This window comes from Venturia canescens, chromosome 1 (genome assembly GCF_019457755.1).
Source record: "Venturia canescens isolate UGA chromosome 1, ASM1945775v1, whole genome shotgun sequence".
NCBI lineage: Eukaryota > Metazoa > Arthropoda > Insecta > Hymenoptera > Ichneumonidae > Venturia > Venturia canescens.
This window is the reverse complement of record NC_057421.1, coordinates 25,989,346-26,476,932: the sequence shown is the minus strand read 5'-3', so window position 1 is coordinate 26,476,932 and position 487,587 is coordinate 25,989,346. Positions and strand designations below refer to the sequence as shown.

At 39.2% G+C, this 487,587-nt stretch overlaps 26 protein-coding genes and 3 long non-coding RNA genes across 61 annotated transcripts; 12 read left to right on the top strand and 17 right to left on the bottom strand.

Moving 5' to 3' along the window:
- Positions 1-407: 407 nt before the first annotated feature.
- Positions 408-10,501, bottom strand: LOC122411221 (ataxin-2 homolog). 2 transcript variants are annotated; one of them, XM_043419866.1, is made up of 4 exons: positions 8,692-10,501; positions 2,326-2,590; positions 1,225-1,592; positions 408-651 (listed from the first exon to the last, which is right to left on the bottom strand). In XM_043419866.1, exons 1-4 carry the CDS (start codon positions 8,740-8,742, stop codon positions 511-513), a joined length of 825 nt encoding a protein of 274 aa, XP_043275801.1. In that variant the 5' UTR covers positions 8,743-10,501; the 3' UTR covers positions 408-510. The 2 variants fall into 2 exon arrangements, with proteins under 2 accessions (XP_043275801.1, XP_043275811.1); XM_043419876.1 differs by lacking the exon at positions 8,692-10,501 and adding an exon at positions 3,835-5,189.
- LOC122411202 (neuropeptide Y receptor type 2) lies at positions 8,499-23,651 on the bottom strand. Of its 2 annotated transcripts, XM_043419843.1 has the most exons (9): positions 23,413-23,650; positions 22,736-23,038; positions 19,296-19,475; positions 18,768-18,862; positions 16,823-16,975; positions 16,252-16,446; positions 15,108-15,242; positions 10,517-11,582; positions 8,499-8,766 (listed from the first exon to the last, which is right to left on the bottom strand). In XM_043419843.1, exons 2-8 carry the CDS (start codon positions 22,958-22,960, stop codon positions 11,399-11,401), a joined length of 1,167 nt encoding a protein of 388 aa, XP_043275778.1. In that variant the 5' UTR covers positions 22,961-23,038; positions 23,413-23,650; the 3' UTR covers positions 8,499-8,766; positions 10,517-11,398. The 2 variants fall into 2 exon arrangements, with proteins under 2 accessions (XP_043275778.1, XP_043275768.1); XM_043419833.1 differs by having other exon boundaries at positions 22,736-23,651.
- A 1,280-nt stretch (positions 23,652-24,931) lies between these two features.
- Positions 24,932-29,997, top strand: Mlh1 (DNA mismatch repair ATPase Mlh1). Of its 3 annotated transcripts, none has more exons than XM_043416239.1 (9): positions 24,932-25,207; positions 25,570-25,633; positions 25,990-26,189; positions 26,378-26,606; positions 27,017-27,218; positions 27,493-28,891; positions 29,115-29,178; positions 29,340-29,538; positions 29,610-29,997. In XM_043416239.1, the coding sequence occupies exons 1-9, from the start codon at positions 25,095-25,097 to the stop codon at positions 29,900-29,902; spliced, it is 2,763 nt and encodes a 920-aa protein (XP_043272174.1). In that variant the 5' UTR covers positions 24,932-25,094; the 3' UTR covers positions 29,903-29,997. The 3 variants fall into 3 exon arrangements, with proteins under 3 accessions (XP_043272174.1, XP_043272191.1, XP_043272183.1); XM_043416256.1 differs by lacking the exon at positions 24,932-25,207 and adding an exon at positions 25,298-25,469 and having other exon boundaries at positions 25,570-25,613; XM_043416248.1 differs by lacking the exon at positions 24,932-25,207 and adding an exon at positions 25,298-25,469.
- Roe1 (grpE protein homolog, mitochondrial Roe1) lies at positions 29,982-31,852 on the bottom strand. The gene is made up of 4 exons (XM_043416281.1): positions 31,641-31,852; positions 30,944-31,355; positions 30,482-30,565; positions 29,982-30,401 (listed from the first exon to the last, which is right to left on the bottom strand). The coding sequence occupies exons 1-4, from the start codon at positions 31,727-31,729 to the stop codon at positions 30,294-30,296; spliced, it is 693 nt and encodes a 230-aa protein (XP_043272216.1). The 5' UTR covers positions 31,730-31,852; the 3' UTR covers positions 29,982-30,293.
- A 150-nt stretch (positions 31,853-32,002) lies between these two features.
- Positions 32,003-38,522, bottom strand: Dhx15 (DEAH-box helicase 15). Its single transcript, XM_043416268.1, has 8 exons — positions 38,247-38,522; positions 35,722-36,766; positions 35,151-35,381; positions 34,694-34,913; positions 34,199-34,321; positions 33,918-34,108; positions 33,655-33,817; positions 32,003-33,456 (listed from the first exon to the last, which is right to left on the bottom strand). The coding sequence occupies exons 1-8, from the start codon at positions 38,294-38,296 to the stop codon at positions 33,329-33,331; spliced, it is 2,151 nt and encodes a 716-aa protein (XP_043272203.1). The 5' UTR covers positions 38,297-38,522; the 3' UTR covers positions 32,003-33,328.
- Positions 38,523-41,441: 2,919 nt separating this feature from the next.
- LOC122407002 (phospholipase B1, membrane-associated-like) lies at positions 41,442-58,310 on the top strand. 3 transcript variants are annotated; one of them, XM_043412928.1, is made up of 6 exons: positions 41,442-41,622; positions 54,070-54,281; positions 54,481-54,657; positions 55,857-56,152; positions 56,420-56,598; positions 57,761-58,310. In XM_043412928.1, the coding sequence occupies exons 1-6, from the start codon at positions 41,493-41,495 to the stop codon at positions 57,916-57,918; spliced, it is 1,152 nt and encodes a 383-aa protein (XP_043268863.1). In that variant the 5' UTR covers positions 41,442-41,492; the 3' UTR covers positions 57,919-58,310. The 3 variants fall into 3 exon arrangements, with proteins under 3 accessions (XP_043268863.1, XP_043268871.1, XP_043268881.1); XM_043412936.1 differs by lacking the exon at positions 41,442-41,622 and adding an exon at positions 52,502-52,985; XM_043412946.1 differs by lacking the exon at positions 41,442-41,622 and adding an exon at positions 53,535-53,878.
- Positions 42,962-98,505, bottom strand: LOC122407017 (nucleoporin Nup43). Of its 3 annotated transcripts, none has more exons than XM_043412968.1 (8): positions 98,418-98,505; positions 52,854-52,971; positions 45,213-45,317; positions 44,994-45,118; positions 44,463-44,584; positions 43,738-43,889; positions 43,279-43,525; positions 42,962-43,189 (listed from the first exon to the last, which is right to left on the bottom strand). In XM_043412968.1, coding segments are annotated over exons 1-8 (1,044 nt in total). In that variant the 5' UTR covers positions 98,420-98,505; the 3' UTR covers positions 42,962-43,016. The 3 variants fall into 3 exon arrangements, with proteins under 3 accessions (XP_043268903.1, XP_043268895.1, XP_043268912.1); XM_043412960.1 differs by lacking the exon at positions 98,418-98,505 and adding an exon at positions 53,050-53,123; XM_043412977.1 differs by lacking the exons at positions 52,854-52,971; positions 98,418-98,505 and adding an exon at positions 45,431-45,704.
- On the top strand, positions 47,819-50,014 carry LOC122406963 (cytochrome P450 9e2-like). Its single transcript, XM_043412841.1, has one exon. It carries the CDS (start codon positions 47,980-47,982, stop codon positions 49,546-49,548), a length of 1,569 nt encoding a protein of 522 aa, XP_043268776.1. The 5' UTR covers positions 47,819-47,979; the 3' UTR covers positions 49,549-50,014.
- Positions 60,536-71,364, top strand: LOC122406994 (phospholipase B1, membrane-associated-like). Its single transcript, XM_043412918.1, has 9 exons — positions 60,536-60,671; positions 63,632-63,961; positions 66,253-66,362; positions 66,496-66,700; positions 67,198-67,374; positions 67,571-67,730; positions 67,830-67,989; positions 68,187-68,338; positions 69,671-71,364. Exons 2-9 carry the CDS (start codon positions 63,857-63,859, stop codon positions 69,847-69,849), a joined length of 1,248 nt encoding a protein of 415 aa, XP_043268853.1. The 5' UTR covers positions 60,536-60,671; positions 63,632-63,856; the 3' UTR covers positions 69,850-71,364.
- Positions 78,833-81,616, bottom strand: LOC122407051 (uncharacterized). Its single transcript, XR_006260138.1, has 3 exons — positions 81,557-81,616; positions 81,435-81,473; positions 78,833-81,341 (listed from the first exon to the last, which is right to left on the bottom strand). It is a non-coding gene; the product is annotated as an uncharacterized lncRNA (long non-coding RNA).
- LOC122407044 (uncharacterized) lies at positions 85,678-86,845 on the bottom strand. Its single transcript, XR_006260137.1, has 4 exons — positions 86,599-86,845; positions 86,310-86,507; positions 86,073-86,185; positions 85,678-85,958 (listed from the first exon to the last, which is right to left on the bottom strand). It is a non-coding gene; the product is annotated as an uncharacterized lncRNA (long non-coding RNA).
- On the top strand, positions 96,731-100,993 carry ProRS-m (prolyl-tRNA synthetase 2-like protein, mitochondrial). 2 transcript variants are annotated; one of them, XM_043412904.1, is made up of 8 exons: positions 96,731-96,974; positions 98,432-98,620; positions 98,925-99,040; positions 99,119-99,370; positions 99,669-99,930; positions 100,009-100,190; positions 100,264-100,476; positions 100,626-100,993. In XM_043412904.1, the coding sequence occupies exons 3-8, from the start codon at positions 98,930-98,932 to the stop codon at positions 100,935-100,937; spliced, it is 1,332 nt and encodes a 443-aa protein (XP_043268839.1). In that variant the 5' UTR covers positions 96,731-96,974; positions 98,432-98,620; positions 98,925-98,929; the 3' UTR covers positions 100,938-100,993. The 2 variants fall into 2 exon arrangements, with proteins under 2 accessions (XP_043268839.1, XP_043268830.1); XM_043412895.1 differs by having other exon boundaries at positions 98,845-99,040.
- An 11-nt stretch (positions 100,994-101,004) lies between these two features.
- Positions 101,005-104,181, bottom strand: shop (shopper). Of its 2 annotated transcripts, none has more exons than XM_043412828.1 (5): positions 103,864-104,181; positions 102,931-103,563; positions 101,977-102,289; positions 101,492-101,885; positions 101,005-101,415 (listed from the first exon to the last, which is right to left on the bottom strand). In XM_043412828.1, exons 1-5 carry the CDS (start codon positions 103,917-103,919, stop codon positions 101,111-101,113), a joined length of 1,701 nt encoding a protein of 566 aa, XP_043268763.1. In that variant the 5' UTR covers positions 103,920-104,181; the 3' UTR covers positions 101,005-101,110. The 2 variants fall into 2 exon arrangements, with proteins under 2 accessions (XP_043268763.1, XP_043268754.1); XM_043412819.1 differs by having other exon boundaries at positions 103,988-104,181.
- LOC122406889 (armadillo-like helical domain-containing protein 3) lies at positions 104,147-110,243 on the top strand. 4 transcript variants are annotated; one of them, XM_043412701.1, is made up of 10 exons: positions 104,147-104,283; positions 105,137-105,325; positions 106,571-106,856; positions 107,099-107,232; positions 107,333-107,543; positions 107,756-108,047; positions 108,209-108,426; positions 108,650-109,009; positions 109,142-109,416; positions 109,617-110,243. In XM_043412701.1, exons 2-10 carry the CDS (start codon positions 105,179-105,181, stop codon positions 109,707-109,709), a joined length of 2,016 nt encoding a protein of 671 aa, XP_043268636.1. In that variant the 5' UTR covers positions 104,147-104,283; positions 105,137-105,178; the 3' UTR covers positions 109,710-110,243. The 4 variants fall into 4 exon arrangements, with proteins under 4 accessions (XP_043268636.1, XP_043268628.1, XP_043268651.1 ...); XM_043412693.1 differs by lacking the exon at positions 104,147-104,283 and adding an exon at positions 104,313-104,468; XM_043412716.1 differs by lacking the exon at positions 104,147-104,283 and adding an exon at positions 105,746-105,995 and having other exon boundaries at positions 105,188-105,325.
- Hmgcl (hydroxymethylglutaryl-CoA lyase) lies at positions 110,232-113,003 on the bottom strand. Its single transcript, XM_043412988.1, has 2 exons — positions 112,871-113,003; positions 110,232-112,012 (listed from the first exon to the last, which is right to left on the bottom strand). Exon 2 carries the CDS (start codon positions 111,976-111,978, stop codon positions 111,022-111,024), a length of 957 nt encoding a protein of 318 aa, XP_043268923.1. The 5' UTR covers positions 111,979-112,012; positions 112,871-113,003; the 3' UTR covers positions 110,232-111,021.
- On the top strand, positions 112,870-114,546 carry LOC122407037 (protein FRA10AC1). The gene is made up of 4 exons (XM_043413001.1): positions 112,870-113,005; positions 113,565-113,733; positions 113,957-114,116; positions 114,204-114,546. Exons 1-4 carry the CDS (start codon positions 112,899-112,901, stop codon positions 114,503-114,505), a joined length of 738 nt encoding a protein of 245 aa, XP_043268936.1. The 5' UTR covers positions 112,870-112,898; the 3' UTR covers positions 114,506-114,546.
- Nt5b (5' nucleotidase B) lies at positions 114,537-139,503 on the bottom strand. 10 transcript variants are annotated; one of them, XM_043412759.1, is made up of 10 exons: positions 139,283-139,503; positions 137,006-137,118; positions 119,979-120,052; positions 119,538-119,751; positions 118,920-119,343; positions 118,644-118,800; positions 118,031-118,271; positions 117,620-117,857; positions 117,303-117,422; positions 114,537-116,987 (listed from the first exon to the last, which is right to left on the bottom strand). In XM_043412759.1, the coding sequence occupies exons 1-10, from the start codon at positions 139,475-139,477 to the stop codon at positions 116,814-116,816; spliced, it is 1,950 nt and encodes a 649-aa protein (XP_043268694.1). In that variant the 5' UTR covers positions 139,478-139,503; the 3' UTR covers positions 114,537-116,813. The 10 variants fall into 10 exon arrangements, with proteins under 10 accessions (XP_043268694.1, XP_043268685.1, XP_043268722.1 ...); XM_043412750.1 differs by having other exon boundaries at positions 114,537-116,990; positions 139,283-139,500; XM_043412787.1 differs by lacking the exon at positions 139,283-139,503 and adding an exon at positions 137,825-138,046 and having other exon boundaries at positions 114,537-116,990.
- On the top strand, positions 138,752-144,827 carry SecS (Sec synthetase). 4 transcript variants are annotated; one of them, XM_043412864.1, is made up of 6 exons: positions 138,752-139,176; positions 141,069-141,348; positions 141,464-141,737; positions 142,063-142,438; positions 142,878-143,374; positions 143,881-144,827. In XM_043412864.1, exons 2-6 carry the CDS (start codon positions 141,235-141,237, stop codon positions 144,144-144,146), a joined length of 1,527 nt encoding a protein of 508 aa, XP_043268799.1. In that variant the 5' UTR covers positions 138,752-139,176; positions 141,069-141,234; the 3' UTR covers positions 144,147-144,827. The 4 variants fall into 4 exon arrangements, with proteins under 4 accessions (XP_043268799.1, XP_043268816.1, XP_043268809.1 ...); XM_043412881.1 differs by having other exon boundaries at positions 141,038-141,348; XM_043412874.1 differs by having other exon boundaries at positions 138,752-139,180.
- Positions 144,828-150,125: 5,298 nt separating this feature from the next.
- LOC122406881 (uncharacterized) lies at positions 150,126-151,322 on the bottom strand. 2 transcript variants are annotated; one of them, XR_006260102.1, is made up of 3 exons: positions 151,132-151,322; positions 150,694-150,797; positions 150,126-150,302 (listed from the first exon to the last, which is right to left on the bottom strand). It is a non-coding gene; the product is annotated as an uncharacterized lncRNA (long non-coding RNA). The 2 variants fall into 2 exon arrangements; XR_006260101.1 differs by having other exon boundaries at positions 150,126-150,285.
- Positions 151,323-151,955: 633 nt separating this feature from the next.
- Positions 151,956-153,414, top strand: mRpL43 (mitochondrial ribosomal protein L43). The gene is made up of 4 exons (XM_043412666.1): positions 151,956-152,194; positions 152,531-152,637; positions 152,889-153,094; positions 153,216-153,414. The coding sequence occupies exons 1-4, from the start codon at positions 152,058-152,060 to the stop codon at positions 153,336-153,338; spliced, it is 573 nt and encodes a 190-aa protein (XP_043268601.1). The 5' UTR covers positions 151,956-152,057; the 3' UTR covers positions 153,339-153,414.
- Positions 153,415-153,508: 94 nt separating this feature from the next.
- Gpat4 (Glycerol-3-phosphate acyltransferase 4) lies at positions 153,509-166,652 on the bottom strand. Of its 2 annotated transcripts, none has more exons than XM_043412647.1 (9): positions 165,806-166,652; positions 160,391-160,690; positions 159,785-159,925; positions 159,497-159,631; positions 158,917-159,153; positions 157,471-157,586; positions 157,236-157,377; positions 156,787-156,995; positions 153,509-156,660 (listed from the first exon to the last, which is right to left on the bottom strand). In XM_043412647.1, the coding sequence occupies exons 1-9, from the start codon at positions 165,956-165,958 to the stop codon at positions 156,573-156,575; spliced, it is 1,521 nt and encodes a 506-aa protein (XP_043268582.1). In that variant the 5' UTR covers positions 165,959-166,652; the 3' UTR covers positions 153,509-156,572. The 2 variants fall into 2 exon arrangements, with proteins under 2 accessions (XP_043268582.1, XP_043268590.1); XM_043412655.1 differs by lacking the exon at positions 158,917-159,153 and adding an exon at positions 157,956-158,189.
- A 1,800-nt stretch (positions 166,653-168,452) lies between these two features.
- Positions 168,453-293,980, bottom strand: shg (shotgun). Its single transcript, XM_043411293.1, has 13 exons — positions 292,971-293,980; positions 185,044-185,117; positions 182,051-182,192; positions 181,202-181,440; positions 178,945-179,133; positions 178,578-178,864; positions 177,933-178,203; positions 175,530-177,633; positions 175,132-175,355; positions 174,810-175,025; positions 174,207-174,546; positions 173,742-173,894; positions 168,453-173,391 (listed from the first exon to the last, which is right to left on the bottom strand). Exons 1-13 carry the CDS (start codon positions 293,068-293,070, stop codon positions 173,249-173,251), a joined length of 4,482 nt encoding a protein of 1,493 aa, XP_043267228.1. The 5' UTR covers positions 293,071-293,980; the 3' UTR covers positions 168,453-173,248.
- A 20,424-nt stretch (positions 293,981-314,404) lies between these two features.
- Cad96Ca (tyrosine kinase receptor Cad96Ca) lies at positions 314,405-334,109 on the bottom strand. The gene is made up of 8 exons (XM_043426515.1): positions 333,012-334,109; positions 321,881-322,131; positions 320,875-320,987; positions 320,165-320,573; positions 319,542-319,721; positions 316,850-317,200; positions 316,367-316,672; positions 314,405-315,080 (listed from the first exon to the last, which is right to left on the bottom strand). The coding sequence occupies exons 1-8, from the start codon at positions 333,064-333,066 to the stop codon at positions 314,844-314,846; spliced, it is 1,902 nt and encodes a 633-aa protein (XP_043282450.1). The 5' UTR covers positions 333,067-334,109; the 3' UTR covers positions 314,405-314,843.
- A 2,560-nt stretch (positions 334,110-336,669) lies between these two features.
- On the top strand, positions 336,670-338,119 carry LOC122419077 (putative methyltransferase C9orf114 homolog). Its single transcript, XM_043433342.1, has one exon. It carries the CDS (start codon positions 336,780-336,782, stop codon positions 338,016-338,018), a length of 1,239 nt encoding a protein of 412 aa, XP_043289277.1. The 5' UTR covers positions 336,670-336,779; the 3' UTR covers positions 338,019-338,119.
- A 180-nt stretch (positions 338,120-338,299) lies between these two features.
- Rpe (Ribulose-5-phosphate-3-epimerase) lies at positions 338,300-340,033 on the bottom strand. The gene is made up of 5 exons (XM_043433343.1): positions 339,795-340,033; positions 339,475-339,717; positions 339,135-339,242; positions 338,575-338,796; positions 338,300-338,500 (listed from the first exon to the last, which is right to left on the bottom strand). Exons 2-5 carry the CDS (start codon positions 339,709-339,711, stop codon positions 338,393-338,395), a joined length of 675 nt encoding a protein of 224 aa, XP_043289278.1. The 5' UTR covers positions 339,712-339,717; positions 339,795-340,033; the 3' UTR covers positions 338,300-338,392.
- A 314-nt stretch (positions 340,034-340,347) lies between these two features.
- On the top strand, positions 340,348-347,843 carry CTPsyn (CTP synthase). Its single transcript, XM_043433341.1, has 11 exons — positions 340,348-340,625; positions 341,940-342,110; positions 342,200-342,285; positions 342,620-342,751; positions 342,977-343,141; positions 343,236-343,523; positions 343,777-343,865; positions 344,018-344,316; positions 344,502-344,609; positions 344,793-345,005; positions 345,170-347,843. Exons 1-11 carry the CDS (start codon positions 340,460-340,462, stop codon positions 345,247-345,249), a joined length of 1,797 nt encoding a protein of 598 aa, XP_043289276.1. The 5' UTR covers positions 340,348-340,459; the 3' UTR covers positions 345,250-347,843.
- On the bottom strand, positions 347,833-360,729 carry Nrx-IV (neurexin-4). 3 transcript variants are annotated; one of them, XM_043433339.1, is made up of 11 exons: positions 360,513-360,729; positions 359,423-359,518; positions 355,080-355,276; positions 354,334-354,475; positions 353,791-354,161; positions 353,296-353,634; positions 352,688-353,165; positions 352,172-352,501; positions 351,723-352,028; positions 350,779-351,405; positions 347,833-350,622 (listed from the first exon to the last, which is right to left on the bottom strand). In XM_043433339.1, exons 1-11 carry the CDS (start codon positions 360,574-360,576, stop codon positions 349,769-349,771), a joined length of 3,804 nt encoding a protein of 1,267 aa, XP_043289274.1. In that variant the 5' UTR covers positions 360,577-360,729; the 3' UTR covers positions 347,833-349,768. The 3 variants fall into 3 exon arrangements, with proteins under 3 accessions (XP_043289274.1, XP_043289273.1, XP_043289275.1); XM_043433338.1 differs by lacking the exon at positions 355,080-355,276 and adding an exon at positions 355,977-356,173 and having other exon boundaries at positions 360,513-360,728; XM_043433340.1 differs by lacking the exons at positions 359,423-359,518; positions 360,513-360,729 and adding an exon at positions 355,977-356,110.
- A 16,357-nt stretch (positions 360,730-377,086) lies between these two features.
- On the top strand, positions 377,087-444,138 carry LOC122419079 (uncharacterized). Of its 2 annotated transcripts, XM_043433344.1 has the most exons (6): positions 377,087-377,199; positions 387,746-387,905; positions 389,837-390,040; positions 393,291-393,457; positions 411,059-411,186; positions 411,503-411,693. In XM_043433344.1, the coding sequence occupies exons 3-6, from the start codon at positions 390,022-390,024 to the stop codon at positions 411,522-411,524; spliced, it is 336 nt and encodes a 111-aa protein (XP_043289279.1). In that variant the 5' UTR covers positions 377,087-377,199; positions 387,746-387,905; positions 389,837-390,021; the 3' UTR covers positions 411,525-411,693. The 2 variants fall into 2 exon arrangements, 1 of the variants encoding a protein (XP_043289279.1); XR_006262809.1 differs by lacking the exons at positions 377,087-377,199; positions 387,746-387,905; positions 389,837-390,040; ... (1 more) ...; positions 411,059-411,186; positions 411,503-411,693 and adding exons at positions 428,398-428,796; positions 432,588-432,975; positions 433,894-434,223; positions 442,972-444,138.
- Positions 400,099-459,693, bottom strand: LOC122419073 (protein artichoke-like). 3 transcript variants are annotated; one of them, XM_043433337.1, is made up of 6 exons: positions 458,918-459,693; positions 458,763-458,818; positions 406,904-407,225; positions 403,282-406,374; positions 402,519-402,865; positions 400,099-402,124 (listed from the first exon to the last, which is right to left on the bottom strand). In XM_043433337.1, the coding sequence occupies exons 3-6, from the start codon at positions 407,169-407,171 to the stop codon at positions 401,582-401,584; spliced, it is 4,251 nt and encodes a 1,416-aa protein (XP_043289272.1). In that variant the 5' UTR covers positions 407,172-407,225; positions 458,763-458,818; positions 458,918-459,693; the 3' UTR covers positions 400,099-401,581. The 3 variants fall into 3 exon arrangements, with proteins under 3 accessions (XP_043289272.1, XP_043289270.1, XP_043289271.1); XM_043433335.1 differs by lacking the exon at positions 458,763-458,818; XM_043433336.1 differs by lacking the exons at positions 458,763-458,818; positions 458,918-459,693 and adding an exon at positions 455,294-455,363.
- Positions 459,694-487,587: the final 27,894 nt, after the last annotated feature.

The following is a 487,587-nucleotide window of genomic DNA, read 5'->3' as shown; positions in this document are numbered from 1 at the left end:
TGATATCACATGCAGCTTCAATCACTATTTTCACATGCATTAACTCATTATCATAATTATTGCCGTGGCAAAAATTTATGGAAAAAATAAATCAACGGTGCACCTCATTCTATGAATCTGTAGTGCAGTCTCTCTTTCTTTTCCTCTTCTTTTTTCTCATTTGAATATTTCCATTTTTCAGGGTTGGAAATGAAACTTCTGACAAAACTTTTGTTGAACTTTTTGTTTGGGCTTTGATGATAAGGAATGCGAGAGATTGATTCGTGACAGTTTTTGAAATTTTGTGATCAACGTGCATCTGTGCATCTGGAGCGGTGAATACAAATCCGCTGGATTCGAATGAAAATGGTTTTTTTTTTACTCTCAATAACGTGGACTGCCTACTACGAAATAAAAACAAGATGAAGGATGTAGAGTGGCCCCGAAAAGCCTCATTTTTACATGATTTATTTACAATTTTGGGTTTAAAAATGTTACATCGGTAAAATGAATAACTTTATTCAGCGTAGCTTAGAAATCAAATTTGTAACCGTTTCCTGATACTTTGACGTGAGCGACGGACGGCGCGGACGAGAATGCAACCCCCAACAAGCTCTGACTAGGTTGATGCTCTTGTTGCACCTGCTGCTGCAACTGCACTTGCTCCGGTATCTGCGAACGAGTAGTTGCAAATAATAAACACGCGTATGATGAATTGACCTCTAAAACCTCGGCGTATTGTCGATTTTTCATAAATCAATTAAAATTCCACTCACGGAGTGCTCGAAAATCTTATGAACTGACTTTCACTAGGGTTCGTAAGTGAAATGTTTAGAATCTAGATTAAACTAAAAGTTGCAATGAAATTGAATTAATTCCCAGTGTCAATAGAGTTGTAATATTCGTGAGAGCACACGAAAAGAAAAAGAAAAAAGCAAATGAAATTCGGCGAACTTTCGAGGCAAAAGCCTGAGGCGTAAAAAGTCACGATGGACAGTGATTTGCGAGGTCACAATTGCGAAAGAATTTTAGTTCTGAAGCAAATTTGATCGAACGCGAATCAACGCAACCCATACATGCGACAGTACGTTCAGCCTCGAGGGCAGAGTTTGTGAAAAAAGAGAGCAGTGGGAACAGGCGAGCAATTTTTTTCCTGTATAGCATTCAAATGTGCGAATAAAATGAAGAGAAAAAGGTTCTTCAATTTTTGTAAGCTGGCTCGTTGCGCAATCGCGATCGTTATACCTGCTGCGAAGTTTCGTGAACCGGTACGTGATGCGATGTATGACCTTGATTTTGGTTCTGGGCGTTGGCCTGTAATTGCAACTGAGCTTGTTGCTGTCTCAAGGCCAGAAGTTGACCCAATTGTAATTGGTAAGAAGAAACATCGGGATACTGCTGATTCTGTTGTTGCTGCAAATATGCTTGAGTTTGGGCTTGCTGCTGATAGTGTTGATATTGGTTCAAATATGCTTGCGCAGTCGCTTGATCAATTGGCCCTTGTTGCTGATACGAATAAGCTGCTGCAGCTCCCGGATTCAGTGGCACATTCGAAGCATACGAATTCGGAATATTTGCATACCCATTCGAAACTGGTGCTGTTGAGAAGTAGCCTGTTGTGAAACATAAAAAAAAATCATATTTTGGAAACTTCCTTCCCAATTTCAATACCTTCATTCGTAATTAATTTAATTACAAAAAAAGATTGCACAATTCATTGATTCAATAGAACGAGCTCCTTAAAATTCAAATCTGTTTTATCAAGAGTGTCATTCACGAAAAGTAAAAATTCCGCAGAATGCTTCCAATGGTTCGGAATGTCACGGTTCAAAAAAGAGGTTCCACAATCGAATCTACATTTAATGAACTCGATCGAATTTCGATGAATATTTCTTTCTTTAAACGCGGATGAAGTTTCATTTAAAAATTACGAATTTCTGGTAATAAGTTATGGCTGCTGTAGATTCGTATAATTTCTTTCTTGCTTGCTATTCATGTCTTTTTAACAGAGGAGATTTTCAAATTTTGAAAGATTTCGAAGTCACGTATTCTCCAATGAATTGAGTAAAACTTGGAGAGTAACGAAAATTTTAGTTTTTCGTGCATAATGAACGTCGTTTTTTACGAAAATATTTTCTATATTAATGAATATCCGATTTATGTAAATTTTTATAAGACGCCCAACAAAGAAAATGGAATATCGAGCATCGATTTTGACCGACGTTATATAGCACCGAGCTCTGCGTCATCGATGAATAATGTTTCTCAAACTAAATTTAATGTAGTCAGCGGGTAGAAGAGATAAAAATAAAAGAAACAAGGGTGATTATTGATTCGGAGCCTCACCGAGTCCTGGATTCCTATAAGCAAGGGCGTTCGCAACATTCGGTAACACTTTCTGAGCTAGATGTGGATTACCGATGCTCGAAGTGAATGATTGATGAGAGCTTGGACCGTTGAAGGAAAACGATGTTTGTGTGAGTCCTGGCCGTACGAAACTGAATGAAGCGTGTTGATCAGAACCTCCTAACAGGTTCGAAGGTCGGATCCCATTCGAGGGAGGACCACCCATTACCATTGTGCACGAGAGTGCGAAAAAAATGAAGTATTTCTATCAAAGTAAACATTTGAATTTAGTGTACACGTGCAACTTATCAAAACATTTATTCATTGAAGGTAAAATTTCAGTGTTTCAATTCCGCGTGATATTCTATGCGATATCACTGTTAAATTGGCGATTCAGTGGAAATGTGTGATAATATTTATCAACAAAGTAGTTCGGCCGTTCTATGACTAGTCAAGTTCACAACTACTTTATGTTGATTAAATTCAAGCCTAAATTATTAATAAAATTAATAAACACATTGAAAATGCTTTTATCACGAGAATGTAATAAAATGCTTTAAGAATATCATAAAAGATTAAATTTATATTTCAACTTGACTAGTCTATAATTGATCCGATACTGGTGACACTAAATACACAGAAGGTAGGGAACATTTTTATTGTACAAAAGATAGTTTATATCGGTGTAATGACACCGAGAAAAAGGAATGGTCAATTCCTTTAAAAAAGTGCAACTACTAAACGAATGAAAGTACGTGAGTCAGTCTCCAAAACAAATTTGACGAAATTCCCGTGATTCCTGAATTTGTCCAAAGTTCAATCAGCTGTTACCAGCAGTCCAACGTAACGCCTGATATCCGCCTTCGACGCGTCAAGAACTGAAGTTTTTTCATGTTTTCTTTCGTAAAAGCCCCGTAAGGTAATGTTTTTTTAAAGCAACGGAATCTGTGATAAATTTTCTTCACGATATAAACTTTTCCGAAGCCCGAACACCGTACCATTTTTTTACAATTAATATTATTGAGTTCCCCCATAGGGTACCGTATTAAAAACTCAAAATTGCAAATGAATTAATTCAAAATTTTGCCCCGTAAGAGGCCCCCGAACTGTGCTAATCGTTATCAAGGGACCTTAAACTATTATTTACCGCAAAAAAAAGTGGACCTTCTCCATACTTTATCGAATGCCCGAACTACTTTCGATGTGTCGAATTCGCTATAATCGTTAGTACTCCATTTGCTCATCTCAATTTGACTTCCGATCTAGCAGCCGGTTGTTTTTGTTAAAAAAAAATGTCCAAGTTCGAAAACCATGAAAAATGTTTCAAAGTACTCGCGTAAGATGCGCGTTTCATTGCATAAAATGTTGGGATGGTAAAACTTCGATGGAAACGAAGGTCACATTGAAACAAAAAACTGGGAAAAATAACTTCATGATTTCACATCACATAAAATAAGTTCGCCAGGTATTGTATGTCACACGAAACGAAAAAAATGCATTCCGACTTACCGTCATTATATAGTAAAAATGAAAAACACGAAAATCCTTGGCACAGGCCGAAAATCTTGTGGAACTTATACGAAAACGATTTTTCTTGTTGAGACTAAATGAGAAAATTTAGAACCGGTGGCGTTGACAGCTCGAACGAAAATCAGACAAGTAATCCGAGTTGAAAGGTGTGCGTGGGGAGTTATATACCACGGAAGTATTCGGTACAAGTACGTGAGGTGCATCTTACTTATTAAAATTAGACCTTGATTCACCACTTTCTCCGTGAATCCACGCTTCTTCGATACAGAGACACGTGCAGACATAGATGTTCCTCGACTCGATGTTTCAACGCACCAACACATCGGCGGATTCAAAAACGTGCGATGATTGAGTTTACAAAGCGAAAGCATTTTTCTTTCTAACGCACTTTCCTATCTCGTCATATGCCTGTCTAAATTTTCGATTAAGGACTTCCATTCATTGGCATTGCTGAAGCAAGCTATAAGAAATTTCCTGTATACACTTGAAGAAAGTTCCAGTCGAAATTTCTTCTGCCGAATGCAGTTCCAAATAGTTTCGAATGCATTTTTTCTAGTTATGGTCGCATAGTTTTGTACCGTTCGTTTCATTTGCTCAAAACTAATAATATTGAAATTTCTAAATGTTTCGTACTGCATTTCTGTTTCTTTCTCATTGAAAAAAAGTGCAGTACAAAGCAAAGGCGCTGTTCGATTTTTCTTATGCTATTTCGAATTCCACTATGAAGTAGTGGCGGTGTATCATATCACCGAAGTCAACTTGTAAGAGAAAATGTTGGAAAGCATCCACCGAGTCGAATACATTTCAAAAAATCCACATCGAGCACGCTCGTTTCCTCCAAATCTCTTGATCAGAACCTCTCATAAAACTTATACTGACGATCACAGTCAATGTTATTCCGGAGAAGCCTCTTTTGTTTTGGAGGGAGCTGATACATTTTTGTTTCATCTCTATGGAAACGCCCTAAAGTGCTGAATCGTCATTTGTTTGCCTCGATCCACCTGAATTGTTCCATCGACACATTAATCGGGGCAAGTTTTTTCTTTCATTGAATCCTCAACATCTTCCTTGATTCTGTAACGCATCCGCAAGTGTTGGATTTATAAAGCTGTGGAGATCGAACTCGAACGTGTCAACTCAAAAAACGCAGAAACGAAGTGCTGTGAACGTCAGACAATTAGATTTTTGCTCCACTAGAAGAAACAATTCGACCGCCGTGTCGTCATGGTTGATTCCCTTGAAGTTCAACGAAATCAAGCTTCTCTTCCATTCATTAAGAGTATGGATCAGTCGACTAACCTCACTTGGAATTTTTGAAATTGAAATTCTCTGACACCGTTTGACTGATTAAAAAAAGGCTCTGTCAGCCTACGCAGAACGATGGCAAAAATCGACTGACAGAGCCTTTTTTTAATCAGTCAAACTGTGTCAAAGAATTTTGATTTCGAAATTTGCAGCTATCTCTCTCGCACTCACGGTTGCGATATACCGACTGATCCATCCTCTTAAAGCGAGAATACATGAGCGCGCTTCCACTATAGAGAGGTTCTCTCAACCGCTTAACAGAAATTCATACTTCGTGAAGTGTTAATTGCAATCGATTGCAATAGTGTTCATAGTGTGGAAAACGATTATTCAAAATGTCGAATATTATTGAATTTAAAGAAGCTCATGTGTTACTTGTGATTCAAAAAAGCAACTGAACTTTTTGCTCTTTTCATGATCGAAGAAACGGTTAAAATTTATTCTCGCAATTATTAAAATAACGTGTAACTTATTTGTTGAGATTGATAATTTTTTAGTACAATGATAGCGATTAAAATACTTTCGTAGTAAAATCGTCAGGGAAAATGTAACAACAGCCATATTCTATTTATATGCGTATTAGGGTGCTTCAAAAAAAATCGATTTTTTTTTTCGTGGGCCGAAGAGGGATGTTAGTACATGTAAAAAAAGTGATTTTCCCAAAATTTGAGATTAAAAAAAAAATATTTAGCGGTCCCTCAAACGACTTTTCTATGTTTTTTCCTATTTTGAGGAAAATCATCATGGAAAAAGTCTTAAAAAGTCATGAAACGTTATGTAAACATAAAATGCACTTTCTTTGTTGAATAAGTGAAATATTGTGAACATAAAATACATTGGAATAATGCGCTGAACATCAGTATACTACACAATTTCATTGCTAAATTATGTTATGTTTTTTAGGGTGCTTCAAAAAAAATCGATTTTTTTTTTTCGTGGGCCGAAGAGGGATGTTAGTACATATAAAAAAAGTGACTTTCCCAAACTTTAAGATTAAAAAAAAAATATTTAGCGGTCCCACAAACGATTTTTCTATGTTTTTTCCTATTTTGAGGAAAATCGTCATGGAAAAAGTCTTAAAAAGTCATGAAACGTTATGCAAACATAAAATGCACTTTCTTTGTTGAATAAGTGAAATATTGTGAGCATAAAATACATTGGAATAATGCGCTGAACATGTGCATTCCAGTATACTACGCAAATTCATTGCAAAATTATGTTATATGTTTTTTGAATATTTAGCTCGGAAATAATTTTTCTCTGCGCTGAATATGAAGCATATTTTTCCCATGTTTTTTGCGAAGCCCCTAGCTCATGTAGCTGTTGAGCTTCGTCCTTGTCGTGGTCATAGTAGCTCTGTTTATATTGCTTCGCGGTCTACAATGTAACAAGTACAAGTGCACTAGTACGAACAAAAATGTCATACGAACAGAAAAGTCATTTGAGGGACTGTTTAATTAATGATTTTTTTTTTCAACACAAAGGTAAAGTTTCATGTATTCAAGGGAGAAGTGCATTTTATGTTTGCATAACGATTTATGATTTTTTTCATGACGTTTGTCCCCAAAACAGGAAAAAAATACAAAAGTCGTTTGAGGGACCGTTATATATTTTTCAAAAGATCTGAAAATTTGAGTAAGTCATTTTTTTTACATATACTAACACCCCTCTTCGGCCCACGAAAAAAAAAAAATATCGATTTTTTTTGAAGCACCCTAATGCGTATGCATATCCATATTTTAAACCAGCTGGCTCATGGTGTTGTCAAACCTTCCACTGTTTATGTCGTTATTACTCGTTAACCTAAAATAAGTATTTTACGTTTTCCATTCCCAAGTGATTTTCACCGGTAACGAGGTTTTCTTAAGACATCATTGATATTTAAGGAGGGTGGCTAGGGACGATACAATGTTGCCATGCTAAACCATGTAAAATACATTAAAAATTTTAAAATGATAAGAATTTAATAAAATTTGGTCAACATATTCTTCAGAGTTAAATTTGACAATACAAATTTTTTAAGATTTTTCTTCTGTACAGTTATCGAGTAATTGATCACTAAAGTTCACGTGTATAAGCATAGCGTTTCCATATATATAGGTATACATTCCGGGCATGAGAAATCTGCTTTAATGCGTAATTACTCGATAACTAAGCAGAAGAAAATTTTGAAAAAAATTGTGTCTTCGCACTTGATGTTGAAGAACAGTATCACCAAATTTGATCAATTTCTTATCAATTTGACGAACGTAGCCACCCTCCTTAAAAACATTGTTATTTCCTTATCCTCGTTTTTGGCTCTTTTAAAGTTGGGAGGATCCTATTTCATTAAATCCGAATCGTCGCCCACCAAGTGTACCTGCCATAAGAGCCTATGGATAACCCTTCAAAAAAATGTAATTTTCGTTAATTGTTTTCTCGACAACGAGACCGTAGATTCTATAATAATTCTGGGAATAGATGCACGCTGTATATTTCTAGCACTACTCACTTACGACCCGTGAAGGGACCCCACAGTTCACATCGAGTTAGGTCACTCTAAATACATGTACAAGCGTTTGCGTGACAGGGAGGGTCAATCACATCGACAATTTTGATATTCCACCAAAAGTTATGCAACTTGTACTGCATGTATCCAGCTTCCAGATAAATTAGACACAGAAGCTGTCGTTCTGACAGGACTCGTAGTAAATTGTACTTTACGTTCATTCCCAGATGCTGCCCTTTCACCGGTCATATGTTCTCCATTCTCGTAGTGCGAAGTTGACATGCACGAAGCGTACATTCCCATTTCACCAAAGTCCCTATACAGATTCTTCTTTTATTCATTTCTTTTTGTAACACTACTACTCATCTTCATTACCAACATTGGTCTAATGTTTATAGGAGTGATCGAAGTTTCCTCTCAATTTGAATTTTCTCTTGTAAAGATCGATTCGATAAACATTTCTGGAGACTGTTCCTACAATTCGAAAATGAAGATTGATCTGTGCACTGGGTAACCCACTGTATCACAACTGAGGACTTCGTTAACCAGTCGAAACAATTAGTTCGTGAGCAGATGTATCGTCAAAGTTTTTTTCAGTTTGCAGTCCCTTATCGTCCTCGGTCAGTGCTCTTTAAAGTAAAAATAAGTCGACTGCAACTACAGACAAAGGAAGGGAGCGAAGGGAAGGGCAGAGGAATAGTTTGGAAGCTAAAATAGTTTGGGGGGGGGGGGGGGGAAGACGATCTTGGAGCATAGAAGTAACAAAGTCATTGCTACCAAACTTAATTTTTTTCGAATACTTCGATGGAAATTGGCATGCAAGAAATTTGTGGTAATAAACGTCGAACTGTTTTGGGCTTAATGCACTCGATATTACAGTTTACGTAGCTGACATTTACACATTATAGACTTGTTCTATGATATACACTTAATGTATCGACTTGAATTAACAATCGTAACCAGGGTATATCTGAATTTTTTCATGGGCCTACTTGAAACATACTTTTGTTTTTGTTCACTTATTTATCATTCTTACCACGTACCTTTAGAGCACTCACACCAATACCATTTCCCATATCACTTTTTAGCGTCATACCGGACCCATGAAATTTCAAATCCTGCAACAATGTGATAGAATATGTTTTTACATTTTCTGGAATTATATGCTGCAAAGCCCGTCTCAAAATTTGGAGCTTTTTTGCAACATTCTTACACCACGCTTTTACAATTCAAAATAGTCGTAATTAGACCTATTCTGAGTGAGGAACTCAGCGTTCACTGATGCCGACTAACAATAAATTGAATATTGATTTTTTGGATATAAAAAATTTCGACTCCGGGCTGTCGTAAGTTATTTCATCTGAATCCACGTGAAACTCAGTGTGAAGTTCCAAATAATTTTAACCTCGAAACTGTTAGCTTACGATAACTGTTGATCATTAATTGCGACGGAATAAGTGCTGAAAACTTTCTCACTTGACGCTCAAAGTTACTTTACGGTGTACATAATCATCGAATATTCAAAAAATATGATTTTTTTTAAATGTTTGCAAAATATTTGCTTTTTTAAATGTAATTCACGTACGAATGAAAATCCATTACTTCCATGTGAACGACGATACGGTTTTATCTTGATCATCAAAGTTAACGATAAAAGTTCTTAAAATAACGAGACCTTTAAAGAAGAACGGTGAAGCAATTATAAATACATTTATCGAGTCACCTTTCCCCAAGTGAAATTCACGGCTTAATAACTTTGATTCATCCTCAACTAGCATTCCATTGATAAAATTCCATTTACTCAAATAAATTCTAATAGAATTAGGAAATCGTGTCGTCTTATGCTGATGAATATAGAGACTAAAAACCATTTTAAATGGTGTCCGTCAACCAATGAACGGAGGAAATAGTTAGGAATGCAATTACCAAAACTCAGGAGCATGTTTGGAAAACTTTTAACAATCAACATGAAAAAATACTATAAAAATGATTAGAACTTCATGTGGATTAGTAAAAAAGAACTTTGATGAAAAACAGCTCGTTTTTCGAATAGTATAAAAAACCATGTTCGTTGTATTTTCATTAGAAGTTAAATTGAATAAAATTTTTTAAAACAAATGCTTCGCTTGCATTTTGCGAATTGGATGTCAACACAAATCCGCTACTAATTCCCTTTGCAGCATGCTATCGATTGTAGCTTCGAGCGCTGTGCACGTTCATTCCGCTCGAGTCACATTTCAAGAGCAGCGACGCAACCCATTCACAATGTTCTTTCCATTTCGCTACGCTTCGTCATGTGCTTGAAGTTTTATTTTTCTATTCCGCACATCCCACATCGTTTTTTTTCTATCCTACGTATTTCGTTCCTCCCTGCATTTCTGCACGTTGTTTTTATCCATGAATTTTTCAATTATATTTTTGAGTCCCACTTTTCTCAGGGGACTCCCTGCATCACCTTCATCCCGAATCCTACACTTTTTACCAGTTTAATTGCGTTTCTGCCTCGCTGTTACTCCTCCGAACCTTCTTGAAATCCTTTCTGTTTTATCGTCTCCAATTTTTCGCCATGTTTCACCTTTTGCAGCTTGCTCCATTGTTTCCTTCAAATTCATTTCTCATTGAGATGAACTTCTATTCAAGACTCTATTAACCTCTTCCTCGCAAGATTTTCCCGGAAATTTCGAAAAAACCGATCTTTCCAGTTTTCATCATTTCAACCAAATTCTTCGCTGCTTTTTAATCGTTTCTACTTCTATCCCTTCGGCCGTACAGTCGGAGTTATTTATGATTATTCTACGTACTAAATATCTCTAAATCGCAATAGGAAGTTTGATGCAATCTCGTTGATTCCTCTAACTCTATACTTACGGATCCAAATTAACCCGCCAAACTATCCTGGTTCCAAGCTGCCCAACGTAGATGACGATTACATGACCTAACGACTAACGACATGAAATATATTTTTAAAAATAGTATACAGTTTGCAACATGACTATTCATATAACGTTCAATGACCCATAAAACGTTCAATTTTCTACGTCGTGACTGGTCTGTTAATCGATTTCTAAAATATTAAGTATAATTGTTTATTCAAAACTTGATGGTCTTCAACACAGAAGAATTTATCGTCTCTTCGTTTTCTTTATTATCTCAGTAGAATTCTACCTTCGCATAGTCGAGTTTTCGTCGAAATAAGAGAACATATCGCATAATTGACTCTTCCTCGTGTCGTCTTTCCTCACGACCATTTCATTCATAGACACACAAGCTTCGCGACCCCTCATTTCTGTACTTGAATTATTCATGCACTCACTCGTTCTCAGTATAAACTGATTATTTGAGTTGTAGAAACTAAATATTGAGTTTTGTTAGTAAATAAAAATCGAAATGTTACCTTATTATGGTCCTTGATCACTAATGACTTGAGCGAATTTCAATATCGAAATAACGAGTCAAGGAAGAGATAATTCCACTGCTGCCTTTTTTTCGTGAACTGTTAAAATTCCAATATTTTCATGCTGGAAATATTTAGCTCGATCTATTTTGTCAGTGGCTTCGAACACAGTAATGTAATTGAAACTGAGCGAGTGTTTTTTCACTCAAAAATCCATAAAATTTCAAAATGATGCTTCAACGTATAAAAAACAGGCTATTGGGGGGGTTGAAAAAGTATTACATTCGTGTCACAATCCGTGTGGAAAAAAAATGGTGTACGAAAGTGTTTATAATAAAATAAAACGGAACCGTTGCTCAGACGCAAACCATTCCTCTTGAACCTTCGGAGTTCTCGTTAGCCAATTTTCCGTTCCGTGAATTTGTACCGTAAGCGACATTCATGACTCCCATGGCATTTCGGGAGACCGATCCGGCCGTCATCTCAGTTGAATTTTCTGATGTTAGTGACAAGCAACGGTCACAGCACGCCAATTGAGCCCTGAAAGGACGCTTTGTTAAGCTGAGTGAAACGAGTGTGACGATTTTTTTGTTCAAATCTTTTCGATGCTGACAAGATTAGCTTTCCTCGAACGACTCTATTTTTATTCGAACAATGTATAACACATGCCATAACGATAGTAAAGGAAATATTTTTGAGGCAAGTTGCAACGGTCCACGATGAGTCGAATGACGATCATTTTTGAAGCCTTCGACTCCGCGGCAGACCCTGTTATGGCCGAGCCATTTATTTATAATTAATTTATTAGATAGTTTGAAGTACATTAAACTGATTATCATAGATTTATTTTATCGCTAAATCGTATAGGGGAGACCGGGGCAAAACGGGATACCCGAAAAATGAGAGAAATTTTTTTGTCTTTTTTTTTCAATTTTTATACTTGTCCAAAAAGAACATGAAACATATTTTTTCCAAAATATCTTGTTTTTTTTTTAGATATTGATTTTTTCAAAAAATTCGTTTTTTTCAAATTCTCTTTCTTTTACATCACTTCCAAAGCGAAAACGTTTTTGCACAGATATACAAAAAGTATTTGCATATCTGCGATTACTGCCTCGCAGATTATTGTTTACGACATTAATCGCAGATGTTTGCGGACCATCATGTGTGGTTACACCTGCACACGAATCACGTGCCCACTCCGCACAATTTTGGCACTGAATCCATGATTCAGTAGATAAAGAATACAAATTTTTACAAAATAAACATTGGCAATCTTCGTTATTATTCATATCATTAATTTTGAATTGAATTACAGAGGGTGCGTTCGACGTACGTTAGAGTAAAAGCGCTGAGATCGCTTTCAACGCTTACAGTGGTAAGTCGGAAGCTCTCGGTTACGGGTGCAAAATGCATCAAGGTGCATTGAATTGAAATCATAGTAAAAAAAAATTTCATGAGTTTTTGAGGGGTACCCCGTTTTGACTCAGAATTTTTTTGAAAATTGAAAAGAATCCCAGTACATTTAATAGTTTTTGGGAGTAAAAAATAGACAGAGCTTCCGAAACTTCTGAAAAGTTTAATATTTCCTTAGATATCCCGTTTTGCCCCGGTCTCCCCTATAGTTTCGAAATACTCAGTACGAATCGCTTCCTCTTGCGAAACCGAATTTTTTCTATACTATACGAAATTAACCTCTTTTAGTCAATTGCGAAACTTATTTCACAGATTCTACGAATTTCGAGTTTCTTCACATTATGAGAATCGTAAACGAAATGCATAATTCATTGCGAGAGCCCGGAACGACACTTGCTCACTTAGACCTACTTTTGTATTCTGCATACGCATTTGCTCAACAGTCTAAATTCTTACCCTGCAATTTCCTAATATCGGAAGCATCTATGGAGAATTGACAACCAAAATTTGTCAGTCTTTCGCTTATCTCCGGTCTAAGCGGAGCTCCTCAGGTATTATTACCTTGAGCCTGAGTCTTGTTCCACGCGTCTTCGAAAACAATCACTTAATATCCTTCAAACTATCTAATAAATAAATTATAAATAAATGGCTCAGCCATAACAACCCTATGCAAAAACCACCTGTAACAAGATGAAACAGCGCATGTCCTGATAGGAGCAGGAAAACGGAAAGACAAAGCTCCATGAAATCTCGTGACATGACCGTCCTCTTTAAAGATCTATTGAGATCATTATTTGGCAGATTATTTTTCCTTTTTTCCCAATGCTCGAAATGCCTTAGGCCAAACGTGAAATTGTATTATTTGAAAGAAAAAACTTAGTGGCTATTTATCCTCGGGTCGAGCGTTTCGAAGCATTTTTTTTCCCCGTTACATAAAATCCTATCGAATTATCTTAACTCTGTAGTAACCCATAAGTCATCGAGCCGAGTAGAATTTCTCGTACGATTGCAACATGAGAAAAAAAGTGAAAGCTTTTTCTGCTTGGTCAATGCTCTTATAATGGGAATCTACTAAACAGAGGAATGATGCAAATGTAATCTAGAGACGTGACAGCTTCTGGCTGGCGTGCGTATCTAACAGAAATGTAGAAACGATTATCCACGAAAAACCGCTCTGTTTCACGATCGTTAATTTCTCTTCGTTGGCATTTTTATTTTTGAATGCCAAAACTATTATTTCAGAAACTACAAAGTATCATTTCAATCAGAATAATTGACTAAAACTCAATTATCTTTCGATACTCGTTTCACTGATTGACTAGCCAAGAAAGGTCGTTCAGCATATTCCTCGATCAACAATTCAAAATAAAGCTACGAAGATCGTCGTAACGATGAAGTCTAAATTAATTTTCTACAAGGATATCATATTAACGAAATTTAAGATAATAATGTGCAGGATAGAGAGTTAATCACTCACTTGCTAGAAATAACGCAAGAAAAACAAGCCCAACTAGAACAAACTCAAACAAGCCATGTGACATAAACCGTACAGCAAGCCCAAATGTAAACGCAGTCGCATGCACCGTTCTGTCCCCATACTTGATGCAACTTTGCATCAATAAAACTAATTGTCCATAATATAGGATAATAAATATTAAAAGTAATAAATTTTTTAAAAATACGAAAAAGCAAATGCAAAAATATTTGAAGAATTAAAAGAAACGGTTTAATTGATAATTCTTTAAGAAAATACTTTTCATTCCTATTCGTTGAATAATTTTTACGAAACTACAGCAAGAAACAATTCCTTCAACATTGCATTATTGTGAAGTAAACAATTTGAAAATTCCTCTGCCCGTCAGCCTAACAATTAATTAAAAGAATTACGTCACTTGTTCAGATGGAAAACTGTACCCACTGCTCATCGTCGACAGAAATAAGGCAAGCAATCTCTGTTATTTCTGAATCTGAGTAGGTGAGTGTAGAAGTGCGAGTAATTACGCTCACTGTTTAGTCAGACGCTGAGAGTGCATGCAGGGAATGTGTATCATGAGTGCAAAATTTTAACATCTATAAATGACTGATTATTACTTCGATGGCACCATCAACAATTCTCTGTAATGATCCTAATCCTACGATTTAATTACTGTTTATATCAATGTTTGTTCGTGACTTAATTGTGTACTCGCAATTTCACTGATCGTTATTTCGACATGAAAATAGTTGCCGGGGACTTTTCATTCTCATAAAAGCATCGAAAAGTCTGACAGGGCTTGCGTACTCGCGGTGTGGAGTTTCTTGCCAGTAGATTCGTTTCAAGGTCACACGTGTGCTACAAAACTACCATCAAATCGACGAGGGCCCTCTAGGGAAGACCGTAGGCTTGGTCAGTTCATGAAGAATTTCACTAACAAAAATGAAAGAAACTTCACAGTAGCTAAGCACCTTAGTTAGCTTGTACCATAGGAATATCGATGAGTTTCAGAGTTTAAGGTAAAAACTGAAAAATTTTGAACATGTGCTGGTTCAGATGAAAATCTGTCCATTTTCTCTAAAACACCTTTCAATTGGCACTGAAAGTTAGCCAGCAATTTTCAATAGAATCGAAAATGTTCGGGGCCATGGACTGGGTAGTTTATCGTTAAATACCTGTTCCTCTGCCATGCTACGTACAAACTCGGTGTGGTAATGGTCGATAAGAACGCGATCCAAATGAACAGGGTGAACGTTACATCAAATACTCCGACGTTCTCGTAGGTTTCGACAGTAGAGAGTCTAGCGAGTCTGCAACATAATAAAAAAAATCACGTACAGTAACGTCCATCTTCTTAGGCTTCTTGAACGATGCAGAAAAATTTATCATCCAAAAATCGAGGACGTTTCCAACCCATTTTATTGAATACTATCCCCTCTTCGTTTTTTCCCTCGACACAAATGAATTTGTCGTTGCATTTTCTGACAGTTCGAGCCCCAACGTTCGAGAACAAGCGAAATAATTCGTTTCGTCGATAAATCTGGCAAAACTCATTAAAGTTTGCCGTACAGCAATGAAGTTATTCCTCGATAGGGGACCATGTTTTTAGAAAGCATGGCCAGAGTTCTTTCCAGTAAACAACAATAAAATTGTGTATTCGAATGAATCCCATAGATCCAACACTAGTAGTGTTGCATTTGAAAAAAAAAAACATCCTGAGCCCCCAGTCAATGCACGTAGAAAGTGCAGAATCGCGAGAAAAATATCTGCTTATCGTCAAATTCTATTTTCAATGTTTATTCACCATTCCAATTTCCGAAAAGAAAGTTTTGTTTTTATTCCTACTTCCTCCTTTAGCACTACTAACCAAGAATTGACTGCCCGAGGCTGCTTCCACTTGAACGACCACAACCCATTGGCTATTGATAAAGCTATGTGGCGTATGAATCATTCAACCGACATGTTGGCAGCAGCTCAACACCATAAAGAACCAGAAGAATTGGAGGATTCCCAAAATTATTATTCTTTGCTGCTAGATCCTTGGTGCTTTGGGTGGAGGCTCATTCCAGTAAATTCTTTTATAAACGAGATACTACTAGATCAGAGTTCTACCTTTAAATAAAACTAAATTGCGGTAAAAAAAAAAACTAAATTGTAAAGTATGCTCTGAGAAAGTAGACTCATTGTACAGGAACGTAAAAGGAAACATCGAAACATACGAGCTCACGATCTGCCGTGGTGCGAAGTGGGCTCATTTTATCGTTGGAAGATCTTTGTACTGCAATCGACCCTGCACAATTCTGAAATAAAAATACTCACCTGAGCACCATTAGAGGGCAAAAAAGTATGGCAAAGAGAGCGATCATGCAAGCGAGAAATCTCTGGGTACGTTTCTCCCTGCACGCATCTAATTCCACTTCGTAAAGATCACGATTCCGTGGAGCATGGAACAAGCCGACGGCTGCGTTAGTTCGTTTGGGACTCTCATTATTCTGCTCCTCCCTACGAATCGAGCTGAGAACACAAAATTGCGAACATTTATCAAAAGCTCCAGCAACAGTAGCCTGAGACCAAATGGTTATTAAAACATGTCTGCAGAGTTTAGACAACCTTTGTAGTGTACTTTGACGTTGTCATTTCGAATGTGCTTAAAAAAAGTTGCGAAACGTAACAATTCCTTACGTTCGCTGCTGTTTATTTCGAAACAGCTTATGAAAAACGTAGTTTTCTCAACGCCAATAGACACAAAGTGAGAATAAATAGACATTGCAATGCCAAGAATGAAACATTGTCAACTGATAAACGCTGCTTTCCGTTCATACACATTTTCAAACATTTTCAAACTATCTCCGGAACGGGGATGAAAAGGTATTCGTAGATAAAACCTCACCATCGTCCATTCAACGTGTTACGTTCGACTCTTGGGTGACGATCCGCTGCACGTGTCCGATATAATGCAATAGCCAACGATCCTTCCAGCGTTCTTAGCTCTCGGCCAGATTTCACGTATATATAAACGCTTATTACCAGTGGGGCAACATACCTGGGGGAAGAAATGGACTTCATAACGATGATGGAGTAGAACACGTGCAATTCTACTCCATTGGAATTTCTTCTTCAAAATTTCAATTTCGTTTTGTATCAAAATATGTACAAAGTGATAATTCTGAGTAAATAAATCGATTGCACTAGCCCACAAAAAAGTGTTTTACATATTTGACGTGATCCATCTATCGCTATATATTTCGAGCCGCTGAATTCAAATCCGAAGTTAATTTATCTGATAAATCTTCAAAATTTTGAGTAAGTTGCAAAAAACTGCAAAAATGGGCGAAAGTTGCGAAAAATTGTGGTTACGAATGTGAAAAAAATGTATCCGTTTCATTACTCAATATTATTATTGAAAATTTGTAATTTTTTACACAATGAATCAACACAAAGTACTTTTCATACAATTCATTTTATAATCACTTGAAATTATTTCATTAGAGAGAATCAATTATAACTGAAGCATCCATCGCGATGAATATAATTTATAAAACACTCTGGTACCCAACTAAAAAGAAAAAGAAAAACGAAACACTCGATCGCTCGAATAGTGCCAATCAGTCAATGTAAAATCTGTGATCTATCATAGATGTAAAAAAAATATGTACAATAGCGAAGACTTATCCAACGTCCTGTGCTGGAAATCTCAACGTTCTTTAAATGAGAATCGAAGCATGACGACTACACTCGAGCGAGATGACACTTGATCCTCCAACGTACTCGAATACTCGGGATCAATTTTCTCGATGAAGAATTTATGAAATCGTCAATTTTTTGTGATATTTAATGATTAATGATATTTCGTTCAAGAAAAAGAATGAAGATGATACTCGCGTAAACTGCTTTTTTTAAACGAAAAATTGATCTAAATTTCACAACGACTCATCGCTGGCTAAATCCGGAGACCAGGAATTTAAACACAGGGGAAATTCTCGATCTTATTATCATAACAAGTTATGTGGATCTCGGATAAAGCATGTCACACATTCTCGGGGAGATGCTCGCGCTCAAGCCGGGCCTTTGATTGAGTGTGAGAAATAATAAAATGTTCCACGTTCATGATTCCCTTGTCCAGAGAAATTTTATAATCATAAAAATATTTCGAGCGTGCATTGAAAGTTGGTGAACCACAACTCAAATCCCATAACGTATCTCCCGCAAGCATATTTGATCGAGCGTCACATGAATTGAGAACGATTGCAGTAATTCCGAAGTAACTGAATTTCGACGACTGTCAGTCAAAAGAAATTTCGTAAAAAAGTATCGAAAGTGAATTAATAGCACTTACGACTACCCAAATTTGTATTGATCGTCTATTCATTTTCATTTTTTGGATAATTGTCAAAGCATAGCCTGATGAATATCCCACTGAGATGAGCAGGAATAATTACGAACGATCTTAAGTCAAATTTTAAATGAAGTCGAACGATAATGTTTAGAAAGTTCTCAACGAATTCATGTAATTGAGGTAGTTTATGCACGAAATTTTGAAACTTTTCGTATGCTTGAACAATATTATTTCCATTAGAACAATAAGATGATTTTTGTTTCACTGCGATAAGCATATCCAGTTGGTGGGCGGCTTCTTGGGTTGTCCCAGCGGACAGCTAATCATGCGGATATGATACTTTAAGGGCATACTGATGAGCCCACTGTATTTATTATATACCACCCAGGAAGTTTCCTCGAGTGGTTGAAATAACAACTTCTTCAAGTACTCCAACCCTATAATTCAACCAAGACATGTATCTAATAAACAAACAAATATTACCCACAGAAACACTCACGTTAACAAGAAAAGTCCTCTTATGTACTGCTCTATATTATCCGTGAGATTGGTCAAGCACAAACCGAGGCCACGAAAATATTTCTTTTCGTACATCTGGAACAGAACAAATTATTCTTTCAACACAAGAGCAACAATCTCTCTCGAATGGAGTATTCATGATTTTTATTTGAATTACTAATAATTTTTTAAGATGGCTCAACAGTAGAGGAATATGGGGCAAAATGAACATATGGGGAGCAAAATGGATAGACGTAAAATGTGAAATTTTATAAAATTTATAAAACTTTCCTTTCAGATCCAAACTGTGTTCTGACGCGATCGTATGATTTCGAGGATTCTTCAAAACGATTAATCAACTAATCGAAAAAACGTAATTTATCTGAATTTTCAGCACAACGTGGAGAGTGTTTATTTGAAAAACGACGGAGAAAAGAAACTTCGATCTTTTTAAGAAATATACGTGTTCAGCTTCGAATTATTTCGTGTCTTCCAAACCGAGGAAATCAAGCAATGTAATTTCTCTCACCTCGAGATCATAATAAGTTGTGTATATTGGATGAGGTAGGATGATGCACACGGCGAAGAACCATGCACCGAGGGCGCACACGAATGCTGGTATTCGAGGCCTTCTTGAATCACTGAGAAATCTGTATCTGTCGCACGCAATGAGCAAATATGTCATCATCGAAACATGAATCGGAATGTCCTGGAACATGAAAAATCGCAGAAAAATGTACAACTACAGTTCAACCCTTTTCCGGATGACTCGGCAATTTTTTTTTTCTTTTATCGTCGAGGGCGCATTAATCACATCCTCTTATGGGACTTTCTTTTTTTCATCCGACCAATTCTAATTCTAAGATCAAATCTACAAATGGCGACCATTTCCATTTCACAAATCAAGAGAAATCTCGACCAATCTCGAGTAAAGATATACGGCCCGTCTTGACTTCCTTTGCCTAAATTTTTCTTTTTAATCCTTGGCGTCAAGACGCTGCCGCGTCTCTAGATTTGGATAATTTTTATGAGTGCGGCCCTGTCTCTTGACAAAGGGTAACTGTGGACATAAATTTTTATTGAGATGGTTCATTGACATAAACTGGCACATAAGAGCCATCGCAATGGCGATTCATTTAAATAATTTTTTCTCGAAATCGTAGATTTTATTTTGCAAACTCTGATACGAAGCAGTTACTGGAATTGGACATTTACGTGCCTGTATAATGTTTGCACAGAAAGCTTTTATTTTGACCATGCAACGATTGACGTTCATACATTCTAGTCCCAGTGAAAGTCCGATGATCCAACCGGGCTTTGATATAACGTTCTGAATTCTGGGAAATCATCCTCGCACTATTTTACAGCATGAACATCAAACATTGATATTGATTCTACGGTTTAAGGGCGGTTGTCACTGAGAACACAAAAAGGTTTAAGGGCTCTGAACAGAGGATTGAGTCGATACGTGCTCGAGCAAAATTTTCAACAAGATTAGACTGTGAAGTGGATTAAAATGAATTTATCATCTAGCATTTTCTGGTACGTTCATAATCAGACTGTGAAGTTTTGTTCTTACGTTTTTTAAGACTCCGAAATCCATATTTGTAGAAAAATATTTTCCCTCGATCTTAAAACTGTTTACTTTTCTTCGGAGATCGCTAAAGTCAACCCCGTTAATAGACTAATCGAGCGTTGATAAATTTTATCAAAACCTTATTTTTCAGTACTGAATATTCGCATTTTGAGCAATGCGACCAATTTGTATCACAATTTTGGATAATAACCACTTGCATACGAAGAATGTCTCACGCCCCATACGATAAGCAAAGCTCATCAACGAGAGCATTAACATTCATAATGTTGATAAGCAAAAATTTTGAGGTGAAGTTATTACGAAGTTGTACTATTTTTAAACCCAAATATTCGTTCAATTTTCAAATGAATTCGCTGTACCGTTTCAGTTCCCCATGTTATTGCGACTAATATAGAATTTTTCTTATTTATGTTTCAAATCTCTTTAAGGAAGTTGAGGCATTAAAATGAAAATGATGTCACCGCTTTTAAACCGATTGCATCTTATAAAGTGAAGTGTAAAAAAAAATCAGTTAAATTTTCAGACAGTTTAGGAGCGTCGTTGCTGAGAAAAATCAATAACAATTTGGGCCAAATAACACGTAATCTTATGGAAGTCAAGACACATTCAGTGATATCTCCGTTAAAAATGATGCTAAAAATATAAAATTTTTTGGGCAACATGAGCAAGGCTTGCCGAATAATGTCAATTTTTTTCAGATTTATTAGGAGATTTGCTGAGATTATATTAATAATAATCTGTATTCCGTGCAGTTTTTTGAGGCTAGAATCGTCATTGTTCGTGTTTTCGACTGAGCTTTCACCAGTTTTTCGTCTTTTTTTCCCCAACATTTCTTTAAAGTGTATGCAACATTGCCAAACTATAAACTGGCCTAACTTTTGAAAGGTACAGGTCATCACTTTTGGGTAAAAAAAATGACTGTACAGCCTCAACTTCCTTAATGATGCAGACTTGTATATGATTTTTATTCAAATAAGATAAGCGCATATCTTAATTTTTTTCACAATCTAAGAGCAAGTTACATTTTAAACAAACTTGGCAAATAAAAGTAAAAACCGATGCAATCTCAGGCTGCTTCAGCGTCATCTTTTCGCAGCAACATTTTCATCTTTCGCTAAAAAAACCCTCAAAGAGCTTGTGTTTTCAAATAATCTAGAAGAATTAAAAAATCGATCGTAAAATTAAAATTCATTGTTAGGAAAAATCAAATATTTTTACAAACAAAAAAATCACGCGAATACGGCTCGCATTATTTCTTTTTGATGGCGAATTTGTATGAATGGAAGGAGCGAAGATCCTCAAGGGTGAAAGAAGTGTAAATGCCCCGTGCATATGTCAAAGGTCTTCAATTTTATTAAGAAACGCGGTAGGGGCTCTTTGAATCATTTTCACGGACGAATGCTTTGAGTAAAACATCAGAAAATTCGTGACAATTTCCTATCGATTTTTCTTCTCCCATTGATCTTTGTAACACTTTATATTTACTACCGAACTATAGCCATAGAGATTCGTTACTATTCAATGATGTGCTTTTTTCCTTGTAATGTGCAGATCCAATAAATTGTTTTCGAAAAACATGTTAAGGTAGTTCATGCACGAAACGATTTTCTTAAGAAAGTCTTGATATTTACACAGAGTTTCAATGGGTAGTCGACTGACACGTATATCAAATTTTAAAGGGTTCGTCTTATTGGTTATCTAGATGAACGTGTTTAAATTTGAAGAAAAATACACAGGAGTAGCGTAAAAATCGTTTATCTTTCCATATAAACGAATGAACGCTTCTTACGAAGTTTATGAAAAGTACACGCAATAACAATGAAATCTGGGGAAAAATTCGAGACGATTGTCTTACCAGTAATTAAGATATATTACGTTAATTGAAGATTGAAAAAAATTGATAAAATGAGCACTCGTATCCTCACATTTGCTTGTTTCAGCATTTCGTTTCTTCTTGGCTTGGTTTATTCCTGTCATTTTATTAATACTTTTTTCTTGATCCATTTCCCTTTGTGTTTTCCCCTATGCGCTCTCTAAAGCGATTTTTTACATAAAAAACTATAGTATTTTCGTCAGGGACGAATGAAATTTCGGGTTCAGTCAACGATGGATCTCTGTTCAATCAACGGCTTGTAATTTCATCCACCAAAAAATAAGTTGAAAAAATGAATTTACAATTTCGAATTAATAACTCTGACATTAATTTAGAGCGATAATATCCTTAATTAGCAAGTAAATATGGACCCAATTTAGACACTCATAAAATACGATCTTACGGGCATGATCGGTCTTAAAATCGATGACAAAAAGATTGTCGGGGGAGGGTTTCAAGAGAAGTAATTCGAGAAAGAAGAAAGCCTGAAGGCTCGTACCTGGAGTATCGGCAAAAAGTAACATAAGAACTGGCCAAAAATCCAGTTATCGATGAGCAGCACAGCCAGAGTTAGTGGAAGAACGAAGACGCATTTTATGAGATCGGAGATAGCAATATTAATAAGAAAGGCGTAGGTCGGATCTCTGTGGAGTTTGTGACTCATTATGTGATACATCATCCCACAATTCATCACGATTCCGACAAGCACGAGTAGTCCATACATGAATATGAAAAGGGGATAAACTTTTTCGACGCTTGATCGAATGCGTGGTATCGAAAGATCTTCCTCTGTATCGTTGTTCTGTTGATGCATAAATTTCATGAGTGTTATCAAAAAGTTATCCGGTAATTCGTCAAGATCCTTTTGCCCAAGCCCCATTTTTCCTCGTTCGATTTTTTCCGGTTTCGTATTAATTAAAGATTCGTTATGCTTGAGATGATTTATTCAACAATTAATCAACAGACTTCGGTGAACGAAATAATATTTTTCTTCATATTGATATGCCACTGCGGAGATACCACGAATTCCAAGCATTCGCTTATACCCATCGCGTTTAAAAAGTTTAATGTTTTTTTAAATAACTTTAATTATAAGTATTGAAAAAAAAAAAAAAAAGTTTAAAAAAACCCGTGCAAATGCACATAATTCCCCCGATGAATTCGTAGTGATTTTACGTTTGCGTGAGTGTTGACTTCGCACGAATCACATTTCGATTACTGTTTTCCGTAACTTTTAGACAATCCCGTGAATTAATCGCTTTGAGAGATTTTCACCGAGTTTCAAATTTAACGTAACACTATTTTCATACCGAAGGGTGCGAAAATTTTGAAAATTATGATCGAGCGCAGACCGTGATCTCACCGAGACAAACACCGACTGGTCAGTCTCCGGGTTGGAGTACTCGTTGTTTATGTCAGCCAGATTCCAATACTCGCGCGAAACTTTCAAGCCTGCGTAGCAGAGTCATCCCTCTGAGCACGAGTTTCACCCTCGACAGGCCAATAATACGGCGTCGAGAAAGGGGCAGGGAGGAAAGGCAGAGGAAAAGTAAATTACTGCCCAAAATAACGATTCCTATACGAAACTCGTCCATCATAGAATCACCCTTTATTCGATTCGTTTCGTAGTTTATGAAGAGTTTTATCGACGTGAACTTATTAAGTACGTGGAGAAAAAGTTCCAGTAAAAAGCTACTATGGTGCGATAGGAGTAGGGTTCTATATCGTAATATTTATTAATTCTTACGAATATACACAGTAATTTTTAGCGAAGCGATAACTCGATGAAAATCTATGTTTACCAAAGCAAATATATCGGTACGAATGTATTATATACCGATATATTTAAAAATAGCGATAAATGGCATAATAATTAAAATTTACAGTTCATTATCGAGTCAACATAAATTTTACAACGTTTCCTCGGTGGACTACGTAGGAAATAAAAATAGCACAGTTTAAACCTTTGCCAGCGCAAAGTACGGAATGTAAAAGTTTTTATTCGGAGTTTACTTGGAAATTACAATGTTTTGGTAAAACCTCCAAAATCGAGTCCAAAATGGGAGGATATAGAATCCAAATACTATGGCGAGTTTTTTTATATTTTATGAAAAATAATAATTGTGATGAAAACAACTTTGAATGGTGTTTTGTGAAAAAATCTGATAAAATTTTTCAATCTGCTACTGTCATGGTTAATTCATGTGCACTGCTGGGAATCACCCTCGAATCCCCTACGAACTAACACAATGAGGGAGTATGCCTTGGAAAATTCAGGTTAAATTTGATTAAAACAGAAGCTACAAAAAAATGAGGGGAATGACGATTGACTAGGTTGAGAGAATGCGAGAAAAATCGAGCTGTTTATCTCATATTATGTATTTATAACAGCCGGAGCTTATATAGCATGTCAAGATTAATGGATTCATTTTAAAAAAAAAGAGCGGAGCTATATTCCGATCGAGATTCATGACGATTCATCAGTGACTTTCTTTCTACACTTCTTCTTTCTACACTTCTTTTTCTTTCTATGGAAAGAAAAAACCAAGATTCATGGTAGTCGATAAAACACTGTATTTGGATGGATACTGCTACTCGAGTAAACTTAAACAATTCAAAACAATAGAAACGAACTTGACAGCTAACAAAACATTTCAACTGATGAATTTCTGACTGTACAAATACTGTGGCGCCCTCCATCGAGCTCGCCCGACATCAATTGCAATAACAATACGACGAATTTTCTACAGTTTTAAAACGTTTGAAACAGTTCGAACACGTGTCATCACTTGAAAATTGAAAACGTTTGATTTGATATCATTCGCTTCTGTTACTATTGAAATGTTTTTTATGTAAAAATGGAGAAACCGGCAAAAATTAAAAAACTCGATGAAGTAGTAGTCAACAGAATAGCAGCCGGTGAAATTATTCAAAGACCGGCAAACGCATTGAAAGAACTTATCGAAAACAGGTTCGATGAATTTTTTTGAATTTGTATTTTTGTTGTTCTTCAAAATTAGCGTTTCCAACAGACATTCCATTCATTATTGATGTCAAGCTTTATCAGTCTAAGTTATTGGAGGTTATATCACGTACAATTAGTCCTTTAGAAAAACGCTTTCTTACAGTAATCTATTTGTAAACCTCTTGTTCGCGTATATTGATCAGCTGACTGCATTGATGGAATAAACAAACAATTAAAATATTATCGTCAAATTTTATATTCTTTACAGGTAATGAGAGATGTAGAGTTACCAGGAATTCCTTTGTCAATATCTGTAAAACCATGCTCAATTATCAATAGGTCTGTGATCACCATTTTTTTTCTTCTAGTCTTGATGCCAAATCCACAAATATTCAGATCACAGTAAAAGAAGGTGGGCTTAAATTACTACAGGTTAGTCATTGTTTTTACACACGATGTTTGAAAAAACTATCTTTGCATGTAAAATGATAGTTGAGAATTTCTGCAACGTAACGCTTTTCTACGTTAATTCTCAAATGGTGAATTTTTTGGAAATGTAATCAGCAATCATGCAGGAGTACTCTGAAAATATACCCTGAAGTTTTTACAATTTAATTGCTAAATGCTTGAAACAAATTGAATTTTTGAATGTACTCAATAATTGATACTTTCTTTAATAATCCCTCCAGAACAAGTGGCATTAACATCTAGTTATGCAATAACTGATACTGATTTGAATGGTGCAAGCAATCTGTTATTAATTTCTAACTAAATTTTTATCATCTAAGATTCAAGACAATGGAACTGGTATTAGAAAAGAAGATATGGAAATTGTGTGTGAGCGATTCACAACGAGCAAACTCCAAAATTTTGATGACCTCAAGTCAATTGAAACTTTTGGATTTCGTGGAGAAGCTTTAGCCAGTATAAGCCATGTCGCACTTTTAACCATCACGACAAAGACTGCGGAAGAAAAGTGTGCCTACAAGTAAGTATAGCTTGAAATTTAAATGTAAACTTCCCGCTTGAAACAACTTTTCCACAAAAAAAAAAAAACCATCGAGCACACTCAAGTCTTCTTGAATTTAATAAGCCGGTCATTATTATACTCGATACTTGTTTCCATAAAATCGTAACTCTGTGGACGTAAATATTTATTATATTATTTTCTTTCAGAGCTTCTTATATCGATAGCAAACTAAAAGGAGCTCCTAAGCCTTGTGCTGGGAATCAAGGCACAACTATTCTCATTGAAAATCTATTTTACAATGTTGCCACCCGACGAAAAGCTCTTTCCAGTGCAGCTGAAGAATTTACAAAAATAGCTGATGTTGTGACTCGTTATTCAGTTCACAACCCCAAAGTTGGTTTTACTCTGAAAAAACAAGGCGAAGTTCTTCCACAGGTAATAAACACCGTTCAGTATCTGATTTCCGTATATATTTTCAATTTGTACAATGTTTAAAATAATTTGTACAAAATGAAAACTGCAGTGAAATGGTCAGAAATACAAGGGAGAAAAAAAACCAATTCTAATTCAGTTATGAAAAGTTTGACTTAAGTTTTGAAAAAAAGGTGATTCTCGTCGAAATTGGATTATATTTTCTTAATATTCACTCAGATCAATCTGACTTATCAGTTTTTGATTTGAAATAACTTAAATAAACATTTATGAGCAATAAAAGAATGTAGAAAAAACCATCCAAAATCGTAGCCAAAATCCTCATAAGCCAATGTAAAAATTGGCGTATTTGAATACCTTTTGAAAATCAAGTATTGTTGTATTCAAATAAAACTACTTTATGATTCAAACAGGTTAGAACACCCCACAACTCCACGAAAATGAATAACGTCAAACTACTATATGGAAATCCGGTCGCCCGTGAACTTTTGGAAGTAGAGGCTGAAAACGACTCGTATAAATTCAAGATTCATGCACTTATTACAAATCCAAACTATACAAGCAAGCGCATGACATTTCTACTATTCATTAATAATCGACTGGTCGATTCAACGCGTGAGTTCGATAATTTGATGGTACTGAAAATTATATGACATTTATAAAAATGATTGTTAACTGAAAAATGGTTTTTCGGTATTCTGCAATCATCAATGTTCCTCCTCTACCGAACGCTACTTTTATGCTTGGTTACTTGATCGATCTCAATACATAATTGCTTGCAAAACAATTATTTTAGATAATCACAAACAATTTAGAATTTCTTCAGCTCTACAATTATTTCATAAAGTTCTATTCACCTATTTTTCATTGAAGGTTTTTTCTTTTTCAGCTATACGAAAAATGGTAGAGGAACTTTATTCGATCTACCTGCCAAAAAAAATGCATCCTTGGTGTTACATATCTTTGGATATAAACCCAAACAACGTGGACGTTAATGTGCATCCGACGAAGCACGAGGTACGATTTCTTCACGAAGACGTAATAATCGAGAAAATTAAAATCATTCTCGATGAAAAATTATCAAGCAACAATGCGTCCAGAACATTTTACCTCCAAGCTAGAATGCCACAGGTTAACATCACAAAGGGCACACTGGAAGAAGTGTTGCCTGAGTTCGACAAGGATAATGGCGAAAGTACGAAGAAAATTCACGCTCGCGAGATGATACGCACGAGTTCGTCCGATCAAAAATTAGACAAATTTAACTTCACGGTTCATAGTGATAGAGCAAAAGGTTCGCAAAATACATCGCGCGATTTAGACTCTGATAAAGAATGCAATATATCTGTTGATCCAAAAGATTTTGAAACAGAACTTCAGAACGAACACTGCACAATTACAACAGCATGCGGTATAAGTACAAATTCTGCGAGAGACAATATTGTAGATGTTGAGAAAATTAGGAGCACAGAGAATATAGAAAAAAGTAGGGATGAATGTGTGTTAAAACAGACGGATACGGAAAAAAACAGTAATGCATTTTCGATGATTGAAATAAATCTGGAGAACATGGATGATGTTTTACTCACGATGATAGAGGACGGTTTGGAAAAAACAAATCAAAAGAAAAATAAGGCTACACGCATTTTACTGCCGAAAGAAACTCCAAAAGATATTGAAAGTTTAACAAATCAAGATAAATCGAATTGGAGTAATCTCATAAGCGATACAACTTCTATTGATTCGCTCGAAATGGGTATGAAAGCTTCAGATAACGTCGTCACGTCGACGCAAACAGAAAAAATAGATACATCGAGCATTTTGGATCCACCAAACGCGGAAGATGATTCGTCCTCTGACGTACCAAGCGAACCAGTACCGATCTCTGAAGCTGCTGATCGGGCATTAAAAATTGTTTACAAATACTACGGAACCCAAGAAAATATTGAATCGAGCAGCAAGCGTTGCGAAAATTTCCAGGAGTCTGACGTTGAAAATGAAACTGTTCAGAGAAAAAATATCGCTGCATCGGAGGCAGATACAATTTCTTCCAGCGAAGGAACGATAACACCCGTATCGTCGGGATTCAAGTCATACTCCGTCAATAAATTTCGTATTCAAGTCAAATTGCACAGTATTTTAACACTCAGAAAAGAAATTGAGGATAATTATCATGAAGGACTCCGCGATATACTTTCAAATATAATTTTCGTTGGTAGCGTCGATGAAAAATCGGCCCTTGTACAGAGTGGCCTTAATCTCTATATCTGTGACACCATGAAACTCGCGTAAGTTCTCGAAATGTTTACATATTCGCCTGTCTATTTTCCGCCAAACGTCCCATGAATATGTAACCATTATAAGATATTGAATTGAATCTAAATGAACATCGAAGTTCTAGTGAAAAATAAATTTCTTATTCGCATGGATACGACCAAATTAATGAGAAATATGCTGCTTTTTTCATGAAGTCAAATATATTTACGAAAATAAAAAATCGATCTATTTCAGGGAAGAACTATTTTATGAGATAATGCTGTACGATTTCGAGAATTATGGAGTATTCAAATTTTCTGTAAGTATGCAAAGAACCATGGAAGATTTTTTTTCACTCCCATTGTGATAGCAAAATTTGTGGGATAAACTATCGCGATTTTTGTAGTAAATCAATTTGCATGGTAAATCAACAATATCTTGAGAAAATTCATTCAAAATATTAAAAAATGTTCTTATCAGCAACCATTACCTCTCGACGAATTGGCGCTTTTGGGTTTGGAAACTGAAGGAACAGGATGGACTGAAGAGGATGGACCGAAAGATGAAATAGCAGCCAGGGTGAAAGAACTGCTTCTTGAAAAGGCAGATTTACTAAACGATTACTTCTCAATTAATATCGATAAAAGAGGAAATATAAAATCATTACCAGTATTATTAGGTATGTACTGATTGATTCGATTACAAAAATACATTCCAAATGAGTTTCCTCAAGCAAAATACTTATTTTAGATAAATACATTCCATATGAGGCAGAGCTCCCACTTTACATACTTCGTCTCGCAACTGAAGTTGATTGGACGGCGGAAAAGGTGTGTTTCGACGGTATTTGTCGAGAGACAGCTAAGTTTTACAGTCACGTTAACACAAGTAACGAGGCTCAAGATTGGAAACACGTAGTTGAGCACGTTTTGTATCCAGCGATAAAAGAAAGTCTTTTACCACCCAAATGCTTTGCTCACGATTCGACGATACTTCAAATCGCCAGTTTGCCCGACTTGTACAAAGTGTTCGAGAGGTGCTGAAAAACTAACATTCTCATGCATTTACTTTACAGGATTTTAATTTGTCATAGAATACTTTTTTCTTTGAAACAAATACATATTTATATTCAACACAAGTTGTGCTTGCTATTTATTGTTGTCATTATTTTTTCATGACTCCTGTTCGTTTCGACAATATGTACATACATCACTGTGTTACAAAGGAAAGTTAAAATCATGAATTTAGCACTCTCCACGAGCAGTCACTTATAACTACAAAAGTGTACGATAATCCAATAACTTTGCATGTAAAACAACTGATGAGACGTCACATGTACATCTTTTTCACCGCTTTTCCTTTATTTAATATTAATCTTGAGAAAGATTTTTTCACAATCTCGTTTTCAATATTTTTCCCCTTGTCCAACTCCTATTATCCTTTGGTCACACCAACCAGAGCAGGTCGAACTACTCTTTCGTGCAATTTGTAGCCCACTTTTGAAACCACGACAACAGTACCCGGCTGTTTTCCTTCAACTTCCTAAAAGCAATAGATTCAAAGACGTTCGTTTGAATGTGAAGAGTCTTGTGACTTCATATTTATAATGAGAAGAAAATTACCTGTTGAAATAGCGCCTCGTGTTGGTTCGGATCAAATTTCTCCTCGAGAGGGTTGAACGATACCAAACCATGTTTTTTGAAGACCTAAAATCCATAAATATTTTCATATAGTTCAATAGTGTAAATAAAACTAAGACAAAGTAGAACAGCGTATCTTCGAATTAAAAAAAACGTATTTAAAATCAAATTTAAAAAACGTAAAAATGAGTTTCTCTTGCATGGGATAAAATGATTCCATTACAATTTTTAGAGGATTCCTTAATTCAAAGCATTTCCCACTAGTAAAATAATCTGTACTTTTCTCGGACAACCATAAAACAAGTAAATGTGGAATTGTTAGAAATCATTCAATGTGTTTATGTAATATTTTTGAACATTTGTATATTCAATTAGAATAATGAACATTATCATTGCTGTAATGGGAAAAATTGGAAGATGTTGATAGAAGTATTTCAAGAATACCTTGTGGAGTTGTGCTTCTGTCATTTGCAGACCTTCATAGAGACTTTTTAAATGTGGATTTCTCTCTGTTAGTTGATCCTTAGGAACGCTTTCAGTAGCTTTACCTAAAATATCAGCAACATCCAGAAGATCTTTGCAGAAGCCTTGAATACCAAAGAGCTTTGCGTCGTCAATTTGTTTGCAGAGTCTGACCCTAAGATTTTCACTGTCAGCGAGAGCTCTCTTGTACTTGTCGTTAAGTTCGTTATTTCGCTCCTTCAGATCAGTAAGATCCTTGTTCAACAGTTCTATCTCAGATTTAAGTTTCTTTTCATTTTCCGTTAACTCTAGTGTTTCTGGATGATCGGTTTTCTTTTCCTCTGAAACTGTGCCATACCTCTGCTTGCGCTGCATACAAAAAGGCTGCAGAGTTCTGAAAATCCCACGATATTTTGAACAAACATTTAAAGGAAGCATTTAAAGTGGAATAGACAAAACAAATGTACGTGTAAGAAAGTGATTCCTCCGTAGGATGTGGAAAAAATGGGATCAATAAAATATTCAATATTTTACGTTACATTTGACAATGTTTTGTTAATTACCTAATCGTGAACTTACTGAATTTTTATCGGTTTAAGAATATGATGTCACATGGAAAAATCATGTTCTTATGTGCCATTAGTATTTCGAGAATGATTTAGAAAGATTATATACTCACCTAGCGGAATTTTTTCGTGTAATTTGACAGATCGTATCTATTGCAAATTTATTGAATCTTGCTACGACCGGTAAGCCGATTGGTGCCATTTCTACACGTTACTAATTTCAACAGTAATTCACAAACCGAAAAAAACAAAAATTATTGAGACCAATGACGAAATGCGGCAAGGCGCACAAAACCTCGTGTTGCTCCAGGGGTTCTCAATTATTTCCGAATCCTCAACGCGCAGTTACAGTTTCACTCACCAATTCACACTGGCGCTAGTATACCGTTTTTTATTGACTGTAATCGACGAATCGACGAATGTCTTTTGAGCGCATTTCCGACCAATCCGACCTGCCAAAAGCTTACAAACCCCGTACACGTCCATCGTTTTATTATACGTAATTACAGTGTACAGTTGATAAAAACATCATTGTTCTCTCGCATTTTCGTTATGGTGCTTTGCGTTTTTTTCCTGTTTTTACTTTTTCAGTTTACGTCTATATACAAAATTGAAATCATATATATTTTTCGTGATTCTTTGGGTATTTATTTTACAATTCAAAGCCATTGTAATATTATGTACGTATGTTGATTTCGAGGTGCGTCAGACATGAAACAGCAATTTTTTTTGTTTTGATTGTTTCCCTATCCAGCTTAAGTCCTTGTGTAAGAGTTAGGCGTCATATAAAGCAAAAACAACTATTAAATATGACTTTTTGATACATAATGAAATTGTAAAGAAATTCGAGTACTTCCAAGTCTGTCATTTCTTTTCCCACATTTATCCACAAAAATCTTGTTGCCAGATAATCGTTTCGTACTATGCTCATTGACGTCGGTTAATACTCTTTAGTTCATGCTCGTAACTACCGGGGAAAGATCACAAGTTCATTAAGTTTATTATGGTGAAAGAAAAAGCTTGTTTATCACTGTATAATTGAGAATGTGACAATGTGAATTCTCAATAATTGTTTGTCAAACCCAAGGCAAATTTTTTTTTTTCTTAGAATTCCAAATTTCATATCAATACCGTCGTACATAAAAAATAGTATCTTTTTTTTTTGCCAAAATTCTTACATCAAAGCACGAAAATCACCAAGATTCTAGAAAACTACATATTTTCATTCCTTAAACCTGTTAATAAAATGGTGACCATGAATTCGAATGTTTGTTGTACGTGTTAGTTCATAAATTACGCAAAATTCAAGAAGCGCCAATTACGAAAATACGTCGTTCTTGACGACAAAAAAAACGAAATATTTAATGCGGGTTCCATTTTCCGTTTTTACATCTATCCTTTTTGACACGTTACTTCAACAGTGGATACAAAAATTAATCTATTTCGCCTAGCGGGATGTCATCTCCAAATTTGTCGAATATTTCAACGAATTTTTGTTCTTCCATTGTTTTTCTTCTTTTTATGTTTACTGATAAATTGTACATTTTGTCTTCAACCGTCCGTTATATTTTGAATTTCATACTTCGACGAACATGCCGTCGTTTACACTGATTCATTCAAATGGTGGATTTCTCACTTCTGGTAGAAAACAAACACAGGAGATGTTACGACAAATTAGTCCATCGCTGTATGTGTGTTACTTTGTTGTGTTAATTTGCGAAAAATCATTTCAACACGTTCCATAACATCTTTTCGAAACGCTTTAAACACGATTATCAATCGTATCTATCAAACTTGGTGGTTAAAATCCCTCTTGATACTGTTTCGAGTCTAATCGAGTTTGTATTAATTCCAGCTGTGCTTTCGCCTCGCACTGCGGGAAATTTCGCAAATCGTAGTACTGTGGTGCAATCGTCAGTAACCAATCGGCTGAAATGAAAATGAACAAATCAAAAATTTTGTTTCGACGAATATTCGTTGCCAATCAATCTGCCAAAATATTTCAATCATAAAAGAAAATGAAACCAAAGAATCGTGAAAAAACAATTTTACCCTACAAGTGACAAGTTCCATTTTGTGTACTAATTCTATTAGACCTGGCATACTTATTAACTTGAATAAACTTACGTTTTATGTCAGTCACTGTCCTAATATAATTTTTCGTCGTTAAAACGAACTCATTGTATATAACCCATTCGGGCTTATGATCCAAACAGCTGCTTGGATGTAACTGTACAGCTTGATTGTCTTTGATCGTTTGATAATGACCGGTTCTCTCCAAGTGTGCAACCTGAACACGAAAACGTTGAAAAATATGTAAATAACGAATTTCATGGATCAGCCATTTTTCTGTGATTTTTCGAGCAAAGGAAACTATTGTACCAACTTACCTGCATGAAAAAACCATTGACGAGGGCTTTTCTAATATTGATGTAATAATCCTTCGAAGTGAAATCGGTAGAGGTACGCTTGAGCGAGAATCTGTCCATGATTCGGCACAATTGTTCTCTGACATTATCACCGCTCTTCAAGGATCGATAATTCACGAAATGGTCGTAACACCATGTTGGATCTTCCAGATCTAAATTATTTCACGAAATAATTGAAAATCAATGATAATTTGTATGGAAAAAAGACAGTTGAAACAAGGACTCCAAAATGTTGAACTTACTTTGTTTGAAAGCGTGATAAACATTCAATAACGTCAAATGGTCACCATCGATATGAGCAAATTTCATTTTTGCGTCATCGGCTGCTTTCTTGGCCTCGTTCGGTCTCACAAAGCACTGTGGGACTAATAGCATGTCAATCGTCAATATACTACAACGTTACCTCATCCCGCTCTTCCTGATATACTCAAATGTTAATATTTTTTTGCCATTTAACTGCAGTTGAATACCTCCAGAACAATATATTCTTTAACTTTAGCGCCCGTAAAAATTTAATGAATTTTTCAAGAATTTGAGAATGTAATAAGGAATTTACTGACTGAGAGATAAAAACATCCCTGAGAAAAGCCACTGAACGAAGATTAAAATTCCATGATTTACACAAGATTTCAGAAAATATTTGCGCAATCTGATCGAGACTTTTTCCCCATCTGACAGTTCTTATGCACATGCATCAGTAAGTATAACGCCTTAACGAGACCCCTAATTCTCTTTACCTGACAGCATCGCTGTTATACTGAGTATCTCGTTGCTACAATTGTGATTACAAGATGCTATAAGCATTTTCGCAAGTTGAGGATCGAGTGGAAATTCCGCCATTATAGCTCCCAAATCCGTCAAATTTCCATCGTCGTCAAGAGCAGCAAGATAATTTAACAGTTCCAGAGCTCGCATTAGAGTTTCAGGAGCCGGTGGATCCATGAAGTCAAAGTGAACCTGAGAGAAATAAAACGAAGCGAATTATTTTTCCATCAATCGTCTAAATTTATTCGATCAGGTGCGATAAAATATTATGGAAATTTATTGAATGTTCATGGATGGATTTTTTTCCGCTGTGATACTAAGAGAAAACAAGATCACCAGACTTAGAATTTTAAATTATGAAAAATAAATGAAATCTTCAAAAATATTCACGATTATGAGAAACACTGGGTATTTTGTGGCTCCACTCACCAGATCATCAATGCCAAGTTTTTTAAGTTGTAAAACAACACTTCCCAAATTAGATCGTAGAATTTCGGGATAAGTATTGTCCTGCATCTCGTTTTTGAATGCTTTTTCGGTATACAACCTGAAGCATTTTCCGGGTCGCGTACGACCCGCTCGTCCAGCTCTCTGTTGAGCCGAAGCTTTGCTAATCGGTGATACTAGGAGTGATTCAACTCGAATCCTTGGATTGTAAACCTGTCGATATAAATTTCTCATAAAAATAGTAGAGAATAGATAAACACATTAATGTGAAGTGAATATTATTCATTGAAACAGATAAGCTCGAAGTAATGAATCGATATATATTGACCAAGTGCATTTCAACTATTAAGATAAAGCATGCAATGTATTAGTTCTCACGTAAGCATTTAAGATTACATAATATTTTATGTAAAACTGACTTGCGTCTTGGGATATAAAGTGCTACACCAATAATGATTCATTGAATTTTTAACAACGATAAAGAGTCATCAAGCTTACACAGTTTTGGCATTGAACATTTTTTTAAAAGTTCTTTCAATTCTGATAGAATTACCTTTTGTTTGGCAAACCCAGGATCGATGACAAAAACTACACCATCGATGGTCAACGAAGTTTCGGCGATATTGGTTGAAACAACGACTTTTCTTCCAACGGCACCATTGGGTTTATTGGGAGGGGCTGCCTCAAATATTCGTTGTTGCAAATTCGGTGGCAGGGTGGAATAGAGTGGAATGCATTTGAGCTCTCCGACATCGGGTCCTAAGTTGTCCATTTCACGTTTGATTCTCTTGCAAGCTTCCTCGATTTCTTCTTGACCCGTAAGAAACAGCAAAAGATCACCGCTACCCTCTTCGCACATGTGTATCTGTACAACTGTTCTTATAGCAGCTTCGAGATAATCGCGCTCTGGCTCGGGTGTGTAAAATATTTCAACAGGATGTGTTCGGCCAGGAACATTCATCAAAGGCGCATTATCAAAGTATTGTTGAAATTTGCCAGCATCAAGGGTCGCGCTCATAATTACGAGTTTCAAATCGGATCTTTGTTTTATTACTTCTTTCAGTACTCCCATGAGTAAATCGGTTGCAAGTGTCCTCTCGTGAGCTTCGTCCAATAATATTACTTGATAAGCTTCGAGCATGGGATCAGACATACCTTCCCGCAATAACATACCATCGGTCATGTATTTTAGGACTGTATGAACCGAGCTACAATCCTCAAAACGAATACTGTAACCAACTTGCATTCCCAAAATTACATCCATTTCTTCAGAAACTCGTTGTGCCACCGACATCGCTGCTACTCTTCTGGGTTGCGTACAAGCTACTCCTTTTTTTCCCACAGAGATTGAATATTCCACGCACCATTGCGGTATCTGAGTTGTTTTCCCAGAACCTGTCTCACCCACCAGTACGATACACTGATGTTGTGCCAATAGTCTCATAAAGTCACTTCTGTACTCAAAGACTGGTAAGGTTATTCTCTTCTTCAGAAAATCATGATATCTACGAGTGTAAGGCAGTCCTGTGTAGGGATTCAGCTGTGCCGATGTACTGTTTCCCACCTGTACCGGTGATGGTACATTTTCTTGACCATCTCTGTACAATAAGAAATTCATGAAATGTCTATGATGAAACCTTTTTTTAACATCGTTTGTCACTTAAATGAATGATCTCAAATGAAAAACATTTGATTGATTTTTCCCCATGGTTTTACTCTATATTAATATTTGTATTTAGTAAACTAAAAATGGTTGTCTCTCAACTTTCTCAGGTTACTCCAACTAAATTTGACATTCGTATACCGTAAAGAATTTTATGGACTTAAACTGGGTTGTCTCTATTGTTGATTTGAAGTTTTCATTAATCAAATAGAAAAAGATCTTTTTTTCTACCATTATTTTTAATTTTCATATCAAATAGATAGATAAATTTTGAATTTTTCTGAAGACTTATTGCAAGAAAATATGGTTTTCGAGTTAATTATGTTTACAAACATGATGAAGTATGGAAAATTTTTTGTCTTCTGCAACTACAACCTTTTTAAGCCATTTTTTTATTCAATATATTTTTTTTATTCTTACGATATTGCCTCTGAATTCAACCCTACTATTTTCAGGTGGATTTTTTCTGACTATTTTGTCGCGAATTTTTGTATAGTAATATGGTATTTTCATGAATTAACACATATAACAGGCAGGTTCCTGGAGGCTCTGGAGGCACTTCTGCCATATTGAGGTTAGCCAAACAAGTGGCTAATATCAGTTTGACTCTACATTGCTGTTTCTAAATTTTTTTGAATCATGACCATGCATGATCATAGTAATTAATTTTGAAATTTGACTCATTCTCATACAAAAGAGAAAATTTCTATTTATATACTTTATGACATGGTGCAGATTATGAATGTAAATGTTTTATAAATATATATGGGTATGTGTCTTAAATCTCACAGGTTTACCAGCGCATTATGTTTTACTTTAGTAAATTCATTATAAACTCAATAATTTTTCAGTCTCAAAGTTTCGCCTGTAAATTTACTGAGAATAATCTTGGAATATACAAATAACTTTCAATGATTACGTTTTATAAAAACAACAGCCATGAAGGAATACGCAACTTCGTCATAATTTCATAATGTCACGTTATTAAATAGTTAAGCAAATTTTCTAGGTCGTGTCGAAATTAATGGAAAAATAATGACAGGTAGAAAATTGTACATCCTCAATATAAATGCTAATAAAGTGAAGAGAACGTCAATTCTTAGTGGTGAAATAGTATTGTTACAATACGAACAGCAAGACCCTCATGTGCGAAGTTGATTTTTTCTCCGGTCCACGAAAACCCCATTGAGTACACAAAATGAGGAAAATATTATGCCAATATTAAAATCATTTGTTAAAAAGAACTGTCAACTTCATGGAAATTGTCGATCGTTGATATGAGAATGATTGAAAAAAAATACGGCAATAGGATAAATAGCTCATAGCGTGTGCTCTAAGCGCGAAATGTCGAGTTCCGGAAGAAAATCAATTTTTCTCGTGATTGTTGATTCCTTATTTTTTTTAGTTATACTCACGCTCGTCTCTTGACGTAAGGGTCTACAACTTCAATCCTCCGTTTGGACATTGTCCCGGCCTTAAAACTTTATTATTGAGACGTATTACTGATATAACTTTGTTTACGAAGATTTATATACGAGAAGCGTCACAAAATGGCAAGCCAGCGCGAGACGAGCGAGCGAGGCCAAAGCTACCACGACGACCACGACCACGGACCACGGCCTTCGCGATCCGAGAATAAGAACTTTACCACCACGAGAAACGTGCTCTCTCTTTTCTGTCCAATGCAAACTATTGCTTGCAAACCCCGTACCTCCGTGAACGCAGCCAACTAGGGTACATTCTACTTGGACGCTGACAGCGTTAATAGCGTTATATGTTAATAACGCTAATAACGCTAAAACGTGTTCGCGATTTGAAATGCGCGGTGACGCTGGTTGCGTTCACGTCATGTTCGACTTGGTGCGATTACAAAATGGCGTAACCAACAAGTGATTTGTTCTTTTTCAATTACTCGACGAAATAACACTGGATTCATCGAAAGTGAAGACAGCGAAACGAGCGGTAGTACGATAACAGAGATAACAGACGATCTCTCTGTGGATGCGTTCAACCAGTTGAACGTCGGGAGCGTTGAGAACACAATTCTAAACGCATCCATCTAAACGCTTGTAGCGTTTACGTTTACAATGCCAAGTTGAAAACGCTGTCAGCGTCCAAGTAGAATGTACCCCTATTCCCTCTTACCGCAGACTGACTAGTTACGCCGCGATTGTCGACGGAGGTAGCGCAAAAATTGTTGATATATGAGATCGATTTGGTTATGCAGAACTCAACAACTTAGCCTAAAGTCGGAGTCTAGTTCCAAATGTAAATACAGATGTCGCTAGAGTTGTTTTGTTTCGAAAGATTCGACGACAGAGATTCTTTCGATTTTATTGGCAATTGAATTCAAGAGTTGGTTTCATGTTAAAGGACACATTACAGTTCGACCAGAAACATTTCTATCAAAATTTAATTCTACCAGAAGCATCTATACCAAAATTCATCTACACCCAACAAATCAAGCTTCATATCTCTACCATGACCAAATACTACCCCTTAACAACTGCATCATGAATTTAATTTTGATTGCACAGCTACATATCAACTCCACCAGAACATTTCTATTCGTAAATGTATAAACTGTAACGACTGTACCATGAAAATAAATAATTTAAAAAATGTCCACCAGAAAATATTTCTACTCCAAAAATGTTCTATCATATTACGTCACTACCTCACTTTTTTTGGTGAAGTAGTTTTCCAGGTTAAAAATTAAAAAATATTAATTAAAATTTGATAAAAATCCCTTAATATATAAATATTAGAGCGTCACATATAATGTGTAATTTTAATGGATGATCATAATTTATTCAACGGTTCGGTGCATACAATTTTGTGTATTGATAATTATGGCAATTAATCGGTGAATATTTACGAATGGATTTTGGATAATTCGTTCGGTTTGTTTTCGTTCTTCACGTGTTTACGTTTCACGCGTTTACGCTTGGTCGTGTTTAGACTATTCGCTATAGCGTAGCAGAGCGGAGTGGGGATAGAGGCGTTCGGTCGTCAGCCAGCAGGAGAGAGGGGAGACGGGCGGAGCTCCGAGGCCGGGGGGGGAGAGGTGCAGGCGCAACATGATTCGCTTCACTCACGTCGCTCGGCGCGCACAGGGAGGGGGAGCTCCGGCCCGAGGGTTGGACAACAGGAGACAGGAGAGAGGCACAACACGTTTCGCTTTTCGCTTCACTCACCGCCCGGCGGGCGTAGGGTGAGGACTGGCGTGGAACGTGAGCGTGCTGTTATCGCTACGCATTGTACATTCCAGTACATTGAGAAAACGGGGCACGAAATACGACACGTGGAATCATACTTTATCCTGAATGACTAAAATAATCTTTTTTTACGATTTAATTTTTTTCACTCAATCGATGAACAAATAAAATAGAAATCAATAAAAATTGGTAGCGGTCATAATTTTATCAATTATTTTAACTTTAACAGTTATTTCATCATTTTAATAGTAAATTCAATCTCGCTGAAGCAACTGATCGGTCATCTAAATTACAAAATAAAAGAACTTAAGATCGTGCGAATCGATAAAAAACACGAAAACACAACGTAACGAATATTAAAGTTGAAATTTAATAAAAAATAATGATTCGCTCCTTGTCAATATACATTATTTTTCTTTAATTTCTGAGATTCCTTTTTTTGACGCACCTATAGATAACCCGATAGGGAAGTCCTCGCACTCGATGTTATTATTATTAAAAAATTTGCACATGAATGAGTATTTCTAAAATTTTGCTAATTCGTGAAAAATAGTATCGAGGCAAGGGCCAGTAACAGAAAGAGTTTAGTGACGCCTGTAACATAGCTTCGAGAGTCTTGTGTATGCTCGCACGCGCGCGTGTCCGCAAGCGAGCTAAGATGCAAGCATACCCCGAGCAACGCAACGCAAAGCAAAGCACCTAACGCACGGTCCTAAAGCCATGGGGTTGTCGGCAAGCGAAGACGGACAGTCAGTAAATCTACTCCATAGCGGATAGTTTGACACAGTTCCGAGGCCGATACAGTTTCTGTATCACTTTGAAGTCGCGCAGGCAAGATTCCATGCAGATAAGTCGGAGTTGCAAACGCTGCACGCTAAGCAATGCACGCAACGCGTATAACCGCAGCTATGTACAGCATTACGAATAGTTTTTACTAGTCAAATGCTAACAATAGGACGCGAGCAACCGACCACGCGTGCACGCACGCGGGCACACTCGATTCTCTATGAAACGGTGGTACAGGTTTTGTCACTACAATTGTTTCTGTTACTCGACATATTTGGCTTATCCATTTGCGCAAAAACGGTTTTCTGGGAAAAAAACCTAGGGAAGAGTAGGCAAAGAAGAGCCCTCCCTGAAAATGGGGATATTTTTTTTCGTTTATGTTAATTTTCGTATTCAATCGGTCGTACAATTAAATAACGAATTTTTAATATAACGCGTCGGTATAAAGTTAAATTTTTGGTGAATAAAAACCCAACTTCGTTCTCGAAAAAAATACTAGCGGAAATATATAACTTTGTGATAATGAATCGCGATTACGATTTTCTGTGATACGGTGAAGTGATAACAAAAGTTAAAGGTGAAATGATAAATTCCAAACATGGGAGAACGAAAAAACATTGAAAGAAGAGTGTGTTGAAAATATGTGGAAAGTTCTTTATGATCAGAACCATGGAGCAGGATAAGAGAATCGTAGAGACAGAGGGAGAGCGAAAGGATCGTAGAGGAAGACGGAGAGGGAGAGGATCGTCGAGGAAAACGGAGATCGCTAGGATCGTGGGAGAAAAAGGTAGGAAGAAGATCGGGGCCCGTTCCTGTAACCGTGAGTTACTACACCAACGATTTTTTATTTTTTTTTAAATATGAGTGCGCGAAATATGAAAAATGATTTTCATGTTACAAATGTAGACATTCTGCCGATTGAATGATCAAAACACGTGAACGTCAGGATGACGTTTGGATATTTCATGGAAGTATTTTTTTCAAATAATGAACCGTTAGATATAATATTTTCATATTATTTATTTTCATGATCCAGTCTTGCGATTTATAGATTTACGAATAGAATGTTCTGCAGAGTTGATATGTGGTAGTTGTGCAATCAAATTTTGGTTGAAATGTTTCTAGTAAATTCTAGTAAAGATGTAAATGTGTCTTTACTCGACTGTCAACAAAGTTGAGAACTCTGTCGTCGTATCTTTTTTCTTTATCGAAGAAAGCGACCGTAGCCACATCTGTGTTAAACCCCTGGTGTTAACATATTTGGAACTAGACTCGGATGTTAGGTTAAATTTTTGGGTACATTCTACTTGGACGCTGACAGCGTTAATAGCGTTAATCGTGGCGTTAATAACGCTAATGGCCGTTTTCCTCCGACGCTGTTCAAAGTCAGTTCAATTTTTTTCATATAGTTTCGAGATAGGATATACCGAGTTTAAACTCGGATAACGTTGGAGAAAACGGGCATAAATTAGGAAAATCAAAAACAAAAATCTGTGTAGAATTTAGTCGATTTTTCTTCAATTATGAGATATCATGAATTTTTAAACGCTCAGTCAAAGCGCAATCGTTTTTGTTGGGTATAAATCTATGCATGAAGTTTGTTGCTTATTTATTAAAAAAATAAGTAAATCACGAGAATAATAGCGTAGTATGCTGCGAAACAAGATCACGCTTGCCATGGTAAGGAAGGTGTTTCGCCGTTGGAATAGTAGAGTTCAACCGCGAAACAACTCACTTGAGGCTTCGCATATGGTTAGTCAACTTTGACAAAATTTATAAAACAGAGTAGTGTGAAAAGGAAGCAACAAAATTCTACTTGATCGTCGGTAAATACAAAAAATCTAAAATAAATTTTTTAAAATAATTTTAAATTGTTTTGTTGAACGAAATAAAAATACGACGATAAATGATCAAAAAAAAAAAAACGAAAAAATCGCGATGGCAACTATTACCTTTTCCAACTACGCGAATCTACATTACAAAAAATAAGCAAAGCCGCGCAAAATACTTTGACTTAATTCTTTTTCCAAATAAAATTCTTCCATGTGATGGGTTATAATGTACTGCTGTCAAAAACCGCCAATTTCTGAAGGTAAAGTTTTATTACCACTTTCAAACATCTGTTCTTTCCATATGAAAATTACTTTATTGAATTTATCGAGAATTACAAATATTTCAAAATCAAACGCAAATATTTCGAATGACGTACATCGCCTCGTTATCGCAGCCAAACAATAATGTTGATCGATCAATATCAATGCTGTTTATTGGTTTGTGCAAGGAACCACATAATGCTGATACGTTGACTTTACCGTTATTCCCAACCGTGTTTAGCCAGTGCGTATCCGCGTCATCTGCAAGAGTAAATTTAAACGTACAAGGAAACATTTTTCATGGATCTTTTATAGAAAAAAAAAAAAAAAAAGTTCCTCACGGAACTTACCTAATTTGAGTTTCGAGTTTTGGGTACTATTCCAATGCCATAATTCACCACTTATAGAGCATGTGAATAAATTTTCTGGTCTATCGGGATGAAATAGTATTTCACTCACGGATTGAGTATGAGCATTTAATTGTGATATCGGATAAGTATTATGACGCAAATCCCACACTGTTAAACTTCCATCACCACCTCCAGCAACCACAATGTGACGTTGCGTGGGATGATGAGCGAGACTCGTAGCTTCTGTCTGCATGAAAATAATCATTTATTATTTTAACAATGGCAATCTATTTTGATCAGTTGACAATATTTATTTTTCAAAATGAAAATAAAATATGCAGTCTCGAACGATTTTCCTCATAGAAAAAGATAGAGAAATTTATGCTGTATTTTCATTATCGAAAAAATTTAATATTTTGAGAATTCGATGGTTCATGAGCATATATTGATAAAATGTACCTTTAGCTGATCGGAGAGCATGAAAGTTGTGGCTGGTTCATCATTCTCGTTTCTCAAATCCCAGAGTTTCATGTGACCTCTCAAATTACCCGTGAGTATTTCATTGTGCCTCAGAAAATCTACACAGTGCAACGAGCAGCTGTCCGCTTCTTCTACTCAATGCAAGAACACATTTTTCACAATAAATACATTTGATATTGAAATTGACACCATTTCAATACACAATGAAAATACTGTAGGTGATTTCTCCATTTGTTTAAAAAAGAAGATTCCACCTTTTAAGGATATATTGCACAGGCGATACAATGTTGCCATGCTAGAGCATGCTAAAAACATAAAAAAATTCAAAATGATCAGAATTTTATAAAATTTGGTGAACATATTCTTTAGTGCCAAATTTGACAATACAAATTTTTTAAGATTTTTCTTCTGTACAGTTATCGAGTTATTGATCACTAAAGTTCACGTGTATAAGCATAGCGTTTCCATACATATAGGTATACATTCCAGGCATAAGAAATCTGCTTTAATGCGTAATTACTCGATAACAGAAGAAAATTTTGAAAAAATTTGTGTTTTCGCACTTGATGTTGAAGAACATTATCACCAAATTTCATCAATTTCTGATTATTTCGACTTTTGTATCATTCACCCTTAACTTAGCAACATTTTTTCTCGTAAAAACTTAAAATCAAAAGAAAAGTTGTTTGGTATTTTAACCATACCTATAGTTCGAACTGGTTTTTTTTGGTTCACAGTCAATAAATTAATTCTACCATCTTCGCCGATACTGGCAATGTCCTGTTTGAAAGTGGCCAAAGCTGTACAAGACGCAGTCTCCAAAGCCCTGAAATCATCAGACAAATCTTTGCATAAATTAACTTTTAATTTACTTACAATATATTGTTTTTAAATATACGTTTTGTACATGTAATGTACAAGTAAACTGTGTGCACTCGCAACAATGATTCTCAAAAAATTAAGCAGCCTCTCAGACTCTCCACAAATGAATATGCAATTCAATAATAAAAACAACTATTGACACATGATCCACCAACCGATCAAATCATGGTTTATTCATTTCACGGAATGAAGATATTGTAAGATACATTAAAATTTTTCTAGATACTGCTTTTTTGGGAATGCTATTTCATCTAGCAACAATATGCAAAACATTTTTCATTCAACGGTTTGAAACTTCCATAAATGTCATAAAGAATTTTTTCAGTTATGAGTTAAATTACAAGAATACGTACCCAAATTTGTGAAGCGAATCCCAAGAAGCATTTTCTTTGAATTCCAAATAAGGATTCTCAGAAATTTGTAAGAGTTTCACTGATCCAATGGATGATGAGGCCACAAAACAGTCTTTGCTTACAAACTGTACATTTTTCAAATATCATACATTTATTTGTGAAAGTACAATCTTTTTTTTTGTTTTTTTTTTTTATTTTTCTGGAAAAATTTATGTATACCTGAAGTTCAGTGACGTCACCCACAAAGGGATGCGATGTTATAACAACGGGATAAACTTCCTCCTCTTCGTTTTTTTCAAATGTCCAATGGTTTATCTTGTTTACCTTGCAGAAACAAAAAATACAAACAGAACTTGAATGTGTGAATCAAAGATCATTTTTATATTCTATTATTCTTCGAGTGATATTGAAAATAATAAAATTTTGAGGTTATGTACTGGATTGTCCCAGCTCCCGGAAAGGAACGTCTTCGCTTCGGTGAAATCTTCTCGTTTCCATCTGATTTTCGAAATCTTTTCCGACGTAAATGTCCCTTGAAAGTTTTCCCCCATTTGACAATCTCTTATTTTTATAGATGAGGAATAAAAAAACGAATAAGTATATCAGATATAAGATCGTGTTTACGATTCGAATACCGCAAAGATTTTATGACAAATTTTCACCGGTTTGGCGCGCGGCGTGTGTTGTGGTGGTAAAGAAGCCAACTGTTTTATAATTTACAGAGACGAAGAGGCATCAAGAAAAGATATATATATATATATAGAAGAAAAAAATATTGAATTATACTCGCGGAACAAAACGTGGTAATCGATTCAAATATACAGCCATAATTGTTATTTGCCTTTGTAACAACTAACAACCGATATAAATATTGGGGAAACGGTCTTCTACCTGTGTTTTCACTCATATTGAAATATGTTACCCGCCTGGGCATCGTTCTAATTCGAATTTAATGAACAATTTATACGATTCAAACCCTGCATATAGAAAGGATAAGAAGAAGAAATCCTGCATGTAAGCAAACCTGATCTTTCATATAACCTAAATCCTGCATGTAAGCAAACCTGATCTTTCATATAACCTAAAATGCCAAACAAATCATCTCCTATTCAAACGAACACTGTTTTCTGCTGAATATTTACCTGACATAACAACCTTATAACTGTAAGTCGTGCTGTAAGTCGTTCACCATCGTGTTCAAAAGACTCATATAAATAAGATATACGATTTGACAGATGTAAAGTTCTAATTGTTCCCATTTTTTCCTCACAAATATATCCTCACCTAGGAATAGAAAACCATGGTCAAAGAAATTTGTAAAAAAAACGAATAGAAAATAATTTCAGTATATATTACAGCTCGTATTCACGAAACATTTTTTCATTCAAGAGGTTCAGTTAAAACTTAGGTTACTTGAATTTTAACCTACAGTAAAAACCATTTCAATGTGAAACTTGCATGTTATCTCAATAAAAGCAGCATTTTTTTCCCAATACGAGAAAAATATTTAAGGGTGAATGATACAAAAGTCGAAATAATTAGAAATTGATCAAATTTGGTGATAATGTTCTTCAACATCAAGTGCGAAAACACAAATTTTTTCAAAATTTTCTTCTGTTTAGTTATCAAGTAATTACGCATTAAAGCAGATTTCTTATGCCCGGAATGTATACCTATATATATGGAAACGCTATGCTTATACACGTGAACTTTAGTGATCAATTACTCGATAACTGTACAGAAGAAAAATCTTAAAAAATTTGTATTGTCAAATTTGGCACTAAAGAATATGTTCACCAAATTTTATAAAATTCTGATCATTTTGAATTTTTTTATGTTTTTAGCATGGTTTAGCATGGCAACATTGTATCGCCTGTGCAATATATCCTTAAGATGGCCCAATGAATTCTCGTAAGACGAGAGCGGTTACGCAACAATCTTACTGGCTAAAGGACACGTAAAATCTTATCGTTCGGGCGTTCCGGTCACGTGTGACTCGAGACTCGAGAGTAAATACTGTTAGAGTTGAGACACTACTTTTGAGTGTTCGCTCTTTTTTTTTACTTCGTTACAATCTACATTACACCGAAAAAGTAAACAGCAAAAACTTGGTGATTACTGTATAAAAACTACTTCAAAAACTCTTCCACAGTGTGCGTTACATAATATCGCATTCGTTCCCAAGAGACCACGCATAAAACGATTCTATTGGCATGCGAACGAGTTGATTGAAGCAAATAGCCCGATAATTGCGTTTCAATAAAATGACGCTGAAGTTTGCGACGTTGGAGTCCAATGAAATGATGTAAAAAAACCCTCTAATAATTTCAGTAATTCTCCAATTTCGTTCCCCGTCGAATTTTCAATTCGTTTAATTCGTGAAATAATAAATTAGCGAATTACAAATGTTTTTTTCCTTCATTTCGTTGGACTCCAACGTTGCAAACTTCAACGTCGTTCAATGAAACCGTAAATAAAGCAGCTTTGAACAATTTTATGAGCGTTTCTATTTCCATACTTTTGTTTAGCTCCTTAGACATTTTACTTTTGTGCCAATGAAAAGATTTGATGATAAGAATCCTTTTTTCTGTTTGGATGTCATTGAATGACGGAAATGGTTTCCTGGGATGAAATACAAATGCATTTTCTTCGCACGGATTCTGAATCTTGTCGAATATCAAGATCTTGCGAATGGAAAGAGACAATTTTATCTTCTATTTTATCTAGTGTTGTAATGTTTCTTCAATGCACTCGACGTCGAGCCGTTACTCCGTCTTGATCTTTCACATTTTTAAATGGCTACTGATACCATTTAATTCGACGCATGATTCAACGACTTTGTCGCTTAAAACTCGCGCAGTGCTCGATCAACGTTCCGGTCATCGAGATCAAATTTTTGCGTCGAGTTTCTAGTTGTGGCAAAGCTTGGAAAGAGCGAAAAAAATATAAAAATAGTTGAGTGCTTTATTCAACAATAATCGAAGTAATGTCATGGTTAACAATCGTCCTGTCATCCCTTATGGGATTACTCGCAATTTTTTATTTCTTCTTTCGAAAGTTGAAGAAATTTGAGAAATTAGGAATCTTGCATTTAAGGCCTTGGCCTGTTTTTGGAAACATGGGATCATCGCTATTCAAACAACGTTTACTCGCCGATGTTATCGACGAGGTTTACAAGCTCAACGAAGACGCGAAATACGTGGGTTTCTATGACTTTGGAGAGCCGGTTGTGGTCATAAAATCTCCTGATTTGATAAAAAATGTTGCCATCAAGCATTTCGATTATTTCGTCGATCACCGAGGGTTTGTCCACGATGCCGAGATGGATCCCTTCTTCGGAAACAATCTTTTTAGCCTTCGCGGTGACAAGTGGAAAGAGACTAGGAATCTTCTTAGTCCAGCATTTACGGGGAGCAAAATGAGAATGATGTTCAAGCTGATGTCGGATTGTGGAAAAAATTTTGCTCAATTTCTCACCGAGCAATCTTCATCACTCGGATCTTCCGAAATCGATGCGAAAGACGCGTTCATGAGGTATACCAACGACGTTATAGCGACTTGCGCGTTCGGCATAAGCATTGATTCGATGAGAAATCGAAAAAACGAATTCTTCGTGCTGGGTAAGGAGGTCGTGAACTTTGAGGGCTCGCTCTCCACCAAGCTTTTTTTGCTCCGCAGTTTTCCGCGGATCTCAAAGATTTTCGGGATCAAATTGATCGATCCAGCGGTAGAAGATTTTTTTATCAACGTTGTAAGAGAGACCGTAGAGACGAGGGAACGCGAAGGGATCACACGACCCGATATGATCCAATTGATGATGGAAACTCGGAAAAACAACACCGGTCAGGGCCTCGAGCTCTCAATGATGGACATGGCTTCCGAGGCATTCATATTTTTCCTCGGTGGATTTGACACTACCGCAACTCTGATGTGCTTCGCTGCTCATCAAATAGCCGCAAATCCATTGGTTCAACAGAAACTCTGTAATGAGATCGACCATGTTTTGGAGACGGTGGAGAACGCTCAAGTCACTTACGATGCTATCAACGAAATGGAATATTTGGACGCAATATTAAACGAAACGCTGAGGCTCTATCCGCCGGGTTTCTTTCTCGACAGACTGTGTGTAAAACCGTATCAACTGCCACCAGCATTGCCGGGTGAAAAACCAATTACCATCCAACCAGGTGAATCAGTTTGGTTTCCAGTCTACTCCATAAACAGAGACTCGAAGTATTTTGACGACCCCGACAGATGGGACCCTGAGAGATTCCTCGGGGCTAGAAAAAATCGTATTGACTTATCCATCTATTTACCTTTTGGTCTTGGACCGAGAATGTGCATCGGAAACAGATTTGCACTGCTTGAAACTAAAGTCATGCTCTTTCACCTTCTATCAAAATGTCATATCAAACCCGGCAGGAAAGCTCAAGTCCCTCTTAAATTGAAAAAATCCTTCATCATAACCGCTGAAGGGGGATTTTGGCTTGAAATTGAACCAAGGAATATCTCTGCTAATAATACGAAAGATTTTTCAAAAGCGAGCACCTCTTGAATCGTACAATTAGTAAAAAAAAAAAAAAAATAAAAATAAAAATGTGTTGATCAAATGTATTTCTGTTTGTATGTCGAAGTAGTGAAGAACTGAATCTACTTTAATTTATGTATAAATCGTGTGTTTTGGTGGTTTTAACTATGAATGATACTCACTGTACGAATAAGCTTTATGTCGCTGACGTTTGCAACGTTGGAGTCCAACGAAATGATGTAAAAAAACCCTCCAATAGTTCCAGCGATTCTCTAATTTCGTTACTCGTTGAATTTTCAATTCGTAGTTCTTCAACCTGCACCGATACATCGTGAAATAAAAAATTGGTGAATTGCGAATGTTTTTTTCCTTCATTTCGTTGGACTCGAACGCTGCAAACTTCAGCGTCGTTAGGCTTTCCGAAGTTCGTTTCCTATCGGGAAATTGTAAAGAGTGTTGAATAAAATTTTTCTTGAAAACAGCACAACAAAAACTTGATTTATTGTTATGATTTAATCAGCGTTTATCAATAATGCTGAAAGCCATTGAGTTGAGTGAACGATCAAGTACTTTTTGGACGCGATACTCGGGCTATCTACGTCTTCATCATTACTTCTTTATGTGGTCTTAAAAATTCGTGTAAAATATACTTTTTTTTAATTTCAAATTAGGTGTTTTTTTCTTCTGTAATTTTCCTATCAATAATAAATTCAAAAAATTTCGATTTATGCATGATTTCAAGCCATTTTGCAACCTTTTTGACTACGTTCAAATAATTATCACGGAAGCGTAAATTTGCTCATCGGAAGGTTGTCGAGAAATGATGTAACCATGCGAGAATTGTATCGAACTTTTGTGCATTATTTCATCTCGAATACTATCAGGCTCACTTTTTTTGTATACAATGATAACGCAGCGTTGATACCGCTGTTGATATACCGTTTATAACCACGCTATTCCCAATATCCAGCCGTGCTGGTAACTTGAAACTTTTTATCTCACCTCTGACTAGACCTTTGACCGAAACTTAGATTCGCTCCAATCATCGTTTACCAAATCTGTAGTGGAAAAAGATGTTGACATTTAAACCGAAAACCATTTAGAGAATATTCTTTTCAAAAAATAAATTTCTAACTGGATATCTGTAGCAATAGATTGTGTAGTTAATGTCTCACAATTTTAATCCTCGTGTGAGAAGATTTTTTCGTAAAAGCAGGTTTCGGCGGTCCGTTTTGCGCCAAAGTGAATTGCAGGTAACGAAAATTTGTCTTTAGTACTTCTAACTATTATTTTTTTTATTATCAGTGAGCAAAAAGTTGAGCGAAAATGAATAATTTTATTGTGGCTCAAAGATGATGAAAGAACTGACGATTCGGGATGCTGAACAGTAAATTGAAATTTCAATATTCAATTACCTGACCGTAGATCATTTTGTTTGGAATAAAAATGCTTTGTCGTAAACGTCGTGAATTTCACATCGATCCGGATCGTTCGTTTATTACAAAACGTGTCAGTCATTCCAATAACATCATAATGCATCATATGAAAGTGTTTGCACAGTTTTCTCGTTTCATAAAATTATCCAAACACGTTCAAACTCTGAGATATTAGACTAAGATTATGAGAAATCATGGAAATGCATCTCACGTATCGACGTATTATTTCTTGAAACGAACGAATCGTGGTATCGTGACACCCATGGCATAAAAATTGCATTGAATTAAAGAGCGCGCGGGAAATTGCATTTCGTACGTGACTTATACGCGGGACAAAGAATTCCGTTCTTCCTCATCTCAAAATTGTATGTGCGGAAAATATATTCAAGGTCTCGAAGATTCTGAGAAGAAGAGAAGGAATCAACGCGAAATGGATGCTCTCGATTCTTCGTGGAGAATTTCATTGCAGTTATCGATTTCTCTGATAATCAGCTGAGAATTGATTCTGTTTTTCGAATATATGTTTCGCAACGTTGTGAACAAAAGTTTGTGAAAAATGAATCTTTTTTATCGTCTTATCGAAACTGGAAATGGTTTTCCCAGATTGCAATGAAAAGTCAAATCACACCGTCGTGATTTGGCGAAAAAATCGTAGGAAATACATGTTTTCCCAAAAAGTATTTTTCAGGGGGTTCTCGGAGCGCGTGGCACTGTTTTCAACGGAGTCTCGAGCCGGAATGATTTTTTCTTTTAAGATTCTATGATTACGACGAGCGGAATAGTTTTTGTAGCAAATTTGGCCTGGATTAATAGATACAATGTACATAACAAAATTTCAAGCACTGAATGCAATTCGGATGAAGGATATGAATGAAAAAACGACTCGAACGACAGGATTACAATTTGCTTTTACCGCAGGGTCCGTTGTCCTTGAACGTCTGTGCAAAATAATAAATAACTCAATGCACAAGTTCATAGAAACATTATTTAATAACAGATAATGATTTTTGATATATTCAGACCTTCTCATTGGACTCTGGTCAATTATTTCAGCCCCACTACCATACAATCTATAGGAGGGCCCATGTGGCTGACGATCAATGTTACCAAGATTTTTTTTTTTCAAGGCTATTATACAAGTTTCACGTATTTCCTCGATGCTCGTAGCAACAATGCATTTTGAGTGATGATCACGCTTCAGTTTTACGCGAATCCTCGAACAATCTGACACTTGAAAATTTTTCTCAACCCATTTTCTCGTTTGAACGATATTTGCTCGTTTCAAATTTTCCTTTTACCGTTTTCAAATTTTATTTTGACAAGTATCTCCCTCCCCCCTTTTACTTAATGTCAAAATATCAATAATTTATTTTTCACGATGAATCGTATCACGGTTATTTGCACTATTTTGTTCCTCTCTTCAAACTTTGTCCACGGACAAAAAACATTTTTAGACAGTGCCAACAACATTAGAATATATCGAGCAATGAAGGAAATTGCATTCCAAGTATTCGGTGCGTCGAGTGACCATTATTCACGAAGAAATTCAACCACGATCAATTTAATCACGAAAACAATTCGTTACTCTAATGAATTGGAATGCTAAAACCGATAGAGATAACGTCTCGAATTATCTTTATAAAATTTCATTTTTTTATTCAGTAGCTCATACCTTTTTTAGAATTTTCATAATTGCTTCTTTATTATCGCATATGAGGTGCATTTTATTCTAAAGAGAAGCTCGAGAGAGACTCTTCGGAGGTTTATATCGATAAATGAAGTTCAAGCAACACTCATAAGTCCAAAACAATTAGTTGAAGTGTTTTGAAAAAAAATTGACAAGAAAAATTGATCGTAAGCGAATTAATTTATAGTGGACTAGAAAAGTGAACATACCAAATGTTGAAAAAGGTCGTGAATTGTCAGGTAGGACGGGAGACGATCGTGAATATCATCGAGAAGGTAGATATCAACGAAGAGTTCAGCGGAGGATTTCCAGCGATGTGCCCTTTCCCTGCAACGTCTCGGGTTCGTTATCACAAATTTTTTTATGGCGAATGCTCGATAAAAACTCTTTAAGGTAGTTCTGTACTTTTGTTGAAACCTTAAAAACCGGCTGAAATTGAAATATGGTGTAATAATAGCCTTCATAGTCACAGAGTGTCAAAATTTCAAATCGATTCAGCATTTTTAGTTTTCGAGATATTCGCGATTAACACTAACACCTCACTGGACAGCGCCTTGTTTACATTTTTTATTACCAACGCTAAACGGATCTTACGACTTTGAAATAAAACCAGTCGTGTATTCAGTACCATTGTAGGATTAATATTTTTTTAAATGGAAATTTTTCACCATCTAGTTTCGGAGGTATCGACTGATGAACTGAGTTAATTTTACGTGACGCGGAACAAGCGCATGAACAGCTGTGACGACGTGGCAAAAGTGCGAGGTGCGGCGAACTGATTATTAAATTCTTATTAAATTCTTTCGTTACGAAGAAATAAGATTTCGGAAAATACTTGACATTTTGACGCTCGACGCTACAATAATACTGGAGAATGACGTTGTTGTCACGATTACAGCGGCACTTTCTACATGTGTAAGAGACCTATTCGTGAATGAGGCGTGATTGCGTAGGACAGGCAGGAACAGTCTCGTGTGTGTACATACAGAACTACCTTAATCAAGGACACGAATATAAACTGGTCACAGCTTCGAACTGACTCGTTTATGATTCTGATTGTTAGATTGGTGCAAGTCCCTAAAAATACCGATATCTTGACTCAACATTATTTTTCGACTACAATCAATTCGCTAAATACAGTTCTACAAAAAAACGAATGTTTGAGGAAACCGTGCGACATTCACGAAATATTTCTAACAGGAAAAATTTTCTCAATCGACCCGCCAACCTCGAGGTTCGCTAAAAATCTTCATTCTCCAATCATATTCATCATAATTGAATTTTGATTAAACTGCAAGGACAGACTTGAAAATAATGAATCTGCGTCCTTTGTTTTTTTTTTTTTACCTTTTTCTTATTAAACTATAAGAATACTCTATGAGTTAGTAGAGTCGTAAATGTCTAACGGTTTTTCTCGGACTGCAGTCGGTCGATCGAAGGAAGTGCCAGAATCGGTGCATAAATTACGACCAGGTGACATTGATGTAATCGGGGCAATGGGCGACTCGTTGACAGCAGGGACGGGTATTTTCGCTTCAAATATATTTCACTTGTTCATCGAGAATCGAGGTGTCACAGCACTCGGTGGTGGCCAAGGAACATGGCGGGAATATTTCACAATTCCGAATATAATCAAAGTAAGTGAAAGGAAAATGATGACAAAGATTTGAGTTCCTCAATGCCAGATTCCTCCGGGCAATGGAATCTTGGAATCCAATTGATTCGATGGGCAATGAAGAAATTACATTTTATCTAGAACTCGTCGTTTGTATGCGGTTGCCAATAAAAAATTAATGACTTTCATTCATTTTTTTCCCAACGTTTCTGAGCATCCAGGAATTCAATCCAAATTTGATCGGATATGCTCCATATGATTCATTAACGCATCAGAAAGCCTCGGGATTCAATGTTGCCGAGATTGCTGCAATGTCGCGAGATCTTCCGTACATGGCTGAAAATTTGATTCGTCGGATCCAATATCATCCTGATGTTGACATGAAAAAAAGTTGGAAGGTTTGACGAAACATTCTCATAATTAATCATCGTTCAATTCATATCGAAACACCCATTTTAAAAATGGTATATTCATGCTTGAAAATCCTCTTTAACGCGTAACAGTCACCCGGGGTCCACTGGACCCCAGGCCGACTTCATGGCCCTTTTATGCTAAGATAGACTTTTTCGAATCGAACTTGTCGTGCCATCTGTTGTCGTTTGAACCCAATACATTAAGTTTGAACAATTTTCAAAGGTCCGCGTGCCGTCAGTTGACCAAGAAACCTCGCTTTGTGCGCACATGTTTTCTTTTGGGGTCCAATAAACCCCGTGTACCGTACAGTGGTAAAAGTTTCAAAATATCGGGTCTCGAATTCGTTTTTTTGTGTCAAAATGCATTCAGGAACGTAAGTATTAATGCAAGAACTAAATTATTTTTTTTGACCGTAAATAATATTCATAATCTACTAGTAAATGCCTCACGATCTCTTGACACGCGCAAGACCGTGAATTATCTCATTGAAGAGGATAAAGACGATGTGTAAACTTCGCCGGCGAATGACAGACAGAAAAACCAAAATGATGAGCATCGCATTGTGCGTCGATTGCGGAGGCCATGATAAAACTTTTTTGTTGGTCTTTTCATAATTTTCCACCGAAAATATACGACTTGTGCTGCAAAAATACTATTTTTACCATTATTTGTCGACTTAAATGCTCCACTTCCATTTTTCAACATCGACCGAAAATCTACAGTTCAAAATTCAAAATAAATATACTTTCTTCACAGCTCATGGCAATTATATTATTTTTCTTAAAAGTATAATATGTAAAGAGTAAAACGGCGTTTGATTTTTTACCATACGAGAAAAATTGAATTTTTAGCGAATTTTTTTGTTAAAAAAATCAGATTTCGTGAATTTTTTTTCACGTCGCGTTTTGACGACTTTGAAATCGTAAATAGGAGACGATAACGATTAGATCATTTAGAAAACATGTTACATTGAGGTTTGAGGGCTGATTTAACTCGATAGCTTAAAACAAACGATAACGACAACAGTTTTTGTGAGTGGGGTTCGCTGGAGCCCGTGTTACCGCGATAAGTTATTATTTGAAAGTGTGACTGTTACGGGTTAACAGCTTGAGAAAGAAAATTTGAAGAGGATTTTAGTCAATTGATGTTTCACATCATCATTCATTATTTTTACTCATTTTAGCTCATTGGTATTCTGATAGGAGCCAACGACTTTTGTTCCGACATGTGTTGGACGACCTCAGGCCCATGGAGCATACTGAATAATCATAAAAATGATTTGATCGAAACACTACGAACTCTGAAAGAAAAATTACCGAGGACGTTGGTTTCGATAATCCCACCGCCAAATTTAATCGTTCTGGCTGAGTTGCACGAAAAGTCGTTACAGTGTAAAATCACCACGGATATTGAGTGTTCCTGTCTGTTAGGCTTGCACTGGAGGCCTCTCAAGAAAGAATTTTCTGACATAATGAACGCGTAAGAATCACTATCAAAAAGATATTAGTATCGTTGCAACGAGATAAGAAATTGAGGAGATGTGTTGGTTCGATAATTGAAACCGAGACGTGTTCAGAAATTGGCTACGTCAAAACTAAATTCGCTCTTCGAAATGTCAATATGGATTTTACAAAGTTTTAATGGAGGGAATAGAATTGCTTGCAGGGGACATTAAGAAGTCATTCGAGAATAATAAAAATTCGACGAAGCATACTGATGACGAAAATTATTGGTGGGATTAAACAGTTGGCAGCGAATCGACGAGGAAGTTGCAAATTATCCGGAATTTCAAACGGAGGAATTCGCCGTGGTCGCTCAGCCATTTGCTACGAATCTCAGCTTCCCGATGAAACCTGACGGTACCGCTGAGTGGCGTTATCTGTCAAGCGATTGCTTTCATCTTAGTCAAATTGCCAATGCACGAGGTTAGTCCGTACATTTAAAATGAATGGGAATTTCAAATTCTTCAATTGGTTAAATACCCGTTTATATAGGAAATATATAAAAAACTTTCAAAGTTATCACGTTGAAATTCACTTTTGTTGTTGCTCCGTTGAGTCGAGTTTCGTATCAGGCTTCAAGGTCGTTTCTTGATCAGTTTTATGAAACAATTTTATCTCAGATTTTCACCGGACGAGAATGTGTCTACGAATAATAGTGCAAAAAATCGATCAAAGATAAAAGTTCATTTCTCGAGGAATTCGCATAAATTACAGACATTTTGAAACTTCAATACTTATTTTATAGCTTGAAAACGGTTCGAACTTCCCTCCCATGAAGGAATGAAATAAGAGAGTTAAAAATTCGAAAATATATTAATAAATTATGAGTGTGGAATGAAGAAAAAAATCTAAATGTTTTCATTGCTTCGAATCGCTATGGAGTTAAGGACACTTAATTGAGTTTATTTTTTCTCACGTTACAGTTTACCGTTGAATAACGTTCTTCAGATGGAGCTAGCGTTCGCGTCAACCGGTTTTCCATGATTATATGATTTTTTTTCTCGCACGAAGTGCAAGTGCATGGAAGTATTTCCTGAACCTCATGTCGTCGGGTTTCGTAAGACATTCTTCCGGTGACTCGATAATCAATGTTTTATTTACAAATTCAAAAAAAAAACTGAAACCGTCCGTAGACACGTTACGGTCTTCGTACTTACTTCAGTTTTCTTCGATACTTGTGAAGGAGAAATTCAAATTATGTGGTCTCGTTGCGAGGCAAGCTTTACCTTGAGCCATTTAATATGAATCGGAGAAAATAAAATGAATTTTTTAAATAGCAGTTTGCATGAATTTGGAGAACTCTATACTTATTTTCAATCCGATGGGGACTATGAGAGGAACTTGAAATTTTTCCATTCACGGCCTCGAGCGAAAAATCTGGGTGCCAAAATTACCTGTCGCGTTTCGCCAACGTGAAGTCTGACTCTGCCCCCTTTTTATTCACGCGTTCCATTTATTCTCGATGCACCAACAACGCACTGTTCCTTTCTCTCGTGAATCTTTAGGATTTCTCATGTTCTAATAGCCGTTCGTCGCACGATGTTTCATGACGTTATTTTTTTCTTTCTTGTTTTTTTTATCGCAGCTTCGATCGCCATATGGAAAAATATGCTGGAACCGGTCGGCCGAAAAACACGCGATTGGAGCGACAACGACACTCTCGCGTGTCCAACGGAATCGCAGCCCTATTTAACGACGCTGATCAATAGTTCGGAGGATTCAAATTCTTTGAAATATTATTAACAAAATTATCAGCGTGTCGAGTAAACGAAATGAAAATTATTGACAATAGACCAATGAAGTTTTTGGCTAGACGATCAAAAAAATTTTGTAATGATCGTTTAAGAAAAACAAAACGCTCACGAGTGAGCATCCTATACCAAAAAGCATGTTTTTGCCTCCGGAAATTAACTGAAAAATTTACTCGAACGGTTCGACGGTTAATTCCAAAAAACTCTAGCCGATTCTTTTTATTTATCGATAATTATGCTAACGCAGATTATAAGAAACATAGTTATGAATTATGTCACAATTCCCATTTGTTCATCGACTTTTATTACACTGAAATAATACCATATTCATCGTGGGGTGAACGATATTTACGACAATAAATACGCCATCGATAAAACTATCAATTTTTCTACGGAATTTTCCATTTATTATATTCCCTCAATGGCAATATTTCGGGATCGAATTATTTCAAATTCAGAACTTTCGTAACTGTGTATATGAACGATTTCAAGATCTTTAATTCCGTTGCTCATCGCACTGTTCGATTGTAGATTTTAATGCAAATGGTTAGTTTTTTCATCCGCGTTTGCGTACAACATTCCTTTCATTCACGTTATATTTCTCTTAATTTAAATATGCAAACTATGAAATTGGCATTAAATCAATATTGTTTTAACCTAGCTAACCATTGGAGACAAAGCTTCGACACGATCGGACAATGGTCATTCCGTTCGCAAATCAATGGAAAAAAATACATTTTTTGAAGGTTTCCAAGGCAGTATGACAGGAAAATTTTTAAAAATTCAAAAAAAACGATATTCTGATACTCTGACAATCCTTCAACATTTTTGCCACTTGGAATCTCACAGGTCATGGGATTTTATAATCATCTGAATTTGTAAAATATTTTCATCAATTTGTGTTATTTTAATGGCTCGGATTAAAATGATTAGAAAAGGCAGATTGCTCAGCTGCTAAAACGTCACCAAGTCCACGCTCATTCTAGGAATTTTTTGGAGAATCAGCTCACTCGTATACTTTCCTTTTTATTTCTACAATCAATACTTTCGCTCCTTTAGGACTTGTGGTCTGAGTGGATACAGACGCGTTCGAGTGTCGATCGGTGACGTTGTGAATAATGTTGGTGATGTCGAACCGGAAGTATGCCCAGTTAAAGTCGGCTGGTGATAGAGCAGTTTTAAAATTTATCCGGTGGAATATTCGAGCGTTATTTTTCGTGGCTAAAAAAGCAAAAGATTTTTCGAGACATTCTATAACTGTTTGAGATATCAGCTGTTGTGTTGTAACACCGAAATCGGAGATATGAAAATAAAAAAAGCGCGACTGGAAAAAAACAGAAAAAATTGCAAACTTATTGTGTAATTTACGTTTTTTTTTTTTTTGTTAATTTTCAAGTATTCCGTGCATTGAAATGTGGAACACTAACGACCGCAGATTAGGGTCTTTTATGCTTTTTTTTTTTTACAATTAAAATATGTCATTCGTGAGTAAAAGGAATTGCTTAAATTTCGCCAGTTCATACGAAGCTCGTTATTTCCATTTTGCAACGACGCTTCTGAATTCATCGAATCTTGATTCTTTTTCGCACGAATCGACGCTTATGAACGATCCTCGCCGAAAACGATTGACGTGCTCATTTTTTTGGTTTCATTTTAAAAAAATCTTAATTAAAGTACTGTTTCTCTGCTCACCGGTTTATCAGAAGAATGAATGAATCGAAAAATCATTGCAACGAGTCTTCGAAAGCCGTGACAAACTTTTAAATACTTTTGCCCTTCCATATAAATGTATTTATTGGTTCTTCCGAGAAGCAAGAAAAGGGCTCGTTATCTTGAACGGATATAATGGCATACCACGGAAAACGCACGTCTCACGAAAAAAAAAAAACACATGCACACTTTCATTTTTTCTTCCATTCGAATATTTTTTGTAACACTTTATCCGATTGTCACAAACGTATTTCCGGGAAAACGAAATAAAGAAATGCCCATAAAATTTCAGACCGCACGATTCCTGGGAAATCATTTTCTTCGCTTCTTACAGTTGTACGAAAAATAAAAAATTAAAAAAAAAAAAAAAAAAAAGTCAGTCGAGGCCAAATACATCGAGACAGACTTTTACATTTCAATATTATTTTCATCACTTTTTAAATTAATGCGTGAAATTCAGTCCGAATTTTATCAGAATGATGGAAACAACATCGTCAATTCCAATAACTTTCGACAAAAATAACAATTTCTTACGTAAAATCACTTATTTTTTTTTCATCGACTAGCAAGTCGACATTTCGACACGATAATTATTATTATTCATTAACGTGCACCTGGAACAGTGACACGGATTTCCGGCGCTCGTACTCACGTATCGATGTGGAAAGGTGGAAATCGAGCATGGATACGAGGGAACGAGAGCCCCACGTGCTCAGTTGGCTGGTGAACATGTTCCCGATGAAGTTGACCCCGTATACCGGTCAGGTTGGTATGTACTAAAGACTAAATAGTGGGGATCTTCGACAGGGCCTCGATGCACGAGGCCTCGTCTACAAGGCTCCTTCATTCATGTACGGTGAACCCCACGGATAACAGTGAATATCATATATCGCGAAAGGTTCTCGCACACGTGTAACTCGTACAAATCATAAGCGTCGATTCGCACGAGCGTTAATTCGTTCGTTACAAAAAAAACGTTTCATTTTCTGCTTAAATGAAAAGTCGATCTAATTCAAATCGACGATTTGCAAACAGGTTTGTGTGATCATTCGTATTCCAACGTCTGTGCTTTTTTTTCCACGAGTAAGTCAGACAATTATACATTACACAAAACCACATTCAGCAACAAAATTAGTGTGCACTTTGAATGAAAAATTTTCATCCCAACTTTCGTGCTTTCCTTTCGACTGGTGGCTTCCTGACGGAACGTCGGAAAAACTTAACATTTTTCACGAAATCGCCAACGAAGAAAATCTCCCGGGGACCAGTTCAAAGTGATTCTGTATCAATTATGGAGACGAAATGTTGAAATATAAATTTACGATTACGCGAGTGCAACGCTACGCTGGTTAGTTTTGCAAGTAAAGGATCGTTTACTACCATTTTTCTCGGTAGCCCGCCTTTTCCCGCAGTTCCTCAGCCGACATTTCCAAGTTTCTTTTCAAGCATTTTCAAATAATATTATCGCAATGATATACGATCGAGGAAAATGACATCAGTGGCCAAGCCTACGTTGCATCGGCTCCGATGTAAATATCTTTTTATACCGATCGTAATTTACGTTTTATTTAAAAATCAATTATTCGCAAAGCTCCGCAAAGACACAGCTTATCTTTCCATAAATACAGTGCCGGTGTGTGCATAGGTCGCTGTGAAATTAAACTCTGTTTTCTCGTCTTCAAACTGTACTTCAAATTTCTTTCCTACAACCTGTACGCGAAAGATAATTCGAATAAAACTGTACGGTTAATCGTCGTTTTAACATCGTAACCGGTTCATTGTACAGTGGGACTCCCCCGTCTATTATGTTTTACGCCTATTTTACGCGCCATTCACAAGCCGTATTTATCATTTTTCCATGACAGCTTCATTCACAAAATCAATCCATTGGGTAGCCATAAAAAATTCGATAGCGAGTTGAAATAATCGCGAGCGTGTCTCACAACGAGTTCCATCGTCGATATTATTTGTGGTTAGATCAACGATAACCGTTTGTTTATCATTGTCAAATCGACTCTTTATTTGCAATTATGATGAAGATTTTTCAATATCTTTCGCAAAAATCGTTAAATTGTTCGGGTGGTTCATCTTCTGGGTTCGTGAGGTTTCGAATACTTGACGTATACACCACGTTTATACGTGGCGTATTGTCACGTTTTCGAGATTTAAAAATTATTCTCTCTTCACTACTTCGTGAATCTCTCTCTCTCTGTCTTTCCTAATGATCACAATCATTGAGGGAAAAGATTGAGTGAATCTAACGCCCGTTCGGATAGTTTCTTACATCCGTACATGGATATCGTATGTCTGTAAATATGTTAACAAACTGTGTATGCGAAAGAGTCGTACGTCGAGTCTCCGAGTACGTGCGCGGACCTCGCAGGGAAAGTAATTGATGCGTACGGTCTTTAAACCCGGAAGGCGAATTCGTCTGAGCATGAAAAAGGTTTATAAGCCGGAGGGTTTTTTATTTTCGTCCCTCTGGGAGGTCAGCGGGAGGCATGAATTTTCGGACGAGTACGATATATTTCTTCGAATATCTTAGCGACTCGGTTCACGCGTGCTGGAAATATGGAACGCTGGAGATTCGCGTTAAATGTGGAAAAACGTGAGCAAGCTTTGCGTCCTGTTTGATAATCGGTTTCAATGACTACGATCGACTCAATTTGGCTCATCCGCAAGGAGAATCTGATTCATCCGATTCGAGCTATTTTTCTCTGTAGAATTTATTCCAGTTAGGGGAGCACTCAATTTCAAATATTTGAATGGTAATTGAAATTTCCACGATTTTATCTCGTTTGCTATACTCAATCGATTCATTCAGCTCCCATTCTGAATATTCTCTCATAATATTTTTTATACGCGCGTCGATCTGAGCGAACTTCGTGAATGAATTGGCACAAAACTATGATTGACGTACGACTCTGATGTAATTTTAATTGTGCGAATAAATTCATCCTCCTTTCATTAAGCGAGATACTAAAGCACTCAATTAGTTTGTTGCACAAAGGAACGAGCGTTTTTTTATGCAACCGGCGGTGTGTTTTATGTTCGACAAATTAGCGCGTTGTTGCACACTCCATAAGCCGAGGCTCGATTAAAAGCCCGGTGTTCGGACGAGCTCCAATGACATTCGATCCCAGTCAAAGTCCACTAGAAGATTAGAAAGTTTTCGAAAATTTTAAGCTTGCATGATATTTAGTGACTACATTTTTGCAAAAAGGCTTCGACATTTCCAGTGAGCCGGTAGAATAATCGTTCAACATTTCGTCGAGCGTATTCAAGTTCGATTGTAATTCCTTCACAAATCACACTACTGTGTGAGCATATCAGAAGGCTCTAATCGATAAAACGGAAGTTGAATCTTCTGGTCGTGAAACAGCTCATCCATACGCGCGTAAATATTCACTCGGTACATTTACGACTTGTCACACCGTCTCGTGCTCACTTTGACCACTTTCCGTTGAGCAAACACTCACGCGTGTTTGCTCTCACACGTATACAGAATACCAATGCTCGGAGTTCGGAAAGACGTTAAATTCATGACGAGGAATGGCCAATGCCGTCGTCTGAAATGTAGCCAGTCAAATATATCCGTGTACTCAGCATATGGCCCAACTCTCGCCTTAAATTGCACGCGAGCCAATCAGACACACCGAATATTTATAACTCTGTTGTTTGTACGGATGTACGTTTCAAGCTCATTGTAACGAAAAAGTAGCTTGAATGAGAAAGTTTCTTGCGAAACTGCGTGTGTCTTCCTTAGCTTCCAAGGCTGCTCGCGGGACGCCAAAAAATTGATCTTACCGAATTTTTTTTCTAACGCGAAGAATGGAAGCCTTCGCTGATATGTTCCGTTGCGAAATTCTCCGGTACCGAAGAAACTTGCCGAGACCGCATCTTTCAAAAGTTCCTTCACCGCTTTTGAAAGTATATTCTCATTCTTCATAACTCATTCGTTTGTTTGTTTGTTTTTTTTTATTTTGCGTAAATAGACAACAAAAACCAGGAGCTTCAAAGGTTCGTGTGACTCGACAGCGCGGCTTGGAAACTGCAGCGAAGACGAAATGAACGAGAGGCGAGGGTGAACAAAGAGACACTGGTCGGATGAAGCCTCTTAAGATGGAAGAACCATCGATTTTTTCGGGGGATCGTAGACCACCCAAATGAATCAAGTTTTTGCTTCACTTCCGATGCCGAACGATTAGAACAAACTCAACATGGGGTTTCAACGGGCCGGATTAATCATAATCATGGGTACTTTATTACCGTCCGTGCAAATGGCTTTCATGGATTCTTTCCGCAGTATTTTCCACTCGAGCAGGGTGAGTTTTCATGATTATCAGAATGGTTTATATAGCAATGAAGAAACTCAGGTTTTTCAGTGATAAATTTAACTTGACCACTTTACCGCTATCGAATGTATGCTCATCATTATTTCGTGTGTCAATTATTGTAATTAAATTAACATTACTGAAATTCCTTTTGGGATGGTGACGATTGGAAAATCGAATTTTATTTTTGTGAAACTCAAGCGATTTATAGGTTCTGAAATCCTATCCTCGCTCGTTGAGCCATCGAATAAAAGTTGTGGAAAAGCGGCGTTTAAAATTTTTTTATATCATATGAAGATGTCATCAAAAATCGGCGCACTTGTCGATTGACATCGTTACATGAGCAGAGCCTGCTAAACTGTGAACTTTCTCTTGGATTCTGGACTACGCAACCTTCAATATTTGTTTATCCTGAATTTTTTCTTTCATCGAAATAATCTCGATGAAAACGCTCCACATTTCTGTGAATTAAAAATAATGCGAAACTCGATGGTTATCCAACTTTTCGATCTTTTCGATGGAGATTAGTGGGCATCGGTTTTTTTTTTTCGATTTCACCCTCACTGACAGTCGAATATTCGCATTGCACAATTTATTTTAACGATGATCTATTAATCAACATTTATTTATAGATAAAACTCATAAAATATTCCCAGCAAAATTGATCGTTAAATGAAGTGCGTGTATAAAATGCATAAATATATCGAATATGTCGCGTAAATAATTTCCATCGAGGATAAAGTGAAAAGAAAAGTAATGGCAATTTCAAGGTACCCATGCGTTTGTATTGCCCACACCGCATATGCATCTTGCGCAATGGAACACAAAGTCGTGATCCTGATGATCTTTTGAATGTTTGCATTGCATTCGAAGCTCGCGGTTCAAGAGAAAGCTCACATACATTCATACATTACAATCTTTCGGCTCACGAATCACTAACGATCCTTTTCTCAAGATATATACGTTTCCTCGCTATTTCTTTATTTTCGATTGTAGTTAAGCTTCTTTCCTCGTATTTCACCGCATTACCATTGAGAAATGTATAATCGAGGAGGAAGAAGCACTATCATCGCTATAGAAAAAATATTCGCGAATTTCAGATATTTTTCTCAATCCCAATGATCGATTGATTGATTGAATATATATTTATATCTTGGAATATGTCTCTGAGACAATATAGCAATAGTGAATAAAAGTAGATCATAAAAAACATAAAAATAAATAATAAACGAAAATGTTAATAAGTAATGAGAACAAAAAGAATGCTAGTGTTGCATAGAAAAATAAGAAAGAACCAATAATATTCATAACAAAAATAGCGTGTAATTGTAGTCGCAAAAAGATGAAATGATAACAGAGTTAAAATAATAAAAAAAAATAATAATCGGTTCACGTTAAAAAAAAGATGGGGGACAATCGTCACGAATCAGGATCGAATCACTCCAATCGTCAGATACGATCGATTCGTGGTCAATTGACTCGTTCAGCTGATCGGGCAAAAGCGTGCAAAATTCTCTTCTGATTGAGCGAGTACCAAAATGTATATAAAACGAAAGAATTTATGGCCCGAATACGGTGCGTTGAAAAAAAATAATATAAAAAGCAACGAGAGTAACCGAATCTTACTAACGAGCAAGCAAGTTCTGTCGAATACTCGCTTTTCCACATTTTTTTCAACAAATAGCAACTGTTTTCTTATTTTTTTTCTGAACGTTACGTGGCAAAATCCGAAAATTTCACTCGAGAAACTTGAATATCTCATAGCTGATACAAAACACGTGTTAAAATCTTGCGGCTTGGTTGCATCAATGTAGCGCAGGTTTATATATTCGTAGTTAAATGTGCCGGAACGAGACGTCGTATTGATGGCACGTACGCGATGCAAATTTGAGAAAGCAAAAGTATCGACGTGTCGTGCATTCAAAATTTACAGTGAGACCACAGGTTAGGAATCTGTCAATGAATTTTCATCCGAAGCTCGGAACAGCACTTTCCATTTGTTTCATTAGAAACGTTATTTACAAAAAATCATCGTGTTTGCTGCTGTAAATGATTGCTGTATAGGAATTAATACTTTGAATGAGTTTTTAACGAGATTAAAATTAAACTTGTCACGACACTTGTAGCGTGCGGAATTTTTTTACATTTTTTTTTTTTTTTTTTTTAAATATTTAAAGGATTAACACTAATGACTTTGAAAAACAAAAAAAATGATGAATATTCGGCAGTACGATTTGACTGATTATACCAGCAGTGACGGTTCTTTTTGTCTATTTTTCAAGAATGAACTGGACGACAACGGCATATTTTATCCGAGCATAGTAGACGGAGTTCGTAGACAGCAAACGATTTCTTCCCAAGTCCCGTTTCCCTGCGATAGGAAATTAGGCAGGTAGAGTATTAAAAGTATTGCTCATGTTTTTTTTTTTGTGAATGGAAACTGATCGATGGTTTAAACTCAAAGATTTCCAAAACGTTGGAGTTTTATCGTCCCGGCGATCATAATTATTTTTCTCAATGGGCAGATCATCGTCACCACCGGATGATGTTAATCGTCTGAGACCCGGAGACATTGACATCGTCGGAGGTCTTGGCGATTCTTTAGTAGCCGGAAGCGGAGCCCTCGAGGAATTTGCTATTGGGACTTTCATCGAAGCTCGCGGCGTTAGCTGGTGCGCAGGTGGCCAAGGCAATTGGAGAAGGTTTCTAACACTCCCAAATCTGATCAAGGTAGACATTTTTGAGTCTCCCAATCTGTCGAACCATCGAGAGCCATCAATCATTTGAAATACTTTTTTGTTCTTCAATCAATTTCGACTTTTTGACAACGATTTAATTATTCCTGACGCGCAATCTACTTCGGGTTTTATTTCAGCATCAGTTCCATGCCGTTCTAATGGAAAAATTTATCGTATAATGGAGGTGAAAGCAGGGAGTTAGTCTTTTTGACATTTCGCATAACGAGCCACGGCTACTCTTTCATTTATCCAATACAAAGATTGTCCGAAAGATGAATTGAGTTTTAACCGAGTGGCCTAAAATACCGTTACATTCGCATTTGTAATCTCGCACATCGATCGTTTCTTTTTCTCTTTCCACGCACACACACACACGCGCGCGCGCGCGCGCGCGCAGACAACTACGTCCTAAAAATGTGTTGTTCGATGATTAGAAGTTCGAAATTTTCGCGTATGTCCAGAACTACATTTATCGCTCATTGCTTGCAGGAATACAATAAAAACCTCATGGGCTACGCCACAGGAACGGGCGAATTTATATCCGCGCACGCAGGATTGAACGTCGCGTTTCCAGTTGCTGCGACCGAAGACGCGTTACATCAGGCCCAGATTCTTGTCAGAAGGATAAAAAACAACCCACGAATGAACTCGAAGAAACATTGGAAGGTGAGCAATTGTTTATCAGACCACACAAGTGAAAAAAGATCGACGGTCAGCCGAAAAAAATATAGAAACGTGTGCCAGAAAGATTTTTAAGTGAACGCCGGTTATTGTCTTCCCCATCAGAAACACGAATTATTGAATTTTTTATAAATCTTTCTCAAGCGATTAACAAATTTCATGACTCCCTCGAAATTTTCAGCTGGTGACCATATTTTTCGGTGCCAACGACATCTGTTCGGCCCAGTGCTACAATCCCAAGGCATTCTCACCAGTCCGTTACGCTCTTCATCTCCGACGAGCCCTGGATTACCTTCGTGCAACGTTGCCACGAACTTTGGTGAACCTGGTCCCGGCAATAGGTTGATTGGTTATAAAGCAAATCCAAGCTTCTCAGAGAGACTTCATGTGCGCTGAGCCGTTTGTTCCATAGCCGATATTTCTTTATTTACTGTTTACAGATGTAACCGTTTCGGTGCGAGTCACTAGAAGTATGATGTGTGATATTTTGCATCCCCTTTACTGCGCCTGTATGCATCAGGGAAACCGGCCTGATATTCAAGTATCAAAAATGGCGCGACTGTATCAAGACGCTGCTGAATCACTGGTGGCTTCGGGGAGGTAAAAAATTGAATATCTTATCGTTCGAAGCCTTCTCTGAGCATGAAAAATGAAATGATTTATTTCGTTAACTCCGGATAACTACGAAATGTGGGAAAATTGTAACGAAGCCGCTTTTTCAATGCATCAGAATCGTTTTTTTTTTTTTTCTCAGTGTAACATATTTCACTCGATAATTGTCTTTGGACGATTTACAGATACGATACGACGAAGGATTTCACAGTTGTATTTCAGCCATTTACGAAACTCTTCAATGCCCCAAATTCGGATCCCCGACAGGCCTCACCGATGGATTCCAGTCTAGTAACTTACGACTGCTTTCACTTCAGCCAAAGAGGGCATGCGCTTGGTAACATTATGAATTCATAAATACTAATTGATAAGTGATTTGAGAACAAATTTTTCCATGGTGGCTCAAAACTTCGTGAAATTCCTTGCGCCCCGCTTCTCTTGGATGCGCGAGCACACGCCGGGTTGCATAGTCGATGGGGTTTGGCAGTTACGAGCTCGATCGATAAAACAGGAATGCGAGCGTGCGCGAAATTCCGATCGGTATAAAAATGACTGATGTCCAAACGCCGGATCCTCGAGCCACTAACATTTTCTCTTCAAGTTTGATATTTTTTACGCCTTCGAATTGTAAATCGACGACGTGGGAGACAGTCGATAAAAAATAGTCGCAGATCAATAAATTTAGTATTAGCAATTCAAATCCACGAGGGTGAATGGGTTTTGTGCACTAGGATCCGTTGCGAGTTTTTTTCCCCGCTGGATTACGTTTGAACATCGTCGGAGAACACATGCGACGAGGACTAGGCGCAAAACTGAAGAGCACAATCGAGTTGTATTATCGACGACGATTGGATCGATAATGGAATTCAACTTGTTTTCCTTCCTATCGCAGCACTGACACGTGCAACAGTTTTTGAAAAATTTTACGAGAAGTTCATTGCCAATGATTAAATGGGAGTCCCACACGAATGAATAAATTATAATTAAAAACGTAATCGGAAAGAAGCGCCGATAAGGGAGATCGAGAGGTCAATATCGCTGAAAATTATAAGGATGAATAATTGTTTTGCCATCTGACTTGGATAAATCCGGACTCGTTGAGATATTTATAAACGAAAATGAGATTTTTTTCATCTTCGCACAGCCTTGAGTTCGAAAAAGTCTCATCTCGGTCGCACACGGAGAGAATTAAATTTTATAAATCACCGCGAGTTACGATAGTGCGGTGACGAGCTAGAATTCAGGATTATTATTATGAAAAAAAATTGAATTTTCGTACAAGTTAAATAACATTTGTTGCTTCAAGTAGGAATTTTTACCGACGTATTTAGTAAATTTTAACGTCCTACCCGCAATATTTACCGTTACAAAACTGAAAATTCTGCAAAATCTTTAAAATTTTACAGTGCCTTACAGGAATGAGTACTTTTCATTAATTTGTCCCTGCAGTCAATCTATCACGGTTAATTTTACATTGAATTTCACGCTAAATATTACCGTTCAATTCTCACCGTGCACCATAGTAATTCCGCTTTTATGATTGTAACCCCTCCGGAATAGTCATCGAGGAAAGTGTCCTCCGAAAAACCTTTATGGATCATTGGAATAAACTATAAAATCACAAAATTATTGAGGCTGGTAATGATCATTTCGTTTCTCATTCCACCAGGTGCCAATCTCCTGTGGAACAATATGTTGGAGCCCGTTGGGAACAAAACGGACACGGGTCTGCCGGAAATAATGGAGAGAATGCTGTGCCCAACCGATAGCTCTCCGTACATATTTACGAATGTAAATTCACGGATTTACCGTGAGACCGGAAGTCAAGAAGGGATTGTTCCGAGATAGCGATAAGTAGAATGCAAACAGATCGAAAGTAATGGTCTTTTCGCATTTTTTTTTCGTTTCTCTCGAAAAATTTGTGATTAATCGAATGCGGACTCAACTGCATGGCAAACTGATTTGTCGATAAAACTTCGCTGTTACCAACACGCGATTAAATTGTGTTCAGTGAAACATTCTCAGGGCTAAGACATTTTAGTACAGTGTAATATATATTCGTACACACACTCACACTCACACACACACGCACGCACACACACACACATATTGAAAAAAATTAAATCAATGAAAGTGTACTTTTGATTTTAGAGTCCGTCGTACACATCGAGTCATAAAATACATTTCATAGCATATGAATTTTTAACAGTCTCTGTAGTTAATGCCTTTTTGATGGATAATAGACGATGACAATACATCGCATCGAATAAATTGGCTTGAGCTTTCGAATCGTACTGTGACGCAGTTGAGAATCTTCTCGTAGCTTTTAACGACGACGAACAACTCGATTTTTCAGTCGATCAAAGTACCAACAATAATAATACAGCTCTTGTTATCGACACGTTCCTTACACTTGAGCGTTTAATAATACCTGCGTGTAATTACTCATTATTTATGTGTTATCAATTGTTCTCGAATCACTAGAGAATAAGGAGAAAAAGACTTGGTCGTGGAAGAACGTTACGAACTTCTGGATAACGTTTTACGCCTACTTAAAAATGCTATTCGCAGGAGATATATTTTTCTAATACTTGCAAATTTTTTATTAGTTTTTAAGCTAAAGTTGAAACTTTCGTTCATTTTGGGGGCTCTGAATTTAAAACGTTCCGTGCTAGAATATCGCTGCAAGTATTTCGATTTATCGGATTTCTCGAAACTCGAAACTGTACATTCCGCTGATGACAGAAGCATCAGTAGAATATTGTGGAGCAAATTGTACATCGAGCGAATTAAAGCAAACCATAAAATGCTTTCGACGACCCGGTGTCAATGGAAATTCGTAGAACGCGATACATAAAAGGACAGAAATCGGTAGACCGCATCGGAAAAAAAATCGTTTCAGTTTTCTCTTGAAGCTGAAACTTGAAGAGGAATAAAAAATTCGAGTCACTCGAACAAAAGTTGACGAAAGCTTTTTCCCGATAATATTTCAAGTTAATTCAATATTTTTAACTAATTCAATGCCAAAACACACTCGTAGCACTCGTATGAATGGGACAGATTCCATAATAATGTTCACAAATGTTTCACATGAAAAACGAACGTTTGAATTGTTTCTCAGTTATAAAAAAAGGAATTCTCATTATATTATTGCGCAAAGAATTTCTAGATTGTTCGCAATATTGATGTTTTTTTATGGCAAAGTTGTAGATTGGTAATCAACTGTAATGTATCGTTGCCAGTCAATAATGCTCTTCATCGAGGTCTAAGGTTGTACAGCGATGATTACATAACTGGCATGGACACATTTGTACGTATCTCAGAAGCCACGTAATAAACAGCTCTTTCCGCGATTGGACCAAACCGGTCAGAAATTTGTGCTCGCAAAGCATGTACGCCACGGATGCCGACGTTATTTCTACTTCAATCCATATATCTACTTATTTTCGTTTTGTGCTCGAGTTCCCACGGTCAATTAGTAGATACGGAGAATTATTCAACGAGGCTTGATGACGTTTAAAACGGTTGATACAGTTTCGTCGAGACGTCGATTAATATTATTTTTTTTTTTTTTTTTTTTTTTTTTTTTATTCTCAAGTTGTCAATTGGTCCAACGTATGATTCGAGAATGAATTTTGTTCAAGCACACACTTGGCCGAGATTAATTGCTTCGTTTTTTTCATCACTTTTTGCAATTCAAGGTTACCAACGTTAACGAGCAATGAAGTTATTATTCGGAGAAATCGTGCAACACGAGTAATTATCTGGGACGAATGATGACACTTTTTGACGTTGTTTTATGAATCCTTGAGCACGAGGTACACGTGCGTTTGGCAAATATGAAACTAAGAGGTGCTCGCGACGACGTTTGTATGATCAGCACTCTCAATTGACTCTGATAATTCGTTTTCTCTCATATCACGATGATTGAGAGAATTGGTTACGAAACTCGTTGGTCTACATTTTCTTGAACGATTTTTCCTTTCGCATGAGCTTACTTCCAATCGTGTCGAGACAAATGGAAGCCTATTGTGAGTGTAAATAATTTTAACGAATCTAAACATTTCAATTATGCACGTCCAATGAACATTCGTGAGCCTTGTTATTCTAAATTAAGTATTCAATAACCTACTCGTCAATGCGCGATGGGTTTTGAAAAAAAAAATTGATAAATATTTACAATACTTACTTTTGGTAAAAATGGTCCTAATTGTTTTCAGCATTATTATGAAATAAAAAATGATGTGGGATTCATTTTGGGGAGGGGAAATGTACAAAAAGTTGAAAAAAATTGAAAAAATCCGAATGAAGTTTCAGTTTCTTCGCTGTTGTCATCAATGAAAAATGGTCCCAACATTTTTGGCCACGTGTAATATTGATAAAAAATTATATTACGATTAATTTTAATAACGGGGAAGGTAAAAATAACACAATTTTGTTTATATACTCGAAATTTCAATGTCACACTGTAATCGTTCGTTCTTTCAGTACTCATTGTTCCAAACCCATGCAACCCCTTATCTTTAACACGTAGAAGTGGTTGGCTGGATCTGGAACATTTTCCTCATTTCGTATTTTGATTTTCCTACCCCCGCTAAAATTAATCACGCTATCATTTTTTATCAATGATAATGCTTAAAAAGAAATTCGGTCTGCTTTTTGGCAAAAGTAAGTATTGTAAATATTCACCGAAAAATTGTTTAACCAACCATTTTAAGTTTATTTTTACTGTTGAATCCTGACACGGGCTATGAATGCTTTCATTACTTAAATGTGCGTGGAAGTAGAGTGAAAAATCAGTGAAAGGAGTAATTTTTTCCAAACCAACATTGTTCTGTGAGAAAAACGACAAAACGAGAAAAAAAATGTACGAATATTCCATTCATACGCATCGCTTGAATAATCACAAAAGTATGCAGAAATTGTCTGTCGACAGCGACCTCGGCCACGCTCCATGAATTTTCGTACTGCCGACGTAAAAATCACACCATGTTCCTTGTGATCTCTTTCGAGCAAATCACAGCAGAACAGCAAGTGTTGCACTTTTTCAAGTACATACCGGGATCGAACTAAAGATCATGACCCCGGCGATAAGGGAATAAATTTAACGTAATTATATAGTCTCGCGGTCGAACTTCAGCAACGATATAAATTATCGCCTGCTATAGCAGCATCGGGATTTATCACCAGTCAGCATTATCGATTTTCAGTACTAACGTTGGTGATATTCATTGATCGCGGCTGGTATATCTGTGATCAGAAACAGCGACTACTCGATTTATGAATAACAAGCGTTTGTCATAATTAAATATAGGATGGCGAGAAAGGATCGAACTCTCGTCAAGTATCACGATTTATGGCACTACTCTCAATAGTGAAATATTAATATGGATTTTCAGCGATTCGTGGACGCGAATAATTATCGGAATATATTCAGTTCTCATGTACGTGCCGCATGATACTCTCGCGGCGATCTTGGATGCTCACGTGGTTCATTGAATACTCGTCAATCGACGGAGAATCCGAACGTCGATGCGACCAGGGTTCTCAGCAAAAAAGAAAAGAGCAGAGACATATTTTCTCAACAAACTGTTATTCTTTGGAGCGATGCATAGCCAAAAAATACAATGATTCCCATTTTTCTTCTGCCATATTCCAGTCTTTTTCATCATGAAACAGAGAATCTACGTGCTAAAATGAATGGTGTAACTTTTGAAAGAACATCGATAAGATCCTATAAAAATCTTATACGATTCGTTGAAATTATGCGAATTGACTAATAATGAAGAATCGATACACCTCGTAGAATGTATTTGCATCCAATTTCCCTTCCATCAGTGTTGAATCGTATTGAATATTGTAGTTTCTCATATAAATGCAAATATTTCGAATGGTTCAGCGTGGATTGGAAATGAGAAAAATGGGTCGTAGAGAGAGCTTCTCGTTATTATGCCTCGCAGACTTCACGTTCTGTGCAAGTCTCGATTCCATTTGTCACCGCGTGAGTCAGCTGAAAACACAACAGGCATTTATTCAACTTGCCAATTTCTTCATCGGCGGGCCCGCTACGATTCGACTGTAGAAGATGGCAACACGGAAAGCTTTTTCGGCGACACGCTCTTATCATTGGAATTTTTATTGTACATTGAAAATCAGAAGTTAGCGTCAACCGCGAGGACGATGGAATTGCCGGTTATTTGAACGCCGAGCGTCTCTCTAAATTCGATTGTTAATCATTGTACGGTTACGACAAAATTAATTGCTCAATGGATTTTTTTCCATGCACGATAGAGCACGCTCTCGAGGGTTTCAATTTTTTCGAATCGAACTTTCGGACACGAGTGTACATAAGTGTGGCATTAACGATTGAATGATTGAGCACACGAGACGAATTTCAATCGCGATAATTTAATTTACAATGACTTTGTGAATTGAATGTAATTCGGCAAGTGTCTCTATTAATAAACCGTGAGACGCGTCGTAATTCGTAAGCCCATTCGATTCTATGCTTCGCACGGTTCGTTCATTTTTTCGAGACGATCACCGACGCCGGAATAAGCGTGTCGACACGTACAGGAAAAAATGAAACTATTGGTTTTTAATAGCAATTACTATTTACTCGATCCGTCGACCGAAGCAGACAACACTCCATCGCACTATCGTTTGATAAGCTCGGAAAAACTGGGGCAACGAAAAATATACGCAACGAGGTGAGACATGAAGGGAAACGGGCGTGCGTATGTCCACTGTTCGAAAATGAGTTCATGCCGTTTGGTGGCAACGGCGTTCGTCATTGTTCGATGGATCCTACAAAATAAAGAAACTTGTTTTTTGATAAATGGTTCATTCGTCGAAGTGAGTATTAACATTGTCGATTGGTGTTGACAGTGGAGATAGTCAGACTACTTTTGACTAGTTCGGATATACAAAGAGAAATATAAATATAAAAGAGAAAAAAGGGAACAAACTAAGTGAAGAAGGGTAAAGCTTACATCATCGGGATATATTCAATCAGCTTATCTAACATCGATATTTTGCGTTATAATTGCGTCTTCAACCTAAAAATTGTACGGAACCTGCCAATGAACGACAAAAGGATTCTTGACGATGAAATTTACATATGTGTGATCGAACGAACCAGTGATGAAGATGATGTTAAAGGATCACATTTGTACGATGCTGAAGTTTCCAACGTTGGAGTTCAACGAAATGATCTAAAAAACTATCCAATAATTCCAGTAATTCTTCAATTTATTTCCAGTCGAATTTGTACTTTGTATTTTTTCAATCTACACAATTATGATTCGTGAAATAAAAAACTGATGGATAAATCATTTTATTTTCATTCATTTCGTTGGACTCCAACGTTGGAAACTTCAGCGTCGTCACATTTGTTCATTTACTTGAATCAGATTTAATAAAGATTTTGTCGGGTAGTATAATAAAACTTGTTCTTTCTTTATAATCCACATTTATATATCGGAGCAATCTTACTGTATTTTTGTGTGACAAACTCTATTCTCTATTTGATTGCTCGTTCGTGTTTTTCTCTCTAATTCAATTAACCTTGTGATGAAATTCCTCCTCAAAACCATCACATGGCAATTTTATAGTTATGTCTCGTCAATTAATTCTCGAAATTCTCAAACGGGAGCAAGACACAGTACATCATCGTCTCACACGAATCTAATCTCTGAATTCTGATCAAATTCTTATTGCATTTCAGAAATCATAAATTTCCGTGAACAAAGAGGGGTTCATTTGAACAATAATTTTTGCTAATTATTCGAATTTATTCATTTTCATTTCATTACAGAAGTTTGGATTGTTGCTGTTTTTATGTCGCGCTCGAGGCTCGAGAACCTCGAATAAAATGAATAAAAAAGATCGTTGAAGGACGTCATCTCCGAAGAGGTTCATTTTAGAAAAAGTTTAGTGAGCCTTCTCGCAAATTTTGTCCAACGAGAGAGTCATTCCGAAATACAATAACTGGTTGAACATTTAAATGCTTCGAAAGCGTTCTCGCACATTGTAAAAATAAGTATATGGTCTGCCTGCTAACAGCACAATAAAAACTGCAATAAGAACAAAGTATCGATAATGTTTGATTAGCTCTTTTTTTTTTCATTTCCGACTGACTTCGAGTTGAAGCCTCTGGGAATCCCATCCATGTTAGAGACCACCCGATGTAGTTTGCACACACAATTGACACATAAAAATCCTATGCAACGGGGGAGAGGTTTCTTGGTATCGATCAGTCACTAGGTAAACTTTTCTGCTCGGGAAGACGAGCGTAGGGATTACAACACGAGAAAAAAATGCGTTATTTGTTAATCGGCATAAAGAAAGTGGCGAAAAAAACTTCAGAATGTCACAGGAATTTGGGTCACCGTGTAGGTATAGCAGCAGTTTAGAAAAAAAAAGTTGAATTCCAGTGAAAAAACAACATTTTCTTTGAAGCATTTGCACACTATTCATCGCACGATCGTATTTTCGATACCGTCAGAATATACGTCGATAAAAAAAGAGAAAAATCTGTGATACATTTATCAGAAGTGTCACGTCCCGTTTCTTTTCTTTTCGCTTCGTATGTTCACTGTTTACAAACGTGTCTAAAAATACAGATAGTGAATATGAAAGGAATTTGATGTCAAGGCCTTCGATCGCAGTTCCGCAGGAAGTTATTCGCGGATACGAATGGAAAAAAAGTGTCGCAGCTAGGACATTGAAAAACGGTGAATATAGGGAGAGGTGAAGGAGAGATCGTGCATTCGGCTGTGGGTTATCGAACCACGATGTTACATGTCAATGCAATTTGTATACAATGTGGAATTGCGTATAATCAAAATAATTGGAATTCTCGTTGGGTCACACCCACGCATGGTTACGAGACCGCAACAACGTCGTTGCTATGCATGAGCACTACTGTAGAAGTTCTCTCAAAACTCGAAAATAAAACGTAATAGAATATTCAATAGATTTTTATTTATACGTGACAGTGAACTAAAAATGTTCACGCACGAAAAAGGGAGAGGAACGAAAAACTTGGAGCGGAAACTATTGAACTTTATTGAGATAAAAATGGAATTTATCCCTTCGATTTTGTCTTCACGAAACACGCCGTTGTGGCAAGTAATCGAATGCATTATTAGCGGTACGTGGAAAGAAAGAAAAAAGTGGCTTGGTGCATGAGTCTTTTGAGACACGCTGTACACGAATCGAAACACCTGTTCAAACGAAGCTACATAATTTCCATCCGTTGTTACCGGCGCCACGATTCTTCCGTTATGTATTTACAGAAGCGTCGTATCGCCCTCTTATCTCCGAAACATGTGTACTTTGTACAGGATTGAAAATATGTGACGTCAAAAAAGTGGAGGAAAAGTTGTAGCGCGTTACGAAAAGCAAATATTCATTGAATGGAAGAAATACAGAAAACAACTTGCCCTTGATCGATGGAAATAGCCTTTGATGATACGCTGTGAAAATGTGAGGAGCTAGCGAGAGACCAGCTGTAATCTTCCTCCCTTACTTTATAGATCGACAATCCTTCAGCTTTTCCATGACGCATGAACGAAAAAGGCTTACATTTCTATTTATGGAACGAGGTGAATGTTAATTCGAGTATTTATACGAATTGTATGCTGTCACGAACCGCACATGTACAGGCCCATGGATAAGTCGTTGGCGTACAAATTCAGACAGATTTTACAAAATCAGATTTGTCATTCCGGCATGTCGATGTACAATTTCGTGCAGACCGATGTTTAGCGATTAGGAAAGTTTCCTGGGAAAAGAGCTTGCTCACAATTCGAAATCCTCAGACCTTACGTACCTTCCATGTTATTTTTCTGAGAATTGATTTTTCTTGATTCAAAAGAAATTCAAAAGATTAGTTTAATTTTATTTACGATTGAACTCACAACGATCGCGTGGGAAGCAAATTCTTTTCAGAACTCTAGACAAAACAAACATTTCTGCGAGTCGTTTTTTTAATAACGGACGTTTTGATGCCCTCTGGAGCAACAAAAGTAAACACCCTCGATCGCATGACCATTGCTTTCATGATGAATTTTCCTGCTTCAGTTTCATCAGCAGAGCAAAGTGATCGGATTATGCGAATACGATTCGTTTCAATCAATAAAAGCATGATGATGAAATTATAATTCAAGGTCATATATGAAAATAGTTAATAACATAAAAAAATATTAAAGTTGAAATGGGATCGATCTTTTTTATATAAATATTCTCTTGTTTATTGAACGAATAGCGATAAGCTCAGAATAGACCTTGATACTTTCATTCCCATCCCACGTAAACCCGAATACTCATCGACATCATTAATCGCATAATCAACGAGATGATTGAACTCATCCACGTGATCGTACTCAATTATTGCAGCTCTCTCAGAGATAATAAGCTCAAATAGTCAATGTCGTAGTTAACGGATGTGTTAGTGTTTCTATTTCCGGGACAAGAAAGCGAACATTAGCAAAATATGAGGTGAATCGCTTTCACAAACTGAAAAACCTTTGAATTTTCATGATTATTATTATTCTCTCATGATTAATCGATGGCGAAGCTATATTTTTGAGGTCAACGAGAAGCGAAAGCGTTACACGTGTGGAACGAATCAATTTCTGTGATAGAGAGTCGCCAAATGTCGAGGCCCTTGAACCTCGTCGTGAACCGTTTTACCTGTGAATTTATGAATTCGCAGATATGTAAATCGCTGAATTTAAATCCGAGTGTTTTAAAAGGATAATTGAGAGAAAGGAGGCAGGGGAGGAACGGTGTTTCGTAAACAGAAAACTCCAATTGCCATAACAAATATGTTTTTTGTTTCTTTTATTGTTTTAATAAATTTGACATATTCGATGATTGAATGTGCGATTCGATGAAGTAATAAATAAACGAGATGATAAAAATGCTGTTGATCTCAACAATGTCAGAGCAATTATTCAATTTGGTAATTTATTAGACTTCTAATACTGACGTTTTTTGACTAGTATCTTACATCTAAATGGCTCCTGGTTGATTGAGCTCAATTACAATTAAATTAGCTCTTGAACAGTGTGGGTGGGGTTTTGAGAAACGTTGATAATGAAGAATGATTAATGTTGTGGCACAAGCCAGAGTGTTGCATCCACGTGGGTCGATTTTTATCGGAGTCTCTCGCACGTGGTTTTCGCGATGTGTGTTGCAACCAGCGATCGTCAAGGCTCGATGTTGGTGGTCCGAGTCTCGAAGAGTGTGATAATTCTCGCTGCATTGGTGCAAGTTGTTCAGCAAGTTGTTGAGGTGCATCGTTTTGATTTTTGGATTGATCGAAGCCTCCAGGAATCGCAAGTTTCCCGAGCTTTCCAAATCGTTGCTTTTCCTCGTTCCGAGAAGAATCCTCTTACGGATTCACAGCCTCGTGGGGATGTTGACCGATTTTTTCGTCGTGAAAGTTCGGTGGCTCTCCGCAGAGCGAGGATCTTTTCTCTGGTTTATCGTCGTTATCTTCGACTCGTCTGCCGGCACATACCCGCTTAATTACGGTGGCCCGGCTACATTTTGTTTTCCATTGTACAACTCGCATTCCATTAGAGTGTACGAGGAAAAAACACAACAATAAGAGTGCATTACCGAGAGAAACATATAACGAAAGAAAAACAATAAGTCAGTCGTCTTTTGTCCATCAAAAGACTATAATATATCGATTTTGTTTCTTCCATCAGTGGCTTCCATCACTTTCTACCCCATTGAAGTATTCCACGGTGTCCATGACTCGAAGTAGAGGATGAGCCGAACGAACCATTGCTGCTCTTGGAACTGTTGCTACCCGAGCTTGAAACGCTTTCCGACCGTCTTATGGGCTTTCTCGTTGGATCAAGAAGGCGATCCAGAACCTGACGGATCGTGCTGTGCTTGCGGTTGAACGGGTTGGTGTACATCTTCGACGGGGTTAGTATTTCGTATTCTCGGAATAGGTAAACTGCTAGTTTGTCTTCTCAAATTGCTTGAGAATCGAAGAACTTTGGATCGATGTTTTCACAGGAGAAGCGAAGCAAACGATTTCGTTCCCGGCACTCGGCACAATTTCACAATGTTCCGTAATATTATAGAACACGATTATTGATATTTATTTAAACGCGGAACCGAATGTACGATTGACGTTCAAATTTTCTTCGTTTTTCCCGAGATTTTCGATTTCTTTGACTCCTGCAAAAGTCTCAGCGTACTCCTGTTGCTTTTGCGGTTTCTTTCCTCTCGCGATTAGCACTTTACGAGCTTTCAGTCTCGAATGACCAGCTTGGCACGAGGCGCCGCCGTTTTAAAGGCCTCCCGAAGCACTTCGCGGCCTTCGTACGTCGTCGGTCAGTCTCGTGCGACATCGTGATCCAGCAGATCCCGCCGTCGTGACGTATGCACGTGTGCGTTTTACGATAAGGAGAATTCACCTGCGAAATTGCCCTCACCTACGCACACCATCAAACTCCGTTGGGCTTTGCTGACGTACAAGTTTTAGTCTCGCTCTGTATTTACTGTTTATTTACGGCCTGAGAGGCGGAGAGACGAAGATAGGAAGAAAAATATAGAAAGAGCGAGTAATTGGTTGATAGCCGAAAGAGAGAGATTCAACACACATCCGATCAGCTAGGCACATCGGATGTTCTCATTGGACGCTGAGAACGTAATCCGAGAATTTCTTGATCCAACTGGTATCAATGTGTGTGCATTATTGTATAATTTCGTGATGATAAAATGCGTGTGCACGATTCGTGTAACAAGCGAACGAATAATGTCAAGTTTCGATCGCTCATTTCTCCTTTTTCTTTGCTTCAAATAAACACGCGATTTTTATTTCTCAATGAAAAGGCCATTTCGAAGAAAGCAACGAGCTCGTTTGCCTTGATCTTCCATTAAGTTTTGTTACGTTATTCATTTTATTTTTATACTTTCCGCAGCTTCAATGCCAGAAACTGCAACACTTTTTACAAGTTTCAACTAAACGAAAGAAAACATTATATAACGATAGAGCCGGTGAAAAATCTCTTTATGCAGACCAGAATACAACCGGAACTAAGTCTTTTGTTTTTCTCGTAGCATACGAATTCTGAGGGTTATTTTTTGTATCGCTCATCGCGTTGCATTTTTACATTACAATGTCTGTCGATCCGCGAATATTTTTTTCGTCGCGTAAAATTCCCCTTCTGCTATCCAAAAAATATAGTTAATACTAATTGTGTTTTTGGCACACGATCCAGATGAAAATATGTGATTGAGGAATTACTGTGGTTGATGCAACAAAAATTCTACAGGTCAATTGACCGACGAGTTTGGTCAACAAGTGCCTGAGGGACGAAAAAATTTGTGTAATTTTTCAACTTGCACTTTTTTTCTAATGGATTGCCTGCATGATAAATAATTTTCAGTTATGAGTTCACCTGTCTCGTCATTCCCTGCGCGCCCAAAAGCTACAGAAACTATAATGAGTATAAAGAAAAAATGATTTTTTTATAGTATCTGAAATCAGATAAACGCTGATTCAATCTCACAACGAACGTACTATGATTGCTCCGTAAACAAACAATGATTGAGGTGATTTGTGGCAAACAACGCTCGGTCGTACTCCGAAGAGTTGCATTCCTCGAAAAACAGCTTCATTAACTCATATGACGCGTGCCACAACAGCTCATGGAGCGATTCGAACTAATTTGTTATTCTGTTTTGTTTCTTCATCCGTGACGTACAACAAGAGAGCAATTTTCCCATTAAAAACACTGGTCTCCGACGAGACCAGGTCACTGCGAATATTCTTACGACTCTCAATATCACAATACCGAATTGCGTCCGACCTGTTCGCTAAATTTCGATGAAAATATTGATCACTCGAGTCCTGCTCGCCTTGCTGTGCACGATGCACGTAAATTGCTTGATGAGAGCCATTTTTAAGATCACGAAGTGCTCGTTTTGTGCTCGAGTCGATTCGAAGCTAAGACTGTGACGTACGAAACTGTATTATAACTATTCCAACACCCAGGAGGACATGTGACGAGACGATCGTGCATACGTATGTCATAAAAAAAGGACATTCGTCTCTCGCGTCAAATTACTCGCTCGTAGTCGAGACTCGATAAACATATTGGCTCAGACAGTGAAGTTCACGGCCGAGAAACAGCGCGGAGGCTGCGTAATAGGTGGGCAACTCTGGCAGATACAAGCACTAAGACACTCGCATATATGGAGAAGGCTTGAAGGCGTGTCTTGGGTAAATGTGTTACTCGCTCAGCTCAAAATTTACCGGACTTCCATAGCGACTACTCAACATATTTTTCAATGAGGTAAAAAAACAGGGAATTCCCGGAACTGGATGAAACAGCAAAACTTGGTCTGTAGAAACTTCCAGTCTTTTGCAGGGAATTCTTCGAGGGAATACATTTTTGAGGTGATAAAATAAATGTGAATGAGCAACAGTTCAACGAGTACTTTATATTGGTTGAGGGGTATCGTTTTAAGGACGTTTCAGGATCTTTTTATTTTCAGTGATTTTGAGAAATTACTCAAAACTAGTTTATCAAATTTATTATTTTTGTATTTGAAATTTACAAATTTTAGCATAATGCTTACAAGTGTGGCAGTCGCACAAATAAAAAACTGTTACAAATTTTTGCTGTTTTATCTTCCGTGGGAATTGAGGCTTCTCGAATAGCGATTTTTATCCGAAGGAAGGAAGTTCAAATTTATCGATAAAATATTGTAAATTTCTTGAGAGAGGTGAGAGCTAATCGGGGAAAAAATATGTTTCGGACGTCACAAACCGCTTCTAAATCGTTCACGAATTGAGGTTTAAGATGAGGAGAAATTCGGCGCTAGTCGGAAACACGCAGAATGCATCCATTTGAATCAGACAACGTGCGTATATTCAGATTAATGGTACGATCAAATGAAAGAATCCACACCTATGACGCACGCAAATTGTTTTCATTTTTTCCTTTCTATTCTAAACACGTAAAAAGCAACAAGACAGAGCCTTCCTTTTTTTAAGGATCCCCCTTTTTTCTCGCTGGTTTGACCCAGCACCACGGCCTTGCTGTCGGAGAGTCATTTCGAGAAGACTCGAGAGTCTTTCTTCGTCTGGAGCTTTATAACACATAGCACGACCAATTTTCGATGTGAATACCCACTTGCAATATCCAATGCGTTCATCGAATGGAAAAATTGGATCGATGGCTAGCAAAAAATCGAAGGATCTGAACAAAAAGCAGATTTTTTATTTAATCGGTGATGCAATTCGTTTGTATTAAATTTCTAGCTCTTTTATGTAGAAAAAAACTTGCAATAACAGTGAAAAAAATGTTTCGCATTCATTTCACTATTTTAGAGCGAGAAAATATCGCAAACTAGGACTGTCAAGGACGACGCAGTCTCTCTAGAACTCTCTAGAACTTTTATAACATCGCGAATGTTTTTCTGAGTGCAAAAATTTTTCAATCCCACCGTCGAGATGAGGTTTTTACGAGTATTATAGCAGGACACTCGTGTTTTACTACCGGAGAAGATTTTTCAGCGTGTCATTTTTATATGACCGGTTGCATCGAACACCGTTCATTTTTAATGACTCTTCTTCACCAAAGTGTCAAAATAAACGTTACGCTACACCGCATAAAAATCACAATAAATTCGAATCGAAAAACGAATACTCTAATAAAAAAAAAAAACACGAAACTGGCAAGAATTAATTTCGCGAATAATAAACTCGAGTATTGCCGCGAATTTGACCAAATTCGCGCGTGTTTCGTCGCGCTGCAATTACATTTGGACATCCGCGAAGTTGACGAAAGAAAGTTTACTCTCGGTTAAGTTCAGTGCCAACGGCACAAGGTACGCAAGGTAACGATAAAAAAGACGTCAATGATCCCGAGAAATGATAGGTTGATCGTAAGACACGACGTCGAGTTGATGCAAAAAAAAAGGTAAATTACGAGTTTCTTACGTAGGTTTACACGTCAGTCATGACCCCGCAGTTTTTTTGTTTTTTGATGTATGACACGAGAGACTGGAAGATGAGAATCCGTCGTCAAATATCAAGCGCGTTTGGACCATCGATAAGAATTCATCATTATTCCTGGTTCGTTGTCATTGGATGAATATTCAACGAACAGATTTCAAAATTTTTCCGAATCTCGAACTCCAAGCTACGAATTCGAACCGCATAAGGAAATGGACAGTGATAACTGACAGAATTTTTAGTTGAAACCTTCTGTAGAAATGTGTATCGGTGTTCGAGTGCCCTTAAAATTTTTTTTTCCGAAAATTCATGGGTGTGCTCGCACCACGAAAATATGGAAATGAAAAAACGAGTGAGCGCACGACGCTGAAGTTTGCAATGTTGGAGTCCAACGAAATGAAGGAAAAGAAGATTTGTAATTCACCAATTGTTTATTTCACGAAGTATTGATGCAGGTTGAACAACTAAAAATGTGAATTCGCCAGGGAACGAAATCGGGGAAGTACTGAAATTGTTAGAGGGTTTTTTTAGACCATTTCGTTGGACTGCAACCTTGCAAACTTCAGCGTCGTGTGAGCGCGTAAAATCGTGATAAAATACGTTACCTCAAGTGGATCGAGGGCCACACGAGTTAGTATTCCTCACGTGACACAAGCACGTAATTCGTTTTTTTCACCAAATCTCAATTCTACGCGTTCGTTTTCTATGCATATCGGGATGAATGCAAATTACGTACATCACGCGACACGAAGTTTTCTCAGCTCAAAAGATTCTTCGACTCGTTGTCCTTCGGCTGGGACAAGGAGCGAGGGAAAATTGGCACTTTTGATTACCGGTAAATGTAGCTTACGCACGAACTGATAATGCATAGAAAAGGGTCGTCCATAACGAGAGTGTGTCATCAAGAATTTTTTTCAATTCTTATCAATATTCATTTTCAAGTTTGATTCTAGAAGCAATTTCTATCTAATGACGATGGAAAAGCTACAAACATTCTGTTACATTTTCATAAGTTTTTAAGAAGAATTATGAAACGGCATGAAATAATTTCGCTTCAAAAAGTTTACGAGGAAAGCTCCAATTAGTAAATACCGGAAAAATTTATATAAAAAATCCGATTTTTAAACTTCGCGATCGAACGTTGTCGTAATTTAGCAACAAAAATCGCCGCCCTTCATATAATTTCGATAAATAAAATAAATAACTAATCATTGTAATAAAAATTATAATGGCCGTGTTACGAGTCTCATTTGAAATGAGTATGAAGCAAAAACCGTTTAATGTGCGGTACAAAAGATAAAATGGACACGAATGCTTGTAGTGAATTTATATGGGATAACTACATCGTAAGAGCGCCATAAAACTCGAAGACCTTGGGAGAGGATATAACGCTGTCAGTGATTCCCCAGTAATCGATGCCTTGGTCTTTTTTCAATTCCGAAGGTTCAAGGACCAAGAACAGGGACTCGGTGCGAAGGAGAAACGTGGGTTTTCCCTGGGGACTGCAAACCAACTTCGCAGCCTAGCCTGCGAGCATCAATATCTTTAAAGAATATATTCTAATGTTTTCGTACGTCATCGTTCCTCTATTATTTCGTTTGATTGATTATCGTGCGAAAAAGTGTCATTTTTCAATTCTCTTTTACGATCAATTTGCAAATCAGACGAAAATTCTTGCCATATTATAAGAAGATGGCAAAGTCACCATCCCAGGGTCTTCGAATGCCTGAATTTCACGTATTTTTCCATGCTCCAATTACCGATAATCGTCGTGAAAAGAGCACTTTGATTCGGGCCATTCGGTTGAAAAAAAACATTGTCGATTCGTGGCCTGCAAATGAGCTGTTCGGCAGCGAGACATTCACCCGCGTATACGCGGACCAATGACGCGGATTCGAGAACGTTCTCGAAGGGACGAGAGGAGCGTGGCAACGACGAAAAATCGCGTGGCTGTTGACTCCTGACATTTGGAGGTCCACATCCGAAAAAAATAAAAAGATTCAGGATGCTGACAAGTGCAAAGTCCTCATCCATGATCTACTTGTATATCATGTAAATATATATAGATGCTTACGAGACCGGAAATTCCTAGTTCAAAGTCTTGTCAAAGAACTGGCTATAAATCGATGGTACATTAATTTCAGGGTCAGACTAACCACGTGTTCATATCCCGATGGCACCCAAAACCTGTTTGCAAGAATCCCAGAGTGGGACAGTGTATTTTTTCGTATACAAAATATTTCCACAGTCGTATAAACATGACGAATAAGATGTCAAAGTAAAAAGGATTTTCTAGATGTGAAAAGCGCACCGACATTGCTGCGAATGAGAGTTCGTTGGAATCTCTCGGTGTCTTGTGCATCACCCATGAAAATCAAGCTCGCGGTGCACGTGTGATCGAATCATTGGATCGAACGTTACAGAGCTTGGCGATACGAAATTTCCATTGATAAAACGTGACTATTCTCCGACAACCGAAGAGGCGGAACGAGCTTGATAAATGCCTGCACTGAATAATCATTTGCAAATTAAATTTTCGGAAAGAATAAAAAACGCACGGAAAACGTGCTGTAGAAATATTGTAACTGTCACACACTCACGAGCTTTGCCACGTGCGAAGAACGATCCTGCGGGGTTATCTGACGACGGATAGGAAAAACCTCCGTCGCGGCAATACATGAAAAATAAACGGAAAGAATTTTGATAAATGTTGAGATTGCTAATGAAATGTTATGAAGAAAAGCGTGAAATACGAAGTTCTCTGATAGTCGCACGCGAATTCGAGAGCAATGTGGATCCTCGTTATTATATGACATCGCGTTAAACTTCAAAAGCTAACGACTACGAACGAGCCTCGTGTGTCTCGTGCATGGAAAAAAAATAATCGAGAACTTCTGTCACGGCCCCAGCATTCCAAAATCTTCAAATGAATCGTTTACTTTTTAATTACTTCACGACTGACACGATCCGTGTCCGCAGTTCCAAAATGAAAAGGGTATTTATTCATGTTGCGATAAGCGAAAAATTGATGGACGATTACACAAATTGAATGTTTTTCTGGGGATAGAGAATTCTGAAAAATTGAAATTCGTTCGAGACAGTTTGAGTACTCACGGATAAGAGTTCGATTAATTATTTCAGAGCAAGGGGGTCGAACGATGATGCACGAGAATCAATAAAGAGGAAACGCTTCCGCGAACCGTTTTATAGCTTTGTACAAGTAAATACTGAGGGAGTGAAAAATAGGCATGGGAGAGTCGAACCGAGCGGAGCCTCCTCTCCGAAACAGTGAACTTTTTCTTCTTGATTCGTTGGGAAATAGTTAAATTTGATAATTCAAGGTCAGAATGTTTGACAAAAATTTATTTGATAGTTCTACAAATTTGTGTAGTTTGAAAAAAAGCAATTTTTTTCGTTACCGAGATGTTGTGCGAACTTGCAAAATCTACAATTGACAGAATCAATTCAACGTCAGGCAAAACCGGCCAATCAAAATCAATAAGCGTTCTTTTACTGGGGTCAATGGGAATGTAATGCGACGCAGGGTGGCATCACTTTACTGGAATGATTAGCACGTGGTTCTCAGACGCGTCGCACATCGTTCGGAATGTGTGCAATTAAAAAGTCGAAAAAATCGATTATATCTTTGAAACAATTTCGTTTCATTTTGTTATTTACGAATTATCATATTTCGCAGACCGAGAACTCTTTATTGTTTAGATTTTAAACTAGACCGATAACGTGAAATATTTTTGCATCTGATTCGTCAAAATAGATACTTGTGGGTAAATTCGTGTCAATACGAATCTAAATTTATTGTCGAAAGAACGTAATGATGGAATTGATTATTATAATTACAGACACAGCAAATGCATTAAAAAATTCGTGGCTGTTTTTTAATCCAACTATTTACGACTCAACGACGTTTGTTCTTCGAGACAGCGAAGAATAAACCAAGAATATCTCGTCCTTTGGTGGTGAGGTCAAGGTTCGTGTAAGATTAGATTCGTTGTTGATGACTCTGTTTATCATACGCGCATGTGGACGGACGTTCTTTTCAGACGTTCGTATTAATACGTGACGAACTAACATTCCTCTCATTCAAAACTGCGATATCTTCTCATCCTTGGCCAAGATAGGCGAAGCTAGTAGAAAAGGAAATTTCGACAAGGCCCGAAGAAAAAGACTTGCTCTCGAAACCCAAGCAGGAAGAGAGACATTATTTTTTTTTTTAATTCCATTTCATCAATGAGGATAAAATCAAAAATCCGGGGGAACCATAACGTACTTGACTTTAAGGTGGTTCATGCCCGAAGGATCGTACTTTATGGATGTCTAAATTGGATCGATTTTAACTCTACAATTAAATATATATCCACTTCAAATTAATGGCAGAGTTATTAATTCGAAATTGTAAATAAATTTTTTCAACTTATTTTTTTGGTGGATGAAATTATAAATTACTGACTGAACCCAAAATTTCATTCGTCCCTGACTAAAACACTGTAGTTTTTTATGTAAAAAATCGCTTTAGAAAACGCAAAGGGAGATGGATCGAAAAAAAAAAGTATTCATAAAAAGACAGAAGGCTATGACAGGAATGGCCCGAGCCAAGAAGAAACAAAATGCCGAAATGAGCGAATGTGAGGTTATACGAGAATGTATCTTTATTACTAGTAAGACAATCGTCTCGAATTTTTCCCCAAACCTTCGCTATAGTGATTGTGTACTTTTTGATAAACTTCGTAACAAGCTTTCATTCGTTATGTGGAAAGATAAACGATTTTTCACGCACAGTCCCTATAACCCTGTGTATTTTTCTTCATATTCAAACACGTTTATCTCAATAACCAATAAGACGAAACCTTTAAAATTTCAAATGTGTGTTAGTCGACTATCCATTTAAACTCTGTGTAAATTTCAAGACTTACTTAAGAAAATTGTTTCGGGTGTGGACCTCCTTAATGAAATTTCGACCTCGTTAACTGAATAGAGGAAAATAATTGCAAAAACCTTCAAAACCTTTGTTCGAAGGGTTTTTTTAGGAGTTTCGGTACAGAAGTGTTAATATTAAGAAATTGATGAAATTTGGTGATAATGTTCTCAAGTATGAAAACACAAATTTTTTCAAAACTTTCTTCTACTTAGTTATCGAGTAATTACGCATTAAGGATAAAAAAAATTCAAAATGATCAGAATTTTATAAAATTTGGTGAACATATTCTTTAGTGCCAAATTTGACAATACAAATTTTTTAAGATTTTTCTTCTGTACAGTTATCGAGTAATTGATCACTAAAGTTCACGTGTATAAGCATAGCGTTTCCATATATATAGGTATACATTCCGGGCATAAGAAATCTGCTTTAATGCGTAATTACTCGATAACTAAACAGAAGAAAATTTTGAAAAAATTTGTGTTTTCGCACTTGATGTTGAAGAACATTATCACCAAATTTCATCAATTTCTAATTATTTCGACTTTTGTATCATTCACCCTTAAGAGGATGGATCAGTCGGTATATCGCAACCGTGAGTGCGAGAGAGATAGCTGCAAATTTCGAAATCAAAATTCTTTGACACAGTTTGACTGATTAAAAAAAGGCTCTGTCAGTCGATTTTTGCCATCGTTCTGCGTAGGCTGACAGAGCCTTTTTTTAATCAGTCAAACGGTGTCAGAGAATTTCAATTTCAAAAATTCCAAGTGAGGTTAGTCGACTGATCCATACTCTTAAAGCAGATTTCTCATGCCCGAAATGTATAGCTATATATATGAAAACGCTATGCTTATACACGTGAACTTTAGTGATGAATTACTCGATAACTGTGTAGAAGAAAAATCTTATAAAATTTGTATTGTCAAATTTGGCACTAAAGAATATGTTCACCAAATTTTATAAAATTCTGAACTTTTTGAAATGTTTAAGTCACTTTTCTCAAAACTGTGCGGATGGATAGTGAATTAAATGGAAATGACTACAAACTAATTATACAAAAATGTGTACAAACGAAAATTTCTTACTCGGTCTAACGAAATATTTGGACACGAAGAAAATGGTTTTGCGTAAACTGCTTTCAACGAAAAGCCTGGAGGTGTCGTGAATATTCATGGATTCGTGAAAATGCAGCGCAAACTCAGAACATTAGTCGCCAGGATATACGGACTGATTTTCAATAAGCTAGCGAGGGAAACTCTGCTAATTTCATGTTTTTTTTTTCAAACAATAAATTTCTACAGCATCATACATACCATTGAGCAATCCTCGACACACGTGTTTCATGAAATTGTAAATTGCAGTTTGATAGCTCTCATTTCAAATTTTCATGAATGCACTTTTTTCGCGTTCTCCGATGGCACGGTACTCGTGCGTTATTTTTTGCGGATATTTTAGGACGAATACTCACCATCAGGATAACACTGTCGACCGGTACGCGCGAGTAAGAACGAAATTTTTTCCCCGTCACATGCAAATTGAATGTCAAATTAAATCGTGAAAGGACTGTTTACGGTTGGGGTCGGTGTGTATCGTCGTAAGAAATATTCGCGATAACTCGAAAATGGATCTTTACACGTTTGTGTCGTTGGCTATATGCACGTGGGTACCTGAGCATGTCATTCCTCTCGACAAAGTCGCCTTGAGCTGAAGCGAGTTTGAACTCCCGAATTTTATTACTCGCTGAACTCTGCTCGGTTTATAGCTTTGGTCAACACGATTTCTGGAGTGTTCTTAGGAAAATTACTAAGTTTTTTCTTCGTGGAAATCTGTAGTTTTGTACAGATTAAGAATTTCGTGGATCAAATATTTTCCGTGTGAGAACGTGCGAGGTCGTAAAAAAGTTATAATAAAAATTTCGGAAAAAGCTTGTTGTGATCTAAATTCATGAGCGAACGTTTTCCCCGATTTTTCACGGGACGAGAACAGCCACGGGGATTTTTCCTCGATACCTCAAAGTGTGAAACATTATTGTATCGAGAATGGCAAGCAGAATCATTGTGTAAACAATTGTGTCATCGCTTTCGGATTCGCCTTGAGGTTTTTTCACTTTACGGGAAAAACGTCGCGTTCGCTAGACTCATTTGACTTCGGACCTTGTAAACATAATTTATGTCGTTTGTACATAGCCCCACGACACATTGTGGATTCAGATCTATGTAAATAAGATAATAGATCAATATGCACAGACATTAATTGTTATCATTCATCCCGATGGGCTTCGAATGCGACGTCTAGCGAAGGAGCAGGCTTCGGTGGACTTTGGAACGCGGCCGCTTTCATAATTGAAGACGAAATTTCCTGGACGAGAAAATTGTGCTAAAACTCGCACTCACAATTCTACCGATCTTTGTTACCGGTCTGAATAAAAAAGCCTCCAAAAATGGCTGACTATTTCACTAGGAATTTTGTAATACTAATGAACGAGAAACTGTCGTTTTTTTCGCTTCCTCCGTGGCCGGTTTTTAGATTCCGAAAAATTTGTGTTTCATTGAAAAGAGAGTCTTCGACAGATAAGTGAAAAATGATCGAATTGTGCACTTTCTATCAGCGCAACTGGGCTTTTTTGGAGGCACCGTTAATCGACTGCAAGAAAAAAACTTGTGCGCGAAAAGTTGAACTCGGTTTTGGGGTTTTGGGACAAAATATCGAGCATCATCGAGTGTAGAACGACGCAACGATTACGAAGATTATTTCAGTATTCATATTATGGATGAAGGTGATAGACGGCAATTATAAATGACAGCGTCGTTGAATTGTGCTTTCGCAGTAGTAATTTCGTTCGCGTGACAAATGAACAAACGAACAGGCGATTGATAAGATTTAGCACATGCTGGGAATACCGCGCAATTAGCGAATGTGCGGCAATATTAAAAATTGAATATCAATCACATCGAGATTATGCATCAATAACACGAAGAGTGTCTTTTTTTCTTTAGTACTACGCGTTTCCTTGACGCGAGTTTCCTAGTAAAAGAGGCCGTATATAATTTGAAAAAAGCGCACGTTTGCATATTCGGCGGGAAGAGACTGAACGGGACGGGAAAATGATGAACGATCTTTATGCACTAGCATAAAAATTCCATCGAGTTCGATTGGAATTAAAAAGTCTTCGTAAAAGGATGCTGCCGCGCAGCGTACCAAGATTAAAATAAATAATGAGATTCTTCGATAAGTTTGTTAATTAAGCATGAAACTTGATAATCTTTCGATCGATTATAAATTCCATATAGTTACGTGGGAACCAGAAAAATCATCCTTTTTGTCCGTCTGGTATGAATAATATGTGATTTTTATAAATGACGTCATAAAAATTATTCAACACTCACTTTTACTGATTTTTGAGACTGATTTCACTGAAAATGTTCCATAAATGTAGAATTGTCAGACCTCAATTTCTTCAGCTTCGATCTCGTTGCGTCGTCATCGTCGAGTGCGCTGCGAAAGTGATTACTCCTGACAAGGAACCATTTTTTACAGTTTCGTAACAACAGAAAGGAGAAATAAGGGAAAAAAGGATTGTACAAGGGACGATAAAAAAGAAACGTTTTTCAAGTACACGCGTCGAGTTTTTTGTCGCATAAAGTATGCAGCAGCCGCCGTTGAAGGAGGGTCAGTTTCATAAAGATCCTTGTTTCGAGGGTTCTTCCTCGAATGACGGACATCCGCAAAGCTCGAAGGAGCCGATAAATTATCCGTAACGTAACTCAAAGTGAGAAAAACCAAGACTCGACTATGAATTGGAAAAAAGGTAAAAAGCAGGTGTATCTTTATGAATATCGGACCGAGGAGAATTCAATGAATCTATCGCTCCGTATCGACGGTTTTTCTTTCTTTTCGCGGCCGCGCTTAGTGCAACGGACCAAGGCGCTTATTATCTTGACATTATGCTATCGATTCGCCATTAAAAACTTTCAATCAAGTGCCGCGAGAAGAGAGATGCGTGGTAACCTTTCGGGAGCTCGGAAGGTATAAAACCTTGCGAATCCATCGATGCAATCGAACGACAATAGGAAAATAAATTATTACAATTCGACGTGCATACACTGCAAAAAGTTTCAATAGTTTTCAACCAGATTATCGTGTCTAACGTGCTACAGAAACGTATTATTCGCGTTAATTGTGTCGGAAGCATCTTATGATGATCGATGAAACGATACATTATTCATTTACATTCAAAAAAAAATTCTCGTAACCCATGATAACGTTGTGATGGTATTAAGGAGGGTGGCTACCGACGATACAATGTTGCCATGCTAAACCATGTTAAATACATTAAAAATTTCAAAATGATAAGAATTTAATAAAATTTGGTGAACATATTCTTTAGGGCCAAATTTGACAATACAAATTTTTTACGATTTTTCTTCTGTATAGTTATCGAGTAATTGATCACTAAAATTCAAGTGTATAAGCATAGCGTTTCCATATATATAGGTATACATTCCGGGCATAAGAAATCTGCTTTAATCCGTAATTACTCGATAACTAAGCAGAAGAAAATTTTGAAAAAAATTGTGTCTTCGCACTTGATGTTGAAGAACATTATCACCAAATTTGATCAATTTCTTATCAATTTGACGAACGTAGCCACCCTCCTTAATAATGTTCAGCGACCACGTATAACGATTCATAGTGAACAATGGAAATCGATATCTTTGGAAATTCACAATTTAAGGTTAAGAGAAAAATAAAGGTTACACCTTGTTCTCTGATAAAATGAGAATAGCGTGTAACTCATATTTCCTTTCAAATATATCAAGCTATTCGGAATAAACCGTGCTACAGGATTTTTATCGACTGCAACAAGTGATAGATCACCTTAAGGATATATTGCACAGGCGATACAATGTTGCCATGCTAAACCATGCTAAAAACATAAAAAAATTCAAAATGATCAGAATTTTATAAAATTTGGTGAACATATTCTTTAGTGCCAAATTTGGCAATACAAATTTTTTAAGATTTTTCTTCTGTACAGTTATCGAGTAATTGATCTCTAAAGTTCACGTGTATAAGCATAGCGTTTCCATATATATAGGTATACATTCCGGGCATAAGAAATCTGCTTTAATGCGTAATTACTCGATAACTAAGTAGAAAAAAATTTTGAAAAAATTTGTGTTTTCGCACTTGATGTTGAAGAACATTATCACCAAATTTGATCAATTTCTAATTATTTCGACTTTTGTATCATTCACCCTTAAGGATATTTAGTACAGGCTTACAATGTTGCCGTGCTAAACCATGTTAAATACATTAAAAATTTCAAAATGATAAGAATTTAATAAAATTTCGTTAACATATTCTTTAGTGCCAATTTTGACAATACTAATTTTTTAAGATTTTTCTTCTGCACAGTTATCGAGTAATCGATCACTCAAGTTCACGTCTATAAGCGTAGCGTTTCCAAATACATTCCGGGCATAAGAAATCTGCTTTAATGCGTAATTACTCGATAACTAAGCAGAAGAAAACTTTGAAAAAGATTGTGTTTTCGTACTTGATGTTGAAGAACATCGTCATCAAATTTGATCAATTTCTAATTATTTAGACTTTTGTACCATACATCGTTAATCATGCCCGCAGGATCGTATTTTATGGGCGTCCAAATTGGATCGATTTTTATTCCCTAATTGAAGATATTACCACTCTAAATTAATGTCAGAGTTATTTATTCAAAATTGTAAATACATTTTTCAAATTATTTTTTGGCTAATGAAATTACAAGCCATTAATTAATCGGGGATCCGTCACTAAGTGAACCCGAAAGTGGGTCGAGAAAAAAGTATTAATAAGAAGATAGAAAGCTATGACAAGAATGGGCCAAACGAAGAAGAAACACAACGCCGAAATAAGCAGATGTGAAGTTATACGAGTGCTCACTTTACCAATCTTGCTCAATGTTTGTCTCAAATTTTCTCCCAACTCACACTCGAGCCTACGAAAATCGTGCGTATCGAGGGCCTTTTCAATTACGCGTTTGCCATGTCACCAAAATATTCTTCGATATTTGTACAATTTAGCTCAATATGAGTCGAGTGATCGATGCATCACATCAAAGTCACTATTTTCTTTCGAATTTTTGTGTCATAGTATGAAAATACCCAAATGTCGCCGCGCGTGGATGTTAGTAAATGATTTAAATATTTAGAGAAACGTCGGACACACGTTACCGGGGAATACTTTACGTCAGAATTGACGCACGTGATGCGTGTGTCTCGCGACAGTCGAACGGCCAGACGTCTAAGAAAAGTGGTAGTAAAAAAAAGTGCAATAATAAAAAAGTACACACGTGCGTCTATAATTTAGAAAAAACGTGGGGAATGATCGTTCAACTACAGCGAGATGAAAGCATCAAGCCTCGTGACTGTCGTTGATTTTTCTTCGATATTATACCGATTATGACACTGTACAATCATAAATGGATAACGCATGAGTAAATGATTCGACAATATTTGCATCGAATTGCATCGATAATTTATCTCATGTCGAAAATCAACATTTTTTATTTACAAGCTTAAGCTAGATTGATGAACCGTAATTGATCCCTCGTAAGTTTTCATCGCATTGCAATCAAACGTCAATTCAATGGAAATGAGCTTTCGAATGTGAACCTCTTATTTACTATTCAAGTAACCACTACAATTATCACGACGAATTTACGACGTTTGATTTCGATCGATATTTCGCATCAATCATCGGGTCAAGTAGCGCAATTTTAAACTTGCTAGAAGCGGCGTCCATTTGTTTTCTTTCGTCGTAGATAATCGGTGCTCCATATTTATATACATACGACTCCGCACGACCATTCGGTCAAGTGACAAGTTGCGTGGAACATCGAACAATTTTACGTCCATTTTCGTAATTGACCTATCACAGCGTTATGGCTATTTTGAAACTCTGTTTTCTGCTGTTTCTTCACTACGGATTTTTTCCGAAGCATGTTTACTTGACTTCGCGCCAACCGAGGGCGAGTAACGCGAGACGGAATTTAATCTCTCAACGAAATGCGGAAAAGTTGCGCTATCGAATCGATGCACTGTCGAAATAAACTGACGAGTCAACGGTCGTTAAACGCTTGCTGATTTTCAAAGTCACTCTTCAAATAAAACAGTCGAAACAGCATCGTAGTTTCAACCGTCTCGATGTGCAGTCCTCCACATCAGTTTATGTTTACATTCAACTTATTCCAACGAATGTGATGAAATCTTTTGACATCTGTTGCAGCATCACTCGATACTTCATTCTTGCGATCATTTTGTTCATCAAATTTGTATCGTGGTGAGAAAAAAAACGGCGAAGAATGATGGAAAAATACGAAGTTTTACAGAACACAAATAAACTTTGTTTATGAACGTTAATTTCATCAAATTTGTGAAGAAGATTGGAGAGATTTAATGAAGAATTTATTCCCGCGTCGTCGATTCTACGATTGTGATTTTCTCGTGTTTATACGCACTCGCGATAACCGTCAGTGGCGGTGACAACGGTATAAAGCTGAGGGGAAAAGGATGCATGCAAAACACTCACGCCTTTCCTCACTTTTCAATCGTAGAGGTCATGACTTTTGTAATAAAAAAAAAAAGACTGTGCGGTCTCAACAGCTTCCTTAAGATAGTATTAACAATAATGCGAAAGCTACATGTGAAAATACTGAATGAGAACAACGAAACTGGAATTCTGAATCTGACGAGCACCGTACGCTGACCCCGAATTATTTTTTTGTTCAATTTCAGGCTCTTTTTGCCTGCTCCTAATTCGAGATGTAGAAAGCACCACGGGCGCAGAGTGAATCGATTTGATGAGCTACCACACGCCAGTCGTGAGTGTACGTACACGCGTCTATACGTACAGTATACCGAGATGGAAAAAACCCAGTGGCGAGAATGAAAATGAAAAAACTGAACACTTCGAACGAGCCTGGTGAGGCGAATGAACTTTAACATCGAACTACAAACATTCAACAATATATAAACCAAGGTTTGAGCTCAATCAGCTTTTCTATTCCGAAGATAAGGGAGTTTTTATTGTTATTCCGAATAATTTGCAGCCAAGATATTCGATCGAATAATGTATGAGCCATTCAGAGTCAATTTGATTAAGTTCGAAATTATGAGAAATCTCAATTTACGATGAAATTTATGAGAAATCGCGACGTTTTAGTGGCGATTAAAAGTTTGACGGGAGTGTGAAGCGGGCTTGAATGAAAAAATTGATTGTATAATTGTTTCGTATAACCTCAATCTGGCAACCGTGCGACTAACTTTTTCGAGGTTAAACGCACTTCACTGAGGTTAATATAACTAAGCCGATTTATATTCTGTAACACAAAATGTTTCTCGTTACTCGTATGTTCGTTTTTCTTATCACGAACAGTCTGTTTCACGATAAAATTACATCCTGCAAAAGTTTATTCACTGAAACTCGTGTAAACGAAAAAATGAGAAAACAGCTGAATCGATCGTTCGATGTTTTCGTGGGCCAGTTTCTCACTCGGCACCCGTACAGCACCGAAATCGTAAAGACATATTTAAGACGTCTATACGATGTCTTCACGTCTAAAAGACGTCTTAAATACGTCTTTACGATTTCGATGCTGTACGGGCAGTAGCAACTCAGAATTGATTAATTCACGAATTGTGCACTTCCATTGCCGAAAAAATCATCGATTATTTCAAGTAAAACGTATTTGTTTTGAGTGCCTATTTCTGAACCAATATTTTTCGATGCAATCCGTTTAAATATTGATGTGAAAGTTCAATACAAAAAGCAATTAATTCTGGGTCGAAAAGTCGAGTACGGGTTGAGAACAATTCAGAACAAAGGGTCAAAAGCACGAAAGAGCTCAAATTTTTTTTTCTTTGCCCACTGCGGCGAACTCACGTCATGGCGAAAAATAAATTTCTCTCAGTTCTGCTGAGCCTCGGGCGAATTTCTTTGTTAATCAGTCACGGCCAAAGACCTCGAATCCGCGGGTGGGTCATGAACAAATGTTTAATTTCAGAAAAAAATTCTCTCCGAGAGTCCTCGGATATTTACGCGGGGTATAAACATTTCATGGGTTCATTTGAAAATCTTCTTTAATCGATTGTTTTGTAATCGGCGAGCACACTCGACTTGGGAAGATAAACCAGTATAGAACATTTTCCAATGGACATATATAACAGCGAAGAGATCAAAAATTTTGACTAAAAGCCTTTCGAATCATACCATTTGCATAGTATTTTCTGCCAATAACAGATTGATTTTTTCCACAAACCGTAAATTGAAAGTTATCAACTCGCATTGGCCTTCGTATGTTTGTATACCATTCGATTAATGCACGATTCAAAATGAATTCATATGGTTAGTCGTTCAAATTATTGAGTTCGAGAAACCAGAAATGTTCTCAAATTTCAATTTAATATATTGGTTTTTACTTACATGCGATAACTCAGAAAATGACGATTCTCGATGGAGAGTAATGCAGACCGTGGCGGACCGTGCGGACTGGTGCGGATCGTGACGCCATCCAGTGCATCCAGTAAAGAAAATGGCGGATCGTATGAGTAGCGCGTGGAGTGGAAGGCGCCGGCGGAGTTTTCTCGTATCGTCGATAAGATGATTCCTCAGGTTTTCAAGCCCATGTAATGATAAAAGTTCTAAATTAAGAAGAGTTACCGAATAACTGAGAAACTTCGATGTCGAAGAAGATTTAATTACAATTACCCCATTTACTATACTAATGTCTACAATGAGTTTACTATCGATATAATAGAAATCTGTAATGGATAATATAATTCCGGTGATGGGTATGGTCGGCGTATGGTTCATTTATATACATATTTCGATGTTTCCGTGCTGTAAGCAGAGAGCCGAGCAGAAGATTATTTTGTATTATTCGCCTGTCGTGGTTCCACCGGAATTGAAAATCTTTGTATTTTTCGACAGAAAAGATGTCAAAAAATTTAATAAATGTGAACACAGTGTCTCGGTTATTTCAACCGATAAAGGCAATACCAAAAGACGCAGTTTTAAAACCTAACAATGTTTCCAAAGGTTACAAGGTGAGTTAAACCTATTATATCGTCATTTTTTTATCAACGATTCAATTATTGTCTTTAAAAAATTATTTATAATTACAGTTGATGGTTGATATGGGTATAATTAAACAAGCTAATCCCGGAATGCACACCTTGATGCCTCTTGGCTTGAGAGTTCTACAAAAACTCATCAACATCGTAGACAAAGAAATGAACAAACTTGGAGCACAAAAATTGCTTCTCCCTAATTTGACCAATGCTTCTCTTTGGGAAAAAACTAATAGGCTACAGAATGTTGACAATGAATTGTTTACCCTACAGGATAGACACAAAAATGTCTTTATTCTCAGCCCTGTGAGTAAATGAATCTGAAAGTTTTTCAAAAAGATTAAAGATTTTTAGAAGAGATCATCTAAACATGTTCATCAATTCAATTGTCAATCGGAGCTAGTTTTTAGCTTGATTATTTAATAAAATAAAAGGACTACTTTCGATAAGGAAAAAGCTCAAAATGAATAAACTTGCAATCATGAGCTAGAAAATATCTATTTTTATGAGTAACAAAATTTGATCATGTTTAAATGTCGCAAAGAGCAATAATAAGGAAAACAACCAGTTTTTAAGTAAGCAATGCACTAATGGTTTCCTCTAGACACACGAAGAAGCAATAACAGATTTAGTGGCCAGTATGGGACCCATGTCCTCCAAACAATTGCCTCTTATGCTCTATCAAATATCCAGCAAGTGGAGGGATGAGAAGAAACCACGGCTTGGTTTATTTAGGGGTCGAGAATTTATAATGAAAGATCTTTATACTTTTGACTCGAGCTTGGAAAATGCGCAAAATACTTACTCAGCTGTTCGTGAAGCTTATGAAAACATATTCAAGCATATCGGTATAGAATACACAATAGGTAAATATGAAAACAGGAATATCCTCATAAGTTTTAAGCCTTGTGAGCAACAGTCAAAGGTACACTTGTATTTCACAGCCGTTGGTGATACAGGAATAATGGGAGGAACTTTGTCACATGAGTACCATTATTTATCAGATATTGGTGAGGACAGAGTCTTGTCTTGTCATTCGTGTGGTTTTTATATCAATTCGACCATGTACAGTGATCATCTTTGTGGCACATGTCATAGCCCGCTTCTGGTTCACAAAGCTGTAGAGGTAAAGAATCTTTTGAAATGTTGTTCTGACCCCAAAAAAATATACAAATATATCAGCATTAATGTGTGCGAAGGTTGGTCACACATTTCTTCTTGGCACGAGATATTCGGAACCTCTTCATGCCACATACCGTGATGAGAATAAAACAAAACCCATGATGATGGGTTGTTACGGTCTTGGTTTGACAAGGCTCATAGCAACTGCGGTTGAAACTCTTTCTAAGGAACACGAGCTCAGGTGGCCAAAACACATTGCGCCGTACACTGTTTGCATTGTACCTCCAAAGGTTTGAAATGATTGATTTTAATACAAATTTCTAATGATTCTAGCTTTCGAGTATGAGAGATTACATTTAACATTCCGTTCGTAACATTTTAAAATATTTGAAAACATTCGATTCGATGATAATTGAAATCGTGTATGCTTCAATTGCAGAAAGGCAGTACCCAGGAGCCTGCATCTCATTATTCGATGAAGATCTACGAATTTTTGGAAAACAATAATATAGACGTAATAATCGACGACAGAGACGATTTAACTATTGGCCGACGTATGCTCGACGCAAATCGAACGGGTTATACGTATTTAATTGTCATTGGGAAGCAGGCCGTTGAAAAGACACCTCACTTCGAAATTCATGATATCAATAATTCGAATAGTTTTCTTTTCACCCTCGAACAATTGAAAGACTTTTTCGAAACGAATTGCAGCGATCAGCAAACAAAGCTCGAAGCCGTTATCGCTTAAAGCGATATTGTAAATCATTGAAAATGTATAGGAAATAAATGTACATTGAGAAAATATTTATAACGGATTTCCAAATAGAAAACTCCTTTTATTCGACTTTCTTTTTTGAAAATTTATATACACAGCCGTTACGACAGATGTGAATATTCATTTTTCTACGTGTTTTTTCAGCTTTATTTATCCAATCGAACTTTCACTCTGTGATAAGCGTTGCACAAAAATCCTCGAAGATTCCAAATGTTTTTAAAACTTTCGGGCTGCACATTGTACGAAGAGTCGACCGCTTTTGCCCATATTTCTACTTCTTTAGCCGACGAATCTACCGGGATTTCGGCTTTCCATATCGTCCAACCCCAATGACGACCTTCTCGAGCTTTTTTATCCTGCGACACGAGATCAGCCTCATGCCACGTTTCCCCACCGTCCAACGTTATGTCGACTCGAATTATTCTGTTTCCACCGCCCGACCACGCGTAACCTGAAATCATTTTTGACAAACGTCGGTTATCGTGTTTTCCAGAGAGTACAATTTTTTATTAATTTCGAGTCTGTACCTTTTATGGGTATTTTCCCATTTTCTAGTTTGATCTGCTCTCCGCGTTGCGGTGTGCAAATTGCCGATACAACTGGCATTTCTTGTATAGCAGGTGCTTTCGAAAAATCGACGTTGTGCCAATCAATACTCGGTGAAAAGCCTTTGTAATCGCCTCGTTGAAACTGCGATGAGCTTTCTTCTTTCGAAATAACTATTTTTCCAAGCCACTTAACGTTTCTCGCACCAACAACTCCGGGCACGATCGCCCGGATCGGAAATCCGTGGTCCCTCGATATCGGCTCGCCATTCATTTCATATGCTAATATTACTTCGGCTCTTGGATCAAGAGCTTTGCCTATTGGGATACTGGCGCCATAGGGTATTCCAGCTGGGTCCGTGTCCAAACCTTCGAACTAAAACATCAAATCATAAGTTCGATTTAATTTTCCATCTTCATCGTTCCGCTAGTTCGATATTCGTTCACGATCGACTGTTTCTCGTTACCTGAACATGATTCCAATCGTCCTCGTTTATATTTAAACCTTCTAAAACATCGCAGAGTCGAGCACCGGACCATGATGCGTTTCCAACTGCACCTACACCCCAACTTAAACCCTTCAAGGGTTTAGCTTCTGCCATTTCCGAACGACGGTTACCTCCGCACATAATCGCTGTTGTTATCGTGTACTTTGGATATTTTTTAATTGCTGATATATCAAGAACTCTTTTCGTGTCATCTTCGATCGCTATTTCGAGCTCGTAATCCTTGATGTCAACTACCGGGACTGGTAAATGATTTCTTACGTAGAAAAGATCCCTGGAAATGATAAAATGCAAATCACATTCTTGTAATTTAGCGTATTCAAAATTGTTAATTCTTTTTCAATCGAATCGGTTATCACGGACAAATAATTTCGCGTGTCAAAGAATTCATTATTTTTCTTCCATTCAATGATAGTCATTTAAATGTCTTCAATTCTGGTAAATCCTTGATAAATTTACTGGTAAAAAGTTGATTATATGATTTTTAACCCTACACCTCGTGTGCCTTTTTTCATACCCTCAACCTCATGACCGGGGTTCGAACGCACCCCACTTTTTTTCTGCTTATAAATCCGGTCCTACGATGCTAAACTGACTTTATCCTACACCATTTTCTTCGTTTTTTTATAACGAAAAGAATAATGTACGATAAAACTAATTTCAATTGAATTTATATATAAAAAAATCCGTCGATAATCATTCGATAATGTCGCTTGTTGGGACAGGAGCGTAGTTTGAAGTTCGCGTGGGGTGTGCTCACACCCCAGTCATGCGTTCTAGGGTTAATATTAATTTTGAGACTTAAATTATCAAGAATTTGCAGCAGCGATTACAGGTGAAATAAATACCATTCTCAGTGTATTCAATTATCACCCACTGAAGTTTCATGCTCACGTTATGAAATTTGTGACTCACGTTGGCGTGTAAAAATTTTCAACCAACATGGAAGAAGGTGGTTCAGCACAGAAGGGTTTGGGTCCATTGATTTTGAGGGCTTTGTGTCTTTTGGGTTCGTGTCGGTACGGATCATCAGATTCAGAGCTTGCGGAGTCTTCGTGAGATTCCTCCAAATTACCAATTCTCATAGACTCTAGAAGAGCATAAATTTCTTTGGAATTATGGTTGGCAAATATTTGCCAAAAAGGCTCAATGGAACTGCCTGCTGCCATCATTATTTTGCTTGAACCGCCTGGATGTTGCGACACAAATTTTGATATGTCATAGACTCCTCTTTTGTACGTTATCCAAATGCCACTCTCTTCATTGTCGTGTTTTCCCACTTCTTCAACAGTGTAGGTTTTTAAATTTTCTTTGAATTCTCCAGGGTTTTCTGTTTTTGTTTTAAGAAGAGCGTAGACTTTTCCATCCCCGGATTGGGTATGAAAAAAGTAGTACAGAGCTCCGAGGCTCGACAAGGCAGTCGCAGCTGCCAACTTTCCATAGGAATTCCAATTGCTTTTCTCATCTCTACCTTTTCCACTGGATGAGTAATGATCGTTCCCTGTGTAACAAGCACTGTTCACAACTTCGCTTAATAGTCTCTGGGCTCTGAAAAAAATTATTCATCTTTAACAAAAACAAAAAGGTGCAAGCTTGTCAATATTTTTTGTTGCAATTTTTCTACTGCTGTATTATATTATATACTCAATGCAACAAATTTTTGTCCCAAATGTTTGATTTTGCTTTGAAAGGAATTACATTTATTTGTATTTGAATGATAGATTTTAGTCACACAAAAATGTAACTGAACTCAAAACAGCCAGCTCCATCAGTTTACACTTCAAAAATATCTTTTAGGGAATGAAATATTAGTGAACATTTAGATTATTCATATTGTTTATTTCTCACGTTTTTTCGCGCGGAATTTTTTTCGTTAAATGCAAAGTGGTCGATCTCCACGACATTGTTCTCCTATGTTTTTATAAAAAATTGATTTATACTTCTAATTCTAAATTGCAATGATAAACCACACTTTTTTCTTGGCACCGTACGAGCACAATGTTCTGAGAGTGTTTCAAAACAGCAATTATATAGGTTCAACGAAGTACCACGTCTCTTATTTTTCATACAACACATCTTATCACAACTTTCACATATTGAATGTTATGCTCCGTTCGTCGGTCTGCATTTTCGAAACATCAGTATGATATCCCTTCAAGGTCGCGGAGTAGTTCAAAAATTTATTGATACATAAATGAACTTCAAAAATTGGTCATGTATATTTTTTCATACGTACCTGTATGTTTGTCGTCGATGTGAAATTCAATGGTATGGTGCGTCGTAATTGGCGCTCCCCTGTCATTCTCATTCGTGTTTAGAACATCGTTGCAACAACTCGCACCTTCTTCCATTTTTTAAGTTTTACTGATTTTTTCACTGTCAACTGACAATTCGTGCAAGTCAAATTAATAAAATTAATATTCGTTCGAAATCCGTCTCCCTCCATAGGCTTGGTGCGTATGAAATATATTTTTTCAATCGGTCAATACGATCGGAAAAATAAACACTGAACCTCACTTTTTCTATCTATTATATACGCCAAGTTGTACAATTGAAACTTGTGTACATGACATGTCAGTTCAGGTTCTTCTCGCTTATTCATGCCCTTATTCAGCTTCTTTTTGTAATATTCCGAATATTTCAACGCACAGCTATTTTAGCTTTTTTTGGCTTGGTGATTATTTGTTCAGTCATTTATTTATGCGTTCACTCAAGTTATCTTTCAATGTAATTTTTCATGAATGTGTGGTTATACAGTAATTTTTGGTCAGTTATTTGGATAATTGCAAAAAAAACATACAACCGTTTTTTACAATATTAGAAGCATAAATTATGGATTCATACGTGTTTTTTTCCTACCAAGACATTTTTTTTTCAAGTCTTGTCATGGATTTCCTGAGAATAATTTTTTTGTTTGAGCAATCGGTAGGTCGGTAGGTCATCAAAGAATTGATCAACATTTATTATCCCCTGAACAATTAGACAGGAATATGCAGCATTTTTCAAACAACCATTTCCAGCGCTAGTCCCACTTCAAATTATAAGTCCAGTGTCAACATGTGAAATTGCCGAATAGTACAATTGTAGTGCTGTAATTATATGCTTGATTAATTTATTGCAGATGCAAGACATGAAAGAAAATATATAATAAAATATTTTGACCATGGCGATGCGTAAAAGAAGTGGTTCTGGCTCTAAGCGCCAACACAAAGGAAAGCTCGTCCCTATATATGAGAGTTTCTTCAGAGGCGAAGACCTTACTCTGGCGCATCCTAATTTTTGGAATGAACTGTTCCTCATCAAGCCTATGGTAAGTTATGGAGAATAACAACATTTTTGTAAGAGACTGAATCGGAAAGCATTACAAGTGCAGATGAAACAAAGTATTGCGTCCAATAACAGTATTTGAATTGAGGGAAGCTCGTTTCACAATTGCTTGCTTATATGATTATGAAACTGAAATGGGACCTTGCATCCAGTTGATTATTTCTTATTTTGTGTTAATTTCTTCCATCATTTTTCTTCAATTCTTACATTTATTTTGCCTTCTTTTTAACCTTTATACAGATTGTTCTCCCGGCATATTCATCTCCCTTTTGCGGAGATTCTCCCTGCACTTTCTTTTTTCTCTCTAATTGGAATTTCTCTAGTTTTTTTGTCAGCAAATTAGTCTTCAAAGATTGTGCTGAACTGTGTTCCCTCATTTTGGAAACACTTTTTTTTCGCTCAGATCTTCTGTCTGTTGCTGCAGATACTTTTTCTTCGTATTCTGCCTCACTTTTCAATCTACCCGGCATAAATTTCGTCATTAAGTTGAACCATGTCTCACTGGTTTGGATGCGATACTTGAGACATTGCAATTGAAACCAAGCAACGCGACCATAGTATTTCGTCATTTCCCAGGATGGTAAAGACTGCAAGTTGGAAAAAACATCTTGAGACAAGAGAATCACTTATAAATAAAAAAGCAACGTGTTTTGGTTTGTTCTTTCATTATTAACTTTCTAAAACATTAATTAATAAAATTCTAGACGTTAAAAGTAATAGCTCAACATAAAATAAAACTATTAGAAAAATATCTATTGATTTTAAAAGGAGATTACACCACCCGTTGTATTTTTTTGCAATTACCGAGTGTCAACATTCTGCACATGATTTGTTCTCGGAAGGGGAAATTAATGCCCTAGCACGTCGTGAAATGTATTTAAAAAAAAAAAACGTTTCACTAATTATTTTTGTAACCTTTTCTTCAAAAATGTAACCTGCGAAAATTTTACCCGAACAATGTTTGACACGAATTTTTTGACCACCATGGTAAGAACTTTTCTCACAATCGTCTTTTCTAATTGCTCACTTTTAAACTCTCTAAAACCACAAAAATAATTTTCAAAGAATTTTATACACTTTGAATTTTTTTAATGACCCGCCATTTCGAAAAATGACACGTGTCAAGTATGTGACAGGTTCGTTTAAAAATTAGAAATAAAAAAAAACTGACGCGATAATTTTCGAATAATTTAGATGAATAAGAATATTTTTTTCTTACAATTCAAAGGTACCACACATAGAAAATGAAATATTGCGAATGAACATCGAGCAATTGAATGCCAGCAGAGAAAATTTGAATTCGCTCGTATCTCACTGTGTCGATACACTCATTGATGAACATCCATTCCGCGTTGTCTATGCCCTACAAACTTTGGCCGCTGTCGTACAATCAATGTACAAAAAAGCCAGTCAGGGCGATTGCGGTTTTAATTTAATTGATATCCTAGTCGGCTTCGATTCCGTCGAAAAACGAATGACGACTCTCATGCAACATTGCAATACGTTTCTTACAGGCAAGCAACATATTTTTTTGATAGAAAAATTTATCAGAGTCAAGGTAACACACCTTTTTTTACATGACTTTAAGGTACTTACTCGAGTTTTCTAAATTCGTTTCAAACAAGAATTATTTGCATGCACATCAAATTTCTTTACAGAGCAAAATATATTATATGACAATACTTGAGGAGTAACTTTTTCTGTAACTGAAACAGAATTCCTAATAATTATTTAATGAACCAATTTTGTTTTGCAGGGGAATATCCAGACAGTTTGAAAGCGATGTGCTTGAAACTGTTATTAATTATAGTAACCGGTACAGACAATGTTAGTCAGAATACATTACTGGAATATGTGATGATCAATGGAGTATTCGAATCTCTTGTACAAGTCAGTAAACAACATCAATTCAATCAGCTTAAAAAAATGTTAATTCATTTGATTCAATGAATTTGTAACAGTATGATAATATTGCGATCATTTGATGCAGTTATTGAGGGACACAACAGCCCGGAATCGACATGGACACGATGCAGTTTTGCTCTTGACCCTTCTAGTCAATTATCGGAAGCACGAAAGTGCTAATCCATATATCGTTAAATTGTCAATTTTAGACGATGAACTCGCTCTCAACGGCTACGGTCAAGTTATATCGAGCTCCCTGACTGAATTCTGCAGGCTTTTCGTTCAACAAAAAGCAGGTGCAGGAATAACAAAAATTTAATATCTGATAACGAATAAAAGTTTCGTCTATTAAAAAATCGATATTTTATGGTTGTCCATATAAAATCGAGATGAAAAGTTGTAGGAAAAAATTTCGAGAAAGTTATAGTCTCCTCGTTCCTTTTTATTACTTCGATTTTTACTTGAGTCCTCATTGAATTCAGAAATAAAAAACTATTATCGTTTACAGAGGTTCAAGCTTCTTGGTTGTCCTCATTTACGAGCATCGTGGGAATGTTTGTCGGTGAAGAGGAAGCAAACACGCAACAAATCCGTGCCAATAATGCGTTGCTTCTAGCTCTTTACGAAGCTACGCATCTCAATAGAAATTTTGTCACTACACTTGCCTACACTCAAAGTGACACGAGTGCTCCACCCTCGCCAAATAATACACTCGGCCCAAATGCGGTTGCACCCGGATCACAGCCACCTGACGTTATGGCACAACCGTTTAATTTGCTAGCAACATTTTTACAATACTGGTAGGTTGGATTGCATTTTCTTTTAACGAACAGTAAAGTTCAATAATTACCCACGAATAATTAGTTTTTAGGAAGTAATAAGAAAAGGTTTACATCTCCCTTTTTTCTTAAAACGAATTGAAACGTTTGATTTTCTTCTAAAGGAATAAATTGTTTTTCAGTTCCATCGTAATGCAAGTCATAAGAACGGAAGCTATATTGAACAACGTTAAACTTTGTTTCCTCATACTAAGCTGTATCGCCGAAGATCAATACGCGAATAGTTTGATGCACGACGCGAATCTAGCATTCAGAGTCCAATTACATCGAGTGCCCATGCATCACAGAAAACTGCAGGATAAAATTGCACCGACTCAACCTCTCGCAGCAACTTTGCTGGGTAAAAACAATATTTTATCTTTTTTGAAACATGGGTTTTTCATATTTTCTGAATCTGAATGAAAAAGTTCTACATCAAGATATTAAAGTAGATGGGCGTTTTTCACAATCAAATGACCCTCAATATAAATATGAGTTTCGAAATTATTTCTCAATTGACAATACAAGGGAAGATTATGTAAAATAAATGAGTAATTGTGCTGGACTGATTGTTTGATTTTCAGATCTCCTCGTCGAGTTTATGACGTCACATATGATGAAAAAGTTTCCTCTTGAACTTTATCATCAGTGCGTGGGTGTACTTCAAAGGCTCTTGTGTTACCAAAAGCGCTGTCGAGTAAGGCTTGCGTATCAGTGGAAGGATCTCTGGACAGCGTTGATCAATTTACTCAAGTTCCTCACAACACACGAGAGTCATCTCGTGAAAAAAATGAATATCTTTCCATTGGCTATACAGGTCGTCAATATTCTGAATTTGTTTATCACTTATGGCGACACTTTTCTCTCAGCGCCTAGCAGCTACGACGAATTGTTCTACGAGATTATTAGGATGCGGCTTATATTCACTAATTTAAATGCCATGGGTAAGAAATTTTTGCACTGTCTTTGAAAAAATCCTCGAAATGACAACGTGTTTGTTTTCAATTATAACATGAACATTTTTCTTTTGATTTATAATGAAAATGAAACGTAATAATAAACATCCGGATTTACAGCACTTAGATATTCGACGAGCGAGTCCTACGAGTACAAGGAGCATGCTCTTAAATTGACGAATTGTTTGGTGAATATGCGCGACATCGTCAACCACTTTCCACCAAAGATCGCCGCTTGGCTAGCGAGCGAAAGCCTCTCGACACCTACCGAACAGCAAATACTGGCCGTAATAATACAAAATTACGACACTCTTACTCTCAAACTTCAAGACAATTTGGATCAGTATGAAAGATACTCAGAAAAACCGAATCACACCTCGTTTTTCGAAGAAATGGTAAGATCCGTTCCATCAGGAATTCATTACGAAAAATAATAAGAAAAAGCCTCGAATTATATAGCACGATCATCGGGCAGAGAAAAAAATTCAAGTGTTATTTATGCTGAGTGAAAATTGCTTACTTTGTACTTTCATTTCGGTTTTGGTTTTCTCCATCATTTCTCGGAATGTTTACTCACAAATAGCGTGGCTTTCAGGTAACTGGAGTGATAATCGATACTCGAGCTTCCATCGATCTGAACGCACTCGATACTCAAGCGGTTCTTCAAGAATTATCCAATATCTCGTAACAAATAATACTGTAATACAATCAACTCTCTGTCTCAAGTGCACGCGTTGCTTTCCTGTTTTTCGTACAACCTGACATAGAACATATATAAAATATTTATATATGTAAGTTCTGTATATTTTTCTGATAGATTCACTGTCACTTGCAGTTGAAAAAAAATTTCTTTGGAAAAGAAATTATCCGTTCAGAAGAAAAAAAGGTAACAGCCCTTGCGAACAAATTCATAGCATCGATAAAATGTTGATCTTGAGGGGGAAGAGAGAACGAAAATGGTGGAAAAACTTGTTTTTTGGCTCATGCAAAAATAGCAATAAGCGCTGCAATTAATAACCTTGAAAAAGAGCACGAATGACCAATGATAAGGAAACGAAAAATATTTCCGACTCACGTATTCGCTTCAGATGGAAAGAAAAGGCTAACGAAAAATGAAAATCGTGTATGAATCTTTGCAGTATCAACTGCGGATATAATTTTATATTGAACACGGGTGAATGCTTCAAGTTTGAAATAAATAAATGTGTCATTGATAATATAATATTTATTATCGCGTATTTTGTACGATTCTTAAAACGCTACGTGATCCGTCTCGTGGGTCATGGAAATGATTTTCAGTAGACTATTATTTAAATTAAAATTCTCAAAAATTTCATCAACAAAATTATTGTGTTTTTCTTTATCGATATTCGCAACGAGTTTTACAATGACGTTCACGATTCTTGATAATCATTGCTCAACGTCCTTTCATAGAACAACAAAACAGTCTAGTTATCTATATCATTTCAATCATATTATTATCCTAGAAAATACATCAATTTTTTATGGCTCACTCGAGCTTCTCATTACAAAAATATATTTTATTTTTTTCATTTACAAATAATGCAATGTGCCACTTGTATTTGTACACCATTCACACCGTTTTTTCATGTGCAAAACAAAAAATACCAAATATTCTTCGATCCCGAATAATATATTAATATATGAAGATAATTTTTAAACATTATACCATCATTATGTAGTATTTTATTATATTCAAGTTTTAATTGATCCATTCGTTTAATTTGTTTTTACTGTATGCGAGAGAATATATTCGCTCAAAGTGTTTATGGCCCTGGGAATGTTTCAAACATTTTCATAGCCAAATATTTTATTCTGTTCGATGTCCCCACCAAAAATGAATCGTTTCAGTTTTCTCGTATTGCTGTAAAAACGTTAAAAGTCAGTTTAACGAGAACAAATGAAATATTTGGCTTTGAATACGCGGGGTAAAATATTGATAAATGATTGAAAAAATATTTTTGAGAGTGCGTGTTTCTTCAATGTTTCCGTTTCGAGAGCATCGCGACCCCGACTCTCGACTGATTGTCTCTCTGAAGTTGTTGACTAATCCAGTCGCCAGAGGCTATAATTTTATCCAAATCGACACCAGTTTTCATGCCTTGACCGTGCAAAAGATACAACAAATCTTCGGTTGCGATGTTGCCTGAAGCGCCGGCTGCGTAAGGACAACCGCCTAAGCCAGCGACCGAAGAATCGAATATTCTAATGTCATTTTCTAAACTAGCATATACATTGGCTATTCCTTGGCCATAAGTGTTGTGACAATGAATCGCAAATTCTTTCATATCACTCGATACGTTTCGTATTTCTCGAAGCAAAAGATGAAATTTTTTTGGTGTTCCTACGCCCACAGTGTCGCCTAGGGAAATTTCATAACAGCCGAGTTCGAGCAAAGCTGAACTGAGTCTGGCCACAGTGGTGGATTTGATTTCTCCTTCATAGGGACAACCAACCACGCAGGAAACGTAAGCTCTCACTTTAATGTTGTTTTCTTTCGATTTTTTCATCGTCTCGGAAAACCTTTTGAGACTCTCCTCAATGGAACAATTAATGTTTTTACGCGAAAACGTTTCGGAGGCCGCAGCAAAGATGGCCACCTCCTTAACGCCAGCTTCAAGGGCACTTTCCAAACCCTTCAGATTCGGTACGAGCACCGGATACGTTATACCCGGCTTTTTATTTATTCCTCGATAAACCTCAGCGTTGTCCTGCATCTGTGGAATCCATTTTGCTGACACGAAACTCGTCACTTCTATCACTCCGAGACCACTCTCTGAAAGCCTGTTTATTAGATCTATCTTCAATGACGTTGACAATATTTTCTTCTCGTTCTGCAAACCGTCCCGTGGACCAACTTCCACAACTTTAACGAAGTCACTGACCAATCTCGTATTCACTAGCTTTAACCTCAGTAACCTTCTAATCGATAGCATTGTTTGTTGTTGTTTTTAAATGAAGAACTCTTACCTGAAACGAGAATGTAATTTTGAACATTGATTCACGAGATTTCTTATATCACGAAACAACGAACACCAGGAATTATTGAATTTTATCTACGAAAAATTTCGAGTCCTTCCGTAGTCAACAAGTTGTTTGATCAAGGTCGATAGAACGTTTTTCAAAAATTTATTTATACAACATTATTTCCCAATATATAAACAAAATTTCCCAATATTTTTTGAATGGTTTTATTACTGCGTATTGATGTGTTGAACTCAATATCAATCCTTAGTTTTTTTCAGATTTTTTGCCCATTAATAAATTTTGAAATTGTTATGGAATAAAGTTACTGACGTAAGGAATTGATTTTCCATATTCCATGAAATAAATATTTTTCATGATTTCATAATAAATTACGTGGTAGCATTTCAAACCTCTTCAACATGATTGAAGAATTTAATTGAAACCATGTTTTCATTCTATACACTGCAGTAACGAATCAGCATAAAATAATTGAAAAGTATCGGCAATTTGTTTGACCCAAAATAACAGGGGTGGCAGACTCCAGATTTTGCAACGTCCACTTTTCTATTTTTCAACGGTTTTTTCTTTATATTCTATCAACGAAAAAATGTTCGATCAAGTTCCTTAGTTCACCGACATCATGAGATTAATTATTTCGAAAATTAAATTATTGTCCAAAATATCGACATCATTTTTGTTACCCGGACTGCAGCGCTGTTGCGGCAATTTCACAAACTAGAACAGCTGATTGAGAAGTGAGCCGAGTGAGCCGTCGCGTACTATGTCAGTTTTTCCTTATTCTTTGTAAATATACAGCAAATACGTTTAGTTGTGTTATGCTAAAGTATGGTTATCACTTACCCCGTTTTAAGAAATAACGATTGACAAAATGTTTCCGGCTTACGATTATCTATCGGCTTACGACAGACACAAGAAATTGATCAACGATTATTTTGAGCTCAGGGGAGGCTCGGCGCTTTCTTTACAGCGAGACACGTATGTTGAGATTTATAAAGTATTCAACCGCCGGCACTGTTCCAGTAGTTCAGTTCTTTGATTTGGTATGCACGAAAATAAGGTGGAAGGGGGTTCCAGAGTTACGAAAATGAATTTACTGGGATCTCGGATTTTCGATTGGTTTAAGCACGAACTTTGAATACGATAATCATCGTTCAATTCACGACAGATAAAAAGTATACGCAAGAAAGTACGTTTTTTCTTGGTTTGCCCGAACGAGACGTTATTTGTATATTTTTTGTAAATTGTTGCTGATAAACCATCGTTCTTATCAGTAAAAATACACTATTTTATCGCCAACTTCTGAATCCGCAGTGTATGCGGCATATCGAAAAGTCAATAGACGACCCTTGTTAATTATCGACACTTGTATGCATACGCAATCAACTAATATTTTCTTAACATATGTAACATAAAAAAACTATTGTAACATACCGGCGATTTTATATCGTACACGGGTGAAAAAAGTCGTGTAAGTTTGATTAAACATCGAAATTCAGTACCACAATTCGTCACAAGCAGCTCTTGATGTTTTGAGGTCTCGGGACAAAACGGACTACGATGTTATCAGAGAAAATCACAAATTTCTTTGGGACGAAGAGACCGATACAACCGATACGTGGGCCACCCGTCTCGCTAAGAAATACTATGACAAATTGTTCAAGGAATATTGCATCTGTGACTTGACTTACTACAAACACAATAAGGTCGATCATAATTTCTATAATGAGAATTTCGGTACTATCAATTGATATGGATGATGTGAAAGTTCGAGCATAGAAATTAGCCATTTAAAAAATGAAGAACCAAATTGGTATAAAAATTCGTTTCATTAATGGAAAAAAATACAGATATTGATCACATTCAGAAGTTACAAACTCCGATGTCCTCACAATGCAGATTATGGCGTTAACACTATTTTATTCATAGGTTGCTCTTAGATGGAGAACCGAAAAAGAAGTTGTGGTTGGAAAAGGTCAATTTGAATGCGGAAGTAAAAAATGTGGGGTAAAAGAGAGCCTTAGAACATGGGAAGTTAATTTTGGATATGAAGAACACGGGGAGAAAAAGAATGCTCTTGTGAAATTGAGTAAGTAAACCATGAGAATATACTACAGAACAATCACATTTGTTTATGCATTTATTTGTTATTGAAAACAATTTTTTATTTTATCAGGACTTTGCCCAGAATGCTCGCTGAAGCTCAATTACAAATCCCAAAAAAGAGAGATTAAACGTAAAAAACACTTAAAGCGGTTACAGACAGATTTAGCCGATGACATTGGAAAAGCGTCAAGCTCGACAGAAGTTTCCAGAGCAGATGTAAAAATCGAATTGGAAAGCGAAGCAGAAAGTACAACAGAACCTGAAAAATTGAAAGTGGCAGAATCAGATTTTTGGAAATCTAAACCCAGAGAGGGTGAAGAAAAATCAAGAGACGATGAATTTGAAGAATATCTTGCTGACTTACTTCTGTAAGGAACCTCATGGTGACAATAAAACTATGAACTAAATGACAATATATTAATTTATTGAAAATAAAACCAATATCTATACAATTCTCCAAAGCTTAAATAATTATAAAGGTGTTTTCATTATATAAGTAACGATGAAGTAGATAATCGTTGTCCAAATTTATCTCAACGAAACTTCTTTAAAGTTCTTATCGCAAATTTGTCGAGTTCTATAACTTGAATAATGGACGAAAGATCAACAACGGAAATGGGATGAAAAATATGAAATAATCTCAACAGTCCTTATTGTTAAAATTCTCCTATACCTTTTCGTATATGGGGTATATTTTCCTAAGGGAATTTCATGTAAAAAGTCCTAGCCTACTATGCAAAAATTCCTTTACTCGAAATGCTCACCTTTTTGAATTTATTACCTACATTGTAGAGTTACCCGCGATTTTGTAACGTTGCGAAAATCAATTTCAAATTGTTTGGAATATCTAGCTACGGCCGAATACAAAATATTTTACATACGATCCTTTTCTATACGAAAGAAAATCAATCACGCGTCGGTGAATGGAGGTCTTTTTGAGGTTTTTTCTATTATATGTATGTATATTCGCTCGTGTGACAGCAGGGAATCGTCTTATCGCAACACTACACTTTTTATTCCACTTCAATTACTTTTCCAGAATGTGCAGTGAGCATTTTCAACGCAAGTTTAAGAGCGTTCGATTTATCTGTTCGTTATATTTACACCACAGATAACTTATCGTTTAATTAGGCGCTTTTAAGGCGGTTCAAAAAAATTTTGATTAAAGAAGAAAAAACTGTGCCCTCACGATTTCTTGAAATTTACGTTATTTTAAAACGGCAGAAAAAATTAATAATTTTTCGACATAAAATGCAGCATATTGAAGAGGAATTTTTTTCCTGTTTATACAAGCAAAACCGTTGCTTAATATTATCAAAGTAGCCAACTGATAAAAATTTCGAATGCAAACTTTGAAATAACAGCCTCAATTGGTTAAATTGATTTCATGAATATTTCTTAATTAGTTTCTTGAGAAAAGATTACTGTGATTCGACTCTTAAGTCAATGTATTCTGATCGAATACGGAAACAAGTGTACTCTCATGTTATTTTAGGGAAAATATTGCCAATTGCGCTGAAAAAGTATTAGTAAAATCGAAGCTCTTTGATGAGAATTCGACATTCTTTAAATAACTAATTAACAAATCTCGTGGTTGACTTTCCAATAGTATTTGATTATAGAATTCCTGTTTCTCAGTTTTAACTTTATATTAAACTAACTTTGAACCTAAATAAAACCGTTCATTTTTTGGAGAAACATTTTTTAAAATATTAATATACGTAGTTTGTAGGTTTTATACATATACAAGAGCTGATCAGGAGCAGTTGAAGCAGAAATCAAAGAAATTTTTGTTGCTCTTTGAAATTGTTGTTCTTTGAAATATTTTTAGTCTTCTAATTTTGGAACAACTTGAAGATTTTCACTACATTTGGAAATGTGTAATCGATGGAAGTTTTATTGATTAACAAACTTTTAATTCGTTGTTTGTTTTTTTCGAAAGATGAAAGAGATTAGAAATTTTAGCGACAGGAAAATTGTTGAAGATGAATTCACATTTGTACTTTCAAACTTCGAAAATATTAATAATATAGAGGACATAATCTCGAATCATACGACAGAATTGATCAATCAGCGTTTTTAACTCTTAAGGAAATTCAATGACGTGTCGTCAAGTCATACTTAATCTTAACGCGAGACTTAATCATACGTAAGAGTCAACATTTGCCTTTTTTTCATTTTTCGTTCCTTATAGTCTATTTTTCGATTCATCTATCTATAAACCATGTTGATGAACGAACAAAAAGTTCAGAGAGAGAAATACCATTCCAAGGTATTTCGAGGCGTCTCAACAATCGAGTCAATGATTTTTTTTTTTTTTTCGGGTAAAGAATAATTCTGAACAGGAAAGAATTCTATTCTAACTCAACGTTGCTGGACAAAAATAGAGATAAACATAGATTTTTCTTATTTTTGAGCCACGAGTCCGCCGTTGATTGAACTAAATATTTTTGAATCTATTACTTTGGAATAATGAAAAACAAAGATTCCATCTTTAATATACGAAGGGCGAGAATGTGGATAAATTTCTCGAGTATAGTGACGAATCACGCAATTAAAAATTATCCTCTCGAAGTTTTTTGCCTGCGGGTGTTTTCGTTTATTTTCTGTTTCCCGAAGGATAATATTATGAGAATCTTGAGGAAACGCAATCGTAGAGACGATTCCTAAAGTCGTGAGATCATTTTCCCGGACAACTTCTCGAACACGCCCTCAGCTGGTTTCCTTGTTTTTGGGAATCGCTGTCCTCGTCGCTGCAATCTTCGTCGTGCGTGTGCGTCACATTGCGCGGAGTTTCTGGACGAGCGTGTGGAATTTGATTGTTCGCAGTGGCACTCTCTATTTCCAATGGTCTCTGCTGAAAAAATTCAACAGTTGTAATAAAAGACTTGAAATGATGGAAAATTTGAGCTAGAAATTAGTTATTTTGAAAGAATTTGCATGAAAAATATCTCATGCACCGTTTCGAAGTGACGGTATAAAAATACTAAATGTCAAATAGTCCGCGAAGTGTACGAATATTTTAATCATTTGGAACATTGAAACAGTCTCATCGTTCGAATCGGTGATTTAAACGTCCTTTCAGAAACTTTTTCAAAATAATATATAAAAACTGATTATTTTCAATTGAAAATAACGATTGGTAAAACCATGACTAAGCTCCGCTTACAGCGATAAGTCGATTCTGTTCTTCCTCCTCGTCAGTGAGCTTGAAGGTCCGTGTTCTACTGATCATCGGTGTTTCCATAACGAACCTTTGTTCATGAGCTACTGTGCTTTCATGAGGCATCTGAAAAAGTAAAATAAACGAATCAATTAGTTTTTTTTTTCAAATTGGACCCTTCAAAAATGAAGTTATTACGACAAATTGTTATTCTTTTGCGTCTACTGAAGCTTTCCTCCGCTCGAATACGACTTTTCGAAACGTCATCGTGAAAAAAAAAGCATATTCATATATTGCTAGTTATTTTCTGATGGCGTACTTACCAGCATGGCCGGAGCTCGGAACATGTAGGAGAATGGATAGTAGATGAGATTGAGGAAAGTTGCAGCGTACAAATCAGCATACCTAACAACTTGACTACTGAAAAAAGTTTGTCGGCTTCCGCTTCGAAAGAGGGATCCCATCATACCGTATGCAAGATCCATTTTGTGAGTGACGTCCCTTATAGACGCCCTTAATTTCGATATATCAGGTTTTTCTTTGGTGCTGCTGTCAAGATTTCTAAAAAAAATATTGTAAAGCGTTTATGTGCGCAGTTCCGATAACGTTGCAAGCAAGAGAAAATGTTTGCAATGCAACGATGAAATACTTCTGATGATTATAATTCTTTCTTTAATTGATACTATCGCTTCCTTCGAAGAAGTACCAATGCTTGAAATATTTAAATCACGTACTTGTACATCTCTCCGAGCATTACGTCGAGGCTTTGAAGTTCAGCAAAAAGTTGACATTTGTCTGTCCAAACGTGTAATTCTTGTACGAGTTCCGGCACTATCAGGAACGTTCTCCAGCCTCGAATTTTTTTGCTTTTCAGGATATCACCGAAAATATGATCTCCTATGTAAAGCACGTCTTTGCCTTTTGCCCCAATCATCTCGGTGAAAACGTCGCACGATCCTCCCGAGTAAACTTCACCTAGATTACGAAAATTTATTAGCCCAATAACACGAGAAAAATGCATTACAAAATTACAAGCTTTTTCCATTCAACAACATTACGAATGTACCTTCAAACCATTGTTCAACTTACGTTCACTCAATTTTTCTTCACAATCTATTGTAAAGGAAATATGTTAATTGGAAAGAAAAAATAATTTTATCGTACAAGCATTTTGATCTCAGAAAAAGCCACAATTCTTTTTCCAATTTTTTCAGTCAATCATTTGTTCATTATGCGGGGTTTCAAGTACTTTGTCGATTTTCAAATGTGTATTATTCTCTAGGCTGTACAGCAGCTGTTTTACGTATTTCCATTGACGAAATTCTTGCATTTGGATAAAAGCCTTACCCGTATGAAGGGGTCCTTTGTGCGTACCAAGTTTCAAAGCACCAGTTTTCGTATTGACTTGTCTCAATATCGTGCCTTCACCGAAAAACAGAGGTTTCGTAGCGTCAACGACAATGACGTCGAAATAAGTTTTCCAGTTTCTGTGAGGTTCATCGGGCTGGAATGAATAGATAATCGGAACACGAAAGTTTCCGGGGTATAACATCGTCATTGAGATATTAGATTAATCCGATGGGAATAATTTTGCATAATATTTTCATTATATTTTTCATTTACCCTAGCTCCGTGAGGAAAATCGAATAAGTACGTCATTATTTTATCGGTGAATACGTAATCGCTGTTCGTGAGTAAAAAAACTTTAGCTCCGCTCTCACGTATCCTGGTAAGGAACATGGGCAGCCTGTCGTCCTTCTTAACGTATTCGTCGATTTTCTCGACGGTTTTACTCTTGAGATCGCCCTGTATGTGAATCCAGTCGACGGCGTTTCTCACATCTTGGAATATACTCTTGAAGCTCATCGTCAATTCACCCTCTTTAACTCCAGTCTTTTCGCGCGTGTATTGCGGCGAATTCGTGAAGAAATCAATCAGGCACGCGAGCAAATAAGTTTCCGGCAAATTGAATAGTGTATTGAGCACGTACACACGGGATTCGTCCAGCTGGAGAAACTTGTTCGGATAGAGCTCATATACCTGCGAACTGCGAGAAAAATACAAAATTTAGTTCACAAGTCAACGACGATTTTTCATAAACAGAATTACTATTCGAATTTTCTTCTTTAAGCTCATCTTCGTTGCAAATGAAATATTTTTTTTTGTAATTAATTTATTGGGTTTCTCCCATTTTTTTCTTCTCGATGCCCGTGTCAAGTGAACGTTTTCATTCATACTTACTGCTTCAAGAAATCGAAACCGTGAACACACACGAGTATATTTCCGTAGGCATCGACTTTTAAAAGGTTCCCGTAGAGCGTGTCAAACCATAATCCTCTCACTGGAAAACTGGGATCGTATTCGAAAGCCTGAATTTCTCGTGGATAACCCAGAGAGACTAAACGGTCCTTCAAGAGATTGAAACCGAGCTGCTCGTACTGCGGTGATTTGTACTCTGGGAAAAGATACATCGTTTGAAAAACGGTGAATTTGTCGTCACTAATTTTCACTCTATTTTTATATTATCAAGATTATTTTTTCTATCAACAATATTTATCATTATTTCATTTGCATTAAAATTTGAAAAAACCTTTTCATTTTTTGTCAACAATGATCTGTAAAATTAACCTTTTCCATTATGTCTATAGTTATTTATTTTTTTGGTAAATTTATTCAGTTTACCTGCCAAAGTGTAGTCCATATCGAAGCCATAGAACTTGATATTCTCCAGATGGAGACTTCTGTTGACAAATATTCTGCAACAAAGGAAAAAAAATCATATCAATTGAATGATGAAACATTTTGCCACATTATCATCAATTATAAACTTCATTTTCAATAACGTATTCGTAAAATTGTACGTTAAAATGTCAGAATTTGAACCTATTCAAGCCAGTACGTTTTGATACGGAAGTTTGGATATCGAGAGTTGATTCGGTCCCCGACGAGAAATGGGGATATCTTGCAAAATCAGATTCACTCCATTTCCGATGCATTTTTTTCGAAATTAATAAATGCAATTTCGATTTAACGTTTCGGTGGAAAAATGTCATCGACGAAACGATCACATTTTATTCGACGCTCGTTTGTTCACGGGGAATACATTTTGACATATCTGTGTGGGGAAACCGAAGAGTGTATAATTGGAAAAACATCGAAAAAAATTATCTTTCAATTTTAGGTATTTTTTTAATAAAAAAAATGACATCGATTTTTTTTCATGTGGAATTTTATCCCGATTTTGGTCCCCTCGCAATCGATGCCCCCTGAATGAAGAAAATCATTCTGCATGTTATTAGTCTTTCCAAATTTCTTCACTCTCAGTCTCTATTATGAAGTTTTCCGTACGTAATATCTGATTGAAACGAAATTCCAAATTCGAATCTTCCTTAGGCGATAAACTTACGCATTGTGTGCACAACTATGATGATTAAAGGGACTGCCGAAATCTCCAGCTGATAATCCGTCATCACTCATGTTTTTCAGCCACATAATATTTTACTTGAACAGTAACGCGTATTTTAATCCAGAACACAATTTTCTTTACAACAAAAATGTCTTTGGTACAGAGACAAAAAAGGAATATCGTGTCCAATGTTTTTCAAGCACTCGCACTGCAGAAAACGTGTAAGAACGTTTGTAAGAAGCACGTTTACAGGACACGCACATGCACCAATGTTTTTCTTCTGATTCTTAATCACCGTTCGTGACGATAAATCGATTTTAAATACTAATATTAGACATTATTTTTTTTCAGCCACAACATTTAGAACGTTTGCTAGATCGAAAGAGAAATAATATCGATTGAAAAGTCTTTGTTCGGTAAATCAGCTCGCGGCACGCTTGCGAGATAAGAAAACAACGATGTTTTTTTAATCGATACTGCTTTTCTCGCGTTTTCACGTCATCGATTCGTCAATGATTCACCATTACGTAAAAGCTTCGACTCACGATATCCATCGACAGAATAAACTTCACGCTTTTTTCTAATTAAAATCAAAACTTTTCGTTAAAATATTTCCTCAAAAATTTCCCACTTCGATATTTTAATCCCGAAATAAACCTTCGACGATCGATGAGATTTGAAAATGGCGTGATTGCGCGATACGCAGAAAGGTTGTCTTCCAAGAAGCTTTTCTCTTTAATCGTGGATAACGCGATGTCTTATCAGCGCAACACCTGAATTGTGTGACGAACGTGTGACGCACGAAAAATGTCATTCGAACAAAGTGTCTGAGAAACAATCTCCTGTGCACACAAAGAGGCGATTGATGTTTCGCGACCTTGCGTTAAGTGCTTCCTCCGCATGCCACCGACTCTCTCTTTCCCTCTGCACGAAAGCTTCGTCTACAGTTTCGTGGCTTTTCTTTCTGCACAGAAGAGGAAGCTGCCTGCGATCGGATACTAAAAGTGCAGTTTTTTAAAAAAGTCGTCGCACAGTTTATGCACCGAATGACTTTTCAAGGGCACGTTCAACAGAAATAATTATTCGTCACGAACACGAAGCAATTTCCACTTCAATCTCCCATCATGGCATAATTATACGATATGAAAAAAATCAAATAAGAAAACAAAAGTAGAGAACTTCTCAGCTCTTCGAAACAGAGATTTTCAGCGAGATTTCCGAGCAACTCTCCTGCACAATGCACCTACACGTGACCCTCAAGGATTGTTGAAATTTCTAGAGCACCGAGTGTCTTCTATACAGTAAGACTGGGCGATAGAAAGAATGGCAGTCCCTGTGGGATGTTCGGTTATTGTCGTGGTCACGTATTAGTGTCGTATCGTAGAAAACTATATGCAAGTGCGATGTACGAGGTATTTCGATGTGACGAGGTGAATTTTTAACTGACTGAATTATTTCATGCCTCCGGACTACTAGAACATTGACCTCGTTGCGAGGGAGACTTCTCGAGACTTGCCACCCATCGAATTACCATAATCCAAGAGAAAAACAGCTCCCGAATATTTGAAACTGTTGCAAAGTACGTGCTCACCACTATTTTCGACTGAAAACATCCGAACGAGCAACGATTTCACGGTGTTCATTGAGAAACGTTACAAACAACGATAATGATTTTCAATTTGAAAAATAGCGTTGAGAATTCTCTACAATTTTTTTTTATAAATTCGTCAACGATTCAAAGCTCGCGATACACTTTTGAAGATGCAATTTTTCGGTAGTCGCTTCCCTCATTTTCTCAACATTTTTTATGATTTTAATGCCAAGAGTACGGTTACACTTGTATTTAAAAAAAAACTAAATCGATGGAATAATTAACGAGTGTCAAGAAACCAATTGGAGGTGAAATAAACATTGATAAAAAAGGATTTTCGATTCGAATGAAGTCGACGTTAATTGATCGATATACGAAGTAACGAAAATTGAAAAGTTTCAGTCCACACAGAACTGCCCGTATTTTGCATGGATTATCGCGAGCTTGTATACATGTTGTGGAGAGGAATGGAGCCCACGTTACCGGGTCGATGGGTCGTGACGTGAAAGCGAGTACGCAGTCCTAAGTAAGTGAATGAAACTGTTTCGTTCAACTGCATGTGGGATGGCGTGTTACGAACAATTCAGCCTCTTAATAAACAGAGCCCTTCAAAGTGATATCACACTCGAGCACAATATCCTTTTCAGTGCATTAGAATCACTATTTAGTGTAAAATAAAGTTGAAAATTTCGGTGAATGGGTTCTTTTAAATTGTGACTTTTTGGTATAGAAGCAACACTGCAAATTTCTCTGCACATTGAAATCGTACGACGCTGAAGTTTGTAACGTTGGAGTCCAACGAAATGAACGAAAAAAAAAACCTTTGAAATCGATCAATTTTTTATTTCACCAAGTATCGATGCAGCTTGAAAAGCTACGACGAATTGCAAATTCGAAATTGAAGATTTACTGGAGTTACAGGGTTTTTTAGATCAGTTGCAACTTCAGCGTCATCGAAATCGTCAAAACAATCCTCGTCGGTTCGGATAAGAAAACGCCGGAAAAAACTTGGTCCCTGGGAGATTTCCGGATCTCAATAAATTCGAATCTGACGCTTCGCAACGATTCGTTTATTTATATTTGCCTCAACTGCACGGAACGCCTGCTCGGGTGACACTCCGGCATAACGAAATAATTAGGAGCCCCTAATTAGGAAAATCGAGCTCGTCGTTTAGCGAAACTTCAGTACTCGTGGGCCGAATGACGATTACTGCAAAGTTGAAACTTTCTGTGATTCGAGTTTCGCGTTAAAGAGTACCTACAAACCAAATAATTGCCACAATTTCACTACGCTATTAAAAGTCATTAAAAAAAAGGATGATTAAACTCGTCGCGAGAATGTGACCGGTCCACAAAACGCTTAATAAAAGTCACTTGATTATGATTCGCTATTGACTCATCTCACTGAATATTTCACCAATTCTGTGCTAAGCCGCAGTTCCGGAAAATCCTAAACGCGGAAGAAAGTTTCGCGTCGTATTTTCAAACTTCCAATTGCCCGATAAACATTTATTTTGTTTATGAAATATTTTATCCCGAAAAAATCGTTCGCGTTCCCTCCCCTTTCGGTGCTATTATTTTGTTTATTGCTCTCGAATTCTGAGCACGCACTTCAGTCAACGTTAAGACGCAACATTAACGTTCAATGGTCGAACGTCGACTGATTCTTCCTCGCCGCGGGAACGACGTTAATAAGACTCTGTATCGGAACCGAAATTCGCGGTATCCCAGACCTTCTACACTCCACCACGAACTACGAATATCAAAAGAGCACTGTTTCGGACTCGTGTTTCATGTGTGTGTGCGCGCGCGCATATGTTTGTACAGATATGGAAATTGACATTTTCTATTTTCTATAAGTTGGGAAGGAAGATTGTGGACACGTGACATTGAAAAATACAGCGCGTGAAATGACCACGATTTAGGCCTTTGACACGACGAATTTGTTCGTGTCACTAAAGCTCAAAAGTTTTGGCAAAAAGAGAGAAAAGTTCGAGTCTCGATACACGATGTCTCTCGGGAATATTGCAAATGGTTCAATATTGACTTTTGTTAATTTTCATCTCAATTTTTGTCTACTTTTATGAGCGAGCAACGGCTCCAAGAGGCATTTAGATTGAGAGGAGAACAGCATCAACACATCGAATTTCGTAGTCGTCGATTTTCCGAATTGCTCGTCAGAGGCGCAGTTTCGTCAAGGTCATCGAGATCGTCTGCGATGAAGCGCGGAAATGTCATCGAGGAGGCCCCCAATCCGCGAGATCGTGGCTTCTCGATTTATCGACTCGTTCGAAAGTGTTACAAAACGACGAAAAAAGTGAACGACGAAAAATTGGTATTGTTATTCAAGCGTATTCAAGCCTCATTTAACGTCGAGTTCGACGTTAGCCGGTATCACTTTTTGTTGCTCCCTTCGATCCATTCGAATTGAGCAAATATATTTTGTTGAAATCTCTTGAAATTTTCGGTGTCCGTTTCGTCGTAGCCATTTTAGAAATTCTGTAAATAGACTTCGATTTTTCTTTGGTCAAACTGAAAATTGAGGCATCTGTTGAAAGTTCGAATTCTCAATCGCCAATTGGAGCATAATATCTTGACCTATTCCAGTGAAATGTTTTCTCAACCAACTTTTTGTCGTCCAGTCTCTAAGACTCCGGATTATTTTTATGAATTTCTTGTGGACGTCGCGTTTAAACGGTCACTTTATTACCTGCTCGTCTTTTGCGACTATCCACGTCACACATATCCGTTCCGACCCGCCTTTTTTCATTACCAAACAAAAAAATTGGACAGAGTCAAACAATGATTGGAAGATGATTGATGGGCAACAGATTGATCAGCTTCATAAGAATTATTACAACTTTTTTGTCGAGTCCACTGGCTGAACCTGGCAAATCGACCTCGCTCAGACGCACTGCGGTATAATACATGCTGCCACGTATAACCGAATGGAATCAATCGTAAACACGAAGCTATTATATTCCTAATAAAAATCGAATTTGGTATTGAATTCGGAGCGAAAATTGCAGTAACAACGAAGCAGGATCATTTAAGCTTTTTACGAATATAAATTGTCCGAAAATTGTCACACTGTATAAAAATAATGAAATTTTTAACGCTGAAGATTGCTTCTACATTCAACTTAAGGGGGAGTCCTGCTTTATAAAGTCAAAAAAATCGATTGTTTAATATGAGAAATACTAATTTGTGCATGGTTTATGCGCCAAGTCTTATCGTCGAAGTTTCTCAGCTGCGTACATCGCGGAGATCGTAATTATTGTTTGCAACAAAAATGCCAATTTTTTTTCATTTTCATACATTTTCCTTCCATACGAACCTATAAAAACCCGAAAAAATTGCGAAATTCTATATTTGCAGCACGTTGAAGTGAAGTTGAAGTTCTTCTTCTTCTTTAAAATCGTTTTTTTTTTCAAACTCGCTAATGTGAGTTCTCTACGATCAGTTATTTCCGTCTATCCAAAAACGTTTCTAAAAACAATCGATTTTTTAGACTTTCTAAAGTAGGACCCCCTCAATCAATAAAGAAAATTCGACTTTCCCGAAATATCCCACTTTCTTGTCACAACAATCTACTGACTTGATCCATTTTTCTAGACACAACTGCGTGTCTAGATCGTGTTTGCCTTCGATACTGAGTGTTGACTATTAGAGGCAAACAGACCAACGTACAACATTTAATATGTCCATGATAATGAGGTTATTGTTGAAAAGGTTAGGTTGACTGTTTATGCAAACACTTGTGGCATTGGCGTAGATTTTCGAGAGTCTTCGATCCAATAATTATCGGAAAAACTCATTTTCATTTTCTACGTATTTCCAAATCAGAAGTACACTCGAAAACATCACTTTTTCTCGAGGATTTTAAAACGGGGATTGAACGTAAGCTCGAGCCGAGCTCGCATGAGGTCTGTTTGCGAAGAGGGGCTGAAAAATTTGGTGCTAAATCTAGCCACCACGCAAACAATGCTATCAGCATCGATAATTTTGGGGTCACGCAACGCGGGAAAATGAGACCGACCTCTTTCTTTAGCGGGCCCAGTCACGAACCCGATCCACGATAAACGGAATATATTTTCCTAAAATTGCACGTTTTGCTTGATTCGGGCCGTGTGAAATTCTGGAAATTAACGTGAAACTATAGTTCTGCAAGTTTGCGTGTGCAAGAGCAGAAATTTCAGGTGTTGCACGATCACTTATACACGCCGACAAATTTCGAGAGGATTTATTTCCGTCGCTAATTAGCGAACGAACGAATTATGAATGCGAGCGACCTGACAGACTTTGAAATCACAATCCTGCGGATGTTTCGTGTGAAAATAAGCTCCAATAATGAGGAGGAAAGCCGGCGAGAGCTCAAATCCATAAAATCGACGCGATCCTCGAGAATCTTGAAATCCATTCATTCCGCGTTACAATTCCTGAAGAGTGACTGGATACATTTAAATAAATGAATATCAATAACAAGGAATTTCACGCGTGGGATTTAATCTCAATAAAATGAACACTTTGCCTCAAAAAACGAAATAGTAAATAATTCATGAGATCGACGATGGAGATTTTATTTTTTCCTCAATATTTTCATTTGACTCTTGCCTTAGAATCTCCGTGATTTTTAAATCGAAAATTCTGCTTTTGTACACGCTCGATCGATCACCTTTTGCCTCGCCTTTTGCGAGGTGAAAATCGACGGAATTTCCTGACGCAGACATTTTTCACTAATTGAGACATCGCGATTTATCTCCGACCGTCTGAGGGCTTCGGACAGTTCGTGGCTCTTACAACTAAACCGATAATATAGGAGATGAGATCGATTGATAAAATGCCACGAGTTGGACTGATTCGATTCTCGAGTAGTCGGCGTGAATGAAAATGACAAGCGAAGGGACACGCGCGCACCCGCACAGGCGGACGCACGCTTGACGATGAATCTAATTAATCCGTTCTGCTGCCAGGATTTCCTGCCAATTTCTGTTCCTTCTATAAATAAATCTCTCGAGCGCGTACCTCTCGCGTTGCGCAACTTGATAAGCCGATTACTTATTTTGCCGATCATCACATTCACTCAACATCCCAATTGGGCTTGAGTCTCGAGAACAGAAATGAACTCGTACATCCTTGTCGAAAATACTGAGAATTTTTTCCATCTCCAGCCTCTTTCAACTGCTCGATTATTCGAATCGAGAGTGATCGATCAATGGAGCGATCCACCACCTGCTTCAGTGAGCTTTTATAACGATTGTTCCTTCAAAAAGTTAGTGTCTGTGACACCTGAACGTTGCTGAATTCCAGGCAGTGTTCGCGACTCTCCGACGAATGACATAGAAACCTATCAAATGTTAAGAGTATGGATCAGTCGACTAACCTCACTTGGAATTTTTGAAATTGAAATTCTCTGACACGGTTTGACCGATTAAAAAAAGGCTCTGTCAGCCTACGCAGGCGATGGCAAAAATCGACTGACAGAGCCTTTTTTTAATCGGTCAAACTGTGTCAAAGAATTTTGATTTCGAAATTTGCAGCTATCTCTCTCGCACTCACGGTTCCGATATACCGACTGATCCATCCTTCTTAAGTATTTTTTAACCAAGTTTATTCTTATTTATGTATCACTGTTACAAGGGTCAAATGAACTATTTTTTTCAAACCAAACCAAACCAAGCGAAACCGAATGACCCCGGCAAGCGGGTAATCAAAATAATTCGCTGGCGTATCGCGTGCGAAATATTCCCATCGATACTTTCATCCTCGAGTGGCTCGCTGAGCTTTTTGCTCAGTTGATTCCGCAGGTTTTTATGTGTGTTTGAGATATTCGTGGTGACAGAGACTGAGAATTCGTACATCTCGAATCTAATAATAAGAGGAAGGTCGAGTTTATATTCCAGAAGCTGTTTCATCATTATTTATACGAGCTTTTCGTATTATTTTTGCAAGCCTCTCTCAAGCTCCTGGGGAATAATTCTTCGGTATTTTGGACTCTATTAAGAAGAGCTCGAAAGTTTGTGACGCTTGTGACATTGAAACTTGCGAGGAACGAACTTCCTCATTGGATTCCTCAGAAGCTTTTTCCTGCTCCTAACCGAGGAACCAACATTCTGAAACCTCATTATCTTTCCGTCATTTCATTTTGCCTCGACGCTTTTATTCCCACGAAGCTACACCGAGTTTCCCGTTTGTTTCTTTCCCGCTTCATCTACCGTCGGTTCCGCGTCGAAGAGGCTGGACAGGGGATACTTGTATAACGCTACACTATTTTATAATTCAGCTCGCAATCGGTCTCAATTCAATGAGATAATCGCAGGATGTTCAATGTATACATCCTTTCAAGAATTGCCCACGATAGACGTTTAATAGCTCATTTTTTCGTCGTACATGGGGCGACCTATCGAGAGTCAAGGTTCGTACAGTCGTCAGCTTTTGTAACATTATTTCTGGCATTTGAAAATCGAATAGACTAAAAATGGATTTTTGTGGGAATTTTGGTTCGTCGAGAAACTCCAAAGTCTCGTGACAATCGGAGTGTAAATTATGGTTGAAAGGCCGTTAAAAAAGTCGGCAACATATTTTGTCTGGCACTCGATTTCGAGAGCTTATCGCACCTGTAAAGCGTTTGATTCAAATCTATCAAAATATTCGACAGTCCGAAGTGAACTAGCATTATTATCTCTACATAAAGAGGGTTTATCGATCGTCTGGATTTTTGAGACTCGAAATATCCGGGATCGAATTCCTTGCACGGAAAACTCAATGGAAATACAACAGCAGGGCAAAAATGATCGTTAAAAAATCATCAAGATCGAAAAGACAATTTTCGACGAATTTTGAACCTCGAAATTCCTCTAGGAAGCGATTAGCGATATTGACGTAGGAGCGTGACATTACAGATGTAAAAGCTTCACAGATTACTGATCCGACGAAGCAGCTCGGAGAATCCATTCAACATTTCCGGTCTAATTCGCCTCAATGCTATGTCGAGCACTATCTTCAGAGCTTGTCGCGCTTTTATAAACCTTTTCATTCAAATCTACCTTATCGAATTTCTCATAATTTGAAACGAGCCAGCCCGTCGTGTAGGAATACGATTGATCGAGATCGTTCGCGTTTTTAACTCCGCTAAATATGAGGGATCGAATTCCTAGAACTGAAAGTTAAGAAAGCGCTTTCTACGGTTGACTCGGGAGTTCCCAAATGGGAATAAATCAGTCGAAGGTATGATTGCCTGTTGAAGTGCCCGAAGGTGTGGACAAACTTCAAGATTATTCATCGACATTTTGTTCACTCAAATGTACACTTCGAAAACGCTCAATTCATTGGATGGAAAAAATTTTTTTCGCGTTTAACGGAGAGTAAATATCTGAAATTCAAACTGGATTTTTCTGTAGATTATTTGCATTTGCACAAGTTTAATTCTGCGGCTCGATGAGAGCTGTCAAGTGCAAAGTTAAAATAACAAATTTATTATTGAGCGGTAGAGAAAAAAGCTCTTTGCCAATGGTCCTTGTCAAATGTGTTCGGTTTTAATTATCGGATCGTGGCATCCGCGAATGGCACAGTCGGCGTATTGCTCAAGAGCCTCTCCCGCTGCGTCTCTCCTTCGAGGTACGAAAATTCTCGTTCTCGGGGATTGCGAACTTTACGAGAATTCCTCGAAATTCTAATTATTTAATATCAGGAGTGATTTTCGAAGCGCGCGCAATTTATGGGCGGTGACTGATGAACTCGGAAGCTCCCTTCGCGCCTTATGAATTATCGAGATCATTTTCGTTATTACCTCGGGCCGGAATTACCGGCAAGAATTATTAATTACGTCGAATCGTTCACGGACGCTTTAACAACGCTTTAGATTTTCGAGCAGACCATCCTTCGTCGGTTTTTGCACATTTTTGTAGTTATCGCGTCAATAAAATCATACAAATTTCGTTATAAACGGAGAAGCACAACTGAATTTCACAAATTTTATAAAAATCGGATTTTATTATTGTCAAAAAATGATGGCACTGTTGCGAGCAAATAAATCAGTCGAAGGTCTCCGGCGATGAATCAGCTCGGCAGACAATTTACAAGTCTTCTTTAAACGCCCCTTCAAAATACCCGCACTTCTGGTATTTATGAAAATTCTAAGCATTTCAGACCCTATGTATAAACATTATAAACATTTTTACTACTTTGGCAATGAGCCAGGGCATCGATAGTCCGCTAAGGATCGTACGAGGCTTCGAAGATTTGGCATGCACGTACGCGCTACAATCCACGTGTACGATGGCGCTGAGCGCGTAACAAGAATTCGAGACGGATCGACGGGCAATGGGAATCACTTTCGTGAAGGAGAATCTTCGACGTTTGCAAAGCTCGTGTCACAGGGCGAGCCGATATATTTTGGTTTTTCGATCCTTTAGAATGACGCTTAAGTTTGCAACGTTGGAGTCCGTCGAAATGATGTAAAAAAAGCCTCCAATAATTCCAGTAATTCTGCAATTTCGTTTCCTGCCGAATATGCAATTTGTAGTTTCAAGCTGCACCGATTCGTGAAATAAATCATTGGCGAATTACGAATGTTTTCTCCCTCCATTTCGTTGGACTCGAACGTTGCAAACTTCAGCGTCGTCCTTTAGAGGTTAAAGAAACTTTTGAATGCGACAGTTCTCATTTGTCCTGGAAAATTCATGACTAGTTTGATCCCCAGTACGTCCAGGCTGGATGACAAGATCCTTTCTTATAGTAAATGTATTTTTTATCACTTCCATTAGTAGTTTGCTCGAAATAACTGAATTTTTATTTTTCGTAGCATAAAGTTTCTCATATTTTTTGTTCGAATGGAATATCATTTCGTTAATTCAGCTGAAGGTTTTCTTACCACGACACAGTTAAGGAGGGTGGCTACACTCGTCAAAATGATAAGAAATTGATCAAATTTGGTGATAATGTTCTTCAACATCAAGTGCGAAGACACCATTTTTTTCAAAATTTTCTTCTGCTTAGTTATCGAGTAATTACGCATTAAAGCAGATTTCTTATGCCCGGAATGTATACCTATATATATGGAAACGCTATGCTTATACATTTGAACTTTAGTGATCAATTACTCGATAACTGTACAGAAGAAAAAACTTTAAAAATTTGTATTGTCAAATTTGGCCCTAAAGAATATGTTCACCAAATTTTATTAAATTCTTATCATTTTGAAATTTTTGATGTATTTAACATGGTTTAGCATGGCAACATTGTATCGTCGGTAGCCACCCTCCTTAAGGGGATCTTCAATATACAATTATTTTCGTAGCAACAAAATACGACGTTAGATTAACCCAAATATCGTCGCACAATCCTCAGTTTCGTTAATCCAAATCGCTATCTATTTGAATAATTATCCAAATATTTTGTGAAATTTAATAAACATTTTATCGTGCGTGTAGGAATATTTTAGTTAAATTGAGCATTTTTCAAGTGTTTCAACCAAATTTTAGTCTCAGTGTACCAATTTTTCGAGTTCAATATCAAGCTCGACACTTCTCATCGTCCTTGTAAGCGATTTTCAAGCGAATTTCGTGTGTTCCATTCATTTTCATCGGCGTCTGATCGAGTTTTGGAGTTTGATGACGATGTTTTGTGGACCTGTGAAAATGGAAAAATGATGATCGATGAGATAGCTTCTCGAATCGACGTCACGTAATCGACCGATTTTCACTTCTTGGATATCACACTCGAGAAGTTGCTCTTGAGCGACTCGCACTGCCTCAACGATTCCTCCAATTCCGCAAGTCCGAACGAGCATGCAGCAATGCAGGAAGGTTTGTGACCATGACCGTGAGAAGGCACGAAAAATTGTGGGCTTTAATTCTCCATCTACACACGCCTCTTACATCGGTGTGGACGAAGGTCTGGTCCAACGCCAGCTCGGGGAGCAAAACCTTACGCGATGACTTCGGATTACACGACATTTTAGCGTCGATTTTAAATGGCGAGGCGAAAGAGCAGAGGAAAAAACGAGCGAACCGAAAACGTGACCCAATTCGTCCAAGTTATGGCAGCCTAAGATTTTGGACGTTTGCCCAAAGACTGTTTACTCAACATGGAAAAGGAGAGCCCAAAACTCCGGTTTTCATTCCATACACGCATCATTTTCGTGCATCGATAACCGCTATATTTTATCCATTTTTTCCCAATCGATTCTTCGTCCATTCGAGAGTTCAAAGAAACGCACGCGCTCCATGTCCGGGGTAGTTTATTTTCGGTTTACCGTCCGTCAGAATTCTTGGCTGATCATTAAGAGCTGTCGCTGTGCGAATGAAAAACTTACTTCTTCGAAGGGCGGCTACAAATTAGGGCAAACTGAAAAGTGAATGACGGCATCCACTATCGTGCAAATAAGAGGTCACGAGGGGAGGGTAGAAACGAGTGTGCTGGCACCGAGAGACTTGAGGATGCACGAATTATTATACGATCGATAAACTCGAGCACATCCATTAAAGTTTCTCGCCTCGTGAGCGAATTGCGACCTTCCAGTCAGACATAACATTGCCCCGTTCAAATTCGGATAGATTTCGGTTCAATGGTCATGTCGAAAAGAACATTTGCAGATTCCATTTCATAGAAAAATACGAAAAAGTCAACGAAACATGAAAAACACGAAATAAACAGAAAGTAAGAAAAAAAACGCGAGAGATCGAGGCCGGAAGAGCGTTTTGTTCGCAAGTTTCTCTTCCAGCTGCTCCATCGGTCGACTCTTTGACAGCTCTCTATTAGTCAAAACAGCAATGATAAAAAAACAAATCTTTAAAACAATTGAAAGTGAGGAAAAAGAAAATACCAAGAGAAGCGGCAGTTTTGTTCGTCAACCTCGAAGAACGAAGTCGTTTTAAAAAAAACATATTGTTATTCGTTTGAAATTGAATTTGAAAATAAACAATTTCGAATTTATTATATCCGATCCTATAAAACTTTGAATTTTTCCACAACCTGCTTTTCATCGTTTCATAAAACGAAAGAAAAACTTTGACTAATGATCGTAGCAGTTGAAATCATACAAAATTTTTTTCGTCGTCGAATAAAAAAAAAAAAAAAATAAAATAAAATAAAAAAAAACCAATTAAGGATATATTGCACAGGCGATACAATGTTGCCATGCTAAACCATGCTAAAAACATAAAAAAATTCAAAATGATCAGAATTTTATAAAATTTGGTGAACATATTCTTTAGTGCCAAATTTGACAATACAAATTTTTTAAGATTTTTCTTCTGTACAGTTATCGAGTAATTGATCACTAAAGTTCACGTGTATAAGCATAGCGTTTCCATATATATAGGTATACATTCCGGGCATAAGAAATCTGCTTTAATGCGTAATTACTTGATAACTAAACAGAAGAAAATTTTGAAAAAATTTGTGTTTTCGCACTTGATGTTGAAGAACATTATTACCAAATTTGATCAATTTTTAATTATTTCGACTTTTGTATCATTCACCCTTAATTGTCCCATAAAATCGAAGCAAATGAGGCGATGGATGAAAGTGTTTGTACCTGTGACTCAGTTCCCTTTTGTCCGTGCGTAGCGCATGGACACCTTCGTTATAACTGTCGAACTCGAGCTCACTGCGATCATTTCTTTTGAGTCCAATACCCGCTGGCAATTGGAGGGCTAAATTTTCCACAGCCCGATGGAGACTTTGTTCCGGATTCTCGTCCTTTGATAACCGCATTCTACAATCTGATTTGCCACGCAGAAGATAAATATATTTTCCACCGGACGGGAAGAGCCTGACGGCATCCGAAGCGTTTGTACTTTCGTCGCGCGATTCACGAGCTGTCGTGAAAAATATCGATCGCGTTATCCTAATTCTTTCTGTCGCTTTGGAAGCATTCGTGATGGCTCATCGGATGAGATTACATCGCGAAAAGAATTCCACACGTTTTCGGTAGTGCCTTCGAAAGTTTCTCATTTTTATTCTAAATGTAACCAAAAAAAGTTAAATATTTAAAAGTATTTTATTACTTCCGCAAATAACTTGTTTCGTTGAGTATTTTTTGTTTTTTGTTTTTATTTTTTTTTTTTTTTACATTCGGAGACTAAATCCTCCTTGAAATTGATTGAAATGCAATTCTTTATTGTTAAAAAATGAGAATTGAAAATCCAGAGGCGAAAATATAAATCATTCGCCTCCTTGGATTTAATATATCGTCCGATTTCTATACGAATCCACAAGCGAAAGAATCTCTCGAAGAGTCCGTTCCAAAGTACTATTTGATTTTGAAAAATCGATCGATATTTTCCACGACAAAAAAAAATTCGTGCATCTCGAATTATAATTCGTCTCGATATCGATCGTCGTCGAATATTACCGCGATCGTTGACCGGTGTTATGACGAGATCCACATTCCGTACACTCATATTGCTTCGACGTGAAAATAAGTCTGACCGCGAAAGAAGCGCCGACGAAAGACAAAAATACGTTGCACTTTTCACTGGAAAATCCGAAGATTCGTCAAAGCCACGCGGAGCACGATCAGCCACAACCGCCTTAAGTGAACGTCGCTTCTCGAATGTTCACGACACTCGTTTCGGTTATTATTGACGCTTATCGCACGACTGTAATATTGCAAAATGTCGGAGATGAGGAAAAAATAAGAAAAAATACGTTCGGTATAAATACTGTGAAACGACAAAGGTCACGGAGATTACGGCGAATTCGTTGATGCGTAGTCACGTGATCACGAGCGAGCGAGCACATCGGCCGCACTAATTTTCACTTATAATCCGTTGAAAGTCATCATATTTCGAAAGAGAATGATCGATTCGAGAGAAGGTTATTAATTCGAATCGACGAAACCTCTCTGTTTATAAACGCCTAGTCGCAATTCAAGACTTTATTGCTCGCGATAAAAAAGCTTTCGCGGCGAGTAAACACACAAAAAAACTTCCACTCTCCTAACATGGACAAAGGGGCTGCGCGATCGAATCGCAAGGAATATTTCGTAACGTCCTTGAGATTTAAAAACACACGCGGTGCACCGAACGCTGGTAAACACACACAAGATAAAACGAATTCTGTACGCGTCTCTGAACGATTGCGACAGCTGCGGGAGAAACGCACGATAGCGTGCGTCAAAAAAAACCACCCAACGGTTATTTGCCTTTTAAGCAAACACAGTAACAGGCGAGGGCAAATGTTGCGTCGAAAAATACACGTTTATTCCTAATTAGCGCCTGAATCATTAGGGACGCGTGTCACACACGAAATTGCGTAAGAAAAGAGTTGAAAACAGTGACGGAATCGTGTATCTTTCACTTATCGAGCCGAAAAATATTTTCCGAATTTTCAACGTGTTTCGACACACGTCGATGTACCGAAAACGAGTGCTCGCGGTGTCAATCCCAAAAGTTCAAAGGTCCAGGCGATGTATCAATATTTGGTAAAATAATAATCGTGTATCGTAACAAATGTGGCGCGATTGAAAATACTCGAGAACTGGCGCCAGTGGTATTTTTTTCGAATTTATCAGCCTCGTGTTTTTTATTAGATTTCGTCGAATTTGCGGGGGTCCATTTGCGTCACAGCATCAGCCGAAAACTGCGTCACGAGGAAAACAAGAACGGTTTGCATCCAGGAACATTACTGAGAATTTAAGGGCTTTGTTCTCGAGGGAGGGGGAAAAATAGAGCGCGTTAAAAATGTTGATTCCGTGGTCATTGATGCGCGTCGTACTCAATAAAATTGACGTTACTTTTATAACAATTATATCGAAGCTTTCGTTTTCCGTTGTGCTTCCCCACACTATTCGAAATTCGAACACGCGTGTTGATGCTTGCGGAATTTCGGCCTTCGAAATAATCACTAAGAATATCGTGACTCACGCAGGTGGTAGGAGCAATTGCGCGAGCGAGAATATCGTGTCCAAATAAATTCTTCGTGCTGATGTCTCTTCTCGTTAGCTTATATTTAGTTCGTGGCAGGTTTATTTCCGCAACGAGAGAATGAGAGAAAGAGAAGACGAGAGAGGTGAGAAACGACATGAGGAATGCAGAGGCTCGACACGCGTCCACGTGGATGCGGTCGTACGATCCGAAGGATTTTCGCAGGGTGAACGTAATGTAAATGTCAATAAGCGCGAGTTTTCGGAATAACGCTCACAAAAATACGCTGTTTCTTTTCGCGAGTGTATTTTTCGCAACGGGACTTATTTTTTCCTCCGATTCTTCGGATTCGTAAAACCGTTTACGCTTTTGCGCTAGCGCGAGTGACGCACGCTCGCCGGAAATAACCATTTTCATTTAAAATTAAATACCTACGAGCACAACAGCTTTTTTCTCCGCGGGGATGTATAATATAATGAAACGTATGAAAAATTTGTGCCTCCCCCCCCCCCCCCCCCCCCGCCCGCCCCCGCCGCCGGTCGGAGGCCTCGTCAGTTTACCGGCTTTGGGGCCGAACTTGCACGAGGCTCTCAAGCGGCTATTTCCATACTAGCCGTTAAGTCGATAAACGGGCTAGAAACATTCCGAGAGAAAGTTCTTGGAAAATCTTATCTTTACGTTGTTTTTTCGCAGTAAAAGAGCCGCACGGATCAATTCGAAGAAACGTTTTTCGTACCGTGAAAAATATCAAACTATCTCTCAAATTTACACACTGTCGAAATACGTTTATCGAAATTCTCGACGGGTCGTACAAAATTAAAGTGCACATAAATTTACGAACCTTTGGCTGGCTTGACGGTACCACTTTTTATGACCGCTGGGATCTTCGTGATGAGGCGAGGAGGCTGCCGAGCTCAGTTGCCCCGGATTACAATTTTCCAGTTCCATGATCAGCTGCACGCGCCCGTAAGAGAAAATAACGAACGAATCCCGAAAAAGAAAGAAAACAAAGAAAAGATTCTACAATCTGTCGCTTGGAGTGAGAAATAGGGAAAAAACGAAAGCCACTTTAAAAGCAGTCGGGATGACGGTAAACGAAGCTCGTCACCCGGATCGTTAATTTATGAGAATTAGTTTATTGTGTGTGAATAATGTGGCTCAACACACTTTCCTTGATGCGGATTGGCACAAGCAAACACCACACACGCACATACACAGATTGGTCTAAATATCAAAAATTTTACCACTGATTAATTTATACGTCAGTTACTTTGGGATTCAATTTGAGGGCATCCAAACACGAAAAAAATGATTTTATTTCTTTTGAACACGAGCACGAGCGAAATCTCTTGTTATTCGAATATATTGATACAAGTTTTAACATCGCGCGATACTCTACTTCCGATAAAATTACATGTGTGCGAGCGTGTATGCGTACGTAGAAATACATATGCACATGTATTGTGATGACAGTATGTACGAGCTGCAAGAATGAATTGATTGCGACACTCTCATTTTCCAATTTCCATAGATATTTTCTCAGATACCGTTGGTAATAAAATATTTCGTCGATTCAACGATTCTTATCGTTATTTTTCTACCTTTCATTACGGCACGTAAAGTTATTATTTTACAATTAAAAATGAATTATTTTCTTCACCTAATCGTATAGGAATTAGTGCTTAATCCTCGTAGGTCCAAAGTCCTATTATTTTGTATCGCGGATAATATCGATATAAAAATGAACGAAAAATGAAAGAAAAAAAAACAAGCACAACGTGTCCAATGTTTTCGGTGTAGTGCGTCGACTTCGGTAAGCAATCTACTTCTGATTGTTCCAACGATCGTCCAAGAGGAACACACACGGGCTACGGCCTGTCACACCAAGCAATTCGATGAATATTCCACTCCCTCGTACCCCACCCACTCAAGCCCAGCAAGCTGAGCTTGTGTTTTTGTCCAACAAAGGTACAAGCGACAACGAACGTACACGCAGCGGCAGCTCCCGGTCAACCGGTCGAACTATTCTCACGTTTCGTCGTTGGAAAAGCGCAAGCGCGAGTAACTCGTGCCTATGTCACGTGATGACGCCACTAGTCTCGATGTGGCGGGAAAATCTTGATTTGACGAATAGTTCGCAGGCATATTCTCAATAATATTCATGAAGTTTAATGAATTTTTTAAGAATGATGCCGATATAGAAATTGCTTGGCGAATATAAAAAACTTTGCAATCTTTATAGTATTGCACTTAAGAAAAGCAAATATTTTATCGCAGTTATTTCATCTACTTTAGTCTCTTCGGCACATGGTCGAAGATCGATATAAAGCGCGAATTGAGCAATGTCAAGATGAAAAAGATCGGGATACGCAGCTTATTTGACATCTTGCGATGACAAAGTGATTCAATCAACGAGGCCTCGCTTATCGAAGGACCGTGGTCGTCGCCGCCGACTTTGTACACGCGAGGGTATCATTAGATGGCGATCTGACGTCATTGAACTGATGCGCGAGAGTCATACGAGAAGATTTGATATCATGCATTACCACATGAGCATATATGCATATAAATGTATACGGAGATGAACGTGTGTTCGTACGCATACATGTATAGTTAGTGATATAAATGGCTGCACATTTTGAGTGCAGCTGTACCCTGTCACGAAGTTTACCGCGACGAAAAATGCGATAAAATCTAACGAGGCGCGTGGGCTTCGGGCGGACGTCAGTTATTTCGAAAATCTAGAGTGTGCGCGCGTGAGAAGAAAAACGAAAGGAAGAAAAGATCGGGAGAAAATTCTGATCAGACTCGAAGAAAGAGTTGAAATAAACTGGGAGCACGCACTGATTTATTTCTTTACGAATACGAAAAAAAAACACGATGTGTTTTCGTTTCGTTGAGGGACGACTCGAAAAGGGTTGTTGTTAGTTGTAACCAAAGGCGTGGGGAAAGAAATGAGAGGAAAGAAAAATGGCGTGCTGCGTTACGGGAACAGAGGGTTGGATCTCTCGAGTTGGTATTTTATTTCCTTTCGTCCTTCTGTCATAGAAAAAAGCGTGAAGATAAAAAGTGAAGAGAAAATTAGGAGGGAAAGAGAAAAATAAATAGTATGTTGCACCTGCCGGATAGTAGAAGCGCTAATAACATGAGGCGGCGCGCACAGAGTCGTCGAGGCTGCGGACGTGTACGTTCTTAGGGCCGTATGCGAAGCGTCCTTGCGCCGTTGTATCCCGTAATAGGTTGTAAAACGAGGTAAAAAAAGTCGAAACTGCTTCGCGAGTCTCGCGAAGCTCCGCGCGTTCGCGACGTTCATCGCGCTCGAGCTTTTGACAGACGGTTAATAGACGCCAAGTTCTTAACCCTCGAGGGTCTCCTACCCCTTCCCCGCCACCTTCGTCTAGAGTTTTCTGGGTTTGAGCGACGGACAACAATTACAAGAGAGAGGAAAAGTGTGTGTGTGTGAGAGAGAAATCTTGTCCCGCGTTATTGCGTAAAATTAATCCGATTTAGGTGACCTCGCGGCATGCAGTGGCATATAACCTCGAAAAATTCCTCGTATCGTTCGAACGATTGCGCTCTTTTATCTCTCCTGCCAGTTTATTCCTCCCGCGATTGTAGGTTAACGTGGAAATCTACGAAAAGTGTGCAAAAGAGAGTGGCCCTGTAAAGTTCGCGTGTTATGAAAATAGCATGGATTCGGAAACGATGCTCGTTTATTCGTTAAAACTCGAGACTGAACTCTCGTTGTCGGAAAGCATTTGTTCGGCCAAGTGCGAAAGGATTTCGTGAATAACCAGTAGCGGATCAGCTGATCGTGATTCAAGCACAGTTCTCCGTGGCCCTTGCGGCCCAACCCAATTTCCGCATTGTACGATACGTTTTTATTTAGTTTCTTTATTTAACGCGTGTTCTCCGGGTTTTCCAAGTGCGAACGAACATTTTCGACAGGTGAAATTCGACGGGTTGACCGCCTCGCACGATCGTTCGCGTTAACTGTATATTCGCTACGAGCTCTCCATTAAATCAATCACATTATTTGTTATTCCCGGTTCATTAAAGTGCTTGTAGAAATAAAAAAGTGATCGACGAATCCAAAGACAATCTCAACGAAGATTCTTTCGACTCTTTTTATTCCTTCGTTATATTTCTGCGTCGTGTTTCGCGAGGCTCGATTCGACTGTGAATTGCAGACGGTGACATAACCTCTCAACCAGCACTCTCGCGGCTCGATCCCTTCGAACGAAGCTTTATACTAAATTTCGTTTTCGCGTATATCTGGCGGGAGTCCGAGGGATAAATTTTGCCCGCGTTAAAAACCGCAAGAAAATATATTTCTGTCGAAAGTTAAATACGAAACAAGCGTCGAATTGGTGGTGTGTCCTTCTTCCTCGGTCTCCGATTTTGAGCTCGCACAAGAAAAAAAAATCAGAAAAATTTTTGTGCCTCAATCATGTCGACGAAGCCATAAGGAATGATTGATCGCGCTCATTGTTTGTGCTTTCTCTTCACCCACGTTACATCATGTAGAAACATACAAATTTTTTTTCTCTCACTCACACGCTGCGGTACGATTCATCGATTCTTTTATTATTTGTTACTTCGCTCGCACCTATAGTTTACACTTTATATGCATTATATTATATGTTTAATCATGTTGAATAATAATAATAATAATAATAAATATATATACGTATGATTTTATTTCACACCACCGAAACACGAAGTTTTATTTGTTTTACCATACCACCATTAATCACTCGTTAGAATATTCTACAACTTTTTATACTTATATACGTATATAAAAACGCATATATACATGTATACGTATAAATGTATCCTCAACTAACCGTATATTACCTACCGATTTCGAAAGAAAAAAAAAACAAAATTCCCAAATAATTCAGATCACATAAGCGACAATGAGGATCGTCGTTCGACTGTTATAACGGTTGAGAAAGCTCGAGACGAAATGGTCCATTGAGCCGCTCACACGTGGCGCACATATTTATATCCCGGGAGTTCAGACACGAGTCAGGCAAAGCACAGAAAGGGAGAGGCAGCACCGACGAAATGAACAATCAAGCGTTCAGTTTGGCCGAAAGGCTGATACCATCGACTTACGTGCAACAGGGTTTGAACGCAAAAAAAACACGAGAAAATCTAATTCGACACTTTATCGAGCATGTAAGTTTAGATTTGTCATAAAGGATAAGAATAAGCTTGGGGCGTCGGGAGGGGGGAGAGAGTGGGGAAGAGGTACTGGGGTTAATGACGAAGGGAGTCTGTCGATCTGTAACAGCAAAAATGGCCCGAAGAAGGCTGGGACGATGCCACCATCGAAGCTTTCCTCTCCGATCTCTCGCAAATGGACAGCAACAATTTTCCCTCAAACTGCAGCGTCGGCGAACGGGAATCTCGTATCGTTTCGAATATCGTCGCGAGACGACATTTTCGCATGGGCCACGGAATCGGCCGGTCCGGGGACCTCGAGGAAGTTCAACCCAAAGCTGCCGGAAGCAGCCTCATGTATAAACTGACAAATGCTCTTGTTCTCGAAGTTATTCGTTACATGGGTAAGACATTGCAGCGCACATTCAGACAGACGTATTTCGTGCTGTTTTACTTAAATTCTATTTTTTCTTAATCAACGATATAAATGAGATATCTAAAAAGTGTTGAATCTTGCAAATTTTCTGTCGATTTTTCGTAACCTCTTAGATTCATTGTACGAGGAAAAGATTCACGGTTTTTATATCGATTCTTCGAAATTGAAAGAAAAAGTGTCAACGTTTTTTCGACCATGCAGAATCGGGTCTTACCGATGAGATATTTTAGCGATTTTACATTAGGCTCGATCGTCAGTGGTTAAAAACTTTGTTATTCGTTCTGTGCGATCAGGTGTGAAGAGCATAGCCGGTTGTTTTTTATCACCGATGGCAACTGGGATGAGCCTGGTGCTGTGCATGTTGACAATAAAACAAGACAGGCCACGAGCAAAGTATGTTTTGTGGCCAAGGATCGATCAAAAGTCGAGCTTCAAGTCAATTATAACGGCAGGCCTCGAGCCGGTCGTTATTGAGATGCAGATTGTTGGTGACGAGCTCAAAACGGATATGCAGAGGTTGGAGTCTCAGATGGCCGCGCTTGGCGAGAGCGTCGCTTGCGTTCTCACCACTACGAGCTGTTTTGCACCTCGAGCGTGCGATTCCGTAGACTCGATCGCTGCACTCTGTACACAATATAATATACCACATTTGGTCAACAATGCCTATGGGTGAGTGTTGGTTAACTCTTATGGAACAAAATCTTTCCAAAATCGTTTTCTAAAAGTCATTTGTTGTCTAGAATTTCACGGCGCTGAAGTTTCCAACGTTGGAGTCCAACGAAATGAACGAAAATAACGTTTGTAATTCACCAATTGTTTATTTCACGAATCGTTGGTGCAGCTTGAAAAACTACGAATCGCAAATTTGGCAGGGAACAAAATAAGAGAATTACTGGAATTATTGGAGAGTTTTTTTCGATCATTTCGTTGGACTCCAACGTTGGAAACTTCAGCGTCGTAGAATTTCGTTTTTCGAAGATGATTTTCGCGATAGAATAAACTGGTAACACTTCACAGTCTATTTATTTAAGAGGCTTTACTATAAAGTTGCGTTCGATAAAAGCCCTTCGGCTGTCACATCTTCATTTTTTCGATGTGTCGAACGCAGATTGCAGAGTACCAGATGTATGCACCTCATTCAAGAGGCATCGAGGAAAGGTCGCGTCGACGCGTTCGTTCAGAGCACCGATAAGAATTTTTTGGTACCGGTTGGAGGTGCGGTTATCGGTTCCTTCGACAAGAACCTTTTGGACCGCATCTCAAAGATGTATCCGGGCCGAGCGAACGCGAGCTCGACGATGGACGTAATGATAACTCTTCTGAGCCTCGGGATGACAGGATACAAACAATTGATAGCACATCGCAAAGAAATGTACGCTTACCTGAAGGAAGAACTTGGCAAACTCGCGGCTCGTCACGGGGAGCGATTGCTCGATACAAAGGGCAATCCCATTTCTATGGGCATGACTCTTCAGTGTCTCAGCCATCAACATGATCACAAACAAGTCACGATGCTCGGCTCTATGCTTTTTCTTCGCAATGTCAGCGGGTCCAGAGTCATCACGACTACCGATGTCAAGCACATAGTTTCACACAAGTTCGAAGGTTCGTGCACTTGTGTCACTCGATCCAATAGTCTTGTCACAATCCCGTTTGAAAGTAACTTTCTCACTGGTGCTCGTTAACTCGAAGATAAATTGAGGAAAAATGAAATAACGCTAGTTCACGTATCCCGCTAAATATGACGCTGAAGTTTCCAACGTTGGAGTCCAACGAAATGATCGAAAAAACTCTCCAATAATTCCAGTAATTCTCCTATTTTGTTCCCTGCCAAATTTGCGATTCGTAGTTTTTCAAGCTGCACCAACGATTCGTGAAATAAACAATTGGTGAATTAAAGACGTTTTTTTCGTTCATTTCGTTGGAGTCCAACGTTGGAAACTTCAGCGTCGTCGCTAAATATTGTTTCCAACCAGCTGATCGTGGTGGAACGCAGAAACACTTTTCGATTTTCAATATGGATGGCCTAAATTTTTGATCTCCTATCGTCGTGATTATTTATAAATAAATATTTCGTTGGAGATGAATGAGGTTAAGTGTGTGATTTCCAGGCTGGGGTGCTCACAACAGCAATTATCCAATACCATATCTGACAGCTGCAGCGGCTCTTGGAATGAAGAGGCCGGATGTAGATGCGTTTGTTCAAAGATTGGACAAAGCATTGACGAAGGTTCGTCGGCGTTCGGCGCCGGTAACGCCAACGGCGTCGCTCGCAGGCTCGAGTATTAATGGCGACGCAGGTGGCGCTGGTGGGCCGGGAGAGTCGAGCACGGCGTCCACCAGCCGTGCTAGCAGCAAGGATAGTTTGAGAAAATGAACCGTAATCAACGCAACTGGCCAGTCGAATCAGCATATTAACATCAACTTGTAAAGTGATCTTTGATGGTCACTTTGCCAGGGGTATTATGGAGAAGCGCGTGTAAACCGGAAGCTCCAACAACTTGAGACGTTTCAATCGATCGGGAATCAGCAAATCGAGATTTTTCTAAACTTGCTCAGATTTCGTCAAGTTCAGAGAGTTTTTCGAGACCCGCTGTTGCTCCATCGAATTGTTGCAGGAGCGTTCGATAAACACGTGCTTTCAAGGTTTCGCGAATCTCCGCCATTTTTTTCCGTTACGTTGATCGAACGACGAAAAAAAAATCATTACAGCAGTCCAGCAAATTGAAAAGGAGCTTCACAATTTTTATCTGAGGATTCAAAAGAACTAGCATTTAAATGAGAAAACTACTAAACACGAATAACGACTTCCGTCCGATTCGTCATTTCCTCAATGCGGTCGATCAACGATACCGTTTTAATACAAACGAAGGAGATTCACGTTGCCAAAAATATGCTGATGCGTCTGCTCAATTGCGTTGAGATATCGTCGATCTTCTTATGTAAGTAATGATTTAAGGGGAACAACAGAGGGGGTAATGAGACACGAAACGATAAAGGAACTCACACACACACACGCGCGCACGCGCGTAAACACACAACTACGAATTTTCACAGATCCGTGGGAGGGGGGGGGGGGCTGCCGGCGAAAAATTCTTCGATCGCTTCCCTCTGACCTTCGATTCATATTTGTTTCAATATCTAGCCGAATGATCAACGAATTTGTCAATTATTCAAATTTCTTGAGTTCGGTTATTCGTCAAAAATTTCAACAGTACAATTTCCAACAGATGGCCACCGTAAAAAATGTTTAACATAAGAAAAAAAATGTGAAATCAAAGGTCAGACGACGAAGGAGTTTTGACGTAGCTCCGAGGTGTTGACAATTATCTTGAAGAGTCGCAAGGGCCTGGAGTGGGCGCTGGTCGCTCTGAGAACAAAAACTAAGAACGGGCGACGAAAATAACACGTTCCGAACCGTTCGAGATCTTTTATTGTGCATTTTTCTTTGTTTCGTTCGTTCTCGTCGGTTTTTCTGCCGAACGTTCAACACATCGATCGTCCCGTCATCGTCGTAATAAATTTCATGATAATCATTGCGTGAATGAATAATAATTACTACTATAAAAAATTACCAATAATTACGAAAATAATAAACAGACGCGATACACGAACAAGGGACTGTCACGTCTTTGACGCAGGATAAAAGGCGAATCGCCTCTGCGTTGCACTTCAACACAAACGATAACTCTTTCCGATATTTCGCACACACTTTTAGCTCAATAAATATATTTCGCTGATCCATATAATTCAGTTGCGATTTCTCGTCACCAAAATTACGATTTTTCCGGAATTATCACTTCTTTTCTCTTGGCTTTTTTTTCATTAATGCTTAACCAAAAATTTTCCAACTGCGTCCGCGACGCGACGTGTCCAGCGATTGAGTTGAGCACGCTGCTACGTTCCACGAAAAAAACGAAATTCCCACGAAGCGTTGGTTACGGGCGCAGACAAAGGCATAAAAGCAAAATAGTTTGAGCGTCAATAGAGCTTCGTTAGTGAGACAAAATCAAGGTGTACACGGGTAATCGGATAAACTTGCAAACCATCGATAATTTTATAAATTAGAAGTTCCGTGACGATGATCGTGTAGCGAAAAAAAGTCATTGTAAAGGGGAAGAAAATGGAGGAACAACAGCTTCGCGAGAAGATAAATAAAGTAGCGCAGAAACTCGTTGAAGAATCAATCGTACATATTTATTAAAAATAATAAAATTAAGTAGATTAAGATTCGAGGCACACGAACGCAGCTTTTTTGACGCACACGAAAAAACACTCACTTGAAAAAGACACGCACGTATACATGAGCGTACCCAAAGTACGTGAGCATAAAACGTAAAATTAGCAACTTAAACAAAAAAATTAGCGTTATCTAAAAATCGGTGAATAATGAAAGGCCGATGTTAAAAAAAATGAATATTTAGCGAAAAAACTGAGGAACGGAGGAGCTCCGAAGAGTTGAGCGATATTTGAATATCCCGTGAAGCTTCTACGACGATAATTAAGTTAGTGTAGATTTTTTTTACGTTTGTTCACCACGATAAACTTGGCGGTTTGTACGATTGACGGATAACAAAACGAATAAATTATATGATAACTTAAATCACTCAGTATTAAAATAAGAATAAAACAAAACAAACCAAAGAAGAGAGATTGAACGCTACTCTGCAGTGAGCTCTGATCGATCGTTATTCGTAATCGTTGCAAGGCAAACAAATAAATAAATAAATGTAGAGCGGAATAAAATGTCTTAGCGGAGCGAATTAGGTAATTGCATCATTTAGATATTACGCAAATAACGAAAGACGAAGATAACGCTATGTTAATAATAATGATGACGAGAATAATAATAATAATAATAATAATAATAATAATAATATAATCTGAGAAAAATTAAGAGGCCTGGAGCCTCGTGAAGCCGAAATTAGGATACCGATGGCTTTTAATCTTATAGATGCGAAGTATTTATAACGTAAATATAGATAATATCGGTATATATAAATATATGAGTATATAAAAATGTGAGTAAAGCCAGTATTCAGTTGAAAAGAATCTTCCACTGTAAAATACGACCCGAGGCAATGTAAAATATAAATAGAAGAAAAATAAAGGTTCACGAAGATTTCAAATTTTCTAAATACTTGATTTCATCATGGGACTGTTATGGAATCTGAAGGGCTGGAGGGAGGGAGGGGAGGGGGGAAGAAAAGCTCGATTTCATTTTTTTCGTTTATTTGATTTCGCTGGCAAGAATAATATTTGGGAAATGCGTAGTTTCGATATTTACTGGTTTTACTCACGCGTGGATGATTCCATCGAAATTTGAACAAGGATCGAAAAACTTGGACAAAAGATTTTGACGGGAGTGGAAAAAGCTCAACGTTATTTCCGAATTTTCTAAACTCCTTGATTTTCGATCGCTGTTGGAATGTTGGAACAAAAACAAACATCCATTTATTTATATATGAATGTATTTATATATATGCTCACGCATAGATTAATAGCGAATTTGTTATTCGTTCGAGAGAAAGCATAGCTTTAATCGTCGTTAGAAATAATCCGTGCTAATAATGTTTACAGAATTTGACATTGAAGTAGAGCCATCGATAGCTCTGAATGAATTTTATCGTCCGCAACGACACGTTATCACATTTTCGTTGATGTTGAATTTATTTCCAATTAACATATAAGCATAGATATATTTTTTTGCTGTTAAAGGTTACTTTCTTAGGAGGCCCGTATTAGTGGGCCGTTCGTCGAATAGGTGGCTTGAAACTCCAAGGTATACGGATAAATATCTGATTTAAAAAGTGTTTTTGTCCAGTTCGATGAAACGAACGAGTTCGACGATCAATATAGTGAATTCATTTCGTTTTAATCACGAAATTGTGATAAAAAAGGGAGTTAAATTGAGGCGAAAACGTATAACGAACGGCTGAAATAACGGAGATAAATATGGCGTGCACAATTTTCACGTTTTTCCGAACGAAGCTAAGAGTCCAACTGCAGAAAGCTGAGGTTAAATCATCGCGCACGGGGAAGCAAAAAAACACTGGTGAAGAACGATAATAATAAATGTATAAAATGTTACGATATTCGGATGATTTACTGGAAGAGATTGAAACCGAGTGGATTCATAACGGCAAGACAAAAGTTCAACAAAAGTATGCTCGTCCGCGAGTGGACGAGAAGTGTACGTTAGAAGTTGACGAAAGCAGAGGGGAGAGGCTAGCGGCGAGATTACGAAGAGGGGGAAGAGCGAGGAGCGTCCAGAGCGGGTGAAACAGACGTAACAAAAACGCGACACATTCCTATGTAAATAAAAAAATGTCTCCTTCGTCGATAATTGACATTGAGTCTAACAATAAGATGGGCTTTTGCGATTTGGATAGTTTCAAAACAAAGCAAATAATAATAAAAATGAATGCAGGCAATTCAAAAAAAACAATTAATCGCGATTAAAATGCAGGATACGTGCTTCGTCACGCATGTGTGTACAACGATCCAAAGACCTAACAATTTTCCGTTAGTTTTTATCTTACCATAATGATAATTAAGTGATAATATAATTCCGCACGATATATTTATTTTAAATTCACCGAAACGAACAAACGAGTGCGGGCGCATGCTGATTATTATGCGTTTCCCACACCAGGACGTATACAATAACCTCCGGAGTTTCGCTTGTGGCAATCATTACGAAAAACATCAACAAACGTTCTTTTTTTTCGATCTTTTTTCTCGCGATACAAAACATTCCGATATACTGTATATAAACAACATGATATACATTATATGACATAAAAATTTATGCTGTACGTTTTTCGCTCATTTATTCCATAAGAATTTAATAAATTTGACATTTGAAGCGCAAAAAGGCTCGAATTGAGGAGCCGACGTTGAACTAAATGGTAAAAGACACAAACGAATAATATTTATTGATTAATCCAAACACACGTATCTGCTCGATGCATTCGTACTTAAATTCACACGTCGACGACCCTCGCGATCGTTCAATCGATACCAACATTTACGGAAAAAAAAAAAAAAAAAACAACAACAACAACAACAACAACAACAACAACAACAACAACAGAAAGGACAAACAAAAATCAACCAAAAACAATACTAGATGTACGAATTCTATCGTAATTCGTCGCATATCTCAATATGCATTAATTAAGAATTAGAAAATATCTGTAACACTAAACAAAACTTAGAAGCCGCCCCCTCCCTCCTCTTCCCTTTCCTCCTCCTCCTCCTTCTCCCCCCCCCCCTCCCCACCCGCCCCTCTACAATCCCATGTTGTGATCGTACGATGTAACAGTCGTCTGGGTGCTTAATTTCGGGTCTGTGCGAATATCCCTTTTGCAATTCACGAACGATTGGAGAAACGAATGTAACAAATAAGAAAAAAAATATATAACTAATTATAAATTAGATGAAAATATAATGGATAACGTCAAACTTTTTGTGGAGCGAGTGAACAATTTTGCACAACACTCAAAATTGTTATATAGTTTTAATGCTAACTCGAAGAAAAAAAATAAAGAAGAAAAAATATTTATACGTATTTGTATTTGAGGCTCGCCGTAACAATTTCACGTGGTTCGCGACAGGGACTAATTTTTTTTTTAAGTGGATTTGGAACTTTTGATTTTCACATGAGACATCAGTGGGTTCCGTTACAAATGAATTCGGCTAAATTTATACATTTTTCATAATATTTTGGAGAACTTTCGACCGGTAAAATAGCCTGGTATGAGTGCGCGTGAAAACACAATTTTTTAAACTTTCTTTCGATGAAAATAGACTTGCGAAAATGGGCTTTGAGACCAAAGAAAATTCTCAGAAATTTTTAACGACAAAATTTGAAGGCGAAACTTTGAGCGATGTGAGGAATGATCGGGGTCACGAACACCGTGAAATTTAACGAAATGCCTCAAATTTATGAGTATGTATTGGAATGAAAACATAATATAAACACTAGGCATATGTATATTTTGGGCTCATACGATATTCGCACGTGATCCCACCTTATTTGTGATATACGCACTATTGAATAAACAAAATTTGAAAAATGTTGAAAAAAAAGAAATTTTTTTTTTCGATTTTATATCGACGGGCGTAAGAAGCTTTCAAAATGGAATTGCAACGATGCTCCTTTTCCGCACAGCAGCGACCGTCGATTGACCAGTTTTCTCGGCGATTATATCACTTCAATTACATGCAGATTGCTCAAAAGTTTTTCTTTTGTAAAACGTATCGAAAATCCGTTAGAGAAATTCACCGTGTTTTGTGCCCCATGCGTCATATATATTTCCAATAGATGAAAAATTTCATTGTAAAAGCAACATTTATGTGGGAAATAATTTATTTGTTTTATAAAATGATGAATATTTAAAAAATTCGATAGAAAAAGAGTCCTCGTCGAATTCCATCCGCTTGCTCGAGTTTGCGGTTCACTCGTCCGCCATTTTTGGAATCCACTTGTCGTTCCAACAGCGCATGTCAGACTGGAAAAAAATATACACTGGCTACGTAATAGATAAACTTCTTCTGGCTCAAATTTGCGTCGTTTGCATCGAGAAAAATGGATTTTTGTGCGAAAAATTTGCTGGAAATTTTTGGTCAAACTTGCGAATTTTTTCCAATTCGATCGATCAGTTTAAGATCGATAAGAAACAGAAGAAAAGTTGGGAATTCAGCTCGGAATTATCGTGCAGAGAAATCTCATGTATAAATACATTGTTCTCGGTGCAATTTGTGTTTGTGTGTTAATGTTTATGTATTTCTCCAAGAAATTCGTCAAGATTTCCGTTATTCTCAACAACGAATTCGTGCTCAATTTACAGAAAATTTACATATGGATAAATGACATGTGGCGATTTTAACGAAATAAGATTTTTACATAAATAACTTACCAGCAATGCCAGCAGTGGTTGCGATGAATATGAGAAGTGTTGATATTGCCATTATCGTTGGCCAACATCTCATCACCGGTCGACGTCTTTGCCAAGAAGTGTATCTGTGATAAACAGAAGATTTTTTAACTAACATTTTACTTTGTCACAACTCACAAAAGGAATAACAAAATTATGACATTTATTTCCCATACAATTCGTTCGTCACTTTAGTGCCGAGTTTTTCGGTAGTCACGGGATGGAAAAAAAAATTTTTACATATTTATTTTGATACTTTAAAATACTTTTCATTTGAAATTCTCATTTTTTAGGATTGAACGGTTCTTTTACCAAACGTCTACATTTTTTTGTTTTCATTAATATTTCGTTTCGGTTATCGTATTGAATTTTTACATGCGAATCAAAAGATTCATATGAAAAAATAAATCATTTTCTAACTTGTACGAAAATTGGCGGTCGACCATATACGGAAACTCCAGTAACGACTCGTATCGCTGATTGCACATACTGCTGAATGATCATTCGACAATGACAGAAATGTTTTAGTTGCGGAGTTAGAAAACGACTGGACGTAGATCGGTGAGAATTTTGACTGCACGATTTTCAGTCGACCCCATTACCGTCCATGTAAAAATCGATTACGACACATACAGACACATGTAGGCTTTGTATTTTTCACATGAAATATCATTCGACGATTTCGTAGGCCAGGAAATGATTTATGCCCATGAAAAGAGCATCAATTTATTTCAAATTCCATCTGTACAAACAGCGAACCAATGATTCGTCGGGGAAGTCAGAAGAATTTTGTTTTTCTACAGCTTTTTGCCAACAATTCATATTCTCGGGCGACTAAATATACAATTGTTTGTCAATCCGTTGTCTATGCTCATAGTTTAATTTTGAATAATCGGGCAGCAAATTAGTAGGATTTTCATTCGTTTTTTAAGTAATTGTGTTGTTTTTTAATCTTCAAATATTTAACTCCCGACTGCCCGCAGGGCAAAAAGACGGGAGTTATGCGTTTTTTATTTCAAATTTCGCTGCAACGGAAAACTTGCACTTCGCTTTACATTTAAACTTGTTTTTTCTAACGTTTTCTCTTACTGTTCATTGCGATGTTATTTGAACAGTTTTTAAATAGCGTTAGTAATTTGTTTATCGATAATACCAAGGAACTCAGACGTGAATTCTTCGATAATATGATTCTTTACGATCCTGACATGCGCGTGATGTTCATGTCTATCATCACCGTCCCGTAGTCCCGTAGTCCCGTGGTCGTGTAGCGGCAGCGGTGTAGCCTCTTTCAGACATCGCGATCACGAACGTTCTGAATCAAAACTCTGATTTCCACTGTTACAAAAATGTCGAACAGTAGTTTATTTATGAAATCAGGGTTTCCACGAGCCCCTTTGAATAACGGTATAGGTCGATACGTGTGTCAATTGCAACGGATTACTATAAAGTTTTGTAAAAGTCATGGATCGAGTAAAGGAGTCAGGTAAATGCTGGAATAAGCTTGGAAAACATTGGAACATAACCTCACCGGTGAAAGAATCATGCGTTGATGAATTATTTGTTTCCAATTTTTTTTTTTCTTTTCGATGTTTGTGATTATTTATTCGCCATATTGCTTTCTAAAAATAAAGATTTCTTTGTGAAAAGTATTTGGGTTCGCTTCCATAGGGCTCATACAAACATGTAATTTATTCTTTTGTAAACGGAAGCATAGATATTTATTCACACCTACTTTCCTGAGCTTCGTTTTCACAGATACATTAGATGACATTGAAAATTATTTCGGAATTGCTTTTCATGCTGGGATGCATATTTTCAGAGATTTTATTGAAACTGAATTAATCAATTACGCCAAAGAAAATCCTGGAGTCGTTGTCTACATAAAACCGAGAAGACACAGATCACCAATAATCAAAGCAGAATATCGTGAGTTTCTGACTATTCATTTTTATTTTAAATTATAAAGGTTTTGAAAAACATTCATCCGATACATCTTAATGGAAATTACAATAGTAAATTGAATTTGCCAATCTCTGCTTAAGCTTGTAGTTTTCTATCAATATTTTCAAATTGTGTTTTAATGAATTCACATTTTAGTACATATGTTTACAAAATAAAAACCATAAAATTTTCTTTTAATTCATTTGCCTTAATATACCTCCAACAAATTTTTCAAGTTAATGGGAAATACCACTGGCTGAGCGCTAGGAATTTTGTCAAAGAAGACATACTCAAGTGGATGGAATTAATGCGCACACAGGATGATGACGGTTCTGAGCTGAGGCTCAGAAAATTTTGGCACACAGAGTTTCCCTCTATCCAGGGTCCATGGACCCCGTTTACTTTCAAAGATCCAGCTCAAAATTTGGTGGAATATCCTAATGTAAGGAACAAAAATGAATCCTGTGAAGAACAACGATTAGATGTTGCTCTGATCTGCGATTTGTTATTTGACATGTATAAGAAAATTTTTAAGATAGCTCAAATGTTTGTCTGACTTTTAGGAGGAACTCAGCGCTGTTAAAACAAAGGAGAAGTCTGCTACAGATAGATTGCTCGAAATGTACAAGGCCCAGAAAGAGAGACAAGCATTGCCTGTAATAGAAACGAAGCAAATATCTAATTGACGTGTTTCATGTCACCAATGATTTTTGCATTGTATTAGTTTATTGTTTAACAGAAGAAATAATCATTTACAAACTATCTATGGAGTCATGCTTATTTATTGGAAGGTCCTTCGAGCCTTTGGGTATGATAAAAAAGAAACGGAAATGCTTCCAGTAGAATAACAATGTGGTACATTAACAATTACATTTGACATTTTATTTTATCATTCATTATACATAACAAAACGTTCCGGGTAGAAACGCAGATGGCATGCGTGATTGTTAAATAAACAAATAAGGTACATTAGAAAAGAAACACGTGGCCAAAATACAGAACGTCGAATATACAAGAAGTAATAATTTTGCAATAATAATTGTTTATACATAGTATTTCAGTTCATGTGAGCACGAGTAATCGCACTAGGGAAAAAACAAAAAAATGTCAAGTACAATGCCCACTTCGCCAAAGCGTGAAAAACATCGCCGGGAGAGAAAATATTCGGGGCTATAAATTGGGCGAAAACCCTTCCACGTTGTAGCACGTATGACTAGTACATTTTCTTACACGTATAAGAATTAGTCTGTGGTTTGTTACAAAGTGACTGAGTCCAGATTAAGTCGTGAAAACTTACTGACTTTTCTTGTATCAAATCACAGACGCGTTAGCTTGAAATAAGAATGCTCGTATTATGAATGAGCCATGCATTCCCCACAGAAAAAAAAAGTAATAAAGAAAATGCAGGTGGGACGAGCTTTTGTTCGCGTTTATCGGTTGTTCAAGCGATGCAGGTACATGACACTTTTCTCTTTTCTTTCTCATTCCTCGTATTTTTTTGTTTACGATACATATAGATATTATAAAAATATACTTGGCGCAGCCCAACCTCGGTAACAAAAAACAAGATAACAGGCACCGAGTATTATTTACTTCTAAATCTCGTTGGTATTTCTGTATTTTTTTTCTCATTTCGCCATTACAATTAATATGAAGATAAGATGCGCGATAAGGCTATTTCACACATGTTCTCCAGCGAACAATTTTATTTGGTTGGCATTTCAACACGCAGTGATTTAATGGAAAATAAAGAACACTTAAGCATCTTCGAAATGTTTGGAATATTGATTTTGGGTAGAGCTGAATTTTGTACAAGCATTTTTTAAAAATCCAAGCAATACTTTCTTCTCGTGTAACATTATTTTGGCTAGAGTTTTCCGAATAGAACAGTTTTGCTCGGTTTTCAATTTATTTGGTGTTACGATTGACTGTGAGTACGATGGTTTGGCACCTTTTTAGAGAAGGTAAACTGCCTCATTATTTAGTAAAATAACTTAACAATTTTTTGGCATTGTAATTATGGAGAATCGATATTCACAACGGCTCGAAGATCGGCCAAGTTTCTTTGAAATTTTCTGCTGGGAACATACGTGTAAAGCATTCTTAAACAAACCCAAAAAATTCGTGTTTGCAAACGCAAGTAATACACTCGTTCATAGTTAATTCTAAGATACACACGTCACATCACCCTCAAGTTATTTACAAATACTTGGTGCAAAAATCGAAAGACAAGGAAACGAAGATACAACGGATGAGAGAAACACTTACTCTGGTATGTGAACAAACTAAAAAATGCCTTTCGACATTTTCGATACGAGTTTGCAATTCTTTGTCACTTTTTTGTATCAATGAGCCTATACGCTATCCCCTATGCTTATTCAACTCACTACTTTCCGTGAACTTTACATTTCCTTTTTACTCGAGTAAAAAATCGATATAGATAAAGATAATGCTTTGGGTTGACGGTTTACGATTTTTTTGTTCTGTATCGTCATTCTTTAATGGTGGTAAATATAAAAGTATTAAAAATATTTTAGGTAAATTCTTGGCTTTACGATAACCAAACCTAATGCCTCAAAGCTGTGATGAATGCATTTGTTCTTTTTTGCCCCATTTTACCTCCTCCCCCCTCCAGCGTCCTTAGCTAAACTTAATCGCTTCGTTACTTTTTCTTCAATTTTCATTATTTTGCACTCGTCGATGCAACGAAATATACAACAGTCCTGTTCAATACGACTACGTGAAAAATATCCATGACACTTTTGAGTTTTACACGACACGATTCTGCGATTACATTGTAATATCAATCTCTTTACACTTTCTACTGTACATGGGTTTTCATTGAAGTATGAAAGTAACGCGGCATTTTTTTTACTACTTAAGACTAATACATTTACGGAATCTCCATGAATTTTCGATAGGAGCGTATTTATATCTACTCGAAACGAAAATAGAAAAGAAAAAGTCGGTGATGATTATGGTAACTGTCAATTTTGGTCGAAATTTGCAGATTTGAGTTTTTTTCTTCTCAACCATGTATATTCATCAAAAAGAGTATTTGAAATATTTTCATCAGAAATTCTCATTGTCAAAATCTTCGATTGCTATCCCATATATTATCGTATATGAATCGTATATAATCGTACTTCAAAAACCTTGTGAACAAAATGATTTTACGCAAAGAAATTTAATTGAAGAGTTTGAAACCAATGAAGAAGATTTTTCGACTGTATTTTCGCTAATGGTCAAAACCTTTGGGATTGATAAATAAATTAACATTAATATACTTAGAAAATTAGGCTAATCACATCTATGTGTCAAATTCAGGCTGCAGATGGAATTTGGACAAATTTTTCAAATGAAAATTTGTCAAGAAATTCGATGTCGATGTGGAATGGCCTATATTTGTATAGATTTGTTCCATTTTCATGTGCTTCTTGAAAATTTAAGAAAATTGGATACTTCGATGCGTTAAACACCGACTTTTTCGTTCCACTGTGTGAATATTTGTGCTTTCGAATGAAAAAATTCTCAAATTTTTTCTTATCGATCCTAAAATATTGACTTAATTGATGTGAATGTGACGAAAAAATTGAATTTTCACTGAGCTTTTACGAAATATAAAAATCTGCATACTCATACGGAGTTGATTCGTAGGCCATTAATTGTTCTCGGAAATTTAAACCGCGGGAAAAGTCACTCGAATCATTGCTATCCTCACAACTCAGAAGAAAAAAAGAATCGAATCTGAATGAAGGTGAAAAGTCGTGGGATTCAGGTATTCGCGCTTCGGTATTTCCCTTTTTACCGGATAACGATGAGAATTCAAATTTTCGCGTCAGACACACGCTCGGATTGACATCGATTACATACTCGCGAAAATGGCGATTGTTTATCCGTATTTATGACTAGAAAATAAATTATTCGACTTTCAATCGTTTACTAAACTCTTCCTGCTGTTTTTCCCTCCATTCCTTCTTTGGTTTCATCCTCTTCAGTTGACCGTCCCTGAAAACGATGAAAAAATTGAATTCTCGTGTAAATTTATTTCCCTTTATAAGTGCATTCACCATAAGCTGTTTCTCTACCGCATTCATTTTTATTGTGAGTGACCAAAATGATGAAAAAATTTACCACTGCAGATCCACGAGACCGCCTTGCCTTGCAATAACAGATTTCACTCTGTTTGCAAAGTCTATGGCACTCTCGCCCTCTTTCCTGTACATTGGTGGAAGATACCAAACGTCACATACGATCGCCCAGCTTGACATCATCATGTATAGATACTGTATCATCGTGAAACGACTGCTGTTCCAAAATGCATCACCGAATCTTGGATCGTACTACGAATGAAATTCATTCGGTTGTTTTATTCATTAACAATACCGCTATCAAATGTAATTTTACACATTTTAAGAAAATAAACATTCGAATATGTTATTTTGCCAGTTTATAGCCAAGTTGTTGGATGCAAAAATTTCGATGGTCGGGTCCAGGAATTTCATTTCACCTTTCAGATATTTTTTACAATTTTTTGCTGGATCTTGTCGACTTTAGATCAAGAAAAAAGTTCGATAGATTACCTTTATTGCTACAGGATAAATGACTCCTCCAACTTCGAAGCTGCCTTTCTTGAACTGCATAACAGACGTATTATTGATGCAAGTGCCTTCCGGGAATATAAGGATCGGTGGATTTGTTGGATCCGAGACGTGTTTTTTGAGTCTGAAAGGAAAAATCATCGGCGTTCGATCTTACTGAGACATTCAAAAATGTGTTGAAATTGATTCCACTCGATAATTTCGACAAACGAATTACCTTTTAGTGACGGCTTCACGGTCCTTGGCTTCGAATCGCTCGAACCATATGTGGGGCGAAGCGCGAGCGAGAGCTCTTTGCAGAATTCCCAAAAATCCGCCATGTCGTTGGCCGATCTATCGACAGCAAAATTTAGTAAGTAATGTGGTCTTAACCAAGAACTTAAATAAGCGGCTGACAGTGTGATTGAAGAATTATGAGTTGAACGAAACACATGGACTCGATTGACTTTTCATTTTCAATGGACTTAACACGATATGATTGTACATTCAGGATTAATTTAGTATTCTTCGAAGTATAAAGCGTCATGATGGATAATGATATCGTCCAAAGAAAATCCACGAAAGGCTCTCCAAAAATCACATTAAAAAAAGCAATGACTATTATTTTTGTGCTATACGTGCAACTGCTCGTGAATGACGAGGGTACGAATTCTTGATTTATTGACCATGCACGTGCTTTTAAATGTAGATGGTTGAACATACCAGAGAGTAGCAATTATCGCACATGAGAACAAGTACATCAATGGGCGAGGTGTGATTAGCGACGCAAATGCCTCTCACTGGTCGATTTTCTGGATTGTGGTAGCTTATGACCGATGAAAGTGCGCTTGATAATACCGCGAAACACATTATCGAAACATTGTAGTTGAGCCATCTTTTGAAGCTACCTTCTGGCACATAGCCCACAATAGCGGTACAGACAGTCAGCCACATCACCTGTAAATGTAACAAGCTCCAAACCCTCAGTACAATATCCCGAACTATTTTGTTTGAAAATGCACTCTACATTTTGTCATAATTCTTCGGTTGCAATGATTTGGACGAAACAGACAAAAGGTTTGTGAGTTCTTCCAGTTCTTGCCATTCAAGGTATCCATATATTCGTTACAGTTATTATTTTTCAATGATTTACAGCCTTGAGATTTATCCCTTGAAGAAAGCCCGAGATGCAAAATAATGTTTTCTTTCAATTTCACAATTTTCATTCGTTTCCTAAGACAAAGCGTGTAAGAAGAATATTCTGACGTATTTTTGAGTTGGAATTTCCTGTATTTTTCATCACAATAATTCGCCAGTTTAACATTCATGTGCAAAAATATGGAAATTTGGCGAATGAGAACTAAAGTTCGAACCGCAAATCATGAGGTTCCAATAAAAATGTGAGAATTCAAAGAATATGCGACTGTAAAGACGTTGAAGACGCTGCAAATGCAAGGAGATTTAAGCGAATGTAACACAAATGAAAAACGATCCCAGATGATTTTGGTCCGGGAAAAAACGCCCATGAGTTTTTGCATAATTCGATGCATCGACGAGATGACGATACTGACAAGATGATTCACAACCCGGGGGACAAAAAACCAAAATGAACCGCTGCAAAGCAGGCGAGACAACAGTTTTCTTTCTTAAACACGTTTTGTTTCGGTTGTTTTCGAGCTCATACCAATGAAAACGTCGTTTCCGTCGAAAGAATGCAAACGTCGATCGTTGACGTGTGATTTGCAGTACACAATCCTCCATATTTTGGCTTATGTTCTGGATTGTGAATAGTAATATTGCTAGACAGTGATCTGGACATTATCCTGAATGCAGTTTTGTATATGTAGTCGTACAGCCACCTTTTGACGGAATTATTCGGCAAGAAACCGATGAAGAACGTGCCGATAAGAAGGTACATTACCTAAACGAGCTTTTTCATGTTAAATCGTTTCTAACTTTAAATATGGTGAATTGATGATACGGTTTCGGTAGAACTGAAATACAATTTCAAAAAATTTGTGTCGATCCGAGTGATTCGCTTAGATTTTTTCGACGCCGGCAATCAAGTAACCCCGAGCCAAATTTTGTACTTCATTTTTTTCTTCACAACGATCTTCAGAAGAATGAAACCTGCTAAAGTCTTTGAAATGTCTCCAACAATCGTAATTTTGACTTATCGCGTAAAAGGTGCCCTCAGAGCAACACTGAATTGAGTATTTTTGACAATATTTTAAATATTTTTACAATAAATGTAATATACTTACTCCAACGAAACAAATGAATATTCTCAATGGTAGAAGAAAGAAATATCTCATGAAGAACCCAAACATCCATATAACAGTCAATTTCCAGGAGATGAATTCGTATCGTCTATTAGTTCTTGTCAACAGATTCCAGTTCTAAAATGTATGAATTTTATTTTAGGACATTAAAACATAATTGTAGAGGTAAGTTTTCAAGGAACAGGTTCATTATTCAGTGTAAAGAGGTTGAGGTCAAAAATAGAACGAAGATGAATAGAGTAAATGAAAATAATATTAATGACGTTGCACCTTGAGTTCTTCAGCCTCGAATCTCGATGTGACCTCGTCCTCTATTATCGCTTCGACACCCGCTTTAATATAGTCCATACAAACTGCAGGATCGAATTCTCCTTTGATAGTCACCGTGGAATCACGCTCGCCAGAGCTATTCTGAAACAAGTGACGGTGTATACCATTCAGTTACAATCGAACCTTATAAATTTTTTTTTTTTCAGATTTCGAAATTGTGAATATTAGTGAGTATTTTGAAATCGGTATCTTCGAATTGCTTCGTCTCTTTACGATTTTTTTCTCACATATTGAGGCTAGGAAACTAGGCCAAAGCTTTTCTCAACTTCCCACTGCCAGCAGGAAAAAAATCTGAAGTTACGATGATTAAGGATGTCATTTCTAGAAAAGATTTTCGGTTTTTTTGGACACTGCCGAATGAAAACACTGAAAAAATGTGAATTGTGACTCAAAATTTCGTTCCAAGTATTTTTTCACGTGGAATGATTTAAAAAATGATTCTTTTCTGATCTTTGATGAGGGAAGAGGGGGGGGGGGGGGGGGGAAGGGAGTGAATTAATTTCATATGGAAAATAAATGTCGTTTTTCAAGCTCTGAAGAATTTACCTCGTTTTCGTTATCTACGACCACCGGCAAATCAGCTCCTTCAGTCGAGTTTTCCGAGTTGTTTTTGTGATTGGGCAGAGCGTCCGGATCCGGCAGTAAAATGAGATCTTTCGACCTTGCAATTACAGAATTACCGACGCTGCCATTCTGTGTCTTCGTTTTCTTATTGTCCAAATGTTTGGTATTGTGATTATCCGTAATTCCGCTCGGTGGCCCACCTCCTTCGTCCTCGCTCTCGTTTTCCTCTTGTTCCCACGTACCATTTTTCTTCCTGACACTCTCGATGTTTTGTCGGCCATACTGTAATAAAAAAAATCATTTAATTCATTCAATCGAAGCAAATATGACTTCTGAAGTCGTCGAGATAAAAAATAAGCCATTTCGAAAGTAGCTAAAATTCGAACATCAGAAATCAAATGAAAATGATTCTCCTATGAAGATCCTAACTAGTTTTAACTAAAATTCTCCACTGGCCGAACATTCTTTGAAATTTAAAATTGTATCGTGACACTAGCAGAGGACGAAGCTTATTTCCAATTAAAATTACGTTAATTTTTGGACTACTTTCGAGTCGCTCAGGACTGAACGAAGATGGTGGTGAATATTCAAAGATACAGTGTAAGCGTTGACATTGTGACCTGACGATGACAAAACATAAATGTTGTTTCTCCGATATAATTTGTGACGTATACAGAGAAAGTTCTCGACGCTCTCAAATTTTGACTAAGAATGTAATGAGATTGAAATATCATTTTCGGTGTATATCAGAACACCTCTCACAGTGACACGAGTTTCCGTTTTCGATTGCTAATTTCTGAGATAAAAGAGTTTTACGACTGGAAAAATATACGGCCGTAAAGATTAGCTTGATTGTGTTTTATCGATTGTCTCACCTTTAACATCGTTGAAGTACATTTCAAATTTGTTTTTTCTCATGAAAAATTAAGACAATGCAATCAGAATTGTTGAGAAAGCCTGAGTTGAGTTTTTTTTGACTTTTCAACATCAGGAATTGAGTAAATTATTTTTTTCCACCAATTTTGAAGATAGCGAAGTGCAGAATGAAAATTCGCTTGTCAGAACGCCCAGAAATAGTAAAAATAGAAAATCATATCGCCCCGAACATTTATTATGCAAGGAAAATTGAAGCTCGTGTCGTTTTGAGGAATGAAATAAGTAATAAGCCGCCGTAAAGTCGATTGACAGCTCAACCACGTGGGCACCAGTCGTAAATATGAATATAACAATGCCTGTAAAACGGAATAATTATTCTGCGAGATCTCCTGTGATACGACGAGGCACAAGAAAGGGAACGTGCGCCGCAGTCGCGGCGCGATAAAGTATAGATTGTGGGTGACGAAACTTTTCAATTGAACTTCGACGATGTTGTCGAGTGGCAGCGTATCACTGCGGAGGATTTATTCGAGGGGGAAAATAAAGCGAGACTCGCGTGTAAAATCGCGTGTCATCATGGACATGATTTTCCACGATTCTTCCATGTTCCAGATTACAAAACTCATGCAGTCGTTTGAAGTTATCAAAATTATCGAAAATTCCGGAGTCGTACATCTCCCAAATCATTCGACAGTTACACGCGTTTGCAGATATATTGAGTAATTGGCGTGAGTGATAATTAAATGATAACAGTAGTTCAGAGAATACCGCAAGCTGACATATTTTTTATCTTTTTTTCCTTCCGATCGCGACCTTTTCGAACTCTGTAGCTTAACGCATTGAAAAGATGTGAATTATTCATTTTTTAGTTTCATCAAAAAATGTTGCATCTCTTCGCACACATTTTTGAGGTTTATTTTTTTTTATTCAGTGACAAACCCGATGCCATGATACATTCTGCAAACCAATAATACGAAGAAAGATACACGGAGAGAAAATTTCACCAAAAACTACTATGGTGCCATAGAAGTAGGGTTCTATATCAGTAATGTTTATTAATTATTACGAACATATATAGTAATTTTTTGTGAAGCGACTCGATGAAAATTTATGAGTGATGTCAAAATAAATACATCGGTACACATGTATACCGATATATTATCGTACAATCGCGAATGAAATTCTCTTATTTACTATAGTAAATTTCTAAACACTTTGGCGTATGATCGATGCTTGTGTTCGAGCTCCTCAAATTTTACTACATTCAACTGTAAATTTAAATTGTGAAAACAGTACTAAGTATAGCAAAACGGCATAATAATTCTACTTGACAGTTCATCATCGAGTCAACATAAATTTTGCAACGTTTACTTGGTGAACTATGTTAGGAAAAAATAGCACAGTTTAAACCTTTGTCACAGCAAAATACGCAATTTAAAAATTTTCATTCAGAATTGACTTGGAAATTACAATATTTTTGGTAAAAACGTTCAAAATGGGTGATATGGAACCCCAATACCATGGCAGCGTAGCAATTCTTACTATTTTTTTTCTCCGTGTATGTAAGATCATCGAGCGCAAATGCAATCATCGCTAGATGGAATATCAGTGTGTTATCCATCCTACACTGTAAAATAAACTCGACAAATTTAATCGCACAGCACAATCATTGATGTTCTCCATGGATATTGACATAATATTGCGAATAAAAAAAAATGGTAATAATACATTTTATATACGTGTATATTGTTATAGATTGAGAGTTATCGCAGAAGAAAGTTTAACAACGGCGACTAGATGAGGCTGAAGTTTGCAACGTTGGAGTCCAACGAAATGATCTAAAAAAATTCTCCAAAAATTCCACTAATTCTCCAATTTCGTTTCCTGTCGAATTTTCAATTCGTAGTTTTTCAACCTGCACTGATGCTTCGTGAAATAAAAATTTGTTGAATTAAAAATGTTTCTTTCCTCCGTTCCGTTAGACTCCAACGTTGCAAACTTCAGCATTGTGCGACTAGCGGTATCTGAATGTGTAAAAATGCGCTTGGGTATATTGAAATGTGAAAGACTCGAGATAATGGATCGGCATAGGTCCACAGTCAGCTTGAATCATCAGAAAAGGAATGACGAATCGAAGCGATTGCAGAATCGTGTATCCCGACGATTGAGAATGTACAGTTACATTCCGTGATTCTTGGTGCAAGCGAGCATTGTTATTGTCATTTGAACGAATGACAATTCGTATTCGAAAATTTATACGATTTTTTCAAAAACTATGGCTAACGAGCAAAGTTTATTCTTTTCTTCCTGTGCGAAAATACAAACAGAAATTATACGCGAGTCTCTGCATCTAGCTCTTGTTTTGTTTTGCCACTTTTTGTCGGTACGTGCTTCATTGACACGTTCGTGAGCGACGACCTTTGGCCGGTTCCATCTCGACCGTATTATTAATCTTGAAGGAGGTATGGAAGCTTCGAATTTTTTGCACTCTGGCTTCCCGTGGAATAATCCTGGAGTTGATTTACGTGGAAACAAATTTGTATTCTCAATCTTTGTTGTTTTGCGTAATTTTTTACACCGAGTGCACGATTACTTTTGATCAACGCGCTGAATCATCGTCCGTGTCAGGGTGGACCTTCGGCTCGGACTTTGAAAGGTGGATTGACTTCAGTTTCCAGTACCTCGTACGAGGAATTATCATTTTCTTATCGAGCTCGATTTATCTGTGGACATCTTGAACTGGTCGGAACATTTTTTGAAGATGCATGGAACGACGGTTAAAGAGAATGTGCCTTCACACGTGAACGAAATGCTTCACATTTGGAAAAATTCGATAAGCCAGAGATTTGTGAGCGAACGTGATTGTCGTGAGCAAATGGTGGGCCTCGCCTTGCCCCTGGTCCCAAAAGACTTTGACCGGAAACCGATTTCATGTCAAATTAAAATATAACAAGCTCGTGTAGGAAGGTTTAATGCTCTCGTGACTACGCTCCACGTAAAATGCAAAAAAAAATCGTACCAAAATAAATATTGTTAGGAATGTGATCCATGACCTTGCAGTTCCATTAAATCATGAAGTACCAGAGTGAAGGAAATAGTTCGGAAATATGTTGAAAAATTGATGCGAAGTGGACGAATTTTTTCTTCTTGATTTCATGCGAAAATATAGACGTTAACGCAGCTGCCTCGCGAACTTGAGGAAACAAATCAGAAAAGAATTCCCGTTTTGTTTTTTTTTTTTTACTTCGATTTCTCATGCATAAGAAATACGAAATCGATTTACGTAATACGGTAATCAACGGATGCGAATTGTGCAAAAATTGCTTCATATCTCGTGTTTCTTCGTTGGATTGATTCGTGCACGTTACATATAGAAAATGGCAAAAATTCCGGAACGGTTACCGATTGTCACTTCGAAATCGACATTTTCGATAAAAATTTTCGTACTCGTTGGCAATTTTTCTTTTTATACGGAAGTTATTCGAAAATAATTATAAAATCGTTGAATTTCTCATATTCAAGATTTTGGAAAATCGTATTTATAGATTATCACGCCACGTAGTACGAATTTGACACAATTACGAGAAAACTATGGTCCGATTAGTACGAGCGAAATGAAAAATTATTTTTGAATATCTGACAGGTGATCCGAGAGTGGGGGTACGTCATGAAAAGCGCATGGCATTGAACATATTTTCGTGTTACATTTATCTGTGTGTATCTTCTTCGTAAGTAACTTTCCCGTTTGTGTAACCTGAATTAATTCTGAAAGATGCCGGTTATTAAAATTGGGTAATGTTTCACAAAAACACGACTATATGCCAGGTTATAACCTCCATCACTTTCGAATCTTGTATGTTCTTCATTCAACGTATAATGTTACGAATTGAATGAATCGTATGATCTTATGATTATTTTTATCAATGTGTTGTTCAACTTAATAGAAAATGAATCGCCAACACCTATGATTGACTCGTGTCGTAGTGAATTCGTGATTCATGAAATTTCGTTACTCTCATCATATTATCAATGAAACACAAAATCAACTCTAAAATAAACGACTTTTTATTCTCGAGTACGGTGTTAAGACGCATGTAAACATTAAAATCAAAGTTTTGCCCAAATAGACACACTCAGGAGTCCACTCAGGGATATAACACACTGTGGAGTGTCACGCGATTCGCTTATAAGCGTGTGCTTCCGGTTGTACAGTGTCATCAAATATAATAAAAAGTCAGTGTATTCGTAAAATGTCTAATTTCACGTGTACAATGTAACGAAAATTAACATTTCGACACTTTACGTTTGTGTAGATTGTGAAATATGGAACGTCAACGTCGACAAATAAAATACAGACCCATAGAGAATATTCCGAACTTGTTTTTATGTGTTTCAGTGATTTTATCATTTAAAATTGACGTTTTCAGTACTCTTGATTCCTAGCCCTTCATATTCCGCTTCGTGTGTCTATTTTTCGATCATAAAGGAAAAATCAAAGAGAAGAACACTTGACAGACGTACCTCGAAGAGAGTCAGAAGTAGTTTAATGTAAAACTTTCGTATACCGAGAGATTTACCGATTGACGCGAGAAATATAATGGCAAGTAGAAACATTAGAAACGGCGTTAGAAGCACCGAAAACACAACGGACAGAACCGACATGATTAACGCCATTTTGCTTACTGATCGTTGTGAGTGGTGAGTGGGACTTATGAATTCATTTTTTGTTCAGCACGGATTGCCAACGTCGCAGAGTCACAGGATGGGAGAAATCGAGGCGTGTCTAGAACTTAGTGGCGCCATCTTTTTAGGCTTATAGGGTACTCGAAAAGTATTCGGTCGGTATAATATCGCTCGGTAAAATTAGTCGGTATAATGTTGCTGGTAAAATGGAAGTTGGTTTTCATCAACACAAAATTATTTTCCGTTTTTATCGTGGCAGCGCGCTGGTTCATAACAAAATAATCGTAAAATGTTTTTCGCTGTGATAAAAGTTAGCCGTTTCTAAATCAGTGTGGTTATTGTGTCTTTTACGTGGAAATCCTGAAGTTATGCAAAAAATTGGGTGTTGAAAAAAGAGCAGTCTTCTGATCGCAGTTTATTCTTTATTCATTCACGTGTCCTGCATTCCGCGAGCAACAAATAAAAAAAGATAAGTGATATATATATATATATATATACGAATATTCAATCAACAGGTCAACAGAGTGAATTTTAAAATCGATTCAATATTAATCGCGATTTCGCAAAATTTTTCATTCATTTCAACATCGGTCTGGTTTCGGGTCAATACATTTTGTAGTTTTCGCCTGATGTAAATACAGCAAGAGTTCGGTACCGGTGTAACGACTTAATTGTAGCTACGCGTTGTCTCAAGGCTGCGTCATAGGGATCCTTGGGATGATTTTTGACAGTTTCGAATCCACTGTGCTTCGAGCTGAAAAACAAGGCGTTGTTTGCGTTTGATAACATTTTTCGAAATTCCAAACAAATGTCAACATCGCTTTCATTCGTATTTTACTAATCTACGAGGAAATTGGTTCAAACGGACAAAAAATACCTGTATCAAGTTGTATATATTGAGAACACGTTCCAGAGTTGGCGTGCACGTATTCTCTCCACTTTCCGATTGCAAATTTTTGCTTCTCTTGCCCCAGCCAGTTGAGAAATTCAATTGACCCTCGACGCACAGAATCATCAACAGACACACGAAAATAACGAGGGTTCCATACATCGATGGATTTTTGCAATACCTAAAAAAATCATGAGATAAAATAGAATGGCACAAATTTATCTCATCGGTGAAGAATCCAGTCGTCGAACGTGGGGAGAAGTGCGAATTTCGAAGCAAAAACGTTTCGTAAAAAAATATTTATCGATGTTATAAATTCGTCAAGTAAAATGATGAATTTATTGTTCATTGGAACTCGTAAACTCACATTTTAATCAACTTTTGAGCTCTCGATTCAATCGATGGTATACACTGTTCGAATAGCTAGTTGCTTTTCTAACTGATCAATGATTGCGTATGACAAAAGAACTCGTGATTGCGAGGGTTTTATACCCTCGAACTTCACCCCTACTCTATCGTAAAATTGAGCCTCGATGAACGTCATACCCGTCATAGATTAAAATGTGAACCGCCTCCGACTTTCGAGACTTTTTTAGGATCAATTTTATGGCTACACCAGGAAATTAGTTTTTCTCATGAGTGTATGCGAAAACGAGAGGGGAATTTCACACAACAGTGACTTTGTTTAAAAAAAATTCTTTTTTTCATTCAAAATCCGTGACAAAACAGCACTTTTTCCAACTTAGTGAGGCCACATTTAAATACAAGCATTGTTTTTTTTTTTTTTTTATCCCAACCGTGAGTGCGAGAGAGATAGCTGCAAATTTTGAATCGAAATTCTTTGAGACAATTTAACCGATTAAAAAAAGGATCTGTCAGTCGATTTTTGCCATCGTTCTGCGTAGGCTGACGGAGCCTTTTTGTGTAAAAGAATTTTGATTTCGAAAATTCCAAGTGAGGTTAGTCGACTGATTCATACTCAATTTCGATTTCGAAATTTGCAGCTATCTTTCTCGCACTTACAGTTGCGATACGTAGCCTCCATTCGTCCCAAATTCTTTATCCTTTCTTTTTGGAGACATTTTAAATAATCAGCATCCAATAAAACTGTCTCCAGCTCGTTTCTCAATCTAAAAAAATGTCACCGGCAAACGTATTTTCTGAAATTGCGAAAATTCTTTTGTTTGACGTGTATATAACAATAAAAGTACGATGTCGTTGCAGAACTTTCGTCCGTTGTAATAATTAAGTTGAGCTTCATCTCAATGCAAAAGGTTTCTTCTTCATTGGTGTATTTTTTTCACTCAGCAGGACGCGCGGCGAAGCCTGATAAAATTCCAACGGCTATAACGAGTCGAGTGTGACGTTCACCCGTTTAAGGTTTTCGTTATTCGGTCTCGTACGAAAAAAATAATTGCGATTGAGAATTATAAATCAAAAAAGTGCAAGTTAAATAAAAAAAAAAATGGTTAGCCTCATTGAAAAATACGAGGCAAGTCGGGACGATTTTTCACAAGTGAGTAGTTGAGAATTAGATGACAAGCAAAATTTCATAGATTTCTAGTGACAGTAGGGACGAAATGATACACGGTTGCGTGACTCGGTACTCCGTACGTTTGAATTTTATTTTTATTACAAGAGAAAAAAATATAAACAAAAAATTGGGAAGTTACAGTTAAATTGGGTGATGAATTCGGAATAAACGATACAGGTGCATTCCTATAGCAATGATCATCGATTATCACATGTTCGATGATATTTACATCGCATTTATTCGTTATTTTTCCACCGCTCACGTCGACGGGTTCAATGGAATTAATTTTCCTCTATTTTTCTCTCCCTCCATACATAAATACATAAAACGTCCTCGCCCTCCGGCAGAGTGATTTGTCGGAACAAAAGTTTTCGCTGTTAATGATCAGCGAGATTTTATATAACGAAATAAAAAAAGATAATTGGAAAAAAGTGTATACATATGAAGAGAAAAAAACATTGAAACGAAAATGAAGCGATTACATTTCCAGGCGCTTAAAAATACAGTGATTCGCGAGCCACTCTCGCGCTATAAATCGCATGTTATTACATTATAACCTGTATAGGGCAGTGTCCTGTAAAACCTTATAGACGGAATGAAGATATGTCCTCTCTTCTTTTTATAATCTTTCTTCGGCTCTTCCTCCTCCTCATTCTTCTTTACGATCAATTCATAAAAGCGAGATCACAGGTGAATTCGTTAAAGTCATATCGAGGAAAATCTTGGCAAATAACACACGAAGAATTGCATGCTACATTAGCATCTGTTTATTCGCCTCTCTCGCAATCCCCATTGAATCTAACGACGAGTTATTTCAACAATAGACACAAGTGTTTTTAACGATTCGCGAAACAACCATTTCCTCGAATTTGTTTTTACGAAAACACGTCGAACGATTTCTCAATTATAAATATTCCGTGTAAGTGTTACATCGATAGCAAAGTGGTACTCGCACACCGCGTGTGCCTAAATGTACCCGCTTATCGCGTTCGTAACCGCTAAAGTTTATGTACAACGAAATTGGACGATATTTGCGAGTTTCATTGGAAAAAGTATGCTCCAACGAATTGATTACTATTACTGCGAGTCGATGAAACAAAAATATGCAAAATAACTAAAATTCATCATTGAAGAATGATTTTATTGATAAGTGGGAATATATCGTTCATTTTTCAATCGTCTTTAAAGAACGTACATTTTTTATTGCAATTTTATCGATGGCATTCTCTGTAATACGAGATGCAAGAAGTTTTGAGCAAATAAAATCGTCTGACAGTAGTAGAATATTCTCTTGTCGGAGATTTTTTAAGAAATTTTCGAGCCAACATATATTGCATTATGTTTGATGATTACTCAATGAAGCGATCTGTACTAATTGAAAGAAAAAAAAAATAAAATAAAAATTCTCAGGTTCATCCTTGTCTCAAAGTTTTTTTTACTCGTACAAAACGTTTCAAACGTCCGGTTCAATGTCTCCGCTCAATAAATGTCCAGTTCCATTGTACATTTTTTACAACATTGATTCACGCAAAACATCTTTCGTTCTGCTCGATTTACAATATTCGAGTCTAAGTGATTTTGGTGTGTACATCTAAATTGTAAATGTTGCAAACTACAAAAAAGTAAAAAGAAATTTGAATGAAAAAAAAGTCGTTGTTCAATAGCTCGCGTCAAGTCGAGTTAACAATTTTTATCAATCTTTCTTCTTCCCTTTTATTTTACTTATTTATTTCGTAATCGAACCGCGGACGTAGTAAAATTTTGAGATCACACTCGTTCTTCTATTATTGTTACTTACATTCATTTATATATATATATACCGCTTATTGTGAGTTAACTTTTAAAGCGCATCGTTGAGATGAATTCGAAAAAAATTTGCGAGTAAAACGTGCGAGTTGTCCTCGAAATAGAGGATTCCCTCGATGTCATCGAAAAACGAAAAAATGTCACAAGTCTTTCGCCTAAAAAATTAATATTTTTGCTACAATATTTATTATTGATATTACTCGTATTATCGTTATGATTATTATGATAATTGTTATCATTATAATTACTATTAAAGTCGGATTCATATCAACGAGGCCCCATTCGCTAGAAATACATATTTACGCAGTGACATCACTGCTTCATTGTACAAAAAGCTTATGAACTAAAGATTTATTTTATTTTTCATTATTTCATGAAAAATCGTAGTTGGTACAGTAATAGATAATAGTTGTGTATACATGAAAAATAAAACTTTCTCATAGTCCTACTTAAGCATAAAATGAGAACAATGATGGGATGAATAAAAAATAATACGATTATGGTAAATGCATTTCGTGGGGGTTGATGGGGAAAGGAATGAATTTCTGCATCAACGAATTTCACAAGCTGGTTCATCATTTTTACTCCCTTATGTTGTGAGCGAAAAATTTTATGCACCAGCCAGGGTTTCGAGCTCAAACATTCATGGGCAGTTTGTAAAATGTTTGCTCATCGATCGACACGATTCTTCTTTTTCTTACTTTTCAACAATAGTAATTTTTTTTCGCGAGCTCGTATACGCTCGATGACGACGATTTTTCACTTCGATTGCATGTTCAGCTTCTTATAAATTGTTTCGTAAAAAATGAGAAATTACTGATATTGCTACAAACCGTTACGATCATTGATTCGTGATTTAGGATACAAAGTTTCATGCGTCACAATTATTGCGAACGCAACAATTTGAAAAATTTGAGTTTTTGCGAAAGAAAATGTAGGATTGTTTGACAAATGGTTTTTTTTTCCAGAATATTTATCCGAGGAACGATTATTATTGAATTTTTTGGAATTTGTACTGTTGTAGTGGAATTTCGTATCGGCAATCGAGAGGTAAAATATCCCTACTCTTCTATAACTCATCAATGTACGCCCCTTGAGCTTATTGTTTTTTTTTATCGTTTTCGCGTTTGGCAAAATTGGAATTGATTTTTAACGAAATTGCCTAAACTGCAATTATTCATATACATATACATACTATTCAATATTCGTTTAATATAAACCGAGGAAATCCGTCAGAAAATGTGCTTATTATGGCACTCGGTTTTGCCTTCATCTATCATATTTCTTTTTCATTTCATTCATTTATATTTACCATTTATTCATATCGGTATTTATATATACTCTTATAGCTGTCCGTTTACGAAATAGTCTTGGAATACTTGTGAATCACGTTAAATTGAGAGGGCTCTTCAGGCGGAAAATGGATTTTAATGCCTGAAAAGTCAGCTCGTTAAATCTGCGAGTTTTCAAAACGATTGGTCGATAATGAATGAGCCATTATATGAGTAAAGAAAAAGAGAAAAAATATTCAATAAAAATGTACGCAATGAATCTCAATCGTCGACGAATCTCGAACGCGGATGTACTCGTGTTATTTCAGTTTACATGAACATTATAATTTTTATCATCTCGCTTTTCTATCCGAGTTTCATTTAATTTTCATTCGCTTTGAGATTTATATGCCACTTTTTGCATAAGCACTTTGAACACGCGCTATATATATTTGTTATTATATTGTATATCTATCTAAACTGCGACGTACCATATTCATTTGTGTCCATTCACTTTTTTTTCACTCGCACAAACACGTATACGCACACGTTCTCATACATAAATTCTTTCTTTGCACACTTTTTGCACTGAGATAAATTTACAATTGAATAAATTGACATAAAATAAATTTATGTTTTCTGCAACAATATATTGATTTTTGTTGTTTCACTACAAGAAATAATTTAGCTGCGCGAATAGAAGGAAGTAAATATGGAAGGGAAAGACGATTTGAACTCTTATTTGTTGCAGAAATCACAAACGTTGTCGTTACCTCTTTTATTCAATTACCAAATTTATGAAATATTTTTCTCAGTCCTGTCTCCATCGATATATAATATGTTTATGCTTAAATATATGTATGTGTATGTTTCATCGCTTCAATGCCCCAAGAGGAATATTGATTTTTTTTTGTCCACATATACATACATATACAGAAATATATTGACATATATTTTTGTGTAATAATAATATTCACGTATAAAAAATAGCCGAGAAATCGTGTAACTTGGATGACCGTCGGATCGACGGAATTTCCCGTTTCACGCGTAGTACATTTTTTCAATTCCCTTCCAAATGATATCATAAAGGTCGAAGCAAAGGTGGAACGAATGTTGGAATTCCCCGAGCTTTAATGACTGGGAGACAATATAATTGTGATTTTTTCAAGGGAAAGCTTCGGGAAACAAAAAACATCGAATAAACGAATGAGCGGGTAACTCGCGAGCCCAAAGTTACACGAGTTCTTACGGCTAGCGAGTTCCAAAGTCAGTCACATAGCATTTCGAAGCCATTACGCAGCGTTACAAATAAAAATGGAAAATAATAACAGTATAGGTTGTAACGTTGCATTCTATTTCATTTCCGTGTACTGTTGCGACTCGATTTAATGTAAAAGAGTGTAAAAAAAAAGGTATTATAGTTATTAATGTATTCATAGGTACATTTATATCCTGTTTTTTCTCGATTAGGGCCGGAAAATCTGTTAGTGATAATCGCATGTCGATGCGCACATTTTTAAGACGTTCTCTTCACTCATTCGTGAAAATTTCGTTAAAAATAATATTTCCTCGAAGTTTCATCACTTCCGGTTTTATTTGTATTTTTTTCCAACGAAAAAAAATCCCTGTTCACACGGGCCCATTTCAAGGGACTCTCTTCCCTGGATCCTCATGAGTTCTTAGCATTTCGCTTCCTTGTTTCACTATCTTAAAGTACTTTTTCCTTTTTATTCAGTTATTTATTTTACTTTTTTCATTTTTTTTATTGAAAAGCCAGTCTCTCAACACCAACTTTCGCTCTCTCGTTCTCCGACGCCGTCGCTGTCCTCGTCACTTGGCTCTTCCCCGTACATGTCCGCCAATTTTCTGAACCTTGGCCCAAAGTTCGAGAGATAATTGAATTTTAAATCCCCGTCGTCCGTACCTACAGATGCAATGTTTCGTTAATTCATCTTTTTTATTAAATTGTCTCCAATCCGATTCAATTTATTTCATTCCTCGATTGAAATTTTTTCCATTCGCAAACGAAGTGAATTCGGAATGAATTTTTTCGTTGGAATCTACGATCAAAATTGCAATTGCGCATTCGAACGCGAGATTTGGGTTACGACGAATCAAATAAATTTAATTTCACATTCATAAAAATTCAAATTACGTTTTATATTAATATCAATAACTTCAGGACGCCTATACAAATGCTATGATTCCTAGGAGAATATCTTAAATTTGTTTCTCCCAGTGTTTCTCTGGAGAAGTTCGTGAAATTAAACTTACAAGAGGCAAGAGACGACAAGGAACCATCGGAATTTCCTTCCCCTTCGTAGGCATAATGCCTGACGTCGTCAAATGGATTCGTGTCTGGATCTTTGTCGCATGTTTCTTTCTTGCTGTCCAAAAATCCACAAATATCTGGCACTTCGTCTGGAACTAGAATGAAAAAAGATGAAAATTAGAGTTTGATGGCTCCGTCCTTCATAGTCAGGGAACATGTCAACATTTTTCAGAATCCAAGAATCGCTCGAATTCTCGATACTAACAACGGAGCGTACTAATGGAATACAATATTGGCTTCTTGGGATCAGTTTGTTGAACTTTTGGGTTTTGCGTAATTGGGATAAAACGATAAAAAGGCTAGTCAAATTTAGATCTACTCCGATTTGGTCTTTTGACAATGTTCAAAATTTGCTGTGAAAAGTTCAAGTGAATAAATATTTTATCTGGCTTCTAGTAAATACTGACCTCTCGTTTGAATTCCTGCAGGCGCAATTTTAGAATCTAATGGCGGTGCGTCGTAAATTCTCCTGAGGACATTCAAATCGTATCCCGTGTCAACTTCGCCACCACCCTCATCTTCGTAGTTTATGATATTTTCTCTTATGTCGTCCATGTCTTTGTATAAATCATCACGTTTCCTTCTGTGTACAACTACGGCGAGTAGAAGAATGAGGAGTACAGCTATACACACGAGAATAGCAACGAGGAAATTCGTATCAATTCCGAAAGATACGGCTTGTGTTGTTGCATTATCGCATCCTGGATCAGCGTTTCTCGACAATGCTGGCATACCCAAGTTGTACGTCTGCGATATATAAAAAAAAAAAAATTAAACGTTTGTAAATGAGAAGTTTGTGTCATCTCAGAAAATGATTTCAGTAAAATTTCTAATCCAGTAGAACCTTAACAATTCCTGGAGTTTTTGAAGAATTAAAAAATCTTTCGAATCATCTGTAGCTCTGACAATATATTTCATTGAAGAAACTACTTATATAAAAATAGGAAATTGTGCTTTATAACGTTTTCGATTGTAATAGAACGAAAAAAATCTGTCGTAGAATTACGTACGTTCCCATTGATTGTCATGTTGCGTATACATCCGACGAAGCCTTTATTCGTTGGTGTGTGTTTCCATTCGAGGTTCGAAGCGAGTGTGCTCAAATCGCTCATCACACCACCGATTTGCAGAGGGCTGTTAACATTCAAAAATTCGTTCTTTCCAGCTGGGGCTTTGAGACTCATGCAAGCCGAAATTCCGCAATTGTCGACTTTCATTTCGATTGCCTAGGGATGAAAATACGCATAATAGTATTTTGCTTGTGCAGTACTGTTATCATGGTCTCTGCCCACTGTAGCATTGGTATTTCATGGCGAAATGACGGCTACTCACGGTTTTTGTCCAATAAACATCGATCCTATGACTTTTGCCATCGGTCAATTTGATCAGATTGTGATCGAGCCTCACAGTTCCAGTACCGTAGTTAACATACAAAACTGGATAACCTTTTTCGATTTCCAACGACATAAAATCGCTTATTCCCAATTTCGGTCTGTAGTTCATTGGTCCAAAATAAAAAACAAGACTATTGTCAACCTGTGGTGTCAACTCGAGACCTGCGAATTAAAACAAAAAATATACGTCGATTTAAAATTATTGATATACGTCAATAATTGTTAAATTCCATTTTATCAACATTTTGAAATTGTAATAATTCAGAACAGAATATTTAGCGCTTTACAATAATCAATTAATCAATGGAAAGAAAAAACATGTTTTCAGATTCTTACCCAAGTGTGAGTCATCGCATGCTTGTCCGGGTGGAGGCATAACAGCCCAACCGTCGCCTTGGAATCCGATACCCAAAACTTCGCATCTCGGGCCTTCGTAATGAGGCGGGCATTCGCAACGCTCAGCCAGAGGAGTTCCACCGTTGAGGCAGACTATGGGTTCGGCAATGTGGCACGTGCATAGAGGATCAACGACGGCGCGTACGCCAACAAAAGAGCTGGTGTTGGTATAAACCGCGTAGGGTTCGTTACTGGGATTGAGATAGTTTCGACAGGAATTGTTGCAATGAAGCTTTTCAAAGAGACACTCATCGATATTGATAAGCAAAATATCAGCCCCCATATCTTTTTCTATTCTCTCCGCATTTTGAGCTATAATAGTGTTCAACTTTTCGGGAGCGTAGTAAGGGGATCCGTGAGCGGAAAATCGGACATCGAGAAGAGACATGTTGTTGTGATGCGGGGAATGCAGAACAGTAAAAACATCAACATTGTCTATGGAAGTATTGAGCATTTTCGCCAAATTTTCTTGGAATAAATCCTTTTTACTGCCGCGGGGTTTGATGGGTTCGACAAATTCTTCGGCGGTTATACCGAAAAATCGTATAGAGCCAGATTTCAGGACAGCTTCTTCGGGTATTTCTTTCACGGTGACATTGACGTAAGCATAGACTTCGTGTCGTGGAACTTCCGGGCTATCCTCGGTAACGAGGAATTTCAGGTTGAAGGTATCGTTAGAGGTGCCGGAAAGGAGGGTTATCATGCCCGTGCTGGTGTCGAGGAGGAAGCCTTCGTGGGTGGACACCCAGGCAAAGTGTTTATCCGGCAAATCCCAATCATCGGGATCATCGACGTAAACACGTCCGATTTTCGTGTCAGGCGCTTCACCGCGATAATTGTATACGAATATCGAGCTTGAGCCTTCTTCCATCGCATTGTCATTTTTATCACCGATTATAACGGTCAAAGTTGATGTACCGGTTTGCGGCGGTGTACCACTATCGGTGATCGCGATTGGGATGTCGTAACTCTTACGTTTTTCACGATCGAATTCGACACGGGCGTACAGATCGTCTTCGTGAATATAGAATTTTGTGTGTATTTCGTTATCGGCGGAGTCGTCGATTCGATACTCGAAGGGCGGCCCGTTTTTGTCGGAATCGTAATCACGGGCTTTCAGTTTGGTGACGTTACCAGGAGGTTTGTTCTCGTCCCACACGACCGGTTGCTGCATGTCGAGGAAAGGTGCATTGTCGTTTATATCCTCGAGGGTTATGTTGACGGTTACGAGCTCTCGCAACGCTGTTGGTGAACCATCTTCGTCACGGGCCATCACCAATATTGCCCACATAGGATAACCGTTCGGTGGATCTCGATCGAGAGGCTTTCGCAACGTGAGACATCCAGTTTTGTCAATACTGATCAGGGGCTGTTGCTCCTCTTTCACTATGAAATAAGCGATATGCTGATCGGCGTGACGATCTTTTATATCCGGATCATAGGCGACGACGTTCGTAACGCAACCTTCGACCAATTGTTCCTCCACGATTTTTGGATTTCTCTCGAAATCCTCGAATATCGGTGGATTGTCGTTTACATTTTCAATAAATATTTTCACTTGTGCCGTATCGTTGAACAAACCGTCGAACGCTTTAACCGTCAAATTGTATTCGGTTATTTGCTCGTAATCAAGCGGGTTTTTTACACGAATTTTTCCGGTTGTGCCTTCGATGTAAAAGCTGTCGTCCGTGTTGCCAGCCACGATACTGTAAGTCACCGGACTCGCCGTGTCCGAATCGATAGCTTTTACTTCCGTAACTGGTGCGTTTATGTTTGCATTTTCCAGGATCGAATTTGCCGTGTAAACCGCTTGCGTGAAGTGGGGCGCGTTGTCGTTCTTGTCCGCAATTTCAATACGGAACACTTGTTGACCCTTGTTGTGTTCTCCCGTTTTAAAAAGTGCGCTCGGCGAATTATCCACCGCTATTACTTTCACGTTGTACGTATCCTCGGATTCTCGATCGAAAGTCGTCAGAGTCGTAATGTTACCGGTCTGGTGATCGATCGCAAAGAGATTTTTGAAATTGTCCAGCTCGTAAGTGACCTGAAAAAAACATTTTTACAATCCATTATTATTCATTATTCTTAAACATCTTCATATTCATAGCTGTATTACACCCGTTGCTTAAAGTAACTTGTCGTAATATTCAAAATTTTATTGTGCAACATTGAATTTTGTTCGATCGATTAAATTTTTCGCACACAAGGAAAAGTCTAAATATTTTCGATGGCTCACAAATTCGTCTTCCAAATATGGCGAAAATGCAACGCCTCCAACGTAGAATTGAAAAAAAAAAATTAAAGTATGTATATTTGATCGAATAAAACAGTTGACAAATTTACCTGATTGTGGGCGGATGTGCCATCGGCGTCGATGGCTCGTACTTGCATAACCGGTACTCCGGCTGCCTCATTTTCTAGCACGCTTCCTTTTTCCATTTCACGGAAAACCGGTATATTGTCGTTCACATCCAATACTTTTACATTAATAACAGTCTCGGCGGCTAGCTGATATTTGTTTTGAACACGAACGATAAGCGTGTACTCGGTGTTGCTCTCGTAATCCAGATGCTGAGCGAGTTTTATGTCGGCTATGTTCTTCGTCGATTCCAATCTAAAAATAGAAGCGGGAAATTCGATCAAATGGAATAAGAATAATAATAAGGAGGGGGGGGAAAAAACGTTCATTCGATACATCGTTCGACGCGGTGACGAGAAAATCGAAAAAATTTAAAAAAACGTAAGCGTGCGTGACACTGCCATACAAAAATTCCCAAAGGCGCGGTTGTCCTATAAGTGATTTCTAGATTCTTCCCAATGTGAAGTTTTTGCTATTTTTTTGAGTGTCGTGAAACCCTCTCCGATCGATAACAACAAAACGTGAATCCCAATCGAGATGATGTGAAAATTTACTTAAACGAAAAAGTCATAGAATTTTTCCTGAATTTGGTAATGCGTCGATGCATTTGAAAAATTGTGCTCTCTTACCTGAAGGTATTTCCTTTGTTCGTCTGCTCTGTACGTCCGGGTACGAGCTCGAATATGAGATCTTGACTGTCGTCAATATTAGATACAGCTTCGAGCCTTACGAGACTCGTGTCGAAGTCGCTAAAATTTTCTCGGAGTCTGAGTGGTTCTTGGGGACGCGGTAAAAACGTCGGTGCCTTTTTGTGTGATTCGACCACTCGAATGTCCAAATCGATAACGCTGGCTTTTGGCTCTCTACCGAGATCCTGGGCCTTGGCAGTCATGCTGAACTTGTAGTCGGGATTTTGCTGCAGGAAGAACATTCTCGTTAGTGTTTAACGTTTACCAAATTTCCGGTTGACTGAATCGTCTTCGAATAGTTACTCACTGTCAGCGGCTTAGTCAAAAAAATGACGCCGGTGCTGTTGTCGATTCGGAAGTAAGCACCGTCGTCGGGCCTCTTTGGAAAGAGGCTGTAAACGACGACCGAGTTATTGCCGTCGTCTATGTCGGTCGCCGAAACCCTCATCACTTCCCCGGTCGGCGGCAAATCTTGCGGCACCGATTCCGTATACGCCTATGAACACGAGAACAAGAGATGAGGAAATCCGTCGCATTGGAATGCGTTCGAACACTCGTGAGGCAAACTCACGCAAAACAAAAACAATTTTGTCTTTAGTCCCATGCAGTGCACAGAAGAAAAAAAATTCCTCGTGAAATAAACTGAATTTAGTAACGGTACTTCTACGGTGTTTTATCAATTTATTCGTCGTGAATTCGATCACTTGAAAAGTCATGCTTTGCAGCAGCTGACGAGCAACTGCATATTGAAATATCGTTACGCATAAGAGCACTGAGTGAGAAATCGTTTTTTTCAGGGTGCACAGATCGATGGAAGAAATTCATGCGAAAAGTACCGCATTCTTGATCAATGATACGTGCATGCAACTGGAAAATTAATGATGGAAATTCTATAACGACGATGGCGAAAAATCAAAGATCCAAACTCCATTTGCTAATAATTCAAATGTCTAATATGAAAAACTCATTTTCAAATTAATGACTTGAAAGAGTTGTGCATTGTCGTGCTGAATACCGTAAAAAAGGGCAAATGGGAAGAGTATTGGTTGATTTTTTCACAGCATGATCTCGTTTTTTTTTCAATTCAATTCGATGTTGTTTCAAATAGAAGGTTTGCGAGTAAAAAATTTGAATGCTGTTTTGTTTTTCACTGCTGTGATGATTGATCGGCGATTTTGTTTAATTGTCAGCTGATCAAATGGGTTCTCTGGATATGCTTGATAAGTTAAATTGTTGAAAAAAAAAAAAAAAATAAAAAAAACAAATTAGGTAGAGAAATATAAATTCCATAAATTCCGGCAAAATTGATGGGCACGTGACGCAGGTAGGATCACCAAGATCGTAATAGTAACGACCGGAGTTCGGATGACGAATGGGGGCGAATTAATTTTTATAATCCAAAGTGAAGCAAAAAATGGGATGAATAAAATTTTGGTGCTGACTGATACGAAGGAAAGGAAGTAGGATTTCGCGATGGCTCGAGTGACAAATTGGCCTCGGAACGATTGCAATCGAATACGACACTCGGACGATTGGGCAACGGGAATGAACTATGGATGAGGAGCAGAAGCGTATGTGTCCACAGATCGTTCATTCGTTCGGCAAGATTTCAATACGTTCGACACATCGGCTTTTGTTGAGTCTACTGCGTGGTATCCACAGTGACAAAAAAATACGAAAAACTCGTGACGCAATACAATCGCGATGAAAAAACAAAGCTTCCGTCAAATACGCATAGATGAGAGTTGGAAAAAAAGAATAAATAAAAATGGATGGAATAGCGTATGCGTTCGTGAGTGTGCAGATTTTGTTTTTCTTGCTTTCAGTGCCTCAATTTGTTTTCAAATAAAATTCCTTTTTCATTCTTTTTTTGCTTTTCATACACACGAGACATTGAAACATCGATAAAAACGCATAAGAAGGTTAACACTCGACGACTCAAGACCAACCTTCCACGAGTGTCCACGTAAGACCTGATTTGAGAGAAAAAAAAACAAAAACAAAAGAAAATATCGAGGCATAGTACTTTTGTTAGTCGCGGGATGCGATCGTTTCTTATTACGAAATTTTTCTTTTTAGCTAGCACATTAACTATCGGAATGCGATTATGACATTTTCTCTTATTTTATATTCCGTCGAACTTAATATTAATGAAAATGATGCTTTCTACCTCACCTCATCAACTAGCGGTATGCAACTGAGCGGAAAATTGCGCATTTTTTAGGGTAAATGCAATTAATAATAGAGAGAAACATTGCTTTTTTTCATTAAGAGAATCTTCAAGAGGGATCAACGAATACGAACGAGAATTCAAATAGAAAGATATAAACATTTTTCGATATCTAAGGAGACTATTTTTGTCAATATGAAACTACAGATTAACATTTCTAATGAAATAAATTATTTTGTTTCTCTTCTTCAATTATATACAATGCAACTAGATCTGTCTGTAATCGAATATTAGCTGGAGTTAAAAATATCTAAATTCAATATAAATCGACGAAAAAAATAGTATTAATGAAGTGTGAGGAGATTGGTAGATTATTAGTTTCTAAAGAACTCACCACTTTGTCGAAAACTGGAGCATTGTCGTTGACATCCTTGATCGTAACTTTGAAAGTGCAAACGTCATCGAGTTGGGGTCTACCATTGTCGGTTGCCAAAACCGTTAGATACGCTTCTTTTTCTCGGGCCGGTTCATCACGATCGAGGACTTGAGTGGTCCTGATTAAGCCGGTTCTGTTGTTTATTTCGAATTTGAGCTTTTCACCGGGGGCGGTTACGAAACTGTACGTTATCGTACCTAGAAAAAAAGATTTTGATCGTTACTTTAGTCATCGTAAATGATGGAAGGTGTAAAGAAATTCAGGATATAACCAATCAATCGATTCTGCTTTTTTTTTCTTGCTTCCGTTCATTATTCAGTAAACAGAGGGAAAATTGGACGAGCGTTTATTAGGTTGCATAATAATGGAGCTCGAGCAGAACGGAGTTACCAATTTCGCTGGAAATACGAAGCTTTCCAAGAATTTTCAATTGAAATAAATATGCTTTGTTGTTAGGGAAAATTTCAAGAATTTCATTGTGGATTTTGATCCGAGAATGTTCACTGTATTGTTCAATTATTTTAAAAGTACTTTTTGTGGACGTGCGTCAGTTATTTCGTTCACGGAAATCCAGACTTCATTGAAGTTTTTAGTTATTTGGTTGGACATTGTTGGTATTCGTCAAAACAATTTCGTTAAGGTACACGACAAAATTTCACTGAAATGCAACTGCTGCTGGCACTGTGGAGTTTTATCGGATGGACGAAAACGTTGCGTTTAATACGTCCAACTTCAACACGATTTGGTTTGCAGTGTTCGTGCGTGCTGCATTTCATTATTGAAAAATTTTATGAAAATCAAGCTCACCTCCTTCCTCTGGCAAATCGCGATCTTCGGCTCGCACCTGAATGACCTGGGTACCTGCGGGCTCTTCTTCGTTAACCTCCGGTGCGTATCTCGAACAATTAGAGAACACTGGTTTGTGGTTGTGATTGTCATCCGTCTGAGCCTGAACATTGGAAACAATGGCAATGATGAAAAAAACGAATGAAAATGTATTTCACTGGATAAAAAGTTTCAGTGTAGTTGATTCTTCAGCAGAATAATGATCCTTCGATATTTCAATATTAAAATTATGCCGTGTAACTGAGTTTTCCTCCATACGATATTTAATCAAGTTTTTGCTCCCCATACCGCTCAAATTTTTTCGAAAATTTGACCTAATTGCGACCGCAAATATGCATTTTATCTCATATCGTTTCATCCATTATGAATTAATTCAATACGCTAATGGGACAATTAAAAAAGTATTTTTATACTATAAAAACGATACATCAGGCTTCGAATAATCCTCACGGCCTATGGATAAACAGCTTAACAATATTTCCCTATTTTTATGCTTGCATGAGGATAATGTACTTATATCGTTGCTCACGAAAAATGTGTCTTTTGCATTTAACCGCTTTCGTTTCACACGAATGCCTTCTCTCGCAGAACATTAATATAATTTATTAACCCACTCGCCGGCACAGACAAAGTCGCGTGTACGTATATGAATTCATCGGAGCGTTTTTTCTTGTCCACCGTATCCACGAATAGCGTGAAACAAACTGGAATGAATAATCACTGCGTATGAAAAAACCTTCGCTATTAATATTCGTAACTCTGGCGTAATAGTGGCCGCTAATCTTTATCATGAAATAATATTTATTCGAAAAAACACTCAAGTTCTTTTGTGTTTGAACGATTATTTTTGCAACTAAATCTGTGACAGTTCGTGTTGATAGTTATTCGATTGAGAGCAAATATGAGTATTATCGATAATTGAGTCCAATTATTATTTCGTGATATATCGGCTCCGAGTAACGATTTTCTTCATCGCTGTATTTGCCTACGGATCGAATTTCGTCTTACCAATGGAAAATGACGTTGAAATATATATCCGTCCGGAATAAATTTCGTTCGAATTATTGCTTATACGAATGATAAAAAACTGGAAGAATTATATTCGAAATAATAATCCTCGGTATAGCAAAATGTACGGGAATAAAAATGCGAGAAAGCAGTGAATCGCGATCGATTAATAAAAACGTTGCGGTTCTTTAGAATACATTGAGGCTCTTAAAAGCGCTTTTGAATCGGTGTTTTATAGCCACGGGAGATTCGAGTGAGAAAACAAATCTACGCGTCGTCGACTGTTCTAAAACGCAATAGCGAAGGAAAATGTAAACACCCGCTTTTGAGGGAAAGCACACTCGATGTTTTGTTGCATCTACCCATCGAAATAATGAGAGCGAGGACGAAAGATTGAATTCTGCAAGTATATCGTTGAATTGCTAAAGTTCTCAATGATCTTTGAGTAACGGCAGAATTCGAAGTGTTCCGCGAGAGACATAACGTACGAGCTTAGGGGAATGTACGTACAGTGCAAACTATGTTTTACTTCGATATATACCCGGTGCAATGATTACTGCAAGTACTCCAAGAGAGTGGGCCACGTCTTGGGGAGTGACGGAGTGGCGCGGAAATTATTCAAGAGGCTTTTCGTAAAATATCTTGGTACAATTGGAGTCGTAAGGTAGAAACGAGTCGGATGTACAGGCTTTCCGTAGGAGGTGTGAGGAAGGGCTGGAAAGCGGAGGTTTTGGCGCGTTGGGGAGGTTCGAAGCGAGTCCTTTCATTCCGAATCTCTCTCGAGTAAGCCGCATATAGGTATATACCTGCGGTAAGAATAAAAAACGGGGGAAGCAATACAGGGGAGTTTGGTACGCTCGTACAGCTGGTTTGTGGGAGTTGGTTTGAACAGGCAGGCGCGGAGAGTCGAGGCCACGAGTTTCAAATTATTCATCGTCCTTTAAAGACCTCAACCAGGCCACTGCAAGATCGGAATTACAGATCATGAATCTGATTTGCCTCGTCGGGATCCCGAACCGTTACACTCGCTTGAGCGTGATTTTTCATTCGATAATTGCATATACGTATATGCAAACGTGAGTATAGCAAACATTGAGTCGGAACCTGGCTCGTATACGAGCCGCGTTGTTCTTTTTCATTCGTTACTTTCCTCAACTCCATTTTTTAATCTCTCATTTTTTACCGCTTCTTTTTTCATCTCAACGCGTCCGAAGTCTTGCGACTCGATCCTATTTTTCTTACCGCCTCGTACGCCATAAATCAAATCTACCATATGAAAAAAAATTACACGTTTTTTTATTTTCTCCGTCGTTCCTCAGATTTGTCATGTCGATGTCGAGCTACAGTAATGGGGTTGCGCGGCGCAATGCCCGATATTTATAACGATATAGATTATTTAACACCGCGTTGTCCTATACACGTATACGCGGGTTCTGCGTTTCCTGTTAAAACGTCACCACACCCGCAGCAGTCCCAAGCGCGGTTACACCTGGGTTGGATAAATATTTAAGCGAACGGGTAAAATCGCAGACAATTCCATTACCCGCAAGCCACAGCAGTCGGCTTGGAGGTCCCGGACTCAAGGCTCATACGAACATAGATATCTAGAGACGGGCCAGTCTCTTCCAATCTTTCTATATCCATATGTGTGTGTGTGGTATCATATATATATATGTATACTTGTGGGTGATAAAGAAAAGCATGAGACTGTGATGGATGTAGTATATAAGTCGAAGTATCTTTAATGTATGTGCTGCTGTGTGTGTACATAGATCTACGCGTGTTGTTGTTATTTTTTTTCTTCTTTTTATTTCACTCGAAACTAGAGCGTTTTTCAGAGCATAGAAAGTGGCCCTCACTGAAGTAAATCGAATAAAGAAAGCATTGTAAAAAGGTAGAAAAATAAGAATGGGGAAAAAAAGGGAGGAATTCGAAAAGCCACTCACCAGTAATTCCGTCTCGCTTAGGAACTGTGATCTCACGTCCAAGTGCCTGTAATGCCTCAATCTCGTACCACTCGCTGCAACAAGAATATAAAAACAAAGCCGATTATAGGGTTATATAGACGGATTAGCTGGAGAGTTTTATTTATATCGTGTATAATTAATCCAGTCACGATAATGGAATTGACCGAACCGCCACACGCGACAGTGATTACACTTGTCGTAAAAACTTGAGATTATGTGCGCAGCTTGTCAGGAAATGATAAAATTACTTCGTAATTATATACGGTAGCCGAAACTCATCAGTCGAATTAAAACGGTGGTGGAATACATAAATTATTTCACCTGATTATGCTGCGGAGGTTCAAGTTTAGTATTCAATATTATTTTTTACGTATGGATTTTAACACACTTCACGTTTTCTTCAACATTCGAATTGTGTGCGGGGTGAAGAAAGTAACGCGCGAGTCTTCATTCAAAAGCTTTGCAAATTCATTTGTAGAATGAAGAAAATTCATCAACATGGATCCACGCACGAAATCCGTTGTTGAGCAAATGCGAGCGCCCTGTAATCCGCTCAATTTTCTTAATCGAAGAATAAGAATGTGGCAAGAATAAAAATTGAAAGATTAACAATATTAAAAACGGGAAGTTCAATTCGAACAAATAGCGCGTTCGTCCTTTAATCAAGTTCCGATCGCAGTATGACCATGATTTGTTTGAGCTTTTACGCAGATACGTGATGACGTGGACACAATATTTACTGCGTACTGGAACGATATTTGTGTGACGGGATTGTTGAAAATGCTTGTTTTCACGCGCCCGATATTTCTCTGAACGAAAAGTCGAGTGTATATTATTTCCATGCAGTCCATTTAAATGATCCGCATGCATCTGAACAATTGTCAATATCAGAAATCAATTTCGTTTATTGACGTACTCATTTATCAATTCATACGCGAGTCTAATAACGTATGAAGCTATAAGTTACAGATTTTTTTACGGTATTATCATTTTTGTACACTCGAGTGGCTTCATTCCGTCGCTCGTGATTGCTTTTCATCGAAATGGCTGGTCGACGAAATGGTGGCCAGTCTCTGCAGAGCGCATTGACATTTCCACACAAAATAAGCGACAACGCGGGACGAAATATTTTGTACAGAAATCACGTTGAATTGTTTCTTTCGCGTGGGAGTGTATTGGCGAGCGTATCACGTCCCAATAACAGGAGCCACGAGAGGATTCAAAAGGGCTGCATTTCTCTACCATATTTTGCATTGTTTCGCCCGTATCGATGGGGGAATCGGATCGAAAGTTGATACTTTTGCCTCTAGAGCGTACAGCACATCGATGATAATTACAAGCACGCGTCTATAATGTTACCTCCACACTCTGCTCTCTTTCATTTATCATCGATATTCGATTTTACCGTTTACACAAGCGTGCCAAAAATAATGAGCATTGAAAATATTTAATTTCCGTTTACAATTGTTACTCATCACGCCGTTCCCATTTTTAATGCCAACGATGAGAGGTATGGATTACACTCGTGAGTGCGGAAGTACACGAAGGAATTGTTGGAAAAAGTGTGCTATTAAAACCAATCCGCGTATAAAAATATGGATACTGACACAATTCCGATATATTAAACAAAGCAAATATTTTCCCTTCGTTTTTCCATTTTTTACCACGTTTTTTTTCATCTGTAGAGAATAAGCGGAGCTCTATTTTTCACCCGGGGCCCCTGCACTTGGGCAACTTGGGATGTGTCAATTTGGAAGTAGCCATTTTTAGAGGTGTAACAAAAACCTCAAGCTCATTCGAAACGAACCGATATAAACGGTGACGCTGAAGTTTGCAACTTCGGAGTCCAACGAAATGATCTAAAAATACTCTCGAATAATTCCAGCAAATCTCTAATTTTGTTGCCGAATTTGCAATTCGTCATTTTTCAAGCCACGTCAATGATTCGTGAAATAAAAAATGACCAATTAAAAATCTCTTTTTCGTTTATTTCGTTGGACTCCGACATTACGAACTTCCGCGTCGTATCAATCGAATTAGCAGTTAAAAATGTAAACACTTTCATTTATACCGTTCGACGATGTTGCAGTAGAAAATGTATACGGAAAGAGGGTCGAGATCGATAATCATGAGTCGCGAGGTCGATAATGGGATTGCGAGCTAAACGTGCGCTAAGAAAAGACATTGCCGGAACACCTTTCACCCCTTGTCATCTCCACTATCGATGTATCATCCCATTGAGTGTCTCCATCCTGTTTATACTTATGACCGCGGTAGAGAAAATATAAACGCGTGAGAACATAATCGATAAAGCAAAAGCTATTTTAGCTTTGCTACTTGGTATACGAAACGTAAATGACGCTACGAATTCGAGATGATCGATTGTTGTATAAAACGTGATATTTGCACCGAGTTTCATCAGTTTGTAGAAAATCCTGAATATATATCACTGGATAAACATCACATTGGCATGTTGCTTTGTAATTAACACTGCGATCATAACAAATTAACAAATTAGAGCTGTACGAGGACAGTCATAATAACGATACTAAAGATTCAAGCATCGAGTCATTTGTCGTTAAAGGTCGCGCTCAATTAACCAAAATGAAAACATTTTCAATGACAAAATTTCTCAGCACATAATTACAAAGCAGAAAGTGTTGGAGAAATGGTCTCGCGAGAGCGTTTCGAATGAGCATATTTAATCGAATACCGTTCCATGATTGGTGAACAACGTTAATCCAATATATGAAAAATATCACGAGTATGAGAAATTATTACGATGTGCAGATCGAATGGCATGTATTTGATGAAATTTATTCGGAACTTATGGTTGTTATTCGCGATGGTGAATGGGGTTATGTGATTTATAACGCGATCATTCTCGGTGTGCGGAAGCGCCAACAGGTAATACGTGTATTTGCATTCACACTCTGCGGTACGTGTATCGACTAAAGTTAAAAACGAAAAGGCGTATTGTTTCGATGCTTTTGCGGTGATCGGCTTCAAACGAATGCCTTTTACGCTCGCAGCTCGAGCATATATCCAGTGTGCTCCCCGATTCCGTGCATTAATTATTCCGAAGTGAAATGTCGAGTTGTGGAGACATGATATATAGGCTTTAGAGTCGAACTACGACATAATCCTTCCATGGGGACAACGATACGATGAGAGACAGCAGGATGCGTGAACAATCCGCCTCTTCTACGGTGTACAATGCTAACGATCCTGACACATCTATTATACAGATATATATGTACTATAAACATAGCTTACGATCACAACATACGCGCTAGGCTACGTTACGATCGTTTCATCAATCCTGCCATTCGCAACCGCACTGAGAATCCGGTGCACAACTGAAGGACTCGCATACGTCCAGAACTTTCGAAAAATCGATTTTTTTTACAGATTATTATTCTCCATAGTTTTAGGCGTATTTCTGTGGAAATTGATTGTAAAAATTCCGGATAGATCGAAAGTTATTGTGGAAAACGTGACTGCCCAACGGGAGGCTTGACGCGCACTGGAAACTTTAAGGAGTTTCGATACCTGTTAACAAATGTTAAGAAATTGATAAAACTTGGTGATAACGTGCAAAAGCCCAATTTTTTTCGAAATTTTCTTCTATATAGTTATCGAGAAATAAAGCATTAAAGCAAAGTTCTTATGCCCGGAATGTATACTTATATATATTGAAACGCTATGCTCATACACGTGATCTTTCGAGTTCAATTATTTTTTTATTTTTGTTATGTTTTTAACATGGCTAGCTTTAACATTTTTTGATGCCTTTTTTTAAATATTCGAAATTGTTTGATTTGTAGTGCGTCGAGTCGGATTTTTGATATTATGATTAAAAAATGTTTATAAAACATAATTAAAGTGTGACATTTACGACACAAAGTGCACACTTTTTTTTTAACTGTCGTAAATTGCTAAATTTTTCGAGTTTCAAAAATCCGGCTCGACAGCCTATAATTACAACTTTATTTTACAAGAATTTATTTAGATTTTGCAGATCTATCAACATTCCAAGAGGAAATGATGCAGACCGTGGAGAAACTTTTTTTTCATAGTGCTTCGGGAAACGCGATTTTTTATGTTGTAAGTTTTGAAAAAAAATGAAATATTTTTTTTACAAAGTTTAAAAACTAGTGAACAATGCGTAAAGATTATTTTTATTAATTTTTATTGACATCTCTTCTAAAAACAGTTTTTATTCTAACGCGTTTTAGCCACTGCTGGACATATTTAAGGCGTGAACTGGACTTTTCTTCGCACATCTTGTTTCCGGAACGTAATATTATATGATACTTTTATTTATGATGCGAAAATACTAGGATTATGAAGTTTTTGCAAGCCTGATCGATGCTGTGATTGCACATTGCGGATTGTTAAAATTGATCGAGTTGAATTTTAAAGTGACGCTCGGTAATCTCGAGCATAAAAACACGGCGCACTTTGCCATTAACGTCGAAACTCTTTCTTTTTAAATCTAGACGATGAGCTCGAGCAGCCTTTTCTCAGTTATTGATTATCATATTCTATAATGAGAAACGAGCCATGAAGGAGCGCCGAATGACACACTTTAAAGAAGACGACTTCACTGACTCCCTAAATTGAATGGAGAGATAAGATATCTGGAATAACCGTTTAAAAAGAATTTTTTTCTCAAGTTAAATTCTCGCGTAAAACTGACGGTTTGCTCAGTCCAACGACCGCGTTTATGATATCTACCAAAGAGGGAGCATTATACGATGAGGATGTCGTTGACACGTGCTCGATGTTTAAAGGAGCAAGGGGACGAACTCCGCACATAGATTTTCCGTGCAACAGACTCCTGCTCGTGACACGATGAAAATTTTCCTCTTCGCGTGTGAGAGTTTTAACGAAGTTGTGCGTCGATGTGATCATCGTGACTGTATTAAGGTACCCTCTTTCCTCTCTCGCTCTCTGTGCTTTTGCTCTTTTCTCTGTTGCGCGATCGCGCGTATCACAGTTTATCAGTGATATCGCACCGCGCGATTATGAAGAGGAGGAAATCTTGTCCCGCACGTTTTTCAGTTTCTCGTTCTTATTGAATTGCAAAGGGATGCTGTGTCGTTTACAGCTAGTTTCATTGCAATCAAAATTCAACTAATCTGCGACTTTTTATTCGAGGATTCTTGAAAAAATTCATTAAATCTAGTCGGAAACGTTCAAATTCCTCGAGTATCGTTTAAACATTGTTTTCCACTCTTAACGTTAAAATAGAAAATCGATAATGCGTTGGCTCGTTTTCATTCGAAAACGAAAACGAAAGAGAGACACCCAATAATAATCGAAGTTGAATGTTGCTCGAATTGGAATATTTTTCGTACCGAAGCGAAAAAAATCTATGCCACTCCGTCAAACAGTAATGAAAAACAAATCCTGTCGAATGGTAAAAGCATATTTCTGATGTGGAAAGAAAATCAGTACGACCTCATTATAACACCGCATGTTTTATTTCATTCACCTTTGCCACAGAGTTCCTCACAATCGATAATAAGACGAGGTTCATCATGGTATATGAGGAATCTTCCAAGGATAAATATACATTTCATATTTACATAATATACGTAGAAATATGTGTACAGATATATTGGCAAAGTAGTCGTGAATTCTTTTGTTAATGCGCACGTGAAATTAGCTTCTCGTATACGTAGCTACGTTGCGCGCTACGTTTCAACATTATTATGCCTCTTTGACATTGCGCTTGGAGAGCCATTATTTATAGTACACGGGGGAAAAAGACGAGCGTACCTTTGACTAGTTCTTGAATCAGACTCGGGACTATCCTCGAAAGAGGCTTGTCCCGCACTTTTTCACGTCCCAGCCCGGCGGAGGTTTATTATTCCGGTTTCGCCGCATTTACTCGTGCATTTTATCAAACGTGAAACGAGCTCGTCGCGTTAAAGTTACACGACTTGAGCGCTTCTAATTGTACCGGGACTCGGACGTCCGTCGAGTGCACCGGGCAAAAGATTCCTCATTATCCACGACTCTTCATTGGCTTGTTATCGGCTCACTGATAAGCGAATCGGAATCACTGGCTTTGTAATGTTTCAGCGAGGTACATACGAATCTTCTCGTTACTGAATAAACACGAGAGTAATTTGAGTCAAATAAACTCGGAATATTCATCGAGGTAAATTCCAGAACAGAGTTACTGCATCTTATTAAAAAAAACTTGATAACTCGAAATTTCAAGTTGCTTTTCACTGAAATAACAATATCTTAATAAAATTCGTTACCATAGAACGACTGTTCTTGTAACAAATATACAAATGAAAGATGATGCAACAAATGAACTTAACGAGTCAAAAGTAAATTTGATCGTTCCAAGTTATTGGTAACGGCAGGGCATATTCACTTTTATTCCTTTAACATTTACGTTCCTAGAAACTACACGTTGCAACAAATGTTTCACTTCTCGTATATTTCCATAGTGGAATTTAATATCTATTAAAATAGTAAAACTGAAGTACTATTACGGTGAAAAACGGTTTTTGACTTTTTTTGTTCGCTGTTCGAAGTTTAATTGCTATCGGCGTACGAGAGTTTCAATAATAGGGTCAAGTAATTTTTTTTCGCGACTTGGAAAATTCTGTGGTACCGTCATCATCAAATGAATGACGAATCTCGAAGATGACGCTAAAGTTTGCAACGTTGAAGTCCAACGAAATGATCTAAAAAAACCTTCTAATCCCAGTAATTCTCCAATTTCGTTCCCTGTCGAATATGCAATTTGTAGTTTTTCAACCTACACCGATACTTCGTGAAATAAAAAATTGATGAATTACAAATGTTTTTTTCCTCCATTGCGTTCGACTCCAACGTCGAAAACTTCAGCGTCGCTCTCAAAGTCATTTTTGTAAAATAAATGTTGAATGATTGGGATAGCAAACAGTTTTTTGTCATCAGCCTGAAGATGAATATCCGAAACGCTAAGTTCGATGATTCCCGGTTAGAGTTAAACATTTCAAGATGGATTTATGGAAACGAAGAGAAAATTTTACACGTCGATGTTACAAGGAGAATATTGTGAGAATTTCTCGGGCGTGCGGAATATTGAAGGGGATTTGCACACACATATGCACGGGCACATCGCGGAAAAAGCGTATTAACAATCGAGATATTTCCCATCCCTATAGTAACGGAAACACTTCAAAAAGTCTTGGCGTGTGTTATTTTTCCACGAGTATTTCACCGTGGAAACACGAGGAATTTGAAAAAAATGCTATTTCATTTTTCGACAAGGGTTTTCAGTACACGAGAAGCACTCGTTTCGTAATACGTTTCTTTTTAGAGCGAATATATGTTCGAACACACAAAGTGGTGATGTTCTACATCGATAACATCTGTACCCAAAGCATGGTTATGGGGCGACACGCAATCGAGAATATCAACTTGTATACCGATATTGGAGAGTTTCGAAATGGTTGGAAAAACGTATTTCTCATTTTCGAAGATCCTTTGATCTGTGAGTACCAAGTATTTCTTCACTTTGGAAGGAATCAATGAAAAAATAAACATTCGACAGAACTAATTCATTCCAATAACACATGCACGTTTTTTTTTTTTTTTTTTTTTAAATTTCGAGCAAAGAGTAACCGAGTTGTTCTGTCGGGAATCAGATAACGTAATGCTTTATCTCTCATCCATAGAATTTGTGAAAGAAATCAAAAGGAATAAAATGTAGATCAACTTTGGTATATTGGTACCGAAATCATGTCAGGTAATGGAAAAGGTATTTCGTCATTATGAAATTCAAATCTCAATTCGCTGTACTTGTAATTTCTATTTTTGTTTACAAAGTTTTAGTTGAAGCTGGTTGTGTAATTAAAAAACAAAAAAAAGTATAAACCATAGAGATCCGTGGAAGTACAGAACTCACGTTCGAACTTCGTCTCACTGTGAAATGTTTTATGTCGTTGACACGCACCCTTTCTCGTACGTGTTTTTTAGAGAGTGTGCGTATGTGCGAGAATTATGCGAGAGAGAGAGAGAGAGAGAGAGAGAAAGCGTGTAAAGCTAGATAAAGTTATTAGTAGGTGCAGAGAGGATGATAATGGACTCATAAATACAGAAACCACATTCCAACTTCACAGACTTCGTTCTTCCAATCTTTGTTTCTCCTGCACCCAACAGTTCCAAGCACAGCCCTTGTGGTTTTCCACAAACTCGATGGACGTCGACAAAGAACAACAGCGGATACACATCTCTTTCTCCTAATTTCGTTATTTATAATAATGCAGGATGTAAAAAGTGGAAAAAGAAAGCCTAAATTAAAAATGTAGAGAAAATGTGGTTCAACTGGAGGAGGATTCTCGTGAAATTTTTCCGAAAAACAAGCTCAATGCGAGCGTGTTGATAATTTCTACGGCATGAGCAGTTTTTTTATGATTGCAGTTTTGTCATTTTCGTTATAGTCGCGCGAAACTTTTGTACTCTCATAGTCGCGGTGATTGCACAAATATCTCGATAGCACGGAACATTTGGACGAGCATTGAGCACTGTAGAAGTTTACTATACGCGAGAGTAAAGACGAATCGAAAATAATAATGGAATTCACGAACGGAACAAATATCGATAAAACATAATTCTGTAAACCGAGTCGTTCGTGTGAGAAGGAAAAGGAAATTGAGAGGGAGGAGGGAGCAGCGAAAGGTATTACAACTTTTTGTAACTTTCCGTTTTATTTTTCACGTGGTAGAGTCCCTTATACTCACAGTCATAGGTTTATGTACGGATACTACACCCATTGTGTGTATAGAGATTATCAATACATGGTCGCCTTTGAATAACGTTCCCCAAAGCCTTCGGCATGACTAAACTGCATCGAGTTTCATTTATACTTGATAGTTATATTTACATCTCGGTCTGCTGCATGCTCTTCGTTTTTGTTCTTCAAATAAACGTATGTCCCATCGATAATCGAAGATAAGCGAGGATGGTGGAACGACAGGATGAGCAGGCATGCACCGAGGCTGCACTGGCACGGTCCAACAACCCCATGAGTATGCGACCGCACAAAATTTCTTTACTTTTAGTGCTTTTCCTCCTTTTCCTCCTATTTTCTTTCTCCGTCTCTCTTCCTCTCATCCTTTGGCCTCAATGGGCTCGTTGGTCGAACAGCATCAGCAACGACTAAACTGCACGACCAGCGCCAACCTCGCGGGGTTTCATATCGAGCCGGGGGCTAACACAGAGTGTAACCTACGAACTAACTCAATTAGACCAACTACACAGTTGAACGTTCGAGCGCGGGCACACACGTATAATTATTCAGGGATCTCTCTCCGAGGTGATTCATTGGATCTGTTGAAAAACAAAAGTGGCCACTGGAGTTCATTCGCACTTAAGTGAAATAAAAAACGGGTGTTATCATTGAAGAGAGGAGAGAAAATACAATCCAATTGTCACCAGGTGTAAGCTGTCGACCCTTCATATTTTTATACGACGAAGCTTTCGTTCGCGTGAAACTTGCTTATTTTTCAAGCCCTCTTAAAAAACCGTGTAACCGCGAATGTTTCGATTTTCTGCGCAGAATAGTGAATCGACGCTGAAAAACATTCCGCGGGAACGTCCGACGATCGGTATTATCGAAAATATTTGGATAGTGAAATTTCATGGGCTGATCGATAGTGCATACGAAATCGGAATCTCACGTTAATAATGGAAGCCCGATGGGGTTGTTATTCGAAATTCATAAGCTTATTGAATTCCTCGAGGCCGGTTGAGCGAACTAATTAAACCTGAAATTTGAATTTATTGAGTTTTTGAGTATAAAATTATAACCAGGCGTGTGCACACTTCTGTACGAAATCTCGTCTGGAGCTCTGTCCTTTACGATGTTTTTCCATCTGCAGCCCAAGCGAAATCCCCAATATTTGGAGGTTGTGCTCGCGTATATACAAACACGTATCGTTGCACATGTGTATGATAATATACTGAGTTATAGACTAAAGCCGTTTTGTTTAGTGCAAAAGATCACAAAGGAAACGTAGAGCAGAGCAACTCCGTTATATTTTCTCTTTTCTCTTTGGGTTTGTGATACATGGAGAGGGTTGCTACTACAAAAGCAACAATAAACTCTTGACTCTGTACGTTCTCTTTGGTGGTTGTATATACGTCTTTTCGTTTTCGCGGATCGCTCTCTAAAACTCGCCATCCTTCCACCCTTTTGTTCGAGTCGTTAAAGTTTTACGAGAGAGAGAGAGAGAGAGAGAGACGAACGAGTGGATGAACCGCGAGTTCGCAAAACGAGAAAAATTTAGGGCTCCAACGAGAATTTGGTTCTTTCGAATGTGCTGTTATATAATGGCTCTTTGCCCCATTACTATATGTGACGTTTCGTAATTGCTATGAATTTCTTACTACTCCCCGACGATTTATGAACAGCAATCCGTTTAGGTTTGTCCCGATTATTCATTCCATTTTGACGTCTGTATCTCTTTCGCTTTCTCTTTCCCACTATCGTGCACGCTTACGTAAAAATATGTCACAGACATCAAACAGGGAGGTCTATAGTCATCACGAGTCGGACGCAAATAACGCGTCTTACGAATTACGGAGATTTTTTCCGGGATAGAAGCAGATGTTCGTGATCGCTCGTGCCCCAGCTCAGTCACATTTTAAAGATCATCAGACAGCTCGAGATCACGTATATGAACTGACAGATCCGAAGCAGCTCCCGTCACGTTTTCTTTTCTGTCCTCTCCCTCGGTATCAATTCGCTTCGCAGCGCGTTAACGGTGCACGCATATATATTAATACTTTATTTATAATACTTTGTCTATTTGAGACGGCGTCGAAACGAGGCAGAGCGTCTTTCGCGTTCAGCATGACACATAATTGATAAGCGTTTCAACGGAGAAGACACGTTGTTGCGTAATTGAATTCCTGTTTAAAAACGGAACATTCGACAAATAATTGAGCTGAATCATCACCTGGAGTTTGTACATTCCCACAAAATTATTTATGCATGGTAAAGCGTGTAATTTTCCTCCGCGAATTCCCCTGATTAGCGATGATTCGAGCGATAAATCCTATCACAGCTTCGTGTTGATCATCAAATTAATCGTTTCGGCAAAATAACGATTGTGCGCTGATTCACCGACCGGGGCTATCTCTGAATAACAAAATGAAGAATCGCTTAACTCCGACGTGCGAATTTACTTGTCGTTACCGTGCCAGGGATCGGCTGGCTTTTCAAACATTTCACTTTATTTTTGCTCATTCCGAAAAATTTGACAAACACGTTCGCGTTAATCGCGCAATATGGAGAACTTTGAATCTGGATAATGGTATACACGAAAAGCGCAAATATTGTTTATCCTTCGAGTGTCGACGCGCAAGTACATCCATCGGGATTGACTGGTCCACAGGAGCAACAGTCATCGATCGAATTTCGACACAGAAACAGAAAGTTGAACTTTCGACATACTTTTTTTTTTATATAAACAATGCGAAAAAAATTGAACCGAAAAAAGCGAGATTGAACTACTCGGCGATATAGTAATATGTGTGGGGATATACACTCATCCGAGAATAACGTTATCGCGTGATGTTCCAGGTTATCGTTACCGGTGCTTCCGCGATGCAAATATCCGGAGCAGTACCCGCATGTGCGCAAACTTTTTGCAGTATACAGGTGGCTCAAACGTAGCCATATATACAGCGCCTCATCGAGCATGTACGATATTACCAGCATGCGAGTAGTTACGTGTTGCGAAAACGAAGTTAACCTCCCGCGAGTACATAACGAGAGGCATACATAATAATATAAAAAGTACTTGTATATCGATAACTAGCAGCCCGTGTGACTAGGGTCGTTAGGGCTTTTTAATGCGTGTCTATATATATGTTTTGAGAGCGTTGCGTGTGTGTACGTACGTGTTGCAAACAGGAAAAACGCCCGCAATAAAAAGTGTTAAATCGATGTTAAATAGCACGACATAGCAGTTTGACGAGTTGGCCAAATCGCTCGGTTGACTGTGCACTCGGTCGTGATTTTTTTCCGCTATTCAGTAGCGCACTCGCTCAAAAATTCAATTTATGAAACGCTTCCTCGTTTCGTGTTGAAGCTCAATGTGTAACTTGTACGCGAGCAAATGATAAGGAAACACAAAACTCTTATATTAATTGTGTAATCCCAATATTACCGTAGACTTTCAAACTTTACGTTCATTAAGTAGGCAATTTAGAGTTTTGTGATGTTCCTCGCGTCGGGGGAGTATCCGTGAGTTTGTTTGACAGCTATCGTTGTGTGTCAGCGCTGCTATACATATATCGCACGGACACGCGTGAGAAGAAGGACTCATTCGAAGCACGAACTTGCCAATGAGTCGACTCTGACGAGACGTCTGATGTTTAATAGAATAGAATAGTAACGCGGTGCAGATCATGCAATATCTATGAGAGAGAAAAGGAGACTAGTGCATTTATAGGAGCCGATTCAATATGTGACCTATTTTTTTAGTCTGATTTCATTCCCTCTCATAAAAATATCTTTGCGATGTTCGTTATGTGACTAAATCATTCATCGGTGCCATGAATACTGTGGATCAAACTTTCCTCCTGTTCGGCTCATTCAAATGTGTCTGGGACTCAGTAACCCCGGTTCGGAACGACGCTGAAGTTAGCAACGTTGGAGTCCAACGAAATGATGGAAAAAACATTTGTAATTCACCAATTATTTTTCATTTCACGAAATATCGGTGCAGCTTGGAAAACTACGAATTTCAAATTCGGTAGGTAACAAAATTGGAGAATTACTGGAATCATTAGGGGTTTTTTTACATCATTTCGTTGGACTCCAACGTTGCAAACTTCAGCGTCATGGTTCGGAGCGGCTCCATAACGTTTGCTGATGCATTATTGGGCATAAGGAATGCAATAGGACGAAGCTCACTTTTGGAACTGGGACGTATTGGAGGATATTGATTGAAAATTTCTTTGTGGTGAAAGATTCAGTGATTATTCAAGAACTTTTGGTACGAATTAATAAAGTTATCAATTGTTGACTGATAGAAACGGTAAATATAATTGTGCAATGCAAAAAATTGGGTGATTGGCATCCCGCTTGAGCGAAAAGGGATCAGTCTTTTGGCTTTTTCGTTCTCGGCTCGGACGTATTTTCCAGCGGACTTGGTTCGACATATTGGTTTCCATAAAAGTTCGTTTGTCCTCGCATACGTGGTGAATATTATATGATTTCCCATGCGGCTACTCTCACCCCTTTTTATTAAATTAATTAACATTCAGTAAATTCGCGTAACAATTTAATTTGCCTTTCCGCGATGTTTTCCCAATTTTTTCTCCGAGCCTGATTCCGACTATTTTATCACCGAGGCTGGGCTCAAGTCGAGTAGAAATGGTTTTTCTCTCCCCTGGGTGGCGAGCGCCGCTTCAGCGATTGCCATCCGAAACATGCGAAAAAAGGTGAAGCGTCAAAGCAGGAGAAAGAAGCAATTTAGTGGCAATTTCACGATTTTAAAACTTCTGTCACGATTCATGAATGAGAAGTTTGAAAATGGAACTTTTTCTCATTAAACTCGTTTCACGATCTGTTCTGACCTCTCTGGTCAATTCGGTTATTTACAAATTTTATTCATCACCGACAGCTTTCGTATACGATCTGATTTAAATCTTGAAGTATTTCCCCACGCTACAGAATTAGAAATTGAGATTTTTTGGCACTGCTTTTTCTCGCACTTACCAAATTATTCAAAATTCCGCACCGACAGCGATATGCCCTAAAAATTGCAGTTGTATTTCAACAGCGTAAAAATATCATTCTCGCAGGACGGTTCGAACTGCAAGTATTCCAACGAATTATCCACGTTTTAAGTTTCCACAAAAATATAATACAGGAAAATGGTTGACGAAGCGAAAGCATTGTTCAAAAGAGATTTTTACTGTTACAGCAATGCAAAGTGATTTTATGAACATTTAATTCCTTTAAATCGATACGGTGCTTGGTCTGGCTGGAGACTCCATGTAATTAAATAATACAATAAAAAGTTTGCTGGATGAGGGTCGAACATGCTGCCCATGAATTTCATATGGCTCGTATCCACGAATGGATCTGCAGATGTCTCATATATACCCATATCATCAAGCATTCAATGGTACCGGACTATTCAATATGTGAGGTGAGTGGTCTCCCCATGAATGCATCTCGTTACATATATACAGCGTGAGCAGAGGCCACTTCTCATCGACAAAGGCGTTTCATTTGCAAGGGACACGCTCAGACATGGTCCTTATTTCGTCAATATCACAGTAGACCGATATTCATAAGGACACGAGTGCACGCACACACACACACACACACACACACAACAACAACACACACGCATGCGAGCACGCCTGCACGCACAATGTGGGGAGAGTGAAACGGCCTATTTCGTAGGGCAACGGCCGAGAGCCCTACTCTGCTCATCCGAGGGCGCAGAGAGTTCATAAAACATGGTCAAATTACACAAGATTGTGTCGAGCGTAGCGCCACACCCAGCATGGCTACAAATGCTTCTGATGTACGCGTTACTCTGAGGCCTTGAGTGAGTGACTTTTGCATACACCTATGCCCGGTTATTTGGAATTAACTCGATTAGAGGCGGAGCAGTGATATTTGTTATTTTTTTTTTTCTTATTTCTCACACGATTTGTTCGATCTAATTTTATTTGCATACGTCTTTCGCTTCAGAAATATTGGTTTTTCTGCTTTATGGACGAAATAAATTGAAAAGGCTTCGTATAAAGATAATTTGATATTGACGATCCGTCACAAGTGACGAAACATCGTTTCTATTCAAAATGCGAAGGTCCGTTTTCTAGTCAATTTTCTGAAGAGTCGGAAACCTTTCAGTCCATTCCGTCGTGAATAACGTCCATTGAAATGTCCGGAAGTTAGAGGTATTCCACGATAATAAATAAAATGGATACGCCCTTTTTCTTTGAGGTACTCGACACAAACCTGTATTCAATGTAGACTTGGGTAAATTCGCGTTTCATATATAAAATACTTGTAGTTACCCTTGTGTATTTTGCCATATAATTGCGTGATTGAGGGCGAGCCCGGCGTTTGTTCGGGTCTCCTTCGATTCATCCAGCCCATGTGTATATAGACAAAGGTAGGGTTAATCATGTGTACGTATGCATACAGAAGTATATCACGACTTGGGGTAAATTCCTACTCCTATCAGCAGTGGAGCGGTAGTTTTCTTTATATATATATTCATCCGCTACACCGTGCACTTGCAAGTTAAATTCCAATTAAACGCTGCTCAACAAGGTTTCGAACACTAGCTGAATTGAAATTCTACGATAAACGCGATCGTAGGTTCAATGACCCACAAAATTGAAAAAAAAAAACGTTGGTTGAATATTCATAGCGCAATATCCATCGCGAATAAACGGGAGTCCATGGGATATTGGGAAGGCCGAGAAATTTTGAAATTTCTTCAGACGTCAAACGAATTTACGAATTGTACCTACGAAATTGGAAAATATGTTGTTTTTGAACATACGTTTTGTAAAATACGCTGCGAGAAATATTTATGAGCGGTGAGAGGAGTAAAAAAATTTATAAATTGTTTCCTTCCAATTCTTTTCCACAACGTTCATTATTTTATATTCATTTTTAAGATTGTTCAATAGCAAAATCCGATTTCTTACGGACATTTTGAAAAAAATATATCGCGCAGAACAATCTAGCGAATCGATTTAAATAAAAATGTGTATCGAAATAACTCGCGAACGGTCCTTACGATTTTTATTTTAAAAACCAGTGTTAGAGTATCTTCTGAAGAAAAAAATTTTAAAAAACCTTGATTTACCGTCTAGTTTTTGAGAAAAATATTATCGTAATAAAAATCGTGTGAAAATTTGAGTGGGAGAATTTCAAGGTTCGCGACGTGGCAAAGCTGTCGCGTGAGACAAGCCATGATATTATCACTATACTTTAGATGTATTCTAGTAGGGGCGTACGCAAAATAAAAAATATAAAAATTCCAACATCACGAGAAATTATGAAATTTTAGTAAAATATCGTAACCATTTATTTTTTACTCATCATTAACGATAATTTGAATGATTTTTGGAACATATTTCACAACGAATAATGTTCACACAGAAAGGGGGCTGCACCCTATTTTTCGAACTACCTTAAAAAATATTTTCATTCAGCGTAGGGAATGTTTGAAAATTTTATTCATTGTTCCATGAAGACCAACGCAGAAATCAAGAAACCAATTTTCTCAAGTATCACACTGAGCGAAAAAATGATTGAATTTGAGAACAAGACAATTGAATCAAGACAATCACTGTTGATTTGAAAACATATTTTCATGGATCTATTACTTCATTATATTAAACTCTTATTTAATAGTATCAATTAGATGCATGATAGATTTGATTAAATTTTTATTGATTGGATTAATTACATTTATCGCATCAAAAACATTAGATTATTTGAATCTACAAAATGACTTCAATATGAAATTGCTTTTTTCGAACAAATTATTTTCTTGCAATGAATTCATCATTATTTTGTTACTAAAAATATTTTTATTAAAAAAATTAATCCAATTGTTACTATTAAATAAGAGTTTAATATAATGAAGTGATAGATCCATGAAAATATGTTTTCAAATTAACAGCGATTGTCAAGGTTCAACAAATAAATAATCGAAATAATACTTTTCGCAACTTATATAATTCCTTTTTCAGCTTATATCCAACAATGTCGTAGTATAGTGGATAGCGCGTACTTAGAAAAGTGTAGGTAGGTAGGTAGGTAGATCGGTATCGAATCCTCATACAGGTAGGAATTTTTCTTCGATTAAAATGGTTTCAGAGATGTACCATAAACTGTGATGACCATCACGGGCAGTGAAAAATAATTTTGCAGTTGATAACATAATATAGTTAAAATATATAAACAATATAATATAGTTAAAATCATGGTTCATAAAAAGAATAAGTGCTTCCTTCAAAAATATGCCATGTTTTGAATCATAAAATGTGTTATTGATTCAAACTACATATTACATATAATTGATAAAAAATTGTCAGATTAAAGCAACTACTGTTATTGAAACCAAAAATTTATGAAATTGACTGAAATAAATTAATCAAGTAAATATATGAGAGAACCAATATAATATGTTTTGGCGCATAATGAAATAAATGATTTTTTCGCTTCGAAACTACATTTTATTGGTTCTAGTAATTTATTTTCTCAGTGCGCGAAATGAGTTTGATTATTGAAGGAATTACAGAACGTTAATTTCCATGATTCACGAAATTTTTAGTTTATCATCAAATATAATGGAGTGTCTTCAAACGCGTTTAACTAACTTATTCATACGTTTATATATTATTGATTTGTTACGAATTCGTAATAGATCCGGAGGGGTGTGTGTCTGTGTAAATGAATCGTCGGAGAGAGCGAAGCTTGAACAGCTGCTGCTCAAAGCTTAGTTTACACGTGAGTCTGCGGCTAGTAATGGTGAAGTCCGATTATCCGCGGGAGCTTATCAAGGAACAAACGCTATCAACTGACTATCCCTTGGTGTATCTCCTGCAAATAGCACATAATGGCAGGCAACAAAGAAGAATGAACCAAGCGTTAAATCGCATAAATTGCGCCCTTCAGTTTGTCAGGGATGGGTTTAGTCTACGAACTACGGAGTAGAATTCAGCACGCGACTGAAACGGGACGAGAGGATCCTCTGTTCTTGCTCCTCATTCCCTTTCGTATATTCTTCTCTTCCATGTTTTATATTGTGCCCGTTCACTTTTACGTTCTCCGGTTTTTAGCCGGTCTTTGAAGATGCTTTTTGAATAACTCATCGACGTGTGAAACTATAAAATGAATCGTGACATTCCAATTGGCGATGCTCGACAGGAAATTCATTATTGAAGAAAACCCAATCGTTAAAAAATGTCGGCATATCGAGATTTCGATGCACCAATCGTAACGAGAAAAAGAAACGGAACTTCAATAAAACGAGCGCTCCGCAAACGCAACCATCGATCGAAACAATGCATATGTATAAAAAAAAACGTACGAAAAGGCAGAACCCTAGCACAATGTTGAAATATTCAATAGATGACGAGGAAATCGTATAAAACTATAGTTTCATGTGAAATAATAGTGAATAAAAAAAAAATCGAATGTGATATATCCACCGTAAATCGATAAAATAGTTCGAAGAACTGGAAGACTGTCAGTGCCTGAACTCATGCCTGAAGTGTTCACAGTGAAGTTCTGATGCACGACGGTATAACTAACCTGCAGCTAAAGAATGTTTTTTGAAATAAGCTACCGTACAAAGTGTGCATGGGTTGGATTTTCTTGTTCCATATTCTCTCTATAATTCTGATCAATAATTTTGCCAAGTTTCGTAAGCAACCAATCATTTTATTATTAAAAGTACATTGCATATTAATTTCATCCCATCAATCGATCATACAATAACGATTAATTATAATCGAATCATCACACATGCCAGAAGTAGCATATCAATCAATCTACATCTCATAAAAAAATCATTAGTATATTAAGAACAGCGGAAGGTGCTCGAACTCGGAGAAATTTAAGGCTAGCTCCGAAAACCAATACATCATAATGTAATGAAGAAAATGAGAACACAGATAATAAGGATGGCCTAGTTAACGGCTATTTTCGCTCGATCCTTCATCCGATCTTTTCGAATACACTCGATCCCATGCCGATCGTGTCGACTTATCTAATTGATTTCCGATCGACTTCACCCTTCGAGCAAGGAATCGTCACTCATTGTCACTTATATACGGGGACATGAGGCGGAAATAGCAATGTCGATTTGGAGTTTTCTCATTTAGATCGGGCATGAAGGTTTGAAAGATGTTAACCTTGGACTTGCGCAAATTGTGATGTTTCGTTATTTTTTTCAACAGATTGTTGTACGATTATCAATTTGGAGAACTAGAGAGTTTATTTTATATTGTTCGTTTTCCTTTCATAGCGTATTTTTTCAAACATCATCATCGCAAATTGCAGGACTATTCGACTTCTTTCCGGTGAAGTTAGAGTGCGAAGCGTAGAATAGAGTAAAAGCTTCACCTCTGCTACATTCGCATCAACCGAATTGGAATTTTTTCCCTCCATTGAAAACATTTATTCGGTGTGTTTGAACCACGAAAAAGTGGGGATGGAATACGCCAACAGTTGAAAAAATGGCAACGCTTTCGAAAACAGAGCACTACAATTTTCACGTTGTTTCACAAACTTGATTGAATATTCACGAAACAATTTTCTAAAGCATTCAAAGTTGAAAACGTGGTCCTTTGAGCATATGAACTCCTGAAGCAAAGTCTATTTTTCAACGTACTTGTCTCGAGTGCTGCGATTTTACATGAAAAAATACATTTTTTCGAGTGTTTTTATAATTTTGTGTTCCAGGATCGAGTCAATCACGTTTCCCTTATATTTTTAATACCACTTTTACGAGTAGTGTAGGGAATTTTAATGAAAAAAGAAATTTACAAGTTTTCAATGTGCTGAAAGTATTTTTTTTTCTTTTTTTTTTCAAATAAAGTCTCGTGTACCAAAATTCTCGTTTCCAACTTCGAGTACTTCGCTAATAGTTGTTTATTGTTATTTTCTTATCCGTATATCATGGATTTCTGTTGATTGTTTAGTAACAGAAGTGAAAAGCATCAGCTGGCAGAATGTTTCGAAACATTCGCGGCATGTTGCACTAACTGAGCTAATTACTTTTTCTCAGAACTAACGATTGACCACAATTTTCCGCGTACATTGATAAAAAACTTTTTTTTCCTCTTCTATCATAATAGTATACGTTCGTGGATATATTCGTTTGAGCTGATGAAAGTGAATACTGGCACAGCAGGTACAATTAATTTTTCGCCCAACTCCCGACTATTCGGCTCTCCTTATTTCGGCCCTTTGAAACGACGAAATGACCATTAAATTCGTGAAATAATCATAATTTTCGAACAAAAAAACCTTGCCATTAATGCTTTCCGCGGATGCTCAGAATTAATTTTTCATACGCAAAGAATACTTGAAATTTTCAGATTTGGCTGCTCATGAATAAATATGATACGCACTCTCGCTGAATAAAGGCGGTAGCCCCGGGGGAATATTAAAAAAAAATTTACACAGAGGATTTTGTCATTCATCGTAGAAATACTGATCGAATTGAGGCCACTTGGTTGAGAACGACTGTAACATTGAAGCGGAGATTCTCACTGATGGTATTCACGAAAGTCGATGTGAAAAAATCTGTTGTATTCGGGATGCGGTGCGGCTCATTAGCGCGGGAGCGATCGATTTCGGTATAGCCAAATATCACGTTTTGTGTTCACTGTATTGCATTTTATTCATTCGAAAAGGTAAGTTTTCGAGTAGAAATAATTTTTGGAATCGAAACACAGAGATTTTTAAGTAAAAATAACAATTTTTGTTTTCCTGCAAATGAAATCTATGATTGAAATGTAATTTGTACAGAACAAAGAGAAAATTTCATTTAGTGAAGATTGATATGTTTGAAAGTGGGCAACAAATCGAAAAGCAGGAATCCATTTTACAGGACGAGTTGTGAAACTTGCCGGTGGTTGATTCACCCTTTTTATCAAGCATTTTTCTCTCGCTCCTGCGCGTCCTCATTGTTTCTATTTACCTAAATATCTCGTGGCACTCCCGTGAAAATTCGACGGTCTTCATGTTGCCGCGAGAATTAATAGACGCCGAGGATTACACCAAATGAAATTGAATGGAGAAGTCTTCGGTGCGGTTTCCCGTTTTTCGAATTTATCCTCATCAAGTGATAATAGAGATGGAGAAAGAGAGACGCTGATAGGGCGTTCCACGACTTTGGAAACACGTTGTTTATCCTCGTACATGGCGAATACATTTAAACGAACGTTTCAACGGACGAACAAAATTTTATGCAGAGAATATCGAATCACGTACAACCCTGAATAAAATATTAGCACTTTTTCAAGAAAAGAAAAATAGAGAATTGGAACATAGCAGGAAATTCGGAGCCGTAGGAGCCTCGTCAAAATATTACCATGAATTTTTCATCGGGGCTTTTACCTGTGACAATTTTTCATCAATTTTCGTAGCATTCGAAAAAAACTGGTATATATTTTTGTTTGCAGATTTTAGCAGTTTTTGCATTAAAAACATTTCGTTGCGTTATTCTCACGCTGAAAGGGAAAGTGCGCGTGGATTCTTAACTATTTAAATGAAAGGCTCTTCAGCAGCGTCAATCAAACTCGGGATAGGGTCGTATAAAAAAAATCTCGAGATAAAAATACTCGGATTCAGTGCATTCTGGGTCTGTGACGTTTACGAGAGTCTTCCTCGTAATGGAGAAGTTTTCAAACTTTTCTACTAAAAGAAAAACACGATGGTTATAAACTCCTATGGAATAGTATGTTTATGAGAACTGTAAAGGTAGTGTGTAAAAGGGTATGAGCCCAATAATTAAGTTTATATAAAACGTTACAACTTAACATTTCTCATTATCATTCCAAACGACTAAACGAAACCACAAATATTATCGCAATAGTTTGAGTCAAAGATATTTTCAACATGTTTACCAGAACTGCATCAGCGGAAGATGCTTATACAAATCCAGGTCGAAACTTCAGATATGTTTGCGCAGGAAGGAGAGGAAGAGGATAAACAAAGTATGCGCGGCTGTTTCTCACAAAACTCGAGCACCGAGAACCTATCTCGATGCTTGGTATCTTTCTATGTGAACAGTGTTATCATTGTATCAGTAAACCATCCTCGCATTGAGCACTTTCATTGTAAGCGTCAAACTAGAGTAGCATAATGAGAGTGATCGATGTAAGCTTTGTGAAGAAGTGATACGATTCAATTAAATATGAGAATGAGTGTAGCAATTCTTCGTATTAGACGAACACTGTTCGACCCTGCGGTAAATGACGCTGAAGTTTGCAAAGTTGGAGCCCAACGAAATTATGTAAAAAAGTCTCCAATAATTCCAGTAATTCTTCAATTTCTGCATCGATGCTTCGTGAAATAAAAAATTGGTGAATTACAAATGAATGTTATTTTTTTGCTTCATTTCGTTGGAACCTATAACTTTACAAACTTCAGGGTCGTTCTGCAATAAACCACACTAATTTTCCGATTTAGAGTTTACCCATGCACATACGGATACAAATGTCGAGCTTCTGGTATATATTAAGGGGAATTAGCTTAGAGACGATTAGCGCTGCCGAAGAAAGTGGGTTATCGTGGCTCTAGGCTAACCCCGTACGCTCATCCTCAGTACTTTGGATTTGTTTGTGTTCACCGCGACGGGCAGGCGACGTACTGCGCATCATTGGAAAATAATGAAACGGGCAAATGGAAGTTTCTATAATTGTAAGAACGTCGATAGTGATTAGCTTCAGAACACTTTTTATTTCGAGTGTGCTGAAAAAAAAATTAAATCACAAATTCTGTGAGAATGACTGAAAATTTTTAAGGAAAAACCAATAATTTCGTTGTGCAGGATGATGGAAATACCGTTCGCGAGTACGGCTCAGTTTTTATTTTTAGTCTTGATTAACATGACGACGGCCCAATTTCATTTTGACTAGGGATGTCGTCATAGAATCTATTTGAGTTCACGCACGAAAGCATGATGATCGTACGTCTTTGGTAACTTATATGTTAAAAGGGTTTCTTCGCACTTTAGGTCGACGAAGGTTCAAATATTTGCTACGGAGCAGATTATTTTGGAGCTTGTACGAAATTAGTTGCAGTTATGCTGCTTCGCTCTTCGGTCTATTTCATTTCGGCGATGAAAAGATTACGGGAATATATCGATTGTGGGATTGGATTAATGAAAATGAGACGTGAAAACGCTTTCATGCTCATGGAACGATAATTTCGTTCCTTCGTGACTTGTCTTTGCAAATAGATTTCGATGACCAAAATATATGAGATTTTCTCGGCGAGTGCAAGTTTTCAAAAAGATGGAAAAGTGTGAACATATTGGATGACTTGAGATTTTACATATCAGTGAATCAAGCATTTATCATCGAAAAAGTGAATCTATACGATTTGATCTTTCATTGAATACACGGAGAGAAAAAAATAGTAAGAATCACTATGCTGCCATGGTATTGGGGTTCTATATCGCCCATTTTGAAGGTTTTTACCAAAAATATTGTAATTTTCAAGTCAATTCTGAATGAAAATTTTTAAATTGCGTATTTTTTCCTAACATAGTTCACCAAGGAAACGTTGTAAAATTTATGTTGACTCGATGATGAACTGGTAAGTAGAATTATTATGCCGTTTTGCTATACTTAGTACTGTTTTCACAATTGAAATTTACAGTTGAATGTAGTAAAATTTGAGGAGCTCGAACACAAGCATCGATCATACGCCAAAGTGTTTAGAAATTTACTATGGTAAATAATAGAATTTCATTCGCGATTGTACGATAATATACCGATATACATGAAATTTTCTCTCCGTGTATTCAGAGCTGTGTATTCGTGCGAACATATTGAACGTTGAACATTTTGCAATACTGTTCAGAAGTAGATAACGAATAAAAATCAAGTATTAAAAGGGAAGTATGAGGTTTTCAACGAGAACCTCCACTAAAGTTATTTACACAGATCAACACAAAATTTCGTGTAGAATTTTCCGCATCGATTGTCCACGTATCAGGCATTTTTTTTTACGACTAGCTGCAGCGTTCTTGAAGAAAACGGGCTATAAAAACTGAATCTTCAACGCATTATGTTGAGGCCGTGGAAGTCGCCGCGACATTTTACGATGGTGAGAAAACGAGTGAGGTCGATAAGTTCACCTCATATTATTTTGGAAATTCCGGTGAGCACTTCCGGAAATTCTTTGCAACACCAATCATATCGCAACAAATTCGATAGCAATAAACCAAATGATCGTTTCGTAACAATGTTGCAAAAAACAAAAAAGAGAAGAATTTTATGTAATGATATTCCGTTTAATCACATCGTTTATCATTTTTTTGAGTACGCAAAATGAATATTTCAAGCTGTCGAAAAAAGGTTGAAATGCCAACAATTTTGTTGAGCCTTCGAGAGCTTTAAATGAGGAAATCCAGTAGTCAAATATTCAGCTATCAATCAATCATCGTTAAAACATTTCTATTCACAAGTCTGAATGATTGGCGCACCCTTCTACCTTGCGGTTAATTGTACATTTATGAAAGATTTTCGGAAAGTAACGGTTCCTGCAGCACTAGCAATAAAAGAGCTCGGATATTACGTGATGATGTGGTCTTTTCAGCCGTAATGCGGATTCCCGATTAATGCACATCGTACTGACCCAATTACAGGTAACGAAAATTTTACAGCCCCTCGTGTGCCGCAGAGCTTATTCTCACTCAGCCAGGAAATTATATCTCCTAAAGTATATATATCACATGCAACGACTTTTATAGAGACTCACTTGTGTATTTTGAGCTCTGAGAACGCGAGCATCTTTTCAGGCCACATTGCAGATGACGTGAAAAAATTAAAAAATTGGGCGAGTCCGTAAACTGAATGGTTAAATTTTTCTTTAAATAATGGCTATTTCAATAAGGATTAAATATCAGATCCGAGAACTCCGTGGAATCTCCGTCGCGTCTCGAACTGCAGCGAGTGTTTGAATATTTAAAGACTTTGTTACTCCTTCAATTAACCTCCCTTCAGCCGTCTTACGCGAGCAACCATCGTGTTTAACCTCATTATCGACGAGTAAAATCGATAATACGAAAAATTATTCACTGCACAATGTCTATAAATTGAAAGTTTTATAAAACTTGTTAAAAAGAGACTGAATGCAAAGGAATTTGATTACAACTTTGTGAGAATGTTTAAATGAGTGGAAAAGAAAAGCGAGAAGGGCGGGGGGAGGAAGAGAGAGGAAGACGAGAAAGAGAGTTATAGAGAGCGAAATCCTCTGTTAAAGAGAAGTTACTAACGTCAAATAGTTACTACGGTTTCCAAGTTATAATATAATTATGAGGAGAACAAAGATGACGAAAAGCGGGCTCTTTCACTCTGTTCCCTTTAGAATTTTCTCAACTTCGATGACAGAATCGGATGCAAGGTGCACGGCGGGCAGTCCAGAGATATGGGACAAGCAACTGTGCGGGAAATCTAATTAGAAATGTCGCCTCTCCAAGTGCGCCCTTTTCCTCGGGGGAAAAATAATGCTATTCTCGATCAGTGGCTGCACGCGCCGTTTCTCCCTCAAGAAATAATATCGTAGTTCTATATAAATATGCTTGAGAGTATCGAGTTGAAGGGTAAAGTTCAGGGAGCAAAATTTTTGTAGGGCGTTCCGGTCTCTCGTAATCCATGAATATCTAAATACATACTTTGATCAGAGTTTCAATCACGGAGTACATTGAAAATTAATAAAATCATGAGATGAAACGTTTTAGAAATTGAAATCAACAATCAGTAGAAAAAATCCGACACGATCTTCGCCTTGCTATCGTTTCGCCCTACAATGAAAACGATCTTCCACATAGATTCTCCCAATTCGTGATTTCTCGTACCCAAAATGAGGCCACAGTTCACTCTAACTAAATACTGGATTCGTGCTTTGGTGCCTCTGGCACACGTTGTCTCAAATTCTCGAATTCTTTTAATCGAATGCTCTTCGAAGAGTTTTCCCATTACAACAACAGCGTTAATATATTACATTACTGTTGCGGAATGTGGTCGGTATAGAGAGAAAGAAACAATAATAGTCTGATGATTGTTCAAATTGAGGTACTGCGTGATTACAAAAAGACGACCCTAGTCTGCCCTCTCGTTTCTCTTGCCCATCACATCGAGGTTTCTTATTTCCTGTGTCTTTTGTGACTCATTCTATTGCAACATAAATACGGTGTCCCCTCCATCGTGGACTGTTTTGATGATGCTCGAGTGTACGAATCGTCGGGGGAGTACGTGCCGAAAGATTAGAAATGATGGCACGAAGGAAATTATCACAGAGGGCGAGGGTGTCTTGACGAGATCACCCGGGAGTTTTTCTCGTCGTTAAGGTCTCTCAACTTTCTCGATGTATAGAAAGCTTTGCTTGTTCGACGGCATGCAACCGCTCAGCCCTAACGCCGAACGAGTTCTGTAACCGTTACATTTTCCTACGAGAATTTGATGACCAACCCCTCGCTAAAATCGAGGCTTACGAAGCGCTGGCATTCTCTCACCCGCGTCTAAACTACTTCTGATGGGATCAGCAGAAAAACAGAATGCAAGTTAGTCGTTTGAGGTATTTTCTGCGAAAGTGCGTTGCGATCCAATCCGTCGGGGACTGATGTGGAGTGGCTCATCTTTCATGCAAGAAATTCGATACAATCGAGTTGTAGGTCATTCGTTTGAACAAATAGTTCGGAGTAAAAGAAAAAATCAATTTTTTAGTAGTTTGTACCGAATTTAACGCCCATCAGACTACTCTTCGTACAATTCTGTCAATTAATTATATGCATAAGCGTCAATTAATCACATTCAGAAAAGGAGAGGAGTTTAAGTTGGCGAGACTTTTGCATAATCCACGACATTATTTATCGCTTTATCGGAACATGTGTCACGAAGTTTTCGCTTACGATGAAGACTTATAGACGTTTCTGTATGACATATTTTTCTTGTCTGCGAAACACGTATCGATAGGCGTGTTATCATATTTTCATGAGATAAAAAAAAAAGAAAAGAAAAAACAGTGTTGCCGTGGGAACACTGACGACTGTTCCCTCTCTCTGCCCCTGCCCCTTCCCGCCGTTCGTTGCACCTCTTTTATCTTTTTCTCGCGATGTAATCCCATAAGTTTGCTGGATACGGGAGCGGGCATGAAAAAATCGATCGCCTGATTGACACCGCGCGGTGAACGTCGCGAGCTTGCATGAAAAGAAACTAGCGCCGATGACATCCATCGTCAATTTTTACCGTGGAAAAAGGAAGATCGAAGAACGCATTGGTAACAGATAACAGTAAAATTCAAAATGGGTTTTATAACAAAATCAAAACGAATTTTGTTACTTCGGTTATCATCGATCGAAATTAGTAGTTGAAAGGAATTAATGAGCCAGCGGATACCCGCAAGATTTTTTGTAGTTTGAAGTATCGTTCGACGTCCGAGACTCGGGAGACGAAGACGAGATTTAGAGGGTTGATAAAAGTACACTTTCGGCACTCCGGGGATTCGAATGGGTCGTAAACTGCGATGCCGCGACGACAAAAGTGATACCATTGAAGATTTTAATGGAATAGTTAATTTCATTGGCGAATGCATTAATAGAAGAATGGAACGAGGTATGCCACATCGTGCAATGAGCTTTCCAATTGTCTTATTTCCACGTCGTGATAAAAGTATGTACGTGATGAAAAAAGATATCGTTATTTACGAAGACAGGCTATCGCGATCGTTAATAGAAACAGATGATAAAAAAATCTCGTTAAAGGATTCGTTCGAAGGTGGAGATTTTCGAATAAATAAACGCTAACCGTTATGAAATAATCATCGGAATATTAAGCAGAAAAAAGCTGAATCACGATAATATTTTACAGCAGTAAATAATGCGAAAAGCTTTGGCCTCATTCAATTATTCCTCCTTTGCTTTCCTGACAAGCGAACTGAAATCAACAAAGCATCATTATCGTATTAATCGTGTTGTGCGACACGAAACATTATTACTCATATTTATCACCTTCATCAATTGAGTGCAGGTGATTCCGGTGGTGCTAAAATAATCTCACGCCCTTTACAATTAAATTTTCGGTTTCTTGCCTTTTCCCCATATTAATAGCAGCTCTCTGTCTCTATATAGACGAGATGTCAAATGTAACACGAAGGTTCTTGTTACACGAGCCAAGCACATGTGTATACACAGTACAAAAGCTTGCATGCCATGTACGATCGATGGATTTCTCCACACATTCAGCACGAATATCTTCATATACTGTTCTTGCTTCACCCCTGTTGCTGTAGAGTATTAAAATAGCCCGAACTACCTACTGCTCCTATAATTTCAACCCAGAAAGCCAAGTTACCGTACAACTTTGGATATATCTTTGGACAGAAACACGAGCCCATATACTCGTACAGTATTATTCGATCTATACCAATAACAATGCGAAAAATTTGCTTTGCTACATCTTTGTGTTTGCCTGGTTAACGGTTATTCGTTCATAAAATAAAAACCAATAGCCAATAGCGAATAAATGTTAATCACCTGATCGCGATGACACGGCTATTTAAGGAGGGTGGCTACACTCGTCAAAATGATAAGAAATTGATCAAATTTGGTGATAATGTTCTTTAACATCAAGTGCGAAGAAACCGTTTTTTTTTTTCAAAATTTTCGTCTGCTTAGTTATCGAGTAATTACGCATTAAAGCATATTTCTTATGCCCGGAATGTATATGGAAACGCTATGCTTATACACGTGAGCTTGAGTGATCGATTACTCGATAACTGTACGCAGAAGAAAAGTCTTAAAAAATTTGTATTGGCAAATTTGGCCCTAAAGAATATGTTCACCAAATTTTATGAAATTCTTATAATTTTGAAATTTTTAGTGTATTTAACATGGTTTAGCATGGCAACATTGTATCGTCGGTAGCCACCCTCCTTAATACGGAATTGTTCGAGTTCTCGGCAAAATCGAATTAAAACAGAATTTGCTCGAGCCCCGTTAACCTTGCGTCGTTCAAATTTACCGTTGTTTCTGCACACGTAAATGGAGAACAAAAGTTTTCTCAGACTTAGAGCAGAATTAATGCTCGAGTTTTTCTTCCGCAACGGAAGGAGTCGCTGCATCCGTGAAGGCCACGCTGTCAGCGTGCTCCGTCATGCTATATCTCGAAGATTTACCTCAACCGATTGTGATACGGATTAGACTCGAGGATGAGCGCGGAGGTTCTTGTCGCACGCATTGTTAAGGACAGCAACGATATACGGGGAAATACGAGTGCGACTCTCGTCACATGGCTTCCGGTCCGCGGGAGAATATACGCGGGACCGTTACAGAGAGCTCTCGAGCCACTGTGCGACGAAGGTTGCATTCATAATGATACGGGTACAGGCAGTTTCCCCTCGTCTGAACGGATAGTCATCTCCGCGATTGAGCGCACAAAAAAAACTCTGTACGCCCCTATTTAACTACATTCACCTTTTATATATGTGAGCCGCGTGTGCACGTTTGATCAAAATATAAAGTTACTATTTTGCAGATAATAATCTCCGAGTCAAAGCTCTTTTTGCGGGTGCTCTCGTGCTCTGCGATATCGCTGCTGGCGAACGGGCTAAAGGGACGCTAATGATGCTTTTCGTCTTTCTGATTATCCGTAAGAAACGGCAAAGAATCAATCACTTTGATGTTGCATTTTTAGCTGAGTTTCGTGCCGTAACTCTGCCGAATTTGTCTTTGGTTTCATTCGTCATACAAATGAGGGTCGTAACGAACCTGGTGTCGTAAATAAAATACACCAGATTTTTGTGTAAATGGCTAATGAGGGAGGGAAAGCGAGCGGATGGAAATATGTCGATAAGAAATTCTATAAACCGTGGTAGCCTCAATAGGACAAAGGATAATCCGAAGGCGCGCAACGAATGGACAAGCGGGGTCACTATATCCGATAACTTAGCGAGCAGAGGGTGGCTTAGGTGGGATCGAAACGCCTCTTTAAGCTGTAATACCGGATCGATTCAGACACGAGACCGATGTAGACACTGCAAACTCGCAACTATTTATCGGGACAAAGTCAGTGAACCCTGCCGAGTTGTGCCGTGACATTTTTTTTCCTTCCGCACAGTTTATTCTGGCTAAAAATATAAGAATCAGATGCATATGCAGAGGGAAGTTTTCGCGATAATGCACACCCCACAAAAACGAGTATAAAGGATACACTCGAAATTACATGTACGAAGCGTGTCCATAGACGAGTATTTGCGCCAAACGAGATGACGAGACTAACGAATAACCGAGTGTAGCGGGTATCCAGAGGAGCGCGTTACCCATTTCGCGTATACTATCAAAAGAGATATAAAAACCGGACTAAAAAGGCAAAGACTAGCCGGGGCAGACTCATTTCAAGTTGAATAAAGCAGCTGTTATATACAAAGCGAGACAGATACGAGCGGGAGTAAGCGGAAGAGAAGTAGCAGTAGCCGAAGCTCCGGCATCGAAGTTCCGGCGCTCTTTTCTGCATTGTTTATTCTCTTTCTGTATTTCGAATCGCTCCGCACTGTGAAATTTCGATTCGACTACAGAAAAAGCTCACTTGGAAGGTTGCTGATGGATAGAAATAAATGAGCACGAGAGACGCACAGATATACGCGCGCTTCTTTATAATGCGGCAACACAAAACATCGGATGAAAACAGTCCTGGGCTTGATCCGCCGTAGCGATGTCGTATTATTTTACGTGTCGTGTCCTAGGCAAAGGTATTCAAAGAACGAAAGAGTGGGGCATGATGCTCTGCGCAAAGGTGGTAGCGGCGGAGCTCCTGCAAATGTTGCACTACGGTGTCGGCAGGTGGTCAGAGGTCAAAGGGAATATGGACACACAACCTGGCCCTCGTTTGGTTAGTTCTCTCCCACGAGAAGGTGGCGCGAATGACAGGGTAGGCGAGAACGTAAAAGAGTTCGCGAATAATTAGAGACCGAGCTACGTCCAGCGAGGTGTGTCGGTGTGGTAATGCTGTTGCCGACCGCAACCTCTCTTTTATCTTTCTCTATCTACTTGCATCCGTTGCAGTACCGGGGACGCTCTTCGATTTCATGCTCTCCGTAGTATCCTTTTTCAAGTGTCGGATTCTTATTTTCTTTGACAAAGGATTCAATCTCTTCTTATATCAAATGAAGCTTTTTTAGCCGAGCTTTACAAACGTGGTGAACGATTGTGTTATTTCCCAGTTGGAATTGTACAAACACCCACATTTTTCTGCTCCAATCTCTGATCTTGATGACTGCGGACTCCAAACTACAAACTGGACCTTTTTGACGATGCGCTAGAAAGCAGCTGGCGTTCATCCGTGCGGTTCGTGCTCAAGTTTCATCACGATCTTCTCACAATGAAACGTCCGCTTGCCTGCATCTAATTGCTATTCGTTCGGTATATTTATAACGAGGCGTTCGATATACGAACGGCGCAAGTATTCTACTATTCCTACTGGCAGTTGTTCTCGGTTATGACGCAGGCGAATATCTCCGATTTTACCACACCTTGGAAAGCCGATCCACGCTTCTTACTCTATCTCTATATTCGGTTTTTACAGGAAAACGTTTTTTTATGCTCCCGGTTTTGTTATCCTTCCTACACGTATTTGTGGCTTCATTCCTTTCGCGTGTCTTCATCTTTCGACTCGCCGTTGATCGCATGTCTATCTGCATTTCTTGTATTCTTATCTGTCCTATATAAAACCATGTTTCTGTTCCGTGTTTATTTCTATTCCAGCCCTTTCGACAACTTCCTCTTTGACGTTTGTACCTCCCAGTTCGGTTTCGTTTCGCGGCCTGAACCAACGCGCTATCCATATATAGCTTCGGTCCGATTCGAGTTGTATTTGAAAATGTAAAAATATCACGTGCACGCGCGTAGTCTCATGCGAGGGAGAGACTAGCCTCGCGCTCCAACGCGATTCTTCAGGGGCTGCGTGGCTCGTGTTACCGTACTAGCCAGCGAACGAGATGTATGCGAGGAACGAAGGGTTGAAAAAGGTGAATTGTTGAGAGCGACTCAACATTTGCATCCTCGTGCGCATAATTTGGCAGGTCTCGAGATACACGCTAGTTAAGCGCTTGTCAGAAGTACAGAGCGCAGGGATAAGTATACTTTTTATTACGCGTGTATACCTAGGTGCACCTGTGTGCTATTCTACATGGTCGACCGCGAGCAACGTCTGCAGTTAAACATAATCCACCTGGCTGAAAAACAACCCTCGCTACTTCCAACACTTGTACCATTAGCCCGATTTCGCTTCGCCACCTTAATACTCCGTCTTCCACGATCTCGTTCTTTTGTTAACTTTACTTTTAAAGTGCTGCCCCCCCCACCGCGTGTTCTCGTCTTCGAGTTTTACCGGAGAAATCGATGTACAACGAATGGCAAGTGTAAATGGGCCTGGTTTACTGTAATTCCCTATATTCCCTGGTACCATTCGTAGATTAGCGATCTATGCAAAAAAAAAGTGCTAGTATTTACGGCCTGCACAATTAGCGGAAATAATGTACTCGGAGAATTGAACCAGGGCGAGAGAGAAGGATTATTTCTTACGTCAATGCCAGCAATAGGTTAAGGGGGTTATGAAACGATTGCTCAGCTGCCATTATTCGTGATATATGCGACGGGCCCCATTCTCGGTCATTAAAAGGATTGATATACCGTCGCAAATAAGAATCGTTTGCTTTCTTTTTTCTCATTATTTATGTCAATACCTTTTTACGTCATTTCATTCCCTCGGAAACTTTATTGCGGCGCACGCAGCAACTGTTTTATAGTGGAACGAATGTTCCACCTTACGAACGAGCGACAATCGGCCCTACGTTGGAATCGACCATTCCTCTCCATTATGTTAGCACTTTCTTCAGAGAAAACTTGGACTCGATATCTTCTCGACGGCCTCCGCCTTCCAATGATGCGTTCACTGGCCTCAAGCGTTTTAACGTCTCATCTCGGATTTTCTATCCTCTCCCATTCTCTGGTAGAGCCTTTACTTTTACGGATGCAGGCACGTTCCATAGGACGCGTCTATGTATTATTTCTGTCAACGAAGTTTACGAGAAACCTAAACCAAGTTTATTGGCTGTTGGTTACTCGTGTCACAGTTTGTAGTTCATAATTCGTTTTTTTTTCTTTTTTTTTTTCATATTTTGCTTTTTTATATATCTTTTTCAGTATCGAGATGAAAGGAGGTGCAGACTTATATTTTCATGGTCCGGTGAAGGTTATCGGTATTGTTACCGACTTTTATATCCAAGTTGGCAATGTACACGGTATTTAGTCGGACGAAAATACGTAAAAATAGGAAGATCATGTACCGGCAATGGCTACCCGAATGAAACAAAGTTTGGATGTAAGTGGGCATCGAGCCATCAACTTCCGTGTTGATCGCATCCACAAGCGTGCTCATTGTAGAACCACCTGTTATTGCTAGATTAAATTGTGTTCTCACTGGATTCGAACTTAATAATAATAATACTAGGACACGTACGTGGATACTCGAGCGAAATAATCGTATTATGGGTCCAACTCCAATGAATCTATAGCAGAGATGAATCTCCTTATTTCTGAGGGGACTGAACATTGTGATCGCATTAAGGAAAATCGGTCAATATTCTTCAACGAATAACTGGGAAGAAAGGAAATTCAGTTATATGGTATCGGATATAATAAATTCGAAATTCTTTATTTTATTCAGTTTCCAACGAATAACAAATTTTTTTTTTTTTTCTTTTAACAACTCTGTTCTTCGAGGTTCACGAAAAAAACTGTCACTTCTCTTGATATTTTCTTTTTTCTCCACTTTCAATTATTTTTTGCGCATTTCGAATACGTCTTCTCTTTCATTTTCCGTTCCCACAGTTTAGTCCGAGTAGCTGAATGCATAAAAAGCCAATTGTTAGGGAGACCTGATAAAAAATTCAAGCCTAGGCTCCTGATCGATGCCTATGGAAAATAAGTTGTAAGAGAAGGCTTCTTCGAGCTGAAAGACCAAGCCAGAAGCGTCAATTTGCTCCCATTTTCTTTATCCACATGTTCGAGGGGGTTTAGAAAGAGAAGGTAAATGAACGTCTTTCATCGGTTAATAAGAACGTGCGCGCACACGCTTTTTCACCGCATACACGTAGCAAATTGGGTAGCTTTAGTCCGATCCAATAATACATAAAACGCCGCTGTAAGCTTCACATGCGTGAGGCTAAAGTTTACCGGCACGCACGTGTCATAGTCGACGCTAACAGGACCCGGGGTGATGATTACGGCCTTTATCCATGATTACCACATCCACGGGACCCACTTTTAGTGGAACATGAACGTTCAAGCAAAAGAACGACTAATGTTATGACTAAAAGGACAAGCTAGCACGTCTACGTGCCGACGAGCTTTCTGTGCACCTAGTGGTATTAGCAAAATGTTTGCGAGAGCAAAACAGCTGCGACGTCGATGCATTAAACCTCAAGGGGATGAAGCTGGAGATTGGATGAGACGTTGTGGAAATATCGCGAGGAGTAGGATAGATAGGAGGAGCTAAAGGACGGGGAATTGAGCATAAATCAAACGCGTCGATTTTCACTGTTCGAGGAACATTTTCCTGAATAGCTGTATACTTACTTTGGATTAAAAAAAAATGTTTAAAGTAGCGTTCTCCGAGGAGAAACATTGAAGCCGAGCTGCAGAATTGACAGCGTTTTGTTTTTTAAACAAATAAAACGGATGCATCGAAAAATATGAAAAACAGTTCGACTCGGACGCTCTTTATACCAAGCATTCCGAGCACCGAAAGATTTGACATCGACGGCACAAAAACTTGGGCATAACATGAACAAGCTTCTCTATTTTTTATCGCATTGAATATACGACTGTTGGACCCCAAGTGTGAACTTTTCGTCTGTCCAGAGGGAGACTTCCAGTTCCAACTCATGTTAAACATGCAGTTTAAACTTGGGGCTCTCGGCGAGTTAGCTATATAGTCCTTTATTGAACTTCGAGGGCGAGAGTAAATTTAAAAACGACCGGGAAAAGATGTGCGATGATGAACAACTATAAATGGAAACTTATGACAGTCTGTTGACAGCGCGCCTGGCGTTAATAATAACGCTGACCTGCTCATTGGACCAAAGTTACCCTGGCATCAGTGTCGATTCCGAAAAGGTGAGTGGACGGTCTCAATTTCATACGAAATGCAGCAAATGTCACATGCGGAGAAATCATCGATTCTGGCTATTTTCGCAATATTTATTCATCGATTGAATATCGATATGAAATAATATTCACCGCTGTTTTGGGTTACTTGTCGAGAACTCGAGTGTGGCTGTCAGAAAAATGGGATAACAAAGGCGAGGGGCGCGCTACTGCGATACCGTACAAAAGGGAGCGAGAAAATGTAGTGTAGAATGTACACACGGAAGCTACTGCTTCTACGAATCTTTGCTTATAAGCGCCAGTACCATATATTCATCTCGTCAACGAAATCCCTTTCTACCATTGGCATCCCCATATGTGCTGTCCACGTGGTAACTGCGTATTACCGTTTTTCCATTCAATGAAAGAACGGGGGCTGCTCTCGAGTGCTGCTGCTGGCTAAAGCGCTCTTCCGCGTTTACAAGCGAGGGGATCCGTCGATATTCTTCTGTAGTACAATACGCGAACGCACGCTCTTTTTTAGACCCTCGCACCGCTCGAATCGTATAGTCACAACGCGGTCTTTCATTTTCGGGAACCCGTCAACCGGAAGAACATATAAAATATACGTATTTGCTCATGTGTGCATGTAAAACCTTTGGTTTTCGTGTGTCTGCTGAAACTTGGATTCAAACTCTAACGTGTGCAGAGATTGGAATAAAGAGTTGTAAATGGAAATAGACACGGGAACGGAGCGCGAGGCGTTGCCAATTTCCAGCTCCTTTGTACTCACCTCTGCCATTCGAATTCATTTCGACTGTACAGAACTCCGGAAAATTACTTCGCAGAAAGCCTGTTTTTGCACTCATGTTATGATATTTGTTATAACTCGTATTCAACATCTTCGTGCGCATCAAATTAAAGATTGCGAGGAACGCTGTCGCAGACTTGAGAACCTATATATAGATTTCACATTGTCAAAATGTATCGGATATCGGAGACCTCAACATCGTCAAATATTTACACGCTGTTCGCGTGACGTAAACTTTTCATACAATATTCGTATAAACAGCACCGGGAGATCTCTGTAGTTCTTTCTGTGTAGAAATATCAAATACGTACGCCCCAGCTACGTTTCCAACGAATTCTTAGATGAACTTTGCGATGTACTCGTAACTCGTACTCGTAAAGAGATTGACAATGGAAATGGAGACAAATTTATTGAGATAAAGAAAATTTGAATTCAATTGTAATGATTTGAGAGACAAAAATTGTGAGGCGGTTCGTTTGAAAAACATTCGCTGGAAGAAAGCTGAAATACTAAACATTGTCGAACGAACCGGATCGATACTTCGATTGCTGAAGTGACGACCGTAAAATAGCTTTCAACTAGCAGCCAATGTGCACTCATCCATCGCGGGGCGTAAAATCCTTTATCTAGATAAGCCTCTTATATATTTAAGTGCACATCGCGTGGAATGCTGGACACTCATACATACGCATATATCGAAATGATGCATTGCAATGGTCAGACCATTTTCAACGAGGTTTATTTATATTATGCATAGCACGGTATTCGACCCACTTCAATTTGTTGAAACACTCCTTTCGTGTACTGCTTTGAAATTTATTCATAGTTGGCCGGTTGTTCCGTGCTAGCAAGATCTCTCGAAGGGTGGTTGGGTGGCGGAGGGTGAGCGAGAGGTTCGAAGAAGGACGGAGCACGAGTGAAGCGCGGTAACTCGTTCGAACGGTCAAACAGAAAGGGGGGCCGAAGCGCCGCGACTAGGAAAAGTGGCAGGCGTCGATAAGCGGAATAAAACTAATCCCAAGAGTTATGTCGAGGAATTTGGCGAGAGTAGGAGAGACAGTATTTGCTTACCCTCGAAGTTCATTTACCTGCTAACACGGGGGGAGGAATAGCGCACAAAGCGTGTATTCCTCGTGGCGTGTACAATCCAGTCCCGATGGAGCGTGAAAACTTCGGCACGAATGTAGCGAAGCGCGACCTCTAGGCAGTAGGAAAACCTCGCTTCGGATGCCATCCAGAATTCCGTTGATCCCTTCAAAGTTGAGGATGTATCAGCGCGGCAAAGAGTGCTTTGCCAAACGGATTAACCCGAGTAACGACTACCAGAAGCGCTGATCCAAATGGACTTAGACACTCTTATAGCTTCCCACAGTACGAAGCTATACGACGTCATTGGATTGAGGCTACGGAGCATTTCCTCGATATTATCCTCGCACAGCCCAATAGCCTTCCGGTCATACCACGTCAACGCCGCATAGATACTTTTAATAGGGTCATTCGACTTTGTATCGGATTGTCAAAGTCAAAGTTATCCAGACTTCGTAGTCTGACGGCGAGAGATGCCACTGCTCAATTCATCATTACATCAAAGTAAATAGAAGTCTAAAAAAACAAGCGATTAACGGATATGCTTTGATGAAAAATTTAACTAATCAGCAATACTGACGAGTCGGTTCGATCTTATCGACATCCAAAAACGAGAGCCTCGCCTCCTCCATGACTCGAGCTATCATAGTTTGAATAATCACGTTCATAGGTCGCACCGCTCCCCTGACAATTGACTCGTCACTTTGAGTGAATTTCCCTTCGGTATGGACCAAGGTAATATAAGTTTCTCAGGTGATCGAAGGAATGGTACGCGAATGGACGACCTCGACCTGTGTATACCCCAGTGTATACTTGGCGCATACACACCGTCATATACACGCAGAGAGCGTGCATACACAGTAGTTTTGTCTACATATGTTCATGCGGATGCATACGGGAAGGCATAATTTCTAAGATGCTAGCAGTAGGTGTACTGCAATGGCCGTAAACTTATATACGTATGTATGTAGAGCGCGTAGGTCATGAACGGTATACATTGAACACCTACACAGGCATATCCCTCCGCTAGATTCGTGTCTACTAATACAAGGAATAATGCAGTACATTTGAGATTCGGACTCGGCCGGATTTTGTGTTTTCTGGCTTGTACATATCCGCTGTCATCGTTTTCGTGTGCAATGCATTCGTGCAGCGGAGGCTTGTGGGCGCAATGGAGTGTTATGTGAAAGGAGTAGCAGCTCGGGAGAGCGAGGACGTGGCTTAACCGCTCGGCATGAAGGCCGAGTACCTAGCGCGTTTGCTACTGTACACGAGTATCAAGAGGGATGGGGTGCAATGAGTGATATATGCAAATGAAATCAATTTCAACAACGGGCAAGCGGAGCAAGGCTTACTCGACGAACCCCCGCAGAATGAAATCACCGGCCCCCGGCCCTCCAGCTCGATTCGAGTAAAAAGGCATGTATGCTGGCGCCGGAACAAGAGAGAAATATTGTAAATTTGTAACGCGCGGCTACGAAACAACTGAAAGGGGCATGAAACGATAGAGGGAAGGATTCGCGTAGGGGACCAGCCGCCCGAAGCTCCGCTGGCGTTATTTAATATCGTAAAACAGGCTCTGTAACATCCCGCAAAATCTCACTTCGGTCGAAGCCGCCCGTTTGAGAATAACGCATTCGGCGAGGGGATGCATGTGCTACGATGGGTAGATACTTTGTTTCGTTACACGAGAGGGCGAACGTCTGGGTGAATCACTTCTATCTTTCCAGCTGCACGCCCCCCCCCCCCCCTCTCTTCTTCCCCTAGCCCAACAGTTCATGACATTTGGGGGAAGGGAATCGAGAATAATGATACAGTGAAATCTTGCAAATCGTACACGCTTTCTCTGTCGTAAAGATAAAAGGTTCTAGTCGTAGAGTATCAACCTGCAGCGTGGAATGACGGCTCCATTTAATCCAGATGGATGACACATTGCACTCCAACAGGAGTGACAATGTCAACCAATTTCAACACTGTATGATCCTCATAATCTGATTTGAATATGTGAACGAACTTGGTCACGTTAAAGTATAACATCGAAAGATATTATTCTGACACGTGTTTTGACGATATTTGTCAAGCCTGAACCTTCCAGGGAAAAATTGCGTGGAAAAGATTTGCTGCTGAGGTTTTATGGGTACTGTATCCTGAGACTACCTTAAATTCAATTGTTGGATGGCAAATAAGCGAAGCTGAATGAAGACGAGATTATTGTTGTTTTAGGAGTTTTTTTATTGTTTGGGTTCTTCGGGGCCTTTGATCATTTCCGAGACGAACAACGATGAATGGTGACGAGCTGATTGCTGGGCACCGCGTGGTTGTAAGTAGATGACGTAGGACAAACTGCACAAAAACGTTACTTTGGCTTCGAACGTACTTCAATAGCGGCTTTCAGAGTGCGCCCCCCATATTCCAAAAGATTATTTTGTCATAATAACGGGATATACGTCGGAATTGATGAAGAAATGTTTGATACCGGGTCCCCTTTGGATGGGCGTATGCAAAACGGAGAATCCAACTTCAAGAGCTTCAAAGCTATCAGACTTTCTGCTTTTCATATCCCTCAAAAGCCTGCGACCAGTATTCTTTGAAACTTTGACTCAGATATACGCCGGGAGCTTGACAGAGTTTGTTTTACTTATCAAGATTACCTTAATTAAGGTTTAATCTTTATTTTTGAAACGCAAAATATCAGCTTCAGAGTTGCATCGCCGGTATAATTACAAGACTTGGTTTTTGTCGTCGATAAGTTGCAAACGTGTCAATCGGAGTCGTTCCCTCATTTGTCTTGTAATCGAAAAACAGCTCATACAAAAACACCACCGTCTGACCACTTAACAACTTTTGGGATGCGTCGACACGTATTTTTCCCGTACATTATTCGTGAGAAGCAACGCAGCAGCAATTAGTCGATCTTTCGGGAGAGTGTACAACGGATTTGCGTTGGCATACACGGGCCGCGCGCGCGTGAGTTCCACAAAGGTTAGATTTAATCTTCGTTGATATAGTTCTGCTAAACACATGCACTGGGAAACGCGCAATAGTAGGATGGCGTCACACGTCTAATTGACTCGGAGCAAACAGTCAGTAAATCATGGGCGTGTAACGCCACGGGAGAAGGAATTTGAATTAAAGCACGCGGCGCGCGTGTTGCCTTTCGTTCGCTTCATATTCTACACGTTATCGATACGTGCTAGCCTCGGTCTCTCAGATATTTGTCGTTTCATAGATTAAACTCTGGCGTGCAGTCACACATGTGCGCCGTCAGATCTTTGGGATCGTGCGAATGCGGTCTTGCGCGTTTCGTATCGCAGCATCGTATCCCGCTAGTGAACTGCAAAGGGCTTTGGTGTGCTTTTCTACTTGATACACGAGAAGGCACACATCGAGGCGACGCGATTATCATCGCTGACCACGTCTCGCTCTCTCATCAGCATCATATTAAAGCCATATGTATTACGACGTATGCCACGTGCCAGCTCCATTTACATTACAGAGCTGCGCCACTGTCCCGTTATTTGTATCAAGCTAACGACCCATTGTAAACTCCCTCGCGTGCTCGTAAATATTAATCGCACAAAAATAGCCAGATGTATTAGTCTTTTGAGAATAAAAAGCCATCCGATGCCCAAGGGTTTTCGGGCCTCCGGATACGGGAACTCGGTCACTGAGCTGCTGTGTGTGCCTTTCCCCTTTTTCTCTTTAGATTTGTCGAATACTATACTTTACACCGATAAATATGTTTTACCCATTGCTTCAGTTGCTCGTCCTCGTGTACGTACGGATTTCATGGAGTTGCCAGCTGTATACACACACACACACACTTATTATTCTCCTATAATAGGCAGGTGGTAGAGGTTGCATACGTGTGCAAATGTAGGACTGGGATCGTCGCCAATATGGACGAGCATGCTTGCGCGCAAAGATAACCGGGGTTGGTGCGTGCCTCCAGCTAACTTCGCATCTAACCCAGTCACGAATGAGTTTAAGCCCGATGTATTTGATAGCCCATTTACCGGATCATTCTCGAGGATAACGGAGTGTGCTGTTGTGTGTGTAGGCGAAGATTAGGAAACGCCGATCGTTCAATATTTCGATGGGGCTAATGAATAATCGACTGGAGTTCCTGATTTTCGTTGACGAACAGGCACAGCTTCCGCTCGATGGAAACAAGAAACTGTCGATGTGTGATAGCGCGACGACGACGATTTTCAGGCAAATAAGACGAGCTTAATATTTGACGATTATTCCAAATAATATCAGTGCCGCGTGTCGCTCGGCAAAGGACACGCCTATGGCTCTCCGACAATCGAGTTTATAACCCCGATTCTTACGCCAACGTGATTTCCCAGTCACCAAGAGTGTCGCAGTGTTCAACCCCCAACTTAACTCGACTTTTCCCACTATCGCATTTACGCTCTGTGCGAACGATGGAACAGATACTGCGAGCAATATATAAAAGCGTCTCCTAACAAAACTCGGCTAACCTTACGGCGGTCAATATTGTATCATAAATTTCATAGTCGGTGACGCTCGTGGGCGAATAAGAGAACTAGCCGCTAGGGATTTCGAACAAAGCGGTATATATAGGACATTTTAGGCCAAGTTGAACGAGGGAACCTCGTCCTGCCGGTTCGATCCTCTATTTCTGCTTTAATTATTACAAACAACAAAGTCCTATGATTCATTGGGCACGCTGCTTTCTCAGCTGCTCTCAAATAAGTACCTCTCGCGACTGTGAGAACCAAATAACTCTTAACTCAACATTATGAATAAATAAAATGTATTGTTATTTATAATATGAATTGTGTGATAAGAATATTACTTAGCGTCGAGGGGATTGTGGAAAAAACGCGAAGAAATTTCATGAAATCACATGCTTCTCACATTCTTTAAGCAACCGAGTGAATTCTAGAGAACGACGCGATTACGGAGCGTTCGACCATCAGGAATTTTTCATATTCGTATATCAGTTGATGGCTGAATGTGAGCAGAATATTTCAAAGTTTTTCGCAAGAGCGAACCGAGAGTACATTCCCCGAGGAAAGCTGCGTTTTCCATCGCCTAAAGCGTATCAAACTCGAGGAACACCATCGAGAATGCGTGCTCGTGGATTTCAGGATAATCCCTCGGTTTTCAACTGGATCCCGAGGGAGACCGAGGGTGAGAACGCACCATCACGAAATTGGGAAGAGACATTGCTGACCGAGCAGAGTAACCTGTACGGGGGTGTTCGTAGTGCAAGACTAAGAGGAAGCACCAGGGGCGGGGGTGAGAGTGTCTGAAAGTAAAATGGGGATGCAGAGAGACAGAAAAAGAGAGAGAAATGAGAAAACGGAAATATATCGGTGTTTGTATTCAGGCGATTAGAAATCGCGTGACGAAAAGAGGGCTCGTCTGCTTTCTTGCCCCTTTTCCCCATTAGCAGTTTCCCTCCTTGCGTAACGCTCTGTGACGAAAACCGGTGGTTCGATTTATCCTCCAACGCAGCCAAACTCCCTAGCACAAGGGAGCTGAATGAAAGGGTGGCGAAGAAAGAACTCGAGAGCAGAGGGAAGGGGGATAAAAAAGACGGAAATGTACTCGAGAAAGTGTGGTCTTGGTTATTATTGTACGATTCTGCACGTTCATTCTCTGCACTATACCATCTACGCTTTAATTAACAGAGATAAGAGAATTAAATTTCAATTTAAGATGCAAAACTTTCTATTCCCAGAACCCTCCTTCCTATTTCCACCTGATAATATTGTAACCGGATAAATAATTCATCGAGGATTAAATACACCCGGGTAAACTTATTCGCGAATCTCGAGAATTACTGGATTTTCTAGGATTCGAGTCCGGAAAAACAATGCTTCTTCAATCTATCAAACTTCTGGTCGTGAATATTTATTTCTTGTTCTTGGTAAACTAAAATTTGATGAATTACCAAGCAACTTTTCCGAGCCTGTGTGTTTTTTTTTTTAAATCAAACTGTGCCAGGGGATGGTTCTTATTTGCTATTAAAGTTTGCATCCTTAGAATTCAACGAAAAACTTTTGCTCGATCATCAATTCCCCAATTTTTGAAATCGTCTTGATACTTTGACAGGTTCAGCTTATCGGCATGAATGCATTTTTTCAAACAATCGTGGCCCTGAGATTAAACATCGGTCTTCATTGCAACGAATATTTTTGTTGTATTTCAACGTGCATGGCAAATTGCGAAATTATGTAATTCAATTTTGTGGACAATACAACGACGCTCAAGTCTGCAACGTTGGAGTCCAACGAAACGAATGAGGCTGAAGTTTGCAACGTTGGAGTCCAACGAAATGATGTAATCCAATAATTCCAGCGATTCTCCAATTTTGTTTCATACCGAATTTGCAATTCATGGTTTTTCAACTTACACCAATGATTTCGTGAAATAAAAAATTCGTGAATTACAAATGTCTTTTTCGTTAATTTCGTTGAACTCCAACGTTGCAAACTTCAACGTCGTCGAAATGAAGGAAAAAAACATTTGTAATTGACCAATTTTTTATTTCACGAAGTTTCGGTGCAAGGTGAAGAATTACGAATTCCAAATTCGACAGAGAACGAAATTAGAGAATTACTGGAATTATTGGAGGGTTTTTTGAGATCAATTCGTTGGATTCAAACGTTGCAACTTTCATACAATGCAAGTCTATACTGTTTTTGTTCACTTCTCGAAGCTGAAATTGACTCTTCGTGAAAATAATCGTGCATTTCATGGCTGTCTCAGGTAACATGATACGAGAAAAATTGAGTGACTTTTCCTTTGTTTTTTTTTCTTTTCATGTTCTTTGATGAACACTTGAAATACGAAAACGTTATTTTGTCTCTTTGCTTTACGATTCCTGTATGTTTCACTGAGTAAAAAAAGACTCGATAGTTTCGTGCTAGTGAATAACGGACGCTTGTCGTACCGGAGATTATAGTACCGATGACATTCGCTTATGCACTTTGAGTGCAGGGCACTTTTCTGTACTTTGAACGCTTACCTTCAATTTCTAGTGAAACAATGTTTTTTCTTTCTCATTTTTTATTCCTCTTTCCCGCCTGCGTGCTTCGTTCGTATTATGCTGTTTTTTCTCTCTTTGATTCATCCATTTGAGGGCTTATAATATTATGTCGTAGAATTTTACGTATAGAAAAAAACTAGAGATACGATGGCGAGTCACGATGCGATGCCTTTTGAGCAATGCAAATTAGAAATTCTCTGGCACTGCTATATATGAAAACAGTTTAACAAAAAAGTGTATCACTAACGAGCTCGGTAATGCTATTTATACCAGATATGGAAAAATATGAGAACATAAATGGAGTTCGTATAATGAGAGAGATTGTTCATGAAGACTATAAAAATCGGTGACATCTTTCAAATCGTTGGAGATATGAAAGAAAATTCACCTGGTACAGGGTCTAATATTACGTGCTAGAGGCTAATTTATTTTTTCACGAAAACCTGGCTCCACTGAGTACAGACGGCTGCCATTCTCATCCGTTGTTGATATTAATTGTGGGAAAAAATCGTTCGACTATATGAAAATTTAATATTTCTGCAAAACGTTAAAAATGAGCACGATTATATACGTAATCCGCTGTAGTCGTATAAATAAATATTTGTTTGATCGGATCAATCCAGATGGAGCTTTGTGTCGATATTACAGAGAAAAACTTATAAAGAGCAGTATCAAAGCTTGGTCGAATAAATTGAATTATAAATAAATCAAATAGTGGGACACGTACTTTGAAATTGAGGGGTTTGCTCGATTTTTCAATATTGAAATTCATAGCTTTTCGCTTATATTAACGCAGCCCGTATAGAAAATCATGCATGACCTGAAAATCTCATCACGAAGTAGACAGAGCAATTGATGAATTTACGTTTATCGCTGCACCACTAATTATGCATAAAATTTTGATTGATCGTCCTGCAAATTAGAATATTTCGTAGCGCTTACTTTAATCAATGACCTCGATTATGCGGGACAGGGGAGGAGACTTTGACGCTGGTGTGCTCATTTATACGATTTTTTTCACCCGCTGTGTACCTGCATAAACCCGTGCATCGATAATTACTACGATGCAATGAAAATTAACTAGCGTTAAATACGAAAGGTCGTTTTTCCATAACAACTTTTTTTTTGTAACGGTAAAACTGATCGAACCTCTGATCTAGATATGCGCCAGCTTTTTGAGGCTGAATATTAAATCGATACTTTTCAAGTCCAAGGCAAGACGCCCTGGTTGTATTATACCTGTACTCAACATTGGGCTTCCCGTTGCTTTCAAACTTGCGTCGACGCCAGGCGCGGCGACTCGGTAACTTGGCGCAAAAAATTCTTTTCTACTTCAAAAATACAACCAAAAGTTATTCCGCCTTTATTTCTACAAATTCTGTGACTTTTTGCATACTCAAACTTATCGCCTGTTTATTCATAATTTCCAGTTGGAAGGCAGAAGTAAAAAATCATTGAATCAATCATTAATATCATTTTTCCGAGACTTTTTCTCGCAAATACGCAATATTTCCTAACAAGAGACTCTACAGTGTAAGAGAATTGGTGCGCGAAGCAGTAATCCGCGTTATTCTCTCATCGATCTTGTTAATGGACAGGAGAACGGTTACTTTTATGATTAATGCATCGATGATAACGTCTTTGATGGGTCGGATGAGGGGAATGTAAAATCTGTGATGCTCATCGCTCCGATATATACCCACACGTATTTACGTTTATAAACAATAAATTCGTGTGTATGTGTATATAAGCACGGTTTCGAGTGTGTCAAAACGTCGCCCTGCCGCCCCCTCTCTTATTATATTACCAGCTTTCCCTCGGTGCCGCTTGTCTCGCGAAAAACGGTTTCAATCTCGGAGAGTAGGAAGTTCGAACAGCACGAGAATACTCCATCGAGATGAGAGGGGGTATTATAATGTTTCAAGCTCAATTTTCTGCAGTGTCCTCTCACTCCGTACCCAGCTGAGGGATATATATTCGTCGTCATTCACGAAGAATCTTCGCTCCATCATTTCCTTTATTTTTCTTCTCATTTCTACCCACTACTTTCATTTATTGCGAATTGACGCGCGTCCCTGCATGCGTGCGAGTGTTTGTCACGTGCACAGCGATTTGTGGAGAAAAAAGTGTCAATTCCCCAACGCTATACGCAAAGTGAATTCAATCACATCTGTTTGTCTGCATTTATATTAAAGATGCATGTAACACGAACGTTCCTTTGTACGTATGCTCCTTCATAAAGATCTTGAGGCGTCGATGTAGTTACTCTGCTCTTATTGCTGCCTCAGCAATTTCAATATCATTTTAGAGAAGAGTAAGCGCATCTTCGATACTGACATTATTAAGGGCAGTCGGATTTTTTAGGGTTTTTTTTGCGGTGAGGAAAAAACATTTTGAAATTTGAATGACGCTTGAATTAAGTTCGCAACGAATTGATCTAAAAAAGCCTCCAATAATTCCAGCAATTCTCCAATTTCGTTGTCGAATTTGCAATTCGTAGTTTTTCAACCTGCACCGATACTTCGTGAAATAAAAAATTGATGAAATATCAACGTTGCTCCAACTTTAGCATCGTAAATGTGAAGGGTTTATTTATTGATACGTCAACTCTGTGGAAGAATTTTCTAACTCTGATATATCTCGGGTGGATTCGGTGTAAAACTACTCCATACAGGAACCCATGCGTTTCTCCATGGTCTCCGCGATTCCGGGAGATTGGTTTATCCGAGATGAAAAAGCAAAGAGGCTTTTTTGATTTGTAAAGCGGTAACTATCGCCCGAACTAAAATCGTACAGAAATATTAAAAAATTTAGCGCTTTGAAATACAACATTGAGGTTTTCGAACGTTATCATATTTTCCAAGCTTCTCCCCAACGTTCAAGCTAAGATTAAGAATCCGAATGTCTATAGATCACGCGCCGTACCCAAAGTTGTGTGCAGGCGGACAAAGTAATAGATTTGGTTATTAAATCATTGAATAACGTCGGTCCACCGGCGAATAAATCTCCGGATAATTGGCAGCGCGATAGCGCAAGAGGGACCTAAGGGCGACAAAGCTTTCGTTGACAGAGGGTTATACGTGTATATTCGCATAGACGCGAATATAGATGTATATAAACCATAATATATTCGGTAGAAGCGCAAATGTCATTTTCCACGTGACGCGTGGGTCGCAACGACGACAACGACACAAAGGAGGAGAAGAGCAAAGGGGCAGGAGGGGGTTGAGGCAGATAGACGCAACGGATGGTCCCGCGGTTGACAGACCACTGGAAAGCGTGGCGGCAATTCGAATTGACAGGGGCACCGGGATTCCGTCTAATAAATCACGAACGAGTCTATATAGACGCGAATGAAAGTCCTAAAAATCAAAAGGACCGTAGTTGAGGTAAGTTCATATTTAAAATCTCTGCGTTTACGCCCTTTCGCTGCGGATTAATGGAGAATGCACAGTGCGATGCACATAGATATTGCGCTTGTATAAGAGGCTCGGGCGGTAGACTACGCACGCACTACGCTGGACACAGTTCGCGGGTCCAACAGCCAAAGCGAATGGCAGAGCAGTGCGCGGTGATGCCTCGTTAATATAAAGCGAAGCGGGGTCAAGCAAGTTGGAAATATTTTTTGCGTTAAATTGGGTGACGTGCTTTTTGCTCGTGAATCAGGATATTTCGATGCCCCATGAAATGAACTCACCCCTCCATAATTATTCCCTCCCGTAAAGTCTCTTTGTCTGTTAATTGGGATTATGCAAATTTAACGTTTCCCCCATCGCAAGTATTATTCGCCACGGGCCAACTTTTTAGCGGCACGTGTTATTTCGGCATTGGTGATAACACTATAATTGGATATTTTACTTATTGTCAAATCATCGGAAAACAAGAGCACGCAATCGCAGTGTCGAATGAAGAAAAAAAAGAAAGATTATTGCGTTTTCGAGTAGACGTAATTCGCCGTGACAGAGCCGATACGTCTAAAGCGATCTTCAAAGGCAAAGGTTTCACTAAAACGATCGCCGATTTTGCCAATTCGAGCAAACCTAAGCACCAAATCTTCTCTCACCTCGCATAACGTGCATTCGGCTACGAATGTACACGCGTATTTTCATGTAAATACTAACTAATCTATATTGAGTGAACCTCTTCAGTCAATGTCGTACTAATAGCCATTGTCTAATACAGCATCACAGTGTAATGAAGATTGCCGGAACCAATGATATCCCGTTCGATTGACTGCGGTACTCGAGAGATAGATGCAAGGGGAAGGATCCGAGGATGGGATAATAATCGTCTATGCAGAGCATTCGCAAGGGATCTGTATCTGCTGGAGCCAATCGTATTACGTACATATCGTATAAACTGACCATTGGAGTTTGTGGAGGGCGTTTCTGATGGGCGAGTGTGCGAAGAATAGGAGCAAAGAGGAACGATATGACGACGGCGGGGACTGCATGAATATCCTTGTGTCTGAAGTACGCGCATGTTACATATTACACACGTTTATGTAAATGATACTCCCTCTGTTACTCGAATAATTATCGAGGTTTGGTATCGTACTCTTGAATCCCCACGTGGACTCGCACCACGTATATTCTACTATTCACTCATTACCGGCGTGTGAAATCTCGAGAATTCTCAAATTCACGCGCAATCCTATTCGTCCTTCCTGGCAAACGAAAATTATATTAACACATAGAGGGGGTTCGAAAATCCGGATCTTTGTCATCGTGCCGAATGGTGAGATGAAGCAATTCTTGAGTCAATGCCTCGAGCGTTTTACGACGCTGAAGTTTGCAACCTCGGAGTACAACGAAATTAACGAAAAAGCCATTAACGAAAACAGAAATGAGCGAAAACGAAACATTTGGAATTCACTAATTTTTCATGTCACGAAGTATCGGCGCAGGTTGAAAAACTACGAATTGTAAATTTGGCAGGCAACGAAATTGTAGAATTACTGGAATTATTGGAGGATCTTTTTACGTCATTTCGTCGGACTTAAACGTTGCAAACTTCAGCGTCATTAGCAGCAATGATGGCCAAATCGGCGGGTGTCAGGCTTCTGCTATTTATTTTTTTCATCGTTTTTATGACGACTCATTTCTGAATACTACGATACACTCGATATGAAAAATAGAGAAGCCTTGTCGCGATTCCCGGATTTTTAACGTCACCGCACGATCGACCGGATGTTTTGAACCACCTTGTATAATACCATGGCTAATAGTCAAATCAGAAACTCATCGTGCGGAATACCAATGATTCGAGAACGGCCAGTATATACAGAGTGCAGTCTCATGGACGGAGCTGCACACAAGATACAGCAGGAAAGAGCATGGGCAGAGCTGTACCCACTTCCCACGGGAATGGATCCTAATTCGTCGTTCAAACGCCGAAAGCCTCTCAAAGTTTCTTGTCCTCAGTGGTGACGGTCTAATATATGTCCTTTATTTACCGTAACCTCCTGTCGATGCATGTATAAACGACCCAAAATTCGTACATACCGTGCCCGTATTGTATATAAGTGTGCGATATATATTTTAAGGACCATCGTTGGGCTAATTTCGCTGCTGTCGAGCAAACCCGTTGGCTCTCACCAAAGTCCACCAAAGCTTTCGAGACTCCGTAGAAACCGGGTTATAAATTTCTGACTACTGAGACGGAGAGCTTGGTTTCTCGAAGAACTTTCATCGACTCGAAACAATGCAGGGCTGTAATGTTTCCCTTTTCAGCGGGAACATTTATTAATTCTTGTTCATTCGTATTTCAAATTATATGAGAATTTTTTGTATTATTAAATTATGATATTCGTTTAGAATTTGCCTTTCGAATATTACGAAAATCAAGAATCTCGAGTTTGAATTGTCGAAACGGACACTCTTACTGGCGAAAATGCAGTTCGAGTAATAAAAAATTCATTGCGTATACTTCAAAATATCTTGATTGTACTTGCAAGCGTCGTAATTAATTTAATAGCTTGCTGAGGAATTCGGATTTTCGTTGGACCAAATTACCAACCGAAACACGATCCGTTCTAGCATGATGAAATTTTCATTGCTAATAATTTCTTTACAGATTTATTTCTTATCGTCATCACGTCGGTACTCGAGTTGGATCGATATTTATTTAATTGCTTACGATTTGTCCCAACTTGCATCGTACTTGCGGCTGTCGGTGATATTTTATGAATTTCAATTGATCAATCTGTTTGTCAGTTTACTGTAATTCATGGAGGTCGTTTGAGAGAGTGTTTGAAGAGAATAAAATAGCGTCGATGAGCGACGAAAACGTCAACTTGAGGATCGAGCGAGCGAAGAGTCTGGGAAGGAGCGGATCAGCACTTTATTGATATTAAATAATAATAATAATACGTAATTGCGTTTAGGCATTGCACTGAGGCCCAGGCATCAATTCTCCGCACGGTTAACTTAGTTTTCATTCGACGTTCGCGCAATTCACTTCCAACTCAATATTCACGTTCATCATTTCAGTTTGTGGCTCGAGCATAATGAACGAATTCTTCGTTCATGATATTGCTTTGAGTTGAAAAACATATTGTTTCTAGTTATTGCATTCATATTGAAATACGTACAGGGGCACGGTACGAGAACACGGACACGTTTTTCAATCGATTCGAAATATTGATATTCCAGCGTGGTGTTTGACCGAATTCTTCTATCTGCGGTAACAGATAGTCCTGAAATACGTGCTCTTTCTCTTCTTGGGCATATCCTTTTTATTTCCTTATACCCGTACACTGCCGGAACACTCGTGGATATGAGCTCAAGGGGTGCGAAAACCAAGGGAATAGCGAAAGAGCAGGAGAAAGACTCCGGTCGTGCAAAAATTCGGTGAGAGTAGGCCACACAAACGTTATCAGCGCACATTCATTCGTTCGTTGGTATCGGTATGCATTATTTTTTTTTACGTAGCCAATAAAAGTTTTACGGCAAGCGGCTCTAGGGTCTATAGACCGTTTTATTTCTGATGGAAGTGTTATTCGACTGACAGCCTTTGCCGAGGTACAAAGGTTACAATTTCAGTGAATAAGAAATGAGAGATTTAGTCTCGATGGTGTTGCTCGAATTTGGATGAGATTTTTTTAGAAAATCTCTTCGTCCGGAGCTGTTTTTGAGACGTAAAATATCCGGTACGCGGAGAAAAATGGATTGAACACGTCAGCGAGAACTCTGGTTTCATAAACAATAAAGAAAATTCGGCGTTGACACAAGTCATGGGGCTTGGATTGTTGAAAAAATAAAAAATACTCAAGTTGATATGAAGACTGAACACACCCACGCATTTATACGAAACGTCAATCGACAGTACTCGAGAGCATGGCTCGGGGATAACACTCGGGATCGACGTGGAATCAAATAGTTCGATTTTGCAGGTTTGGCCTCATTACGTCCCATGTCTTGGCTGTCGGCGGAAATATTGAAGAAATGGAAGAAGAAACCATCCGGCGAGTCACTGTCGGCCGTCCTGGGGATGGGGGTTTTGAACAATCGACAGTTTTCGATCGTCACTATGAGAGAGATGAAGAATAGTATAATTGACAGTGTTGCTTTTGATCGCGATAAAAAAGCGGGATAAGTGACAGTGATGAATTGAGACGTCGCGTCGTTTTATCTTTGGACATTCGCGCGGTTGTTCCGGTTCCCACAAAAATTTAGACGCGAATATCGAGATCGCTTTTTCTCTAAAACTCGAAAAATTTGTCGTTGATTTATCAAAGTTGTTCAACCAACAAAAACCCAGTGAAAATAAAAATCTTCGGATCGGACATCGATTTATAATTTGTCGCGAGTAAAACAATTGGGTGATCGCATTTAACATGACAATATTTACAGCGAAAATGGGTTACGAAATCATTTTTCTCAGAGTCCATTATTTTTGTTTTTATTGCACCAAGTTTTCTCGCAGTGGCTACACCGGCAAAATATATGGCAATGTTGCACATCCGGTATCGTGTGTATACGTGTGTGTACACGTTGCGGATAATAGAGTAGATCCGAGGAGCTAAAAAACTGTATTAAACTTGGTGAGAGTAAGAAAGATGGAGGGTCGTATATTAGAAAGATGTGTGGAGAAGTTATGGAGCTCGAAGCACGCTGCTGATCGGAGGATGAGTACGAGTCAAGAAAAAATAAAAATCGAAAGGAAAAGACTAAAAATATCGTGGATGCTGTTGGCAAGTCTGTGGCGGTTACTCTTTTGGGACAGGAGTAAATCGTACCTCGGACTAGCGTATATGATTCCCCGAACGAAGATCGAGATCTTGGAGAGTCACGAACGCGGTGCCCTCTAGCTGTGTTGCAAAGTGCCTCAAACTCAGCAACGTTGAAACCCAAAAAATTGATTTCTTTCAGCCTTCCGCGGTTTCTCGACACAGACAATTGAACGGTTTCATTCAACATTTGCATTTTCGAATCGGTAATCGTGAAAATCTTTGTCATAAGAATGCGGCAGAATGCCTCAGCGAAGAGTGTACTTCTCCGGTTCGAAATCTTGGATAATCGATTATTCGTACAGGGGGCTACTTTTTCGAGGACGAGAGCGCCCTCGAAATGAGTCATACGATAAGTGTGCACGGCTTGAGGAAGTTTGCGTAGAGTTTGAGCACCGGCCAACGTCAATCCGTTGAGAAGTTTTCTACAAAGGACCCTTGATGGAGGAGAAAAAGTGGGATGGAAGAACGAGGGCATAATTGACAGAGGAAGAGGCAGAAAAGGAGGAGAGGAAATGAAAGGCCGACGTTTGGGTGAGCGAAATAGCATGTCGCGCGTAATTACGACAGGGGTGAAAGCGCATCGGTGGCTGCTGCCGTTTCTCTTCGCCTCGTGATCTCCGTAGACTTTTCACTCTCACATGTGCCATGTTTCGTACTCCCGCTATGGGTTTTCTATAGAACAAACGCACTTGTGCAATCGAGGCTTACTCGAAATGCCTTTTACTGACGTTACCAGCGCAGTATATGTGCTATTTTGCCACTCGTTGCCTTCAGCGTATAAGAGCCGTAATTTCCGATGACTAAAGGGTGTGTCAGATCGCTGGAGTGATGACTCAGAGAAGAATGGAAGCAGTGCTACTCAAGTGGAAATACAAGGATGGTGGATCGACACTTGTCAGCGCGGACGTAAGAACAAAGCAAAAGTTTCTCGGTACAGAGCTTGGCAGTGATTTTTATTTGACAGAAATTATTTCAGAAAAACTGGTCCGTCTATGCCGACACGACCAAGCACGTAATTCTATTTTCTAAGTAAGTAAGAAGTTGACTCGAGCCACCGTTCACGTGAAATTCGTACAACCTAATTATCGAGGCTCAATCAATCTTATGCTTCGATAAAACGATAATTTTTTCAAACATCTCGGACGAATGACCAATCGGAAGATCGATGCGAATTTCGAAAATATCTGCCCGACGAACAATCTTACAAGTACCCCTCGCACCTATGGCGCTTTCAAATATGTATCGAGTACGATATTTATCGACGAAGGATCGTATATTTTCGAATATAACACGTACATTCCCCGTTGGTCCGAAGAGAGTAGGGCGGCTCGGGGAGACAACATCGAGGGGAATGATGCACAACGAGCCCTTCCATATCGCTTTTTGTTTGCCTTTATTTTTGCTACGATATAGTCCAGCTCGTATTTCCTCTCTTCTCGTACTTTGCTCTACGTTCACCCCAAACACCCTCTGTCTGCATGCCCGCTTCCCATATATCTCGCACGGTTCTCTAGCCCGGTGCCCACGTGCTTCGTCTCTCTCCGCCGCATCGAGTTCATTCTTCTCGGCTCCCTTCTTCCTGCTGGTTCACTCTCGCTTGCAGTCCCTCTCCACACTCTGGGCCAGCGAGAATGTATATGTATATGTCGTTCGCGATCCTCCATGCAGTGTAAACATGTACGTGGACCCGAAGACTGTTTCGTGAAAGTGACTCGATTATTAGGAAACGTACGAGAAATATTGGGCAAGGGGCATGCACCGAGTCAGTCAGTTTCACGAAAAACTTCACCTTCGAATGCACGCTACGTGGACGCGGACGCCGCTATACCTGTACGCGTTTCGTCGATGACTCATAGATTGAGAATCCACTTTGTTCGATATTCTGCATCAGCAGTCTGCCCCACGTTCTCTTTCCCAGTTTTTTTTTTTTTTTTTTTTTTTTTTTTTCACCTCTACAAACTACGCATTACGTATGAATAGAGAAAGAGGGATGAATTTTGTACCGATTATGGGCCGCACGGAGAAATGAAAATCGTCGATTCGATAGGGTTTGATACGCTATTGAAATATTCGATTATTGATTGAACCGCAGCGCGGGCGCTCATGATACATGGAGATTGAGAAATAAAAGTATTAAAAAAACATCGAAAAATCAGCGTATCCGTGCAATACTTCATGAATTATGATGATTGCATAAAACCATTGGGACTCGGTAATGAAATGTGGAACCGAATCTACGATTCTCCCCTGCGCGTGTGTGCGCGCATGGTCGCGAGAGTTAACGCGACCGATTATTCGATTTTTCATGAAAATACACGCGGTAAATAGTGAATGCGCGACGATCGTTGTTGCGTTCGATTTCTCTTTTTTTTCGCCCTCTGGCTCGTTCGGTAATTGTAAAACATGGAAAAACACACCTGGGTAACCATGCACCACTGACGCAGCAAGTTCCGCGCAGGCATCCACGGGGCAATAGTTGAAAATATTATATCACAACGAGAGGATTACGAAGTGAAGGGTTCACCGCGATATCAGCGTTTGGTTTAAACAGTGAATGGTCGGTTGCCATAAAAAAGCAAAATATACAGGCGGTGTTGTAAACATTTTTATCAGAGTTATGCTTCGTTCGTGTGGGGAAAAAAGTATAAGTAAACGGGCAATTGAGAATTTGCGAAAACATCAGTGAAACCCGTCAGCGAATATAGTTTTTCTGGATAAACATATTATATGCGTGGGTGTGTTTTGATCGTAAGCCGGAAAAGCTTGAACGGTTATTTCGTCGGGATAACTTCATCGATTACCCCCCGAAAGTTTGCTTCCATTCGGAGCATCAGAAAAATCTTTTTTGTCTCGAAACTGCTCTCGCATGAAATTGCCCGAGAGTTTTGCATTTTATGATTCAGTTTGTGCGATCTTTCGTAAAATTCTTCGCTTCTGGTATATTTCCAATAACTGTACACCTTCATATTTCGGATGTAATAAAGTCACAAACTTATTACGATACTTTGTACAGGAATAAAATGATTTTTAGGAGCATTTATGAATCGTCGTCCCGCGAGAATAAAAGCGTGCAAAGCAGTGCGAATTTCGCTGAGGTATAACGTGCCTGCAGTGTGCTTCAATAATCTTACAGAGAGCATTTTCGGTCAGCGAATCGATTATTTATCATACACGAATGAATATAATGAGCATTAGAAACTCCAGAAAGCGGAGATTGAGGATAAGCAGTGGGAATCAATGTAGCATGGAATAGCCGGGCGCGAAAGTTTGAGAAAATAGCCATGAGATAAGACGAGTTGTCGAATAACACACAGGGTTGGTTTTAGTGGCTTTTGTATAATGCGGTAACGCTTATATCAGCATTTCGATGGCGTTGGTGCAGTGGTTAAGAGGCGCCAGAGAGAGAGAGGGAGAGCGCGCGGTTTCGTACAATGATTTCAAAACACATATGCGGTGGGGTGAATAAGGAAAGACGGAGGAGCAGTTAGCGAAGAGTGGGAATATGGGGTAGAAGAAAGTGGATTGTATGTGGGTATTATGGCGGGTTGGTATTACCATGAGATGCGCGAGCACAGTAAAAGCCGAACAGTGTGTATGCGTTTGGGAAAAGGAGACTTTTCCAAGGACGATTAGATTTTCCGGCTCGTTGGTTAACCAGATGTCGCGAAATCTCAGGATCTCGTTCACGATCGCGCCTCTCCTTCTTTCCCGTTCCATCGCCATCTCTGACTCAATATATATTTGGAAGGAAGTAGTAGCTCGCTGTTGCTAGGATTCACCGCGCGCGCTATCGTTTTACGCAGTCCATTTCCAACAGTTCGTAGAGTTGGTTTACCACTTTGTGCGAGTGGTTTGAGGCCATGGTTCCTCCTCTCATTCTCCCTTCCACGCATATATGCTCCTCGCAAATCTATTGTCAGTTGCTCACCCTGAAGCTCTCTTTAATTTTGTGCCGTATGCATCCCCGCTATAATAGCTTGGGGGAACGACATTGCGGTGCAGGCGACGTCTCAAAGTCCGTGGCTTCGAAGGCGGGCTGTTAATGGCCAAGGCGTGTGCTCTGGCTGCCAGCATTACGTATATATATTTCTATAGATATATGGGCAATCGCGGGGACTTAACTCCCTTATTCCCTCCTGGGAAAACGAGGTTGGAAGGGCATCATGAGATCCTCTCTCGTGTATTGCCAATAACGATCACCACGGGGATGTTCGCGCCTCTGCAGTATTCCCTTTGCGAAACAACCAATGTTCGGCCCCACCGAGACCCTCCCTGCTGCATCACACACCCCCGCGCCTCACCCTGTTACTTCCGTATTCGGCAATTTCGACAGTCTACACGTACACAGGGACGCGGGCATAACAGCACCAAGCGGAGGAGAGTATAATATATAATGAAGTGTCCATGAGGGAAGGAAACGACATCCCTCTTACCAGAGCTGAGAACAACAGCCTTGAGGAACAATGAGTTGTCGATGTTCCGTTTGGCAAGCTCAGCATCCTAGATAAATGAAGACAATCCATACACTGTGAATATTATATGAACATGGGGGATAACTATTCGTGATGGAGAAACAATATCTCGAAGATTACGTATGCATGGCTATGCGCATGTTGTATAAACGATCATTAAGGAGTGTTGACGATGCACGTTTTGATGCGCTTTTCCAACTTGGAATCTTTCCCCTCTTCTTCGGCTTGGTCTGATAAACCACGGAATATAATATCTCGTGCAATATATTATCGGAAGTATCATTGAAGGTTGAGGTCCGTGAGAAATCCTTCGCGGCTAACAGGGCGATAGATGCCTTTAGAGAAAAATGTCCTACTTGCGATGGAACATTGTGGAATAAGGGCATGAGAATATAGAACTTGGGATAGAAGTTTGAAGGAAAGAAAAATAGAGGGTTGGATGGAACCGAGTGAGATTGGAGAGTAAAAGGAAAATAAAAAAATCCTCGCCGTTCAACGGATCTCGGTCAAACTGAAATCTGACACTTGCCAAAGTTTGCCTTCCAACGCTCCGTCGACTCTTCGCTCCCCTATTTTAAATAGGTATTCATATATTTATCCATCCGAATTCACAGTCTCATATTCCGAGGTGTCCCGAGTTATTGAAAGAATTCAAGGTTTATTTTCCGGTGGTTGGAAAATCCTCTGGAAGATCGGTCGTCGGAGTGTGCACAATTCTTTCGTTTGTAGCAGTTGTTCGAGCACCCTGCAACAAGAATAGCCGTCCCACGCAGGTCTAACGGTCGTGGAAACGATTGCTCTCGCGCGCTCGCCGGGGTCGGAGGTCGTACAGAGTTGTTCATTTCTCGCTCGGGCTCGAGTCGTACTTGCAGCGAAAGAGTACTGCGTGTGTGCGGGGCTGTGCGCGCGCGAACCTCGCATCACGGCGTGTAAGTACACAAAGTTGTATTGTTGCTTTGATACAATCTGCCTGCGGCCTCGGGACAGAAGTATGTCGTAAAGAGGGAGAGTGCCGGTCGCTCGATCGCAATGGCTAAACAGCAGAGAGCATAACAGTGGAGTAACAATTCGATGTGCATTCCATTTGGACGCGTGGCTTAGTAGGGCTCTCTCGTTCGTGAATTAGGCGCAGGCTTCTCTCGTGGAATTATGTCGTTACAGTGTGTTCCGGATAAATCCTAAACGCAGCCGCATCGCTGCTCGTGTGTACTTTTGTCTACGTGTCACGTGACGCCGGATCGCTCGGGTCCTGCTATTGCTGCAGCGGGTCTTCCAGAATAATTGTTGCAAAGGAGGAGAGAATCGTAGATGGACGGAGAAAAAGAGAGGGCGATGGCGGATGCTCGAGAGAGACGAGGCTAGAAATATCAGAGTCAGACTTGTGGAAACGGATTCATAACATCTCCCCTGCGATTATAGGACAAGAATGTCTGGAATCTCCGCCACTTCGAAACGTTTAACAGGCATGTGTAACTTTCGAAGGGAGAAAGCTCGTTTATACCGAATATTCTGTGTTCAGTTTCTGGATCAAAGACACTCGGAATTTACGACGCAGTGATACATGACTATTAAAACGCACCGAGGAGCCTCTGTATTACTTGACTCGTGTGCGTGTGCGTATGTTTGCTTGACGTCTACGTGGCATGCGATTCACTGGCTCGTGTACGCATCGACGATGAATCGGTCGGAACAATTTTCATAACTCTTTCAGTTTGTGGTAATAGGACTGTTAAAATAGCTTGAATATAAACTCACTGTTGCAATACTTCGACTCGCCATTTCGTTTCATCGTTTCCGACAATATTTTCGTACTCACCTGCAACAGAAATGAAAGAGGAAACATCAGTTAATTATTCGCTTCATTCGAGTTTCGATAGCGCACAGCATTTTCATAAATATGAAATTCATACAAAACTAAGTATGACTTAAAGCCCATGAAATAAATATTCTCATTGTAAAGAATTGTTCCCCTTTGAAGTTTTGACGCAGCGTTTCATCGTTAGATTTACTCTCGTCCAGCCCGATTTGATAGGAAGTTAAAAGAGCAGCCCGCGCGGCAAAGGTCTTGTCCGAGCTCGATACCAGAGCCACGAATTCCCATGTACACTATGCAGGATCGAACCCAACAGGGGTTAACCGTGGAGGCAATATTTCTATTTCATATGTGGGCCCGTGTGCCCATGTATGTAGGTATTGGCGCATGCTGATCTATCCTATATTAACCAACAGGTGAGAGTAGCGTGGTTTAACTTATAATTACACCGACGTATTTTCGACAGACCCGTTTCGAGCCAAGACCAGCATGCTCCGTTTCCAAACATCGCTATACTCTTGAAATACACCCTTTAAATTTACCCAAAGCACTCAGGAAAATGTTTCAACGTATACGGTACTTCAAAGGTAAAGATAGTTGACTCATTGCAATGCGCTAAAAATGAGATATTTCGTCATGAATAAATCATTGAATTAGTTCGCAGTATAACGTACGAGCAGAGCATTTTTTATCGCATTTATTTTTGTGCTTTGAAGAACATACGGTGAAGAGACCACACAAGTTGTAAGAATTAAAGCAGCTTTCGCATAAAAAAGATTGCTTATCTGCACAAATTAATTGTATTTTAACGAAGGACTCAGAATCAAAAGCTAAACAGTGTGCAAGCTTGTCTCGAATAAAGTCTTTCAAATGGGACTTGATACCCTTTTAGAGAAGAGCTTTCGAGGAACTTTCTCTCCAGTTTGGCGTACATGTCGATCATGGACGTGGATATCAAGAGCTTTATTTGGGACGAGTCCAGCACTCATCGCGGTTTCATTGTTTGTGAACGTGATATAAAAATAACCAAGACGAAAAAAATTCACTTATGACGAAGTAGATTTCGAATAGATCGTCACGTTAGAACATTTTTATGTTTTTTTTTTTTTTTCCGTAGCCGTCGTGTTCGACGTCGAAGGGAGTATGCATTCAAAAAAAACTTCAAGATTCCGATTTTTTGAATACTTTCTAACGGTTTCAGGAAACTTCCAAGCCCTTCGAAACGCTTTTAAGAACGTGTGCGCTTTTTTCATCGATACTTCAAATACCCGAGTGATTTCACGAGCATTCCCATCGTCCGGTCGATCTATGTTCACGGTATCGAAGTTCGTGTCGTTGGAAGCGGATGAAAAACCTTCCGCTCAAGCTTTAATTTATCGACATGTTTGTAAAATAAAGAAGAATAGAGCTGATGGTACTTTACAATGAAATATCTGTGGCGTATGCATAAATTACAGCGATACGTAGAGTCGATAGTTTGCCTCCTATAACGCTAACGTAAAATCGATTCCATTTGAGAAGTTCTAGATTGAAAAACGATACTAAAAATAGTCAAAATGGGTCGAAGAAGCAAAATAGATATATTAGAGAAAATAGTTATCGATCAAATGTTACTGCATCTCATCTGGATTAGAGGTAGTAAGCTTTTTTTATCGAAGCGATCTGAAAATTTGCGATTCCGACTAGACCTGAACACTTATTTTTACCCTATCAGTCTACATATTTACTTCACTTTTACAAAAACCGCGACCCTTATTAAATATTCAAATTCTTTAAAAGTGTTCATATGATATTCGAAAGCTGCGGCCGTTCCGTACAATTCGATCGATCTTTAGTTCCTGTTTTTACACAGAAAACCGTTATAGATACTTCGAAAAACTGCTTGGATATGAGAGTTTAAAATAATCGAACAGCGATCAAAAACAAAAAAAAAAAAAATACTCGACGCAAAGACTGGAATTAAATTTAACGACGTGCCTGATTTAACTGTGTAAACTGAGACAGCTTGTACGAGGATCATGGCTTCTATTAAAAAAAAAGAAATGGAACGACACTTGATCCATCACAGGTTGTTACACATAACGTACGTCGCCTTTTTTTCTGCTCAAACTCGAGACAATTATTCAATCATGCGTCACTCACGATTTCGAGCCTAGTACGAGCAGGCCTAGCGAGTGTATGTTTATTGCGAAAAAGGTATGAGTTACAGGTACATGATCTGGGACACGAATGTAGTTTTAAAGACAAAGATACTAACGAACTGTGCTCGTCAGCGTGGTATGCCGTGACTGAAGCATTCGGAGTATGAAAGTAGCTAAAGTCAATGTCGATTGTTCTCAGCATGGCTTCCTCTTTCGCGTTTCAGTCTGGCTGACTTTGCGTCAATATCGCGTATTATGGTGCGACTCTTCCGGTTGAACCAAACGTCTAATCAAATGAAGGCTTGTTCGTCATCGCGCACAAAAACATTGTTTTATTCAAAAGTATGGAGCTTGGACACCGGACGGAGTCAACACTCACACAACTCACGCCATAGATCAATGAATTACTGCGTCGTTTCCAAGAAGCTGCAGTTCCTTTCAGGTGCAATATATTTGCATTTTGATTAGTCGATTGGTATTTTGATTATTTGAGATTGTTGTGGTGGGCATCGATTGTAAACAAGCAACGACGGAGCTGCTTCTATTTACGGCAAGAATCTTAATAGCGCACCGAAAGTATAACAATCGTATGAGCGCAGAAGAAAGCACGAGACTCGATCACTGTGTGCGCGTGTATACGAGGTAGCGGTGTACGGCTTCGTTGTAACGAGATAACGATCGTGAACGTTGAGCGTACGGTGTCGATAAAGCGAGCGTTAGGAACATCGGAGTCGAGAGACTTCGCTGGGGCTCATCTTCCGTCTTCCTCGGTAATCGACGACGGCGTCCCTCTCATTGCGGTCGTTACTTTCGTCATCGTCAGCGTCGTCGACTCCGTCTTGGCCGACTTTGCCGGTGGCCTCACTTGAGCCAACATATTGCTCGAGGTCACCCTCTTGAAAGTGCAATCAAGGAGAGGATACGAACACGAGTTATTCGATGCTCGAGTTAAACTCGACAGGAGTGATGGGCCTCTGCGCACTCCCGGAGAAACGGGGATTGAATCGACGTACTAATTTAGAATTTTTCATAAACAAGCTAAATTCTTCGCACGCAAATTGCTCAGACAATTTTGAGTAAGAGGATCAATCCCTTGGAGCGATCGTTTTGAGTAGTCCCTTGAATATTGCATGGTTGAGTATTCCTACGAGTTAATCAGCGATGAATCAAGTTTGTCGACGAACCGAGGGTGTCTTCCGCGTAAAACGAGATAAACGATCTTCTTCGAGTTAATTATCATACCGATAAAGCCCCGTATGAATAGAGACAGAACGACTAAGATCAGGTTGTGCTTGTATTTTTTTTTTTTTTTTTTCACACGGATATACGACGTGCTATATAAGATAATAGCTTGAGGTGGGTAAATATTTAAATGAGCATTTCCGCTTGCTTGAACCGTTCTCTTGGTTGCTGGTTCGTCCGTCACTCAACCACACTGATATGCTCTTTGTTCCGGGCTTCTCTCGATCCTTTTCTTGGATGCCACACGAGCCACTCGGGTGCAAAAGCAAAACGCTTTGTTTGAAATTCTCGACACGGCGACGATAAGGGCTCCGTACAGATATACACGTATAATCGCGCGAGAGGGGTTGAAGAGCGCAACCCCATCGACGAGACGATGAGTTCCATCGTCTTTCCTCAGACAACATTCCTGAGATCAAGTCGTTCATTTTCTTCTTTCAACTATCATTTATATTTGCGGCTCTTCATCGCGCTTCCTAATTCAAAATGGCATGACGCTGAAGTTTCCAACGTTGGAGTCCAACGAAATGATCGAAAAAAACTTTCCAATAATTCCAGTAATTCTCCCATTTTGTTCCCTGCCAAATTTGCGATTCGTAGTTTTTCAAGTTTCACCAACGATTCGTGAAATAAATAATTGGTGAATTAAAAACGTTTTTTTCGTTCATTTCGTTGGACTCCAACGTTGGAAACTTCAGCGTCGTAAAATGGCTCGATTGTTTTTTTCTGCAAATCTTGTTTAGGCGAGTGTGTATGATTTTAAAAATCGAAATTTATCGCATTGGCAACACCAATTTTCGCCAATGACAATTGACCTGTAATTTCTATCATTTGTTGAAATGCTACGGAATGCAATAATAATAGGACTGTATTTTTTTTTTTTATCGATTTGTGATGAAAAACTGGGTTGCATATTAGGGTGCTTCAAAAAAAATCGATTTTTTTTTTTTTTTCGTGGGCCGAAGAGGGATCTAAAAAGTGACTTTCCCAAACTTTGAGATTAAAAAAAAAATATTTAGCGGTCCCACAAACGATTTTTCTATGTTTTTTCCTATTTTGAGGAAAATCGTCATGGAAAAAGTCTTAAAAAGTCATGAAACGTTATGCAAACATAAAATGCACTTTCTTTGTTGAATAAGTGAAATATTGTGAGCATAAAATACATTGGAATAATGCGCTGAACATGTGCATTCCAGTATACTACGCAAATTCATCGCAAAATTATGTTATATGTTTTTTGAATATTTAGCTCGGAAATATTTTTTCTCTGCGCTGAATATGAAGCATATTTTTCCCATGTTTTTTGCGAAGCCCCTAGCTCATGTAGCTGTTGAGCTTCGTCCTTGTCGTGGTTACAGTGGCTCTGTTTATATTGCTTCACGGTCTACAATGTAACAAGTACAAGTGCACTAGTACGAACAAAAATGTCATACGAACAGAAAAGTCATTTGAGGGACCGTTTAATTAATGATTTTTTTTTCAACACAAAGGTAAAGTTTCATGTATTCAAGGGAGAAGTGCATTTTATGTTTGCATAACGGTTTATGATTTTTTTCATGACGTTTGTCCCCAAAACAGAAAAAAAATGCAAAAGTCGTTTGAGGGACCGTTATATATTTTTCAAAAGATCTGAAAATTTGAGTAAGTCATTTTTTTTACATATACTAACACCCCTCTTCGGCCCACGAAAAAAAAAAATATCGATTTTTTTTGAAGCACCCTATTGCATATACTCGGGGAAAAACGGGATACCTAAGGAAATATTGAACTTTTCAGAAGTTTGGGAAGCTCCGTCTATTTTTTACTCCCAAAAACTAAGAAATGTACTGGAATTCTTTACAATTTTCAAAAAAAAAAAAATTCCGAGGCAACACGGGGTACCCCTAAAAAACTCATGAAATTTTTTTTACTATAATTGTAATTCAATGCACCCGTAACCGAGTGCATCTCAGCGCTTACAGCGCTCAAACGGTAAGTCGGGCGCGCACGCTGTGAGCGCTCTCAGCGCTTACAACGCTCTAACGTACGTCGGAACGCACCCTTTGTAATTCGATTAAAAATTAATAATATGAATAACAACGAAGATTCCCAATGTTTATTTTGTAAAAATTTGTATTCTTTATCCACTGAATCATGGATTCAGTGCCAAAATTGAGCGGAATGAAAAAACGTTTTCACTTTGGAAGTGATTTAAAAAAAGAGAATTTGAAAAAAATTAATTAAAAAAAAAATCCAGAAAACAAGATATTTTCGAAAAAATATGTTTCATGTTCTTTTCGGACAAGTATAAAAATTGAAAAAAGAAAAGACAAAAAAATTTCTCTCATTTTTCGGGTATCCCGTTTTGCCCCGGTCTCCCATATACGGGAATAAGTAACAAGTTGATGAATTATCGGGAGACCAAAGCCGGTAGAATGATATTAAATTATTTGTAAATCATTTGATTATTAACCCGTAGATTCCCTTAGAAGGTCACAAACTCACCACAGTGATGTAAATTTGCACTTGGACTTTTCAAAGCGTTTTTATTTCATCCACGAACGTATGGAATTAATATTACAGCGAGACTTTTAAGGGGTAACAATTCCTCAGTAATCGAATAGAATCATTTAAAAAATAGAAAAATCAAGTTTCATTATAACAGAATGGCCAAATTGAAGAAAAGAATTTTAAGGTTCTGAATACCGGAAATTTTCGTGGGTGAAAATTTGCACCAGTGTGGTTTGAAGTTGAATCGATACTCGTGTGGAGCAAATAAGATTGAATGAAAGGTCGCATTCGAGTTTTGTGTTTGGATTGCTGGCACACATGGAAAAACGTCGAAATACACACTAATAAACTTTTTATAAGTAAACATTGAACGCGGTATGTCGAATGAAGGTTGAAACGTTAAATTTCGTTACGCTGAGGGTGAAACTTTCGTGTAAATTCGAACGAATGAGGGGGAAAAGAGAGAAAGGGCGAGAGGGGGAGCTGAACAGGAGAAAATGTGGGTAGAATGTCGTGTTGGTGAAGAGTGCACTCGTGCACAGTTGGCCAGACGTAACTATACAGAGAGTGAGTGAAGTTACAAATGTATATCCATGTATACGTACACGAGCTTTGGTGTACCAAGACCTAATTAGATTCGAGTCGAAATTCGCGACCCACATAGAGGGGAAGATGAGAGAGAAGGAGAGAGGAGGATCGAGGGTTGTAACGTGACCGGAAATGGGCCGGTAATCGGGCTCTGTACTGTCCTCGCGCGGGGGCTACGTCGGTCTACGGCAAATGCCGAGAGAGAATCTCTGTACGCGTACAGTGTAGTCCGTAGAATCGTGGGCAACATACGTTGATCCGTGTACTCACATGAGCTCGGAGAGAAGTTAGTGAAAATTCGGACCATTATCTTAATTTTAATGATCTGCTTGCCGTGGTCCCGGTGACTTTCAGTGCGATTGGCTCAGGAGGATGGAAGTTCGAAATGGTACACGAGAGCCGCTTCCACGCATACATCCTGAATTTCGTAAGTTCACTCGAGAACGTTCCAGGCGCCAAATCGTCCCAGCGTTAAAATATCTGGCGTCGAAACGCCGGGCCAAAATGACTCGCGAAACAACTGATCAAGGAAGCAAGCCCAGTGGACCCAGAACTGTGGCACTCCAAATCATTGAGAAGGCCAGTTTGCTTCTCAACGTTTGAAAATGTTACGAGCTGCACGGTGACGAATGGCTCAGGGACCGATGAACGTTTTACCGCGTACAATCCCCTGCGTAATTCGAATTTGCTTCCTGGTTCAAATTCACACCAGGCCCTGCGTACACTAAGTACATACGTATATGTCAAGCCGTATTGTCCCGTGCTCGTGTTACCGTTCCGCACGACTGGAAACCTATTGAGAGAGAGAGAGAGAGAGAGAGAATCGCAGCATGTAGTTGTTGTAGATTCGCTGACAATTTGTCGACCTGCGAAACTAGGTGAAAAAGTAGAAAGCTTTGAGAGTTCGGGGCATGCAATAAGTGAGCGCGGAGTTCATTATTCCGGCATTATAGAAATATCACAAAAGCAATGTTGACCAGCACAGAGCGAGAGCTTTCGAACAAAGCTTCGACGAAAGCGGTGATCGTTGGAATTAATGCGAATAACTTGAGCGTAAAAACTTCAGTCGAAAATATATGCGAGGAGAATAAATGAAAGATTGTACGAATTGTGGGAGAATAAAGGAAAAGAGCAAAATGCTGCCCCCGTCGGGTTATTTGCGAGGTCGTACAATGTCATTAGGTTCGGAAGCATTGCTTCTTTTGATATATTTCCACACACCTGAACCCCCGTACGTACTCATCGCGTGCTGAAAGCATACAGTGATGAAACGAATAAACGGCTTGAATACTCGTAAAAGCTAATGAAAGATGAAAGTGTGCGTGTCTCGGAAAGAAGTAGTCGTACGCGACGAGAGATAGAAAGGGAGCTGTGCGGTGGGAAGTGAAAAAAGGGGTTGGGTATGACCGATTCGGGACCCCGCGGTTATACGGAGCCTCTGTTCTAAGCGAACGCCTCTCCGGAAATCGGATTACAGAAATTCAATTAGAAGTCAAAGAATTTCCTCGAGGCATTTCCACGGGCCTCGACAACCGTGGCGCAGAAAACGAAGTGTAGTCGTGTGTGCACGTTTGCGAGAGGCAGAGAAAGAGAGTGGAGCGCGGGAGCACAAGATTCGGAAGTGAAAAAGAACAATGAGGTCGGAATGAGGATGAGCTCTGTCACGAGGAGACGAGGGAGGAGTACGATCGATATCGAAGAGAACATTTTTACGTTTCCAATTAAAAATTCGCCGAGCATTTGAGCAGCGAAAATTTACGCTGATTCCGGATAGGCTGAAGCTTTACTGCGACTGCTCCGAAAAAGTCTCGTTCAAACGGACGAAAACGGAATACGGAAAATGTTCTCATTTCGTTAAGCAATTATAAAAAAAAACATTTGACTATTAATGACAGTTTTGTGTGATATCGAAAGTCAGAGATTCATTAGCCCATAATGAGAAATCACGTGTTCAGTGACATTAGAGGAAAGCTGAGTGATCGAGGCTCTTGCATGGCGAAACAAGATGTTGACGAATAAGTCAATAGCATCAAGCTCGTATATGATGCCCTCCGGGCTCCTCGACTTGGGACACCTAGCAACGTTGCACAGATACGTCTTACGTGTATGCTCGAACCGTTGCGCACCACTGGCAATTCTCGCTTCAAACTTAAGTTCTAAGCTCCGGTACGACTATCTATTCTCGTATTCCTCACTTCTGCACCAACGTACACATCTTTCATCACGACACGCAACATCCTCCAATTCCAAACTTCCATCAGTATCTACGTGATCTTCATCAGCCCAAGCTTCCACGACCAAGATTGGGACGCTCCTCGGAGGTTATCTCGTACACACGCATCCCGATCGTATGATCTCTCACTCCATCAAGAAGATGCCAAGTGTGGGGGAGTGATTCTCTGGGAAAGGTAATAATCAAGATACGTTGGAATATACGGTGGACAATACAGTGTGGCCGATGTGCTTTCCCGGTTCATTTTCGACCTTGTCTTTCTCCACGAATCTCGATCATCCGAGTTTCCCCTTGGAAGAGAGCTGTCACTGTAGGCAAGGGAAAACTTCGAAGAAAATTCACTTTTTTCTTCCTCATTGCGAGGTGCTCTCATCCAACAGCTATCGAGCTAAGTGGAGCAGCAGAATCTATAGTCATTATCACTCGAAGAAAAACAGTTCAATCTTCTTCTTCGTCAAGGTCCTTCATATTTCCCCGAAATTTTCTAAATACAGCAACGCCAAGTATTTTTTTACCAACTCAAATGTGTTCCGATACCAGGCTTATTTCGCGCGATTCATCCATCATGGGCCGTCCAGGCCCTGTACACGGAAACTTTAAGCCACTATTGCGAGGAGTAGCATTCCTCGGTTATTTTTTGCTCAATACACCTAAACCTGGACTGGTTCGAGCGATACTCAAAACGCATGCAGTAGGAATTTGGCCGTTGGCGGGTCAAAAGTTTTGCACTCGGACGGAGCGGTGTCCCGAGGTAGCGTTTCGGTACGTCCATGCGAGCGTTCGCTCGCAGTTGTCTTTCGTAGAGTGCATTGTGGCTGAAAACCACCAAGAGACAAACAAGCGAGGAATCCTTCGCGGTCCTCGGTTATCACCGTTGCTTGCTTCTGGCTCATATATGCCAGTGAAACGGGGCTAGCAAGAGGAAAGAGGTTGTCGCAGAAGCCAACGGCCATACAGATCTTGGAAGTTGGTAGCAGCGAGCACCAATCTCCATTACTTTAGCTCATTACTGTTCGCACCGGTGATTCTCGTTCTCTATATATCTCTTCATCTCTTTCTCCTTCTCGCCTGTGGCAAGCGCGGGCGCGCGCGCGCGCGCGCGAGGGAAACGAGCAACTCAACCACTCCGTCTTCTCGCACACATTTATATCTTGGTACGTGGATGTGCGTGTTTAACTGCCATTTCCGCGGTGTGAAAATGACCTCCTCTCGGGGAAGACACTGTTAGGAGATTCGTTGGAGTCGCGCGACATTGCAAGTTGGCCAGCTTCGCTTGTGTAGCGTTATGGCTCTGTGTGTATAGTATTCGTTTGTGTATATACATATATAATCGTAGTTGGGTACACGAGTATAACGGAGTGTAACCTTGCCGAGCTAGCGCGTATCAACTTTCAGCAGTTCCGGCACATCCTTTAAGCTCATCGTGCTTTTCCCCGTGGCTGTACGTCATCGCGAGCTACTGCGAAGACAGCCAACCCTCGGTGACATCTTAAAAGTTGCCGTTTCCAGCACCTAAGGCTGTTTACGCCGGGAGCGCATTAAATTTAAGTGTTGATGAACATGCGGATACTTAGTTTCCTATGCTCCCTTTGCTATCGTTACTTTACTCTTATTCTCGACTTACTATATACAAATGGCTTTTACTGATGGTGCTTTTTCGACAATACTTTGTCAAGCTTCTTGGGATCTTTTTACCTAAACGAAACATAAAGTACTCGTTTCGGAAGATACTTTATCTGCAAACGGTAATACATACGTTTCACTCATAAATTTTGTAGTCGCTGCAAATTTTCCTGAGTAGAATGCTAAGACGGACGTAGAAACGAGTCCGAGGGACAACCTTACTTCCAGGTCGAACGAATCGGAAGGCTAATCTGCGAGAAAGCTCTTAAAAATTGTATTGAGACTGTGTAAAAAATCTTTTGAGAAGACGGTTCGACGTTTGTGCCAACTCCTGCAACGTCAGCACCAGAGTACAGACTTCAAATCTTTCTTTTATGTACTCTCCTTCGGTCCTAGTTCGGCCAATGTATTGCAGTATACTCAAGTATCTAAAGGTAAGTGTATTGCTCTTTGAGAGACTCCGAGCTCGTACAAGTGTAGAAAAAAAGAGACCGATAGACAGAAGGAGAGGAAGGAGAGGAGAATGAGAAGAGGAACGGTTGCATTATTACACTTGACGAATCTTCCGATACACAAGTAAAGACTCGATGCGATGCTTACACGAACGTGAAAGAGAAGTTACACAGAAAATTTCAAGTGGACGAACTGCTTTCAGTCTTCACACAGCTACTTTGACTTTTATCCTTTGAACTTTTCCTTCTGCTAAAAGACCCAGTGGCTCTCTGATCCGCTGTATAACGAACGTGAGCCCAATTGATCACACACAACGGCCGGATTTCAAGTGAAAAAAAAAAAAAAAAAAAAAAAAAACATTCCTTACCCCTGTTGGATACACGAAAGCCTGAGACTCCAATCAATTTATTAACATTGCATTGCTGAAGAGTCTGTAAATTGAACATTTTTTGCCAAGCGACGGTAAAGAATTCAAGTTCAAGTTTTTGGCAAAAAAATCGGCTTCCTCCGTGAGTATCTCAAGTCGTAATACGGGTTTTGATTCACGGCATTACTGCTATGCTATAATACGATCGAGCGGTGCTGACCCAGTTCTCAGTAAAACCGTATATTATTTTTATAGCTATTGAAAGCGGATAGAATTCTCGATGTCGATAAATGAGCCGAGAATTTTGTTCGATAGAGCTCTCACCAACCGATCGCAGTAGTTTCACACCTCCCATACTTTGGATGACGAGTTTCTTATCTACATTCAGAAATTCAAATATACAGTAGGATCCTCAAATATATATTCGGTATATATTAAAGCAAGAGTATACCTTAAACTCGTTGTTAAGGGTTTGTTGATCGAGCTACGAAGACTCGTATCAAAAGGCGAGACACGTTTTAGGTGGCAGGAGTTTCAAGCCCTGATATATTTTCTATTTTATGAAGAAAAATCTCACTCTTCCCTGCTTCATCTCTCCAACTCCCCCCTCCCTCTTCGACGTGCTACTACAGTCGAGCGAATAAGCTGAGCGAGGCCGAGGGAAACTGCGAGAAACGAGGTCGCAATGCGAGCTCACTCAATCCGGCCACCAGAGGCGCTCAGCGGGTACCTCTTCAGCTGTGATGGAATGAGTCAGGGAGCGCATGGCTAGAGGACCACGGTCCGCACGTTCAGTGCGGATCCACGAGAGACCACCAAAGCCGTAAACTGACCGCACACGCATCGCAGGAAGGTATTTTAGCCATGAATTTATGAAAGTGGAAACCACCTGGGATTACTGGAGAAATGCGTGGAAAAATTTTCGAAATTTCATTGGTGGTTCAACTGGGATTCGAATCCGGAAGCCGCGGCTCGCGAGCTCGAGCCTTCGCCCGGTGGACCAATGATTTTTTCTCGCTGCATGAAACTTTCAATTGTTAAATGGAAAATTAGTAGAAAATACTTTTTCCCTGGAATCGCAAAGCAGATTAAACACAAAAATAACTGAAAAAAAACTCGTCATTCTTAACTCGCAACTTATCGCGAATGTCGAAACGTGACGGTATTGCGCCAGCGGTTTACTTACGATTTATGAAAATTCGAAACGGTATAAAAAAATTGTGATTCAAATGTTATTTGGATGGTGAGTCGCGATCACGGTTGAGAGATTCGCGATGTACGATAGCGGAGAAACTCCGCGTGAGTGAACTTGTTCGGTTATCGCGACCATCGATCCTGTACCGCAAAATAAATATACAAACGCGGTTAAAAATCAATGTTTAAAGTCAAGACTCAACGTACGTGCTGTAGCGAAACGAGTCGTTATCGATAAATTGTAACCTTTGTCGCGACCTTACACGAAAATGTATCGTCGAATCTATTTAGGCACGACAAACCAGCTGTAAACGCGATTCGATGTTTGCAGCAGCAGGCGCCTCTTATTTTTAAACCGTTTCAATTTCGACTTATTCCATTTTAATGCAGAAATTGTGAAACAAAACCATTCGTCAGGATTTAGCAAATACCACACAATGCAACCGCACATTTTTTTATCTCTACTATAACGAAGGAAATATAAAACTATTCGCCATGGTGTTAAGGAAAAAAGTAAATTTATTAATGAATCTAATGAACTGTGAGCTATTTGAATAGAAAAAAAACACGCAAATCAATATGCCAGCAGAAAATTTTTTACTGCACATCAATCATTTTCACCAGTGTATAAGCATTCAATAAACTCAGCTGATAAAAACTTCGTACAACAAAAATATCCTCGTTAACCATTGCACACCGTATTTTTATCGGGAAAATAATGGATGAGTGGTTAGTTCGCTCCTTCATAGCCTATGAGAAAGGGAAGGATAATGGCAAGGGGCACGAAAAATTGAAAGTTTCGTCGGTGCATCGTATCAAGTTTATCCATGCAGCAACGCTAATTCCCAACGCTGCAAACTATTGGATAATTCGTTTATGAGCGTTCACCTACGTCAATATTTTCCTCGCTGAGATCTAGGGACTCGAGCGGGCATTGTAGTATCGAGATACAATATCCGTGAAAACAGAGAGATATCCGAATATCCACTGCGGAAATAGAAACCGAGAGAAAGGGGGAAAAGGGAGGGAGAGAGAGAATTGATGAACCCGAACAGTACATGGGCTCACATCTTCCTAAATGATGACAGACCTGAAAGCCCTCCTCCCATGAAAAGAGGCAAGTAACGTTACATTGAGCTTTGAAGTATGGTCTACGCGTACATTTCCGTAACAGTATACGTGCATCAAATGCTTGCATTATCGATGCTTCAACAACGAAAGTACCAATGAAAATCATTCTGCGAATCGAATTGTTACGAGTACGTTAATGGTATCGAACCAATACTGTTCTGGCTACTCGTACTTCTATCGTTCATTGAATCTGATTCTAGTAATTATTTAAACTAATTAACAGTTGCGAAATTAACAGTATTGTGAAGCGTGATTATACACAACGTGGCCAAACTTTTGAACGCGTTTTCGGTTACCCAGAAACTCGATAACAATAAACAATATTAGATTCCAATCGAGAAAGCACGGTTTCCCGTATTTCCATATGAACAAACCGACAAAGAATTTACACAAAAGCGCCGACGCTCGTGTAGATTTGCGAGCCTCAAAAATCGTAACGTACACTTGAAGAGGTGAGCCCGACGCGAATGCTCCGCTCTATACAGCCCCCACAGTCAGGGGCATTTATACTCGCGTCGATGAAACTGCTCCTAGATTCTCACGAATGTGGTGGGGCCCCTCGATGCGGCACCTCTCTATTCTCACATAGTGGTTGAAAGGTATGGGCAATTAAGTGTGGTTGTTTTCCCCTTCGTTTGTAAACGATACTTGCACGTTATTGCGCGCTCGGCAATATCCAGCGAGAAGGGGGAAAGTAGATTGTTTAGTCGTGTGTATCCATTTCGTGGATCCACGCACACTTGTACCTACCCATACGTAGTTGGGTGGATATACAACCGTATCCATATGGATGATGAGCACGTATATTCACGAGTGCGCGCTCCCTTTACGTGCCGGGGTCACCGCAGTCGCTCGGTCTTATTCCCCAGCACATTCCTTTATTTCTTACGCCACCGAATGCACACGAATGTAACGACGCTCGCGAACGAAAAGAAAGAAAAAAGGAATTCACTGCCGCATTTGTGCATATCCATCAATGAGAAAGGCGTCGGTGAAGAGGATGAAGGATCGAGAGAATGAGAATACGAAATTGGATATTGAACTGGCGAAATAGCCATCAATCCACAATGGTGAATTGACAACTAGCCTGTCCCATTGTACCTTCCTCGATAAAACAGACAAAGCATGCAAAGAGAGAAAGGGAAAAAATGAAAGACTTAATACTGCGGAGAAACCTTCGAATAGCGAGATTCTCTTGATGGAACTTTTCTAATAAAAGTATTGATAGCTTTGACCTGGAAAAGTAATTTGACATTCATGGTGGGCGCATATGACCTCGTAAAGCGATGCTTGTAATCATACGTCGATTAGAGAATCCAGATTTCCTCGTGTTATTTAATGTAAACTAAGACAGTATTTCTGCATTTTTTTTTACGATTCCTGACGAGTCGATACGAATTCGTGTTTCAGGTAACCAGCACTCACGTTCGATCAAAGTCTAGTCATGTATAGAACGTTCATTGATTTTTCAATGAATAGCTTTTTTTGTTCTGTTGCAAAGCAACACTTTTGGCTAAGTCGTTGAAGTAGCGTAGACGAAGTGAGGTCAAGCTACACCACTTAGTCTAATAAACCTACCGCGGTTATTTTGACGAGACTCGCAGGTTGGCCAGAGCAGTACCTTCTTTGATCTACGAATAAGCTTCCCTTTCGGCGTATTCCTTCCTGTATGTGGGTGCAATTGATGGCTACATGAAGCAATTTCGTCCGAAGATTGCTCACTTTCAATTTTCCCACACGGCCACAAAATATTTCATACAATTCGATAAATGGTTTTTTTTTATAATAGATTCCCGTTTCAAAGGAACAAAAAGTATCGACCGCCATGGAGTTTTACGAGGAATATTCGATAACGACGAATACTTTATCGTCTTCGTCAATTTCTTGTCGAACGAAAATAGATAAATTAAGCTTTGATTTATCTGAATCCGTTCGAAAAAACTATGCCGCGATGATTTAGTTTTTCTAAAGCCTGCGTGTAAGGGACATAATAAAACCACATGTTATATCCATCAATATGACAAGTACGATAAGTGTAACGTGAGCTATAAATCGTACCACGCGAGCCATGAATGCCGATGATAAAACTGTACGTAAGCCTCTATATCTCATAGTTCCTTACTTTGACGCTGGGTTTTCAGGCTCACGTGATGTCCAGTGACCATAGCGTCGACGATATACGAGCTACGTTTCGTTTTCCCACGTAACGCCTTGCAACCCCATAAATAATACATTCAACTTCCTTTTCACCGGCTTATTTACCATGATTTCTTCTTGCACACTATAGATTATAATAACGAACAATTGAGCGTAAAACTTCGAGCGTACAGAGAAGCGGCGTTGCAGGGCTACTATTTCAAATGAACTCGACGTTTGAGCTCTCCAAGTGTAATTATCCCTCGTCGGATCGAAATAACTGAATGTCTGTATTGCCGAAGGACAACGGTGAGGTTTTGGTGCATTTACAAAATTAGTGATCGTAAGAATCCCATTTTCGGAACCACATCCAAGTCAAGCAAAGCTTTATTAATAAAATAGACAAATTAATTTATTCAAGAAGAAATCGAATCGACGTGTATTTCACGAAAATAATCGATGTTTCATCAAACCGAATATTTTTCGATAAAAATCCATTCGAGAGATTCGACTCGTCTGAGTCAAATAACGAATCGAGTATGAGCTGGATATACGTCGAAACAGAAGAATGCGTAAGAGGCATTCGAGATGACGCTGTAGTAGGAGAGACGAGGACATTCATCGACAAAGTCCCGGAAGTTTCGCGAGAGAGTGTATACTTAGTCACGAAGCACGTGACTATAAGACCTCGAGGGGAGTCGCAATCACGCATATGACTTTTGCCTTGTCAGATTCAAATGGAAAGACGCGCATGCACACAGAAGAGTCGGAGAGTTGAATCGAGCGATCGCGCAAAGGAGCGAGAATATCAGCAGACGTTTTATTCACTGTCCAATTGGTAAATAAGGGACGACCTACATCCACTTTCGCAAGGTGTAATATCGACTGGAGGGGTACACGAGTCTTTCGTGCATTGGAGCGACCCACATTGCAGTGCAGCGAAATGACATGGATATCTTGTTTATAATAGGCATACTCACATTGCACAAACAACGACGCTGAAGCTTGCAACGTTCGAGTCCAACGAAACGAAGGAAAATGACATTTGTGATTCACCAATTATTTTTATTCACGCGAAGTATCGGTGCAGCTTGAAAAACTACGAATTCCAAATTTGGCAACGAAATTGGAGAATTATTGAAATTATTGGAGGGCTTTTTACATCATTTCGTTGGATTCGAACGTTGCAAAGTGTTCAGCGTCGTGCACGAAAATTCTTATATCGATAACTGATATTTCTAAACGCATATATATTGCATTTGACCAAATATTAATGAATCGAAGTAGCGAGAGTCCTTCGATTTGACTCGCATCTCAGTTTCCATTGCATATGCACGTGCCCCTCAACGAGAGAGTTGTCTTCGATGAACTACATATGTGAAGTTCTCAATTTACAAAGTGAGAACTCGTACAACCGACGACCGTGGCTGCAGAGCCGTTGGTTCTTTCAAAGACTCTCCGGAGTCGCGACGGCGAAGCCAAGAATTTATGACGTCATCGCCTATCGCTTTACCACATATCTCTTATTCTTGGTCATTTTTCCCTCTCTTCTTTCCGAGACTTCCACCACCAGGTTCACGCAGGCTGTGACAAAGCCGAAGCCTCTATCTCTGTCGCTGGTTCTCGTGAGTTTACCCATACCTGAGTCAGCCACCGACGAGGCTTCTGCATCGGGAGAGAATTACGTCACGATGCTTTATCAATTTCATGACTCGATTTTCAGACTCCCCTGCTCCGCAACGGTTTACCATTTATCATACTCTTTCAACCTCGTGTGTAATTAACGCCTGTAATTTTAGGAGCTACAATATAATATTGCGGTTCGTCTGTTGGACCTACCACAGAGTGGCGCTCCTGGAATTTGGGATTGAACGTCTGAAAGAAAATTGTCTACGGTTCAACGATAAAAACGATGATAAACTTCCGCGAGGCACGAGTGTCGAGCGAAGGAAATTCGTACTGATACCGCAAGCGTGTCAATCGATCGTACGTCAGAAGACACGAAATGGAGAGAAAGGCTGATGCCAAAGTGTAGTGATTATGCATAATGCAGATCGAAGAACGGGAGGCAAGCAACGGTTATATGAATATGAGCCCAACTGGAAAACGATGTTAAGAGGAAGTTTCCTGAGGCTTACTCCGGAAACTTCGATGAAAGAGTGTATTCTGGTGGTCGGCTGATGCTAAAATCTAGAGCCTGGTATTATAGAAACAGTGATGGGATAGACGGGGTCTCGCGACCCATGATACACTTTACATACGAAAACCGTTAACAGATTTATGCATAAAACTTAGTTGTAATGTTTGTGTCACGTGAACTATGTCGTCATAATGCATTCGAGCGCGCGCAAGCGCAAGCGGTGGCCATTCTCGTCAACTCTATTATCGTCGTGCTTGTAAATCGTACAACTTTAAGCTGCAGTTCGAGGGTAGTTAGGAATTCTATGCGACAAAAAAATTTAATCGGTCAAGTTTTCAACGAGTCTCGTCGATACTCGAGGTGCATGAAACATTGAATCTTACACGGTAATAAAATGCATGCCCGAACGTTCACATTGCCGGAAGTTCCATAAACCGAGACGCAAGTAAATTCCTATTTTTTTGTGTAGCTCATAGCTCGGAAGGGCGGACTGCGATTATGCAGCTGAGTAGAAGACGAATCGAAATATGATTAAATACGACGACGAGGTTATCGAATATCCCCTCCTTTCGCGATCGTGCGTTCCCCGTTCAACTTCATTCACACGAGTAATTCGATTTGGTGTGCGAGATCGATTTTAGGCAGGGAGCGTTATACCGAATTTGGATAAGGTATGTTGCACCATCGGTCCTTCGTTGAAGCACATCACTTTGTGTTCATATGTACAATTCTGAGAGAATTGATTTTGTACCATTAACAATGAAAGTCTGATGAAACGTTTTAGATTCGAGATACCAATTTGAATAGAAAACGAAAGAACAAGAGAACGAAGAGAGAAAGCTAAATGGATTGAAGCTTTTATTACAGGAATTCTGTAAATCCGATTAACCAACGAAATAGAAAATGTTCAATGGTGGTTATCAGGGAATCGATTGATTGAAGCTTCAATTAACAGAGTGTACGCAGCGCATTCATAACCGAACTGCTGTACGCGGTGTGTGTTTCGTCATCATACGAACCATTCATCTTTCAAAATCGTTTTCACCCTGCCAACTGTCCAATATTAACAGCACTTGTTATCCAATGAAAAAGCGCAAGAGTTATTTATTTTCAATACTTGTCTCATGGAAAACAGGCACGAAGGTGATATCCTACCGTTTATTTGAAGGGCACCGATATGAGCAGCCACCCATACGCTGACATGTATTTTTTCATGAAAATATTAAGGCGTTAAAATTGTATATTTGAGCACACAAATGAATAGACGTTCGAAGAAAAATCGCCGAGTATGCTGAGAAAACAAAGATTGTTGATTCAATAGCAATTGATGTTATTGGAAGAGTTTTCTTTTAACTGCAATGTTTTCGGAGAGCATGCAGTTTTATCTAAAACTATTTTATTCGTTTAATCGTGTTACGACAAAAAAATAATTTTGAGAAAAACGTCTTTAAACAAAGGCACGCTCAGACAGCCAAGTAAACGTCGCTCAAAAGTACACTCGGACTGTTCAGATCATGGTAAAATTTTAGTATGATACTTTTAAATATGTATACTTTCGAAAAATGCAATAAAAAAAATCGATTTTTCGAAAAATCTAATTACGGTAGAGCCCTTAACCTTGTGATGTTCTAGTTCACATTTCGTTGTCCCAATGACTTTTTTTTTCTCAGTTTACGGTCAGCATAGTCAGTATCCCTTGGAGTGTCAAAGTTCTTCATGTTCATGGCCGGTGTGGACTGGTAAGAACACTTTTATAAGGAAACGTACAGTCGTTTGACCTGACGTCATTAAATTCCAACACCTTTGCACACGCATAAATATACGCGCCTATCTTTTAAGGGACTCCGGGTCCGTAAATAGTAGCACGCGTCTAACCAGGACTACTTAATTGTATCAGTGTATGTAGCCAGTGGTCCGATATCGGATTTTCTACACGCCCGCGGCTTTATCAGATGTGCACACAGATTATGGATCAGATATTATGAACGTATTCAAGGGGGTGCGGCGGTGGCTTTATTTATTCGTTTTTTCCATCGTCTCTTCTCGACTATCAGCTTAATAGCAGGTCTTGCGTCAAGAAGGTGGGAACCGCATGAATTTCCGTTTATAAAGATAGAGAAAATTGGTGTCAACGCTTGTATCTGATGATCGTTGAACTATAGTACGATGACCTCGGAACACATTGATTTTTTTCTTGCTACAATAACGTGGTTACTTTAACCGTTAACTCAGATTGTTTCTTGCTACAATTTGGTCGGTTTTATTGTTTACTCGGATTGTGAATGACTCGCAGGCAGCGAGGGTCCACGCCGACGCGATAACATTGGTGCTCGTTGGATAGTAAAGTGTCAATCAGTTTCAATTTGAAATGTTTCTCGCAGCGTCTTCTTTCACAGAGAGACAGAGCATCTCTCGTCAACTGCTGGGCGAAGATAATTCGCGCTCCGGCGGCGCTCCGCGCGTCTCCTCCTCGAGGACGTTCACGCTCGGTATAACAAAACTCCCATAGGAAATATTTAATTCTTCGTGGACCTTTCCTCTCGTTGGTTCAGGCCACGTTTGCGTTCTAAACACGCGGTACGTGTCATCACGTAGTAGTGAGAGAGAGAGGGCGGAGTTATACGTCGGGAGAGAAAAGGTGAGTCGGTGTGAGAGCTCGTGCAGGTGCTGGAGCTAGAGACACATCCGAGCCTGGAGCTGGCCTCCAGCTATACAGAAATGGCACCTAGTGTTATGTACGCGGAAGCGAGCTTGAGGAAGAGCGGGAGAGAAGGAAAGAAAGATTCGCTAACGACGAGGACGCGAGGAGGCCGCGAGGAGGAAGAGACAAAGGCAAAAAGACCAGCGGCAAGTTTCGTAGGTAGTACGAAAAGGCGATTAAACGCGTCGAGCAGTGAGAAAGGTGAAGAGAGCGTAACCAACTGAATTGAGCAGTGGCAAAAGTGTAAAAAGTCAGTTGGAAGAACGAAGAGGAAACGCGTTTCAGGGATGCCAGGGGTAAAGACACGTGAAAGTTTTGCAAAGCCATGCATTTCCCGCGGCTCCGCGCACAGTTACTTTCTCTCCCTTCCGCTTTTTTCACATTGCTCGCGTTCCGTCTACTATGTCTCCGCTCCCGCTCTCTTAGATATATCGTACAATGTTGAATCCAGAAAAGTGGATGAAAACATGGGCGAATGAAAAATAGGGGAACCGAGTTGAGGAAAGAACCGCGAGATAGTGGACGACGACGAGAGGGACGCGGAACGAGTGCAGGATCGCCGGCTATTTCTCGAGATTTTCACGGCTCTCTATGAGAACGAGGATGCCCTGACATACGAAGGAAACTAAAAGAAAGAGCAGGGTGGAAAAATGTGAGCTCCTTTGGTTCGGGTGAGTCACTGTGGGCTTTGCGAATTACTATACGAGCGATGATGCGCCTTTGTGCGTCTAAATTCTTTTTGAGAAGAAAGCACATATTATACTATTGCAAAATTTCATAAGCTCTACCATGTTAATACGTAATAGACTTAAGGTGTGCTCACTATAAAAGGATCGCTGCTATGGGGTCAAATTCTTTTCGCAACTTTCCGTGCTGGTGGCAGCATAAAAATTTCGTTCCCACCACATATCATAATCAATGTTGTTTAGGAAAGCAGATCAAGTAAGTTTGACAAACGCGCAATCTCGAAACGGATGAAAATTCATATTCATTGATATTTACGTTAGCTGCGACAACTTTCCGAGCCTTGTTTCTTTTTCATGCATTTCGGAGTCCCTCGAGCTATGTGAAAATTCAGCGTACGAGGAGAGAACTCGGTGCAAGAAAGGAGAGGAAAAGTTGTCGTTGATAGGGGATAGGGGATGGGATCCGTAGGTGCGCACATACCTCACGGGTGTGTCTTTGAGGAAAGAACATCGTCACGGGTGAAATGTTGACGGTGTGTATTATTCTTTGTAGCAGGTTGGATAAAAAGCGTAAAAAGTCGATGGAAAAAGACAAAGAGTAAGAGGAAAGAAAAAGCTCAACGAGATGCCGATGTTGGAAACACGACGGGGCAGTAAAAACATGGTGCAAAAGAAGTCACGATGTGCACACCGAAGCGAGGAAGAACGAGAAGTACGATGGAGATCGAGTGCGGGAGAGAGAAAAAGGCAGAGGGGAGAGGGGCTGTATGCGAGTTTGACAAGCGAATCTCGGAATGACGACAAAGGCAACGAACTGTTGAAGCATAAGCTGAGGCGTAGCAATGATAAAGGTAAAATGAAAGGTGAAAGGGAGGGTCGCGAGAAAATAAAAACTAAAGAAAATAAGGGGAGGATGCGGTGGTGCAGCAAAAGGTGAGATAAAAAAGGACTTTCGCGTGAGCTCGAAAAGTAGTACATGGCTTATGTACCGCGAACAACAACAACAATAATGGAATAGTTGGACACGCTCGTCGAAAGAACTCGGTCGCTTCGTCGTGTGTACTACTTTGATTGAACGCAGAGGCGATACAACGAGCCAACGACTGCGATAGAACACAGGATTGTTTAAAAGATGTTATAAAATAAAGAAACTTGTTGTTTGATCAATGGGTCATTCTATGTTGACAGTGTTGACAGTGAAGATGGCTACACTATCTTTGACTAGTTGAGTCAAAGTGAAGAAGGTTGTTTACTTGGAGGCAGTTTTTCTCCGACGAACGGTGAACAAGAACGTAAAGTTTATGCCATGGAAATATTCAATTAGTTTATCTAACATCGATATTTTGTGTTGTAATTACGTCTTCACCCTTAAAATTGTACTTGAGCTGCCAAAGAACAAGAAGATTTCTTAACGTGACGAGGTCTACATCTGTGTGTGATCAAACGAACGTGTGATGGAGGTGATGAATTAATGGAGTACATTTTTTCCTTCACCTGAATTACAGTTAATCCATATTTCGTCAGGTAATCCACTAAAACTGAACGCTTTTTAATAATTTACACTTTTATTGGAATAATCATATTGGATTTGTGTGTGATAATCTTTATGCTCCGTTCGATTGCTCATGCACTCGTGTTTTTTCTCTAATTCAATGAGGTTCTTCCTCAACAACTATCGTATCCATTGCCTCAATTCTATAGTTATGTCTCAAATTAATAATAAAATAAATTCTCAAATCGGAGCAAGTACATCATCGTTTCACACGAGTCTCGTGAAAATTCTCTTCTCGTGTGCGATTAGTCTTGCTCCGAATCAATAATCATAATATTTTTCCTCCTAATCACTGAATCCTAATCAAATTCCTGTGGCCTTTCAGAAATCATAAATTTTCTTGAACCGAAAGGGGTTCATTTCAACAAGGGTCAATCGTTGTACTTGAGAATATTCTTTGGATTTTTGCAATGAAATATGTAATAATGTGCTTTTGACAATGGACTTGGTGCAAAAAGTAATGCAGTGAAAGGACCGAAAAAACAGAAAAGTAAATAGCTAACAAGTATGTTGGACTCGTGAAGGTGAAGGAAGATGAAAAAAGTATAAAACCACAGGGCAAGGGTTGAAAAACCGATTGACCGTTCAAAGATTCTCAACACGTCAACCAGTTGGAAATTGGTATCGGTATCCGTACATGGTGAAAGCGTGTAAAGGCATATAAATACATGGCATCTATTGGACTTTCCGAATCTCGTCTCTCCGGTAAAACCATCCAAGAAATAAGGCAAAGGGAAGAAGAACGCGAAATCCTATAACCCACTTTCGCAAATAACACCCCAGAGGATTGGAAAGTCGTAGGACCTTGTGCACGATGAAAATGGTGGATCCGTGTATATAGCGAGAAAACCGGTCCTGCCGGAATATAGCGAAGGCAGAAGTGCAGTCCGTCATCATATTCTCGTGCACTCTTCTGTCTTCTTCTCTTCCGCGTTCCCGCCTCGCGCTATTCGAGATTTCAGTAAATGAAAAATTTTTAAATGTCGAAAAACATCAGCATCGAATCTCACACACATTAATGGAATGACGCTGAAGTTTGCAACGTTGGAGTCCAACGAAATAATCTAAAAAAACTCTCAAATAATTCCAGTAAATCTCCAATTTTGTTTTCTGCCGAATTTGCAATTCGTTATTTTTCAATCGACATCAACGATTCGTGAAATAAAAAAATGATTAATTATAAATCATTTTTTCGTTCATTTCGTTGGACTCCAACGTTGCAAACTTCAGCGTCATTTAATGGAGCATGTTGGATTCGAAGCGATTTGTGAAAAAATCGAAATAACCAAATTAGCGTAGATTCTGAGATGAATTTTTTTCATCAAGTGAGAGCGTCGCGTTGTTTCGCGTCATGTCGAGAGAAAGAAACATTGGCCCTGTCTATATATTCGTCCCTGGACAGAGAAAAGTACATTGGTCGAGGATCCTTTCGTACGTCATACAGTGGTCGACGCAAGCGCTAATGACAAACCGCCACCGTCAGGACCTTTGTACTTCTCTTGTTCATCGGGTCTTGCCATTGTGCGACGAGGGATATTAAGCACTCGTATTCGGAGGGGCCGTGCATGTAATTCGATCCACAATGTAGGTACGAGTGAACTATTCGACCAAATAGAACTACCGTCGGCAGTATCGAAGTTGAGCCATAGAAAGAGAATCAGGAAGCAGGACATCGGACTCGAAATGAAGGCCCTGCACGGGAGACTTCGTGATCCACTAATAATAGCGTTCTTTTATGCGTTTCCTCTGGGCTGATTGAATTAAAGCCAACGAAACTCTCCACAATGCTCGCATCACAAATCACAAAGTTCGAGAAGTTCGATGTATTAAATGTAAAGGAGGTAAAAGAAAAGCGTCCAAGCTTTTCAGATGGAGTGGGTTGGAGGATTGAGTGATAACCGAGACTCAAAGAGGAAGCAGCCACGAGGGATATTGAACCGGTGTGCAGATCATTTCCGTTCAAGTCTGCGTGGTTACCTCCTTAAAGTAATGGAAAGCGCGTCCGTAGATCCTAAAGTCCAGGAAAACAGTGAGGAAGAGGTCGCATTTCACTAAAATTTCGTAATTTATTTCTAGTTTTGTTACCTAATTCGTCTCAAGCGTGTTCATCAGAAATTAACTTTATTGCCAGCACCGCAGTTACTAAATTCTAGAAAGCAGTAGCGACTACAAGTCCAAGAGATAACGGTGACGGGTGGAAGAAGAGTATCGTGGAGAACCAGCAGAAACAGCGAAAGATTGGATCGTCGGTTCAACAATGAGCGATGCATCCTTCGCACCGGTTATTATAAGCTTTTGTACAAAGCGGGTTGACTCGACAGTGTTTTCCTCATGCGCGTATGCAGGCAGCGGCTCTTGATAGTATCCACGTTTTACTGGTTTTGCTTTTATTTCAGTGACTTTTATACTCGCACAAGTAACAGCGTGGAGGTGTAGCCGACAAAAAGGATCTCACGGAGAATAGAAAAAGAGAGCCAAGAAAGAGTTGGTTCGTCTGGCGCAGATGGATGGCGGAGTAAAATGTCGCGTTTGAAGAGAACATGGCGAGAGTTCGCCACAGCAAAGAAGCGGACGTTTGTGTGCGCGTTCCAAAGTATCTTACGATTGGTGAACCGGCTGGACGTCAAGAACGGCGAGGACACGATGCGGGCTTTCTCTATACCGTGCTGGCAATGTTGGCTCCACATCACTCCTATAATATCTGCAGTAATGAAGTCGTATATAGAGGAGCGAGACCAGGACACGAGACGAAGGTAATGGCTGCCGCGATACAGCCGCGAGCAGAAGCTTATTTTCCTCGCATAACTATATACAGTTTGACGAGGTCGCCAACACGACCGTAGACGCGTGTATCAACAATGTACAAACTCGTCTCTCGCGTGGACTATCCAAGTTTTCGCCATCATGCGAGGGGGGCAAACGCAACCGTGTATTCAGACTGCCATGTTCTCAGAGACCCAACATCACCCAGTTCGGTTAGATTAACGATGCTATGATCAAGATTCAGATTCGTACTACATTGAGTTAATAATTGTTCGGAGTTGTCATCAAGCTCGCATCGTTGCAACCTCGGTTGGTCTTGACGCGAATTCTATTCTCCAATTGGTGATTGAAACTGAAAAGATAACGGCGCGCGTCTCTCGTAGCGTGTAGAAACGAGGATTTTCGGAGATGCCAAATTTGGGTCAACTCCCCCATGGTATCTACTCGCCGCGCAGGTTATTGGTGGAGAATTGTTAGGATCCTCAATCAGTGGAAGATCTTTCTTATGACATTGATTAGGGTGATGGAATCTTTTCATTTGCTATTACATACGATCAGATCCACAATGTAATGAGAATCTTGCAACTTCTAACGACATCCCGAGACGTACTAACTCCCGTGTTTGAAATAACTCTGCGCTGTCGAATGAATGAATCCATATCCGGTATACACGTTTCATGTATAGTATTTATAATACAGCGGCGGTCTTACCTGACCGAAGCAACTTCTCTCATCAAGAACCTACGACTTGGTGAGGAGTTTCTGTCGGAGCACACACTGGCGTTATATAAGAGCCCGAGGACTAGCATCAATCGGTAACGATCCGCTTTTCCCTTCGGTCTGCTCTTTCGCAGACATCGTGATCCCGAGCTAACAGTTTCTACCCTAGCTCCGTGAGAAAGAGGGTAATGGAGAGATAGAGAGGAACAGGATATGCGCCGCTCGTGTGGTTGTACACGATGCTTTGGCGCTAGGACTGAATTAAAATCGCCGAAGCTGCAATATTCCATAGCACACGCCCTTCGGCCAAACTTTACGAAGGCTTGCGCGGAGAGAATAGTGAAATTGTATCGTGACTGAGCTCCTCGAATTCGAAGCTCGAAAGGAGCGAAACTTCATTCCCAACGGTACTGAGTTTTAACACAAAACTTTGAAACATCGATTGTGCGAGCTGAGCGTACCGGGGAAGACTTTTTTTTTAAGAAAAACGATTTATTCTTTATCTACGTTTTGTATTGTGAAAAATTAATTTGAATCGGAGATCTCGACCTCACCAAATTGAGACGGTGCACGTATTTTTTTTTTTTTTATTCATTTTTTTTCGAGAGAAATATGCAACGAATAAAAGAGAGAGAAAAACGAAGCATCCCCAGGTTCTTTGCAATATTCGTGGTAATATTTCACTTTTAGCTTTTGAATATGCCGTAGAAAAGTTTCTGTAGGTTGGCCTATATATATCCCGTGGTAATCTCGGCGGTATATTCACGGGAGTGTCTCGGCAGCGAATCTTTTGAGGCTCCATGCCGGACAAAAATGAGCGACCGAGTTTTTCATTGTTAATGCGACGAATGCCTGGAAAGCTCTAGAGTCGCCTGGTGATATAACGACCAAAAGTGACCCGTGCCATGCGACTCGTTCGTTTTCATTCAAGCTTGTGCATCAAGAGTAGAGTTGTGTATACACCAAGTGCCGGAAGAGTTTTCTGGCGAGTCAACCTGAGGCTTGTACACTAAATTTCCATTCAGGCCGCATTTTTAGTTTGAATCAAAGACATTCTTCGTCGCGCGAGTTTGACAACGTTTCGGCAAATTTATCACGAGAGCAGCAGCGGAACATTATGTGAATAAAAATATGCGCGGTTGCATGGAACGTCGCGCGGTGCCGGAAAAGCGCGCGTGTTCAACGTCTCGATTGGATCGTCATTACGATCAGTCACCGCGTATTCCATTCGCGTTAAAAAGTAATATATACGAACAAATGCATACACGCGCATATAGGAGTTTAGATAAAAACTGTGCGGGATGAAAAAATCGACCAATCGGGCAGAGGGCACCTATCGAAACGCGAGCTGGCAATGTTTTTTTGTTTGATATATATATCCAAATGGCAAACGCGCACATTGAGGACGGTAGCGTGGGTGTTGTGAATCGAGGCGAGAAACGAGAATGATTGAGGCGGCTGCACACCTGTCACATTCCAAAATGACTAATCGTTCGATGTTTCCAGCTGACGAGCACGCACAAGCGCTAGCGGGCGAGAGGATGAATGTAACGGAACGGGAATGAGCGAGGAGAACGAGGAGACAACGTGAGAAAAAAAGAGACACCGAGGGATGAGGGCGGGAGGTCGCGGGAGGGGACAAAAAAGATATAAAAATCTGTAAACCGCCAGAAACCCCTGAATCCCGTTCACGATGTGTGAAATGAACAAAAATAGCAGAATCGTGTCAACGAGATTTCCCGGAGAGCTATGGAAAGCCGATGCAGAGATGAATGAATAGAACGGAGAAGATAAAAAGAGGGGAGGGGCAGGGGGGGGGCGGAAATAAATAAAACGGGCGCAAAGCGCATCAGAGATTCACGGAGTCTCTCGGGGTCCCGCGTACTTCACAATCCCCGTTTGTTTTTCTGTACCATTCCATTTTTTTTTTGTTTTTTTTTTGTATATTCGTAGTACCTGTGTCAGCGGATACAAGTGGGTCATTCTACACCAATTGCACAGGCGAGTGCATAAAAAATATTAGAATTCATCAATATAATTGAATTTTCATGTTTTTGTTACTTATGACGGGTCGTCTTACGAGAAACGAAACGATCGATTCGTTGCTTTCTATCTCGTGAATTATTTCATCGACAGCCAACGTTTCAATGTCTTAATATCATTTATGACGACGCTGAAGTTCGCAACGTTGGAGCCCAACGAAATTAACGAAAATGAAATTCATCAATTTTTTATTTCATGAATAATTGGTGTAGAGTGAGAAACTACGAATTGCAAATTAGGCAGGTGACAGAATTGGAAAATTATTGGAATTCTTGGAGAGTTTTTTCAGATCATTTATGTAGAAAGACGACGAAACACACATTTCCTCGTTTATGCAGGTTTTCCTCAATCTTATGAAGAGAGTCAATATTTGACAGTGTTTTGGTTACTCATAAATGGAAGAGCTACGCACAAGCTGATTATATGAAACTAGCGAGGTTGGCACTCAATATGTGTGTGCACGTTGTTAGCAAAGTTGCATTCGGATTTATACGAATCTGTCAAAAGGCACCGAAAGTACTGTAATACATATATTTCTGTATGATATTCACGAGAGATTCAAGCGTGAAGTTCTCATTCGAACTCGTATGATTAGAAAAAAAACTACAAATTCCAAACTTTTTTCGAATAAGCCCTTCAAAGTACTCTCCTCATCCGGGGCTCTTTGAAGCGAAAAATTGCATAATCCCTTGATATTATGAGAAACAGAAGTTCATAATACCCGGCATTTTATCACGAGTGGCTCTCGTATTTTTCGTGGTAATCTCTGAAAAAAGTATACAATGACGAAATTACAGGTCTCGTGTGTCAGTATTTTTCAACTCGAATAAAGATTTCGGAATCATCTCTAATTCGTTCAGAACACGTGGTTCAAAATTCCGAAATAGCACTTTTTTGTTTCGGAATACGAGTACAAAAAATGTGTTGAAATGCTACCACCAAAAAATTGGCGTACACCGAATAAAATCGCTTTTATTCCAGCGCTTTTAAGTTCGTACAAGCTCATTAAAATCTTCTCCTTAAACAGGTGAATTCAAGAGGATTTTATGAAGCTTCCGTGTTAAAGTTTCCGCCTCTTCCAGTCTCTCTTGCCGACTTTCCATAGATATATATGTTCTAAAATACATAATAATAGTGGGCCTCGTAGTACCCGAGATACAGCGAGTAGCAGCAGCACACCGAAGGTGCCCAGAAACCATGGCATCGCTCGTATCGCCCTTGCAGGAGTTGCATTTTTATCGCGGTGGTGACGAAAAAAGAAGAAATGCCAGAGTCTCGGTAAGAAGCTTGAATCGGAGCCTCTGAGGGTCCATCATGGGACACGAGTTGATTGGGGCCCTCCGGCACAGCGTAGTTGTCGAGCCCCTGAAGCTCCGAGATATTTACAGGCTGTACGGTCCACTGTATTATGCGTAACCTCGCTTCCTCCCTTAGTTTCTCCTCGAAAGATCTTGGCGTGCATTATATTTGCGGTTATTAACATAGGGGTTATGTTCCACGGGAGATGGACGCCGGGGTAGTCTTTCCTGCTCCTTCATTCGGTGGTGCAAGGGTGGCAGGTTTTATCCAAGTATAAGAGAGCAGCTGGTGGCTGATGAGTGTAGGCTTGAAAAATGAAGAAAATGTAAGAAAAAAAGGCTCTCGTGACTTTGGGCTAAAAGATGAAGAGCTGAGACGCTGCACGGGAGAAGATGGCTGTCATGCTGCTTGAGCCCATCGTGAAGGGCTTCTGGCCACTCCGCGTGATAAGATTATGGAAATTACACTCAGGTTCATGAACCATTCTGTATACGAGCGTGCGCACACATGCACACATTACCATCTTAATACGTTCTTGAGATAATGCACCACTTTGATTTCTGGGTCGCTTCGATCGCTCATACCAAACTCCAATAGGCGTTATATAGATATATCGCCGTAACTGATAATTGGCACCGTCACTCATTATCGTGAAACGCACTTAAATCTGGATACCCTCGAGTGTCAATGGTTCTGAGCATTTTCCAGCATTGATTTCATTCGTCGATCGATTTCTTGATGTCGATGCCTCGAAGAGAATCCATTCGACGGTGGCCCGGAGGAAATAATGCGAGGGAATTAACAGCGGGGATAAAAAAAAAAAAAAAAAAAACGAGCCGATTAATGTGCTCGTAAGTTTTGTTACATTCGTTAGATTTTATTTTCCATTATGTTTTTAAAATTTTATTTATTTATTTATTTATTTATTTTTGAGAATCGGAGAAATGTATTTCACAAAAGGGGAATAAAATAGTGAACGACGCTCGGTGCAACGGTCAAAAGCGCATGATTTTACAACCAGCACTCGAAAGAAACTTGTGCATACACTTGGGAGAGAAGAAGAGAGGGACGGACAAGGGTTCACAACGTGAGTCGAGAGTTTCGAGATCCCTTTTTCTTACTTTCTTTCTCCTTTCTCGTGCTCTCGCTTATTCTTGAGAGCTGAGAGTATCGAAGCTCACTCGTCTTTACTGGCAATCCCAAGTAGGACAAATCCAAGGAGAAAAAATCGAGAGCTAACGAAAAGAAAGAATTAAGAGAGAACATAGAAGTATTCGGTTCGCGGATGGAGCGTGCGACGCGACGAGACGTTGAAACTTCTATGGAACAAAGCTCCTTTGTGGTGAGCACTTTTTCTCTCTCCCCTCCTTTCTCCTTCTTATTCCTATCTCTGTCTTATTCCTTTTGGGCTCGGCGCCTCCGCTACCAAACGATAAAAAAACGCTTCTCTCCTTACTTCAATCGATCAATTCAAACACGTACGTGATTTTAAAGTAAAATGGGAACATTATGTGCGCGTTAAACTTCTAACAATAATAGCACACGTACGTGATTTATAAAAATAGCAATTGCCAATATAAATTCCATGAATACAATTTCAATGTTATGTTAGGAAGCTTCTGAAAATAGGACTCATCTGGAAATTTCTTCAGAAATCCATAAATGTTTCACTCATGACGCTGAAGTTTGCATGGCTGGAGTCCGACGAAATGATGTAAAAAAAGCCTTCAATAATTCCAATAATTCTCCAACTTCATTCTCCGCCAAAGTTGCAATTCGTATAGTTTTTCAATCTGCACCGATACTTCGTGTAATAAAATAAAAATTGGTGAATGACAAATGTGATTTTCGTTAATTTCGTTGGAGTCCAACGTTGCAAACTTCAGCGTCGTGTTTCATGCGATGAAATTGGAAAAGAGAGGATCCGGGTTCACATGTCTGTGGATTTTCAATTCGATTTGAAATAAGAAAAAAAAAGACAGTAACGAAGTTGCCGTGAAAAATATGGGAGCATCAGGGAATGGGAGCATCAAGAGTGGCATTTCCATCAGACGTTTTTCCTCTTTTTGTCACACACTTTAAATCCACATAAATGGCGACCCATCTGGCCCGCGCGCATGCATAATCAGTGTACGTGTTAACTGCGTTTAATTCGTATCCCGCGGCGACCGGAGGATTTATATTATACGATTGCGAGAGAGTGCGGACGCGAGGGACGAGGGAAGAATTTCGAAGGGGAGAGTGAAGAGGTCGGGAACAATTATGTACGAGATCGGAGTAATTTCATGTCCAGTACATGGCAGCGTAAACACCGTTCTCTTTTGTTTGTACATATCCAACAAATCGTGCGGTGTTATTTGCATTACGAAGCTTCCTATAATTTTAAACAAGGCAATGATTCGACGGTTAACGAGGGAGTAACGTAAATTTTGTTGAATTACGTGAAACAACTATTAGTAATAAAACACTTTTGCTTGCGTGTCGCGCGTCCGCGTTTCGAAATTTAGAAAAGAAAAAACAAACGAATAATGCGAAAAGAAAACAAACACCTACCCACGCGTGAAACATGAGGCTGAAGTTTGCAACGTTGGAGTCCAACGAAATGATCTAAAAAAATTCTCCAAAAATTCCACTAATTCTCCAATTTCGTTTCCCGTCGAATTTGCAATTCGTAGTTTTTCAACCTGCACTGATGCTTCGTGAAATAAAAATTTGTTGAATTAAAAATGTTTCTTTCCTCCGTTTCGTTAGACTCCAACGTTGCAAACTTCAGCATTGTCGTGAAACTATTCCATTGACTTTATGATCTTCTCTTTCGATGTATAGATTTTTACTTCAATTAGTTATTCCTCTAGGCAACATCGGGTTCAACAGATTGAGGCTTTCTACTATATGCCCAATCGTATCAAATAAATCGTTGACACAAGCGTTGCAATTAATATGTTACTTCAATATTAATAATCTATGTAAATAATATTGCGTTCGATTTCCACGTATAATCTGTTCATCGAATCATCGTCATATCGTATTGACTCAGAACACATTGAAAGGGCGTTGTATTCGTTCCCAATCGTCGAAACCGATCGAAAAAAAGTAGATACTAGTAGAGGCAACAATCGAATGGGATTAAGGGAGTGCGACCATGAGATTCTGACTGGAAATTTTTATTTGATTCAACGAACATTTTATCCGCCAATTGCCAAAATTCGGACATCATTTGCCGAAGATGTCTTATGACAAGATGATTTGAAATTCTGGTTTAAAAGTGAATAGATTTGCGATAGCGGTAGATTTTCCATGGTGGCGCGGTGTGTAACAGCTGATGCGATCAACGACGTTAAAGTTTGCAGCGTTGGAGTCCAACGAAATGATCTAAAAAACTCTCAAATAATTCCAGTAATTCTACAATTTCGTTCCCCGATGAATTTGCAATTCGTAGTTTTTCCAGCTACACCGATGCCCCGTGAAATAAAAAATTGGTGAATTACCAATGTTTTTTCGTTTATTTCGTTGTACTCCAACGCTGCAAACTTCAGTGTCGTGCGGCGGACCGAGTTTTACTTTTTTTTCGACAGTCATAATCCAATTGGTCGGATTTTTGTTTGCAAACTAATCATTTACGACGACAGTCGCATACTAGAATCGAAAAAAATGGAAAACGCGGATGTTTTATTTCGATCGAACAACAGTTCAATAAAAAAAATGAGCGATCGAGAGAAATTTTTGAGGAGATAAAGGAATGTGCAAAATAACATTGGCATTGCAAGTCTAAAATCAAATTGGTTGGGATCGTTTACGGTGCGTCACGTAACGAGATAAGCTCGTGAGTTATATGTATACGTGATGGAAAAATTTATTTGCACGTAAGAGTGTAGGACCACACCGACACACACAAATCCATGATCCAAAATGGGTTTCCTATCTCTGGAGGAACGTCCCGACCAAAGCGAGTGTGTTGCCACGTGAATTATACATAAACTTGGTATCTCGAAGAATTCCCTGGTTGCGCATATTACACGCGTGTCTGTAGAAAATTTAAGGGGCGAATATCTTGCAGAAACGCGACTTTATCGTGACGACGCGAAATCTCGAGCGTTGAAAAAGCTTGTTTTACGATGTTAGTAAACGGAATAATTTTCATCGAAATTCCCATTGAGAATGTATTTTCATAAAAATGAATATATTAATTCAAGAAAATAATGGCGTCAAACGCGAAGAAAAAATACAAAAATAAAACAAAACAAATTTTGCACGACCGAGTTACGCTAATTCGCTTCAAACTGACATTGAATTCATCTTAAAAGCGAACAAAAATCGACACTCGGTGACGAAGGCACTCGAAAAAAACGAGCACAAAAAAAACGAGTAGGAGAATCGCGAAGATAACCAGACTCTCGAATATATACTTGAAAGGTTAATGGATTTTTTCTGCCTTGGCTTAACGCGCGATATTCATCCCTCATCCTTGAAGCAACTTCCATTCCATTCGGAGTCAGTCGTACGGAAATGGTCCGCATGACGTGAGATCGTTCGGGAAAAGGACTCGATACTTCTTCTTCGTCAATCTGAATATAGATATATCCATTTTTTCGGGGCGATTTTAGCCGACACGGTAACCGCGGGGTATTATCGCAGTGATACATGCATTTTCAATACTCAACATTTCATATACATATGTACATGTTTATTCGTCCTGTATATAATCTATGTGGGAATATGTGCCTCTGTGTGGAATACATACGTGTATTTTTTCAGAGTTTTATCCCCGAGCCCTATATATAAACGAGTTTGCTTGAGCGTCGAGCGTGCGAGCAGGGCCTGCCACAAGGGACAAGGGTTCTCGCCTCCGGGAATCGATTTAAAACCACTTTTTGATACGGAGCCGATTCACGCGACATACATATCCACGCTGTGTGTGATTGAACCGCACGTTGATAGGGATAAGCACAAAAAAACGATCTGAAACTCCGCCGTGAAATACCACTGTTGTCATATTTTTTAATCTCCAACTCTCGTATTCCTGTGATTTTTGTTATTTTATTTTTTCTGTTATTGTTTCGGATTAATCGACGGGGAGTGAATTATCGCGTTATTTCAGACACACAAAAGATGCTCTGGTTTCTCTTAGCAATGTGATTTTATTTTTATTTTTTGATCGCCAAGTTGAGATTCGATTCAGTTATTTATCGAATTACTGCTATTTCCCAATGAATCTGTGCATGATCACATTAAAAACATTACGGAATGATAAATTTTATCGAGTGCGGTTCAATATGTCGAATAATCGAATTGTAGAACTGTCGATAATTAGGAATTTTAAAAGATTGGTAATGTCAGATTGGAGAAAAATAAGTAATTCGGAATTCTTATTCCTTTTTTGGCCGTCTCGTCGAACGGCCGTTTTGACCGTTCGACTTTTTGGTGTTCCAGTATTTTAGCCTCGCAGTAGTATTTAGTCTTTGGTTATTATATTTCCGAAATAGTGAATATTCACAGTATTGCTGTTCGTAATAATTTATTAATCGAAAGTCGATATTTTTATCAACGCTCTATGAGCGATTGTTACATTCTATTTTGGGTGTAAGCGTGCTTCGAACTTTGAAGTATTGTGCTTCATTTATTTTCGTCATTCAAAGCTCCAGTCAAATTGATCTGCCTCCATATTATCATTCAAAGTTTATAAACTCGAAATTTTAACTGTAAATATTTCTTTACTGTTCGAGAGCAGTCATATTTGTGAAGCGAAGGTTGAAGGGAATCTGCAACGAAATGAAAGTCCTTGTGAAGAGACTCTTCTTATATATTCTACTGTGAACAAAGCCGTTAGTTAATGTTGCGGATCAATAATTAAGCAAGTAAATTGTATACCGAAAAACATCAGGCGATACAATATCAGGAAAGAATATATATAAAGATGCATCTGAGTTGAAACCCATTTTCTCCGGACGCAAGTCCTTAATCTTGTTAGCATTAATTATTTTTCGTTTTTTCAAAAGTTTAATAATAATCGGATTTAGCTTAGTGAATAGTTGTTTGCCCGTTTTCTTTTTTCTGTGCTTTTGTTTCGTCCGACAAATCTGAAGGACCGAGAAGGATGTTTGCGATGGTCGGGTGGTGGTCCACTCTTCAGTGGCATTAAATGCTCTTCCGCAGTTATAAAAAAAAAGTATACGCAGACAGTAAAATGAAAGCCGAAAGAAAAAGTGGAAAAGCAAGCGATGAGAAGAACGAACGAAAATAGCCGGAAGAGTCGGAGTAGGTACTCGGTATTGATTCGAGTCGAATTTTCGAGTTATCGAGTGGCAGTTTAATACTTCGGACAAGAGTAGACTTCGGCGTCCAATATTCGCGAGATGAAAAGATGAATTCATATTCGGCGAATCTTATAGTAATAGATTTAAACTAGAATTCGGTTTATTTTTTCTCAAAAGTGTGATCGAATTACTTTGAACAATTTGGAGGCTTGAATGGCACAAATGTGTTTAATTATCCTCGACATTATCCAGCGCGCACTTCTGTTCAACTGCATTATCCTTTCTCGCGAGGACATAATACACGCGTTGGAGTAAAAAAAGCAGGGAGATAAAACGGAGGGGTCGAGGCAGAGCGAAAGTGATGGGAATATTCGGAGGCGAGGGTCCGCGGCCACCATGAAAAATGGCCAGTACTTCTTTTCCTCGGCGAATGAACGATACGAGGAGACACCGCGCGAGAGAAGAGAGTTTTCTCGTTCAATTTGCCTGTGCGACGATCCAGAGTAATTAACTAATTCAATGTTGGAAATCGCGACAGTGCCACTGTCCAGATTATCATAGCCCTCCCTCCGTCCCTCGGACGTTCCGTTCACGTTTCCGTACTTTTATCTTTGGTTGGCAGAACTTGTTCTTCTAGCCGGTCTGGTTTAATCGAATTAACACGAATTACCGAATTAGAACGGTGCGCGCTCGTCGAGAGGAGAGAAGAGAAAAAGAGAGATCGAGAGACGGAGAGCGACTCGTGATAATTGCTCGAAGGGATCGGCGGCCATTCGTAGCATCGGCCAACAGCAAGAAATATACTCCACTCGGTTCTCCGGCCGCCATCTTAAGATAAAACGTACACACAGACACAGCGAGCGTTGGTCCCTACGCGAGTCTGTGCTATTTCTTGGTTATACTCCCGCTAATCCCAATTCCCCTCTTTTATTTTTCCCTTCTTGTTTTTCCGCTTCTCCACGCTCGGGAAAAGCTTCGTTCTCCAAGCAAAAACATTTTCCAATGCGGTTTGTGGGCACTCGAAGACACAACAAATTTACGGGGAACCCGGAAAAGTCACTAACCTTACGTTTACGCACATTCAAACGCGCCTCGATAAATAAGAGCTCCGGATTATCTTTTTCCGTCGTCTCTCTTCTGTTCTCTCTCCCTCGAATGTGATGTCATTTTCGTGAGGCAACACGTAAGATTAAATTTTCATTAAAATGGCAAGTTTCATCGCGCCACATGGGTGGACTGGGTGGACTGAGACGAAGAGCAGATCTTCCGAGAGGTAAAGCGAACGTCGCGCACGCCTCAAAAGTGTTGATACCTTTTAGGACAACTCACACGGGATGGATGAGGTTGCTCGCTACGCCAATGTCAGAGAGGCGCTTTACCTGGTCGTGCCACGTACGGGAAGTCGTGGCGGCGCGACGAGCGTCTTTTTCTTGGACGCGGTTGTCGCGTTATACTGTACGGAGAGACAGAAAATGCGACAGCCGAAGACGCTCTCTTGCTCTCCCTCTCTTTTCCTCGCTTATTTACTCTCTCCCGCGAGGATGATTCATTCCACGAGGTGAGATGGGCTTCTTGGTTCTTACTAACAGATTGCCACAACCAGCCGTGCACTTTTTACTCCTCAAGGGCTCCGAGCGAGCAGCAGTACACGAGCCTTATTCAACCGTATGAGAACATGAATTATGTGTGCGTGCGTAATATATTTTATGAGCTTATAGATGTAGCGCTACGTAGACTCGCAACTGTACAAAATGCGCGATACACCACTCGACTGACTCGACGTCGAGTTCCTCGTAAGAGCATCACGTGGCCTTTTCCCTTCGAATGCTCTTATCAAGCAGCTATTCGTGCATACAGGACTGGGAAAAAACACGCGGGGCTAACGGCGATAAGGAGCACCTACAACTTCGTATTTATAAACGGTCCTGATGTCTATTAACTCCTCCGGATGTTCAAAAACGTTGGAAAATCGCTGCATGTTACAATGAAAAAAAGCGTAGCTTCCAATTGGTTAAAAACAAAATTTTTGTGTTAAGATAAAATGGGAATTCTGTTGGCGAATGTTTTTTTAAATGGGACACGAATTTATCGACGATTTTGTATATTTCGCTGAGAAAAATCAACTTGATTGATGGAAGCTTGATTAGTCGAAGATTATTCATGTCCCCTACGACGAATACTCGAATTATTGGAATTATATTCTCTCCTCACTAATTCTACCGTGTTATCCAACCTAATTATTTGATTGGAACGAGTGTCAGTTATTTTGCTAAAAACCATTATCCACTACTCGAATGAGTATGGCAAGATAAATTAATTTTATTCTTTCTGTCGAATCTGTCCGTACAGACGAGTCCGAAATGGGGCTAGATTTATGAAAAATTCGAAAAGAATCATTTGAAATTTGGTTATGCACTGACATCGAAAGCACGAGCACGAAATTATACAAATGACAAATGTTTCGATTGGAAATTTTCGGAGGAGTTCGTCGAGGTTGTAACAATTCTATTTCGTGTTCGGAAAAATGACGATAGAAATTTTAAGATCGAACAAAACTTATTCGTTGATTTATTTATTCATATTATTCATATTATTCACAACATAAGGAATGAAACTTATCTTTTTATTTTCGTTTCGAATAGTCGCTTTCAAGCCCCGTTCGTTTCATCGGACCTATTCGTTCGATCTTTCGATCACTACTCCTTAAATTCAACGATCTACCTCGACTCGGAAAAACTTTGAGAGGGGGGTAATCGAGTCGCGGAGAAATATTTCGCTCAAATAATATACGTTGAAATTTTGAGATAAAACTCGGCTTCCAATTTCTCGTTACGAGGTCGTTTTCTTCAAATTCATGTGATGTGGTCATATTTTAAGGTACTGTACAGCATACCAGTCAAACGAGTTGAATTTTTACGATTGTTTCGGTGCGAGTGTAACGCGGATTGCCTCGGTCGCACATTTCGAAGAATAATCCATCATTGTTAATTGACCGTGACACAGGAACTCAGCACGTCGGTTATTTATAAACTTGACGGATTTACCGTCGCAAACTAGTTGCGAATCGTGTGAAAAAATGGGCATTATTTGAGCGAAAATGAAGTTGGAGACGACCTGTTATACGTCAGCATGGAAATTTGTATTAATTGGTCGACGATTTCGCAAATTTATCGTCATTTATATTGGTTTAGGTTTACGAAGACACGATTTCTCGCGAATTACTTTGCAGCAAGTTGACTCATTGCATTAAAGTGAGTTTAGAAAAATATTGTGAAACCTTAGCACCCGTTTGTCTAGCAAGCAGTAGAGTAGTTACCTTAATACGTGAAAGAATAAGAATCCGAGTTGTACTTCTCGAGTGCTAGATAAAAGCATCGCCTGCTCTTGGCGACCTTCGTGAGCAAGACGCGAGAAACCAGTCCTCTTGCGTCGGGTTATGTCGTGGTCATCCGGTGCGTTCATCTTTCTCGAGCATCTTCTCCGAGAGCGAGACGAACGCGCGTTCTCTTTTGCTCTCTTTGTGTGTGTGTGTGTGTGTGTAAAAATATGTGAATATCGAAGCCTGCACGAGGGGTTAGCGTGTGCGTCACGCTAGCGAAGATTCCTCCTCTGCGCGCTGGATACGAAGCTCCGCGAGTCCGATGGAGAGAGCGGAATGAGATCGTAAATGGGCAAATGCATGAAAACTCTATTGCATTAAATTTTCATCCCGCAGCATATTTTTTCCGTTCCAATACAAACTGAAGCTATTCACGCGTTCTATTTTTTTCGATCGATCGTTGCCACTGTGAAAATAGTGAACTCACAAATCGAGTTATTTTTGCTTCAACAAAATATCCGAGTGTCCGGAGTCGTTTTCGTAGATTCAAGGCCCTGAGTTTTAAAAACTTAATTAATCTCGTTGCATTCGAACGAAGCAAGACCCGGTGCGTGGCATCAAACAGTTCGAAGCTGCCTGAAAACGAGCGAATTCGCTATTTTTTCCAGCTGCTCTCACACGTATTTAGCTATACGTCCAAAACAAGATGCGCTTTTGTACGTCCGGCGTCGTACTTTTATGACGTCTACGTTTTTTTCTCTTCTTTCCCATTCCCGCTTTCACTTACTCCTTCGTTTCCTTGCTCGCCCTCTCTCCCTCGCGGTGTTCCTTCTCTTTCCAAACTCTTTCATTTCCTTCCAAGAGACAAATGTTTCCGGGGCAGGCATTCTTGCATTTTACGAAATACCGAGGATACTTTTGTCCTCGAAATCGCGAGCTTACATGCGGCCACGTTTCTGGGGCGACGTGTGCGCGTCTACAGCCGCAGATTTATCCACAAATTTAATACTTCCCTCCAAGGGGCTAAATTTTTCTGCAGCAACTGCTGACTTACATTCTATCTATAGATATATCGCGAATGCATATGCGTCTGGCGCTCACTATAATAATGCACGAATGAATATGTATAAACGGGTCGTCGTCCGGTGCTCCATGCTTCATCGAACCCCGGATACACGTACATCTGCCTGGCTCTTTTTTCCAGCTTTCTATTGTTGTTTAATACGGTGGATACGTGAACTCGGATGAGGCCTATTGGACGCGTCAGTCACTCAAGCTTCTTGACACGTTGAGAAAACGATTATCGTGATGGGCGCGGTTCGGGTGTTATTTTAATAATATACTTATTCGCATTTTATATCGCTACCGGTGTAAAGTAATTTTATAACGGGTTTATTGTCCGAACAGAGCAGATAATTCGGTGAAATTTTGATCGCAATTAGTTGCCGGGAAGCCCACAGTGGCTCGTAAAACAAAAGTGAGAAAGTAAGGATAGCGAGAGAGGAAAATTAAAAAACCACACCCCGTTGTGCTTACGAACGCAAACGATATTTATATTCACGATTAGTGAGCAGGGCAAAGGCGTGGCAGCGCATCTCACAACGGTTTGAACTCTGACGTGTGAATATGCATAGAATATCGAGGTAAATGGATTGGAAAGAGTAGAAAAAAATGCTTGTAAGCCTGTGCGGGAATGGGTAGCGTGTTCGTTCCACTGAACAGGAAAAAAACTATGATTCTTGTATAGAATTTTAGACACTGAATTTCCGGCGCGCCCAGCATATCTTTCGCGAGCTAACTCCCCGCTTTCTCTCTCTTTCTCGTCCGTCCGAAAATACGCGTGATTTTCGCACGCTCGACTTGGCGAAGCTAGCCCCGATAAGAGTCACACTTTTTAAAGGAGAGCGGGAAGAGAGGAAGTGATAAGATTACGGTTTCTTTTTAGCCGCGGTTCGAACGGCTAAAAGGTGCGAGCGTTTTCTTGGATTTTGCTCCGTCACAGAGAGAGAAAGAGAGCTTTGTAACGAGGCAAAACGCGCAAGGCGTCGTTCTCAGCTACTCGACATGTTTGGAGCGTCGTGAAAGAAAGCATGAAAAATTACGTTCTGCGTACGTGAGATGGCAGAAATGAGACATTCGTTTTTACATTTTTTTCTCCTCGAACTCTCGTCTCAATAATCAGCCGCTCGACAGAAAGCACCGCGAGTATTGCATCTTATTTTTCTTCGTTTTTTATAACGACGACTTTAGTGATATATTTAAATTCCGATCGCCAGGCGAGCTCGATGACACGGCCGCGCCTCTCTCCCTCGCACCTTCCGTTATCGCAGTGACACGTAATCTTGGTGCGCCGCGATAAAGATTTTCTAAACGGCCCGAGTACCCTCTCTATTTTCATGTGGTTGCGTGAGCCCGCGTGGGACTCTGCTGGCTGAAAGCGTATGCCTCTGAAGGCGGGTATTATAAATTTATCGATCGCAAGACTCATCCTCGCTCGTCACGAGAATAATCTTATCAAAGTCTATAATATTTATTTACGTCTATATCGTGCAAATACGTACGCGTGCACCGAATCGGTTCTCGTATATTTGTGCAAGCCAAAAAGTCGAGCGCCTCTACCAAAACTTATTTTCTCGTTTGCTTTTATGTAGTATTGAAAGAGCTTCGCGATTCGATGAGCCAGAAAATATTCGGAGTCGCGAATTTGGCGTTATGCGAGTGTATTTCGCGCATATTGGAAGGTGAATAAAAAACATCGTTTTCTCGGATCCCGGTGGGCGTGCGCGAGTCGGCAGAAGTAGACTCTCGCTTCGTGAAAATGTATATATTCGAAAGAAAAAAAAGGCGGAAGAATACTTTCGATTGGAGAAAGTCGATTCGGAAGGAGGCGACTCGAAAATGTCAGTTTACAAAAACTTGATTTTTCTCTCAACCTAAATTGAGCTTCCTCAGGACTGCGGAAAAATTCATTCCCTCGCCCGCGACGCCGCGCTTTAAAAAAGAGTGGAAGACTTTTGTACCGGGCCGGGGTTGAGTCAAGCAGTTAAAAACGTAATTTAGTGTTTGTGCGTTCATAGAACGAAGCACATTGTTGCGGCGTGTATCGCGTCACCGCTCGCCGGTGGTCATACGAGGCATGCAGTTTGTGCATCGGCTGAACGTTTCAGGAACGGGAAACGCGAGTGGCAAATCCGCACAGCGATAGAAGCAAACCGAGAAGGGGTTAGAAAGGAAAGGCGTTGCTTTCTTTGTCCTCGAGGCAGTACAGAATCTCGTATATGTGCGAGCTCCCCCTCGAGCGCTCTTTGAATTTAACGTTATTCTTTGGTTTGCGTAGCTTTTATGTTTCATTGCGCGTTTCCTTATTCCGTCCTCTTTTCACCGTTCATTGTCATATTTGTGAGAAAAATATGGTGAAAAACTCGTAGCCATGAGGCACCACTGAAAACCGAGAGCAAAAAAGCTGCAGATTTGGGGTTTCCCCCAAATTTAGCAGATTCGATCGAAGGTCACTATTTGTCGAGGAAAAACCTTGTCACAGATAAAAAAGACTCTGTTGACGCGACGCTACGATCGACACCGGAACTCTGGCTGTGAAGAAAACGGAAATCCGCGCGGGAGGAAGACTTTATCGTCGAGGTAGAAAGCTTTTATCGTCACGCGGTATGCGACAGAAGATGCACGCACGCACGTCGATGTTACAACATTTTTCATTTACAAATGAAAGAAACGTTGTGAGCGATTTCAATCGACCTTCTTTCGTCCCGTTCAAACGGTGGAAGCTTACGATATTTTTGAAATTTTCTCTCATTATTGGCAAACTCGCGCCACTGAGAATTAACCGAGAATTCAAAATTTCACGTTCAATAAATTCAATGATGCACATTCAATAAATGAAATCCCCAAGAAAATGTACGATAAATTCGAATCAACTTATCGAATGGAAAAAAAAAAAAAAACAAAACTTTCGTACGAAACTTAAGGAGGTTGAAGCGTATCTTGTGTTAAAACTATTTTCCAACTTTGCACACATTAAAATTTTTTAAACAGAAAGCTTAAGACAGCATTAAACTTTTGGCGGGATATGCCGATGATTCACCGTCGTGAAATTGAGATATTTATTGTTGAAGTTAGCAATTTTTTAAAAGCTTCCATAAGGGCCCATGTTTAACCTTGTCATTTTCAACAATGAATATCTCGATTACCAGGCGGTGAAACCTCTCCAAATTTTTCACACATAATTAAGCGCTGTTCAAGAAGATTCACGTAAATTTTCAATTCGTTAATTTGGAATAATAAAATCTAATGTATTTTTCGTATGATGTCCTATATATATCGCTTCAACTTCCTTAATGAAGATGAATTTAGACGAATGTATAAAACAACGCACGCCGACACGAAACAGTCAAAGTTCAACGATACCGGACGCAAAGATGTGCGCCTCGTACAGCAAACGTGCAAACCCCGAAACATTCCATTTCGTCCGATTAATCGAGATTCATATTTATAAAAGTGCTCACCTCCTCGTGCTATTCAAATAACGAAAAAGCATTTCGAACAGAGGCTAAAATACAGGGCACAGTATAAAGTATTTCAAGCCACTCAAACGTGTCACCTAATGGTAGATTTTCTCGTAGTTATAACGTTACGGCTTAGAACGTATGAAACTTCATAGTTTTTCCACGTATGTTCAATTTGCATAATCCGTTACGGATCGTACACACACTCTCGTTTCTCTCAGCAGCCCCACCAATACCTTCAGTCTTTCCCACGTCCATGGCTTCGTTAACCTGTGCATGCTGTAATTTACAGCATACCAGTACCGTCGAGCGTACTAAGGATTCACTGCAGAAACTGAGAAAATATATAAACAGAGGTAAAAATCTACGGAGGAAATTCGTTTCTTTTTTTTCAATATTTCTTTTAAACTAAGTAAGAAAAATTTGTTCATTTAAGTGAATCCATTCGATTGAGGAAAATCTGGTAGACCCAAAATGTTAAATTATTGGACGGCGGATATTTTAGTGTGTATTTAACTAAATTGTGAACATTAAAAAAAAAAAAATTTATCAATCAAACGACGCGATGATTTTGTTCCGACAATTTGCGATATATTTATTTGCAACGCGTACTTTTCATTTGCTCGATTTCGATCAAAACGAAATATTTTTCGCGCATCACAAATAGATTTCATCCGACGTTGAAAAAAACGGCGATTAGAAGTAGGATTAAAAAAGAAAATTGAGCGCGATGCGCTCAACGGGCGAAAAGCATTGAAATCTGCACTCAATTTCTTCGTACGTTCCCATCAACGAAGACGAACGCGTTCCAACTTTTCATGTATAACTCGGAAACAAAACAAAAACTCGTCATCCTCTTAGCTCGGAATTATAGCGCGCCGTTAAGCAGATACTAAGGGGGTGGACGGATAGCGCAAACAGTGAAAGGAAGACAAAAGGAAATGGGTTTCCGCCCGGAACCGTCTAGATTTGTATGCTTTTCAAGGGTTAGGAGGAATCCTGCTGGAAACGTTGGAGCACGAGGCGAATTAAGAAAAAATCTCAGCAGGCTGAGCTCAGAGAAAAAAACTGGCAAGGTGACGAAACGAGGATTGAGGATGATGACGAATGGATATAAATAATAACAAATGAAACGACGGTGATGCCACGAAAAGAATCAAGTGGAAAAATCGGAAAATGGACGACAAGGAATAGAAAAATTGACCGAGAGAGATGTAAATATACGAAGGATGACGAAGATTTTGTACAGCCCGACGCCCGCGTGCACGTTCGAGTTAATCGAAACGAACAAGCCTTGGTGGAGGAATAATCTGATATGGAACGATTACTAATACGTCAATGAGCGAGTATTTCCCGGTAAATTGCATAAATGGAAGGAGCTGCTGGTAGTGCAATTCTGAATGGGAAATTGCAGCGGTATGCCGAGCGTGTGTCAATCACTCTCTCTCTCTCTCTTTCTCTTCTCCTCCCGCACTCATTTTCCACCTTCCCTCTCTCCTTTCAGCAGCTCTTTGGGTTCCGCAACGTACATGTACCTCAACGGGGCGCGGAATCCGATAAACGTAAGCGGCGTCACGTCGGAACAAAGCACCAGCTACTCTGCTGCCTCCTTCTCTCGATCTCACGTTCTCCATACTACTATCGCGTAGCAACGAATTCTCTCGTGGGTAACTGATTTCTTTTGTGATATTAACTTTTCAATGGGCATTCATTCAATTATTATATCAATCCGTCGACTCCAATGTTTCGTAACACCAAACAATAAACCTTGAAACATAAGATTTCTTTTATAAAAGTGTTTCCTTAATGAAATAAGGTAAAAGAAATTTCATGGGAGATGAGAATTCGTGGAGGGAGCAGTTACGAAATTTCTTCACAAAGAACCGCATATCAAGCGCGACAATGATGTTGAAGTTTGCAACGCTGAAGTCCAACGAAACGATGGAAAAAAACTCTCCAACAATTTCAGTAAGTCCCCAATTTTGTTTCCTGTCGAATTTGCAATTCGTAGTTTTTCAACTTACACCGATACTTCGTTGAATAACAAATTGCTCAATTACAAATGATTTTTTCGTTAAATTCATTGGACTCTGCGACGTTGCAGACTTCAGCGTCGTGCGCGACATTTGTTCTCAACGCGACGACGAGCCACACAAAAATCGAATTTCCTCGTGCGCATTCGATAATTGTATTTCAGAGTCAGAGACGGAAATGTTGCAATATTTGGCGAATAAAATATCGCCGATTCTACGAAACGGTTTTTATACGGTTCTTGAGAGAGAAAAAACGATAGAAATGAATCTCGATTCACCTGATTCCGCGAGAGTTCAAAAAAATAAAATGATAATGCCGCAGGACGAAACGACGGGAAGGAAAACGAGCGAGTGAATGGAAAAATGAAAAGACGGTACGAGCTGAAAATAATTATAATAATGCGAAATAATAACGAATGTTGAAATGTGTACTGAAAGTTTTCAATGTTATTTTTCATGTTTTCCCGACTGGTTTTTCTCCCCTCATATTTCTAGAAATAAAAGTGAATTTGTGGCTAATTTAGAGCACGGGTTGTTGGTTTGACGTTAAATCGCATGTTAAATATTTTTCCGAGGGGTATAAAAGTACGAATGGAAAGTGCTTCAGCTCGACAAAACGCTCCGGTAATAGCTTCATAAGCCGATTTCAGCCTCGCGGATAATGAGACCAATTTCTAGTTTGTTTCCAAATTTTTCATCTCTCGAAAATTCATCAACGCGTTAGAAGAAAAATAAGGTAGAAAGCAAACATGCCGGACTGGACGAAAGGCGAAAAGAAAAATTCACGGGCCACGAAAAAAATATTTTTTGTAAAATACCGCATTGTTCGTCGATGAAAGAGAACGTGCGTTACTGAGAGCGGTTCACTGACTCGTTGCAGCAAAGATTTCAAAAGCCCTCAAAACTTTGTTCTTTATTTCGAAACGAAGACCTTAATTTCCATTCCTCGAAGATAAATGTGGAAAAGTGAACAGTAATTGATCGATCTTTGAAATTGTGACGACGACGCGGAGTCAAATATTTGAGAAACTATGAAATCGCTCGGAAGCCTCGCTTCGAATTTCAGGGCGAAATAAAATCATGAAAAAATCTTCGATATTTATAAACGTTTTGACTGTACGAATGTACGAAAATGTTTGGAAATTATGTCCGGAGCATTGAGCTGGAGTGACAGTTGCCAGGGTGCGAAGATTCGCTATAAGACAGATGAAATAATAGGAAGCGAGGACAACGGAATACGAGCAAAAATGTTTCAGCAGGATGACGCGAGATGAGCCGCGAAACGTTGTGCGCGCAATATTTTTAGTTCTCCTTCCCTCCCTCCGGCTGTCCTCTTTATAATTCGAGTGTATTAAACTTCTCTGCTAATTGATAAAATGACTTTTATGTTCAGATTTTTATTTGCACGTTGAAGTAAAGGCTTTGCTCGAAACGGCGAGTAATAATTTATCGATCCCTTCAAATTCGTGTTTGATTTGTTCCTTGACGTCTCTGAAAACCGATGAAAAAAACCAAAACTTCCGCTCCATCTATCGCTGGCTACAGAGGCGAGGAGGAGTTTGTTCAACGCGTTTACCGAGTTCCTGCTGCGAAGTTGAACATTTTGGATTCGCTTCGAGTCGATTGATTTTCGGAAAAATACACTAAAATCCTGTCGGTCTACAGAGTCCCTCTTTCGACTAGAGATTTCTGGGTTATATTCTGTGAAACTTTATTCCAACTCATTTAGCTCAATGTCGGAGGTCGAACGTTTAAAAAAAATTGTATAACTACGCATGCAACAGGCTTCGAAAAAAAGATCTATTTTTTGTCGAAATCCCATCAAGGAGTTGATAGTTATATTTTTTCTTCTGATAAATATTATCATGAGAGGGTCAAAAAGTATTTAACAAGTTCTTCGAACGAGTAAAAATTCAATGATGGAAACTCGATTGGTGAGATAAAGAGCCATAAATCCCAGCCGTTTTCGAGGAACCATTCAAGTACTCGAGAGCTTCGGTGACCATCTATGAATATTTAGAAAAGAAAAAAGAAATAAGAAAAAATAAGTTTTGCTGCAATTTGTCATGATTCTTCATTTCGACACGCGTCACAGATCGTAAACCCCTCGGGGTTCACTCTCCCCTCCCGCACCGTTACACATTCTTCGAGGACTCGTTCCGAGCCAGTACAGTTGTTCAGAGGGTTTAGAGGGTTTAGAGGCCTTCACTCGTCACAGAGCACTCGCATACACACACTTCTGTACAACCTCGTTCATTCCGACAGTCCTTGCAACGCTGTTCCAAAGGAAACATTTCAACAGTATAAAAATGCTTTATTCACGCACGATGACACAATATTAAAACTGATACCTGAAAAATATTCTTCGAAGTAACTTCTTTACAGTAAAATTTCAGTTTACAGTTTCATCAACTCAATAATAAAAAAAGCTAATATCGTTTTAGAAAACTTTTAAATTATATTCTTGCCTAATGATGCGAGTTTTCTGTATCCACGTAACTTCGATAATGAAATTATGAATTTTGTTTCACGTATTCTTCTATTGTTCTCTCTGTTCAGTTATTCCTCAGTTATTGCTCGCTGCCGTTCGTGGGCCGATGGCGCTACGTTCGCAGAGGTTAACCGACCTCTGGCGTCCACCGAACTCGTCCTATCCCACCACACGGTCGCTGAATCGGGGCCCTGGTAAGCCCGTATCGTTAAAAACCGCAGCGCGCACACACACACACACACACACACACATAAAAATTCATACGTACACCCCCACTCGAAGTACGGTGCTGTGAGGCCCGGAGACGCTCACCTATGCGCATGCGCGCCATCTTTGACGCTCCAACGCTCAAGACCGCGACAAACGCACACTCGCGAACAAAACATGCATTCACATGTGCCGGGGCACACAGATGACCAGCGCTACGCTGAGCACCTGAGGGCAAAAGCTGCTCGAACTATTTTTAAGGTTCGTGCACAATGCCGATGAGATCCGAAATTTCACAAGACAGTTTACAATACATTGACATTGCGGCAACGAGCGATGAGGAACTGCCGAATTCTCTAAGTGCATTTCCCGAAATTACATTTTCGGGGGAAAAAAAATCACGCAAATAAATCAGTTTTGGGCGAGTGAACGGTATCCTGTGACAGCTGTCAGTGCAGGTCGAGTCGACATAATGGTGAAAACAATGGGATCATCAAATTCCGTTGCCGGATCATCGCACCTTCGGGACAATGAAGAAACAGTGCCGCCTCAACCCCCCCCCCCCCTCCCCTCCACCCGCCCTCCGACCGCTGCTTATTAAAACCATTGTAATAACTCCAGCATGATCGCGTATTCGAATTGCCAGGACGAAACCATATTCAGTACGCCAGTTTCTGTAGTTTTACGATAGAAATCTAAATTAGGTATATTGTGCTGTAGATAACGTTTTGAAAAAAACCTACGAAAAATATTGTGTCGTAAACTTTTGACGAATGCACCATTCAAAGAGTTTCATGAGGATATTTATTTCAATGGCGATACAAATCCATGTGAAGATTGAAAAATAAATAAAGGGACAATTTTTTTCTATCCTCACCACACAGTTGCCATGCATTTTGTCCAGGCTTTTGTATGAGACACAAATTTTTCGCAAAAAAATGTTACCAAACCAAACAAACGCGGCAATTTTTATTATCATTCTGGTCTTTATTATTCTTTCAGAATTTCGTTATATGTACTATTTTCGGATACGTGTTTCGTGATGGAAAAATGGTTCGTTTGTATAAATAACTCGAAATGAGACGATTAAGTGTCCTCGATGATCTCATTTCAAGCATTTCTTACTCGCTATACCTTTCAGTGTGTGTGCACCTTGACTTTGGCTCATTGTAAGAAGACACAACTATAGAAAGGTGCGTGCGTGTGTATGAATACGTAAAGAAAGGTAGAGTCGACTCACCTAGAGTTCCGTAAAGCAGGAGCAACAATAAGAGTCGTGTCTGGGACCTCGCCCAGGTCCACCGGTAGCCCGAGTCTCCGTGGGACCGTCGCTGCTCCATTCTCTGTTCTTTCACGTCTTCAACCTTTCCTCTGTATCGTTCACCGTAGTCCGTATCGCCTTTTCGCGCTGAGAACTAGCTGGCGTCTTTTTCTGTTACTTCTCCGAAAATTTGGTTCGGGCACTCGAGCACAATTACACAAACACAACACACGCGACACAGACACAGGACGAAGAGACACTTGTCACAGAACACAGACACGTTTGTATTTCTGAAGTATATTTCGATTATTTTCCAATACATAAAATTTCGCTTCTCCTTTTTGCCGTACTGAGCGAAGATTAATTCCGCAATGCAAACTTGATGTTTCCTCGTTTTCCGTATTCGTCACCAACGTTATTATTACAAGAGCCGGAAAACCGAGTTATTCTAAAACAACCGATTTCTCCACCTTCGCTTTTAACCACCACTAGTTGCGATCTCGCGCGTCATACCGAGCGAAAGAATGCTTGATCGAGAGGAAACTTTAGCGCATGGTTTTCACTTATATCTTAAACCCTGATCAATCATTTATCGTAATTTTTTTTCGTGTGTTTTTTTCTTTCAGTTACGTACACGCTTTCGCTACACATTCTTAATGCTAACACTCGTTGGATATATGAGAGATATATAGACAATAAATACTACGCGCCCTCACCAGTTGTTACTCGTGTTATTGTTATTGTTTTCTTTCTTTTTTTTTTTAATCCGAACACTCGGCGTTCCCCGTCTCGTGATCCCGAGAAGCGCGCTACAGCGATGCAAGGATCGACGCCGAACAAACGCGCTCACCCAACTGAACTCGTCGAACGTGCGATGCCTTGCGATCGCTCGCCCCCACTTTTTACCTCCCGCGCTTTCTCTCTCTCTCTCTCGCACGACGGTGTACGGCCGCGCGGCAGTTCGTAATCTTCCTCCACCACCTTCCACTCGCTCTCCTCGTCGCGACCGGCCCGACTCGGCTCTCTTCGCACTCTCGTGGCTTCCCCTCCCCACCTCGTGGCATACAAACAGATCCTACTACCCCCTCCTCCGGGTCACTTTAGTGCCGTAGGAACTACTTGTTGAACGTCCAGTGCCGTACCTACGCGCTTCTTCTCCTTTAGTCGCTGTCGGTCCGTAGCATCAAACACTCTGCGCTTTTGTTCCTCTTCATTCGAATTTCGGGGCCGGATATAGTTCAACAGTTGAAATTCTTTCAGATTGTTTCAAACATATTTTTAATTGTTAATGGATTTAAGAATATCGAATCAGTTTTTATACTTTCAAGCCGCGAAATTCGGTGTCGATCATAATCGATTTTACTCGATGGATATCGATCGTGGGTCTACGAAAATTTAACACGGTGTTCGTCGTTATAAAAATAATCAATTCTGGTTAAATGACATGGCCGTTAGAAAGTGGAGAAAATTAAATTTAGCCGTGAACGGAAAATATGGCTGGCCCATGAATACATGGCAAATAAGTTTGCAGCTTTCGAAACGAGGGTCCTGCCACAATATTCCGTGTCGAAACGAGCAAACTTTGTGACAATGTTCGTTTGAATCGTAAACCATGAAAATTTGACGCTTCGATAAAATGATTATGGACAAGCGAAAATAATCGAGGCACTCTGCGTCGCAGGCGTAATATTCGGTTTCGGAAAAAGTGTCGTTTTCGTCGTTGTCCTTCCGCATGCATATCAAAAACTGCTGCTGCAGGTGCAGCAAATTGGGGCTCAAATTCTCGTTAATAAAAGAAAGCGGACCACTCAAAAAGACATCGCGTATCGTTCACAGATGGAAGAAATTTACGTCAGTTCAACGACATCAATTCGCCAAGCTTTGTGCAATTCCTCCCTCCCCGCTTGGTCGACAACACTCAGCACTCTTTTTATTTCAACTCCATAACATCGCGTCGTGGCAATCGCAAAGAAATTCCTCCGTCCCGAGACGATGTCCGAATCATCTTTAACCGAGTCGTCGCTCTTCTCAATGACCCCCTTATCGTTTCTCGGGCGACAATAAGCTTCTCTCAATTTACCGCGTATCTGCGATACGCTATTGTTCAACGTTTTCGTAGCACATAGAAAATTGATCGACCATATAGACGGACGTAAAATTTGATGCCTCCTTAAAATCGATCGCTCGGGCGATAACGTTTTTCGAATAAATATCTCGGGATGAGGATATAACGCAGTTATATCAATAGACATTTTTATGTAAGCTTTTACATTTTTTTGAGGCTTCTTCGTTCAGTGCTATTTATGATTGAGGTTGAGAGAAAAAAACGTGCGCTTGGGTTGGAGGGAAATGGGAATTTACGACGAGCGTTTTTCGACGACGCGAAATAAGCGATTTTAGTGTATTTATTATTTTATTTCTACAATCCACCAACGCAGCAGCAGCAGCAGCAGCAGCATCGACAGAAATCGTAACTTGAATAAAATCGTGGTTGATTTTCGCAGCAAATACATTCGCACGAAAGGAAATTCGTGTACAACATTGTCCGGGAAAAAGCTCGTAATTCTTCTTGTATTTGTGGCTAGAGAAGCAGGCGGGTCTCCGGAGTAATTGACGATTTCGATCACGATTGGCGAATGGCGTATACCGCTGTCACAATCGACTATTACAAACTAACACACATATTTTATTCCTCATAGACGATAGAATCGAGAGAAAAATCCATTGTAGAACGGGGGAGCGTCTATATACGAAGTAATAATACTTCTTTCGAATACAGTCGCAAACTCGATCGTTTCGAAATTACATTCCCTCGCGTAAAGTTATGCCCCGTACGTGAGACTTTTCCGTGGTGAATTTCGCGATGAATGCAACTGCCGGAACTAAAACGACCTTGCGGATGTTGGAGTTTTCGTGGAAAAATCGAGCCGCGAACGTTCGGACAAAAATCCACCAATCGACGAAATAAAACAACGGATTCGAACGTCAGTTCGAATCGAAATTTTCCGCTGGGATATTTTATTTCTCCCCGAAGTGTCAAACGATGTTGACTAATTTTTCATTTTATTCTCAACTTGAGTTTATTTTCATGCGAATGAGCTTCGAGATCGAATGCTCCAGTTCGAATGAGAAATATCTCATTTCCCATGTGACATTGCAGAGCGTGGATGACTCCGCGGTGGACGAATGTGAGTGACGTCAGAAGAAAAGTCGAAATTGGACGACTTTTGAATCTGGCCCTTCGGGTAGCCTTCGAAACGAAACACTCAACAACGCGCCCGGTCCATATCTGTTTATTTCAATCAGTCGTCGTGACTCCGATCTAATTGAGTTCACGAGCTGCTCGAATCAAGTACACCAGAAAGATTTCACGTCTCCCTCGCTTTCCCCTCTCTCTTTTCTATTTTTTTTCGACTCGCTTCTTCTTTTTTTTGGCTGTCATCCGAGCGTTTTTTTTCGTACGGAGAGATGCGACGAGGCTCGTACGCCCAAGATGAAAACGATGGAAAGAAAAAAAGAATGAGTAAAGAAGAAATATTCGATCTGAGCCGTTCGCACTGCAGCAAAGTTTCCATCACCGATCCTGCAATGAGATCCCTCTGTTGACACAAGTGTTGTTTTTTTTATCTTAATAAATGAATCGCCTCATGCCTGATTCCACGAAAGATGCTTCATTAAAAACCAAAACAAAACTGATTAATGAAAAAAGCGTGTGTCTGCATCTGCGTCGCTCTGCGAACACTCATTAAAATATTGCAACGATAATTAATCTGATAAGAGCTCCGCATGGGAGTTGCCGAGCTTCGGTGAGAATACTCCAAGTAGCACGTGCAGCCTCTTATCGGCAGAAATGGATGACCAGGGTTCAGCGATGCATAAGCCAAATAATCACTCTTCTCCAATAATATATTTTTTCCTCACTATTATTTTCTTATTCCCACTCGCAGAGAGTTCGAGGAACCAGAGAGTTGGTTAAACAATAATAAAATAATAATTTATGTACAAAAACTGGTTAACGTAACAACAATAAACGGTTTAAAAACATCAGCAAACATCCACGACCCGAAAAATTTTTATGTCACGCTAAAGCTACGAGCTCATAGCAAGTTTGCATAAAACTTGCGAAAAAAACGTCCGAGCGTTTTCTCGCTCGCAGCACGCAAGTTTTGGTGAATAAAAAACGCCTTTTTCGCTCGTCTTATTTTTATCGAACGAAAGTCAGGCGTGCGTTTCCTGTCTTTCGCGTCTTTCACTGCTAACTCGTATTAGCTATAATACTGATTGAACTAATTGAGCTTGTGGCTCGATCATCTCCATATAATTCTGTGTATTAGCCCGACACACGTCGTCATGCACATCTCGCACATATAACATTTTACACACCATATGTGAAAAGCTATTAGTATTGGAGGCTGCAGCCGGGAGTACCTGTTGCGGGCTTGAGAGGTAGCAGGCGGTTTTATCAAAGCTTAAACGTGTGGGATATCACATACTCCGGGCTACGAGGGTCCTGAACTGATCCCGCGAGCTACTACGTATGCGTGCGTCTAACAGGAACGCCTCAATTCCTTCCAGCTATGGCCCAAGCTCGATGAAGTAACCGCAAAAATGTTCTACCCGAATTGGGTACGGCTGCACCCAATCGAAGTATTTCGGGGTTTTATATCGCCCATTTTGAAGGTTTTTACCAAAAATATTGTAATTTCCAAGTCAATTATGAATGAAAATTTTTAAATTGCGTATTTTGCTGTGACAAAGGTTTAAACTGTGCTATTTTTTCCTAACATAGTTCACCAAGTAAACGTTGTGAAATTTATGTTGACTCATCGATGATGAACTGGCAAGTAGAATTATTATGCCGTTTTGCTATACTCAGTACTGTTTTCACAATTTAAATTTACAGATGAATATATTGGGATCTGACATGGAGGCGTGGCCTAAAATTAAAATGGCGCAGATGAGGGTGCAATCGCATAGGTTAAGCCCGTGTATGGTATAGGCTCACCATGTAAATATAGCATTAGTTATAAATATTTAGAATAAATAATGGTAGTTTTAATAAAAAGTGATATTCATTGATGGTCCGGTTCAATTCATAGATATTAAAACTTCTTTTTTCTTTTTTTTTCTCTTTCTATTTTATTTTTTTCTTTTTTTGGATTATTCGTGAGGTGTAAACACATCTACTCCCATTTTTGTTTAATTTTGTGCAAAAACACTGATGTTAATTGATATGTATCAATGAGCAATGCACCCCGGTTATAGTTGGAAAATTCAACACCAGATGTCTCACGAATTTTGTCAGATGCCAATAGTAAAATTTGAGGAGCTCGAACACAAGCATCGATCATACGCAAAAGTGTTTAGAAATTTACTATGGTAAATAAGAGAATTTCATTCGCGATTGCACGATAATACGTCGGTATACGTGTGTACCGATGTATTTATTTTGACATCAGTCATCAATTTTCATCGAGTCGCTTCACAAAAAATTACTATGTGTATTCGTAAGAATAAATAAATATTACCGATATAGAATCCTACTTCTATGGCGCCATAGTAATTTTTAATGAAATTTTCTCTCCGTGTGTTCACTTCTCGCCTCTTTTCTTTATTTTCGGTCCGTGTGTTCGTCTCTTTTTGAAGCAGCGCCGCGAAAAAATGAAGTAGGAAAATCCTATTTTTCATTTTTCTCATTCGAAATTGTTTCACCGAATATGCTCATGAAACAGCGCAGTTTCAACGCGCTTCAGCATCAGCGTTAACATCCAGCAGGTGTTCCGGGCGCAGGGCCTGCTGCAAAGGGCAAAATAGCAGGTGGATTAGAGATGATATCGAGCCACTCTGAAAATTGCGAGAGTCAGTTTTCAAGGCTGAAGCATCGAAAATTCGTGCTGCGGGGATTCACTCACAAATCCGGGGATTCAATCATCGAGGACGAATTCTCCATTGGAATAATAATGCGAACTCTTTCGCATCGTTTCTGACTCTATAAAATCCGTCAGATTTTCAAAAATAAATAAAAATTGCTCGGAAGCTTTGAAATTTTGGGAGAATTTTAATTGTACAGGAAACCGAAATATTGCAGGGTCTCCGTCTCAATTTTTTTTACAAATTACAATTAAAAATATATGAAAAATATGGTTTTTCATGTTAGAATGATCGATCGGAGCAACGAACGTTGATAAATAGTCCAATACCCAAATGTACGTCGCCCACATTTCTGTATACAAACTCACGTGCCTTCGAATATCACGTACCACGTTAATTGACAGCATTTTAGTGATATTGTTCTTTACTTTTGACTGGGGTTAGCCGCGCGCCTCAACGGGCTTTCTATTCTAGGAAAAATGATGCATCAAAAATACATTCTGTCTTACCTCCGAAAGCTCGAAGCTTTCATTGACTTTCGTGATTATTCGTTTTAGTTTTCACTGCTATAAATATCACACAAATATATTATTTGAGAATGAGCTCTTTCATATTCGTCGGAGTGCGAGAACGTTTATTGCCACTTATACGCGGATATACGCGCGGTGTGTGTCACCACGAGAAATTGTCAGACTCATTGATTTCCGGAACTCCTCGTGTCAAACACACACACACACACACTAGAATATACAGATAAGTTTGTACATGTATATACTCTGGTAAATTGCTAACCTGAGAGAATCTATATAGGACACTTCACCTTAAGAGCTCGCCACGTCATACGCAGCTCACGACACTCGGATAAAGTTGGAGAAGGGAAGATCGAGTCGGGTGCATGAATCACCCAACAATTTCGAATCTCATGTTTCTTTTTTCGTTTCCTCTCGTTGGAATTTTGTCGGTTGTAGCAATTCTTGAAATTCCATCCTCCTTTCTCGTACAGAAATAACTGTATTTCAAGAGGATTCTTGTCTTTTTATTTTATTTATAAACATTACAAAACAAACATTTATCCTTCGAATTTCAAATTTTTTTAATTGTCTTCCTTCGAACTTGAAGGATTTTATACCATATTTGAGCCGTTCGCTCTTTTGTACGCCACCATGAAATAAATTGATTTGATATTCGAGTTAAATATTCATATTTTTATTACAAGTGGTGAAGCTCTTTAGTCTAACTTTCTACGGTGATTTAACGTGAACTCACGTAAAATTATATAGGGAGGCTCTAGTTACGAGCTCCCATTTTGACGTATCTAAATTCTCATATAAAAAGGGGATACAACGTTACAGTAACTACTAACACAGGCCTATAAACACAGATGCAAGCGAACCGATCAAAGCCATTAATTACGTTAATTGTCACCGATAAATGATTTATGGCTACGATCCTGCTGTAATTAGCGTGTAATTATAACATGGACGGGTTATCAGATAGAATTTCATTTGTACTATGCGCGTACAAATCGTCCGTGTCAACATTTCGACGAATAACAGGTGATCGATAACGCCTGAATTTACTTCAAACGTCGATTGTTGTGCGACCCTCACTCGTCACTCTCTCCCCAGCCCTTCGCTTCCTCGAAGGATCATTACCGGGATGCCTGAATCTTTGAACACGATTTAAAACATTCACGATCTCTCAACATGATTTAAGTGATGCTCAATGCGATGACGATAATTGATGATTGTGTTAAGGAGGAACATCAGCTTCGCGTAAAGTGAGGTTACGTAAATACGTATTTCATTTTTTTATCTAAATTATCTAGATTATGTAAGCCCAGTTTGCTTTTAATTATACGGGATTAACCCCCAAAAATGCGTCATTTTTGGGTGGAATTTATGTGGAATATTAAAAAAATGGTAGAATGAAACGACCTCCAATTTTGCACACAGGTTATTTGGAGTTCAAACTGTGGAATTTTTTACTTGTACTTTTTTTTCTAACCTATCGCCATATTTAATTTGCTTTTGAGTATGAAAATATGAGGTCTGCCGAGTTATTTCCTGTGCGTAGGTGTTAAATATTCGAAGTTTGGAAATGATTCACTAAAAAATGGCTGAATGAAATGGATGAAAAATTGGAGAGGCTATACAGACAATATATCGAAAAATGTATTCTAAAAGTTTCATTAAGCTATCACCACTTTTCTCAAGCTGATGTGCCTCCTTAAAGTTCAAGAGAGAATGAAATTGTGCCGAGGAATCCTGATTTTTTAATTCACTTCGCGCGATGCGCTTTGCTACATTTTTAAGGAGCATCCGATGCTTTTAATTATAGCGAGAAATGAAACGCTGAGAAAAGGTCTTTCCGACAGGGCAAAAAATGTACCAAGATGGCTTTTTTATTCAAACGAAACAATTTTGAATTCCGTGACGATAGTATACGAATAAATCCGTCAGAATGAAGCGTGACACGTTCGTGTCCACGAGAAGCCTTATGTACATGTATGTTTATTATTTAGAAATGTCAAAGTGAAAGGGACAGAGGGATAGAAAATTTGACACGGGGGAATACAAGGAGGCATAACCTGAGCGGAGGAGAATAAAGGCACGGTTCGAGGGATGAATCCGTTCGGTATTACGCCCTTCCGATCGTCCCTTATTGTAGATTTCTACAAACACGATCGATGTATAAGCCCCCTAGCGAAATTGTAACCGAGGCCTCGTCACGAGCATTACAAATGTCAATCTCCTGTCTCTCTGTCCCTTTTTCTTGTCTCATCCCTGCGTGAATTGGGTCTCGATCCCTCTCTAATATTACGTATGCTCGAGGGCGAATGTCACAATTCATTCCCGAAATGACTTTTGCCATGGAGATTGCTATGTGTAGCGACTAAAATCGATATTTACCACAATCGAACTAACGAAGCTCCGCTGTGACCCCTCGAGTATGCCACGCGACTTCCTGCCACTCTGTTCCTCTTTTCCGACCCCCCTCCCCTTCTCCCACCCCCCGTAACTAGCCCACACCATTTCAATGGTTACTTCGAGCACGTTTTCGATCTATCAAAATGAATAATTCGAAGAATCCGTTCGAGACTCCACAAACTTTTCCACCCTCGCAATTTGTCACATATAAAAAAATATCTGTAGACATATGCAATCATCACGGACATAGTATTGGAATACAAATCGAACTGTTATTTACGGATGTGAAAAAAATCCGATTGATGAGGCACCAATAGCTTCCACAATCCAACAACTCCATCGATGCACTCCCATCTCGCTTCCTCATGTCCCTGTCTTCCTGCCTGGTCTCGATCACTCTTTTTCTCTCTCTCTCTCTCTCTCTCTCTCTCTCTCTCCCCTATGTAAATTCATCATTTTTATTCCTCTTTTTGTACGACCTTTTTTTCAGCATTGCAACACGCGAAGCTGAACTCTCGGCAAGCTGAAAAGTTCATTTGGCATCGTAAACCTTTTTTCACACTTCAACTCCCAGCACACGCGTTCCTTCTGTACCAATCACGAGTCCTGTTCATCTGTTAAACGATACATACATATTAGCCAGACCAGACCTACATACGCTCGTGTCTCTATATACGGGGAGACCTGTTTCGAGTACTGCAATGCGAAATTTCAGGCCTCCTACCGGAAACTATCGATATATCTGGACAGAAGTTTCGTATTATCATTTCCGAGGTTGCTTTATAACTGATATCCTTTTTGGGAATTTTCAAACACGAGTCGAAAACGCGTTTGCCCTCTTTACGAATTAATTTGAATTTAATACGACTGTTTCGCGTGCGTTCGTCGATTTAATGGCATCGTTTTATTGGGAGGGTGGATCTATGCTGTGAACATTTTTCTAATCTGCCGTTTAAACTTTGTATGAATTATTTGAGAGATGGAAAATATGGGGCTGAATGGAAAAATTCGTGGAACCAATAAATTAAAAAAACACTGTTTCGAGCATTCACGACTCGCTTTTGTTCCGGATGTGCATACTCACTCTATGCTTTTACCATGAATGTCCAACGCTTATACGATTTCCACGAATTTATAAAATTTCGAGGCTCCGTCAGAGGACTATTCATCGCGAACTTTTGCTCGTTATAGAACGACAATTCTGTGCGACGATATTGCTTTTCAGACTTTTTATAATTTTGTGATCACAGCAAAGTACGTTACGGGTATGACGTTGAAAGTGGAGAATTGAAAAATAGCCCATTGAAAAACTGCAATGCAAGAGAAAAAGACAAAGCAAGAGAACGTCCGGAAAAGCGAGGACGAAATGGAAAACAACGTTATCAAAAAGGATGAAGATCCAAATAGAAAAGCGTGATGAGTTCAGCACGAGGAAGTTGACGACTAACCTGGCCTGGTGTAACCCGAATACCGGACTCGATCCAGTGATCGACCAGGGAAAAATATGAAAAAAAGCAACGATTCGCCCATTCGAAACTCTTTCTGTTCGGGAAAGCATACCGTTTCGAGTGCCATTTAACCGGGGAATGTCCAATAGCTGCGTCGTTTGAGCTAATAACGCCAAAAGAACTATAACGGCATTTTAAGGCAGCAATTATTCATATATAACTTCCTGCTGGTTCTATATTCGGTCCACACGTCCTCTCTCTCCTTTCACCCCCTCGTAACATTTCTCTCCCGGCCTCTTTCTGCCTCTCCCACCCTTGCATGTGCACAGGTGTATTCATGCAACGGACACTGCAACCGTGCAACATCGCGGGCTGTCGATAAAACATAAAACCAGCGGAGAAATTTCAGATGGCTCGCTTGCCTGGAAAACATCGATTTGCATACATATATGTGAATGCCAAACGTGTGCATCGTGCTTCGTTTCATTGATCTTCTGTGTAACGATGGACCAACCGACTAGAAATTTCATCCATGCATCGGCAGCCTTATGCCAGCATCAGCTTCTAAGTATGAAACCTGATAAAGGCCGAGCGAATCACGTTGGATTTTGGTGGCATTGTAAAATCGTGAGAACTACTAAGTTGGGCTACCAAAGACGCCAGACTCCCTTTGAGGTCACGCACTCGCCACACTGGTGCAAATTTGCGCTTGGACTTTTCAAAACGTTTTTATTTCATCCGGGGATTCATGAAATCAATCTTACAACGAGACTTTTTAGGGGTAACGGTTCCTCAGTAATCGATTAGAATGATTTAAAAAATTGAAAAATCAAGTTTTGTTGGAGAAAAATGGACGAATTGAAGGAAGAAATTTTGAAGTTCTATGAACACTTGAAATTTTCGTTGACATTTCCACCAGTGTGGTGTTGACGGGTTGGAATCGAATCCAGTCGCGCTCGTCCATTTTGCCAGAGACACTAATCCTTTATCTAGAAAAAAAAATTGTATGGTTCCATTCCCCGGAAGTTCGATACAAATGAAAATTTCACACGCTTCGCTCGAAACTTTCTGCAACATTCTATCTTTTGTATCAATTTATTTATTCAACGGTCAGTGTATTCGCTTATAACACGTGTAACTCCGTCCTCGATGGACCAGGACGAGCGCCCGTTGAATTGATTGCAATTACTCAAGACAGTCTGTACAGAATTTGTTATAGACCGGAGAAACTGTTTCGGCTCTGCAATCGATCGCGTTGCACCCCATTACTCAACAACCACACGAGAAACTGCAAGTAAAAATACTCCTCATCGCTTAATCTATAACAAAAGAAACAAAAAATTGAAAGTAGAAAAAATTTGCTGACACAGTAAATAGTTTCCGTTGCCTCAACAAATCGCCCCGTACAAAATGAAACTCGTCAAACCAAACAGAATAAGTTCGATTGATTCGAAAAATGATTTGTTTCCTCAAATATTTCTTACTGCATAAAAATCGACTCCGGATCAACGAGTTGCATTTGTTCGCCATGCTATTTGTTGAATCAGCAAATTCATTTTTCCGGTGTACCAGTTGGCTGAAAAAATTAAAAATACTGCTGAACCAACGAACGTCATGGAAAGCAGTTTCCGCCGGTTCGCTGGGGCAAAAAGACCCAAGTTATGTCTCCAACGCGACCAACCACTCTCGGAGATTGTTCGCACTCGAATATCCTATGAATAGAAAAATATGTAAAAACTTATCGCAAATCAGAAAGAGCCAATCTCGGCCACGATTATAATTTTACTTGAAACGCCTCATATTAGATACGCGATGATGACAATCCTCATGGTCGATGGTGGTACCTCGGCGGTATACCTATTCCGAATTTGCATACGCGACCACAATGTTCCGTCGAACGGTGGGACCACTATTTGCCTTTACACTTGGGCAACCTCTGATCCGCATACCTCGTCGGTATATGGGCCTTTCTATGGGTCTTGGTGAAAACAATCGTTTTTTTGAGGGCAAGATTTCAGCAAGGTCAGAAGTCCTGTTCTTACGTAGACTTATTTGGAGTTGACATTCTTGCAGTTCCAGTTTTCTCAAGTGGATTCGTGAGAAACAATTAAAAAATGATGTTCGAATAATCGTCTCACACGTACCCATGTCGTTGTACTTTTCTCAAAAGTATATTTCTCCTTGCCACGAAGCTTCGTTGCGGTGCTCTATTAGATCGAAAAAAAAAGATTTTTTTCAATTTATTATTCCATAATTGAGTTTGCGACATCGGGCTGAAAATTTGTCCGGAAATTTGTTCAACTCGGAAAACGATTGGGTTCGCGAAAGCGTATGGAATTAACTGCGTTCAGATTTATACGTATCGAGAGACTCGGAAACGTTGTGGTATGTGCGAAAATTCTGCAGAGATTCTGCATTTTCCCGGTTCAAGGGGAGGCAACCACGAAAATATTCTACTTTTAATGACAATCAAACGTTGCATTGGTATCCGTAATTTGAAAATATACTGTGCTTGTTAAGTCCTTTCGATGCCTGTTTTTTTTTTTTTTTTCATTATTCATGCATCATCAATCGAGTATAAATTGCTCCGTGGGAAAAGTTCAAAACGCGCTGACAAAAAGGTGATTTTCACGAGTTCACTGTAATGTGAAAAGTCGATTAAATAGAAGCACGATTCTACAATATTCGAAAAAATGTGAAGCTAAGAATACACTTTCGTTTCCTGTAGCCAATGAAAATGAAATGAAAATACATAATTGTCGACGGATTTCCATTTGTCCTAGTTTTTCTGTCTCGATCTGCGCGAGATGAATTTAAATATTTGATTTCGTCAATAATGCCATGATCGTTAGACGGTAACTTGCGAGGGACAATTATAACTTGGCGAGCAATCGGCAATTGGCTTTTTATAACGCTGTTGAAAAAGATTTCATCTAAAATTCTGTGTAAAATGGTACTGCAATTTTGCAAATGTAATGAGCCAAGGGTCATGCGCTTTCAGGCATTGATTTTGGCCTCAATTTTCATTCGTACTCCATCAATGCCCGGTAAAATCGACACATGTGTGTTTTTTTGGCACGCATTTTTTCCCATTGTTCGGATGGTTACGTCGATGTATGCGAGCGCAGCGTTAATTGATACGTTATCCAAGGTAGTCACGATTTTGCCTTTTTACACCGTATCCGTTCGTTGGCGTCGTCCCCTTTCAATTACTTTCACTAATTATTGAAATATACAATGTTTCGTATGAACAGTGAATGGTTTTCCAGTGAATGCATTGGCAAATAAATCATTTGGAATATGACATTGGAATGACGTTGATTCATTAAAAATTCAATGATGTTTTCGTTTCGCCTGTTAACAAGTTCGCCGGCTCGATTCGTTGTTTTAACCCACGAAATGCCAAGTCAAAAGTACCAAAAAAAAAAACTAAAACTTTTCAACATAACAACGTAAAAATTCGTACAAAAAATGTATTCTCATAGACGACACATGCCGTACTAAAACTTTATTTGATCGATAAATGTTTATACAAATAAACGGAGCACATTTCGATGTACCGATCAGTGTTCAAATAGCACGGTTACATGGTATCGAATGTGTATCCCTGCTGGGCTTGTCCAACGCTTCACAGACGACTCTCGTGATCAGCGGGTTTCGAGCTAATCGAGGCACGCTCGGGACCCGCAGATCGCAGGTCTAAACACAATTGTTGACTGGACTATATATGTACCGACGTACATATTCTATAAATAACTTTCTCCCTCTCATTCGTGACGAATGGCCTGCTCTACAAGCGCATCGTGAAATAATGACAGTTCGAATTAGCATAAGCCGTCCGCCGAGCCAACAAGGAACAATCGAATTTTCTCTAACGAGATTACGAGACAGTATTATCAAAATTTCCTCGTGATACGTTTCTCCCTGCGTCCAGGCGAGATCTCACCCCTCTTGATAACTGTCTATTCGACATCTGACTAATTTGACAATAAACTGGCCACTGATGCTCGGTTACGTGGGTACATATAAGCTCGCGTGTCCATCACTGTACAGGAAAGGCCTTTAGATAAATTATTAAAATGCCTGCCACTTCGATTACGAGTTTGCGATAAAGCTGTGATGATTTTCACAAAAATTCATTCTCGAGATTTATTTGTTGGGGAAGTTCAACTGGTAATCGAATCAACAAAAAGATTTCGGTTAAAAAATTTCAATCCGGTTACGAATAATCAAAAAATGCCCTGTCCTCATTTCAAGGCCCGAGGATATACTTTGTTCGTGAGAAAAAAATTAAAACGGACTCTCCAAATTAATACGGTCTCTTGCAGGTTTCAGTGGTTTTCCAGTTTTGTATTAAAAATTTGCAGGCATTGGCAAACAGTTTTTGCAGAAACTTCCGTAAGAGATGGAAAAATATTTGAAGAATATGTTTACAGCTTCGTAAAATTCATTCGATACTCATAAAGTTCGCAATTAATGATTTTTTTTCTTGAAAAATGGTGATTATTGGGAGGTTAACCCACGCGTTACTTTCACGATGGCAACGTTGCAACCGCGCGCTTTTTCAAAACGTTTTCCGATGGACGCAACTCACACTAGGGATTCTCAATAAAATGTGAAGAATGGATGAGAAAATATTAATGTAATTGAGAAAAATTTGTTTTTTCAAATGTTTCTGACATGTTTCAATTATACCAAACGTTTGTACACTGATTATGACAGGAAAGCGCGTGAAAAATTCTGTCAATAACAGCTGTATAAACAGTACAGTTTACGAGGTCGCGGCGTTGCCAAACTCACTCGACCGTCTACGCTGGTAGCAACAATTTTTCTTTTGACTAACTCGGTACCAGATAAATTTCATTGAATTATGAAAAAATCTACCGAAATTTTTTCTCATCCGTACTTTGGAAAATGTTTAGAATAAATTTAATGAATTTTTTGTGGCAAATCGATTCCAAAACAGACTTACGCTTTTCTTGGAATTGAGCCGAGCGACCGATGACACCATCGTGCCCGATGCTTTAGTTTAACTGCAGAACACAGCCTGCTCTTTTCTCGATTTTCATAGTTTTTCCTTTCCGATGCAATCAAGAAAAGGTTCGTACCGATTTATGCGATAATATGGAAGAACGAATGAAAAAATAAAGGTGCAAGCACTCGAATAAATATTTATAGATACCACCTGAACGGGAGCATGCGTTCGTGTTTTTATGCAACCGATGGAATAGCGGCTCGCCGTTATTCCTCACTGCGACGATAATCCATCACTCTTTCCAAGTACTCAATGTCCATTCCCACCCCCCCGAAATAACTCTCCCGCTCTTTGTGAGCAGCACTTTTTGTTCTTTTACCTTGATAAATGCCTTTCGCAAATTTTTTATAGAGATGTACGTCGGTGTGTGAGTAAGTGGGATCGCGTCTGTGCGAGGCTCTACGGACGCGTAATATCACTGGTCGATACGCCGGGTGAATCGAGAGATACGAATGGCGAGATGTGCTCGTGGATAAACGTGCGTATCGCACTTTTGCAGTATTAAAAATTTACGTACAGCTGTGTATATAACAACGAGTTTGCAGGGAGAGAGAGTGGGAAGGGTAAGAGAAAGAAAGAAAATGAGTGAAGCAGGGAAATCTATTAACGTCAGTCTGGTAATGACGCAAGCACGAGAAGTACGAGACAAAGCATCTGGGGACCGTGAGCGAAGGAGATAAAAATAGAGGCCAATAATTCTTCTTCACCTCGAACCCTCTGTGGATGATGATTTATGGAAAAATCGTTGGTTAAACCGTGGCAAACTGCCCTTATTTCTTCTTTTTAATACATATACATACAGACCTCGAGCCTGTAACTCTTGTCAAACGAAGAATATTCGAGTATTTTCCTTCGCTGTTCTACCTTCCCATCAAACTCTCCCCGAACCATTTCTGAGATTTTCACATTTATTATTTCTCACCTTGAATGTTCACACAAATATAACGCTCCCAAGTTCATGTAGAAAATGTCTCCGAGGCACAGACATTCGTGAATGAAAAGTGAGAAAATTCAATATGACTCGTGTATTTATCCTTGTCTCTACATGTTTGTATATACATGTATGTTTACATACTAGACGAGTGGATTTCTCGTTGGATTCTCATTCCTTTTATCATCGTCTAAACTCCGGCCCCGCGCGTGTGTCATATACTTCTGGTGGTTGGGAGCGTAGGATGATAGAAATTCCATAATTTAAGCAAATGATAAACAAAGATTTGCCGAGTTGTATGTACGGTTGGAAATAGTTAGAAAAAATGAAAAACAGAAATTTGGATAGCGATGATTCATAATTGACTTGCACAACGATCGGGTGGGGGGAGTTCTTTTTTATAGTGGCAAGGCAGTGCGTGTTTTAGTCCCATGTAGTTATCAGTCGGTAAAAGAACGGGCAGGGAAACCACGTCACGAACTTTCTCTCTTCCTTTCTTGACGCTTTAAATTTTCTCCTGTCCACTGCAGCAAATCTCTTTATGCTAAATTCTTTATTAACATCGCGCGTTCACCCTCCGCTTCACTCGCGAACATGTCCAACTTTTTTTCCTAAAAAGTACAATTAAATGCCCTTTTATTATGCATTTTAATCAGTTTATTCCATCGCTGCACGAAAATTCTTTCTCGGTCCAAGTCCCTTTTTTCCTCGTCTTCTCTCCACTGCCTCGCTGACCCTCGTATGATACGGCAACATATACGTCCGAGCGGAAAATTCGATTATTTATTCTAATGGGAAATTTCTTTGAGATTTACCAGACAAGAGGATTCAGCGTAATTTATATTTCAGAGCAAGCTCTCCAACTTTTCATTTCAATCGCCTCTTTCTCCAAATGTTTTTGCTCCGAGAAGAAATTACAACGAAATTCGTTCCAATACTCCAAAGTACTTCCTCAAAGAAGTCAATTTCAGGCGTTTGATGAATTCTCCAAAATTTCTTCCACTCCGCAATGAGCTTTCCCTTAAAAATTATCCGAAAAATCCTTCGAGACGCCCGCTTCCTATTTTTCTTCTCACCCGACTTCCTAACTCCAAAGATTCCAGGTCACGAGCATTATAATTGCATATGAATGCACGCAAAGGGCTTGCGAACGTGCGCATATCGATCGCAGCAGCGAATCGGTTCGCTGTGAGACATTGCATGTTCCAGGTGAACATAAATGAAATGTGTATAAGCAGGAAACGAAGCCCTTTCATGCTCTATGAACGATTTTCATTAGAGATCGTTTTTCTTTATTACTCTCGAAAGTGGTAACGAGAGTATTCGCCAAATACGATGTTGAAACACAGTTTCAAGTGGCAGTCAAGTCACTCATCATTCGCGAATCGCAATCCCAGTGGCAAAGCTCATTAATATAATTTCTTGTGAAATATCGTTATTCGTACAATCGTTACAAGACTCCTCCAAAGGTTTTTATTTTTAAAGTGAAGTATGAAAATAATAACAATAATAACGACAGTTTACAGTCCTAGTTGCTCCCTTTCATAATCATTATAATGACTAATATCATTACGAAGACTCAGGAATGTATAACTCATAAATAATTCTTCTCGTAGCCCCGACACGCGCGCATTTGTAATGGATACCTAACGACATTTCAACTTGGGGCTAATCTACATCTGTAATATCACTTAAATCGCACGCATGTATCCGTGAACGTTGACAATGATGAAGATATACAACAATAAGATGGGAATTTCAACGTTGAGGATAACACGGAAGAGAAGGCGCATGACAATTTAAAAAACGCACATGTATCAGCAGCCTGAGGGTAACGAAAAAAATGTTCCCGACGATACGGGGATTAGCACAACCGTCGTTCTGCCTCGTATGTAAAAGACAATGGCGAAACTTCGCAGTAACAGCAGCGCACGGTTTACACATTGCAAAAGAACATTGAAAAAAAAAGAAACTCGAGAAAATGTCAGTCCGTTGGATCAACCCTCGTTTAAACCGCAAGTCGAGCTCTCGCAACGTCAAGGGCTTGTGCGACGGACAGAACGTGTCATTGCATCGAAACAATAGAAAGCTGTGATGCTCCTGCGTGTTTGCATCCGTCAGAATAAAAGGAGAAAAAAATACGATTTGACGATCTGTCAGTGGAAAAATACACGCGTGTGTGCTCTTCCCGATAGAACGCTTTTTTCACTCGTGTTTTTCCCAGTTAACGATGCGTTATAAGAATAAAATTCAGTACATCGGGGTTTCCTCTTTCTCCCCAAACTTGGGCGTTTCTTTTTGTGTGAGACCATAAATTATGCTCAATATTACGCGCGTTTGTTCTTCAAGTGTTTCATTAATAAATCAACCTTCATCAATTCTTCACGAGGCTCATTTTCCTTCGGGACTTTAGTATTACAATATTGTTACACCTTGCAGGGGCGCTCGATAAACAAGAGCTAGAGCTTACTTGAACTCACGGAAAATTGGAAACATTTTTATACGCAATTAGTCACATTTTATTTTCCGTTGTATTTCATTTCCTTTCCTGGTTCATTTGATTTATGTAATTACAAGCTTCGTTGAATTCTGCTCGATTTGTTGAAACGTTGAAAAAATCAGGACTCCCAAAAAATGCCTTCGGTGCGAATTGACCTGACAACGTACTATCTTATGGAGTCATTGCGGTCGAGCATCGATTTCAATATTACTCGCTAACTTGAACAATGTTTCTGGGATATTACACCGTTGTTATCCCGTGATAATCCACTTGGATCGACGAAGGTGACGGACAAATGGATCCAATCAAATAGTCTTCTGTCCTTGGAGAACGTACGAGAGATGGACATTTGAATCCTATTTCCCTCGGGGTTCTCATACACAGGTGCTCTTGAATTCTGTGACAGATTATTATTAGTCGATAATGGAATAACTATCCAATCTGTTAGCTATCGAACATTAGTGTTGTGTCGCAATGTACATCAAGACAGAAGTATCAAAAATATTTCAACGACCGTTTGCGTTCTATTTCTGAAAACATTGACGAGGTTTTTTCGTCAATAAATCTTCTTCAATTGAATTTTTATCAGAATAGATTTGACAGTGATTAATTGTCATTTTTTCCTGTAAAAGCTCATGAGTTGAAATAGTTATTTTAGAAAAGCCATCGGTGCCTCATCTTTGCGATACTTTGTGTTTGGATGCCGTACAGAAAATTCGGTAAACGCCATTTTCAATGTAACCGCGATCGGCCTGTTCGTGCATTTGAAATGCAGCCTGGAATCAGCGCATATTGGAACAGAAAAATCGACTTCTAACTTATTGACAGTGGTGAGACGTTGTTCACGCGAAGATGAGACTATAAAGAGAAAGAACCTGTAAATACGAAAAAATGTAACAGGATATGCACAGTTTGTATGATATTCAGACAATGCGCTTGCAATGTAATGAGTATATACGTATGTATAAAAAAAAATGTATACCCTCGGTGAAAATCCGTTCTGTATTGCACGCACGTAGTCCTTCCAGCCACGACGTATACTTTTCTCAAGAAAAATTCGTGTCTACGGTGATTCTGACTTCCTTTTTACCCCATTTCGTATCTTCCACTTCTGGTTGCTTTCTTTTCTCGCGTATAAGAGACGGAACGTGGTTCCTGCAACAATATTAAATTAGAGCACTCCACAACTGCGCGATGCTCGTATTTTATTATTTCGCGGAAGAAAAATGTGGTGGAACGACCAACGAATTTCAGATTGTAAATTTTCCATTCAACTATTCTTGCATTTTCTTCGTGGTTATACGATTTATTTAAATTTTCTAAGAATTTCATAAAAATTTCATGCGAAATGTCAATTCTTTCGCCTCACGTGTATTGATCGTTTAAATGACCGAAAGGCTCCGAATTCTTTGATTCACATAAATTGTAGGTCAAATTAATTTACGCATAGCGACTACGAATTAATTATGTCAACAATCAATTTCGATGAATTAAGAAACAAAAATTGAAGCCTCTTATTTTAACTTCTACGTAGCCAACATGGTTCGAGTTTTGTGTGTGACTTACATCAAAGCTTTTTTTTCCTCTGGATCTGTGAACGTTTTGTTTTTTGAACGGTATATCGAGGTATCGAGAACAAAACGCTTTGGTATCAGCTTTTTTACATAGAGCCGTGCTGTACACCGAGGGAATTTCCATAAATTTGAATAAAACTATCGTATCGCGTCGATGCACACGTCCGATGGACGCAGCCACCGCAGATACTCGGGCGAGTCGCATGATGTTGTTTTCTTCTCATTTTAAACTCGATATTTTCGGCGAATGCCGCAGGAGAATGCGTTTTTTATTTTTAATACGCGTATCGGCGCAAACATCGATATCGGAAAACCGAAGCACGATTCGGCGGAACTCGCATGGCCCATCACTTTCATCCGTCACTTGACAGACACACGGCCACGATTAATCGCTAGATGAGAACGTTGCTAATAGTTTGAGTGTAGCTTCAAACTGTTTATGAATTCGTTGACCCTAAACTAATGCCACTAATTGCTCCACTTTCTTTCCCGACTTATTCATACATTGACATTTATTTGAAAAAAATTATTTTCATTATTCATTCACAGCTTTTTTAGTCGCTCACCTTGGGTCAAGGCTCGAGGCTCGTGTAAGTAAAAAAGGAAACTGTGCAGGCCAAGTGTGTGCGGACAGCGGAGAATATTTATGCAATCACGATGTCCTTAAACTTTTTGGAGCTATTGTACGAACTGTTTTCGAAGCTCTCGCTTCGCACGCACCGGTGTAAATATACGCGGAGTAGCTGCGAAGTGAAATTTAATTGCTTCGCTCGAAATTCAAATGTATTCACCGAGCATATTCCTTGTCCCTCGACTTCTTTTTTACATTCCTCTATGAAAAGTGGAGCACTCTCATAATTACAAATCAAAAAGTTACTACGCTCCGTAATGTCATTAGTAAATCTGACGACAAATGTACTGCTCATAAAATAATAAATGCAAACTTATTGATCATTGTGATCATGCGGGCAATTGCAGGAATTATGTCGATCCAATATTATATTTTCCAATTGAAACGATATTTTATTGTCAAAAATTTATTCGAGCGATGATACTTTGGGTATCGAATAAATTATTGAAGGAAAGAGTTGGTCAGTATAAAATTTATAATTATTGAATATCTGTTGACGTAGAAAAATTAAAATATTATTTATTATATTATGTTCGGAAACATACGGTGACAGTATTTTTCGCAATAACTTAATGAAATCACATTTTATATATATATACACAACGCTCGATGAGAAAATTAGTTTTCACACAATTCGATAGCGATAATAATGTGTTTTTGAAAAATTAGGTAACAGAAATTCGCACTCTCGAAGTTTTCGTACGCACTGGCCTATCTGATATTTAAAATGTCATTTGATAAAGCCATTTTCAACGAGATGCCGATATTAATATCTGACGTTGCGGAATAATCGAGTCTTTCGGCTAGCCAGACATTTTTATTCGTCTTTTCGTTGGTTTTGACCGCTTTTTTATCATTGAGCTCGAATCGATCGCGCACTCGATTAATGTGGTACATAAATATTGCATTCCTGGCGATAATCATCGGTGATATCATAGCTTTTCGCCACTTAAATTTAAAACGTTATAATATGAATGGTCCGGGAACCTATCCAGCTCGATGTAGTCCGTCTCATCGAGCAAAAGACCCTCCGCTAGATTTACGAGCTCACCAAAAGATGGTCTGCATGCTGGATCTTTGTCCCAGCAATAATACATTATATTATAAAGCTCACGCTTGCAGTGCTCCGGTCTGTCCAGTCTGTAGCCCTCTTTTATCCTTCGCATTACCTGCAATTGTGAATTAAGGTTAATGCACGCTATATGTAAATTGATAATTACAAGGGACAGGATTTCGTTAACATCCGGAAAGAATTAAAATGAAAAACGTAGCCTACCATTTAGGAACAGAACACATTGGTCATATTCACCAAGCGAATTACAAATTTCCATTAAAATTCAATGAATTTTTTAGTGTAGCTTAAAAAATTCTATTTCATTTCTCCAAAATTTCGCAACCTAATGTAGCAATAATAAAAAAAAAAATTTCAAAATCCCTCGTTTCTGGTACTCTGTGAGAAATTTTTTATTTTAATTCCCTTCTCAAGTTGTTTTGTGAGTATTTATTCGAAAGGAAATAGGACAAATTTCGTGTCAGTCTTTCCTAGACTATTCACCATTATAAAATTGAACAGAAAAATTAAACACTCGCATGACGAATTCGCTTTCTGTTTCATTGATTCAGTCTCAATTTCGAGTCAACGAAACGTAGAGATGCTGACCAGCCCTTGAAATACCTCAGAGAATCTATGGGAAACCCAACAGGTGGCAAAATTGATTGGAATTCGAAAAAGTGTCGTTGGGTTTTCTAATAAAATTCATTGCGCGTATCGGACACGTCACGCTCCCGTAGCTTTAATATTGTCCAATAAAATCTTCGATTCTGTATAATTAAAGCTTCACTATTTCTCAATTCTGGAATTACCATGCGAAAACTTACAACGATAATGAATATCTGGCGTGTCCTTGGTTCCAAATAAATCAATGATTTCTTTCAACCTCCGCTAAAATTTGGATACGCGCGACATCGATTTCACTCGCTAGAAAATTTGGGAAATAATCGCTTATGGAGTGAATATTGATGTAACGAAATTATGATTTAAAAAATTATGAAATAGAACAACAATCGGAGGATTTTGCGAATATAACGACAATAATAGACGTTTCGAGTGTGTCAATGAAAAATGGAAATATTTCAGCTGATGTGAGAATACCGAAATGGAATCATATTTAGTACGAGGATTTTCGCGAAACTCAATTTCCTTTGTTCACGAGACCTTAATCGGAAGCATATTTAAATTGGACTCTGTGCTCGTCCGCCCAATTATCTCGCTACCGATTGCATATTTCGAATACAATAAATCTCAAAAATAGATATGTGTCACGGAGCCGATTATGATTTGGCCCGAGTTCGTTAAAAAGTAAACGAAGGAAGGGGATGAATAACGAACTAATATAGCCAATTCAGTTTTCGGCACGAAATGAGGAAGGAGGAATTATCTAATATGATAAAATACCTCAGCAGCAGCGAGACCCGGATAAGGTGTAGAACCCAGTGTCACTATTTCCCAGATGAGAACACCAAAACTCCATATATCCGATTTAACGGAGAATATATTGTCGTAAAGGCTTTCCGGTGCCATCCAACGGATTGGCAAACGTCCCTCAGATTTTCTCTCGTAAATTTGATTTGCTGCTACGTCTCGAGCGAACCCGAAATCGGCTACCTTACAAGCACGATTCTCGTCTATCAGAATATTTCGAGCTGCTAGATCTCGATGAATTATACCTTTTGAGGCTAAATATTCCATTCCTTTTGCCACCTGGATAATTCAAACATAGAAATATTTAATGGTAATGAATCATTACAAATGAAAATGAAGTTAACATCAGGTTCGATGTAATAAATACTAGAAATCGTAGCTTTTGATGTGAATTTAAAATTCGACTTATTTTATAAAATTGAAATGGTTTCGGAGCTTTGAACTTCAGCAAATTACCTGATAGACGAAACTCGTTAGATCCCGCGACGTCAAACCTGGTCCGCCATGATTTCTCTCTTCTCTCGAAGCTCTCAAAAAACTTTGAAGCTTCCCACCGCTCACGTACTCTAAAATAACAAACATTGGTTCTCGCTCTGTACAGCAACCGAGCAAACGAACGACATTCGGATGCGGCTCGAGGCTTTTCATGACCTTGAGCTCCTGTGCGAGGTCCAACCGCTCCCGCTCGGTTGCATTTTCCTTCAGGGTTTTAACTGCCACTATCGATGGACCGGGCTTATCGTCTATGTCGATAGCTTCGCTTCGCCATACTTGACCGAAACAACCCTCCCCGAGAATGTTAAAAACCTGCATCGATGAAAAGTCAAGGATTAGAGACGATGGAGTAGCAAGTTTTGAGGTTTTTATAAAGATCCTTCAAGAATACAGAACCGTTATCAATTGTTTCCCATGTTTTAGTAAATTTATAGTTATAATTATAATAATATTACAGCGTTACAGATATGACATATGCAAGTGGCAAGCCGGGTAATCATTTATTAATTCATCATGGCGATGGAAGTATCAAGTTCTAGATGAACCGATAAAATTCATAATACGAGAAAATGTCATTCGTTTCCTGTTGTGAGAGCCCTGAGAATATAAATTGTCTAGACCAAGTGGTTTCGTGTAGCCTCGTTGACCTACTTTTCAATAATTGGGCTGAAATTTTCACCCTCTGGGCCGTACGACTCGAGCCCGTGTAATATTTATTCCTGAAATTTTGATCCCTGCACACGATATTTCAAGATTTTTAATAATTACGATATTCTCGATAATGCTTGTTTCAAAATGACGCTGAAGTTTGCAGCTTTGGAGTCCAACGAAATGATCCAAAAAAAATCTTCAATAATTCCAGTAATTCTCCAATTTTGTTCCCTATCGAATTTGCAATTTGTAGTTTTTCAAGCTGCACCGATACTTCTTGCAATAAAAAATTATTCAATTATGAATGTCTTTTTCTTTACACCTCGGTCGAAAGTACACAGTTTTTGCACCAATTTTAGTACCGAAAGTATAACATTTCTGCACTGTCAAAACTGCACGCGCGTCATTTGTCTCAGCGGGAGCAAACAATTTTGTCTGCATTCCGAAAGGTTTGACATAGTTTTATTGACGTGATGTTTTTTTTTTGACGTTTGACGTTTAAATCGATATTGCCTACACAGTTTTTTTTTTGAGAAAGACCGTGTCTAGTCGTCTGGAAACCGTATGAATAAGGTTATGTTACCAAAACAGCGCTAAACTGCTACATGTCCGGACGAATAACATGCATCTATTCTTCCAAATGAAATCGATGCGACGACAAAAAATAATGTAATCGAATTGATGAAATGTCCGAAACAATGGTCTATTTTCAGGTGCATAGGAAAGCAAATATTCATATAAATTATCAAGTATAGTAGCGGGAAATATTCAAAGAGAAATTGTTAATTAACTGCATGTAGCGAAAAATGAAAATGCGTGGAATAAATTTAACAAAAGCAGTGACATATTACGAAAGTACACACTTTTCTTTAAACGCATTGTCTGATCGTCCGGTTACCGTATATTTAGCATTAGCCTATTCGTCCGGATTATATATTGCTGCTGAGAACTTTTGTCGTGTGTACTTTCGTAATCCGTAGTCCGGACCATCCGGACTTGTAGCAGTTTAGCGCTGTTTTGATAACATAACTTTGTTCATACGATTTCCAGACGACTAGACATAGCCTTCTTTAAACTATAATAATTGTATCGTTCGATTATTTATACTTGTTCCGTTATTTATAACCTAAAATAAAAAAATGAACTCATTATTGTTGTTTTTTTACTCTAATTATATTTGCTGTTTTTTGTATTGATGCCTGTCCCCGACCAGCTGGCACTCGCTTCGCTCGTGCCGCAAATGTCGGGGCAGGCATCAAAACATCTTCTATCGATAAACGAACATTTCGGAAGAAACGTACTTTCGACCGGCTGTAAAGAAAAATAGTATACACCACACGCGCAGTGCAGGAATTTCAAACTTTCTGCCCTTGTAGTGTTAGTGTAATCAAGAGACTCGGTAGAGTTTCGGAACAAGTACATTGACAGCCCTGTCGTCTGCTGGCCCGAGGCTCTCGCCGAGACTATATTATCTCTGAATAAAAACATTCGTGGTAGTGGGGGTAAAATCGACATGTTATTTTGTAGAATAATGAAACTCAGGAGTCATTTCGCAACTTGAAAATTGAAGTTTAAGCCAATTAATAAATTCTCTTTCGATTATATACTATTTCGTTCATTTCGCTGAACTCCAACGTTGCAAACTTCAGCGTCGTTGTTTCAAAAAATTCTGATTGTTCGGAATTTTTCTCAATTTGTGGAAAACTACATAAAATAATACTGCTTGTATTTTTCGTTTTTGTATTCTACCTAAAGATAAAAATTGATCAATCGACATTCAAATATTTTTTCAAGCGTTCCTCTTATTTTTCAATTATTTATATATTCATGTAAATGTGTACTTTTTGAAAGGTTCGATTCCGAGTAGTGCTAATATCTCCATTTCCGACGAGTTAAAATGTAAACGCTAAAAATCTTTCTCCCTTCTCTAACTTTCAATGTTTTTCTTTCTCACACGTTGTCATATCGAAATAGAATGTTTCTTTTTTTCGAATGAACTCACCTTAAGTCTGTGTCTTGGAAATTCCCACTTATCACTCTGAATTTTCGTTTGCACGCCGGCATGATTGTCTCTTTCCCAAGGCTCGTATCTGTTGCTTTTAGCCTTTTGGCCTCGCCATCTTTTGAGGACGAGAGAAGGATCGTCCGAAAGATTTGACACGCTCACGGAAGCTTGTTCTTTCTGAAAACATTGAAGAAATTTATTAGAGCGCAAAAACTAACGAAATGAAACTAAATTCGTAAGATGCGATTGATAATTCGTTGATCAATGCGTTGAAACAAAAAACAACCAATGGCATTGAGGATTAATAACGACCGTGATCGAATGAAATAATCGAAATTATTATGATTACTTAAAAGGAATGAAAAACGTTTTGAACACTAATCAAAAAGTAAGCAATTCATCATCACCAGGACCCTCATAGGAAGGTGTTGACAACATCGAAACCTTATTATTGAATCATCAACAAAGTTGTACGTATTTCTCACGATCTCAACGAATTACCAGCAAAATGCCAAAAACTTTGGTTCGGTTTCGATGAAAATACAGTTCGACGTATTCGAAAAAATGAAAGGACTTCGGAGCTAGAATTTTTCGTCTTCTTTCGACTTAGTCATTATTACCGTGTCCTCCTTGCACTTTCGGGCGGTGCAAAACTTGTTTCTGATAGACCAGACGCCGAGGCCAAAACCAAGGAGCAAGACGCAAACAGCCGCTACTGGTACCAAGGTTATGGCCATATCTTGGCTGGGTGGTGCCTGGCTCGGCGATATCTTGGAGGTAAGGGCTGTGCCTTCGACCTCGTTAGCTTCAGGAGATTCTTCGGGCAGGCCTTTCGTTGTAGTCGTTCGACGGGTCGTTTCGAATTCCGGTCGAGGTGACTCCGGCTGAAGTTTCGTAGTTTTTTGTCCGTTGCCAACTGGCGACGAGACCATCGGCGGATGAACCATCGGATAGCTTGGCAAATTGGGGAGACCAATCAGCGGAGGATGTATTCGTCCGCCGGAGCCGTGTTGACTCGGGAACGGAGACCTGCACAAGGAGGAAAAATTACTTGCCAATTTGCTGTTTGTTCAAGAGTCCAGCAAGGTCAATGTTGCCGAGTTCAATAAATCCGAATGTGATTCAACGAATTTTTCCTGCAATAGAATTTCCCCGGGAGAAAAAGTTTGACCAATATTTTCAGAAAATTCTATTCAGCGCCATTGTGAATGAACTTTATAACGAACGTCCCATGAGATGTGGAACTTGGACTCGAACATGTCGATAAACGTCGGTTCGTACAAGAAATCCATCAAAGCACTTGAGCAACTTGAAGAACAGTATACTCTACCTTGTGTGTCCTCCATTGGGCGACGAACTATTCTTTATGTTGACGTAAACCTCGGTCTTCGCAGTCAGTTGACCATCGGAGACGGTCACGTATAGAAACAGGTTCTGGCCTCCCTGGAACCAAGAAACAAGAAGATTATCGTAGTTAACAGTAGTTGCGAGCCTTCCCATTGATTTTTCATCGTATGAACGCATTTTTTCGACGGTTCGTATTATGTGTATTGTGTATAACGATGCTTGGGTTTGATACGTCGATGGAAATATCAATCGTTCTCGGTGTTCCCATTGCTACAATTTTTCTATACCAAGATGCTTCCATGTGCAAGGGGAATGTACAAAAACTCAGCTCGAAACTGTGACGAATCACATTCCGTTACGAAATTCCCGTGACGAAAAATTTCTCAGATTTTTTCTCCGTGACGCAACGTGATGAAATATAGAATAATCATTTGACGATGACCACGAAGGAACACGCCTTGGCGCAAGATCATCCGCCAAGGCCGAGAAGGCTTGACGCGCTTTTCGTTCTCCGTTTTGCATCAACGGGATCAGAAAAATATTCCAATGGTTTTTCTTTCTCGTATTTTAGGTTACGAATTTATAAAATCTTCCGCCATTTATTTTCATATACAGCGGCGTAAATTTCTCCACGGCGACCGCGAAATAGCTCAAAGAAGTTGTCCCCTCATTAAATCTTCCATCCTTACGAACCGGCAAGAGAAGTGAGAAAAAAGCGACAACAAAAGAACCGCGAAAAAGAACAAAGTTCTTCATTTGCGAGCCACCGCGGGTATCGTAAAATGTATTCGTCCGACACGAGATGCTCGGTAACTTTCTTGTAACATTCTCGTTGGAATCTCGATGTTTGTTAATTGGACAAAGAAGCCTTGATGACGCTTCATCCTCGCAACATTTACCGAAGAGTAATGACCGACCAATTTTTTCCTCGTGACTCGAATTCATCAACGAATCACCAACTGATATTTATTTTGTTTCTTTCTATTTACCCTTCCTTTGAGAGTGTCATTGAGAAAAACCACACCAGTTGCGTTGTTTATGGAAAATGGTAATGGCGGCTGAGGACTGTCGTCGCCGTTGTAACTGTGGCCGAGGGGCTCCAAACCAAATGTCAGATCGTCCTGCTCGTTGTCTCCGGCTCTAACCCTGTCAACGATGCTTCCAACGGGTTCGGAATCCGGCAATACCCAATTACGTTGAAGCCACATAACTGGCGGCGTATTGTCGCTGAATTGACTGTCTGCAAAACAAACGATCGTTGATTGGCATTTTAAATCGAGAGAAAAAAGCTGCATTTCATCAACATTTTTTTCTCAACAATTCTCTTCTTTTATCAAACATATTTTCTTTATTGCTTACTGCATTTAAAGAAACTGTTGAATGAAGCAGCGGTTCACACTCCAATTTAAAACAATGGAATAATTTGAAAATAAAAATAAAAAAAAACGAATTCGTTTTACGAACGCAACGCTCGGAAATTTCTCTTTAAAAACTTCACGATGAATTCCCCTTTTATCGATTTCTATTCTTTGATTTCTTCGATTGTTCAGTATTCTTTGGCAAAAGATCTATCTTGCTTTTTCTCTTCTTTTTAATGACTTCTTTCATGGTTCGTAGTTACGCTCGGTAGTGCGCTGAGTTCCAATTAGCTACGGACTTCGCGATATGATAATAAGAGAGAAATAGAGGAAGGGGGGAGAGGAGGAGGAGGAGGAGAAAAGAGGAAGAGGAACGAGGCTTTTCTTCGCAATATTCCGATGGTTTCTGCCTCCGTATGTATATCTATACGTGTAAGTGGTTTCCATGTACAAGGGAAAAGAACGCTGGCTATAGTACACCATGAGAGATCGGCCTTGATACGCATCTTACTGGCATTTCGAGTTCATATCGTCAAGTAGAGTGTGACCCTGGGACTCGGTGCCTGACCTTCGCTTGGCCGACCGATAGGAATGAACCGTTTTTCTTTCCTTTTTTTCGTCTCAAATTAACGCATCACAGCTTGTGAAATAAACGATTTGGTATAATACTGAAAATTGATCGCAGTGAAGCGAAAATATTGCCCCTGCGCAAGCATTAGTCTGGTACATTTCTATTTTTTCATGCACCATGGTCTCAAGCGTTGAATTGAACATTGGACTCAACTCGATGAGTGACGGTATTTCGTTAAAAGTCCATCTGATATTCTCGAACGATACAGAGCACCGAGGAATATGCACGACGCTGAAGTTTGCAACGCTGGAGTCCAACGAAACGAAGGAAAAAAACATTTGTAATTGAGCAATTTTTTATTTCACGACGTATCGGTGCAGGTTGAAAAATTACGAATTGAAAATTCGACGGGTAACGAAATTGGAGGATTGCTGGAATTATTGGAGGGTTTTTTAAAATAATTTCGCTGGACTCCAACGTTGCAAACTTCGGCGTTATGAATATGCACGAGAAATGCTTCATTTTCAAATGAATCTGTAACAAGAAACGATAATATGAAAACGTGACTATTTTTGGCAAGTTGACCTATCGAACTCTTGGTAAACGAATTATGAGGAACTCAATCAATTCATGCAAATTCATAAAGTTTTATCCAATTATTCAATTTATTTAAGCTCTGCTGTAAGTGATCTGCAAAATTAGCTTACGAGCGCTCAGATTTGCGTAAACGGATGGAAGTGTGTCGCTGATATATTCTCGGTTATTTTATTCCGAATAAATAATGCCTTGCAGAGGAAAATGGTTATTTTCTCAGAATCACAATTGAATAATAATTATGGTGAAAATGAAGCAAGAAAACTCAAAAGTTCGGGTTGATTAAATTCTCAATCGAGTTTGCACTCGAAATCAAATTCAATTGGATGCAAGATGAAAATTGTAACGAATGTTATTCTGTAAATTCACGGTATTTGTGAATAATTTAAATGAAACCTTTCGTCGAGTTTAACGACAACATAGCCGTTTTTATAATTTGTTCACGCAAGCGAATAATCAAAATTTTGGTCTCTCGAAGACCGCGAGTTAAAAATTGATCCGATATTTGTGTCCGGAATGCACGATGAGCAATTAACTAGCTCGAGCCCGGTGCGAGAGTGAAAAAATTCCGGCGACAAAGGAGTTCGAGCTCTCCGACGATTTTTCAGGCAGTCGCAGTCCACCGGAAAGTCCAGCATGGCACATAACACATTCTCAAGATATAATATAGAAATGACGGTATACTAAAAGGCGCCGCATGGTGTGTCCGGCACCTTGAGGGACTCGGAGAAAGTGGGACGATGAAAGTGCGACTAAACGAGAAGGGAGCCTCGATGTTCGCTCGACGAGAGTAGATGCGCCGACTGAAAAAACGCGTTCCGGACTTTTCTGTCCGTTGCTTATTTTTCACTCGTATTTCGAGGACACGGAGAACGACCAATTCAAATATCTCAATCCACCGAACATTATTCCCGCATCATTGTCCCCGCGATACATTCAGCGAAGAAATCTCTTAAAAAATTCATTAAAAAACACTTTCTTCGGTGGAAGCAATGAAGCCAAATGGCAAATCGTTCCTCCTTCCGTGCTCATATTCGTTCAAAAGTCATTTCCAATCTTGGCACAGCGCTACCAGCATCACCGTCCCGCCAAAAAGCTTGGACGCTTCAACTATTTTCTTCCGTTTGTAGAGTCAAGTATCCACGCAAATTTGACGAAGGATTTTTCAAGACCATCAGAAAATCATATTCTAATTAAAGCTTGAGATTAACCAAGCGATCCCCAGCCAACGGTTGACAACAAGTCTCTGATATATAAACCAGAAGAACCTGCGTCGTCATATCGTGGTCGCAACTCACGACCATTCGCTTCTTATTCACCGCAATGATATCCATTATTCAGACGGTCTTTACCAGTTGGAGTGCTTTTCTCTCTCCCTCTCTCTCTCCTCATTTCTCTGTCCTGTCCCCACTTCCAAAGCATCCCACAATGTACCCGCACACGAGGAAGACTTTTATACCGTTTTCTCGCCGCGACTCGAATCTCTCCGTGTTTCTATCGCACACATCGGCGTCTTTTGTAGACTTTTCTTACCGGGCTGTACGCTCCTTTACAGGTGTACCACACTCGAGAATGAAACAACTTTTGGCAAACGTCCAGACGGCCTTATAAAATTAAACGTTTGTAAAAAAGGACATGGCGGTTTATCGACATCCGCTTGCGAAGCAACTGGTATCTCGGCGAATGTACATTTTTTTCATTCTCGTGCATGCATTAATTCATCGCGGCAAAGTGCGAATTTTATTTGTTCTTATCATCAGCTTACGATATGCAGAACTTGATTTAATCGAGGCGAATATACTTCAAATCTGCGCTACTGCTCCGAAGAGAGAAACCTGAAGGGAAAGCAAGAAGAAGTTTTTCTTGTACTGCGCGAGCAACTCCTGTATCGGCTCCGGACGAGACACGATCCCGCCGCGCTGGTCTTGTTCCATCGAGAAATATTTTACGATCCCGCAACCCACACACACACACACACACACACACACGTACACGAGAGTACTTAATTGTCGATGCTGCATATGTAAAATCACTTCTGGTACCCTCAGTGCCTCGAGATTTTGAGAAAAAACTCTCATTAAACGAGCTCCTTTCGAACGGTTGCTCCAATGAGTCTAAAAGCGTGTAAAACTTTGTTTTTCGTCAACAACTTTTTGTGAGTATTTTCTTGATGAATCTGGAAAATGGAAAAAAACCTTCGGATAATCAGGCTCTGTGGAGTAGTCATCGCTACTTTTTTTTGTAGAAATGTCTTAAAATCGACCTGCAAAAAAACAGAATCGATTCGCGATAGACTGCACATATATGCCGGGTCCAAATTCTCATCCGGTGGCTATCGCAGTACTCAAAGATGTCCGAAGTATCGGATGACGCTGAAGTTTGCAACGTTGGAGTCCAACTGAACGATCTAAAAAAGCCTCCAATAATTCCAGTAATTCTCCAATTTCGTTTCCTGCCGAATTTGCAATTCGTAGTTTTTCAAGCTGCGCCGCGATACTTCGTGAAATAAAAAATTGGCCAATGACAAATGTTTTTTTCGTTCATTTCGTTGGACTCCAACGTTGCAAACTTCGTCGTCGTAGTATCGGAATTTCGGTCACCGTCGACTTTCATGTACGGAATAATTGAACGAATCTGACAAAAACCTTTTTCTCGCTTTCTCTCTCTTTCGTCCATGCGTTCGTCTTTTTCACGTCGCCCGCGCCTTGAGGCCTGACCTTAGCAACTTTTTCATTAAAACTTTCCACTAATTTCCGATTCGCATATTTCCCAACACATTTTACCGAGTATTATAATTTTTATTGAAAACGAACGTTAGCGACGCTCCATGAATTTATTATTTTCCCATCTTGGCTCTGAATCGCCATAATTAGCGAAATTTTGGCCGGAGAAAAAAATAGTGACTGAGAAATAAACGTAGCGAGAATCGTTTAGAACGGATTGGGATAAATAAGCTAGCGCAATACTTTTGGGTGAATGTCGATAATTTGACGAGGTCAAAGGTGTCCATGCAACGAGCACTGTATCGCTGAATTGTACGCAGGCCTCGACGTAACAACGTGTGACAATCTGGTACGAATTTATAAACACTTTCGAAAAAGTGTTTGCGAAGGCATTGCCACTCTCGTTGCACAAGGAAGAAAGTCCTTCGCGGAATGTGTGTATTCATTACCGGGAAGGAGCCGGTTCGTTGAACCAGAACGACCGAATAAGCATTCGAAAATTCCCAAGCTATTATCCCATGTGTTTATTGAAATGCGCGAAGAAAGGAAAAGCATGCCGTGTTTGCTATGTAAAAACATCCTCGTGAAATTTCTCGAGCAATTTTATAACGACCGATCATTTCTATTTTCGAGCGTAAAAATAGCCACGTTTCCTCGAATATAATCACTGAAAAATACAAAGCGGTGGGGTTCGTCTTCGCACACGGATAGGATCCAACGATTTTTCTTATTCGGCAATAATGTTGGAAAAAGAACACCGTATTTTCTGCTACTTCAAAATAGGTCTTGTTTGTTTCATAAAGGTAAATTTTTAAATAAAAATAAATGGAATAGTAAAGTCAATGTTTGGGAAACAGCTTTTAAAAGGCATTAAAAAACCCAACTTATTTAAACCAGTTTAAATAGAACAAGAATGAACAAATTGAAAATTATAGATGTGAATAATAATGTGTGATATTCGATGTAGATTAAGAGGAAATTAGTTTCGACTCCTTTAGTGATTATGAGAAGGAGATGATTCTAGACTCTTTTGGACTTTTGAAGTCGCTTTTATCGACGGTCAGACCTCGGGCTTCGGATCGGCTGGCCAGACCGATCGCTGCAGTGATTGAATAAAATTTCTCTTATCATTGCTGTTTTATTTTGTAACGATAGTTGAATGAATGTGTGTAGAGTTTATTATATTCCGACGACGCTGAAGTTATAGAAAGAGTTGATTTCTTTTTAAATTGTAAATTACGATTTCTACATCAATTTTTGTGAAAAAAGTCATTTTTTCTGCATTCTTTTCTTTGACATTTTTTTTTAATATTAAAGATAACACGAATAGAATAAAATCGTTATGGTCGTTTCTCAAAGGTTCAAAATACATTGCAGTACTTTTATTTTATTGTTTTTCTTGTTACTAAAACAAGAGTTTAGCCTGTGGAACAGGTCTTTCATATTTTAGCAGATTGTGGTTCATCTTTTTAATAGAATGACACCGATTTACTATTGATCAGTCACATACCTTTTACGGATCATTAATATTGCCTCGAATTATTCGAATCGAAGCTGGAATATAAGGCTTGAAATATTCCGTAATAAAAACGATTAATAATTTAGGAAAGGAAAGAGCTTTCAATATGAGCGTCGTTCTAAGTGATATTGCATCTCAAAATAAATTGCGAGGGAGCGTTAATTTCGTTGCGACAGGAGTTAAACTTTCATTCGGTTCTTGTCCATTCCCGATGGTGAGCAACAAATTTTTCAGTTCGTATTTCCTCCTCAAGTCGAGGTTCGGTGTCACGGAAAGGACTCAAAGTAGTGGAATCGTCCGAAACAATTACGCGGATGAAGGCGAACGAGAAATTGAGAGAAAAAAAACGCCAAAGAAAGAAACGACGAGAGCAACGAAGAGAAAGACGCTTTAGTATTTCTGCGGTCTGGCACACCGCAGGACTCTCGCATTTTTCGTGATAATCTTCGCTCACTTCACGACCCTGTGCAAAATATTCTCATGTCGGATGAGTTATTTAGATTTTTTTGAAACCCCGTCGCAGCAAACAATTCGTCACGATTTAATTTCTCAACGGTCAGTAACGGACTCGCGAGAAGCGACGATACAATGAAAAATAAATTTCCATTATTTTCCATTTTTCTTTTTCGTTTTATTTTCAGTCGCTCCAACACTATATTTTCATTAAGATTAAACATTACTTTTAGCTGAATAAATGAGAAGGGAATTTGAATCTATTGAATTTGGCCCACGGAAGTTCTACCCCGTATATGTGCTAACTGATTCATTACCCTTACAAAGTATATTTCGAAATCTCACATACGTTCTCGTTTTTATAAAACTTTCGACTATTTAAAAAGCAGCAGATTATGAACTTTTCAAACGAAATGCATTTCCTCGGAGAGTTTTTTCCCCGCGTGATCAAAGCGCTCGCGTCATAATTGTTGTCGCAAAAGAGAACATTTTTAATGGAGTTTTATATTCGACTCGATCTTTTGAAAAGTGGGAAGAGAATCTTGTGCAGAGACCTGTTCAAGGACGTATATGGAGACATCGAATAAAATTGCTGTTCTGGCAACGCGTTTCCGGGAACGAAGGGTCCTCGGAACGCGTCTTTGTACGCGTATATATCGAATTACGTGTAAACCTTTTCGCAATCCGAGAGTTCTCTTTCGAGGATCAACGCACACGACTCTTCACACGCGTGTATATTATGGAGGTAAATATATAAATGTGCAGGTGAGCATACGTGTTGAAAAAATACTTTTTCACGAGTCCGGCAAGCAACAAAACCAGTCGGAAACCCGCTGCCTTAGAGCCAAAGTAGAAGAGAACTTTCACTTCGTTGAGGCCGCATGCACATAACACAGTGAACACGACGACGAAGTCGTGCCGCCGCCGCCGCCGCCACCGCCGCGCCTTCCTCCTCATAATACAATTCTCTTAAATATTCCTCGAGACCAGCACGGCAAAACGCTTCACTTTCATGCACGAGCCCCGAGCCTTCTCCATATGCCAGCGCACATATCGCGAGTCTTGGGTACGAAACACGACGTTTCTTCTCCAGCTTCCCATTCCGAATCGAAATCATTATTTATCTCGTGCGAGTCTAAAGACCCGCGCGCATTTAAATACGCTGCAATATTCTCGAGTCTTTCACGGACCATCCTTAGGACGCTGAAGTTTCCATGGTTGGAATCCAACGGAGGAAAACGAAGGGAAAAAACATTTTTTATTCGTCAATTGTGTATTTCACAAAGTATCGGTGCAATTGAAGAATTGCCGGAATTATTGGAGGGTGTTTCAGATCATTTCGTTGCAAGCTTCAGCGTCATCCATCATTTCGTAAAATTTGTACTCGCACTAGTGTTTTTCGATAGTTAAATCAAAATTATTGTCCTTTCAATTGTTTTGCTCATTGCTCCGTGTTTCTATTTCAACCAAACACCGAGCACAGCGATCCCCGGATTCGACGAAACTCTGGTTCGACGATCGTCAAATAAAAAATTAAAAAAAAATAACGATAAACCCGACATCGAAATGGTGTATTTGAAATAAAAAAAATATTACTCGATAAATAATGAATTGAGAGTAGAAAATAGAAAAAAAATGATATTTATTAATGGACGCTTGGCGGATAATCCTGGCAGCAGATATGGGACTGAGGGAATGTTGGGAGCTTGGGAGAGACGCTGCTCCCGTCTCCTGTGCACCGTCCATGCAGAAAACGTTCTGCGCTGTGCCAGCACTCGAATATACAAACGTCGGCAACATCCTTGATAAGTATTTCAAGCACACGAAAGTTAGTCAAATGGGATATGAACACGGGATCAGGAATGGACTCGTAAAAGCTGATAAAAAAACTCGAGAGTTCGAGAGACGTTGGAATACAGAAAAATGAAGGATATGCTGAGCAGTTTACTGCGAATTTGTGTAAAACGTCAAAGTTTTTCTCATAAAAACGGGCACATTCGTGAGTTGAGTTAAAAATTCGAGAAAATATTTATTTCCGCTCTCATTCGCGGGGTCATTGGTTGTCCCGGCGACAAATGGCCTTTCTGCGGGCAGATTAACATTGCTATTGATTGATCATCGAGTCTTTATTGCGTGCGTATGAGGAAAATACCGGAACGCCGTTGGCTCCTAAATGCGAGTGACTAACGGACAGATAGATCATTGTGCTTGTTGATCGCGCGATCGCCTCGTTTCACCACCGTACGCCACAAGCGTGCTGGAAAATCCGTTAATTACTATCGGCTGATTCGACGCTTCAAAAATACTGTGAAATTATCATCAGCTGTCAGGCTTCGGTTCTCGTTATTTCGCCAGGATTTTTTTCCAACATGAAGTTAGCAACGGAACGATGTGAAAAAACCCGTCTAATAGTTCTAGCAATTCTACAATTTCGTTCCCCGCCGAATTTACAATTCGTGGTATTTCAGCCTGCACCGATACTTCGTGAAATAAAAAATTGGTCAATTACAAATGTTTTTGTCCCACTGAATCGATCGAGCTGGTTCGATTTATTTTCGACGACAAATTCGTCGATTTTTATCGTGCAAAACACTGCAGAGAACAAAATAAAAAAAAAAAATAGAATGACAAGATAAAATCTACTTGAATAAAAGTTTATTAAAAAATCATCAAAATAATTGGCAAGTTTTTGTATCGTTCAATTCTTCTGTTGTATTTTCAAATACAACAGAAAAAAATCTCAAATTTATGCCACGGCAATTCATTCCGACGATGCAACAAAGAACAATTGTTCTTAAATACCGTTGATCGTTGCTGGGCTAAAAAAGAAGTCGGCGCACCACGCGCTCCCGATTACAGAGATTTGTTATTTGTTTGTTTTACAAGCTGCGTCGGCACGATACATTTTTCGTGGAAGACCCCCCCCCCCCCCCCCCCCCCCCCCTCGCGCTACTCCTCGCCGCAGCAGACCGGTAAAAGATTCACCTCGGTTTCTTGCCCGATGTCTGGTGACCCGATTCAACGTCTGTGCGCTGTTCCCTGTACGCGAACGCATACAAAAACGAAGAAAACGCTACTTTTGAATAATCACGAAAAATGAAGGAGTCTGAGGTGAAATGACATTTTGACATAAAAAAATGTGCGATGGGTTGAACTTCGAGATCCGAAAGTGCAAAAATTCTCGTGCATTATTAATCGATATCGATTTTTGCAAATGTCATATTTTTTTCGATGTGTCTCTTCACGGCTTTTCTCGTTGATGTTCGGTGTGGAATTCGCTTTGCAATATTTTCCCCGTATTTACGGTGATTTGTCGGGAATACGAGCCTGTCATTTAATCCGGCGATGCACGAAGCTTAAGAAACATTCGAAATATAATTATTCGCGATTTTTCAATATTTAATGCCATTCTTTACTTCCTCCTTCCGTTCCGATCCAAGCGCGTCCCGTTTTTTCAATTTTTTTTTTCTTATTGTACCTCCAGAATGTTTTGTTTCTTTTTATTCCCCAAGTTTCTAGGCTTAATTACCTCCGCTCTGGATTTTTTTCGTTTTTATTGCACTTCGGTATGTCGGAGGAAAAATTATTGTGCGATCGAGTCGCACACGCTTTCATTAGGCGAGCTTACCGTTTCAATTTTTAGAACAATTACGCGCGCGATTGTTTTGCGACGAAATCAGCCATTGAGTTTACCCCCTTAAATGTCGAATGTAAAATCTCGTCGTCGTTGATAAAATGCAGCAAGAAATTCATTTTCATTTATGAATTCTTCAGTATTTTACTTCGCTTGGAAAACATTTTACACCCCGTCGATTTACGATGCAGAAGAAATATGAATAATTGAAAATACCGATTCTCTTATAACCCACACCAATTACGGTACGAGAAAAAACAGTGCCGCAATAACTCAACGGAACATTCTCAAAGGTTCGTTTCAATAAGACAGGAACACTTGGAAATAGTTTACACATTTTTTCAATAACGTTACAGCTTTTCGAAGCAGAAGATGTTTTTCATTTTCAGGAATGCGCATAGGATTGTCAGGTAAAAGAATTTTCTAACGATGCATCAAGGTCGGTGTATATACGATGAAATATTTACTGAAAGAAAATACACAAAGATCGCGAAAATTCGCTTGTAAAATTAGAACGAAATTTTTTTTTTCTTTATTTTATTCGAAAAATAAATGAGAAAGCACATTCGAGCAGTTACATCTTCTACTGAAAGAAAATTCAACGTACGAAACTTTTCCTTGGTCCTGACACTGAGACGTACACAAGCCAAGAGCGAAACACGATAGTCACGGATACACCGGCGAGTACAGTTTCATGAAAATGATCAGGTTATATTAACACGAGATATGTGCTATGTGCTGAATAATGGAACTGCTTTCGTAAATTATGGGCGATATGGTAGAGTCCGCAATGTACGCGCTCGACCACACAGTCGCATCGTTGTACTGTTTAGAAAGCACCACCGCACAGAATACAATTTAGGCCGAATATTATTTATGAAATAAAACTGAATTAATTACGCTTGAAAACTATTAAAAATTGATAAAAGTTGTAAAGCTTTGGGAAGGGAAAAAATTGTTGCGCGAGTCTTATTTATGCCGCCGACAAACACAATGACGGTACTGTAACCTCAAATTTATTTCGAGTTAATATTACAGTGACTTGTGTTTAAGTTTATGCAATAAAATAAATGTTCAATTTGGTTATTTCGTTCGTCATAATTCGGTGCAAAATGAATCGTGCAACGGCTCGATCCTCGACCTATTTTTCTCGTTCGTTGAAAATAACAACACGACTGCTTTTGTTTTTATTCGCACTGAGGTGAATCAACTTCGACATGTAAAGGTGAAGAGAATGTTTGTATAAAGGATATAATGAAAAATCTTACCGGCACCTATAAGCAGGCAAACAGCCGCCGCCAGAACGGTCCAACCAAAAAACATTGCGCTACATCAGCCAACGTTTTTTCTCAATAAACTTCGATGCTCGTGTTGACACTGTGCCTCCGGTAGAGAGAAGGCCCGTCGACACACTTCGCGCGAGACGAGTCACCTGCCAACGATTCTTTTTCCTCCCAACAAATTTTCGTCACTCGAAGAATCCGAGATTATTCTCGATCATCCCGGAGCAACTTATGGCTCGTATCGTCTCAAATCATACAAGTTTTGAATCATTTCGATATTATTTTGACGTGTGGGTTTCGAGAATAAAAAAGTGTCGCGAGAACTTTCGTTTTAGGTTATGAATCGAGTATTCGATGCGAATGAACCGATTGAGTTGTTCCAATTTTGTTTAATCGGAAATCATCGATTAACGGACTTCCTTTTCAATAATGGAAGGAACACCATCACCAAAAAACTGCACTTTCTCAATTAGCAACACAAAAAAGGAAGGGTGTTATTAATTTATCTGACTAGCGACGTAAAAATATGTAACTCATTATTCAGTATCGACGTGATCGTCGAGAGTGACCCCAAAGCGACTCCCATGGCACGTGCTTCCTACCTCGAATTTTTTAACATCGGCAGAACTGGAGTGTGCCAAGTGACCGATTGAAATCCGAGTGCGAGCATATGAAATTAGTCGAATAATGATTTATTGTCGCGTTCAGCAAATAGCGTGCTCTGGCTATTTTCGAAAAAATTAACAAGTCGTTTATATTTTCGTGTGAGATTAACGACACTGAAATTGACCGCGTTTTTGCGGGGAAACTATTCACTCGTCGCGAGTTTTCATGCGCGGAACGTCGCTAGTTCGTGCGTTGAAATCACCAAACATTTATTTTTTACCGACCGCGATTTATTCGTTATAATTTATGTTTACGCGAATCCGTTCGTTTGATTCGACTGCAAATTCTAGTGAAAAACCTCGATAAATCCCGCATAAATTCGTGATTTTTAATTCAAAAATCAAGTTTATTCGAAGGATTGAGGGACCCGGCTTCAACGAGCTGAGCAACGGCTCAGAAGCGACTAGCTCGATCGCCATTGCACAGCCATGGCCGTCGTGCTTGGGTGCTCGGTGCTTCTACCACTCCACATAAGAACCTTCACTTTCCGTTCGTTCCCCATTCTTATACGCCAATTTGATGTTGCTATTGGTCGAGTACCGTGTGTTTGCCTCATTTTTTATATCGCATATAAACTTTTGAATATACTGTATGCATTCCACGGTCAATATTAACGACGACTTCTTTCAATTACTTTGACGCGATTAGTCCGGCGGCCATTGTTGTATAGTCAGAAAATGTTCGACAAGTGCACATTTAAGACAACGGTAAATAAACATTTCATATCCAAATGTGCTCCAACGAATCATGGCGAAAATCTTAATTATATAAATTTTTGTCCGATTCTTTTACATATTCAATAAGTATTTTAACCATGGTTTTTCCTATGACGTCATTAACGCTTCATTACGTAACTGGAAGAAAAGAAAATGCGGAGGTGAACCGGATCTAGAAAGTTTGTTCGAAAAATCATGTTCTGCTGCGAGTCTATTTCGAAATTATATTTCACCGATTTTTCGGGCATAATAATTTTAACTATTATTATTATTCATTGACTAGTGATTTTCAACGATTATTGCGGGAATGGAAACTCTGTGGTTATAGTCGTTAGGACGAAATAATCTCGCAAAAAATTAAATTCCAAATCCTTGTCGATGCCCCCAAGACTCTTTTTTTGACGCATTTCGATTGGTGTTCATGTTCATTGATTTTTCATTCATTTTATATGTGAAATTCTAGCATTTATTAGACTGATATAATAAAATTTGATGAAATACGAAAACTTGTCGACTAATAAGTCGAAATGAAGTACTTTGAATTTGTTATCTTCGAAGCAGCATTCCTGTCTCTAGCTGAGTTATCCGCTGGCCCAAAAATTGTGCAGGAATTGTTTTTTACAACTGTCGGCATTTTGAGAATCTCTTTTATCGAGTTTCCATAAAGTAGATTGACGCGACATCAACTGCATAGCAGAAATGTAATTTTCGGAGGAGACTATGGGCAATGTAAACAACTTCACTTCACTTTGCATCATTCTACTTGGATGCTGACAGGGTTAACCGCGTTAACGCTAATAACGCTAAAACGTGTTCGATTTGAAGTGAACACGGTGACGCTGGTTGCGTTCACGTCATGTTCGACTTGGTGCGATTACAAAATGGCGGAACCAACAAGTGATTTGTTCTTTTTCAATTACACTCGACGAAATAACACTAGGGGCGCGTTCGGGGAGTCGCTATTTGCGCTACAAACGCTAACGTTATCATTGAATGATATTACTATATCTTATATTTTTAGCGCAAATAGCGACTCCCTGAACGCGCCCTAGATTCATCGAAAAGTGAAGACAGCGAAACAATTAAGCAGTAGTACGATAACATAGATAACAGACGATTTTCTCTGTGGATGCGTTCAACCACTTGAACGTCGGGAGCAGTCGGGATAGCGTTGAGAACACAATTCTAAACGCACCCATCTAAACGCATGTAGCGTTTACACGCCAAGTCGAACGCAACGGTGTCAGCAAGGAGACTATAGGGAAGGAGTCCAATCTCGGCAATCGGGCACGTCCGTAAAAGTGTCGGGAAAGAGGGTTCCTCTCGAGCGGCGCTGTTGCAGGTAGTGTACGGGTTAACGCATGCGCATTATGTGCGCGTTATATACGCGCATGCGTTGCTGCCAGCTGACACTGTTGATAGTTTTTGTGGGTCTAACCTATCTTTGTAAAATGGAATACACTGACACAGTAGCTATTGCTGTTAAAATAAATTAACATATTGCAGTTATTTTTTATATGAATGAATAAAAAAAAACATAATTCAACAAAATCAATTGATTTTTTTAAACTTCTGCTATAGTCAGAACAATAACTATCTATGATGAAAAAAAAAATAAAACAAAGGAGGATTTGAACCGTGGACTCCACGGGTATCAGCCCGTCATTGAACCATTACACCACGTAAGCTAATGGTATCCTAAATGGCAGAAAATGCTACTGGTTCATCCAGGCCGCTTGATATTTTAAGGTTTTATGAAACAGTAACTATGGTCACAAAAGCTATAGTTATCAATATAATTTTAAAATATTCATAAATATCATGCAAAAAAAAATTTGTGACAATAAATTTCTTTCGACATGAGTATGTGAACCGGCAATTTCCCGGATGCTATGGTTTTCTTAGCAGCGCGACATACGAGGGGAGATAAGCTGATATTTGGAATGTGTAAAGCACAGGGTTTTACGTTGCTGGAGAATATTATTACAATACATATTAGTATTTTCGATTACGAGCACTCATAATCGTTGATTCAACAATTTTTGACAGGCGCGAAAGCTCTTTAAATCCACGATTCGGCCGCCATGGCGGTCAGTTTCACCAACGACATTGATTTTATTACTATATATATCCGTACACAAGCGACAATGCGACGCGAGTGGCCGTTCCTCGAACCCGGGTTCCCGACATTTTCACGGACGTTTTTCTAACAGGCGCCCAATACAGAGATTGGACTCCTTCCCTATAGTCTCCTTGGGTGTCAGCTTCCAAGTAGAATGGTAGAATGTACCCTCAATAACTTGAATCAAGTTCAGGTACGAGATTTTTGAATTTGTTGAACTTAACAGATCATAAATTAAATTTTGTTGCAATGTCGGTGCCTATCGGTGTTTCAAAAAGTTGGAAAGAGCATAATCGTCTACACAAAGAAAAACGAAAAAAGTGGCGGGAAGAGAGGTTAATAAAGAAAGTTAAAAAAGAAAAAACAGCAAACGACGCAAAAGTGCAGGTAGCGGACGAGAAGAAAAAAATTTCAGAAAGACCAGCGATTTCGACTGTTAGTATAGCGGTACCGGGTTCAATATTGGACAATGCACAATCGGCTGAATTGCGAACCTACCTGGCTGGACAAATTGCCCGGGCAGCGTGTGTCTACAAAATCGACGAGGTTATAGTCTTCGACGACAAAGGTGAAATAACTGAGAACGAGAAGAGGAAAATCCGTAAAGACGAGTCTTTGGGCGAGGGAAGAGTGGCTTGTTTACAATTAGCAAGAATTTTACAATATTTAGAATGTCCTCAATATTTAAGAAAATACTTTTTTCCACTGCATAAAGATTTGCAGTATGCAGGAGTTTTGAATCCCCTTGACGCACCCCACCATCTAAGACAGCAAGATCCAGCTGTGTTTCGTGAAGGTGTTGTTACAAACAAGCCCATTAAACCTGGAAAAGGCTCTCAAGTTAATGTAGGCCTACTGAATGACGTTCACGTTGACAAAGTTTTGACGACTGGCCTTAGAGTTACTGTTAAATTGTCAGAAAACCAAGACAATTCAAAGAAACTCAAAGGCTGTGTAGTTTCACCATTGGCGCCAAGATTGGAAACAGGAATTTACTGGGGATACACTGTGAGATTAGCTGCTAATCTTACAGAAGTGTTTACCAAAAGTCCTTATCCAAAAGGCTATGACTTGACTGTGGGAACTTCTGATAAAGGTCAATCAATAGATGACCTCGAGCCTAACAGTTTAAACTACAATCATGCTCTAATCGTTTTTGGTGGACTCTCCGGACTCGAAGCTGCACTGGACCTGGATCCGCATCTTAATTTGGATGACCCAGCTCTTCTTTTTGACAAATATATCAATACGTGTCCCCAGCAAGGCTCCAGAACTATACGCACAGAAGAAGCTATTCTTGTCAGTCTTTCTGAACTCAGAACTAAATTCAATCCCAATAATCCGCCTCTTCCGCATCCCCAATTCCTATCTGTACCTCTGAATAATCAGAACTCTGATAACATCAAGAATGGTGAAAATAACAGTGCTGAACAAAAAGTGTATGATTCAGACTCAAGTACAAGCTCAAAAAAGAATGAGAAATTCTGACGTTTCTGTGTAAAACGAAATCTGTTTCTATCTCTTCGTGTATATTCACAAAATTTTATATACAATGATAAAAAATAAAACACTGAGCAAATAAAATTCAATTATTTCGATTGTTACTCATATAATAAACCATTTTTTTTATATATTAGGCTGTATGATCACAAGTGTGGTTACAGTTACTATCTTTTGTTTTCGAAATTGTGCTACATTCAGAATATAGTTTTGATACCATAAAGGTGTTATTTTTAGTTTTTCTTATACTGAAAGAATGATGGCAGTTCTGAAGAGGTGTTAGTTTTTTTTATAAGAATATAATTAATAAACTTACACAAATTTTGTATGTAAACAGTGTGTCATAAGATAGTTAATTTTCATCATTTTTTAATGCAGCTATTTACAGTGTCTCTTAAACTTCTAATCACTTTGGCTGGTTCATCCGAGCCTGTTACAGCTGTTCCTGACACAATCATGTTGGCTCCAGCCTATAAAATAAAAATGCAATTCAACCATAGATTCCTTGAAGTTTATTGTTGCTCTAAGAATAATTTCTTTTTACTTGTGCACAAGCTTGAATTGTGCTCGGACCCACACCACCATCGACTTCGATGTCCAACAAGGGGTAATTTTTTCTCAACCATGCAACTTTTTCCATCATTGATTGCATGAATTTTTGCCCACCGAATCCTGGTTCCACTGTCATTACGAGGACCATGTCAGCTTGGTCTACGTAATCAACTACAACGTCCACAGGTGTACCAGGCTTGAGTGCAACACCCACCTAAATTTTCAAAAATACTCACAAGTCAAAAATTGTTATTAACGAATATCTGATTTTTTAGTGTTTCCCCCACGAATACCGATTTTGTTACCAGTCTTTTCCAAATTATTCATAATTATCAGAGTATTTCAGTCACAACAATGGATTCATGATTTTTAAAATATATTCGATGGGTAAAAGAACTTCAATTTTGAGTAAGAAAATTTTATATATCACAACTCCTACGACCAACCATCTTTTATAAGCTATATGATTTCATGGACTAATAATGCACCTTTGCGATCCTTAGCTCTGTTTATCGTCCATTTTTTTTCTGGAAATGATTGATTTTGAGTTACCTGCATTCCTGCCTCTCTGACTTTTCTACACAATGATGGTACATCCTTAACAGGCTCTATGTGAAAAGTGTATTGATTCACACCTGCATCAGCCATAGGTTCTATCCACTGATAAGAAAGAACAACAGTAATTATTTCAAAATCTTCAAATCAATTTTACAACTATGTAGATAGAAAATATGCGTCATACTTTAAGTTAGAACATAAACAATTCTGGGTCAATCTAATTATTTTTTTACAGACATATTTTTGTTGTTCGTCATATGACAGAAATGTATATATGTGAAATACTATTTAGAAACGCCAAACAATTTCTGGAACAGATTTTAAAAATTCACACCTGTTCTGGATTCGAAACCATCATGTGGGTCTCAAAAAAAGCATGTTTGATCTTGTTCCTCAAACACTTGACAATAGGATGTCCGAAAGTGAGGTTAGGCACAAAGTGGCCATCCATGACATCGAGATGAAGATAATCAGCACCGTTATCAACCAAACGTTGCGATTCCTCGTAGAGTTGAGCTAGATCGGCGTTCAGGATGGATGGTCCGATTTTGGCACACAAAGATTTCGCCATATTTTTCTAAAGTTTTTGTTAAATTTCACTTCAAAAGGTGGTTGAAAAGATTTTACGACAGTTCGTAAATAATGGACAAGTACATGCAACACGTGAAACACGTGGAAACAGCTCCAAAATTTTGAAGAAATTATACAATTTTACAGAGATTAATCTAGTCAATTATTGAAAAGTGGAGAATTGCTCTCAAATGTATAAGGTTGACGATTTCACAGTCAGACTAAAGTTCATATAGAACAGAATTCACGATTCACGAATCTGGAAAACTGAAAGCTCATATCGTGTGATAATGAAATAACCACGTGGTCGCGACGCCGCCATCGACCCTTCGCTATACACACGCGTCAGAGCTGCACGACAATCAATTGATTGTTATATATTTTGATTTTGGCATTTTCAACCATGTGACGTTGCCAAAAATTTTCAAAACGATATTTTCAGCATTTAAGTCGCTTAATGTCAATTTGACAATGCTATTATCCATTGGGCAGTCGTACATCACGATTGCGCGAATTACAACCGCGCCGTTAAATTCAAGGTCGTCACAGGAGCGCAGGCGTCAGTAGTATAATTTGCGCGTTGCTACAACCAATGAAAAGCGAGAACTAGTGAGTTTTTCTTCCCGGCACTGTACTAGCTTGGTCCAGTCCGTCAAGTGTCTGGCAAGCGTAGGGATCTCCGTTATTGCTCTCCTTACAGTCGCCATTTACATTGCGAACGAAATTATTGTGAAAAAAAGGAATAAATAATGAAATACATTTTGGTTACGGGGGGCGTCATAAGTGGCGTTGGTAAAGGCGTCATTGCAAGCTCTTTCGGTACTATTCTAAAACACTGTGGTATTCATGTGACATCTATCAAGATCGATCCATACATAAATATAGACGCAGGCACTTTTTCACCCTACGAACATGGTAAGATTCACGCAGTTAAACATATGGATGAAAAAAAATTCGTAACAAATTATCCTCTATTATTCGGTCATTTTATAAACGAATTTCCATATATCGAGATGTACGGGTTATTAAAATAATCGTCATTCAACGACCATGTGGCTTCGGTAGCCATTTTGTGTGTGAGCGCGTAGCGCGCCGTTTCTGTACGTTTTGTACAAGATACGACCTCTGTGAATTTGGCTGATTGATTTTAGATTTATACATTTTTAAAATTTCAATCGTTTGTCAGGCCCTTGGCGGAGATAGATCAAAAAACCTAATTCGTTCTTTGAAATAGTACACAAATAAAATCTCTTGAAAAGATGACCAAATCTAAAAAATACCGCAGGCTTGCTGAAATCTGCTCGGCGCGAAAGTATTTAAAAAAGATAGCACGTGTTCCACCGCATTAAATTGAGTAAATTTTTAAATTGACGAATAAGCATATACAATTATAATTGTACTACTCATTAAAAATTCTGTCCATTATTGTGCGTGCAAACATTTTTCTTAATACTTACGTTTTTTTTTAAATTTTAATAATCTGCATTTCTGATTTCCTCCATTTTTATTTCCCTCGATTATTCATAATCATATTTTCATTTCGTTCGACAAAACAATTTAAACTGTTTCAAAATATTCTACTTAAAATTTCGTATTTACTGACGTTCGAATATAGGTCGACTCGTTCTTATTTCCGCTTTCGTTGAAAAATTATCTTGCGTGCGCGTTTTCTCCACGCTGTTGCCATCTCTTGCACGCAGTAGCTTGCCATGTGAATTATTGAGGTTTTTCGAATGCATTTATTGAAAAATTCAAAATTTTGATATCATCAACTAAGATTACGCAGCTTTGTTTTCGATTTTTCCAGTAAACTTATTTCTGACAAGCGTCGATTTTGATCTGACAATTACGATGAGTGCTGGAAAAATGATTTACACTAAAAAAAAATGAGAAATCTAAAATTAATCCGTTCACGGTGATCAAAGTACGAAAATTTAAAAAATTTCGCTCGCGCAATGTGTCGCTTCATGTTTCCGTTTGCCACCCATTGATTTGAAAAAATTACGTGGTTTCTCTTAATCTGCTCCCGACCAATCGAATGCTGTGTAACATCGTTCGACTTTGAAAATTTCCGTGGTAACGAAAATTGACGAATTTGGAAAAAAGATTGAATTTTCAATTGGTAAAATATTTGAAATATAAAAATGTGCAAGTTTTATCAAGTAATTGTAAAAAAAATCGACTTGGTTAGCATATCCGCGATGTATCTGTTAAATTAACTTCTTGTAGGAGAAGTTTACGTGCTCGACGATGGTGGTGAAGTCGACCTGGATCTCGGAAATTACGAACGTTTTCTTGATGTCACTCTTCATAGGGACAACAATATAACGACTGGAAAAATTTATCAGAGCGTCATAACAAAAGAGAGACAGGGTGATTATTTGGGAAAGACAGTCCAGGGTAAGGTTTGAATCGATAGTAAAAAGAAAGATATTATTCATTTATTAAAAACGTAATAGGATACCACGATAAGTTTTATCTTGTTACAGTTATACCTCACATTACTGATGCCATACAAGAATGGGTTGAACGAGTGTCTAATCAACCTGTAACGGAAGACGGTGATAAGCCAGTGGTAATTGAGCCAAACATTCGAATTATCTCTCTTTGAGCAAGTTTCACACAAACATGCTATGCCAATAATTCATTCTTTCAGAATTTTGCTGCTGCAAATATTTAATAACATTTGAAAGAAAAAATAATGATTGATTAGATGGAATAGATATGAAATTTTTAACGTTCAAAATGCATACGTTATGACCTATATTTTTTTTTTTTTTAATTTTTAGTCCTTTTATAGGACAGAAATTTTAATAAAGACATAAACCATATGGCAAGAACGAATGTGTCAATGTTTTTTGTGACTCTTCTTATATGCAGTTAAAACAATCGAATGCCTTTGTAATCAGGTCTGCATTATCGAGTTGGGTGGCACAATTGGAGATATCGAGGGCATGCCTTATGTAGAGGCTTTCAGGCAGTTCCAGTTCCGGGTTAAAAAGGAAAACTTTTGCTGTGCTCATGTATCGCTCGTGCCACAGGTTTGTAGCAGTATGCAGTCTAAGTAGTTTGTGAATATGATGAGATGAGAAAAAAAAAATTCATTTGAATTCAGGGCTTTTTGAAGATTCCATTCACAGAATACTGTGGTTTACATGATTTTTTGAGCCTGATAAAACGTGGAAAGTAGCGAATCTTAATTATAACTTATGAAAAAGCTAACAGAAGAGGAAATGATAAAATTATAACTGAATTGTTCATTTCAGCCCCGTTCGACAGGAGAACCAAAGACAAAGCCAACACAGGCGAGTGTGAGAGAGTTACGAGGTTTTGGTCTCTCCCCCGACCTAATAGTTTGCCGATCGGAAAATCCAATAGGTGAAACAGTGAAGGAAAAAATTTCCAACTTTTGTCACGTTGCCCCTGAACAGGTAAATTATTCATGAGCTGCAAGAAAAGCAGTGGAAATACTTTCGAACGGCTCGTCAATGAAACATCTTCAACGTCTATTATTCTTATTTTCAGGTCATAACGATTCACGATTTGTCATCGATCTATAGAGTGCCATTGTTGATGGAAAGTCAGGGTATCATAGAATTTTTGAATGACAGGCTCCAGCTGAACATCAGCATGCCAAGGCCACGCCCATTTATGAAAAAATGGCGCGATCTTGCCGAACGCATAGAACATCTTCGTAAAGAAGTTAACATTGCATTGGTTGGGAAGTACACAAAATTGGAGGATGCCTATGCTTCGGTGAGAAAAGCTCTTCAACATTCTTCGATCCAAGTCGGTTGTTCATTGAACTTAACGGTGAGTGAACAGTAAAAAACATTTTGAAGTTATCACTGTTACAACTCAACGCCATTCCATTGTGTGCGTTTTGTTATATTTTTCGCAAAGAAATACTCGACTGTATGTACTTTTTCGAACAATTTAAACTGGCAAGGTTCATCGATTTCATTTTGCAACACTTTGAAAAATGTATGAGAAAATTTTTTATTGATTTCAGTTGATTTTTCAACCTAATCACTCGATTTATTTACATCTTATTGCTCAATTTCAGTATATTGAGGCTGCAAACCTAGAGCAAGAAACGAAACAAAGCGATCCTGTCTTGTATCACGAGGCTTGGCAACAACTCTGCAAAAGCGAGTGAGTTTTGATTTTATTCAGTTTATACAGTTTATTATCAAAATTTACTCAATTCAACAAACAGAATATGTCTCAATTTGAAGTTGTACTGCGCGAAATAATTATCTTCGCAGTTGAATTCTTTTAAACATGCAACGGTTTAATATTTCTAGTGGTGTAATCGTACCCGGTGGTTTTGGTACTCGTGGGATCGAGGGTAAGATCGCAGCGTGCAATTGGTGTAGAATCAAAAAGAAGCCGTTCCTTGGCATATGCTTGGGTCTTCAAATGGCTGTGATTGAATTTGCCCGCAACGTTTTGGGTCTCGAAGGGGCAAACAGCACAGAAATCAATGCCGAATCTCCGTATCCTATCGTTATTGATATGCCCGAACACACTCAAGGTCAAATGGGTGGAACGATGAGACTTGGCAAGAGATACACGCGTTTCAGGACCGAAGATTCAATCATTAGTGAGTTCGTTGCGAATAAGTGGGCACAGCAAAAAATTATTCAATTAAAAAATAATTTTTTTTTCAATCCAGAGGTTATTAGGGCTCGAGATGTTGCATGATTAGATTTTTTTGATGATTAATTCTGTCAGATTGGAAAGTATGTTGAACGTTTGATAAAACTTCAATTATTTTTTCGTCTATAGAACAACTATACGGAAACGTTGAGGGTGTGGAGGAGAGACATCGTCACAGGTACGAAGTCAATCCCGAATACGTGACGGACTTGGAAGCTTCTGGCCTCAGATTCGTTGGTAAGGCTAATTTAATGAGTCATTGCGTAATGATACATCATCCGAAGCGATGAAAAATAAGTAAAAATTCGATTACAGAAAGAATTTATCTTTAAAAAAAATTACTATTAAAACTATTTAGAAGGAGCTTTCATTTAATTCGGAAAATCGAAATCACTAATTTTTTGCAATTTACGAATTTAGGTCACGACGACGAGGGCCAACGTATGGAGATTATAGAGTTGGACGACCACCCATATTACGTTGCAACTCAATATCATCCCGAGTATTTGTCCAGGCCATTAAACCCTTCGCCACCATTTTTGGGTCTCATTCTTGCAAGTGTTGGCAAATTGAAATCTTATCTGGCTAGAGGTTGCAGACTTTCACCTCGTCAAATGAGCGACAATGATTCCGGTATGCACAAAGATTTGTATTGTTACTGCGATGCGTAGGGAGTTGTTTTGTAGTAATCAACGAGATTACGTCAATTTTTGACCTCAATCGAAACTACGATTCATTACATATTGATCAAAAAATGTGATTTTCACTGGATTTTTTTTTTTTTTTTTTTTTTTCAGACGAGGAGTACGTCAAAGTGAAGCCGAAAACACAAGCCTTGCTCAACGTTAAGAATAAAGAAACAAAGGAAACTTCGTAAATTTATACCTTTACGTATACATCAAGAGTCTCGGTAAAGTCTCGGGACAAGTACATTGACAGTCCTGTCGTTTGCTGGCCCGAGGCTCGCCGAGACTATATATAAAATGCCATGTGATTAATATGATGATACGTCATATGGTATTGAGTTACTGTTTCAAACTGTTTATGGTTACGAAATACGCGTGATATCGTCAGAGGCTATGCCAAGACAGCGCAATGCTCGTGATGGTTTCGAGTTTTTTTAAGTCTCACTGATTGTTTTTTTTTTCTTCCAGTCTTGGATTAGAGTCAAGTCAATGAGAAGAAAATCCTTGAAAAATATTTTTGAGCATATACCAGCTATCGATGAACTTGATTGATCCAAAGTTGGTTTCATTATTGTTCCGGTATCTATGTGACATTTATTGAGAAATTGGTGTAAAGGATTAGGCTTTCTTTGATAGGATCCTGTAGATCCTCAAGAGTTGATGGTAAACCAATCTGGTTGTTGAATTATTTCTGGGCGCAAGTACATTACTAAGTTTTTTTTACATTTCAGTCTCGATGTAAAATTATAAACAAACGTTGGTAAAACAATGTAACAGTGTAAAAAGCACACAGTGTTAATATTGGCAACTTGATGAGTTTGACAAAACAACCGTTAGAATTTTAAACGAGTGTACCATGACCCTGATTAAAAATTCACTGTCTGTCAGAAATTATGCGACTCCCCTATGAAGCACGTGATTTCTGACAGCCAGTACATTTTGAATTAGAGTCACGGGATATTCGTTTGAAATTTCAGTGATTGTTTATTTTATGTTGCATAATGCTCGAGACTTTTCTGAGTACTCATATTGATTATTTCTTACCGAAATGTACACTCTTCACTATAACCGAATACGTTAGAAATAACCCACTTTTCGCGTGAAAATGGAACGTTCGAAGTTTCTCAACAGTCGATCAGCAGTATGATTTTTGGAGTTTATTTCCATTTTCGTCGACCCCAAATGAGGGAGTTAGAATATCAGTAATTCAACGATCGATTCGTTGAGCCTTTGAGCCTCTTTTCTTTTCGAATATATGCTCGACTTTCGATCGTCCGTAAATTTTGAACGGGGTTCGAATACATTTTTTTTCGAAAAAGTTCCGACGATAGTAGACGGATACGTATTTTTTTATTGAAAAGCTCCAAAGCCCATGCTGCAGCATGGGTTCAATAATGCACAAATTTATAGCAACTAGACCGATTTTATTGACGAAACAATATTTGTTTATTTTCTAAATTGTTTTTATACGAAAAGTCCAAGAAAATGGCTAATTTGCGAGGAGGGTGTTTTCTACATTTATATGAAAGGCGATCGCTGGTAGGCGACCCGGTTGACTGGAAAATTCACATAGCAATCTTGCGCGCTTGTCTGTTCGTGAATGACCGTAATGGAAGCACTTTTCCAATAAATGTGTCGGTCAAAATTTATGGAAATTTTGTCTTTTATCGAAAGATTTTTGATAGTGACTGCGTTTTTCAAAACAATGAAAGATTGCATTACTTTTTTTTGTTAACAAGAAGGTTGTATTTCTCATGGAACAATTGAAAAACAATATGCTGTGTTCTTATCGAATAGTCTACAACTTCGTATAAAATCATTTCGAGTTAAACATTCTACGTTTCATTACTCTTTGTGTAGTCATCTTTGTGTACTGGAATATGAAATCGTTTGTATTGACTAAGAAGTGGAAATAAGTACTTGTCTTGTAAATAAGAAAATTCGTGATTGACATATTTTAAACAATTTCTGATCTCATTTTCGTTCCATCATCTCAAAAGCTGTATTACTTATTCCCTGTCATCGAAATAGCAAGTTTTTTCGTTTCAACTGCCTGTTCTGTAACCATTCGAATCTCGATAACGATATGTCAAAAGGCACCTCCTGAAAGACCCACTCGTATTCACAGCTTATTTTTTATTTATATTTTCTAGTTGTTTGAGTTTTTATATTTCACTTCAAATAATATAGAAGCCGTGTCAGGACGTTCTACGTACGTTCCCGGCCAAAGCCTTATTCCATTAGAATGTCGGTACTTCGATCGATCAGTCTCGATGATTCGATTAAAATCTAACTACAAATTAAGTCGTCTTTGACTGTTTATTAACATGACTTTCGATGATAATAGTACCAAAAAATTATTCAAAAATATTTCGAAAAAATGATGGGGGAATGAATCAACACATTTTTTCCTACGCTCAACACGAACTTGTTAATTACTGTTGAATATGAAAAAGTTATACACTTAAATTAAGTGAGCAGAGCAAGAAAAATGGTCCGAACATTCATCGAAGGTTGTAGCGATTATTGATTGAGTTGGTAACTTTGAGTATTATTATCATCGAAAATCGTTGTTTGCTAAATCTTGTAGCTCCAAGTTAATGAAATTGGATTAATTGTTCAATACTTGAGCCAATGTTCCAGTAGTGGCTGGAATCAACCTCGAATCTTCTGACGTACGAGTATACGTGTTTATTAATGTGCAAAAAATGTATCGATGTAAATAAAATGATAAAATAGGAAAAATGAAATGAATCAGAAATAAAACTGCGGAGTTTAGAATGTATGAGAATTCTGTACACGTATATTTGCTCCCTTATCTCTTCTTTTCTCCGGGTACAAAATAATCATGTCTGCTTTTCCGTTCATTGTACAAAAGTCACGTATATATTATATATACATTCTCAGTATTACAAGTGTTTTCATTTTCAAACTATAATTAGCTGTGGATTTTTCCTTTTAATGTTGTCCACACTGTAAATTTTTGGAGAGCTCCACAATCTCTAACGATTCATCGTGTATAAAATGGTGTCACTTTGATTTGATTATTCAATTACGCAGGCGATATGAATTTCTCAAATTCATATTCACGTTTGGGAAAATCGGTCGTAAGACATTTTTTCATCAATTGCAAAACCGTTTTACAATCGTGACTGGACGTTCCACCGCGATTTTTTTATTCTGTAAAAAATATTTTTTTCTCGCAAGTGTCAAGCTCTCCTGAAGATTGAAATTTTTTGTATTGGCAGGGTTTAAACTAAGAATAAACATCGCAAATTAAAACTAAATCATTATAAATTAAAAATAACACAATTGCAAACGAAAATAAAAAATAAAAATAAAAAATATTTCGCAAAATGCAGTTTGGACGGTAAAAGTTACGACTAATACTGTGTAAGTAGATAAGATATTGGACGAGAAACAAAAATACACACTCGCACATGTGCCAAGAAGGTTCTTTTGTACAGGTTAATATGAACACACTCATCAACCTTCGACTGACTATTTTCTGTTTTTCTTTTTTTTTTATTTAGTTTTTTTTTTATCTACTTCTCCTCTAAGAGTCTGTTTGCGAACTGGATGAAATTATAAATTATAATTTCATCCTCGAATAAAAATGGTATTATTATACTCGTGACAATTTGTTTTTTCATTGAGTAACGCTTTCAATCGTTCTCAAATGTTATCGAGCAAATGATAATAAAGGTACATGCTACCCTTGTTGATTGGCACTAAATTCTAATTCTTAAAAAAAAATTCATTGTTTGTGGGTCGAGAAAGCTCTATTATTCGATGAAGGTTCGGTCAAGAATTTGATTATACTAAAGTGTTCGTTTTCTTTGATTCTCTTTATGAGATATTTCTTCCAAACTGTATTTACATACGATCAATATTCATATCACGAAGTCTGTATGACTTTAAATTTTCAACTTGAAACTTCATTAGTAGTGAATTAATTTCGAGTATTTGACCGAACCTTCCGAGTGTTAGTTGTGGTATCTATGTAATTTGTTTCGTGACAATATTAAAAAAAATTCTTTTTAGAAAAAAGTAAAAAAAAAAAAACAATACTTTTTTCATTAAAATTGCTTCCGTGGATGAGGAATAACGATGAGATTCGATCGTTACAAGCTCTCCGGTTTGTGGACTTTGGTGAGAAAAACGTTTCGTTTTTCGATTATAAAACACGAATAAAAAAGATAAAATTGAAACAAATTTCGTAAAATTTCAAATCATAAGAAAAACTATACGTTGAACGTTTGATTTTTTTTCTTCGCATAAAACAAATTTTTACGTCTTACGAAATACAAACGGAAGAAGATAAGATTTTTTTTATAATGACTTAAATGCATTATTCGTTCAAATCGAAATAAAAAATGAGTGGAGATGAAAATTTTTTAATTTTTCCTCACGGAAAAAATGATTGAACCTTAAATATTATTCATGTAAACGGTAAAAAAGCAGTTATTCTTCTGGCACTCAAAGGCACAATGGACCATGATCTTGAGAGCACTTTGGAAGTGTTTATCGAACAATTGAAAAGATCGTCCAAACCGGAATATATGAATTCATATATTCATAGTATTTTTGAAAAAATCCGTCAAAAAATAAAGATTGAATAATATTTTTCCGTAAGAGTAAAGATGGTGAAAGTAAATAAAACAGAGTCTTCATCTTTCGTCTTTTTATCAGTTTTTTGGTTTTTGGTAATCAGATGAACCACTCTTTTCGTTTTTGAACTTGATGTCCGGTCGTAGAATGAACAACAGCGGAATCAGGATCGAGAGCGACTTCGGCTCCTTTGTCCTCTTGAGTCAGATATTCGCCTTTGTGTCTGGACATGTATCGTCCAATAAGGATGGCCATGATAATGAGGGCAATAAGAATAACTGCAAGAACGCTGCCAAGAACCGCGGTGTCGGTTTCGTTGTAAGCAGATTTCAGGATATCTTCGTCGACGCGTGGAGGTGGACGAGTTTCGACGATATTTGGCGGATGAGTGACGGGTTCGACACCGCAAAAATCTTCGAATACCGGTGTACCGATTGATTTTACATTCGAGGGTCCATTTTCTTGGAACAGTAATTTCAACGGATAAATATCGTCGAATTCAACCCTTGAAATACATCCGATAAAACCTTCGGACATCGATTCGTTTCTTCCAATATACATGTATTGAATATTATTAAATTGGGCATCCGCCGATTCTTTGATGTTGAAGTTGAATTCTTTTTCTTCGTAATTATCAACTTGTATGACAAGCGTTGCTCCGGAATTTTTACGACTGATCCGAAGGTCGTGATATTGGCCAAGATTGAAAAACTTTGATGGGAATATCACTTCTTGCCTCTCAAATCCGAAATCAAAAACTACTCTCAAGTGGCCACTGTTCGACACCATTATCGTCATGTACTCTCCGGATATATTTGAGAACAGACCCAACAAAAATCCTCGAGGACTCGTCGTTGTAAATCCAACGCGTATCTTCTCCGCTATTGTCGAACGCCAACTTCCCACGAAGTCGTACTTTATCATCGAACTTTGCTGCATGTTTACTCCGATTTCTGTAGAAACGAAGTACAGATTTATTTTTCATTCGTCAACGATAGTTAGAATCAAAATATTCATAACTTTTTTTTAAGAATATTCATTTGCATAAATTTCTCAATTAAAAAATTATTATTGGGTTGAATAATATGATTTTTTCCCCTTAAACTCACCATCGGCGCAAATCGGTCCTTTGAAAGCGGTCCAACGACAGTCGCAGGTGTAAGAATCGTACCCTTCGGTACAAGTACCATTGTTCAGACAAGGATTACTTTCGCAGCGCCCGGAGCATCCTTCGCTTACACCGTAGAGCCCACGTCTCGCATATTGCCTCAAATCTTGGAGTTGCCCATTGAGTAACAATCCGCGTATGCAACCGACGAAACCATCACGATAATGGGTCGTACCGCCAACAACAAAGTCGGAAGTTAAATGCAGAGCTCGAACTGGTCCGGGAGGTTCTAATATTTGATTTTTGAGAGCGCCATCGATTACGATTCGGGCTTCTTTTCGATTCCTCTCGACCGAGACAGTGTGCCACCGGTCGTCGTCCAAAGGATAAGACGTTTGAACACTCACTGTGTTCGAGCCATCACCAGCTTGATATTTAAATTGGATTTTATCGCCTGTGACTATCGACACCTTGATCTCATCTGTTGAGCCTGTACTATGTATGATAGTGGCGTCTCGACGGGTTGTTTTGAATTCGAAATAAATATCACCGCTGTGACCCATGTCGAAAGTGGGTAAATTTATCGTTGCGTCAGCCACACGGAAAGTTACTTCATTATTGAACAAATCTGGTGAACAAAAAGAACAGATTTTTATTTGACGATCGGTAGCGAAACATTTCTAGATATTTAAAAATAATCATTAGTCAAATGCACGTCTGTAGAAGGATCATTTATAATTGAATGTTACCCGGGATTATTAAAGACAATTTAAATGGACGTACAAAATATTCAAGTTGCGAATGGAAAATGTGATTCTCAGTTCCATCATGATGTCAAAAAAATATTTTTGCAATTGTTAAAATGGACTAAAGTGGAAAAAATGATAGAGAATAAAATAAAATCGATAGATTTTCAATCTTGTAAACTTTGAGATTGATATTTACCATCACCCTCGCAGATGAGAGGTCCCAAAGTGTATCGGCCTTCTTTTTCGTCGAGCGGGGTGCCAGTATCACCAAAATGTAATTGTTTAACCGGAAGATGTTCCTTTTCCGTGATATCTCCGCCATCTTCGAGCCAACTTTCTAATCCGCTGTCACAGTTGCACCATTTTGTTGGATCAACGCAACTTCCGAGTACCCCGCATTCGCATTTACGTGATCCGGGCAATGCACCACCCCAATAATCCATACGTTGATTATGTCGGCTGACCCACCAAGAATTTGGCCGGAATTCAGCATTCTGGTCGACTGTAAGAGGTGATTTCTCATTTATTAAATTTTGCATTGTTTTTCAATTTACTAAGAGTTCAAAAATAAGAAATTGTTTGTATAATCCAATGCAATGGTTTTTCCTCATAACGTTCTCTCTCATTGGTACATTTATAAATTACCTGGAGTATTGAAAAGACGGGAATTTTTACAAGCGTAATTAATTCGCTGCCAGCAATTGGAGGATCGGTTGAGCAAGGCTTCAATCTGATCGAAGTCAGCGTCGTATTTGATGACCTGAACAAAACTTCCTGGTTCCTCAAATCCATCGACAGGCGTAGAAATCTCATTGCTGTGTCTGACAACTGTCATAACACGATTGTCCGAGTAAAATTCACAAGTGACTGGGAATGGATCTAGCGGGCCACTGCCATCAACGTCGATCGTTACGTCCGCTCTTTGACTCACCGCGTTTGTGTGTTTGTACGCCTCGCACGAAAGGGGATTCAAGGCTATAAGCATTGAATACAAATATACGGTCAATATTTACGTTGTCAATATTTAAGAAAAAAAATTGACAACGTGTAAAGAGAAAAAAAAGCGTATCATTTCAATTCCACTTTTTTTCAAGTCAAAGTTTTTTTAGTTTTCATACACTTTTCGAATGATGATTTCTTTAAATATTCTTTGCCACTTACAGGTATGACAAACAGCTCCAGAATATCCAGTCCCAGTACAGTTACATGTAAATTGATGAGAATTTTGTTTACAAATTCCGGAGTGTTTACAAGGATTTGGATTGCAACGATCCAACATTTGACAGGCACCGAAAACAATTTCATTGTCGCAACAGTACTCGTCCTTTTTCCAATCAGTTGGTAATTTGTAATTACCATCGACGCTAATCATTCTCATGCAACCAACGAAGCCCCGATTCGTGCCCATTCCTGTAATTCCACCACCGATGAGGTAGATCGGTCCGGTCAAAATATCCAAAAGACGCTTGGTTACCATCGGACGGCCGTCGACGTTGAGAATCAAACGATTTTTCGATATCGATAATATAACCTGATGCCACTTTCCTTCGTTAAATCTCTCGTTAAAATAGTCTAATACCGTGCGAGGATTATCCTTCGTTTCGATCTCTACTTTGAGTTTTCCGTCCTCCAGGAACAACTGTAAATAGAATAATAATTGAAATATGGGAAATTTGGTATGTTTCATCACGTTTCTTGTAAAACCTTGTTCGATTGCTTCTTTGGAGTTAAATTTATAGTTTTTTTCTACTCTAAAATTAATTTTTTACCTTGACATATCCTCGAGAAGTAAACTCGTGAAATACGATCAACCCTCGCTCTTCGTAGCTCCGGAACGCGAGAGAAATGTTCATCGAAGTCACACCGTCGTATCCCTCGATACGTGCGTATGTCCGAGGCGTCAAAAATGTGACAGGTACTAAGGGAGGCTCCGGACAATTTCTCATCGTATTCACTCGGTGGTAATGCAGATATTCTCCGGTATAATCCGCATCGTATAAATCCCTTATTACACTCGTTTTATTCAGATAAAAGTTTCCTATGCAACCAGTAAAATTTTGGTTAACGACCAAGCCTTCTTGTTTATTTGGGACGCCGCCAATGTACAACTGAAATAATTGGTACAATGAATACGTTTAATCATAAGTTATTTTGTATGGAAGAATCGTATCGTTATATCGGTTTCATCGTATTCTATCGATAATAATGAAATTATTGGTAATACGAGGCAATCATTTTGATTGTTAGAAACAAACGAAACTCACGTTTCTGTTTAAATCGAGTCTGTGGTAATCTCCTTTGATTCGACCTTGCACCAAAACTCTGTCGACCGAAAACTCAATGTCTGTACCGTTTCGAGATATCAGCACGTCGTGCCACATATTATCGTCCAAAAGACTTCCCACCGAGAGGCTCGTCGGGGTTCCCGATCCGAGATCAATATTCAGTAACATGCGATTGTCCCGCAACTGAATAGCTATGAAATCACCTTGGGTACCTCGGGAATATAGGAGTACACCGTCCGCCGTGTTCGTTTTGAACCGAAAACGAAGAGAGTGGCGATCGGTCTCGATCGGATCTCTCATTAAATTCATTCGCACGAGCGCCGAACCGTTGAACGACAACACATCGGAAACTGTTATAAAAAATAATCGCATTAGTCATTCGCTTCTACTTTGATTCTCAGAACCGAGAAAATGTCACTCGAGAATTGCTCGAAATAAACTTTGAAAATAATACAAAAAAGTTGAGAATGAAGAAAAAAGGAACAAAGTCAAAATCAATTGAAAGAATTGTTAAAACATTACCGTAATCGCATCCATAAAGTTCGAGCCTGAGGGATATTCGATCTTGCCATCTCGTTGGATTTATCCTGATCCATTGAGCGATGATTGGTACTTCGAATTTGTTGAGTTTTATAGATTCTGCGTTGGTGTTTCCTTTGAACATCTGTGACAAAATATTTTCACAATAAGAAGCAATTTTTAGAGCTTCAAAGAAATTTGTATTAGATCAAAACAGAGTCCCTATCGTATACATGTGAGAGAACTTCTGAAAAATTTGCATGCAAATGTGTAGTAATTTTATTGATTTAAATATCATACTAAGTTTGTTAAAGTGAACTTCGTTATTTCATTGTACAAATTGAAAAGTGCCCACCATATGATTATGTTAAAACAGCAAAATTGGGTTAGTAAATGCGAAAAGAAAATTAGGTTGATGCACCGTGTGGAGATAAAAACAGGTCAACCGTTCCCTTTTTTATGCCATTCGTTGTAAAAATATTTGAAAAGAGACTGAAATAAAACTCTGTCAACTCTGAAACATATTCTTGAGAACTAAAGTATTTGTTTATTAAGAACAGAAAAAAGATGGACCAAAAGCTTTGTTCATTGACCGCACGATTTCCCATATAATAACTACTCTTTTTCATGATCGTTTGTAAGAATAAAAATGTACAAACTTGAGACATCTCATTTTCTGCAAGAAATGAATTTTATTTTTGTTCTCCTGAGTATTATTTGTTTCTATTCGTTTTTTTTTCTATGGATACCTCTTCGACGCCATCCTGGCTTTCATAACTAGTCCAGGCCTGGCCATCATCCGAATATTGAATGATATATTCTGTCACGAATTCTTTAGTGTTGCGACGACCCCGGGTTGCGATACTCCGTATTTCACATCTGTTTCCCAAGTCCATAGTGAGTAGTTGATTGTAAGTATTATCTTCGGGTGACCACGCGCTATTCCCTGCAAAGCCCAGCCCCATATTCGTGTGTAAAGAGATAGAGAAAAGGTGAGAAGCCAAGCAGATTAAGTGAGAAAAAAAGAATTCTTATCTGCATGAATAAAAAATATATAAAAAATATAACACATTTATGGGTTTTGATTCGTATAAATTAAAGAGGAGTCACAAATATTTAATAATTTCTGTAATTGGGTGTTAAGAGGTATTGTCACACAGATTCATCAGTTATGAATTCTCTGGAAGGTATAAAACATTATTCATTTAATAAACACCACTAATTACAATTATATACACTTGCACAACAACTAAAAAGTTGTTCACCCATGCATTGAGATTGATAATTTTACATGTAAAATTAGTACACAAGTGTTCAAATGACAAGAGTGCTAGAGCCTGTCAATTAATGTTACTACTTCACTAAGCAGAGTCCTGTTTTCCATAGCTTTCTACTTATACTAAAAAAAGGGCATGCAGAAATATTTTTTGCATGCATTTCATTTCGCATAGTACTCTCCGGATCATTCCTTTTTTCTTAACGAAACGAGACAGTGCTTCTTAATTACAGCTTCTTCGACCATCAGGATGTTGTTACTCGATTTGATCACTTTTCATTTTTTTCCCCAATAATCCTTTATTTTTCAATATATTTTTTTCTGTTTTTTTTAGCACGATTCTCAGCCAATTGCTAAGGTATTAAATTACCTTTACGTTGCCTCCAGCCTCCTTATAGTCCACATAGTCGCGGTTATTGGTGCCATAGCTGATTGTATATTCCTTTACGAATTCGGCATGATTCGCTCGACCCTGGGTCTCGATCGAAGTGACGTTCTTCACATCACCCAGGTCGATGATCAGGTACTGATAATTGTCTGAGCCCCTGGCGGTCCATGCCTTTTCGCCTATGCCACAATAACACGTACTCATGCATGCAACTCAAACTCAACTTTTTTGCGTTCATAGGGTCTCGGCGAGAATAAATTTTTTTTCAATTCCTTAAATCAACATTTTTTCTATTGAGAATTCATGATTTTCATGTTCTTTTGCTAGTTTGGATTAGTTTAACGGGAAGTGATTAAAACTAGTCAAGACCGTGATAAAAATTAATTCATGATGTTCATGGGTAAACTGATTTTTATCATATGGAATTTCCGTCAATTTTTTTTTTAAATTTAAAAAATAACAATTTCCGTAGTTATAATCATTGTTTTTTTGTTTCACAACAGTGCCATACTGCTATTGCATCTCTTATCACTTCTTGATTTACGTAGTAAAATGGCAGTTCCCGCTCGAACGTTGCCCGAAAATGTCGATCAAACTAATGAAACGTGTTCCGTGAGAGCTACAAAAACAAAACCCAGCGAATCGAAAAGTTTTGAAGAGATAAAATAATAACTCAGCATACAGGAAGCAAGCGTGACAGAAGATATAACACATCACATATAGTTCGTATACATTCTCGTCAAGCTGTGGATATATCAATACAACATCGAGAGGTTGATAATCGAAAAAAAGAGAAACAAAGCATGTTCTACAAGGGATTACTGAAGTTATGCAGAGTCACATCACATCAGGTAAGAGTTAAAAATTTATCGGTAGATTGTACATTCGAAAATTAACAGAAGAAAGATTCAGAGTTCGCGTTATTTGGGCATTTTCTAAAATAGTCTCATCGGGGAGAAACGGTCATTTTCAAAATGGACGCGAAATATATATTTTATATAACAAAAGATGCTTTCGAAAAGTTTCTGATTTGATATTTTATTGAGGTTAGGGGTAAATTTATACACAAGTGCATGGATAGGTTATCCATAAATCTCATTTATTAGCTCACTGACTGTTACACGTGTGTGAATATAAATGAAAAGTGAAGTTTGTTTCTACGATATTTGATACATGACGAAAAGAGTAAAAAAACACTAAATGTTTCTCGAACAACGTGGTTTTTCTTCTTTGGCAAAATAATTTCTAGCGTATTGAAAATCCTCAGGATATAGCGGAATGGCGTTAACAACGAGTTCGTCAAAGTCTAATTCTTTGAATTTAACGATCGTGGAGTTTGTGTATTGTTGATTGTCTGTAGATATTGCGACAGCTACATGGTGATCTCGATCAAGTAATGTTTCATGAAATATACAATTTTGTTTAACCCCTTTAATCCAGAGGGTGGTGTCCTCGGCGTATTCGTTAATCGATAATTTTGATTTTGTATGAAAATCGAGGTCGCAGAGTTCAGTGTCAATGCCTGAGCCGAGAGCTTTTGTATAACTCTCTTTTAGTGTCCAGTGCCTGCAAAACATGGCTAACTGTTCGGCCTCGGATTGCTCGGGATTTCCTCGGATTTCCATCCATTCATGGGTCGAAAAAATTCGTTTCATGATACGAAAATATTCATCCAAGTCTCTGATAGCATCGTACTCGGGTTTCATCACATCAATCCCCAAATTTACATCCCTCAATTCTCCCGCGAGTACAGTAAATTTACCATGATGGGAGACATTAAAATTTACGGACTCGGACGTTGTAGAATTCTCCAAAATCGGCTTTCCCCTATCGGTTCTAGAGAGCACTATTTGCTCGTAAGGTAGATGGCAATAATCGTTTACGAATTTTCGCATCATTAAACGTCCTACCAAAGATGCTCTGGCATCTTTTCGAAATACATATTTTTCTAGTCTCTCCTTTTCGTTCAATTGTATAAACGATATGGCCCGACGAAATTCCGCCTCCGTTGGATTCCAATCGTGCCAATTCATAAACCATCTCACGCTCTTGTCGGCCATTTTTATTGACGCAACAGCGATTTTTCTTATCATTCGTAGCAATGGTTAAGATCCTTTGCTTATTCAACTCTCACTTTCTCCCTTTCTCGTATAATATTTTTTTTAGCCTTACGGTAAGTGTTTCTTTTCTGATTGTTCACCGTTTTATTTCTCGTTTGGATTTGTCTTTGTTCTAGTGTCCGCCTGCTGCAAACAGAAGCACTGTTTTACTATCGCGAGGTTGACATTTTGGACGCCGAGAGCGTTGTTTTCCATAGGACAAATCGCAATGTGTACGTTGCTTTTTCTATTTTTTCTCGTGAACGCTCAAAAAGTTTTTCTCCTTCTCACCAAACTATGAATTTTGATACTCAAGAACCTTGATATTTTTTGCACGTTACTTAAGTACTTTTTCTTTATCGTAATATCGTAGTGTTTTCATTCCTTCGTACACCTACCATGAATTTTCACCGAGTATTTTTTCGTTTCGTTATCGTAGACAATTAATATTCAAATAAACGAGTGAGGTCAAAGTACTGATTATGATACGAGTCAGTGGGTTACTGGTCAAATGCTTTAGACATGGATATAATTGTACGTGGGCGCGTACGTTAGCTGCGACAGAGGGGAGGGGATGCACGGTACGATGTACGTCCCTTTATCCGCATAACCTCTATCGTAACCGGTCGATTCGCTGTTTTTTGGCAAAAGGGTAAGAATATTCACGATTTACGAGTCACTATCCACTCGAGGAATGTACTTCAAATGAACATTTAGGTATCGCTTTTCAGTATCTCTTGAAATGTGAGACTGTTCGCAACAAACGATCGAGCGTTTTTAGGTCATAACTTTCGGGAATAGAAAAATGGTCAAACACGTATATCATACTTTATCTATTTCAATAATATCTAGCGATATAGAAATAGAATGGAGTACGAAAAAAATTTTAATTTCTCATAATTCTCTATTTGCATGAAAGTTTTTTGAGCGGAGGTGTAAAGACACGAATCGTGTCATTTAAAACAATTTTTCGAATATTTACATACCATAAAAAGTGTATGGAATAAGTAAATAAATGTAATACAGTATAGTCGAAATAAGTAACAATTTAACGTGTTCAAATGAAATAAAAATTTTACAAACTGGCTTATCAATGTGCAAAAATGCATAATGAGTCGAAGCTCAAATCAAATTTTGCCATTTGCATTGTACTTGCAACCATTAAACTATCAAAATTTACAGTAATCTCAATAAATTTATGCAATGCCAACTTTCACTATTCATAACACTCAACGATGCAATACTTTCATGATTCGAGAACTAACGAACTAAGAATCGGATACAGATTCTATATAATAAGGTATTATGAAAAAATTATCAGAAGTTTACCATTGAGTCTCGCTTGACTGGGGCCTCTGTCGGATGCTGATGAAGTTGCGCTGAGCACAGCTTTATCCATCAATGGTGTATTGCATTCATAGTCATCTGAAAAGCATTGTTATTCGTTCCGTTTATTGAGAAACTTTGCATGGCACTGTGCATAAAATCAACAAAAAAAGTAATTGATTTTGATCATGGGCATAATGAACTAAATTTGCATTATTTTATTTAGCATTAAATTACCAATGAATATAGTAAACGTAGAATTAAAAGTAAAATCAAAACGGAAGATTCTCAAATAACATGGTTTTTGAGATTATCTTTGCTATGAAAAAACTTCAAACGGCAGGGTAAGCATATTTGGGCAGCGTGTTTGAATAAACTTGCAGTACAATCATGATAATGCTACCGATAATAACAGGATCACGAAAACTGCATGTGTCATACATAATAAGTAATTCGCTGGTTGTTGGGAGACAGAAAGAGTGAGTCATTGTCACAGATTCCTGACGATATTTCAGATGCCATGTTTTTTACCATCTGACGAATAATTGATTGAAATTCAAATGAAAAATAATGTACGAATCAACAGGGTTTTTATTAGGTGAAATATATGAAAAATAGTAGAAAATTATGGTGATGAACAATGTCTATAAAGGAATTCAGTACACGGATATTACGGAAAATTTTGAAATCATTTTCATACTCGATTCCAAGTTGAATTCCAAAGTTATTGAAAGTTACGATTATGATATAACAGATGCGGCTGGAGCAGCGTTTTTCTTAATCGAGTTTGGATTAAAATTTTTAAATCGTGACGAAATTTGATTTGACGAAAAAAAAGAATGGTTGGGCGTGATTGTAGAGAGCAGAAAAAAATTGATATTCATTTAAGCTATAAACGGTACAATTGCCTAAATGATAAGCTTATTGATTAAACAATCGAAAGTGTGTACATCGGAGTGTACGCCATGTTGATAGAGTGGGCTTGGTCGGGAGGAGTCACGCTTAAAGTATGTCGTGCTTCGTTACGAGCATCAGATGATGCGTAAGATTTTTTTTCTCTTCACGATTATATATTTTTAATTGCAATACTTACAAGCTTCAGTTGAAGGAACGACCGAAGCCGTCAACAGTATTAAAACACACTTGAGAACTCTCATCGTGACATTTCCTTGGATACTTAGTAAAATAACACCATCCGACTCTCACGAAATGTTGCAGGAGTTTTGCCTCGACGTACAATTACTACGAGCTCACGGGGCGGCTGACCCAAGCCTCGTAACTTCGTGACCGTGATGAATGGGACGCGGCGCACTGCGCACCGCCGTTCTGCGCCATCTGACGTTCCTTTCAACTCGTAAAAAAACAGGCAGTGGCGTCACCGAACGAGTAAAATATGTGAGTATGGAATAAATCCTACGTACAGGATTTTTTCTTTCGGAAGATATGACAAAATTATAAAATGATTGGCAGATAATCTGAAACGAAAAGTGCAAAAAGTGTGTTTGCTTGAAATTGAATGAAAGTAGAAGAATCCCTCGTTATAATTTTTGTATTGAATTTCATCATGATTATTTTTGAGCCTATAACTGCTGGAATTATTATTAGTCACAGTATTGTTGTCAGGAACTTTCATGCTATTCGTAGAACAAATACTGATTTAATAGGAACATTAATTCTATTTATTCTACTTAATTCATCAGTATTAGCGTTTTATTTTTGACTTAACTTATTTTTTACACATTTTCAAATGTTCAGATCTGTTTTACCTTAAGGGTGTTTTGACCCGAGGGGCACTGGAAGGTTGGAATTGAGGCGATACAATGGCAGCATTCGTCTGAAGCTGAAAATTTTGCAGGTAATAGAATTCACAAAATCAATGGGAAAAATGCACTCTTCCATTTGCGACAAGATTCTCATTTTTTCCATCACTGTTTCTCTTATCGACAGTTGTTTGACTTTCCTTCCAAGTCTGCATCATCGACAGAGTTTATTGGAGTTTCTTTTCTCTTTTATCGTTATTTTACTGGGGGCTATTTTCATACTTTCTTGCTAACGAGCTCTTCGTTCCGTCATGTGATTTTTTTTATTCTATAAATTTCGTAAGGAATTGAACAGCGATTCACATTCGTTTTGATTGTGAGTCAAAAAAATGCCTCTTTGGGGATTTACATTAACGGTATTTCGTGCTTGATCGTGAAAAATCGATCAACTAAGATGAACATTACTACGAAATTATCTTTTATTTCTTCATATATTGAAATTTTCATTTTCAATGGGAATTTATCAAGGTCCAGTATTCGAAGGTATTTATCGAGAACATTTGCCTTGCTGGACATCGAGTTTCCGTGCTCGGCTCTTTTGCGTAAGGTGTCACAAACAGCTTGACCGCAATTACGTTCCGCAATAATTAATGCAGTAAACGTTTTCCTTGTTTCTCACTCGTTAGGGTGTTCCGAAGCTTCGTCGTTAGCCTTTTGCGGAATTCCCCTTGATTCAGTACGAAACTGCGGCGAATTATAGTTCGTAAAAGTTTTTCAACGTTTTAGAAATAAATTCGTAATTTCATTTGAGGCTTCACACTATTGAATTAAGAACTTGCCATCTCTAGGCAATTTTCATACGCGGCAAAGAACGTTCTCGCGTTTAAAGCTTCATCATTTATTCCAATTAGTCAAAGGATCATACATGAATGGTGAAAAGTATTCCTCTCTGATAGTTGGCTTACCGAATCGTTTCCGAATGATCTTTTTAGAAGAATATTTTGCACAAAAGTCTTTTGTATGTCAGGGGCGCTGTTCCAAGTATAATGGGGTTGATGTTCGCACTGTTAGAGAGCAACGCAACATCTTTTTTCTCAGCATCAGCCCTTAAAGTGATGCAATTTGAACAATGGACTTTCCGAAGGAGGGAAAAACCACCTCGACTAATAAAATCTGTCGATGGAATAGTGCGCGATAATTTTGAATAAGTGAATCTGGAATAAAATAAATTTCTGGGCTTCGCCGAAAATATCCGATGCATAACATGGTTTTCTTTTCAAAAAGAATTTCAATTGCTCTTTCTTACATCGGAAATTCCGAAAAAAACTGGGGATTCTATTTAACGAAGTCTTCTTGGGATTTTCGGAGGTTTATTGCAGCAAAAAAGAGGAAAATTTTGTGGAATTTTTCGTGCGAGTATTTTTGCGTTGATTGAATAGAGCGTCATCGGTGAACCTCGGAATTGCTCCAATTTCCTCAATAGATATGATTTCCCCACGGATTTCAGTGAACGCGGAATGAAAATTGATTCGAAAAAAATGACATTTGTATTCAGAGCTGTGTCGATTTCACTACTTCACTATTTTGCCGTTTTTCACCAGTTTTCAGGTTTATCGACGGCCGTTTATCACGGGCTCATAAAATAAAGAAGATTATTTGCATGAGATATGCGCAGCGAGTTCTGGGCCGCATGTCAATCGTAAACTCTTTCATACCGCCCTGCTATAGCGGTGAGCAAACTGTTCAATATTTTAATGTGTACAGTTTATCGTGTCTAGATCAAATACGCCTCAGTATATGACGAAAAATTGCTAAAAAATGGCTGTCAATTTTTCTTATAAGAAAGGAACTACGAAAGGTTCGTTTGACCAATAATTTTATTGATGAGCACGAAAATTACTTGGTCGCTCGATTTTCTTTGACACCACAATTCCCTTGAGAATGAATTTCGAAGAAATGAAAGTATAACGAGAAGTATATCAGGCATGTGGACAGAGCAACGCGGAAGCGCCGAAAAATGGGTCTCCATACGATGCCAATAGAACTTCGAATAGCTTTGTTCAAAGTTTGCGGGGTAACCGTTGCTATTTTGAGTCCATATCTAAAGGAGCGTTAAATTAGAGTTTGCCAATTAATCATTCGTCGAGTTGCGAACTTGTGGAAGCCAATATCAGAGCGAATGTAAAGCTTTTACTTTGAGAGCTGACAAAGACGCGTTCCTCCATTGAATGCGCAAAGGCAACTATTTGTTTCATAGCATCGTCCGTATATCCGTTCTACATATACATATACGCGTGTAAATGTGTTTGAGAGACACGGAAATCTCCAGGAGGTTTTGTTTGCCAGATAAACTGCATCCTTGCATATCGTCTCCATCGTTTGTCTCGAAAAGTTTACTCCAGTTATGTACCAGTTGCATTAAGGAGTTTCAATTGTTTGAATTGTCGGAAAATTGAGATGTGAGGTTGCGTACAGAGGATTTTTCAGGTGCCCGTTCCTAATAGAGGGTTTATCCACGGTTTTGTACATTGACAACTATGCTTGGCGGTTAAAACAGACGAATTTTCTTCATTGACGATTCGAGATTGACATTTTAACGACAGAATGACCTTAATATCGCAAGATATTTTACGTCTATTATTCGAGGATGCTTCATTGTTTCATTTTTGTATTGTTATTTGGTATTGAACTTGAGGTTTCTAAACTTCGGTAATTTTAGAGCACGCTGAAATTGTCTCTTTCAGCTAAATTAAAACGCACTTGAAATAAGATTTGAAAGAAGCAATTAATTCAAGAATTATGAGCATATAAAGTTGACTGGATCATGAAAAGACCTCGGTAGTAACAAACTGGCTTGGAAAATGGTAGTAAAACGTAGGGTTAAGATGACGCGGTGACGTTTTTCAATTTTTTTTTACACGTTGGCTCGTCGCGGCAAGACACACATTGTAAAACGAAGCCCGACAGCGAAGTGATAAGATGGTTTTAGTTTCAGGAGAATACGATGGTTTTTTTTGCATAATTAAGGCGGGGTGCACTTTCGTCGTCGCGCACGTTCAATCGACACACGTCGCGCGAGTAATTCGCCGCGTCGTTTCGACGAGCTGAAAAAAAATAAAATTCAAACCTGACATTTTATTTTATAGGAGTTGAAACGAGGTGCATGAAATCTTGAATTCATTTGTTCTGTACCAGGATTTTTTTCGCTAGAGAATAAAGTCATTTTATTCTCTTCTTCCTGATAGCTTCCTGAAACTTGATGATTTTCTTCATTTCAAATCTTGATGGTCCAACAGTTTTTACTCGGTTTTGCTTATTTGTTTCAATTATTCTCAATTATTTGTTTCAGTCAGTATTCTCAAACTCTACACAGCAGAGTTTTCATCATTCCTGCTGACTGTTAGACACGATGATACACTCGAGCAAACATTTTTTTGGAGTTTCGTCGAAACGGGGAAACTGGTTTCGCCAAATTAAGGAATGCGTCGAAAATCATAAAACGTCGAGGCGTAATAGACCACGAATAATTTTCTTGCTTGAGTTCGTTGCGGGCTCCCTTTACTCGAAGAGGAAATGTTCATAACAGCCATACTGTTTCTGGGTCGACTCGAGCACGAGTGATTTAAAGCTTCCAAGAGCTGAGATATTTCACCGTACGCGGGGAATGGTCTCAAGCCCCAAAGCCGAACCATCGTTTGGCCGTGTGGAAGCGCGGCGATAGCACAAAACGAGCCACCAGGTGGCGCCGGCGAACTTTTCGACCAGATTCTTGTTGGAAAAGCTTTGAAGAGAAAGAGAGTGTTTGAGGGAGAGTGAGAACGAGTGAGGAAGAGATACGGGGCACGAAAAACATTTGGCTGAGTAGCTGACAACCCTAATTTTGGGTCGCTTTATATTTTGCTTACATCGAACTCCGATAAAACATTTTCAAAAGCTCATAACGATGTGACAAGGAGACATTTTCCAGGAAACTTCGACATCTTTTATTTCCTGCTTGTTTTAAAATTTATGTCATGTATGAGCAGGGAGAAGCGGAACGCGCCATTATTAAACAATCGAACAAAAAATCTCCTTCACGACTCTGAACACCATAATTTTCACGTAGGAAAAAAGGCTAACGCTGTTCAAACGTGCGGCCATTGAAATTTGTGTTACGAGAAAAGTTTTGCCCTGAAAAGCGAACAATAAATTGTTCTGTAACGAGCTCCGCATTCACCGTTCGAAATTCTCATTCCCACAAAACGTTAAAGAGTTAATGTTATTACCGAGTGCATTGATAGTTGCAACGACCCAAACTTTGTTACGTGACTCAGGGAGCTTGAAATGCCTTCGGTGATCGATTTTTTTAGCATTCACTGGTCCAACCGATTTCCCCTTCGAAAAATCACAAAACGAGTTCGTTCCTTGAATAATTGTATACGACAAAGAAGAATAGATTCGTATTTATTTTATTTTTCGGCTCCATGGAAAATTCGATGTTGCTCGACTGTGTTGGAACCGGCTATTCGCTTCCCACGGGATTCACGTATGCTGACACTTCTTTCTTTACTCGTCCTTTATCTCCTGTGTGTACACGCAGTGTACTGTTCTTCGCCGACACGAATACTCCACTCGATTGTTTCACTCCGAGATTGTGAAACACGAGAAACTGGCTTAGAGAGAGAAGAAATAGAGAAAGGGGCAGAGTGAAGGATAGAAAGAGGGAGCTTTGCGCTGAAACGGTTGAGGCAATTTTCAATGGGGCCAAAGGGCTGGTTTAAAACATTGGGTTGGCTTGTATTACCTGATGTAGAACCAAGTATATTCTCGATACAGAGGCGAACGAAAAAGGAGAAGGAGGAGAGGTAGAGAAAGAGCGTGTGCACAGGCTAATCAAAATCGCGCTGATTTTTTTAGCAGAAAGACGCTTTCAACATTTTTTATGCAACTGGGCATACGCCTTCCTGGTGTCCAGCAATCAATGTACACTAGCATTTCTTGTCCAACCGCACATTCAGTTTGTACGTACAATTCTATTGTACGTGCAGGCTGAACACGAAAGTGCTGCGTATCGTTGCTCGCGGGATGTTGAGAGTAAGAGGGGAAAAGGCCCCTGATGGAGTTCGCTGAAATCCGTTTGGTGCGAAAGGCTATTTGCGCGCTCTCGCCTTTGCTTCCGAGACCGAGGAAGAGGGTTTTCATGGGGGATCTGGTGTTATATTATACGATACATGTACACAGCGTTCCAGTCGTAGTTGACAGACTTCTGATAATCTCCCAAACTGTTTACTTCATTTCAATTTCGTTGATCCCTTTATGTCTCGAGCAATTTTCTTGTCTCCGGAGACGATTAAAGACAACGCGAAGCATCTCGAACTTGACGTTTCTTAATCCCAGTAATCCAGTATCAAAACTATCCAATGAAAATTAACTGGTAATGTCGCAGAGTCATTTTTCCAACACGAATCGTACGAATATCGAACGTACCCGATCGTTTGTTCTTATCGGTACGAAAAGAAAGCTTGGAACTTCATTTGGGCAAATTAGAAGGTTGCCTTACGTTTCCACATGGAATACCTCATGGATACGCATTCTCGCATGTGTGGTGCTGTGTATCGGACAATATATACAGATATAGAGAATCACAAGAGCAGGAGGAGCGACGGAAGCGTAGTTTCCATCCCTCTAACCGGAATCGATCCTCTGAGACAAGCCTGTATGGAGTTTTTCCTTTTTATTCGGCTTTACACTCAGACGAGTGGAAAGAAAAAAGGACTAGACCACGTCGAGCGATCCTGGTCACGGAGACACATGAGGAAGCCCCGCTAAAGATTCGATGTACTCAGTACACTGTTCTATACACTACGCAAAATGTAATACATTTTCCATCTTCCGTGTATGTATATCCGGATTGGGTGGGTGTGTGTGTAGTCTGATAGACACGCTCTTTATTCGTGTGTGCTTCCGCTGGTTCTATTTTCCTGACAAGACCGAACTATTGGCCGCCTGAGAGATGAAAAGGAGAGCAGAAAGAAAGGGGAATAGAAAAAGAGAAAATAGTAAAAAGTAGGAAGATCCTTTTTCAAGTCTTGTCACCTCGAGAACGTTTTCCAGAGCTTTTTCTATCTTGGTGTGTTAGCATTGCTCGTCTCACCTACGCCCTTTGTACATCCCTCCTATTCTTCTACTCATGACCAACCCGTAAACTCGCAACTTTTCGAGCTCTTTTCCCAGACAGTGTATATTCACCCGGGAATAAAATTGATCCCCTTACCCCTTGATATACCGAGACACATTATAGTGTTCGCGACGAATGCATTGAACGCTGCGGGATACTGTTTTGGGAATCGTATTTCATCTTATTGTTAAGTATTTATAATTCGTTGTGGAGAGACTTTTTACCAATCCGAGAGATAGTTGATTTTTACGCTGATATAAATGTAAGTGCATAAAATACTGAGCTTCTGCGGAGAGTGCAGAAAACAAATGGGCAACCGATAAAAGTATATTCACGCCCGGAGATGGAAGGAATTTCATTTTTCTAATTCATCCCCTTTCAGTTCCGTTAACCCTCTCGGACCGTATGTTGCTTCTACGCAACACGCGCTTCCAGGCCCAATAAAACTGCATCGGTCAGTAAGGTCGGGGTTCTAACTGCCTATTTCCATCAAGCAAGGTTAGATGGCACCTTAGATACTCCTAAACCAAGAGATAAACTGCTTTAACTCATCGAAATATCAATATGAAGTCGGCGTTTCATGTTGAGTTGGCGTTGTGTGAAAAGGTGCTTTAGTTATCGCAAAAGAAAAGTGGGTATAAATTTTTTTTTCGTACTCCAAACGTTATTTCCTTTCAAAGGGAAGCTAATATGATGTATTTAAGGTATTCGGTGCTAGATTCATTCGTAAATTTTCCTGATTTTGCTCCCCAAGGACCTGGTGCTGCGCGCAGCGAACATTCAAAAATTCATATTTCCCGACAAAAAAACCGAAATGTCACAATGGATTCGGAAACTAGAAAGTATTTTGAGATAAAATCATGAAGGGAATCATTTTCCGTCAACGCGAAATAGGTCTCGGTCTGAGAGGGTTAAACCCAATTAGTTTGGAAACGATTTGTTTTTTTCACATCCATACAACACACTCGATTACTGAGACCCCGACACAAGGTTCAAGTAATTTTGGTCCCCTTGGCTATTATATAAGATTCGAGCGGTCCGGACTGCGAAGAAAAACTCCTTGACACAGCATTTATTCATCCTGTAATTACGGTTAACCGAGCAACGTGCCTCGTGAATGTGCCAAAAAGGAATCCGTAAGCTCCGGTCGACTTCTCACTGCCACCATATTTATCGTTATTTATCGTTGTAATTCGAGCCCAATAAAACTCCCTCGTTTTAGGAGATATTCCGCTCTGAATGAGGCAATATATCTGATGAAAAATTACCTTATCGTTATCACCCATCACGCTTTATTCGATCGGAAGCTTCTCACATCACAGGCTTTATCGAGTAACACCCATTTATCTACTTATTTTTTCCCAGCAGTTGTCACGTCTCGAAGATTTTTCTCGAGCACTTCGTCATTCGGTTATTTCTTTTCTCTTGGTTGATTCCTTTTCTTTCATCCAATTATCTCAAGGACAACCAGAAGCAAAGGGAATTGAATATAGTTCAGGATGCTTCGCGGCTATAATCCACGTTCCTCCAACTTGGGGGGCTGCACATAATTTTATACATTTATATATTATATAATACCCATATATATATATATATATAATATATGAGATTATGTACATGTTATATACGTAGGAACTCATATATAAATATTGTTTTCCACCGCCGCCTGAAACTTTCCCAATCCGTTTAGATCTCGTTGCTTAACCCGTCGAGATTTCTTTTCACCTTTCGAGGACTCAACGCCCCGACCTCGAGAAACTATTGTCCCATCACACCGAGTTATTAATTTCCGTCTCAAGTTTGCTGTCTGATTTATTTATCGAATCGAGTACGGTGTGCCAAAGACTTTATGACGATAGATATTATAGCATGCCTTTTCGAATGAGGGTTCGAAAGTCGTTTGAACGGATGAAAACCGATCGGTTATTAATTTATTCAGTCCGGAACTCCATCGAGAATACACGATTTCGATTGACATGAATATTAAAAGTATTTTTTGCTCCCTTTGACGATTCTCGTATATTTTTTCACTGGTTCTCACCGATGACAAAATTATCCTGTTTTTTTTATTCATTACTTTCATTGATGGAACAATTTCTGACAGATTTTTACAGCTTCAATCAATTAGAAAAATATAAAGGCTATTTATCAAAGGGAAATGTGCTGCATACAAACTGCAACATCATGCAAATGCGGATGGTAATTGATGAGTCGTTCTACTTTGGATGAACTTCCGAATAGTAAAATAAAGCGTGTCTTGGGTTTATAACGAAGGAGATGCACAGTGCGAGGTTGAAAAAGAGAGGGAAGAAGGTTTGTCCAAGACTTTATAACGGAACGGGAGATAGGTGCTGTACATTGTAAACTGTTGGCGGTAAAATATGCTGAAACAACGAAAGATTTCTGTTTATCTGCCATTGATTAACTAGCGTGTAGCAAAAGTGGCTCCGAGTACTTCAGAATGAAAGCAATGTTGCATTCAACCTCGTTTACAAGCATTTCCAATGAAATTACCAGTTCTTCTGATTTGTTTGTCTTTTTCTCATTTCTATTTATTTTCATGTTACGCCCCGAGAGGGAGATTTGGACGGGACCGCGCAGTCACCGATTTAGAGAGGAGTGAATTTGATTGTAGTGTATCATTCTATGCTTAGACGTGTCACTAGATAAAAGTTGCTTATCGACGAATGATGATGGGAATTTGGAAATATGCGTCATGGTAGTGGGAAGAATCAAATGAGGGACATTCAGCGTAATCCTAGGACGTAATATTCAGTCAGTACCGATAATTTGATCAAAGTGTTGGAAAATGTTTAGGTAACACGAAGTATCATTAAAAAAGTCGAGTGTGCGGTTTTTTCCAAAAACTAGAGATCGAATTCATAATTTCTTTGAAATCTCTTCACACTAGAATATTAAAATTGTCTTTTCGAATGTATCTCAACGAAAGGTTTAATACATTTTATTTTATTTTTTTCGTTAAATGAAGATTCAAATGATCGTTGCGAAGTTAATTCAATTATTATGATTGTAATTATTATTATCGTTATTATTGCCGGCTCACGGTTATCATGATTTGAATTTCATCGACGAACCACACTGCATTTTTTCCACTGCAACGGGCAATGAGAAAAGTTTGAATCTACTTCTCCCTTGCTGTAGTATTACAACCGCTCTTTCTCTCTCTCGGTCTGCTGGAGCTTAATTGCGCATACATTAAGTAAATTCTACTGTTCCATACAGAGAGAGAGAGAGAGCGAGAGAGAGAGGGGGCGGGGGGGGGGGGGGTCTCAGTTTTAATTTCTCTTCGTTCTAAGGTAAAGGAAATTTCATCTGTTCTTGCTTGTACTTACGCTCACGAAACGACGCGAAATATTCAAAATAATCTCATTTTAAATCACAGCGGACAGACTGGGCAATTTTACAATAGTCATGAATATTATTCAATGAATTAACTAAATAGAGTAATTTGAAATGTTCGGAATGAGCGAAGTTGTCTAAATAACTCATGAACACGACTGTCATAGAAATATCAACGGAATTGAAAACCTTTTGATAAACAGGGTCCGAAATCTCTCCGACGTTGAACCAAAATTTGAAAAATTAATTTATTCAAACGACTGAAAATGGATTTAACGGTAATGATAACGATGAATAAATGATTTTGTCACGCGAATGATATTTTAGTGCATTAACATATGCATTTGTACTGCTGGGCTTTCGTTAGTTCGTGGTTGTTTAATATTCTGTTTTAGAATTCACCAATTATTCTAGCAAGTAAATTCCGAAATTATTGCAATATTTGAACACAGGCTGACCACCAATATCTTTTCCTCTTGGGAACAGCTGGCCCCATGAGATGATTTTTTGCAAATATTATTTCGTCCGAAAAATGAGTTATTCAGGGACAGATGTACGATACGTGGCTCGTATCAGCTACATGGTTTTTAATCAATGATCCGACTGATCCCCTCCCTTGCCGCATATTTCTTGCATGAGATCTCTTAGCCTGTGCTCCATAAATTTTGTCTACAAAGTAAAGCTCCTGGTTGTAAACGCTTCAAGCGCCCCGTTGTATTTCATTTCCTTCCTCTTCCGTTTTTCCCCCGTGCGATACGAGACTTTCACGCCCAAGTTGAACGAGCTGCCCTTCTATAAGGTCTATGGGTTCTTCATTCTGCGTGGATATAATTCAGAAGGTGAAGGACTTTGAAAAATATTGACTTGAGCTGTTCTCGCATTTATCATATTGCAATCGAAGAATCTTCGAAATTGGTGAATTTTCCAAGAATTCGATGGATTGCGATACGTCACAAACTTTCAAATTCATCACCTCGAGCTCGCGTTATCAGATACGAAAACATTGCTTCTATGAATAAAAGCCATAACGGAATATCCACCGGCTACAATCCTCTTATTACCGATTCAGTAAAGGAATATAACCCCTCGAGAAAGCAACGTATTAACTCGTTATAAAAATAAAAAGGGGAGGAAGTATCGCAGTACGAAGAAGCCCTCAAACAAAAAGATTGTACATTTCAATTTCCGGCGTGATACAGTTCCATCAGATGTTAGCTTTCATCCCCTCTGCCTCTCATCAACCTTCTGAGTATATAAAGCCTCGTGAAGGATAGGAATTTATAGCGGTTTAAAATCACAATAAAGGGGAAAAATGGCGTGGAATCGCTGGGTAAAATCGTAGGATTTCTTTATTGGGCGTCAGCTTTCTCGTGTGTGACTGTACGTAATTTTTTTATTACTTTCTTAGCAGATAATTTACTCAAGTCACTTCATTATCCTTGCATATTACGTCATGCAGATGAATGGGTACATAAATAAACGGCGTGTACGTATTTTGTGACGGTAAAGAGGATCGAAGTTTTGTGGACAAATCACTGTAGGGAGAATCCTTGTTCGGAAGTATTCCCTTGCGAGGCAAGTTTGTACCAACTACGCGGGGGTATCCGCTTAAGTACTATGGTTTGCCCAAAAGACAGTTGGAAAGAGAAAGAGGGTGAGATACAGAAAGTGAGAGAGAAAGAGAGAGTGAAGCCAGAGAGGAAGTGAGGAAATAGACGAGAGCCCCAACGTGGGACGCGTTAAAGGGGATAGTTACGTAAGCTAAGATTAGCCGTGACGTATATCGTAGGATCATCCACCTTTGCAAGCACTTGGTTTCGTTGGTTTTCTTCGGCGCCAGCGAGAAGGATTTATTTATATCCCTTTTCACTGGCTGAGAGGAAGGACAACCGTGCCCTATTCTTCGCATACATACAAACATGTGTGCATGTACGAGGTATGCTATCGGTGGGTTGGGAGTATTCCTAGGTGGCACCCTCCTAACCATTTCTCTTTCGTTAACAACAGCGCTGCTATCCTCTTAGGATGTTTTCTCGACGAGGGGTCTTGCTTAACCAGTAATAAAAAGAATGTCAAGGCAGCACCGAACGATCGTCGCCACTTGACTTTCCTTGATAGATGGACTAGCTATCAGTCTCTGGATTCCCTTTTATCTCTTTGGTGACACTTCGATTTCTGATCGTGTACGGGGCACAAGAGGATGTTCATTTTATTAGAATAATGCGATAGTGAGGGACTCTCCCGAATCGTGATTTATCGTCTCAATTTTTTCTTTGGCACACTCGCTTACAGAATAATGTGTGCGATTGAGTCTTCGAGTAGCGCAGCTAATATAATTTTTTATTCGAAAGTAAAGCGTGCATGTGGCACCCATCTTGGCAAACGTCCTTCTGTTTTTTTCATCTTACGAAATAAATTGCTTGTCACAAAGAAATAATACATTCACCTTAATCACATTGGTTATCACGGTTAATAGTAGCAATACCTCGATAATCTCGACACTGAATCTGCTCGACTCGTAAAGACTCGCAGAATCATTTGAATTGCTCTTGTTTAGATCGCGTATTCGTAGGCTCAGCGCAATAGTTGAAGCAGCAACGCGAAGAACGTGTCTTCGTTTCAATTTCCTACAGTTGCTATACAGCGTTGTTAGCTTTGCCTCGTTGGGCTGGCTGCATTATCGTCTACATCAGGATTCCGAATGTTGCACGAGGAACTTTCGGTCCATCTCCTATTGTCCGTATGGCTTTCGGTCACGTTTCTCCGGTGCGCGCATTAAGTTGAATGGCAAATGTTGCGTTGAGATTTCTCAAAACTACTGTCGTTAAACAACTATTAAGCGAAAGAGTACTACGATGGGTTTGGATGGTAGTGAAACTTGCTGCGGTTTGCACGTTCGGGGAAAAGATTTTCTACTTTAATTATAGCTGATCCGAGTTATTTCCAATGCTCCGTGCCATGCTGCTCGGCCCTTCACTCGTCTATACCGTTCAAAAGTGTTCTCACTCCGCGATCACAACAATTAGGACCTGGAAAGAGAGGTCGAATGACAAATTTCTTATGACGGCATTCGAGAGGTCAAATCGATATCGATGTAGCGGCTCATTTCGTGACGAAATATGGGCGCCCGACCAAATTTTCGCTTCATGTTTCTCCTCATTTTATCACCGTACCTACATCGTTTTTTCCTACCATCGCTGCTGGTATGTGTTCGTAAGCTCCTATGAGAAATCGACCCTTTTTCGATACCCACCTAGCGAAAGGGATTATCTCCAATGCTGCGGTTTGGGGTATCGTCATACCTAAGCGAACGTGGACGCCACAGTGATCTCCTTGATCGTCGGTGATGCCTGACCGCTCGGGCCACCCCTTCACCCCAAGGGCCCTGCTGTTCATCCTCCGAATATATCCTCGAGTTCCTTTTTTCTTGGGCTTTTGAAAACATGGAAGAGGAAGCGAGAAGGCTAGAGAAGAATACGGATTCGATGGAGGAAACGTGACCCCCGGAACCATTGGAAAAGTAGATCCTCGAGCGGCCTTCATCCTGAACAGGTCCCGCATGGACAATAGTCCAGACACCTTTGCTTGACAACATTGGTGAAACTTTCGACCGATAAACGTCGGAACCTCGGTCTGGGACGTCGGTAACTCGAGCTACCGAGCTACCGTTTCTCTGCATCTACTTTGCCTGCTTATGCTGGTAACAAGGACCCACGCGGAGAGACTTCTATACGAATATTTTGCTATATTTTGTAGCAGCGCTGTTCTATATCGCCATTCTATTATACATTTCACCAAAGTGCATAGTAATTTTGATGCCGATTACTACAGGCAAAATTCAGGTCTGCGACGTTCTTGTATCGAACGATGTATCGATATCCGAATGTCACTCGTGTCTTTGGCGAAATGTTAAAAATTGGTGAATCGGACTGGACAAATTGCTTGAAATTTTACTATGTGCCACTGGTTAATTCTCATGTTTATACTCGCAACGCCTCATGTGATTGGTGAGCGCATGAATTTTGCTATGTTGTTGAGCACATTTCGGTGCGGTAAAAGAAAAAATACGAAACTATGCAATTTTTCGTATAGCACAGAGAAACGACTGCTGTCTTATCTCCTAAATTTTCATCAAATCATTTCATTATTTACTATGTTTTTTATAAAAATTCGCTCGGTGTTGATTTTTGATGTAGTACAGCGCGTTATCTACTCTGAACTGTGGTTCCCCAAACTTTTGCATTATTTGACACACTCTGTAGCGATTATTATTATAATATCGACGTGGTCCAACGTTACTATAAAAACATAATAATTTTTGCTATAAAAGTCTCTCCGTGCAGCGATTATGGTCTGCATGGAATTTTTTCCAAGTTCAGCCGTTCATTAAGCTCGTGCATTATGGGGAGGGTTCTTGATGGGTTTCTGAGTTATTCAAGCTTTGCGATGATGTCTTTTCTTGTTGGTTACGTAAACATAGGTCATTAGGTTATTGACGTATGAGGGCTCACGAACGGGGGAGTCGCCGTAGAATCATAAAACAAATGAGATATTCTAGAGGTTTGCAATCTGCCTTCACCATCTGTCTATCGAATGGATGGATTCGTTAGACTAAAGCTTAAAAAGACACATGCGACATATAACTGTACCGACCGTATATAGCGCCTCTTCGATCATAGCTCATAGCTAGTAAATCAGCTACTGATGAACACACCGACCCTGCGGAAGAGGGTTCACAATTTATAACATAATTTTTTCGGGCTCATGCGATGGGGTCGAATATTGAAAAGAGTCGGGACAGAAGGTCTCGGATTCGCATCTTCCCCAACGGGGTCCAGAACGATCTCAATTTTTTCGACATCGACTTTACGAGGTGGCACAGTATGCATTTTATATACTTACTTCGGCATTATTAAAGACACTCGAGATGAAGGTGTTTGATGAAGTATTCAGTGATTTCTCGATGCGCTTTTTCCATCTATAAATCTATGACGCATGTGCTATAAGTGATTCTATTTTTTTTCTACTTTTCCAATCGAAATGATAATTTCGGATAAACTACGCCATCTCTTTTTTCAAAGGCAGTTCGTTGCCGCTTTGATATGAGAAGCCTGATTGAAATATCTGAAAGATATCCAAAGGCATATAAATTTGGCGTGCTTGAGGGGCGCGGGAGCTTTTTGGGCGTCGGACCATTGAAGATCGAATGGGGCAAGTTTGGATAGCGGAAGCGGCGAGAATTTCGCATCCCGAAGGAACGAAATAGGATCGAGAGGGTTCGGGAGAATGTTTAAAGAGAAAAGGAGCGATGGCTGGCGAGTAGAGCGGGTGTGGAGAATCGTGTTGAATCGGAGGAACGGGGGAGAAAGGACGAAATTGCATCGGTGCAGTTGCACAGCAGCGCCAGGTGCTCTCAGAATCTCGATAACGTCAAAGGATCAAACGGGTCGAGGGTGCGGGTGGCAGAACGGAAGGAAAGAGTCTAGGCGACCAAGGACTCTGTGGTCTCCTTTCACCGACTAACTCTCTTTCCCTCTTTACCTTTCCTTCTGGTTTTTCTTTGTTGTTTTTTTTTTTTTTTTTTTCGTTCTTTTTTATTCTCGCGCTCCATAACGCGCAGAGTTTTAAGGGTGTGCATGAGAGCAAACTTCACCGCATACGAGCCGTGAAATATTGCCCACGGCCTCGTGCCTCTCAACAACGAATATATCTTTCGAAAATACTTAAAGTGCTGGCTCGCGACTCCCATCGACCGAACCTCTTCTGGCAAAGCCCAGAAGGGTACGTACTACCTCGTCGGGGTCGTAACTCTTCTCACTGGCCCATCGCTATATCGAACCATCCTGGCCACGTACACTGTCGGAGCTCGCGTGGAATTCGCGGATGAAAAAGCTTCGCACTCACAATGCTTAAATGTGTTTGGAGTCTGCCTTCTCCGGTCTTTCATTTCGCGAAGGTATGACACGTATGAGTGAAAAAATAAACGTGAACGGGCAAAGCCTTCTTGAAAATATTGCACGCTATGAGGCTGCTTCGTTGAATTTTCTTGGTACTTTTCACGAGACAGACAATGAAGGTTAAATATGTATTTAAAAAACTCGCTGAATTTATAAATCAAGCATAATAATTTCTGTATTTCAGTGTCTATGGGTTCTTCGTTTGTCGACTTTTCTGCAATCGACCGACTTCGCATCCTCCATAAAGCCTCGGAATGTCTTCGCGTGTAGTACATTATGCGATATGTGTACAGCGCCACGGGACTTTTAGATTTGCCGGGAGCTGGAAATCCGTTCGACCTCGAATACGCCCGGCTGTCGAGTGACAAAGGTCGCGAGAAGTTTGTCAAATGGAAAATCATATAAAGGACAAACTTGTCGAGTCAACACAGCTCCGCGCGCACGAGTTCTGCTCATTCGTTCGCATTTCTAACATTATTTCGCAAAACGTAATTACAAGTTGGGCGAATGATAACTTTGCGAGAGGAATGCGGTTCGAGAAGGCAGGTTGGTGGTACAGTTACGTCTTGTTCTTTTTTATAGTTCTCTCAGCGGAGTTGAGCTGAGTAATTTCGTAGACTCGGTTTGTGTACCGAATAGAGCTTAGTTTGCGTTTCGGAGACGCGTCGGGAACTCCCTTTTCCCCCTTTCCCAATCTCATCGCTGAGGTGCAAACGATTTCTCGCTATACCGTTTCAATTCCCGTACCGCTAATAATACACATTGAGTGTAGTCGTATACACCTGTAGAGGGCTCGCGACGGGCTCAGTGAAGTTGCGGACCGGGAATACTGGATAACGAAGCCTCCGGGAACGTTTCTCGTACTGTCTCAACTTCGTTTTCTCGTACTCATTGGATCGTTATATGCCACTTTCGAGGCTCTCTGATAATTGAAAATAGCGCTGTCTCTGCGTTCTGCATAGAATTTCATATTGTCTTCGAGGCGTTTATTACTTATACGCACCAGATATTTTGGAGTCTGAGGTACAACTTTCATCAATGGTCGTCTCCTCTTCGGGTGGGTAATGGGGACTGCGATAATTAAAGTTGAATACTTATTAATCATTCATAGGCTGCTTAGGTTTGTTCAAAAGAATTTTCGTTCCTAACAGAATGTAGATGATAAAATAAAAAACGCCGCTGAAGTTTGCAACGTTGGAGTCCAACGAAATGAACGAAAAAGACATTTGCAATTCGTCTTTTTTTTTTTTTTTATTTCACTGATGCGGGTTGAAAAACTAAAAATTGCAAATTCGGCAGGGAGATAAATTGGAGATTTACTGGAATTACTTGAGAGTTTGATCAGATGATTTCGTTGGACTCCAACGTTGCAAACTTCAGCGCTATAATAAAAATACGTTTTCTTCACGAGATCCGCGTTTTCCATCGCTATTAAAGTCTCCCGTATATCGTGAAATACTCGAGCATAACTTATCGTAATATGTGTTATTTAAATTTGTCGTGACATTTAGACAAGCCCTTCTTGTGTCGAGTGAAACTTTCCACGTCTTGTGAGACAAGCAAGAAACAAGGATTAGCATTTAAAGTTGAGGAGCGCAGCACACATCTGGCTTTCACTCTCGCAACAGTGCCTTGACGTTTATACTACACCCTTTCGTACATTTGCTACGATATCAGACATCTGAATTTACCTTTTCCCTCTTTCTAGCCCCACGTACATTTATGTCAAACGAAATCATGTCTATTTGATGTTGCGAACGTATACATGCTGATTCTTAGAGAAGGTTGTTCGAGGCTTAACGATTCTTTTCGTCGTGCCGTGTAGAGGTTGTTTTCAGACTGAAAGAATAACCGGCATATCTGGAACCTCGTGATTCCTCGGTCCCTTCGTTTGATTACAAGGCTCTTCAGTGGCTTGAAGCCAACTATTAAAAAAAAACTATTTAACCAGAGAAATTCCGAATTTCCTTGGGCTTCGCCGCACTTCATTAATGCACGATCTTTCAACTTTGTATAAATGCTGAAAAAAAGTTGAGTCGAGTATATTTACTCCTTCCAAATAGTGCTTACGAGTCATAAACATTCGAGTCTCGACTTCGCAAAAAAACTTTGTAGCATTAATAGTCAAGTGCATTCAAGGCTTTTTGAATTTTCGCTAGATTTCTTCAACGTACAGCACCAGTTGGGTCATGGTCACAAGCTCGTCGAGTACATTGGAAAATTTTACTGTAAAACTTCATTCTCGATCACCCGGAATGTTGACGACGACCTCGTTCCCGAGAACTATCGACAATGATGCTCTTCTTATTCTCTGCGAACCTTTGTTGGAGTGCCCTATTTCCGACAACAAATGCGGCGCTTGCGTTCCGACTTTCGGTCTTTTTTTGATGAATGGATCCCGCGATATTACGGTGATTATATCTGAAAAACGACTGTGCTTCGCAACAAAGTTATTCTTGCCTGGAATTACAAACTTCCGGCAACCGTTCAATGAAATCCGATAAAGGGCTTAACTCTGTGATCTGTGAACAAGTCAACTGATATTCAGGGTTCCCTACGAGATAGAAAATCGTTATTGGTAATCAGTCGAACAATTTTTGGAACCTCTTCAGCACGGGGAGAATCATTTTCCTCGGTATAATTTTCTCTCCTGTTTTTTATCCAACTCTTACTGGCTGCTCATCTCGGAGGCGGCCCATTACCGCATTGACATTGGAACTAGGACAGGGAGCATCAGAATATTACGCTCGAACAGGAGGGCCCATATCGAGGAAAATATACTGCCACCAATTATTTTAATGACCCCCCGATTCAGGTCCTCGTGGTCGGACAAAGCCATCCTAGATCCTGCTTGATCATCCTCGTATAATATTGTCCATATACAGATATAAATATGTGTTTAAATACATATATATATACACGTATATAGTGCAACAACCGCCGAAAGTGCGAGACCAATCAGTTATGAGCGTCGATAGCACGCGTTCATAAAATATATCCGGTATACCCTAAGTTTAACGGTAGTGTGCACGAGGCAGCCCTCTATTGTACAAACGTATGAGAGAATATTCCCTGCCCCTAAAACCGATCCTTCCTCTGCAGCTCCCCTCCTCTCTCTTTCTCTCTCTTCTTCATTCTCTCTATTTCTACGACCATTAACGCTGACTCATTCGATAGCCGCCAGAGATCAGCTAACCGAATACTCATATTATGGAAAACTCGGGCACGACCTCTAATATCAAATGGTACATATCGACGTTCACATTAATATTTGTGGGGCGTTACCATTGATTGAGCGTTTACACGGGGTATTATTTGTAGGGATGCAAATAATAAAATATGACTTTGAAGATGTGAAACTTGGAGGATGTGTTTTTCATGACCCAGTAAAAATTCATCATTCGTCGTATATGCTCGATAATTTATGTAGGACTTGCACCTTTCCTGGCTAAAAAACATTATCGAAAAACGTCGCCGCAGTTTTCTCGGAAACTGTGATAATTGTCTTGACCAGATTTTGACATAATTTTCTACATATGCCGGGCAGTGTTCTTATTTATGGTACGTTATGATTAATCGCAAACTTTTTTGTTTGTTCGACTTTAACGTTACACATCGTTTGAACATATCGCAATATCACCATATTTCGATCATCGACTACTTCACTCTGTGCTGCTCATGACCTCTAAGTTTATGAGCACAAGGCAACATACTTGCCGCTTCGCAGGTTTCGCTATTATATTTTTTCCTACAGAGCTTTATCAACTTCAATCACTCGGTTACAGGAAATTGCGAAAGTGTTCGGAGCTTGACAAAACGTGGTGGGGATTGTTCTTTGAACTCTTGGACATGTTTGGAATGGTAAAACGTTGCCTATACAGATGATCAAGTTATCAAACCGATATGAGTTGTAACGAGAAAAGTGTAACCTAAAAATCTTATTCAAGAATTTCAAATCCTTTTGAATCGTTGGTTTAGGATATAAAGTTTACCACTTTCACAGATACTCGAATTTTTGGACGTTTTAGCTTTTTTGAACGCGAAAAATATCGCATTCCCAAGTCTTTGTTGATAACGAAAATGTAGCTGGAAACAGTATTTCCGGTTGTCTATTTTCATTGTTTTTTCAATACACTTGAAAGGTTCGTATGAATTTGAATTGCAGATCGTAGTAGCAGGTATTTTATTTGTAAATATGTATAGAATTCACCCCTCAAAATTAGAAATCCACTGAATTTGTGTTGTACGATGCCTCGTCCGCGTATTTTTTACGTAAAACTTTTAAATCTTGTTCCCACACACTCACTCCGAAATATCATGTTTTTATAACAGGAGTTTTCTCTTTCGGTGACCCGTACGTTTTATTTTTTTTGTGATGGTTGTCCGGACCGCTAATGACTCTGTTACATTGTAGTGATGGACGTACTATTCGGACACCCGATGGAGTTCGCTATAAATCGAGGATAAATTGTGCACACATACCAAACCTGTAAATACGGTGAGATATATATGAACTACAAAAGTGAACTACAAAATGTCTCCTTTTGTTATTTCATTGCAGATAAAGATAGAAACATTTTTCGTGCATTCCTCCATTTTTCAGAAAAATTCTCGTTATTCAGCTTGATCTGGCTTCACCTCGATGGAATAATATATTCTATTTCGACTTTGCTAATTCAATCGCATCTTCAACGAAGTGGCTTTACCCAACTTTGAGATGAACTCCCATTTTCCCAAAAAAATGGAGTGAAAAGATGACAATTAGTAAAATCCCAAAAAGTTATGATGGGAAAGATAGATTGGAAAATGATGAGTCATTTTTATCGACGATTTCGTTTGAAATGATCGAGAGACTGTACGAAGGTTACCGAAATCAGGAGGTCAAACGATGAACATGCTTCAACATTTTTATTTTTTCATCGAATAGAATTTTTTTGGATTGAATTCTGAATTACTAAAGCTCACTGAGAATGATTTTTTTTTCATGTACGTCGACCATGATTCAGCGTAGGAAAACCTTTTCCACATTCTTATGTCGACAAGCGAAAATATTCAAATGTATTCGTTGAAGAGATTTAAAATTTTTGGCGAGGCTGACAAGTGAGCCTTGCTGTCAAGAGGTCGCTAATTTTAATAACGGTGTTTCAAAGGTAGTCATTATCGAATTTATCAAGGCAGATGAGGGTTCGTTGGTGAAGGGGAGTAGCGAGTGGTTAGCCAAGTATACTCGGCCTCATGTTGACGTAGAAAATACGGGAGAAAGCGGAGGAGGAGTGATGAGGTAGAGAATTAGAGCCTCGAGGGACTTGAGGGATGTGAGGTGCAGGAGGAGAGGGCTGTTAACGCGAAGCTTACGTCAAGTTGCTCGTCATAATCACGACAGCGGCAGAATAGATCCTCTGTATCCGTTATTATACGGCCAGTGACTTTTGCTTCGACTACTGTTCGCTCGTTGACTTTTCCATTGTCCTCATTCTGAAAGCTCGTCAGCACTAACAATTGTTTTAGGCTCCTGTTGCGTCCCTTGCCTTTCTTTTGTTTTTCACCAATAAATTCTCGTATGACACGAACCATTTCGAAACTATGCCGAAGCAAAATTTCATGACCGGGTGTTTTCCAAAGTTCGATTCACCGGAAGTACCTAACACCATTCGATTGGACGACAGTTTATTGGAGAAGAGCACCGATTCGCGCAGAATTCATTACCTCACTTGGATTAAATTGTTATTCCGTGGGCAGCAGAAAGCTGAGACGAAAATTTTAAATACAAAGGAAAATATGATAATCTTGACGTTTTTCAAATAGGAAATAGTGGTTGGGAGGAAGGAGAATCGTCGCAGCGGAATAAGCCTCCACGCTCTATGCTCAATCTCGATGTTACAGCTATCAAACAGAGACGAGAGCGTTGGTTCGAACACGATCACATTATTATACATTCAATACGAAATTTCATTCATGAATAACCGTACCTGTTCATGTAACATCAGAAAGAGCTTTACACACGATAATGTCCGATTACATACGATTAGACATAAAGAATTTTTGGATCTGGTTCTTCGTCACAAGCAGATATAATCGAGTATGATTATAGCAAATTTTATTTTTGAGTATATTTAAGAAAACAAAAAAGTTTATTAACAAATTGAAAAAGATGGAAACCAATCTCTTAATGCGTATAAATGATTTGGGATTTAATATTTTTGATGCGTCAAATCTATTAGGGTATTGGGAGACATGAGAACGTTGTTGCGGGTGTCTATAGTTATTTGGATATCTGCACCTGTCAATGCCTTGACTTTTGTTCTGTTATGCTCGAAGTGGTCTCAAATTACTGCTAATACGCCACGTTCGTGTTAGTAATAGAACCCGTTTCCTGATAACGATTAGATGTTAAAACACACGATCCTTTTTTCTGCGATTGGTGGGAATAGATTCGAAAAATGTTTGAAACCTCGTGACCGAGCTGTTATTCAGTAAGTGTCATGGACCATTTGACTCATCGCTCGTTTTATTCGTTATTGAAAAATATGCATTCGGGAATAATCTCATGAATTGGTGGTATTGCTCTGATGAAAGTTCAGTACTTGAAGATCGACATACGACGCGAGCAATGCAAACCGAGTTCCTATGTACGTCATTTGCTTCTTCTCCTGTTTCTTATGCTCGCCTCTTCCTCCTTTGCTGCAGATTCCTACCAAGCTGGAGTTTTTTTACTCTCTTCGATGGCAGGCTCGTGTTTTGTGCTTTCCATCGCTTTCTTGCGTCGCCCTGCTCTCTTGACCTTGCCCATCCGAAGGTCACTATTATTGCTATCCTTGAAACTACTTATTAGCTCATTCAGCGACAGCGAGTAAACGCCTCATTTTTCGCTCCTTTTATATCGAATGGACTCGCCAATAGACGGGCTTAAGGGGGACGGCCGCAAAGAATGGAATTCGAGGCTGCTTCCTTCGTGAAAGTCGTGAAGCCAATTAATCGAACTAGTCGGGAGGAAATCTTGTGAACGCGGGAGGTGGTTCTTCTTCTTTCCAATTTTTTTTCTATTTTCTTTTGCTCTTTGTGTACCCGTCTCTCTTTTCTCTTTCATACCTTCTTCTATGTATTGTCTAGCAATGACTGGAGGACAACAACGATTTTCTTCCGACACATCCCTCTCAATCTCATTCCGGGCGAGAAAACACACCAGCAAATTCTCACTGAATGGACCATTGTCTCGCTCGGAGTAGTTTCGACACAAAAACTCAATATCATTTTTTCTTTCCATTCTTCTATTTACCAAAGTTTTCTCATTTAAGGCAATCGATGATGGAGGATAAAAGGAACAGTCCTGCCATTAGAGGAGGTCATCGAAATATTCAATGAGTCGTCCTTATTTACTTGGACTCGCGTGCTTTTTTGTTCGTCACTTTCGAAGTTGAGGGTTGCTCTCGTGACTTTGAAAAGTTACTGAACTGCGACGTTCTATCGACATTTTGTTTATCGAAACTTGGAGCGTGGAATTATGATGTCAGTGAAATAATGGCGAACCCGATTTCATAAAGTTCGGAATGTCGAAATTTTTTAATTGCCGATTGAGAGTCGAATTTTCATAGGATATATTTTCGTGGCGCGATCGTTTAATGCAGATCCCTCGTTTACGAATGAGCACAACACTATTTCCGCGTGAGTTCTACAATATAGCAATGTTTACGATAGGATTTTACGGACAAAACAATGGTTCGATTGAAACACGAGATGACAAGGTTTCGCGTGCTCTCATTTTCGAGGATTGTTCGATTGGAGTCTTTCCATTCTGTGAAACGTAAATGTGTGTGTTCGCCTCGGGTAAGAGGGCGGATCAAGACGTTCCTTCATACCTTATACCTCGGAGAAACCTTTTCTTGGATTTCAGTGAGAATTTACCAATCAATCCGAATGTCTCGTGACCTTTTTCCACCCTCGAAAACCTTTCGATCAAACTCTGATTCTCCCATTTACTCAACATATATACAGACATATGGACATATTGGGACGCTGGCAGAATACAAAATCAACGATACACGTAACCGGAATCGGAAGGGTCAAAGTTTACGATTATCGATCTATATCCCCGTGAAAATGCTAGAAGCAGAAGATTGGCAAGTTATTTTACGGGCTTTTTTTTTATACAGACGGGTATGTATAACCCGTTTGAATAAAGTGGTCCCTTGAGTCGAAACGGATTTTTCAACAAAATTCTAACCATTACTATGCGTTGAGTTTCGAATTATTGGAACGCACCGATGAAGACACAAAGTTTAAAAACAAATCATGAGATCGATTACCCATTTTTTGAGGTTCTGTGAATTTTCAAAAATATTTATGGAGTAAATATATGTTCATTTCCACAAAACCTGTTTCTCTCCAATGTTTTATACGCTTTGAAAAAGAAATGCAACGACACAGACAAACTCCGATACGTGGAAACTTTTTTTACATAAAATGGAGTTCAAGTTCGAGTATTTTCATTGAAAATACTGCAGTAAAATTGACCAACGCGACCTATTGCGAGATATATTTTCGCTTTTTTCATCATTGACAGTGACTCAAAAGAAAAATAGGGGCACGAATCGTTTTTTTTTTTTTTTTTTTTTTTTTTTTTATTTATAATCCACATTTCAGTGAAGCTTCATTCGTTGGGGACGTTAAATTCACTCATCGGTACTACTATTCTGACAGTAGCATGGACGTCGAGTCCACAGCATTTTAAATTTCTATCGCTTTTCCTCATTCGTTTTTTAAAATAATTTATATCTACACGGATATGTGCCTCTCGTGAGTCGTCAAAAATGTTATTGCGATTGACGAACACCGGGTGAAAAATTCGATTTTGTGGAAAACCTATGTGCCTCCCAGCTCTGTTATTTGCCTCGATTTTCTCCCAGCCTGGTAACGACGTTGATCCTCTTTCTGGAGTATTTGAACGCATAGCGTTTTTTCTAACTACTGATTTTTTCCCATCGCCCACTTTTACATATCCACCCCCGGCTAGATTTTTGTTTTCACATATGCAAAAGAGTTATTGAATAATCGATTCTAGAATAGCTCATGCGTAAGTATGAATTATATTTATTTTGCGTATTTTTTTGGGCTGTCAGTCTTTCATTAAATCACGAGCCAACTCCATTTGATAAAACTTAGAGGAAACACTTTTCGCTTCGCTTCTGAATCAATATTTAATCGGATCAGTTTTCGTTCTGCAACACATTTTGTGCTACAGTTAAAGAAACGAGAAAGCTGCGTTAACGTTTCCGCACGACTGGCCTTCATTACAAATCTTAATCTACGAGCATCGTTAATAAACTTTGCACGGAAACTTCAGGTTTTCCGTCGAGTTTCTTCCGCGGCCTGCCTTCCTATCGCGGAATCCGGTCACGATTTCTTTGGCTTCTTATATTCTCACTTTTTCCCTCAGGCATTTCTACTGTTGCGAAATTATTTCCGCCACCGTCATTCTTACCTCGTCAAGCTTTTAATCAATGTTGTGTAAAACTGTCATTGCTTTCATTTAATCCCAATTAACGCGCTAAATCGATTGAGCTCCGAATATCGTCATAGTTTCGACGTTTCGACATCCTTTCGTATGAAGAGGCTGAAGAATGGCAGTACGAAACAATAGAACGAAAGCGTCGTCCGTACTTAGAAGTACACTTGAGAAGAAAAATAGTGCGGCGTTATACCCGCAATTTTGCCCAGATTCAAGGCGTTGTTTGGACAAAACATCTCCGTTTCCCTCGATGAACATGCACAAGTTGTCTGCATTTCATTGTTCTTCGCGATGAAGAAAATAGACAGTCATCCCTGTCGCAAGTACGTGGAGATTTTTTCGAGAACTACGAACCCCCCAGCCCTCGAACGAGTCTGAGATAATCGTTCCTCATATTTAACTGTAAAAGCATTTTTATGGCAAATGTGAAATTCTTAAACTCAAATATATCGTGATAATGGTTTGCAAGTACGTCTTGGCCCATTCTGTCCTTCCCAAATAGTCGAACAAGAATTATTCATGTGCATTTGTGACTATACGAATTTGGCTCATTTCAATATTTATTTTCTATTGCTTTAGGAACATTCGATGCCCGGAACTCCGGTATTCGCATTTTAAAATAGCAACTTGTTCATTGGTAGTGTGTGCATCGATGGCTTTAACACCTCAAAATTGTTTACTTCCGATTTCTGACTGTCGCACTTTACGTGCATCACTCGTGTCCAGTCCTCTTTGACTTTCTAAAAGATTAATATAAAACTCGTCGTCCGATCGTACTTCGTGTCATTTCGATTATCTATAATGCTTAGAGGTTTTTCCGTACACACAAATGTTCAGGTCTTCTGAAGGTTAATAATTAATAAAAAGGTTAGCCGTGTGAAAATTCAGGAAAATCGTATTGCGCTCCTTACGAGAGGGAATCAAACTTTTTCCTGTTGGTATAAAAGAACGGCAAATATGCCTGAGGAATAATGGAGTTTCCGAGTTGCGAGAGGCGCCATTTTCGAAATATGAAAATATTCCAGACATCCAGTTGAATTGGACAGGTGCAGAGTTCGTTAATGAGTCAGGAGTGCGTGAGAAATTGCCAACAGACAGACCAGCCTGCTTATAAATCTGTTTGTCCTCGTTTTATCTAATCCAAGGGAAACCAGACGAGGAGGCACGTGGCGTTCAGTTGTTCCCGGCTTTATTCGAAACTGTGCATGAAGCGACAAAGTTTGAGCGTTGTGCGAGCTTGCCGTGTATACGCGATGGCTCTTGTTCAGTTTCGGGCCAACGAACCACCGGAGTTACGCCCATATCTTTCCGCAATGCTTCCCTATTAGCGCGCTTCCTCTTCCAGTTCTTCGTGTTAAGAACATCCTCACGACATCCCGTTGCAATTCACTTGTCCTCGTCGCCTTCTCGTACTTTTATCTATCGTTATGCGTATCGTACCACGAACTTAAGGATATCTGGGCAATTTAGTCTCATGTACAGCCCCTTCTTGAGAAACAATTGCGTGATAAATCCATTAAATAATCACTCGATTCTAAACTCCTGAAATTTTGGAGTCGCGGACTGACGTTTTGCTTCTTCCTCCAGGTAAAGTCCGGAATTGATGACTTTTTTAGTAACGAGTGTCGTTTTCGTCATTCTTTTGAATACGTCGACGACTTGAGAGCTCGAACTCGCCAACACGAAGGATTCACGACGCTGTAGTTTGCAGCGTTCGAGCCCAACGGGGTGAAGGAAAAAAACATTTGTAAGTCACCAATTTTTATTTCACGAAGTATCGTGGTGGTTGAAAAACTACGAATTCAGCAAGGAACGAAATTGGGGAATTGCTGGAGTTATTGGAGGGGTTTTTCGCGTACTTTTCGAGGACACAGGAGTTGAAAAATACAGATTTATAATTGCACAGATGCGTGAACAAAACTTTCAATTCATGTGCAGTGTAAAATTCTGTTATTCTTGGAAAAAATATTTATCGCGTAAAAAACCGCGTCGCGAATCCCTTTCGTCTGAGTTAGCCGCGATTGATAAACAAATTCCGGTAGGATGTTGTGTTTGCGGAGCGTTAAATGGAAATAGCGTAAACGCTCCCATGTTTATGTACATTATACTCGTTGAATTCTCTCGCTAACCGATCCGAATGTTTTTGGTCACCAATGCTCTCTCATTGGCGACGAGGGTTAATGGATCCGCGAGTTTAACGAATGTTGCATCATTACGTATTCCCGTGGCGAGTGCGTGAGCCCTAGAAAACGCCAGTTCGTGTGCTCCAGCATAGAAAAAAGGCCTGAAGGGAACAAAGGGGCATGCCAGCAGAGGGAGGAGGATGCGTCACGCTGCGTGGGCTTTAACAGGTGCAGTTCAGTCTGACGCTCGATTTCGATATTGCAGGTCACCGAGAGTTTGTCAGAAATGTTTTGCCGAGTATATAACCACTCGAATCACTTTCTCAACGAAAATATACTCCGTCGTTTTCTTCACGTTTCTTACCAATAATATTCCATGCAATGTACGGCAGGAGAAAAAAATCCGTTATCGGAACGACATATAAAAATGATCTCCCATTGAAAAATTCGGGCCGCGAAGCAGACTCTCGCTTAGGTAAAATACGCGAGGAATTTGAGCTCGCAGGTCGTTTTGATTCGACCGAAATCGACCACGTATTTTTCGAATGACTGCTGGTCGTTCTTCCAACGACTACATTTTTTCGAAAATATCTCCCGTTGAACGTTTCAGATGCTCGAAAATTGGAATATTCAATATTATACTTTATTGACGAGACGGATTTTTTCTCGTCGTATACTTTGATCGGGCGTTTATGGACGTGATTGATAGAGGATATTTGCGGAGAGTAGGTGCGGTTCTATTTTTCTGATGTATCCAGTGCAACTTGATGAAATGATGAAAAAAAAGCAACTCACCGCACTTGCCACTCGACAAGATGGTCTCGTATAACTTTATGGACGCGTCTCCTCAGATTTAGCTGTTCGCGAGGGCTCCACTCGCGGCTTGAAGATGGCGAGAAACGCGTCTATTTAATTTACGAGGCGATTGCCCATGGCTCAGCAGCTCCGCTCGCGAACGATCTACCAACTCATCCGCTATGGCTAAAAATGTGACTATAACGTTCCGTCTTTCCTCCACGATCCTTAACGATCCTCATCGGCGAAGAAGTAGATGATACTTTTGTGCACATAGACGCTGCTGCAATTGTGGAAGAATCGTGGCCGCTGCTCGTTTTTTTGTACTGCAATCGCAATTCTGTGCCCGCTTTCACATCCGTACATTTTCTCAAGCAAGCTCGTTTTCTTCAACGTATAGATCGCAAAATGCTACCACTACGATTCTCTATACCCTTACAATTTATCGTAACGTATCGTCATTGAGGAAAACCCTTCTTCCGCTCCACCACCTTCGATCCTTTAGATATCACAATCGTGCAAACGACTCTAGACGCTCCGAAGCCTCTCAACGACCTCAAATGCTTTCGTATATTTCTCCCCTAATTCCCTCAAGAAGCGATACAAGCGCATCAAATTTTACAGATGTTATACAGATACGTGGACTCTCGATAAGATGCTTTATATTCTAGAATAATTGGTATACTTTGTGTGCTTTATTCATCACTTTCGCCTACGAATATATTTCCCAGATAATCGAATAAGAGAATATTTTTGACAGTGTGCTACATGACGAAAAGGAGATTGCGATTCCCGTTTAAATGGTTCATGTCAACGGGAATTAAAAGCTGATGTACAAAGCTGACAATCCGCTATGCGTAACACGTTCGAGATGGAACGAAACGAAAAAGCATAGCATCATGCAGGGGGGTCTCCGACCGTGATTTAAACGTCCCCTAAAGGAAAATGGATTTTCCACGATCCGGTGAGTTGCGCTCTTCGATGTACCACTTTTCCATTCCATCTGGTTCTTCGGTTCTTTTTTCCATTTAGTTCCATGAGTGGATTACCTTGTTACGCTGTGCTATATAGAATATTGAAAATACACCGCCACATCGACGAGCGTCGATCACATCGCGTAATATGTTCGAATGGAAAAATATACCGAGACATTCGAGCGCTCGACTTGAATGATTCAATTGAGGTAATTCTTGACCACGGACTCTGGCTGGTTAGGCGCACCGAATTTCCAACCGCAGCCCGCCGCAAATCCTATTGGCACTCATGATCTTTCAATCTATATACATTTTGCACGGACACCGTTGCTAGACCGATATAACTGTAAAATCTATAGACTGCAAATGTATTGTGTGTATTTGGCAAACGATCGATGCTTACTCAAAGCCTCATCGTAACGTTGATCAAATAAGGTTTGCGTCCATAATCGAATATTGAAATTTGTACAGCCGCGAAGATATCGTTATTCACAAATGTTGAAAGACACGAGTTTTCCAATGGACATTTTTCTGTTTGTCGTAACAATAGTAAAAAAATGTCCCTTTTATTCGCGGAATAGAGCACGAAAACGAAGGAGACACTGGTCCATGTACGTGCGCAATTTCTTGGGTAGTAGAAAACTATACGAAAATATATTTTCCTCGACGTACAAAAGTCTTGTTGTTTATTTATCTTGAAAAATATGAAAAACGAGACAACGAATTCGTGTTCGAGCACACATAACATTAAATAAATAGCCAAAAAATACACCTCTTCAGAAATTTCAAGTCAAACCGTAAAACCGCGCATGTTTTACTAAATCGTAAATTATTCAGAAACGAAACTTCGCTGTTCATCGGTGGCTTAACTCGTGGAGATTTGGCTGCGAGCAATTCAAGAGGATGGATCAGTCGACTAACCTCACTTGGAATTTTCGAAATCGAAATTCTTTGAGACAGTTTGACCGATTAAAAGAAGGCTCTGTCAGCCGATTTTTGCCATCGTCTTTTTTAATCGGTCAAACCGTCTCAAAGAATTTCGATTTCGAAATTTGCAGCTATCCCTCTCGCACGCATATCCCTCTTGCGATATGCCGACTGATCCATCCTCTTAATGACCTTTTCCCTGACATTGGTAATGAATCCAATACACAAGGAGTTGCGCGTATCGTATTTCGAAATATAAACTTTGACCCTGCATTAATGATCAGAACGCATCGTCAGCGAGCCGAATCGAAAATACGTAATTCAAGTCCTCGTTCGTCCGTAATTAAGATTCGAGATGGTATGATGTCGCCACCGATGGCTGCATGGCAGCCGGCAGTTCTCTCATTGCACGAATTGATCCCTAAAACCCCCGGTTACGAAGCCATCCGTATATCTCCAGTTCTCCGACAACGTCATCGGCAATTAAGTTGTTATATTACACATCCACAGAGGTGGTATACGTCCGTCGAGAAAAACACCTCGTGTGTCGTGTTACGTTAAATTTTGCAACTCGCCATACATTATGATTAAATATCATATTCCATAGAATTCCGAAAAGTTGGTATTATCCTGAGAAAAAAAGGGCCGTGGAGCAACAAAATATAGGCGGGCTCAATGAAATATATAGGATGATCGCAGCGCTATAAACTGTTGAACGAACAGCCTTGTTCCAATTCAAACTGCACATTCATCCTGACCGCGGGAACATTGCGTCAGTTTAATCGACAAAACTCTTCCAATAACATCAATTTCTATTGAATCAACAATATTTTTTCTTAGTGTGATTACCACGAGGAAAGAGAAAGAGGGGGGGGGGGGAGACGGCGAAGGTTTATTTTCATCTACCGGTTTTTAAAGCACTTCAGCGTATCCGAGCTGTTCTCTTTCCCCAGGGGGTCCAGACGTTTTCATTAATATATCGCATGGGAAAGCGTGGTCCACTCTGGTTCCCGTAATTTACGAGGGGAAAAGGTCGGTTTCGCGCGAGCGCTCGGCTCGCGGATTTGCCTACGTCTATATGTACACGGGCGCACTGTCGCGTCCGCCGCATTAGTTCTCCACTCGGACAATGAGTATGTAATCCGATTGAATTTCGAGCTCGAACGGTTCACCCAGATCCTCCGACTCCCGGCTTCCCTCTTCACTCCGTCATTTGTATATGTGGCTGTTTATATGAGATTGTACGAACGCGTGTCCGTGTGCGATCGCGCGTGTTTGCCCCAATACGCAAATAGTATCGGTGCCATTAGTTCGCGTGGGCTCTCACTTCTCTAGCATGAAATTAAAAACTCGTTACAGATGTTGACTTCGTTGTCGAAATTAGTAGACTTTGCTGGAAGGTACGACTGCGAGAGGGACCGACTGCTGACAGGGCGGAATAGAGAAAAACGAAAAAGATCGAAAGGAAGGACGAAGCGACGTTTCTGTTACTGAGCGAGTTTCCGAGCCTGACGTTAACACACATGTAAATGAGGACTGAGGACTATCCCGATAAATGTGTGCACTGCGCTCGCTCGTTGCATTTTATACCTGCTCGTATGCCTCGTTGAGGTTATCCCGCATCCAACTGATAATGAGCCTCGACCATGTAGATAACAAAATGTAAAGCACGATTGCACGACACACGAATACTCGAAAATTTCACTTCGTCCGGTTAGCCCGCGCTTCGTGGGCAACACAGAATTCAAAATGCTTCCTGTGCATTCGAATAGCTTCCAAACAGTTTCGATTCGTTAGTTTACCTCCTGTTATTCCACATTCTATCCATATATACTTACATTTCAAATATGCGCAGATGTGTGCAACTCATCGATCCGTACTAATATTTTCTAAAGCATTCCTCTCGTGGCAGTACTTTCCAATTATCTGGATTCAGCCATTAGCCTTATTGCACGTCGCTCCATATACGATCCTATTATCTTTACCAACTACTCATCAATACTATTAGAATTTACTCGGCAATCTGTTCTGCTGCGAATGAATGCGAAAATACGCTTTTTCAGTTCGTTGCTTTGCGATCACGTGATATCAATTTTATTTTTGCTTCGAAAATATTTTTTTTAGGATGGAATATGGAGTACAGATTTTTTCGTTGATTTTTTTTCATATCGAACTGATTCAGTTTGTGTATGAAAGGCATCGAGATAACCAAATTCATAACGCAAAATTTTATCTTTTTGGCTCGTTTAACTCAAACTTTTTCTCTGTTGAAATTGGAACGAAAAATAAATCGCATTCCTTCTATGTTTGCAGGACTATTTCCGTCAGAGTCAAAGGAAAGTGAGAAAAAGTTCAAACATATAGAGATATTAGCTGCCTTCCTTTTTTATCATCTTCTGTATCAAGCTCAGTCTTGTCGACTTTCATCGAGTCATGTGTCACTTCAAGGATCGATGTTTGCAGCCGTCCCTGCGAAAAGCGTAAGTCATAATTCTGCAGATACAATCTCCAAGAATCACTTAATTGATTCGGAAGAAATTTCAAAGAGCGAATACGAACACGATCTGACAATGAAATTAACGGAGCACTCTTTTTTGTGCATCGAAATTTCCAGTGTTGATCTTGTTTGAATATGTCAAATGGAAATTTGAAAAAAACAAGAAACAATTTCCAACTGTTCTCGCGAGTTATAGTTTTTCAGTTTTCTCAACAACTCGATAAACCTGATTTAATCGTAAAATTGAGAAGAAAAATATTTCCCAGAGTTTTTCTCAATGAAAAAATACGTTTTATTCCGTTTCAGGAGTTTGCAACTTTTCGAAATTTTATCGCAAAGATTTATATTCTTGAATGAAAACTCCTATATTCGAGCTCTTGCCGCCTTTGATTGCGTGAGTTTTACGGATTCACGAGGTATGCACTGCGTACATACTCTCTTCCAGCTTTTATGCACATATATGTACATTCTATACATCATACTTCCGTTCAAAGTGTATGCACTCGTCACCTAAATTTAAAAATTCCAAAGTTACACACTATCCAAATATTTGCCAGTTCGGCTTTTCCTTAGATTTTCCAGCTCGTTCGCTTACGTACTCGGAGCGTCTTTCTCGTCATAGAGGTCGGTTTTTCTTCGTGGATTCGCCGCGAGTGCACATCGTTGAGCAGGTTATGGTATCTCCCTTGGAATTTCCCTACGCTTTAGCCGCGCTCGCACTTGGCTTCTTACGTACTTTCTTTCTCTTTTCTTCTCCATTGTTCTTTCTCTCTCTTCCTCAATCGCTTGCTTTTTCGCTCATGAATGTCCTGCACACATTCCAAGTCGAAGCCTCGATGCGAGAGGAAGCTTTGCACGGCGTTGGAAATATTTATTCAAGAAATTTCCGACGACATAACGCGCGTGGTCCAGATTTTCACTTGACGCTTTCTCTCTCTCTCTCTCTCTCTCCAGCTCTCCTTATATTCGGTCTTCCGTCTTATCCGTCGTCGTATGTTTCACACTTGGATCTACTACGTCGTACGAAAATCTCGGGCATTCCATTCGCTATGAACGAGAACAAACGCTGAGGAAAGAGTTTTCCGGGACACACACTTGCCCACGCACACACACACGCGCACACACGCACAGCAGAAAAGCTCAGGCGTTACGTTGGTTTTTCCGCTTCTCCGTCCTCCTTCTTCAAGCGTATATACATACTCATCCCGTTGGTTTTCCCTCGTTTCCACTTCGCGCCAGAAACTGAGACTCGGGCCATAAACTTTATGACAAGAGATTTTACGGGACTGCCATGGAGAATTCCCTCCCCCTCTGCCCTTTGTTTCCCGCACCGCACCACCGTGTCGCTCCGCTCGAGGATAACAACGTGGCTGAGCTGCAAGAATTGGCGAGGACTAAAAGGGACACCCTTTACGCGGTTTTACTTTGTTTTCCGGCGCCAAAACAATGGCCACCTCTCCCAAAGAGAAATGACTAAAAAATATATGATAAAATGAACGAGCTGTGAATTCAAAGAGGAAACACATTTTCCTGAACTCACGTTCGATTTGTGACCATATGAAATCTTGTGCTTTACACATATTTAACCTCAAAGATAATATCGCGGATTCCGCAGCAGCTTTTTTGAGCGTTGTGACGTTTGAAAATGGAGGGATTTCCAAAATATTACTTTCACAACTCTTCCCTCATTGTAGCGCTCACGTTTGAAAGCTCCTGGGATTTAGAGAATGAGGATAACTGAAGAGACTCGAGAAAAAAAAGAGACGAGCCGGAGAGAAGAAACCTGACGTAGAAAACGGAAAGCTGAGCGATTTACGAGCAGCTTTGAAGAAAATTTATTAAGCACCATACAATAAATAGTAACGAGAGTGTTTCGTCTCAACCCTCGAGGCTAAAAACGCTTCTCGCAACGACACTCTTCTGTGCCCGCAAGATTTATTTCGTACTCGGACGACTTTAGTCCGATCTTCCTTTTTCGTAACCGTAATTATTCAAGATAGGTATGACATTTCTTTTGTGGAACGTGCTGCTTCGTTAGGATATGCTAAATAAATCAAAATAGTCAATTACGGGCTTTCTTTCTCACGGATTATTCATGAGTTTTTCGCTACTCCACTTTTGTTTGTTTCGAAAAAACTGCTCGCTCGTTTCGTCGGGTTACACAATCGCATATCCTCAAAAATGACTCATAAAAACAACAGAGTACCACTCAGACCAACGATTAAACACTCCCAAATAGTATTTCGATGGCCACATCGGAGGAGGAAACGTCATTTTTTTTTGTCTCAACCGTAATTTGTTCACCGACCTGAAAAACGAAAAGTCATCGGTGAATCAAATTTTCAAATGCTTTTTTTTTATATTTGAATTTTTGTTCCAGGCAATTTATTTGCTGCATATTCTCTCGCTCGTTCGCGATAACCGTTACGTTCGAACAGACGCTACCAAACGACGTCAATTCAGTGGTAAACGATGTAAACTGCACAATCATTTATGACGTGATTAATTATCGAGAATGGGATTTCAATAGGACGTCGAACGGATTGATAATGTTGATAACACGCTTTCCTGAATGCACAAACTTTATCTACTTGGGTCGGTGGTGAATAGACACTCACTTAGTTTCATGAACACATAAACAGTGCTGGTTCTGCGACGGTTTGTTTGGGCAGGGGCGAGCGTTGGATCGACCAAACGCTGTTAAGATGCTCGTGTTCTGAAGTAGCTCGGTCTCACTACTTCCGGTGCAATACGCCGGGCACTGCGATCACTAACAGCAGCTCCCTGCTTCTAAAATACATTTAATTTGAATCCTGCTACGGTTGAAGTTGTGCAAAGTGTTTACTCCGCCTTGTTCCTCGGTTCACAGCCGAATGGAAATTGGTCACATAGTTTAATAAAAGCGCGAATTTCGTCCACGATCAACTTAACGGAGTCGCAAATTTTCCCATTTATCAAGATTGGCCGAAACTTTGGAGACAAGGTACCGGAAACTTTCTTACGTATTTCGCGAAATATTCATTTCACTTTATTGACAAAAATATTTGATTTCATTATCAATGCACAAACTTTCCAGCGGCGCGTTCGAAACAATAATTTTTCATAATCAAGCAACTTTCTTCATAATTTTAATAGCTTCATTTTCCCTCAGCTCTTCAGGTCGTATGTCGAATCGAGAAGTGGCGCTCTCCGGCAAATAATTATTACAACAGCTGCAAAACATTTTCATTTCTCTATTTACTTTTAGTTGAATATAAAAATATTGGAAAATCCGCTGCATTCGAGCGCAGCTGGCTCGAGCACGTTTGTAGCGAAGTTTGTAGTGAAGTTTTTTCAGCTGCGATTTCACGTACCGTTTCACGATCACGTTTATATAGTCGACCGTCATATTTATCAACGTATTCACGCTTCATTATATAATTGAAAACGACTTTAATTAATATCCGCAACCGTGATGAATAAATAAATGCGAACGAAATGTAATTTCATCAGTAAAATTTTATAGGGAAGCAGTCATTTTAAACTCTACAAAAGAAACATCGACGATGCACGAAAATTATCGTTTTTCATCATCCCCAATTCCGGGCAACTACATTTTTTCGCCCGTTTTACGTTATGGGTACTCACGAATTCTCTCGCCTGGCTGGTTTTCGCTATTTGGACAATAAATCGAGATTAGATGGTGCGAGAATATCAGACGACAACGTTAATTCCAAAGCATTTATCTATCTTCGTGTCTTCGCACCGATTCCACCTGAGTAAGCGTCGATGAATCAATTTCTGGGCGCGATGTGGGTACGAACGGGAATCCGCTCAGTTTGCATTAATCTCTGCTTATATCACAGATACATGAACCCATCGCAGCTTTCCTTCGTTCCTCCAACTTGCGTTCCATGATTTCTCGCTCGATTCACGAATATTGCTTGATTCAGTCGATGAACAATATTTGCTTCCTATTTTTATGAGCGAATGTGTTTCGAGAGTACATGGGAAAGCGTCAAATATTATTTCCAACAAAAATTTTAATGTTGATATGCGATAAAACATCAAAAAAAAAAAAAAAAAGTAATTAGGGGAGACCGGCCCTATACGGTGGGGCAAGTTGACTGTGGTACTATTTTTACCTGATAATCAACAACGTATTAGTGAAATTGATAAAAGCGGATAGTTATCAATATCATTTATTTGATGATTGGAACAATGAATACAAAATGTTGACACAAGTGACTGTAGAGATAATTTTTGTCCATAAGTGTGAGAAAAAAGGAATATTTGATTCTCATCCTCGTCATCAAAGTCAGGATTGCAGTTTTTACACACATAGAATATTATATTTTTTTACTGGCACACCTTGAGTGGGCCCATTCAGATCACTCATGTCAGATCGCCCATTCCATGTCGGCTTATTTACCTCACACTGCTTTTTTTAGCAACAAAACGTTCTACCAGCAAATTATAGCGATAATTGAGAAAAATATAATGCACAATTATAGTTAAGTGTATGAACATTCGTGCAGAGGATTATTCTAATAATTGGAAAAAAATCGAGACAGCAGAAGATAGATAATATTGACGTAAAAATTTGGTTTTGTATCTGGATTTACGAAAATTCTTCACTGTTCCTAAACGACGTGCGCTCCGACGCGTTGGGACACACGAATCGGAAAGAGGCTACTGTGAACAATTATATCAACCGGACGTATGCGTTTACATTCCGTAATTTAGATATTATTGTTTATTAGTCAACTTGCCCCATTGGCCAACTAGCCCCGGTTTTCCCTATAGCCAAAGCAGGGCGGGGGGATGATTCGATCAAGTGAATTACAGAATGATCTCTATCGGCGAAATTGCGCGTCATGCCGAGAAAAAGTCAATTACGTCCGTGTCCGTTCTTCATAACTTGTTAATTGTTTTTTCGATCCGTCACCGCTCGATTGAATGGTCGGATCGACGTATAAATCGAATGCGCTGACAACCCGAAAGATTCCGGTGGTTTTTCCATCGAAACTCGTTCTAGTTCAAAGACACGTTTATTCGGCCGAGTTTTTAATTTCCAAAGTCTATATACACACGTATGTGTACGGGCATAAATTCACACATGAAGAAACTCTAAAGTGTATTCGCGTGAGCATGTCACTGATTTTTAGTTAAATTTGTTTCGAACGTTTTGGTACAACCGTTTGGCAAATTGTTTTTCCACCGCGTTCGTTCTCGGAGGTTCTGCGCTAAATCGAACACCACTCGCCACGTATTTTCCAACAAAATATCTCATTTTTAAAAACTTCCTTTCTCGTTTATTTTCCGGAACGATGTTCCTGTAATCTGTATTAAATCTATGTTGTATACATACACGCGGGTGCATTTTCAAGCTCTCGGCGCTTCGGTTTGCTGGATTTTCCAATTTTGAGATTATTGCAGTACGCGCGATCGTTACAAATGAAAAAATGACTCAAATATTCAGCATTTCTCCATTGGAAACGAATCGAAAACGAAATTACAGTTAGACTATTCAAATTCGATTGATTCCTCTGCCTTGCTGTCCATTCCTACCCTGCATTTGCAAATTCAGTGCTATGAAAAAAAAAATCAGTTTTATATCACGTAGTTTTATGAAAATGTACAAAATGATATTCTGGTTTTGCTTTGTAATAATTCAGCATTTCGTTCAACACGTTGTGATCTGGTGTTGAGAATTCATGGACATTTCATGGGTAGAGATACGCAGCTCAGTGGTTTTCGATATGACAAATTTCATCGCCACAGTCGGAAGTTTCTTTTATCTTGTCAGAAGTCGACTGAATTTATCTAAAAATGATAATATTCTTCAGCCACTTTGCGACGAATTCAGGAAAAGAGATTTAAAAAAGTCTCTAATGCAGCTTTATCCTGATCAATTAATATGGAAATAACCTGAAGTTTCTATACTAAAATTCTGTTTTCGCGTTACAGTCTGAATTAATGGAATCACCCAGAGTTCTCTTGAGCAGTAAGAAAGTTGGTGCATGGAATCGGCTACTGAATAGCAGCGAATGTTTCCGTCACATTCGAATTTATTTTCATCGCGTTGCGACGCCAAACTCGAGTCTCAACTGCGAAAACTTATAAAACTCTTCCGTCAGCTGTTTTCCAGTCGTGCACCATTTTTAAATTGCTCGTGCTTCTCCGTAGTTAAAAAAGTGAGTATTCATCAAGTAGTCGAACGAAGGACATTCCCAATTTTGAAGTCCTTTTCTCCTCGTGTATTTATCTTACCTGTGATCCGTGTGAATCCCAAATGTATACGTTACCGAGCCAAAAGTTCAGTCTCTCACGGGCTCCTGAGACCTCTAACCGAGAATTGTGTTAGAGACATTGGCCTAATTCCCGTTCCGACTTTGTTTTTTCCGAGGGCCGTTTTCAGAGTCCGTTTTGACTCTAGAGTCGTCAATAATTTTTTTCTCGTCGATCGATTGCTTTGCTGTGTTCCAGAAATCAGCGAAAAAAAAAAATTATGAAGGTTTGGGAATAAAAGATGATCGAGATAATTTAGATACGTGGCACGTCCTGCTTTGTCCGATTGAAAAATGTTCTCTTTGAAACTGACATCAAGACGCTGCCGCCGCACCTCCCGATTCATAAAAAACATTTTGGTATTATTCATTTTTTTATTAATCCTTAGTCTAGACTCGTAATGTACAATATGCTTCATTATTATCTCTAATTATATACAATATATAATTGTCCCTCCGCAAAATATCTTTGAACTCGTGTACGTGTGTGTAAGTTTCGTCGCATTATTGACATATTATGTAAATATTAATAATATTCATTTCGTTCTTTTGTTTTTGGCAAATTCGCGAATTCGATTATTTTGGCAGGAATCAAATTTGGCTTCGATAAAGTGTTTACTTGTTCAATGAATTACATTTTCCCTCCGGGATTCGTACCGCGGGAACTCGTACTAATAACTCGTTCGCTTAGTTACATAAACATGGTTGTTAGACGATTAGACTATTGGGTTAGAAAATTGGGTTTTTCGTTTTCGAGTACCATTTGGCAGAACCTTCTACAAGATCGCGTTGGATATTCGATTCGACAATGTTTTATTCGCTTCTCATTTCTTCTTCTTTTATTTTAATTTTTTCTCTTTCCTCGACTCTTGACCTAGCTATGTTATTTACAAAAAATTGTCTATCTTACAACTTAATGTCAATGGTTCAGCGAGGTTCGAACTGAAAGAACCTATGTGTATATGTGTGTGTATCTGTTGATCGTTAAAAAATCAGTCTTAAATGCGGATAGATACGAGGATCTGGGAATCGTGTTGAATCGTTGTTGAAACGTCGTTTTTAAATATATTTTTAAAAAAACTCTACCCTCGTTTCATTCGTTTTCATTGCATACCAGTGGGTATTTTATTACTAGACTCGTTCACTTTAAGGTCGCGTATCACACGCATTAACCGTTTCGACGCGTCAAAACTGAGATTCTCCGAACCGATAGAGCCGATCGATAAAGAGTACATGGCAAATACGGACTCGGTGCGTTGTCGATTCGATCGGTCGTGTCGTCTCGGAAAAGCACGAGATTTGGAAACTCGGTCGGTGCAGCACGTTGCCTTAACGTCCACCTTCAATGGCGACGCAACATCTTTTTTGACGAAGAGATCATGCGACACACGCGAAACATTAATATTCAATCTTTAAATCGAAGCTAAATACTTTCTAAAAGTTCGTTTGTTTTTGTTTTTTTTTCGTATTCAGTTCGTGATCTCGTTACATATTTCGTTCTTTCGTCATTTTCGAATGAACTGTAAAAAACGATACGCGGAACACTTTATTTCACGGGTTCGATGGCTCTCGATTTGTCCAACAATTCCTACAAATTTTTTTTCACTCTTCTCTACTCGATTGAAGTAGCCCTCGAAACTAATTTTATTCAGTTCCCTCCGCTTCCACGAGTACCTTTCATAACGTTGAAAAGCCATTGTTTTATATATTTCCTCTTGAATCTGCTCTCCTGGCATCTTCCATTGGCATCATCAACCGTAGATCCCGGTACAAGTGGACACACTTTTAAGTTCGATGTCGCGTTGCTCGCTCGTTTTTCGCGCAGAATTAATCTTGTGCTACGAGTTCAAAGGTGTTGTGCCAATATTACTGATGAAACTGGGACACGCGTTTTCGGCTCTGTCGCCCCCTTGCAACGAGAAGTGTCTGTAGGACATGTACTCGGGCGGATTTGGCGGGAGGGGCTGTTCCCTCTTCATCGCAGCGCGTTGCTTTTTCATTTTCATGTAACCCAACACCGAAACCAATACGATAAAGACGACGAAACCCATACAACTGCCAACAATGAGTCCCAGTCGGCGGGTTAAAATACTCGCTAATCCGCCTCGATCCCCGACTGATCCTTCACCGATCACGGTATCAGGCGCGTCCAGGGTTCTCACCTCCGTGCATCGACTCATCGGCGAATCGATCATAATCGGTGGCACTGAACTCTCGATAACGTCGTCGTGCGAACCGTTCATTTGCCATGAGTTAACGCTCTCCGGCATTGGCGTCCCCCAACTTCCCAGCCCTAAAACGCAGATAAGGTACCGCGTGTCCGACGCCAATTTCGAAAGCCGCACGGAACGAGATTCCGGGCCCAGGAGCTTCCTTCGAACCTGATACAGAACAAGCGAAATGATTTTTTTATCTTTGTTTTAACGTCCTCTTCTGCCTCAATTGCTTCCGCGGTACTCGATAGCACATTCGCAATAGTATTCAAATAATTGACTGATCAATCGCCGAGAGCATTGAACGAGTCGATTAGTTTTCGATCGAACCACACATTTATTCTAACCTTGAGCACTGTGCTGGTCGATGCAATAAAATCTTTCATCAGTAACATCGAGTGCTATGAAATCGATGATTTTTTAATCTGAGTGCGGACGAGTAATTTGAGGCTGAGGGCAACTGGTTCATCGTTAACTGTTCGCCCAGATCCGATAGAAATTTTTCAATGCCACCGTTGAAATTGGGATTCGATAGATGACGAAACGTGAACGAAGCACTCACCTCGTCGACGTTGTCGAGTGCGTGATAGGCGACCTGGTAGCCATGCAATCCCGAATGATTTCTACTCTGCCAGGAAACCAAAACTGAAAACGGTTGAATGTCCTGAATAGCGAGCTTTGGTACAAGCGGTGCTGAGCAAAACGCGGGAGGGTCCAGATCGAGAAAGACGAGTCCTCGGAGTTCCGGTGGCTGTTCGCATCTGAGTAAGCCCGCTTCGACGTCACCCACTCCGACACCGCCATTACTTCCCCGCTCACGATCCCGTCCAATTCCACCCACGAGCTTTTGATGATCGCGTAACCATTCCCACAATTCCTGGGACTCGCAACCGCAATGTAACGGATTCTCTGTCAAACGAGTAAATTGCAGGTGTACAAGAACCTTCGAGAACCCTGCTGAATCTGACGCTTCGTGGTTTAATGTTCAAGTGTGTTATGTCCTGCTATTGCCTTTCAAAAATTCAAATACCAAATTGAAAATTCAATACCAAATTCAAATACAAATATCGAATTGTAATTTTTCTGAAATTTTCTGAAATTTTAATGTGTCAAAAATATTCTTCGATAAACTTGGGAGAGGAAATTTGAATTGCAACGGAGTCCTGAATCATCAGAGCCTCAAAAAGTTGTAAATTTTCAACTAAGATTAAGCATGCATATTTCGGTCCAGTGAACTTCTCGTTATATTGATTAAAACACATTATTAACAACGCATCGAGCTTATGATTAATCGACGCGTGAGATGTTGTTCATTAAAAGTTTACCTTCAGCTCGAAGACTCCGTATCTGAGTTTCAAGTGGCCGAAAAGCGTTCAAAGGTAGATTCTCGAGATAGTTTCTGCTAAGATCCAATAGACGTAGTTTCTTAAGTGGTCTGAAGGCTTCGCTCGATATAGTGCTTATCCAATTACCGTAGAGATGAAGCTCGACCAGACTGACGAGGTTCTTGAACGTCACCTTGCCGACAATGCCAATCTGATTGAACGACAGATCGAGAATCTGCAGTGATTTCAGATCGGCTGGAAATTCTTCGAGTTCTTTAAGACGATTGTGAGTCAGATTCAATATTCGCAAGTGTTCTATTCCCTGTAATCGTTCTTTTGGCAAGATCTCGAGACTGTTCATGCCCAAATGAAGAGTCAAAAGATTGGGTAAACTTCTGAATGCTCCGGGTGAGACTCGAAGTATACCATTTTGGTTGAGAAATAAGTGAAGAAGAGCTGGAAACGCCTCGAAATCCTGAGAAGTAACGATACTCAAATTCGTGCTGGAAATATGAATTTCTTGGAGTATCGGGTACTTCGCTTCGGCAGGTACATCGTGTATCCGATTGAGTGGATTTTTCGTCAAATTTAGCCAGATCAAACCGGGCAAATTGTGTCCGGAGAGGGCCATCGCTGGTATCTGTCCGAATTTGTTTTCTGATAAATCAACTCGACGCAGCATGGTCGATCTTGCGAAAAAATTGACTGGCAGAGCTTTCAAGTTGTTGTGACTCAAATCGACGGATAGTAATCGTGACATATTGGCCGTGGCGAAACCCGACATGCTCTCAATCCTGTTGTGACTGAGATCGAGCTCTCTCAAATATCTTAGATTCGTCAGATTTGCGGCGTTGACCGAGTCAATTTTGTTCCATGAGAGCGATAGTATCTCGAGATTTGGAGCGAAGGAGAAAGCCGTGTACGGAACGGCGGTCAATAGATTTTTGTCGAGATGAATCTCTCGCAGCGAGTGCAATCTTGAAAATACTCGAGGCGGCAAATCTTTCAGGAGATTACGGCTTGCTTGAAATTTAGCGAGGTTGGGATTGAGGGTGAATATGTTTTCGGGTAACTCTTCGATTTGTGCATTCTCGAGATAAAGTTCTTGGAGCGATTGCAAACCGTACAGGCTGTATTCAGCAATTTGGGTGAAGTTGTTACCCGAAGCTGTCAACGTTCGGAGGCTCGAGAACGTGAGCTTCCTAAGGGCAGTGGCTGTCAGACGATTATTTTCAAGATTGAGCTCGAGGAGGTACCTGAGCCCTCGAAAAGCATCGGTCTCGATGTTCTCGATTGAACAGTTTTGCAGATTCAAGCTCGTTATTGGTAGATTTTCTTGGAACATGGCGTTCTCGAGAGTAGTGAGATTGTTGTTCGCCAAATCGAGAATACGGAGTTTCTTCAATGTTGTAAAGGCGTAAGGATCGAGCTTACGAAGCCCGTTGTTCTGGAGATAGAGTTCCTGGAGTTCGTGCAATTCGGAGAAAGTTCTTGTCGTCACGTGACTCAGTTTGTTCATGCTGAGCTCAAGAAATTTGAGCGCTTGCATCGGTTGGAAAGCGGTGTCTTCGATCATCGATATCGAATTGTTGGTGAGGTAAAGACGCTCGACGAGCAGAAGATCCCGAAAGAGCGGCGCTTGGAGGTGGGTGAGCTTGTTGTGACCGAGCCACATTATTCTCACGGATGCTTGGCCCCGTAAGGAATCGTTGTGTAATACCTCAAGTCCATTGCTGTCCAGTTGAATGGAAACTAGTGAACTGCCACCGCTCGAGGAGTCCGAAGTTGACAGCTGAAATACATCACCGAGGACGGACAACTGGTTTCCTTGTAGATTTACGTGTTGCAGGGCATTGAGCGTTCGCAGAGCTCCTGTCTCTACGTTCGTAATGGCATTGTTCTGTAGATGGAGCTCGAGGAGGGAGGGCAACTGGGAGAACACACCCCTCTTAACTTCACCAATTCGATTATCCTGTAGCCTGAGTTCTCGTAATTGATGAAGCTTCACGAATGTGCCGGCTTGTAGATTCCGAATTTTGTTACCGTCCAGCGAAAGGGAAGATAGATTTTCGCTGTGCTCGAGAAACTCCATTGGCACTGTCTCGATATAATTGTTGCTCAAATGAAGTTGTCCAAGTTGCGTCAGGCTTGATAGTCCTCTCGCATCTATCCTGCGAATTGCGTTCTGCTGTAGATCTATAACCGCGAGAGAAATGCTTCCGACAAAGGCATCAGCTGGAATTTCCAGTATGTTGTTCTCCGCCAAATAGAGTTCCCGTAATTTTGGCAGTCGTGAGAAAACTCCACCAATGTAATGTATGTGATTGTGGCTCAGTTCGATCGTTCGGAGTCTCTCGTTTCCCTTGAAAGTAGTTACGTCGAGAAATACTATTTTATTGTTGCTCAGATCAATGGATTCGAGATCTTTGAGAGAGACGAACGCGTCCTTGTGAATTGTCTCGATGGAGTTGTAGTAAAGCGAGAGAGTGTGGAGTATCGGGCACGGTCTGAAGCAGTCCTCACCCAGTTTGTCAAAATTGTTGCTGCTCAAGTCGAGGATGAGCAGGGAGTTCAGTTTCGAATATCCATCGTCGACTATTTCGGATATTTCGTTCCAAGCAAGACGCAGAGAAGCTAAACCATCCAGTCGACGAAGGGCAGTCATGGGAAACAATTTGAGCTTATTCTCTTCGAGATCGAGATCGCTCAAACTGTCTTCGAGGCCAGCGAACGTGTGTTCGGATATCTTCGATATTTGATTGCCCTTTAAACTGAGCTTTATGAGTTTCAAACCCCAGAAACAATAGGAGGACAAGTCGTGTATGAGATTTGCCGCGAGATCAAGCGCAGCGAGCTTGTGAAGACCGGCTAAAGATTTTTGCGGCACTTGTGGCAAACGACCGGACACGAGTGCCAGCGATTCTAGATTTTCCTTCAGATTCGAGAAAGCATTGTCGCTTATCTCCTGCAACGAGGAGTGCGATATCTGTAGATGTCTTATCTGCGATCCCATCGGGAACGAGCCTTCCTTTAATTTCTCAATGCTCTTGTCCAACTCGTAGATGCTCAAGGATTGAACGACCGTCGTTGGACCTGTTGTAACAGACAGATTTCAGAATCAAGTTGACCCGCGTGCTTTTATTACTACTATTTTATATGACAGTTGTGCGCGAGATATTTCGACATTTTACATTCGTCTAACGGTCTCCGATTGCTCTTTATGCAGTTCCAATAAACTCCAACTATACTCAAAGTTCCAACCATCTAAACCCCGAAACGTTGCTCACGCGATAAACAATAAAAATAAGAACTTGAAAATCACTTTTCCACTCTAATGATGGGCCATTAGTTTCTTCAACTCATTCGCCCATGCAGAAAAATGATAATAGAAAAGAGAGAAAATACTCGAAATTCGTTAATTATTTGAAATTTTTTAGGGATCATTATTGCCGTGGGAGTTTGAGCTTCTGCGACGAGTTCAATTCTGACACCGCTTGTTTTTTATCCATTTGGTTCATCTAACGTTACGAGTCGGATGCTGAATAGTGTCGAGTTTTCTCACGTCATGAAAGCTATGAAGCTTCGTGTCATCGTGGCTCCTCGACTTGGTTCTCATGCTCACCTCCTTCTGACAAAACCCCGATCATCGTGTTTCGTATGGTGTCTTCCGTCGCACCAGGGCACTCGAGGAAAAGGCCATCTTCGAAGTTGTAACACGGACATCCAGGAATGGCTTCGGTCGGAGGACATTCGGGTGTTTGAGCTCGAACTTTCGGTGTTGTGCCAAGACCAGGTATAAGAAAGCTCAGTAAGAAAAGTCGTCTCGCGCACAAAAGACGTGGGACCTTACTTTTCCTACGATCGCCCTCTCTTTCCCGATACCCCGTCATTCTATCGTCACATCCGAGACAAGGGTTCACACAGAATTCTATGATGTACACGATCTGTAACGAATAGAACGAAAATGTTTCGTATAAAACGACGAACAGGGACGGATATTGGGCGCTGTCGTGAACAAATGAAATTTCTCATTTATCCAATCAGGTTTATAGGAACTAATTAAGCTATACGGAGCGGTGTTGTTTTTCCAGCTGAAGGTTTTAATTGGATTCTGTCAGTCCAAATTAAACCCTTATTTACCGGCGTTAATTTATTTAATTGCAGTTATGCTGCGAGAAAAAAGTATCAGTCCTCGTTTGTAATTAAATCAAAGGATCTTCGATAAATCTCATTCGGTTGAACTGAACGTGCTCTGCTATTGTAAATTTCCAGTCCTGCCACATGTTTGTTTTTTGTTTTTGTTTTTTTAATTTTTTCATATTTTAAGGCAAATGAAAAGGAAAATTGGATTACTTCATTAAGATATTTCTCAACCCATGGCGAAATGAAAAACGGCGTTTTTCGTATAAAATTCATCTAATTTTTTGTCTTTTTTAGCGTTTCGAAGCGTCATCCGACGATTAGTTTTCAGTTCATATAATCAACTTTCCCGAATCCAATTTAATCTGGTGTAAATGAAAATAGCCTGAAAATTCAATGTGCGTAGTGGATTGATTAAAGTTCGGAAACGCCGTCAGAGTGTCACCATGACTGAAACTCAACGTTTCCTCTTTGCAGCATAGTTTGTCACGTGAGTCTGCGGAATTCGAAGGAACGTTGTGACTCGTTGGAACAGTGTACAAGTCATCATAGTAACCACGTTTATGTAAAAAAGTCACAGTTAGTGAAGGGTGTGTCGACGATTTTGGTATTGGAAAGCAATTTTCTTCTCGACGTTGTTACTGCAAAAGAACGAAATAGAGTTTCAATATTTTCAGTCGAGGATGGACTAATCGAGAAATGATTATGGGTAATGAAATGTTTGCGAAAATCGACGGATATTGTTTTGCATTTATTACACATTTTTTCTAGTCCACACTCCAAAACACTCCAAAAGCCAATTTTCATAGCATTGGTAATCTCATTTCGAATAATTAAATATAATTTATTAAAGATTCTTTGAGCATAAAGGTTGACTTGATGTGTTCACCCCGATTTCCATTCCCGCCTGTATCCCCCTCGTTTCGTATTTTCAACAAGTTTTCCACTGCGAGGCATTTATTACTCGATTTCCGAGGCTTAGCCGTGTACCGACTTGAGTCTGGGGCGATACGATGGAATCAATTAAGTTCGCGAGGGGTCTCAGCTGAAATCCTTCTTTGCCTGTCATTCTTCGTTTGGTTTAAACTCCGGCTGTAAAGACTCTTGGTATAAAAAAAAAAAACGTGTTTGGGGACGCAGACTCATTAGTAGCTTGTATCGATACAGGCAAAATGATTGGTTAAATCGTTGATCAAATCTTCAGACAGCTTTTAATTGCATGTAAATTCATTAAACCAACCGGTAACTTTGACTCCGCGTCATATTTCACGGGTTTCATGTGGTGCGAGTTTGATTAATTATTATTTTTGTTTATTCATTTTTCTCTCACAGGGATATTTATAATGACACCTCCACGAGTTTTACCTCAACGATTATATTTCTCACTCCATTGGCTTTCCGTAATATTCCACGGATTTTACTCGCTGAGTGTAATTCCGACGTATGCTTTCCCCGTCAGTCTCATTAACTCGGACGATTTCAATGAAAACATTTTTCGAGTAAAAAATGAAATATATATTTAGGCGTTTTTTTAGGACGTCGAATCGTCATATTTCGATGCGTACGTAATGCAGGATAATCTACGCTGGGTTTTTCGAGCGTGTCTGCCATTGGGACTCGCCGGAAAAATCTATATTTAGTGTTGCTCTCGCGGAAGGGATACGCGAGACGAGAGCACAGGAGAATTATCGCTAAATGTACGCTGAAACGATTTACATTACGGACCATCGCGACGATTTTTTTTCTCATCCTCGCCCAGATTTATTCGATAATTTGGTTCCACTTTTCTGTCAACGTCGGCTTAAAGCCGCATTACCAAAAGGGATTTAAAAAGTTGGCAAAATACAGAAAACTCCCAGAGAGCTCGGAGCTTGACGACGAAAATGAGACGCGTAGAATTGAAATTCTTTGAAAAAAAAAAAAACGTCCGTGAGTTTACTCCGACAACACGGAGGTGTGGGACGCGATTCCACGTCGGTAAAACCGCACCGAAACAGCCAACGAACGAATAGAGGAACATTGATCTCTCGGATACATCGACGAGAATCGACGCAGATCGTAAATGGAAACGGAAATAGAATCAGCACGTGTGTTTGTGGACTCTAGATTCATTTGTTTCGAATCGAATTCAGATGTCGCAGTGGATGACAAAGTGTACCGTCGAAAGATTCAATCAGGAATATGTGTTATTTCTCTCAAGATGAATCTCCCCATTAGCAAGCAGAGAAAACAACTGTGAAAAATTGAATTCGACAACAAAGTGGAAAATTTTCACGCAGAAAATCAGTGCCTTCGTTCCTTGACTTCCTTCGAAAATACGACGCTGAAGTTTCCAACGTTGGACTCCAACGAAATGAACGAAAAAAACGTTTTTAATTCACCAATTGTTTATTTCACGAATCGTTAGTGCAGCTTGAAAAACGACGAATCGCAAATTCGACAGGCAACAAAATAGGATAATTACTGGAATTATTGGAGAGTTTTTTCGATCATTTCGTTGGGCTCCAACGTTGGAAACTTCAGCGTCATTTCGAAAATTTATTTGAGTATATTCGATTATAGCCCAGCAAATGCTTCAGGAAAATATTCTTGTTCCAAAAGCATATTCGTCTGCGGTTGTCTTGGGATTTGAGGTCAAGTACGCCGGTGGAGAGGAAGACTTCAATGGCTTCGTTATAATTTTGTTACAGAATAACGATTATTGGTGCATCTCGAGGATTTTCGAAAGCAGATGAAAACAAAGAATTCCATAATGGATGAGCGAGAGTAATAAATGGACAAGCATAAAAAGAGACAGAAACGAAGATAGAGAACGTAGGGAAGGAATGGAAGATGTCGTATACGTGTAAAGAAGATGGAGAAGCGTTGAGTGCTCGTTGGGAAATAGACTGAACATCCGTTGCTACTTTCGTAGGAGCAGTATTTTCGCTCTTTCACGAGCGCGGAGATTTTTTTTGACTCCATTGGGTAATCGGTCATAGCACAGACCGACGTTACGTGGCATAAAAATTTCATGTTGAGTGGCTCTTCCTCTTCGTTTTCATGCACCTTGAAATGTGAACGTTGATGTGCAATCGGGCAAAAAGTGCAATTTCGAAGTTTTTCAACAAAGATGTGAAATTGCTTTTTGATTGACGTATTTTGTACTCGAAAATAAATTTCTGACAGTCACGAATACTTTGTGATCGCTTCTTGCTTCGTTCATTCCTCATGGGGATTGAAAAAAATTTATTTTCTCTTGCACCTTATGGTAGCCATTGAATTTGTACACATCCTTTGTCGTAATTCAGCAAAAATTTTCTTACCCATAAAACCAGTTTCATCATTATTGTTGCGTACTGGTTCTTCCGTGACATGAAACTTTGAAAAATAATCGTGAATGTACTAAGATCACGGGGCCACGAGTGCTCTGACTTGTGCTGTTTGAATAATTAGGGTGACCACTGATGGAAAACAGAAGGCAAATGGAGTCGATTTACAAGGGAAAAAAGCGAGTTCTTATGGTCGTCCTTGTATCTGATGTGTACTGCAGGGAAATGACGAAAATAGATACGGAAGGAGGAAACCGAGAGAACGCAATTGCGTCATGAGGCAAAAGACAGATACGGTTATGTAAACTTGGAATATTTCGTTACAGTTGCACGAGCGAGACGCAGAACTCCGCCTGGAAATGTCATTAGGGCGTGGACCGAGACAGTCACCATATGCGTACAACGTTTATGTCAACCGTCAATTTCCTAATTCAATTCTCCTGACTCTACGTTGGTGAGTACGAGTGTTTATTTATTTACGGAAGTAGGCCAAACTCTGATAATCATGGGATCGAAAACGTCTTTGTTTCGTGAGGATCGCTCGCAGCAGCTAAACATTCGTGCTTATTTCTCTCGTATTATTGCTAAATGAGTTTTCCTTCTTTGGTGAACAACTGTCCTGATATTTTTGTTTACTTATAACATTTTTTTTCGACAACTCGTTAAATAAGCTACGAAATATCACGTAACAAGACGACCGTAAATCTACGATAGGATCGCACGGTGAAGTGCGTTTCACATCTCATTTTATTTTCTACCCTGAATTTCAGTGGCCACGTCGTAAAAACGTAATGGCAGATTATTCCCGGTAATGTGAGATAACTGAGCGTGTATACAGAGATAACGAAACTTTTCGAGGGTCCTATTAACAAGGCGTAACGTTGACGAAAGGGATGATGTGCTTTTAGAGACACCCAGAGATCGTTATTGTGATCGGTCACGATGAAGCTGACCATTGACATATCAGCCCCAGTTAAACACGTCGTTCTCTAATAATGATAATAATAATAATAATAATAATAATCTTGAGACGTTTCATTGGTCCATGTGGGGTGAGAATGAAGAATTCAGTGATTACCTCAAACCGCTATCCCGCAGAGGACGAATTAATAGCCTAATTAAGATTAGATCATACTTTGGGTAATGGAGCTATGAAAGTCACGTGTCCCACTCATTTCTCCTCCGAGTGAAGTTACAAGTCATCGATTTATCAACCGCGGGCAGAAACGGCATGGGGAAAACTGAATCGGAACTAAGTCAGTAAAATGTGGATAAGATTTGTTAGAAAGAATTTGACGTTTAATTACGAGGCAAATTATTTGTGTCAATTCTAACGTATGAACGGTCAACGAACTATTTATTCATACAAACACTGGTATAGAACGAACAAATGTAGGATAATAAATTGGAGTAAAGAAAATCGATCGAAAGTATTTTATTAGAACAAGAACATTTTTGAATTCTGATACAGAAAAATCATGATTTGGCATATGGGCGTTTCTGTCACGACTGTGCCCTCTTTTATTTTTCTCATTTTCTCTCAACATACTTCATATATTAATACGTTTATATGTTGATTTTCTATATAATATTTATGAAAATTTCAGTTCTCATTTCAAGCAGAATTAAAATATGAATTAGTTAATTCACCAGATATTTCGACCGTGGATTCATATGATCAATTGTATCGTAATTCACAAAATTTCAATTGTGCTTGATTGATATATGTGACGTATGAATAAAAAATAAAATAATTCCGATAAAATAGATCCAAAGAGAAGTTGAGAGCAACGGAGGCTACACGTGGGACCAATATATAGGTATCGACTGAATTTTTTCATACATTTTCGCGTGTATCGTGAGACTTTGAGTGTGAAGATAAATGCAGTAAGAAGGAAGCTCCTGCCAGACCACGTTCCATCGTTCAACATGGCGATATAAGCTGGATGCGCTTGGTATATCGAGGGTAGGAAAGAATCTCGATTTTGTTGGATGGTAGAGCAATGTGTTGGTTACGATGCCTCTGGCATTTGGTGCTGTGGTCGTTTAGCGATTCAGCTGGCGTTTTCAATTTGTACATTAATCTACGATCGACGCGCGGAGCGAGAGCCTTCAAATGCCTTCGAGCTTGTACATCACGTAGAATCTCAAAATCCACACCATGGGCTTGTAGTGGCGATTCTGTTGGATTCTTGCACCTTTGGCCGCAGGAAAACGTGCTTTTGTGCTAACTTTTTTCAACCATCGTCGACAAATTCTCCCAGTTGCCCGGCATAGCTGTGAAAATTTTGAGCATTTAATTCTCTCTTATAGACCGAAACGCACGAGATCACGGCAATATTCTTTATCCGACACGTGGCGTATCGAGACGAGAACCTCGCACGAAATTCTCGACACGATCGCCATAAACGCGTTACGTTTGTCTCTAACAAAGCCCTTTAAATCTTAATCAAACTTTACGAGTTTTTTACGTGGTGTTCTGACGTATGTTCTCCTCGTTTTATTATGAATTGCTCTTCACTTTGAAGCTCTCAGATTTCCGCTGTTTTTCTTTCCATCGATCATTTTTCCAACACGAATCATGTTCGTTAGATCAACGCAGATAGTATCACACATATAAAACGAAAATAATCGTGCTAGTTCGAGAGTGCATTGAGGAAGTTTTTATCGCAGTAGTCCGAAAATGAATAAAAAAACGTATTTTTTTCTAAAATATGATGTTTTTTTTTTAATTTTTTTTTAAATTTTGGATAAAGAAAATATTCGTTTTTTCAAAAATTCTCTTTTTTGTATCACTTTCAAAGTGAACAAGTATTTGTACGGAAATTTGTGTATTTTCATTACTGTCTACGACATAAGTTTTCAAAAATTTTTGAAAACTTATTTCATCTTCAATTTTTTCAAGTCCCCTTTGCCCCAAAATGAAAAATTTGAGAAATATCCGCTTCGTCTCGAATGGCCACTTTGCCCGAGCTCCCCTATTTTTGCGGACTACCTTTGATTTGAGGTTACACTTGCACACGAATCATGTGCCCACTCCGCACAACTTTGTATAAAATGAAAACGCACTCAAGTGTATTGAATGAAAATTATAGTAAAAAAAAAAGAATTTCACGAATTTTTGAGGGAGATTGCCCCGGGGAAACATTCTTTTTTGAAAGTTAAAAAAAAAAAATTCAGCACATTTTTTGGTTTTTGGGAGTAGAAAATAAACGGAGCTTTTCAAACTCCTGAAAAGTTCAATATTTCCTTAGGTACCCCGTTTTTCCCCCCATTTCCTCTGAAACATTTTTTTCGATGTCAGCACCCCTTCTCGAGGAATTTTTTCTTGAAATCTTTGCATATCGCAAGTACCCTCTGGAATCCTTACAGGAAAAATCGTCCAAAGTTTCGATTAATTCGCTCCTTAATTAAGTATATCTTCCTCACCTTTCCGCTCCTATTTTCGTCTCGTATTCATTAGTCGGTATTCATTTCAAGCGTTTGCTCATTGCTGCTCGTAAATCACGATAAAATATATTACAGTGTTACAAAAAGTCTCGGGCAAGACTGGCAAATTTGTTTCAAGTATATTTCCTTCGTTATTGTACATACCGACGTATATTTATTCAAGAAATTCTGTGATCTCGATCACTCCACTCTCCGAAGAAAACGCTGTTTTTATTTCTCCCTCAATATCTCTTTCTCTCTCGCTCTTGAATGAGAGGGCGTTTATTTTTGATCGCCAGTTCACGTGCCCCGTAAATCACAATTAACCAAATCGTCGCGCTCGCTCGTATTTCATTGTGCAGTATCCGTTGCTGTTTTGTTTTAAGGACCAGTCTTTATCGATGTTGATGCGAGACATTCTCTCTTCCGCCAAGCACGAATGTTCTTTCAAATTGATTTTCATGCGGGAGCAAAGTTGAAGGAAGTAAGGGGAACAACACCTCTGACTCTACGTGACCCATATACAGTGGTGAAACGTCGATATTTTTTCTATCGCGGTATAGTGAAAAAATTTGCCGCCAAAAAGGAGCTTCTGAAACGAAGGAGGGTGAAAAACATTACGGACATCTTTGACACATTCAATTCCATTGGTTGTTATCCTTATATCTTTGCTTTCCGTGTCCTGGAATAATTCTCATGCTTTCCTGTCGAGCTCGACCTATTTCTCTCGTCGTGCGACGGAGGCAAAATGAAAACTGTTCTATCGGGAAGACGCTGCTTGATCTTTAAAGGAGTGAGAAGCATCACGAAGAGTGTGTACATACTTGCTACTAAAGCAACAGCGATGTATAGTCAAACCGAGTCTACGTCTGTCCTCGGGAACAGGAACGGATGAGACCCGAGAGTGTGCATCAGTCTTGTTCAGACGCTGGGCCAAAGTTTCACTATCTTCGTGCTTGTCTCATGGTACATAAACGTGTGCGTTGTACGTATATGTGTAGCACTTTGAATGAAATTTCCTTCTCGGTATCCTCGCTACTATTCATCGTCATACGATTTTTCATGTCTTATTATCCACGATAAAAAGTAGAGTTTCATTTACATTTTTCTTATAACTTTCGTAGCGAAAGAAGTCTCCCATTTTTGGGTTTGAGTAACTCAAAAAGTTTGAGTCTTGCTGCAAAACGAGGGTTAATAGAATTCTCACTTTCACGCTTAATTGTTTCATAATTAAAGATAATTGTATCGTTTGTCGAAATTGTTTTCTTCTTTTTCGAAAAAATGTTGAAGTTTTCCTGATTCAGCATTTTTGTCAACTAGTGCAAGCATGATCCAACACCAGAAAAGTTATTTCATGAGAAACCCTTGACGATGCTTATGCAATTTTATTGCATCTGTTAACGAACCCTCGAAAACGTTGTACGATATGTAACCAGGCCATTCATACATACAGCACCATAAATGGTCGAGTGTCTGTTTCCCGTACGAAATTTTGTTTGGATCATGTTTTTTTTTTTTTTCAATCTTTTTTCTCGTTCTGCAAAACAACCAACTGAAAAGCAACTTTATTGAAAATTAGTAGAAAAATCTATCGATAATCGGTCACAGTATTCAACTGTTAATGCTTTCGAAGGTTGTCTTTAGTGCATGGCTTTTTGTGACGTCTAAACTCAATTTCCAATAACCCGAAACTACTCTGTTTTAGGGGAGTAAATGTTTGAGAATGTTGTACAACGGTGTGCCAATGGGTTGGGAGTAGTTATGTTAGTTGCATGTAACGGTCAATCAAACTGGTACGTCCACACTAACCAAAATTCGATTGGACTAATGCCATGAACATGGCGGAATCAGCCAATATCGGTTTCTGGAGACGGCGGAGGGGTGTTATATGATACGATAATTACTCGGTGCTTGCTCTATCGATCTTGTGCTACCGGCGTGCCGAAAAATGCACTGTAAAATGAATTTTATAGATTCCGAAAAGTTATTGTCATTTTCCATCATTTCTGGTCCCAAAAAACATTGTTGAGTGAATTGAATCCTCTTTGTTGAACGAGGATATGGCAGGTTGAACAATTTTTTGGGTCGTCGACGTGGCTCCGTGTTGAAGTGGCTTCAATGATATTTTTCTGAATTTCAATTATTAAATTCCCTAGAACTCATTCCGTCCAAGGAATGAGCGAAATTATTTTATTTCGATATCTTATATCGCATGAACGCGAATATGTGGGAATGTGAAATGAGACACAATTGCTCGTCTCATCCCGGGAATATCACGTTGCCTGTATCGAGCTCTTATTGGTCGAGAGAAGCGAATTTCGTTTCAATGAACAAACATTTTTTGTTGACCGTGACGATTAGTTTGAATTGAAATATTTTTTCTGTTATTAATTTCGATGCGTTTTATGCCTGAATCAACGTACTTCGATGAAAAGAGAGATCCGATATCTTCTGTGTATCCAGCTGTGCTTAAGCTCACGTTAAATTCAATATGTAAATTTTAATATCATTGAATCTTGTTCTTATTGTTTATTTTTCCAATTGCTCAGTGTTCGCGAACTGTCCGTTATGGATTTCGATGAGATTTCAGGTGGTGTTTCTCATCGTTTGTATCGTCCCATTCGTTCAGATATTCGTCTCGACCGTTCAAGTGAACCGGAAAACTCGATACGTTTTAGTTTTCAAACGATTTTCCCCTTGCGCATTTTTACTTTGCACCATATTTATCTTTTCTCTTCTCGTTCTGTCAGCTGTCTGAATCGCTTATTCAAGCCAAGCCGTTTCGCACACAAAGAGAATCGAAGTTGAACTCTCCCTCTGTTTCTCTCTCTCTCTCTCTCTCTCTCTCGGTCGAATGCAAGCGATAAATCGAAGCTGGACGTTGAATTTTTCGATTTCTCGAATGGCGAGCGCAACGGAAAAGTAGTTCGAGCGTCTACCGAGCTCGCTTCGTTGCGCCTTGCGCATGGCAGTGCTTGCCGGGCCTCTTCAAGAGAATCGCCGTCTCGTCTACTCCTCGACGATATCGTCGAAAAGAACCATTGAGAAAGTGAGAACGAGAGAGAAAGAAAGGAGGGTGGGGGAGGGGAGTTTGAAAGAGAAAACGAGAAGGATGGAAACTTCGAAGCGTTGCAGGAGAAGCGATTCTGTAGTTTCTGTTTTTTTTTCTTTTTTTTTTTTTTCATTTTATTTTCACTGTTGGCTTCGCTCGCTTTCCCATCTTTCGCTCCAGTCATTCGACGTCCCGAAATATATAGTCTCGAATCCATTAAAGACGTCCTTTAAACTTCTTCGAGGATTTATCGAGGACCGATCGACGCTCGGCCGTTCAAGCTCCTTTCAACCTTAGCCTTATCGTCCTATGGATTTTAAGAACTTTCAGCTTGAGTGCGAAAGACAGTGGTTCACCTGGCAACTTCCTTTGAAATCGTTTGAAATTTTGATTGCGTTAACTCTGACGGGGCACAGCGTTTAACCTTGTAAGCCCAGAAAATGTTCGGGAGGATCGAACGTGTCATGCGACGTTTGTCTGATAGAGAATCGATTTCGCCAGTTAGATACTATTTTCGTTCAACGTTTACTCGATGAAAGAAATGATGAATATAAATATAAGTGAGCCAAGTATCGGAATTGGAAATAACGATGGGGTAGACACGTGAAGCGTGAAAATAATGTAGCCAGAAACAAATCGATCGAGATTTAGGAATGAGGTCGGACGATATCTCTGCATGCATTTTCAACTTTTCTTTTAAAAGTTAAAACTGATAGGTGCCAATGTCAGTTTTATCTGTCAGGCCATTGGTTGGCATGACTGTCTGGGGTGGAAGTGTACCAGCACTTTCCTTGATTGAATGTCTTTGCGACATTTTCTGATGCTCCACATTCGTTTTTCATCCTTCGGTCGGCTTTGTAAACGGCGGTGAACTCACAAAGAACAATTTTGGTGCGTTGTGCAGTGAACTGCTAGGATTGGTAGAAATTTTGTGAGCTCATTATAATGAAAAAAAAGAGAGCAACCAGAATGCCCGTGCGGTGCGTTAACATTTCAGTGAACCGTACAGCCATTTTCGTGATTTTCAACTAGGTCAGCAAGATACAATTTATCGAAGCACCGCAATTGAATTCTGCTCATCATTCAGCTGTAAAATAGCCTCGAGTAATATTTTTTTGTTCCGTTCCTCTTTGTACGGGTCGTTGGAGTTTAATCAAAGTGATCAATTCGTAATGTTAATTCCACTTCTGACCTGTAATAGACCGGAGGGCGTCTTATTCCACCTGCGACCTACAAGTGATTGAATGGGAATCCTTGATAGAGCTTTCTTTCTACCGGGCTCTTGCACTGCGGCAACATGGTTCCCGCCCATCGTTCTACCAAAGTGGACTCTTTGGCTTTTATTCGCGCACTTCTATATATTTAAATTTCATGACGACGATACGGTGGAACGGGTGGAACGAAAAGTCTACGGGAAATAAAGCATGCCCGATATCGTTCCGGTTTTCTTTCGCTTCGTTTTTCCAAAGTATTTTCCCTTTGCCGCGCACTCTCGCCAACTTCGATGCCAGCTTCGACATATGTGCAGACTGCTGCACGAAAGTTGTGTGTTCTTTGCTAACGTAATGCGAACCGACCTATCTACCAGGATGATCTACATTCCGCTTCGTTGCTTTCTCTCTCTTTCTCTCTTTCTCTCTGGCATACCGACCGAACACTTCACCGACAATACCACATCATTGAGATTTGCATAGTTGCTATCTAGCAGCTCTCTGCTCTTCCTCCTCTTTCTCCTCGCCGAAACGCGCTTGTCCCAATCTAAAACAGTCAAACTGTCCTCGACTCTCGACCTTCGCTCGTGTCCCTTTCGAGTACGGGATGAGTTCTTCTATCCACTCAAGTATTCGTAATCCTATGAAGCACTCTAGTAAGCTCTCTTTGCTATTGATTCGTAACTGGACCTGAAGACGAGAACAAAGGGGTTTGTGGACATAGAAACTTTAAACCGATCGACATTTTGCATTAGATTTTATAAAAGTTTCTCTATACTGGACCAGTCCCCCTGAAATTAGTATTTTATCTTATTATTTCAGACAAAAAGACGCCGTCACAAAATACTTCATTGTCTGAAAGATCTCGAATCACTCGCAATCTTTTGCTACACGGAGAAAACGGATTCGTTTTTTATAGCGAGGAATATAATATTTTTCAAGAATTTTAAAAGTATTCAAGCATCGGTTACAAACGGTAAAGAATTTTTTGAATTTTTTTATTTTTCGTCACTTTAATGTTAAACAGCGAATTTATGTGGATAGCAAAAAGTGATGAACGTGAGAACTACATATTTCGTTTTTTTTTTGACTGCTATTCATCATGTCAAACTAGCACTTGCTGATAAGTGGAAATCTGTTGTAAATCACAAATTTTCAATGTCAGCATAGTAAATTCTATGATAGGTACACGAGTATGCACCGAATACATGTGACATTTTACCATGCATATACTGAAAACATTTTTTACTGTATGTTTATAGAGAAAAAGACTCATCTCGAGTCTTTGAATGAAGCTATGGGTATTGGTCTTTTTACTATGGTGGATAGAACGGTTCGTATTAATGCTGCAAGGATTAATTCGAAAGTACATTCTAGTACTTTCCTAGTACTTAGTACTACTTTCGAGATTCCTAGTACTTTCCTCTAGAGTTTTCAGCCTCGTTTTCTTTGTGTACTTTGAACAATTTTGTTTTGATTTGAATTATTTCAACACTTTTTCCATCTGGATAAATGAATTTTTTGAGAAAAGTGTCTCCTAGAAGATATGAATGCATTATTGAGCAGACTCGTTCTCCCTGCGTGAAAATTCACTTCACCAATGACGAAAATGATAGAAAAATTGAGTCAGTGCAAAAGGACTATCTTATATGAGATACAGAGGTCGCTGGTGTAGGAGGATTAGCATGCTTGAAGAAATATCGTTAAACAGGAACGAGGTTCTGCAGGCCGAAACTTAATTGCCATGTGGATGTTGGGGAAGGGAGAACACTGAGACTGTCCATTTGAAGGAGGTTTACGCTGAAGCAAGAGGCATGGAAATTAGGGTTTGCATTTGAGAGTAGCCGAGTACTCTAAGCAGATATTGCGGGCTGATTCTCCGGCAGGAGAGTCGGAGGGAAACGAATAAAAGGGTAGCCAAGTGTTCGAGTGGTGGATATCGATTCCGGAATAACGCGGTGAAGCGCACCCTTTCACTACTTTCCCCACACTCTTGAACGAACGTCCCGTTGCTGCTGGTTTCGTTCTCGCACCCGCCGACCAATTCGAAAATTCCATGTCCTATAGGGCGCGCGATCCCCTACCGATGTTCCGAGCTTTCATGCGCACGACCTGCACGGTCAACCTAACGGAGCTAGCTCCGTCCGAGTGTCGCTCGTATATAACTCCTGCATAATTTTGCTATGACAAATTTAATGCCCGTTCATCTTTCGCGGCCAATTTACCGCTCCCGTTCACCCTTCCCAGGCATGTCACGTGAAATATTTTTACGGACATGCCTGGGAAGGATTTTACGCCAAAAGGGCGACACTGCGCTGCTGTGTGTTATGCGGGAGTGTGGATGCAACGAAGTTGTCTGTATCCTCCCCTCTCCCGGACCGAAGCACATTCCTCTCAGCCAGCTCCAATGACTTTCCATTGTCCACAGCTTTTTGTGCAATCCCCGATGCTATTCCTCACTCTCTTACTCCTCCAATTGGTTCGCTCTGTTTTGCCCTATGCTTTCTCATCTTCTCCTCGCTATTATGTTGTTACCGCGTTCTCATTTTTCCCTACCTTTGGGCTCTGTGCTTATGTACGTACATATTATTCTCGTCTCTTCCTTTTTTCTCATTTCCACCTTCATTCTTCCTTTTTTTCCTTTCAAAGCGAGTGCATTCATCCTCGCCATGCATAGACTGGCGGGGACGGCAATACCATCTCGAGAAATGGAAAACAATATGGCGGTTAAATCTCTAGTTGCAGTGAGCAACGAGTTTATCATTATAGAAACGCTTGTCGTTCTCGGTGTTCCACACTGATTGTGGGATTACTTGTGAAATACGTCGCTGTACATATCACACGTCTGCCAGCTATAAACACCGTAAAAAGTGGGATAATTTTACCGCCTTCTTTCCTCTGCTGTTGCGCGATAAATCTTGCGTAACCACTCAACTCGTGATTTTCTGTTTCGCATTTTCAGTGCTCGAAGGTTCAAAGAAAATCACATTAAGACGGTGAATAAACGTGCCTGTAACTTCCCATTCTGTACGGAAGAACGACATTTTACGTGGATGATGTTCAATGAAATATTTCGTTTTATGAGGTCTTGGAAAGTTCACACCCGCGAAGAGCAGAAGTTGCGAATGTTCCGAATCCAATCATCTGCATCGTTGTCGAATTGAAATTATGTATATGCGCGTCGTCGTTTTGCGTACAAGAACGTTGCGTCGTTGTCATCCTTCCCCGGAGAACGAGGTGGAGCGTTAATTAATCTCGCTTGACGAGCTGCTACACGGTACCGCAATATAATTACGATCGATAAACAAAGTTGCTAGGTTCGGTCGATGCGACTAAATTATATGCTCGCTTCCTGTCACTCATGGAAGAATCCTGCATCGCTGATTCTCCGGCTAGTGCCTCGTCGCGTATCACTCACTCACCACTCCTGGTCGAACGTTACTCTCCGAGGAAAATGAGCGTCAATTGCCGACTGATGAACGCAATATCGTTGTTAATTTCAAGTTCGTTATCTGCTGAAAAGTGTTCGTTTTTTGACTGGTGAAATTTATGCTCACATATCCTTTTGTTTTCCAGTAAAGTTCGTAGGATATTAAAAAGGATTCGGCACATTTTTATAACATATGGCATCTCGTCTTGCCAACTGCACGTGAATTTAGTTTCTGGTTTTCAATACACATGAAAAAATGATAATAGTGTAATTTCAGATAAAAAAAATTAATTATTTCAACGATGATGTTCCCAATTTTGGCGGAAAAAGCTTCTTCTTTTATATTTCAAAATATCAAACATTTGCTTTGACAGCAGCAATGTAGGGTTATGGTTTCAGTTATTGACTGTTGGCTGCTCTGCTCAAGCTCGAGGGGCAAACTGTAAGTCTGTACATTTATACATAGCTGCACAAGAGTGCGTTGATCGATGCAACGTGGCCGCGTTTGAAGCTGTGTCCGCCAGAAGAGAGAAACAAATTTCATTTACTAATTTACTTTTGCACATTGCAGATAAACGGTACGGTGAAATGACTGTAAATTTCGCGAGAGTTATCTTGACAGTTGTTTTTCCCCGTTGTTTTTTTACGCCTTTCCATCAGAGACAATGTAAAAACTAATTCAATTTTCTCGGAAACGGTAAGGTCGAACCCGTGGAAGTTTCACGGGTCCACACACTTTCGAAAGTATCTACAAATTTGCATAAAAATCCCTCTTTTTTGATAGATCCTACCGTTCCACCTTAACTTGCTCAGTCGTACCTTGCTGCGTCTGTCCTTTGCTTCCTATCTTCATTTTTAAATTATTTCATCTTCCGATCATTTCGCCAAGTGAACGCTCTCCTTTCGTGAAAAATAAACGAAGAGAAAAAGCAAAGGGGAAGTGCCAAAATGGATGACCCTATTTTGTATTGGTTTGAAAGGGCCAGCAATTTAGTTACATTACTGTGATGAAGCAACAAAAGGAAGGGGAAATATTTGCCAAGTGCGATCGCGAAGAGATACTGCATACGAGGAACTGAATATTTTAAGTATGTGGTATCGTGTCCCAGTGGCTTCTTACCAAGTGAAATACCGGCGAAACGAGGAAGGCACACCCCGTGACTTAACGTACGTATGCCGGATTACATATATGGTAGAACAAAGCAGTCGGTTCGTTTCTACCTACCAGCAGGTTTCCTACCAGCTCGGCTTGAAGCGAACGCGTTCGCGGCAGAATTTTGCGCACATAGTCTATCTGCATTCGCCGCAGTCGAGGATCGCAGGAGGGAGGAAACCCCGATGTCCTAGCCCATCTCTTCTCGTAACTTTCGTGTCGTGAAATTCCGCTGTTTGCATACGGTAGAAAAAGCGCGACAGGCGTTGTTGAATGGAATAAGGATTCAAGTGCATCATAAAATATTCCTTCGCCATAGGCCGGAATTTACATTATGGGGCAAAATATTTTGAAGCAGTGATGAAAAATAAAATCTGCCAGGCCATGTAGAGATTCGCTTCGAGTCGGTAGCGTTCGCCTTATGAGATTATATCCCGGTAAACGTTATTGCATTTTCTAAATAAGCCGATAAGTGTGGTGACTTCTAGTAGCGAGTTCATTCTCAGGATTTTCCTCAAGTTTCAAATAACGGGGATGCCATAAACAGCGATAAGAGCGGAAACAAAGGAAATTTGCTACTTTGGTTTGCTTCGGAATTACATGACAACGCATGAATATTCTCCGCAAGTTATGTGTATTTGTCAGAGTGACGTGGTATGTGGTTTGCAGCATACCCTACTCGATATCTTCCTTCATCCACGCTTGTTACCGGGGGTTATCCTGCACGCGGTACAGGATAAATTATACCCTTGAGTTCTGATGAGAGTAATGCCAAACAGTCCTACTCAGAGATGTGTCTCAATTCCCACCGCAATTACAAACGAAATATGCGACGGATATACGAATCAGGGATTCGCTTAACAAAAGTTTACTAATGAATCATCGCTTTTATTTATAATCATTATTCAGTAAGTTTCACTTTATTCAATATAAATATATGTATAGTCAAATTTATAGTTTTGTATGGTGTATCATTATTTTTTACACTCATCACTCCGTAATTCATTCACTCGGATAATAATTATTCAAATTTGTTCACAAATTAGGATTTTTCTCGTCAATATCTTTCAATTTCATTGATAAATTTCGATTTTTCTCTTGATTCTCATTCCTCGCGCACTCGTGTACCCAACGCTCGTTAAATGTACAATAAAGAAACTTGGCTCGATTTTTTTATGCGGTGAATCTCTCGGTGGCTCTTGCCCGGGGGCTGTGGATGGGGTAAATCGGCGATGAAATGGAGAAAAGATTGGATCTCGTACGGTACGACTGTCCAGTCGACTTTAGAAATAATGACACCTCGATGACGTCCCCGAGCGAAGGGAGCGAGCGCGTGGAATCGAACCGCGATGATGAGAGGGCAATTCCTCTTCTCCGCAGATACAAATTTGGGAATATCGGGCAATCGTCGCGCTATGCGACAAAGATAGCCGCGAACTTTTGATCGAAGCAAACGCGACGAGCTCACAATCCCTTGATCATTAAAAATTAGCCTCTTCTTTGAAAAGTTTATTATCGGATATCGAAAAATTCATTGCCAAATCACTCTCATAACTTCACACTCATGGAATAGTCAACAGAGATTTTTGAAAGCTCTTCCCCATGGCAAACTCAAGACATTTCAGCATCACTTTTTCGTCGTCCCGAAGAGTTTCGCATCAATAATATAAACAGAGGTCTCGCTAATGCCTGTGGCCAAAAAGAGCAAGGAGACGAAAAGAGGTGCGCGAGCTGAATCGTGGGCTTTTACAAAAATATTGTATGGAAACGAAAGTGGTGATACACCAGTGCTTACAAAAGCACAGTACTCGACTCATGTTTATTCTCGTTTCATTCGTCGAACGGAAGAGAGCCATTCCGCAACGTAAAAACATAATCTAATTCGCGTATTCCTTTGGCGTCGGGTCACGGTTTTATTCCTTGGTTCAAAGAGCCCCGAGGGAGCAGGCAAAAGACTAGCGGCGGTTTTTGATGCATAAAGATTGAAACGCGCGTACCGCAGTCCGCAGGGCTGAATAAGGACGCGCTTGATGCCTAAGGCTCATTTCATAAAGTTGGTCTATCCGGTCTCGTGATTTTGCCCGCTGCTCTTCGTGCCTCTCAAACAGCCACGTGCTTAAATCCATTTAAAAATAATCAATTCTTCGCCCACGCAATGGCATATACGCCATCACCCGAAAACGAATTTCCCAGATGTTGCTTAAGAGTATGGATCAGTCGACTAACCTCACTTGGAAATTTCGAAATCGAAATTCTTTTACACAGTTTGATCGATTTAAAAAAGGCTCTGTCAGCCTACGCAGAACGATGGCAAAAATCGACTGACAGAGCCTTTTTTTAATCGGTTAAACTGTGTCAAAGAATTTCGATTTCGAAATTTGCAGCTACCTCTCTCGCACTTATGGTCGCGATATACCGACTGATCCATCCTCTTAATATTCGATTTTCGCTTGAGACAGTAGCGACTTCCAAATGTTCATATGTACACGAAGACTCGGGTTGTATGGCATCTCAAGCACAAGTGTACTCGAAGCAAACATCAAAGATTTCACATCCCAGAAGCAGAGAAATGAGATATGTCAGCAACCTATCGCGCTCAGAGTGGTTTTACGAGTTCCCCAAGGGAGATCCTTTCGACTGCCATTATATGTCACTTTTGACGTGTCCTACACGTCACGACGGACGTTCCATCGACTTTCAATCCTGCCAAGCCCGATATACGGACGGTAGCGCCTTCGGAATTCCTGAGTACACGAGTATCGGTGTACGCATTTCTTTTTTCAAACTTTATCTCATATTTTCCACACCCAATTGAGTGAGATATAGCATCGCTTAGGTGTTTTATGGCTCATATTTAATGTTTTTTATATATCCAACAGATCTCATCCTGAGGCCAAAAGCAGAGGAGCTTCAACGGTTGACGACATTCAGCAACGGATAAGATGGAAAATAGAAGTTGTTTGTGAAACGAGCTGCGTCAGCCGAAACTGAGGAAAGAAAGTTTTTCACTCCTGTCGAGGAAGTTAATTGCTGACTGCGATAAACAGGATCGAGATGTTTTCGCGCTCTCTTCGTCACGACTGAGAGGTCCTTACGTCATCGTGAAAATACGGATAAGTGGTGTGCAGTGTATTGATTTCTCTACTTTTACAAAGGTATATTCGTCGCGCGTTCTAAATCATTCGGAAATATGTTTTCAGTGTTGGAATTCGGTGGAGAATCGAGATCGAGGTCGGGAATGACACACTGACGAAAGGCGCACGCGGCAGAGACGAATATCGACAGGAAGGACACGGAATGACGCTTAATCGAAAATCTAATACGATGGTAATCAGACCCAAGGTTTCTCTCGACTTTCACTTCCACACTATTCCATCCGCTCGCATCCACTTGAGGCCCCGCCTCCAATACCCATCGCTCTCTGGTCCCTCGTCCATCCCTTTCGCCGACTGCCATCTATAAGCATTACGAATTTATCGAACTCATCTCGGTATCTTTTTCCGTCAAGGAAAGCTCTCGTTGAAGCTGCTTCATTCCATGATTCGTGGACAGACGAATTGCTTTTTTTTTCAACCTTTTTCCATACTCTTTTTTACGCAGCCTTAATAATCTACCAAGATGGAACGAAATAGCGGGTGAAGCTATTGTTATATATCGATATATTTTTTTTTCCTTCGGGCCGCAATCTTTCGACGTTCGAGTCGTGCTGGGTTCCGTGCCCTTTATTCTCGACCTCGTATTTCTTTCCTTCAATACAACGTTGGCCTATCGAGCTAGATCCAATACCAGTCGCCCCCTCTCCCTACCTCACTCCCCTTTTCTCATCGATTATTCCTCCAGAAATACAGTCATGCCAAACCTCCTCGGAAAATATACATATTCTATCTGTTCATAGGATTTTTGTTCACGTGCGTGTTTTGCAATGTGTACTTTTGCAAATCGAAGTCAGCGTGATGCTTTTCGTACCGGTGTATACATCGCCTTGGGAGCATCCAATTTCCAATACAATTCAAAATTTATTCGATGCCGAGAAACTGTGTGGCCTATCAGCCCAGCGAGAGCTACACAGGATAAGATCCAATACTCGTAAGTGCGGAGATTTTTCTACTTCAGGTGAAATTCTTTCTGAACGCGATCACTTCTATACAAGTAAGGCAAGCATTCACAGTCAATGTCATTCCTTCGAGTACAGTTTTTTTATGAATAACTTTGCTGAGTAAGTTGGATTTTACAGGGAGACGAATACCCAGTGATTCGGTTAAAAAGTATTTCGAAGGGAGTGTCTGCTGGCGAGTACTCGAAGTTAAGATGTCCCATAAGCATGAATGAGTCTGAATAGATTTTTCCGTCGCATCGAGATATTCTTTGAGAACTCTTCGCGAATCAGAGAGCAAAGTTAGCTTCGGTGAGGAGAAAAACGAAATTGTGATTTTTCGTCCAGTTGGAAAATTGGAACTGTTGAAAATTCATGGATACTTATCGACGTACGTATAAACAGCGGAGCAGTATCGCGAGCTGTTTGCGTTCGAGACTCTCGATGCGTTCAGTAAAATGCAGGAGCTTCTTTTTTCGTTTCATTTCTATATCCTTCTAAAGAAGATCCCCCCTCATTTCGACTATTTTACAAACTTCTATAAGCTCCTCCGAGTATTTTTCTTCTTTTTATTCGGAATGAAAATCCGCAGACTCTCTTTCGTGCGAAATCACTATCTCGCGCTCCCCTGTCTCTTACTTTTTATATTTCCCGATTGCAAAAGTGCGCTGGCAAAAAGATTTCGAAAAAGCGCTCGCTTTCAACGTAGTCGACAAAATAGTCTTTTGGCGAGATTTTCCTGCTTATGTACTACAATAGCCGAACTCTATTCATCTGAAAGACGTTTCGCAGTTATGCTTTAACGACTAAATGTGGATCGACTCTCTTTTTCCTCGAGCGAACAACGCTGCTTCGAATGGAAGTGATGATAACAGGTAAAGCTCCATTGCTTAAAAAAATTCTATACCATCTCGCAATCATTTAAAATATATGGATAAAATGGGTAGAGCATTAAGGGCTTATCCAGGGGCAATAAAACCGGCTTTCGAAAGATTTTTCATCAATTTTTTTCTGTTATTTACACACACATGATTGAATTTTATAGTACACGAAACATATTTGCTCGAAAAATAGCGTATAATTTTTCATACGAGTCTTGCAACGGATCGAAATAATTAAAGGACGAATTTCGGCAACATACGAATTCTCATTCGTTTCATTGAAACATAATACATGAAAATTTGGAATTAAAATATAGGGATTATGCACTTATCTATCAAAATCCGGAAAATGGAGTTTTTATTTTACAGCGCGCACCAGGTGGGAAGAAAAGCAACGAATGTGCATTTGTGAGTGCTAAACACATATGGGCGTGCGTATGATCTCGTAAATGATGCAGAATATTTTCAGGTCGTAAATATAGACACAGGTGAAAGTACAAAACATGTATTAGTCAAAGCACAGAAAGTTTACGACAGACATACGCGTATACATGTATCAATGCATGCCCGATATACGAGAACGCCAAAGTTACAACTTCAAAGTATAAACACACGTACAACTATTGCAATGAAATTGTACTGTTACGTCCGGCTCGTCTACGTGACGACGTTGTGGAACGTTCACGACTTTTAACCGGTTCACGTTGATTATTATAACGTTGGGTCATTACTATTTGTCAGGAAAGATAAAAATACAAACACTCTTGGGACGCCAGTTATATTTAAACTTCCTGTCTGCGAGGTCTTCTCGAGCGGTATTTTAATTATTTTCATTTTTACACATTCTGTCACCGACATCTACACACGCTATTCTGCTTTTCCTGTCTGCCCGTTTACTTTTTCACATTTTACCTTTTATCACATCGTTGAGCATTTTTCGTATCTCTCGTTATACGGAATTGCAGCTGCATTGACGTATGTCCATCCTTTGCCCGTTGGCAAGTCCCCGCGTAGGTCTTTGTGTTCATTTTTCTCTAGTTTCACCAGGTTTTATTTCTATTTGTTTTGCCGCCTCACGAGTTATCTTCGACGGCAGAGAAAAGTTTACAATACCCGCCACGTTAACTTCCATTCGTTCTTACGTCCAATGGAAATGCGGAGACCGATATGATTCGATTTTAGAGTTTGTGATCGTGCAACGACGACGTCCAACTTTTTCAGATTCTCTTCTTTATTCCCACTAAAAAGTTTTATTTATCTGTTTCTTTTTCCACTCACTTTCTGCGCCTCCAGATTTTTCTGCCTTCTCAATCCTATAGTCGGTGCTCAATTAAATCGCACGCGTCAACGGTTCCAGGGCTAAGAAGTGCTTGCAGTAGGGATTCTGATATTGCGACAAAAATATCGATCCGAAAGACTCGTAGCTGATACGAATCTCACTTGAATCCAATCCTTCACGAAGAATATTGAAGAAAGAAATTTTTTATGTCAAGATTTTTCAAACTTTTGACGGATGTAGATAAAAATCATGTCGATAATTGTTATGAATAATGAACATTATGCAGTAGGTGCTCTGAAAAATTTCAAAACTTTATCAAATGTCGAAGAATACGAGAATGAACGTATTTGTGTATAATTGTTCCATAATCAACACTTTCTCATGTTAATTCAGTCTGTATAGTCAAAATAATAGTTCAACACCGAATTTTTCTTCGTACGATTGAAAATATTTCGCAGGGAGTAGGAGTAGGATTTTTACATTTTTCAACTGTTTTTTTTTTTTTTTAGCTGGTGGTGTATTTCCTTCGGGAGGTTATTAAAGCTCATCTCAAACCGCCTCTGAATGTAGAACGAACTTACGACAGCATGAACTCCCCCATTAATGTTTCGTATGTTTCTTTCTATGTACGTAGTAGAGCCAGCGATATGAATTTCTGTATCTACGAGTCACTTCGCCTACAGATATTGGGCTTTTACTTTTATAATGTATGCGATAAAGGGTCACGAAACATTGATAATTTATGGTCTCGAGAGTATAGGAATGGAACAAAAGAAGGCTACCTCGTAGAAGCTCAGAATTTTAGTAGGTTAATGTAATTTCCCTCGTTTCCTGGTCTTGTAAATGCTGCGAGCTTTTTCCTTCATTCTCCGACGTTCAGTGGTTATTTTTCGGTTGATCGATTGTTTCTTTTTTAATACTCGGGTCCTGGCGAATTTAAACGTGTCTCTAGAGATAGCAGGTTACGTAGAAATGTTATAGGTGAACATTTATTCGGCGAATTTGTGGCTAAACTCGGTCTTGTCATTGAACTTAACGTGGGAAGAAGGAAAAAAAATAGTTTTTCTGACATAGTTACCTTGCAAAAGCATAGCTGCAGTGGAAAAGTTGAGACGAGTACCTTAAATTCCTCCGAATAGTAGTTCTGGGTGATGAAAAATAAAGCTTAGGCTTCGACAAAAGCCATGACACACTTTTCGAAAAATGTCTTTCAACTTATAAACCCATTTCCATTTCACCTCGTTCAGTTTTGCGTTTGCTCCACTTCGGTTGCTTCTCGATTTTCAGAACATGAAATCCGTTTTATTCCCATTCGAATTTTCCTTCATTGCTTATTCCCTTTTTATACTTACGGGAGAGACAAATTTATCTCGACAACATTGGCGACTAAAAAAGTATAGATGGAAAAAAAGTTTCAAGCAACGCATGGAGCGAGGGTATGCCAAAACGTTTATCAAATATGCATAATACATCGTGTATACGTCGAGAAATAAAAAATGAGTGGACCACTTTGAGCCCACATTTTGTTCAATCAAAATGCTTCTGCTCGTTATCATGTAAAATATTCACTCAGCTGTCGTGTCAAGAATATGTAAAAAATTATGAATCAGTCCTCGTTTTTGTATGAATTTTTTCAAAACGCTCTAATCAATTGCATATTTCTGGAAACAATTTTCAAAACTCGTTCGAAACCCCGCCCTGTTTCAGTAAATATTACAATAGCGTTGCGTCTTCGATTCTATAGTATGCGTAAATAGACTCCTTTCGTGTTGCTACCGCGACCCTAAACCAGGACATAAAAAAATGGGCTCCAGGGTACGAGTAAATAATAAAGTATTGTTCCGGATTCGACTCTTTGAAAAACATCGGGTTCCAAATAGTAGCATCGCCCTTTGTTCAATTTTTACCTCTTGACGCGAGCACTGTAATCACGGTAATGATACCCCGGGGGGTTTAGGCGTGAATAAACGATTGTGTAGTCGGAAAAACGCGGCATTATATTTCGCCCCTTTTGCCTGAGAATGCTCTTGGCTATGCGCTCTTTGATATGGCGTATGAAACATTTTGTTGAGTCGTATCACTAATCGCTGTCAGACAAAATATAGATGAATCAACGTTGACGAATAACCAACTTAACGTTCATTTAAAAGTGTGCCTCAATATGAAATGTGAATACTCGAAGTTTATATGAAACTCGATCATTTTTCTGACTCTAACGTGAGTTTTGTAAACGTGAAGTAAAAATAATGACTTTCCTCGATCCCGACTGCTGGTTATATTTCAAAATATCAGAAAGATCTATATTTACGTATATTCACTCGTAACAATCCTTCTCTCGGGTAATATTACAACGAATACTGCATTGTTGCTTCAGCGATTCACGATTTTTCATAAATGTACTCCCGAACTGCCTAACTGGAAACTTGACTGACTTCTCATAATGAGTTGTGTGAGAAATTGTGTAACGAAGGGATTACAGGAAAAAGTGGTTTATCAGGAATGGCGAATAGTCGATTTTGGATAATTAGAATGAAAATTGTAGCCAAAGTGTCTGCACCGGAAGTTTGTATCTTTATCAGTAACAAATTGCGAGCAAGTTTGGACACCGGTTGCCATGAGTTTTTTTACATTTTTTTCATCTGCGTATAATGACTGAGATACACTGGTATGTTCTGAATTAAATAAATTTTACACTGTTGAGGTGGCTTGAGATTTAGTAACATGATTTAGTAAAATGATTTATTACATCGTCGGATTAACAAGTTTATGCCGTTGAGATTATTTTAGGCTGACACACTTTGGTGCTTTTTTTTGTCTTTTTTATGCCTCATCTCCTTATTCGGTCTGTTTTTTTCTTTTATTGGGCTTCCTGCGTTTTCTTCTCTCACGCTGATACCCGAGCGAATAAACGCGTTGATAGGACGGATAACGAATCGTTTCGAGTGGGCGATTCGTTTAAGTTGAGTGGATGAACCCCGTCGAGTGCGTCTCTCGTTCATTCTAATCTTACTCGAAATTAATGCCAAGGGCATTTCTCAATGAGCCGGCGATGTTTGAACCGTCGGGAATAGAAAACCCGTGTGAGCTGACGAGATTTAATAAAACCTTATTGATAAAGTACGACGATATTCATCGTCGACCTGGAATTACGACATTCGTGAGCAAATTATTTAACAATATCGTTTACAAAAATGTTGATGTTTATGTACTATGTTCATGAATTTGGTTGCTTGTTCAATGTCCTAGTTGGAGAAGCGAAAATCCTTTGATTATAAGAGTCAGTAAAAGGAGAAACGTCTAATCTAGGTGCGCTTTTTATGATTGCAGTATCAAAGACGGTACGAGAGTTTGAAAATTCGAATGGATGGACGAGGATGAACTTGGGCAGAAGAGAAGCTACCCTCGCATAAGGAGAAGGGGCGAAAAAAATAAAATTCGTTGTGGTTATATGCGTAGAGGAACTTTGTGTACAATGTGTGAGCTACTTTCGCAGTTGGTTGACGTTCAAACTCGTCTCGCAATCTTCGCTTCTCGTTTCGCTCCTTAACGCCTCGAGAACTTTAGCAAATTTGACGGAGCCCTTCGGCAAAAGGCAGAATAGTAACCAGCGAGTATACGAGTTTGCGAAAGCGGCTGATTCGTGGCAAATTCATCCTTTGCCCTGCCCTCAAATAGCCCACAATATCTTCATCCACGATGGGCCTTCATTCAATAGGTATTTTCCCGAGGAAATTGCTCGCTGAGCTGAAAACATTCTCAACGTTACGGTATATAGTAGCAGAATTTTCTTGGCCGTCGAAGATCAGACGAACTTCTCCATTCTTCATCGACGACGCCCCTCCTCGCTATCATCCCTTTCGAAATGTTGATACAAGCTTTCCTAGACTTTCCCCCTCATGCAATTAACTTCATCGCAATTTCTATGAATTCGAAAACCAGTTCGTAACGAACGTTCGGGAGTGTTGAAACGAAAAATTCTGAATTTCAATCTCGTAATGCATACGATTGAGGTAATCATTTTTCATCATTTTTCAAAATATTTCATCGAAATCAAAACATCATTCGAATCTCTTTCATTCGCGTTATTGACACGAGCATGTACGAGCTTCAATATTTAACCACTGATAAAGGATATTAACAAACGAATTGACTGGAATTCCCATCCCTTTTTGCCCATTGTATTTTGTCGTCATACAACTGTACACGTTAATTACTAAATTTTCGTATACGAAATTCGACAGACTTGTGAATTTCGCTTGATTAAAATCATTGCGTGAATAAATGAACGAATGAATAAAATTAGTAATTAAACTGAAATATTATTCCACCGATGATTATACGCAACGTCATTCCACACACTTTTCAATGTTTTCTACAACAAAATTTCTTAAGTACATTTACTTCAATGGTTTGTTTTATTCTCACGAGAGCTCACCAGGTGTCGCGCTCTGAGCTAGAATTGAGTGAGTGCAAAATGTTTGTGCAATCAGTCACGTTGCACGGTACTTCAATGCGTGAGTTCTTTCACCCCAGCGAAAGGGTAGCTTAGACGCGCTCGTTGCCTTAATAATTTCTTTGAATGGAAATAGCTATTTTATTATCTTTTTCATTGTCCCTGTTGATGTCGTTTCAGGTTTTTACGGAGCCATCGTTTCAACCTCACTTTTCTCCTTCACCGTTCCTGGCCCAATTTCTGTGAATGCATATGAAAGCTGATGAAGAAAACTTGGCCGATAGAGGACCGATGAATTTTCACTGAGTTTTGGCTGCTCGAGAACATCAGAAACTCAGAACTGCCTCCTGCGCAGTGGTTGACGCGCGATACAGTCCGCGTCAGAAACTCCTGAATCCTGAACTTGAGAGATCGTGGAAAATAACTAGTCGGAGCTTCGCTCTCCATGCAAAGTGGCAGACTAATGAGTTTTTATACAATTCTTGATGTGAAAAATGCAGCAGTTCGTCGGTGAGTTCGTTGTGTCAGTGTCAGAAGTTTGTGTTTTTATATATTTACGAAGATCGTTGCAATTTGTAAAAGTGGATGACTGGTCATCGTAATTATGCCAGACATGTAATAGACGTGACAAGGTCAAACAAATATTGCTGAGTAGCAGTGAGACAAATAATTAAACAGAGGAATAATAATGTTCGATTGAAGAAAAAAAAAATTCCTTCAGTAAGTTACTCATCGGATAAAGAATGTCGCTTATTACAAAGCTGATGAATGCAGAGAGTACTATGATTCTATAAAAGCAATCAATCTTTTGGTTTGTGGATTTAGGAAATTCTTGACGCTCTTGTAGGTTGAGTTGAAAGTACACGTAGACTCCTCCATAGACATTGTTGCATGCTCGGAAATATTCCAGGGTAATCGCACTACGTTCATTAAGCTACTCTTATCTCGTCAAGCTAGGATTACGTGGTCCTATCTTCGCTAATAAGCCAAGATTATTTTAATTAATTTTCGTGGCGGTGCACCAGCGCCCAACCGAGCTGCGTTTTACCACACTGGATGGACTGTTTTGACCATCAAAACAGAATATCTCGACCTCGAATCAGCTTAGCGTGCTCCAGCCACTCCCGCAAAAGCACGATCAGTCGAACCAAGATTTTAGCCAGGATAATACGCAACGAGATCGTATCCACAAATTCAAATAATATGAAATTATGTCCACGTATCATCGCGCTAATCTTTGATTGCTTGCAGTCTGCAGCTTTATCGTTGATTTATCCAAAGTGAAATGCGATGACGAAGTAAAGATCCATTTATTTTTGTCACTTTAAGCTGTTATCCGCAGCTACCGTCGCATGAGAAAAATCCCAAATTCTACTCCTTTACGTATAACGATAAAATCTTTTGCTCTTCTGGAATCGCTAAGAAGTCGACGGTTTGCTTTATCGTTTTGGGATTATCGACCAATATTGGCAATTATTATAACAGTCGGCGTCAGTCGGTCCAGTGAACCCGAGGATCACTTTTCATCGTACTCACCATTCAAATGAAGATAAAAGGGCTTCCAGAAAAGTTTCCTCTTCATCAACGAGGAAACTTTTTTCTCATTTGTACTTACATCCATTGTTGAGAGATGTACGCGACTGGAGAGCGGTAGTTATTTCCGTTGGAGAATAGAATTGGAGTTTCGATATGAAACACGCAACTGCTTACCTCATCATGGATTTGGAATGACGCAAATTTGATAATTTTAGATTGAAAATGAAAATGGACTGAAAAGTATCGCTTCAAAACCAAATTTCCAATTTGGGGGGTTCAAATGCTCTGAATGGAGGCAATATTTCCAACTTTTCGAACCACGTTATCATGCTCGATCGTCTTTATTTAACACGCAACTGATAAAAAAATACAATCGAACTTGAATGATTGCAGTGAACAAATAATTATTGTAATATCAAGCCTTAGAATAACTTGATAAATTTCGTCTCCCTGAAATTCGTTCCACTCACTTCGGAATAGTCCATAGATATTCGAATGAGAGGACTTTGAAGGGTGTGTCGTTTCCAGCTCGATTGATATTCTGCACGCGAAAATATCTTTCTTGCCCGGTGTGTTTGTCACGAACGTATATAGCACGCAACACTTGTTTCTCTAGAGTTTCTTTCATTCCATCGCGGAGTCTGTGTTCGGAATGAAGAATGACGAATGGTAACTCCATACCAAACGACGAGGATTTTCTCCGTGAAATAATTTGTTAATTTTCACGAAGAATGGCGGGGGGAAGGGAGTAATGCAAGTTGTGGGGAAATAATATCGGAAAAATTCAATATCAGAGGCTCAAGTGGCGATCGATTTATCATTCTCTCCTTTGCGCACATTAATTTCTACTCAATCGGAGGGAACGTTGCACCGGAGGATAGCGCGTTCTCGTATACGGGTGTTACACGTAAATGCGGATTTTAGTTTTGTTGCTCGCGAAAGTTTAGGGAAGGAGGGGGCAGAGAAAACTGCAGTCAAAGTGGAATTATCGTGACGGTAGTTGAGTCTGACTTATCGATATACCGCGTGAACTCTCGTGCGCGCTCGTCGACTACAAAGTTTGACCAAGCCGTGGGTAAAGTTCAGGATTCCCGTATGTATGTAAGTGTATTCCTCGGGATACGGTTAGCAAGGCCAGATGGAGGGGAAGCGAGAAGAGGAACCAGCACGGATACCACGGAGAAGAAGTTCAGAGAAAGGGAGGCTGGTGAGGTCATTTTGTGAGGGTGCACCAGCGTCGAACTGCTATAAACGAGAGTGGTTCTCTACTGTACGGGAAGCATGAAACTATGAGAGAGCATGGAAGTATCGTGGCTCGGAGTATCTCTCCTGTTTGCAGAAAACCTTCACTGAAGTTTACCAACTTTCGAAACAATTTCGAGGCATCGCGGTAACGTTGTTACCTTTTTCTATCTCCTTTCTTTGTTGATACAATTTTTTTCCTTATTTTGCATGCGACCGGGAATGAGGGCTTTTGCAGGCGTTTTTTTTTTTTTTTTCATCAGCAAAGGTAAGAGTTGTGTGCGGAAAATGTCGCTTTGCGAAAATGCGGAGATTCTCTATTCTGTTGTGCGGTTATCGCATATTTCTCTTCTTTCAATTCCACAAAAACGATCCCTCCTCTCACTCCCTACTTTTTCCTTCTTTACGCTACTCGAAGGGAGGCAAAAAGAGTGACAACTCAAGGCAGGCTTTCTATACCGCTAGCTTAGTTGCGTATAAAACTTTGGGTTTAACGATGATTGCGAGACCAACTCGTCCGAGCGTTACTCTTTTTACGGGAAAACACTGGACACGAGGCCACCAATGCCCCTATGAACAATAGCTATTCCGGTATAGTGTGTACCGAGGCGAGAAAACCCGATGAGACCGCCGGAGATTTGTGGAATGGGGAGTCCGCCGTTTCCTGTATAGCAAATTTGGAGACAACTCTCTTGTTCTCATCTTCTTATCCGAACTTTCAATTTTATCTCACGGAAATAAATCCTCTTCCGGAGGTCGGAAAAAGCTTGGATCGAGGCTCCGAGCTTTCGTCGGTACTGGATACAGAGATTAACTTTAACCGAAATTACCTTTGTTTAAGGCGAATTTAATTGCTCTCTTTTGAATTTAGAGCATGGTCATCAGATGGGAAGAATTTTATATTTTTTTACCTCTATTTTCGCCCTGCGCTCTACGCAGTGGTACTTTCAATTCCGTTACCATTATTCCATACCAATGCACCGGCCTGACGTGGCATTTTTTGGCATCATACTGCTTCTCTATCTGAAAACGCATCCCTTCCGCTCCCGTAAATCGTTATTCGCTATACGAGGATACGAGATTCATTCTATTGGCGTCGGGTATGATGGATTCGTCACGTAAATCGTGCTACCCGATTGCTGACCCAACTCTCTCTCTCTCTCTCTCTCCAGCCATTTGGTTAAATAGCTGTGACAGTCCATATCCGTTCCGGTCTGGAATTCGCTTTTATTTTTTCCGCCCCCTAGTCAAAACCAATGAGATACGTGAGGTTGTTGGCGTTTTTTTATTATTGGATCAACGTTTTTCTCGTTGAGGTTGGACGATCGATTCATTATTTTGTCGAGGCATTGGAAGCGATAATGCACATGAATAATGTCCTTAATATCAGTTTCAATATTAGTCAAATGTTGCGACTCACTACTGGACCGATGGAGACCAAGCTTGAAAAAGTAAAATGTAGAATGATTCGTCGTGCGATAAGAGAAGAAAACTATAGAGATCGAGAATTCTCCAACCTTCCTCCACGCGGTTCATTTTACTGTTGTGTGTTGTGAATGCTTCATATGTATGAACGAAAAGGTGCCTTAGAGTTTCATAGCGTTGAGCGTTTAGGAACTTTTTGCTGGATTTTTTCAACAAGTTTGTATTCTCATTGTGAAGAAATGAAAATTGTATGACGAGTAAAAAGTAAACTGCGCTACGAGTCTCGTGGTCGTCGTAAGAACAAATGTTTGAAAAAGTCTTTTCTTCTAAAAACGTAATTGGCCAATTTTTTTCCTCATTAAGAGATCTTTATGAATCATGTAGTATGGAAACATCTTTTTTGGAAAGGACTCAAAAACACGTAATCATTTCTGTCCTGCACAGGTACAATTTTGAACTGCAAATTATGATGTCGATAATCATTGCGTTTGAAATGAAGAGACCATAGTGAATTTCATAAAATCGTCGACGAGAATCCGCACGACGTTATCACCATTGTAAGTTTCAGTTCGAAATTTTATGTCCACGTTTTATGTCGTAGTCATTTTTGCTATAAGTCCAATCGATGTGAATTGTCAGTTCTTGCAAATATAAAAAAAAAAAAATGAAAAAACGAGAGTGTATAACATGCAGTAGTGGATAAATTTAATTCCAACAGCATAACGAGGCGCAATGTGTTGAGAATAAAGCGTGTAATTCGCAGGGCTTGTACTATCGCGATTCTCTTCTATCCATACAAGTATATAATTCTTTTCCAATTTCAATAAATCACCTTACACACTCAAAAATGTGAAAAAACAATATTTTTAAAACGAATATATACGCGTGTTCGTACATTCAGGGGAAAATCCAGCATATTTCGATGACATTTTTTTTTATTTACGTCGTTTGACAATCAACTGGACCGTTAGCATGATTGAATTTAATAAACACACTTCTACTGTGTGCATCATTCTGTCGACGATCGAGAAAACGATTCAATTAACATACATTGTTTCCTTTAATAGGAAACACATCCGACTGTATGTGTTGTCGATTTATTCAAACGAATAATGTTGATGTTCGATTCGCGCGTGTGTGTTACACACACACAAAGCTCGTTTATCCGCGTTGATTACGGATGAAAGTCCGCTGAAATCTGTAATTCGTAATAAGTTACTCCGGTATTACGTAGAGGAGAATGAAATTGGGATTCGTATGCCGTCGGGTCGATGTTTCCAATGAAGTTATTGTTTTTGCCATTGATTTTTCTATCCTCTTTCTCACTCTCGCTCGCTCTCCCTTCCTGTTTCTCCGTCTCCCTGTGGAAACGTGATTTCACCCAATGACCTACGTGTGTGCATAAACAATGCGCAATTCGAGGACATGTGACGTCGCATGAAAGGAAAGTGATTTGACGGTTTCGTTCGGAGGGAAAAAATTCGGGAATCCGTAGCACGGAAAACGAATAGGAGTGACAGTTCGGTTGATGCGAACGAAAAGCATCCTCTTTTCCCTTTTTTCGCTCTCCTGACACTCCCGTTGTCCATGGACACCGAATCAACGAAGCGTGCATTTTAGCGAACATGTGCAACGAATGTGTACCTCGCGTTGGTCCGTGGATAGCTTCCAAACATATAGATACGTGACTCTTGATGTCATATTGTTCTCATACCGTCAGAAGTACAATCTATCAATTTTTGTTTTCATTTTGCAATTTTGCAACGGTGAAATTATTCGGTGGTGTAATAAGGATCCCTGGCGTTCGAAAAATGAAGCATACATACCGTTCTGCAAGTTTGACGTATCGGCGAACCTGGTCATAGGTAACTGAGTTGGAATGTAATTTTTTCTCAACAATTCTCGTGGTGCATTTTTTAATCTTTGCAAAATCGTCTTCCAGTCGCTTCAATAGATTCTGAAGTTTTTCAACCTTCGTAGCTCCGTCGAACAACAATTAAATTTAGTTGAAATAATTTTTTCACCAGCTAAATGTACACCAAGTTATCGAATTTATGTGCTGCACTGTTTTCGATCTCTCCCTAGGAATCCGTGGCCAATAAAATCGAGTGTGGCGTTTGATCGTGCACATGCCTGGAGCAACGGAAGGCGGATTTATAACGTGAGCGTGGTTTCCCATGCATGCTTCTCTCATCCTATTTTGCTGCATTCGCGGACATTTGGGAATATCGATGCCTCGCCGCCCAGCTCGAATTCATATACGTCTCCGTTGCATTTTTTATTTTTTTTTTTCGTGTCGTCTCTTTGGGCTCCCAGGATGCAGCTATTTGCAGCGTTTGAACCGATTTAAAGCTCAAAACGAGCGTCCTCCATTGCTGCGAGCGTCGGCACACCAATAAATTCTTAACTCTCGAAAAACATTTATAATCAAAAATGATTCATCATGTTTGTGAAACAATAATGCAAGGAAGGGCGTAGCTCGTTTGATTTTTGAACAATCAGGCTTCGTTCCAAGGCTCTGCATTCCAATTTTTATCAACAGTTTAACAATGATTTTAATGAAATCGCATCATTCAAATTGTTGGCAGAGGTTATTTTTATTAGAAAGTAATATTACAAGTTGCAGTATTCATTGTTTTGATTGTAGGTCCTTTTGACGTAAAATCATCATCAAAAACTCCAGTTCAGTACAAGTTACTAAAAGAACATCGGGAAGTACGACTACAGTAAATTAGACATGCATTCTCATTTATTGGTTATAGTTTCGAAACTTTTTTCCTCATGAAAGTCGTTCCATTTCACCGAATCCTACATAATAATCTGTTTTTCTCGTACAACTTCTTCGAGAGCGTTCTCTAGCCCCTCGATAGCTGGAGCAACGTGCAAAAATCATTTCTGTCAGGATTCAAACTTCGTTAAAGTTTTAATCCTGGTTTAACCCGCATCAGAGAATGAAGTTGCGGCCTACTTATGATGGTGCGTTATAAAAGCCTTTGTCGATCGAGATTTGCACTGAACTACTATCTCGAAAGATTGATGATAGAATTTGCTTTTTCCAACGGCATCAAATCCTTTCTCCTTAGTCCAGATTATTTTTTGAGGTAAAAACGAGACTGTTATCGTAACCTTCCGTCATTTTGACTTACGTAATAAAACTTTTTGATGAGAATGAGGATATTGTTTCAGAATTCAAGGCGTTTTTATATTATTCGAGGAAAACGAGAGCTGACGGATAATCGATGCGAGTTTTTCGCCCCTGACTAATGCGAGAAATTAATCTCGTCATCTCAACAAAGATCTCCCAAATGTCATACTGTTATAATGTGGTTTTCTCGCAATAAGAAAATTTGTCTGAATCTCGCGTTTCCAGCGTCTCAACTCCAACGTTCCGAATAATATCTGTACGCATAAGCAATTATACGATGTGACTCCGTACGCCGTTGCCTGATGATTCCAATTAAACAGTAATCATGATTCTGTTTGGTTTGCAGAACGCAATAATTCGTACATTTGTGATCAGATATGACGAGTCAAAGGAAATAGCAAATGTGGCATCGAGCGAACGTCCCAATTACGAGAATCTTCTGCTTTATTATTCCTCTCATTCACTATAATTTACGATCCTCGAAAAATTTTCGATCTGAGATCATGAGGAGTCGATGGATTTTCCATCGAGTTTCACATCGTTCTGTTTCAACGTGACAGATCATAAAGGGTGTCTCATTATTACAGTCGTTGTATATTTTGTTTCTATACAGAAGTTTATAGATCATCGACGAAATACTACGCAATTGCAGTTGCACGTGAATCCACCAATCATTTCATTTCCGGAAGCAAATTTTCCCATTCCCAGATATAAAGCAACGACGCATATTTTGCAGTGGGCGTGGATTAATTATCCGCAATTATAATCAGGCGTTCCAATACCGAACTATCATTCGTATTTAAGGGTTACATACCATGGGCATGATTATAGCCAAAATCTAAATGTTATATGAAGTCATAAATATGAATCTGTTTCACAATATTCAGAACGATAAAATATAGAGCTGGTACTTGTTCTAGTTTCAGAGCGAAAGATAGCAGAATTATTTTCTTAAACTATATTTCGAATTTTTATTTTAAGAATGGTTAAAATCTCTTATCGCGAAACTTTCACTTATTCTGAATGATTAAGCTGCTTAATATGACATAAAGTACATGAATGTAGTTGATTTTGGGTGGGGAACATTAAAAACATTCGCCTTCTGGTGTCGGTAATCAAAGGGAAGATGTCTGATTAAGCTCGTTCACATTTTCTTCATCGTTCTTTCTTGCTGCCATTTCCTTTTTTCTCCCTTCCTCCGTTTCTTTCTCTCGTTAAGTTTTTTCTACAGAGGAGCCTCTACCCGCCCTCTTAGATTCGCGCTGTATCGCCTTCGAGCTGCGTTTTCCGCATCTTCGCGATAAAGCTCGTTCGCAAGACACGATAAATAATTGGCCTTGCTACAGCATCGCACGCTCCCGGAGCGTTGTACCCTTGCTGCAACAGACTGGATGCTCTTTCCTTTCTTTATTCACTGTTACATAAACGTCTATATACGTAGTTATGTATTCATTAAGGGCGTGTTACTGTGTTCGCGCGAAAACCGAAGCTGAAAAGCTTCTGACAATGTTGGAACGAGCTCGTCGCACAATCGAGCAAATTTATTCCTGTCTCGGGAGAGAAACTCTCAGTTCCTTGAGACATCGGGAAGACATAATTCACACCTCGTTAACAGCATCGAAGAATGTTCCTTTTTTCATTCAGCTTCAATGTTCTTTATGGTTATTGTTTTTTCATAGTATACGCGCGCGACTGATAACGCGGAACTTTGCAAGTTCCCTTTTCATAGCGAGCAACGCGATGGAACATCAGGAAAAAATGGGAGCATTTAACGCCTTGAATTTTTAATGAAGCTTTAAACTTCTGTCGAGTCTTAGAATTCCTTAGAGTCGCAGCATCGATGGAATCAGGATGAAGAATAGAGCCCCCAAAACCAGTTAATTTTGAGAAAGTTATTTTTATGATTTCAGAAAATTTCATCGCTCGACAATGACCCCGAATGGATGGGAGAGTGGAACGGTTTGAGAGGATAAAGTTGCAAGTGCTAAAAAATGAGAGATCTACACAACACTAAAGTGGGAAGCGATATTCGAGGCGAGAGGATGTGGATATGATTGTGGCTGCAGGTAATATTGCTGATAGGCGGGATCATTTCGCTCAGTGCGGTTTTAATTCAGAAACGAAAGGGAGACGACGCGAGCGAGGGAGAAAGAGAATAAGGACGATAGCAGAACCACGAACAGCGCAATCACGAGTTGTAGCTCTGACGAGACACGTAATGGGGGATGAAGAGAGCAGAGGGTTGCATACATGCGAGCGAACATTCAGGCATTCCCAATGATTCGGGCAACGCTTCTCTCTATCTCCCAGTCCCTGTTGCGATCATCCCTATGTGTAACGTAACTGTTGATGAAACTTGGAGTGCTGTTTGGACTTTCATTATTAAAAGAGAAAGAAATAGATACAAGAATAGCGAGAATAAGGGAATTTGGACCATCTTCTCCCCTGCTTTTCCATTTCTCTTTCTCTCTCGCTCACTCACTGGTCTCATCTTATTACTCGTAAAGCGAGGGGCGTGGATCATAACGTGAAGGCTACTCGGGCTGAGAGGCGACATGAAATGTCAAAGGGGAGATAGAACGGCTGCCATGTTATAATGCCAGTTGTAACGTTCCGTAATGGGGAACGTGGTGGACGCTCATGAAACAAAGTGGACGAGCGTCATAACCCTGCAGACTGTTCAACACAGAAGATACTCGCAAGCGTACACAATATTATGCGCGCTTGTGAACATTGCGAAATCATCGGCCGTATCGCCCTCTTGACCCATAGGATCGACCGGTACTCGTCCAGACACCCAACCAACACTTCCTCCGCACTTATGTTCATGCACATTTGGGGCACCCACGGATCATTAAGCTGGAACACGAACTATTTGTCTCCTCACTCGGAGAACCATGGAAAAAACTGCTTCTGAAAAATCAATTCCCGAAGAGATGAGCGCAGTCCAAATTTTATGGAAATTTCATTTGGAATAGTCGAAATCGAATTTCAATGAAATATTACGATTTTTTCACTCCTCGATACTCGCAGTACATTAATCGTGAAACTTTATGAGTACCACGTCGCAGCGAAAAGGTCACATAAATTGATGATGTAATTGAACATTCCAGAAAATTATATTACCCCATATTTAATAATTACTCGAGAATTTTCTCCTTAATTGCGGATTTTTTTTAGATTTAACTTATACTACGGCACAAGCGGACCCAGTTGTTGTCGATTTCCATCTACGTATATGCGTAAGCCTCTCGTTAAGATAATCAGAGGCAATAAAAATTTATTTAATCACAGAGAAATTGGAGCTCCGAGTATATTTTTTAGACTCGAGTTACTTGATCATTTGTTAGATTTATCAGGAGCATCAGATAAATTCGAGACCGAAAAATAAACGACGAGTGGATGAGGGTGAAAGCAACAGGAAAGTAGTTCAAACTAATGACGAACTTCGGTTCTTTGGTGAGGGAATTTTTCTCCACTGTTCGTACGGTGGGATTTTTGCATAATCGTAATGAAGTTCTATTGTAAAATGCACGGAGTTGCTTCGTACGAGATCCCAGGGAAAAGTCGGGTGCGGGGGAAGAAAAAAATTGAACGGCGAACTCGTGATACGTTGGCTCCGTTGCCTCCCACGCGAAGTGAGAAATAGAGTGGAAAAAATGTTCTACTTTTTTATCAAGATTCATTTTATTGAGTGTTCTAGTGTTAAGTTGGGGTTATGGACAATTAGTGCAGGGAGGAAGTTTACCGTAGTATATAATCATTCGTTCGAAATTATTTTTTATAACTGCTCCGCAGAAAAACACACGTGAGTCTTTATCTACGAAGTATTTTATAAAAACCTTTGGTATTAATTCATGTACGGTGCTGATTTATCGTTCAAAAAGGCGAGGTACAATTTTTCAGCAAAATTGAGAAGAGCGAAGGGTCTGAAAGGTTCCGACCTTACGGGGAATGCTACGAGTTGCGCAGCATCAAAGAACATGCCTTTTTACTGAAGGAACAGCGAGAAGAGAAAACCTCACCAGGATCGCTCCGATGACGCAGAGTTTGCGAATGATTTTCCCTTTTTCGTAAAATTGCTGTTCAACTTCCTGTAATGCAGAGGTTTTTATCGGATTTACATACGATTTTATACAGAAAATTTCACCGACGCTTAACGACGTGCCGCCAGCTCAATCATTGAACTTTCACGAATGTCCTTTCTTTTGATCATTTTTCGTTAAAATCTAAAGAAAGAACCGGTAAAACCGTAAAAATGAAAAAGCGTTAACGAAGAGTAGAAAAGCGTAGTAGTGAGTGAAAAAATCGTTTTTTTTCTTACGTTTCTTTTAAAATCGTAGAGGTGGAATTTATTTAGGGCAATCAACTTTTGTCGGTAGCCAGTGTTTCTCTAAGCGGGTTTGAAATCACGTTCTGCGTGTTTTTTTTTCGGAATTTTCCTGACTATTTTTGCATGGTCGATTCAAAGAAGTCGTAACACCACGCTTTGCTTGTAATTCTTTATTTACGTGTTATCGTTCTAATTACCATATCTACTGAGGCCTAACTTTATAGGAAGATGAAAAAGATGAGGGGTTCGTCGAGGACGGAACTTTTGAGTACAAACACACGCGCAGATAGAAGAGCAAAAGTAAAAAGAATCCGTCGTTGACGTTCTGACGCTTTTCACATTACGTTACGCTCTCGATTCTATCTGAAAACTCGAACGCTCTCGTGGATAAGGCACGAAACGCGCGTCTTTTCATAAAGTTCCCTCGTTATTTAAGCGCTTGCTCTTTCGTTCTAACCCTCGTCCGTGGAATATCCATAATACCCAAGAGAAAACCAGGTGTTCACTATCACGCCCTCTCTCCCTTGCTCTCTCGCAGCTCCACTTTTTATATCGTATAAACCGTGTAAAAGTATGGCGTCTTTAGGCATATACTTGTACGTGAGATAACCGAAAGACTCGCTCGTTTTTTTCACTGAACAAAATGTAATTTACCTCAAACCATGACAAAAGATTCCTGGAAGGCTTTTCCTACATTGTATTTGATGATATTACATGATTTTTCACCCACCTTTTATCGTAGGTACGATATGTACGATCAAATGTAAAATTCAATTGACAACCAGCCCATGAACCAGGTCGAGCAATCTCCACGGGATATTGTTTAATATCAAATTTTCACGTAACTACTAATCGAGTCATATTCTCTTTCATGAAAAATTGTGAGTAATTCAAGCCTTTAGAAAATAATTTGAAGACCAAATGGCGACACATAATACTCATATTTATAGTCAGGATATTTAACCTCTTCGTAGTGGTTCATTAAAAAAAAAAACGGTTGGATACTTCCGTTCATAACTTCCTTTAAATTAATCGGAAACTGACATTCGTTTTTTTTTCAATCGCCCTAAATAAACCCGCATGGATACACGCATGTGCGCACGAGCGTCCGCACATGTGTGAGTATGCATGTATAATACAAATGTAAAAGGGGCACGATAAAGCTAATAAGCCATTGACTAAGCCGTCGTCGTAGAGATTGGTGCTTATTGGAACGCGTTCGGGTGCACTGGCCTCTGGATGCGATGGAACTCTGGCGTGGACCGGCGTTTCGTGCACAGAGATCGCGCTCGAGAAATGCCAGCGGTTCGCGTCTCCCCTCTTCAGTCACGATCGTACGTCTCGCACTTGGTGGAGGAGATATTCATAGACGAGGAGGGCTTCAGAGAACTTACGGGCTATTCGTGGTTTCCCCATAAAGGTACGGGGACGCGACGGTATCGGAGCTTCCACGCACGTATAAAATCGTTGGAATGCACGCTCGAAGTTTGAAACTTGTGCAGCAAACATGCTATACGAAAATTTTCGAAAGCTCCCTACAGAAAGAATCCCTGATCGCCCTCATATCGTTTTTTTTTATTATTTTTTATTTTTATTTTTAACGGGAACGCGTGCGAAAAGTATTCGTTTTATTTATAAACGCTTGATTCAATGGCTTATAGTTATTTTGGAGCGCAACGGAACTCCGGCTTGCTCAAACGATTTCGGGCGAACGAACGTATAATCCGACAGAACCTCGTAAGGTGGACCGATAAATTACAAGGGCAAAGACGCTCGGCTATAAATTGTTACGGAGTCGCGTCGAGATTCACCTATGAATTTACGCGGATGGGGCACGAATTATTGAAACAGTTGTTATGCGTGACAAGTTACCAGTTTCATTAGAACGCTTTGAGGAAAAAAAGCATCGTTAAAGAACTCGTGTCGGGGGCTCAGTTCTCCCGAGATTGAACCATCAGACTCCACCATTGAGAGATAAAAATATCTATTTCACTTGACTTTAGTTCGAAAAATTTTGTGAGCCACTCTGTTTCCAACTAAGTGCAGCAAATGCAAACACAGTTCTGTATGTTTTGCAGATATTTTTTACGAATCCCGACGACGTGGAAATACGGATTTATTGCGTATAGCTGAAGATTGGAAACGTAGCTTAAACGGAGGTTTCTTTTACGAATGAACGTTTCAATTGCCATACGTTATTGATCTATTTTTTCATAACTGTCCAGCCGAGGGGTCCGGTGTCGTCTACATTTCCTGATTATATAAGCATTATTTTCCTTTTCGTGTACCCGCCACTAAAACATCGAGTTTTTCATTTCGCACAAATAGCGGAGCACGAAATGAAATGCGGAATAGCAAATCGCGAGTCATCCAAAGTTCCCTCGGTAGCGAGTGAAAAAGTTGATGCAACACGGTCCTGTATGTGGGACACGTTGGCAAAAACAGAACGAAAAATGAAACGGCGAGAGGCGAATACGCGAAAGTCGATATTGATATGAAAACTCCGCTCCAGGTAGTTTTAGACCATTGTTATAGGTTTTTGGAAGTTTCTCTTTTGGACAGAATTATTTTTTCAATTAACAATAAAAAAAAAAGGGCTCGCAGTAGCTTTAGGGGACCGAGATGAAAAATTCTACGAATTGACGTGTCATCTACGGAATTGATGCGAATCCATAAATTCGTACATGACATTTTTCGAGTACATTAGCGCTTGGAATTCTTGGCATTGCATTGAGGATGGAATGAGATCAAACGATAGGAGAAAAAGTACAAGTCAAGAAAAATTCCAGGGCACGGAGTGACGAAGCACTAGATGGGATACCAAAGGGTGTTTCTCGTTGATTGCAGCTGACAGTTGAGAAAGTTGAAAGAAGAGGAAAAAAAGTGTTTCAATTAGCTCCATTGGCTAATTGAGTTTATGGGCAAAGGCAGGAACGGGGTTTCCTCTGTCTCTCTTCAGCAGCAATTGCCGCAACGGGATTCTCCGCGCATTTAGAATTTTTTTCTTCGCGTTCTTCAGTGGTTAGCAAGGACGCTGAAGGGGAAAGGGGATGGAAGAGATAAGTATGGTAGAGAACGAGGAGAGAATGAGACGAAATAGGAATTCGGTGGCGCGAGCTACCCAGAGATCTCGACGCTTTTATTCGCATTTTATTGGCCGCTCTGCTACGGCGTGCATCGCTTCAGATCTTTCTGTTTTGCCATTGGTAAGCACGAATTGGGGCTTCGCCCATTGTACACATATATGTTTTGCTTCATATACAGTGAGAGTAGAACTCGAGTGACCCGGCACCACACGCTTTTACCCGATCCATAGACGATATCGCATCGGAGACTTCGAACCAATTTCCGTCTCGGCTCCATTAACGATAGCATACGATCGCTCCCCGGCGACACTCTCCGACAAGGGAAAGACGACGAAGAATCAAGGGGCGAAGATCGGTTAAGGGTAGTACCCGAGACTCGGCCCGTCCTCCGTTTGGCCCGTGATGCCATTCAATTTCTCCTTTTTCCCCCTTATCCTCGTTTCTCCCCCATCGCATATACTCTCTTTCTGCCTCCGTCTGCTCCCTTTTTCATTACACATACACACACACACACGCACTATCTCACGCTTCTACGAGTTCGTTTTTTTCACGGATTTACCGTCGAATTTATTTGACCAAGATGCGTTGGTGGAAAACATTCGACCATTCGGGTGCTTCTACGACGGTCGCCAAAAAAATCTGTTTCAAAAACCCATCGATTGGGACGATGACTCGAGTTCTTAATCGGTTTGTCACGAGCCCGAAACTCTGTTTGGATTCGTATTTCATCGTTTATAAACTCGCGATCAACGACCCTTCGAAATTTTATACGAAAAAAAATCGAATGGGATCGAATGAAAGTACAATTCAGAAAATAAATCCCCGATACAAAATCGATGGAGCACATCGAAGCACGGAGAGTTAATTAAATATTCTGATGAGATGCCGAAGAATGTTGTTAGCATGAAATGGAATGAAATTTGAGTGGATTAGCAACAGGGATTGATTTTTCTATAGCCTTGTGCGACGACCCATGAGAGTCTCTCAAAAAATGTGGTCCCACTTATCGTGCTGTCATTTGCTTCCAACTCGCCGAATTAATCCTTCCAACTGATCCCCGACAAAAGAAAAACAGATAATTCGTCGCGAAGTTTCTTTTTTATCTCTTCAAAATCTAATAAACGTCTCAATCTCTGTTCGAGTACAATTAACAAAGTGAACTACTTTCGAAGAAACACTTTTAATGATTAATGCCCCTATACTTCCACTAAATCTTTATCGCACAGTCTGCAAAGTCTTGCTTCTTCATTCATGTATTTATTAACGTATTAATTATGCTCTTACCTTATCCCTGTGTGTTGCCTTATTGCTCGTTGAATTATTCAAATGTAATGCGAGTCTCCAGGAACACACTCATATACTTAACTACGTTGTTACGTTCGAGAATCAATTATCGTATGATCCACCAATTCAGTACCCAAAATGACGACAAATATTTTGACACTGTAGCTTCTTAATTCCCTGTATATTTGGTATACCAAAAAATTTTGATATTGCTACAGTTTCTCCCTCTTGCATGTGCATCTACTTGTGTCTTATTACTAAAATGAAGATCTTACGTTCCTTGACAACGATCGTCCTTTGTAGTAAACAATATCAGAGACACAGAAGACGTACGAACTTCAAGCATTACGCATCTTATCGTATTTCTGTCAAAGAATAAACCGCCGCATACTTTCTAGACACTAGTTTGATTATTTATTTCGCCCACTTCGTAACATTATTCTACGGAATGGAAAAATTCAAAACTTTTTTGACGGAACACTTTTTCTCCTCTTGCAATATAAACACCGCTTTCATTATGCTTCAAAGTTAGCTAAGCAAAACGCGAATTCTCAATTCGTTGTTATATATTAAGATATATCCAACGTGGATATTCCTTTGGTGCTATGACAGGTTGAGCGCAATCGCGTCTCGCCGGCGCCCCATCAACTCGCACTTCACCATGCGCGTCTACCTAGTTCTGGGGCCGGGTAAGGATGCGCGTACGCTACCCAAACCCCCGTCACATTCAATCAACGTGTCGTAAATTCGTGAGCCCGTAATCTATCACCTAGCAAATATTTACATCCAGCCACCCCCGTGCTTTAGCGCATCCTCCTTTCGCAATATTCTGTTCACTTGTCTCGTTCATTTGCGGTTTGGAACGCTGGCATTCGGGTCGCGCTGTTTCTCCACACTTGCTGACGGAGATCGAAGGCGCCAGGTTAAAACGCAGTTTGAAATGAAAAATTGTCGGCAAAATTTTTAATTACGAGTGAACATTTTCCGCGAAGTTATTAGTGGTTAATCAAGTACGCTCCACCATAGCAAATGCTCGCTCTTAGAAGTCGAAGGAATTCTGGGGAAGACTCAATGATACTGGATTTCTTTCCACATTTATATGGAATACTTTTCATTTCATATACTCTTTTTTTCATTGCGAGCATCTTCTCGAATCCTCGTGTTATGAAGCATGAAGAATGAATGTACTTCATGCAGCTTCTCGATGGTTGGTTATATTGGAAACGCGAAACTCACGTCCCGTTGCAACATTCAATCAGACATGAGGCGAGGAGAGTAAAGTTGAGAGATTTTTAACTCGCGACGTCTATGGGAATTCTCGATGCCGCATGGTCTGAGATGTATTAGCTGTCAAAGAGAGCTTAATGAGATTTCGTTTGATGAAAAGAGGCTCGTTACTCCAGTGAGGTCAGGCACTCTTAGGAGACTTGAAGGGAAAGAAAAAAAAACATTGAAAGCAGAGGTCTAATGACATCAAATGGAAAAGCTCATCATCGTATATGATACTTCATTGAATGTGCATGTGTGTATGAAGAGAATTGGGTGAATCTACAATAATTTGCTGTTTCGTAGGAGTGCGAAGCCAGTTTTCTTCCTATAAAATGTCATGCCAGGTAATGACCTCCGCTGGTACTCAGACACAAGTGCGATTTATGTGCGTATATATAGTTTCGGCTCGAACGGTTGAACAAAACGTCGCAATTAGAGAAGGGTAATTTTGCAGAGAATCTACAACAGTGGACTGAGAGCAATCATGGTAATTACTCTGGGCGATTGCGTTTGTTACTACATATATATATATGTACGTGTGTATATAAGATACGACGGAACATCGTGTGTTCTATATTTTTACTGTACTATAGACAATGGGAAATTGGGGAAAGAGGCATCTGAGTTTCGTTTCGGGCTACTGCATCCTCTCACGTCATCAGTAATTTTCGAACGAGATCAATATATGACCAATGACGTATCTCCCTTCTTTGAGAGTCAGGGTCACGCGAGACAAGCACACCCAGTATTATTCCCATTATATTTTCTCTCATCACCCCGATATAATACGGAATGGAATATTCTCTCTGCTGTTCGATCGTAATATACCCATGGTGCAATCGTGTTAGAGCCCATGTAAGAATTTATATGTGATTCATTCCTTTAACGTCTTTTAAAAAGTCCTGAAAGATAGTACGTGCTGGTCAGAAGGTAGGCAAAAAGGAAGGATTCTCATATATTCGTGAAGACAAGAGTTATGGGGATCGGGGGGTCAGCCAAAGCTCACTGATTCACGAGCCTTTTGGCTGGAACCCAAAGCTTCGGCCAATCGACTTTTACGCTTGCTAGCCTAAGTTGATCTACAGTCACGAAGAATACGGCGCATAGGGGGATTACGAGCGGCTTTTTATATACCAATATTTTACAGCAGTATTTAATAGAGCTTTATAACTCTCGGGTATATCTTTCGACGTATCATCGGATGATGGACCTAGTTCATAAGAAATCGTTAATCAAAATCAAAACATGCTTGTTGACGTGTGCGGTGTGAAGATTTTTTTCCGTATCTCCGAAGAGTAATGTTTGGGATGAGATGACTTTGGTTTGCTTGAATTTTTTTTGTTGGCTCCGCTCACCGCGATTCCCCATCGTACTTTATCTCGTGTGAAATATAATTCGAGGCTTTGAAGTTTAAAGACAGCCAAGATTGAAGCGAAGGGAACGACGAAGTTGGGGTATGTGTTCAAGAGTCAAAAGTTACTGTGAACAATGCCAGTCGGTTGAAGGATGGATGAATAACAGCGTTAAGGGACGCGGCCGAAGTAGATAGCTGGATTTGAGAGGTGCTGGCAGTTCCATGGGAGGGAAGAGTTTCGAGCGGCTATGAGTATAATGGATGATAGGCTCAAAGTGTCACATGCAGCGGTCCAAAGCCGCGCCGTCCACACTCTCCAAGCTGTGTTAATCAAACAGCGTATGAAGTTGGCCAGGGTTCCCATTGCTGGTCAAGGCTGCCGGTATTTCTCCGTGATGCAGATCCTCTCAATGTTGAATGTCGAATGGAGGGGCGTGGGGATGCGAAGGACTTGTTCAACGTTAACGTAAGAGCTTGCAGGAGTAGGTGGGCGGCTGACACTGCGTCGGAGGCCCCTCGTCTGATAAGGGATGACTCAGGTTGCGTAAGATGAAATGCCCATAACAGAGTGTACCAAGAAGCAGCGCAGAGTGATGACATCCGGTGGCACGGAAACGTGGCAGGAACCGTTTCCCGTGTGTGTCCATTGTCATATGCGAGATATATGCACAGGGTGTCTGAACTGCGCCTTCCCCTCAAATCCCTCTCCGTTAAACCCTCTTGTCCCCATTCAGCGCCCCCGGAGGTGGCTGTTCGTCCCTAATTTGAGGCTTCTCGACAAGATCCGGCTTCTCTTGTGTGTGATCACCGGCCGCTTCCCCTATAACTGTATTCACTCGATACAGGTACGTAAACTGGTGTTACGCGCCTCCGAAATCGAGATCCTCCAGATCTGAATCTAATACCATCTCGTTGTGGCGAGCCGATAGCCCAAGGCAACTAGGACCCTGGTTAAGTCCGAACTCCGCGCGTCTGTTCCGATCTCTCAGTTTCTCTGCACCGGAATCCTCAATCACAATCGGCTGGGTATTGCGAATTTGCTGCTGTACGATGCCGCTACTGTAGAAACCGCGGGATTTCTCGACCGTACGAGCTTTCTACCAAGTCCAATTTAGCTTCGACTTGGCTCCATCTCCACGCCTGTATGTTCCATTCCACGTATCGGACGTGCGAGATAGATTGAGACTAGTTTCTCGAATGCGTTTCGTACACAATCATCAGGCTGCATCTCTCAACGGGACAAATGTTCTTCGGAGTAACGCGAAGCTTTGAGTTTTATTTTTAATCGACATCACTCGTATTCACAGCTCGCGTACTTCTTTTAAATCTGTTAGTTATACCGGGCATTGAGTCCGATATATTTCAATAGAAAACTACATCGCTTTGTCCCTTTTTTGCGGTAACTCAGAGTTGGCACTCTTTTGTCAACATCGTCGCGCCGTTCACGAAATGGAAATTACCAGCGTGCTGTACAAGTTACGCGTTTTATAGCGTCGCTTTATAATTACGTAGTGATTAAAATTTTTATTCCAAAGTACTGCAAAAACTGCGGAATTCACCGGGGCAAACGTTAATCCCAACTTATAGTGGTAGCTCTGAATTAACGAGTAATGTATGAGTAACTCAGCATGACTGTGCGCCAGTGAGGGCTAAAAAAGAGCAAAAACAAAGAACGAGAGGCACTCGTTACTGGGCTGTTACGAGCGTTATAAAAGCTCTCTATGCTCTCTCTCTCTCCTTCTCTCGTATTTGCTCCCCGATCGTATATTACTCGACTCATAATCGGATTTAGAGGCAATGGACTATAACGATGAATTAAGGAACTATAACTTCTCACAAGAAACCTTTGACGTTCGGATGTGCTAACTTTGAAGACTTCAATCACGACCGAATGAGTTTAACATTAGTCGAGAGTTGCAGAACATTTTTTCATCGTGTCGAATCAAGATATCATTTTCGCATGAGATAAAATATGTTAAATATTCCCATTGCAGAATTATTAGATAGAATATATCTGCGCGATCAATGCCGAATATTCAAATGCTACTCCGCATTGCGCTGATGAAGAAGGTCGTCATCGAGATACATCACGATATACTTCAAGATTGATACGTGCTTGCCTTTAAACCATCGGAAGCTAACTCCAGCTGTCGTAATTACTGTTGCTGAATATGCTAGATAACTGTTCCGAATGTGCATGCCGTACATGCGCCGTAATTACGATTATGTGGGTGGATTTGAAACGCAAGAGGCCAGGTCACGATGGATCTAGGTGGGACTTTCTCAGTCTCCCTCTCTCTCTCTCTCTCTCTCTCTCTCTTTCTCTCTCTCTCTCTCTCGCTTGCAGTACGTGCTTATGATGTTCTCGCGTCGATACTTCCAATCTGTGTCTAGGCCTCATCAAGCGCTACAGCCGGTGATTATTGGATAATCATGATCAGCCCTTATGCCCTTGTGCACTTGAACGTTGATTACGCTCGGTGAGGTCCTGATACTCGCCTCGCATGTTGCTCATTATTGTTCGCCCATCTTCCTCTCTTTTTATAACTATTATTCGCCATTATATTGATGTCACCTTGGTATGCAATTGGGAATTGATCAACTGAATTTCGATAAACTACGATCATCGTTTGGGTTAACCGATTATGATCGACTTTTTTCCAAACTGTTCACGAACGATAATGGAATTTGGACTGATTGAAAAGTATCATCACTTGAGATGTTAATCTAGTTCCAGGTGTCTACTTCGATCCTGCAAACTGATTGTCTGTTGATTTACAAATGGATGCCTTTTTTCGATAGTTTCCCACGGAGAAGTTTCGAGGTACAAGTGTATTGCTTTCAAGTTATCGTTGAAGCTTTTATGAATCCCCAAAAATTTAAGAGACAGACAGTAGCTAACTTACCTATGTCTGGAGCTCTCCTCGCTATGAGTTTTCCTCTTAAGTAGCAATGTCAGGTAATATCGTTTTTCTAATCCTTCCAAAGAAACACCAATAAATTTGTTTATTTTTTTCGAATATTATTGATCAAATTACACTCAACACTTGAAATTTTCGTTCGGTTTCGTTGTTTTCTCATACTCTATAGCTGTAACAATCCATCGAGGCACCACAATATTTCGACGATAGGAATAAAACGATTTATAGTCCCCGATCGGGAGCAACAAAATCTTCAATAACTTTGTCCCTGTCATGCGGGTGGAATTTCCAAACGATGTATTTGCGAGGTCACATGAATAATCCAATTTTGATATACGTTTTTCGTTCAACTTGAACTATTCTTTGAGTTCCATCTCGCATTTGACTCCCAAGAGGTTTGAATGGAGCCACGCCTATCAGCGATCGATCCCACCTGGGCTTACATCCATCGTTTGGTCGGCGGAAGCTTTTCGCTGCTTTAAATATACGTGACGGCTCATCGATTCTACAGGCTCGTGGGAATCACGAAACGGCAGCCTTGCACTTGAAACGAATCGGTCCAAAGTGACTTGGACTGACGAAGATTTAGGGCGGAGTATGCAAAGGTCATTACTCTGCAAACCTCTCGAAAAACTTCTACGTTTGCTCGAGTACAACTGCGCACTCGGAGCATCGAGGAGATATTCAGGAACAAAGAATCACTGGTGGTACTTTTGTAGGTGATTCGCTGTTTGACTTTCCTCGCCCCTGCGTGTCAAACTTCCAATTCGTCAGACGCCATTGGCGGAAGTAACTTACAGCTTCGAATACTCTTACCTACTTCCTTCATTCTTTTGTCTTTGTACGTTACTACAACTTTATCACTTCAAACTTCCCTGCCAGTGAGCGCCCTAACTGTGCCTGCTAAACTCACAATCTGAGATTGGAATCGAACGTATTCACCATTCATGCAATCCAGTTTTATTACGTTTGTGGGGACGAAAATTGCTCCTACGAGGGTTGTGATTCTGGAAAAAAATATCTAGAGATTTTTCTCCCTTTTTTTTGTGTTAAAACGAATTATAATTTACTGCTCAAGGCACATATGAACAGAGTCTGTTCACTATTCCCAATCAGGTGTGATACGTATCGCTAGACCGGTGAAGGGGCCAGTAAAGTATCATAGAACCTGACAGAGAGCAATAGACGGCTGACAAAGAGATAGAGAAAAGTGCAGAATTCGAAGTAAAAAGAAACCAGGCGAGAGGTGGAAAATTCATTCGAGTCTGCTCGACTCTATTTGGACTGAAGTCGGAAATTGCTCTTTTATAAATGAATTTCACACCTGGAACACGTCCCTAATTTAAACCTTCCAATAACGAAGGAGAGGATTTCAACAGAAATCTGAAAATCCATTTGTAAACAGAATCTTGTTCATCAGTACTCGATATACTTTCACCACTCCACACTTTGTCCTTGTTTCTATTCGTGCATAGAGAAAAACTATGAAAATCGTCGACTCATCAAAGCACAGACATTTTAAGCGTCAAGTTTTTCCTCAGCACAATGATATTTGTAAACTGTTTAGCCATACGCAGTTGAAAATAATGTTGTCACAATTAATTCCTTCAGAAAATTTGGATCTCTGCGAACGAGTGTTCCATTTCTCGTGGGTCATCGATTTTTGTAGTTTTTCGAGAAGTTACTTCTGTGAAATCGAAACAAGCTTCATTCCAAGTTCAAATTATATATGCTATACATTTCAGAGTAGATTTTATTTGAATTTCCAGAGAGAGAGAGAGAGAGAGACACAGTACACAATGTGCGTGTATGCGTGCGTACAAGATTTCTTGTATTTTTTGTCCACCAAAAGAAAAGGAAACGTACGTCCATTGTTCACGAGGCAATGAAAAATATTTGCTGCGTCGGCTACTTTGAACGAATTACATTCAACGCCGAAAATACCGGACTCTTTTACGACGTTAACGAAGAGATGAGTTACAGAATTTTTTTATTTCCTCTTTGGCTTAGGGACGCTTTTTGTCGCCGAACGTTTATGATAAAAATGGTGAAAGACGAAATATAATGAAAAAGGGTGGAGAACGAAAGAAGATACAGAGAGCACTGGATAATACGCATTTTTACTGTCTTCATAAAACAAGAACGCATCCCAACAAAACGATCAGTAGTTTCAAGAATATAACAAAGTCTTTTATATTTTTCAAACTTTATGATGGACCAATGTGGTACTAAAATTGTTTTCTTACTGCGTTTTAACGCTTTATGATTTCATTAAAGCATTGTTATGCGCCGGGTATTCGTCCTGGTGAGCGAACTCGGAAATGAAATGTATGAAAATCGGTGAGCGAAGAATGATACAGGGGCCGATCAGGGAGGGACGGAGCAGAAGAGAATGCGATTCATAGAATAGCAGGTGGCTCAGGGAACGGGTGAGCTTAATGGCTCTGGTTAATTTCGTCGAGATAATTCGTGAGAGTTTTCTCAGTACGAGAGAAAGAGAGGTCTGATTGTCAAATTATTATTATTGTTATTACACCTGAGCCCGATGATGGTTAAGTTTACACTCGAGATGATTCTAATCAGAACCGCAATTTGAGACACGCTGACTGCATGCTTCATAAAATTCGAATATCCTATTCGAATAGACTCTCAAGTTCTTTCCATTAACCGAATATTTCCCTTCGAGGTTGGGTTATCACAACGGAGATTGAGAAAAATCCATTCACGTGCTTAATGGACTTTTAAACAGTCGATCGCGGGCCATAAGCTCTGTCCATAACGTTCAGACTGTTATTTCCCAGTGTGCCTGTCAGGAATTAGGCAAATCTTCAAATTTCCTTTCTCCATTAATATTACGAAGATTTTTTCTTTCATGTTTGCGAGATTGTATGCAATTGAATCATTCCATTCGAGCAGCAATGACCAGAAGGTCGAAGAAAAATGCTTCTCGTGAATTTGCCACCTACGCCATTATTTTCTGTATCATCAATGAAAAACCTCGAGTGAGTACAAAATTACGCTCAATCCCATCGTACGATTGCATTCATTTCACATAAATTTGCAAAAAAATAATGAATCACCGTTCCCAACGATTGATCGCGTAGAGTAAAAAGCGTGTTTTCGGAAGGAGCGTTTATTGGATCAAATTTCACGAGAGGTCGCGGGTCAGAAGCACAGTGCTGAACGAAAAAGTTGCGCGTAGCAGGGGACAAAGTTTAAGTGTACACAAAGTTGAGTTAGAGTTTTCACTGGGCGTCATGTACTTTTTTCTCTCATCTGTTGGCAAGGGGCAGACCGACGAGGAGGCTAGCCGGCTCGTAAAGTAGTGAGCATGCCACAGCTTTCGACTCCTTGAGCACGAGACGCGCCAGCGAAAAGGGGAAAGAGACCGTGCAAAACAGACACAGGCGAGTGCTGTGTATTCTGGAGTTTTGGTACACTTTCACATACGTACGTGCGGATGAACGTGTTTATATGTATGAGGAAGCTTCCCCTCGGCTCGCGAGTGTGCTTGCGAGAAGAAAATACCTAAATTACAGTCTGGTAGTCTCGTCTCGTTTATTTCAAATCTAAAACGTAAACTCATGCATAAATCCCATTGATATTTACCTTCAAGTTTCTCACTCAATGTCAAACATTTTTCACTTATTCTAACAACAATCACGAAGTGCACCGTTCATCGATCGACGATTCGTTTGAATGTCTCAAATCATTGTCGTCAACTATTTCCTTGATGAAAACACGAATTAACAACGGAATTTCCTGCAAGTTCTAGCACTGCACAATTCACAGTTTAGTAAGACCGCAGTGAATTATTCCCGCAATGCGTAAATCTGTTGATCATTGAAATTGTTTTTCGACTATAACTTCACTTAATGAATTACACTTGAAACACTCCTGAAACAATGACCTTGGGACTAAATTGTTTTCAATAGGCGAGCATGAAATAAACTTGGAGAACGTGAGCAGAGGGATCGAGCCTTTGATCGTAGCGTGTCTTCACTCGTCGTATGTTTTAGTCTTGGTTTTCAACACGGTAAGTAAGAAAAATCACACCGATCATTCCGTGCTTCTCAGCTGTCACTTATTTTCCCTTCATTCACTGATACGCGCGTTTATCTATGTCCCCTTTCATGTGAGGAGCATAAGAAGGAGCAGCTGTTTCTGGTGCGGTCCAAGAGCGCGTCACTCCCATTGAAGAGTTGCCGGCAGACTGGGCGATCGTGCGCGGTACGAGAGATGTGCGAAGCACACGGGGGGACACCCACGAACTATGGGGATGGGGAGAGGCAGGAGGAAAGGAGCGAGGAAGTAAGCGAGGAAACGTTATGGTGAGCGAGGAAGACACCAAGAGAGAAAAGATCGCGATAGAGACGTTTCTGTGTATGGGTGCGAAAAAGAGAGAGAAATACGTAGCGCTGGATATTCCCGACGGGGAGAGGAAGAAGGAAATTACTGTGCGAGGGAGGGAGAAATGAAGAGCTTTAAAGCTCAGGCAGGACGGAGAGAAGGAGTAACAAATGCATACATAAACGCGAGAGAGAGAGAGAGAGAGAGAGGAAGCGCGGCCAAGGTGCGCGCAGCATCCAACTCTCAAATTTTCATCTCACCGCGGGACTGCAATGGGGGTGATGCGGGTCAGTAGGTAAAGCAAAGGCTCATCATGCGAAAGAAATGTGAATCTCCGGGGATGTTCGAATTCTCTTGTTCTCCTCAATAGTTCATTGAGACGAAAAGATGATGAGTCAAGGTCACGTTACGATCGATATATTTTATTGAAACTTTGTAGATTTGTGCATTCCGACGAACTTTGACCTTTGGACCACCATGCACTTGCAACGTAACGATGAATTTTTAACACTTTTAAGGTATTCTTTTTTTTTTTTACCAATTTCTTCAGTTTTCTCGGATATACTCGTAGCACAAAATCTCTCCTGCATTGCTACTCCGTTCGACGGTTGTGAAAAATGACAATGGCTATAGTACCGTACAATTTTTCATTCATCTAATACACTGCCAGCAAATCTATGCGGATTTTCTTCTCGAGAATCGATCAATATGCAATTTCCGAATGGTACGTATCACTCTCTCTCTCTCTCTCTCTCTCTCTCTCTCTCTCTCTCTCTCTCTCTCATGCCATCGCAAAAATGCTTGTTGTTCTTTCTCGACAAGTGCTTTGTAAGATTTTGCTACATTCGAAGCTCCTCCATAACCTTTCCAATTTGTTTATTTGAACGAGCTCTTAGTGCACTGGGAAAATAAAAGGCTTTCTAGAATTGATATGCCTAATGAAGTTAACAGCGAAATTCCGGATCCACTTCGCAATCGATGTTTCAACCATAACAATATTAACGAGCTCGCGAGCTAAACGTATTAATTATTTTATATCGTAACAAGCTATATATACGAATAAATAATTAGAACGAGCTTAACAAATTTTATCCGGATATCAGCTGTCTCATCAGCACATGGCTCTTGCGATTCCTTGAGTTTAGTGGTCTCAGGAGAGATCAGTACTTGGTTGGGTAGTCGGCTAGTTATATAGCGCCCCATCCGTGACGTTCATTCAAGTCCCTTTCGACGAAGGTATTCAATATCTTCCGGTTATTTCTCATTGCGAAATCCGATATCGATTTTATACATTCCCGGTTTATATTTACATTGAGACACGTGGCTAAACTTTTTAAAATGCATATGCCTCGAGAAAAGTTTTGTCAAACTAGCTCATGAAATATTTATAGACTTTTAGACAGGATCAATTTATTCACAAAATTAATGAGAGGTCCTGTGCATATTTTGAATGTGAAAAGGGTCGAAAGAGCCGAAGATAATCGAACCATTTCTTACTTCTGGAGCGATTTTTTTGCGTGGTGAATGTTTAACCTTTTTGTTTAAACACTCAGCGAAAAATAGTTTTTGTCTAAAAAAATAGCCTCTGATCCTCGTGCGAGTTCGATACAATATTGCCTCGGGAGGTCTCAGGAAAAATTGCAGAGAGTTGGCACACTCAGTGGTAGGATTGGCTCATGGAATCGTGCGAGGAAGAACGTTGTAAATATATCTTTACCCTCGATAAACTTGATAATAAAAAAATAATGAAAATTAACAATTTCTCGCCTCTACCTGATTGATTTTTTAATATTAAAGACAAGAATTAATAGAGATCTGGAATAATAATTAGTATCAAAAAATTCATGCTTGGAAATGTGAGCGTCAAATCAATGTATACATAAATGAATGATAGAATTCGTGCTCGAGATCTCTCTTCCGTTTCAGCATACACCGTCTCTCTATAATGTCTATACAGCTTGACCCGATATAATATCACGCTTCGCCCGTGAAGTTCATTAAAATATGTTTCAACGCAGGCATTCGATATCTCCCGGTTATTTCTCACTCCAATATCCGCTGTCGATTTTTTGAATTTTTGATTTATATTCTCATTGCGATATGTGGATACACGTTTCAAGATACACATCCTTGGAGAAAATTCTCATTAAATTGGCTTATGAACATCCGAAGGCTTTTGAATGTTATGTTATATTCACTGCTATACGTATTTGATAGACTTTTGAGACAAGTCTACAAGCGGAGAACAGGTCGAAAGAGCGAGACAAAACTCAACAATTTTGTAATTAATTGACTTTGGCTGGGAAGAATAATTTTTTTGCTCTTCGATAAGCCTCCACACTTGATAGAACCAAAACTCGAAACGAATTTATTAATTTGGATGATCAGATGAGAGAGAAAATTTGAGGAAAAATGGAGTAAATATGAAGAACAAAATGACGTGCGCTTCTCTCGTTGATGCGGAAATGTCGATCCTTTGAAGAATTTGGTTCTTTCGAGCGACATACTCAAACGTTTCCTCGTCAGTTGGAACGTCTCTACTCCGTAACGAGACTTTGGCATTTCTTTTCAACGTTCAAGGATCACAGAGTCAACGTTCAAGGATCACATATTTGTCTCGAAAAGAGCTCATGAGGAAATCCCCGTCCCGATGCATGAAACATTTTGCTTATTTTTTCCGTTGAATCGTTTTGGCTTCTAGGAATGGTTCCTCAGCGCTAGCAAAGTGTGTTACATACACAGACATTTGGATTTTCTGCGTTCACAGAAGCGACGAGTTCGAGGAGTGAAAAGTCCGATGAAGTAGACGTCGTCGCTGGACCGGAAAGATCGGACATGACATAAAACACGATGTCGATCTCTCTCACTCGCTCGCTTTCCCTCTTTTCTTTCTGCTGTTCTCCCTGTACCACCTTTCCATTTCTCGCGCTTGTCTCGTTCGTCAAATATCCTGATTTTTGTCTACAGCGTGTTGAACGCGCGAAAATAGGAGAGTTCGCGCTCTCAACTGCATCTCTATGGCGAAGAGTAGAGCACGGAGAACTGCATGGAGCGTTGCAGCATCCATATTTCTCATATTTCGTGTCTCGCATCCTCGTTTCCCCATATTTACTCTCTTTCGGGCTTTGTACACCGGATATCACGGCGCTCTAGTTGTTATTTACGCAAGGCAATGAATAACAATGAACGTTTCGGGCGAGAGGCTCCAACTCGGTCTCTATAAATCTCGAGGTGTCGTGACAATCGAACCACCCGAACGCCGCTCGTACTCCCGATATTATTTATCCCCGTTTCAACCAATTCATGGACACCTCAGCGGGACCGAGCGCTTCATGAGGGATGAATTCCCGTACTCGGAGTGTCAAAAGCCCTGTCGCAAGAAATTTTCAACTCACGAATCGTACGCAGTGAAATACTCCAGCACAAATGAAATTATCATAATTGATAATTTCATCGTTGTTGAAAAATCTTTCAACAACCATGCTGAACTTTTCAGATTCTTCAAAAACGTACTAAACGAATCGCTTAGCAGAACAATTATTTAATGCAACGAATTACTCGATGTGTAATTCATGACTGATTCAGCAGGAAAGTTAAAAGATATCAAATGCTTTTCAACTGCACATAAAGCACCTGAATCGAACTGAATCAAAAGCAAAATAACGTGCGAACGAGAACAAAATAACCTGCGCCCAGCATTTTTTAATAACCGAACTAATTTACCAATATCCAATATCGTATTAAGCATTTGCACGCGTACCTTCAAGTATATGTTCATTGAAACAAAAAACGTGCGTTCGTTGGTCATTTTTAATTGTAAATCGCTTTAGAATTAAAAAAAAAAAATTCCAGCAAACACAATTTAGATCATTTTCGTAACGTCATTGTAAAAGTTACGAGTTTATGTGGAGTTTTACAAAAAGTTGCTGAAACTCGCTCGATTTAATGTGCTTCCAATGATCATTTTTTTTTTTTTAGTAGAAAAATGTGGGCGTACAACTACTTCATTAACATTTTCACTGAAAACTTATACTCGTTCCGGAATATCGAACTCTGTAAATTGTACGTAAGAAAAAATGTATGCATTAAGGCCTCGAGTAAATGTTGGAAAGTTTACGATGATTGAAGTGGCTCCTGGGGACATAATATTGTTGCATGTGTTCTAGAGTAATTCGAGCTGTCTCATGAATACATATGATGCTAATGACATCGACATTTTCGTTGGTACCACCGACTGCACCCAACATTTACGCGAATATCTATGAGCACGTTCCCCCACTGATTACAGTTGACATTCAGTGTAACGAGTCGTAAACACTACCGTCTATTTTAAACGATGCTTTTCATTTCAGAAGGAGCACGTGTCAGACTCTCCCATGTACGCGAAAACTACGAAGAAAGCCGCCGGTTGTACAGTACAAAACCCAAAGGTTAGTGGTCTCGCATCAATTCTTGTACTCGACGAAAAGATCTTACCGAATCTGCTAAAATAATTTATTCGTTTTTATTTCGAGTTTGAATCAACATATCTTATTTTTTTCAACCGAAAAACTATTTCTAAATCAGAGAAATAATGTTGTTCAAATGCGTTTATGCGAGTTGAACCCACGCCGAAGCCTCTCAATTTTTTTCCAATACTAAAATTACCCCTTTGCCACTCTAAAGTTTTGGTTCATATGTGCCCATGTACAATAACGAAATATCTGCAGCATTGAACCATGTGGTTGGACACCTCAGGGAAAACTTCTGTAAACCTACGTGGAGCTCGTTCAATAGAAATAATGGTTTTTGTTCACCGTTCTTAATGCTACTTATTCTTTGTCGACATGTAGTTAATATTCGAATTTTTAATACTCGAGTTGAATGTTAAACATTCATTCGTGTACTTCCATGTTAATCGTTGCTTTGTTCTGTTATGGATTAATATTTTTATTTTCGATGACTTGAACAAAGCAATTAATGCACGAACTACCAGGGCAGTCCAGAACACTCGGTTCCGGAGTGCTCTGCTAATCGGGTAAGATGTTTTGTTATATGGTACGTATTGTTCTATCCGCGCATGAAATCTCCGCTGTTATGTCGAATATTCAGAGCATGATCTTTGGTCTCACGGACTATCCGATATCGAGAACTGGTTAATAGCATTAAAGCGTGAGATTAGTTGCTGAGGAAACGCACGAGGACACGAAAATTGAATCTCGTCAAAATATCGTAATTTAATAACATTGGTATTCATTGAGTAGTATTGACCTCGTTCGTTGCTTATAATTGGTTATAATTTCGATATAGAGGAGACCGGGGCAAAACGGGATACCCGAAAAATGAGAGAAATTTTTTCGTCTTTTTTTTTTTTTTTTTTTAATTTTTATCCTAGTCCCAAAAGAACATGAAACATATTTTTTCCAAAACATCTTGTTTTTTTTTGGATTTTTATTTTTTTTTGTCAAAAAATTCGTTTTTTTCAAATTCTCTTTTTTTTACATCACTTTTAAAGTGAAAACGTTTTTGCACAGATATACAAAATGTATTTGTAAATCTGCCATTACTGCCTCGCAGATTACTGTCTACGATAGTGATCGCAGATATACGTTTGCGGACCATCATGTGTGGTTACACCTGCACACGAATCATGTGACCACTCTGCACAATTTTGACACTGAACCCATGATTCAGTGGACAAAGAATACAAATTCTTTAATTCGTTATTCAATCTTCGTTATTATTCATATCATTAATTTTGAATTGAATTACAGAGGGTGCGTTCGACGTACGTTAGAGCGTTGTAAGCGCTGAGAGCGCTCACAGCGTGCGCTCGACTTACGTTTGAGCGCTGTAAGCGCTGAGATCGCTTTCAACGCTTACAGCGGTAATCGGAAGCACTCGGTTACGGGTGTAAAATACACCCAAGGTGCATTGAATTAATATCATAGTAAAAAGAAATTCATGAGTTTTTTAGGGGTACCCCGTTTTGTCTCGGATTTTTTTTTTTTTTTTTTTGAAAATTGAAAAGAATTCCAGTACATTTCTTAGCTTTTGGAAGTAAAAAATAGACAGAGCTTCCCAAACTTCTGAAAAGTTCAATATTTCTTTAAGCATCCCGTTTTGCCCCGGTCTCCCATATATAACGATGCTTAATATGAATGCTTTTCGAAAACATCATTGCAATGGTTACTGATACTCGATATGAATGAATGAATAAAATATCGACGGAAAATATCGACGGTCGGAAATGAATGAAAAAACATGATCTCGACTACTTTGCGGTTATTGAAATTTTGCAGACAGAACAATTTCGAATGTTCAAGCCATTCAAATTTTTCGTGAAATCATCATTTTTTTTGAGGTGTGGGAGAGTGTCTCAAAGTGTAACTGATACTGATTGGTTGAAATATGGGAATATAAAAATAAAAGGTATTCCTTTTTTATTCCTAATATTAGAAATTTATTAATTTTACGATTACGTAGAGAAAGAATGAATAAATTGGATGAAAAAGGCATTGAAAGGACGAACAGAGTTCCGCATCCTTGGTCGTGTCGTCATTGAACAACGGTAGCGGTAATTATCGAGTTCGAAGGGCATAATTAGCGGATATAATTGTCGTATCGATGAATACAGAATGGGGGAGACTAACGATCCATGATAACTAGGCGAACCATACAATCGAGTTGTCGTTCCGAGCCTTTTGTATACATCGGGTTGTTTCAACCACCGTTTCGCGTGTTGTTCATGAACCAAACCATCTTTCTCTACCTGGTATTATCCGCTTCGTGGTCGCCGCGTTACAATTGTAGCTGTGTAGCCTCTTGCTAGTGAAAACACTTCCTGGGCAAAAACAGCCCAACCCCCAACCCAAGCCGGTATGTTTTATTTCTTTTATCGTCCAAACGCAGACCGCTCGCTCATCTTGTGTACAATGAGGCATTGTTAAATCAACGTAATTTATACTGGATTGTTCTTCGCGACAGCAGGAATTTCTTTTGCCCTCTTCTTTCCCTTTTTTCTCTTCACGTTGATTACAATGCACCATCTTCCTCGTTTGCGGCACAGATAAAAAGCATTATTTTCACCGCAAGTATAATAGAGAAAATATATTTTTCGCCGGTGACTTTAACGGTGGATTCGCAGACACGACGATTATTTAAAACGTCGATAAATGTGAATGGAGGACTCTGCTAACGAAATTTCAACATGAGAAAAAAGCGATTGATTTATTCCCATTTTTTTTCTTTATTTCAAACAGTTCCACTCCATTTCTATCGCATTATATTTCTATTCGATGTTGAATCCTTTGTGATGAAGGTTTTGATCAAATGATTGACACAAGTATTGGAATGTCCTTAGGCTCATCGGTAAAGAGTGATTGAAAGAGAGAGAGTGCCACGTGATTGATAGCAATTAGTCGTCATGCTTTGGAAGATGAAGATGAACCGCGCCATTGATGTGGAAACGATTTAAATTGAAGGAAGTGAATGTGTGCTGGGTGTTGAAGGAAGTGAAGAGGATTCTGGGTTCACCAGTGAGTCTAGATCGAATGGAGTGATAGTGTATGAATTTTAAAGGGGAAAAAGAGTTGATAAGGACGGAGTGGGTATCGGGTTTTGTGCAATGAAAGAATTTAGTAAAGGAGATAGCACCGTGGTAGGATTTTCGCTCAAATCCTCTCATCCAATGAATGAGTTGTATCTTTAAATAAATTCTTATTTGCTAGCTATTTTTGCTTCACTAAAACACGTTTCTTTTTTAACGGAGACATTAATTGTTTGAATACTTTCCAAACGTATTGTCGTAGTTGAGCCACAAACACTCCAATAACTGGAGGCGCACGTAGTTTCGAAACTCTGGTGCGATTACAACAATGGTTGAGACTTGTGAGCAGTTTGAACGTCGAAGTTCGATCTCTAAGGTAATTCTTTTCGACATCAAACGACACCGTTCGAGAAAGGAAATGCATCGGGTATATTTGTTCCCAGGTCTAGCCGTAGACAGTGCAAGGGACGAGTTGATGTTTTGATTATTCGGTTTGTGATCATTGGCAACAACGATCACAAGTCGCGAAGCCAATGTTCTCCATAGTCTTGTTAGGCTGCGGCTAACAATGGGAAGGTCTCATCGGGAAACCGTCACTGATGTTGATGCGTACTGCAGCATCGACAAATACCATTTTGTATCCTGAGTCCGCTAATTTTGGGTGTGCGTGTACACATTCATCGTGTGTGTGCACGCGCGCGCGCGTTGGTTGAACGTCGTTTTAGTAGAAGCGCAGGAACGTTTATTCGACACCTGTAACAACGTTCGGTACACGTTGGCTCGTCGTGTAACGTCCGAAATACGTTACGAACATCCGCGTCCGTTTCGTTGCATGAGTATTAGTATCGCTCGTTCCCTCATGCGTAAGTATGTTTACGCTGGACAAACGATTAGAACGTTTCTCGCTTTGTGAAGGACAAATTCTCCGTGTGTGACAAGCGTGGTTGTGATTCAACCGTCGGTGAACCGTCGCCGACGCGCACTTCCTGAACCGCCACGGCGAATTTCGACGTGTCGACACCCGGGGCTTTGCAAAGCCCTTCTACCCTCGGGCTCATCCCTTCCTGGTGAATCACCAAGCTCGTGACGTTCCCTCGACCCAACCGTCACCTCTCATCGTACTGCACATGCACTCGTTCTTTTGCTTTCTCTCTCTCTCTCTCTCTCTCCCTTTCCTCTTGTCACATACATTCACGGACACAATCATACGTGCGCGCCGTCTCTCCCGCTTCGTAAGTTCTCGAGGCCCTCCGGTTGAATTTCCCATGAGATGGGACTGAGTACTGCTGCTCATGTGGCGACAAATTGAGCTCCGTATCGTTACTTTCCTCCCATTGAAATACATCGTTCAAAAAAATCGAAAAATTTTACATTCTTCAAATCTACGTTAAAACCAACGGCGGCGTATCAAAATGAAAATTCAACGCGTTCCGTTCAATTTTGTTTAATATTCATGGCTTCTTTGTGGGATGGTATCTTTATCATTCAATACTCGTAAGCTTTTTATATAATGCTTTGAGATTCCTTGAAGCTTTTTTTGTGTGTTTTTTGTTGTAATGACTTACGAGTCGTTGTACAATTAGCGGTTATTCGTATCTTGGTCTAAGAAACGCTTTTGAAAGCGTGTTGCTGTTTTTTTTTCTTTTTTTTTCCTCCCCCGAGTCTTATGGTGTTCTTCGTACTATGGACCGCAATTGCTGTGAGGTGTTTCAAGGCTTCCTCAACCCCACTATACATTTGCCTTTTCACAAGCAACCCGCTGGAAATGCTGCTTCGCTTACCACTCAAGCACGTATACACTACCATCAAAAAGTAGCGAAACATTTTTATTCTTTGAAATAATTCATACAAAGTTTCCTCCAGCTAAAAAGCTTGTGTAAGAGCTTGAAATTTTTAATTAACACGATATAAAAGTTAGCATTTTATTTTTTGCTTAGTAGTGAACACGCATCTGCTTTTTACATCAAATTCGAATGTAACGTTAAATGATTTTATTACTATGTGGTTTTATTGCTGCGTGGATGATATTCCTAAACTTTTCGATCAGAGTGTATACATTCATTTATGTAAATACATAAACACATGGCTGTTTACAGCGCAAATTTTATAACGATCCAAGTACAGAACGTCTCGCTGAGCACACTGAGACTTTGTCCCGTGAGCACTGCAGTAGCGTAAAATGACTCGCGTTGACTCGAATCGTCATCAGACGAAAAGAAGGCGTATGACAGAAGGCTTTTGGTAACGTGTCAAAATAAAGAGACTCCTCAGGAAATAACGAGTAAATAAAGACGGAAGAAAATCTCAGCTTTCCCCAAGCTCCAAAAAGGTTCGCCACAATCTTTACCACGCTAGAGTTAATACAACAAATATATCGCGTGACGTTTCGGATGTAAAGCAGAAGGAGAGGAACTCACTCTTGGCGTTGACTGCATACTCAAGTGTGTAAACTCCAGTTACTTCCTCAAACAACATTATTTTGCTATAAAAAAAGTATTCCACAGGTATTTTGTGAATTTTTTCAAATTATGACGCTCCGGAACTTTGTTCCTTTCACATTTATCGAGTTTCACGTTGAGTTCTATACGAATTTACGAAAAATATGATTTCTTTCTGTAAAATTCTCAAAAAAGGTTCTCCGTCCCGAAGAAAGACTGTAGATATAGGACGGACATTAGAGCAAACGAAAAAATCAGCACAATGATTTATAACAGAGACCACGGACTGGGGAGCGATTAATCTCGATTAAATCCAACTTTATCCTCAGACGAGAAACGACGAGGATGTGAGTAGAGACGCAGGCAGAGTTTCCGTTGTGGCTCGTTCGAGTTTTTTACCGGGAGACAAAAGAAAAAACAAAAGGAAAGAAAAGCTGCATGCAACTGTTCTTGTTCACTGTCATCGTACGTAATGATGCAAATTCCGAGGTGGATAAAGACGAGCACATTTTACAGTATGAATAAACTGTGTTTTCGATAAGAAAGCAATCATAATATCAGTCCTGGGCATGATAATAACTACAGCAACAACAAAAATTTGTTACACATTATGTTGAATACTACTAATGATAAAAATTGATTAAAATTTGTCCATTTTTCATTGGGGTTTTCAGAAAAATAATGGTTAAACAGAGACAAATTTAAAGGTTCACAAACAATATTAAATGACAAAAGAATTTTTCCATTTGTTACGAGCATAAACGAATTTGTCGTCGTATACTACGATGGTTTCAAAACACAATAGCACTACGGTATTTGGCACGAGAATAAATGCCTTTCTTTTAACGAATGGAATTAATTTACACTGAGAACAGAATTTTGTTCATTGCGCACAACATTTTTGTTAGATCAATAAATCTTAGCGAATCAATTGAAATCGGTCAACTCAAATAAAGTTTAGTTGATTGAAACACTTCGGTTAATCGAAACAATCAACGAATTCCATTCATTTCGTTACCCTTCGTCGACTCAATAAAAATTTATTTTTAATCAACAAATTTCCCTCCACTGTGTATTCATCAATACTATGCTTTTTACCCAATATCACATTGAAAATTTATGTCAAAGGTCGTCGTACATTTCCAGAATTACTCGATTCAATTCTCTCAATGTGAACTTGGCTTAAATTTTTTCTGGCGAAGTACTTTTTTGCAGCTTTTGGTGGAGGCATTACATTTATTTTTTTTAAATCCCTTTATATAGTCCCTTCTTTACGACCCTTTTTCACAATTCTTTTTTAAAAGGTCTTTCAAATGTTCTTTTAAAGTCGTTGTTTCAACGCCTTTTGTCCCAACTCTCTTTCATAACGTTCTCTTTTCCAGGCTATTTTTAAGAAGATTGGAACGACAATTAAGTTCCGAATCGAACTTGAAGTTCGAGCTGCATGTATAAAAAAAGCTGATCCTTTCCTCATGTTGGAGAGAATAAAGGAAGAGGCAGGATGGAAGCATTTGAATGGTGGAGTAGCGTGGTGAATAAGTGAGACGGTACATAAAAGTAAGTCCTCTGCTACATATTGGCTCGCCAGGTAGCGAGGTAGTTTCACTTCAGTTCATAAACTTCATCTTCGCCGTATTTCCCATCCTACTTGCATCTCTTGCTGTATTCCCAACGTTGGATTACTTAGAAGAACAACCCCGTTTCCTCTTTGTTTCTGAACAGGAAACATTTACGATGGGGTTGCACTCGTTCCATCTCTTTCAGCGGTATGAACTTACGATTTTCGACTTTCTCCCTCCTCTATAGCTATGAAATATCAAGACGAGTAAGAAACTAGCCATCGTATACGTTCTTCCTGTATTCATCCGCTCACTAAGCATCTTTTTGTAGACTTGCAATGGCAATCTTCAGATCGCTATTTCCCTTCGTATCCCAAAATAATAAACCTTGAGTTGGCTCTTTCGAAATTCTTCAAATTTTTTATTTCCTAGTTACAAAAGCAACGTTTCCGGTTTCCCAATTCATATCACTCGTCGAATGTACTTTTATGTACCTCAATAGCTACGATTACAATGCAAATCTCATTATTCTATTGACTATTTTACTGAGAACCGTCATAACTACTGCTTTATATTTCAGTTGATTCAGGACTGAATAGTGCTACAATAATGCGCAATTTCAAAAGTCCCGGACTTCAGAGATATGATTTAGATCGTTGATCGATCTCCATAAATTAATAATATTTCCACTCAGGAGGCAGCGAAGAAGATACAAAATTATGTTCAACTAATAAAAAAGTAGAGCCATGCTTGTTTGCCAGCTTTCCTACAGTGCGTTAGAGCACTCAGCAGTGGTACTTATTTGAAAGATGACACTTCGCGATCTCGCCGACTGGATAAAATTTATTGCCCAGCGAAATGCGGATGAAAGAACTCGTTGTGGAAAGACGACCGGAAGTGTTATCGGAGCGTAGCAGTTGAGGAAAATTGATTTCAACCCGACACAAAAGGCGGGCCGCGAGGCTTCTTCGGGCTCGCTATTTTTTATGAGGTTTTGCGTAACGAGCTGGAATTTCAATCCGAAACGAGAACAAGAAAAAAATTGGGCTGCATTTCATTGTATTGAAAATTATATGTAGAGGAAATGAAGGTTTTCGGAACAGCGGAGAGAAATTTGAGCGGAATTAATTGGAGAATTTCTATGTGAATTGTTATCGAAAATGGTTGAAATGGTTCGAGGCAATTCTCAATCAATTTAAACGAATGAAGAGAACTCGATAAAACGCAAATGAGCTAGATTTTGTTTTTTTTTTTTGAAAATTTCAATTGAAAGTAAAGTCTAGAGATAATTAATGGGGATGAAAAAACGACTTTGTTTTATTAGTGGTGTGGAGCGAGCATTAATTCAATAGCTATTTCAAGATAATTATTCATCATCTCGTGGAAATAATCGTTTTTCCGTATTGATTAATCCATCTGAAGCAGAAAAGGACCGATTGAGCTATGTCAGGACTTCCATTGTACGTTGAGATCCATGACACACGAGTTGGACGAAAGCTTACCCACTTTTACCTCGTTTAATCCAACATGTACAATAGAAATGCTGTGGGTTATCGGAAGTGGCTGATGAAAATTCTGGAAAATTCGTTCCATCCCGATGAGAGATTCTCTTCTCTGCTGTTAATTAAATTATGTTGAAGTTGGCAGGATAAACTTACACTCTGCGGTATAATGAAAGTTTTCGAAATGCAAATACGAAATATCGGTTGAGTTTTGTTCAGTTTCCTCTGCTCAAAGTGGTCAACGTACCCGGAAAAATTTTGTGTTAATTTTTAAAATCAAGTAATGGAAGAAATCCATTGTGTGACAATAAAAACTCGGAGTATGTCTGAATTACGTTTTTTTCCATCAGTTTGCAAAGCATTAAACGACGGAACTTCGTGGGCAACGCGCGTCCATATAACTCACGCTTTTCCCAGTTTATTTCTCAGCGAGTCCTGCACTCGTAAGCTTCCACCCCGGTGAACTTGTCCCAGGGAAGTTCGTGGAGCAGTCCAGGGGGCTGAAATTCCTCCAAGTGAGGACAAATTCGGTCACGGTGGGCAAAGAAAACTCTAACGATAGCGATTAAGATTCTCGACAGTGGTACGTTAGCGGCAAAAATTATTGCTGAGCATGTTCGCCCGATTAAAGTTGATAGAAACCAAAGAGAATGAGAGAAAGAAAGGCTCTTCGTAACTCTACGATGCACCGGCTCTTTCCACCTCCGTTCTCGACTATCCTATTCTCTCCTCTATATTTTCACGATATAAACCAGGCACGCTTCAACTCTCTTGCGCGATCATCTACTCGAAAAGATCCGTGTGAAACTGGGCACACCCCACTTATTCTCCACTCGTAAAACACTCGAGCTTTCTTAGTGCCACCATACAGAAGTTGCTCATTCATCTACCTTCGCTCATCCCTCATGTCCTCGCAGCAGTCACTCCACAATTTTTGTTCTCCTTATTCACCAGACTGTTCCGACCCGCAGCTTACTTAACAGCTATGCGGGCAAACTTTTGGCGGTTCACCTTTTCGAGCTTTCTTTTCCTCCTTCTACCTTTTCGTCGTTCTTTTCTTATTTATACCAGATGGTTTGTGTCCGCTCAGTACTTTTTTCACAGCTCATTCTTTCTGTATTTAGATGCTGGTCATTATCTACTTGAAACTAAAATTTAGACTTCAACTCTCAATCAGTCATGTAACCTACACAAACATCGGATTATCAAATTTTGTGTGATCCGTTGTACGAGCTTTCGAAAAGTCATAATTTTGTCATCCGGAGATCACGGATCGCGTTTGTGTTTGGAAACTCATTCGAAGCGTCACTCAGCCTGGTCGCCGACGACAAGCACAGTTGTGGAGATTGGGGCAATAAATTCGTCACAGCACAGTCTCCACATTCGTATCCACAGTAATTCCTCAGATTAATATTCATCCGGTGACGGGGTCGTGGACGTAACTGACTTTATAGGACGCTAAACCGAATTCTCCTGGGTGCTTTATGACGTAAAGCCCTTAGTCCTAAGCCAACCTCAAACTCGCTACGTATTTATTTATTTCGGTAGCGCGCTTCATCAGTCTCTCTTCTAACGATATTCTGTGTTTTTCATCAATTTGTATAAAAAATTTCTGCATTTCAACGCATATTCTTATCTTTTGCAGTCTCTATTTTCAGGAAGTTGAATTACCTAATCTTTGCTTCTCGTAAGATCGTAAGAGTCTCGTGAGAATTGGACTGAAATGGGTACGTCGAAAAGAGTAACGAATTGGCGAAGAAATTTATAATCGAAACGAAAGGATATAAATTTGGTGAAATAGTCAGTAGATTTTCTTTGTCGCTATAAAATCCACGTGTGCTTTGTCAGATCCGTCATGCAGAAAGGAAAAGAAACGGGAAGATTGGCCATTCAACGAGAACCTCGTAACAGACTCTTCCTCTCGTTCTCATCATGATGTAGACGACTCGACCGCAATGGGTTCACCGGGGAGAAATTATTCGTTCATACGAGGTACGCCCTCGGACTACCCCTGGTTTATGGTATTTCCGTGACGAGAATGCGTCTTGAGTTTACACCCAAGTACACCCCGGCACTGCATTTCGTCTTTCTATTTCTCCTATCTCCGATCTCTACTGGTCACGAGAACTTTATATGTCTGCTACTAAAACCTGCAATATTTTACTCTAAATGTCAAATATCCTAACTGGACCTGCTTTTATTGCATTTTTATCGTATCAGTCGATAAAATCGGAACAGTAATCAGGTAGGAACGAAGATTTTTGGGTCGCAAAGTCTATTAGATTGATGGACAAGTTCAAAATTTCTCTTGACCGCTGAACAGATTGCATGGTGCATTTTATATTTTTCGAAATAAAGGAATTAGACTATCTGTCAATTTTTTAAACGAGAAGAATTTCACAATACGATATGCGGTATAAATTTTCCAATTTCGGTCAACATATGCGAATTTTTTTTTCCAGATTACCGAGAAAGTAAACCAACCCGTGAATCGAAATATTGCATAAACGTTTTGGTGAACAAGAAGTAAGGGACGATACCATTTTTAGGTAACTGACTGTACGTACATGGGAAGTTTTAACGTAGTCCATCCATTTCCCAAATAAATTTTCGCCAAGTGTACAAGTGTCTTCAGGAAAATGCGTTTTACATGCATTGAGTTTTATTCGTTCCTTCATCAATGATTTTTCTAGGCAAAGACGAAGAGACGATACGCGATTTGACTTTTTGAACGAAATTGGGTTCACGAGAAGTGCATGTACAGTTGAGTATTTTCCCGTCCGGTCGAGCGAAATAAACGGTACCTCGGCTCGAGCTCTTACTTTTGAACTTCAGACATCCATTTCCACTGCAATTTTGGGCATTGTCAACCCAAATGACGTTGTGCTCGTGTATATAGAAAATCCTTTACATTTCCGTTAAATTTGTAGATGAGGCAACAACATTTTAGTCAACCTCCAAGAAGAAAAGAAGCGGAAAAAAAGCCAATGAGAGGAACGAGCAGAAATGCAAAAAGGAATGTAAAGAGCATCGGGAAGGGGAGTGAGAGAGGAATAGAATTTATAACCCAGGTGGGGGTGGTCGGTTTGTTGGCTAGCCAACTCGTTGTATTTTGTCCTGCCAGATTCGTGAGCCCTGTCCCTACCGAAGCTTGTGCGGAACTCGGCGAAAGATACAAAAGCGAGGCTGTGGCAAACCGGACGGTTTCCGTTTGCTGATGTCGAAGAGGAGGAGAAAAATCGAGAAAAATTATTCAATGTGGTCGAAGAAGACAAAAAGAAGTACGTAAACGCCACGGAATGAAGAATAGTCGTTGCAGTAGAGGCCTCAAATTGATAAAATTTTATCAGCGATTTTCTCGTATTTTTCTGACCGACCTCGATATCTCTCTTGTCCTCTTTTTTGTGCTGTCTCGTTTCTTCATTTCCTCAATGAAAAAGATCTCGGTCACCTTTTGAGGTGTTATGCCACACGAGTTCCTCCTAGATAAGTTCTCAAGAACGTGTTAGGATAGTCAACATTCAAAAACGGTCACAAAAAGAATTGAAGGATAAAATGATAGCACAGTCGTAGGCATCGTGCGGCTCTGGAAATGAGAGGAACGAAAGAGATAGCGCGAAAAACGGAAGCGAAGACAAAGCGTGTCTGCTGGGTGATGCCTGAGCAAGCCTTTCGCGACGAATCTAACGTCGACAAAAGACGTTACGAAGGAGAAAGAATAAGGCGAGAGAGCGAGAGGGAGATGGAAAGTTGCGGCGAAAGGGAAAGGGCATCGCATATTCAATCGTGGACGAGAAGAATGTCTTTTGTCGGTAACCGTTGCAGAGCACACAGTAGCGAATTGGCATTCCATTTGAGTAACGGGCTTCTCTTTTCTGCGTCCCTTTTATTTGCTATATATCGTGCTTCCTCCTTTTCGACGCGTCTTCCTATCGGTTTTGGTCGAGTGAAACCAGCAAATACCTCTACATAGGGTGACCTTTTTTACGATCGCTTCGATGAAAATTTTTCTTCTCTAACCTCTTCCATCCTTTTCGTAAAACTCTACTCGCGAACTATAGTGACAGCAACTTCAGATATACTCAGTCAGTTATTCAGACTCAACTTTTCTGTTTTCCAGTTGCGAAGGAATAAAAATGCCTGCCTCGCGAAACTGAATCGAGAATTTTCAGCAAATCGAATTCCCTCGTTTATTCCTTCTCGCGTCGCTCGAATTGTTACGTTATTTCGATTACGAAATTTACCATGCGCGGTATATCTCGTTCATATTAATTCCAATCGAATGACTATCGTTTGTCCGGGTCGCATGTTCAGAAGGTTGACCTCGACATCTCTCGAATGGATGGAGACTCGAGTTCGATCCATATATCCGTTGCATGGAACATCGGGCACGGTCTGTTTGACCGCGTTCCAATTGAATAATCGAGACCCGCTACGGATCCCTATAATTAATACAATGAGATGAGAGCCAGGAGTGTGATCGTGCGAGACTCGTTGAGGACTTTCGGAATGATCGATTAATAAATTATTGACGCGCCCAAACCCGGTCGTGTTAACAGATTCAGTGATGTTTCGAATCGAAATAAGGGAGAGAGAGCGAGAGGGAGGGGGATAGAGAAAAGCAGCGGGAGACTGAGAGGCTTGTATCCTGTGTGCGAAATGCGGCCCAATAGTGATGAATCGCGGAGTCTGCTTTCCCGATGCATATCGCACTGATCTCCGGTTTTCCGGATTGTTGTTCCGGTACGTCTTTCAATATTCATGAGAATCAGGGATTATACATTGTCGATCTTGTTCTGCAAATTTAATGGTACGGGCAGAATTCGTCCGTAAATTCTAGCAGCTTTAAATATTCAGCAAAATAATTTATTACTGTGCTATTGCAATGAATCGAGTAAAAAGAAAAGGGTGATGAAATTTTCTTCATTTTTTTAGATGTTGACAACTCGGTAAAAAAAAGAAATCAATATTTAGTTGATTCTAAATTCAAGTACACCATTTGGGAGGTGAAATCGATTTTTGACTGTTGGCATTGTCTTAACTCTTGAGCTAACAACTATAATTATATAATATTACAAGCAGATTTAATAACTTATTAGGAAAATTACGACGAATATAAAGAACTCGATTTTTATTGAAAGAGTACGATCAAACATCAATTTACATCGAATCCGGTGGTACAAAGTGTTTCATCGGTAAATTGTGGCTCCTCCCGGAGATTACAGAGATTTAGTCGATCGTACAAATGGCAATTGACGCTCCATTTGCCGTGGCGATGGATGATGTCACGTGGAATCCTAATCGACGAGACTCGTTCGTGCAAAGTGACGATTGCACATTGAAATTGCAAGATTGTCAGTTCCCTAGACATCAACTGGATGAGATGTGGTTTGGAAGTTGAATGGGCGGGAGAAACTCGACCAGGAGATAGCACTTCAATGCGCGAGGATGCCGCATATTTTATCTTCGAAACTCCGTTGTAGCAACTATTCAATTTAACATTGCCATTTCCCCGCATTGCTGAACTACGACAATTCCTGCTAATAAGAAAATACCATAACAGAATGTGATCCATTGGAATGGATGAACTTGCCATAAAATATTTTGATTTTCTGAACGGTGATTCTGCTGGCAAATTTCTAAATTTAGGGATTCGAATTATCATATTTTTTCAGACTTTAACGTTAATGCTTTGGTCATTAATCAGGGGTATGAAATCTTGTTCCAGTGCCGTTTCGTATACCGAAGTTGACCCTGACACATTCTGAGTTCAGTGCCTAGGGAACTAGTCAGGCTTAACTATGCCTCTTGGAACATATTGCTTGTCTTCTTTGAGCATTTTCTTACCTCCGCTGTTGAAGAAACAGTCTAGCAAATTTCTTTTCTTTTCGTTTTTTTTGTATACCACGCTTTGACGTTTCTTTTTTTTTTCACTCGCTTCGTTCTGTGCTCTTTTTCGTCTTTTTCTCGTTTTCCTTCGCTCTTCCCCTTCCTTCGTCATCTAGCTGTTTTGCATACTTCTCCGGGCGCTGGCAGATAGAGGCTTCACTTCGACCGTTCTCACCCGCTTTCGAGTGTACTGGCGCAAAGGGCATGAGAGCTCAATGCCCCTCATTTGTACACGTCGGCAATGCCAGCCACTGTATCTGGATAATTTCTTCCTCTTTAATCCTCGGAATTCCGCAAGAAGGCTTCTTGTCCCCGTTCTTCTTCCTTCTTCACCGTCCCGCTGGGTTTTTTCCCTTCCTCGTATTTTACCCCTCTTTCCACCGCCCGTTATTTCAACTCTTGAATATCTTGCTTTCCTGATAAATCCGACCTCGCGATTCCCCCATATTTTACACAATCACCCGAACGAAGCGCTGTAAATTTTGCTTTATTCACAACTGTCGACGTTTTTTCCAAAGTATATTTTTATTCTTTTTACAAAGTCATAAAAAATCACAGGAATGCAATTTTGTTACTGTTCAATAATACAACTGAGAATTTTTCTCAAAGGTTTTCGTATCCTTCACACTAGTCCTGTTACATATGTTTCTACCATTGACAATTCTCGTTGCTCCTTCGTGCGAGAACGGATTTTCGATTGAGCTTGTGCACCAATTAAATATAAATCTATTTCAATTGCGGAATATTTAATTTCGTACGAATTAACGTTTCTAAGCTATTTTTCTGAAGCAACTGAGTCAAATAGAATAGATTCGCGATCAACACGACAATGAAACGAAAATTAGTTGAAACCCACGATTGTAAATGGAAAACGACTAAATGCCGGAGGTGATGTTCAACAAGCGTTTCTCGATCAAACGTACACAAGATCAATAACACTGTTTCGAATACGAGAACGAATGCAATAGGCGACGTGGATTGACGAACGTTCTGTTAGATTGCATGATATTTGTCCCGAAAACGCGTCAATATCGATTTTTGTTTCCATCTATATGCTACTTTGTTCCACTTCCACGATTGGCAACAATCGCGATCCTAGTGTTGTGACACTTTCGTCAAAAGTTCTATTTACTATAAAATCCTACCGATCTTAGCAGCATACTGTATTCGCGCTGTATTGACAGTACGGAGTAATCGGACGAATTATTCGATATAATTGGCGTTGACCACGTGATTGAATGGGCAAATTCGTTGCAGTTGTTGAGCGTCGATAATCGTTATATTCTGTTACGAAATGAAGGAAGTAAAAATATGGTTTGTTCTGGATATATAATATTGGAGAGAAATCATCGGAGTGAGGTGGACCAGGTTAAATCTCGATCGGAAGCATTACCATTCTCTACGTTCGGTTGAATTTTGCCGGCAACGCCAAGCTCATTATCCTGTGAATCGATAGTTTTTATTGACGTTGCTTAGCTGAGGTTTCCACGAGAGATAAATTTAATTGGATTTCCTAGTTCTTCTGAAAATACATAGTTTTATTAATACTACTCGTAAACACACAATTACGTAAATTTTCTGTAGTACCGAACTGTTGATTCATTGGATTTTCGTACTGTTTATTATCATTGAAATCAGAAGCACCGTTTCAACAGACAACCATTTTATTCTCCATTGAAAACGAAAAATTTATTTTTCGTTTAGTTATTCCCTGATACGAATTTTGTGCGAGTAAAAAAACAAAATTTCATTAAGTTTGTGGAGTTGGAACGAGATTTATCGATGCAATATTTTTGAAAATTTCTGATCAGGATGATATTTCAAAGAATTCAATCATGTTTCTCGCTTTTTGAACATCGTTAAGTGTAAATATTAATATGTGGGGCGCGGTGGCAGTTGGTTCGGGGCTTCCTTTCATATGTGTCAACGTATGGCTGGGTCTTCGTAATCGAACATTGGAATATTTTGGAATCTGGCACAGATAACTATATGGTGGTATAGGATACAAAATACGTATAATACACAGGCGGGATATAATATTATTTGCTGGCGCGGAGAAGACCACATTTCGCGCCATATTGCGTTTACTGTATCTGTTATATACACGCGATCAAGGATACGCGAAGCGCGAGCGAACGAGCTCGGTACAGAATAGACAAACAATTTAGCGGGCGGAAAGCCTGTCAACATTTATATCACGGCTTTCGGGACGCTTCAACCGAATCCAAGCGTAAAAAGTTCCGTTCGAATATCTCCAACAAATATACTTATATATACATACACATTGGAAAAAGTCTCTCACGTCTCGTAGGAAAATATGCTTATCTTGGAAAAATATTGGTCGACAAAAAGATTTCCACCGGAGTCAGTGCTTATAACAGTTTTTCCCAAGACTTGCCATTTTCCAGTTTCTCTCGCCGCTCATCTCGTTTTTTATTCTTTCATTTTTATTGATATCATTCGAAACTCTGCAAATATTGGTGAACATTGCAAAAAAAAAAAAGATTTATTTCATATTCCGTATTGATTCTGACATATTAAATTTTTTCCATATTTACCCGTCAGGCGATTCAAAGGTTATTAAAAACTATAAAAAAAACTGTAATTAAGGTATGCGTACGAGTGAGTATGGAAACTGTGTATGTGTGAGCCAATGCTTCGTGTAAGGATAATCGTTTCCCTCTCTCTCTCTTCGAATTTCGGGAGAATTCTCTCTTCCGAGGCGAGATTCTCTTTTCCGCACCGTTTATATTTCGTAACTGTATACCTGTATACGAAAGTCTAGTACAAACATCGTCATTTAATGCATGTAGTTGGCATACATTACGCGCATCTACGTTTATACGTCGATTCATTGTTAGTTGAAAAAATGTTTTCATTGCTCGTCGTTTATTCGCCTTCTCGATCAACGAGAGACAATTCTTCGTCACCATCTTCGCTCATTCAATTTCTGAGGACAACAGATGCTCGAGTCTCCTCTAGTAAATCTCTGGACGACGTCTGAGAACACCTTCAAGAAGTCTGCATTCGTGGAAGAAAGGAATGAATAACGTCGAGATTCATCTTGTCGTTTAAATCACGGAATTGTGATAAGTTGAATTATATTCTTCATCAATCCAACACGATTTCTATTATACATCGTTGTTACGTTGCCAATCTAAATTTTTTTATCCCATCAAATGGAGAGATCATTGTAGCCCTCTTTTCATCGCGATTATACCTCATTGCTTGGGATTGTGATAGTTCTTATGCGATAGATGCAATTGAGAAAAATATTAAAGCCACAAGACTTCTGTTTTCACGAGATTTTCAAAAATAAAAATGCGGCATATGAAAACAAAAATTGAATGTATCCTATGCCAAAACTACATAAAAATTGTTACAAAACAAAGTAAATATTTTTCCTGCACCAACTTACTTCGATGTCGCTATTTTTCGTTCACTGCTTCGTCCCTTCGTCTTTTATACTCACATCAACGAATGTACACTATCGAATTTATGGGTATGATGAGTTTTGGCATAAATCTTCACGCAATATTGCAGAAATAACGTCGTATATTTCGAGCAATCTGCTATCCGCCCATTATCGATATATTGGATCGATCTTTTCACGAGGACGCAAAGATTCCTCAAAAAAATAGACAACTCCGAAGTGAGATTACAACGGAGTGCGGTTTAATGGCAAATGTATACGAAAATCGTGCATATAAGTGCTGTTTGCTATCGACGAGTCACTTATTCGGGGGCAAAAGTTGTCTCTGCATTTCCCAATGGAAAACTTTTCCGATATTCCGTCGGTTCGTCTCATCCATATGTATCTTTATATATCTTCATTCTCATTTATACATATATATATTTAAAACATTCTCAATATGGTTAGAGCTTTTCTTTTGCTATATATTTCGACGATCTAGAGCATGAGTACTGTAGCGAATATTCTGAGACCAATGAATACTCGAGGCACAAAGCAATGGCTGCAGATCGAGCAAACGCGAATGGCCGTCTGCCAATTCTATCAGATATTAGCATGGAAATGGAGTGTGATATGTGACTCTGGCTGACTTCACCTTTCCCGCATTACTTTTCGACTCTTGGGCATTCCAAGTTTAAAAATTTGCCTACGAAAATGGAGTGAATAACAAGCGCGAATCACAATGTAACATAAACACAGCGGAATAATGGGTTGTTTTTATTTTGATTTTTCTACAAAACTGCGTTATACGGCCATAGATTTTTTCTTCTTATTTTTCAATTTGGCAAGACTTCCTTGTAATATCTGTGCCAATGTAGATTTGATGAACTAAGACACCCAGTGAATTTCGAAAGTTGCCACTACGGTTTTTCGTTCACTAATATAAAGCCAAATGATCGTCATTATTTTTCGAACGCGCCACGTTTATTCGCGCCATAATTCAGGAGGGGCTCGAGCTCTTTTGAAATATTTCATCCTCACGACAATTTCAGCATTCGATCCGTGCTTCTACTTTCATAAGAGGGGTTTTGCACATAATTTTACTACCCGCTGGTTTCTCATTAATTCATAGATTCAATGAGTTACGAATAAAAATGAGCTGAATACTCATTTGCTATAATAATATTGAAGAAAAAAAACCCACTGATGTGTTCATTCGTCATTTACAGGTATCGGGAAATGACTGAGATGCATAAAACCACACGGACCTCATGAATCATGGATATAAGTTGCATGTGCGGGCTGGTCATTCTACCAATAAGACCACAGTTTCCCAATTCTCGTAGCTGTAATCTGTATCCTCCGGGTGCAGTTGTTCGAGTGTGCGAGAGAATGAGAGAAGATAGTTCTAGATTTGGGAAGTTGGTATTCCCAGCGGGAGGTCGACCGGGGGATGAGTCCAGATTCGTCGTGCAGGGAGGCACGAGCCGGAGTAGATACGTCACTATAGAGTGGCTCTTCTGAACTTTGTCGGCTTCTAATGGCGGTGGAGAATTGTCCGGATTGCGAGTTCTGGTGAAAATGAGAGTAAGAGAGAGAAACGCGAGAAGGGCGGTTGGCTGGATAAGGACAGTGATTCCTTGCAGGATGAAGTTACGGGAGCTTGCGGAGACGGAGAATGTCCGCACCTTTCGTGTCCTTCTAAAACAAGGGAGATTTCGGCTCTGAGCCAGTTAAAGTTTGCTTGGACTGAGAGTGCCTACACAGGGCTTGGTGGTTCAGACGTAGCGTGAACAATGGTGTATCAAACGGTCGCCATCGAGCATGGCTAACCTCACCTCTTTTCTTAACTTTTCGTCATAATAAACATCTGGTTTACCTTCGGGATATGGACCTTCCGAGCTGAATGAAGAATTCGTTTAACTCGAGTCCTGCATCGAGTGTTTACGCGCGTGCTCGCATGAAGCTAGAAACGTCGCAATACGAAGTACGCTTTTTTCAATTATTTAACAATTGTTGTTTCGTCGTATGTTCAGCAGCGATAATACGCTACTGATAACATGCAGATGCCACTACTGAAATCCTCCGAGTTTAAAAACAATCGGTAAGAAGCCACGGCGAGTTTCTCCTCAGTAGAATTCGGATATTACGGTGAAAGCCTAATACGAAGTCTCGTCATGTTCGGTTGGGTGGGGCGGCGATAAAAGCAGTAAAATGTCGGGGTTCGAACTGGCATACAAACGCGTTAACCAGCAGCAATGGAATTCGCTGTTTCCAAGTTCTTTCTCTGTCTATCGCGTACGCTCCGACTCTTTTCTAGTTGTGCTTTATTCTCGCTTTATCCGGTGTATAACACGGAATATTCGGGGTTTGTCTCGTCCCGTTATTACTCCCTTTTTGGCCAGATCTTTTCTTCCACCCTGAATCTGATTTCTCGTTTTGCTCGAGTGCTATCCTCTCTCCTTTTTCGAGTTCCCGGCATCTTTCAGTGGCGTGGCAAAGCCTACGACGAGTTAATATTAAAACCCGTGTACTCTTGGAAATCTTGGTCGGGTCTGATGCACTACCGTCTTCAACATGGATTTACATAGTAAAAGCTCCCCGCTGCTGGTTTTACTAGAAAAGACTGGACGCGACAAAAGGACCGGAAATACTGGTTATGCGTCAGATTGCTAACCTTTGAAACTCGGAGCGCGCATGCACTCTCGCTTTTATAGGCGAGAAGTGCTTGATAAATTATTAATTGTTTGTTAGATCAGGCCTCACGTTCGTCGTAAGTCTGTTTGAATAACTTCTCATGCGCCAATCAGTGTCGAGCCATTAAGGTTCGATACCGAAACCGTCTGCTTACGAATTGAGAATGCCGAGGTGACGTATTTAGGGTTGGTCGATGCGATGAGAAAATATAAATTAAATGGTATCAAAAATTCAATAAATTTTCCAGACGCGCGCCGTAACTTCGTGCCAGTTGTCTGAAAGTAATGAGAAGGGCTGAAATTTTGAACCCTCCGCCTCGTTCTCTGTTCTCGTAGCCGCGGTAATTGGTTGACGGTGTTCATCTATTAGTTGGAATATTGCATCGAAAACTCAGATGGGAAGTAGATTGAAAAGTTTGCAACCTCACCAAGAAAGCGTGGGATGTTTTTACTCCATTCATCCTCATCGTATAGCTGTATCCTCGACGAGTTACCATTGCAAAGTTTCCGTCTGTTTGCACCAGCTAACGCTTAGCGTGTTCGAAAGTGAGGCGGATTTCGGGAAAACAAAAATATTAAGAATATCGAACACCGCACGCGATCGTTAATAACTTACGTTGAAAGTGTTCCCTGCTGCAGTCGAGCCCAGATCACATGACAGCTAACCAGGGGAATCCGCCCCCCTTCGTAACGTAGAATAACATTTGAGAGGCCGCATTTGAAGATGCTGAGAATCATAAATTAGTTATCGAATCTTTGATTATTTAGACGGTAAAATTTTCAATCTTTACGCTGATGCCGAGTAATAAAATCCTCCTGAAATAATAATGAACAGTTTTGGAATGGAAGTGAATCGGAGTTAAATACCTCGCCTGTTCTGCACAAACTTTTCAATTCATCTTCGTAACAAGGATTTCAGGATTCGCGATCATTGAAAACTGAGTAGGTCGCAGAGAGTTAGTAGAGAATGGACTCGCTCTCACATACCCCAATCTGCAGGTTACTGTTACTCTTATAGAGTGTGGCTGGAAAATATTTGTCTACGCGGTTACTCTCTCACCGTTCGTCGAGGGCGTTTGAGAGCTTTGACTGCAGCACTACAGGCTTCGCTTGATTAAAATGATGGAATGGGAGAAAAAGAGTATCGTTCTAAAGAAAGAAGAAAAAGTTGGATGGAGCGAGTTCGCATTCGTTTCTCTTTTCTCGCATCCCCAGGAATTATCGGATTAATCGATCGTTACAAAATCGTTCATGCGTTGTATGATAATCCCTGAACAGTCTTTTTGATCGATCTCGTATTCATACTAGCCTGACTTTCATCTCTCTATTCACGAACGAAAAGCCTGTTCTCATTCCCTCTCACCCATTTTCTTTTTTTTTTCCAAGCTACTCTTCACTTTTTGTCTCTATTTTCTTTTTGTGGGCTTGTCCGAGCAACGACAATCTCGTTCACTTTCGATATACTCCGCCCGATAAATGTTCGATTTTTCTGAAAGATCCTCCAATTGTGAAAGGCTTAACTCAGGCTATGAAAAACGTACGAGAAGCGCTCCGTTCTCCAATGAAATTCTATTAGAAGCTTTCGACTATTGTGATCACGTGATCCTCTCAAGATCCCCTGCAAACTCCGGAGCAACTTGTGCATCCTACTCAAAAGCCATTCGAGCCAAATTTGAATTACTTTGTATGTTACATCTGAAGAGGTTTCTTGGTTTTGTGGCTCATACAAATATTGATATACCACAATGGAGAATTTTATAAGTAGGTCGAGAACGTATGCGCTAATTTTGTAGTCTGCTCTACGCTGTACGACCGACGTCGCGCCTTTATTGGTAGGTGCACGAGTTATTAGCGAACTCAAACTTCTCTCGACCCAATTTCATATTACCAGTTCAGAATTATCAACGAAATTTCCAATGATGTAACGTTGCCAAACTTTAGTTAGCTAGTAGGCATTACAAATTCTCGCAGCAAACCACGTCGAGTGATTCACTAAATAATTTTTCACTGATTTCTATTGAATAGGTTCACGTTCGTGCGTGCGACGCGTCCCGAAAAAATGTACCGAAAAAGAGTGGATGGCGATTCAGCGTTTAAAGTTGGCTGAACCAAAAGGGCGTCGCACAAGCCTTTGACAAGATATCTATAACGTTATTAGCAAGCCTACAGCTCTTTTCCCTTTCTCTCTTTCTCTTACTGCCTCCCTCGGCGTTAATATCTAATTACGAAGGAAACCTGGCTAGTCTAGCCGAACATTGCCCGAGGTTGTGAAAAGCAAGAGTTTCGGCAACGTTCTCCGTTTGTAACGGAAAGACACTCCGCAGAAACTTTGTCGATACGGGAAAGGGGTTTCGGGCTATAACGCAGCTCTGCAGAAGGAAGCTCAGGACGCTCGATTATGGACCGTTGCTATTCCTTTCTATCACCATCCTCCTCTACCTTCCTCAACAGTTTCTTCCCGTTATATCGTTCGCGCCATGTGCACCGAGACCCCCGGAGCTTCTGGCACACCGCTACGGACTATCTATTCGAGGTTATGGAAGTGCTCGTTGGCAATGTTAATTAGAAATTGTTTCCTTGAGCTTACCGCGGCGCCGTCTGCCCCATTGTCATGAGGGAATTATGTATCGTGCGTTTTAACGAGAGCCAAAACTATCCTTGCGTTTTCATGAATTCTTTTGCTCGAAACCTCCAGCCACCAATTGGATATTTTCAATGTCTTTTATCACGCGTTTTTGAGCCTCAAAAAAGCGAGTTTATATATAAATTTTGTGAAATTGAAATGATCGAGAGTGTGTTTCAGAAGGAGAAAAAAAATTAATCATTGCTCGCAAAGGGTTTCCATTGATTATGGGATGTTTTTTACAGAACATCTTTTTTCAAATCTCTCACGATTTCTTGTTAT

Excerpts from the sequence above, each read along its gene's own strand:
- LOC122411221 (XM_043419866.1), bottom strand. The coding sequence starts at position 8,742 with ATGACGCTAAAAAGTGATATGGGAAATGGTATTGGTGTGAGTGCTCTA. Across the intron at positions 1,593-2,325 it reads TTATAGGAATCCAGGACTCG|GCTACTTCTCAACAGCACCA; the intron begins GTGAGGCTCCGA and ends GTTTCACAACAG. Across the intron at positions 652-1,224 it reads TTCACGAAACTTCGCAGCAG|ATACCGGAGCAAGTGCAGTT; the intron begins GTATAACGATCG and ends ACTCGTTCGCAG.
- LOC122411202 (XM_043419833.1), bottom strand. The coding sequence starts at position 23,116 with ATGGGGCTTGGGCAAAAGGATCTTGACGAATTACCGGATAACTTTTTG. Across the intron at positions 19,476-22,735 it reads ACTTTTTGCCGATACTCCAG|GACATTCCGATTCATGTTTC; the intron begins GTACGAGCCTTC and ends TTCATGTTCCAG. Across the intron at positions 16,447-16,822 it reads AACACGTTGAATGGACGATG|CTCGATTCGTAGGGAGGAGC; the intron begins GTGAGGTTTTAT and ends TTGTGTTCTCAG.
- Mlh1 (XM_043416239.1), top strand. The coding sequence starts at position 25,095 with ATGGAGAAACCGGCAAAAATTAAAAAACTCGATGAAGTAGTAGTCAAC. Across the intron at positions 26,607-27,016 it reads AAGGCGAAGTTCTTCCACAG|GTTAGAACACCCCACAACTC; the intron begins GTAATAAACACC and ends TGATTCAAACAG. Across the intron at positions 27,219-27,492 it reads TCGACTGGTCGATTCAACGC|CTATACGAAAAATGGTAGAG; the intron begins GTGAGTTCGATA and ends TTTCTTTTTCAG.
- Roe1 (XM_043416281.1), bottom strand. The coding sequence starts at position 31,729 with ATGGCACCAATCGGCTTACCGGTCGTAGCAAGATTCAATAAATTTGCA. Across the intron at positions 31,356-31,640 it reads ACACGAAAAAATTCCGCTAG|AACTCTGCAGCCTTTTTGTA; the intron begins GTGAGTATATAA and ends TGGGATTTTCAG. Across the intron at positions 30,566-30,943 it reads CAGAAGCACAACTCCACAAG|GTCTTCAAAAAACATGGTTT; the intron begins GTATTCTTGAAA and ends TATGGATTTTAG.
- Dhx15 (XM_043416268.1), bottom strand. The coding sequence starts at position 38,296 with ATGTCCAAACGGAGGATTGAAGTTGTAGACCCTTACGTCAAGAGACGA. Across the intron at positions 34,914-35,150 it reads AACTTGGCATTGATGATCTG|GTTCACTTTGACTTCATGGA; the intron begins GTGAGTGGAGCC and ends TATTTCTCTCAG. Across the intron at positions 34,109-34,198 it reads TTATCACGCTTTCAAACAAA|ATCTGGAAGATCCAACATGG; the intron begins GTAAGTTCAACA and ends GAAATAATTTAG.
- LOC122407002 (XM_043412928.1), top strand. The coding sequence starts at position 41,493 with ATGATCAGAACCATGGAGCAGGATAAGAGAATCGTAGAGACAGAGGGA. Across the intron at positions 56,153-56,419 it reads TTTTCTGACATAATGAACGC|TTGGCAGCGAATCGACGAGG; the intron begins GTAAGAATCACT and ends GGGATTAAACAG. Across the intron at positions 56,599-57,760 it reads TCAAATTGCCAATGCACGAG|CTTCGATCGCCATATGGAAA; the intron begins GTTAGTCCGTAC and ends TTTTTATCGCAG.
- LOC122406963 (XM_043412841.1), top strand. The coding sequence starts at position 47,980 with ATGTCATGGTTAACAATCGTCCTGTCATCCCTTATGGGATTACTCGCA.
- LOC122407017 (XM_043412960.1), bottom strand. The coding sequence starts at position 53,108 with ATGAAGGCTATTATTACACCATATTTCAATTTCAGCCGGTTTTTAAGG. Across the intron at positions 52,972-53,049 it reads TTTTTAAGGTTTCAACAAAA|GGAAAGGGCACATCGCTGGA; the intron begins GTACAGAACTAC and ends GAGACGTTGCAG. Across the intron at positions 45,119-45,212 it reads GTGACGTCACTGAACTTCAG|TTTGTAAGCAAAGACTGTTT; the intron begins GTATACATAAAT and ends AAAAATGTACAG.
- LOC122406994 (XM_043412918.1), top strand. The coding sequence starts at position 63,857 with ATGGGGTTTCAACGGGCCGGATTAATCATAATCATGGGTACTTTATTA. Across the intron at positions 63,962-66,252 it reads GTATTTTCCACTCGAGCAGG|AATGAACTGGACGACAACGG; the intron begins GTGAGTTTTCAT and ends CTATTTTTCAAG. Across the intron at positions 67,375-67,570 it reads ACTCGAAGAAACATTGGAAG|CTGGTGACCATATTTTTCGG; the intron begins GTGAGCAATTGT and ends CGAAATTTTCAG.
- ProRS-m (XM_043412904.1), top strand. The coding sequence starts at position 98,930 with ATGTCAAAAAATTTAATAAATGTGAACACAGTGTCTCGGTTATTTCAA. Across the intron at positions 99,041-99,118 it reads ATGTTTCCAAAGGTTACAAG|TTGATGGTTGATATGGGTAT; the intron begins GTGAGTTAAACC and ends TTATAATTACAG. Across the intron at positions 99,371-99,668 it reads ATGTCTTTATTCTCAGCCCT|ACACACGAAGAAGCAATAAC; the intron begins GTGAGTAAATGA and ends GGTTTCCTCTAG.
- shop (XM_043412819.1), bottom strand. The coding sequence starts at position 104,091 with ATGTGTTGTATGAAAAATAAGAGACGTGGTACTTCGTTGAACCTATAT. Across the intron at positions 101,886-101,976 it reads ACGATTGGAATCATGTTCAG|TTCGAAGGTTTGGACACGGA; the intron begins GTAACGAGAAAC and ends TTGATGTTTTAG. Across the intron at positions 101,416-101,491 it reads TGGGAAAATACCCATAAAAG|GTTACGCGTGGTCGGGCGGT; the intron begins GTACAGACTCGA and ends AAATGATTTCAG.
- LOC122406889 (XM_043412701.1), top strand. The coding sequence starts at position 105,179 with ATGGCGATGCGTAAAAGAAGTGGTTCTGGCTCTAAGCGCCAACACAAA. Across the intron at positions 107,544-107,755 it reads TTTCGTTCAACAAAAAGCAG|AGGTTCAAGCTTCTTGGTTG; the intron begins GTGCAGGAATAA and ends TATCGTTTACAG. Across the intron at positions 109,417-109,616 it reads CCTCGTTTTTCGAAGAAATG|GTAACTGGAGTGATAATCGA; the intron begins GTAAGATCCGTT and ends CGTGGCTTTCAG.
- Hmgcl (XM_043412988.1), bottom strand. The coding sequence starts at position 111,978 with ATGCTATCGATTAGAAGGTTACTGAGGTTAAAGCTAGTGAATACGAGA.
- LOC122407037 (XM_043413001.1), top strand. The coding sequence starts at position 112,899 with ATGTTTCCGGCTTACGATTATCTATCGGCTTACGACAGACACAAGAAA. Across the intron at positions 113,734-113,956 it reads CTTACTACAAACACAATAAG|GTTGCTCTTAGATGGAGAAC; the intron begins GTCGATCATAAT and ends TTTTATTCATAG. Across the intron at positions 114,117-114,203 it reads GAATGCTCTTGTGAAATTGA|GACTTTGCCCAGAATGCTCG; the intron begins GTAAGTAAACCA and ends TTATTTTATCAG.
- Nt5b (XM_043412730.1), bottom strand. The coding sequence starts at position 134,700 with ATGAGTGTACGGAATGTGGATCTCGTCATAACACCGGTCAACGATCGC. Across the intron at positions 119,344-119,537 it reads GGTTTCGATTTCTTGAAGCA|TTCGCAGGTATATGAGCTCT; the intron begins GTAAGTATGAAT and ends TTTTTCTCGCAG. Across the intron at positions 117,423-117,619 it reads TCCGAGCTCCGGCCATGCTG|ATGCCTCATGAAAGCACAGT; the intron begins GTAAGTACGCCA and ends TTACTTTTTCAG.
- SecS (XM_043412864.1), top strand. The coding sequence starts at position 141,235 with ATGAACAATCAAGCGTTCAGTTTGGCCGAAAGGCTGATACCATCGACT. Across the intron at positions 141,738-142,062 it reads CGAAGTTATTCGTTACATGG|GTGTGAAGAGCATAGCCGGT; the intron begins GTAAGACATTGC and ends CTGTGCGATCAG. Across the intron at positions 142,439-142,877 it reads TTGGTCAACAATGCCTATGG|ATTGCAGAGTACCAGATGTA; the intron begins GTGAGTGTTGGT and ends TGTCGAACGCAG.
- mRpL43 (XM_043412666.1), top strand. The coding sequence starts at position 152,058 with ATGTCGAACAGTAGTTTATTTATGAAATCAGGGTTTCCACGAGCCCCT. Across the intron at positions 152,638-152,888 it reads AATAATCAAAGCAGAATATC|TTAATGGGAAATACCACTGG; the intron begins GTGAGTTTCTGA and ends AAATTTTTCAAG. Across the intron at positions 153,095-153,215 it reads ATTTGGTGGAATATCCTAAT|GAGGAACTCAGCGCTGTTAA; the intron begins GTAAGGAACAAA and ends TCTGACTTTTAG.
- Gpat4 (XM_043412647.1), bottom strand. The coding sequence starts at position 165,958 with ATGGCGTTAATCATGTCGGTTCTGTCCGTTGTGTTTTCGGTGCTTCTA. Across the intron at positions 156,996-157,235 it reads TTTATCCTGTAGCAATAAAG|TACGATCCAAGATTCGGTGA; the intron begins GTAATCTATCGA and ends TTTCATTCGTAG. Across the intron at positions 156,661-156,786 it reads GGTCTCGTGGATCTGCAGTG|GGACGGTCAACTGAAGAGGA; the intron begins GTAAATTTTTTC and ends CATCGTTTTCAG.
- shg (XM_043411293.1), bottom strand. The coding sequence starts at position 293,070 with ATGGAGCAGCGACGGTCCCACGGAGACTCGGGCTACCGGTGGACCTGG. Across the intron at positions 175,356-175,529 it reads ATGCGATGACTCACACTTGG|GTCTCGAGTTGACACCACAG; the intron begins GTAAGAATCTGA and ends TTTAATTCGCAG. Across the intron at positions 175,026-175,131 it reads ATGTTTATTGGACAAAAACC|GCAATCGAAATGAAAGTCGA; the intron begins GTGAGTAGCCGT and ends TTTCATCCCTAG.
- Cad96Ca (XM_043426515.1), bottom strand. The coding sequence starts at position 333,066 with ATGTTTTTTGGTTGGACCGTTCTGGCGGCGGCTGTTTGCCTGCTTATA. Across the intron at positions 320,574-320,874 it reads CCCAATGGAGGACACACAAG|GTCTCCGTTCCCGAGTCAAC; the intron begins GTAGAGTATACT and ends CTCCTTGTGCAG. Across the intron at positions 317,201-319,541 it reads TTCCAAGACACAGACTTAAG|GTTTTTAACATTCTCGGGGA; the intron begins GTGAGTTCATTC and ends TCATCGATGCAG.
- LOC122419077 (XM_043433342.1), top strand. The coding sequence starts at position 336,780 with ATGTCGGTGCCTATCGGTGTTTCAAAAAGTTGGAAAGAGCATAATCGT.
- Rpe (XM_043433343.1), bottom strand. The coding sequence starts at position 339,711 with ATGGCGAAATCTTTGTGTGCCAAAATCGGACCATCCATCCTGAACGCC. Across the intron at positions 338,797-339,134 it reads TCAGAGAGGCAGGAATGCAG|GTGGGTGTTGCACTCAAGCC; the intron begins GTAACTCAAAAT and ends TTGAAAATTTAG. Across the intron at positions 338,501-338,574 it reads CAATTCAAGCTTGTGCACAA|GCTGGAGCCAACATGATTGT; the intron begins GTAAAAAGAAAT and ends TTTATTTTATAG.
- CTPsyn (XM_043433341.1), top strand. The coding sequence starts at position 340,460 with ATGAAATACATTTTGGTTACGGGGGGCGTCATAAGTGGCGTTGGTAAA. Across the intron at positions 340,626-341,939 it reads TTTTTCACCCTACGAACATG|GAGAAGTTTACGTGCTCGAC; the intron begins GTAAGATTCACG and ends AACTTCTTGTAG. Across the intron at positions 342,752-342,976 it reads ATGTATCGCTCGTGCCACAG|CCCCGTTCGACAGGAGAACC; the intron begins GTTTGTAGCAGT and ends TGTTCATTTCAG.
- Nrx-IV (XM_043433339.1), bottom strand. The coding sequence starts at position 360,576 with ATGAGAGTTCTCAAGTGTGTTTTAATACTGTTGACGGCTTCGGTCGTT. Across the intron at positions 353,635-353,790 it reads GACTCGATTTAAACAGAAAC|TTGTACATTGGCGGCGTCCC; the intron begins GTGAGTTTCGTT and ends CAATTATTTCAG. Across the intron at positions 350,623-350,778 it reads AGGACCGATTTGCGCCGATG|AAATCGGAGTAAACATGCAG; the intron begins GTGAGTTTAAGG and ends TCGTTTCTACAG.
- LOC122419079 (XM_043433344.1), top strand. Across the intron at positions 393,458-411,058 it reads CAGCCGTCCCTGCGAAAAGC|TTGCACGAGCGAGACGCAGA; the intron begins GTAAGTCATAAT and ends ATTTCGTTACAG. Across the intron at positions 411,187-411,502 it reads ATTCTCCTGACTCTACGTTG|TGGCCACGTCGTAAAAACGT; the intron begins GTGAGTACGAGT and ends CCTGAATTTCAG.
- LOC122419073 (XM_043433337.1), bottom strand. The coding sequence starts at position 407,171 with ATGACGGGGTATCGGGAAAGAGAGGGCGATCGTAGGAAAAGTAAGGTC. Across the intron at positions 406,375-406,903 it reads CGGGGTTTTGTCAGAAGGAG|GTCCAACGACGGTCGTTCAA; the intron begins GTGAGCATGAGA and ends CTGTTACAACAG. Across the intron at positions 402,125-402,518 it reads CACTCGACAACGTCGACGAG|GTTCGAAGGAAGCTCCTGGG; the intron begins GTGAGTGCTTCG and ends GTTCTGTATCAG.